This window comes from Pan troglodytes, chromosome 5, assembly GCF_028858775.2.
Source record: "Pan troglodytes isolate AG18354 chromosome 5, NHGRI_mPanTro3-v2.0_pri, whole genome shotgun sequence".
Lineage (NCBI taxonomy): Eukaryota > Metazoa > Chordata > Mammalia > Primates > Hominidae > Pan > Pan troglodytes.
The window spans coordinates 157,245,220-157,671,184 of record NC_072403.2 but is presented as its reverse complement, the minus strand read 5'-3'; the positions used below and the strand labels follow the sequence as shown (position 1 = coordinate 157,671,184).

The following is a 425,965-nucleotide window of genomic DNA, read 5'->3' as shown; positions in this document are numbered from 1 at the left end:
TGTTGGCCTAATAGATTGTACTTTGAGAAGTCATCATTGATTCCTTAGTCTTTGCTAAATAGCAAGGTAAAAGGCAAGCATCGGGATGGAGGGAAGTATTTGAATTCACTTTTGTCCTCTGCCTCCTTCCTCAATACTGCCTGTTAGCTTAATCTTTCTCCCTCTCCCTTTCCCTTCTCCCTCTCTCACTCTTTCTTCTAGATTTTGAGACTCACAGATCTTAACAGCAGTGGTTCCTAAAGTGTGGTCCTTGGACCAGCAGGAACATCAACACCTAGGAATTTGTTAGAAATGCAGATTATTAGGCTTCTCTCCAGACTTAGTGAATCAGGAACTCTGGAGTGGGAGCCAACAATCTGTTTTAACAAGATCTCCAGGTGATTCTAATGCACAGTAAAGTATTAGAACTTAGAGGGAAGCCTGGGTCATGCCAGCTACCCTCTGGTGCATTACTGGAGTGGATATATGTGTGTACCTGTGTGTGTTTGTATAAATATATGTGTAATCCAAAAGTCAGAGTAATGGTAATTTATTAATGGTTAAACTATATATGTTGTCTCAGTTTTACAGCCATATGACAAAATACACTGGGTACTGTAGTTGTTGGACTTGTATTCTTTAAATTAGTATTTACTAGTATTTAAAATTTTACTAAAATTTTACTAGTGTTTCTTCTGTTCAAGGTAAATTGCAGTGCAAATTTTAGTTCATTAGCAGTAACATTTAGCCTAGTCATCTCATTCTCTTGTTTAGTGGTTGTAGAGTCGTGAACATATTCAAATTGTAGGGTAATCGAAGAGTAGAAGTAGACAAATATTGGATTAAATCCTACAAAAAATATTTTTAGGGATCTTTTCAACCCTATCAATAAGATGTTATGAAAGATTGGATCTCTTGTTTACAAGTAGTATAGAATCTTTTTTGATCTTTGACTCTGTGCTGCCTATCTCATCAATGTTGTTGCTATTAATATCTGTCCTTTAACACTGGATGTTGGGATCTTAGTAATGTTGCTGATAATAGGATTTTCAGCAAAACTTCCATATCCCTTGAAGATATGGTAGTTTATATTAGTATATTGATAACAGTTTTACCTGTGGAGATTTGACTAGTTTTAGGTGTTTGGAAGCAAAACAGATTTCTTCATGTTTTGCATCCCAACCTGAAAAGACATGGGGTTTATTAATTTTAAAATTTCCTAAGGAAAAGTTATTCAAATATTTTAAAATGTGTTTGTTTCATGCATGACATGCCACATTGGTGATGTGATTGGAGCTTGCAGAGTTGGTTGTTTAGAAGTGCAGTAGAGAGAAAGCAATTGGCCCTCATTCTCTGGACAGACTTTTGATGGAAAGAATTTCTTTGATAGGTGTTTGACTGGTTATCTAAACGTTGCTGTTAAGTAGTCTTACTTAAGATGCTTATAAGGTCTAGGAAGCAGAGAATATTAGTTATACCTTTATCAACTCATCAGTGACTTGTTTGATGGTGTTTAAGATAATTTAATAATGGGGTTTGACAGGATTTATCTGATTTCCAAAAAAGCAAAGTTCGAATTCAGAAAAGATCAACTCTAATGAAGTCCTTTCTAAATAAGGGAAAAGGAAAGATGGCTTGCTTTTGAAGTCATCTTTTACATAATTATTTCCCTTTATTTAAAAGATTAAAGTGAGATCAAGAGATAAAACCTTTCAAATTTGAATTTTATGGATGAGAAAATAGGTACTCAAAATTTAGGCAGTGATTAGTGTACTGGGATATTTGAGAGAGAATTATGTCTTTACATAGATCACTTTTTCACTTTACGAATGCAGGAAGAAAAGAGATGTTTAGATGTAAGGAAATTTGGAAAATGTTGCCTAGGATATTTGATTCCTACTGCTTTGGAAAGCATTTTGGAGCAATACCAAAAGGAAACTAACTAACCAAGTGTGGTATGTTGCTCTGAAAATCTTTGCGAAATGAGGGCCTCTTGCTGAATTTTACAAGTAGGTTATTGCATCTATGATTAAACTTTTTTAAATAAATTGCTTATACATGTTTATTTGACATATATAATCTTCATAATTGGCCAGTACACCTTGAGATGTATTAATGGCGATACATCTTGAGGTGCTTTGTTACCTTAGCACATTTCAAAACTGGCATTTTGTATTCAGATTGTTTTATATTTCAATGTATTATGTGGAGAGTGACTTTTCATTAATAAACTACAAAGAAATGGGTTATAAGGAATATTCATGAACATGCTCTATAAAATATAATAAAAATGCATTGATGCAAAGTCCTTTTTTAAAAATAATTTTCAATCTTTTTGATAAGCTGGACGGAAGTGTCTGTCTTTTACTATGAAGAAGACATTTTTGAAGTGAACTGACAACATAAGGCAAATACTGGGTAAAAATTTAAGCATCTCCAAAATCATTTTATTAACCCATTTGCATGCAAATACTAGGGAATGGTTCTTCAATATGTAGCTAGTTCTTGTGGTGGTTACTAGTTCTTCGTGTATTTGAAAGTAACAAAACTGCATTTGTGTTGAACTCTTAAGACCAATTAATCAGGTCAAATTGCTCTTAAGACCAATAAATTAGGTCAATTGCTCCTAACAAAGGCAAATTCATCAGATTTAATTTCTACCCTTTTCTAATATAAATTTTTAGAAATTTTCTCAGATGTGAGGCAAATAGGTTGATATATTTGTTTATTCTTTGACAGAGAAACTGACTAGAGTTAGACAGCTTTTTAATACCCCTTCCAGTAAAAAAGTAACATTGTTATATTAGTATTTAGTAGTTTTAAAGTCTGATGACATAAGAACAGTAACAATTTGTTAATATTCAAAAGATTGAAATTGAAAAAAAGGGGTCCTGCACTCTGCTGTCCTAGGATATTTTTTTCTGTTGAAATCTTCTTTTCCATATTGTCATTATTGCTTCTTTATCCCATGACATTAGTTTTCTGGTGAGGTGACCCTGAATTTAGTCATTTTCGTCAGTAGTTTTAGATTTAAGTAACTTATCATGCTTGTTTTAAAGTCTCTCTCAGCTCACCCATGAAGAAACAAATTTTTTTCATTTTTTTCTTCAAAAATCAGCAAGTATTGCTGAATCTAACAAGTATCAACATTCAGGTTTAACCGTGTTATTTGATTGAAAGAAATCAAACCATGGAAATAATGGGCACTGTATCTGCTCAAGAGTAAAATTACCCAATGAATGATTATGTCAACTGGATGTCTTTTATATCAATTGATGACTTTTTGAAAAATCTGTATTTTAAATAAAATATGGAGAGAACAGTATTGGTCCCTACAACATTCCAATAGCTTTGTCATGACAGCCATGACATATGAAATAACTTATTCTGAATGGCTAATAGTTCAGTGGAGATGAATTCTAAAGATTTTTATTTGCACTTAAAATGTTAAAGTAGTATTGTTCATTTGATCAATGTTTGAATACTACTCAGTATTGAAAACTTTAACTGCATTCTGAAAGGTCATTGCACCGATTGACTTACCTAAGATGTCATTTAGCTTCCTTTTCTCATGATTTACATAAATGTTGTTACCTTAAATGCAGAAAGATGTGATATTCTTTGGAGGATAAAAAATCTACGTGAATGAAGCTAGACACAAAAGGCTACATATTATATGATTTCATTTATATGAAATATTCAGAATAGGTAAATTCATAGAGATAAATCAGATTCATGGTTGCTGGGGGAATGGGAGTGACTGCTTCATGGGTATGGGGTTTTCTTTTGGATTGATGAAAATATTGTAGAACAAGATAGTGGGGATAGTTGCACAATATTGTGAATGTGCCAAAATGCCAGTGAATTGTATACTTTAAAATGGTGTATTTGATGTGTATTTTATTACAATTAAAAAGAAAAGAATTTGATATTTGCAATCATTACCAAAGTCAAAAACTAGTGTTCTCAACGTTTGTGAAATGCCCAAACCGTGGTTTAGAATTAATTTATAGCATTAGTAACATGACAAATCTATGCAGCTTAAAGTTCTAGTAAAATTTGTGAATCCCATCGTAGACGTACTCCTGACAGCAGCAGAAATAAAGCTGTAATTCATCAAAATTTCCTTATATTTAAAACTTCTGTGACTGAGTGATTGACTTCTGTGTCAATGTTTATTTTTTATCTTTTGAAATTTATTATGATTCCTTGTGGCACATCCCAATCACGCTTTTTAAAGATGTGTTTTTAAAATCATGCTTTGAAAAAAATTTGTATAATTTTCAAGGTGATTTTTTTTATAGTTTTATACTTTGTTTCTTTTAAAGAACAAATGCAACTTGTATTAGAGTAAGACTAAATAAATTGTACTGATGTGTACATTTTTATGCTTTTGTATTGTCTTGTGGGGAAAAAACTATTTGAATCTTAAGATTGGTAGGAACTCTAATGATCATTTAGCTTCTCATTTTATATTTGGAGAAATGGAAGCTGACGTTATCAGTGTGTCATTCATTCAACAAGCATTTACTGAATACTCATGCCAGGTAATGTGTAGGCTTGATTCTGGAAGGTTATTTCATGCTTGAAAGTTTCACAGGTAATTTCTTTTTTTTCTTTTTTCTTTCATCATCTAGTAACTATGCCAGACACATGGACAAACGGATAAGTTTCAGAGGAGGGGACCCTTTAGGCATAGAATCACTTTAAGTGGTTCTTCTCATAATTCTTCTCCAAACATCTTAAAGAGATGTTCTTCAGCACAGTAAAGCACACATGATCATAAGTAGTCTGCTACTCAAGGAATGTGTCACTACTTCCATGACTTTGGGAAGGGAGTATTTTTGAATCACCTTAAACCAATTATTTTCCATTGTTCTAAGGAGCCAGCTTCATACCATTGGTTCAAATCAATCTTTTAAAAAAAGTTAAATTGCTTTGCAGATAACAGTGCCTCTCATATAGTTGGGGGTATATATGTGAATTAAAGGGTTTGTATGCTTCAAGTTGAACAACAATAAGTATAATTAAATGAACTTAACAGAATGAGGTTGATAAGGTAATAAACATAGACAAGTAGCAGTACAGTAGCTTTACTGACACATTGCAAGAGTCCAAAATCAAAGAAAATGAGAAGGTAATAGTTGTGATAATTCATACACTAACACATTTGTTATGATTTTTTACCGTATTCATTTCTTCTTAATATTTTGATACTTCTACAACGGTTAGGACTTCTCACCAAATAGGTTATTTGACCTGAATTTCCTTAATCATCCACCTTCTCTTATTCCATCACTTTGCACTCTACATTTCTGCTGCATTGTATTACTCACTATTTCCCAAACACTTCATACCCTTCAATGTCTGTGAGCCTTTACATATGCTATTTCTTTTGCCTAGAATGTTCTCCCCTAACTTCCTTGTTCATTGGTGAAGATCCAATTCTGATCTCATCTGCTTTTTACCTAGACCATCTCCAACAGATAATCATCTTTTATCTATGTTTCCAGTTTGGATTTCATTTGTTTTAAAGTCATATCATTTTACAGTATAATCACACTGCACTGCCATTATCTATTTGCTGGTATCTATATACTATAATTATGGAGTCATCTAGGTAGAAACCATATCTTATGTGGCTTTGCATCTCTATTCCTAGCTGAGGGCCTTACAAACAGAAGGTGATATGGTTTGGCTGTGTTCCCACCAAATCTCATCTTGAATTTTAATTCTACAGTTCCTACGTGTGAGACAGACCTGCTGGGAGGTAATTGAATCATGGGGGCAGGTCTTTCCCATGCTATTCTCATGATAGTGAATAAGTCTCATGAGATCTGATGGTTTTAAAAACGGGTTTCCCAGCATGGGCTCCTCTCTTTGCCTGCTGCCATCCATGTGAGATGTGACTCGCTTCTCCTTGCTTTCCACCATGATTGTGAGGCTTCCCCAGCAACATGGAACTGTAACTCCATCAAACCTATTTTTCTTCCCAGTCTCAGATATATCTTTATCAGTAGCAAGAAAATGGACTAATACAGTAAATTGGTACCAGTAGAGTGAGATGCTGCTGAAAAGATACCCAAAAATGTGTAAGCAACTTTGGAACTGGGTAGCAGGCAGAAGTTGGAAAAGTTTGGAGGGCTCAGAAGAAGACAGGAAAATGTGGGAAAGTTTGGAACTTCCTAGAAACTTGAAGAATGGCTTTGACCAAAATGCTGATAATGATATGGACAATGAAATCCAGGCTGAGGTGGTCTCAGATGGAGATGAGGAACTTGTTGGGAATTGGAGCTAAAGTGACTCTTGTTATGTTTTAGCAAAAAGACTGGCGGCATTTTGCCCCTGCCCTAAAGATCTGTGGAACTTTGAACTTGAGAGAGATGATTTAGGGTATCTGGTGGAAGAAGTTTCTAAGCAGCAAAGCATTCAAGAGGTGACTTGGGTGCTGTTAAAGGCATTCAGTTTTATAAGGGAAGCAGAGCATAAAAGTTTGGAAAATTTGCAACCTGATAATGTGACAGAAAAGAAAATCCTATTTTCTGAGGAGAAATTTAAGCTGGCTGCAAAAATTTGGATAAGTAATGAGGAGCTGAATATTAATCCCCAAGACAATGGGGAAAATGTCTGCAGGGCATGTCAGAGGTCTTCACAGCAGCTCCTCCCATCACAGGCCTGGAGGCCTAGAAGGAAAAAATGGTTTCATGGTCTGGGCCCAAGGCCCCCTTGCTCTGTGCAGCCTAAGGACTTGGTGCCTTGCGTCCCAGCCACTCCAGCCATGGCTAAAAGGGGCCAGGGTACAGTTTGAGCCATTGCTTCAGAGAGTGCAAGCCCCAAAGCTTGGCAGCTTCCATGTGGTGCTGAGCCTGCAGGTGCACAGAAGTCGAGAATTGAGGTTTGGAACCTCTGCCTAGATTTCAGAGGATGTACGGAAATGCCTGGATATGCCCAGGCAGAAGAAGTTTGCTGCAGGGCCAGAGGCCTCATGGAGAACCTCTGCCAGGGCAGTGCAGAAGGGAAATGTGGGGTCAGAGCCCCCACACAGAGTCCCTACCGAAGCACTGCCTAGTGGAGCTGTGAGAAGAGGGTCACCGTCCTCCAGACCCCAGAATGGTGGATCCACTGACAGCTTGCACTGTGCACCTGGAAAAGCCGTAGACAATGCCAGCCCATGAAAGCAGCCAGGAGAGGGGCTATTCCCTGCAAAGCCACATGGGTGGAGCTGCCCAAGACCATGGGAACCCACTTGCATTGGCATGACCTGGATGTGAGACATGGAGTCAAAGGAGATCATTTTGGAACTTTAAGACTTGACTGCCCCAGTGATTTTGGACTTGCATGGGCCTTTAGCCTTTTGTTTTGGTCAGTTTCTCCCATTTGCAATGAGTGTATTTATCCAATGTCTGTGCCCCCATTTCATCTAGAAAGTAATTAACTTGCTTTTGATTTTACTGGTTCATAGGTGGAAGGGACTTGCCTTATCTCAGATGAGGCTTTGGACTTTAGCCTTTTGAGTTAATGCTGAAATGAGCTAAGACTTTGTGGGATGGTTGGGAAGGCATGATTGGTTTTGAAATATGAGGACATGAGATTTGGGAGGGACCAGGAGTGGAATGATATGGATTGGCTGTGTCCTCACTCAAATCTCATCTTTAATTGTAACTCCCACAATTCCCACATGTTGTGGGAGGGACCCAGTGGGAGGTAAATGAATCATGAGGGTGGGTCTTTCCCATGCTATTCTCATGATAGTGAATATGTCTCATGAGATCTGGTGCTTTTAAAAATGGGAGTTTCCCCTCACAAGTTCTCTCTCTTTTCCTGTTGCCATCCATGTAAGATATGACTTGTCCTCCTTGCCTTCTGTCATGATTGTGAGGTTTCCCCAGCCACGTGGAACTGTAAGTCCATTAAACCTATTTTTCTTCCCAGTCTCGGGTATGTCTTTATTGGCAGCATGAAAACACACTAATACAGAAGGCATTCAGTAGAGGTTTGTTAATCTAATAATGAAAAATGATTGAATAGTGTCGTGTCAGTTAGCTTTTGCTGCATAACATGAAATCCTAAAAGTTTGTTGTTTAAGCAACAATATAATTAGCTCATGATTGGTTGGCTCAGCATTTCTGGTTGGCCTGACTTGGCTGTTGTCTTCCCAATTGGCTCACGTCCGTGGTCAGCTGATGGGTCGGCTGGAGGTTAGATGATCTAAGATCACCTTACACATCTGGCAGTTGGCAGGCTGTTGGCCAGGGTTATGGGGATGATTACACCATGTGTCTCTCATCATCCATCAGGCTAGCCCAGGCTTATTTACAGGGCAGTAACAAGAATAGCAGGAGTGTAAGCCCCTACGTTCAACCCCTTTCCAAGCCACTGCTCATCACATTTATTAATGTCCCATTTTCCAAAGCAGTCACATGGCCAAACCCAGATTCATGGGGTGGAGAAATAGGCTCTATACCCTTTGATGGAAGGAGCAACAAAGTCACAGTGCAAATGAGTATGTGTATAGGAATAAGAAGAATCACACCTATTTAAGTGTACCATAAACGTTGAGGAAATTTTCACTTAATCTACCTGAATATTAAAAACTGGAGCCAATTCAAAATCAGAACTATCTTTTGCCTCTTTTTTTCAACTGTAAAGCTACTGTTTTAGTCAGGGTTATCCAGAACGACAGAACTGATAGGAGATATCTATCTATCTATCTATCTATCTATCTATCTATCTATCTATCTAACTAGAGAAATTGACTCACTCAATTGTGGAAGTTGAGAAGTCCCATGATGGGCCATCTGCAAGCTGGAGAGCCAGGAGATCCAGCAGCCTGGAGGACCAGGATATCCAGTAGCCTGGATCATATTTGAAGACTTCACAACCAAAGAATGGAAGATGATGGTGTAACTCTCAATATGAGGTCTAAGGCCTGAGAGCCTAGGGGGCTGCCAGTGTGAGTGCAGGAGTCCCAAAGCCAGAGAACCTGGAGATCTGATATCCAAGGGAAGAAGATAAAGGGTGCCCAAGCTCCAGAAGACAGACAGCAAGAATTCACCCTTCCTCCATGTTTTTGTTTTATCCAAGACCCCAGCTGATCAGATGGTGCGTACCCACATTGATGGCAGATCATCCCCACTCAGTTCAATGACTAAAATGCCTATCTCCACTGGAAACACCCTCATGGACATACGTAGGGCAGTCCAGTCATTCTAATTGAATGCTAAAACACCTGGGTTTGTTTTCCTTTCAGCAGAAGGGGGATGGGCTTAGTGCCTACTGAAGCACTGAAGATATGTAATGCTATACCACCTATCTGGATATCTCTTAATCCAGTCAAGTTGACACCCAAAATCAACCATCACAAGTTCATCCCTTTTCAACTTAGCACCCATACACATCTCTTTATCATACTTAATCTCTGAATAACAATACAGCTATCTTGTGCAAAATCAAAAACTCACGAATCCTTTCCCCAGAAGAGGAGGTAAAGTTCTTGAATGATGTTTACTCCTTTTCTAATATCCCATAACTAAAATTCTGTGATGTAAAATTAACAGTACTTATACAAGCTCAATACATATTATGTTACATGACAAAGGATAAGAAAGCAATGAAAACAAAGATATTTGCTTCATATATGTGTATATATACAAAAACCTATTCTTAACAAAATAGAGATTGTACAGCCCTTGTTTCTGTAACCGGCCACATGGTTGTAGCTGGTATTTATAACTACCTTGTTCTATTACCCGTTGTGTATTCCCTTTGCCTGCAGTAAGCACCTTAGCTGGTTATTGTTCTTTGCCTGATGGAGTAACCCAAACGTCTATTCCTGTAGGATCTCAGCAATTTGCAGCCCTGCCTGGATTGGGTAATTATAAATTCCCACTGACCTTAATCACAGGGTATGGTAGTAATAAGAGCCCCCCTAGGGATATCTTGTATTCCAGACATACTCTTCCTTACCTCCATTGTAGAATAGCAGTCCAATTTCTCCTTGATAGTCCATATCAGTCACCCCAGCCAACACTGTTACTCCTCTCTTAGCCTGCTGACTCAGAGGCATGAAGAGCCCACAGTGGCCAGATAGCAGTCAACTTCTAGCTCAATGGAATTGTTATGTCTCCTGGTAGAAACATTTATCCCTCTGGAACTAAAACACCCATGCCAGTGGAGCATAAAGTTGTGGGAATAAGAAGCAAAAATTTTGCTAGTGTGTAACTAGGGGTAATGGTGGGTAGTGCCACACCCATTTTCACCCCTTGATTCCTGGATCCATGAATCCTGGCTATGGAAGAAAGAGTACCATATTCTGGGTGTTGATTTGGAGCAATTGTGGTCTGCTGGAGAACATTGCTCCAGTCTTGCAAAGTGTTATCATCTAGCTGGCACTGTAAAAGGCCATTTCACCATTTTATCAAGACAGTTGCTTCAAGATGATGGAGAACACGATAAGCTGAGTTAATTCAATGAGCATGAGCCCATTGCTGCACTTCTTTCACTATGACATGAGTTTCTTGGTCAGAAGCAATGCTGTATGAGATACTATAACCATGGATAAGAGTGGAAGTGGCACCACTCACCATCACCCTTAGTGATCCACTAGCAAAATTTTTGCTTCCTGTTCCTGTGACATTACATTCTGCTGGCCTAGAGATCTTAGTTTCAAAGGGGAGACGCTGCCACCAGGAGACACAACAATTATTCCATTAAACTGGAAATTAAGATTGCCATCTGGACACTTTGGGTTCCTCCTACCTTTAAGTCAACAGGCTAAGAAGGGAGTTACAGTGTTGGCTGGGGTGATTGGCCCAGACTATCAAGATAAAATCAGTCTACTACTCCACAACAGAGGTAAGGAAGAGTATGCATGGAATACAGGAGATCCATTAGGGCGTCTCTTAGTATTACCATGCCCTGTGATTAAGGTCAATGGGAAACTCAGTAGCCCAATTAAGGCAGGACTACAAGTGGCCCAGAACCCTCAGGAATGAAGGTTTGGGTCACCCCACCAGGAAAAAAAACCATGATCTGCTGAGGTGCTTACTGAAGGCAAAGGGAATACAGAATGGGTAGTAGAGAAAGGTAGTCATCAGTACCAGCTATGACCACATGACCAACTGCAGAAACGAGGACTGTAACTACCATGAGGATTTCCTCCCTTCTTTTGTTAAAAACGTATTTGTGCCTGTATATACTTGTACTAAGAAAATATCTTGTTTTATTTCCTTTTCCTTTATCATATGACATAAGATTTATTGATTTCATATCAGCATTTAAGTACTGTTAACTTTATGTAATAGTATTTGGGTTGGGGATTGGTACATTTCCGGTTGTACAAAGGATAGTTGTATTATGTTAGGTGTAATTATGACCTTATTATTGTCTTTATTTGAAAATTATGTATGATCTCAGGAGATGTGTATGGGTTCAAGTTGACAAGGGGTGGACTTGTGATGGTTAATACTAAGTGTCAACTTGATTGCATTGAAGGATTCAAAGTATTAATCCTGGGTGTGTCTGTGAGGGTGTTGCCAAAAGAGATTTGAGTCAGTGGGCTGGGGAAGGCAAATCTACTCTTAATCTAGTGGGCACAATCTAATCAGCTGCCAGCAAATATAAAGCAGGCAGAATAACATGAAAAGAGTGAGACTGGCCTAGCCTCCCAGCCTATATCTTTCTCCCATACTGGATGCTTCCTGCCCTCAAACATTGGACTCCAAGTTCTTCAGTTGTGAGACTCAGACTGGCTCTCCTTGCTTCTCAGGCTTGCAGACAGCCTATTGTGGGATATTGTGATCGTGTAAGTTAATAATAAACTCCTCTTAGTGTGTGTGTGTGTGTGTGTGTGTGTGTGTGTGTACATACATATGTAAAGTAATACAAATAAATATAATAGGATATATATATATATAAGCATTCTGTAAGTCCACAGATGATACTTTTAACAGAATATTGCATGAAGAGAAGACAAATACATACCTTGAGTAAGTGTCTATTAGGTCTAATGTAATCAACCTGCCATGCCACCATATGCTTGGCTAATCATATCAGTGGCTTAGTGTTGGCCTCTGGGGCTGGCAGATTGGGCACCAGCAGTAGCCATGGCCAGGTTGGCCTTTGTGAGTGGAAGTCTGTGTTGCTGATCCTACGCTAACTTCCATTCCTGCCACCATGACCACTTTGTTCATGAATCTGTTGCACAATTACAGGAATGGCTGGGGAAAGAGACTTACTGTATCTACAGACTGGGTCATCCTACCTACTTGTTTTTTACAATTCTCCTCTACTGAGGCCATCCTTTGGTGAGTATTCACATGGAACACAAATGTCTTTATGTCCTTTGCCCATTTAAAAAGGTGTATCCACATACCTCTTCATCATATTTCTTTTGTCACCAGTTTTTCACCATGTTTCTTCCAAGCCCTTGACCATCCAGCCAAGCTATTGACTACAGCCCATGAATTGGTATATAATCACACATCTGGCCCTTTCTCCTTCCACACAAAGCACACGACCAGGGGCACTGCCCAAAGTTTACCCCACTAAAAAGATATTCCTTCACCTTTGGACTTTCAGAGATGTCTTAGAAAGGGGCTGTAGAGCTGCAGCTAGCTGTCTACTGTCAGTAGTACCCACATATTGTTCAGAACTATCTATTAACCAGGCCTGAGTCTTCTCTTCCCATCAGTTGATCATAGCGAACTTCCCATGAGGTTACAGCTACAGGCTGAGAAGAGGAGCCATTGTAGCAACAGCAGAAACCATGGACATTTGTGCCACTTCTTCATGGACCTTACTTGTGCCTTCAGGACCTGCCTGGGTTTGATCATGTATATACCACTTACATTGATGATGAAGTGCTGCTGTGCATGCCTAACTTTATGGCTTGGTGGATCAGAGAATATCCAGTTCATAATAGGGATCTTGGGTCACATGGTAACTTGGTGGCCTGTGGTCAAGCTTTCAGTTTCTACTAAAGCTCAGTAGCAGGCCAAGAGCTGTCTCTCAAAAAGAGAGTAGTTATTTGTGGATGACAGCAGGGCAGTGCTCCAAAATCCTAAAGGCCTTTGTTGCAATTCACCTATGGAGGCCTGCCAAAGGCTGCAAACATTATCCCTATCTGCCACTGACACCTCAAGTACGCTTGGAGCTGCTAGGTCATATGGCCCAAGTGGCAGAGCAGCTTGCACAGCAGCCTAGACGTGTTGCGGAGCCTTCTCCTGCTTTAGACCCTACTCAAAACTAGCAGTTTTTGAGTTTTTTGGTAAATGAGCTAGAATTTACCAAATGGAATTTCACCCCTGTGGTTTGAATGTCTCCCCTCTAAAATTCAGGTCTTGCCAATTAGATAGTATTAACCCTTTTCCTGTTTAGAATTTTAAAAATGCAGCTCATGGCCAGCACTCATTTAATTTTACTTAAACATGCTCTTTGAGGCTGCAGCAAATCGGACTTGATTTTCCAATGTGAAAATAAAATATAAAAACTGTTCTTGGCTGGCATTATTTCTAAACAGAACTAATATCAGAATTGATTAGATCATCAGAATCGTCTATTTCAGAAAAATCAGATTCATCAAATGAATCCTTGGCCAACAACTGTTCAGAATGATGTTAACATCACATGTAGAAATGCTACATTTTCTAGGATTTGACATTTTCAGTGAATGCAAATAACTGTATTTTGTAAATGAAAATACCACTACTAAATGTAGAATGCTATAAATAGAATGATGTCTTTTGTTTCCAAAGTCGATATGCTAGAGCAATGCGAAAATAATAATAAGAGTGAGATATTTCATAGCAAAGTTATCTCAGGGTAATTGCTACAGCTGCAAGCACCACTGGTGAGTATTCTCAGCAAACAGGAAAAGGGTTAAGAGGCAGGGCCTTTAAGAGGTGATTTAAGCCATGAGGGCTGCTTCCTCATAAATGGGATTAAGACCTTTTTTTTAAAAAAAAAAAAAAGCTTTGTCTAGCATTTGACTCACTTAACTCCATCATGTAAAGACACAGCATTTCTCCTTTCTGAAGGATACACCCCTCACCAGACAACCAAATCTGCCTATTTAACCTTGATCTTGGACTTCCTAGCCTCCAGCACTGTGAGAAAATAAATTTATTTTTTGTAAAAATTACCTAGTCTGTGGTATTTTGTTTTAGCAGCACAAAATGGGCTAAGACAGAAATTGGTACTGATAAATGGGGGTGTTCCTATAACAAATACCTGAAAATGTAGAAGTGACTTTGAAATTAGGTAATAGGCAGAGGCTGATACAGTTGGTAGGGGCAGGCTAGAAAAAGCCTATATTGCCATGAGTGGGGCGAAAGGGTGATTCTGGTAAAGGGTTAAAAGAAAAGGAGAGCTGCAGAGAGGACCTTATACTTCTTATAGATTACTTAAGTGGCTGTGAACAGAATGTTGGTAGAAATACAGTGAAGACTACTCTGCCATTTCAGATGCAGATGAAGAACAAGGTATTGGAAACAGGAGGAAAGGCCATCCTTGTAATAAAGTGGCAGAGAACTTGGTTGAGTTGTGTCTGTATCTTAGGACTCTGTGGAAGTTAGAACTTAAGAGTGATAAACTAGAATATTTGATGGAAAAAATTGCTAAGCAGAAAAGTGTTCAGGGTACTGCATGGCTTCTCTTAACTGCTTTAGTAAAGTGCAAGGAGACAGAGACAATTTGAAGATGGAAATATATAAATATAATCCAAAAACAAAACAAAATGTAAAGATTTAGAAACTTTTAGGCTGCCCATGCAAAGAATACAAAAATCAAGTTTAGGAGAGAAAACAATGGGTGTGTCCAAGAAACCATTGGTAAGATTCGTGTGGATAGAGGGAAGCCAGGAGGTATTCATCAAAACAACGGTAGAATGACTCTGAAGCCATTTCAGAGATCTAGGCTGCCACATCCATTATAGGTCCAGAGCACCAAAGTCTTGAGGTCATAATGGTTTTGAAAGAGAGGCCCAGGGCTCTTGTGGGATGTTGGGGAAAAGTCTTCATCTCTCCTTCATGTTTGAAGTTTGGCTTTGCTAAGTACAGTATTCTTGGCTGAGAGATTTTTTTTTTTAATATGTCAATTTTACTCTCTCCTGGCCTTCAGGGTTTCTGCTGAGAAATCCACTGAAAGCTGCACTAGGGCTCCATTGAATGTGATTTTTTGTTTTCCTTTTGCTGCTTTGAGTATCCTTTCTTGGTCTTTGATTTTTGATAATTTGATTATGATGTACTTTGGGAAATATCTCTTTGGGTTAAATTTTATTGGTGATCTCTGAGTTTCCTGTACCTGGATGCTACCATCTTTTTTCAGATTTGGGAAGTTCTTAGCCATTGTTTCCTTAAGTATACTTTCTAGGCCTTTTTCTCTCTCGTCCCTTTTAGGAACTCACAGTATGCAGAGTTCCTAAAATTCACTTGACATTGTCCCATAATTCTCATAGGCCTCCTTCACTCTTTTAAAATTACTTTTACTTTTTTCTCATCTGATTGGGTAATTTCATATGTTATGTCTTTGAACTCACTGAATTCTTCCTGTTTTATCAACTCTGCAGCTGAAACTTTCCAATGAGTTTTTAAAATTTCAGTTATTGTATTATTTATTTCTACTTGGTTTTCAAAAATTGTTTCTATTTCTTTATCAAATTTCTAATTTTGTCTCTGGATTGTTTTCCAAATTCCATTCAGTTTCTATCTGTATCTTTTTGTGATTCCCTGAACATTTAAAAGATTATTCTGAATTTTTTATCAGACATCTTCTAGATATTTTGTTTTTGGGAGTTCATTACTGGTACATTGCTGGTTTCTTTTGGTGGTTTCAGATTTCCATGAGTTTTTACAATCCTTGTTTCTTTATGTTGATGCTTGCACATTTGATGGGGTAGCCAACTCTTCCACTTTTTGTAGGTGTTCTTTGGTGGTATTATACATTTGCTACTTAATATTAGAATGTAATCACTGGCCTACTATTGCTTTCTGACCTGGAGAAGACATATAGTGAGCACTGGAATTTAAACTCTGCACTGAAATTTAAGCACTGCCCTACCATTGTTTCCCAGTTTGGGGAAGACTTAAGGAAGCATTAGACCTATTCACTGACCTTTTAGTTGTTTTAGCTCATCAGAAGGTTTCATGCAAACACCTGGACATTGTGGGAAATCCAGCCAGGGATTTGGGCCTTGTTGAGGATTGCACCCCCGCCACACTATGGTGCCAATCAGTCTCCTCAGTGTGGCATCGCCACTGACCAGAGCACATAGCAGCCACCAAGATCCACACACTAGTTGCTGTAATCAGTACCCTTGCTTTTTGTCCTCAATCCACTCCAGATGGTTCAGCCCAATTGGCACTACCAGTGGTTCCCATGGGACAGGATCAGAGTGGGCTTCCCATGGAGATTCTCAGACTCATGGGGAAATCAAATGCCAACCTCCAGTTCTCTCCTCCAACTTCCAGTAAAATGGATCTGTAAAAATTCTCTGTGAGTGGCATTATGACAGCTTAAAAGGAGATGGCGGAGCAGTCTGAAATAATTGTTCCTCTTACTGGTTTGTTTTTTCTTGATTCTGTGGGCCCAGGGAGTTTCTCTATTTCTCTCCTAAGTTCTGCAAATTCAGGGTGGTATTCTGGTGTTTGAATAATTTCTAATTGTATTTGTGTGTGGGGTGGGGGAAGTGATGCTGGGGGATCTTCTATTTTGCCCTCCTGCTGACATAACTCCCCTATAATCTAGGTAATTATTTTGAAACCTTAATAGCCATCTGTTACTTAGATGTTTAAATATTCAATTACTAGGGCAATGGCTGAGTAGCTTTGTGGGACCAACTCTCTGACAGATAGCAACTATAAAATTAGTGCCAAACATTTAAAGAAAACTGTTTGAAGATACTACAGAGGGTCTTAAACCAGCCATCAAGTGGAGAGAGGTCTACCCTTTAAAAATGTACTGCAAGTGAAATTTGCATGAATCACAGAAAGCCATAGCCTTACTGGCTTAAGTTGTAAAAAGATAGAGTCGAGTCTAGAAGGGGCCAGAAAGTTAAGGAGGAAATCTTGTAAGAGAAGGGACTAGGAAGAATGTAAGCATCAAAATCTATGTATAAAATTTGCCTAAATATTTGACTACCAAACTATGCATGTGCAGGTGACAGCCCATTGAGCCAAGCAAAAACAAACAGCAGCTAGAAGCAGAAAAAAATGAGTAGAGATTTTAGCTACATTCCACAGAAGAAAAAATGGACATTGGAGTTTGATTCAGTGAAGTAAATTGCCCACTAGAACAAAACTCACTTTTCAAAGAAACAAAATGGAATCCAGAGTCATCTTTACAGTTCATAATTCATAATATCTAGTATCCTATAAAATCCACCAGATTTGTGAATAAACAGGAAAAAGTGACCCATGCTCATGAATAAGAGTAGTTAATAGGTATAACCCCAAGGTAATTCAGATGTTATAAATAGCAGACAAGGACTTTGCAACAGCTTAACATAAACATATATTCACATAGATTTTCCATTTGTATGTATCTGTATGTGAGTATATGAAATTACCATAACTACAATGAAAAATCACTGAATAGTATTAATATTATGGTATGATGTTGTATGAATGCTCTTGAGATGATCTTCAATGATTCCTTTTTCGTAGTATTCATGCTTTTATGTAATCCCCTTCCCTTGAGTGTAGACTGGATCAAGTGACTTGCTTCTCACCAATGGAAGATGACTAGTGATTGTATGTCATTTGATGATTGGGTTCCAAAACATCGTGGCTTCCATCTTGCTATTAGAATCTCTTTCTTGCTTGCCAGTGAGGAACTGGATCTTGCCAAAAACTGTGAAGTGAGCTTAGAAGTCAATGCTTTCCCAGCTGAGTCTTCAGTTGAGATCATAGACTTTGGGTTGACTTCTTGATTTCAGCCGTGTGAGAGAACATCAAGCAGAGGACCCAGATAAACTCTGTCTGAATTCATGACCCACAGAAACTGTGAGATAATAAATGTACATTGCTTTAAGCTGCAAATTTTTAGGGTAATTTGTTTCACAATAATAAATACTAGTGGGAATAATAACCAACTAAAGATGGTAGAAGAAGAAGTCGATAAACTTTAAGAAAGATTATTTATATTATCCCTGTATGAAGAACAGAGAGAAAAAAAGATTGAAGAAAATTAAACAGAGCTTCAGAGATATGTGGAATAATATCAAGGAGTCTTATATACATACAATGTTAATTCCAAAAGGGGAAGAGTGAGAGAATGGAGCAGAAAAAAGGATATGGAAAACTAGGACCTGAGAACTTCCCTCTGAATTTTAAAGACATCAGTTTTAATATTCAAGGGGTTCAAATGAGTCCCAAGCAGGATCAATTTATTAAAAATTGAAACTAAGCACTTCATAGTTAAACTGCTCAATCTAAAGATAAGACAAAATTTTGAAAGCATCTGAAACAACATATTATATACATAAGCAAAAAGATGTTAATGATGGGTTATTTTTCCTGAGAAAATTTAAATAAAAATAAATCATTTGATAGGACACTAAAATGTTATTTTTAAAGATTTGAACAAAAACTATTGTTAATCTATAATTGTGCCTAGCAAACTATTCTTCAAAATGAAGGTAAAATAAAGACATGGAGAAATCACTGACTAAAATTATTGTTAATATACATATACAATAAGAAATGCTGAAGTTGGTTCCTCAGAATGAAAATAAATGATGCAAAATGTTAATTTAGAACTATAGAAATGAATGAAGATCACCTAAAATGATAAGTATGTTGGCAAATGTGACGATATATTCTTCTCTTAATTACTTTAATGACATAATATATAAAGCAAACCTTTTATGCAGTACCATAGGGTTTATAATGTATTTAAATGTAATATTTATGACAACAATTAAACAAATAATAGGGGTAAGTTGATAACTGGAGCAGTGATGTTCCAATGCTGTCAAATAGAACAATAAAAGATTGTGATAGGCCAGGCATGGTAACTCACGACTGTAATCCCAACACTTTGGGAGGCTGAGGTGGGTGGTTAACCTGAGGTCAGGAGTTCGAGTCCAGCCTTGCCAACATGGTGAAACCCCATCTCTACTAAAAATACAAAAATTAGCTGGGCATGGTAGTGGGCACCTGTAATCCCAGCTACTCAGGAGTCTGAGGCAGGAGAATGACTTGCACCCAGGAGGCGGAGGTTGCAGTAAGTCGAAATCATACCATTGCACTTGAGCCTGGGTGACAAGAGCAAGACTCCATTTAAAAAAAAAAAAAAAGATTGTGATAAGTTGAAAATGCGACCATTTAAAAAATGCAACACAGATATATAATTACCTTCACTTGCAGATATAATTATTTACATTGAAAATTCTAAGGGATCCTCAAAACAACTAGGAAAAAGAAGTGAATATAGAACAAATTTGTAGAGACCTACAAAGAGACTTAGACTCCTACACGATAATACAGGAGGCTTTAACACCCCACTGTCAATATTAGATCAACGAGACAGAATATTAACAAGGATATTCAGGACTTGAACTTAGCCCTGGATCAAGTGGACCTAATAGACATCTACGGAACTCTCTACCCCAAATAAATAGAATATACATTCTTCTCAGTGCCACATGGCACTTATTCTAAAATCGACCACATGATTGGAAGTAAACACTCCTCAGGAAATGCAAAAGAACTGAAATCATTACAAACGGTCTCTCAATCCACCGTGCAATCAAATTAGAACTCAGGATTAAGAAACTTACTTAAAATCACACAAGTACATGAAAACTGAACAACCTACTCCTGAATGACTCGTGGGTAAGTAATAAAATTAAGGCAGAAATCAAGAAGTTCTTTGAAACCAATGAGAACAAAGAGACAACATACCAGAATCTCTGGGATGCAGCTAAAGGAGTGTTAAGAGGGAAATTTATATCACTAAATGCCCACATCGGAAAGCTAGAGAGATCTCAAATCAACACCTTAACATCACAATTAAAACAGCTAGAGAAGCAAGAGCAAACAAATCCAAAAGCTAGCAGAAGAAAAGAAATAACTAAGATCAGAGCAGAACAGAAGGAAATAGAGACCGAAAATCCCTTTAAAAAAAAAATTAATCCAGGAGCTGGTTTTTTGAAAAAATTAACAAAATAGATACACCACTAGCTAGACTAATAAAGAAGAAAAGACAGAATAATCAAATAGACACAATAAAAAAGATAAAGGGGATGTCACCACTGACCCCTCAGAAATACAAACTACGATCAGAGAATACTATAAACACCTTAATGCAAATAAACTAGAAAACCTAGAAGAAATGGATAAATTCCTGGACATATACACCCTCCCAAGACTAAACCAGGAACAAGTCAAATCCCTGAATAGATCAATAACAAATTCTGAAATTAAGGCAGTAATTAATAGCCTACCAACTATGAAAAACCCAGGACCAGACAGATTCACAGCCAAATTCTACTAGAGGTACAAAGAAGAGCTGGTACCATCCCTTCTGAAACTATTCCAAACAGTTGAAAAGGAGGGACTCCACCCTAACTCAGTTTATGAGGCCAGCATCATCATATACCAAAACCTGGCAGATACACACACAAAAAAGACAACTTCAGGGCAATATCTCTAATGGACATCAATGTGAAAATCCTCAATAAAATACCGGCAAACTGAATCAGGCAGCACACCAAAAAGCTTATCCACCACGATCAAGTCAGCTTCATCCCTGGGATGCAGGCGGTTCAACATATGCAAATTAATTAAATGTAATCCATCACAAGTACAGAACCAATGACAAAAACCACGATTATCCCAATAGATTCAGGAAAGGCCTTTGATAAATCCAACATCCCTTCATGTTAAAAACTCTCAGTAAGCTAGGTATTCATAGAACATGTCTCAAAATAGTAAGACCTATTTATGACAAACCCGCAGCCAATATCAGATGGAATGGGCAAAAGCTGGAAGCATTCCCTTTGAACACTGGTACAAGACAAGGATGCCCTGTCTCACCACTCCTATTCAACATAGTATCGGAGGTACTGGCCAGGGCAATCGCAATAGAAAGAAATAAAGCATTTTCAAATAGGAAGAGAGAAAGTCAAATTGCCTCTGTTTGCAGATGACATGATGATATATTTAGAAAACCCTAGCATCTCTCCAAAACTCCTTAAGCTGATAAGCAACTACAGCAGTGTCAGGATACAAAATCAAGGTGCAAAAATCACAAGCATTCCTATACACCAACAATACACAAGCAGAGAGCCAAAATCACGAATGAATTCCCATTCATAATTTCTACAAAGAGAATAAAATAGCTAGGAATACAGTTAACATGGGATGTGAAGGACCTCTTCAGGGAGAACTACAAACCACTGCTCAAGAAAATAAGAGAGGACACAAACAAATGGGAAAACATTCCAGCCTCATGAATAGCAAGAATCAGTATCATGAAAATGGACATACTGCCCAAAGTAATTTATAGATTCAATGCTATTCCCATCAAACTAACATTGACATTCTTCACAGAATTAGAAAAAGCTACTTTAAATTTCATGTGGAACCAAAAAAGAGCCCATATAGCCAAGACAATCCTAAACAAAAATAACAAAGCTGGAGGCATCACGCTACTGGACTTCAAACTATACTACAAGGCTATAGTAACAAAAGCAACATGGTACTGGTACCAAAACAGACATACAGACCAATGGAACAGAATAGACACCTCAGAAATAACACCATACCACACATGTACAACCATCTAATCCTCAACAAATCTGACAAAAACAAGCAATGGAGAAAGGCTCCCCTATTTAATAAAGGGTGCTGGGAAAACTGGCTAGCCATATGCAGAAAACTGAAACTGGACCCCTTCCTTATACCTTATACAAAAATTAACCCAAGATGAATTAAATAATTAAATGTAAAACCCCAAACCATAAAAACCCTAGGAGAAAACCTAGGCAATACCATTCAGGACATAGGCATGGGCAAAGACTTCATGATGAAAACACCAAAAGAAATTGCAACAAAAGCCAAAATTGACAAATTGGATCTAATTAAACTAAAGAGCTTCTGCACAGCAAAAGAAACAACATCAGAGTGAACAGGCAACCCACAGAATGGGAGGAAATTTTTGCAATCTACCCATCTGACTAAGGTCTAATATCCAGAATCTACGAGGAACTTAAACAAATTTACAAGAAAAAAATGAACAACCCCATCAAAAAGTGGGCAAAGGATATCAACAGATATGTCTCAAAAATAAAAACATTTATGAGGCCAACAATCATATGAAAAAAAAAGCTCATCACAGATCATTACAGCAATGGCAATCGAAGCCACAATAAGATACCATCTCACACCAGTCAGAATGGCAATTATTAAAAAGTCAAGAAACAATAGATGCTAGTGAGGCTGTGGAGAGATAAGAATGCTTTTACACTGTTGGTGGGAATGTAAACTAGTTCAACCATTGTGGAAGACAATGTGGTGATTCCTCAAGATCTAGAACCAGAAATACCATTTGACCCAGCAATCCCATTACTGGGTATATACGCAAAGGAATATAAATCATTCTACTATAAAGACACAGGCACACGTATGTTTATTGCAGCACTATTTACAATAGCAAAGACATGGAATCAATCCAAATCCCCATCAATGATAGACTGGATAAAGAAAATGTAGTACATATACACCATGGAACACTATGCAGTCATAAAAAGGAATGAGATCATGTCCTTTGCAGGGACATGAATGAAGCTGGATGCCATCATCCTCAGCAAACTAACAGAGGAATAGAAAACCAGACATTGCATGTTCCCACTCATAAGTGGGAGTTGAACAATGAGAACACATGGACACAGGGAGGGGAACAACACACTGGGGCCGGTTGGGGGATAGGGAGCAAGGGGAGGGAGAGCATTAGGACAAACAGCTAATGGATGCGGTGCTTAAAACCTAGATGGAGGGTTGATAGCTGCAGCAAACCACCATGACACATGTATACCTAGGTAACAAACCTACAAGTTCTGCACTTGTATCCTAGAACTTAAAGTAAAATTTAAAAAATTTTTAAAAAGAAAGGTACAGAACTCCAGATTAATATACAACAGTCAATTGTATTTTTATATATAAAAATTGGGAAGTTAAGATTCCATTTACAATAGCACAAATAAAAAATGTGAAGGAATACATTTAATGAAAGATGTGTAAGTCTTCCAAGTTGAAAACTATATAACATAGCAGAAAAATTAAAGAAAACCTAAATAACTTATCACTAATGTAATTTATCACTACATTTTGAAAATGATAAAGAAAATACTTGAAGCAGAAGGAAAATAATATAAAATGAAAATTTGGACCTGCACTAAAGAATGAAGAGCAGCAGAAATGGTAAATGTGTGAGTAAATATTAATTTTTTTTATTTTAAAAAGGTATTTAAAGATAACACGCTGCTTAAAATAAAATAATGTCTTGTAAGGTATGCATACAAAGAAATTTATATATGTAAAAGTAAAATGTATGACAAAAACACAAAGCTTGTATAGAGAATCTAAGCATACTTTTTATAAGATTCTTACAGTATTGTTAGTGATATAATATTACTTGAATGTAGATTGTGTTAAATTCAATGCCAGACAGAATTCTAAGGTGGCCTTGGTAAAATTCTTGGCCTGGGGAATACACAAACCTTTTGTCAGTTACTCAGATAAACACTGATCTAGATACTCTTGTGAAGTATAAATGTAATTAGGATCCCAAACCAAAATCAACTGACCTTAAGATAGGGTGATTATCCAGGTGCACCTGAACTAACCACACAAGACTTTTAAATGCACAGATTTCTCTGGCTGGTTACCAAAGAGGAAATTATGGAGACGTATTCTGGTAGGCCAGAAAGAAAGCAAACATCCATGTTATGAACTGACGGCCTCCAAATGTTGAGAGAGGTCCCTGGCTGACAGCTAACAGGAGAACTGGGACCTCCACCCTATGATAAGAAAGTGAATCCTGCCAGTGACCTTAGAAGAGGGCCCACAGCTCTAGATTAGTACTAGAGCCCCGACTGACATCTTCATTTCAGCCTGGTGAAATCCTGGGCCAAGAATTCAGCCACATTATGCCTGGACTTTTATATTCCTGAAAATATGAGATAATAGACTTGATTGTTCTAAGTCACCAAGGTTGTGGTCATTTGTTATGCAATAATAGAAAACGAATGCAATTTTAAAACTTTAGCAACCCCCTCACCCCACAAAATAGAAAAGAAAAAATAGGTATAGCCAACAACATATAAAATGGAATCATAAATTATACCAAATTCAAAAGGAGGCATAAACATAAGAAAGAATAGATAGGGAAATAATAAATAGCATGATGGTAGATTTGGATATAAGTTCAACCATTCTAATAATTACAGTAAAATTCAGTGGCCAAAACATCCCAGTAAAAAAGCAAGGTATTCAGATTAGATAAAAAAGCAAAAACAAACTACATACTGCCTGAAAGAAGCCCACTTTAAATATGAAGATATAAGTTGGTCAAAAGTAAAAGTGTGTAAAACATATATTATGTTACAACTAATAAAAACAAAGCTGAAGTAGTTATATAAATATAAAATAGATTTCAAAGCAAAAAATATTACCAGTGATAATGAGTGATAACAGGGTCAAGTCACCAAAATTTGTGAAGCTAATGACAGTTTCAAAACACATGAAGCAAAACAGAATTTGAAAGAGAAATGCAAAAATCTGGAATTACAGTAAGAGATTTCAACACCACTCAATAATTGACAGGACAATGAGACAGAAAATCAATAAGTGTGTAGAAGACTTGAGCAACACCATCAACCAACTTGACCCAAATGTCACTTATACACAACAACAGGAGAATAGGCATTTTTTTTACATACACACAGAACATTGACCAAAACAGACACTATTCTGTGCCTTAAAAACAAGTCTTAATGAGCTTAAAAGTATTCAAATCAGAGTATGTTTTCTGGCCAGAATTAGGAATCAATAACAGAAAGAAGTCTGGAAAATACAAAAAATATGGTAAGCTAAATATCATACTTATACATAACCTGTTGTCAAAGAAGAAATCAAAATAAAAATCAGAAAGTATATTAAGGTCAGGCGCGGTGGCTCACACCTGTAATCCCAGCACTTTGGGAGGCCAAGGCTGGCGGATCACGAGGTCAGGAGATCGAGAGCATCCTGGCTAACACGGTGAAACCCCATCTCTACTAAAATACAAAAAATTAGCCGGGCGTGGTGGCGGGTGCTGGTAGTCCCAGCTACTCGGGAGGCTGAGGCAGGAGAATGGCGTGATCCTGGGAGGCAGAGCTTGCAGTGAGCCGAGTTCGCACCACTGCACTCCAGCCTGGGCAACAGAACGAGAATCCGTCTCAAAAAAAAAAAAAAAAAAAAAAGAGAATACATTAAAATCAACAAAATTGAAAACACAACATGTGAAAATGTAAAGATAAGGCTGTGCTTTAAAAAATTATAGCACTAAATTCCTATATGAGAAAATAAAAGAAATGTCGGAAATTAATGACCTAAGTGTTTGTCGTTTTATTTTTTTAGAGACATGGTCTTGCTGTGTTGCCCAGGCTGGTCTCAAACTCCTAGGCTCAAGTGATCTGCCTGCCTCGACCTCCCAAAATGCTGGGATTATTGGCATGAGCCACTGCACCTGGCCATAAATACCTCAGCTTTGAATTTCAGAAATGTGTGAAAGAAAAAATAAATACAAAGTAAGCAGAAGAATGGAATGATAATGATAAGATTAGAAAACAATAAAATAAAAAAAGAAAAATAGTGAAAATTAATGAAATTAAAAGCTGACTTCGGAAAAAAAATAAATAAAATGGACAAACCTCTAGCCAGACTGATCTGGAAAAAAGAGATAACACAAATTACCAATATCAAGAATGAGAGAAGGGAATCTCCCGGCAGATGCTAAACATTAAAGGGAAAATTAGGGGATGATATGAACAACTTCATGCCAACAAAATTGACAATTTAGATAAAATGGAAAAAGTATTTGAAACATAAACTACCAAAGCTTACTTAGAAGAAATAGCTATCCTGAATAGCCCTATGTATTTTACAGAAATTAAATTTATAGTTAACAAACAAACAAACAAGAAAAGCAATTCCCCACATAGAAAATTTCAGGCCCAGGTGGCTTCATTGGGGAATTCTACCAAACCTTTAAGGAAGAGATGATGCCAGTTCTGTCCAAACTCTTCCAGAAAAATGGAAAAGTAGAAAACAATTCCCAACTCATTTTATGAAGCAACATTAAAGTCAAGAAAGAGCACCACAAGAACAGAAAACTACAGATCGGTACCCTTCATGAATACAGATGCAAAAATTCTCAGCAAAATTTTGGCAAATCAAATCTAACAATATATTAAAAGTAGATTACACTATGGCTCTGGGGGCTTTATCCCAGGAATGCAAGCTTAGTTTAATTTTTGAAAATCAATACATGTAATTCACCATATTAACAGGCAAAAGAGGAAAGCCATATGACAATTTCATCAGGATGAGAGAAAATAATTTATAAGAATGGTGAAAATATAAATATTAGTACCAATGAAGTGCAATTTTCCTTGTCCTCTAGAAATTTTTTATTGTCGTTTTTGTTTTTGAGACAAAGTCTCACTCTGTCACCCAGGCTGGAGTGCAGTGGTGCAATTTCAGCTCACCACAATCTCTGCCTTCTGGGTTCAAGTGATTCCCTTGCCTCGGCCTCCTGAATAGCTGGGACTACAGGTGCATGCCACCATGCCCAGCTAATTTTTATATTTTTAGTAGAGACGGGGTTTTTCCACGTTGGCCAGGCTGATCCTGAACTCCTGACTTCAAGTGATCCGCCTGCCTTGATCCCCCAAAGTGCTGGGATTAGCAGGCGTGAGCCACTGCGCCCAGCCACCTCTAGAAATTTTGGTCCTATTTATGCTCCTGTCTTAACTTTCTTGACTTCATGACTTCATATTTTTCTAATTTTCCTATTTTAATTTCTGGTTATTTTGCTGATTTCCTTTTCCTGACCCTTCTTTTCCCACTTATGGCTATCCATGTCTAAACTTATTATTTTGTACTCTTTTCCAGTATTGATGCTGTTTAATAGGAATACATCTCAATCTATAGTTCTATGTGTATATATATATCAAAATACCTATTGGATATTTACACATAAATGTTATTATTTCAGACTGCAATGAATAGCCAACATCTTAATAATCTTTTCCTTAAAAGTAACTGTATACTTACTACATAACCCAACAACTCTTCTCCTTGGTATTTCCTCAACAGAAATAAAAATGTGTCCACAGCAAGACTATACAAATGTATAGCAGCTTTGTTCTTGATAGCTCCAAACCAAAAACAACTCAAATGTATACCAGTAAGTAAATGAATAAACAAATTATGCTATAACCATACAATAAAATACTACTCAGCAATACAATATAATGGACTACTATACACAAACAATATCTCCGAATATTAAGCTGAGAAAAAGAATCCAGATGGAAAGACTACACACTCCTTATTTCATTTATATGAAACTCTAGAACAAGAAGAAACTTGTGGTGATAGAAGATCACTATTTTTTTCTGGGGCCAGGAGTGAGTAGATGTGGGATGACTATGAAGCCTCTCTCTCAGCTTCTGGTGATTTTCTGCCAGTCTTTGGTTTTCCTTGGCTGTGGCTGTATCATCCTTATCTTTGCTTTCATATTCACATGGTATTCTTCCTATGTGCATCTCTGTGTCCAAATTTCCAAAATTTCCCTTTTTATGGGGATACCAGTTATATTGGATTAGGAGTCCACCTACTCCAGCATGACTTGATCTTAAAATTAGATCTCTTTCCAAATAAGGTCACATTCTGGTACTGGGGGTTAGAACTTCAATATTTGACTTCTTGGGGGACACACATTAACCCATAATATGTAATTGGAACTCGTGACCAAGAATTAGCAACTAATCTAGACACATTAGTAAGACACTTGCTTGTACATGAGTAAGAAATAAAAGTCCACAAAAATTAGCAGTTATCCTAGTGAAAATTCTAGGAATCCAGTTGTCTGGGACATGTCAAGATACCCCATTCAAGGCAAAGAAGTTGCTATATCTACCCTCTCTTAATGCTAAGGAAAATTCACAACACCGAACAGGCCTCTTTGGATTTTGGAGGCAATATATATCTCTTTTGAGTATGTTATTCCAACCCAGTTACTGTAAGATCTCAAAAACTATCAATTTTGATTGGAGCCCAGAACAAGAGAAGGCTCTGCAGCAGTACAGGCTGCTGTACAAGCTACTGTGCCAGTTGGGCCATATGATCCAGCAGATCTGAAGTTGCTTAAAGTGTTAGTAGTAGATAGGGATACTATATGGAGCCTTTGGCAGAGGGTAAACACAGTGCTCAGCTTCACAGTTCATCTCCTTCTTTCCAATCCTTATCTCTGTCTTTTTCTTGCCTTTATCTATTTAATAAGTCCTCCAGTTCAATATGGAATAAAAATGGCAAGACAAACATCCTTACCTTTCTCCTCATCTTAAAGTAAAAGTCTTTATCACTTAATCATCAAATTTGATGTTAGCAGTAGGTTTTACACACTCCCTGTATAGCAAATTGAGGAATTTAACTTCTATTCCTAATTGCTGAGAGATTTTGTTTTTATCACAAACGGATGCTGAATCTTATCAAATGGCTTTTCTGCAATCAAAAAATATTATGATTACATAATATTTCTACTTTTCTTTTGTTGCAGTGAATTACATTGATTGATCTCCAAATGTAACCCTGAATTTCTGAGATAAAGTCCACCTCATTATTTTGTATTGCCATTGTTATGTACTGCATGATTTGATTTGCTAATAATTTATGAAGGACTTTTTCAAAGTTTATGAAATATATTGGTCCATAATTTTCTTATTCAATTTTTTTCAGGTTTTAGTACTGAGATTATGCTGCCCTCATAAAAAGAATTGAAAAGCAGTGTTTCTTCCTTCTATATTTTCAAAAAGAGTTTTTGTAGGTTGGTATTATTTATTTCTAATCTGTTTGATAGAATTTACCAGAGAGACTAATTGGGCTTAGAGTTTTATGTGAAGGGTTTGTAAAATTGGGAATCAATTTCTTTTGTAGATATAAAAAGATGTTTAGAATTCTACGTTTTGAATCAGGTCCAGTATTTCATGTATTTCAATAAATCCATCAATTTTATCAAAGATGTTAACTTTATTAAATTTATATTTGTGCTAGGATAGCTGGCTACCCTTATGCAGAAGAATGAAACTGGGCCCCTACCTTTCACAGTATAAAAAAATTAACTTGAGGTGGCTGGCAAGATGGCCAAATAGGAACAGCTCCAGTCTGCAGCTCCCAGTGAGATCAATGCAGAAGGTGGGTGATTTCTGCATTTCCAACTGAGGTACACAGCTCATTTCATTGGGACTGGTTAAATAGTGGGTGTAGCCCATAGAGGGCAGGCCGAAGCAGGGTGGGGTGTCTCCTCACCCAGGAATCACAAGGGGTTGGGGAACTCCCTCCCCTAGCCCTAGACTCACAATCATGTGGAAGGCAAAGGAGGAGAAAGTCACGTCTTATGTGGCAGTAGGCAAGAGAGCATGTGCAGGGAAACTACCCTTTATAAAACCATTAGATCTTGTGAGACATATTCACTATACTGAGAACAGCATGGGAAAGACCCACCCCCATGATTCAATTACCTCCCACTGGGTCCCTCCCACAACATGTGGGAATTATGGGAGGTACAATTCAAGATGAGATTTGGGTGGGGACACAGCAAACCATGTCATTCAGCCCCAGCCCCTCTCATATCTCATGTCCTCACATTTCAAAACCAATCATGCCTTCCCAACAGTCCCCCAAAGTCTTAACTCATTTCAGCATGAAGTCAAAAGTCCACAGTCCAAAGTCTCATCTGAGAAAAGGCAAGTCCCTTCCCCCTATGAGCCTGTAAAATCACAAGCAAGTTAGTTACTTCCCAAAAACAATGGGGGTACAGGCATTGGGTAAATACACCCATTCCAAATGAGAGAAACTGGCCAAAATGAAGGGCTATAGGCCCCATACAAGCCCACAATCAAATAGGGCAGTCATTAAACATTAAAGTTCCAAAATGATCTCCTTTGACTCCATGTCTCATATCTAGGTCATGCTGATACAAGAGGTGGGCTCCCACAGCCTTGGGCAGCTCTGCCCCTGTGGCCTTGCAGGGTACAGCCCTTCTCTTGGTTGCTTTCATGGGCTGGCATTGAGTGTGTGCGGCTTTTCCAGGTGCATGGTGCAAGTTATCAGTGGATCTACCATTCTGGGGTCTGGAGGATGGTGGCCTTCTTCTCACAGCTCCATTAGGTGGTGCCCCAGTGAGCACTCTGTTGGGAATCTGACCCCACATTTCTCTTTTACGCTGCCCTAGCAGAGGTTCTCCATGAGAGACCTGCTCCTGCAGCAAACTCCTGCCTGGGCATCCAGGTGTTTCCATATATCCTCTGAAATCTAGGCGGAGGTTCTCCAACCTCAATTCCTGATTTTGTACACCTGCAGGCCCAACACCACATGTAAGCTGTGAATGCTTGGGGCTTGCACCCTCTGAAGCAATGGCCTGAGTTGTACATTGGCCTCTTTTAATCCCAGTGGGAGCTGAAGCAGCTGGGACACAGGGCACCATGTTCCAAGGCTTCATAGAGTACTGGGGCCTTGGGCCAGGCCCATGAAACCAATTTTTCCTCCTAAGTCTCCAGGCCTGTTATGGGAGGGGCTGCCATGAAAGTCTCTGACATGGCCTGGAGACATTTTTTCCCATTGTCTTGGTGATTTACATTTGACTCCTTGTTACTTATGCAAACTTCAGCAGACTTAAATTTCTCCCCAGGAAATGTTTGTTTCTTTTTTACTGCATCACCAGGCTGCACATTTTTCAAACTTTTCTGCTCTGCTTTCTCTTGATGGCTTTGGTGCTTAGAAATTTCTTCTGCCAGATACCCTAAATAATCTCTCTCAAGTTCAAAGTTCCACAGATCTCTAGGGCATGGGCAAGATGCTGCCAGTCTCTTTGCACAGCAAGAGTGACCTTTGTTCCAGTTACCAAGAAGTTCCTCATCTCCATCTGAGACCACCTGAGCCTGGATTTCATTTTTCATATCCCTATCAGAATTTTGGTCAAATCCATTCAACAAATCTCTAGGAAGTTCCAAACTTTCCCACATCTTCCTGTCTTCTGAACCCTCCAAGTCTCTAGGAAGTTGCAAACTTTCCCACATTTCCTATCTTCTTCTGAGCTCTCCAAACTGTTCCAACCTCGCCTGTTACCCAGTTCCAAAGTCACTTCCACATTTTTAAGTATCTTTACAGCAGCACCCCACTCTACCAGTACCAATTTACTGTATTAGTTCTCATGCTGTTAATAAAGACATATCTGAGACTGGGTAATTTATAAAGAAAAAGAGGTTTAATGGAATCACTGTTCCACATGGCTGGGAAGGCCTCACAATAATGGGGGAAGGCAAAGGAGGAGAAAGGCACACCTTACATGGTGGCAGGCAAGACAGCATATGTGGGGGAACTACCCTTTATAAAACCATCAGATCTTGTGAGACTTATTCACTATCAAGAGAGCAGCACAGGAAAGTTCTGCCCCTGTGATTCAATTACCTCCCACTGGGTCCCTCCCACAATATGTGGGAATTATAGGAGCTACAGTTCAAGATGAGATTTTGGTGGGGACACAGCCAAACTATATCAATTCATATATGAAATGCTACTTGACAATAAAAAATGAATGAAGTACTGATACATGCCTCAACTTGGATAAACCTTAAAAACATCGGGCTATGTGAAAGAAGCCAGACACAAAAAAGGCCATATATTGTGTTATTCCACTTATGTAAAATGTCCAGAATAGGCAAATCTGTAGAGAAAATTGATTAGTAATTGATAAGGGCTGAAGTATAAGGGTATGTGGAGTGATTGCTTATGGGTATGGGGTTTCTTCTTGGGGTGGTAAAATACTGTGTGAGTGTATAAAAACTGGTGAATTGTATACGTTTTAAAAGATGAATGTTATAGTATAACTTATATCTCAATTTAAAATATCCAGTATGTAAAGTTTACAGATTTTAATGTCATTAACCTAAACAGGGTTTTGGAATTTTCACCTGTGCTTTGTTTTGCCTGCTCTTAATTTGATCAATACTGTGTGTTATGAACAGAAGTGCTTAGAGCATTAATCTCATTTGTGTACTTCAAAGAAGATCCACCACTGATAATTTATTCATTTATATTTGCTTTCTTCTGAATTAAACATTTATTCATCTTTAAAATTTAAAAATGAAACAAAATTGATTACAACATTACAACTCATAAGCACTCTCAGTCATTCACAATCCTGCAACAGTAAAAGGAGCAGCAGTGATAGTCCACCATTAATGAGTGTGGCACAGAAAATAGACTTCTGGTTATTTATTAATCTATTCTTGTTGACTTTAACATCCATTCCTTTATCTCCCACTCCACTAAACATTTCTGGAAAGCCAAATGAGTGGAAATGATGTTTGTAAAGGGATGAACTTGAAATAGTGGACTGATGTCAAACTTTGAATCTTTGACACTATTAGCAAATTAATTATAAGAAACACTGGAGCTGAGATCTTGAAGACAGTGCAGCCTCAGGTTACTGAAATATTTACTTCCTAAAATATCCTCCTAAAAATAGTGTTTCATATTGCATTATTGTATTGACATCATCACTCTCTACCATTATGCAGCTCTGCTACTTTTTAAATTTGCGTTTCCTTGGAGTTACAGACACCACTTTTGGGAAGTATACTGTGTGCTGTAGGTACTCTGGGGATTAAAGAGTATGCAGAAACTTTTAGCTCATTGTTTCCACTGAGTACTGTCAAAGTGCTCATAACACAGGCTGCCAAAAGAGTATTTTCTAGACAAAACAGTAAAGGGGATGCAGAGCTACTGAGCCACTCTCTATTCCCTGCCTGAAGCATCTCCACCCTTTCATTCTAAGCAGGTACCCTTGCTTCTAATATCACAAAAAGCAGGATATAGATGAATTGTTACCGCCTAGATGCTGAGACCAGACTACCTCCATTGTTGCAACATGAAGTGATTGCACTATAAGGTAAGCAATGCAAGTACTGTGTTAACTGTCATTATTTGTCTTTTAAAGATGATACAACTAAGTTAGCACCGCAGAAGGATGCGACCCTTTCAGTGGAGGCTTCACCCTTCAGTGGAGCCTTCAAGAGTAGGCAGCACCCTTTCCTTGCCCAGGCACTGCCAAGATATTATTCAGCTTTCCTCTGGCTTTCACTGTTGCTATAAGAAATCAATAGTTTCCTTTGTAGGTTAACTGCTTTTTTTTCCCCCTCTGACTGCTTTTAAGTTAACCTTTTTGTCACTGGTGCTCTTCATTTTCTTTTCTTTTCTTTTTTTTTTGAGACAGAGTCTCATTCTGTCACCCAGGCTGGAATGCAATGGCATGATCTCGGCTCACTGCAACCTTCGCCTCTTGGGTTCAAGTGATTCTCCTATCTCAGCCTCCCAAGTAGCTGGGCTTACAGGTGCTCACCACCACGCCTGGCTAATTTTTGTGTTTTTAGTAGAGACTGGGTTTCACCATTGTGGCCAGGCTCGTCTCGAACTCCTAACCTCAAGTGATCTGCCCACCTTGGCCTCCCAAAGTGCCAGGATTACAGGCCTGTACCATAGCATCTGGCCTTCAGTTTCATTAGATAGATCTTGGTATCGATTTCTTATGCACTGCATTTGAATTCATCATAATTCTAGAATCTGAAGGGTTACATCTCTCAGCAAGATTTTCTCATTTAAAAAAACTTTATTTTATTTTAAGTTCTCAGATACATGCGCAGGATGTGCTGGTCTGTTACACAGGCAAATGCATGCCATGGTGGTTTACTGCAACTATCAACCCATCACCTAGGTATTAAGCCCCGCATGCATTAGCTATTTATCCTGATGCTCTCCCTCCGCCTTCGCCCGTGACAGGTCCTGGTGTGTGTTGTTCCTCTCCCTGTGTCCATGTGTTCTCATTGCTCTCAACGAGGTTTTCTATAAATGGTATCCAAGAAATGTGAACAGTAACTAGAAGGGGATGTGAGGAAGAGGAAGGTTTATTTTGTTTAAGATTTGAGAAATAATAGCTACATGTTATTAATGGATCTGATCTAGTAAAGAAAAATTGGTGATGCAGTGGGGAAAGAGTTACTGTAGTGAAGTCCTTGATTAGCTAAGAGAGAATGAGATTGTGTTGGGATGGAGGAATTAGCCTTAGAAAGGAGGACCAACAGTTACTGTAAGAGAGAGAAGACAGGGTGTATGAGTACAAGTATGTTTTGTTGGGCAGACTGGGTAGAGGTGAGAGTTTGTAGATTGTTTGTTTTTAAATTATTTCTGTGTTTTCAATAAAGATTTTGTCAAGTTGGCTCCTTCATATGTTTCTATGCAGATTGATATGGAAGATCAATTTGTGTCAGAAATTTGCAGTAAGCTTGGAAAAAAAATGCTGCTTATCTAGAGCAGTGATTCTCAATAGGGGTGACATTATCCCCAGGGGACATCTAATATGTCTGGAGATATTTTGGTTGGCCCACCTGCTGGAGGACTACTGGCATCTAGTGGGCAGAGGCCACAAATGCTGCCAAGCACCTGCACAGGCAAGCCCCACAAAACAGAAAACTGTGTGGCCCAAAATGTCAGTTGTGTTGAGGTTGAGAAACTCTGATCTAGAGCAGTGGTGGGCAAACATTTTTTTAGAAAGGAAGGTAGAAAACACTTTAGGATTGGAAGCCATTTGGTTTCTATTGTATCTACTTAACCCTGCCATTGCAGTGTGAAAACTGCCATAGACAAAATACTAGTGGTCCTGGCTGTATCCCAATAAGCTTTATTTATAAAAACAGGCCGGTGGCCCATGGGCAGAGTTTGATAACCTCTGATCTAGAGGACTCTTTTGCTTTTTCTGCAACCATCTAAGAAATAGAGGCAGAGTTTGGACTAATCATAGATGGTAGCCATCATTAAAACTTCTTCATTCTTGGTGAATATCAATGCTTTGATATGTTGGCTGCGCCCCTATTCGGTGCTTAGTGAATACTTTAAAATCTAGACTTAAATAAGTCAGTAAGTCACTAGTTTTTAATTTCAAAATTAAATTTTCTTCTCTCATTTCCCTGCCCCGCCACCCCCTGAGAGGGTCTAATAGCCACTCTTCTTAGTCATATGCTTAGGACTGCTATTATCCAAAAGATGATAAGCATTGGCAAGGGTGTGGAGAAAAAGGAACTCTAGTACTCAGTTGGTGGGGATGCAGATTGGTATAGCCATTATGGAAAAGAGTATGGAGATTCCTAAAGAAATGAAAAACGGGACTCCCATACAATCCAGCAATCCCTCTTCTAGGTATATATCCAAAGGAGCTGAAATTAGCACTTCATAAAGATAACTGCACTCCCAAGTTCAGTGCAGCATTATTCCCAATGCCAAGATATGGAAACAACCTAGTATCCATCAACAGGCAACTGTATAAAGAAAATGTGATACATATGCTGTTAAATATTATTCAGCCTTAAAAATTTGCCATTTGCTACAATGTGGATGGACCTTGCGGACATTATGCTAAGTAAGCCAGATACAGAAAGAAAATAGTGCATGATCTCACTTATAGTGGAATCCAAAATAAAACAGTCAAATACAGCCATGCATCACTTAACAATGGGGATATATTCTAAGAAATGCATTGTTAGGTGATTTCATTGTTGTGTGAACAGCATAGAATATACCTACATAAACCGAGATGGTAAAGCCTACTACAGACTACACACCTACACGGCACAACCTATTGCTCCTAGGCTACCAACCTGTACAGCATGCTACTGTACTAATAATGTAGGCAATTGTAATATAATGATAAGTATTTGTGTATCTAAACATAGAAAAGGTACAGTAAAAATATGGCATAATAGGTTTTTTAAAATGGCATACCTCTATAGGGCACTTCCCATGAATGGGGCTTGCAGGACTCGGGGTTGCTCTGGGTGAGTCTGTGAGTGAGTGGTGAGTGAATGTGAAAGTCTAACACATTATTGTACACTATTGTAGACTTTATCAAACTGTACACCTAGGCTACACCAAATTTATTAATTTTTCTTTCTAAAATAATAAGCTAAATTTACGGTATCTTGTTAACTATATACATTTTTAATTAAAAACTTTTTGACTCTTTTGTAATAACATCTTAAAACACAAACACATTATACAGCTCCACAAACAAATTTTTCCTTGTATTCTTACTCTGTAAGCTTTTCTATTTTTTAAATGTTGCTTTTTTTTCTATTTAAACTTTTTTGTTAAAAATGAAGACACAGACCCACCCATTAGCCTAGGCCTACACAGGGTCAGGATCATGAATATCACGGTCTTCCACCTCCACATCTTGTCCCACTGGAAGGCCTTTAGGGACAATAATACTTGTGGAGCCGTCGTCTCCTGTGATGCCAATGTCTTCTTCTGGAACACCTCCTGAAAGACCTGGCTGAGGCTGTTTTACAGTTAACTTTTTTTGAATACATAGGAGTACATTTTAAACTAGCAATAAAAATATATAATGCAGTAAACACATAACCAGTAACACTCATTTGTTATCATTATTAAGTATTATGTGTGGTACATCATTGAATGTACTATGCTTTCACATGACTGGCAGCACAGTAAGTTTGTTTACACCAGCATCACCACAAACACTTAAGTAATGTATTGTGACTGCTACAACATCACTAGACTATGGAAATTTTCCAGCTCCATTATTATCTTATGGGACCACTGTTGTATAAGCAGTCCATTGTCGACTAAAACATCATTATTGATGCTCGACTGTAAACAGAGATAGAGAACAGTGGGGTGCGGGAGAAGGAAGAAATAGGGAGAAATAGGTCAAAGGATACAAAGTAGCAGATATGTAGAGTGAGCACGTCTAGACATCTAGAGACGCGCAACATGAGAATTATAGCTAATAAAATTGTATTATATTAGAGATTTTGTTAAATAAGTAAATTTAACAAAAAAGGATATAAAAATAACTACATGAGGTGATCGATATGTTAATCTACTTCACTATAGTAACTATTTTATTATTCCTTTAGTTCCCATAACATAATGTTGTAAACCTCAAATATACAAAATAAAATTTATTTGTTAAAAAGCTGGCCCCCACATCTCTATTGACATCATTTTGAATTGTTGTTTTGGTAACCTAGTATCCTCCAGACTTGGCAGTATATTTTCTATCTAGATTAATTTAATGTTATTTGAACTGTAGCATTTTTTATGATGCAGCAAACAAAATTGGAGCCTCAGAATATTTTATAAAAAAATAGAAGACCTTTGTAGTTAAATGATCTTGAGTTCCAGTATCAGCTCAGCCATTTATTAACTTGGAACTGAGAAGTAATTTATTTAACCATTCGAGCTTCATTATCTTAAATAGCAAATTTCTAATTTACAAAATTGTTAAGGGGATTTTATTAGATAATGTAACCAAAGTTTGAAACTCAGTGACAACCACAAGGTAGCTTTTCAGTAATTAGTGGCTTTTAGCAATAGTATTATTATTAACAAACTACTTGAGAAAATCCAAATATTTCTGAGGCAATTAGACTTTTCCCCAAACATTTTGCATTTTAATCCAGACATTTCAGTTTTTTAAACAGTGAGATGCCTGATAGACTGTTCTGTAAAAACAAATACTAATCCTGTGGTATTTCTTTGTGCCTAAAATAGTTTTTGCATATTTCTGCTTGTAGAAATGTCACACTTTCAATTTTCCAAGTACAAATTGTCAGACAAGTCCTATGTAAAAGAGAACTGTTTTCTGAATCAGTAAATACAAGAGAAGCTGGGAAAATCTTCCCTATTTCACTTTCTTTCTCATAGTTACTTAGCAACCAGCTAGTACCTTTGAAAAATCTCCTTTGAATACTAAATACTATTGAGATTTGTGTTTATTACTAAGTTGAGGATTAAATACACAGTCACCATTTCCCTAAAGGACACAATTGAAACCTAGGTAAAATTACCTCATTGCCACGAAGAGACCAATATTTGGCCCTTCCTGTTTATGTGCTGTTACTTATGCATAATATAGTCATAAGAAAGTCCCTGAGACTGGGATTACAAATAGGAGTGTGTAATGCAGCCGACCACTCTTCTTTAATATTTAATATAAGTCAGTCCTCCATAGGCATTCCTTACTTGATTTGAGAACACACACAGTTAGTGTTATATGAATAAGGAGACAGTGCATTTTGGTTTGCCTGGGATGATCTAGTTTACCTCTGTGGTAAATCAGTTAAAACTGTTCATTATTTTAGCACTTCTTTCTATTCCCCAAACTGACCTGTTGTGGATAACAAATTGCATGGTGACCCTAGATTTGAAAATTTGGAGGCACTCTGAAAGAAAGCAATTGAAATATGGTTAGAGGCATTGGGAATAGCCCCTATGAAGAAATGACAAAAGGAATTGGCTTTATTTGTTTAAAAAAAGAGAAAACTTAGGGAGATTATGCTCTTCAAGAAGCAAATATGGAAAGGTACGCTCTAAGAAGAATCAAAAGCTTCTGCCTCTTTCCTTCCCAGGGCTGAACAGCATTACAATTCACACACTGGAGGTATGCTGTGTAGAAATTAGAGGTTAGGAAGCTACTGTACACACTAAATTGCACTCCCAGTATAGGTTATTTTTTCCTGTTTTGAATATTCTTTAAGAAACAGATAGTATATGGACATACTCTATGGCTTACCAATTCTACTCCTAGGTATAAACCCTAGAGAAACTTGTGCAAATATACATAAGGATGTACCAACCAGGATTTTATTAGCTTCACTGTTTGTAATAATCCCATACTGAAAATAACTCATGTATCCGCTAACAATAAAATTTAAAAAGTATGAGGTCTTCAGATAGTGGAATATGCTATACATAAGCAAAAATAATTGAAACATAGCTACATGCTACAATATGTAGATATTTGAAAAACATCATATTGAGCAAAAGACATAAGTTACAAAAGAATACATGAAGTATGATTTCCATTTATACAAAACTCAAAAAATAGGCGAAACTAATTATTTAGCGTTGGTAGCTCCAGACAAAACCATAAATAAAGGATTCAAGTTCAAGCATTAAGTTGAAACATATGAAACTTCAGATCTTCAACCATTTTTAACTTACAAAAATGGGCAAATTTGGTCTAATTAAGTAGCTTATTTGGGAGGGACAAAACATAGCTTAAGAGTGGCCAGGCACGGTGGCTCACGCCTGTAATCCCAGCACTTTGGGAGGCTGAGGCGGGCAGATCATGAGGTCAAGAGATTGAGACCATCCTGGCCAACATGGTGAAACCCCATCTCTACTAAAAATGCAAAAATTAGCTGGGCTTGGTGGTGCATGCCAGTAGTCCCAGTTACTCGGGAGACTGAGGCAGGAGAATCGCTTGAACCTGGGAGGTGGAGGTTGCAGTGAGCCGAGATCACACCACTGTATTCCAGCCTGGTGACAGAGCAAGACTCTGTCTTTTTTTTTAAAAAAAAAAAAAAGAAAAAAAAAAAGCTTAAGGGTGAGGAAATAGACAAGGAAGGGAAGCAGTGCATTTTCAAACCACTTAACCACTGTGAATGTCTGCAACTTAATCCCATTATGGTAACACTAGAGAGCCAGTGAAAAACATGCACCAGGATTAACTTATTTTAGGGGTAATGAAGTTGAGATATTTATACACTATTTCTTGTCAATTTTCGTTAGAGCCCTGCTTCAGGGTTTTCAGACTCTGCACAGCATCCCTGTCTATCTTGAACATCTCTAGTGTAATAGGATTGGCTGGAGTGTATGTTCCCAAAGGCATTGTTATTTATACCACAGACTGAAACTGCTATGGAGCCTTTCTTGTTCTGGGCCCAACCCCAAGTGGCAATCTGCCAAATGATGCAATAAATGCCTGAGGTAATATTCTCAAATGTGGTATATGTTCTCCACAACCCAAAGAGATCTACTAAATAACTATGAAATTCCTCTTTCTTAATTGTAAGAATTGCAACATGCAGTAACTTGTCCTTTACTTCCTTTACTGCATTCCACAGACCACTAAATCTCTGAATCCTCCATTAGTGTTGCAGGCCCTTGAATCTTTGAAGGGATTATATCCAGTCCTCTGAGGTGCATTTGCCTTACAAGGGCATTTGGAGTATTGCAACTTCATGATCCTCAGTTCCAATGATTGCATCAAATACTGTGGCTGGAGGCGATGTTCTGAGAAATGTCTAGAGGATTGAGGTTCCTTTGGACTATATTGTGCTTGAGATCAGGAGAGCTACCAGAGTCCCAGAAAGACTGTGATGTAGTCTACTCTCATCCATCATGATCCATATGGTTTTCGCAAGCGCCAGATTGGTGAATTAGAGGGAGATATGATGTTCCTGTATCCTTTACACTTTTGAGAGAGATATTAATCTCTGCCATTCCATCCAGGATTGGTTGTTTCTAATTTACTGTCTTGCCTGAAGTGAAGGCAGTTTCAAGGATTTCTACTGTTTTCTACTACCTTTTATGTTATGATGATTTTACTCCATGAGTCAAGGAGCCAATCTAAGTTGAGTATTCTTGGGGCCCTCTCCAGAGACAGGGTCAGCTGGTAGCTTCTCTGGTCCTATATTCTGAATACATTACAGCATGTTCATTCCTTTGTCTTTTTATCCCTTTCTAAATACTCCTATTAGGCAATTTCAACATCTTGCCTCATTCACTATATGCTGTGTTTTTTCCCCAAATCCCAAGGATCCATTCCAATAGTGCATTAGGACTGGCTCCACAAGTCCTTGCTGAGATGCTATATCTTGAGTTACAGGAGAGTGCCCTTCACAATGAGTTCACCCTTATCCAGTTTATATTCTACTCCCTCAATTTCAGGTATATCCTCTCAGTTGCTGCTTATGCATATTAGCCAGGCCATGCAGAATGTTTGGTACATAGTTCGTTTCCTCTCATGGAAGAGCAGTTCATCGCCAGTAAGGCTGTGTTGAGGCATAACCCTAGTAACTGCTGTACAAGCCGTTAGTGGAAGTAAGGACAGATTTTAAAAGTCATGGATGTGCTCCTTTCTTCTGTGTAGAATGACTGGGGTAAATGGCCATATATCCCTTAAGTGGGAAGGAATGGGGAAAGCACTATTTAAGTACTTGGCTGTAGCATTACAAAATTCTTCCTTAAGGGGAAGGGGATCTAGCATTCTCTTCAATTGAAGGGCTCTAGTTTTCAGAATAGATTCTGGTTTGGAAATTGAGTAAGAAAACAATTTTCTATTATGGTGACTAATGACTGTCTTCTGCTCTGCTCTTGTTCTTATAGGTTGTACACGTCATGCAACATCTTTGTTGGATGCCTACCCATCTTGCCTCTAAAAACACCATGGCTATTAGATATCACCACAGATATCTGTGAGAAAGAGTTCCTCGGTTATTATTCTGTCTTTGTTATCTATATATTGGATCTTCCTTAAGTGAGACTTCTGCATGATCTCCAAGCAAGGAGAGGCTATCTAGCATGGGGGAGTGGAGGTCTTACATAGCACAGAGGGGTCAGGATAATCTAAAGGTTCAAGATTTTCAAGCACAGAAGACCAGATGTTTCTGTTTCAGGTCTCTGGGTCCCATTTCTTCTTTATGACGACTCTGTATTTGGCATAGGAGAATTGCTGGGGCTGTGAATTTAGCATTATTTGAAATTTAAATACTTCCACAATTAGACCTTGCATCTGATTTTCAGCAGCCTTCCCTCTGGCTATGGCAAAGAGGGTAGGGTCTCTTTCATGCTACAGCTACTACGTAAGTATGGGAACCCAATCTTCCACAAATGAGAGTCTATAGATTTGATACTATACTACTAGGAATGGGATTCTTGTTGCTCTATGCCCAGGGAGTTATTCAATTTCTGAATCCCATCCTGAAGATTTGCTCCATAGAGCAATGTATGATATCAATTATTTTAGTTTGAATTATCCCAGAAGCAGATTTTGAAATCAGGATTTAAGTGCATATGGTTTATTTGTGGGATGAAGGCAACCCTAGTAGGAAGGCGAGGAAGATAACCAACTACCACTGTGGACAACTGGAGCTTAACCCCACTAGATAAACTCAGAGAGCCAGTGTGAAGCACTCCTCAGTTGTCCCAGCAGAGGAGACGATGGAGCCAGAGTACATTTATACCAATTCCCATCCGTCATTGTTGAAGGGTGCTCTATGGGTATTTTTCAGCACTTCTGGTCCAGTTGCACAACAAAGTGTGCTTTAACAGCAAGTGAAAGCTCCTGGGCAAAGACCTTAGGCATTGAGAGCTGTGTGCATTGAAGTGCTAAAAGCAAGGGCTATGGGTGGGATGCTGACAGCCTCAGCCAAACAAAATCGTATTATAAATGTATATGTGAGAAATAAAACTATAAAGAGAATAAAGAAATGATTATCAAAAAATGGATGTTTTAAATGTTTTAAAATAGATATGAATTATTTAACTTGCTCTAATTATGGTTTGGATTTTCACAAGTAGTTTCTATCTGGCATCTCAAACTATTGAAGCACTGGTTGTATTTTAATGATTAATAAGATATATTGCCAAATTCCAATTTACTGAAGAACAACTTAGTTAAGAAATAAATCAATCTGACTTAAGCCCTTGTGTTATAAACGTAGGCTTCACTGCTTATTTTTATGGCCATGCTTCTGTTTAATTTAGCACATTTATTCCTGAATTCTGAAGATATCAGTCTTATAATCCATATTATTGACAGGTCTTTCCCTCCATTGCCACTATAATCTTTACTATGAAGAGAAAAATTAATGAGCTGTATTTGCCAAGGTTTACCTCTGTGGACGAACTCTCCTCTCTCTTAATGCAAATATAATATTCTAGATACATGTTATATTCTCAGAACCAACCAAACTATTAATAATGTTTGATGATAATGATGATGATAATCAATACTTGCCTAGTGTTTTTATTTGCCAGACACTGCTCTATGCACTTTCCCATATATCATTTAATGTCCATATAAATCTGGTAAAGTAGGTTCATTTTTGTTCACATATTTTAAGTGAAGAGACTGAGATCTGGAGAGTTTAAGTAACTCTACCAAGATTACTTAGCCAGGGATAATAAAACAATAGAAAGAGGTTGAATCAGCTTATCCCAAGAAAGGGACGATATAGATTAATGTAACCAAAGCACAGAAAGGTCAGGGGAAGCATTGACCTCAGGAAAAAAAAATGATTCACATCCTTGAATACTGAGATGATTCTGTCTCTTGTATTTGCTTCTTTCAATATGTTAGCTCCATTTTTTCAGCCAAGTTGTCCCCATGAGGCTGGAAAGTTGGCTGCAAGTAGCACTCAGTTTTGGTTGTAGTCTGATATTTTAAACACTTTTCTTCTCCAGTTGAGGGAGGAATCTTACCGTGCCAGCTTAGGTCATGTGCCCATTCCATTAATCAGGGGTCAAAAAACTAAAGCTTGCACCTATTTTTGTAATAAAGCTTTATTGTAACACAACCATGCTCAATCCCTTACATTTTGTATATGGTTGCATTCGTAGTGAAAAGGCTGAGTTGGGTAGTTGCAACAGCAGTCATATAGCCTGCAACACCTAAAATACTTACTATCTGGCTCTTTACAGAAAAAGTTTGCTGACCCCTATCTCAGGTCAACAACTATGGCAACTTGGTCACAGCTCTTCATATTGTTCCCACTTCATTTGAGTCAAGTGCATGGTTGTTGATACATGGGTTGACATTTTGCCCTCCAAAATGTCTTTAAAAAGAGTACAATGTGATTCAGCCTTCAATCTGAAAACTTTTTGGGTTTTTAGAGGCAATGAATCAGCAAAGTGTAAAATTTATATTATTGGAGCAAATATTTATCATTGGAGAAAAGACTATCGTTCCACATTTTCTTACAAGCAGTATCCAAGTGATTTATTGGACCTGAGAAAGACTGCCACAAGTAGATGAAGCAGAATTGTTTTGTGACTAAGATATTTGAAATACATTTCATAAGGTTATAATTACCATTGAGAGTGATTACTCTTATAAACCTGGGCATAGTAAATTGAAACTTCTTCAAAATATTCATTGTTTTAGATGCCATTAGGAATATTTGTGATACATGGGAGGAGGTCAAAATATCAACATTAACAGAATTTTGGAACAACGTGGTTACAACCCTCACAGGTGATTTAAAGAGCTCAAGACTTCAGTGGAGGAAATTACTGAAGATGTGGTGAAAATAACAAGAGAACTGGATTCAGAAGTGGGGCCTGAAAACATGACTGAACTGTTGTAATCTCATGATAAAACTTGAACAAATGTAGAGTTGGTTCTCTGGATGAGCAAAGAAAGTGGTTTTTTGAGATGGAGTCTACTCCTGGTGAGGATGCTATAAACATTGTTGAAATGACAACAAATGATTTAAAATATCATATAAACATCTTTAATAAAATAGTCGCAGAATTTGAGAAGATTGACTACAAGTTTGAAGGGAGTGGTATTGTGGGGAAAATGCTATCAAACAGCATTGCATGTACAGAGAAATCTTTCATGAAAAGTCCAGCAATGTGGCAAATTTCATTGCCGCCTTGTTTTAAGAAATTGCCACAGCCATCCCAGCCTTTGATAACTATCAGCCTTATTTGTTAGCAGATCAACATCAAGGCAAGAAACTCCACTGGGAAAAAGACTATAACTGGCTAAGGGCTCAGATGATTGTTACCAATTTTTAGCAATAAACCATTTTTAAATGAAGGCATGTACTTTTTTTAGACACAAAGCTATTGCCTGCTAAAGAGACTAAAATGTAGTATAAATATGACTTTTATATGCACCAGGGAACCAAAAAATTTGCATGACCTGCTTTGTTGTGATAGTCACTTTATTGTGCTGCTTTGGAACCAAATCCACAATATCTCCAAGGTATACTGGTACACTTAATCTGGATCATAATTTAGCCATGACCATGACCCCCTTTTTTAGTGCTTCCTTGTACATAGCTCATTATCCATTTGTAAATTTTTTTTTCTTTTAAAATAATTTTAAACTTGGAAAAAAGTTGAAAGAATTGCTCAAAAAACTTCTGAATGCTCTTTTCCCAGATCCTCTAACCAGCAATGTTTTGTGCATTTGCTATACAATTATCTTCTCTCTTTTAATATTTTTCTCTTTATGTGATTATATGTATGTATTGGATAAATTTATATTAAATATATATGTGCCCATAATATAATACTACATACATATTATGAATATACCTTATAAATATATGCTATATATAATATATCCTAATATGACAAATACATATCATATATGCATATCATATATACATAAATTTTATGAATTTTAGGAAACTATTTGAGAATATTTCACCAAAAATTTTTAATGCATATGTATTAGGGTTTTCTAGAGGGACAGTAATAACAGGATATATATATATATGAAAGGGAGTTTATTAAGGAGTATTGACTCACACAATCACAAGGTAAAGTCCCACAATAGGCTGTCAGCAAGCTGAGGAGCAAAGAAGCCAGTCTGAGCTCCAGAACCTCAAAAGTAGTGAAGTCGACAGTGTAGCCTTCAGTCTGTGGCCAAAGGCCTGCGAGCCCCTGGCAAATGACTGGTGTAAGTCTAAGAGTCCAGAAGCTAAAGAAGTTAGAGTCCGATGTTTGAGGGCAGAAAGCATCCAGCATGGGAGAAAGATGAAGGCCGGAAGACTCAGCCAGTTCAGTCCTTCCATGTTCCTCTGCCTGCTTTTATCCTAGCCGCCCTGGCAGCTGATTAGATGGTGCCCACCCAGATTGAGGGTAGGTCTGCCTCTCCCAGTCCACTGACTCAAATGTTAATGTCTTTTGGCAACACCCTCACAGACACACCCAGGAACAATACTTTGCATCCTTCAATCCAATGAAGTTGACATTCAATATTAACCATCACAGTGCATTTCCTAATAGAAAAGGGCATACTCTTACATGACTTTTGTACAATCTTCAAAATTAGGAAACTTAACATCAATACAATACTATTATCTAACCTGTAGTTCTTTTACATTTTTACTGGGAGGCCCAATATGGCATTTTTTTTTTTTTCTGGCTCAGGATCCAATTTGGAATCATAAATCTTATTTAGTTGTCATGTCTTTTTTTGTCTTCATCAAGATGAGTCCCTCAGCCTTGGTTTGTCTCTTGTGGTATTGCCATTTCTAAAAAGCATAGATTTATTCATTATATCTCTCAATTTGGGTTTGACTGATGCTTTCTCATGAAAACATCAGAATATCCATGTTGGGAAGAAATACATAGAGTTCTCCTTACTTTATATTATATGATACTGAAATCTTTTCCCAGAATATAGAGGGTATCTGTAGAGTAGCCAGTGTTCTTGTAGGAAGTGTGGAGCTAGCATTCTGCCAATCAAGGATAATCTCACTGGATATGTCGGATGAGCCAATTGCATGCTTATTCTGCAGGAATCTGACTGAGAGACATTCAAGACAAAGTTATGCATAGCAAGAGCAATAGAAGGCAAAAGAGAAAATAGCTGACTGATACTCAAAGGCAGAACACCAGAGGAGAGATCAAAGGTGGCCAGTTTCTCAGAAGACAATAATTAGAGTTGTGGAGACACCAGAACCACTTTCAGATCTAATACAACAATTGTTGTATTTTAAACAATATTTTGGTTCTGTGTCTTTGTGAGGCCTTCTTGTCTCTGTTTCACATAAAGCTGTAGTAGCTGAGATAATCTAATTGTGTCTCTCTTCCCTCTACATTGAGAATCAAAATGATTCAAATAGATGAGGGCTATGACTTGTGGGATCTTATAATATCAAATAGCATTGTCAATGATAGAGGAAAATAATCAAACATTTATAAAGATGCATTACTTTATTTTTTGTTGAAGTATAATTCACATAACAGAAAATTTATATTTTTAAAGTGTACAATTCAGTATTTTTTGGTGCATTCACTGTGTTGTACAATAATCTCCACAATTTAATTTCAGAACATTTCCATTACTCCAAAAAGAAATTCCATATATATATATGCATAATTAGTCACAATTTCTCTCTTCCCTCATCTTCTGGCAACCCTCAAATCAACTTTCTACATGTATTTGCCTATTCTGGAAACTTCACATAAATGGAATAATACATTATGTGGCTTTTTGTGTCTGGTTTCTTTCACTTACCGTAATGTTTTCAAGTTTCATTCATGTTGCACCATGTAACATACCTCATTTGTTTTTATGGCTGAATAGTTTCTTTTATTAAATGTATATATCACATTTTGCTTATCCATTCATCATTGACAGACATGTGAGTTGTTTCAACTTTGGGCTACTATAAATAATGCTGTTACGAACTTTCATGTACAAGATTTTGTGGAAACATTTCTTTTCAATTCTCTTGGGTATTTACCAGTGAGTGGAATTGCTTGGTCATGTGGTAATTTTATGTTTAACTTTGTAAGAAACTTCCAGACTCTTGCCATGCAGTGGCATCATTTATGCTCCTACCAGCAATGTAGGAGGGTTTCAATTTATCCACATTCTCACCAATACTTCTTATTATTCTTTTAAGAAAATTATAGCCATTCTAGTGGGTGTTAAATGGTATCTCATTGTGGTTTTGGTATGCATTTTCCTAATGATTAATGATGTTGAGCATCTTTCCATGTGTTAAATGGCCATTTGTATTTTTTTTTGGAGAAATATCTATTCAGATCATTTGTCTTCATTTTAATCAGGTGCTCTTTATGTTGTTGAGTTGCAAGAGTCCTTTATATATTCTAGATAGTAGACTCTTATCAAATACGTGTGATTGGCAAACATTTTCTCCCATTCTGTGGGTTGTCTTCTTACTTTCTTGATGGTGTCCTTTTTAAATTTTGATGAAGTTCAACTTATTTGTTTTTAATTTTGTTGCTTATGCTTTTGGTATCATATCTAAAATAACCCATTGCCTAATCCAAGATCATGCAGATTTATAGCTATTTTCCTACTAAGAGTTTTATAGTTTTAATTCTTACAGTTAGGTCTCTGAACTATTTTGAGTTAAATTTTGTGTATGATATGAAGTAGGGATCCAAATTTATTAGTTTGCACATGGATATCCAGTTGTCCCCGCACCATGCATTGACTCATCCAGTTGAAGCAGTTAAAGCACTATTTCCCCACAGAATGATCTTTGCAACTTTGTCAAAACTCAATTAACCATAACTGTATGGATTGATTTTTGGACTCTCAATTCTATTCTATTGGTCCATTTGTCTATCTTTATGCCAGTATCACACTATCTTGATTGCTGTAACTTTGTATTAAGTTTTGAAATTGGGAGATATATGCCCTGCAACTTTGTTCTTCTTTTTCAAGATGATTTTGGCTACTCTGGGACCCTTGAATTTCCAGATGCATTTTAAGATCTGGTTGCTCATTTCTGCAAAATAGGCAGTTGGAGTTTTGTGTTAAATCTGTCAAATAATTTCAGGTGTACTGCTCAAATCTTATTAAATTTTCTGTTCCATGAACATGGGATATCTTTTCATTTATTTAGATTTCTTCATTTTTTTCAGTAATATTTCAACTACTGTTTTGTTGTTTTTAGTGTACAAGTCCTACACTTTGGTTAGACTATTTTTAGTATATTTGAAATAGGATTTAGTTTGTATCCTACAAATTTGCTGAATTCATTTATTATTTGTTTTTCTATGTGTGTAGACAGATGTATTGCTTTAAAGAAAAATTAGGACCAGATTGTTTGGCTTTCACATTTGTGCCTCACCACAATTAATCACAATGAAATAGTTCTGTGCGTTTTCTGAAGGAATAGAGGAAACAAACTTTTCCCTTCTATCACTATCTTTATACTAGAGCTAAATGAATTACTATTATCTCACCTCTCATTGTCTCCAGGGACTTACAAGTAATCCAGTGGCCACAGAGAAGAGAAACTGAATTATTAAGATTCCTACTTTCATTTTTGTGTATATTTCACAAACATAAAAATGTTAAAATTCTATGTTCTCTAGAAGATGAGAATTTAGCCAGAGTTTTCAAAGGATAAAATTGGACAAAAGTTTAGATAAATTAACTTACATTTCTGAAATTTAGGAGAGTCTATACCCACGTCAAATCAAGTAACTGAACGGCATCACTCAAGATGAAAAGAAAACAATGATTCAAAGTGGAAATACAAACACTGTAAAAAAAAGTAGCATTATAAAAATCTTATTGTAAATTTGCAGCTAAGTAGATTCCAGAGAAATGCAAAACGTTATTCCAAAATTATAGAAAACTCTATATTTACATGTTCAACTCAAGTAGATAATAAAATAACATTTATATCAAAACTTCTGTTTTAAAAGTATGAACTTAAGAGCATAATGCCTGTGAATTTAGTTAAAAAATTAAATGAACAACTTTAATCTAAAATAACATGTAGAGTTTTATATTTTATGTTTAAATTTGTATGAGTGTTTGAGTGTTTATCTCTATCTACCTACCTACCTATCATCTATCTCTACTCTCTATCATCTATCTATCCATTTATTCCTCCATTATCTACCTAGCTATTTATCCATCTATTTTTCTATTTATTCATCTACTATAAGTCTAAGGCTGGTTAGTAAATTGTATGCTTTTAAAAAGGTACATCTCACCACTCTACATTTAGCATTTTTCTGGTCACCAACATGTATGTTCAGCCCCTTCCCCCACTTTCTCCTTAAGAAAGGTAGATCCCTTTTGTAATACTTCTTGTGAATCTGAAACTGCCTCCTACTGTTTTTGCTCCCTGATGTGGATGATGGTATTACAATTCACAAATATTTGCTGCCCTTTTCAGGAATAGCTTTATATTTTCCTGAATAATTGAATAACAACTTGGCCATGTGACTTGCTCTAACGATGAAATATGAGTGTAATTGCCTTGCATCACTTCAAAGCAAAATCTTTAAGAGCCATCTTTTTTTTTTCTTTTTCCTCTGTCTCAATGACCCACAAAATTCTAGCTAGAGGCTTCTATTTTATCCACCACGGCCCTGGAGTGAATATGATATAAGGCAGAGATACAGCCAGCCCAAGATGGGCATGTGATATGATTGAGACATAAAACTCTTGTGATTGTTAAATCATGGATTTTTTGGGGACATTTGTTGCCAAAATATAACTTAATCCTGACTGATACACCTAGTGTTTCAGCCTTTTTCAAAAAAGCTGCTTGGCATACAGAGAAAGAGAATATGGGGTGGGGAATGATTTGCTCTTTGGAAGTTGGGAGGAGAGATTCCTTTCAAGTGAGTGGGTATGTGCTGGCTCTCCCCTGGTAAACAGGTGAAGGATAAATGATAGGTAAAGGGTGAGTAGGTAAAGGGCAAATAGGTAAAGGGCAGCTTCAAGATCAATCCCTACCTACCACTGGATCCCTAGAGTGGCCGTTGTCCACCTAGAAGGTAAAAAAACATGTACTGAGGATGACCTACCTACTGAGCACATGGACCATGATTTTTACTTTGGTGAAAAATGCCAAAGATGCTCTTCCATTTTCGGACAGGGGTGACTTGGAAAGAAGGTAGCATAATAAATTCTCCTGCTTCTAAAAGTTTTAAGACTGCTCTTCAACAGTATCCCAGGACGATGTTACTCCTTGGAATATCCCAAGGAGGAGAATGGGGTTAAAAATACTGATTGTGCATGCAACCATTGCTTTTAGAGTGGTAGAGAATATTCTGAAAAAGCTCTATGATTATATTGTTCGCAAAACCAAAATATCACTGACATCTTTTCTTGAATCGAATTATTCTTCTCAGTCATGGATTGTGTATTTCTGGTGCATGTATCATGGACACTTGAGGGTAACTCATAGTCTTTCAAAGAAAGGAGTAAGGATGAAGAGACTGGGTAAACATCTCTCTCCGACAATCCTTCATATTTTAGGAATTCAAATTTATAGATGAAAACAAACTGATCAACTTATAAAACAGCCTCAGTTTTCTTGTACATCAAAGAGGCTCGAGCACAGAGGTTCTTTGTGCTCTTTAAAATCTGCAGTTCTTAATACAATAGATTTTTCTTTGAATTTTCTAGCCCAGGTACACCTAATTATATTGACTAAATATTAATAACCATTAATCTGGTGAAATCAATTATGCTTCCATTTATTTTATGGAAGAATTTCAAAATTAAATCATAGAATCGATTGCTACTCCAACTTGGACATGCAAACTTAATTAAACCACAGAACTTTTTTTTCAGGTGAATTTAGTGCCCCTGCAATGTAGTCACTACAGTGCAGTTAGAGCTGGACATTTGCCAGAAATAAAAGATTCTGCGAAATCAATCCTTTCCTCAGAGTAATAATAAATCACAATTTCTAAAAAGAATGTTGCTGTTTCCCAAAGATATTTACTTATAAAAAACAGTCTCATGTATCTAACCTAATACTGAAAAGATTTGATGACTGAATGAGATTATTAAATACGTATTAGTCTTGCAATGATTGAAATTGTTTGCCTGGCAAGCATGTGGGTGCATGTACTCACATACTCACTCCTGAAGGTAACAGCAAACAGATTATAACAATTTACAATGTGCTGATTTCTGTGGTTGTGAAATAGTATAATGGAACTCATGTTTTCATATTAAAGTGAGGTGTATGAAATGGTTCATCTCTTGATTTTAATAAGTTTGATATTATCTCTTTGGACATTAAACATCCAAGACATATTTACTTCTTTTCTTTTCCAGTTCTTCTTCATAGAACTACTATAACATCTTTGTCTTTTTACCTATTGTCTTTGTAACAAATAGTGTTATGTGAAACATGTAAAGTACCTAATTAGTCTAAAATGTATTTGAGTAAGCCAAAATGTATGTTTGCATATAATTAAATTGGAGTAACAATTTTAGAGATCTGTATTCTTTTGTTTTTACTCTAAAATTACATACTTTAAAATTTCCTGCCTCTGCTTTTGTTGATGCAGGTACCTGACTTGGAATACAGCTTCCTTCTACCTTCATTCCTTTCTTGTTTTTTGCCTGTCCCAAATTCTGGTTGCAAGCCCTTTGTTATGTGAGATCAGACCCAACCTTCTCACATAGAGAAATGTTGAGAGGATTAAATGAGATAAAGTAGGTAAGATAGCCCAGTGCCTAGCACTTAGTAGATAAAAGCTCAATAAATGGAAAGTTACTAGTATTATTACATATTGTTTAAAAAGTATCTGAGCTTTAGCCTTAAAGTGCCAGGTTGACTGCATGTCCTGCATGCTGGAGTACTCCATTGGGGTCACTGCAGAGTTATGTTATTCTTTATAAGATTATTTGTGCCTTGGTGTATTTTATTATTTACTATTGATTGAGGCCAACCCCCAAAGTTATGTATGAAATCTTGTAGGTGTTTATCTGTTAAAGGTGCAAGGGATTCCTATCTGGTAAAAAAGATATATCCAAATGTTACAGTTTAATTGCCCAGTAGGAAGTTAATCAATTTTGTATCTAACCTAGTAATTGTCTAGCATTCTTTCAGTGCCTACATACATTGTATTTAAAATTCTCTTTGAATCAGCTTTACCATCCTGCTGGTTCTCTCATTAATTTACATACATGAGAGTCATTTTAGAAAATTATACTTTACTTAGGTTCTAGTGCATGCTTGGACAAGTGTATATATCTGAGTAAATAGCTGTGTCCACTAGTTAAATATGGGTACGCTACCTCCCTCTACACTATTTTTGCATTTCCAGGGAATCCACAAATTTCTAGTAAGAACTAGAGTTTAGGGGAAGCCCAGGGTCATTACTCAACTTCTGGTGTATCCTTTCTCTCACACTGAAGGTCAATAGGGTTTCACCGAAGACTTCCCATTTCCAGTTACTACCAACTCTTATCTTCCTCTCTGGGCTCTCTTCTTCTTCCAGCTGATGGTGAAGTAAAAGAATGTTTCAAACTTACCTTCTGCCTGCAGCCCAGTTTTATGTTGAAAATACTTTTAATATAACACACATATAGTGGTTAGGAAAAATAAGCACAGAGTGAATTACAGAGGGTTCAAGTTCTTAAAAAGTACTAGTCTTTTTCAGCACCATCAGGTAATTTATATTCTTCTCTAAACTGGTTATTCTAGTTAGCAATTCTCATAACCTTTTTTCAAGGTTCTTAGCTTCCTCGCATTGGGTTAGAACATGCTCCTTTAGCTCAGAAAAGTTTGTTATTACCCGCCTTCTGAAGCCTACTTCTGTCAATTCATCAAACTCATTCTCCATCCAGTTTTGTTTCCTTGCTGGTGAGGAGCTGTGATCCTTTGGAGGAAGAGAGGCATTCTGGTTTTTGGAATTTTCAGAATTTTTGCACTGGTTTTTCCTCATCTCCGTGGATTTATCTACCTTTGGTCTTTCATGTTGGTGACCTTCAGATGAGGTTTCTGTGTGAACAACCTTTTTGTTGATGTTGATGCTATTCCCTTCTGTTAGTCTTCCTTCTAACAGTCAGGCCCCTCTGCTGCAGGTCTGCTGGAGTTTGCTGAAGGTCCACTCCAGACCCTGTTTGCCTGGGTATCACTAGTGGAGGCTGCACAAGAGCAAAGATTGCTGCCTGTTCCTTCCTCTGGAAGCTTTGTCCCAGAGGGGCACCCGCCAGATGCCAGCCGGAGCTCTCCTGTATGAGGTGTCTGTCGACCCCTGCTGGGAGGTGTCTCCCAGTCAGGAGGCATGGGGGTCAGGGACCGACTTGAGGAGGCAGTCTGTCCCTCAGCAGAGCTTGAGTGCTGTGCTGGGAGATCCGCTGCTCTCTTCAGAGACCTCAAGCAGGAACGTTTAAGTCTGCTGAAGCTGTGCCCACAGGTGCTCCTTCCCCCAGGTGCTCTGTCTCAGTGAGATGGGAGTTTTATCTATCAGTCTCTGACTGGGGCTGCTGCTTTTCTTTCAGAGGTGCCTTGCCCAGAGAGGAGGGATCTAGAGAGGCAGTCTGGCTACAGTGGCTTTGCTGAGCTGTGGTGGGCTCTGCCCAGTTTGAACCTCCCGGTGGCAGTTTTTTACACTATGAGGGGAAAACTGCCTACTGAAGCCTCAGTAATGGCAGACGCCCCTCTCCCCACCAAGTTCAAGCATCCCAGGTTGACTTCAGGCTGTGCTGACTTCGCTGCTGTGCTGGCAGCGAGAATTTCAAGCCAGTGAATCTTAACTTGCTGGGCTCCGTAGGGGTGGCATCCACTAAGCTAGAACACTTGGCTCCCTGGCTTCAACCCCCTTTCCAGGGGAGTGAACAGTTGTGTCTCACTGGCATTCCAGGCACCACTGGGATAAGAAAAAAAAAATTCCTATAGCCAGCTTGGTGTCTGCCAATATCCCTGAATGAATATCGATGTGAAAATCCTCAATAAAATACTGGCAAACAGAATCCAGCAGCACATTAAAAAGCTTATCTACCATGCTCATGATCAAGTCAGCTTCATCCCTGGGATGCAAGGCTGGTTCAACATATGCAAATCAATAAATGTAATTCATCACATAAACAGAACCAATGACTAAAACCACACAATTATCTCAATAGATGCAGAAAAGGCCTTCAACAAAATTCAACACCGCTTCATGCTAAAAACTCTCAATAAACTATTTATTGATGGAATGTATATATCAAAATAAGAAGGGCTACTTATGACACACACACAGCCAATATAATACTGAATGGGCGAAAGCTGGAAGCATTCCCTTTGAAAACCAGCACAAGACAAGGATGCCCTCTCTCACCACTCCTATTCAACATAGTACTGGAAGTTCTGGCAGGCCAATCAGATAAGAGAAAGAAATAAAGGGTATTCAATTAGGAAGAGAGGAAATCAAATTGTCTCTGCTTGCAGATGATATGATGGTATATTTAGAAAACCCCATTGTCTCAGCCCATAATCTCCTTAAGGTGATAGGCAACTTCAGCAAAGTCTCAGGATACAAAATCAAAGTGCAAAAATCACAAGCATTCCTATACACCAATAATAGACAAACAGAGAGCCAAATCATGAGTGAACTCCTTTTCACAATTGCTACAAAGAGAATAAAATACCCAGGAATACAACTTACAAGGGATGTGAAGGACCTTTCAAGGAGAACTACAAACCACTGCTCAAGGAAATCAGAGAGGACACAAACAAATGGGGAAACATTCCATGCTCATGGATAGGAAGAATCAATATCGTGAAAATGGCCATACTGTCCAAAGTAATTTATAGATTCAATGCTATCCCCATCAAGCTACCATTGACTTCCTTCACAGAATTAGAAAAAACTACTTTAAATTACACATGGAACCAAAAAAGAGCCTGTATATCCAAGAAAATCCTAAGCAAAAAGAACAAAGCTGGAGGCATCACACTACCTAACTTCAAACTATACTACAAGGCTACAGTAACCAAAACAGCATGGTACTAGTACCAAAACAGATATATAGACCAATGGAACAGAACAGAGGCCTCAGAAATAATGCCACACATCTATAACCACCTGATTTTTGACAAACCTGCCAAAAAAACAAGAAATGGGGAAAGGATTCCCTATTTAATAAATGGTGCTGGGAAAACTGGCTAGCCATATGCAGAAAACTGAAACTGGACCCCTTCCTTACACCTTATATGAAAATTAACTCAAGATGGATTAAAGACTTAAATGTAAGACCTAAAACCATAAAAACCCTAGAAGAAAACCTTGGCAATACTATTCAGGACATTGGCATGGGCAAAGACTTCATGACTAAAACACCAAAAGCAATGGCAATGAAAGCCAAAATTGAGAAATGGGATATATTTAAACTAAAGAGCTTCTGCACAGCAAAAGAAACTATTGTCATAGTAAACAGGCAACCTACAGAATGAGAGAAAGTTTTTGCAATCTATCCATCTGACAAAGGGCTAATATCCAGAATCTATGAGGAACTTAAACAAATTTACAAGAAAAAAACAAACAACCCCATCAAAAAGTGGGTGAAGGATATGAACAGACACTTCTCAAAAGAAGACATTTATGCTGCCAACAAACATATGAAGAAAGCTTGTCATCACTGGTCATTAGAGAAATGCAAATCAAAACCACAATGAGATGCCATCTCATGCCAGTTAGAATGGCGATCATGAAAAAGTCAGGAAACAACAGATGCTGGAGATGATGTGAAGAAATAGGAATGTTTTTACACTGTTGGTGGGAATGTAAATTAGTTCAACTATTATGGAAGACAGTGTGGTGATTCCTTAAGGATCTAGAACCAGAAACACCCTCTGACCCAGCAATCCCATTACTGGGTATATACCCACAGGATTTTACATCATTCTACTATAAAGACACATACACACGTATGTTTATTGCAGCACCATTCACAGCAGCAAAGACTTGGAGCCAACCCAAATGCCCATCAGTGATAGACTGGATAAAGAAAATGTGACACGTATACACCATGGAATACTATGCAGCCATAAAAAAGGATGAGTTCATGTCCTTTGCAGAGATATGGATGAAGCTGGAAACCATCATTCTCAGCAAACTAACACAGGAACAGAAAACCAAACACTACATGTTCTCACTCATAAGTGGGAGCTGAACAATGAGAACACATGGACACAAGGAGGAACATCACACACCAGGGCCTATCGGGGGGTGGGGACTAGAGGACGGATAGCATTAGGAGAAATATGTAATGTAGATGACGGGTTGATGGGTGCAGCAAACCACTATGGCAGGTGTATACCTATGTAACAAACCTGCAAGTTCTGCACGTGTATCCCAGAACTTAAAGTAGAATAATTTTTTTTAAAAAGTACTTATCAGGTTTGCCCTGCCAACAGTCTCCATTCTCTATTTAAGTATAAATGAGTAAGCTCTGCTTTCAGCTAGCCTCTTTCCTTTTTCTCAAAGTCTTTGAAAGTTCCTTTGGGAGTTTCAAATCTTCCCTTCCAGCCACCATTCTTTTATTCCTAAGGGTTGAGTTATCATGCTCTCCACTCTGTTTGGGAAGGGTATTAACCAGCCTGCCATTCAAGTTATTCACACCTAGGAGGATCTTTTTACAGCTGAAGGAAGCTCTAAACCAGTGTCTCTAACCTTGAGGTCCAGCCACCTGGCTTGGCACTCTACTTTCCCCAGGCAAAGTCATTTTAGGTCATTGCCTAGGAAAACCCAGGCTTGAATGACCTGTTGAGTAGAGGTTTTCAAAGGAGAAGTGAAGGGGAGGAGATGTAGATTTTACAATGATGGAGGTGTGTGATGGAAAGGGCAGGTCAATGTCTTCTGAAAGGGCATACGCTTCATTGTAATTTCATGCTTGGAGCATTCCTAAAAATTAATATTTTAATAATGTAAATTGTAAAGAAAGAAGAATGACAAAACAGGCCGGTGGTGATGCACTGAAGATGCAAAACTTCTCTACGGTGGTATGGATGGGAACTGGAATTATTGGAATCGACAGGAGACGAGATTTTTGTATGTATCAAAAAAAGACATGAATTTTTACAACAGTTGAGGAATGTAGTGGGATTTTGGGGCAAAGCCTTAGTTTAGTTTATATCCTTCTATTGTTCTAGATTCCCAAAGGGGTTTCTAACCCATGGGAACCCCAACTTATGAGGTAGCCTAAGCCATACTTTTTCAATCCAGAAAAAAGTTAGCTGTAACATGCAAAAGTTTTTAAGCTGTATTCAAACTCTGTCTGAAAGGGATTTTTTTTTATTGCTACAAAATTGCATAGTATATGTGACACATTTAACTTTTAGATATGTTTTGTTGAGTAATAAACTAATACTTATAACAGTCCCTGAACTATGTGGATAAAATATGGTTTACATCAGTGAATGTGTATACACATATAAAATACTACAAGGAAAGATTTATGATAACTCACTGACTAGTGAAAGATTGCTTCAGAAAACATAAATCTCCCAAGATCAAACTAATAGCTTTCCCTGAGGGGGCTTCAAAAGAATTTACATTTGAATTGGATCTTGAAACTCTATGTTTGAATTTATCACCCATTCCTCAGGAAAGTTTATAGTTATATATAAGATAGCATTATAAAAATGAAATTCAATGACAACAAATTGTTTTGGTCTTTTAAAAATTATTATCAGAATTATGTTACTCTACTGGACTGATTCTTGCTCTAAATTTAGCTTGTCCCCATAGCATCAAGAATCTGACCTCAAATGGATTTCATAAATAATCCCTTTTAATAAATACCATGATTCTTCGAAATGTAAAAAGAAATCTCATATGGAGGACCCAACAAGGAAAAAGATCTAAAACTAACACAACTTAAAAACTGGTAAAATTCTTCACCTTGGCTTCTTAAATCTGTTTCTATTGCCAACACATAGGTATAAAAAGGCATACAAATTATAATTTCCAAGAACCTGCAGCCAAATCCTCTCCAAATGCTAAGATATATGAGTCTTTACAGAGTCATTGATCCGTTTAGACTGCCACTCATGATTCATCTGTTCTTTAATTCCTAAGGATGAAGTTAGTCACAAGAAATAATGATAGGAATTTAATTTTTTTAAATTAAGAGCTGACAGAGAATAACATTTAAATATGCTAGAATTTATATGCATTCTGAAACAGATTTTCCTTATCAGAATTTATATCTGTATCTATATCTATAAGCTGAATGCACGCCTTTTAGCCCCTGGCTCTGCCCCTTCCTTGCTGTGGGCTGTTCATTGGACCCTTTTGTGCTGGAGTATCCTCACATCTAAAAATGGGGGTAACAATTGTAGTTACCTTATAGGATTGGTGAGAGACTTAAATAAGATAATATGAGTACAAAAACCATGTGCCTGGCCCATAATATAGGCTCAATGGATATTATCATGGTTAATACTTATACATCCAAATGACTGACCGTCAAAATATGATCAAGGCCTTGATATATGTCCCTTAAGCCCTATTTTGGTCTTGTTCTCCTTTCCAGTTGCATTTTACTTACTACACAGTGCAGCTATCCAATTTATACCTTATTTAAATCCTTGCCATAAAATAAGCTATTACATATTTTGTTTAGGGGCTTAAGAGGGTTACTTCTTCCAATGGTTAAAATTATTTCAACTTCTTTATGATGAGAGAAGAGTAAAGGAAACAATGTCCGTTGAGCAAAGATATTGTTTAATTTTTCCGCTACTGTTTCATCTACAGAATGGGCAGAACTCACTCTGGAAGAGCTGGTGGGAATAATGCCATTTGGGAAGCACACAACATAGGCAGCACAGTGGAGCACAAGAAAGTCCGGAGCTGTTAGCTCCCAGGTCCTGAAGGAATGAGAACTTTCACCGGAGTCTGGATTCCACTGTAGACAAAATCCTCTCTGCATCGCCAAATGACTCTTATTTTCCTAAACTTACTCTAAGAATATCTTTTAACAGCAATTTGAATAAACCGACTCACATGCCACTGTGATTTAATGTGTGATTTGCTGCCGAATCAGCTGTGTTTGGCCAGCCCTTCTGTCTTCACATTTTTCATAGTGTTTATCCTTAAGCTTAGCAACCAGCCAAACTTCGAGTGGAATATCAACATTCAAGAGTAAAATGTATTATTAGTTTTCTAATTGTTCCACAAGAGATTGAGTTTGTGTAGTTTACATTTTTGCACTTTCTGTTTTACTTATATCCTCAACGCATGAAATTTTGGCCTGTTCCCCTTTACTATTCACAAACTTCCAAACACTGGTAAAAATGCCTTTGTGTGTCTTTAATTCACGTAACAGATTTGTGTTATGTTAAATGTTAGTGAATATATAAACCTAAGAATACAAGGATAATTTTGTTAAAGAATCAGAAAGTATCAGGACATTCGTTTGTCTTATGGCAGAGACAAATTGAAGTTCCCCACCAAGATATACGTATTTTGGATTTGGGCCAGACAGCTAAAAAACCTGTTTCAACTTAAAACCCAAAAAAGTTTTAAGTTGAAAAAATAATGCTGACTTTTGCTGAAAGTAAATTTTAAACAAAGGTTTTTTTTTAATTTACTCCATTAAAAAATGCATACATTTGGACAGAGCGAGACTCTGTCTCAAAAAAAAAAAAAAAAGCATACATTTGTAGTCACAGAATTAGTTTTTGTTTTGACCTTGAAAAGGACTTGAAAGTATTTACTCCAAACTTACTTTACACATACTAAAAATATAGTTTTTGAAAAAAGAAAGTTGATGTGGCTTTTCAGACAAGGGAATGGTAGGTAATGTTTTGCATCAGCTCCGGGTCTTGGGTGATCTCCACCAATCAGAGATCCTTCAGAGCTCGTAGGGTCTAGAAAGATCATTATTTTACACCCTCATTTTACAGACAAAGAACCTGAGACCTGCTAGAGTAAGTGACTTGGTTAAGATAGGGAGCGCTCCAGAGACCGGGTCCAAGATCCTCCCCCGTTTCACAATTAGAAGGCGGCTGTCTAGAGGTCATTCCCTTCCTTATGATCCTCATAAAGTTAATTTCCAGTCTCTTGGAGAGAGAACTGGACGATCGCCTGGCTTAGAAGTTTACCTCCCTCCCCGAACCCCGTTTTCTCTTCCATTTCTTCCGGTCGCGTGTCCCCAGCGCCCACAGGTGGAAATCAACCGCCCGCGGGGTTGCGGGGCACAAAGAGGCAGCTGGTGGCTCCGCTGACCCCTTCCCGCCGGCCTGGACGAAGTTTGGGCTCGGGAGCCGCGTGATGCATCCCAAAGAAGGCGCAGAACAGCACGTGTTCTCCCCGGTGCCCGGGGCTCCCACACCACCGCCCAATCGCTGCGGCCGCCTGGTGCTCGGGCCGCGCCTGCCGGCCGCGGGGACTCCGGGCCCGGGTATTCGCGCCGCCGCCGCCCGCCATGCGCTTCCGCTTTGGGGTGGTGGTGCCGCCCGCCGTGGCCGGCGCCCGGCCGGAGCTGCTGGTGGTGGGGTCGCGGCCCGAGCTGGGGCGTTGGGAGCCGCGCGGTGCCGTCCGCCTGAGGCCGGCAGGCACCGCGGCGGGCGCCGGGGCCCTGGCGCTGCAGGAGCCGGGCCTGTGGCTCGGGGAGGTGGAGCTGGCGGCCGAGGAGGCGGCGCAGGACGGGGCGGAGCCGGGCCGCGTGGACACGTTCTGGTACAAGTTCCTGAAGCGGGAGCCGGGAGGAGAGCTCTCCTGGGAAGGTATTGCCAGCAGACGCCTGCCCCCGGCGCAGAGCGGGAGCTCCGGCCCGCACCCCCAACCGGGGCCTCGGCCTCGGGCAGGCCCCGCAGGCCCCGGTGGCGCGCGTCCCGGGCATTTTGCCCGCGTCCCTGCGCACTCCCCGGGCGACCTGGGCTGACCCTGCTCTGCCGGCCACGCTGTCGCCGCCAGCCGCGCCTCCGGCTTCCTACTGATTCCCTAGACCCGTATAGCGCTCCCGGCCGCCTTTCCGCCCACTCTGTTGCCTGCCCCTCTGACCTGGTTTCCGCACACCCAGTCCTCAGCTTCTTTCCAACCGCGCCTGCGTCACGGGCCAGTGCCCTTCGTCTCCCGCCCGGGGCCCCCTTCGCCCTCCGAGTGCCCCTCGACCTCCGAGTCCCCTCTTCGCGGGTCCCTTGGCTGCCCGGCCGCGCGCCGCTGATGGCTTCAACAGCCCAGCTCCGCCTTAGTTGGGTTTTGTGTCCTCATTTTCCTGCTCTAATTCACTAAAAAAAACCCCAAACGACCCAACCAACGAAACTAGCGTTTTCGCTAATCCTAGACAGCAACGTGCTACTTAGATTTTTTTCATAGATATTGAGAATGAACTAATGGAAAGACGTTGAATATTTCCCTTTTTGGATTTTTTTTTTCTTTTTAAATCCCAGATATATGACAATTGAGACATGACCTGATTTCTTAAAATACTAAAACAATACATGCTGGTTGTAAAATAATAATAAAGAAATGTACATAGTGAAAACTTACAGTGTTTCCTCCACACATCTTAAGCACACTGCTTGTACACATTTATGTATGTGATATATGCATATACTTTTTTTTTTTACAAAAATTATATAGTAATTCTGAATTTTTGCTTTTCTTGGCTAACAATATGTTAGGGACATCTTTCACTGTCACTACACGTAGATATGTATTTTACATGTAGATGTATATTTTAAATGGCAACAAATTATTCTGCATCTACCAATGTGCATTTAGGTTCTTTTCAGTTTTCCTCTGTCGTAAACAGTAGTGGCTTAATTGAAATTCCTTTTACAGGTATCTTTGAACATTCGGGAGTGTTTCTGCAGAGTGGATTCAAAGAAGTGAAATTATTAGGTCAAAATGCAGTCATTTTTTTTAACACTTCATTAAAGACTGCTAAATTATGCCCTAAAAGGGTGATAACTAATGTCGGCTCCCGCCAACAGTGTCTGAATTGAGACAGCCCCTTTCTTTAAAGGAAATGTGCAAGGTTGTAGACTGGAGTGGGTGTGGCTCAATAGTTGAAGTCAATGAAATGAATGTCTCTTTAGAAGTTTATATGAAAAAAAAAATGGGCCATTTAGCCTGTAATGATGTAGAAACAAAGAATCAGTAAAGAAGATAGAGTGGAATGTGTTTATATATTATCCTTGTTCTCCTTTTCTACCTCACTGGGCTTATGGTCTGGTAGCATTTATTGGTCTGTTATTTTACCATGACAGAATTGAAGGATACCCTCTTCAGTTTATCCTTTCTTTACAGAGTATTACTATTATTCATAGTATTGTAGAATTATTTTTTAAAATAATATCTGATAATTGTAATAAAAATGGAAATGGTGTGAAACAAACATCTTCCCTTTCCCTAGTTCTTTAGCCTTTCTAATAGTCCTCCCTATGCCGTTAATAGTTTGCTTATGTTGCTATTTCTTAAGGTACCACAAACTTTTGTTTTTAATTTTTCTAATAGTTACCATATAAGTTATATATAATTTTAAAAGTTAAAATTAGGCAATAGATATTGACACCTACTGGATGCCCATAAAATTAACCATCACACCTGTTATGAAATATGAGGAATTTAGCTCAAGTTCACTCTCTGTCTTCTCTGCTGATTTTTTTTTACTATTATTTTCAGTTTTTTTGATAAATATTTTTCTTTACTATCCAAGCAGGAATTATTTTCAGTTTTGTATTAAAAATTGACTGTTGACTTTCTGGGAAGTTACTCCTATAAGAGAAGATAAGAAAAATATTACAATTTCTTCCTGTCTCACTTTGGTTTATTATGACTTTTACATTATCAAGTTTTATATAATTTATATTCTATTTTCTAATTGTTACAGTGCCTTCTTGTTTAAGGTAAATAGACTGATTCTAAACATCGTAAATTAACAGAGAGCTTTATGAGAAGCAGGGTAGCCAAGTGTTTAAGAGCAAGGATTCTGGAGCCAGATTGCCTGGGCTCACCAACCAGTGTGGGATTTGAGGCGTGTCACCTCAGCTCACAATGAAAGGACCAAGCTGCCTAATAAATGAACTGTATTTTGTAGAATAGGATATATATTAAGAACTTACAAGAGGACATGTGGTAAATGTTAAATAAGGGCTAGTTATTATTTTTTACTATGATTATTGGGAAACCACGTAGTGCAATTAGACTCGTAAACGAGGAAATAAAATTTTGTGACATGAAAACTGTACCACTGCAAGGAAAAATTCTCTTTTCTTCACTATAAATCATGTTCAGATTTTACTTAAAATGGTACTAGAATTTGTTTTACTTCATATTTGGACTGTAATGTTCTTCTACAACTTATTTAAAAATTTGTTATTAATTTTTTTAACAGAAGAGTTAAACCAGTTCTCACAATGTCCTAGCTTAATTGCACTACTTGATGAATGCATATTGCTTATTTCTTGGAAATAGAATTTTTTCCTTGAAGAATTAGGATTCCTGTTCTAATTTTCACTTTTCACTAATATATGGCTTTCTGATATATATATATGTGTGTGTGTGTTTCTGATATATGTATCAGTTTTATATAAAATATTGACTGTTGACTTTCTATTACATAGAAAGTTCATTCTTATAATCCTATTATGCAGGAAGTTACCCCTATATGAGAGGATAAGAAAAATAGCTTACTTACACATTCCTCTCCCTTCCTTACTTTGGCATACACACACACACACACACACACACACACACACACACAAGTCTTAGCTGTAAACCTGAGACTTTAAAGAAAACAATCGAACTCCTATGTTAGTTGCACTGTTTTAAATGGTATATCTTCCTCTTTCTTAAAAACCTTAATCATTTCTTTGGAAAATTTTCAAGAAATGGTAAAATCAGAGAGAAAATATCTGAGCCCTCAAATTCCTAAAATGTCTTTATTTGGCTTTCCCACTTGATTGATCATTTGGTACAGTATTCTGGTCTTAAAATAATTTTTCCTTTGAAGACTTTGCCTCAGTAATTTCTAGCTGATAATTATCAGCTGTGGCTGATAATTCTAATGTGAAACTAAGCCCATTCCTGTTAGCAGTCTGTTTTATCACTTGGCACTTGGTTGGCTCTTTAAATTCCAGGAATTGTTTCCTTCAACTCAGGGAAATTTTCTATGATTTCTTTCTCTTTTTTTTGTTGTTCATTAAAAAAATTTCTTCTAAAAAATGACATATATGTGCAGAATGTGCAGTTTTGTTACATAAGTATTATACATGTGCCATGGTGGTTTGCTGCACGTATTGACTCATCCTCTAAGTTCCCTCCCCTCAACCCCCACCCACCAACAGGCCTTGGTGTGTGATGTTCCCCTCTCTGTGTCCATGTGTTCTCTATGTTCAGCTCCCACTTATGAGTGAGAACATGAAGTGTTTGGTTTTGTGTTCCTGTGTTCTCATTAGTCATTGGGCACTTAGGTTGGTTCCATATCTTTGCAATTGTCAATTTTGCTGCTATAAACATACATGTGCTCTGTAGTCAATTGTTTTTTCAGGATGGCTTTTTTATTCTATTGATTTTTCTCCAGTATCTGGTAGTCCTTGGATATCCATTCATTTTTATGAATGAAGGATATGCTGATCAGTAGGGGTAGCTGTGCTGGTTTTCTGTTGAAGTTGTTAGGTTTATTGAAAACCTCCTCTAAATGGGAGAACACTCCATGGAATACTGTGTAATTTGGCAGATTTTGTTAAGGATAAAATTCCGCTCAGGGTGTGTGGCTGGGGAGCCAGCAGGCTTAAGATCGTTATCATTGGCAAAGTAAAAAGAACTTTATCATGAGGTGGGATAATTTAGTATATTTTATTGTTGAATGGAGTTTCCTTTTTTTTTTTACCTCTAGGTCTGTCGTGTGGGTCTGTAGACATCACAGGATTTGTTTCACCCAATCTCCAGCTCCTATACCCACACTAGGGTCCTTTCCAGGAAACCCTTTCCCTACTGTGTTTAGAGCATGCTTATTCCATGTTGGTGATGGGAAGGGGTTGAAGGAGGCAGGTGGGAAACCTTTCTTTCAACTCCTCTCCAGGCTGACATGCGTTTATTTGTTAGGTTTCCTCTTTCATGTTGCTTTTCTAGAAGACCTCCCTAACTACCTACTGATTCTTTCTCGTAACATCTGTTCCTTTTTCTTATATCACTTATTACAGGCTAAAAATCACATTAACTATGCTGGATTGGACTCTTTTGCAAGTAACAGAAACTGAATGTGAACCAGTCTAAAAATAATTTTAAAAAATCAATTCATGTAACCAAACTGACAGAAGCATGGAGTACAGCCTCTCTCTCCTCACTTGCTTTCTGGCTCTCACTCTCTTGTTCTCAGATTTGCTTTTCTCAGGTCTTGGCTTTATTTTCTCAAGATAATTGACTCTGTCAAGCTAGGCTTTCCCACAAGAAGCTCAGGACTATATGCCTAAATTGGATGTCACGTGCAGTGTCACACTGTATTCTCTTGGCTTTTCCCTTAAGGCAACAAGATGGCTGCTGCAGCTCTGTTCATCACATGTGCATTTAGTGGAATAAGGGAGAAGAAGGAAGAGTGGAAGAGTCATCCTTAGGTATTCCCCATGATCTAGGAAGCAAATGTTCACCAGAATACCTCCACACTCCCACTTTGTTTTATGTTTAGAATTGGCCAGAACTATTGTGTTTGACTATCTCTGCTGCAGAAGAGACTGGGTGTGTTAGTCAGTTCTTGCATTGCTATAAAGAAGTGCCTGAGATTGGGTAATTTATAATGAGAAGAGGTTTAATTGGCTCATGGTTTTGCAAGCTGTACAGGAAACATGGCTGGGGAGGCCTCAGGAAGCTAACAAATATGGCAGAAGATGAAGGGGAAGCAGGGACGATCTGCATGGCTGGAGCAGGAGGAAGAGAGAAAGATGGGGAAGTGCTACACACTTTTAAACAACTAGATCCCATGAGAACCTACTCACTATCATCATGAGAATAGCAAGGGGGATGTCCACCCCCATGATTTAATCACCTTCCACCAGGCCCTTCCTCCAACATTAGGAATTATAATTCAGACATGAGATTTGGGCAGGGACACAAATCTAAACCATATCATTCCACCTCCGGCCCCTCCCAAATCTCCTGTCCTTCTCACACTGTAAAATACAATCTTTCCTTCTCAACAGTCCCCCAAAGTCTCAGCTTATTTCAGCATTAACTCAGAAGTTTGCAGTCCAAAGTCTCATCTGAGACAAGGCAAGTCCCTTTTGGCTAGGAGCCTGTAAAATCAAAACCACTTAATTACTTCCAAGATACAATGGGGGTACAGACATTGGCTAAGTACTCCCATTCCAAAAGGGAGACGTTAGTCAAAACAAAGGGGTTATAGGCCCCACACAAGTCCAAAACCTAGCAGAGCAGCCGTAAAATCTTAAAGTTGCAAAATAATCTCTTTTGACTCCATGTCTCACACCCAGGTAACATTGATGTGAGGGGTGGGCTTTCAAGGCCATGGGCATCTCTGCCCCTGTGGCTTTGCAGGGTACAGCCCCCATGGCTGCTTTCATGAGCTGGTATTGAGTGTCTGTGGCTTTTCCAGGCCCACAGTGCAAGCTGTTGATGAATCTACCATTGTCTAGAGGACAGTGGCCTTCTTTTCATAGCTCCAGTAGGCAGTGCCCCAGTGGGAACTCTGTTTGGGGGCTCCAACTCAACATTTCCCCTGTGCACTGCCTTAGTAGAGGTTCTCACTGAGGGCTCTGCTGCTGCAGCAGACTTCTGCCTGGATATCTAGGTGTTTCCAAATATCCTCTGAAATCTAGGTGGAGGCTCCCAAGCCTAAACTCTTGCCCTCTGTGCACCAGCTGGCTTAACATCACATGGAAGCTTCCAAGGATTATGGCTTGCACCCTCTGGAGCAGTGGACTGAGACATATTTGGGACCCTTTTAACCAAGGCTGGAGGTGGAGAAGCTAGGATTCAGGGAGCAGTGTCCTGAGGTTGTACAGGGTAGTGAGGCCCTGGGCCTGTGAAACTATTTTTCCCTCCTAGGCCTCCAGGCTTGTGGTGAGAGGGGCTGCTATGGAGGTCTCTGAAATGCCTTCCAGGCCTTTTCTACATTGTGTTAGCTGTTAATATACAACTCCTCTTTACTTATGCAAGTTTCTACAGCTGGCTTGAATTCCTCCCTAAAAATGGGGTTTTCTTTTCTACCACATGGCAAGGCTGCAAATTTTCCAAGCTTTTATGCTCTGCTTCCCTTTTAAGTATAAGTTCCAGTTTCAGATAATCTCTTTGCTCATAAATATGTGCATATGCTGTTAGAAGCAGCCAGACCACACCTTGAATGCTTTGCTGCTTAGAAATTTCTTCCACCAGATACCCTAAATCATCTTTCTCAAGTTCAGATTTCCACAAATCTCTAGAGCAGGAGCACAATGCTGCCAGTCTCTTTGCTGAAGCACAACATGAGTGACTACTGTAGTTCCCAGTAAGTTCCTTATCTCTAGCTGAGACCACCTCAGCCTGGACTTCACTGTCCATATCAGTATCAGCATCTTGGTCACAACCATTCAACGAGTCTCCAGGAAGTTCCAAACTTTCCTTCATCCTCCTGCTTCCTCTGAGTCCTCCAAACTGTCCCAACCTCTGCCCAACACCCAGTTCTAAAGCTGCTTCCACATTTTCAGGTATCTTTATAGTAATGCACCTCTTCCCAGAACCAGTTTTCTGTATTAGTCAGTTCTTGCATTACTATAAAGAATGACCTAAGACTGAGTGATTTATAAAGAAAAGAAGCTTAATTGACTTATGATTCTCCAGGCTGTACAGGAAGCATGGCTTGGGAGGTCCAGGAAACTTACAAACGTGGCAGAAGGCAGAGGGGAATCAGGCACGTCCTACATGGCTGGAGCGGGAGGAATAGAGAGAAGGGGGAAGTGCTACACACTTTTAAACAACCAGATCTCATGAGAACGCACTTTCACAAGAACAGCAAGGAGGAAGTCTGCCCCCGTGATTCAATCGTCTCTCACCAGGCCCCTCCTTCAACACTGGGGATTACTGTTCAGAGATGAGATTTGAGTGGGGACAAAAATCCAAACCATATCACTGGGAAAGTGCTTTATTTAGGCCAGCACATTCCTTCCCTGAAAAAAATTAGGGTAGTGATTACCAAGAAGAATGAGTAGAGTAGATTTTAGGTAGGCAGCTAACAATGCATGCTACAGTTTAAAACAAAAATATCATGTACAACATTTATTTGTGTATTTATTGGTTTTTGTCTTCTACCAGATTGTAAACTCTATGAGTGTAGGGACTATGTGTATTTTATTCATTCTTTTATATCCTGCAATTGTAGTTGATACATAGTAGCTGCTCAGTAAATATTGGTTGAATGAATAGAGCACAGAACAGAAACAGATGGAGTTTTTTTTTTTTATCATGGGCTAATTACTTCTTAGGTGCTTTCAATTAAATTACCCTTTGTCCTCACAACAACACTGCAAGGCAGATATTCATTTCTCTGTTATATAAATAAGAAGATTGAGGCTTTCTTCTAGGTCTAATCTGCTATGAATCCCATCCAGTGAAATTTTATTTTCAGATACTGTATTTCTCATCTGTAGAAGTTCCATTCAGTATTCTTGTGCATCTTTTTCTTTTGTTCTCATTTAGCTTATGTTTTTCTTTAAATTCGTGACCATGTTGAAGATATAGCCAGCGTCCTTATCTTCTCGTTTCCTTATATATGTCATATTTGGGTGTGGTTTCTATTGACTAATTTTTCTAACAGTTATTGGTAGTATTTGACTACTTCTTTCCATGCCTTTTTGAGTAACCATAGCTGAGCTTTATTTGTGGATTATATTAAGGTATGATAAATTATATTACATGTATTTTTAAGAATAAACTGTTCAGAATAATTTTAGATTTACAGAAAAGTTGCAAAGACAGTACAGAGTGTTCCTATATACTCCTTACCCAGTTTCCTCTGTTGTTAATATTTTATATTAGTATGACACTTGTGATAATTAAGGAACCAATATTGATACATGATTATTAACTAGGATCCAGATTTCATTCATATTTCATTATTTTTACTTAACATACTTTTTCTCTTCCAATACCTTATCTATATGACCACATTACATTTATTATGACTGTGATAGTTTCTCAGACTTTATGTATTTCTGCAATGACCTTAAAAGTTTTGAATAGTATTCATCAGGTATTTTGCAGAAAGTTGCTCAATTGGGATTTTTCTGGTGTTTCTTTCTCATCATTAGACTTGGATTATGGGTTTTTGGGAAGACCATCAAAGTAAAGTGCCTTCCTTATTACATCATATCAAGGATCTATACTATTAACATGACTTACTACCGTTTGTGATGACTTTGATCATGTAGTTGAAGTCATATTTGTTAGTTTTCTCTGCTGTAAAAGTTGTGTTTTCCCCAAATTTCCATACTGTAGTCTTTCAGAAGAAGTCACTGTGCAGTGCTCACGTTTAAAAAGTGAGAAGTTATGTTCTGCCTGCTTGAGGGCAGAATATCTACATTAATTTTCTGGAATGTATTTATATGGAGGATTTGTCTCTTCTCCCTCATTTATTTACCTATTCAATTATTTATATATATAGGAATTCACGGATATTATTTTATACTTCGGTTTAAATATCTTACTACTTTATTTTCTTGTTCAGTTTATTTCAGGTTTGGCCATTGAGAACTCTTTCAGTGACTTCTCTTTTGTGTCTCTTTGACATCCCCCCATCTTTGTGTGTGTGATTTTTAGTTTGTTTTTGAGCACTTCCTTACTTTCTGGCACTACAAGGTGCTCTGAGATCATCTTTTATGTCTCCTTCCTCCACACTAAAATTGGACATTTCTCCAAGGAGCTCTGTTTGATTTTATTGTAGAATGGTATTAGAAATCAAGATCTGGGCAGTGAGTGTGCCTCTTCCTTCTGGGATATTGTTGCTTGTAGGCCTTCTTAGCTGGCAAAACAAAGAAATATACATTTATATTAATTATGTATATATATGGGAAATATATTCTTTGTAATATAAAGTTCTGTGGATTTTGATAATGCACAGTGTCATGTATTCATTATGATAGTCTCATTTAGACTAGTTTCACCTCCCTAGAAACTCCTCTGTCTTGTGTCTATTCAACCCTTCCCACTCCTCAAACCCTTGGCAACCACTGATCTGTTTACCATCTCCATAGTTTTGCCTTTCCACAATGTCAAGTAATTAGAATCGTACAGTGTGTAGCCTTTTCAGACTGGCTTCTGTCACTTAACAATATATTTAATATCTATCTATGTTTTTTTCTGTAGCTGTAATTTCTTTTTATTGCTGAATGATGTTCCATTATATGTATGCTCCACATTTTGTTTATTTGCCTATTGAAAGACATCTTGATTGCTTCCAGGTTTGGGTGATTATGAATAAACAGTGGTGTGCAGATTTTTGTGTAGGTATGAATTTTTATATCAGTGGGTAGATATCTAGGAGTGGATTTGCTGAATCATGTGATAAGACTACTCAGCATTGTAAGAAACTGCCAAACCGTCTTTTAGAGTGGCCTAGTATTTTTCATTTCCACTGGCATAGAATGAGAGTTCCTGTTCCACATTTTCATCAGTGTCGATGTTGTTAGTGTTTTGGATTTTAACTACTCTAATAGGTGCATAGTGGTATCTCATTGTTTAGATGTGCAATTCTGTAATAAATGATATTGAGCATTGTTTCATATACTTATTTGCCATCTGTATATATTCTTTGGGTGTCTGTTCAGATCTTTTCATTTTTAAATTCATGATTTTTAAGAGTTCTGTGTATATTTTGGATACAAGTCTTTGAGAGATGGGTGATTTGCGAATATTTTCTCTTAGTGTGTGACTTATTTTTTATTGTAGCAGTGTCCATTGCAAAACAAAACTATTAATAAAATCCAACAACTTTTTTTTTCTTTCACGGATTATGCTTTTGGTATTGAATAAAAAACCTCTTCTCCAAATCCAAGGGCATCTAGTTTTTCTCCTATGTTATTTTTGGAAGTTTTTACATATGTATATATTTATAAGCCATTTTCTGTTAATTTTTATGTTTTATATAAGGTCTGTGGCTAGGTTCTTTTTGCTCCCCATATGGACATCCACTTGTTCCAGCACCGTTTTTTGAAAATACTGTCCATTATTTTTTAAATTGTCTTTATTAGAAACCACCTGACTTTATTTGCATATGTCCATTTCTGTGCTCTCTATTCAGTTCTATATGTCTGGTTTTTTTGAAACCAGTATCACACTCTGTTCATTACTGTAGGTTTATACTGATCTTGAAATAGTGTAGTGTGAATCTTCCAACTTTGTTCTTGTTCTTCAAAATTGTGTTGGCTCTTGTTGGTCATATGCTTTTCCAAATACTTTTTAGATTCAGTTGTTGACTTGTACAGAATAGCTTGCTGTGATTTTGTGTTGAAGCTATAGATCGAGTTCAGAAGAACTGGCATCTTAACAATATTGAGTTTTCAAACTTATGAACATAGAATATTTCTCCCGTTTTGTTAGATTTATACATAAGGGTTTTTGGTGTGCTATTTTAAATAGTATATTTAGTTTTCCTTAAACAATTAAATTTCAGTTGTTCTTTGCTGATATCTAGGAAATAAATTAACTTTTGTATCTATTGATTTTTGTTTGCATGCTGGCCATTGTAATTTCCATTGTTTCATAGAATTTGGATTAGTTTCTGACAGTTAAGTTACTTGTGGATTAGCTTGTTCTATGTAAGGTTCCTCTTGAAGGTTTACAAAGGCAGGTCTCTAGGAAGGTTAGTGCAGCCCCACTATTAAGCAATGAACTCTGGGTTCTTTACTGAATGCCTCATGTATTCAGTGCCCCAAGATTTCCTCACTTTGTCTGGTGGAGACTAAAATGTTTCCCAGTTCTGTGTAAGCTCTGCAAGTTGTCTGGCTTACAATTTTCAGAAATTTTTCTTTTCTTGCTGTTTGTTCTTTGTATGACTCTGTCAAAGTTTACGTTATGCATCCACAGATTGACATGCAGCCAAAGAATCTAGGAAACTTTTATGCAGATTTATGGACTTCTTTGTCTGCATAGCTTTCTCATCTCTGGTATTTAACTCTCACTTTGTTCTCCCCAAATGTGAGAGTAAAGTCCCACATCCCTATGTCATGGTTTGGAAATGCCCTGAAGTCAGAAATCCATGGCATTTATATCATTCATCTTGTTTGTTTTCTTCTCTTAGGGATTATAGTCCTGTACTGCCCTTTATTCAACATTCAAAAACAATTATTTTATGAATTTTGCAATTTTTCTAGTTGTTCTTTTTGTTGGCAGGAACAGAAATCTCTACTGATTTTAAAAAATTTTGCAGGCAGGTATTTGTCCAGCATATTCTTAAATTTTTTGCAAAATAATAAGTCTTGATTTTGTTATTTAACTTATTTCTAATTTTTTTGGTATACTTGTGTGTTTTTGTGTTCTGTGTGTATGCATATGTATATAGTCTAAACTATATCTTTCTTGTGAAATTAGATTATTTGTTTTGGAACTCTCTTCCTTCATGCTGAAAATCCTTAACTCTAATTATAATGTGCCATTAGATTGACATGTCCCCACTCAGTGATACTCTGGATGAGGTTTTATATTCTTAGATTTTAATGGCCATAAATTCAGCCTTCAAATTATCACTATTTTTTTACTCCACTCTTTCATTTGTCCTGCACAAACTGTAATTTACCTTCATTTCATATTACCTTTTGTGCTACAGCATTTATGTTAGAGCATATTTGATATAAAAATTTTGAATCCTTAAATAATCTATTATAATTTAAGAAGATTAAACAAATCAACATGAAATTTTATGTCTTTAAAATAACACATTTGTTTGCGAAGGCAGCCATAATCAAGTACCGCACACTGGGTGGTTTAAATAACAGAAATTTATGGTTCCACAGATCTGAAGCCTAAAGGCCCAAAATGAAGGTGCCATCAGAGTTGGTTTCTTATGAAAGCTGTGAGGTAATTATCTGTTCCAGGCCTCTTTCTTTGGTTTATAGATGGCTATCTTCTCCCTGCCTCTTAACACCATCTTCTCTTTTTGTCTCTGTGCCCAAATTTCTTCTTATAAAGGCACTAATCATATTGGATTGGGGCCACCCCTAATTACCTCATTTTAACTTTATTACCACTGTAAACATCCTATCTTCAAATAAGATCACATTCTGAGGATCTAGAAGTTAGGACTTTTATATGAATTTTGGGGGACACAGCTCAACGCATAACAGAGTAAATCTTTTCTAATACTTCATTCACCAAATTATTCTAACATTTCGGGTTATGATTTAGTATTCCCTTCTATACCACATTACCTCTACTAGGCATGACATGGAAATTTGGCAAGTAAATTTTAATATCCCATATAGAAACTCTGAGCTCTAGAACTTATTAGGGAGAAGTTCTTTGTGTTTGTGTTGGCTGTGCGGTATCTTTGTATTATCAGTAAGAAGAGAATTGAGAGAAAATGCCAACAAAACTGGGAGGTGAGTAGAGACTCTGTTTATTCCAACTGGTCCTTTTCCTTGACTTTTCTCTTAATTTCCCCATCCTTCTTTTCCAAAATAAATATTCATTTAATGTGTTGTTTCAGCCAAAATGATTCAGAGTTTTTGAGAACATTATCAAGAAGTACATTCAAATCCAAATGAAAAGCCTTTTCCTTTACTCTTGGATTAAACCAAAGTCTTCTACAAATCCAAAATAAAATTATGCCAGACTAAAATAATCCAGGTGTATAAATTGCTACAGTTTCTCATTCTATCTCCCCCCGTATCTGATCTTCCATCATTTACCAGGGTTAATGATAACTGAAATGATATTACTTGTTACTTTTAGATGATTTATTCATGTTCCATAGAAGCAGAATGGAGGTTCTAATATTAGGGCAAATTAAAGAAAGTAGTGTTGCATGCTCACAGGTGAGAAGAGACAAAAGTTATGAATTTTTCCCCCCAAAAGGTAGTAAAGCAGCTACAATGTTATGAAGTGTTCTTTGGTGACCTACCAGAAACAAAATAATAGTTTGAATAAAGTATAAGCTTAAACCAGTATAACATATTTTATGATGTCTAGAGAAATAATAGGCATCTGATAGAGATTTTTTATTTGTGTAAAAATAATGCTTATGTGTTTGAGATGTGAGAGTGAATGTGTTTGAGATATGAGAATGAATTGTGAATGAATGAGAGTGAATGCTCATGTGTTTGAGATGTGAGAATGAATTGTGCTTGCAGAAAGCCAGTAAACAGATAGTTCAATGAGATAAGAGCTGTCTTAGGAGATTGTACCTTTTTCTGAAAGAGCTGTGGTAAGGCTGACAGGTCAAGATTGACTGACTGGCTGGGCCTTCACCAGGTGTGAGAAGTCTTAGTACCATTGTTGGTCCCAGGACTTCTGTTCCAGTAAGCTCATTAAAATGTTTTATTTTTCCAACACCATCACCAATTTGAGTTTCATTATCTGGAATATCTTCTAAGTTTTTTGCTCTGATGCTGGCATCCTGGGCAAAGTCCAGATAGCTCAGGCTTGTAGTGCCGCCAGTACATACAGGAGTGAGAAGCCCAACAGTTTCAATTCCGTGATCTTTGTTTTTAAATGGTAAATTGTAATGCCACATGAATGTAGCGTTTTATCCTGAATTTTAGCTAAGTAAAACTTCAGAGAATTAAGGGAATGATTTTTTTCTCCTTTTTATTTGACAGGGTCTGGCTCTGTCACCCAGGCTGGAGTACAGTGGCATGATCTTGGCTCACTGCAGCCTCCACCTCCCAGGCTCAAGCCATCCTCCCATGTCAACCTTCTGAGTAGCTGAAACCACAGGCATGTTTCACCATGGCCAGCTAATTTTTGTATTTTTTAGTAGAAATGGGGTTTCGCCATGTTGCCCAGGCCTGTCTCGAACTCCTGAAGCACAAGTGATCCACCTGCCTAGGTGACCCAAAGTAATGGGATTACAGGTGTGAGCCACTGCACCCGGTCAGGTTATTATAAAATTATTGTCTTTTAAACCTTAGTCAAAAGGCTCAATACTGTTTCTATGAGCAAAGAGAAATTTCATCATGGTTTGATCTATTACCAACATTTTTCAACATTATATTTGTAGATTTTATGAACTCTGTATGTTAGGAAGAAGTTAGCATAACATTTACATTCATGCCTTTTGCCATAAAATACCAAAATATTACCATCTCTGTTGTTTGGAGTCAGCAAAAGTCTGTCTGTTTGATGAATATGACAATCAGTATTTGGTACAATTCCAGAACTGGAACAATCTGGAACCCCACACATGGAAAACAATATTTGGGGGTCACACTGTTATTTCCATCATCTTCGATTTAGAGCTATCCTTAATTTCACCCATGGACTTCTGAGGTAAAAATAATTCTGAATGTTGTACAAAAAGACATTAGTTTAAAGTGTTGCTTTAACACTTACTAGTTCAGAATAATTATGAGGAAGAATTCACTTAATGTATATGAGTATTGCTTGTAAATGGAAGTAAAACTATTTTATATAAAAATATTGACAATATTTTGTCATTGGTTTGTGTTTCCTAGTTTTGACAATGTCTCATGTTTTCTCTACAATGAAGAAGTATCCCATAAAAGAAATACTTATTTAAAAAGTTCTTTACTCCAGAGCTATGTATGCTGTTTTGCACAGACTTCAGTCTTTACTTAATGTGGTTAGAAGTTTGAATCTGAAATTTTAGCTTGATAATGTTGTCTTTTTATTGTGGTTGAAGAAGTTTTGTTATCTCTTAGAGGGATGTACTTAGAATCCATTAGTGAATCAATCTAACTAGAGATGAGAAATGTTGAGAGATATGATCCAAATGAAACATAAAAAACACTAAAAACTCTTCTAGGTATTCTGGTAATACAAAAATGTGTTAACTTTATTAAACCTCAAATTTTAGTATTGTTTAAATCGTTATTTTGGTATTAACCACTGAGAAGAGATCTCTATTACTTTTGCACCTTCAGTTAGGAAAACTAAAACCCTAACAAATCAGAATCAGTATTTGATTCACTTATTCAACTCATGGAAGAACTTGGAAGCTCAGTTATACACCTGGAATTGTGATAGGTACTGGGATACCAAGATGAAAAATTTACAGCCCTTGAGGTTAAGAGGTATTTTTAGTTGAGGGGAAAAAATGTTTATTGTCAAGTAAGGACTAAAGCAGAAGTCTGAAACCTATATGCAATGTTTTTATTTATTTATTTATTTATTATTATTATACTTTAAGTTTTAGGGTACATGTACACAATGTGCAGGTTAGTTACATATGTATACATGTGCCATGCTGGTGTGCTGCACCCACTAACTTGTCATCTAGCATTAGGTATATCTTCCAATGCTATCCCTCCTCCCTCCCCCAACCCCACAACAGTCCCCAGAGTGTGATGTTCCCCTTCCTGTGTCCATGTGTTCTCATTGTTCAATTCCCACCTATGAGTGAGAATATGCGGTGTTTGGTTTTTTGTTCTTGCGATAGTTTACTGAGAATGATGATTTCCAATTTCATCCATGTCCCTACAAAGGACATGAACTCATCATTTTTTGTGGCTGCATAGTATTCCATGGTGTATATGTGCCACATTTTCTTAATCCAGTCTATCATTGTTGGACATTTGGGTTGGTTCCAAGTCTTTGCTATTGTGAATAATGCCACCATAAACATACGTGTGCATGTGTCTTTATAGCAGCATGATTTATAGTCATTTGGGTATATACCCAGTAATGGGATGGCTGGGTCAAATGGTATTTCTAGTTCTAGATCCCTGAGGAATCGCCACACTGACTTCCACAATGGTTGAACTAGTTTACAGTCCACCAACAGTGTAAAAGTGTTCCTATTTCTCCACATCCTTTCCAGCATCTGTTGTTTCCTGACTTTTTAATGATTGCCATTGTAACTGGTGTGAGATGGTATCTCATTGTGGTTTTGATTTGCATTTCTCTGATGGCCAGTGATGGTGAGCATTTTTTCATGTGTTTTTTGGCTGCATAAATGTCTTCTTTTGAGAAGTGTCTGTTCATGTCCTTCGCCCACTTGTTTTGATGGGGTTGTTCATTTTTTGTGTGTAAATTTGTTTGAGTTCATTGTAGATTCTGGATATTAGCCCTTTGTCAGATGAGTAGGTTGCGAAAATTTTCTCCCATTTTGTAGGTTGCCTGTTCACTCTGATGGTAGTTTCTTTTGCTGTGCAGAAGCTCTTTAGTTTATTTAGATCCCATTTGTCAATTTTGGCTTTTGTTGCCATTGCTTTTGGTGTTTTAGAGATGAAGTCCTTGCCCATGCCTATGTCCTGAATGGTAATGCCTAGGTTTTCTTCTAGGGTTTTTATGGTTTTAGGTCTAACGTTTAAGTCTTTAATCTGTCTTGAATTGATTTTTGTATAAGGTGTAAGGAAGGGATCCAGTTTCAGCTTTCTACATATGGCTAGCCATTTTTCCCAGCACCATTTATTAAATAGGGAATCCTTTCCCCATTGCTTGTTTTTCTCAGGTTTGTCAAAGATCAGATAGTTGTAGATAGATATGCGGCGTTATTTCTGAGGGCTCTGTTCTGTTGCATTGATCTATATCTCTGTTTTGGTACCAGTACCATGCTGTTTTGGTTACTGTAGCCTTGTAGTATAGTTTGAAGTCAGGTAGTGTGATGCCTCCAACTTTGTTCTTTTGGCTTAGGATTGACTTGGCAATGCAGGCTCTTTTTTGGTTCCATATGAACTTTAAAGTAGTTTTTTCCAATTCTGTGAAGAAAGGCATTGGTAGCCTGATGGGGATGGCATTGAATCTGTAAATTACCTTGGGCAGTATGGCCATTTTCACGATATTGATTCTTCCAACCCATGAGCATGGAATGTTCTTCCATTTGTTTGTATCTTCTTTTATTTCCTTGAGCAGTGGTTTGTAGTTCTCCTTGAAGAGGTCCTTCACATCCCTTGTAAGTTGGATTCCTAGGTATTTTATTCTCTTTGAGGCAATTGTGAATGGGAGTTCACTCATGATTTGTCTCTCTGTTTGTCTGTTATTGGTGTATAAGAATGCTTGTGATTTTTGTACATTGATTTTGTATCCTGAGACTTTGCTGAAGTTGCTTATCAGCTTAAGGAGATTTTGGGCTGATACAATGGGGTTTTCTAGATATACAATCATGTCGTCTGCAAACAGGGACAATTTGACTTCCTCTTTTCCTAATTGAATACCCTTTATTTCTTTCTCCTGCCTAATTGCCCTGGCCAGAACTTCCAACACTATGTTGAATAGGAGTGGTGAGAGAGGGCATCCCTGTCTTGTGCCAGTTTTCAAAGGGAATGCTTCCAGTTTTTGCCCATTCAGTATGATATTGGCTGTGGGTTTGTCATAGATAGCTCTTATTATTTTGAGATACGTCCCATCAATACCTAATTTCTTGAGAGTTTTTAGCATGAAGGGTTGTTGAATTTTGTCAAAGGCCTTTTCTGCATCTATTGAGATAATCATGTGGTTTTTGTCTTTGGTTCTGTTTATGTGCTGGATTACATTTACTGATTTGCGTATATTGAACCAGCCTTGCATCCCAGGGATGAAGGCCACTTGATCATGGTGGATAAGCTTTTTGATGTGCTGCTGAATTCGGTTTGCCAGTATTTTATTGAAGATTTTTGCATCAATGTTCATCAAGGATATTGGTCTAAAATTCTCTTTTTTGGTTGTGTCTCTTCCCGGCTTTGGTATCAGGATGATGCTGGCCTCATAAAATGAGTTAGGGAGGATTCCCTCTTTTTGTATTGATTGGAATAGTTTCAGAAGGAATGGTACCTATATGCAATGTTGTGGAAGAAGTTCTTCTGGGTGGGAATTCAGGAGGAAGAAAGCGGTTGGGAAGACTTTATAGTAGGGTTAGTATTTTGAACTTGGTATTTAATGAAAAATAGGATCTTTTCTCATTTATTTTTGTGTTGCAATTATGGGAATAAATACAACAACAAAGCTGTTTTTAAAAATCTGATCTGAATCCAAGAAGAAATGGATGCTCAGGCTCTATACTCCATGTGAGGGAGACAGGAGAAAGGCTGATTTTATTAAAATGGCAAGGAAAGAGCCAAAGTTGGAGGGTTTCAGAGATGTTTAAGCTTTTTGTGGTGGGGCTCCCTGGGTGTGTGGTGGTGATGAGGGGAGAGCTGCATGAATGCATTTTGGGGTGAAGGAATCCTGAGTGAGAAGACTGCCACAGTTGTGAGGAGCGTGGGAATGGCAGCTGCAGGAGGCTGTGGGGTGGCCACTCCAGGATAGGGGTAGGATCTTCTTTCTTGAGACCTGGAGGACGTGGGCAGGGATCACCTCTCTTGCTGCATGGCTTACCTCGAGCAGTCTCTACTGATATTTTTTCTTTTCTGTCAAACATAAAACATCAGACAACTTTCTAGTAAATTTTCTAGGCCACACCAGTGATGCCCTGTCCTGGAATGCATTAGGATCACTTTGGGAGCTTTTTAAATCACAGACCTGCAGAATCTTCATGGGTGGATCCTGGGAATTCATATTTTTTATAACAGCTTGCTGAGATGTAATTCACATACCATAGAATTCATCCATTTAAAGTGCACAGTTCAGTGGTTTTTAGGACACTTAGCCTTCTGTCCCTATGGATTCTGCATCTGTGGATTCAACCAATCTAATATTCAGGAAAAAATTCCGCAAAATTCTAAAAAGCAAAACTTGAATTTGCTGTCTGCCAAGTATTATGTTGATTCCACATGAGTGGAGTGATGTGCTGGCATTGCATTAGGTATTTGATAGTATAAGTAACCTAGAGATGACTTAAAGCAGTGGTCCCTAACCTTTCTGGCACCAGGGACCAGTTTTGTGGAAGATAATTTTTCCATGGACTGGGGAGGTGGGGATGGTTGTGGGATGATTCAAGCACATTACATTTATTGTGTACTTTGTTTCTATTATTATTCCATTGTAATATGTAATGAAATAATTATACAGCTCACCATAATGTAGAATCAGTGGGAGTCCTGAGCTTGTTTTCCTGCAATTAGATGGTCCCATCTGTGGGTTGGAGAAGACAGTGACAGATCATCAGGCATTAGCTTCTCATAAGGAGCCCGCAACCTAGATGTCTCCCTGTCTCCCAAGTGCAGTTCACAATAGGGTTTGCACTCCTTTGAGAATCTACTGTGCTGCTGATCTGACAGGACGCAGAATTCAGCCCGTAATGTGAGTGATGGAGAGCAGCTGTAAATACAGATGAAGCTTTGCTCACTCACTCGCCTGCTTACCTCCTGCTGTGTGACCTGGTTCCTAAGGGAGGAAATTGGCCAGAGGTTGGGACCCCTGATTTAAAGTACAACATATCCTCAAATAACATCTTTCATTTGATGTTGTTTCATTACAATGTTAATGAGAAAAAGATCACTTCCTACCAGGGCCCCTGTCTGCAGAGTCTGCATGTTCTTCCTGTGTTTGTGTGGGTTCTCTCCAGGTCCTTTGTTTTCCTCCCACATCTCAAAGCTGTCCCTGTGCGGTTCTTTGGCATGTCTATATGGTCCCAGTCAGAGTGAGTGTACCTGTGTATGAGTGCCTTGCCATAGAAGGGTGTCCTGTCTAGGGTGGGTGCCTGTCTAGCACTTGCAGGAATGAAATCTGGCCACCCTTGATCCTGAACTGGAATAATTGGGTTGGTAAATGAATGAAGAAATGAATATAAATTATTGTCAAACAGAAATCTGTAAAGTATATGATAATCATACAAATGCTTGACAACAAATAATGTGCTACCAAAGTGCTCAGTGAGCCTCCCTGTTTGTGATCATTTTAGAACTGAGCAGTGGCAGGAGGTGCTCCTTTTTCACTTTGCAAACATTTGTTCCTTGATATAACCCATCACCACGACTATTACCACAGTCACTCACTGACTCACCACTAATTGGTTAAATAATTTTCTTACTTGTTGATGTGGTTTGGCTGTGTCCCCACCCAAATCTCATCTTGAATTCCCACTTGTTATAGGAGGGACCCAGTGAGAGGTAATTGAATCATGAGGGCAGGTCTTTCTCGTGTTGTTCTCGTGATAGTGAATAAGTCTCATGAGATCTGATGGCTTTAGAAGGTGGAGTTTCCCTGCACAAGATCTCTCTCTCTTTGCCTGCTGTCATCCATGTAAGATGTGACTTGCCTCTCTTTGCCTTCTGCCATGATTGTGAGGCTTCCCCAGCCACATGGAACTGTAAGTCCAATTAAACCTCTTTCTTTTGTAAATTGCCTTTCTCAGGTATGTCTCTATCAGCATTGTGAAAATGGACTAATACACTTGTCTTTATTCATCTTTCTTAAATATGTGTATAGCTCACATTTATTTCAGTGTTTAATATGAGAAGTGTTTGTGGTATTTATTGAGAAGTTTGGTGATGTTTTTATGACCAGAAATACGCCATAGAAACTCCACCCTTATTTATATCACTTCGCTATAGTAGTAAAATTGATTTGTTATAAATCATTTCACTTAAAGTCACAGTTTCCAAGAACCTATCTACCATGTTAATTGAGGGCTTACTGCATACAGGAGGATGTGTGTATGTTATATGCAAATACTATGCCATTTTATATCTGGGACTTGAGCATCTGCAGATTTTGGTATCTGCTGGTGGTCCTGGGACCAATTACTCATGGGAACTGAGAGAGAACTCTACATTCACAAAATGTTATGTAACTATCAACACTTATGACATTTTTGCCATTCCAAAATGAAACTCTGTGCTCATTACCAGTCAATCTTTATTCCTCCCTTCCCTATCCTCAGGCAAACACGAATGCACTTTCTGTCTCTAGGGCTTTGCCTGTCCTGGATATTTCATAGAAATGGAGTCATACAATATGTGGCCCTTTGTAACTGGCTGCTTTCACTAATGTTAATGTTTTTGGGGTTTGTACGTGTTGTAGCATGTCTCAGTTCTTCATTAACCCTTATTGCTGAGTAATATTCCATTGTATGGGTGTGTCACATTTTCTTTATTCACTCACCAGTTGATGGAGGTAAAAGCTGTCTTCACTTTTAAAATAATGGTGCTGTGAACATTTGCATACAAGTTTTTGTGTGAACATATGTTTTTACTTGTATTGGGTATGTACCCAGAAGTGGAACTGGTGTGTACCCAGAAGTGGAATATGGTAACTCTATGTTTAACTTTTTGAGGAAATTCCAAACTGTTTTCCAAGGTGACTGCACTGTTTTCCACTCACCAGCAGTGTATGAGTTTCAGTTTTTCCACATTCTTGTTATTTTGTGTATTTTTAATTTTAGCCATTGTAGAGGGTGTGAAATGGGGTCTTATTGTGGTTTTGATTTCCCTAACGACTAATGATGTTGAGTATCTTTTCAGGTACTTATTGGCTGTATGTCAATATGGAAGATACACACATATGTATCTTCTGTACACACATATGTGTATGTATCTTCTTTGGAGAAATGTCTATTCAAATCCTCTGCCCATTTTCAGTGGGCTTATTTGCCTTTTCATTGCTGTGTTGAAAGGGTCCAGGTTTTTAAAATAATCACCTCAGATGACATTGTTCCAGATAATCCTCAGATGGGCAATAGGAAACCACAAAATAAGCAGTCAATGCACCTAACTTGGACAGGACACTGAAGCTTTTAGTGTGAAATGCACGCATTAGTTTCGTACAGTGCTTTACTTCATTGTAACAGGTAAAGAAATCTCAGATTCAGGAAAAGATGTACTAACACATCTGTTACAAGTGGGAGCTTAAAAAATTTGTGGAAAATGGAATTAAAAGATAAAAATAAAAAACACAAACTTTATTTCTCAATGTAACTTCCATCACAGTCAAGACACTTTTTAAACGATGATAGCAGCTATTAGTCTATCCCTAAAGAACTGACAGTTTTAGAAATTAAACCATGTCAATGCAGTCTTGTTTTTACATTATTAACTGAAGAAAAATTGGTGCCCTTTACAGATTTGTTAAGATGAGGAAACAAAAAGAAGTCAGAAAGAGCCAAGCCAAATCAGGACAGTAAGGTGGATGCCTAATGATTCCCCATAGAAACTTTCATAAAATTGCCCTTGTTTGATGAGATGAATGAGTAGGAGCATAGTCATGGTGGAGAAAAACTCTCTGATGAAGCTTTTCCAGGCATTTTTCTGCTAAAGCTTTGGCTAGTGTCTCAAAACACTCATAATAAGCAGATGCTGTCATTTTTTTGCTTTCCAGAAAGTCAATAGGAAAAATGCCTTGAGAATCTCCAAAACTGTTGTCATGATACCTTCTCTTGACCATCAACTTGTGGTTTGATTGGGCCACTTTCACTTCTCAGTAGCCATTGCTTTGCTTGTGCTTTGTCTTCAGGATCATACTGGTAAAGTCATGTTTCAGCTCCTGTTATAATTCTTCAAAGCAGTGCGTCAGGAGCTTGATCTCATTTGTTTAAAATTTTCATTGAAAGCCCTGCTGTTGTCTGCAGCTGATCTGGGTGCAATGGTTTTGGCACCCATTGAATGGAAAGTCTGTTCAACTTTAATTTTTCAGCTAGAAATTGTGTAAGCTGACCCAGCTATTGTTTCTGCTGTTAATTATTGGTCCTCTTCCTATCAAGAAGAATTTTTATTTGTAAATTGATGTGGATGGTCTGTTGCTGCAGGCTTCATCTTCAACATCGTCTCACCCCTTCTTAAAATGAATTATCTATCATAAAATGCTGATTTCATTGGGGCTTTGTCTTCATAAACTTTTGATGCTTTTTGTAAAGCATCAATGATTTCACCATTCTTCCACCTGAACTTCACCATAAATTTGATGTGTGTTCTTGCTTCAGTTTTAAGCAGAATTCATGTTGCTCTAAAGGGGCTCTTTTCAAACTGATGCCTTATTCTTCTTAGTGCCTCAAACTAGACCTTGTTCAGATATGTTATAGCAAGTTAGTATAAGTTAATTTTAGTTCCAAAAAATTTTGAAACCTGTGCATAGTTTTTCCACGTATGCATTTTCTGTGAACTTTTTGAGGACCCGCTCATGTTTCCCACTGGAAATTTTTTTTGAGGAAAAATGCATTTTAAAGTCCCTGAAAATTATTAAGCTCTATTAGTCCAATGAAAAATGATATCAACTTTTCTAAAAGACGTTTGATTTAATGGAATTATCTGTTAGGTATATTTATCCTTCCTTTGCCAACTCTAATATTATCATTTATCTGCACACTACTCTTAGATTTAGGTGCTCTTTGAGCTCTTTCATGACATCATTTCTTATCTCAAGCTAAATTCTTTCTCTGGAGGACCTTATCTAATCCTAGGATGTTGTATCTCTAGCTCTAATCTCTCTTCTGGGCTCCAGACCTGTATATCCTCTTGTCTACAAGACTTTTACATCTGGGAGTCTTATAAGTAGTTTAAATTCAATATATTCAAATCTCAACTCATTATCAATCTCTGTAAGATCCTTTTTCTGTGTTCCTGATTTAAAGACACTGAAGCTCAGTCATTCAAGTGTGTGGAAACGTAGAACTTTTGTAGGCTGGGCTGTCTGTATTACAAGCTCCTGCGGTATAATGAGTATTTCTTCAGCCACATCCTTTAAATTTTAATTTAATAGTTCTGGGATTGGCCAGGGAATACAAACTTTATAATTTCCCCAGGTGCTTTTGATAATCAACTGGTTTGGAAGACCACTGTTAGAGACTCTGCAGTTGAAATATTTCAATCCCCCAATCCTTTTTTTTTATTATTATTATACTTTAAGTTTTAGGGTACACGTGCACAACGTGCAGGTTTGTTACATATGTATACTTGTGCCATGTTGGTGTGCTGCACCCATTAACTTGTCACTTAGCATTAGGTATATCTCCTAATGCTATCCCTCCCCCCTCCCCCCACCCCACAACAGGCCCTGGTGTGTGATGTTCCCCTTCCTGTGTCCATGTGTTCTCATTGTTCAATTCCCATCTATGAGTGAGAACATGCGGTGTTTGGTTTTTTGTCCTTGCAATACTTTGCTCAGAATGATGATTTCCAGCTTCATCTATGTCACTACAAAGGACATGAACTCATTATTTTTTGTGGCTGCATAGTATTCCATGGTGTATATGTGCCACATTTTCTTAATCCAGTCTACCATTGTTGGACATTTGTGTTGGTTCCAAGTCTTTGCTATTGTGAATAATGCCGCAATAAACATACGTGTGCATGTGTCTTTATAGCAGCATGATTTATAATCCTTTGGGTATATACCCAGTAATGGGATGGCTGGGTCAAATGGTATTTCTAGTTCTAGATCCCTGAGGAATCGCCACACTGACTTCCACAAGGGTTGAACTAGTTTACAGTCCCACCAACAGTGTAAAAGTGTTCCTATTTCTCTACATCCTCTCCAGCACATGTTGTTTCCTGACTTTTTAATGATCGCCATTGTAACTGGTGTGAGATGGTATCTAATTGTGGTTTTGATTTGCATTTCTCTGATGGCCAGTGATGGTAAGCATTTTTTCATGTGTTTTTTGGCTGCATAAATGTCTTCTTTTGAGAAGTGTCTGTTGATATCCTTCACCCACTTGTTTTGATGGGGTTGCTTGTTTTTTTTCTTGTAAATTTATTTGAGTTCTTTGTAGATTCTGGATATTAGCCCTTTGTCAGATGAGTAGATTGCAGAAATTTTCTCCCATTCTGTAGGTTGCCTGTTCACTCTGATGGTAGTTTCTTTTGCTGTGCAGAAGCTCTTTAGTTTAATTAGATCCCATTTGTCAATTTTGGCTTTTGTTGCTATTGCTTTTGGTGTTTTAGAGATGAAGTCCTTGCCCATGCCTATGTCCTGAATGGTATTGCCTAGGTTTTCTTCTAGGGTTTTTATGGTTTTAGGTCTAACATTTAAGTCTTTAATCCATCTCGAATTAATTTTTGTATAAGGTGTAAGGAAGGGATCCAGTTTCAGCTTTCTGCAAATGGCTAGCCATTTTTCCCAGCACCATTTATTAAATAGGGAATCCTTTCCCCATTTCTTGTTTTTGTCAATCCCACAATCTTTTTGAGTTTTATCTTGCTGCCTCTGCCCTGGATTGTTTCCTTATGTCTTCTACATGATCTAAAGAACTTCTACAGGAACTACTTTGTGTTTCTTCTCTATTCAATCCTTCCTCTACAAGCTACTAGAATTATATTTCTAAAATACAGATGGGATAATGTCACATGTGTATTCAAAATATTTAGATGATGTATTAGTCTGTTCTTACTCTGCTAATAAAGACATACTCGAGACTGGGTTATTTATAAAGAAAAGAGCTTTTATTGACTCACAGTTCCACATGGCTGGGGAGTCCTCATAATCATGTTGGAAGGCAAAAGAGGAGCAAAGTCATATCTTACATGGCGGCGGGCCAGAGAGTGTGTGCAGGAGAACTCCCCTTTATAAAACCATCAGATATTGTGAGACTTATTCACTATCACGAGAACAGGATGAGAGAAGCCCGCCCCCATGATTCAATTACCTCCCACTGGGTCCTTCCCATGAGATATGGGAATTATGGGAGCTACAATTCAAGATAAGATTTGGGTGGGGACACAGCCAAACCATATCCTTCTGCCCTGGCCCCTCTAAAATCCTATGTCCTCACATTTCAAAACCAATCATGCCTTCCCAACAGTCCCCCAAAGTCTTAACTCATTTTAATATTAACTCAAAAGTCCACAGTCCAAAGTCTCATCTGAGACAAGGCAAGCCCCTTCTGCCTATGAGCCTATCAAATCAAAAGCAAGTTAGTTACTTCTCAGATACAATGGGGATGCAGGCAGTGGGTAAATACACCAGTCCAAAATGGGAGAAATAGGCCAAAATTAAGGGGCTACAGGCCCCATGAAGTCTGAAAACCAATAGGACAGTCATTAAACCTTAAAGTTCCAAAATGATCTCCTTTGATTTTATATCTCACATCCAGGTCACAGTGATGCAAGACTTTGCAGTGTCCAGCCCCACTCCTGGCTGCTTTCATGGGCTGCTGTTGAGTGTCTGTGTCTTTTCTAGGCACACAGTGCAAGCTGTTGGTGAATCCAGCATTCTGAGGTCTAGAGGTTTGTGGCACTCTTCTAACAGCTCCATTAGGCAGTGCCCCAGTGGAGACTCTGTGTGGGTGCTCCAATCCCACATTTTTCTTCTGCGCTGCCCTAGCAGAGGTTCTGCATGAGGACCCCACCCCTGCAGCAAACTTCTTCCTGGGCATCCAGGCTTTTCATACATCCTCTGAAATCTAGGTGGAGGTTCCCAAACCTCAATTCTTGACTTCCATGCATCCACAGGCTCAACACCATACCGGAGCTGCCAATGCTTTGGGCTTATACCCTCTGAAGCCATGGCTTGAGCTGTACCTTGGCCTTTTTTAGCCATGGCTAGAGGGACTGGGACACAGGGCACCAAGTTTCTAGGCTGCATACAGCAGTTGGGCCCTGGGCCCAGCCCAGGAAGCCATTTTTTCCTCCTGCTTCTCCAGGCCTGTGATGGGAGGGGCTGCTGCAAAGGTCTCTGACATTCCCTGGAGACATTTTCCCCATTGTCTTGGTGATTAACCTTTGGCTCATCATTACTTATGAAAATTTCTGTAGCCAGCTGGATTTTTTCCCCAGAAAATGTGTTTTTCTTTTCTATTGCATCATCAGGCTGCAAATTTTCCAACCTTTTATGCTCTTCTTCCTGTTGAATGATTTGCTGGTTAGAAATTTCTTCCACCAGATACCCTAAATCATCTCTCAAGTTCAAAGTTCCACAGATCTCTAGGGCAGGGCCCAAATGGTGCGAGTCTCTTGGCATAGCAAGAGTGACCTTTACTCCAGTTCCCAAGAAGTTCCTCATCTCCATCTGAGACCACCTCAGTCTGGACTTCACTGTCCATATCACTATGAGCATTTTGGTCAAAGCCATTCAACAAGTCTCTAGGAAGTTCCAAACTTTCCCACATCTTCCTGTCTTCTGAGCCCTCCAAACTGTTCCAGCCTCTGCCTATTATCCTGTTCCAAAGTCACTTTCACATTTTAAAGTATCTTTATAGCAGCACCCCACTCTACTGATACCAATTTACTATATTAGTCTGTTCCCATGCTGCTAATAAAGATATACCTGAGACTCAGTAATTTATAACAAAAGGAAGGAAGTTTAACTGACTCACAGTTCCGCATGGCTGAGGATGCCTCACAATCATGGCGGAAGGCAAAAGAAGGGCAAAATCACATCTTACATGGCAGCAGACAAGAGAACATGTACAAGGGTATACCCTTTTATAAAACCATCAGATCTCATGAGACTTATTCACTATCACGAAAATAGCACAGGGAAAAACCCACCCCCATGATTCAATTACCTCCCACCAGGTTCCTCTCATGACACATGGAAATTATGGGAGCTACAATTCAAGATGTGGTTTGGGTGAGGACACAGCCAAACCATATCAGATGATTTCCTAGTTCCTATAAAATAAGTCTAAACTTCTTAGTATGGTCTTTCTGGTTTCTCACAATCTGGCAATTATTTACTTTTGCCTGCTCTTCCCCTGCCACTTCCTGTCTTAGTACTGTACCATTTTCTTGGATTTCTGACAAAATCATGGCAGTTTTAGTTCTACAATAAACCATGATACATTCACTACATTGACTTTGGTGTAATAATATGGAAACCAATCAGAAGTAGTGTCTTAGCCTTTTCAGGCTGGTATAACAAAAATACCTTAGATTGGGTAATTTATAAATAAAAGAAATTTATTTCTCACAGTTCTGGAGGCTGGGAAGTCAAAGATTAAGGCACCAGTATTAATAGATTTGGCTTTCTCTTTGTTTCCAAGATAATACCTTCTTGCTGCAGCCTCACATGGCAGAGGGGAAAAGGGATGAACTCATTCCCTCAAGCCCTTTTATAAAGACACTAATCCCACTAATGAGGGTGGAGCCCTCATGACTTAATCATTTTCCAAAAGTCCCTACCTCAATATCATTGGATTGGGGATTAAGTTTAAACATAAATTTTGGAGCAACACAAACACTTAAACTATAGCAAGTGGCCTCTTCAAATAATTTATATTTATTATATAATTCTTAAACTTAGCAAGCAATTATACAATATAAAATTATTGAATGTATTTGAACAAAACCATCTTATTAATACACAACACTAACACATGCGTATACACATTCCTTTGGATTAGGAGTACAAGGGCATATTATTTTAATCTCTATGTGTTGTCTGCCATGGTCTTTTAGTGCATTGTAGGTATAGTTGCTCTGTTTTTCTCCAGTGGCTACCTAGGCCATCAGTGTTGATTGGATTTAGTATAAAGGCTTTCGTTAGAGCTTCTTGTCTGAGACTTAACCTTCCAGCATTGGCAGAGGGAAAGAACAACATGCACCCTTCCAGCTGGAGCAAATGTTATTGAGCTATAAAAATAGCATGCAGTTTAGTGAAGTTACATATTTCGGTTATATATGTGGTTAGTGCACTTTCTGGCTTTGTTGTCCTCACTCAACTGTTTGCAGGTTTACATATATATAAATTAGGTAACCTAATGTGTTGATTCTAGGTATAAGTTTTGTACATCAGGCTCTGACACACCACCTACCTGGCTATAGTTTTGTGTATATGCCCAATAAGCAACCCTACAGTGTAATTCCTCTTAAGATGTGGGATCCTTCACGGGATACAGGCAGCTCTTATGGATTTACACTGATAAAGTACTATGTCCAGAACTGGGACTTTGAGTCTTAATTTATACTCACAAACATTCTAAATACCTTTTCTCTACTTGTCTAATATGTAGTCATTTGCATCTTGAATATCTGAAACCTAAACATTCCAAGTCTTCCAGCCTTCTATGCAAACCCCTTCTTTTCATATTTAAATAAATTGCTTAAATTCACATCACATATACAGAGAGATCTGATCTCTTTCTTCCATGTTACCCAGCACCATCTTTCCTTGGTATATCTTGGAAATGTTGGAGCATGGCAGGCGATTACTGTTTACCAGTATCCATGTCCTCTCCCCAGGGGAAGATTGTTCTTCTTTGCTCTGTTGAAGAAGTATATCTTTGTTATGTGGCTTGCTTTGGCCAGTAAAATATGAGAGGAAGTGCTGTGTGTCATTTCCTGTTGCGTTGCCTCATTCTCCTTTCTCTTTGCCAAGAAATTGGTGCTATTTCAAATAGGGATTGCCTTGATGGTCAGCATGAAGATGATGACAATGTGAACAAGAGCCCCTAGCCAATCTATAATGAACTCTAACATGGGAGATAATCCAACCCCTGCACTTTTTCTTTGTTTGTTTGTTTTGAGACAGGGTCTCAGTCTGTCGCCCAGGCTGGAGTGCAGTGGCGTAATCTTGCCTCACTGCAGCCTAGACCTCTCTGGCTCAGGTGACCTTCCCACCTCAGCCTCCCAAGTAGCTGAGACTACAGGTGTGTGCGCCACCATTCCCAGCTAACTTGTGTGTGTGTATGTGTGTGCATGTGTATATCTATCTATCTCTCTATATATCTATATATCTGTATCTATATCTATATCTATATATCTATATTTTGTTGTTTGTTTGTTTGTTTTTGGTAGAGACAGGGTTTCACCATGTTGCCCAGGCTGGTCTTGAACTCCTGGGCTCAAGCCATCCACCCACCTTGACCTCCCAAAGTGCTGGGATTACAGGTGTGAGCCACTGTGCCCAGCCCAAACCTTTGCTCTTTTATACCACTGATACTTTGGGGTTGTTATTACAGCAAGCCCTAGGACCAAAAACAATGCCTGTCATGTAGCAGATGTTCATTAAATGCTTGATAAATATATGAACTTGAGCAAGGCACTTTCCAGAAATTTCAAACTGGAATACACTCCATCTTCCTTCTTCAATGTGATTATGTGCCTGGAAATTTGTAACATGAGATAAAGATGCAACGCTGTCTTAAAGCATGAGTTTTTCTAAAAGACCTTTGAGGAAAAAAGCATTATTTAGAAATTAAAACAGACACATCTATCTTATGGAATAGTACACAAATCTCAAAGGAATTTTAAAGGAAAACTAGAAGTCTTCTAAGAATATTAATACCATTTGGGTACTGCCTCAGGTTATTTTTCCAAGAACCCTTGGATGTGATAATCTTTGAGTCTCAGTTTTATCCTCTATGAAGTACAATATTTGGACAAAGGTGGAGGTGTCAAAGGCTTTTTAGGAGGAGTTATATGGTGTGAACAGCAGTGAACTGAGAGCCAGCAGCCTTGGGCTTCAGTCCTTGCTTTGCTATATAAGTATAGGACTGTCAGGTCATTTAATCTTGAAATTTAGACTCAGGAAAAGATGTACTAACACTTCCGCTATCTGTCCCACTGGATTTTTTGAGAAACAATACATTTTAGAATACTTTGAAAATTATTAAACTCTATTATTCCAAATGAAAAGCGATAGGAAGTTCTTAAAATCTTTTCCAATTTGAATACTTTATTTATATTCTGTTTCCACTGGGTGGCAGTATTTCACTTGCACTCTACTGTAATTTTTATAGTTTGTATATAATCTTATAGAAAAAAATTTGATAACTATTTTAAATAAGTACCTCATTGTTTCCCAACCTTATCTTTCTCCTTTCTCATCCCATGCACTCCCTTTCTCTCAAACAGTTCAGATAAACCACTACCATTCATTTAAAAAATCTTTAATGAAGTAAATGTGACGGCAGTCTCTTTAAGCTTAGCAATTTATTAAGAACTTCTGCTTCATTTGGGAATATGTATTAGATAGCTTAATTTTGCTCAGATGTAAGCAGATTACTTTGATGTAGGTAATTAAAAGTAGTTAAAAATAACCTACAAAAATCTTGCTATTGGTTCTTTATGACAATTTTAAAATAATGTTTTTAAAATTAAGCTGATGGATGTCCTTTTTAACTGATAATACCAGTGATGCCTATTTTATCCTATCTTCAGAAGATCATCACACAGTTGTTATGTGAAATCCTTGATGTTTATGACATGTTCGAGAAACACTTTATCATGGTTTCATATCAGTTAACTTTGTGTCAGAATTTCCTAGAAAATTAGTCCCACAAGATGAGTTAAGTAAGAAAAGTATACTTGTAAAGCTTGGTGAATAATTCCTTGCTGACTTTTGTCGATATTAAGGTTTTGAGGTAAGTAATGGCATAAATGTGTTAGAGTAGTTGTATCCTACAGCATGAAGATCAGAGTCATTCAGCAGCATAATGGATTGCTAGTTTTCACTTGTAAAGAGACTATCAGTGCAATTTTTAAACTGACATAATCACTGTATTCTGTATAAAAGAGTAGTTGCCTTGAAAAATTAGGCTGTTTAAAGTTGTTTATAAAACTTGATGTAGATAGAATAAATATTTTTAAATGGCTAAAATGCTATGTAACATTTTAATTGTTTTGTGCCAAATCTTTGTTGTTTTCAGGAAGAAAAAAAGGAAGTTTTTTTTTAAAGAATATCTAAGGTCACATGTGGTGGCTCACACCTGTAATCCCAGCACTTTGGGAGGTCGAGGCGGGCGGATCACAAGGTTAGGAGATCGAGACCACCCTGGCTAACACGGCAAAACCCCGTCTCTCCTAAAAATACAGAAAATTAGCCGGGCGTGGTGGCGGATGCCTGTAGTTCCAGCTACTTGGGAGGCTGAGGCAGGAGAGTGGTGTGAACCCAGGAGGCAGAGCTTGCAGTGAGTGAGATGGTGCCACTGCACTCTAGCATGGGCAACAGAGCGAGACTCCGTCTCAGAAAAAAAAAAAAAAGAAACATGTTTATCAAATTTGCTGATAAGAGAAAGTTGGGAGAGATAGCTGGTATTTTGTTTAAGATGAGCACTATTCAAAATATTTTGTCCCACAGATAGGAATAAACCAATAAGAAGAGATTAATAAAAGTTAACTCTTACATTTGCATTAAGTTATTTTATAAAAATAGAGAACAAGAGAAATTGCATTGATCACAAGTCAAAGAGAAAAGAGTTTGTAGTTTCAGTTTTAGGGTAAAGCTAGCATGGTTGGGCAGGGGTTGGGCAGAAATTGTAAACTATGTGAGTTACTGAAAAATCTTGTACCTTGGAAACACATAAGCCCAAGTGGAGTTACTGTTATTATGGTCTTGTCTTGATACATATAGGTCTGAACAAGGTTATTGTTAAAATAATTTGAGTTTGTTTTAGTAGTATACCTCTTTTGCATTAGTGTACAGTTTTGCAAAGACTAGGAGGACTGGAAGAGGTGTAAGGTAATAGTTAAGAGCTGTTACTGGTTGTTGAACATCAACTGTGATAGTTTCTATGTTAAATCTTTTAAATGGATTATCTCATTGAATTCTCTCACAACAGCCCTATGAGGCAGATAGGCATTTTTCTTTCTTTCTTTCTTTTTTTTTTTTTTGCAAATAAGAAAACAGACACAGTTTGCTTAAATGATTTTCTCATTACTGTTTACAAAGAGTAAATCATACAACTTGGAATGAAGTCTGAGTCTGAATCTTGAGCCCATGCACTTAACTGCTATAAAATACTGTCTTTCAAGAAAGAAGTTTTACGGAACCTATAAAGGAGAGTTTCGACAGAGGGTGGTCACTCTCATTAAGTATTGCACACAGGTAAAGAAATGTGAAAAATTATTATGGAAACTAGCAGATGACTTTGTTTAAAGTTTTTTTTCAGTAGAGCATTGAGTGCAGATGCCATATTGCAGGACGCTGAAGAATGGATAGGGAAGTAAGAGTGCTGGGTGAGCACAGGGCTAGCTAGAGGCAAGAGAAGGCAATAAGAGATGCTGGTGGGGCAGAGATGATTGGAAACCTGGAAGAGGAGGGATTTGGGGAGATTTAAAGCCAGGAATAGAACAAGAAGATTCTGTGTTATAGCGAAGAGGTTGTATAAGCCAGACACAATCAAGAACTAGACAAATAACTGGTACTCTCTTTCTTGCTCACTTTTTTTTGTGTGTGTGTGGCAATTGGCAAGTTTTAAAAGTACATTAAAATGCTTCTACTTTTACTGCTGACTTGTTTAAATAAAAATCAGGTGCAATTAAAAATGTAATACATGGAATAGTTTTGAATTAAATCAGGTGGAGATGTGATGCCTAAGGAAATATGATTTATCCTCCAAAATTATTTGCTGGAGAAAGATAATGTGTTCCAGTGCATCACTATCACCGTTATTTGTTTCTCTCCACTCTCCGCAGCCAACAGAATCCTGATTTCTTTAGGTAGCAATGGAATGAATCATTGCTATAACCAGTTATGGTAATCTTATTCCTCTTGGGTAGCAATTGGCCTAGGGATGTTAATGTCACCTAGTTCTGGCTCATGAGATATGGGAAGGCAAGGCTCTCAGGAATGCTTTTGCTTTTCTCATGAAAAGGAACAAAGGCTTAGCTGGCATGGTCCTTCACCCTTCTTCATGGTTAGGACTCCAGACATGATGCCTAGAGGTGACCCTATGAACATCAGGTTAGAAGCTTGACAAAAGTCAGCATGTGAAGGACGGCAAAGCAGACATTTAGGAAGATCTTGGTGTTGACCAGCTCTGGGCTACCTGGCTTCTCACCTCTAGTTATGTAAGACAGAGTCTTATATTAATATTTGTTTAGGTCACTGTTAACCAGATTTTCTGTTGCTTGCAATCAGACATAGTTCTGAAAGAAAGAACATTCTTCTTCCGTTGTTTCTTATACATGTGTAGTTTATGATTATGGCAAATTTTAGGATAATCTAATTGCCAGGATTACGCCCTCTTTTATTTTCAGTTTATAATGTCTTATTAAAAGGATTTAAAACAACCTAGTTTCTCAATTTCATCTTTAAAGATTGTATTTGGTCACTTTATCCTCCATTTCAACTAGCTGTATATTTCTAGTTTCTTTCCAATGCATATGTGATATTCATGTCAACTGTATGCCCTTAATATTCATAAAATATTTTTGCCATGGAAGAAAGCAATGTGTGAAGCTATCAGGGATGGTTTTTGCAGCAGAACTAGATCAGCTCAAGGGAGTGTTTTACTAAATTATTTAGTCCACATTCTGGAAAATCTTAATTGAAGACATATTTTATGCCAAATATGTTCTTACTATGAAACTGCCAAAATGCATGTTTACCTAGCTAGCTGGGTTAGGATGGAATTAAATGTAAAATATTTCTCAATGTTCTGAAGAGTTCCGGGATGAATAGTTATATTCTGTGTTCTCTGCAACTAAATGTTGGACACTGTTGAGATATAGCTACTAGGGAAGTTATCTCCTTCTGCCTCAGCATTATTTGTATATTTAAGTGCACAAAGATAGGTTTTTTTGTGTGTGTGTGTGGGCTTTAAGGTATACGAAATGAAGTAGCAAAATGTGGTTAGAAAAATTTGCTTATACAATGAGACTAATACTGATATAGATGCTTTATCTATTTTTAACATATGACTTGGATTTGTGTTCAGGCTATGAATAGGGAAATTTCTAGTTAATTCTGAGAGTGCCATGAAGGAAAAAAAATGAACTACCAGTCTTAACAACAACAACAAAAGTCTAGACACTGCCATGAAAATTGTTTTAATGACAGTAGGAAAATCAACATTAAAGATTATTAGAATAATTAAATCAAAATTTATTAAACAGAAAAATAAACATCTCTGCATGTGACATAGAAAGTAAATTTCAGTATCCAGCAAATGTTTCCAATAATACAGAGATGGCACATTTTAATAGGTTGATCTTTAGTCATAGTATAATAAACTGCCAAAAGATTTGATCACATCAAATTAGGTGGTCAAATCTTTTGGCATCTCTTTAGATTATTATCACATTGAATGAATTATTAATAATTCAATCTTGATGGTTTGAGTCAAGCCTATTAAGAATAATCTGAGTTTCAGATTTGATTTTAAAATTATATTTCAAGAAAGCTCTGTTATTGTGTTTAATTTTAAATGAAAGCATAATTGTCTGGTAATGCCACTGTGGAATTTTTTCAGCATAATCTACAACCTTTGAAATGCTTCCTATTTTGAAATATGTTTATCATCATGAATCATTAACTAATGTAAATGCTTTGCATTAAAAAATGCCTTCTTAAATACAGTAATGGTTAGAGATGTGTAATTCTGTTCTTCACTTTCCAAGTCATGAAATCCAGTTGTTTTACAGTGCTGGCTTTGGAATTCAGTCAGTAATATGGACATCCTATGGGCCAGTGTTGTCACTCTACCCACTGAAATAAACAGATTTGTTCTTATCCATTTCCTAACTTGAATCATACTTATTCATACATTCTTGTACTCTTTGTCATGTGTCTAAAGCATATCCTGTTGTTCATCACAGCATAGCACCCATTCCCTCTATTATAAATCCTTTCTCAGTAATTCTAGCCCATACTGATATTACCTCCTCCAACATAGTCCATTTTTAGTTTTCTACATTCATATGCACACCACAAACCTATCATAATTTTTCTCTCCCGGTGAGCCAGTTGATCCTTAGAATACAACTCAGCATAGCCTTTCAGTCATCATACATGGAAAGTGGCATTTGAGATGAGGCCTATTTGCAATCCTTTGGTACTCTGTTCATGTTTCATTTAACATACAGTTTTAAAATTATTTTCATAATTTAGTTTCATTTCACTCACTAATGGCTTCCTATAACTTTTATCTAATCAACAGATGTTCATTTATTGTGGGAATCATGTTTTAAACTTCATTTATTACCCCTTCCTAGCATAGGACTGGATACATAACAAGCTCTCAATCATACTTGATTATTAACTGGATTAAATTGGAATATTTTGCATATATGAATGTATTAGTCTGCTAGGACTGCCATAACAAAATACCACAGACTGGATGGCTTAAACAACAGAAGTTTATTTTCTCACAATTTTGATGACTAGAAGTCATAGATCAGGGTGCTGGCAGATTCCGTTACTGGTAATGCTTCTCTTCCTGGCTTGCAGATAGCCACCATCTGCCTGTATCCTTACGGTGTTTCCTCAGTGTGCTTGAGGAGAGAGAGATCTCTGGTGTTTTTTCCTCTTATGGGGTGTAATGGCATTAGGACTTCACTCTGTGATCTTGTTTTACCTTAATTAAGGTCCTGTGTTTAAATATAATCACATTGGGAGGTCAGGGCTTCATTATATAAATTTTGGGGTGGGGGAGACACAATACAGTCCATAACAATGGGATATTCAATTATTAGTATTTTTAAAAATGCACGATTAAATTTTACTTTTGCTTTTACCTTGTTTTTTTTTTCTATGATGTTTCTTCAAATTAACTTGGTATAAGCCTCCATTTCATCCATGTCTTTTTCTAATCATGGAAGTTTTTTGTTGTACTATTTTCTTCTCTGTATGGTTTGACAGTTGTTAATTAAGTCTTCCCTTAAAATTCTTAGCTGGAACTGATCAAGGTCCTTCTGGGAGTTTTCCCTCAAAGATCCCCACTGGAGGCTTGGCAGATAGTGAATCCAAGGCTAAGCTTTGCCAATCACTCCTTCTGTTTCCTTTTTCTGCACGCCTTGAGCTTACCTTTGAGAGGGCTAACGCGTCATACTGGACTGCTAAACAACTGTCTCAAGGACATTTGTCTATTTTCTCATAGAATTTGAAGCATAACAAATGTCTCAAGGACCTTTGTCTATGTTCTCATAAGCATTTGAATGACCTTAACTCTAATTGTTGAGAAAAAATTGTTGCGGGAGGTCAGGGACCCTGAACGGAGGGACTGGCTGAAGCCATGGCAGAAGAACGTAGATTGTGAAGATTTCATGGACATTTATTAGTTCCCCAAATTAATACTTTTATAATTTCTTATGCCTGTCTTTACTGCAGTCTCTGAACATAAATTGCGAAGATTTCATGGACACTTATCACTTCCCCAATTAATACCCTTGTGATTTCCTATGCCTGTCTTTACTTTCTTAATCCCATCATCTTCGTAAGCTGAGGAGGATGTATGTCGCCTCAGGACCCTGTGATGATTGCGTTAACTGCACAAATTGTTTGTACAGCATGTGTGTTTAAACAATATAAAATCTGGGCACCTTGAAAAAAGAACAGGATAGCAGCAATGTTCAGGGAACAAGAGAGATAACCTTAAACTCTGACCGCCAGTGAGCCAGGCGGAACAGAGCCATATTTCTCTTCTTTCAAAACCAAATGGGAGAAATATTGCTGAATTCTTTTTCTCAGCAAGGAACATCCCTGAGAAAGAGAATGCGTCCCTGAGGGTAGGCCTCTAAAATGGCCGCTTCGGGGGGCGGCCATCTTTTATGGTCGAGCCGTAGGGATGAAATAAACCCCAGTCTCCCATAGTGCTCCCAGGCTTATTAGGATGAGGAAATTCCCGCCTAATAAATTTTTGGTCAGACCAGTTGTCTGCTCTCAAACCCTGTCTCCTAATAAGATATTATCAATGACAATGTGTGCCCGAAACTTCATTAGCAATTTTAATTTTGCCCTGGTCCTGTGGTCCTGTGATCTCGCCCTGCCTCCATTTGCCTTGTGATATCTTATTACCATGTGAAGCATGTGATCTCTGTGACCCACACCCTATTGGTACACTCCCTCCCCTTTTGAAAATCACTAATAAAAACTTGCTGGTTTTACGGCTCCGGGGGCATTACGGAACCTGCCGACATGTGATGTCTCCCCCATACACCCAGCTTTAAAATTTCTCTCTTTTGTACTCTGTCCCTTATTTCTCAGACCGGCTGACACTTAGGGAAAATAGAAAAGAACCTACGTGAAATATCGGGGGTGAATTTTGCCTGATATCTGGCTGAATTTCCCCCGATAACAAATGAGGCCAACCTATTATGCACCAAGTTATGAGCCCACTGAGGTGTAATTCTACCATAATTCTGTGCAGTAATTGTCTTAGGCTGTGTGGCTCATTTTTTGACTAAAAGAGCTAGCCAAGTTTACATATACAGATGTACAGAAAGGCTGGTGCTCATGTATCCAAAATTTCACAATATTATTTGTCATCAAAATAACAATAATCATAGTAATCAGTTTTCTACCTTGAAACACACCACACACATACACACACACACACACACACACACACATACCCCTACCTGTGCCAGATGTTTGATTCATTACTAGGATCATACTATCATATTTGATATTTTCTTTCCTGATCCTCCAAATTCTAACTTCCTTATCAAATATATTTTCATTTATTTTAGAAAACCCTGTTATCTCTAATTCTAGTACCTGTTTTAATCATTGCTGTATGGGTTACTTATTTGTCTTTATAATTCCTATTTCTATTATTGATATTTTTAAGGGAAAAATCATAATTGTATACATGTATGGGGTACATTGTAATGTTTTGATATGAGTATATACGTGGAATAAGTAAATCAAGCTAATTAACACATATCACTTCACTTATTTTTATGTGGAGAGAAACCTTTGAAATTTATACTCTTAGCCACTTCCAATATATTATTGACTTTAGTCACCCTACTGTGCAATGGATCTCAAAAACTTATTCCTTCTGTCTAATTGAAATTTCTCCTTTTTTTGATATAGGCATTTATTGTTATGAACTTCCTTAGAATTGCCTTTGCTGTGTCTCATAGGTTTTGATATGTTGTATACCCATTATCATTTGTCTGAAGATGTTCTTTAATTTCCCTTTTGATTCCTTCTTTGACTTATTAGTGGTTCAGGAGCATGTTTAATTTCCACGTATTTGTAAATTTTCCCAGTTTTCTCCTATGATTGAGTTCTAGTTTCATATCATTATGGTAGGAAACAATACTGGATATGATTTCAGTCTTCTGGAATTATTAAAGACTTGTTTTGTGGCTTAACATATGATCTGTTCTGGAGGATGTTCTGTGTATATTTGGGAAGAATGTGTATTCTTTGCCATATATTTCTGTTAGGTCCATTTGGTCTAAAGTGTAATTAAAGTCCAATGTTTCCTTATTGATTTTCTGTCTAAAAAATGATGTTCTGTCCAATGCTGAACGTGGAGTGTTAAAGTCCCCTACTATTACAGTATTTCAGTCTATCTCTCCGTTCAGATTGCTTAATAACTGCCTTAAATATTTAGGAGCTACTATGTTAGATGTATATATATTTATAAATGTTGAAGAATTGACACCTTTATCATTATATAATTACCTTCTTTGTCTTTCTTTCTTTACTGATGTTTGACTTGAAGTCTTTTTCGTCTGATAGAAATATAGCTACCTCTGCTCTCTTTTGGCTTCCATTTGCATGGAATATATTTTTCCATCCCTTTATTTTCCATCTACGTGTGTTCTTACAAGTAAAGTGAGTATTTTGTAGGCAGCATCTAGTTATGTTTTGCTTTTTCAATCTATTCAGTCACTTTATATCTTTTGATTGGAGAATTCAATCCATTTCCACTCAAGGTAATTATAGTATGTAAGGACTTATCTTACTGCCTTTTCATAATTGGTTTTCTGGTTGTTCTGTGTATCTTTTATTCTTCCTCTTGTTGTCTTTCTTTGTGGTTTGATTGTCTTCTGTAGTGATATGTCTTGAATCCCTTATTTTTATATTTTGTGGAAGTATAATAGGGTTTTGCTTTGCAATTACCATGAGGTTTACATAAAACATTACCTGTAACAGGCTATTCTAAGCTGTTACCAACTTAACTTTAATCAAATACAAAAGCTCTCCATGTTTACTCCTCCCTACCACATTTTATGATTTTGATGTCAAAGTTGGCAACTTTTTGTAATTTGTATCCCTTAACAATTTATCAAAGCCACAGTTGTTTTTAATAGTTTTGTCTTTTAACTCTCATGTTAGAGATAAAATTGCTTTACACATCACCTTTCAAGCAAAAGACTATTTTGAATCTGACTGATACCACTGAATTTTTTCCCTTCATGTATTTTATGTTATTAATTAGTGGTATGTTTTCTCAGCTTAAAGAACTCACTTTAATAATTCCCATAAGACAGGACTAGTGATGATGAATTCCCTTATTCTTTATCTCAGGAACTGTATTCTCTCCTTCCACTCTAGAAATCTGTTTGTGAATGTGGTAGGTTGTACTGACAGTTGGGGAGGAGGAGAAGAGAGAAATATTACAGAAGTGCATAAAACTTCACATTAAATCTTAAAAGATGCTTGCCATTTACTGCTCTTTGGTGGTATCATGATCAGGGTATTTTGACTATCTTTTATTCTTACATAGTTTTTCTAGCTGGATCTTCTTTCTTCTCTTTCTGTATCTCACCTTTCCTTCTTCTTGTCAATCTTAACACCTCTTACTTCATCCTCTCCTTCACTGATTGTATCTCAGGTTTCCATTTCATTAGGAAGGACAGTTTAGCTGTATCTATGACTACCCCCGAACTCAGCTATTTTCTACGTTTGCATTTTGCCATTCATCAAAGTGCTCAACTGGAACAGGATTCATCATCTCAGAGAGGCAGTTGGTTGAACAAAAAGATTTTTTGTGCGTTTTATTTCTTTGTTTTTGCCATTAGAAGAGAACATCAAAGTGCCGAAGAGTTTGTAATGACTATATCATGTTTGTGCAACTTTATGCAATAATAGCTTCCGAGGTAGTAACAGATGGGGCATGAGAGAGATCAGATGTGGGTGAGTTAATAGTTAAAATTAGAGATTAATGTGTTAGAATCAAAGCTTATGTTCATATGCTAGAAATGAAACATTTAAAATAATTAAAATCCAAAGAGGATAGTTGAAATAAAATAATATGAATAAGAATTGTAAAATTTATTTTGCTTAAGGAGACTACACCTATCCAATAGATATTTAACCAATATAATTTCAAAACTTCTGGATTTATTAAGAAATACACATATTTTAACCGAAACTCTCAAACTTATAGAACTATGTAAAATAATGAGTTAGTTGTGAGTTTTTAAATTCTAGGGTTTCTTATTTCTGTGGCTTTAATTGGAGTGCCAGACAGCAGTTCCCTTACTCCTACACATTTACTCACTTCGTTTGAAATCACCTAACTTGCCTTGATGAACAAATAACAAAGTAGCTAAAACTGTTCTGAAGAAATAGATGTTTTTGTTAATTAAACCAATAATTTTCTACTTTTCTACCAAAAATACAGATTAGTTTATCCCAACATAGTGAGCGATTTATATGTTTACTTTTTAAATTTTAACTTTGATAAATTTATTTTTTAATTTTAACTTTTACAGATTTAGGGGTACAAGCACAGTTTTGTTACATGGACATATTGCACAGTGGTGAAGTCTAGGCTTTTAGTGTGTCTGTCACCTGAATAGTGTACATTGTACCCAGTAGGTAATTTTTCATCCCTCACCTCTTCCTACCTCCCCACATTTTGAAGTCTCTAATGTCTATTATTTCACTCTGTATGTTCATGTATATCCAATGCTTAGCTTCCATTTATAAGTGAGAGTATGTGGTATTAGACTTTCTAAGTTATTTCTCTTAGAATGATTGCCTCCACATCCAAATAGGAAGACATGAAGTCAAACTATCCCTGTTTGCAGATGATATGATTCTATACCTAGAAAACCTCACAGTCTCTACCCAAAAGCTCCTTGTTCTGATAAACAACTTGAGCAAAGTTTTAGGATACAAAATCAACATATGAAAATCATAGCATTTCTATATACCAACAGCATCCAAGCCGAGAGCCAAATCAAGAATGAAATCCCATTTACAATAGCCACAAATAGAAAAAAATACCTAGGAATACAGCTAACCAGAGACATGAAAGAATTCTGCAACAAGAATTGTAAAATACTGATCAAGGAGTCAGGGATGACACAAACACATAGAAAAACATTCTATGCTCCTTGATAAGAAGAATTAATATTGCTCAAATGGCCATACTACCCAAAGAAATTTATAGATTCAACCCTATTCCTATCAGCCTACCAATAAAATTCTTCACAGAATTAGAAAAAACTTTAAAAATTCATATGGAATCAAAAAAGAGCTCGAATAGCCAAAGCAATCCTAAGCAAAAAGAACAAAGCTGGAGACATCACATTACTTGACTTCAAACTATACTACAAGGCTATTGTAACCAAAACAGTATGGTACTTGTACCAAAATGGACACATAGACCAATGGAACAGAATAGAGACCCCAGAAATAATGCCAGACACCTAAAACCATCTGATCTTTGACAAAGTTAACAAAAATAAGCAATGGGGAAAGGACCCTATTCAATAAATAGTGCTGGGATAACTGGCTAGCCATATGCAGAAGATTGAAACTGGACCCCTTCCATATACCATATACAAAAATTAACACAAAACAGATTAAAAACCTAAATATAAAACCTAAAACTATTTATTATTGATTTCTAGTTCAATTCTGTTAATGTCAGAAAACACAATTTGTATGATTTAAATTTTCTAAAAATTTGAAGTTGTTTTATGGTACAGGATATGTTCTATCTTGGTTTATGTACTGTGAACATGTGCATTCTGCTATATTGGGTGCTGTATAAATGTCAACTAGATAATGTTGGTTGATGGTGTTCTTGAGGTTTCTAATATCCTTGCTGATTTTCTGTCTAATTGTTCTAACAATTGTTTTGGGTGAGGTGTTGAGGTCTTAAACTATAATTCTGGATTTTTAAAATTCTTTCAGTTCTTTCAGTTTTTTGCTTTACGTATTTAACCACCTTACTGTTTGATATATACACAGTTAAAGTTGCTGTGTCTTCTTGTTAGATTGATACTTTAAACATTGTATAATTTCCCCTCTCTAGTAATTTTCTTTTCTCTGAAGTATACTTTATATAATAGTAATATAACTACTCCTGCTTTTTGATTAATGTTTGCATAGTATATCTTTTTCTATGCTTTTACTTCCCACCTGTGTATATAATTTGAAGTGAATTGCTTCTAGACAGCATATAATTGATTCACTTAAAAATTATTCTGCCAACTTTTGTATTTTCATTGGTGTATTTAGACTATTTAACATAATTATTGGTATGTTAGAGCCTAAGTTTGCCATTTTATTTTTTGTTTCTGGTTGTTTTCTCTTCCTCCTTTTTCTGTGATTGTGTGGCATGTCTGGTTCATAATTGAACTTTTTTTAGAATTCTGTTTTGATTTACACATAGAATTTCTATATACATTATGTATATTATATACCTAACATCATAGTTGACTGGTATCAACCTTTTACGAGTTTGAGTGAATTTTAGAAAACTTACCTCCTTTTTCATTCGTTTGTCCTTCCTCATTTGCAATATAATTGCCTTAAATATTTACTTTACATACATGTAGAATAGCATCAGACAATGTTAGAATGTTTGCTTATTTACTTATAATTTTGTTTACTGTGCTCATTCTTCCTGTTTTCAAAGAGTTTCTTTTTGTTTAGACATCTTCTGTTAGTCATTTTTAAGATAATTCAGCGGCAAAATTTTCTTAGTTTTCCTTCATTGAGCATGTTTTGATTTTCCCTTTTTTTCCTGAAGGAAATAGTCACAAAGTAAGATTCTTGGTTGACAGTTGTTCTTTTTTACAGCACTTGAAAAATGACACTTCCTTTGGTGACTTCTGATGAGAAATCTGCTCATATTAGAATATTTTTTCCTTTACATTGCTGTTTTTCTCTGGCTACTTTTATGATTTTCTCTGTCGTTAGTTTTCAGAAGTTTAAATATGTCATGTCTCAGTATTGATTTCTTTGGGTTTATGTTGTTTGGACTTTGCTCACCTGCTTGAATTTGTAGGATTTGCCTCTTGCCAAATTTGAAAAGTTTTCCGGCATTATTTTCTTAAGTACTTTTAAGCCCTACTATCTTTTCCCTCTTCTTCCAAGACTCCAGTGACATAAATTTAGATCTTCTGTTAATAGTACCACAAGTCCCTAAGTGTCTGTTTTTTTTTTTTTTTAATTCAGCCTACTTTTCTGTTGTTTGCTGTTTAGATTGGGTAATTTCCATGGTTCTATCTTGAAGTCTGTGAATTCTTTCCTCTGTCCCTTCCATATTGCTCTTAAACCCATCTATTGAGTTTTGAAAATTTCAAATATTGTGTTTTTCAGTTCTAAAATTAATATTTAGTTCCTCTTTTCATCTTCTATTCCATTGCTGAGACATTCCGATTCTTCATTTGTTTGAAATGTGTTCTAATGGGTTACTGAGGCCTTAAAATCTTTATCACATAATTATCACATAATTCTAACATCATTGTTCTCTTGGTGTTGGCCTTTATCAGGCATCTTTTTTTTTTTCCATTTAGTTTGAGATCTTAGTGGTTATTGGTATAATGGGTGACATTCTATTGAAACCTAGACATTTTGGGTATTATGTAATGAGGTTAGCTCTTATGCAAACCTTTGATTTTAACTGAATTCTTCTGACACCACTCCAGCAGAAGAATGGAGGTCCCACCTTATTACCCAGGTTCCTCACACTGTTTCCATTCATAACCAAACCAAACAGACTCCTCCCTGAGTGGGGTGGTAGTTCTAACTCTCCATTAGGCCTCCATTGATAGCTCCCTGGCTGAGACAGGGAGGAATGCCTTGTTACTGCTTCCTACATGGCATCCACTGATGGTCGGGTGGGAAGGAGGTGGAAATCTTGACTTTCCACTAGGTCACCTTTGTCACGATCTCAGTGGAAAGAAGGGGCACCTCGTTACTGCCAAATGGAGGTGGAAGTCCACCTTTCCACTTGGACTCCACTATATTGCCAAGGATGATGCTGAAAGTTTCAGACCCCTACTCATCCTTCTCTGACACCATGATAGTGAGTGGATTGAGGCACCGCAATACAGCTTGGCAAACAAAAGTGGAAGTGTACCCATGCTTGGCCTTTGCTGGCCTGAGTGGGTGTGGGGCCACATTTTTTCAGTGGGTTTGACTGGAGTAGTGTAGTTATTATCAAACAGATTTCTGTCTGGCTGGGCTTGTCTTTTCATTTGGCTAGAGAGAATGGACTTTTGTCATGTTTTCTTTTTCTGTCCTTGTGTTACCAGGTTGCTGGCTTCTTCAGATCTAAGTCTGGGATATATAAGGCAAAAAGAAAATGCAGGGAACTCAATACTTAGGTCTTTTCTTAGGTCTCAGTGTCCCTGGATAGTCTGTCTTCTTCTCTTTGTCTTTCAAAGTTATCTTATGTTTGTTTATTTATAATTTTCAGGGTTTTAAATTATACTTAGTGGGAGGACTAGGGAAAAGTACATTTATTCCATAGTTCTCCATGCAGAAATCTCCAAAACCAAAATTATTTTACTATTCATTTTTGCCATTTCATTAGGTGAAATTAAAAAGACAATAACCCATCCTCTAAAAGACATTTTAACTATTAGAACATATTTTGAATAACTCAGGTTACTATCCATGAAAGACTTTTAAAAATGTTGCCTAAAACATAAATGTGTAAAAATGAGTAATTAAAGAAATCACTCTAGGAATGAAGAATTCTTATGAAGATGATGATACATAAATAATTCTTCTTGACCATTGTAATTTATGAATATTTGATCTCTTCAACAATTATATTTTTAATAGGTAATAATTCAATTGTTGTAAGTCAATTATACTGACCAATGGGAGCCACAGATATTGTTTTATTTAACTAAAAAAGTAACACCCGCTCCTTGTAACTAATCCAATCAATTCAAAACACTTGACTATGACAGTTCCCCTCCATCCAATTCCATTTCCTAGAAGTAACCATATCCAGTTTGTAGTCTATGTTTACACTTTCAGTCATGCTCTGCTGCTTCACTTAGTCACTCCTACTTTTCCTTTTCAGCTCCTCTCTCTATTCATCTTTTGTAAGTTTATCCTTCTCTCTCTGGCTGTTAAACATTGAAAAACTTTCAGACTTTGTTCTAGAACTTTTTTCCTTATTAATATTGTTTTTCTTTGTGACTCATCTATGTTCCTATTTCAATTACCATTTACACTCAAATTACTCATATATTTATTTTTTTTAGTTCAGATTTCTGGTCTTAATGTCAAATGAGTAACTCCAGCTCTCTTTTGAGGACTCCTTTTGGATATCTAAAGAGCACTCCAAACCCAACATTGCCAGAACTAGATAGATGATCTTTCCTTACAGCCTCTTTCAGATTTTGCATCTCAGTGAATAGTGCCACTGTATATTGAATTATTTTCACTAGAAGCTTAAGAGGCATTGTTAATCCCCTTTCATCTTCACCTTCGTTTTCCAATTAATCACCAAGTCCTGTGGCCTTTCCCTCTTGAATCTGCATAATCCTTTCAAAGTCTGTGACCAAGCTTCATCATAAACTACCTAGGCCAATATAGTAGTTTCTTAAATGGACTCTCTGCTTCTATCTGATTGTTCTTGAATTATTTTTTTACTCTGTAGCCAGAGAGGTATCCTTAAAATAAAATCTGGTTATGTTACATGCCCACTTAGAATATTTCAAATTTTTAGTTGCTCTTATGATAAATATCTGAGTTCTTAACATGACCTAGCACAGTACCTGTCTCAATAAATATCTGTAGAAGAATGAAAAAAAACTTATATGGTTTACAGTATTTTCTATTAAAATAGTATTACTGTATGCATGTATCTCTGTATGCATCAGAAATTCTTTTTTCTTAGTAATATTTCTGTTGGATATGTTTCTAGAAGTGAGGTTGCTAGTGTAGTTTGGTTTTTATCTATTAAAAATGAAGGTTAATAGAGATATGGTGCAGCACCTTGTAGTCGTCGAGAAAAAAAATCCATTAAGAGAAAAAAGAGGAGAATGATCTAGGAAGATCAGTAATGGTTTATTAAGAGAGTCATCCTGTACCTTCTGTCTGATGGAAGGAGTTATATCTCAAAGAAACATCAAATAATTTAAGGATTTTTTGAGAGCTTATGCCAAGCAAATTTAGGTTAAATATTTTGTAAGACAGAACAAGGAGAAAAGAACAAATGAATCACATTTTTGTATTCATAACAAATGTGATTTATTTCTGTAAACCACTCATGCATTTAGTTTGCTTATATGTCTTTCTTACAGTACATTATACTTAGGTAGTATAAAGAAAGGCATGATTTGAAATGGGATGATAAAAAGGTAGTAAAAATAATGTATGAATTATAATTTTTGTAGAAATCAAGGTTTACTAGTATGTAAGACCATTTGAGCTGCTATAAACAAAACACCATATATTGGTTAGCTTATGAACAATAGAAATTTATTGCTTACAATTCTGGAGGCTGGGGGGTCTAAGATTGAGGCATACCAGATTCAGTGATTGGTGAGGGCTCACTTACTGGTTCATAGATGGCGACGACTTGCTGTGTTCTCACATGGTGGAACAGAGCAAGGGGTTTCTTTCACTCCTCTTTTATAAGGGAGCTAATCACATTTGTGAGGGTTCTTCTTCATGACCTAATCATCTCCTAAAGGCCCCAGCTCCTAATACCAACACCTTGGGTGTTAGGATTTCAACATATAAATTTCGGGGGGACAAAAGCATTCATACCATAGCAACTAGTGTAGTTGATACTGGGCAGAATCGTGAAATAGGCAAATAATATTTTTAGAGATGTGTGTCTGCTTCCTTTGATCCATGGCCCTGGAAGGAAGATGGTGTGTCTTTGTGCATGTGACATCAGCAGGGAGCATCACAAAGGCATCAGACGCCAGAAAGGTGGGGGACTAGGAGAGGCAGGTGCTACTAGCTCCGCACTACTAGTTTTGTGACCTTGGGCAAGCTAGTTAATCTCTGTGAGACTTGTTTTCCTCATTTGAAAACAATAATAATAACTGTTTTACCTGTAAAGTAGATTTGATGTGGTCATTTATTACTTATTAATGCATTTATTTATAATTATGCATTTTTTTGTTGAGCTGATACTACAACACTTTATTCCTGAGTTTATTCGTAAATTTGCATACCAGAAAGATAGAAGTGTATAATACAGGGGCATTAATAGCTTTAAAAACTTTTTTTAGGAGCTTCTCAGGCTGCAAAGTGATTCATAATGGCCTCTTAGAGCACTGAGAGGTACCATGAAGCTCTGAAAGAGTTAACATGCTTTTTATAACCCATGTACTCAAAGGGAGTAAAAAACTCTGATTTTCCTAAGTAGCTCTTTACAAATTCCTACCGTTCTGTTTTTCACTCTAGTCTTTTTTGTTTATACTGAAATGTGTAGATTAAGTAGCTTTATGTTTATTTTTTTCTTGCTATTAATTTTGTATCAGCTGCTTTGAGGATATTTAAACAAAACACTGATTTAATTGCTCTGTTTATCATTTTTTCTTGTTCTAGGCAATGGACCTCATCATGACCGTTGCTGTACTTACAATGAAAACAACTTGGTGGATGGTGTGTATTGTCTCCCAATAGGACACTGGATTGAGGCCACTGGGCACACCAATGAAATGAAGCACACAACAGACTTCTATTTTAATATTGCAGGCCACCAAGCCATGCATTATTCAAGGTAAAAATAGTGCTATATTTATAGGCATAGAAGTAGGACAAGAGGTAGCATTAGCACAATGGAAATATTTACTGTGTTCGAAACTGCAGTGTCTCACTTTGGAGGGGTCTATAGGCCTGTAGTACTTTGAGGAGAAAATTACAGTGAATCAGTGTGTGAGATTTTCTGGGTCTAGATGTGGAGGATTTTAAAAATAGAATTCTTTAATAAATGCATACCCTAGCATCAATATGTTTTGACCAGATAGTAGCTAACCAATCTGTGTACTTATGTAGTGGATTAAAAATAAGAACTACACTAAAATAGACTAAATTAATATTTGTGTCCTTTATGCTACTGACTACCAGTGAAACAAAAATTGGTATTTCCTTATACAATCTTATTCAAATAAATATGTGTGAAAATACAGGCACAGAACTAGATTGAATGTGATTATCTGCTTTATTATTTGTTAATATTTTGATTTATTTGTTCATTTAATTCCTAAACCAGGAGGTTGCTAAATAAAACATAAGGCTTATTATCCTTTTCTCCTTTCCCACTCATCAGAAGTGATTATTTTTAATCACTTTATAAAGGGTTAGTTTTTCTTGAGATTAAATCTAAATCTTAAACAATATGCATATGTGTTGCTTGTTAATGTACCAGTTTAAAAATAGCTATTGATTCCCCTCTATTACACATAAGAAATTGACATCTCTCATACTTGTCCTGTCTCCCCACTCCAGTCCCTACCAGGCATTTTTTGAGAAGTTCCATTGTTACTTACCATCATACAAATTCTATGTCTTGACCCATCAATTTTTCACAGTGTCTCCTAGTTTCCTACATTGTAAGAGTAGAGATTTTTTTTGTTCCTGTATTTTTTTCCACATCTATTTCCACCTACTAACTCCTGCTTTTAAATTACTTTTATAATTTCAAGGCTTATAGAATTTACATTAAACTTAGTAAATATAAATGTCTTTCACACTTCGATTATTTAAAATTTGAAAGCAATTGCCAACATTTAAAATATTATGTAAGTGTTATTTATTGTAGAACTTACAGTGTTTGTACCATACACAAGGAGATGCATTCTCATATTCTTAAAGAATGTGTTATTTTGAATGAGAGATACAATTAATATAAACAGAGTTGTGAGGGGTAAAAGAGAGAGAAAATGCAATTTCACAATAGTTTTAGGGAATTAATAGTCCTCTTGAACACATTTTTCTTTCAAACTTCTGGTAGATGTTGCCTTTGCTGATGGGTTGTATGCATAGAATGAGGAAGACAAGAGTTAAGCATGTCTCGTGTTTTATGGCCTGAGCTACTGAATTAATGGTGTTGCCACTTACTGAGATGGGGAAGACTAGGAGATGAGCAATTTGAAGTAGGGATTGAGGTAAAAGTTCTACTTTAGTCATTTTTTGAAATGTCTGTTAGATTACAGGAAGGAAATTGATTTGATGTCAGAAATTTTATGGAGAGCTTGGAAATAAAGATATAAAATTGGCAGTTATCAAGACATAGATAGCATTCAAAATGTTGAGTCTAGATGAGACAATAGTAAATGAGTGAAGTATAGAAGAGACAAAGAGAAGAAGCAAAAATATTGAGCCCTGGTTCACACAATTTAGAAGTCAAGGAGAAGCAGAAGATCCAGAGAAAGGAATGAGAAGCAACACTTCTTGAGATGGTCTGACATTTAATGAGGATATGTTTATGGGTTCTTTTAAATGATCCTGAACCACATTTCCTGAATGAACCCTTTTTTCTGAAGAGTCATGTCTTGGGCTCTGGAGATTTTTTTCCACTGAATGATTATTTCTTCTCCTTGATTGCCTTTGCTCTTTGTCATTAGAGACACTCCTTAGATGGATGTTGGACCTCTTGGATTTACATTTTATATTTGTCATCTTTTTTATTGCTTTATATTTTGAGAGGCTTCTTTTTTTCCAATTCAACTATCGATTATTTTTTTCTTAATTTTGGTAATTGTATTCTTAATTTTCATGGACTTTTACTTATTCTGTTATTCACTTTTTGCATATTAGTTTGTTCTTGTTTATGAATGAGTATATTCATGAATCTTTCTTAGAATACTAATGAGAGTTATTTTTAAGTTCTCTTCTCTTACTGGAACTATACTTTTTCCTCATGAATCAATTGTTTTTCATTCATTTTGATCTTTCTTTTTTGTGTTATTATTGTTTTAGGTAACATGATTATTAGTTGTTCATATTTACTATGTGAAAGATTAGGTTGATTATTGTATATGGCTGTCATAATTTTCCTCTGCTATTACTGGCCTCTGTACCTGTGAGAGGTGTTGGGGGCAAGCTGTGCTCAGGTGGGCAGATCCTATCTTTCTCAGCAGACTCTAATCAGACAACCCACCTGCATACTTCCTCTGCCCCACCCTGAATGAAAAGACAGGCAGGGTCTGTTGTGGGGTACACCTCTCACTCTGAGAAAATTTGCTCTCTGAGTTGATGTTTTAATTTTTAAATAAAGTATTTCTTCAGCTTCACTTACAGTATCAAAGCTGTATGTGCAGGTGAGAGTGAACCTTAGTTCATATACTCAACTGTGCAAGAAAGCTTACGTTTCTTTATTTTCTTTAAAGCAACATAGTTTTACATCCAAGTCTCTATCCTACTGAATTCTCAGGTAATTCAACCTGTTATCCACTGCAAGGTGTAAATATATCTATGCTTATAAATAGTAATATATTAAAATGTATGTATACTATATAACACATTATATATTAATATAATAAATAATATATGTGTATGTATACCTGGAGTATAATATATAATCTAATATACACACACACACACACACACACACACACACACACACACACACACACACACACACACCAAGTCCTGGGAATCTTTATTTTTCAACATCTCCATGTGATTTTTACATGTGTGAAAGGACAGTAGTTTAGAATAGAAAAGGAATATTTTAATGCACCTTCAGTTGTTTCAGTCTAACTCCCCTTAAAAATTCCAGCATAATTCACCTTCACATGAAACTGGGTAAGATGAAAATCTGAATTCAGTTTAAAAGAAAAGAGTCAGAAAGGCATTTTATATTTCATTATTAAATTGAAAACATCGAATTCTATCTGTTTGCCATGTTCATCTGACAATGTATAATGCTAAGATTATTTGTGAATTTATCTTAGCTGCTGAAATAGATACAGACAAGTAGATTATATGTTTGAGCATTTATACAAAGGAGGTATTCAAACTCAACTAAGAATTTGTAATTACAGACTCTCACTCTTTAGTTTGAATATAGGAATGGAATTATGCCTAGAATTTTTTTATGGTTGGGATAAATCATATCAGAATGGAATTGCCAATATCCTTTATAAGGATAAGGCTTTTTAGAACATATATATCTAAAAATTAAATGTTATATAATAAGATAAATGGTAACTTCATTTATTCAGTAAGAATTGTGTGGATTACTCTGTGCAGCCCATGTTGAGTGCTGGACCATCAACAATGGAGAGACATGATCCTTGCTCTCATGGAACTTATGCTGTAGTGGAAGACAACATGTAAACAGCTGCAATACAGTTAAATATTTGCTGTAATGAAGTTATATATGTAGTGTAAAAAGGGACAGGAAAAATCTTTAATTCAAGGAAATCTTTATGAGGACGTAGAACTTGAACAGAAATGTGAAGCCATCTTTTTCTCAGGACATTTGGGAAAGGGAATTCAAGGTAAGAAGAATAGCGATATGGTTTGGCTGTGTCCCCACCCAAATCTCATCTTGCATTGTAGCTTCCACAGTTCTCATGTGTTGTAGGAGAGACTAGTGGGAGGTAATTGAATCATGGGGGCGAGTCTTTCCCATACTGTTCTCGTGATAGTGAATAAGTCTCATGAGATCTGATGGTTTTATAAGGAGGAGTTTCCCTGCACATGCTCTCTCTTTGTCTGCTGCCATCCATGTAAGACGTGACTTGCTCTTCCTTGCCTTCAACCATGATTGTGAGGCCTCCCGAGCCACGTGGAACTGTGAGTCCATTAAACCTCCTTCCTGTAAACGTTACCCAGTCTTGGGTATGTCTTTATTAGCAGAGTGAAAACGGACTAATGCAAATAGCAAGTGTACATATAGAGAGGTGTGAGAGAGCAATATTAGGGTAGCCACCTAATTTTCTCCAACCAGGATGCTTTGAGAGTAAAAAGAGGTACTTTACATAATTAGCCTGAACATGGGGTATAAAAATAGGACTTTACTGGGAATGCTAGGACATATGGCAACCTAGAGAACATGTCATGTAAAAGAGAACATTCTGGTACTTCTCAATATTCAGATGCATATATAAGCTGACAAGCACCTGTCTCCATAGAGAGACTACAGTTATCCTTTGATAGATCAGTGGAACAGAACAGAGCCCTCAGAAATAACGCCGCATATCTACAACTATCTGATCTTTGACAAACCTGAGAAAAACAAGCAATGGGGAAAGGATTCCCTATTTAATAAATGGTGCTGGGAAAACTGGCTAGCCATATGTAGAAAGCTGAAACTGGATCCCTTCCTTACACCTTATACAAAAATCAATTCAAGATGGATTAAAGACTTAAACGTTAGACCTAAAACCATAAAAACCCTAGAAGAAAACCTAGGCATTACCATTCAGGACATAGGCATGGGCAAGGACTTCATGTCTAAAACACCAAAAGCAATGGCAACAAAAGCCAAAATTGACAAATGGGATCTAATTAAACTGAAGAGCTTCTGCACAGCAGAAGAAACTACCATCAGAGTGAACAGGCAACCTACAGAATGGGAGAAAATTTTTGCAACCTACTCATCTGACAAAGGGCTAATATCCAGGATCTACAATGAACTCAAATAAATTTACAAGAAAAAAACAAACAACCCCATCAAAAAGTGGGTGAAGGACATGAACAGACACTTCTCAAAAGAAGACATTTATGCAGCCAAAAAACACATGAAAAAATGCTTACCATCACTGGCCATCAGAGAAATGCAAATCAAAACCACAATTAGATACCATCTCACACCGGTTAGAATGGCAATCATTCAAGAGTCAGGAAACAACATGTGCTGGAGAGGATGTGGAGAAATAGGAACACTTTTACACTGTTGGTGGGACTGTAAACTAGTTCAACCCTTGTGGAAGTCAGTGTGGCGATTCCTCAGGGATCTAGAACTAGAAATACCATTTGACCCAGCCATCCCATTACTGGGTATATACCCAAAGGACTATAAATCATGCTGCTATAAAGACACATGCACACGTATGTTTATAGCGGCACTATTCACAATAGCAAAGACTTGGAACCAACCCAAATGTCCAACAATGATAGACTGGATTAAGAAAATGTGGCACATATGCACCATGGAATACTATGCAGCCATAAAAAATGATGAGTTCATGTCCTTTGTAGGGACATGTATGAAGCTGGAAACCATCATTCTCAGCAAAGTATCACAAGGACAAAAAACCAAACACCGCATGTTCTCACTCATAGGTGGGAATTGAACAATGAGAACACATGGACACAGGAAGGGGAACATCACACTCTGGGGACTGTTCTGGGGTGGGGGGAGTGGGGAGGGATAGCTTTAGGAGATTCACCTAATGCTAAATGACGAGTTAATGGGTGAAGCACACCAGCATGGCACATGTATACATATGTAACTAACCTGTACATTGTGCACATGTACCCTAAAACTTAAAGTATAATGATAATAAAATAAATAAATAAATAAATAAATAAATAAATGAAGCTTACGCAGGAAAAAAAAAAGAAATTAGCACCCATTCCATGTTATGATTTATCTAGAGAGGTTTATGTGTTACATTTTAGTTTTTGATTTTTAGCCAAGGTATACATGCCAATTCTTTAAACTTGTGTTTAAAGAATTTATCAGATCTACAAGTTTTATTATGAGAAAAATAAATCTTTCTCCCTCTTCTTTCCCCCACCCAACCTCTCCCAATTTTGTCTTTCCACAGGCAGTCACTTTCATCTCTTTAAGTTGATAATTTGCTACTTAACTTCAGGTAAATGATAAATAATATGATTATATTACTACTGTTTGGTTTTAGATCTAGGTATTATCTATTGACTTTACAACTTGAAATATGAATATGTAGCTCTCTTTTCTTCTCCTTCTCCCACATCCATCCTATTGTTCAGTCTTCCCAATATAGTAATGCGTTATTTTTCATGAGATCAGTATTCCACGTGTATATTCATATGCCTATGTAAATGCTATTTAACAACCAAACAGTTCGCAGATGTTTAAAGCTCCTCTGAAGAACTTACAGCTCTCAAGGTTGCTATTGAGAAGTCAAAGCCATTATGCTTTCCAATCTTTTATGTTCAAGTGTTTTTGTTTTTGTTTTTACTTCCGTAAACGAAGAAGCCTGCAGAATCTTTGCATTTCCAATAGTGTGAAATTCCATGATGAATGTCTTGGTTTGGGTCCATTTTATCCATTTTGCTAAGCTCTCAGTGCAGAAGACTTTAATTCTGCAAAGAAGTAAAACTTACTTCTTTGGAAGTAAATTTCTTCAATTATTTCTTTGATAATTTCCTCCCCTTTATTTCTGGAATTCCTATTACTGAATTATTGGGTCTCTGGCCTGAGTTTTCAATTTTCTTGTCTTTTATATTTTGCATTTCTTTTTTTTCTTTTTAAATATATTTTTCTTCTCCTTTTTTGTTTTTTATTATTATACTTTAAGTTCTAGGGTACATGTGCACAACATGCAGGTTTGTTACATAGGTATACATGTGCCATGTTGGTTTGCTGCACCCATCAACTCGTCATTTACATTACGTATTTCTTCTAATGCTATCCCACCCCCAGTACCCCACCCCGTGACAGGCCCCAGTGTGTGATGTTCCCCACCCTGTGTCCAAGTGTTCTCATTGTGCAATTCCCACCTATGAATGTGAACATGCAGTTCACAGAAAACATGGTTTTCTGTCCTTGTGATAGTTTGCTGAGAATGATGGTTTCCAGATTCATCCATGTCCCTGCAAACGACATGAACTCATCCTTTTTTATGGCTGCATGGTATTCCATGATGTATATGTGCCACATTTTCTTAATCCAGTCTATCATTGATGGACATTTGGGTTGGTTCCAAGTCTTTGCTACTGTGAATAATGCCGCAATAAATATACGTGTGCATGTGTCTTTATAGTAGCATGACGTATAATCCTTTGGGTATATACCCAGTAATAGGATCACTGGGTCAAATGGTATTTCTAGTTCTAGATCCTTGAGGAATTGCCACACTGTCTTCCACAATGGTTGAACTAATGTACACTCCCACCAACAGTGTAAAAGCATTCCTATTTCCCCACATCCTCTCCAGCATCTGTTGTTTCCTGACTTTTTAATGATCACTATTCTAACTGGCGTGAGATGGTATCTCATTGTGGTTTTGATTTGTATTTCTCTGATGACCAGGGATGATGAACATTTTTTCATGTGTCTGTTGGCTGCATAAATGTCTTCTTTTGAGAAGTGTCTGTTCATATCCTTTGCCCACTTTTTGATGGGGTTGTTCGTTTTTTTCTTGTATATTTGTTTAAGTTCTTTGTAGATTCTGGATATTAGACCTTTGTCACGTGGGTAGATTGCAAAATTTTTCTCCCATTCTGTAGGTTTCCTGTTCACTCTGATGGAGTTTCTTTTGCTGTGCAGAAGCTCTTTAGTTTAATTAGATCCATTTGTCAATTTTGGCTTTTGTTGCCATTGCTTTTGGTGTTTTCATCATGAAGTCCTTGCCCATGCCTATGTCCTGAATGGTATTGCCTAGGTTTTCTTCCAGGGTTTTTATGGTTTTAGGTCTAACATTTAAGTCAATGTGTAAGGACGAGATCCAGTTTCAGCTTTCTACATACCGCTAGCCAGTTTTCCCAGCACCATTTATTAAATAGGGAATCCTTCCCCCATTTCTTGCTTTTGTCAGGTTTGTCAATGATCAGATGGTTGTAGAAGTGTGGTGTTATTTCTGAGGCCTCTGTTGTGTTCCATTAGTCTATAAATCTGTTTTGGTACCAGTACCATGCTGTTTTGGTTACTGTAGCCTTGTAGTATAGTTTGAAGTCAGGTAGCATGATGCCTCCAGCTTTGGTCTTTTTGCTTATGATTGTCATGGCAATGCAGGCTCTTTTTTGGTTCCATATGAACTTCAAAGTAGTTTTTTTACAATTCTGTGAAGAAAGTCATTGGTAGCTTGATGGGGATGGCATTTAATCTATAAATTACCTGAGGCCATATGGCCATTTTCACGATATTGATTCTTCCTATCCATGAGCATGGAATGGTCTTCCATTTGTTTGTGTCCCCTTTTATTTTGTTGAGCAGTGGTTTGTAGTTCTCCTTAAAGAGGTCCTTCACATCCCTTGTAAGTTGGATTCCTAGGTATTTTATTCTCTTTGAAGCAATTGTGAATGGGAGTTCACTCATGATTTGGCTGTTTGTCTATTATTCGTGTATAGGAATTCTTGTGATTTTTGCACTTTGATTTTGTATTCTGAGACTTTGCTGAAGTTGCTTATCAGCTTAAGGAGATTTGGGCTGAGATGATGGGGTTTTCTAAATATACAATCATGACATCTGCAAACAGGGACAATTTGACTTCCTCTTTTCCTAATTGAATACCCTTTATTTCTTTCTCTTGACTGATTGTCCTGGCCAGAACTTCCAACACTATGTTGAATAGGAGTGGTGAGAGAGGGCATCCTTGTCTTGTGCCGGTTTTCAAAAGGAATGCTTCCAATTTTTGCCCATTCAGTATAAAATTGGCTGTGGGTTTGTCATAAATAGCTCTTATTATTTTGAGATATGTTCCATCAATACCTAGTTTATTGAGAGTTTTTAGCATGAAGTGCTGTTGAATTTGTTGAAGGCATTTTCTGCTTCTATTGAGATAATCATGTGGTTTTTGTCATTGGTTCTGTTTATGTGATAGATTACATTTATTGATTTGCATATGTTGAATGAGGCTTGCATCCCACGGATGAAGCCAGCTTGATTGTGGAGGATAAGCTTTTTGATGTGCTGCTGGATTTGGTTTGCCAGTATTTTACTGAGGATTTTTGCATCGATGTTCATCAGGGATATTGGTCTAAAATGCTCTTTTGTGTGTGTGTGTGTCTCTGCCAGGCTTTGGTATCAGGATGATGCTAGCCTCATAAAATGAGTTATGGAGGAGTCCCTCTTTTTATATTGATTGGAATAGTTTCAGAAGGAATGATACCAGCTCCTCTTTGTACCTCTCATAGAATTTGGCTGTGAATCCATCTGGTCCTGGATATTTTTTGGTTGGTATGCTATCAATTATTGCCTCAATTTCAGAACCTGTTATTGGTCTATTCAGAGATTCAACTTCTTCCTGGTTTAATCTTGGGAGGGTGTATGTGTCCAGAAATTTATCCATTTCTTCTTGATTTTCTAGTTTATTTGGATAGAGGTGTTTATAGTATTCTATGATGGTAGTTTGTATTTTTTTGGGATCGGTGGTGATATCTTCTTTATCATTTTTTTGTTGTGTCTGTTTGTTTCTTCTCTCTTTTTTTCTTTATTTGTCTTGCTAGCAGCCTATCAATTTTGTTGATCTTTTCAAAAAACCAGCTCCTGGATTCATTGATTTTTTTGAAGGGTTTTTTTGTGTCTCTATCTCCTTCAGTTCTGCTCTGATCTTAGTTACTTCTTGCCTTCTGCTACCTTTTGAATTTGTTTGCTCTTGCTTCTACAGTTCTTTTAATTGTGATGTTAGGGTGTCAATTTTATATCTTTCTGCTTTCTCTTGTGGGCATTTAGTGCTATAAATTTCCCTCTACACACTGCTTTAAATGTGTCCCAGAGATTCTGGTATGTTGTGTGTTTGTTTTCATTGGTTTCAAAGAACATCTTTATTTCTGCCTTCATTTCATTATTTACCCAGTAGTCATTCAGGAGCAGGTTGTTCAGTTTCCATGTAGTTGTGTGGTTTTGAGTGAGTTTCTTAATCCTGAGTTCTAATTTGATTTCACTGTGGTCTGAGAGACAGTTTGTTGTGATTTCTGTTCTTTTACATTTGCTGAGGAATGCTTTACTTCCAATTATGTGGCCAATTTAAGTGCGATATGGTGCTGAGAAGAATGTATATTCTGTTGATTTTGGGTGAAAAGTTCTGTAGATGTCTATTAGGTCTGCTTGGTGCAGAGGTGAGTTCAAGTCCTGGATATCCTTGTTCACCTTCTGTTTTGTTGATCTGTCTAATATTGACAGTGGGGTGTTAAAGTCTCCCATTATTATTGTTTGGGAGTCTAAGTCTCTTTGTAGGTCTCTAAGGACTTGCTTTATGAATCTGGGTGCTCCTGTATTGGGTGCATATATATTTAAGATAGTTAATTCTTCTTGTTGAATTGATCCCTTTACTGTTATGTAATGGCCTTATCTCTTTTAATCTTTGTTAGTTTAAAGTCTGTTTTATTGGTGACTAGGATTGCAACCCCTGCTTTTTCTTGCTTTCCATTTACTTGGTAGATCTTCCTCCATCCCTTTATTTTGAGCCTATGTGTATCTCTGCACGTGAGATGGGTCTCCTGAATACAGCACACTGATGAGTCTTGACTCTTTATCTAATTTGCCAGTCTGTGTCTTTTAATTGAGGCATTTAGCCCATTTACATTTAAGGTTAATATTGTTATGTATGAATTTGATCCTGTCATTATGATGTTAGCTGGCTATTTTGCCCATTAATTGATGCAGTTTCTTCATAGCATCGATGGTCTTTACTATTTGGCATGTTTTTGCAGTGGGTGGTAACAGTTGTTCCTTTCCATGCTTAGTGCTTCCTTCAGGAGATCTTGTAAGGCAGGCCTTGTGATGACAAAATCTGTCAGCATTTGCTTGTCTGTAAAGTATTTTATTTCTCCTTCACTTATGAAGCTTAGTTTGGGTGGAAATGAAATTCTGGGTTGAAAATTATTTTCTTTAAGAATGTTGAATATTGGCCCCCACTCTCTTCTGGCTTTTAGGGTTTCTGCAGAGAGATCTGCTGTTAGTCTGAGGGTTTCCTTTTGTGGGTAACCCGACCTTTCTCTCTGGCTGCCCTTAACATTTTTTTCTTCATTTTAACCTTGGTGAATCTGACAATTATGTGTCTTGTGGTTGCTCTTCTTGAGGAGTATCTTCATGGTGTTCTCTGTATTTCCTGAATTTGAATGTTGGCCTGCCTTGCCAGGTTGGAGAAGTTCTCCTGGATAATATCCTGAAGAGTGTTTTCCAACTTGGTTCCATTCTCCCTGTCACTTTCAGGTACACCAATCAAATGTAGATTTGGTCTTTTCACATAGTGCCATATTTCTCGGAGGCTTTGTTTGTTTTTACTCTTTTTTCTCTAATCTTGTCTTCTTACTTTATTTCATTAATTTGATCTTCAATCACTAATATCCTTTCTTCCACTTGATCAAATTGGCTACAGAAGCTTGTGCATGTGTCACAAGGTTCTCGTGCCATGGTTTTCAGCTCCGTCAGGTCATTTTAGGTCTTTTCTACACTGTTTATTAGTTAGCCATTTGTCTAACCTTTTTTCAAGGTTTTTAGCTTCCTTCTGATGGGTTAGGACATGTTCATTTGGCTCGGACAAATTTGTTATTACTGACCTTCTAAAGCCTTCTTCTCTGTTAACTTGTCAAGGTCATTCTCTGTCCAGCTTTGTTCCATTGCCCCCAAGGAACTGCAGTCCTTTGGAGGAGCAGAGGTGCTCTGGTTTTTAGAATTTTTAACTTCTCCTCTGGTTTCTCTCTATCTTTGTGGTTTTATCTACCTTTCGTCCTACAGACCTACAGGTGGGGTTTGGTGTAGATGTCCTTTTTGTTGATGTTGATGCTATTTCTTTCTGTTTGTTCATTTTCCTTCTAACAGTTAGGTCCCTCAGCTTCAGGTCCGTTGGAGTTCGCTTCAGGTCCACTCCAGACCCTGTTTGCCTGGTTATCACCAGTGGAGGCTGCAGAATAGCAAATATTGCTGCCTGATCCTTCCTCTGGAAGCTTCGTCCCAGAGGGGCACCCGCCTGTATGAGGTGTCTGTTGGCCCCTACTGGTAGGTGTCTCCCTGTTAGACTACACGGGGGTCGGGGACCCACTTGAGGAGGCAGTCTCTTCGTTCTCAGTGCTCAAATGCTGGGAGAACCACTGCTGGGAGAACCACTGCTCTCTTCAGAGCTGTCAGACAGGGATGTTTAAGTCTGCAAAGTTTCTGCTGCCTTTTTTTCAGCTATGTCCTGCCCACAGAGGTGGAGTCTATAGAGGCAGTAGGCCAAGCTGAGCTGCAGTGGGCTCTGTCCAGTTTGAGCTTCCTGGCCACTTTGTTTACCTACTGAAGCCTCAGCAATAGCAGACGCCCTCCCCTCCCCCCACCAGGCTGCAGCCTCTCAGGTTGATCTCAGACTGCTACACTAGCAGTCAACAAGGCTCCGTGGGCATGGGACCCGCCGAGCCAGGCACAGGAGAGAATCTCATGGTCTGCTGGTTGCTAAGACCATGGGAAAAGTGCAGTATTTGAGTGAAAGTGTCCTGTTTTTCCAGGTACAGTCTGTCATAGCTTCCCTTGGCTAGGAAAGGGAAATCCCCCTACCCCTTGCACTTCCTGAGTGAGGCAATGCGCCACCCTGCTTTGGCTCACCCTCCGTGGGCTGCACCCACTGTCCAACCAGTCCCAGTGAGATGAACCAGGTACCTCAATTGGAAATGCAGAAATCACCTATCTACTGCGTCGATCACACTGGGAGCTGCAGATCAGAGTGCTTCCTATTCGGCCATCTTGGAATGGATTCCTAAAGATATTTTTCTTAAGTTTATCATCCCACACTCCTATTTAGTTTTGTATTTCTGCTATTATTTATTTTTGAGGAAAATAAGTTTGAGTTTTTAAAAAATATTCTGTTTTTATCATGGTTAGATTATTTCTAGGGAGACAGCAAACAATTGGTTTTTTTTTTAATTTTAAAAACAAATTTCTTTCCCTGACATTGTTTTTGTGTGTTCCAAATTGTTTTAATGTATTTTTTTCTCTTCAGTTTGTCTCAATAGCTCACATTAGAGGATTTCCTCTGGTACCTGGAAATTCTTAGTTTTTTGCTTCTCTTTAAGTGTGGGAGACAAAAGCACAGATTAGAGGCTCTGAGTATATAGATGGGTGTGTGACTACATGATCTGACTGCCCTATTTAGATGGGAAACCTCTGATGTGAGATCTTTAGATCTTTCCTTCTATACTACTTTTTTTTCCTAGACAAGGCTTTGCCAAACTCCTGCCTGGAGGGTGAAGGTCTGTACTGGGACCTGAGTGTAGGAGGCTGGCTGAGGGGATCTCTGCTTCCAATGTACGTAATACACTTAATTCCTCTGTTTTTATTGTGATGTTTCTTCCTTGTGCCGGGGTTCCCCCAGTCCAGAGACTTCTTTAACCTTTTCAAGAGAATAAACCTCGTCTTTTGCTAGGACTGGGGAGGGAAAGTTTCCCAGCTGAGGAGAGTGTAAAAGTGAATCTGGCATCTGGCTGCTTCTTAAACAGGCTTTCAACTAGTTCTTATTTCTTTTTCTCATATCTAAAAGTATCTGGTGGTACCCATTTCTGAGCCTGTTGGAGATTCCGTAGTATCATTGTAGTTAGTTCTCACCATTCCCTACTGCTGGCATTAGGACTTTGTTGTTTGTTGTAGCTCTGTTAAATTTTTCAACAATTAACCAATTGCTTTCCAACTTCTATAATTTTATTGTTACTGTCTTTTCATTTCTGTGACCTTAGGGGCCTGTGTTTTAAAGGGATTTGGGGAAAGAGTCAAGAATTTGGTGAAAGATTCTAGATGTGTGGAATCAATTTGTGTGCAATAAAATAAACGAAATAAAATATAAAACTTGGTAAATAGCTCAATAAATATTAAATCCACATTTAGCTTGTACTATGTTTCTTTGGCCCAGGTAAGATTCTTTCATGCTAGAATGAGATTTTAAAAATCAATGTGCATTTTTATATTCAGGCTACAGTTAGGACCAAACTACACCACCCTCTTCAATAGAATTATTTTTCATGCAAAAGAATGGATATTTGCATTAAAGGACACATATAACTAACTTAATGAGATGTTAGTGGTTAAGGACTGTAATTTCTGTTCCTTGAAAAGGCTTATTGCCAATTAAATACACTTCAAGAGGCATAAATTAGATTTTATGAACATCACACTTCACACTCTTTCAAAAATGTTACAGTTTAGAAAATGTATTGTAAAAGCATGTTTATACTTTTACCTTCTTTGGCTTAGAAAGAAATTCTATACAGTAAATTTTGAAACTCAAAATTATTTTACACACTATAGAACAATAATTTTGCACATTTAAAAATACTATTTTATCTGGCATTCTTTTAAATGAATGAAGTTAATTACTTTGGAGACAGACTAAGGAGCTAGGGTTCTAGCCTCAGCTCTCTCATTTACTCATGGGTAACGTTGGAACAATCCTGTAACAGTTCTAGAAATTTTAATTTCCTAATTTGCAAAGTGAGCTGGTTGAACTAGATGACTATTAAAAGTATAGTTCTGGAAATAATCAAGGTTAACACCTGATTAATGTCAATGTTAATTTCAAAAGCTAAGGCTTATATCACATTTTGCCAACATGTAATATTGACTCACAATGACTATACTCCATATCAGCTTCTCTGCTTTCAGATCCAGGGACCAAAGGCCTGAATTCCAGTTGTGCCTCAAGATGGTGCTTTCCCTCATTTTTGTAGCTCAAGACGTACATTCAACTCAAGAGTCCAGCTCTACAGCAGCTATATTTGGAAATACACATATTTTATAGCCAGTATATAAATGATTTTTAATAAGTATGTATACACTTCTTGTATAATGATAAGTTTTTTTTTTACTTTGCTCGCATTTATAAATCAAACTTCGACAAGAATCTTTTTTGGAGTAAACAGAGAATAGCCACAGAATTTGGTGTGCAATGGGACCTAATTACATAGTCCTGCTTCTATAGTTCACAGTCAAGACATTACTGGGCAAAGATAGACACTAATTTCAATTAGCATTTCCATCTGATTCAATGATTTGAGATTCTTTTAAATCTTAAGACCAAGATTACAATTGTTCATATCAGTAGGAAAGGAAAACAACATGCTTCTCCTTTTTGTTGAATTCTTCTGACTGGGGAATGATTTTTATTGAGTATTAACTGGGCGTGTGAGAGTTCTCTAAGAGTACCTTTTTTCTATCTGAATAATGCTGTTCATACGGTCAAATTAATTGCTAGATATCCTCTTTTATGTTTTCGAAATATATTTTTATATAAGAGAAATATATTTAAATATATTAAGCAAAATACATATTTTATCTCATATATATCATTATATTAGAATGATTTATTTTCAACACCATATCAAAGAATATTAGTGTTAGTAGCATTTTAATGGTAATAGGGCCTAGTGCAAGCATAGTCCCTTAATTCTTGTTTCTTAAGAGTCATTTAGAACCTATCAGCTAAAGTGTATGAAGAAATAAATCAGTTTTGGCAGACCATGCTGTTCCGGAATCAGTACAATTGTAAAGGAAGCAGCTGTATTTTTGTGCTCCCTCGTGTATTATCAGCAGCATTGTTGTTTAAATGGTGATGGAAATGTCTTGACCAGTGGTGAATGAAAGGAAGACTGGAAAGGAGAGAGCTTGACTGCTAGATCTCAGGTTGTATCATAGGAATGGTGGTAAGAAAGATAATGATTTTATCATATAAATTAAGCAAACTGGATTTATTATAAGTCATGAATGATGTGGGTAAGATATGGTGGTTTTACTGTAAAATATAGAATTTTACTACAAAAGAGATCAGAGCAATGAGGGAAGGTTAGAAAGGTGAAGGAAATTTATAAGGTGGGAGCCATAGCAGAATATTTTCATGTTAATAAACATTATCCCAGAGAGTAGAGAAAAATTAATGATTAAGAAGAGAAAGGAGAGAACTGCAGGAGCAAAATCTATGTGTAAGCAAGAGTGAACCGAACCAGGAGAATAAACGATTCATCTCTGGTCCTAGGAGGAAGGCAGAGAACTTGGGCATGGATCCAGTAGGTTGAATCAGCAGTGAGAGCATGTGGAAGTTTGGTTTTTGATGGCTCTTTTCTCAGTGAAATAGGAAGCAAGGTCATCAGACGATAATGAGAAGAGAGAGAAGATTTAGGTTTGAATGAGATATATGGACTGGGTGACTAATGGAATATGAATGTACTGACTCATGAATTTTAAAATAAAACTCTCCCAATTCCAATATGACAGTGGCCATGACAACCAAAGAAGGGTTATTCTTTCTTATAACAAATACAGAAGACAGAATATTTTTGACAAGCTTGGCTAGCCTTTTTCCAGGGTTTTCTACGTGACGCTAGCCGGATCAGAAAGAAGTCTAAGTAACATGCTGAAGTGGAAGCTTGGCAGACTGGAAATTTTATATGATGTTTTTCAGTGCTAGAATTAAATCTATTATGCGAACCATTATGGAAGGTCTGCTTCAGGAAGCCCAGCTGATTATATTAGGGTCAGTGAACACATCAGGGAATATTTATATCTTGTTTTCAGAAGGTGTATTATGGTCACTTTGCCATTCATTGATTATGATTATTTAAATTGGCTTCAAATGACTTGTTTCTTAGATCATAGTCTACTCTTTTGCGGAACAGATGGGAAGGATTATCAAACCCTTGGAAGAGGGTTCAGTTAAAAACCAGTAGTCAAAATGCATATATTACTTACTATGTATTAGAATTAATTTTGCTGTTACCTATTTCTATATCATAAAGGCCCTATTATAACTTCTCTGTTCACAGACTTTTTTTTGAAACATGAACTCTTTATTATCTTGTTTTGATAAGTTGTAAAATGCCTTTCCTGTCTTCCTTTTTCTAAGTCCTTTTAATTTTTCTCTTTGGATGTCATGAAGACTTATTGTTCCTGATAAATGAGTCAATAGTGATGAAAATATCAGCTTGATTCATTAGCAGGTATAAACATTACACTGAAAAAAATACTGAGTGTATCAACACACAGACCTACTCACACACTCACTCATATATACACACATGCATGTACACACACGTATACACTGATAACATCTACTTGTACAGGCTCTCCCTTGTATAATGAAAGAATTATTTTCTATCCAAAGACCATATGGTGTGTTTGATGGTCCTGTAGCAGGACTCTGGGATCCACACTGATGAAAATAGGAAGTAGATTTTAGATGTTTTACAAATAATATACTGGGCAAGTAAAACCATATAATGCTTTATAACCCTTAGCTACTTCTGACTACGAGGGAAAAGTCATCTTACACAGTGTCCCCTCATGCTATAGATGAACAAAGTGGGAACGAAAGCCATGGAGGTACTGCTCTGGGATCATAGCAGCCAATAAGTAGCAGAACTGCCATTCCCAGATTCTCCTCCATCCACCTCTTAATTATTGTATCTTCACAAGACAGGGTCTCTACTTTCTTGCCCCAGAGTAGTCTATCATCAATTTCTGACCAAAACATAAAAAAGGATACAAATGAATGCCAAAAAAAATCGTGCCTATTTTCATTAATCAAATTTTAAAGCTTATATATTCCATATAAGTCTAGATAAGTTGAATTAATTATAAAAAGGACCTGAAACCTTTTTTTCTCTCCAAGGACCTTCATGCCATTTTTTAAAAAGATCTATTTATTCAGTCATTTGCCTTGTAGTTTAACTCACCTCATTGTCCTTCTCCATCTTATTATCTTGACCATTATATTAATTGCTTGTCTCATTATCCTTTTTTTCTTAGATTGCAGATCCTGTCCCAACACCCCTTTCTTCTATAAGACTTCTTTGGCCTGTTTAGCTTTACTGAGGCAATTATTATTAATCTTAATTTATTTGCTATCATTTCCATTGCTATACCCCCCAGTTGGACATGTTTACTGCATACCCCATTAGGAATAGGCACTTGATGTTAGAGAAAGGCATTTTATGAGAGGATTTTACAGTGCAGAGTATGTCACATTTTTTTTACTGCTATTCCAACCTAATTATATTAGGTATGACTCCTCATGCTAAGTTTTATGGAAACTTAAATGTGTAAAATCTCGAAGCTCAGACCCATAGTTGCATTAAATAGGAAGTCACCAATGAAATTTATTTAAATGTTGACCTCTCCAAGGTCTTAAGATTGTATTTTGACAGCAATTTTTTGCTTGGCCAAACTTTAGTCAGGTCCCTGAACCTCCTCCTAGACCACCTGTAAAAGGGCCTATATAAGCATTTTCCTTGTAAAATCCATTTTTAGCAAAGAACCCAGCTAAGTCAATTTAGCAAGAACCCCATCCTTGATATCTGATCGGGTTCCTCATTTTCCATTATCCCCAACTGATATCTGATCCCCCTGACATGACTTTAGTGAGAATCCTGTGGCTAGGTTTAGCCAGAATCCCATTTACCCCTGATATATCCTCTTAGTAATTTTCTATCCACTGATCCCCACCTTGCTCCTTGACTGTAAATTCCTACTTGCTCATGCTGTATTCGGAGGTGACCCAGTCTCTCTCCTCCACCACAAAATCCCATTGTTTTAGTCTCTGTACCTATCATGATCAGTCATAATCAATCCTAAGTTTACCTTACCTTGCTTTAACAAGTATCATTAAATGATTTTTTTGAACAATTTTCAGGCTAATTTTTCTTGGTCTAGTTTTAGGCAGAATGAGAAACCTAAAGCTAAAATTAATGATCAATCAGGAAAGAAAATTCAGCATATCAAAAATGATAAATTAATTAGAAAAATGATCATTTGTTATAAAAATAATAGGTTTATACAAATGATCAGGAATGATTTTTTTTGGTGCCAAGTGTAGTATATTTACATTTATATAGCTACTTGTATGTTTACAGTTTGTTCCTAGTCATTTCTTAGACAAATTAGAAAGAGAGAGAAGTGAACACAGAGAAGGAAGTGGGAAGAAGGGAGGAACACAGACTTCTCATCTGGACTTGACCAGTTTTCATTCAGCTATTCTGTGACAGTAGGTGGGGAAATGGTTTTTTCAAAAACCCATTTCCTTTCCAAGCATGCTCTGTCCCTTGAAATTTTACTCTGAATAATCTGTTGTTTCTGATGTTACCAGACGTTTGGAAATAGGGCTTTTTGTGTGTCTTATTGCTTATAGCCATAATGATGAGTTTTTTTTACTTCAGATCTTTCCAAAGAAAGCAAAGCCCAGAGATGCAGTGAATGTGAAAGAACCATTATGATAGAGATCAGTGATCACATGTATTGATCAAAGATGCTCAGCCGGAGTAATGGTTATTTACAGTTGAGGGGGTTTCAAGAGCCATTCTTTAACTTAGGATAATCAAATCCGATACTGTGAATTAAGAAGGAATAAAAGGGATAAATCAAGTAGAGTAAAAGTTGGAAAATAGATTTGAACATTCATATGCCTAGTTTCAAAATCTTTTTCATGAGATTGTTTAACACTATTTCCTACTGAAAAAAGAATACGTAAAAAGCTGAGTTTAGAAGTATCATTCTGATTACATACCATTTTCCCAGTATTGTATTAAGTACTGTGAAAGCTTTTCAGCTTAAATAAAGTGAAATTAGATGGTGTTTGTTTTTAATCACAAAGGTGTTCTTCACTTTCAGAAAGGATTCCCTTCATTTAAACAAGTTCACATTCTCAGGATAGAGCAGTGGGGTTGGGATTCCTCTTCAGCCTGAATTAATAATAGCTGAGGCATGATTTTGTTCTGGTCACTATGACTAGAAAAATTCAAAAGTAGAAAAAATATACACTCAAGATTCTATACAGTAATGCACCAGTTAATTCACACTTCAAAGATGAGTAATGAGAAGTTTAAAAGCTGAAATTTGTGGCCTGGTGAACTGCAGATTGTGAAAGGGCGTTTATAAAACTTTACATAGGAATGTGCCTCATCTATCAGGTTTTGCCCCTTCTGTTCCCCTTTCTTTTCTTCTCTACCACTGTCTTGATTTCCAGTCTACTTCTTTCTCGGACCCGCACCCGACTTTGTTTTTCAGGGCCTCTGTTGCTGTGCCCTGTCTCCCTCTCTAACCTTCTCTGTCTTTTCTTGTCCTCTCTTCCTATTTTAGTGCCCTTTCCCCTTTTCTTTATTGTCTTCTTGATACTTTATTAACTGGCCACGATATGAGATTGAAGTCCAAGTCTAAACACATATTTAAAACGTTTTGTACTGTGTTCTAAATATGCTGATTAGGTGACTTTGATCTGCTTTCATTCTTTTCATTCAGCAATTTTTTAAAAAATTTATTATTTTATGTTATTTTGTGGCAGAGTCTTGCTGTCTCCCAGGCTGGAGTGGAGTGGCGTGATCTTGGCTCACAGCAACCTCCGCCTCCTGGGTTCAAGCGATTCTCCTGCTTCAGCCTCTCGAGTAGCTGGGACTACAGGCATGCACCACCATGCCCAGCTAATTTTTATATTTTTAGTGGAAACAGGGTTTCATCATGTTGGCCAGGCTGGTCTCGAATTCCTGACCTCAGGTGATCCGCCTGCCTCTGCCTGTCAAAGTGCTGGGACTACAGGCGTGAGCTACCGCACTCAGCCAGCAAATGTTTTTTGAGTGCCTACATTTTGCTAGGAGTTAGATATTGGAGTAAAAAGTTAAACAAGGCTTAGTGTCTCCTTCAGAAGCGAATAGTCTCATGGTAGAGACAAATAAAATATGTATTATTGTTCCCAGTATTGTATTAGGTATTCTTAAAGTTTTTCAACTTCAATAATAATAAAATAAAATGGTATTTGCTTTTATCACAGAGGTATTCTTCACTTTGCTTTCCCTTACATTTAGACAAGTCCACATTCTCAGGATAGAGCTATGGAGATCTCTTTTCGGCCTGAATTAACAATACCTGAGGAATGATTTTGGGTTAGATATTGGGGTACAAAGTTAAACAAGGCCTAGTCTCTTCTTCAGAAGCTAATAGTCTCATGCTAGAGACAAATAAAATATGTATTACTATGAAGATCTTAATATCGTTGTTAAAAGATAATTTTTCAGAAAAATTAAATTTAATAGAGTTTAATTGAGCAAAGCATGATTCACAAATCAGCTCCCCACCTCCCACCTGCCCTAGCCTGCAACCAGAATAGGTAGGTTCAAAGCGATTCTGCTACATGGTTGGATGATATTTATGGATTTAAAAAAAAAGCAAAATGAAGTATAGAAAATGGAAGTAAGGTACGGAAACATCTGGATTGATTACAGCTTAGCATTTAGCCTATCTGAACACAGTTTGAACAGCTGGGTGCCTGCGATTGGCTGGAACTCTGTGGTTGGTACAAGAGTAGGTTACAGTCTGTTTACACATCCAGTTAGGTTACAGTTCACTATGCATGGGTAAACCTTTAGGACAAACTTAAAATATGTAATGAGGCAGCTTTAGGCCAAACTTAATTTAACAAAATTAAGTGACTTTTTACTTCTCTGTGATTTTTCAACTTATTTTCTTTAATTGATCTCTAGTTTAAATCTTGCTATATTTAGTATGTGATTTGCTTTCACAAATTTAGTTAATATTTAATTTTAAGGAACAATTATTTTTTAATAAAGGGAGAGTTGATGGTACTTAAAATTTTATGAAGTAAGGAAATGAACAAAAATTGTATTTACCTCATATTCTGATTTTCTTATCCTAATAAAATCTTTTCAATAATTATACTGTTGAAGTACAGAAAAAGCCTTCTGGGTAAAGTACAATGCTGCCTCAAAATTGTGCTTTAGATTCTTATCATTATTAAAGAATCAAGTTTCATAGAGTATTGGGTATAGGACTGTTGCTTTGCACAATTCCAGAGTGTATGATTCATGCAGTAGTTTACGTGAATCCTCCCACCCTATCCCACCCTATCTTGTGGGAATATTGGTTGGTTAATAATTTTAGATATCACACAGAAAGTTAGTGGGGATTGTAATATTTGGATTAACATTTACTTGAAAATTTTATGGTAAATTTTTTGACCAAAGACATAGTAATAGCTTCTAGGAAGTGACCTATATTAATCATTTTTAGTTTGTAAGTCAAGTGGATGGTATTCCTTCACATCTCCTTTGAAACTATTTGAATGAGTTAACTAACGCCTCTTATATCATTTAATTCTCATGCATATCCAACTTTACAGCCTGAAAAATCTTTCTGGAATTGCTATATGAAAAAGTATCTAAGCCTAAGGAACAAATATTTATAAACACAATAGGAAAATGGAGATTTCACAATAGGAAAAAAAAGTATAGAAAGGCAGCTAATCCACTGACAAGACTAAGAGTTAATATTAATTTATTTAAAAATCAAAACCATTTTTGAGATTTGAATTTTAAATTTAGAAAACTACTGTGTCTTTTCACTACTTTAACTTATAAAAGCAAGATAGATTTTTTTAACTTATTTTGATTTGTGAAATAGCCTTAAAAGGCATTTGTCATTCCAGAGTAGATATTTTTGTCTTGCTTATTAATTTGTATTTTAATGAAAATAACATAACTTTCATCTGGTATTCAGTGAACTATGCTATTACAGAATAAGACTGAAGTAAGATCTTTTGGTTGTATTTTAAATGAAAAGAATAGGAAAAGCATCCACTGGGATTTCTGCTTTTAACAAAAACAACTAAATCTCTGATAGAAAATGTCTCAGAGTTCTAGTAATAGTAATGAGAGACAGAAATAATGAGTTTAGGAGCAAAAGTCACATCTATTGTGCTGTAAATGGTAAATTCAAGCTACAGATCCTCATTAAAAATAAGAAGGCCATGAATTTAACAAATGCTATAGAGTGTAGAACAGGTCAGTCATTGAATGGAAAATATCTATAAATACAATGCAAAATAAATAGATGCTAAAGAATGACTGCATGCGTGGACAGATGCAGGCAGTATTTACTATCTAACTTGGCTTAAAGTATTTTATCTTGTTGGCCTGACTAATTTCTTCAACTTATTTAAAGATATTGTCTTGGGCTGCTTTCTTGCTAATGCAGATAGCTTTTTAGGGGGAACATTAAAATAGTAAATACAGAGTGCACATAAAGGTACACATAGCTAGTGTACTGAGAAAAAAGAAGGTAATGAAGTTTTATTCCAGACACTTGAGCAAGCAAACAGTCTTATGATATACTAAGCTGACGGGAGGTTGGTATTATCACTTTAGGACAAAGTTGAAGGGCAGTCCAAAGAAACGCATCACCTGAGTGCCCATAAGTCTGAGTTCAGCAGACTCTGGGGACAGAGATTGTAAATCTTCTACTGTCTTAAAAGTGAAATGACAGTCTTTTGATTAGAACTTGAAATTGTTCCTTAAAATGAACTTGAAAATATTAACAGTAGGCTGCTGTGTGTTCCTAAAGTTCTAATAAAAATCTGCCCTGTGGCAGCCTCTGACCACCACTGACCAAAGAGGTTGTTAGAAAAATGCCACTTGTATTGAAAGGCACATCTGTTATTACAGAACAAATAATTAAGAGTGACTAGCATAGAAGAAGGAGGAAACTGAATAAAGGAAACAGAGAAGATTATAAATGAAAGAAGACTAAGGTCAGAAAGAAAAATTAAATAGAATCTAATAGTGAGAATAAATCCTGTCAGTTAAATAGGAAGAAGAACCTTTGTAAAAAAATTTTTAAATGCATGCCTGGAAAAATAATCAGAAGGATTAAATTTTTCAAATAAAAAATAGGAAAAGGCCGGGTGCAGTGGCTCATGCCTGTAATCCCAGCACTTTTGGTAGGCTGAAGTGGGTGGATCACAAGGTCAGGAGTTCCAGACTGGCCTGGCCAATATGGTGAAACTCCGTCTCTACTAAAAATACAAAAATTAGCCAGGCGTGGTGGTGCTCGCCTGTAGTCCCAGCTACTCGGGAGGCTGAGGCAGAAGAATCACTTGAACCCAGGAGGCGGAGGTTGCAGTGAGCCGAGGTCCTGCCACTGCACTCCAGCCTGGGTGACAGAGCAGGACTCCATCTCAAAAAAAAAAAAAAAAAAAAAGGAAAAATGACGGGCTTATTTTTTTCCTTATTATAATTTCTTGCTCTTCAAATTTCATTGTTGATTCTAAATCTGTTATTGAAATTCTGTAACACGAATTCTGCCTGATTTTGTTAGTGAACACTGAAAAAATTTCTAGCTTTTCTTTAAAAATAAATAAACATAAAAGCAAAGAGAATATTTTATCTTTAGTAGTACATTTTCATTTATAAGACTGGACAAATTCCATGCTGCCAGACCATTAAAGGAATTTAAAAGAGTCTTGTAAATCAAGAATTTTTCCAGCACTTCCAGTACTGTAGTTGGTATCCTGAGAATAAGAACATAAATAGATATGCTGGGTGAGAAAATGATCCCATTCAGCTTCATACAACTCCTTTGGCAATAGCACTATAATCATGTCAACCGTTTTCTATGATGTTGACATCATGTCATCATGTTGCCAAAACCTGATATTGATCAAGCCCTCTCTCTAATGCCACCTCTTCTGTGAATCCTTCCCTGGTAATGAGGGTAGAGATATTGTTTGTTTCATTCACTGTTATATGCCAAATCTCAATGTCCACACTTTGCTTACTCGATATTAAAGTTACTTAATGATGCATGTTAATTTTCCCATAGAAAGACTATATGTTAGTTTCAGGGCCCACTAGGGTCTAGGTGCTCTCCTGTGGTGAGGTTTGCAGGAGTTGGTGGAGGGGATGTGGACTGCTGGAGGTCTCTCACTTACCCTTTCTCCACACTGTGGAGGCTCTCTGGGCTCCCATCTGGCCTGAGCTGGCTTCCTGGCATCCCTCTCCTTCCATGTCTCCAGTATTTCCTGTGACTTCTCTGTTGAACTCAAGTGTTCTCTCTTAGATGCTTTATTCAAAATGTGATTAGCTACTTGCTAGTTTAGTTTTTCTTTGTGGAGGAAGTGAGTGCTGGATGTCTCTAGTCAGCCCCCTTGAGGCTTCTCTTCCTGTGGCTTCATTTTTATCATCATTATAGATTTTTGAAAACTAAAGATATAACTTCTGTACTCTTGCATATTAGTGGATTTTTTGACTTGCTCTGAACATTTCCGTTTCAAATCTTGCAGAAAATATAGGTCTTAGATGAATCTTTGGATTGCATTTTTGGATCAAACCCCTGAAGATATCCAGTAATAGAAGTAATACAGCCTCAAAATACTTTCCAAACACTAAGAACTAAGCTTATTTCTTGCCTTATGATATAGCTAATTCCAGGGTCACACATTCATGTATTTATAACTTACCTTAAAAACAGTGTTCGAATTAGTGAATGCTAGTGCTCTGTTATGTTCCCTTTTTTTTCCACCTAGTATATCCTTTAGCTTTTTTGGGACCATTTCAATAGAAAAAAACACACAAAATATTTTTATCTATGGCAATCCCTGAAGAAACTCTTATTTAAAGCTTTAGGAATGTCTAAAACCTGACAAGCAACATCCTCTTCAGGTACCATATTTCTCATGAATTTTGGCCCTTTTCATATTAAATTATTATTTTTAAAAGTAATTTTGTTTTGTAAATATAAAAACATATTACGACTTCTGCCTTTCAAATATTATTTTAATATTATTTTAAAGTTCACTTTTTTGTGAACTTTTTGACATTAAGAATTATATCTTATTTACCTTTGTATCCTTGCAACCTATTTCAGTGCCTGGGTACAGAGTAGATCCTCCAAAATTACTAAACAGTTCTTTGGATTTTTTTCTTGGTCATAGAAGGTACACGCAAGTAACTTTTACATACTTAATAGCTACCCTGCACTTCTCTAGGTCATTTGGACAGAATCCAACATGTACCACAATAGACATTTGGGCACTTAAATAGATATTATAGCATATAATGGTCAGAAACCACTGGAAAAGCCAATCCTGGTTTTTTGTTTTTTTTTTTTTTTCCACAGCAAAATCACACTGTTTGAAATACCAGGATCCTGGAACTTAGAAAAGTCTAGATTTGTTACAGTGTCAACAAAGCATGATATGTGTTTGCTTGTGCTTCCACATGGTCACACACACAAATTCAACAAAACCAAATCAAACAAAACGATGCGTGCATTTTTGGGGTGTGAAAAAAACCACTCACAGTCGTAAATAATGTACACTCAAGAAGCTGACAGTCTAGGGCAGGAAATAGACTTATGAACAAATACTATCATCGGTAAAAAAAAGTCCAAATTTGTACAAGTTCAACTTTATACAAGTGAAGTAAGAGAATCTAGAAACACAGAAATATTAACTGAAACTTCAGGAGCCTTGAAAAACAATTTTATTGAAATACAGGACTCAAACTAAATGGAAATAGATTTTGTGTTAATATTAGCAACTCAGTAGACAGTTATCAAGCCATAAGCTAAACTCTCCATTTTATTTTCTTCTTAAACTTCCTTTTACATAATGAGGAAGTGATATCAATGAACAGGTTACTTATACCTACCGTTTCTGCGGAAATAAAGGAGTTAGAATCTAGATCAGGTATAATGAACTTGACAGACTTTGTAAAGTTCTGTAGGCAACTGGGAATTTCGGTTGGACTTTGAGTATGGCAGATCAAAACTTTTTTTTATTTCCTACAATTGAGAAAATTTTCCATAACACAGAAAGTGAAATTAGTATGTTTTTATTTCTGCTGCCTAGTCCTGAAATGATTTTCTGCTTGTCTGTGCTTTAATACAGTATTATGATTACACCAGCCTGACCAACATGGAGAAACCCTGTCTCTACTAAAAATACAAAATTAGCCAGGCATGGTGGCACATGCCTGTAATCCCAGCTACTTGGGAGGCTGAGGCAGGAGAATTGCTTGAACCCGAAGGCAGAGGTTGCGGTGAGCCAAGATTGTGCTCTAGTCTGGGCAACAAGAGTGAAACTCTGTCTCAAAAAAAAAAAATTGCATAGTCTGTGTAGAAAATGTTAAAATTTACACTTAATAATACATATCACTTGATCAATAGATATACAGTGAGTTCTGAGATCAGGACAGTGGAAGATAAAAGAAGTTCAAGAAAAGCTCACTGCCCTACTGGAGCTTACTGTTTACTTAAAATGATAAGGCATTAAGGCCTGGCTATTTCAGCAGCAATATATAAATTAAATAAATCTAGACAAGATCAGAAGAGCACCTAGGAGGCCGCATGTAATATGCATCTGTGAGGGTTAATTTTATGTGTCAACTGGGCTAAGCCATGATACCCAGATAGCCAGTCAAACATTATTCTAGTGAAGGTGTTTTTTAGATGAGAATAATATATAAATAAGTAGACTTTGATTCAATCAGAGTACACTCCATAATGTGAGTGGGCTTCACTCAATCAGTTGAAGTCCTTAAGAAAAGACTGACTTCCCCAGAAGAGGGAATTCTGCCAGCAGACTGCCTTTGGACTTGAACTGCAGCTCTTCCCTGGATCTCCAGCTGCCAGCCTACCCTGCAGGTTTTGGACTTGCCAGACTCTGTAATCATGGGAGTCAATTCCTGAAAATAAATTTCTTTTCCTAATATACATATGCACATGTCCTATTTGTTCTTTCTCTGGGGAACACTGATTGATAAAAAAATAACAGTTGAGTGCTGTATTAGTCCATTCTCACACTGCTATAAAGAACTTCCCTGAGACTGGCTAATTTATAAAGAAAAAAGGTTTAATTGACTCACAGTTCCACCTGGCTGAGGAAACCTACAATCATGGTGGAAGGAAACCTACAATCATGGTGGAAGGCAAAGCAGGCATGTCTTACATGGCAGCAGGTGAGAGAGAGTGAGCAAGAGCAGGGAAAACTGCCTTATGAAACCATCAGATATTGTGAGAAATCACCCCCTATCACAAGAACAGCATGGGGGAAACCCGCCCCCATTATCCAATCACCTTCCTCCATCAATACGTGGGGATTACAGGTCCCTCCTTCAACAGGTGGGGATTATAATTCAAGATGAGATTTGAGTGGGGACACAAAGCCTAACCATATCAAGTGATGTGGCTTGAGCAGAAAAAAATCAGCCAAAGGCTTGATGATTATTGTACATCTCTTGTCTTACTTTCTCTTTCCATATTTAATCTTCTTTCCTAGATGGTGAGCTCCTAGAGTTCAGTGGCACAGTATCAAGTTCTGATATAGATAAAGACTTGGAAAGGGAATATCTTTTAATCCTTATATTTAAAGCAGTCAGAAATTAACATACAAAGAGGTAGGCTGGTCATCTAGATTCCTCCCTTCATTGGTTATTAGGAGGACTTTTAGAGGCTGCAGGCAGTTCTGTAGAAGCACACTACATGAAAAGCCTAGATTTCACTCTTCAAGAGTTGCAAGACACTGTAGAAATTGCTTCATGTCTCCACGCCTGTGTTTCTGCTTGTAGATTAAGTAAGGTAATAGAAGTTCACGTACCCATGAAAATAGGCCAAACTAATCTGTGCTATTTTAAGTCAGAATAGTGGTTATCCTTGTGGTAATTACAAAGAATATGAGGGGAGTGTTCTAGGGGCTGGCAAAAGTTCTGCTTCTGGATCTAGGTGCTGGCTATATGGATATATTAGTTTCTAAAATAATTGAGTGGTACTCATGTATTTTTAATGTATATTACATTTTAGTACAAAGTCTTTAAAAGTTCATATGTTCTGTCTTGTAAACACCTTCAGAAAATTGACAGGATACAAAAATTCTAATGTGTCACAAGGATAACCCAAATTACTTGTTGCAGCATTTCCTTTCAACAGTTTCCATCAGAAAATTAGAATCCCATTAACAACAAACAAAAAGAGGTGGCAAAACAGAGGCAAAGAAAAGCAAAAATTTTTTGAAGTCCATTAATTGATTTTCAGTAGATCCACCTAAATTTAATGTGTTAGGTCTTTGGCACTATCTTTATTTTACTTGTTAATGTTTAACTTAAGAATGCAGTGAAACCAAATGCTTGTATTTGTAAAAGTGCTTTTCGGTATTTGTTAAAACATGATGGAAAAACTAGGTAATAGCTGTACAGGCTTTTTTATAGGTCATAAAAGGAAAAAATAAAATATCTTATAAGTAAGTTTGAAGCTCCACAGCTCCTAGTCAGAAAATTGAATTATTTAGTGTTTCAGTAATGTGATGGAGCCATCCTTCTTTTATGAACAACAAATATCATGCCAGTTGCCTACTTTAAATACCAATGAGAAGAGGGCGGATAGAATTTTCACACACAGACATTCTTGGAAATAAAACATACAACATCTTCTGCAGACCTCCCTTTGACCCGTTTAATAAAATAACAGAATCCCAAACTAGGAAATATTTTTCCTAACCACCTGAGTAGCTGAGGGGCATCCTTATTGAGGGTGTGTTGGTCTCTAGGGCTGGATATCTGTATATCTTAGCACTGTTAATCACTGCTACACTTCCCACTCCTTTTTCTCTTTCAGTTATTTTATATTCATGAGCATTCTTCTTTCTTTCCTCATGTAAATCTAAAAAGTATACCGTTTAATTCCTGATTTCTTTGAATTAAAATGCTGGATACAGAAGGCATTTCGTTAGTACCTCACTCAATAATTCTGGTTGCAGAAACACTGTGCGTTGCTAAGTAGAGGAAAAGACTCTCAGGACCAGCTTCCTTTACGTTGATAGAAACAGGTGTTCTCTTTTAGTTGTCAAGTCAGCTCCCTTCTGAGAATCTTAGATAAGTGGTCCAAATTACATCTAAGAGGAAAATTCGCCAAAGCATAATTACTTTTCATCAGGGTGCCACAAATAATGAAAGGAAAAGAACACTTGAAGTATATTGTAGTCTACTTAATCACCATCATTTTAAAAAGCTGATGTAGAATTCCTTACTTCAAGACAAATTGTATGGCTTTGGTGGTAAATTAGGCATATTTTCTAAACACTAAATTATATTTCCTCTAATTCACATTTGGCTAAGAAAAGCTGACTAGTCTTTGTAGCAATGGAATATAAGAGATAAGGTTTGCAGCTGCCATTTTCAAACAGTTCATTTTTGTCTATTCTTCAATTGCTTCCTGTGTTTCTATTCATATTGAATAAAATCCCTTTCTTTCATGTTAAGATAAATTTCATCAGGGTTGCTATCCATGCAGGATGCGGCAGATTCTTTACTGCACCTTGTCTTTCCATTTTCCATTTCCCACAGCCCTACCCAAGAGCTAAATTTGTGGAGAGCAAGAGATAATTAGCATAAGTAGAAATTGTAAAGCTTTGCTCAACGATAAACAATTGTCTAGCACAGTGCCTAAGAAATTCTGGTTATCAGAATTTTAGGTAACATTTATCTGCCTTTAAGTGATGTTTTAGAACTGAATAATTTTAGTTGAGGCACAGTAGAAAATCTGAGAGTGATAAAAGTAGGTTTGACTACAAGGTTAACCACTGATTAGATATGGAGAAGTTGCTTAAGCTCTACAGAATTTGGCTTATTTATAAAATTAGCATAATAATACCTATCCTTTAAGAATCAAATAGCATAACAAAAACAATTTCCTAGGATTGTACTTGATTAATAGTAGTAATTATAAAGGACATCTAATTTTTTTTTTTGAGACAGAGTCTCACTCTGTCACCCAGGCTGGAGTGCAGTGGCATGATCTCTGCTCACTGCAACCTCTATCTCCTGGGTTCAAGTGATCCTTGTGCCTCAGCCTCTCGAGTAGCTGGGATTACCCGCATGTGCCACCACACCCAGCTAATTTTTGTAATTTTAGTACAGACAGGGCTTTCACCATGTTGGCCAAGCTGGTCTTGAACTCCTGACCTCAGGTGATCTGCCTACCTCGGCCTCCCAAAGTGCTGGGATTATAGGTGTGAGCCACCGCACCCGGTCAAGGACATCAATATTTTTGAGAAGGTATATAGACTATTGGGGAAATGAGAGGAGAAAGTGCTCATCATACAAAAGCATCTTTAACCAGGGCCAAAGCCTTCAAGTTGCCTTCTGTTTTCCTAATTGCTTTCTGTTCCTTCCCATCAGCAGCTCTTCTATCTGTGATCCTCATCTTTTATCCTTTCCAGCAGATGCTTATCCTTATCATTGAGAGCCTCCACCCCCATAGATACTTGCTCGTTGTACCCTGTATTTGATGAACGTTTCTTTTCTCCCTACAGGCAACTGGGTAGATGGAATAGAAATGCCCATTCATAACTTAAAATTTGCCATGATGATTAACTTACTATGGGGTAGAGCTATGGGTTTCCCGACACATTATACATCTAAGGCAGGGATCAGCAAACTTTTTCTATAAAGAGTTGGGCAGTATATATTTTAGGCTTTCTAGGCTAAATGATTTCTGTTGCAACTACTCAACTCTTTGCAGTGGGAAAGTAGCTGTGACAATATGTAAACAAATGAGTGTGGCTGTGTGCCAATAAAACTTTATTTACAAAAATAGGTGGAAGACTGAATTTGGCCCATGAGCTATAGTTTTCTGGTCTCTCTAAGACACAGAAATGAATTAAATGATGCTAGAGTTTAAAGGGGCATACCAGTCATGTGGTCCAGGTTTCCCCAAAGAATGTTCCCATAGAGAGCTGTCTTCGCACAACCAAAAGCTAACTGGTCAAACATATTTTTGACGTGTTACACAGTTTGCCCCCATCATATAGGCTTACCAACACATTAGTATTCTTAAGTCCCTGACTTTTTTAGGGTATAATATTCATAATAGGATAGTAACTAATGCTTTAATACTGCTTGCTAAGCGCTCAGAACCATTCTAAATGCTTTTACCTATATGATTTCATTTATTCTCACAATGCTGTGAGATATGCATTAATCCCATTTTATAGTTGATGAAGCTGAAGCACTGAGAGGTAAAATACCTGTCCAAGGTGACATACTTAGTGGAGCCAGGATTCAAATGTAGGCAGCCTGGCTCCAGGGCTCCAGCTCTGAGCCACCTTCCTACCTCCATGTCACATCTCGAAATCTATGAGAATTACTGTGAAAGCTGGGAAACCACTTATTGAATCCAGTTCTCTCAGTGTACACATTAGAAAAGAGAGGCCACGAGAGGTTCAAATGACTTTGCAAAGGTCACAAGCATAATTAATAACTGAGATAAGTCTACAAATCAATTAAATCACTACTTGGTACTTGAAGAAATGCTTAAATGAATCCTTTATCAAGAAAGAAAATCCTCTGAAAATGAATAATCACCTCTAACTTCCCTTTTTCATTCAGATTTTTATGACCAGTTTCATTTCAATGAGGTAAATAAATACAAAGCTTGATATTTAAAGGTAGAATTTTTTTTCACTTTTAAAATTCTGATAGGCAATCCCCCAACAAGGGGAAGATGACACATCTTTCTCTGCAACTGTGATCTCTCTCCCAGGCTCTGAATCAGTGATTCCTAAACCTTAATGTACATTAGAATCATTTGGGAGTGCCTAGACAAAATGATTCTGGGTGCCACGCCACTGCCTCAGATATTCTGAACTTAATTGAGGATTTAGCAGAGATATTTTGAAGGAGACCTCCAAGAGATTCTAGCATGTAGCCAGGGCTGTGAACCACTGCTCTAGAATCACATTTGTCATTACTACTCAACTTGTCCACCTGCGTTAACAGCTAACATTTAAAATACTACGTGGCATGAAATGGAACTTATGGTTATGGTCCATGGGTTATAATTAATAAAAATGTGAGTATACTCCAAGCATGAATGAAACTTTATTGCAGATGAATTGTATGGGTGGCTGTAATATTCAGTACATTTTAAGTGAGACCTTTGGATTGACAAACACAGCTGCAGAACTAGACTGACCAAGGACTCGGGATTCTGTTAGGTTGCTATGAATCTCTCTGGTTCAAATAGAGGCTGGTCTCTACCTTTTATGTGGCTGTCATAATTCAAGAGACTTAAGGTTGAAGAAAAAGTGTTTTGGAGAATTAGGTTTTGCCACCATCCACCACCTATTTACAAGTATATAATCATTTTTAACAGAAGACTTTAAAGAAGAAATAATGTGTAGTAAAAGAATTTAGCATAGAAATAGACCATCTATGAGAACAAATAGAATAGAAATTACCAGGGATTTGAGGCGGTCTAATTACTACTATTGAACACTAAATTTGTCTTTTTTCTGGCAGTTAAAGCAAGAAAGGAAACATGTTGAGTTACATAGTTTTATATTCTGACTAAAAACAGCTTTCACATTTGTCTGCAGAGAAAATTGTTATTTTGAGCTAAATTCAACAAATAATTTAACACATACATCCTTGGGATAAAACAGTTGACAATGTCTTCAACACAGTTTTGTGAAAGTCAAAGAAGTGCTTTTCAATTGGTGATAGCTGAATGAACCCTCTAGAATATCTTGAGTTAGTAAAGTCCTTCCTTCTTCCCTTCCTCTTCCCCTTTCACTTCCCCTTCCCCTTCCCCTTTCCCTTTCCCTTCCTTCCTGCCTTCCTTCCTTTGTATTTGCTTTTAACTATATGCTGGATGCAATGTTAAGTGCCGTGGGTACTGTGAGGAATAAGATAGCATCCTTGTTCTCTAGGAAGTCACAATACAGACGATGAAATGCTTAAGAAAACTCATAATTCAGAGCAAGAGAGGCCAGAGCCTGAAATAAAGATGTGTTATTGTTTGCACATATCTTTACAAAGGTATGTATAAGATGCCATGGGAACACAAAGAAGCAAAGAGCGAAGTGAGCCTATTGGAGATCAAGGAAGATCAAGTAGGCTTGGTTGAATAGATGAGCAGGGGAATGCAATGGAAGATGTGTTCCAAGAGGAATGATAGCAGAATAAGGGGAAGGGAAAGGAGAGTGCATGGCTCTTTAGGAAAATTACAAATATCTGCCCTAAATTGAGGTTCATATGGGGGACATGGGATTAGTGACACACGTAGGGGTCAGATTCCAAAGAGTCAGGCCAAAAGATTGAACTTTATATAAAAGCGATGGGTATTCAGCTCAGTATTTTAGGATACGGAGTGGGTTTCACATGCTTTATGCTTTAAAACGATCACTCTAGTGACAGTGTGTAAGGGAGACAGACTGGGAGGTCATTTTGGAGGCTGTTGATATAATTCACTTCTTAAGGGTTGTGAATCTGAAGGAAAGAAATAACATTCTACAAGTCTTTAGGGAATTGACTTTTATGGTGGGCTAATGACTCTGGGGGAAGGGATAGGGAGAAGACAAGCGATGTTTCCTGGCTTACATGACTGGGTGGCTGTGGCACAATTCCTGGAGACTGGGAACCACAGAGAAGAATCGTGCACGTTTGTAGGTGGGGAGCAAAGAGGAGGAGAGAATGAAGATGAGTTCATTTGACTCTAATGGGATAGGCAGGAGAGAATTCCAATAGAGGGTTGAAGTCTGAGCTAGAGATAACGGATTTGGAGTTTACCAGCATATAGATGACAGTAAAAGCGATGTATGTCAGTGAGATATCTAGGAGTGTATAAATTGAAGGGAGACCAGAGTTTGGAACTCTAAGAAACACTCACACTTAAAAGGCATGTGAGGGACACAGTTTATGAAGGGGACGGAAGCATGGTAAGAATAAATGTGTGTAGGGTAATAGGGTGATCAGTAGGATACATGCAATCACCTAGTGATGGAATTTTCAATAGAGAATGAAAGGAAGTGTATGTGGCCAAGTGCAGTGGTTCACGCCTGTAATCCCAGCACTTTGGGAGGCCGAGGTGGGCAGAACACAAGGTCAGGAATTCGAGACCAGCCTGGCCAACATGGTGAAAACCCATCTGTACTAAAAATACAAAAAATAAAAAATAAAAAAAAAAAATTAGCCAAGCGTGGTGGCACGTGCCTGTAATCCCAGCTACTCCGGAGGCTGAGGCAGGAGAATTGTTTAAATTCAGGAGGTGGAGGTTGCAGTGAGCCAAGATCGCGCCACTGCACTGCACCCCTGGGTGACAGAGCAACACTCCATCTCAAAAAAAGAAAAAAGAAACTGTGTGTTAAATTGTCAGTGAAACAACAGTTGTGCCAGGTGGGACTCATTAGGTGCTGGGTCTCTGGCTGCTGGAGTGAATGCTCTTAATAAGAGTCTATGGATAATTTACATTGTTTAAGGGAAAAATTAATTAGATATCAGAAAATTTGAGAACCAGACTCTTCTCGTTAGATGAGAACTCCAAGCTTAGATGAGGTTTCCACACAATTAAGCACAGTCGTGAATGCAGAATAAATGTCCTTAAAAGTTTTGCCAGGGCCGGGCACAGTGGCTCACGCCTATTATAATCCTAGCACTTTGAGAGGCCGAGGCGGGTGGATCGCTTGAGCTCATGAGTTCAAGACCAGCCTGGGCAACATGGCGAAACCCTGTCTCTGCAAAATATACAAAAATTAGTGGTGGTGCATGCTTGTAGTCCCAGCTACTTGGGAGGCTGAGGCAGGAGGAGTGCTTGAGCCTGGGAGACAGAGGTTGCACTGAGCTGAGATCACACCACTGCATTCCAGCCTGGGTGATAGAACCAGACCTTGTCTCAAAAAAAAAAAAAGTTTGCCAGGATGGTGGCTTATCCCTGTAATCCCAGTGACCTGCGAGGCTGAAGCAGAAGGGTTACTTGAGGTGGGGAGTTCGAGATTAGCATGGGCAGCATAGCAAGACCTCGTTTCCAAAAAAGTAGAAAAGAAATTACCTGGGCATTGTGACACATGCCTGTAGTCCTACTCAGGAGGATGAGGTGGGAGGATCACTTGAGCCCAGGAATTCGAGGCTACAGTGAGCCGTGATTGTGCCACTGTACTCCAGCCTGAGCAATAAAGGGCCCCTGTCTCATAACAACAACAACAACACTTTTGAAAATATTGAAACATTTGCATAACATAAGATGGAAATGTGAATGTCCTGGGCTATGAAATGTGGAAGAGACAATTTTAGTTGATAAAAATTTAAGATCAATTTTTACCAATTAAGCACTTCACTCAGTAGAAGCTAGGTATGCTCATTAGAAGAGATGATCTTAAATAAAACTGTATTCTGAAGGTCTTGCCAGGATGAATTAACTGCATACAGGAACATGTGTAACCAAATGCACTCATGACGATTAGAGTTGTTTGAGAGATACCAACTTAAATATGACAGTTTCAGTTTGGGTGGGATTGGTACTTAATTCTCCTTGTTAATTGTATTATGCTACATGTCTAATTGCTAATTTACAATCTTTCCTACTTAGTAATAAAGTAAATAGATCAAGTATTACTGACAAGTATCTGTTTTCCCATATCTATGGATCCTCAGGATCCTTGGGTAATTTAAGGAGGACAGAGGCCTTTCTGATTTTCATATCCTTGGTAGGTAGTAGCTATCATGACTTCTCTCTCATGTCATGAAGTATACTCTTTGTACTCTGACTTCAGGATGAATGAAAGAAGCAAAACTTCCCAGGGATTTGGGAAGCATCAATATTATAATATTTTTAATTAAAAATATAATATTTCTCCTCTGTTCCTGCCATCCTAATTACTCACATCTCATAGGGAAGAGGAAGTGTTTCTTTGTCTTTCTAGAACCTTATCTAATTTTTGACATCCCTGACTGCAGCACTGCTAATTGTGTCAGTTTTCAACCATTTAAATTATTTGATGCCCCATAAATTTTAAGTCTTATGTGTATTTTCCTAAATTTTCAGCATCCATATATAAAAAAACTTATGCAGCTTTTCAAAATATAGCACAATTTTAGGCTTCTATCAGGAGGTCAATGAGCACTGTAAATAGTAGAAAAGGGGAATGATTTAGAACCAAGGAAGGTGATTCTGTAAACACAACCATTTGGTTTCCTGCAGCTTGCTCACTGGGAATTCAAGGAAAAAAGGCAAAAGAGATTTTAAAATCATCTATAGTTAGTAGAATTTTTTACAATAATGAGCCTGGTTAGTATTAGCATTAACAACAGAGATACAATGCTTGTCTTTCTGTTTGCTTTAGCAGGAGGATCTTACTTAGTTAACATCCCAGTATAGCTGAACATTATGAACTGTACTGCACCATTGCAATGTATAATAATATGATAATAGTATTTAGATTAAATTATTAGAGTATTTGTTGATACTCGAACTGTGGTCCAAGGGCCAGCAGCATGGGTGTTACATGGGAGCTCGTGAACATGCAGACTCTCAGGCTCCAGCTCACATGTCCTACATCACTATCTACATCTTAGCATGATCTCCAGATGACTCATCTCCACATTAATATGGGAGATGCAGTGGTCTAGATGAATAATAATCATACACCTATCCAAAACTATTTTTTTTTCAGAAAATTATAATGTTGTTGCTCAAAGTACTTAATGGAATCCCTTTTTATCCCAGGAATTCCTTGTATTTCAACAAATTAAATAGTTGGCAGTGAAGAAGACATTAACATTAAAAAAGGAAGAAAATCATGATATTTTCATTTTCCAACTGTCTTGTTTTCTAAATTCATTTTTGTTTTGGAGCTGGAATAAAGACCCATAAGTCCAAAGAATAACTTAAAAAATCTATTTAGTGACTTGATTACATAAATCAATCTGTTTCATTGTGTACTACTTTGTCTACAGTGGATATTTCTATATGAGTTAAATTTAAACCATAAATTATAACATGAATTAAATGTAACTCATAAATTACCAGTTAAATTTAACCCTTAAATTTGATGGGCTACATATCCAGTGTATAAAGTTTTTACTTCAATCAAACCCTACTTTATTAACATTTCCATAATAAAAATAAAGATTTGAGGGAAAACAAAAGGAATTGAATAGCTTGATATTATCAAGTTTTGGGCCATATGCAGGCCATTAACATGATGCCTAATAAATAAAATGTTGATGAACTCTGAGTCTTGTAAAAATATATAGTAAAGAAACTTGTAGATATTGGTTTTATTGAGAGTAGACCTGATTAAGAAAATTTAGATTATCATACTGCTTTAGTAACCTTGGGGTCATGTTTAAATCTTCTCTTTTCCTCAACTATTGCATCCAATTAATGTGCAAGTTCTGTTGGTTCTACTGCTAAAGTACATCTTGAACTTATCCACTTCTCTCTATCTGTACCACTAACTGTATTCTGAGCCATCACCATCCGAAAGGTCTTCCCTCTTCCTCTCTAGTCTCTGCTACACCTGCTACCCAATCAAATTTGCATATCACTGCCAGAGTCACCATTTAAAAGCTCTAAGTCCATGTCACTCTTCTACCTAAAAACCCTTCATTGGTTTTTCATTGCTTTTATATTAGTATATAAATTCCCTAGCATATCAATAAGGCATTGCCTGGTCATTTTATATTTATCTCATTCCATATTCTTCCTTGTTCACCACACTCCATGTCCCTAGGTTTCTCACAGTTCCTAAAGTATACCTGACTCTCGCTTTAAAAAGGACTTTGGGTATCTGCCTCTTCTGATGTCAGATCTGTTTTAATGTCACCTTTTCAGAGAGCACCTTCCTGTCTTATCTAAAATCTCGTTCCCCTGTAGTTCTCTATTTTAATTCCATGTTTATGTCCTTAAAAGCACATTACAAATTAATTCTATCTAATGTATACATTTGGTAAATGTATTTGTTTGTTGCCTGTCTTCCTCAAAGAGTGCAGGCTCAAATGAAGGCATACTTTGTCTTGCTTACTGTTGCTCACTATTGGTGGTTGAATTACTGGCAAAAAGCAGGCATCATTTCATATTTGTTGAATCCACAGATTCTTTAAAACAAATACAAGAAAAGTCACATATTTAATTTTTTATTCCTTGGTCTTTTGTGCTTCCTAATTCAGTATGCAAGGGATTGATTTTAAACAAGTCTTTTCAAGTTCACTAAGTAAAAAAAAAATTAAATATGGCATTTTAACTTTTCAAAGAATGCTCAGCATTGGAAACAACATTAACAAACCAATAGTCTATTTTCAAGGCACATTTTGTTTAAATCTGTATCAAGGTAACCAAGTCGTAGCCTGGTTATTTGCCTCAATCTTTGTGCTGCCTCATGATTGACTTTAAGGAAGCAAAGTTTGCTAGTTGCCTTATTTACAATTATAATCTATTGACACGGCATATAGATCAAATTTCAGGGCTATATGTGCTCAAAAACAAGAAGGCCAAACTCTCTTGTACTCAGTCTTAAGAAGTTGTCAGTCTGCGAGACTGTGCTCTTACATCAAGGGATTCTTCATTGAGGTTCATTCTCTGAGAGTCATGTAAGAGGACCCAGGACTATACCACATTTATTAAACCTAGACACCCCAGAACTTCAGTACCAAATCATTAGATCAAGAAGGGGCCCACGTATTTCAGTCATTTTAGTCGGGGTCTGGTGATCTTTTCCCTCATGTGGGAGGTGCGCAGGTGATAGATGGAAGGACATCAGTGAAGGAAGGAAGAAGGGTAGTATTGTGTAAAGAGAGCATTTGGGAACTACCATCAAATGCTAGTTGTATTTGCAAGAATTCCAAACATCAGGATGAATGGTGAAAAAAGATCTATTACAATGCTTTAAGGACGTCTGGTGTATGGATATTTGAAAAGAGTCTGGATGATTGAATGACTCTATTTTAAGCCTGAATGTTTAGACTTTTATTGGGTTGCTAAGGCTGCTTTAACAAAGTGCCACAGACAGTGTGGCTTAAACAATAGAAGCTTATTATTTCACAGTTCTGGAGGCTGAAAGTCTGAGATCAAGGTGTCCACAGGGTTGACTCCTTCTGAGGGCTGAGTGGCAGCATCTGTTTGAAGCCATCTTCTCCCTGTATCTTCACATTGTCTTCCCTCTGTGTCTGTGTTCAAACCCCCCTCTTATAAGGACACTAGTCATTTTGGGTCAGTACTTACTCTGATGACCTCAGTTTAACTTGATCACCTCTGTAGAGACCCTGTCTCCAAATACAGTCACATTCTGAGTTCCTAAGCGTTAGGACTTTAACATAGGAGTTTGGGGAGGGGGACACAAGTCAACATAATAGGCCTTTATAATTAATGATATGGCATTTCATAATATGGAAAATAAAAGAGCATTTTGTCAAAAATTATTTGCTTTCATATGGCTCTAAACTACGTAGTACATCCCCAAAATGTAAGAAACGAACTGGACTTACAGAAATTAACTTGTGCTCTATATACATAGTGTATGACTCATAAAAAACTATAATAAAACTATGGTTTAATAAAGAAGCTAATTAGTATCACTTTCTAAATTGGAATTTGTCTTTGAGTAGTTATTCAGCCTCAACTGGAGCCTGTTATAAGCACCCTTTTGGGGTAGAAGTTTGGCATTGATAACTTAACACTGGATGCTAGAGGACAAATTTTCAGCAGAAGGAGCTGTATGTGCTACTGAAGCCTGGAGCTTACTAGAGGTTGATTTTAATGTTTCTCTTGCTTTCCCACTAATGAGATCTAAATTATAGGACTGATAGACTTTTTTTTCCCTTTACTCATTATTTAAGAGCCAGTTCATATTTTAATTTCTCATTGAATTGCCCGTAAAATATTAAATAAGATAAATGCAGCACAATTATCCAACTTAGGAAATGTGCTTTTTTTTCTTTCCTTTTAAATTCTTAGCTGGGTTTTGTTAAGAGCTTCAGCAAAATCGATTTTCTCTATTTTTTGAAATGGTGCTCCATTTGTATGGCTAGGAAGAGGGCACTGCAGTTCAACAGTTGGAGTCTTTAGGTGTGATAAATAAACAAAAGCTGGTTCCATTATTCCTGTGGTTTTCCTCATCTTTTTTTCTTTCGATGGACACAAAATAATGCTGATTTTCACCTTTAGGAAAAGGTTATTCTGCCATTTCTCATGGCCATTAGTGATGGAAGCTGTAATGTGAAGTCCGTTGAATGGACTTGTCTCCCAATACCTTTTGTCTTTTAGACACCCACTTCTGTCGATACCCTGTGGTGATTTTTACAAAGTGCTTGGATGGTCATTCTGTCTGATGTGCCAGTGAGGCTTCCTTTGACTGACAGTTGAGCGTCTGATTCATACGCTTCAGTAGCTGTTGGACCACAGGCCCAAGCCTGATGGGTGAAACAAATACCGTAGTATTATGATATGATTACCTGGAACCACAAATCCAGATTCACTCAAATGAATTAAATTGATTTTGATTTGCAGTCTAAGAAAATAAGGTTCCAGAATGTCAGCCATCTATTCTTTCCCCTGGTCTTTAGCTAAGTTGTAATACTACTAGGGTAGATTTTATTTATGTATAATCTGATTATAGCACAGCAGAAATAGTCAAAACCCTAGTTAATAATTTTTTTTCTACAAAAGTACATTCTTATGCATAGGACTATATTAAATATTTGTCGTGGCTCAGAAGTAGATTTAGTTTTGACCAGTTAGAAGGTACTGTGCATTAAACACATGGATATACATTGTCTCTCATAACAAATAATTTCTCACTCTAGGAATTATTTGTAGTCTTGACACTATTTTTTGGACAAAGATAAGAACTCACCTTAATTTGTAGATATGTCAGACTGAGGAAGCCCATTTTTTCTCATCTCCATATTTTTTACTGATATTTAAAAAAGATATTGGGCTCTATATATTAAGCTTCTCTTACATGCATATGGAGACCTTGGACTGGTGGTCCAAGGTGGTGGTTCTGGAATCTGCTGCTTACACAATCTAGTTAATTTCTAAACAGACCAAAAATCAAAGAACCTACAGAATTATAGGCCTAACTCCCAAGCCTCTCTATAAGTATCTCTGAGGTGGATCCTGGTAATAGATGTTTTTATAAAAGTACCTCATGTGACTTGAATGCATAGCCAGGTTTGAAAACTTCTGTCCTGAGCTGACTGAGTGTCAATACCCTGTTGGTTTAGTTGGCGTCTCTTTACCTCCAAATAGTCTATAGTGGAGCTGCCAGAAATCTCTTGAGTTCATGATTGATAGTGGATTATTTATGAAACAAGTCTCTGGAAGTTTTATGATATAACTTATAATTGTAAGCTATAACTTCTATTCCATTATATCTTTGAATTTTGGTATGCCTTGCATTAAAACTACTCTTACAGAGAATTTTTATTCTCTAATCTCATATTTCAACAGGCTTCTTTTCACCCTAAAAATCCTGATGTTAAAAATTGTTTAAAATAACATTGATACCAAAAGAAGACTAAAACTGAGATGAGATGAGTAAAAATGAATTTTTAATGGTATCAAATTATCCTCTTTTGAATGGATAAGTAAAAGTTTAATTACTTTTTAGAAAGCATATCATGCATCTTGTTACCCCCAGTGAATCCTATAACTAGAAATATATCACCTACTTTTGGAAAACAAACTGAAATAGGATGCACATGAAGGGCACTTTAGCTGTCTGATTAAGCAGAATCCATTGATGTGTTTGTTTCCAACAGGCCCAGTCTTTGTCTCTGCATCCCATACAATGATTCAGTACAAATCACTTTATAACCTTACTTTTCTATCTTTCAATATAGTGTTTGTTTTCAGAGTTTATCTTTAGTTATCTGTCTCTAGGTTTAGAACATCTTGTTTTAAAGTAGCAGAAATTAGTTCATACTCATTTCTTAAATATGGACTCTGACTTCCACCATGTCTGGATGTATATTTTAAGGGCTTATTTCCATCAGAAATGTTATGTGTGAGATATATGTGTTAAGCTACTGGCTTTGGGCCTGTTTATCTTTGACTTGTTCTGAGTTTCCCTATCACCTTAAAAACATTTGAAGGCCAGGGCTGAAGGATATGATAGAATAACACCTCTTTTAGCAACAACATGTGACTCTATAGACTGACTCTGGTTTGGGATATGCTGACTCTGATTTCTTATATTGCAGGCTCAAATGTCCTAATTTACCCTTTGTGTATCTCTATGAACTATTCTTGAGCTTTTATGCAATCCTGTGTGAAAAATCAGCCAGCCATTTTATTTTGGCATTTACCGACTAGCGAAATACTGACTAGTACCCACTCAAAGAGTGCAATATTCAAGAAAATGCTGAGTGGTATTTGGATTTTAGCTTGCCTGTCATGAAATTCTCTTTAATATTTTACCAGTCCTCTTTAAAATTTTGCCAGTTGAAAAAAACAAACAAACAAACAAACAAAAATTACTGTCTTATAATAGTTTCTATTTCTTGGTTATATAACGGAAGTGTCCACTTCCCTCTTTTCCAGCTTAGGAGCTTTAGTGTGCTCAGTTGAACCCCAAAGTATACATACGTGAGCCCAGCACTATCACCTCACTAGGCATCCAGCAGGTCCCTGGGTAAGGGATCTTTGAAAGATCTGGAAAGAGGGATGGGACATCTAGTTAGAGGCAGGTCTCACTCAACAGCCAGAGGGAAGGGGCAATCAGCAAGTGGGTGTGACGTTTCCCCCTGAATACTCAGCTATCCAGGTCCTGATGAAGCTCGGCTCTTGGGCACCCTGCAAGTGTCCTTGCTCAAGGTCTTTCTCTCAGTACACTGGGTCCAGTGGAATATCTAAGAATTATCTGGATCCAGGGATAAGATGAAGGCCTTGGATTTCATGCCCCTCTTTTCATCACCATTAAGTCTTTTGCCATTTCTAACTTTTCTTTTATCATTTTTTTCCCATAATAATCCTCAATAAAGATTTCTGCAAGGAAATTCCTAATAACCCTTTAGAGAAGAACACAAGTAGAAAAAAAAAAAAAGTTGTTCTTCTCCTGTAGGGGAAGCAGGGCTCAGGCTTTAGACAGATAGTGCCAGATCTTATGAGATAATTTTCACTGATTATGGGTCATGACCACATTAGAGGATTAGTTAATTGGCTTCTCCTGTTAACATCAACAATGACAACCACCACCAAAAGGAAAAAAGCAAAAAACAAAAAAAGCTAGCTTTCATACAAAAAAATAGGGTATCTTCTACTCTGTAGCATTCAAATGAAGAATATAGGAAACAATGAAGAATTAACTGAATAATCTTTACAATGCAATGCAAAGTAAATTACAAAAATAAGTAAATCACTATAGCTACACATGAAATCCGCTTGCACTTACTGTGCATCCACGGTTTCAGTCCAATTCAGGTACATTAATTGTATTTATTCCTTACAAGATTTTTATGAGTTATTTTTAGACCCATTCTAAAGCTGAGTACACCAACAGGTTAGAGTTGATAAATAACTTGGCCTAACATCATACAATTGTTACTAAATGTTATACGAAATCTTTTTTTTTTAATTTTTTTTTTTTTTTCAGACAGGGTCTTGCTCCATCGCCCAGGCTGGAGTGCAGTGGTGTGATCTTGGCTCATTGCAACCTCTGTCTCCTGGGTTCAAGCAATTCTTAGGCCTCAGCCTTTCAAGATAGCTGTGATTACAGGTGTGTGCCACCACGCCCAGCTAATTTTTGTAATTTTACTAGAGACGAGGTTTCTGCCATGTTGGCTGGGCTGGTCTGGAACTTCTGGCCTCAAGCAATCCCCGCCTCAGCCATCCAAAGTGCCAGACTACAGGCGTGAGCCACTGCGCCCAGCTTCTTTTTTGGTTTTTACATTTTTCCTTTTGGCTGTTGTTGTCAACATTGTTAACATGAGAAGCCAATTGCCCAGTTCTCTAATGAAGATCCACCACTGTCTTTCTAAAACTTGAGTTCTGCTTACCCTACAGGAGAGAATAAACTTTTTTTTTTTTAAGAGATGGAGTCTCACTCTGTCACTCAGGCTGAAGTGCAGTGGTGCAGTCTCGGCTCACTGCAACCTCCGCCTCCCGGGTTCAAGCAATTCTTCTGCCTCAGCCTCCCCGGTAGCTGGGATTACAGGTGTCCACCACCACGCCTGGCTAATTTTTGTATTTTTAGTAGAATTGGCCAGGCTTGTCTCGAACTCCTGACCTCAGGTGACCCGCCTGCCTTGGCCTCCCAAAGTCCTGGGATTACAGGTGTGAACCACTGCATCCGGCCAGATAAGCGTGTTTTATGTTTTTTCTCCTTGGGTTCTTGTCTAAAGGGTTATTAAAATTTTTCTGAGTTTTTAACTTTTTCATTTCATTATTTTTTTCTATAATAAACCTCAATGATAATTTCCAAAAGGAAACTATATTGCTATTTCTCCTTCTTACCTTGCAACATTAGATGAAACCTATAGAACACTGCTAGGTACTAATGGAATTAATGTTGATTCTGATCTTATTAAAAGAAGTCTGTTGTTTTTTAGCTTCTGTTCTTTAGCATATTTTAAAAGTCTCATACTATTTGAAATATTTACATAGACTTTTAAACTGGAATGCCTGCTGAAATTTGTTTTTCAGAATTTATTTATATAATTACAGGAATTTTCACCTCTAATTTGTTAGCATTTGAAGTCTATTGATGGATTTTTATCATGTGGAACCATATATGCATTCATGGAATAAGTACAACTTGGTAGACTTATTTTAATATATTGCTTGATTTGGTTTGCAAATGTCCATTTCCTGGCGTTCTAGTTAATTGAAATACTTGCTTTCCCCAAAGCAGCAACACCAGTACTTTTTCTTTCAATAATAACATTGGTGTTCATATTCTAAAATATCTAGCTTTTCCTGTGCCAGACTTAAAGGTTAGTTATATTTTAATACTACATGTTTTATGCAGCTCCTTAAACCTCAAATCAGAACAACACTAGTGATAGTTGTCTCCATATGTTCTCATTAGAATTCTACCAAATATCTGGCTGGGTAGCTGCCCTCGTCAGGTGGAACATGTAACCATCAAACTGAAGCATGAATTGGGGATTACAGCTGTAATGAATTTCCAGACTGAATGGGATATTGTACAGAATTCCTCAGGCTGTAACCGCTACCCAGAGCCCATGACTCCAGACACTATGATTAAACTATATAGGGAAGAAGGCTTGGCCTACATCTGGATGCCAACACCAGATATGAGCACCGAAGGTAAGGATCAGAACTGTTCTGCCTCCTTGCTGTGTTTCAGAGAAACCCTTGCTGTCTGTCTATCTATAATTTAATATCTTAAAAATGAATGGTAGAAATGGAATAAATATAAGATTTTAGATTTAATATATATAATACATATGTTTTGACACTGTGGCTAAGATTCTGTTTAATGTGGCTTCTTTGTTTATTCATTCAACACATATTTATTGTGTATGTACTGGGTATGCGGCATTATGCTAGTAGCTAGGAACACAGCAGTAAAGAAAGACAGGCACAACTTCTGCCCCCACGGAGTGCATTGTCCTATAGGGATGGCAAATGTTAATCAAATGACTAAAAATAGAAGTTTAAAACTGTGATGAATTTTTTGTTAGAAAAATATATAGATATTGCTATGAGATTATGTACAGGTAATCAGGCCAAGAAGTGGGGTCAAAGAGGGTTTTCTTGGAAAGTAGTGTTTGGGCTAAGATCTGAGGGTGGGCTGGAGGAAGAGTGAGTGGAGGGAGTGGCCCAGGCAGAAGCAGCAGCTTAGAAGAATCCTTGTGGCAGGAGAGAGCACAGAGTGTTGCAAAAACTGAAAGACCAATGTGGCTTGGATCAGAGAACGAGGAAAGATGATCCTGCAGGATTTGAGCGACAAAAAGGACTTTAGACGCTATCCTATAGCAGGAAGAAGCAGTTGTACAGTAAGACGAGTTCGACACTAATTACAGCACAGAGGGGAATGGGTAAGAGAGGAGTGAGGACCGTGCTGGAGGAGGGTTATGCATGGGAAGAGCACATTCTGGGGAGCGACAAAGGGAGGCTGCATGAATGCCATGGCACTTGAGGTGGGCATGGCTTTGATAGGTAGATGTGGAGGGAGAAAGGGCATGCTAGGGGGAAGCAGCAGCACAGGCGATGGCACAGAAGCATGGAATTTTAGAGGAATGATAGGAATTTTAGCCTGGTTGTAGAATAGGATACTTGTCGAAGAGGAGTAGAGATAACTACAGTCGGCAGAGGAGAGAACCAAGTTACACCGATAGTATCAAGCAGCTGTCAGCAGGGGGCAGCAGAGAGCTTCGGAAATGGGAGAGGCTAAGGAGTTTGATGACCTCCTCTGCTGGGGAAAGGACAGTGATATCCAGCTCAGAGACGTTTCTATCTTTAGCCCTCTTCCCCCAAATGTATATTATGTACAAAACACTCTCCTAAGCAATTTACAAGAATTAGCTTATTTAATTCTCATAATAAGACTCCAGGCAGATATTGTAGCTGTCTCTATTTTGCAGACGAAGAGGCTGAGGCATGAAAAAGTTATTGCCCATGTCATAGAACTAAAAAGAGGCCCATTCTGAATTTCAAGGCCGGCAGTCGGACCTAGAACATTGCTCCAGACAGCAACTTTACCAGCTATGAAGCTTCTCCCTGCATTCTTACACAGACGCTTCAGGCAGGTTCTTCAGACCCATGCAATTTCAACCCCTTATGTTCATGATCATCTGGAGTTAGGCAGAGCCTACAAATTGCAAGGGAAGTAGCTTGTCTCCCCAAGAGTGAATGGTCTGCAAGATAAAAAACCATGAGGACCACAGGAAATCTACGTTTCTGGACCTTGCCCACCTCAGCCCTTTATGGATCTCAGGTGGTCCTCCTGGCCAGGCTGGGCCCCTTTGTTGATCTGTGTCTGAGCTGAATTGCCATTGGGGATGGGGTATAATGTTTGTTCCTGAAGGTGGAGAGAGCTGCTGACAGTCTGGTTATTCCTCTTGGTAACCTGACCTAAGGAAGCATGATTTAGCTGTAAGAGCTCTGCCCTTCTTCAAGGAAGAAAAAAAGAAAAACTTCATTTGCGAAGATGCACACTGGTTGAATCTAGGTGATATTCACCTTGTCCAGCTGGTTTTCCTGGTTTCAAAACAGAGAAGATAGTTAGGATTTGAAGGACTGTAGCTTCCAGAGAGCATTTTGATGTTAGCATCTCTGAATCTGATTTGACAGCATTGTTATCCTGTTGGAGAATGATGTGAGACGAGGCTGGGAGAAGTTAGGCTGCCAACTGTGCCACGCATCCCCCGCCATCCCATCCCAACCTACACGCTGATTACCTGAAGGCTCTGCTGACAGATAGGTAATTTGCTTGATAGTTTGGGACTCTGCAGAAGCCTGAGGGAAAACTGTATCCCCAAGGACCCATTGTAGTTGTATTCACGAACCTTTTTTGCGGTCAGTGGGTTACCAGGTCACAGTCGTAACTGTTAGTGCAGTAGCATAGCTTCTTTCAGGCTGAGACAGTGCAGCGGCATTTGAGCTGCAAAATGCAAGCTTCCACATGATAAAGGCCCAGCTATAAGACCGACTAATGGATTTCTTTGGCTTGGCCTAACCTGGGGGTGTAATCTAAGGGTTAATAACCACTTCTGAGTGGCAGGGGAACTTTTTACCAATAGACCAATGTCTGTGGCTCACAGTATTAGCCCAATGAACACATAGATTAATCAGCTGAATATTTTTAGAACTCTAGAGAAAAACCCAGTTGGAAGTGTTTTGAGCTGCAGCATAATGCTCTCAGTTGAAGTCTGAGAAAGAAGACAATTTGTTAGGCTTGACTGTCACCGCTAGTTGTCACAGACCTGTTACAATCAATCGTGTGATCGATCCTTACTCTTGCATGCTTTTGTCATATGTGGAATGGTGGTGTAGATTTCTTTTTTTAAAAATCTTTTATAAACATTTTGGTTTGTGTCTTTCACCTAGGGAATGAAAATCTGCCAAATCTAACACTCACCTGAACAAAACAAAATGAAACAAATCTGCTCGTTAAAATTTTCTTTGCATAGAAGGTATTCAGGTTGTGTTTTGACCTCTGTCACTGCAGCACTATTTATAACAAATGTCTACCCTTGCCTCCCAAATGAGTTCACAGGCTTCATGAAGTCCTCAGCTACCCCTCTGTTGTCAAAGTCTGACTTCCTTTCCCTCGCTCAACACACTGAATTCAGCTCTCCCATTGCATGGAAATGCTGACCTTGGAGCCAAAACAACTGGGCGTAAGCCTTGTCACCACTGGGTAGCTGGGAGGATATCGGCAGGCTAGTTCCTGCATTAAGAAAATGAGGATAGTAATTTCCACCTTACAGGACTATAACAGTAGAATAAGATAATTGATATGAAAGGGCTTTGAAAATCACAAAGTTGGAATTGTAGGATTAGTTCCAAGTCTTTAAGTTTCTACCAAAGGATGTTATAGATAATGTAGATCCTATCTATATTACACTTCAAAGATGGAAAAAAATATGCCCCCCAAATAATATATTCATCATATATCTGCTCCTGGAGTAAGAAAGGAAAGTGTGTGTGTGTGTGTGTGTGTGTGTGTGAGAGAGAGAGAGAGAAAGAGAGAAAGAGAAAGGCTGAAAGCTGCAGATTTCTTTCAGGATCAACCTTGGATAAAGCATATCTTTAGGGCCTTTTGACCCCTCTCTTTTATCTCAGGCCCTAATACCTCAGGCTACTTGACTTACCTGCCCAAATGCTCTACCTCTCCCTCTCCTCACAACCTTGGCTGGCTCAATGGTGCTTTCAGGAAGCTTTTGGTTGGTCCAGAGTCAGATTAGCCTGGAGCTGGTGTGAACCACAGGTTAGGCTAGAAGTGCTTAGTAGTGTCTCAGATCAAATAGGCTTTTATTGCTGTTTTTCTAGTCTTGTGTTTATTCATGGACTTAATGAGTGTGTATGGAGCATCTACTGAGAACTAGGGCCTGTATTAAATTACAGAGTCAGAAACTCAGAGGGTAGAATGTCTTGTTTGACCTGCAAAGGATTTACAGTTTTTCAACTTAGTTGTCAACATTTAAAGTTTGGAATACTTTATGTTAAAAGATCTGGATTTCTGTCTTTTCTTGAGGTTTTATTGTTTTTAAGAGTGGAAATGTCTTATCAAATTAAATTCTATGTGGAGCCTATCTATAGCTGCTCTGGTTGACACTGGCTTTGTTGAGCTGGGTACATCAAGATGAACCTTCCTGGGGACCCTCTTTTTATTCCTTAGTGGGTCACATATTAGGTTAGACTTCCTAGAATGGGTTTCAAGCAGAGGGACATGGTCCTCTTGAGAGGGCTCCTCTAGGGTGGGGCAGAGGTGTTAATCCTCAAGGAGGATATTATTCTCACCCAGGGTAAGAGCAGCAGCATGGGCTGGTAAGTGAGTGCAGAGGGACTGACTGAGAATCCAGATTGACAAGATGGGGGCCAACAAATACCATTAACCAGGTGGATTAGGGAAGGACCACAGTACAGTGGTTAAGACCTGTGGCTTCAGAGTCACACTGGCTGAGTTTGAGTGGCCACTTAAGGAATAACCTTGGGCAAATGTCTGTGCTCAATTTGTTCATATATAAATTGAAGATCACAACAGTGCTGACCTCATAGTTGTTAAGAGGTGGTTGTAAATGAGCTAGTGCGTGTAAAATGCTTACGGGAGTGCTGGGAAGGTAGAAAGGGCTCAATAAATGTTATCTACCATCAACCAAAGAGGGTGATTTGTAGTCACAGGAGATCAAAATAAACCAGGCCTCCAGCTGTGGCCAGGCTGAGATGAGTGGGCACCCTGGACCAGCTACTTCTCTGGTACCCTTCTTTTTTACATGGAGTCTTGCTCTCTCCCAGAGGCTGGTGTGCAGTGGCACAATCTCGGCTCACTGCAACCTCCACCTCCCTGGTTCAAGCAATTCCCTTGCCTCAGCCTCCTGAGTAGCTGGGATTACAGGCGTATACCACCATGCCTGGCCTTTTTTTTTTTTTTAATTTTAGTAGAAATGAGGTTTTACCATGTTGGCCAGACTGGTCTCAAACTCCTGACCTCAGGCAATCCACCCGCCTCGGCCTCCCAAAGTGCTGGGATTACAGGCATGAGCCACCGCGCTTGGCCTCTGATACCCTTCTTAAGTATTTATTCTTTATGTTGATTAAACATTTGCTCATTCTTCAGTGAAATGGTTGAGTCATTCCGGGAGAAGATCACTGATGGCTGTGCCCAATGCTGAAATCTGTGTGAGGCTGGGATCCTTGGGAGCTTCTGCATGTTAGCTGACATGTACCTTTCAGGAGTGTGTGCCTGAGATCACAGAACCTCAAACTAACACATGCCCCTTTTTAACTTCTAAACTGTGTACATACCTCTTGAAGAATATTTTACACATAAAATGAAAAGGGGAATGTATTGCATCATTTGTGCTATTTGGTGCAGACCCATCCTAGGGGAACCTCTGGCTAGAGAACAGGTCTGGGGAAGGGATCTTGACTGGGACCAGGGAAGATCTTGTTTGCAGGCTGGTTACACTGATGTTGTATGTGCCGAGTGCCAGGGGCTGGGATTCTGAGTCCAGCAGCTCCTACTGCAAATGACCACTGTGGGCTATTCACATACTGGGCATCTGAGGCAAGCCTGAACCTACGTTAAATGATTCTTTTTTGTTTCCTGCCAAGGCACATAGTATCTGGAGAGACAGGCACAGCAGGGAGCTTGCCATGTGATGCTAGCTGTGGCAGGAGCAGGAAGAACCTACGCTTCCAGCTCGAGCAGCAGAGTTCTCCTCCCACCCAGCTTTCCCTGGAGTGAACCCCTCATACCCTCAGCAGAACAGAAGCCCCACAGTGGAGCAGGCCTCTCCATTCTCAGCAGGGCTGATCCATCATACATTGGAGGTTTTGGTCCTCTGATCCCCCAGCGCAAATAGTGGATCTGCCATGCAGTGCTCTCCCTGAGACATGCTGAGACATCTTGCTGTCACACATGATGCTCTCACCATCCTGTTGCATCTCCAGTGATATTTTAGTGTCTCTAGGAGGGCACCATGAGTAACTGAGTGGCAGGCCCACCTCGCTGTAATCTCACGGTGCCGTGGAATCAGGTGTGGTGGTTTAGATGGGTTAAAGTTCATGGTTCAGTTTGGACTATGAGGAATCAGATATACATAGAAGCTGGTAACTCTAATACAAATGCCCATGGGGACCAGGCAGGGAACAACAGTGTATGGCAACAGGCCAGAGAGGGATGGAGCTCAAGGAACTGAAACCGTGTCCTCCCTGCCTGAAGGCATTCCAGGTACAAACGTTCTAAACTGTTGTGTGGAGCATGCAGTCTTAGATCTCTTCACTAGGGGGTTAACAGAGCTCCAGCAACAAGATTAGAATATTATCCTGGCTTCCATGTGGACTCTGCTCCTTCTCAGAGCTTGATGAGCCTGAAGCTGAGGATGATGCCTGGCTGGGTGGAATGGCCAGTGAGAGGCCTTTCAAGCCACACTGTGGTCCTTGGTAAACTCTGTCCTTCTCAGGTGCTGATGCCTCATCTCAGTGTGTTGTGTTGGCTCCTTCAGGGGCACTTGTATTTCACCAAAGGACATCTAAAGAGGGAAGTCTAAACATGGGAGTGGCTGTCATGGGAGAATTCTGGGCCTCACGGCAGATCCCCAGGTGAAATCTTTCGAGGGAGGGGTGTTCCCATCTCTTTGGTCATCCAATAAGGATGGCAACGTGAAAGCCACACAGGACTCTTGTGTGTGACCGTTGGAGGATCCTTTCGGGCCACTGTGTTCCTGTAGCTAGAGAATGCCAAGTCATGAGCCCTCAAAAGAGGGCTTTCTCATTTCCCTCTTCCTTTCCCTTTGAAATAATTTACATTGATCACCCGCTGAAAACAAACAAAAAACCCAACTTACAAAATATCTCTGTACTGAGAACCTGTGAGCAGGAGAAACTTCAGGCATCCAGGAGCTCAAGGAAGTGACTGTGGGGCGCTTCTCTGTCCCACGGGATGAGAGAGCGGAGCAGAGTCTACCAGGCCTCAGCAGGGCATAGCATGTCCTCTCCTGGCGTGATGAGAAGATATTTGAATAATCTAATAATCAAAATGGTAAACTTGAAGTAAACCCCAAATTATATAATTTCCTGAAAACATAGAAATTAAATCAGTTTTAGTATTCATTGTATCTTGAGGGAATAAATGAACAATTGGTTATCCATCTGTATCGAATGATGTTAGCCATTCCATTGAACAAATGAAAATGAGTGTATGTTGAATGAACAGATTGATTCCTTTAACTATTATGGGCCGCTTCTGTGTTTTACATTTAGCTGGAAGATACTTTTGGATTTACTGAAATTCAGGTGGCCAGACCTGACAACTATTCTTTTTTTTTTTTGAATCCTCTAAATTTCTGACCAATCTCTGCAAAAACTTCATGTGAAAGTGCATTCTGATGACAGGCGATAGGTCACTTTTCTTTGGAGGGATATTTGCATGGATGGCGAAGTCACCCAAAGGAACAGCAATACCCAGGGAAGGATTAGAGAGAGCCTCTGGCCTCTGGAATGCTCTTTCCACTTTGCTATTAGCAGATTGTAAAATGGTCTCACTTTTTCCTTCACAATGCAGAAAGAAAGCAAACTCTCGTATCCCTGCCTGGCCGTGTGCAGCCCTGTGATTTCAGGCTGTGCTGGAGGAGACCTCAGCGGTGGTATCTGGTGGTTTAGTTATTCACATGTGTGCTGTGCTTTCCCCACCGCAGGCCGAGTACAGATGCTGCCCCAGGCGGTGTGCCTGCTGCATGCGCTGCTGGAGAAGGGACACATCGTGTATGTGCACTGCAACGCTGGGGTGGGCCGCTCCACCGCGGCTGTCTGCGGCTGGCTCCAGTATGTGATGGGCTGGAATCTGAGGAAGGTGCAGTATTTCCTCATGGCCAAGAGGCCGGCTGTCTACATTGACGAAGAGGCCTTGGCCCGGGCACAAGAAGATTTCTTCCAGAAATTTGGGAAGGTTCGTTCTTCTGTGTGTAGCCTGTAGCTGGTCAGCCTGCTTCTGCCCCCTCCTGATTTCCCTAAGGAGCCTGGGATGATGTTGGTCAAATGACCTAGAAACAAGGATTCTACCTGAACTGAAAGGACTGTGTGACCTCCCCCAAGCCAACCACTTTCACCTGGGATGACTTTCGATTATGCTTTGTTTTGGGGCTGTATTTTTGAAATACTCTACAAGAAAGCTGTGACTCAACACATGAGAAGAAGCATGAAGCAGTTAGGCTGTACATCAGACAGAAGGGTAATGCGTGCAGTTCCTGCTGCCTGCAGGCGGACGAGGCCTTTGCTTTACAGCACTGTGTGTGTTGCACGATGGATCTGTGACAGCACTTTCCTGTTGCACTGAAACTCTTGGCCATGCAGAGGAAAAGATATGGAGTTATGTGGATTTCATCACTAGTATGTGTGCGTGAGCTGGTCAGTTGCCAAAGGAGGAAATAAGGTTAGAAGCCTGAACCGTTACAAAAGAAGAGCTCACTGTGGTCAAAAAGTGATGGCTTTCCGGACTTGTTTTTTATCCTGCCTCACAGTTGTTAAAGTCTGTTCCAAGGCATCACCTTCCTTCTCTACCCAACAACCCTGTGTAACAACTAAAGTAGAATTATCTCTCATTTGTTGTTGTTTTTCCTCAAAATTGCCAAACAAAGCAAAAAATACCCTTGTTTTTTATAGTTGAGATGTCAAGAAGTTAAATTGAGGCTTAATGAGCATAGGTAGCTTGTCCAAGGTCTCATGACCAATCAAGGGCAAGCTGGAGTTAATAATCTATATTTATTTGACTCAGCGCTGTTTTCATCACAACTTGTTTTCCCAGCATCATGTAGTGCATTCAGTTTTGTCTTTCTCAGGGTATGGTCAATATGCCTGCAGGAGTTTCTATAGCGAGACATAGAATAGTATTCTGATCAGTTGCCAAAGAATCTAGGAAATTAGTTGTATTTTGTGCAAGCTAATTTAAAAACATGATGGACTGTTTTAAGACCAGAGTGGAAATTCATGAGAGGAACTATACTACCAAAAGAGCCCAAATGACCAAATCCATGGATAATTGCTTCACAGCCTTGGCCATCCTGGCTCAGCCCTCAATTTAGTATAATATGCAGTTCCTGTGCCTCCAGACTATGCAGCTCATCACCCTAGGTTCTGCAGGAAATACAGAGATGAACAACTTTGCCTTCAAAAATGTGCTGCCTAGAAACAGACCTGCATTCAACCAACTGTGATGCAGGATTGGACTATGAATGATATGCTAGAATAGAAGAAAGAGAAGTGTGTTTTTAATTGAGAGCCTCTATGTGCAAGGTGATATATAATCATATCCAGTTTAATCTTCACAATATCCAATGAAGAAGGTCTCATTATCTCCATGATAAAGATGGGGAAACTAGGGTCAGAAGGGTTAACTCAACTGTCTATTGTCACATGATGAATAAATAGATGAAGTGAGATACAAAGCTAGGTTTGATTCAAAGCCCTTACTTTCCTAATTAAACTATGATGCGTATTTATTTTTCTGCACCTTCCTTTCTTCCACAACCCATATTGATAGATGCAAGAGACTCTTATTTAGAAGGCGTGGGGGACAAGAAGGATACAAGGTAAGTTTCAGTGGAGCTCAGAGGACGGGGAGATATAACTGTGGCACTTAGGGGAGATGACATTTGCTTTGGGCAGAGGCAGCTAGCCAGGACACATTTCCACTATAATTTTACAAAGTTAAATTTATAAGCTAGCATTAAGTAAAGTGAAGTCCAGCTCCCTTGCTAAAAATAACTAGAGGTAATAATTGGTATTCAGGTAACTCATTTACAGTCATAATGTGTTGTGAAAATTTAATCTTAAAAATTAAATTTTTAAACTATGTGGGTCTGTGAATTTCTTTAATGTCTAAGAAATCCAGCTTCATAATTTCCATGATACAAAGATCTTTTTTCAGGTGGATTTTTACCTTTGTTCCTTTTGCTCTGATAGACAAAATCAGTTTAGGACTATGAAAGAATGTTTTGGAATAAACTGTCTTTTTCCTCAATGAATGGGATATCTAATGTATTTCAAAATCACCCAAAACTTTTGGCAAATAAAAGCATTTAAAAAGACCTTTCTGTACAGGATTTTTAAAATGTTATCAGCTTAGTCTGAAATCTAGAAGGACAAATTGTGTTTCCTTATTTGTAAAGGGGGCAATCCACTGAGCTAAATTGTTTATTTTTCTTGTCACTCTTCCTCTTTCAATTAACCGATCAAAATTGGCAGTTACATGATAAAGGAAGTCAAAGGTGAAGGACCACAGAGAAGTGAGGATGAAAACTTAGAGTGTGTCTGAGAAAATCAAAGCAGATATTATGCTATTAGCTGCTTGTCACTGGTGTTTAACAAAACTTTTCAATCACGGATTTCTCAAAGGCAATCATAAGAAGATCTCATTCATGGTGAAGGAAAGTCTGAATGAGGTTGTTTTCTTTCAGACTTGAAACATTATCCTTCTATCATTCTGCTTGCCAGCATTAGGAAAAATGTAAAACACAACACAAAACACTCTCTTTTGACCATCATTAAGGTGTGGTAAAAATCACTTGGCTTGGTGTAAGAAATAATGATGAAAAATGTGGTCAAGACTTTGGAAATGATAAGAAAGTAATGAAAGGAGAGATTTGAAAGTGAGTTAGGAAATAGGAAATGAAATGGAACTTGCCACACATGAAAAATCACTGAAGAGCTAAACGCAGAATCAGTTGGATCAGAAGTTAAAGCTGAAAGTATCTTTAGAAATAATCTCATTTAATGCCTTTATTTTACAGAGGAGCAAACAGACCCACAGACATCAAATGACTTTTTCCTATTGCAAAGAGTTGTAACTGGGACCGAAGGTAAAGGATAAGTCAGAAAGAAAGGTTCGGAGATTTATTGTGATATTGAGATGTCATAGGAGAATTAATGGGAATGAGAGCAGACAGTATTGTTAGTGGGTAAGAAGTGGTGCAAGGATTAATAAAAATTGTAGTAAGAGGAAGAAAAATGGCTAAAATGAGAAAAAGCAAAGACCAGTGTCTTTTCCAAAAGAAGAAAAGGCAGGTGTTTTCTGTGGTGGTGAGAGCGAGAAGGTGTGACTATAGAAGCAGAGGGGGAGATTCAAGGTTATGTGCCTGGGAAAGAGATGTGCTGTGTCCACTTATTTGTCTGTGGGACTAGATCGCAGTAGGAAAAGGGAGCAGCTAGATGTAACGTGCTGAGCAAATCATGGCATAGGTGTGCCGTCACTGAGTACCTGCTAGAAAAAGAAGAAAACTGATAGAAGATGAGACTGAGAATAAAGGGGAAAGGATTGATGACACTACCCTCATTATAGCAATAATGACAATAATAAGAAAGAGGAAGAACAACCATAACAACAACTCTGTTCTTTGCTTCTCTAAGTCGTTGTTCTGAAAGTCTTCCCTGATTCCATTAATGGAAATACACTTGCAGCTGCTCAGGCCCAAACCTCAGTGTCATCCTTGACTCCTCTCTTTATTTCAAATGTCACATTCAAATCATCCAGAAATTCTGTTAAAGCATCTATAGCATCTGTGTTTTTCCTCCTTTACTGAACAACCCTGGTCAGAGCCGATGTGATCCCAAGACTACATTTCAGAAATGGTCTTCTACTTGGTCTCCCTGTTTCTGGCCTTCCCTCCCAGCCCCTTCCTCTATCAAACCTACTCTCACATAGTGGTCAGGATGCTTTGATAAAAATGTAACTCAGGTCTTGTCACTCCTGTGTTTAAAAGCTCCAATGACTCTCACATCACTCAAGGTAAAAGTCAAAGCCCTTTGAGGTCCTGTACAATCTGGTCACCTGTTACCTCCTGACCACATCTCCTACTTACTGCCTTCCACCTCTCTCACTCTGCTCTAGCCATACTGGCCCTCTTGCTGTTCTTTGACTATTCCAGGCAGGCTCTGGCCTCAGGGCACTTGCTCCTGCTGTTCTCTTTACCTGGAATGCTGCTACTCCAGGTATGCACATGGCTCACTCTTCTCCCTCCTTCAGTGATGCCTCCCTGGACTACCCTATAAAAGATGGCCTGATCCAATCTCAGCCTTCCCAATCCACAGTCTCTGCTTTATTTTTCTTCATAGAACTTATTAATGGCCTACATATTACATAAGTTACTTATTTTATTTTCTATATGCTGTCACTGCAATGTAAGCTTCACTGCATTATAAAGGCAGAAATTTATATCTGTTTTGTTCGGCGATGTACCTGGAGTGCCTATAACAGAGCCTGACATAGTTAAATGAGTGAAGGACAAGAGTAGCTAATAACCATTGAGAGCATACAATGTTATAGGTATTGTCTAAGTGCTTCACATGTATCAGTCTACCTTATCATTCCAAAATTGCTAGGGGATATTATCCCTGTTTTACAAATAAAGAAACTAAAGGACAGAGAGAAGGTGAACTTATTCTGAGGCAAGTAAAGATAGTTTTACTTCTGATTTGGTGGAATAAGCTCTTAATGAACCACACATTATAATCTCTGTTCACAGTACATCTGTTTGCTAGGGCAGCCGTAATAATGTACCACAGACTAGGAGGCTTAAGCAACAGAAATTTTTTCCTGGCATGGATCTGGAGTGTGGAAGTTGGAGATGAAAGGGTGAGCAGTGCCGGTTCCTCCTGAGGGCTGCGAGGGAGAATGTGTTCCATGCCGCTATTCTAGCTTCTGGTGGTTTGCCAGCAACCTTTGACGTTTCTTGGTTTGTAGAAGCATCACCTTGTTCTCTGCCTTCATCTTCACATGGTGTTCTCCCTGTATGGGAGTCTGTGTCTAAATTTCCCATTTCTACAAGGATGGCAGCCACATTGAATTGGGCCCACTCGACTCTAATATGGCCTCTTCTTAACTAATTATATCTGTGATCACCTGATTTCTGAATAAGGTCACATTCTGAAGTAATGGAGGTTATGACTTCAACATTTGAATTTGAGGGAAGCACAAATCAATGGACAACACTACAGAAAACAACTACCTGAAGACTAGAGAGAGTGAAAGAAACCAGGCAGATTGGAGGGGAGTGGAAATGTGAAAAAAGGGACCAGATTGGGTTGAGTTTCCCATTTACAGGTTTAGCTTGTAAAAGAGAACTATTGAAAGAGTAGTCAGAGACAGACAGAAAACTGGGGCCATTCAAATAAAAGACAGGATGAATTCCTGTACTGTTATTATATCAGGCATTATACCAACATTACTAAAGGACATATTTTAATAATATAAAAATGAAAATGATTGCTGTCCTCAAAAATCACTCCAAAATAGGTTAAGACTTAAGCATGAGACCTGAAACAGTAGAACTCCTAGAAGAAAATATAGTGGAAGAACTTCTTGACATTGGTCTCAGCTATGATTTTTTTAGATGTGACACTGAAAGCACAGGCAACAAAAGCAAAAATAAGCAAGTGGAAGTGCATCAAACTAAAAGGTTTCTGCACAGTAACAGAAACAAGAAAACAAATGAAAAGGCAACCTACACAATGGAATATTTGCAAACCATAGTATGTCTGATAAGAAGTTAATATCCAAATGCATAAGGAACCCAAACACGTCACAAGCAAAAGAACAAATAACTCAATCTAAAAATGGGCACAGGACCTGAAAAGACATTTCTCCAAAGAAGACATACAAATGGCTAAGAGGTATATGAAAAGGTGCTCAGCATCATTAATCATTAGGGAAATACTGTTTAAAACCACAATGAGATATCAACCTCACACCTGTTAGGATGTAAAAAAAAAAAAAAAAAGCAAGAGATAGTAAATGTTGGCAAGGGTTTGTGGAGAAAAAGGAATCCTTGCACAGTCTTGGTGAGAATGTAAATCAGTACAGCCGTTATGGAAAACAATATGGAGTTTTCTAAAAAAATTAAACCTATAACTTCCATTTAATTCAGCAGTCTCACTTCTGGGTATATATCCAAAGTAAATAAAATCAGTATCTTGAAGAAATTTCTGCACTTCCATGTTCATTGCAGCATTATTTGTGATAGTCAAGTATGGTAACTAAGTGTCCAATGACAGACGAATGAATAAAGACAATGTGGTGGATATATAAACAGTGGAATATTATTCAGCCTTAAACAGAAGGAAATCTCATCATTTGCAACAACAGAGTTAAAACTTGAGGACCTTATGCTAAGTAAAATAAGCCAGGCACAGAAAGACAAATACTTCATAATCTCATTTATATGTGGAATCTTTAAAAAGCCAAATTCATGTAACAGTGAATAAAATGGTAGTTACCAGGGGCTGAGAAGTTGGAGGAAAGAGGAGATGTTGGTCAAATGGTACAAACCTTTAGTTTTAAGATGAATAAGTCCTGGAGACCTAATTAATTACAACATGATGATGACAATTAATAATAATGTATTGTATACTTGAAATTTGCTAAGAACACAGTAGATCACAAGTGTCCTCACCATAAAAAAGGGAGGTATATGAGATAATGGATATGTTAATTAGCTTGATTGTGGTAATCATTTCCCAATGTATGTATAATTGTAAACCCTAAATAATACAATCTTTGTTTGACAGTTATACCTCAATAAGGCTGAAAAAATTGCTGTTATTTAAAAACTGAACAATATGCAATTACTATTAAATGAACTAGTATGGCACCAGAATGGTGTGGATTATAAAGGAGAAAATTAGCAGAAACTAGACAGTGAAAGAATGGAGAGCTGGACCTTGAACAGAACAGGTCATTGTCATTACCATACTTATCAAGACTTTATCAATTTCTAGTGAGAGAAAACTCAGAATTCACTGAATAGAATTTACTGTTCGCTGTATATAAAATGGTTAAAAGTGGAATTATATATTTTTATTTGATAGAAATCCTTATTGCTGCCTTCTTAATATTAAATGACTAATCTAAAGATGGAAATAAGGCCTAAACCAGTGGTCTCCAACCCCTGTGGCTCAGTTCCTAACAGGCCACAGTAATGGTCCATGGCCTGTTAGGAACCGGGCCACACAGCAGGAAGTGAGTGGCAGGTCAGTGAGCTTTACTGCCTGAGCTCTGCCTCCTGTCAGATCAGCAGCGGCATCAGATTGTCAGCGGATTGTGAACTGTATTGTGAACTGCACATGCGAGGGATCTAGGTTGCACGCTCCTTATGAGAATCTATCTAATGCACGATGATCTGAGGTGGAACAGTGTCATCCCAAAACCATACTCCCCTTGCCTCCCTGTCCATGGAAAAAATGTCTTTCACAAAACTGGTCCCTGGTTCCAAAAAGGTTGGGGACCACTGGTCTAAACAATTTCAGAGATTTTACACCCATAGTGGATAAACAAAGTGAGTATCCCTCATTCTTTATAGACTGGTGTTTAAATGATGCTAATTACTGCTCAGCACCTCAAATGTTTCAGGGGCTTAAGCCATGTTTATATGTTAGGATTTCTGATAATATTTAGACCTGTTTGCATTTGTTCATTTTTTTATTTCAAAAATGTTTTGACCTTTTCTATGTGTCTCTTCTTGCTTTTTATTTTTTATAATTATGTCTTCCTCCTTACAACGGAGATCTTTAACACTGACTTATGCTCACTGGTATTTATACTTCCTTCATGTTGACATGATTACAACTATAATTATGAGTTGTTTTAGATATACTTCCTCTTTTTCTTTTTGTGTTCTTAATTTTTTTTTTAAATTGTGAGGAAGGCAAAAAAGAAATGTTGGTGGGGACATAATCTTCATTGCCAGACAGACCTATGATTACCACTCCACCCCATTTCTAGCTTTCTTAACTATCCTAGATTCCATTACTACTGAGAATTTAAGCCCAGTTACTCTCAAGGTTCCAGTGAGCTTATGAGTGCCCAGCTCTCCTGCAGTACTGCATCCCCTCATAAGGTATTCTGAGTCACATCTTCCTTTGCTTTCCATCAGCTCACTTCCAAAATCATTCTATCGTCCTGAGCTATCTTATCTGCTAGTAATCCTTCTTAACTGCCTCTTCATTGTTGCAGGTGAATTTCTGTCTTCAGATTTTATATTGTAATTTCCATTCAGATGTCAGGAGGAGTAGTGTGTTTGCCAGTTTAAACCAGAATTTTCTCAATCATCGTCTATAGTAATGATATCCAAATCTCAATCCCCATTCCACTGCTTTCTTCTGAGTACAAGGCTTATATATCAATTTGTTTCAAAACATCTTTCAGAATATCTCCCAAACTCAATATTCCCCAATTTTTTTTTTTTTTGCCAGACCTCCCATACTTTCTCTGTTGAGCAGACACTGGCAACATCTTCCCCTAATTTCCCAAGTTAGAAACTTGAATGCCATCTTTGCCATCTCTCCTCCATTTACCACCCTCCTAACCATTTGACAAATTACTTTCATTATGCTTCCTAAATATCTCTTAAATATAACTACTCCCCTCTGTCCACGCTGACCTGGATTGTTAAAGCTTCCTGGCTTATCTTCCTCTTGTAATCCTTACCCCTTTCAAGATCATTCTTGACACTGCTGCCTGAGAGACCTTTCTACTTCAAATATACTACTGTCTCTTTCTTGCTCAATATTCCTCAATGGCTCCTCGTTGTTCTCAGAAAAAAGTAAAAAATCCTTAATGTGACATTGTATTAGTCTGTTCTCATGCTGCTAATAAAGACATACCTGAGACTGGGTAATTTATAAAGGAAAGAGGTTTAATTGACTCACAGTTTAGCATGGCCTGGGAGGCCTAAGGAAACTTATGATCATCGCAGAAGGAGAAGCAAACACCACCTTCTTCACATAGCAGCAGGAAGGAGAAGTGCTGAGCAAAAGGGGGAAAAGCCTTGTATCAAACCATCAGATCTCATGAGAACTCACTATCATGAGAACAACATGAGGATGACCACTGCCTTGATTAAATTACCTCCCACTGGGTTTCTCCCATGACACATGGGGATTATGGGAACTACAATTCAAGATGAGATTTGGGTGGGGACACAACCAAACCATATCAGACATATGAGGGTCTTTACGATTTGTACTGTGTCCTTCTCTCCAATCTCTGTTGTCATTCTTATAACCATCTCCCAAAAGTGCTTGTTAGCCACAGTGAATTGCTTAAAGGTTCAACAATCTTTTGTATCCTTGGGGTTTTGCACATATTTTTTCCTCTGCCTGGAATCCTCTTCCCTCCTATCTATATCTGGTGAGCATCAACTCATCCTTTGGGTCTTTGAAGACACCCTCTCTGAGGCATCTTCATGAGTCCTCAAGGGTGCTTCTTCCAGGCATTTTCATAGAACCTCTCTTAATGTGCTGTACTATAACATGAGCTATAACATCATTAGGTAGAAACTGTAAACAGTGCTTGGCAAACAGGCTTTGGCCCATTCTATGACAGTTAAGCCAGGTACTCTTTGGATTCTGTGTTCAGATCTAATGTGTATTTTATTATGTTTTTTAATTAAAAAAATTTTTTTTGAGACAGGATCTTGCTTTGTCATCCAGGTTGGAGTACAGTGGTGCGATAACAGCTCATTGCAGCCTCTACCTTCCTGGGCTCAAGTGAGCCTCCCACCTCAGCTTCTTGAGTATCTGGGACTACTGGTGTTTGCCATCATACTAGGCTAATTTTTAAAAGTTTGTTCTAAAGATGGGGGTCTCACTATGTCACCCAGGCTGGTCTCAAACTCCTGGGATTAAGTGACACTTCTGCCTTGGTCTCCCAAAGTGTTGGCATTACAGGCATGAGCCACAGCACCAGGCCAGATCTAATGTATATTTCAATCTAAGAGAAATGTGAAGAAAATATTACATGAGAACTTTATTGTTTCCTGTAAGTCAATGAATGGGGTAATTTATTCAATGAAAGTACTATCAGTATCTTCATTTTGTGCCTTATTTTGTTTTAAGCATTTTAATAACGATTTCTCTTTCTATATAATACTAGTATTTAGTTATATTAAAGCAGAGTAACATCCTATAAAATGTTGTGTTTTTAGCCTGTCCTCTTTGTATTAGTCTGTTTTCATGCTGCTGATAAAGACATAATCGAGACTCGGTTATTTACACAGGAGGAAGGGATTTAATGGACTTACAGTTCCATGTGGCTGGGAAGGCCTCATAATCATGCTGGAAGGTGAACGGCACATCTCATATGGTAGCAGACAAGAGAAGAAGAAAACTTGTGCAGGGAAACTCCCCTTTTTAAAACCATCAGATCTTGTGAGACTTATTCACTATCATGAAGACAGCACAGAAAAGACCTGCCCCCATGATTCAGTTACCTCCTATTGGGTTCCTTCCACAACATGTGGCAATTCAAGATGAAATTTGGGTAGGGACAAAGCCAAACCATATCATTCCACACCTGACCCCTCCCAAATCTCACATTCTTATATTTCAAAACCAATGATGCCCTCCCAGCAGTCCCCCAAAGTCTCAACTCATTTCAGCATTAACTCAAAAGTCCACAGTCCAAAGTCTCATCTGACACCAGGCAAGTTCCTTCCACCTATGAGCCTGTAAAATCAAAAGCAAGTTACTTCCTAGATACAATGGGGGTGCAGGCGTTGGGTAAATACAATCATTCCAAATAGGAGACATTGGCCAAATCAAAGGGGCAACAGGCCCCATGCAAGTTCGATACCCAGTGGGACAGTCAAATCTTAAAATTCCAAAATGATCTCCTTTGACTCCATGTCTCATGTCCAGGTCACGCTGATGCAAGAGGTGGGTTCCCATGGCCTTGGGCAGCTCCACCCCTGTGGCTTTGCAGGATATAGCCCCCCTGCTGGCTGCTTTCATGGGCTGGCATTGAGTGTCTGTAGCTTTTCCAGGCACACAGTGCAAGCTGTCAGTGGATCTACCATTCTGGGGTCTGGAGGATTGTGGCCCTCTTCTCACAGCTCCACTAGGTGGTGCCCCAGTAGGGACTCTGAGTAGGTGCTCTGACCCCACATTTCCCTTCCTCGCTGCCCTAGCAGAGGTTCTCCATGAGAGCCCTGCCCCTGCAGCACACCTCTACCTGGGCATCCAGGCATTTCCATGCATCTTCTTAAATCTAGGCAGAGGTTCCCAAACCCCTATTCTTGACTTCTGTGCACTGGCAGGCTCAACACCACGTGGAAGCTGCCAAGGCTTGAGGCTTGCTCCCTCTGAAGCCATGGCCTGAGCTCTATGTTGGCCCCTTTCAGCCATGGCTGGAACAGCTGGGATGCAGGGCATCACATTTCTAGGCTGCACATAGCATGGGGATCCTGGGCCTGGCCCATGAAACCACTTTTTCATCCTAGGCCTCTGGGCCTGTGATGGGAGGGGCTGCAGTGAAGACCTGACATGCCCTGAAGACATTTTCCCCATTGTCTTGGGTATTCACATTTGGTTCCTCATTACTTATGCGAATTTCTGCAGCTTGCCTAAATTTCTCCTTAGAAAATGGGATTTTCTTTTCTATTGCTTTGTCAGGCTGCAAATTTTCCAAACTTTTATGCTTTGTTTCCCTTTTAAAACTGAATGCCTTTAACAGCACCCGAGTCACATCTTGAATGCTTTGCTTCTTAGAAATTTCTTCTGCCTAAATCATCTCCGTCAAGTTCAAAGTTCCATAAATCTCTCGGGGAGGGGCAAAATGCCACCGATCTCTTTGCTAAAACATAGCAAGAGTCACCTTTACTCCAGATCCCAACAAGTTCCTCATCTCCATGTGAGACCACCTCAGCTTGGATTTCATTGTCCATATCACTATCAGCATTTTGGTCAAAGCCATTCAACAAGTCTCTAGGAAGTTCCAAACTTCCCACATTTTCCTGTTCTTCTGAGCCCTCCAAACTGTTCCAACCCCTGCCTGTTACCCAGATCCAAAGTTGCTTCCTCATTTTCAGGTATTTACAGCAGCACCCCGCTCTACCGTACTAATACTGTAAATTGGTACCCCAATTTACTGTATTAGTCTGTTTTCGTGCTGTTAATAAAGACATACCCGAGACTGAGTAATTTATACAGGAAAAAGGGTTTTAATGGACTTACAGTTCTATGTGGCTGGGAAGGCCTCACAATCATGGCGGAAGGTGAAGGGCATGTCTCACATGACAGCAGACAAGAGAAGAGGGTTTATGGAGAGAAAATCCCCTTTTGTAAAACCATCAGATCTTGTGAGACTTATTCACTATCATGAGAACAGCACAGGAAAGATCTGCCCCCATGATTCAGTTACCTCCCACTGGGTTCCTCCCACAACATGTGGGAATTCAAGATGAGATTTGGGTGGGGACACAGCTAAACCATATCATGCTTGCTGAAAATTGCATGTATTCAACCCTGTTTTGGCTTGCCATCATGGGCTAATACTGATGGCCATAAAAAATAATAACCCTATGAAAGACATTGCTTGCTGTGTGTACTAAGTACACAGGGATGCCTTGTTTGACTGTGCTTCCCTTTATTGTGCTTCACAGATACTGTGTTTTCTATAAATTAAAGGTTTGTGGCAACCATGCATCAATAAAATCCACTGGAGACATTTTTCTAACAGCATGTACTCACTTTGTGTCTACACTTTTGCAATTCTCACAATATTTCAAATTTCATTATTATTCTATCTACTATGGTGATTTGTGATCTGTGATGTTTGATGTTGGTATTGTAATTGCTTTGGGGTGCCATGAACTGTGCCTGTATAAGACAGCAAACTTAATTGATAGATGTTGTGCAGTTGTGACTGCCCCACTGACTTGCCATTTCCTCATCTCCCTCTCCTTAGGCCTCCCTATTCCTTAAGACACAACAATCCTGAAATTAAGCCAGTTAATAACTCTGCAATACCCTCTAAGTGCTCAAGTGAGATGAAGAGTTGCATGTCTCTTACTTTAAATTAAAAACTAGAAATGATTGAGCTTAGTGAGGAAGACATTTTGAAAGCCGAGGTCAGCTGAAAACTAGGCGTTTTGTGCCAAACAGCCAAGTTGTTAAGTGCAAATAAAAGGTTCTTGAAGGAAATTAGAAGTGTTACTCCAGCAAATACACAGATATAGTAAGAAAGCAAAACAGTCTTATTACTGATATGGAGAAAGTTTTAGTGGTCTAGATGGATCAAACCAGCCACAACACTTTCTCTTAAGTCAAAGCCTAATCCAGAGCAAAGCCCTAACTCTCTTCAATTTTATGATGGCTGAGAAAGGCGAGGAGGTTGGAGAAGAAGTTTGAAGCTAGCAGAGGTTGGTTGATGAGGTTTAAAGAAATAAGTTGTCTCCATAAAATAAAAGTACAAGGTGAAACAGCAAGTGCTGATATAGCAGCTGTGGCAAGTTATCCAGAAGACCTAGCTAAGATCATTGGTGAAGGCAGGTACACTAAACAACAGATTTTCAATGTAAACAAAACAGCCTTCTATTAGAAGAAGATGCCATTTAAGACTTTCATAGCTAAAGAGGAGATGTCAATGCCTGGCTTCAAATCTTTAAAGGACAGTTTGCCTCTCTTGTCAGGTGCTACTGTAGCTGGTGACTTTAAGTTGAAGCCAGATGCTCATTAATCATTATGAAGACCCTAAGGTCCTTAAGAATTATGCTAAATCTTATCTGCCTGTGCTCTATAAATAAAACAACAAATCTTGGAGGACAGTACATCTCTTTACAATATGGTTTACTGAGTATATTAACACCAGTGTTGAGACCTACTGCTCAGAAAAAAGATCTCTTTCCAAATACGAATGCTTATTGACAAGATACCTGCTCACCCAAAGGTTTTGATAAATATGTCGAGGGAGATTTATGTTGTTTTTATGCCTGCCAACACGACATTCATTCTGTAATCCATGGATTAATGAGTAATTTTGACCCTTAAGTCTTATTATTTAAGGAATATTTCAAAAAGCTGTAACTTCCATAGTGATTCCTCTTGATGGATCTAGGCAAAGAAAATTGAAAATCTTCTTGAAAAGATTCATCATCCCAGATGCCATTAAGAACATTTATGATTCATAGGTGGAGGTAAAAATGTCAGCAAAAGGAGTTTGGTAGAAGTTGATTTCAACCATCATGAATGACTTTGAGGGATTCAAGACTTCAGTAAAGGAAGTAACTGCAGATATGCTAGATAATGGCAAGAGAACTGGAAACAGTAGTGGAGTCCGAAGATGTGACTGAATAGCTGAAATATCATGATAAAACTTGAACAGATGAAAAGTTGCTTTTTATGAATGAACAAATAAAGTGGCTTCCTGCGATGTTAACAACTAGTGGAGATGCCGTGAACATTGTGGAAACGACAACAAATGATTTAGAATACTGAATAACTTTAATTAATAAATAATGGCAGGGTTTGAGAGGATTAACTCCAATTTTGAGTTAAGTTCTTCTTTGGGTAAAATGTGATCAAACAGCATCACATGCTACAAAGAAATATTTCATGAAAGGAAGAGTCAATGGATATGGCAAACTTCATTATTGTCTTATTTTATGAAATTGCCACAGCCAGCCCAACATTCAGCAGCTACCATCCTGATCAGTCAGCAGCCGCCACCCTGATCAGTCAGTGCCATCAACATTGAGGCAAGATCCTCCTCCAGCAAAAGATTATGACTTGCTGAAGGTCAGATGATTATCAGCATTTTAGCAATAAAGTATTTTTACTTAAGGTGTATATATATATATATATATATATATAAAAATATATATGTACCTATATATAATATAATATATATAATATATATATAAATAATATTGTACTCTTAATAGATAACAATAGAATATAAACATAGCTTTTATAAGCATTGAGAAATGAAAAAAAATTGTGTGACTTGCTTTATTGTGATACTGACTTTATTGCAGTGGTCTGGCACCAAATCTGCAGTATCTCTGAGGTTTGCCTGTGTTGTTGATTGTATTACATTTCACAGTATTCTCCCAGTGAATGACCTCATGAAAGAAATTGTTTTCTGGCCAAAGAATAAAGCATAATTGTTATTCTTGAGCAAATAAAAAAGATAATTTGTGTTACCATGAGGCTTACAAGTAATTATTTTCTTCTTCCCACCAGCAACTAAGATTATGAGTGCATGTTTTTTGAACAAACTTTACTCCTTTCTCTGCTTTGTATTTCTACCCATTTTACCCATTTATCTGTCTTATTTTAAATTTTCATCCTGAAATATTGTTTGATCCATTATAAAATGCCAAATCTAATTTCTTTAAAAACAGAGATATAAATAAATACGCAAATAAAATAGTTGTCATGTTATAGCACTTGCATAATATAGAAGCTGACATTCATGAATACTAGTAATATAAATGTCAAAAAATGGTGAAATGTCATGAAATATACATGTTTCAGGGTAAAATTCTATCATTTGGAAATTAAGATACTCTAAAAATAGAATTGCCTTTTATTCTTCACCAAATATGCACAAATATTGGAGGATTGTCTCACATCTGTAAAATGTCCCCATGCCTATTTGTTGACTTGAATGGCAGATTCTTTTCATCATTAAGCAAGAATAGAGTTCAAGCCATCAACATGGTTTCCCTGCATCTAAAACTTCACAGATGGAGAAGTGTTTTTTTTTCTTCTTCTAGATAATTCAACAACTTGGCTAATTATACTGTCTTTATAATTTAGTATCAATGGAGTAAATAACCAGATGTGACCACCAGTTCTTCTTCCTATATTCTGTTGAACATATAAACAGCTGCAGTTCTCAGAAAGTAATAAATAAAACTTACAACTAAAAGATTAAGCAAACTTAGTGACCTGTTACATTTGTCTAAATAGTGGGTTTCTCTCTTCCAGAGAAAATTGCAGACAATGTATTGTTATTACATTGACAATATTTCCTTTGGAAGTTAACAACTGTTAATTTTTTTCTATTTATAGTATATCACTTTCTCCAAAGGTAATAAAATTTGTTGGCCCATTACTTAAAATATTTCTATTCCTATAAACACAGGAAATTTTTGAATATTATTAATCTATTAAGCTGATGAGTGGAAAATGGAGATGGCTATCTTTGGAAGGTATTTGATCATTATATATGAAACCAACTAGGCAAAGGAGTCTTGTATATAATTACTGGCAAGCAGAAATCGAAGTTGTCTAAATAAAATTTGTTTTCTTATCTAGATATTTAAATAGTTCTGAATATTCATGCAAAATAATAAGTGATATAAAACAAAATAAATCTCTTTGCAAGGTGATTTTAAGGTGTCCATAAGCAAACATCTTAGTTTAATTTGAAACATTTGCCAATTTTTTTTCTAGGAATTACTTTCACAAAGATACTTGTCAGTACAGAATATATTTTATCTGTTCGTGGTCTATTTTTTCATATATGCTTTAATTATTGTTTTTAATGACAGAAATAGAGGATAAATAAATTAAATCTAAATCTTAGTCATGAGTTAATTTTCCTGTAGCTCATTATAGAACTGTTATCAAATGTTGCAAAATTAAAAAAGGAAGCAAACTGGTTTAGTAGTAGTTCAAATGAAAATAATTTAGGGCATTTAAATGAGCTAGCCATTTTCTGTTGCTTCCAGAAAGGCTAACAAAATGATGGGTTGATTCCTTACACACAAAAGGATACAGTGAGTGCTCAGGTCCTGATCATCAAAAGTAAAGTGCAAGACTTTTGCTCTGACCACTATTCAATTGAAAGATTACATTAAGTTCTACTCAACAAGTCTGAAGAAGGATCTCAATATTTACAAATTAGACAGTGTTCCCAAAAGGATTTCTGATTTCTTCAGAAATGTAGATGGAGAAAACAAGACCTAGAAATCTTTTTGTACCAGTAATTTCACATTTTGAACAACTGTAAACATGCTTACTACCTTCCAGCTTTTGTGCAGAACTTTCACTCACTGAGTACTCACAACGACTTTGTTAAGTGGATGTAATTGTGGAAATACATAGAAAGTAGCTTAGGATGACTAGCATGGAGAAGAGAAGACTATGCAAGGAAATAAGAGTCTTTCAATATTTGAAGGATTGCTATATAAATAAGGCAATTACTTTGCACTTTTTGCTTTAGAGGGCAGAAGTAAGATTCATGGTTAGGAGTTTTAGAGCGGTAGCTTTTGACTTCTTTTAAGAAACAACTTTCTAAACAGAGTTGGAAAATTGTTAAATAGATTCCCTTGTGAGATAAGGAGCTTCCTGCCACTAAAAGATTTCAAAGCCGAAATTGAAAACTCTCTCCAAATTTTTTTTTTTTTTTTTTTTTGAGACGGAGTCTTGCTCTGTCGCCCAGGCTGGAGTGCAGTGGCACGATCTTGGCTCACTGCAACCTCCTCCTCCCGGGTTTAAGCAATTCTCTGCCTCAGCCTCCTAAGTACCTGGGATTACAGGCACGTGCCACCAGGCCCCACTAATTTTTGTATTTTTAGTAGAGACAGGGTTTCACCATCTTGGCCAGGCTGGTCTTGAACTCCTGACCTCGTGATCCAACTGCCTCGGCCTCCCAAAGTGCTGGGATTACAGGCATGAGCCACTGTGCCCGGCCCAAAAATGTTTTTAAAAGGATTGATAAATGGATGAAAGATTTCATCATATAAATTCCAAGGTCCCTTCCAAAGTAACTGTTTCCAATTGTTGATTTATGTCAATTCCCAATTTCCTGTTTTTCCTTAAAGGACACCAAAGAACAAGGGGAGAGTCCAAAAGTCCTACCACACTCAAAGAGAAAATTGAATGTTCAATTGGCTCTTGCACTTTCCTGAGAGAAGACAGAGTTAAAAAATGTACAGCCGAACAAGTTGTAACCCTTCTGTAGCTATTCAGGGATTCACATTACGTGTGTAGAAAACACTGGAATAACTTGTCTGAAGTCAAATGGAATGAGCCATGGATAGCTTCTCTAATAAGAACTTCAAAAGAGAAAGGCAGCCATAGCTTGCAGGAGAGAATAAGCCATCTTTCCCACAAGAATCAGCTCCTAAAATAATTTAGAGTTTATGTAACTGTCTTGATTAGGTATAAATTATGATCTTCCCATGTACCTTCCATGTGAAATTTTTACTCACAATTCTTTGTGAACACATTAAAGTTTAAAACAAACCTGACAAAAATCTTATCTGATGGTAGTAAAACAAATTTAAATTTTGTTAAATTTTTAAGTTTTGTTCATTCCTGGACCCAGTTCCAAGTTTATTGGCGGCTGACTTAATTCTATTGGCCATGTTAGATTAGGTATATTCACTGGTCAAGTTCTGCTCTCCTATTTATTTTAACTTTGAGCTCAGCATAGAGTCCGATCAAATTAATTGACTTAGAGCATTATGTAAGGCAAGTGTATTAGACATGCCAGGATTTTACTATTTCCTTACTCTTCTGACTAAAATACCATCACCTCCTCTCCCACTGGAAGAACTTCCTTCTTTTTACTGTTTCAAAGGACAACAGCTGCTTGCTAAGATGATGTCTTAGCCAAATACATTAAAGACAAGCATTCTTGTGACTATGATCACATTTCTCAAATAAACAATTTCCTGAGTAGTTTTCTATTTTCCCTGCTATTTCATTTCTTCTCTTTGATATAATTTGTTGCCTATTTGGTTAAGTCAGTTCAATATTTGGGTTACTTAGATATCTGTTGTCTGTCCCAAAGTAGAGGTACTTAGCTTATAATGGGAGCTGGCTCTTAGATGCTCACTCTGAGAGTAGCTCTTTTTATTTTGCCTTTTTCTCCATGGCATGCTTGCATTGCTGTTCCTTCAGCACAGTGTATGGCTCTTTGAAAATACAGCAAACTTAATCCAGGACCCCCAAACAGCTCTTCTTTTGCATGTCTGTTGTTTAAAAATGGGTTGAACTGACTGTGATTTTTTTTTTCTTTAGTACCACAGTAGAGAGTAGATTGACTAAGGATGAAATAGGAACATTTCTTCTCATTTACCGGGATCTTGAACTGTTTATGACGTGGTATGGGTGAAACAAATGAAAGGGATTACAAAGAAATTTTTCATATGATGAAGTACAGAAAGCAAAAGTCATTCCACAAAATAACATTAAGGGGAAATTAATGAAATAGTTTTTAACATTTAATTCTGATACTGTTTTCTGGCTGTGGAAGGTGTATGTGTCTGTGCATGCATGCTTGTGCCTGAAACTGCAGATCGTAATGATCCCTATAAACACTATACTTTTTTCCTATACATCCTATACATACCTATGATAAAGTTTAATTTATAAGTTAGGCACAGCAAGAGATTAACAACGATAACCACAAGGAGAAATTAACAATAGCTAATAATAAAATAGAACAATGATAACAGTATACTGTAATAAAAGTTATGTGAATGTGGTCTCTCTCTCTCGAAATATCTTTTTGTGTGGAAAATTGTATGTAGTATTTTGGGACCATAGATGATTAAAACAATAGAAGGAGACATCACAGCTAAAGAACTGCTGCTGTACTCAGAAACAACAGCCTGAGGGGCAATTGTCAGTGACAGAGTGTTAAGGACAGGAGAGAAACAGCAAGGCAGTAACATGGTAAGCGTTGGCCTCACATGATAGCAAGAGCTTTGAAGTATAAATGTAATTTTCCTTTTACCTGCTCACTCTCTGGATTTTTAGTACCCTGAATACAGGACAGATGGGGATGGCAATTCCATGGCAATGGGAGATGCAAAGAACAGTAACGTATCTCTTTTCCATGTCCTCTGCTCTGCCCCACTGTTGATCAGAGCAGTGGTATCATCATCAGTCTCCTGTTTCAAGCCACAGGCTAGTGTTATTTTTACCTCTTCTGCATTCTTTATTCTGTACATGTACTTTATTGCAAGACCAAATTTCATTTTTGTTTCATCTTTTCCCCTCATACCTCTCCCACTTTTCCCAGACTCCTTGACTTCACCTGCCTTCCAATTTCCACTGTCATTGTGTGGTTGGCGTTGTTTTCTTCACCTATCGTTTTACCCCTTAAAAGGGGCAAAAATTCTTCCTAAAATGCTTTTTCCCATCTGCCGTCAAAGCTTTGCAGTGACTTGTTGCTGATTATGTTCTTCAGAATGCAAAGAGTCACATACTGTACAGCAGAGCCTCATGGAGCAAGCCTGGAACTAAATTTTCTTGGTTTCTATTCTTTGATTCATGAGTCTTTGATCATGTTAGACAAATCTGTCCCAAGCTCCCATGATACAGTCATTTGAGTCCAAATGGCAAACCTTTAGGAAAACAGCCTCATAAGCCTTAATTAGATATTTTTTCTCTTTCAAACTGTAAAAAGGTAAACTGAGGTATAAAACTTTAACGAGGTTATTTGAGTAAGCAGTGATTCATGAATTAGGCAGCTTTAAACCAGGAGTGGTTTGGAGGCTCAGCTCAGGTAACACAAGGAGAGGCTTTTATAGGGTGAACACGGAAGTAAAGTCAAGAAAATACTTGATTGGTTATAGTTATACAGTTGCCTTATTTGTCTATTCTGCTGAAAAGCTCCTAAATTATATAAATTACTTGTCAGCTTCTGATTGGTTATCCTTAAGTTTAATTTTTCTTTAATATAGGCATTTACAAGAAATAGCTCAAGTTAAGTTTCACTTATGTTTGCTAATCAAGCAAGACTAAGGTTACTTATGAGGTCTAAGTGGCTTTGTCTGCTCAGAGTCTCTAGGCCCAGTGTCCATTTTAATTTAATTTAACAAAACAAATCTGCCAAAGTATGTCTCTCCTGTTGTTAAGCTGACACCAAATTTCTGCTCTTCCATGAAACATTTCTAGACTAACCAGAGGGGACCTGCATTTTCCCTTACAGAGTACAGGATTCCTGGTGACTCCCATAATTATATATATTGATGACAACTCAAACTACATGCATAGCTTTTTAAATAGAAAAAGAACATTTAAAATATTCAATAAAAAACTATGAAGCAAATATTCATGTTTTAGCATAGCTCAAATGGATTCTAGTTAGCAACTTAGAAATATTTCCCATTTAAAAGTTTAATACAGTATTTAATATTTAAATGTAAAAATAAATATTATAAACAAAAAGAAATATTTAATGTTTAAATATAAAAATTTAATATAAAATGTAAATACATGCTTTTAAAAGCATAAATTTTTTATTTATACCAGGGGACTGAGTATTAATTTTCCTATATGTTAAGAAATACTAGTTGGGAAAAAGAATGAAGATGTCTAGAAAAATAAACAGTTAAGAAATGCCATATTAAATTCTACGTGTGTGCTGACTACGAAAGTTTATGCACAGCGCTGAAGTAGCTGAATAGGGAATACAAGAACCATAGCAATTGTGTTTTTTTTCCTTCATGTGGAGTAAAACTTTTCTGGTTTTGTTTATAAATTTCGTTTTCATTGTTTTTCTCTTTGGTGAAATGTGAAATTGCATAATAATTTAAACTTTTGCTAAGGGAATTACCAATTGGTGTAAATAAATTTCCATAGCCAGCCACCTGATTGGAGAAATATCCTATAGGATTAAAGGCTAGGAGTTTAATAGCTAGAATTATATATTATTTCTTTAACAATGAACCCAAGATGCAATGAACATTTCCTGTAGTTTTTTTTCCCCTACAGTTTCTTCCTAACCTTGTTAAATGTGCCATGATTTGATGTATCATTTTTTGAATTATTTCTTCTGAGTCTGAAAGCAGACTTTTAATTTCATCTTAACCATGAATTATTTTTATTTTTGATTTTTAATCTTTTAAAGTTTATTTAAGCATAAATGTTAAAATATGATATAAAATTTGATACCAAGGAACCCCATTCCTTTTTTGTATCTGGAAAGCAGTGCTGTAAAATGTGTCTTTCTCTGCTTAAGAATATTCTCTTTTGATTGTTAGATTTCCTAAATTACAGTGAGGTTGGTCTACCTCTGAGCCATTTGCATTCCTTTTTGAGATTTACAGTCAGCACAATCATACTCCTACATTTTCCTGCGATTGAATGTCAGAATCAAGAATTCCAGTGTAGCTCTGTTTCAGACAAGAGAGAAGGATAATAGAACAGCCTAAGCTTGGAAGTACACTGTTGTGTTATAGCATCAGGTACAAGAGTGGCATTGAAAGGGCAGTGCCCACGAGTATATTTTTTACTGTTTCTATAAAAGACAGGAACAGAAAAAAATCCTTTAAATACTCAGATAAGAACATGCTAAGCCAAAGGATGCTTTAGTTACCAAGTATGGCATGTTATAACTCTTATGGAAATTGTTGTTGGAATTTGAATTGCTGAATAATTGTTGTTGCTGTTGGAAACTCTAAGCTGACTCTCAAAGGAAAATAAAATACAAGTTGGCATTTAAAGGCACTTTCTGACTTTTAGGTATAAGTTTTCTTAAATAAGTAGGCCAAAGGATATACAACCTTTCCCTAGCAAAATTTTAATTTAAAATTGCTTTTCTCTTGCTTTTCCATTAAACAATGATTACCCCTCTCCATTAGATATGGTGGCAGTCTAGGCAGGGTGATCTTTAAAGCTTCATGGTCCCTGTTAGTGTTTTTCAATGTTAGATCTTTTTAGCAAACCATCCACATACCTTATATTTTTCACTCTCACAATTGTTTGAAAAGGGAAATTGGAAATAGCTAGAGGTAATATGCTTTATTCTATTTTTATATTGTTGACTAAGGGACATTTTCTGCATGTCGGTGTGAGAAGAAAATACAGCAGCTACTCTCATTTACCCATTCTCCCCTCAGATTGCCTTCATTTTCTCTTCTATTTCTTTGAAAGATTCCGATTAACTATTTGATTTATGAAACTTATTCTCAGGCTCTGGAGTAAGTGCCACTAACTACTGTACAGTTTTCAGTAAAGTATTGCTCATTAATTATTTAATTTGGAGATTGCAATAAAACTAAATGGGAGAAAGCCTTCATTTATGGGGAAAACATTATTTCATGTTAATAGACTATTTCAAGATACTTTTCTGTGTCTGGGTTGGATTTTCCAGTGGTGGTTTTTTGCAGACTCAATATAAAATTTGCATTTATAAGAGCCAGTGAAAGCTACAACTGAGTCATTCAAATATACATATGTTTTATTCTTTAGTAGAAATCAAATTTGTTAAAAGTGAGACATACTAAATAGTCAAGGTATCCAAACATCTAATATGTTATTTTTCGAGTATGATATTAAATTCCTGAAAGAAACCTTCAGATCTTTGTATATGGTAATATTATCCAGCAGGCATAATAATATTTCTAAAATTCCCAAGAAGGACAAACTACTTTATTTTCTAAAATAATACACTTACATTTTTGGAATTTTTCCACATGGTCCCAAAAGAGCATAAACTTTTTAATGGCTATTCAAGTTGGCTTCACTGAACAAACATTTTATTGTCTATAAATCTGTTGAGCAAAAATCAAATAATAAACACATTTTCATCCTATGTATTTTAATGAAATTTCTTCCCATATCTTCAAATGGACCCCAAAGGCCTTTTGTTTTCATTTAAATTGTTTAAGATATTGTTAGCATTTTGAGATATGAGAATATATTTTGTATTTAGAATCATATAACTTTTACATGTTACTGGTAAGTATTCTAAGAGATCATCTCTAGAATAGCTTCTTTACAAATAAAAAAACGTGGACTCTCAAAGAAGTTAAGTAAGCCATTTGGGATTCATGGCAGAGATACTAATTTCCAGTTAATGGCATAGATCAGTTCAATAAACATGTGTTGAGTACTTAACAGGAGATTTTTAGATAGTTGGGAAATAATATTGGCCTTCTAAGAGCTTATAATCTAATAGAGTGTGCAGATGCATAAACAGATAATTTCAATAGAATGTGTTAAATGTGGTAATAATGGTAAGTGCAGGGTACAAATATAAAAGAGGAAAGTAGATTCATTTAATAAGCACTTTCATTTTCTTTCAGTTAACATTTATTGAACACCTGCTACATGCCAGGAGATAAGTACCAGTAACTAAAATAGACATAGTCCCTGATCTCAGGATTCTTAATGTTTTGGAAAACAGATGTCAATTAATCACATAAAAATGTGCAATAAAACTGAAATGAGTGCTTTGAAAGAAAGAATGCAGTTCCAGAGCACATACAAAAGAACCTGATGGGCTCAGGGTTCAGGCAAGAATAACTTCTCGTCCAATTACTTTGACAATTTGCAGGTTGAAGGGGTCAGGCTCATTTACTTTAACAGTTTTTTTTTTTAATTTAGAGATAACAGATTATCTTCTAAGTAGTTTAGTTTGTGCAGAAAAAAGAATTTCGTAGGTTTGGGGATGTCACAGCCAGAAATGATGCCCAAGTTGCACCACTGGGCGACCTCAGCAGATGCTGTCATTTCCACTGCCAAGCATAGACATTTCAGAGTGCCCTGCCAACTGGGGCAGAGATGCCAGCATGAAGACTCCTGTTATTCTGTCTCTGGACTTGGGATCTCTCTGGCCACTTCATTGAAATGAATTCTAGGAGGAGCCTTACTTCTTCACAGAGCTGTCTTCCAAAATTGATCTCATGAACAGAGGCAGGATTTCCATGAAGCTACTGAGGCTTATGCTGACTTGCGTGGATTCCTTCCAAAACCTCGGGGGTGGTTCAAGTAATGTATTCCTTTGGGTCACACATTTTTGTAAAATGTGGAAAAGTAAGGTATTCCAATCTCAATAAGTTAAGACTGCTGTTTTCTTCTATTTCAGTTTCCCCTCCCTAACACTTTTTCCTATGTCAGATGGTTTTGAAGTGGCCCCAAGAATTTTTGGAATCTAACAGAAAATGAAATTAGGATACTTACTTTGCATTTAATGGGATATGTTTGTGTAGTTTTGAGGCACTCTGGGAGGAATTAAACTAAACTATTGACAACCATCCTGGTATAGGAATGGCTTCCAGAAAAATTCCTGTTGCCCATGGTACTGAGTACTGACTCATCTGGCATTATGACACAAAGCTGCAGGGCCAGAGGCCATACAATATGAATGTGTCTTGTAGGGGCACCACCATAGGTGTGTGGGTAATGGAGGAGAACAAGGATTGAATCGGAAGCTAGTCTGGGGCAAATTCTTCCAGTCATTAGATCTATAATATTGTAAGCAGATGATCTGGTTATCGTCAATGTCAAGTCAAAAGGAAAGTTTTCTCTTATTAGATATACACTTCATAATGTGACATGTATAATTATCAATGCAACAAATATATTTTTCTTGTATTGATGGGAATCCATGAACTAGAATGTATTAAGATTAATAAATATTAATAAAGTTGACCTATGGCAGTACTACAAACAGTAAGCACATTTGTGTGTGAATGTTGTATACATCCCAAATAAATAAAAAACAAATATTGATCTAACTTATCAATGGGAAGACTAAAATACATTTTAATTTTTAAATAGAAAATAAGAAAATAATATATTCCCATGAAGAGGCAAAGAGAATTCATGTAACACGGGAAAGAGAGCATTTATACAGGTATGACAAGAGGTCATTTAATTAAAAATGTATGTTAGTAATTTGTCAACTTTTTCAAATTTATAATTAATTGTAATTCCTTTTCTCATTTTAAATAAATATATTTTGTGCATTACTTTGTATTTGTAATGTATTCTTTTTCTTAAAAGAGGCGCCTATAATTGTATAAGCTTTAGTTCACACAATACCTGGATTCATCCCTCATGAGAGTATACCTGATTGGCAAAAAGAGGTCACATGACTAGTTTCTACTTGCACGGAAGCTGGAAAAGAAAGTTTCAGTTTCTACTTTGAAGAGGTGCATATTAGCCACACAGAAGGATAAATGTTTCCTTTAATATTCCATGATGTACAACACTCTAAATAGGCCTTGCCATCACGCTGATATTATGCTTTGAACATCGTAAGTTAATAAGGTCTGGGGAGCAAGAAGCATTACAAAACACTTAGTTGGGAAATGCACATACACACACAGAACAAAGGAATGAATATTCCTATTTAGATATCTGGTAATCCTTTAAGACCTGTAAGTTCTTCCCTAAGAGTAGATTCCCAATAGAAATCTGATTAAATTCACTCCAATCCCTAAATTCTAAAACCCTGCTGTACTACTACCACCACTGTCACGTTCTTATTTTTATATTTGTAGAAAAGTCCCAATGAATACCTGGCCAAAACAACAACAAAAACAAAAACAACACACACAAACAAATAAATAAAAAGGGGAAAAACAACAGGTGAAGTGGATTCTGAGAGGTATGGTCACCATAGGTCTGTAGATAAAGTGATAATAAAAAGGTTATACCTTATATTATTCAGGGTTTAATCAAAAGACAGAAATCCCACATAGCCATATAAACAGGAAAAATTTAATATAAATAAGTGTTAATAATAACAGAGAATTGCTACTAAAAAGTCAACAAAACTCTAATAAATAAAGGGATAACAGATATGGTAGCAGCCCTGCCTCTAGGGCTAAGGCAGAGCCTCCAAGTAAGGAGCAAGTCTGGAAGATCCCATCATCTGCCTCCCCCCAACCTGGGGACAGATTCAGATCTCATTGGAAAGGGTACAGCCATGACCCTCTGGACAGTGGAGACTTTGTTAAAGTGCTGTCAGAACTCTGTGCCCTCTGAGGGACAGGTGAAGCCATCCATGAAAGACACTCTGCTGAAGAAATCATTGAGAAGCCACCTGCTTGGATATTGTCCTGGGTAATGGCCCTCTAGGTTGTCAGGATAAACTGCCTAAAGGAAGTCCTGTGCTTCAGGTTGCTGGGGAGCCAACTGAGAAGGTATCACCAAACTCCAGGAGGAAAGCACCTCCTTCAGTGTCTCTCCAGCACCTTTTACTGTTAAAGCTTAATATCAAGGCAACTGGTGAGGGAAAAATGTCCTAGTGTCACAAACAGACAAAGAAGGGTTGATTGGAACTGAGAAGCAATAAGTTGATAACTGGTACACACTCCTAAGCAACTACCATTGCCAGTAACCTACAAATCAGGCAGATATTGTAAAACTCAGGAGAAAATAACTGAAAAGATAGGAAAACAATGGCTTAGTGTTCTTTGAAAGGACAGCACTTTAGGCGGATTAACAGTGGTGTGAGGAGGTGGAAGGACAGACTGGGAGATGACCAGTGAAAAACTCTGCTATCATTGTATGTAGGGAATACTGTTTTCTGATGTTGGAAATAAGAGAGAACTAGGTAGGGATGGTACAAAGAACTCTGTTAGAAACCTTGCAGGGGACTGAGATCTAGCCAAACCCACCTGAAACAATAAATACAGAGAAGATGATATCACAGTGAATGTAAAAAGATAAAAATGGAAATAACAAGTGGAAAAATTAGAAATAAGAAAATAATATTGTTACTATTTTCAGATGATATGGCTGTCCACATGAAAAATAAGACAGAATATAAAGAAACCTAGAAAAATTGAGAGTTCAATGATGTTGCCAATTATTAGATCAACAGGTAAAATTCAATCTCATTTTTATATCCAGAAATGACATGTTAGAAAATACAATTTAAAAGGAGAAAAAACTTTATAACATAAACTATTATTTGCCCAGAAATTAATCTGCCAAAGAAATATGCTTGTAATTTATGAAGAAAAATGCAACAGTGTTCAATTTTTGGTTAAAGAATATAGAGGGAAATTTGTGTAAATGGAGAAACATACAATGTTTACAGATGATAGTTTATTTTTAATACTTAAGTGATCCATTAAAAAGAAATTTACCCACTCAATTGTCCTAGATAAAATCCATGCTCAAAGGACTCTAATTATATATGTAAAGCAGAATCTAATGAGATTTTTAGTTTTTTATTCTTAAATATATGCAAATAACTAAGGATGTTCATATATAGAAGATTCCAATATATAAGAAAAAGACCAAAACATACAGAAGCAGAATTATAACTAATATTTTTAAAAGATCAAATTATTGTATCCACCCAAAAAGAAGAGAATGCTATAAAGAAGAATTAATCAGAAAAAATAGAATGATCTCTTAAAGATATGACAGATGGAATTAAAAATTCAATGATGGGCTTGCAAGATAAAAGTTAAAGAAGTCTTCCACTAAGCAGAACAAAGAGAATAAAGAAGGACAATAATAAAGAAAAGAAAAAAAACTTCAGAGTATTAATAAAAGAAGTACAGTAACTAATTAGTAGAAATTACCTAAAGAGAGCACAGAATAAACATTGAGGAAGAAATTATGAAAGACATAGTAAAAGAAAATTATTCAAAACTGAGAGACATACATTTTCAGATTATAAAAGCCCACTGAATCAATATCATTAACATGATTATACTGCCTAAAGCAATTTATAGATTCAATGCTATTCCTACCAAACTACCAATGACGTACTTCACAGAACTAGAACAAAACTATCTTAAAATTCATGTAAAACTGGAAAAATAGCCCAAATAGCCAAGGCAATCCTAAGCAAAAAGAACAAAGCTAGAGACATCATGTTACCTGACTTCAGACTGTACTACAGGGCTACAGTAACGAAAACAGCATTGTACTACTATTAAAACAGGAATGTAGACCAGTGAAACAGAATAGAGATCCCAGAAGTAAGGCTGCACACCTACAACTTTCTGATCTTCAGCAAAGCTGATAAAAACAAGCAATGGGGAAAGGATTTACTATTCAATAAATTATTCTGGGGTAACTTGTTAGCCATATGCAGAAGTTTGAAACTAGACCCCTTCCCTACACCATATTCAAAAATCAACTCAAGATGGAGTAAAGACTTAATTGTAAAAGCCAAAATTATAAAATCCTGTACAACAACCTAGGCAATACCATCCTGGACATAGGAACAGGCAAAGATTTTATGACAAAGCCACCAAAAGCTATTGCAAGAAAGGCAAAAAATTGACAACTGGGATCTAATTAAACTTAAGAGTTTCTGTACAGCAAAAGAAACTATCAACAGAGTAAACAGACAACCTAGAGAATGAGAGAAAATATTTGCAAACTATGCATCTAACAAAGGTCTAATATCCATCATATTATCTTTTACTATCTTATAGATATTATCTATGAAGAACTTAAACAAATTTACAAGAGAAAAACAACCTACCCCATTAAAAAGTAGGCAAATGACATGAACAGACGCTTTTCAAAAGAAGACATACATGGGCCAACAAACATATGAAATAAAGTTCAACGTCACTGATCATTAGGGAAATGTATATCAAAACCACAGTGAGATACCATCTCACACCAGTCAGAATGGCTATTAAAAAAAGTAAAAAAATAACAGATGCTGGTGAGGTTGTAGAGAAAAGGGAACACTTATACATTGTTAGTGGGAGTATAGATTAGTTCAGCCATTATGGAAAGCAGTATGATTATTTCTCAAAGAGCTAAAAACAAAACTACCATGAGACCCAGCAATCCCATTACTTGTATATACACAGAGGAATACAAATCATTCTACCATAAAGACACATGCATGTGAATGTTCATTGCAGCACTATTTGCAATAGCAAAGACATGGAATCAACCTAACTGCCCATCAGTGACAGACTGGATGAAGAAAATGTGGTACATACATACCATGGAATACTATGCAGTCATAAAAAAGAATGAGATTATGTCGTTTGCAGAAACATGCCTGGAGTTGGAGGCAATTATCCTTAACAAACTAATGCAGGAAAAGAAAACTAAATACTGCATGTTCTCATTTATAAGTGGGAGCTAAATGATGAGAACTCAGGAACACAAAGAAGGGAACAACAGACACTGGGGACTTCTTGAGGGTGAAAGGAAAGAGAGGAGTGGAAAAAGTAACTGTTGGGTACTAGGCTTAGTACCTGAATGATGAAATAATCTGTACAACACATCCCCATGACATGTGTTTATCTATGTAACAAACCTTCACATGTACCCCCAAACCTAAAAGAAAAGTTAAAAAAACAAGAAGCCCACTGATTATGCAACACAAAAAAATTAGAAAAGAGCCATATCACAACCTTTAATCATGATTTCAGATACTGTAAAACTTACCAAAAAGAAAAAAATAAACAGGTCACATACAAAGGATCTGAAATAATAATAGCATCTCAAAATCATGATTTGAAACTAGAAATCAATGAAGCAATCTTCTATTGGGAAAATAATTATAGGCTTAGCCAAATTGACCAGCAATGTAAGTGTAGAAGAAGATATTTTCAGAATCATAAAGTCTCTAAGAATTTATCTCCTTTGCAGCATCTCTTGGTAACATGATAAAGAATGTACTTCCATCAAAACAAGTGAATAAACCAGAATGAAGAAGATATAAGATCTCGGAGAGAGCATATACAACGTAGAAGAAAGTAAAGAGTAGGCAGGCCTAGGATGAGTGTGTTGAAGGCTTAGAGAGAATCTAGTCCAAATGATAGCAGAATGTGAGAGTCCCACGAAGGGTGTGGATATATCAAGAACTAATGAACTATCAGTGTGACAGAGTAGAAAATTATATGGAGAGATGTTTTTGCAAAATGTGGGAGGTGTAGGAAGCCATTAATAGAAAATAAAGGTGTAGGAGGCCATTAAGGAAAATAAAGTAAATGAACTAAAAAAGAAATATATGACTCCAGGAAGAACCAAAAGAAGGGGAATTAAATTATAATATACTCAAGAGTACAGAGTTATAATGACAAAAATATTCTGTTTACATATATGTTATAAAACTTACAGTATACTAATACTGGGAAAATGGGTAAAGGAACCATAAGAGATTTTCATCTAACAGAATAATCAGCAGAAACTGTAATATTATTGACAATATGTATTAGATGCATATTGTTTAGAGATGTGGAGGGAACTCTCCAAAACAATAGTGGAAGAAGTAGAAGGTGATTGCTTCTGGGAAGTTAGCAAATTTTATTCAGCAACATATAAAAGCAGTACAAAATTACAAATTGCACAATTACCTATCATACAAACATACTTCATCAGGAAATCTAATAGTGTAGTTTAGCAAAGTGTAAAAATTAGTTGTCGATCACAATAAACACTAATAAACATTTGATTAATCACAAGTATTACTGATAAGATAATACGTAGTCTTGGAACATAAAGATACAAACATACTTCCTTGACTTTTAAGGAATATTGTTAGTTGTTTAGGACTTTTAATTTTCCAATGATTTTACTGTTTTGGGTTAACATTTTGTTACTAACATCTATTTTTATTGCTCTGTGTTCTGGAGGCCAGAAATCAGCAGCCAACATTATTCATCACTGGGGTGTTTCCATTGACATCAAAATGCTGACAAGGATGCACACTATTGTTGTCATTATTGCACATTGTTCTGAAAATGCTAGCCAAGACATTAAAGATAAGAAAATGAGAAAAAAATAAAGTATAAAATCCCTTGTAAAAGAAGGCATGTTATTATTATTTGCTATAATATCACTATCTATTTCAAAAAAAATTCTCTGGAAAATAATGAGCTGAAAGGTGACATTTCAAAATCAATATGCAAAAACAGTAGCTTTGCTCTCTTTTGAGAATCATAATTGGCTAAACCCTCCCATATATATAATTTAAAAGAGCAATGAAACCATGAAATAAAAAATATAAAATGGATATATCCTTGTCTATTTGAAATGAATAGACAAAGTCTATGAAAAGAGTGTGTAAAGATGTTAATTCTGTCTAAACTGCAATTAAATTTAAAATAAATCAATATAAATTTTTTTTGAGAATTTGATTAAATTAAAAGGATAAAGCAATCTGAGTTGCTATAAGTTTTTTTTTTTTTAAGTAAAAAGATAGCACATAGTAGAAATATCTATTCCTATAGTATGTCTTCTTGGAGAATAGGCCTCTGTCATTATGTAATGCCCCTCTTTAGCCATGATCATTTTCATTGTTCTGAAGTTTGCATGGCTTTTTATATTTAAAGCAAGATGGTTCTGATTTCAGAGCAGAAGTTCATATCAAAAGAATAAAATAGAGAATACAAAATAGACCCCAGAATTTTTAATTAACAATACACTTGAAAACTAAAGCCAGTGGGGAGATAGACAAATTATAGTTCCAAGATAACAAATGATTAAAAAAAGAGACAGATCTCTGCTAATCTTAGAATGAATTCCAGATTACAAAGGACTAGAAGAAAAACATTTTTAAAAGTATGGCCTAAGGTCTGATACCATGAATTAAATATTTAGATTTTTAACTACTAAAAGTTAAGAAAAAAAAATTGGGACAAAAACATCAAAAAAGGGTGAAAAGACAAATGTTACAGAAGAAAGTTCAGTTATAAAATAATAAAATCTTTATAAATCCTCACTATGTAAACCATTAAAAAAACCTAATGGGAAATTAAACATGGTAATTCACTAGGGAACATGTATAATGGCTTAAATAGCTGTCCTAAATTCTTGTGATGGAAATAAAAATTAAATTGGCTGTTCTGTAAATAATTTTTAAAATATTCATTGAAATTCTTCAAAGTGTACATACCTTTTTATCTGGCAATTCTAATTCTAGGAATATTTCTTTAAAAATAATTGAGTAAAAGTATTTTTAAAATGTATATACAAAGATATTGATTCAACTTTGTTATGGTGTAGAATTTTTTGTATATTATTGCATTAAATTTGCTAATATTTTACTGTAGATTTTTTTTAATGTCTGTGCATGAGAGATATTGGCCTGTGATTTTTCTTTCTTGTAATATCTATCGAGTTCCAGCATTAAGCTAATGTGGCATCTTAGAATGAGTTAGGAAGTATTCTCCCTGCTTCTATCTTCTGGAAGACGTTATGGGAAATTAGTATCATTTCTTACTGTAATACTCAGGATAATTTACCAATGAACAAGTTTAAATTCTACCAATTCTTTCAATAAGAAATGAACCTTATATTTTTTTTCTTGAGGGTTTATTATTGATTTAATTTTTTAAATAGATTTTTAATAGCTACATATTAAGGATATTCAGAATATCCATTTCTCCTTGTGTGAGCTTTGGTATTTTATGTCTTTTAAGGTACTGGCCCATTTCATCTAAGTTATCAAATCTGTGGGCCTAGAGTTGTTTTTTCAGAATTCCTTTCTTATGCTTTTAGTAGCCATGGATCAGTAATAACAACATATTTAAAAAACTTATATTGGTAATTTGTGTTCTCTTTTTCACTCTCCCTCTAAGCTATCCTGGCTAGAGGTTTATTATTTTATTTATATTTTCAAAGAACCAGCTTTTGTGGCTTTTTTCTATTGTTTTATATTTTAATTTCTTTGATTTTTGCTTTAATTTGTATTATTTCCATTCTTCTGATGACTTTAGGCTTAAATCATTCTTCTTTCTCTGCTTTCCTAAGCTGAAAGTTTAGATTACTTATTTTAGGTCTTTCTTTTTTCTAATAATATGCATTTAATGATGCTAAAAATTTTCATCTAAGCACTGCTTTTGATACTTCCTGTAGATTTTGATAAGTTTTAGAGTAAAGTAACTTAATTTCTCTGGAGAATTTTTTCTTTGGCCCATATGTTATTTAGCAGTGAGTTGTTTAGTCTTTCAATATTTGGGAATTCCAAGCTCTGTTTCTGTTGCTAAATTCTAGTTACACCCATTTTGTTCTGAAAACATACTTTATATAATTTTTATATTTAAAAAATTTGTTAAGGTGTGTTTTATGGCCTGGAACATGATCTGTCATGGTGAATGTTTTATGTAATATGAGAAGAATTTGTATAATGTGGCTGTTGAATGAAGAATTCTGTAAATATCAACTAGAGCGAGTTGATTCACAGTGTTGTTCAGATCAAAAAAATCCTTACTGATGTTCTGCCTGCTTGATTTATCAATTACTGAAAAGGTGTGTTGAAGTAGATGTGCCTATTTCTTCTTGCAGTTTACCAGTTTTAGTCTCATTATTTTGATGCTGTGTTGTTATGTACATACAAATTAAATTGTCATGTCTTCTTGGAGAATAGGCCTTTATCATTATGTAATGTCCTCCTTTATCCTTGAAAATTTTTCTTGTTCTGAAGTTTGCTTTGTTTGAAATTAATATGTACTCTTTAGCTTTCTTTTATTTATTGTTGGTATGGTAAATCTTTTTCATCCCCTTGCTTTGACCTAACTGACTTTTTATATTTAAAGTGAGTTTCTTGAATACAGTGTATAGTTGGGTCTTGTTTTTATCTATATTGACAATCTCTGTCTTTTAATTGGTGTGTTTAGATTATTTATATTTAAAGTGATTATTGATATGGTTGAATTAATATCTGCTATATTTGTTATTGTTTTCTATTTATTACAGCTTGTTATTTATATCTTTTACCTTCTTTTTGTGCTTTCCTTCTTTTTATTTGAGGCTTTATTATTATTATTCCATTGTTATCTCCTCTCTTAATGTATCATTATGCTTCTTTAAAAACGCTTTTTTGGTGGTTGTCCTAGGGTTTAAAATATGCATTTCTTGCCCATCGTCACTGGCCATCAGAGAAATGCAAATCAAAACCACAATGAGATACCATCTCACACCAGTTAGAATGGTGATCGTTAAAAAGTCAGGAAACAACAGGTACTGGAGAGGACATGGAGAAATAGGAACACTTTTACACTGTTGGTGGGACTGTAAAGTAGTTCAACCATTGTAGAACTAGAAATACCATTTGACGCAGCCATCCCATTACTGGGTATATACCCAAAGGATTATAAATCATGCTGCTATAAAGACACATGCACGAGTATGTTTATTGTGGCACTACTCACAATAGCAAAGACTTGGAACCAACCCAAATGTCCAACAGTGATAGACTGGATTAAGAAAATGTGGCACATATACACCATGGAATACTACGCAGCCATAAAAAAGGATGAGTTCATGTCCTTTGTAGGGACATGGATGAAGCCGGAAACCATCATTCTGAGCAGACTATGGCAAGGACAGAAAACCAAACACCGCATGTTCTCACTCATAGGTGGGAATTGAACAATGAGAACACTTGGACACAGGGTGGGGAACATCACACACCTGGGCTTGTCGTGGGGTGGGGGGAGGGGGGAGGGATAGCATTAGGAGATATACCTAATGTAAATGACGAGTTAACGGGTGCAGCACACCAACATGGCACATGTATACATATGTAACAAACCTGCACTTTGTGCACATGTACCCTACAACTTAAAGTATAATTTAAAAAAAATACAATAAAATGTGCATTTCTAATGAATATAAACTTACCTTCAAATAACATTATACAGTCTCAGGTGTAGTATAGGTATTTTGTAACAGAATATTACCAGTTTCTTTTTTCCATCCTTATAATATTAATTTTACCTTTTTCATTTGCTTTACTCATCTAGTATATTGTTACTATTATTAATAAAATAAAAATAGTTATCTTTTAAAACAACTAAAAATTTGTAACAAAATATTTTATTTTACCTTAACAAATGTATCTCTTCCTTTCTTTATATAGATCTGAATTTCTGACTTAGGTCATTTTCTTTCTTTCTGAAGAGCTTCTTTTAACGTTTCTTACAGTGCAGGTCTGCTGCTGCTGAATTACCTACTTTTTGCCTGATAAAGTGTTTCTCTTTCACTTTTTAAAGATAATTTTGTTGAATGTAGAGTTCTAAGTTGGTGATTTGTTCTTTCAACACTTTAAATACTTTACTGCACACTTTTTGTTGGTTTGTGATGAGAGTTTCCTGTAATTCTTGTTTTTGTTTTTCTATAGGTAAAGTTATTTCCTCCCCTTGGCCTAATTTAGTAATTTCTCTTTGTCTTTGGGTTTCTAGAGTTGAAGATGATCTGTCTACATGTAGGCATTTTGCTATTTAGCCCTGTTTTATGATTTCTGACCATCCTTGATGTATGATTTGATGTCTGTCATTAATTCCAGAAATTTTCTCAACCATTGTAACTTCCAATAGTTTTTTTTATTTATTTTGCCTTTCTTCTCCTTCCTGTATTCCAAATATGTCTATGTTATACCTTTTGAAATTTGCTACAGTTCTTGACATCTTATTCTTTTTTTATTCTTTTAATCTTTGCATTTCAGTTCAGCTCACTGATTCTTTCCTTGGCTGTGCCCAATCTACTGATGGACCCACCAAAAACATTCTTCATTTCTGTTAGTGTTTTTTACTTCCAGCATTTCTTTTTGATCCTTTCATAGAGTTCTTATCTCTCTGCTTATGTTATTCACCTATTCTAGCAAGTTATTAACTTTTTCCATTAGATTTCTTAACATTTTAATCATAAATATTTAAAATTTTCTGTTTGATATTTCAAAATCTGTGCCATATCTTAGTCTGGCTTTGATGCTAGGTTGAACTTTTTATACTGTTTTTTTCTTATTTGTCTTTTAGTATGCCTGTTATTATTATGATTTTTTGAAGCTGAGCATGATGTATTGGGTAAAAGGAACTGTGGTAAATGGGCCTTTAGTGTGAGGTTTTATATTAATCTGACCAGGAGATAGGATGTATTTCATGTTTGCTGTACGTGCCAGAGACTTCAGATTCCTCTAATGTCCTTGTTCTGGTCTCTCCTGTTATCTTCAGAATTCCCTAAGAAGTTTACCTTAAGTCAGTGGCTTGCAGCTCTTTAATGTGCAATCTATTATTATTATATAGGGACCCTGTAGATGTGGCAGTTAGGTATGGGGAAGGGGAAGTAATCTATAATCTTACGGTTAAATTTCAGTCTTTTATTGGGCCTGTGGGCCTGTATTATTGGCTTGTGAATGGCACAATTTTCTTTTTTTTTTTTTATTTTTCAGTTTTTGCCCTCCATTTAAGTGAGATACGAAGGCTAGAGGGTGCTGGAGGAGAATAAGTGCCCTTTCCCCAGGTGTATTAGGCTCTGGTAAAATCTTTTTCTTGTTATGTAGAATAGTTGGTATATTTAAAAATGGCTACTCCCCTCTTCCCCTGACAGAATTGTGAGGGGAGTTTCTCTTGGCTCTTGACCATGAGAACCTGTTGAGATTCCTAGACGTAAAACCCACAAAAGTGTGAAGATTTTCCCAAGACTGTGGCCTGTAGGAGTTTCTCATTCTCATGTTAGTCTATACTTAGTCTACAGCAAGTTGTCAAAATTAGTGTTTAAGTATTTCTATAATTTGTAGCTCCAGAAACTCCTGCTCTGGGTAAATAGAGCTTGGCAATATTTCTCTGTATTCTGTTGTCTTTCTAGAATTTGTGTGGTGGTTTACCCTATGACCTCGATTCTCTGAAGAGATTGTTGATTTTCAGATTGTTTAGTTTTAAAAATTCTTATCTTAAGGATGGGAGTATTCTTTCTTTTTTTTCTTTTTTTTTTTTTTTTAACCTCTGAACTTTTCATTGGCCTCCTGCTCCCCAAAGGGTACCCTGCTTCTGCTGGCTTAATGCTTCAGAACTTTGGTGTCATTGGTCTCAGATACCACTTTGCTATCCACTCTCCGGCTGCTGGTGGTCTTTTGGATGGTTTGCATGCAGTGGCTGCTATACAGGGCATCACCAAGATTGAGGTCCTCGCCATCTTCCAGATATTATTAATCTTTTCATTCATACACTTGATCCTCTTTTGGCTTAACATTAAACAATTGGTAAAACTCAGACCCTTCACTAGTTTTTAAATGAAATCTAATTCAACTCACCATTTTATTATTATTTTCTTTTTCTTAGTTTTGTAGTCTCTACTTAAGATTTACAGAGGCATTGGAAAGATGACAGTGACACACTGCACACCATGTCTTCAGACAAATTCTCATTAAACACGTCTTTCACAAAATCCCTCTGTCTGATTGCTACCTCAGATAATCTACTTCTTTATCATCCCCAATATTCCTTGTGCACATTCCCCAGCAATGATACTCAGCCCATTTCAATAAAAATGGAAACATTTTTATTTTTATTAAAAATAAAATACTTTATAAGTAAAGTAACCAGGCCATACTTTCCTAATGAACAGCCTCTTCCAAGTAGCTCTAATCCATTCACACCCTTTGGCAATGGTGAACTGCTTCTGTAAATCAGCTCCAGATGGCTCAGACACTCCAGCAACTTGGGCTGCTTCTAGAGAACAGCACTGTCCCTTTCTTTCTGGCAAGATTATTTGTCACCAGCAAGCCTTGTTCCTGTCATAGACGAATATTTTGGAAGAGATCTAGATCACAGCCAGGGTTGGGGCAGGGCCTTTTCCTAGTTATCAGTTCCTTTATTTTCCACTTTTCCTCAGCCTGGGGGTAGTAGTTTCTCTTGCTTGTGCCATGCCTGGACCTCTTAGAATCCTCTTCCATAACTTGTAGTAGTTCTACCTTCTACTAGTTAAAAACTCCTTATAGTAAAGTTCCCCTGCTCAAATAACCATGTGTTCTCTCCATTCCTATGGGCTTGATTTGTTTGGCACAACATATTGTTCTTGAATCTTCACCTGTTTCCCTTTTATAGTGAAATTTTAAGTTTATAGACTATAAAACATAAGTCACAAACTATACTTTAATCATTTTAAACTCTTCAACGTCTTGCACTGTTCTTGGCATGTAGTAAGTGCTCAAAAATAGTTTGAATGAATAATGCTGATGATTTTATATTGACAAAATGGGAGTGTTTTTATACAATGCATGTATGGCTCAAAGGAAAAAACAACATAGAACAATGAGCGCTGATTAATGTGATTTTTTTCTAAACTTTCATACTTTAACATTTTTCTTAACACTTTTCCCAAATTTCAATTACCTTTGAATTAATTTTTGAATTAGTAATGAAAATTGGAGTCAGGTTTTCTGAAGGACATTTCTCAAAAATGACTTAATTCTCCCAAGTTAAACATGTTCCAAATGAAGAATTTCAATTCTCTTCTCTAATGAATTAATCCATGAATTGTATGATTTGTCCATTCTTGTTAAATGAAGAATAAACAGGCCTCTAAAGTAAATCTAACTTATTTCCCTACAGTATTCATGGTTTTCATTAGGCTCTTTCCAATATTAAAGAATGTTAAACCACAATATTATATTTTTCCCAGATGATAAACATATCAATACCATATTCAATGAGGTTTACAAAATCCTGTATTTGGAAATAAAGGCACATTATTGGGACATTCCAGGCATCTGTGTAATTCATTCTGGTTCATCAGAGACATATACTCTGAGGTTTTTGGTGTTCATTGTCAGCAATTGATAAGTGTGTCCTTTATAAATTTTGCAAAAGAATGAAAGATAATTGAATCTGTTAGTACTTTCCCACTCTACTGTCTGATTCGTACATGCATAATATTAATCAGAAGTTTTGTTTATAAGGTTTCACCAACATAAAATCTTCATTTCCAAATATCATCAGTTGAGTTATTGAGAATAAGATAAATTTATTTAGAAAAATGGCATGCCTTTCAAGGTTTTAGATATTTTGTTATGTTTCATAAAGCACTAAAAGTTTCTTTAACCCAAATTCTTGTTCTTTTCCCTTTTGGAAAAGATAGACAAATTAGATTAAGTGAAAATTCTGCTCAGTAATGAAAATTGGAATATATGAATTGGTTATGTAATTTGTGTGATACATTGCAAGGAATTATAAATCATGTTCTGGCCCTTCCTTCACCTGTTTGAAAAAATGAGTCCCTTCTGTCCTCAATTTGCTGTACTGAGAGAAATCTTATCTCCAGAAGTCAAGGAACAGCTGTTTACTAATGGATCACAGCAGGAGAATAAACACAGCAGTCTGGGCAGAGAATATTTTTCACTCTTCTGCAACTTGTTTCTCAATATTTTGTCCTCTGTTGTGGATTATAAAGTGTGTTTGTGAGAGTAAACATCAGGCAATCACTCTTCCTCTTCCTGCATGAGGAATAACACTTCAAGGCATATTAGTAATTCATATACTCTGAACCATTTGCAACAGAGTTCTTTATTGAATAAAATGAGTACAAAATAGAAAGAAGTTTTTGGTTTACTTTTCTAATTAATAAAAAAACACAACATGTTAGGATGACAATGCTTCTTTCAAATGAGGCATCTCCAATTTGCCTGTTTTTATGTTCTGTTATATTATGTTATTACCAGTTACTGAATGCCTTCTATAATTACATGGCTATTGTAACAGTCTAGGTGACATATAATGAGTGAACTCTGAGGAGCAGTGAATGGAATGAATGGAATAAAAATATTTCAAGAGGATAAGAGTTTTCAAGGGTTTCAAACATTTCAATGAGGTCATATATAAAAGGAAATGAAAAAAATCTAACAACAGTCATTGAATTTGGCAATTAGTAGATTTGGGTAACATTGCCATCAGGTTGGGAGCTATAATATGAGGAATAAGAATTGATCATCAGTTACTTTTTTAAGGAGATTGCCGGTAAGGACCATCAGAAATCATGTGAGGTTTCATTTTAAGTAGAGTAAGCAGAATGCATTTTTTTGGGTTGAAGATATATCTACAATTATCCCTTTTTTAATTTCTAAAATTATCTGTTTGCAAGTTAGGTTAGGGTTGTGGAGGATGCTTGGAAACTACTATTAACTAAATAGGAAGGATCATTTTGGGGAACACCATAAAGATCTAAATGAAGGCATGCGTCTTTGAGTTTTTGTATAACTTACCCATATCACTTTACCTTCAAATATAGTGGTATTCACTGCTCTTTTCTTTCATTTTAATGATGCTCAAAAAAATAGATACCTTGGCTATAGACTCAATGATACAGAAAATTAATATAATTTAAAAGGATAAACAGTTCTAAAAAGATATTTTGATATTGACAGTATCCTGCTATTAAACCTGTATGTTGCTTACTTATTCCATATGGCAAGCCCCTATTCTAAGCACCAAAGTTTATCTCAAATATTTGAAAGAATATGATTTCTAAGGTCATAATGATAAAAAAAAAACGTTAAATTCTTTTTTACAGAAGAGCTGTGAAGATGGTATAACAGGAAAAATACCATCTCACATTAAGCAAGCAAAACACTAGACAAAATATATGGAAAAGTGATTTTCAAGATACAACATCAAGCAATAATCCCCTAAGGGATGAGAAGCAAATGACTTGAGCCCATTGACTACTGCAGTTTACCAATTTAAGAGAGTTTCTAGGCTGTAACCCGGGAAGGTAGAACCCGGGTGAAGCCTAGGAGACTCCTTGAGTTGAAGAGATGAAGCTGAGGGTCCAGGTTGACCAAAAGAGCTAGAGTTTGTGGGACAGTGGACTAGAAAGGTAAGACTACAGTGAGAGATAAAACTAGATGTGAAAATTCCCAGTCACAAGACTGGAGTAGTTCCTGTTTCTAGGAGCCAAACTGGAAAACCTAATAATTCATGAAAAATTGGATAAATACGTAGAAGGGTTTTGCATCGGGAACAAGGCAAAATTAGCCATAAACTAAAGACTGCTGCAATTTTGGTTAATATATTTTAAACACAATAGCCCAAAAGATCAAACTGTTTCCAAGTAACTTAATTGTATACCAAAACAAAACTCAAAAATATTTATAAATGCACAAAAATATCTGGCACCCAAAGAGATAAAATTTACAGTATCTGATATATAATTAAAATCTATCAGATATACAAAGAAACAGGAAAATATAACCCATAAATAAGACTTCATAATGTTAGATTCAGTAGACAAGGATATTAGAAAAGTTGAGAGAAGGAAGACATAAGAACCTAGATAGACATCTAGAAATGAAAATTATAAAGTGAAATGAAAAATACAATGAATGGTATTCGACATTGCCAAAGAAAAGACTAGTGAACTTGATCATACAACAATAGAAACTTTCTAAAATGAAACTCAGACAGAAAAAAGAAACTGGAAAGAAATGAAAAGAACATTACTGAGCTGTGAGAAAACTTCAAGAAGCATAATATGCTGGTAATTTCTGTCCCTTAGGAGAGTAAAAAAAATTATTTGAGGAAATAATGACCAAACTTTTTCCAAAGGTGATGAAAACTATAAGTCTACAGATCCAAGAAACTCAATCAACTCTAAACAAAATGAACATAAACAAAACAATACCAAGATACATCATACTCATGATGAAGAGAAAGTCTTAAAGAAATCAGTGATAATAAGAAATCAGTGATAAAGAAAAAAATCTTAAAAGCACTCAGAGAAGAACAGTACATTATAGTTAGAGAATGAAAAGAATGTTGGAATATATATCATCAGCTATATAATTAAGAAGACAGTAGAGCAATATATTTAGTGTACTGAAAGGAAATAATCAACCAAGAAAATATTTATCCTATAAAGTATCCTTAAAGGCAAAATAATGATATTTTTGATATAGAAAATCTGAAAGAGAGAGAGCCAAGATGGCCAATTAAATGCAGCCTGGAGGGACATCTCCCATGGAGGGACGAGGACATTGGGAAGACTGGCACACTCCTAGCAGATCTTCAGAGGGAAGGCATTGAGAATGGATGCAGGGAGGATGCAGACATTGGACTGAAGGGGAAGGAAGCTGGGAACCCTGTGTGGGGCTACTGAACACCAGGACCTGCTCCTGACCCTCAGTGACTCATGGGGGAGAGTTAAGTTGATCAGGTAAAGAGTGGTTCACTCTTGCCACAGACCTATGGAATCCTAGCTGCAGGAGAACCCATGACCCCCAGGGACACTTGAGCTGGCAGAGACAACCTCTTAGAAAGGTGGTAGGAGCAGGATTCCAGCCTGTGTGGAGCCCAGAGGTTTTGGCATAAGAATGGCTACAGTGGAGCATGGCCAGCGATGCCCATCCCCAGGGCTGGCCAAACTCCCCTATGTGGCATTAGCCTTTGGAAGACTGTACAGAGCAGGGCAATCTTGACTGTGGGATGGGGCCAGTTCCATCTGAGCTCACCTCTGTCTGCCAACCTCTTCCAGGGCCCCAGCCTGGCCACATCCAGTTGCATTACAGCCTTGGATGCCCAATCAGGGTGCTTCGCAGGGGCCTTCATCATACCTCCTTTGCTGGCAGACCACACCTAACCATCAGAGAGCACCAGCACACTGGACCCTACTGACACAACAAGCTCACCTGCAGCCTTCCCCACCCCACTTCAACCTCCCCGTGACACTTTGCTTAATGCACTGTCCTACAGCCATCCCCCATTGCTTTGCTGATGCATGCACATGGGTGAACCTCCCCACTTCTTCACTGATAGGACATGTGTGCAGATAGCCCATGGTACCACTGCTGAAAGGAACACACACACACTATGCTGCCCCACCCACTCCTGCTAGCAAACCACACAGTTGCTGCCTCTGCTGGCACAAGTGCATGCACAGACGCTGAACCTCACCCCCCCACCACCCTGCCTGCACTGCACCAGCACTGCCACCACCAGGGCAAGTACGTGCATGGATGCCAGTGCTCCTGCCTGCACTAATGTCCCACCCCTGCTGTGCTGCCACTGCCACTGGTGCAAATGTGTGCACGGATACAGGCATCCCTCTTGCAGCTCTGCTGACATGTGGGCACTCTGCCATTCCATCACCACTGTGAATGCATGCATGGATGCGTCTGTCCCATTCCTGACAGTGCACTGGGCCAGCTGCCTTGTATGCAACCCACTTTGCCACCATGGCTGCTGTCACATGTGAGCAAGCATGGATCCCATGCCACTCCTCCTACAAAGTGCTTTGGCTGGCACACCCCACCCCGCCCGCCATTGGAATGTTGGGGCTAGTGGACCAGGAACAATTTAGCTCCTTCAGTGCAACAGGTTTCTAACCTCGAGGGGGCAGAGAACAAAGCCAGGCACCCACTACCAGCCCTCCAGAGTTAGAAAACACAGCACAGGAGTGCTGAGCCGAGCCATGAACTCCTGAAATCTTCCAGAATTGAAGCCAGTTGACTGAACCCATCTTATACCACAATCAAAACCCCAAGGGCATCAAAGAAGATAAAAGAAAAAAACCCATCCAAAGGACATCAACTTTGAAGATTGAGGGAACATCAGCCCACACAAATAAGAAAGAACTAATGCAAGAAATCTGGCAACTCAAAAAGCCAGAGTGTCTTCTTACCTCCAAATGACCACACTAGTTCCACAGCAATGGTTCTTAACCAGGCTTAAATGGCTGAAATGACGGACATAGAATTCAGAAGATGAATAGGAACAAAGATCATCGAGATTTAGGTGAAAGTTGAAATCCAATCCAAAGATCTAAAAAATACAATAAAACAACACGGGAAATGAAAGACAAAGTGGCTATGTGGAGAAACCATCAAACTGATCCAATAAAGTTGAAAAAACACACTGTAAGAATGTTGTAATGAAACTGCAAGAATTAACAACAGAATAGACCAAGCTGAGGAAGGAATCTCAGAGCTCGAATACTGGTTCTCCAAGTTAACTCAGTCAGACACAAATAAAGAAAAATAATAAAAAAGAAGTAGCAAAACTTCTGAGACCTGTGAGATTATGTAAACAGACCAAATCTATGAATCATTGGTGTCTCTGAAGAAGAGGGAGAGAAAACAAGCAACTTGGAAAATATATTAAAAGATATCATCCACAAAATTTCCCCAGTATCACTACAGAAGCCTACATTCGAATTCGGGAAACCCAGAGACCCTCTGAGAGATACCATACAAGACAATCACCCTCAAGGCACATAGTCTTCAGATTATCTAAGGTCAATATGAAAGAAAATATATTAAAGGCAGCTAAGAGAGAAGGGGCAGGTGACTTACAAAGGGAACCCCATTAGGCTAAAGTGGACCATTTAGCAGAAATCCTACAAGTCAGAAGATAATTGGGACCTGAACTAGACACTGGACCAAATGGACCTGACAGACATCTACAGAACTCTTCATCCCAAAACAACAGAATGTGCCTTCTTCTTCTCTGTGCATGGCACATACTCTAAAATTGGCCACATAATTAGCCATTAGACAATTCTCAGCAAATTTAAAAAAACAAAATCAGACCAACCACACTCTTGTACCATGGCAAAATATAAATAGAAATGAATACTAACAAGATTGCTAAAAAATCATACAATAACATGGAAATTAAACAACTGCTCCTGAATGATTTCTGGGTAAACAATGAAATTAAGGCAGAAATAAAAAAAAATTTGAATCTAGTGAAAACAAGGATACAACAAACCAGAACCTCTGGGACACAGCTAAAGCAATGTGAAAAGGAAAGTTTATAGCACCAAACACCCACATAAGAAAGTTAGAAAGATCTCAAATTCACAACCTAACATCACACATAGAGGAACCTTACCACTGACCCCAGAGAAATACAAAAAAAATCTTAAGAGACTATTATGAACATATCTATGCCCAAATAGCCAAGGCAATCCTAAGCCAAAAGAATAAAGCTGGAGGTATCACATTACTTGACTCCAAACTATGCTACAACCTACGGTTATCTATTCCACTGTAGAACAATGAAATAGAACACAGAACCCAGGAAAAAGCCTGCACATCTATGACCATCTGATTTTTGACAAAGTTTACAAAAACAAGTAATGAGGAAAGGGCTCCCTATTCAATAAATGGTGTTGGGATAACTGGCCAGTTGTAGGCAGAATGAAACTGGACCCCTTTCTTACATCATAAAAACTCAACTCAAGATGGATTAAAGATTTAAATGTAAAACCTAAAACTGAATAAACACTAGAAGAAAATCTGGAAATACCATTTTGGACATAGGACCTGTCAAAGACTTCATGACAAAGATGCCAAAAACAATTGCAAAATAAACAAAAATTGACAAATTAGACCTAATTAAACTAAAGAGCTTCTGCACAGCAAAATAAACTATCAACCGAGTAAATACACAACCCACAGAATGGAAGAAAATATTTGCAAACTATGTATCTGTCAAAGGTCTTATATTCAGAATCTATAAGGAACTTAAAAAAAGTAATAAGCAAAAGACAACCCCATTAAAAACAGACAAAAGACATAAAAGGCACTTTTTCAAAGAACACATACACGCAGCCAACAAACATGAAAAACCCTCCACATCACTAATCATTTGAGAAATGCAAATTAAAACCACACTGACATACCATCTTGCACCAGTCGGAATGGCTATTACTAAAAAGTCAAAAAATAACAGAAGTTAGTGAGGTTGCAATGAAAGGCAACACCTATACACTGCAAGTGGGAATGTAAATTAGTTCAGCAGCTTGGTGGTTACTTAAATAATTTAAATAGAATTAACATTTTACCCAGCATTACAATTATTGGATATATACCCAAAGGAATATAAATCATTCTGCCATAAAGACATATGCATGCCTATGTTCATCAAAGCACTATTCAAAAAAGCAAAGACATGGAATCAAACTAAGTACCATCAATGGTAGTCTGGATGAAGAAAATATGGTACAGATACATGATGGACTATTATGCAGCCATAGAAAAGAATGAGATCATGTCCTTTGCAGCAACATAACTAGAGATGGAGGCCATTATCCTAAGTGAATTGACACAGGAGCAGAAACCAAATACGACATGTTCTCATTTATAAGTGGCAGCTAAACACTGAGTATACATAGACACAAAGAAGGGAAAAATAGAAACTGGGGCCCACTTTAGAGTAGAGGGTGGGAGGAGGGTGAGGACTGAAAAACCACCTATCAGGTATTATGCCTATTACCTGGATGATGAAATAATCTGTACACCAAACCCTCTTGATTTGAAATTTACCTATATAGCAAACCTGTGCATGTACCCTTGAAATATAAAAGTTAAAAAAGTAAATAAATAAGATGTAATCAAAAAACAATATAACTTGCTTTTATATGAATTCAGATATAGTAAAAATAAAATGCCATTCTTAAATATAGCAGTCAATTAAATGTGAATACAAGAGTATCAGACTGAGATATTCCAATAATAGTGTTATTCAAGGTTACTGTTAGATTTCTTTATGGTTTTAAATATTTTAAGCTGTATTTCAAATGCTAATCATTTAATAAATCATAAATTATAAATTATGCTTGTTTTGTATAAAAGAAAAAAGAAAATCTGAAAGAATTCATCTCTCGCAGCCTTATAGTACATGAAATTTTGGAGGAAGTCCTTCAGGCAGAAGGTCAATGATACCAGATGGAAGTATGGATCTAATCAGAGAAACAAGAAATGCTTAAAATGATAACTCCATGGGTAAATCTATAATAACCTTTTCTTATTATGTAAATATTTTGAAACTTAATTGAATCTTTAAAAAAATTTTAAGAATGTAGTCTGCAGCTTATAATCTATGTTAATGTACAAAGCTTTAAGGTAAACACAAGAGAAATGAAAGTATGCTATTATAATGTTAGTATATTATGTGTGAATTATTATAATACCACTTGAATATAGACTGTTATATGTTAGAGATAACTAATATAAACCTATAGCAACCAATAAAATAACAGTACAGAATTAGCTGAAAAGCCAACAAAAAGGAGAAGACAGAATGCAAATAAAATTAAATTAATCCAAAAGACAGAAAAGAAGAGGTATAAGAGGAAAAAAGACACTAAGACATACAACCGAACAAAACCCAAAAGTGAATAGCAACATGCTATACTTAACCATATCAATGATCACAATAAATGTAAGTGAGCTTAATATTTCATTTAAAGGCATATATTGTCAAACCCAATTTTGTTGCCTATAAAAAAGGCACTTTTAACAGAAAGACACTAATAGTTTAAAAGTTAAAATACGGATAAATTTACACCATGCTATCATTGTTCAAAGAAACCTGTAAAAGTAAGTGGTAGTAGCTATGTTAATTTCAGATACCATAGGCTTCAAAGCATAGAAAGTTTTCAGGCATAAAGGTATGCATTACATAATGATATAAGGGGCAATTCTCCAGGACATGCCAATCTTTAATGTGTATGTACTTTGTGATGGTTAATTTTATGTGTCAGCTTCACTGGATTAAGTGATACCCAAATAGCTGACTATGTCTGTGAGGGCGTTTCCAGAAGAGATTGGAATTTAAATCAGTGGACTGAGTAAGAAAGATTTGTCCTCAACCCATGTGGGTGGGCACTATCTAATCAGCCAAGAGTACAGAGAGAATAAGGTAGAGAAAATGCAAATTATTTTTTCTTTTATTATTATTATTATTATACTTTTAAGTTTTAGGGTACATGTGCACAACATGCAGGTTTGTTACATGTGTATACATGTGCCATGTTGGTGTGCTGCACCTATTAACTCGTCATTTAACATTAGGTATATCTCCTAATGCTATCCCTCCCCATTCCCCCCACCCCACCACAGGCCCCGGTGTGTGATGTTCCCCTTCCTGTGTCCATATGTTCTCATTGTTCAATTCCCACCTATGAGTGAGAACATGTGGGCGAAGGATATGAGCAAATTATTTTTTCTTCTGGAGCTGAGACGCCCTTCTTCTCCTGCTTTTGCCTGAAGATGAGTGTAAAGATTTGGAGGGAGAGAATATAAAGGGGAATAAGGTATCTTGTAGGGATGACTTCATGGAGTTTACATAAACTAAAAGTTACCAAATTACATACTTTCAATATATACAGTTTATTATGTCAATTATACCTTGATAAAGTATTTGTTTTTCCAAAAGGATAACTATTTACTTCTCCTCCTGCTAAATTTTTTGGAATAGTTTGGGTAGGATTGGTATTAGTCCTTTAAATGGTTGAATTCAACAGGTGAACCCATAAGGTCTTGGACTTTTCGTTGATGGGAAACTGTTTGTTATTAATTCGATCTCATTACTTGTTATTGGTCTGTTCAGGTTTTCTATTTCTTCGTGGTTCAATCTTGGAAGGTTCTATTGTCTGAGAGTTTATCCATTTCTTCTAGGTTTCTCAATGTATTGGCATATAGTTGTTCATAATAGTCTCTAATCTTCCTTCTAACTTCTGTGGTATCCGTTGTAATGTCTCCTTTTTCATCTCTAGTTTTATTTATTTGGCTCTTCTCTTTGTATTTCAAGTTAGTCTGGCATAAGGTTTGCTAATTTTGTTCATCTTTTCAAAAAAACTTGTAATTTCATTAAACTTTTATATTTATTTAGTCTCAATTTCTTCTATTTCTGCACTGACCTTTATTATTTCTCTTCTTCTACTAATTGGATTTGGCTTGTTCTTGATTTTCTAGTTCTTTAAGATGCACCATTAGGTTGTTTTTTTGTCTTTCTACTTTTTTGATGTTGACATTTATTGCTAAAAACTTCCCTTTTAGTACTTCTTTTGCTATAACCCATAGATTTTGGTATCTTGTGTTTCCATTGTCATTTGATTCAAGAAATTTTTAAAATTTCTTCTTCATTTCTTCATTGTCCCAATGGTCACTCAGTAGCATGTTGTTTAATTTTCACACATTTTTATAGTTTCCAAAGTTCCTCTTGTTATTGATTTCTAGCTTTATTTCATTGTGTTCATAAAAGATAGTTGATATAATTTCAATTTTTTTTGAAATTTTTGAGACTTGTTTTATGCTTTAACAGATGGTCTATCCTGGAGTATGTTTCATGTGCTAATAAGAAGAATGTGTATTCTGTAGCTGTTAGATAAAATGCTCTGTAAATGTCTTTTAGGTCCACTTGGCCTAAGTACAGATGAAGCCTGATGTTTCTTTGTTGAATTTCTGTCTATATAATCTGTCCAAAGCTGAAAGTGAAATTTTAGAGTTCTTAACTATTATTGTATTGGGGGGGGGTCTACATTTCTCTTTAGCATTAATAATGTTTGCCTTATATATGTGGGTGATCCAGCATTGAATGCATATATATTTACTATTGTTATATCCTTTTGTTGAATTGGCCCATTTATCATTGTATAATTACTTTTTTGTCTCTTTTCATAGTTTTTGTCTTGAAATCTATTTTATCTGATGTCATGCTAGCCCCTCCTGCTCTTTTTTTTTGTTTCCATTTTCATGGAAAAGTTTTTTTTCCATTCCTTCATTTTCAGTCTATGTGTCTTTATAGTCTTTATAGGTGAAGTGAGTTTCTTCTAGGCAGCATATAATTGAATCTTACTTCTTTATCCACTCAGACATTCTATGTCTTTTAATTGGAGAATTTAGTCCATTTACATGAAATGTTATTATTGATAGGTAAGAACTTAGTACTGCCATTTTGTTATTTGTTTTCTGAGTGCTTTGTTAGTCCTCTCTTCCTTTCTTGCTATCTTTATTTGTGCGTAAGTGATTTTGTTCTGGCAGAATGTTGTAATTTCTTGCTTTTTATTTTTTCTTTTGTGTGTGTGTATCTAGTATAGGTTTTGACAATGTGGTTACCATGAAGCTTGTAAAAAACATCTTAAAACCAATTTAAACTGATAACAACTTAACTCTAATCACAAGAAAAACAAAGCAAAGAGAAACCTAAAAAAACTCTACACTTTAACTCAATTTTTACATTTTTTGACTTTTTTTGTCTCTATACCTTTTTATATTGTCTATCTCTGAACAAATTGTTGTAGGTTTGTCTTTTATTCTTTACACTAAATATATGAATGTTTTACACAACAAGTTTTAAGTATTAACATATTCTATCTTTGTGTACTTACTTTTACCAGTGAGTTTTATACTTTCAGATGATTTATTGTTGCACACTAGTATCCTTTCATATTGAAGGCCTCTTTTTAGAATTTCTTGTAAGACATGTCTGATGTTAAATTCTCTCAGGTTTTGTTTTTCTGGGAAAGTCTTTATTTCTCCTTCATGTTTGAAATAAAACTTTGCTTGATACAGGATTCTAAGTTGAGAGTTTCTAGAATTCTGTTTCCAGCAAGGTTGCTACTTACTCCTGTTTATTAGTTTTAAACTGCCCAATCTGTACTTTGTGATATTGCATAAATTACTGTTAACTGATTACAGTTACTGTGATGTCTTGATAAGAAAATTTCTTGCCCCTAAGGCCTCATTTCCAGACTATTTTCTACTAATCTTTCATTAATTGGACAACAAAAGGAAATAAAGTGTGCAACAGTGGAGAGCAGCATTTTTCAGAAATTTTTGATTACCAGGAGTTAATTCTTTCCATTCCCCATGTAGCATTGGTTCTAAGAATTCTAGAATTGTAATTTTAGCCAGCCAGAGGAGACCATCTTCCTGGGCAGGAATTGTGGGGTGGTAAAGATAAGAAGGTGGTGGAGGCTGGTCGCAGTGGCTCACACCTGTAATCTCAACACTTTGGGAAGCCAAGGTGGGTGGATCACCTGAGGTCAGGAGTTTGAGACCAGCCTGGCCAACATGGTGAAACTCCATCTTTACTGAAAGTACAAAAATTAGCCAGGCGTGGTGGCACATGCCTGTGGTCCCAGCTACTGGGGAGGCTGAGGCAGGATAATCGCTTGAATCAATGGGTCTGTCCCTCTAGAGAACACTGACTACTATAGATGTTGGTACCAAGAATGGTTCTAGAGGAACAGAATATTAAGAATGGAGTTCTTTCATTGGTTTTGGGGTTTCTAGAGTTGGCTGCTTAATATGATTAGACCCAAAAATGCTAAGGATCTACTTCTGATAGTATGGAGAACACTGATAGTCTTTATTGTGACTGTTTAGAGAGTTATGTGAAATAAATGCATTTGACACTCCTGATTCATTGCTCATGAGAAGCAAGGAGTTTAGTGACTCTATACATAATACCTTTGACAACTTGTGGAGAAACAAGGAACATCATGAAGCTGGTTGGTTTCTCCTAAGTTCAGTGAAAAAAGTGATGAAAGAAAATGTTGAACTTGGGGATTCTATCTCCCGGCTTCAGAAGCAGATACTGAGCCTCAAATCTGCTAAGATTGCCCTGAGTGAGAGTCTTATCTCCTGTAGAAAAAGAGCTGAAATTGCGGAAAAACAGATACAACCTCTTATCATGCAAGTGGCTGACCTGCAACAAAAGGTGTGTGCACTGCCTCGCCAGGTGTCTACTGTTAAAATGAGGGCATTGATTGGAAATGAATGGGACTCTGCAGCCAGGAATGGGGATGTGTGGGAAGACCCTGATGAAACTGGGAACACTGAGTTTGTAAACTCTGATTTACCTTTTTTGCCAGAGGAAACAGCTTCCCCATCCCCAGTAGTGGCAACATCCCCTCCCCAACCCATGCTGCCATCAGCCTTTCCACCTTTGTCTGAGAAAATAAACCCTGTGCTGCCTGAGGACACAGTGGTGGCCTCCCCTGAGGCAGTTGACAGGCAAGATAATGTTGATTCTCTTCAGGAGCCACCCCCAACAGCTCTGTTTGCTTCTAGACCTATAACTAGACTAAAGTCCCAGCAGGCCCCTAGAGGTGATGTTGAGAGCACGACCCATGAGGAGGTGCACTACACTTGAAAAGAACTGTTTGAGTTTTCTAATTTATATAAGCAGAAATATGGAGAACGGCATGGGAATAGATATTAAGGGTGTGGAATAATGGTGGAAGGAACATAGAGTTGGATCAGGCTAAATTTATTGATTTGGGCCCACTAAATAGGAACTCTGCATTTAATGTTGCAGCTCAAGGAGTTAAAAAAGGTTCTAATAGTTTATTTGCTTGGTTAGCGGAAATGTGGACTAAAAGATGCCCACTGTGAGTGAGTTGGAAATGCCTGATCTTCCTTGGTTTAATATAGAGGAAGGGATCCAAAGGCTTAGGGAGTTTGGGATGGGGAAGTGTATTAGCCACTTTAGACCTACTCATCCCACCTGGGAGGGTCCAGAAGATATACCCTTGACCAATGCCTTGTGAAATAGATTTGTGAGGGCAGCACCTGCATCTTTGAAGAACCCTGTAATTGCTCTTCTCTGTATGTCAGATCTAACAGTGGGAACCACAGTCACTCAACTACAAAATTGAAATACAATGGGAATAATTGGATCGCAAGGTGGCAGGGGCCAAGTGGCAGCACTCAACTGTCAAAGGCAAGGTGGGTGTAGCTACCATAATGGACAGCAGAGGCAAAGCAGCAATCAGAATAGTCTGACTCATGTAGAGCTCTGGCATTGGCTGATTAATCATGGTGTTCTTAGAAGTAGAATTGATAGGAAACCTACTGCATTCCTACTTAATTTATACAAGCAGAAAACTTATAGGTCAAGTGGACAAGAGAGTAATTTGAATTATAAAATCAGAGAATCATGGCCCCTCAATCAATTTCAAGAGTTGAGCCAGTTTACAGACTCAGAACCCCTTGAATGAAGGGGAGGCTGGATCCCCTTGAGGAAGGATCCCACTACATTACCAACAATTTATGCAGTGAGTCTTTCTCCCGTACTACTTCCCCAAGGAGACTTCCAGCCTTTTACCAGGGTAACTGTGCATTGGGGAAAAGGAAATGATCAGACATTTAGGGGACTACTGGACACTGGCTCTGAGCTGACATTGATTCCAGGGGATCCAAAACATCATTATGGTCCTCCAGTTAAAGTAGGGGGCTTATGGAGCTCAGGTAATTAGTAGAGTTTTAGCTCAAGTCTGAGTTACAGTGAGTCCAGCGGGTCTCCGGACTCATCCTGTGGTCATTTCCCCAGTGCCAGCAGAATGAATAATTTGTGTAGACATACTTAGCAGCTGGCAGAACCCCCACATTGGCTCCCTGACTAGTAGGGTGAAGGCTATTACGGTGGGAAAGGCCAAATGGAAACCATTACACCTGCCTCTGCCTAGAAAAAATAGTAAATCAAAAACAATATTGCATCCCTGGAGGGATTGCGGAGATTAGTGCCATCATCAAGGACTTGAAAGACACAGGGGTGGTGATTCCCACCACATCCCTGTTCAACTCTCCCATTTGGCCTGTGCAGAAAACAGATGGATCTTGAAGAATGACAGTGGATTATTGTATGCTTAACCAAGTGGTGACTCCAGTTGCAGCTGCTGTAGCAGATGTGGTTTCATTGCTTGAGCAAATTAACACATCTCCTGGTACCTGGTATGCAGCCATTGACTTGGCAAATGCCTTTTTCTCTATTCCTGTCCATAAAGCCCACCAGAAGCAATTTGCCTTCAGCTGGTAAGGCCAGTAATATACCTTTACTGTCCTACCTCAGGGGTATATCAACTCTCTGACTTTGTGTTATAATCTTATTCAGAGAGAGTTTGATTGCTTCTCACTTCTGCAAGATATCACACTGGTCCATAACATTGATGACATTCTGCTGAGTGGATCCAGTGAGCAAGAAGTAGCAAACACACTGGGCTTACTGGTGAGACATTTGCATGCCAGAGGATGTGAAATCTAACTGAAATTCAGGAACTTTCTACCTCAGTAAAATTTCTAGAAGTCCAGTGGTGTGGGGCCTGTTGAGATATTCATTCTAAGGTGAAGGATAAGTTGCTGTATTTGGCCCCTCCTACAACTCAGAAAGAGGCATAACGCCTAGTGCGCCTACTTGGATTTTGGAGGCAACACCTTCCTCATTTGAGTGTGCTACTCCAGCCCTGAGTGACCTGAAAGGTTTCCAGTTTTGAGTGGGTTCCAGAACAGGAGAAAGTTCTGCAGCAGGTCCAGGCTGCTGTGCAAGCTGCTCTGCCACTTGGGTCATATGACCTAGCAGATCCAATGGTGCTTGAGGTGTCAGTGGCAGATAGGGATGCTGTTCAGAGCCTTTGGCAGGCCCCATAGGTGAATCGCAGCAGGGGCCTCTAGGATTTTGGTTCAAGGCCCTGCCATCTTCTGCGGATAACTACTCTCCTTTTGAGAGACAGCTCTTGGTCTGTTACTGGGCTTTGGTGGAAACTGAACATTTGCATATGGGTCATCACGTCACCATGCGACCTGACCTGCCTATCATGAACTGAGTGCTTTCTGACCCATCTAGCCATAAAGTGGGTCATGCACAGCAGCATCCATCATCAAATGGAAGTGGTATATATGTGATCAGGCTTGAGCAGGTCCTGAAGGCACAAGTAAGTTACATGAGGCAGTGGCTCAAATGCCCGTGGTCTCCACTCCTGCCATCCTGCCTTCTCTCCCAGCCTGCACCAATGGCCTTATGGGGAGTTCCTTATGATCATTTGACAGAAGAAGAGAAGACTAGGGTCTAGTTCACAGATGGTTCTGCACAATATCCAGGCACCAACTGAAAGTAGACAGCTGCAGCACTATAGCCCCTTTCTAGAACATCCCTGAAGGACAGTGATAAAGGGAAATCTTCCCAGTGGGCAGAACTTTGAGCAGTGCGCCTGGTTGTGCATTTGCATGGAAGGAGAAATCCCCAGATGTGTGATTATATACTAATTCATGCACTGTAGCCAATGGTTTGGCTGGATGGTCAGCAACTTGGAAGAAGCATGATTGAAAAATTGGTGACAAAGAAATTTGGGGAATAGGTAGGTGGATGGACATCTCTGAGTGGTACAAAACTGTGAAGATATTTTTATCCCATGTAAATGCTCACCAATAGGTGACCTCAGCAGAGGAGGATGTTAATAATCAAGTGGATAGGATGACCCATTCTGTGGACACCGCTCAGCCTCTTTCTCCAGCCACCCCTGTCATTGCCCAATGAGCCCATGAACAAAGTGGCCATGGTGGCATGGATGGAGGTAATGCATAGTCTCAGCAACGTGGACTTCCACTCACCAAGGCTGACCTGGCTACGGCCACTGCTGAGTGCCCGATTTGCCAGCAGCAGAGACCAACACTGAGCCCTCAATATGGCACCATTGCTTAGGTAATCAGCCAGCTACTTCGTGGCAGGTTGATTATACTGGACCTCTTCCATAATGGAAAGGGTAGAGGTTTGTCCTCACTGAAATAGACACTTACTCTAGATATGGGTTTGTCTATCTGGCACACATTGCTTCTGCCAAGACTACCATCCATGGACTCACAGAATGCCTTATCCACCGTCATGGTATTCCACACAGCATTGCCTCTGACCAAGGCACTAACTTTACGGCTAAAGAAGTGCAGCAGTGGGCTTATGCTCATGGAATTCACTGGTCTTACCATGTTGCCCATCATACTGAAGCAGCTGGATTGATAGAAAAGTGGAATGGCCTTTTGAAGTCATAATTAAAACATCAACTACCTGACTATATTTTGCAGGACTGGGGCTAAGTTCTCCAGGAGGCCGTGTATGCTCTGAATCAGCATCCAATATATGGAACAGTTTCTCCCATAGCCAGGATTCTCGGGGCCTGGAATCAAGGGGTGGAAGTGGAAGTGGCACCACTCACCATCACCACTAGTGATATACTAACAAAATATTTGCTTCTTGTTCCCTTGACATTATGCTCTGCTGGCCTAGAGGTCTTAGTTCCAGAGGGAGGAATGCTGCCACCAGGAGACACAACAACAATTCTATTAAACTGGAAGTTATGATTGCCACCTGGACACTTTGGTCTCCTCCTACCTTTAAGTCAACAGGGTAAGAAGGGAGTTACAGTGTTGGCTGGGGTGACTGACCCGGAATATCAAGATGAAATCAGTCTACTACTCCACAACGGAGGTAAGGAAGAGTATGCATGGAATACAGGAGATCCATTAGGGCATCTCTTAGTATTACCATGCCCTGTGATTAAGGTCAATGGGAAACTACAAGAGCCCAATCCAGGCAGGACTACAAATGACCCAGATGCTTCAAGAATGAAGGTTTGGGTCACTCCACCAGGAAAGAAACTATGACCTGCTGAGGTGCTTGCTGAAGGCAAAGGGAACACAGAATGGGTAGTAGAAGAAGGCAGTCATTAATACCAGCTACAACCACATGACCAGCTGCAGAAATGAGGACTGTAACTGTCATGAGTATTTCCTGCTTCTTTTGTTAAAAACATGTTTGTGCATGTGTACACGTATACTAAGAAAATATCTTCATTTCCTTTCTCCTTTATCATGTGACATAAGATTTATTGACTTCACATCAGCATTTAAATATTGTTAACTTTATGTAATAGCTTTGGGTTGGGGATTGGTGAGTTTCAGTTGTGTGAAGGATAGTTGTATTATGTTAGGCGTAATTATAACCTTATTATTGTCTTTATTTGAAGATTATGTATGATCTCAGGAGATGTGTATGGGTTCAAGTTGACAAGGGTTGGACTTGTGATGGTTAATACTGAGTATCAACTTGATTGGATTGAAGGGTACAAAGTATTGATCCTGGGTGTGTCTGTGAGGGTGTCGCTAAAGGAGATTAACATTTGAGTCAGGGGCTGGGAAAGGCAGACCCACCCTTAATCTGGTGGCCATAATCTATTCAGCTGCCAGCGCAGCTAGAATATAAGCAGGCAGAAAAATATGAAAACAGAGACTGGCCTAGCCTCCCAGCCTACATCTTTCTCCGGTGTTGGATGCTTCCTGCCCTCGAACATCGGGCTCCAAGTTCTTCAGTTTTGGAACTCAGACTGGCTCTCCTTGCTCCTCAGCCTGCAGACAGCCTATTGTGGGACCTTGTGATCATGTGAGTTGATATTTAATAAATTCCCCTTTATATATATATATATATATATATATATATATATTCCATTAGTTCTTTCCCTCTAGATAACCCTGACTAATACACTAGGCAAAGTACCTAACTTTACTGACTCTCACATTTCATTTCCTTATTTTAAAATATGAGGATAATAATATCTGTTTAACCTACTTTACAAACACCATAAAGTCTCAAATAATACATTGTTAAAATCGGGCCATATAAATGCAAAAACTCAAATATAAACAATTATTGCTATGCATAAAAAGGCAGGGACTATATAAATCAAAGGGGGCTTTTAAACAATGCATTTAGATGGGGACAAATGAGATCGCTTTGCCTTCCAGAATGATCAAGAACTAGAGGAGATTACAAGATTAACATGCAAATGCCATAGGTGAAAATCAATTCATTTCTTGCCTATGATGCATTTGCCATTGCCACTGAGGTCTCATGAATTTTCTGGTTTTGTCCAAAGCTTTTTGTAATCCGATGCCTGATTCTGCCATGGGATAGCATGCTGGGGGCATATGAGGTCATCTGAATGTACTGTTATGAATGTACTCTCTCCTGAGTAATTGTACCCCACAACATAATGGACTGCCCAGTTACTATCATGTAATGATGGTAGTACCAGTGAAAGAGTAAAACATGTTTACAAAATTCACGGCTGCTTAACAAGGGCTTTTGATATACCAATCCAGGCTATTATTACAAAAGTGGATGTTGACTACTCACAATTTGCAGGAATCAGGACAGAGTCCATGCCATAGTGCTATTTTGCTTTTCCTTTCTCTGACTCGGAAGTGTTTAAAGTGGTGTGAATTTTCCTGAACAGCATTTCAACAATTCACATATTATTTGGTTTTGAAAACTCCATGCCTATGGCTGCCTCCTCCCCTTTCAATTCCATTGTGTTGGCTGCATTCACACCTCCAGTGCAAATTCATTTACAGTCTGGGCACCAGCAAACTAGAGTGGCTTGAACACCCTACAGGGAAGCAATTATTCCATCCAAGGCCTCTTATTGTCCTCATCATGCTCCTAATTTCTGCATAATGTAAATGTGCATTTGCCACTGCCTATTACTGGCTTGCTGCTGACACCACAGGTACTATTATGAGTGGGCCTGGCTGTCTCTCTTTTTCTTCTCTGAAGAGTCAGATTGGCATTCTGATGTTTGAAAAGGGATAGCACAGAGGAGATTGGAATCCAGTTCTTGGCATGCTCTTAACAAAGCACTTTGCACTGGATTAGAAGTCACATATTCCAGGCCGGGCGCAGTGGCTCATGCCTGTAATCCTAGCACTTTGGGAGGCCAAGGCAGGTGGATCATCTGAGGTTGGGAGTTCGAGACCAGCCTGGTCAACCTGGTGAAACCGCGTTTCTACTTAAAATACAAAAATTAGCTGGGCGTGGTGGTGGCACGTGCCTGCAATGCCAGCTACCAGGGAGGCTGAGGGAGGAGAATCGCTGGAACCCAGGAGGCAGAGGCTGCAGTGAGCAGAGATCATGCCACTGCACTCCAGCCTGGGTGACAGTGCAAGACTCCGTCAAAAAAAAAAAAAAAAAGTCAGATGTCCTGGGTTCCTGTTCTGCTTTTACCATTTACAGGACATGAATAAATCATTCAATCTCTCTGAGGCTCAGTTTCTCACTTGAAATAGAGAGTTTCGTTGGCCTAGTGAAGAAGTCTTACATCTATTCCCTAGATATAATCTCATGCCCAGTCATTTGGGAATACCAGAAATGCAAAACAGTACGCTTATTATAGAGCTATCATAATACATTTAGATAACATGATTTTAGTTAACATAAATGACATTAATTATGTGGCATCCTTCCTTCATACTGTCAAATTCTTGATGTCTGGAGATATGAGGATGAAATGCTCCCAGGAAACAGGAATTGTAAATGGCTGGACAGTATGCAAGAAGGCCCTCTAAACACTCAGCCTGTACTGGAGGAAAGTCACAGAAAAGAGGGAAAGTAGGAGATACATAAATCCTCTGCTGACCATCTTATTCTAGGCACTGCACAAAGACAGCAGAGCCGGATGTCAGACTCTGAGAGAGTGATGGCTGGGCTCTCTCTGCATGATCAGAATGTGGAGCACTAGCTTTTCTTTGGCATGATCTTGCTCCAGGATTCAATATAAATTTGATGCATCAAATCTTAGTACCTGCCTCATCCTTCCAATCAGTGTGCTTGGTTGGGGAAACAGTTTCACAGATACAATTAGCATCCACTAAATTCCATGTGTTTTCTTACATGTCCCAGGATCCCTACAGTTAGGCTGGGGCCTTGTGGCTAGTTCTGGCCAACCGGCTAGGAGCAGGTGTGTTGGTACACTTGTGGACTGTGTCAGTAAGAACCAATCCGCCTTTGCCAAATTGCTTTTAGCCTGCTGTGGCAGCATGTTCCAGGTGATGAAGCTACACAATAGATCTGGCTTTCCAACCTACATTGCACTTGACTTGAGCAAGAAAGAAAGTTTTGTTGTTTTAGGCCACTCAGAATTTGAGGCTTGTGTGTGGCAGTAGCTAGTGTTCATTATCCCAGCTAAGACAGTATAAAAAATATGGAAGATTGAGGAGCAGCATTTGAAAGTGACCTAGAGAAAAATACAGTTCTTAAGGAAGAACTTTCCAAAAGAACTTTTCAAAAATACAATAGGTTAGTCAAAAAAAAGTATTGATCCATCCAATGGGTAGTGAGCTCTGGGTCACTGCAGTGTTTAAGAAAAGTTTGCATGAATGGGATACTGTGTAACAACTGCTGAGGGTCTTCCTGCTGCACCTATTTCCCTAGATTTTGGGGAGACTCAGTAGGATGGGGCCTAGGACATGAATGTAAAAGAGTGTTAACTCATAAATGACGGGTTTATGGCAAGTGCACCAAGCATGTTTCTCCTTTACCAAAGTCAACTTACTCTTTCTGTGATTTCTAAGAAAGAAAATACTTGCTGTCCTTTTATAGAACTACTAAACGAGAATGAATTTGACATAGGCATCAGGCAATTTTCTTTCCTAATTTACTAGATTTCTTTAGGTCCTATTCTACTCTTGTCTTTAGGCAGCAGCCTAAAACTCTTAATCTAAAACACCACAGAGTATCCCATCTTTTAAAAAAGTGAAACTTTAGTAGCTTCTTTTGACCCCTATTAAGAACCAAAGATTTACTGGCATTTTGCAAGGTGGCCCTAGATCCTTTCAGAATGTTCTTTGCTGTTTAGAGTGTTGGTAATGTCTTTTTGCTCTCTTAAGCTTATGCCACATAAAAGCAACTCACCTTCAATAACCTTCACTGGTTAATGCTTAGAAAAGGAATTGACATGGTAGTCAAGGTGATCACCAGTCAGCAGACAATTGAGACTACTGTTCTCACCTTGAACAAGGTGTTAGGGGCATTATACAGGTGAGAGAACAGACTCAGACCAGAACACTGTGGTGGAGAAAATTCAAGATACAGGTGGTGTGCAAACATAGCATATCTGAATAAGAAAACTGTCCACAAACCGGGAACTGTCCAGAGGGGCAGTTAACATTTCCAGTATAAACCAAAACAATTTTTGAGAAAGGAATGGAATATAATATTAATGATAGAAGAGGCTTAGAGCTCTTTTGGTCCAAATCCCTCAAGTTTCAGAAGTTTGAAAATTAGCAAATATGTGAAGGGGTTCTCTTAATGTCACAGAATTAATAACAGATCCGAGACTAACACTTGAGCCTCCCAATTTTCTGTCACTGCCTTTTGTATTACTCTACTCAGGTGTTCCTTGGAGATGTACCATGCAGATAATTTTGGTAAATCATTCACCTAAGAAGAGGCTGACTTGGGTTACGGAGTTACTGCTACATTCATTCATCCATTCATTTTTGTTCCTAACCTCAAGGAACATCCATTCTTATATGGAAATAGTGCTCACTGACCCAAACATTGCCTTAGAGGAGAGATTTCCATATTTTTTCCTGAATAAGCACACCAGTGCTTTACGGGGTTCATATCTTATGCAGCAGTGGTCCACAGTGTGCCCACATTCTTGATTTCTGTTTCTTTGCCTCATCACATAGAGGATTCAGCTCACCTGCTCTGACCTTCCAGAGCCCCTCAGGGATAAGGAAGTTGGATAGTCATCCCAGGACCATTTGGGCAGGTTGATACCCACCTTTCTTCCAGGATTATGTGGATCTTAGAGGGCCAAGCTCTTTCCAAAAAAAGCAGTGCTCTCATCCTCACTCAGGACTTTCCTTTCTGGGTCCCTGGATTCTGTCTGGCTCAGAGAGCAAATAAATTACTGTGAAGTTTCTTGGTCGTGGCCCTGGCAACTGCTCTGCTCAGGAAGGAGGTTGGCAGATGGTCTGGTGCTGTGAGGCAGAGAAGCAAGTACATGTTTTAAGATCACAGGGTTTCCAGGGTTTCAGTTTGAATCTAAAGTTTAGTTCATATATTTTTTTACTACCTAAAGATTCCCTCCCCACTGCTTCACAAAGAGCTGCCTTATTTGAGTACATAGGTAAAGATACGGCTGCACGGGTACCCTGCTGAAACCTCTCATTTGCGCCTGGTACATCACATGGGGTCATGTTGCCATGAACACCAGTTGTTAGTGCCATGTGAGGGGACTGTGCCATTTTCTGGGCAGAGTCAAACAGCAGGTAAGGTCAAAAACCAAGGGTGCTACCTTGTGGGATCATGGAATGGGCATGCTAATAGAAAGGATGGTCAGTCTGAATATGCCAAGCTGAGAGAGGGAAGAGACACTCCACGAAGCAGATGGAAGGCTGCAGACAAACAGAGAAGTCAAAATTTAGATGAGACAGAGAAGGAAGAAGAGGGACAGAGTCACCCATGAGCTGTACAGGTTTGGTGCTCTAATGCTGTCTTTATCAGGGAGGCCTCTTGAGAGATGCCCACTGACAGAGGATGAGGCTGAAAACTGCCCAAGCCCTATAGTACAGGAGCAGTGGTACAAACAGAAATAAGCATCAGGGAAATTTAAGTTGCTGCAGGGTAGCTAGATCCCCTTCCAGCTGAATGTAAGATCTGGCTCTGATGTTAGTTTATGTCAGTGTCTACTACAACACTTCCCAGCTCCCTCCATACCCCCTGCCCCGCCCCCCCCACATACCCACAAGATCTGTGTATGTGTGTACTCATACATATTTGCATGTGAGTTAAATTAAATAAGCAGAAGGCCAATAGCCTGAGGCCATCTCCATACTTTGAGTTCCTACATAAAAATCTGCCACCTAATTTATACATAAACCAAAATTTAGGAGCAGATTTCGTGTAACAAATAGACAGTTTTCCGCCTTTCACAAACAGCTGAGCTTCAGCCAATTTTAGGCAGCTAACTGATCATACAGTGGCCAAATAAAGCAAATGCCTAGCTATAGCCAGTCAGGTGATTTCTCAACTTTGCTTCTGTGTTTGGCCTCTAAAGCCTCACTGCTCATGCTGTTGGGTGGAGTTCTCTGGACCTCTCCTGATTTTGAATGCTGCCTAATTCATAAATCCTTTTGCTCAAATAAACTCTGTTAATTTTATTTTGTCTGCAATTTTTCTTTTAATGCACATACGTATGTAGATATACACAGGCATATAGATGCATGTGTATATATATGAACACATGTATGTATTTATATATGATATTTGAATATATACAGTTAGCCTTCTGTATTTGTGGGTTACACATTCATGGATTCAATCAACTGCAGAATAAAAAATTTTTTTTTAATTGCGTCTGCACTAAACAGGTACAGACATTTTTCTTGTCATTCTTTTCTTAACAATGGAGCATAACAACTATTTACCTAGCATTTACATTGTATTAGGTGTTATAAGTAATCTAGAGATGATTTACAGTAGATGATAAGATATGCATAGATTATATGCAAATACTACACCATTGTATATCAGAGACTTGAGAATCCACAGATCTTGGTATCCTTGGGCATCCTGGAACCGATTCCTCAGGGATACCAAGGGAGGACTGCATATATAAAGTGTACTTAGTTTACTACTCAAATGTATATATGTTTTCCCTATATTTATGTTTAATTATTTATTCAGTAGCCATAGAGTGTTGTGGTCACTATGGTGAGGGTGGGGGTGAGGTGGGAAAAGTTTTGCAGAATTCCAAAACCTGTCCTAAACTTTAGGCTAAACTCTTTGGTGCAAGAGAGTTAGGTTTATCTGGGTACACAATCTCAAAATAAATAAAATAATGTTAGAGACATTCATTCCATTGATTTGTCTCTTCTTCCTATTTGACTATATGTAGATATCAGGTTTTATCAAGCTTGCAATAAAATCCTGATTTCATGTCAAGCTACCAGATTTTAATGGCTTTCTATTGCACTTACCATGAAATCCAAACTCACAGCCGTGACTCAGTGAGCCCTGCATGCTCTGCTCTCTCTAACCGCATCTTCCTCTGCTTGCCAGATTCCCACCGCTCTGGCCTCTTTCTGTTCCTCAAACGTTCAAGGACTTTCACCACCGTGGGCTTTTGCGTGCATTCCTTTTGTCTGGGATGCTCTTCCTCCAGTTCTTTCATCCTTCGGTCTCAACTAACATGCCTCATTGGAACAAGGAGTCGAACTCCATTTTTTTATGATTAACCAAGGACAGCTTCAAGTCCCACTCCTCTGGGCAAGCCAATAAGAAAACCGGCACATTCACTCCACACAGGTACAGGGGAAATGTCGAACCATACAGCCCCAACCACACCTGGGGACCCTTGCCTGGGCCCCACCCTCTAACTGCAACACAAAATCAAGCCACATCCTTCTTCCTTTTCTCAAGCCGTTTCAGACCAGCTCGAGTGTCTGCCTTGCTCTCCACTGAAAGCCTCTTTATGTGAGTAAATAAACCTTTTCAACCCTCTCAATGCCTGTGTGGCTTCATCCACATTGAAACCAGTTTTGAGTAGGACGTTTGATCTCACCTTCTATGGTGCAAGCAGAAGACACACCCCCTCAGACAGGCCTTCTCTACCAATCAGCCTAGAACTTTGCTCACATTTTCCTGTCTCATCACCATTTTCCAGTCTCATCACCGTTTTCCACATCATAGTCTTCAAAAAAGTCTTTAACACTTCAATGCGCCAGCACTCAGCCTTTCCATGGAGTGTAAAACTCTAAGAAAGCCTTCAAAGCAGCAGAGTCCTTGGGTCTAAAGAGATCATGCAGACAGGAAAATGGTGTCACAGAATAACTAATGTGGGCAGGGGACTGGTGGCCTCCCCAGACCTGAATTCTACATCAACTCAGGCCCTCTTCATGACTCAAGTTGAATTTCCTTTCAGTCTGGTCCAGAATTAACTTGCTCTAGAAAAGAAATATATGTGCTATTTCTTGCACACTTGAGTTTGTGGACTATTATTTAATACTTGCTACTGTAGTGATTTATTTAATTTATTAAATTGGCATGATACTCAATGCTGTTATTCATCCTTTGGTATTTGTTTTATCTCACCCCAGCTATACCAAAGGCTCCTGAAGAACTGTAATCTTTTTTTTTCTTTTTTGGTGTAACGTGTCTGCATCTTTTATAGGTAAATAAAATGTTTCCAGAAGGACATTTTAAAACAAAAAAAGGAAACAACAATGCATTGCATACTTCAAAATTGTTAAAAAGTAGATTTTAAGTGTTCTCATTACAAAAAACTGAAATGGCTATGAGGTAATGCATATGTTAATTACTTGAACTGAGCCATTCAACAATGTATACATATTTTGTCTTTTTTTTTTTTTTACTTTTTTTAATCAAAAGAAAGCTAGTTTTTTTTGCATTTTTTTCTTCAAAAATGTATACTTTTTGGAAAAATTTAAGTTCCGGGATATATGTGCAGAATGTGCAGGTTTGTTACATAGGTATACATGTGTTGTGGTGGTTTGCACCTATCAACCCGTCATCTAGGTTTTAAGCCCCACATGCATTAGGTATTTGTCCTAATGCTCTCCCTCCTCTTGCCCTCCACCCACCGACTGGCCCTGGTGTGTTTGTTGCCCTTCCTGTGTCCATGTGTTCTCATTAGAACTGTGTAATTTCAGATCTTAGAATTTGCAACATGTAAACAACAACCAGGTTTCTGCATGCAGAAAAACGAGAAACACTGTCTGATATAAAGACTTTAATTCATCTCATGATTATCACTGCCCTCACAATTGATTTATGTACTGGGAAGTAGTTCATGCATTCAATCATGCAACAGTTACACAGACAAGAGAAGATACATGTCACAGAATGGGAGAAAAACAGTGGGCCTATTGTTAGGGGTTGCCTGACTCATGGCTATCATTTATAAGAATGGTTACCATTTGTGTGTCCTTAATAGGGTAGGGCTCTGCTGCAGTCTTCCCTTGTTTTGTTCCAGTGCTGTATGTTGGCAAAATGAGAAATGCCATTTCAAATTAAAATATACAAAAGTCTTCATTAATAAGGCAGGAGACAAAACTGAATATAGAATATTATTGTACAGTCCCGAGCTACCTAGAAATGGGGATGCCTTCTGAGAATGTGTTGTTAGGCTATTTTGTCATTGTGTAAACATCATAGAGTATACTTACACAATAGCAGATGGTATAGCCCACTACATACCTAGGCTCTATGGTGTAGTGTATTGCTCCTAGGTTACAAACCTGTGCAACATGTAACCATAGGCAATTTAAACACAATTGGTATTTGTGCCTCTAAACATAGAGAAGTTAGAGTAAAAAAAAAAAAAAAAAAGGTATAAAAGATAAAAAATGGTTATAGCTGTATAGGACACTTACCATAAATGGAGCTTGCAGGACTGCCCCACACAATTTAGGGTGTGGAAACATATACTACAGTATATGTACTATATAAATTTTGTAAAATGTAAAAAATTCCAAATTACAGAACAAATCTGTCCTTAAGATTGATGCACCCTGTACATTTTCTTAAATGAACTAGTTTTATGGTAACAATAGAAACATTTTTAAAATCAACACACAATGATAAAAATAATAATAATTGGTTATTAAAATAATTAAATAATAAAGTGTCAGCAGAATACAGTGGCAGATGTGCTTCACAGAGCTTACAAACTTTACAGGATAGGGAGCTATATGGCATGTTTGAAGCATTGCTTTTTGATACCTGACATCCCTTTATTCATTAAGCAGATAAGCACCTCATATAATCATAGTACTCAAATTACTAAATTACTAAAGTTACTTGGAGATGGTGAAAAATCACACAATTGTTTCATAAAGTTTCCAACCAGATATTAATTAACTGGAAATTAATTTGTATAGCATGATTTAGATGTCGATATGGATTTTGCCAGGGTTAGCAAACTCTGGCCTGTGGTCCAAATCCTGCCCTTCACCTATTTTGGTAAATAAGTAGCCATGCCTATTTATTTACATACTGCTTTTGTGCTGTGAAAACAGAATTGAGTTTACCTGGCTTGCAGAGCCTAAAATATTTTCTATCCGGCCCTTTACAGAAGAAATTTGTTCACCCCTGATTTACAAATTGATTTGAATATTTCCTAATTAACTGGAAAAATAAGTTCCAGTTTATTATATGATAAATGCTCTATGACTCATATGCTATGAGACATTTCTGATGATTGGATTTCCTGGAAAAGTGTGGATTGCATCAAAAAGATTCAAAATTGGTGGAATATAGCCTAAGCAGAAATGATTTACTGCGAGGAGAATTATCATTGAGGCAAATTGTTCATTCTATGTGGATTTTGCTGCTGACCTCACTATTGCCCTTCTTGGTGATTTCTGAGGCCCAGGTCTACCCACAGCACCTTGCCACTGCTTGTCCAAGTACTTGATGTGAAGAAGAACCTGGCTGAATGTACTTTAACATTTGAGAACTTGCCTTCCTATTATTATTGCATGTTCAACTTCAACGGCTTATGGTACCTGTGAACCTCTCACTGAAACAATTGAACCAAGCCAAACTTTTTTTGTTTAATCATTTCATAACTACTTAGATTACAAAACAAATCCTGGCTTTATGAATTGTGCATCTGAAGAGTTTGGGTTATGTGACCACAGAAAGCAGAGTGTGCTTACTATAATTGTTGGGGAAATCAGTCTTAGATAATTTAGGAGGGTGGGGAGGGTAGGAATTAGCATCTTACAAAGTTGGTATCAATTAGTTTACCGTGGTGATTTGGTGTTTACGTGTTAATAGCACCATTTTTTTTAAAAAAAAAAAAAGGAGAAAGTATTATTGGAAAGGAGCCATCCATAGGCAAAATTGTGAAGAAGAAATTTTCTCTTTGTCTCCACTTTACTGTCATTTAAAAAAAATTCATCTTTTCTGGGGGTAATTGTTTACTGACATTAATGATATTAAAGATAACTGTAATAATTATAAATAATTTAGTCTCTATCCGTTATTTTTAGCTTCATACAGGCTTATGCTATCTTTAATTTTCACAAAGTCTGCTATTTTGATAATAGAAACCAAGTCTAAGAAAGGAAATTGGCCAAAATCACATAGTCAAGAAGTGAAAACTAGGATGAACCAGGATTTGTTTATTTTTGCAAATCCTCTGCTCTATTGATTATTGGCTTTCCAGGACCTATAGTCCACTCAGTTCTGGTCTGTTTGGATAATGCCCTAGGCTCTAGGCATTGCCTGTTCACCTTCTGTCTATTTCCCATCATAACCACCCTCCAGATAGATTCCTGATTGTCAAGGATGAGATAAACTAAATCACCCCAGGAATGACTGGGATTGATTCACTTCTATATTTTATACAAAGTTACTGATGATCTCTTTTTACTAAACTATTTTGCCTACCTCTGGAATTGTGAAAATGAAGACAACATCTCTGCCTTCAGCCAGCTCCTGGCTCACAGACATAAACTGGAGAAATAATGACCATCTCTCCTCTCTGGTAAATCCATTTTACCAGTCACAGAGTTGTAATGATGGAACTTGATGCACCAGCCCACCAGCCTTATAAAAGCATAATAGAGGGGTGGAGGTGGGGGAAAGGGATGGTCCAGGGAGGGCTAGGAACTGTAGCAACAGGCTTTGCTTCTGCATAAGGCTGATTATATTAGAAAATAATCCATTTTAAGCAGTTACCGTATCTACAACATTAGTAACTTGGGCTTTAGTCATCTTATCTCTTATTGAAGTCTAAATTCTGATCAAAAATTGGCAAAGGATCTGAATAAACATTTCTCAAAAAGCACGTACAAATGGCCAACATATACATGAAAATATGCTCAAAATCACTAATCATCAGAGAAATGCAAATCAAAACCACAATAAGATATTACTATATACCTCATGAGGGTGCAGGGAAAAGAAAACCCTTGTACACTGTTGGTTGGAGTGTAAATTAGTACAGACATTATGTAAAACAGTATGGAGCTTCCTCAAAAAATTAAAAATAGAACTACCATATAATATAACAATTTCACTTCTGGGTATATATCCAAAAGAAATCAGTATGTCAAACAGATATCTGCATTCCCATGTTCATTGCAGCATTATTCTCAATACCTGTATTAGTCAGTTTTCACACTGCTGATAAACACATACCTGAGATTGGGTAATTTATAAAGAAAAAGAAGTTTAATGGACTCACAGTTCCATGAAGCTAGAGAGGCCTCACGATCATGCCCCCAAACTGTTCTCATGGTACTGAATAAGTCTCACGAGATCTATACCCAACATATGAACTCAATCTAAGCTTCTATCCATAAATGCATAAAGAAAATGTAGTATATATAAATAATAGAATACTATTCAGCCTTAATAAAGAAGGAAATCCTGTCATTTGTGACAACACGGATGAACCTGGAGGACATTATGTTAATTGAGATAAGCCAGTCACAGAAAACAAATACTGCATGATCTCACTTATATGTGGAATCTGAAAACATTGAACTCATAAAAATAGAGAGCAGGTCAGGGAACCACTTATGGAAAAACAAAGGAATAAAACCCCTGCTGGTTACCGGGGGCTGGAGAGGCAAGGACGGTTTGGGGAGATGTTGGTCAAAGGATACAAAATTTTAGGTAGGAGGAACAAGTTCAAGAGATTTATTGTACAACATGATGATTATAGTTAATAACAAAATATTGTGTTCTTGAAAATTGTTGAGACAGTAGACTAGTTTTAAGTGTTCTCACAATAAAATAAGTATATGAGGTTATACATATGCTAATTTTCTTGAATTAGCTATGATGCAATGTATACATATTTCAAAACAACATGTGGGCACACAGTAAATATACACAATTTCTATGTGGCGATTTAAAAATAAAATAATAAATAAAAATTCACATTTGTTAATTTTATAGGCTAGTAAGTTATTTCTCTTCAACAACATGTAGAATCACAATTTTGGTAAAACAGAAGGTAACATGACCCTTTAGTCTTGAGATTTTATCTGTTTCCTATTATCTTTTCTTTATTCCTTCCTCTTAAAAAATTTTCCATTTTTTATTTTTCTCCATTTTTATTTTTATAGATTTAGGGGGTACAAGAAGAGTTTTATTACATGGATATATTGCATAGTGGTGGTCTGGTCTTTTAGTGTAACTATCATGCAAATAGTGTACATCGTACCCAATGGGTAATTTCTCATCCCTCACTCTCTGCTTCTTGCTATTTCCTTGCAGTTGAGCTTATATTTCAGCCAATGGTTCTGTGGAACTTCTGTCAGTAAGTGAATTGAGAAGTTACTCTCAAAATATGTAATTTATGAATTGAAATACTGAATAAAACACTCTTGCGAAGATATGATGCTTGAATATTTAGAGATCTTTTGTGTGTATATAGTGAAATATGCACAGATAATCTGCTAAAATTGCTCTACTTTTATTTTCTGTTTTGCCATGAATGCATCATTTCACTGCAGATAGAATGGAACCCATGTCTAACATGAATTGTTAAGAGCTGAAAGTCTTCTGACTTGCTTTTTTTACATGATCGTGTATGATATTTCCATATATACACCACCAAATTTTCTTAAATAATTGCTACAAATAAATAAAACTACAAACACACTATTATTGTAAATACTTAAAATATGTTCAAAGACAGAATGGAAATCAGAGACATAAGCTGTTATGTGATATGGTTGCATATATTTTTAATGAGAGGAAGGTCAGCTTTTCTCAGCAAACAGGTGATGGTCACTCCAAAGAGAATACTGCCTTGGGAATATAATAAGATGAGCTGAGCACTTTAAGGTGGTCTGCTTCTCAAAGTTTTCCAGGAATCCTTCATAGAGCTTAATGCCAAAGGCTGCTCTCAAGTCATTAATGAAATTGCTCTCTTTCCCTGTACAGTATTACTTTATGTTTATAAGTGTTTCTCTCCCTTCTCTTGTTACTTCACTTCCCAGAGCTCTAAATACTTTCTGCCTTCTAAATACTCCCTTATTAACCTTAAAGTGATGGTGAGGCCAGCAGGGGAATTTAGACAAGCTATTTATCTTCTGAGCTCAGAAAATTCTATCACATCAAGGTCAAGTAACCTTTGCAAGTTCTCTGCTCATCAGAAATAAATTTGTACCTGCTGGCTTTGCACAAGGAAATGAGAAAAACTAAAATACTTCAGTAGTGGTTAACCCTCCTTCCCACTAGATGAATTGAAGAGTGTTCTCTAACTTGTCAGCTGAAGGGATCTGCACAGGCACAGTTTGAGGCCTGGGGAATCTTGGCATGCTTTTATCATGTGTTCTATTCACAAAAGTATTATTTCTTAAAAATACAGTCATGGGACAAAAACCTAATGTGTAAAAATGTGTTGTTTTTTATTTTCATTTAATAGAGTGGCTGTAATTGTAGAACACAAATATAAGCAGAGAAAAAATAATGGAATCTGGAGATAGATTATGTATGCATAAAATGCTATAACAGCAAAAAGAAAAGGTTAATGTGTGTCTTAATTAATTTCCTCCATTACAGAGCTGTCCTCTTTGCTAGGCTGTGTCTTTGTTAGGTAGGCACAAGTTTGAGTTGTTTACATCAGAAAGGTCAGGGAACTACTTATGGAAAAACAAAGGAATAAAATCAGAAGGTGGGGGGAGTGTGTGGAATAGATGAGAGAGCAAAGCCAAGTTAGGTTAGAGGAACAGATTGGGCTACTGGCCTTGTTTCATGTGATACATAAATACATATACATATCTATTAATATATATTGTCTAAATAGAAAAATGCAAGCACACACAACTATTTGTAAGTATGTGCATATGCGTGTGTGTGTGTGTTGAGAGACAGAGAAAGAAAAGGAATTTTAGAGATTTTGTTTGCAGATTAACATTTAATTTCCCTATTTACTTTCAATTATTTTTGGATTTTGGCCTAGAGTTTCATTTTAATCCACACTGATAGCTTTGCAAGTAGCTCAATTTTATTAAACTGAACCATATAAACTTGCTGATTTTAAGTCAAAGATGGTCAAAGATTGCCAGTTTTTCCTGGCTCAACCTAATTTATGGGCCATGTTAGAGTTAGATTACCTAGTTCATGTATAAAGACTGGCTTAAATGTTCTGGGCACAGGAAGCCATATGCACAAAGGCTGGGAGGAGGGGAAGTCTGTGCATGGCTGAGATCTCTGCCCTGGAGCTGGTCCAGGGTTACCAGGGAGAGGAGCAGAGGATGAACTAACACCAATGATGCTAACATGATGATTGCTAGCATGGTCTTTCTTGTAGACACTGTGCCAAACACTAATAGAACGATCCCATTTAAACCATTCAAGGATCCTGTGAAGCAGATATTATTATTCCCATTTACTGATGAAGAACTGAGCCTGTGATCATTAATTTTATGTGTCAACTTAGCTAGGCTATGGTGATAAATTGATGTAATTTACATGTAAATGATTAGATTTTGAGTAAAGCAGATTACCTTCCATAGGTAAGTGGTCTTCATCAAATCAGTTGAAGGCCTTAAGAGTAAAGCCTGAAGTCCCCAGATGAAGAAGAAATTCTGCCTTGAGACTGCCTTTGGAACCCAAACTGCACAATCAGTTTCCAACAGAATTTAAATTTCAGACTGACTTGCCAGCTCCTATAATCATATGAGCTATGGTTTCAATGTGTTCCCCAATACATATGCTGATTATAGGTGATGCCTTAGGGAGGTAATTAGGATTAGATAAGATCAAATAGGCCCGCATGATGAGACTGGTGGCTATATGAGGAGCACATTCTTCCTCTCTCACGTTGTGATGCCTTCTGCTATATCAGGAGAAAGCAAGGAAGCCCTTGCCAGAACTGGCTGCTTTGTATTGGACCTCCTAGCCTCCAGAACCATGAGCTAAATAAATTTCTGTTTATTAATTATCCAGTCTGTGGTATTCTGTTGTAGCAACAGAACATGAACTAGGACACCAATTCCTTAAAGTAAATCAATCTGTCTCTCTGTCTATGTATCTATCTATCTATCTATCTATCTATCTATCTATCTATCATCTATCTCTCTATCTATCTATTATCTATCTATTTATCCATCCATCTGATTGGTTCTGTTTTTCAGGAAGATCCTCACTAATACAGAGCTTTAGGTCAGGTATCTGGTACATTGAGGAACAAGTGCAGAAAAACTCGGGTTTTTCTGGGTCTGAGGTCCATACTTTAAATTACTACATCATACTACCCCCCTTAGTATTCACCATAGAAAGTGTCATTCTGTACTTCCATCGTTAGGGGATGTTTTTATTTCCCCTACTCAGCTGTAAACTCAAGAGGGCAAGAACTTTTGTATCCCCAGCAGCCAGCACAGTTCTTGTCACATAGCATTGCTGAACATATATTTGCTTTAGAATTTGGAACAAAAATTTATGGTAAGGTGCTTTGACAACTGTAAAGCATTATACAAATATGAGGTCTATATAGTAAAACATAATTTTTGTACAACTGTTTATAAGCAAATATAGAGTGCATATACTTAAAAATCAGATTACTTTGCCCATGCCAATGTGAATTTCTAAGCCAATGTTATTATTACTTGATATATATATCAAGTAATATATATGTATTTATATACATATATATTACTATATATATAATATATATACACTAAATATAATAATATATATATGTAACTATTTGTCAGCAACAAAGGGTAAAAGACTGTCTCCAGGACAAATAATAAAATGGCATTTCTCTTCTTAACAGCTGAAAAAAGAAGTAGTAATCACAAACCATTTTCCATATGGGATAAAGTCAGCAGCCTTTAAGCTGGGAAAGGTAACTAGGTTTGATGTGAAATGCTAGCTCTGATTGATGAGCAGTGGCTTGTGTGGAGCATTTAAGAAAGATTCTGAGATGCCAGTTGGGCCCTGCAGCAAACAGTGCCATGATTAATGAGCAGTGTCTACCCTGGGCAAAGGATTGGAGGGTAGACAGCACAAATGTCCTTCCATCCCCTGCCCTAATTAAGCAATACAAGACTAGTTGCCTTAGTGTTTTTGGTGAGTTCGTTAGCCACGCTACTGAGGAGGAGCATGGGAATAAAGGTTCAATTTGAAAGGATATCCAGAATGAATTTCTTGAAACAGATGTTGTATTAGTCCATTCTCACATTGCTATGAAGAAATACCCAAGAAGGGTAAGTTGTAAAGAAAAGAGGTTTAATTGACTGACGATTATGCACGGCTGGTGAAGGCTCAGGAAACTTACAATCATGGTGGAAGGCGTCTCTTCACAGGGCAGCAGGAGAGAGAATGAGTGCAAGCAGGGGAAATTCCAGACACTTGTAAAACCATCAAATCTCATGAGTCTCACTCATTAGCATGATAACAGCATGGCGAAACTGACCTCATGATTCAATTACCTCCATCTGGTCTCATCCTTGACACGTGGGGATTATGGGGATTACAATTCAAGGTGAGATTTGGGTGGGGACACAGAGCCAAACCATATCAGATGTAAAGTATTTTAAGTGGTTAGATAAAGGTTAATTTCTTAATTAATTAACATATAATTGGCACATGCTATATTCCACCAATGATTGTCTTTCTTTAATAACCAATCAGATAAAATCAAATTAACAAATCTTTCTGAGGAAATGTTTGCTGGACTAGAAAAATCAGTTGTCAGAGCCCATGTCCAAAGCCCATACCTGGGTAGAAACATATACTATTAGTAGGAAGTATTTTAGCTTTAGCCTGTATTTCCCCATAAACTAGCCATTAATTTAATAGTTTTACAGTCAGTGGTTCTTACTTTTGCTCACATATTTATCAATATATTTGCACATGATTCCTTTTTACATGTCAAATCTTCTATCTGGAATCATTTTCTGCTCAAAATACATATATTTATTACATTTAGTGGGTAATCTTTTAGTGGCAAATTAACATTCATTTTTTTGTCTAAATCTGTCTTTGCTATTTGTTTTTGAAAGACAGATTTGCTTAAGGAAATCTAGGCTGACGGTGATTTTCTGTAAGTCTACTTTTTTGCAATCTTCTGGTTTTCATTCTTTCTGATGTTAAGTCAGAAATCACTCTGATTGTCATTCCCTTGTAGGTTATCTGTATTTTCTTGGAAGCTTTTAAAAGTGTTTCTTCTTTGTCATTTTGCAATCTCACTATTATGTGTCTAAAATATAATTTATTTTCATTTATTCTACTTGAGATGTATTGGCTTCTGGGATCTGAAGATCCTGCCATAGTTCTTAAAAGTTCTCAGCCTTTAAAAATCTTTAAATATTGTATATTTCCGATTTTTAAGCATCTTTTTCTGAATATCTAATTAGGCATTATTATAGCCCTTGTCATTATCTTCTCTCTTTCAATCTATTTTTCATATTTTGCATCAAATTTTTTCATAGCTGTGCTCTAGTTATCTGATTCTGTATTCATAGGAATCTATTCAGTTATTTAGTCTCAAGTTTTTAGTTTAATTTTTAAATTTTCATTATTTGGTTTTACCTAAATATAATTTTATTTGGTTCTATATTGAATCTAGAAATTCTTTACTATGACTTGCTCTTTGTTCATGCTTCCAAGTTTCTTTTACAAAAAACAAAAAAGTTTAAGTACATAAAACGTAATGTTTCATGTCCTTTATTTTGATTCTATGGTATATCCCTCATGGTGACTTATTCGTGTGAATCCTTTGGATTTTGTGCTGTTAATGATTTATTTTCCTTGATTACATTTGTGTGAGATATTTGGTCAGTATTGAAATTGACATTACCAGAGAAGATTTACATTTATTTCTGTCAGTCTCTTCTGAGTGACACAACCAACTCAAAAACATTTTAAATGTAATTCTTAACCAAGATTTCTGGACCAGAAAGTGCAAATTTGGGGCAAAACCCATTTGAAGGCCAAGTTGAGGTCTCAGATCCTCAGAGTATATATATTTTTTCTTTCATCCAGTGTCAAAATCAAGCCAGGAAAATTTACTTTTCCCTTTAATGTCATTTAGGTATCTGCTTTTTAAAGGAACCTTTTACTAGGCTTTCATTGGAATTTTTCTACTGTTTCCTGTGTACTAAGCCACTATTACATCAGAAACTTGAGTTCTCCTCTCCATATTTCAGCAGAAATCCTCAGGGCAAAGTCAGCCTTGGCAACCACTCAGACTTACTGTTTCACCTAATTTTTAGGATGTTTGGATTGCTTATTTTTTGTTGTTGTTCTTAACTTTTTTTGTGTGTTAACAGTGCATTTAAAATGATTCCTAGGAAAACATTTTCTGTGTCTTAAACAGAAAAGCCATTCAAGGTATATAACCTGTCATATCATTGAAAACAGAAATCAAAATCAAATTTTATTATACCATATTTTACTCAGACTTCTGTGGGAGACATTTGACTTGAAGGTATGAAGTCTCTCACACATGGAATTCTGGAATTCTGGGCAGGAGACCTTATTCGCTGTACAGTTGACCTTGATTAATGTGGGGGTTAGGAGCACTGCACAGTCAAAAATTCACATGTAAGTTTTGATTTTCCCCAAATGAAACTACTAATACCCTACTGTTGACTATTATATTGCTGTTTATAGTATCAGTAAGGCTTCCTTACTGGAAGGAAGGACACATATTTTGTATATGTATTATATAGTTTATTCTTATAATAAAATAGATAAAAAATGTTATTAAGAAAACCATATGAAAGAGGAAATATATTTCCTATTCATAAAGTGGAAGTAGATCATCATTAAAAGTCTTCATCCTTGTTGTCTTCATACTGAGTAGGCTGAAGAGGAGGAGTTGGTCTTGGTGATTCAGGAGCAGCATAGCAGAAGAAAATCTTTGTATAAGTAATCATGCACAGTATGAACCAGTGTCATTTAATAGTCAACTGGATTTAGGGAGTTTCTTGATTTGGAGGTTGAAAGTGTTTGGGAAGAAAGACTTTCCCTCTACTTTCTGAGGATTTGATAATTGAGTCTATGAAATAAATTGATAGCAGGCAGACTAATAAGAGGTGTACAAATTCATTATGTGCACAGGGATATCACATGAAATAAAAGTGAATACCCCCAAACCCGGTGAGGTATAAAAGCTTATATCCCCTTTTCATAGGAGAGAGAGGAGGAAGGATATAGGCTACTTAAAGGAGAGTAAATGGTTTTGGGATGTTGTGTTGCCCTCTCGTCTCCTCTCTTGTGGTCCAAGTTAATCCCCTGACCCTGGTTAATAAAATTCCTGGGAAGGAGATTCATGACCATTTCATTCCTTTTGTAGGATCGGTCTTTAGGCAAATGATGTAAGTTCAGAGAAAGTCTCTCCCTGCATTTGCTGTTCCCAAAGTTCCCTCAGTTTGAAGTAATCAGCAGACCAATGTGGCATATTTCTGGGTGACGTTTCTTGAGTTCCTTCAAAAGCTATACAAGTATACACCACTTTATGAACTTTCGGTTCTACTGGACTCTTCAACATACAGGGGATTCACATTAATTCAAGTTAGAAGACTCCTTGAGTCATTCCTACCCCATCTGCTCTTGCTCAGGTATTATAGATTATGTCAGGGCAGGCGATGGAGAATATTGAGGTGTGTGGTACATGAGGAAGCAGCAGAGAAGCAGAGCCACATGGCTTTCGTGGCCACATGGCTTTTGCAAAGCTTCTGCACACTACCGCCACATACACACTCTCTTGTTTTGGGACAGAGGACACTGTGACCATAAGTCTGTGCTAGGGAAGGTAGTCGGCTCATCACAAGGCACCCTCTGGTACAGCTGACCTAGAAGCAATTTCCCTTAGCAATTTTCCTATGCTCAGCTCTGCTACCATAATGGATAGGTTTCTATCATATGTTCCTTAGGAATGTTTTATAATATCAGCGTTTATAGTGTTAGAATTTATTTATTTTTGGCAAGGGACTAAGAAGTGTGACAATTTATTGTCAGTGAAGTTGAAGAGTAAAATATTCCTCACTCCTCAGTTCTGCCTCATGAATACTCTGTTCCAATTACTTGCGTCTAGAGGCAAGTGTATGTAAATAAAATTCTGACAAAGGATTACATCATTGCAAGTAAAATGCCTCATATAAATCATAAAAACAATTTTTGGTTTCTAATTCTTCAAAACAGAATTATATTGCTTTATACTTTTTTACAATGATAAGTAGGCTTATAAATTTCAAACCAAAAATAAGGATGGCATTTGGAGTAAAATAGCCTTTTGTCTTTAACAGATAGATTAACATTTAAAGAATTGAGCAGGGGGCAAGAATGTTAGTGTCTGTGGCTCACAACACATATGTTTTATCACTTTTGGGGCTGTGGCCTCTTGCTGAGTAATTTTGCCCTGAGGGTTTTTATGTTATCTTTGAAGAATTTTCCTGTGCACTAGCAAGAGAGACCAAAAAGTCACATTTAGGCAGATGCCAAAACAGATAAAGGTATCTCTATTCCTTGTAACAATTCTCAATGTAAATTTACAGGGTACATAATTCAACTAGCTACACAGGGCTTCAGATGAGATCTGAAGTATCAGGGAAGTAGCACCTCCTTAGCAGTAGAATTTTCCTTTAAGAAGAGCCTTGTTTTGTTTGATGTATACTCTGATAATTCTCTTTGGAGTGGGAACTGAGACCACCAAAGTGCAGACGTATGTATTAGGCTGTTGATTTATTGAGTAGAGCAAGCAAAGTGAGTGAGAGCTGAGTTTAGCTCTTAGGAAAACAAAGAGGACTTTTAAAGGCAGCAGAAGGCAACAGAGAAGGGAAGATAGATGAGGTGTCTTCAGGGTAGAGGCTTTTAGGAGAAAAAGGAGAGGGATCAATGGCAATCAATTTGGGTTTGAAGTGGGTGTTGCTACCATGTGTACCTTCTTTCCCATCTTTCCATGACGTCTTTGGTAGAATATCCATTTATTATTCATGTATTCTGGAATTAGACCTACCAATGTCCCGCTTCAAGGTTGTTATGAGTTAACTACAAAGGCTGCTCCCAAGGACCTTGTCATGCCCGAGTTTTCCGTAGATAGGACCGTGATGGACTAAAATGAGAAGATTCTTTGTGCAAAGTCATCTAGGCAGGAATAAGTAAATGTCCTCCGGGAATAGTGAAGAGTAATACTTTTCTTATTTGGGCTCTTAATAGAAGTTAGAGAGCAAATGTTTGAGGCTACATTTTCTCATGAGTCTCTAAAGTGCAGTTAAACTGAATTCTTGATTGGAAGCTCATTAAAATATTATAGAGGTTGCCAGAAAGAGAAGAAGGTCAGTGCACCTTTGTTGAAATTGAGGAGTCTTGCCAAAGTCATGGGGATGAATGACCATTCCAGCTCCACATGGAGACAGAAATAAAGAGCATGATTTCACTGCAGCATGTGGGAGTGCCAAGGAACATGGTAAGAGCAAAGGCTGGAAAAATCATCTGGAGCCGAAGCAGGAAAGGCCTGAGGGGACACAATTGAGTATTTGGGTCTCATTTATTAGAAAAAGGAAAGTCATAGAATATTAGTTTTGGGGTCGTTACTAGGATTTATAAAATAAGTGTTTTCATTACTTCTAAAAATCATGCATTATTATTATATACAATCAAATAATGTAGGAAAAACATTTAAAAGGAAAATAAATATCTTGATGACCCAAGGTAGTGTCTGTGGATCACCACACATACATTTTCATCATTCCTTAGGTCTGAGTCCTCTTGTTGTGTAATTTGCCCTGAAGATTCTTATGTTATCTTTCAAGGTTATTTTCTGTTCAATAGCAAGAGAGAACTAAAAGTAACAGGCAGATGTCAAACAGATATAGTTGTCTCTATTCATCAAGGTAGCCTATACAGTAAAAATGTGTAACATAATTTTACAAGGTATATATTATTCAATCCACTACACAGAGCTTCAGATCCTGTTCATTTAGATAGAATCTATATTTTATTGTTTTTCTTGTAGAATGTGCTTCCATGTACACCCAAAGGCTTAAACCCATAAAAGTTTCATTATGATGCACATATTGTGTGGTCAGCTGATGAACTTTGCTTATCATTGGAGATTTTTGATTGAATATCTGCTCAACATAAATGTGGCCACTGAACTGTAGTGACCAGAGCCTGGAGTTACTGGAAAACCCAGGAGAAGTCTCAGAAGAAGGAGAGCCAGAGTTAGTTTAGTGTAGAGGGAGTAGAAAAGACCAAGGAGATGGAGTGGGTACAGTACATCTGAAGGGAGAGGGCAGAGGAAGGCTTAGTGGACAATGCTTTCCAGATTTTGAATTTGAAACTGTTGAAAAGTTAACCAGAATAGAGGTTAGGATGGGTTGTGAATTTTGATAGAAAGTTGATAGGTTTGATTTATTTATAGCTGTCAGCAAGTCCAGGTGAAAATGTCAGCAGAAACTGCAATATTCCAGCATGGTAACTAGACTACAGGGCAAGAATGGAGAAGGGAACAACTGGTTGAGTATTTGTTTATGCATACCTGATTTAGCCTTGCAAAGTAGAAATTATTATTTTATAGAGTAAGAAAGGCTCAACAAGATTAAACTATTGACCTACACAGCTACTAAATGGCAGAGCTAAGATGTAAACACAGGGCTCCAAATTCTAAACTCTTCTGTTTTAGTATACAAAGAAGTATTGAAGGGGTAAAACGAGGAGGGAAGATCATTGAAGGAAAAATGTATACAATCTTATATATGGGAATATAGGAATCTGTCTATATGTCTATATCTATATTATTTTACTGCCTTAATTCATTCCATAAGTATATGTTTCAGTGTTTATTATGACAAAACACTGGAGATAAGAAAATAACACACTCCCTCAACTAAACACTGTTTCTACAATCATGGAGCTTACATTTTAGCAATCATGACAATGATTAGACTACTAAATATAAATTAATTACAATTGTGATGTGATGGTTAATTTTAGGTGTCAACTTGACTGGTGAAGGGATACACAAAGAGCTGGTAAAGGATTATTTCTGGGTATATCTGTGAGGCTATTTCTGGAAGAGATTGAACTTTGAATCAGTGGATTGAGTAAGGAAGATCTGCCCTCACTGATGTGAGCAGGCACCATCCAATAAACTGAGCACCCAGATAGAACACAAAGGCAGAGAAAAGGAAGAACTCTTTTTTTCTTTCTCTCTCTCTCCCCCAAAGCTGGGTTACCTATCTTCTTCCACCTTCAAATATCAGAGATCCAGATTCTCCAGCGTTTGTACTCTGGAACTTGCACCAGCAGCTTCCCAGGTGCTTAGGCCTCAGTCTCAGATTGAGTTACAGTGTAGGCATCCCTGTTTCTCAGGCCTTCAGACTTGAACTGGGCTATGCCACTGGCATCCCTAGTTCTGCAGCTTGCAGATGACAGATAGTGAGACTTCCAGCCTCCATATTGCATGAGCCAATTCCCCTAATAAATATCCTCTCATATACATCTGCATATCCTATTGATTCTGTTGCTCTAAAGAACCCTGACTAACACATGTGATAAGAGCAATAAGGGAGAATTAGAAGGCATTCAGAGAGTATTTAACAAGCAGACTCAACATCCTTGGTCAAGGAAAATTGAGAAAGTGACACCCTTCAGATCTAAGTGTACACGAAGAAAAAGGGAAGGAAAGTTGTTACAGACAGAATGAATGTCATAAGCAAATATCTTAGTTGGGAAAGAGTTTGTTATAACTGAAGTTAGTATGGCTGGAGCTGGGAAGTAGAGGAGAAAGATCCTAAGAGGTGAGGCAGATGCAATGAGCAGCTAGGGTCCTGCAGGGCTCTATAGGGCACATTTATTGTAATGGTAGTGAAGCCATTAAGGTGGATGGGGAGAGGAGTGACATGTTTATTTAGATTTATTTACTTAAAAGAACTCTCTGGTATGACTTGGGGAAGAAAGAATAAGTAGTGTGGTGAACTGTATTATCACTTCTAATTCTGAACTTCTTTCACAGTTATAGAACGATAGATCCTTACTTTTGTGACTTTGCATCCTCTCCCACTATTTTACGAGGAATATGTTTCCTCATGTCCTTGATGGTAGGTTTGGCCATGTGACTTGCTTGGCCAACGGAATGTTAGTGGATGTGACATGAGCGGAGGCTTTAGCTGTGCTTGTATGATTTGACTTGGCTTCTTGACTCTGCACAAGTCATTAGAAGAGTATGCCCACACAGCCGCTGGTCTAAGGATGAAACATACAGCAGACCTGAACTAAGCCAGCCCACTGACCTCAAGTGACAAAAACAAATGGTGGTTGTTGTAAGCCACTGAGATTTCATTGCAGCTCTTTCTAAGTAATAAGAGTGAATGTAAGGAGGAAAATTAGTGGTCTAGGAAGAAGATAATGGTGGACTGGATTATGATAATGGTAGAGGTGATAGAAAGAACTGCATAGACTTCAGAGATACTTAGGCTTCACAAGTGATAATGTAGAAGATTTATTGAATGTGGAGGTAAGGGAAAAGGCAATGCCAAGATGGTATTTTAACCAAAGATCCTAGCAATGTTGTTCAACCTTATGATTCTAAACACAACTGAATATGCTTAAAGCTTTCAAGTGATACATGTCATTTTGTCTGTGATTATGAAGATTGTTATTTTGGTGAAAAAAGTTAGTCAGGGGTCCTACCCTGGGAACCCACACAGGAAAAGAGCCAAGCTGCTGAGCATTTACTATTTCTCTCCAAAAAAAGCAATACTAGTCCAGGCTTCAGAGGACCTGTTGCCGGTGGGCTGATCTGAGCAAAAGCCACTCCTTTTGAAGTGATTTATCATCCTACATCCTGCTATGGCTTCAAGGTTGCCACAGATATACCAGTTTCTGCTGTTAAAAAGCACTAAACCTATCACTTTTATTAGGAAGTAAAAAAAAAAATTATAATATTTTAGTACAGGATGTTTATCAGGCTTTCTGCCTAACGCACACTTTGTGACTGAACTTGGATCCTGAACTTGATAACCTGTACTCTCCCCACACAATTTACCAATTAGTTCTGGGTAATTCTGATTGCTGGCTATTTTGCTTTTTCCAAGGAAGCAGTGAACTATGTTCTGTCCAATGTTACTGAGCTGAGAGCAGCATGGTTTTTATTAATAGAGTGAACAAATAAATATCAGCAGCCCAGTTATTGAGAAAATGGGGTTGCAAACTGCAAAAAATTCACAAACCCAGGTGGAGTCCGACTCACTCTTTCACCGACTTTGTCCTCTGCCAGCAGCCAATGCAGCTTAGCAATCTGTGAGCAGCAAGCTTGCTGTGGCCCTTCTGATGGAGGTTAGGGAATCAGACCCACTTCTGACTCATTCATCAGACAATTCAGCCTGTCCAGTTTGATTTTCTGGGTTCTGCCTGCTGAATTTTCCTCTGCCAGACTTAACTCTAGCTTAATAATTTGTCCATTTTCTTTCAGCAGAGCTCAGTCACCATGAGACTCACCGGAAGCTTTGCTTTTTCTCATCAATTTTTGTCACCAAAATTAGGAAGATTAATTATAGCTAATTGTTAAATAAATGTCTTCAGAAGTTGGTGAAGTTGAGAAATACAACATCCCATTTTGGCTCCCCATGTTCAATGTTCCTTTAAGATTTCCAAGTGAGCCACTAACAAGTCCCAAACTGTACTGGAGTGTACATCCATCTTTTTCCTTTCACGGTTCTTGGAAATCTAGGGGGAAAATGGCCCAGTGGAGAGAAAGGACATGACAAAGACCAATGTAATGAGTGGTCTAGAAAATCTACAATCCATGTAATCAATACAGTCAATGTCTTAGTATTCAGGAGATGCCTGGAATATATTCTTAATATCCACATTTCTCCCATATCCTGAAGAAACCCCTTCTTTAATGAAAAACTAAATATAAAACAAATACTTTTTTTCTTTAAATTATTAAAGACCCTGTTTTGATAGAAAGAGCAGGTGATTTGGAACCAGTAAACTTTATTTTTTTTTCTAGTTCTACCAAAATTAATTGTATGGCCTTGGGCGAGTCGTTTAATTTTCTGAGCTGCAGAATTCTCATCTGGAAAATGAGAAGGTGTTTTGGGTGACTTCCATCAAGACCTTTTTTGACAAGAGGCTATGTTCTTCATTCTATGGTTTGGCGTTGACACTGGCCTAGATTTATTATTTTTATAATGCTATTTTTGCTTGTGTAGACACCTTTCAGGATTCACTAATCATTCTTTGAACTGATGGTAATTTATTTTGACTGTATTGATTACTATAAGTGCTGTTCATTCTTCATGATTAAGAAAAAAAAGAGCATCCTTTGCCTCTATTCTGTTTATATCTTTTTTAAGGCCATATTGCTCATCTTTTTAATCTCATAAATCTAATATAGCAATGAGAATTGGTGAGAAATGCAAACATAATGAACAAAACAAAATACAAAAATAAAAGGAAGCTGGCTGTGTGCAGTGGCTCACACCTGTAATCCCAGCACTTTGGGAGGCTGAGGTGGGCGGATCACCTGAGGTCGAGATTTCGAGACCCACCTGACCAACATGGAGAAACCCCATCTCTACTAAAAATACAACAATTAGCTGGGAGTAGTGGCAAGTGCCTGTAATCCCAGCTACTCGGGAGGCTGAGACAAGAGAATCACTTGAACCCGGGAGGCAGAGGTTGCAGTGAGCCGAGATTGCACCACTGTACTCCAGCCTGGGCAACAAGAGTGAGACTCCTCCTCAAAAACAAAGCAAAACAAAACAAAAACAAAAACAGAAAACAAAAACAGAAAAAAGCAGAAGGAAGCAAACAAACTAACAAAAAATAAAGCCAAGTATCATAGACTAAAGAATCCAAAACAACATTTGACTGTCCAGAGGGGACTAACAAGGGTCCCTGGCTTCAATTACCTACCAAATGACATCAGGTGAATATGCTCTAATTGGCTTTATGAAAAGTATTTCATTCCCTGACTATTTTGGGCTTTCAGTAAAATGTCTTTGCCTCAGCAGTTGACTTTGTTATATTCCAACATCTTCTCATACTATTTTCACCTGCATACGTTTTTTAAGCTGCCCCTTTCCTAGACATCTTGAAGGACACTTCAGTCAGAATTGAAGATGACTTTGTATAGCCCCCAATCCAGGATGCATGACTGTTCACTCATTGCTGAAATCCACTTGTCCACCAGGAAAAGGCAAGCTGTGTCAGCATGCCATAACTTTCTTTTTGAAGAGGAAGAAGAGATGAATCTGTACAGTTTTTATGGCAAAGGGAATTCAGGAAGGTGGATGCAAGTATCCTACATGAAATTTGGGAAGCAGAGAAAAAAGATGGCCTTCTGATCTTTAACAGTGCTTTTCATGGTGAAGAAATAGTCAGAAGTTTTAGTGCCTATATGCTCGTGAAGACATAGACTTTTGACTTTCTAACTCAATGTTTTCCTTTCAGTTATGTTTTATATTGTAGTCTGATAATGTTTTCCACTAATTGCACACTGGTCTCCAATTCCTTTCAAACAATTCTATGCTTTATTTGAGAAGCCTTGCCTCTTTTTTTTTTAAAGCATCATCTCCTCATATGTAAAAGTGAGGTTTTAAAAAAAATGTAAGAAAAATTATCCAAAAATCGACATATTACTTGGAAATGTATAATGTTCTGCTATATAATTTTCTGTGCCTTTCAAGGTACAGAAATCAATCAGAGTTCTATGTCATTTGGGCGGATTCCTGTGCACAAGAATTTTTTGTAATATATCAAAATTAAAGATACTCATGTTAATTTGTCTCATATCTGCCTCTGGAGGATCCTCATCATTTTATGGCCATCATTGCAAGTATGGTCTTCATTCTGCTTCATTCAGTCATTAAAAACATCTCTTTAGTATCCACAATATGACAGATAACTGTGCCAATGCTGAGAATACAAAGATGAAAATTCAGGAATTCTTGACTCGTTTTGACACCTTCAATTGGCAACTTTGGAAGCATTTGTTGAAAATGAGGTAATTTACTTACAAAATCATTAATTTTTTTAAAGTTGAACAACATAGATTGTTTGCATACAAATTTGCCTTGAGAAAATTTCAGCTTGCTAGGTAAAAATAACCCAAAGTATTTTCATTTATTTAAATGGCTTACCATTAATGATTTATTCCAATATAGAACACCAATCATATATATATATACACACACACACATATATATATACACATATATATGTATATACACACACAAATTGGTGTTTTTATATATATACACACATATATTATTATATATGTATGTATGTTATATAATTATATATTTACACATATACTTGGTACACACACACACACACACAGATATATATATTCCCAAATAGTTAAAAAGTTATTTTTAGTTCTTGATTAAACTGTTTTCATACATGCTTTTTTCTGGGTCACAAGGCATCTGCTCACATCTTTAAAATTAGGGGGAAAATGGAATGCGTGCATATATGTGTGTGCATGTGTGTATGTTAAAGAGTATTGCATCCTCACATACAATTGAAAAGGCTGACAGTTCTGCAAGTTATAGGCCAAAATTTATATTTGGCTTTGAATTACTCATTCATTTTGTGATGAATCAGAGATGAGAACAGATTTAGCATAATTATAGTTACTCAATATTTTAATACATTCTTTTAAAAGGAAATGGAAGGTAATTTCTATCATATACACCTGTCCTCTAAGTAATTTAAATTGTGAAGTGATTTTAGGACTCTGAATTTACCACACCCCTAGTTTTTAATCTTTTTCATTTTTGTAAAATGTTTGAAATTTGTTTTCTGAAATGCGTCTTTACTAGTAAAAGACAAATTTCCCTAAAAAGCAAAATGTTTTATTCTTTACTTATCACTGAGTTCAGATCAAACTTGACCAGGAGTCTAGGATTGGAGATTCATGCCTTGGTTCAGAGCTGAAAATGTGCAACCGTAAGATCCTTTCCTGCTCTAGGATTCTAACATACATATGAGAATCCCTGGTGTCATGAAAAAAATTTGTTGAGGTTGTTATTGGGTTAGTGATTCACACCAAGTAACAAGGGAAGGGAGGTGAGTAGTGCTGAGGGGAAGCAAAGATAACTTCTTCAGAACCAAGTATGGGGTCTTCTTCCCTCTCAGGGGTTAAAGTAATTTTGGCTCAACCCAAGCTGAGCTCTGAGAATTCAGAACTCTTTCACAGCATCAGTAACTTCCAACATATTTTTTCCTTGTAGTTTCCTTTCAGTTTTTTTCCACCAGTGTTTTAAAGTTCAGTGTATTAATAGAAAGTTTGAGATACAGCAAGGGCAACAGATCAGGAGACAATTGTCATTGAAAAGACAGTTTGTTACTCACTGTTCTCAAGAGGAGGGGGCACGGTGCCATGGGGGCCACAGGAGAAGCACCAGGGTCAGGCTGGAGGCAGACACGGCGGGGGTCACTTTAGGCAAGAGCCTTTATTGTGGTTTCTGCTGGAAGAAACAGCTAAGGCAGGATAAAATGGTGAAGGATTGTCTAGTTTGAATAATTCCAGGCTCTGAGTCATAGTAGCTGTTTCGAGTTGCCTGATCCCTGGCCCTGGGATGTTTAAGGTGGGTGGATAGTGGCCCAGAGCCTGATAAGAAAGGTAGTTTGGAGGTGTGGACCATGGATTGTTTGGTCCTTTGAAAGGTGTACTTATGGGTGAATTGTTTGCTATCCCTAGGAATTGGCTAACCTTGGGAGAGGTAGCCCTTCAGGATCAGCAAGACCCCATATGTCAAAGCATCAAAATACGGAAAACAAAAAGTCATGGTTAATACAATTAAGTTTGACTTTTTATCTTGTTTCTTCTTTGGACTGGGACCAAAACTATAGTCCCTTCATCAATTTTCATAAAAGTTCCAATCACAGTGAGAGTTTTGGTAGTTTAGGCTTGAAGTGTTTTGGAAAGACATAAGGAATTATAAACAACGATGGACATTCTCTCCTTTTCTGTCTTTCTCTAGCTCTGTTCTCCCTCTCCAGTGCAACCAACAAATTCTCCTCGTTATCTCTGGCAGGGCAAATCCTTACATTTAGGCCCTCCAAGGTCATAGCTTCTACTGCAACTAGGGGTTTCAAGTAATTTTTTGAACATTGGTGGATCTCTTCTCTGTACGATGAATGCTACTGTCAACTTCTAAAAACTAAAAATCCCCTACCTTATTACATATAAACAGGTACTGATAAGATGCCTGGAGGAGAACTAAAGATAACAAAAGAAAAAAGTGATTTTAAATTAACCACAAAGTTGAAGTGACAGTGGGGAATATGGCACTGTTGTATCCTTAGTGACAGTTTTGGCAGCAGCATTGATAAACATGCCATGATTTTGCTTCCTGAGGCATGATGTGATCTGTGTTTATGTAGAAGGAATTTATTATATATGCTTGTATTATCATAATGCAGAGTATGTTATCATTTGGTGATGGTATGAAGGAAAGTTTGCTAGCTAATATGGAAAGGGCTCTCGTATGTACAAAACTGTGCCTGGCCTCTGAGGGTTGAGCTGTCTCTGTAACTCCATACTACATGTGCTCTTAAGCAAGGATTTCTGGTACATGGAACAAAAGCTGTGCAATGTATTTACTGTGTTCCCTTGAGCTTTTATGAGTCTCAGACACTTCATTTGTGAAATGGAAATAATGTATGTGCCATATGATTGTGTGAATTACTCCAAAGAATGTATTTAAAAGTGTTTAGCTAGAGTTTAGTACTGTATATGGCTACCATTCACTGGCTAAACCTAGGGTCAATTGTAAACTAAATCTTAGCATAAAAACACTTTTATTTATCCCAAATGAATTATCTGGTTCAATACTTGTTTCAATACTTAGACATTCTGAAAACAAAAGAAATTATACAATTTACTTGTTTAGTATATGTTGGCCTGTGCCTTTGTCAGCTATTAACTCTGAGCTCAGCTGGAAAGGCGATCAAGCCTACTCCACTTCATGAAACCAGAATTGCTGATTGCTGTTCAAGCTTTGTCATTGATAAGTGATGCTCTAAGAAGCAAGAGGGAGAGAGAGGATGGAGAGTGTGACAGTAAGGAGCTCTTGATGAAGAGCTGCCTGAGTATTCTCTGATTTACATTCAAAGAAATCCAAAATCTATTTGCTCAGGCATGTTGATTTCCATAGCTCTTATTTCCAAGTTCTTCTTATTTCCAAGTTATTACTAAACATGTATTAAGTTCCCACAGTGCATGAACTCAAAGCATGTAAGAAAAAAAGGCCTCTTCTGTGGAGAAATAGTAACGCTTTTACACTGTTGGTGGGAGCATAAATTAGTTCAACCATTGTGGAAGACAGTGTGGCGATTCCTCAAGGATCTAGAACCAGAAATACCATTTGACCCAGCAATCCCATTACTGGGTAAATATACCCAAAGGATTATAAATCATTCTTCTATAAAGGCACATGCACACATATATTTATTGCAGCACTATTTACAATAGCAAAGACTTGGAACCAACCCAAATGCCCATCAATGATAGACTGGATAAAGAAAATGTGGCACATATATACCATGGAATACTATGCAGCCATAAAAAACAATGAGATCATATCCTTTGCAGGGACATGGATGAAGCTGGAAGCCATCAGTCTCAGCAAACTAACACAGGAACAGAAAACCAAACACTGCATGTTCTCACTCATAAGTGGGAGTTGAACAATGAGAACATATGGACAGAAAGAGGGCAACAACACACACTGGGGCCTGTCGGGGGGTGGGGAGTGAGGGGAGGGAGAGCATTAGAACAAATACCTAAAGCATGCTGGGCTTAAAACCTAGATTACAGGTTGATAGGTGCAGCAAAACACCATGACACATGTATACCTATGTAACGTACATGCACATTCTACACATGTATCCTGGAACTTAAAGTTAAAAAAAAAAAAAAAAACCTCTTGGACAACATCTGCCTTCAGGTCCATCTTTATATTTTAACCCAAAGCTTAGGATAACCAAGAAGTATATAACAATAAAAGAAGTAGCTAAAGGAATACTTCTAGGCCATTTCCTAGTGTTTCTGCATTATAAAAATAAGTTATGTCTAATGAGTATAATTATCAGAGTATTTGTGTCTAATCACCGTAGTCAGGATGTGAGACAGGCTGGAAAGCACAGGGTTAAATAGCCACCCTAACCCATGTTCTATTGGTTTCGAGAGATTGAATATACAAATTGACAATGGAGAGACCATATATAAAAAGGAAACTTTGACCTACAACCTGTAGCAACCTATCCAGGAAACCAACTCCTTATCTACCATATACAACCCAGGAAACCAGCCTCCTATAAATCAGACTTGTAGAGAATTAAACTGCTATCTCTAGTAACAATCCAGGATGCCAAACAATAATTCCTGTAACAATTGGCCCCAAATGGCCAGAATTTGATTAATAGCTGACGGCTTCCCTAATTTTTGTTCTCATATCTAACTTAGGACCAACCAGACAAAGCCAAAAATGTACCCCTAGCCAATCACATAGGATGCCCCACTTCTCGTGAGCCCACCTACAGCTTTCCCATGCCAACAACCTCCAATCAGGGCACACCTGAAGCCTCCTCTTTTTTCCACGATAAAGCTTTCCCACTCCTCTGTATGCCTTTTAGTCACTGCCAAAATTCAAGTGATGGTGTCTGAGCCCCTTGCTATAGCAAGCTCTGAATAAATAGCCTTTACTTTTCTCATTTGATTAGTTTTCATTTATTTCCACAGTTCCAAGAAGGACAAAGGGGCTGAGTGTGGATGACTCTGCACAAATCCTTGCCCACTCTCAGGGGAGAGCTCAGTGACCACCAAGGTTGGCCAATGTGTCTGCTTCGTAAGTGGACAGCCCAGGTTTGTGTGAGTGAGTGAGTGAACATAAAAACCTGGGGAAGGGGCCAGGTGCAGTGGCTCACACCTGTAATCCCAGCACTTTGGGAGGCCGAGGCGGGTGGATCACTTGAGGTCAAGAGTTCGAGACCAACCTGACCAGCATGGTGAGACCCCGTCTCTACTAAAAGATACAAAAATTAGCCGGGCGTGGTGGTGCAGGCCTGTAATGCCAACTACTCAGGAGGCTGAGGCAGGAGACTTGCTTCAACCTGGGAGCTGGAGGTTGCAGTTAGCCAAGATTGCACACCTATACTCCAGCCTGGGTGACAGAGTGAGACTCCATCTCAAAAAACAAACAAACAAAACCAAAAACCAAAAAAAAAAAAAAAAAAAAAAAACCAACCTGGGAAAGGGAGACAATCAAACTATCAAACTTATTATCCTAGAAATGAACTGAGAGAGTCTGGATAAAGAAATGGCAAAAACAAAACAGAGTAGCCTCTCCAAAAGGACTCTTAGGAATAAAGTTGGAAAGCCAGTAGGCTACAAAGAACCACAAAATACATACTGAGCGATACTTTCAACTGTTCATTGTGCTGCTGTGAAACTTCAAAACATTACTGACTTTAGCAATTTTATGATAATATTTTTCTAACTTTTAAACTGCTTTTGACATAGTGTTGAAATTCATTTAAAAGGATTTTTTCCCCTACCTTAAACACATCAAAGCAGGGCTTCAGGCAGAGGAGTGACTCAGGGAGTTCCACTCCTGTGAAAGTCAATTTGGAAAAGGTAAATTCACAAAGTGAAAGTGAACTTACCAAGAGCATCATCAGAAGAAGCAAACACCAATTGAAACTATAAACAGAGCATTTGTACTCAATTTAATTTACCCAAAATTACTATAGACATGACACAATTGTGATTAAGACCTTCTAACTGTAGAATGGATCTACTTTACCTCACTGATTTTTAGTGCTAATTGAGCTATTTTTCTTACTTTATTGTTCCTTATTTGCTTATTATTGGCTCTGACAGTCAGTGCTGCAAAGCTGGGGTCTGCACTTTCCAGTCAAGCTCCTCGCTGGGTCTTCTGGAAGCTGGAGGTGCCTGCTCACCCACCTACTGTGGTGGTTCTCAACCGTGGCAGCTCATCAGAACCTCTGGGAGAGCTTTAAAAAAATACCCACAATCAGATCCCACCTCAAACCAATTAAATTATAACCTTTCAATGTATTTTAAAAAATAACTCCCCAGGTGATTGCAATGTGCAGAGTGTTGAAAAACACCGTCCTGGAAGAAGGAAGATTTCCTTGACAGTAAGTGTCACCTTGAATTGTATTCACTTTGTTTGAGGGTTGTCAGAATTTAATAAAGCAACTTTTACTTTGTCCATTTTAAAGCGATGGTTACACAGATGTTACAAATGGACTCTCTGGAGCCTTGCCTGGCTTGTTTAATGCCGCGTGTCTCATGATCCAAGGGTGCGGCTGTTGACTGGCTTGGAGTAATGGGGCAATGGAAGAAAGATTCATCTATTCTTTTTCTGTTGTTTGAATTTTCAATATGAAAGTAATAAATTACCTGGGAAGGAGATAAAAAGATGAAGAGCGATCATATGTCAAATTGGTTGTGTGAAGTGGCTGATAATGACACAATATCATGTGCCTGCTCTGTTAGTGAAGCATTCTTTCAACATTGCCAGTGATCATCTAAAGTACACTGGACCTAGAGGTGAGGTGGTACCTAAACAAGCTTTAGGTAACCTGACTTGATGACATGGAAACTGAACTTATTGTGCCTTCTAGTCTCAGAGTCAGATGCAGATATATCACCAAATGATGCTTTATGAGGGATGTAGTTTTCTAGAGTTCACAAGATCACAAATGAGGTACAATTTATTTCAAAATAGAGCAAATCAGAACTGCATTACTAGACTTTTAAAAAGCTTCACTCACTGGGCAGTTAGGGGAGGAGAGCTAGTGCATCTGCTCCTTCACCAAAAGTGAGCCAATTTCCTGCAGCTGCAGAGGACCTGGCCCCCACGCTTGCATTGACTGAACCTTTCATTGCATAGATACATGTGGACTCCTAAGAGGTGCATAACTTAGAAAAGGCTTTGTGTTCCTGATTTACTTTGAATATGTTTTTGTAGAAATGACTGCTTTCAATTATCTCTTAATTCCTCCCCCTCCTTTAAGTTGCTAGGCTAACTTCTGTAAAATGGGTATGGTTTTCTTTAGCATTTGCAGAGATATAAAACATTCTGAATTGTCTTGAACTTCTTTTTGATCTAGGAGAAAGTTTCAAAATAATGTACACTCTCACTTTCACTCAAGGTAAATAAATGCCTCAAATATATTGTTTCATGCATGGCCCCATTCAGAGCCAGGTGAAGTACCCTGAAGTACCCTGACAGCCTAAATTGTGCCCTTATTGCTTACCATTAACAGATGACTACTCTTGCAAGAGCACAAAGATTATCTGTGAGTAAAATCACTTCAACATTACCACTCCTTTCACCAAACAGCAGATTCTCAATTATATTTATTATTGGAATAAGGGGAATAAGTAAGTGAAACCATAACAAATTTTATAGTTTAATTTTAATTAATCCAACAACTCCTCTTGACAAAGGCTTTCAGAACTATCTTTATTCATTCAGCAACCATTATGTGTTTCTCAAATCTCATACTGTGATCTAGTTGCTAGAGATACACCAATATACCAGGTAGCTCAAGATGCAATCTATCCTGAATCTTATGTTTTAGAGATAGAGAGAGAAACAATAAACAAGCATGCAAATATCATAAATTCAGAAAGAAAGAAGTGATGTGCAGAAGACAAATGGTGGGCTTGACAGAAAGTGATTGGTCGGGGAGAGGTGGAGGGATCTACTGGGAAGGATGATTGGAGTTACTTTTCTGAGGAGGAGACATTTGACCTAACACCTGATATATGAAGTAGACCCAATCATGCAAGAGGTTGAGGGTGGAGTACTGCAAGGGACAAATTCAAATTTTCCCCAAACAAGAATGAGCTCATGCATTTGAGATATTAAAGACACACTTTGTGTCTGGAGCATGGGGTAGGGGATGGAGGCAGAGAAGTAGGTGGGGCCAGATAGCATAGGGATTTTTAGTTCTTGGCAAAGAGCTGAAGTATTTTTCCAAATGAAATGAAAAGACATTGGAGGGCTTTAAAAAGGGGAGTAGCATATGATCTGCATTTTATGAGACTTACTTTGACTACTGGCTGGAGATTAGAGAAGAGTGGGGCAAAACTGGACACTGTAAGATGAGTTATGAGGCTATCGCAGGAGTCTAGGTGAAAGATGGCAATAGCTTGGGCCGTGGTAGTTACAGAGGAGAGGAAGGAAATGAACAAGGAAATAGAGTCAACAGGATTTGATGATGGATCAGAAATAGAGGGAGAAGAAACAAGAGAATCAACAATGACTCCTGATAGTCTTTTCCAAGACAAGAAAGAGTAAGAAAGAAACAGGTATGTTTTTGTTGTGTTTTGTTTTGTTGGGGGAGGTTTGCAAAAATCGTTAATTGTGTTAGACCTGTTAAGTTTGGGAAGCCTGTTAGACATCGATATGATCATGTCAGATAAGCAATTGAATATATAAGTTTGATGCTTAAGAGGGAGATTAAGGCTGAAAATATACATCTAGGGGTCATAAAGGGACAAATTGTACTTGAAGTAAGCGACTAGATAGGTAGTCTAAAGGAGGGAATGTAGAGAGAAAGGAAGAGAGCTGGACTAGGTGTTCGCGAGGAAGTGCAGCCAGGAAACCTGAAAAGAGTGGCCAAGGTAGGGCAAAATATTTCAGTGGAAGGGACATCAGACAGATGGGAATGGGTTGAAGAATACAGGGAGGTGGAGTACGGGGGTCTGTCCCACAGACCCTGACCCAACAACAGATGAATAACATACACTGACACAGATATTATGCTTGTCAGTCCAGCTGAGGGTCCGGGCCACTTACAGACTCCAAGGAGAGTGCTGTAAAGAGTTGCAGCCACGGCCCTGACTCACTGGCCCTGCTAGCATTTATTCAGCACACATTAAATAACAAAGACTTTGAGTCAACACCATTAGAAGGTAATCAACCTGGTTGCCTACCCCCCCCCACCGCCGTCGCACCCCCCCCCCCCCCGCCCCCACCAGAGAGCCATCATGCCCGTGAATGATCAAAGGTTAGTTTTAGGACCACAGGAGTAAATAAGTTATTTAGATAAACTCCTTTACATTCCTGTGTATCTGCTCTAACTTATTTACTCAAGGTAAGGATTAGGCTGCTTTCAACCATAACCCTATCCTGAGACTTTTGCAAAATCCTTCCAGCCTTTCAAGAAGATTTGTGTTTATATCCTATAACTTCATCTTAAAATTTTTCCCACCAGCCTGACTGAACTCCCACATCTCCCCCTTTTCTGTCTTTTCTGCAGTGGGTTCTGTTGACTAACATGTACAGATGTGGCAGCAACAGGTCTGTTAGGCGAGGCAGTCATTGCTCTTATTCCGGGTTTGCATCCTAGAATTAGCAAATAACATAAGACAATCATGAGTATAATTAGCAACATTCTTTTCCAGTCAAAGAGTGACCTGTAGTGTTACTTGGCACTTCAGTTTGATGTGTGCTGTTACTAAGGAACCCCACTGGGGGTATGTTAACCCCTTCCAGCCAAGCAGTCGCATTGTTAGAAGCTGGGAAGGGAGTGTCTGCCCAGATAACAGGGCTGAAAAAAGGCAGATTTAGAAGATGAGCTTAATAGAGTGTAACAGGTATAGGTAGCAGGCACAGTGAGAGAATAAAAAAGGGATAAATTATCTGGAGTGAATGGTGTCTGTGTCTGGAGTAGAATTTGCTGAGTCTTCTGACTTGTCTTCTTCAGCATAATGTCCGGGGCCTGTGTCACCTGAGGAAGCTGCATCATCCAGGGCTGTAGGTCCTGCAGGGTCAGTTCCTTCATTTATGGTACCGGGTTGGGTCTTAGCTATGCCATAGTATGGTTTGATGCATTGTGCTGGACTCTAAAGAGGATCTGAGGGCATGTGGACACAAGCATATCCTCTTGCCCAAGTTAACAATTCATTTGAACCACACCATACATTATTGTTTACATCTTTCCATAAAACTGCAGGTTTTATGTCTTAAGAGGTTTTAGCAAAGTGCTTTTCTACAGCTGATTGAAATTTGTCATCTAAATTTTAAAAATTAAGGGTAAATGAAGCTTGTGCCAATAGTGTTGCAGGGTCTTTACCCATAATCCCCCTTTCTGTGTTTTGAGCATATTTTTAAGAATGGAATGGGCACATTCTATTATGGCTTGTCCTTGGGGTTTATATTGGATGCCAACATTTATTCAGCACACATTAAATGACAAAGGCTTTGAGTCAACACCATTAGAGGGTAATCAACCTGGTTACCTTCCCCACAAGGAGCCATCCTGCCCACAAATGATCAAAGAATTAGGCTGCTTTCAGCCAGAATCCTATCCTGAGACTTTTGCAAAAACCTTCCAGCCTTCCAAGAAGATTTGTGTTTATATCCTATAACTTCATCTTAAAATTTTTCCCACCAGCCTGACGGAACTCCCATAGTGGAGACACCATATCTTTCTATGTTTTGCTGCAAAGGAGAGAAAGAAATGAGCAATTAGCTATAGAGAGGTGTGGGATCAAGGAAAGATTTAGTTATATACTTTTTACAGAGGAGCTACAAGAGCAAGCTTGTAAGTTGATGGTTATGGAGGTGAGTGGTTTGATGGTTATGGAGGTGAGTGGTGGGTCAATACTAGCATCAGACAGCAAAATCCAGAGGCTTGTTTGTAAAGCCTTCCTTGCCAACCCCTTCTAGAAGAATTAATTACTCCCTTGTCTCTATCTCCATAAGGTTTGCTTAATAATATTTATCACATTTTATTATGGTTAATTATGTAAATTTCTGCCTCCCAGGTGGATTGTAAACTCCTTGGGAGAGCAGGTATTCTTTACTGATTGTCAGCTATGGGCACATTACAGGTGTGATCTCAGTTACTCTTCACAATGGCTCTTTATGGGAGACATAATCCTCTTTGTTTTATAGATGAGGAAATTCAGGCTCAAAGAAACTGAGTAACTGGCACAATAATGTGGGTAGTAAGTTTTGAAAGCAGAGTAGAAATTCAAGCTCAGGTCTGCCTGCCTCTTAACAACAAGCTTTCCCTTGCTACACTTCTGTATCAATGGCTTCTGCTATGCACTCCCAGTGCCTAGTTAGCACAGTTCAGTATTAGGTGTGTACTAATTTGAAATTCAATAATGGTGAATGAAGTAAAACGAATGTAAATTCGTTAATAAACTTTAAAACCCTTAAATTCAATTACCCTCTCATCCCTCTGTTTTTGACTATAAATTCCATTTGTTGATCTAGAGGGAATAGCCCAGATTGTTCCAGCCACACTGGTCCCTCCACAGGCATCCCACTGTACTTCCTAAGTAGGGGAAAGGCATAAACAGGGTGGCCTCTGTTGGAGGTGGTTGTGCTGATGTCCTCAGCTACTGTAGCTCTGCTTCAGAACTGACTGGGCAGGGGAAGGAGCAGATGGAAGTTGAGAACCTTTGGCTAAGTAAGTGAAGTCAGAGAATTCGCTTTGTTTATTTTTTGAACCTCAAGGTGATGATCATTTTCTTTGGTGGTTTCCCTCTCAAGAGTCTCTTACCAAATTTATCACATAATGATAATAACCCCATGCAATTTGATTGCAAAAAAGATAGAAGATGGCATTTAGGAGCTTCAGTACTTACTTATTTCAGGCATCATATACACTTGCTGCTTTGTTTCATGTAAATTTAATGTAGAAAAGCAATTTTCTCTGGTTACCGGGAAAGGAAGTTACTGAGCCTGGAGCCTAAGCTTGAATGGCCTGAGCAGTATCAATGCTGTGCAGTGTTTACCAAATGCCTGCTCTGTGTTGCCAACCTTTTGCATATACAGGCATACTTCAGAGATAATGTGGGTTTGGATCCAGGCCATCTCAAAAAAGCAAATATCACAAGAGAGTCACACACAGTTTTTGGTTTACCAGTGTGTAAAATGTTAGGGTTACACTATACTATATTCTATTAATGTGTAATAGCATTATGTCTAAAATGTACATATCTTTATTAAAATTCTTTATTTCTGAAAAATATAAATTATCATCTGAACCTTCAGAGAGTCATAACCTTTTTTGCTATGGAGGATCTTGCCTCAGTGTTGATGGTTGCTGAATAATCAGGGTAGTGATTGCTGAAGGTGGGAGGGGCTATGGAAATTTCTTAAAATAAGACAATAGTGAAGTGTGACATATCAATTAACTCTTCCTTTCATAAAAGATTTATCTGTATAATGTGATGTTGGTTGATAGCATTTTACCCAAAGCAGAACTTCTTTCAAAATTGGAGCTAATCCTTTCCACTCCTGCCATTGATTTATCAACTAAATTTAGAAAATATTCTATATCTTTTCTTGTCATTTCAACAATGTTCATAGCATTTCCACCAGGAGTAGTCTCTATCTCAAGAAACTACTTTTTTTGCTCATCCATAAAAAGCAACTCCTCATTTGCTGAAGTTTGATCATGAGATTGCAGCAATTCAGTCACATCTTTAGGCTCCACGACTGACTCTAGTTATTTTCTTGTTTTCACCACATCTTCAGTGACTTCCTCCACTGACGATTTGAATCCATCAGAGTTATCCATGATGGTTGGAATTAACTTCTTCCAAATTCCTGTTATGTTGATATTTTCACCTCCTCTCCATGTATCATGAATGTTCTTCATGGCATCTAGAATGGTGAATCCTTTCTAGAAGGTCTTCAATTTACTTTGCCCAGACCCATCAGAGGAATCACCATTTAAGGCAACTATAGCTCTATGAGATGTATTTCTTAAAGAATATAACTTTAAAGTTAAAGTTACTCCTTGATCCATGGGCTCCAGAATAGATGTGTGTGCAGACATGAAAACCACATTAATAATCTTCTTGTATAGCTCCAGAGCTCTTGGGTGACCAGGTACATTGTCAATAATATTTGAAAAGAAATATATTTTTTTTCTTGAGCAGTAGGTCTCCACAGCAAGCATAAAATATTCAGTAAATCATGCTGTAAATAGATGTGCTGTCAGCCAAGCTTTGTTGTTGCATATATAGAACACAGGCAGATATTTAACATAATTCTGAAGGGCTCTAACATTTTTGAAATGATAAATGAGCATTGTTTTCAATTCAAAATCACCAACTTTATTATCCTGTAGCAAGAGAGATAGCCTATTCTTTGAAATTTTGAAGCCAAGCATTGACCTGTCCTCTCCAGCTATGAAAGTTCTACATGGCTTCTTTTCCCAATATGAGGCTCTTCCTCTCCATTGAAAATCTGTTGTTTAATGTAGCCACCTTCATCAGGTATCTTAATTAGTTCTTCTGGATAACTTGCTTTAGCTTCTTCATTAGCAGTTGCTGCTTCACCTTGCACTTTTGTGTTATGGGGATGGTTTCTTTCCTCAAACCACATGAAGCAACCTCTGCTAGCTTCAAACATTTTTTCCTGCAGCTTTCTCACCTCTTGCAGCCTTCATAGAATTAAAGAGACAGTCTTGCTCTGGATTAGGCTTTAGTTTAAGGGAATGTTGTGGCTAGTTTGAAATTCTATTCAGACTTGTAAAACTTTCTCCATATAAGCCATAAAGACTGTTTCACTTTTTTTTTGTTGTTATTTGCGTGTTCCCTGGAGTGGCATTTTTAGTTTTCTTTAATAACTTTTTTTTTGCATTCACAACTTGGCTAACTAGCACAAGAGGCCTAACTTTCAGCATTTCTCAGCTTATGACATGCCTTTCTTACTAGGCGTAATCATTTGTGGCTTTTAATTTAAACTGAGAGACATGCCTAAACATCCCACTTAAACACATTGAGTGGCAAGTTGGAGAAAACAAACAAAACAAAACCCATCCTTCTGCTGTCTTTAAGAGACCCATGTTATAAGTAATGACACCCATAGGCTCAAAGTAGAGGGATGGAGAAAAATTTATCACACACACACACATGAGCAGAGGATGCTATTCTTAAATAGCAACCAAAAGACTTTAAACCAACAACAGTGAAAAAGGAAGGGCATTATATAATGATAAAGGATTCAATTCAACAACACTTAATTATTCTACATATATATGCACCCAGTGTTGGAGTGGGCAGATTCATAAAACAAGTACTTCTATACTTATGAAAAGATGTAGAAAGCCACACAATCATAGAGGGGGGCTTCAACACCCCACTGACAGCATTTGACAGATCATTGAGGCAGAAAACCAACAAAGAAATTGTATACTTAAATTCACCATTTGACCAATTAAACTTAATAGACATTTACAGAACACTCCACCCATCAACCACAGAATATACATTATTCTCACCTGCACATGGAACGTACTCTAAGATTGACCACATCCTTGGTTATAAAGTAAGTCTTAATAATTTTTTTAAAAAAATCAAAATGATACCAAATATATTCTCAGAACACAGTGGAATAAAATAGAAATCAATATTCAGAAGATCTCTCAAAACCACATAAATACATGGAAATTAAACAACTTGCTCTTGAATGACTTTTGGGTAAACTATGAATTTAAGGCAGACATCAAAAAATCATTTGAAGTAAATGAAAACAGAGATACAACATATCAAAATCCCTGGGATGCAGCAAAAGCAGTATTAAGAAAAAAAGTTGACAGCACGAAACACCTGCATCAAAAAGCAATAGAAATATCTCAAATTAATAATCTAATATCACAACTAGAGGAGCTAGAAAAATAAGAACAAACGAACTACAAAGCTAGCAGATGAAAAGAAAGAACTAAAATCAGGCAAAACTGAATGAAATTGAGAACCAAAAATGCATACAATTAAACCAAAAGTTGGTTCTTGGAAAGGATATACAAGGTTGACAGAGTGCCAGCTAGATTAACAAAGAAAAAAGAGAGAACTTTCAAATAAGCATAATCAGAAATGACAGAGATGACATTACAACCGATCCCATAGAAATACAGAAGTTCCTCAGAACCTATTACAAACTCCTCTGTGCAGACAAATTAGAAAATCTAGAAGAAATGGCAAATTCCCAGAAACAGACACCCACCCAAGACTGAATGGGGGAGAAATTGAAATCTTGAACAGATCAATATTAAGCTCTGAAAATGAATCAGTATTAATAATAAAAAAATCTACCAACCAAAAAAGCCCTGGACTAGATGGATTCACAACTGAATTCTACTACACGTATAAAGAAGAGCTGGTATCAATTCTGCTGAAACTTCCAAAAAACTGAGGAGAAAAGACTTTTCTGCAACTTACTGTATGGAGCCATCATCAATCTGATACTCAAACCTGGGAAGGACCCAGGGAAAAGAAAACAGCCAATATCCCTGGTGAACATAGATACCAAAATCCTCAACAAAATACTAGCAGACTGAATCCAGCAGCACATCAAAAAGCTAATTCAATATGATCAAGTAGCCTTTCTTCCTGGGATGCAAGGATGGTTCAGTATACACAAATCAATAAGTGTGATTCACCACATAAACAGAATTGAAAACAAAACCCATATGATCATCTCAATAGACAATGAAAAAGCTTTCAATAAAATGCAACATCCCTTCATGATAAAAAAACCTTAAACAAACTAGACATCAAAGGAACATAACTCAAAGTAATAAGAGTCATCTCTGACAAACTCACAGCCAATATCATACTTAATGGGCAAAATGTGGATACATTACCATTGAGAACAGGATCAAGACAATGATGATCTCTCTTACTACTCCTACTCATCATAGTATTAGAAGTCATAGCCAGAGCAATCAGGCAAGAGAAAGAAATGAAAGGTATCCAAATAGGAAATAAGTCAAATTATTTCTCCTCACTGAAAATATTATTCCACACCTAGAAAATCCTAAAAATTCCGCCAAAAGTCTCCTAGAACTCATAAACAGCTATAGTAAAGTTTTAAGAAACAAAATCCAGATACACAAATCAGTAGCATTTCTATACACCAATAGTGTTTAAGCTGAGAGCGAAATCAACAATGCAATTCCATTTACCACAGCCACAAAAATAGCTAGGAGTACATCTAATGAAGGAGTTAAAATATCTTTACAAGAATAACTACAAAACACTGCTGAAAGAAATCAAAGATGGCACAAGCAAATGGAAAAACATTCCATGCTCATGGATTGGAAGAACCAATATCATTAAAATGGACATACTGCCAAAGCAATCTACAGAGTCAATGCTATTCCTATCAAACTACCAGTGTCATTCTTCAAAACATTAGAAAATACTGTTCTAAAACTCATTTGGAACCAAAAAAGACCCTGAATCGCCAAAGCAATACTAAGCAATAAATAAATAAATAAATAAATAAATAAAATTGAAGGCATCACATTAACCCAGCTTCAAACTGTACTGTAAGGCTGCAGTAAACAATACAGCATGGTATTGGTACAAAAACAGGCACATAGATCAATGCAACAGAATACAGAACCCAGAAATAAAGCTGCATACCTACAGTCATCTGATCTTCAACAAAGTCAACAAAAATAAGCAATGGGGAAAAGATTCCCTATTCAATAAACTGTGCTGAGATAACTGGCTAGTCATATGCAGAAGAATGGAACTAGATCCCTATCTTTCACCATATACAAAAATTAACTCAACATGAATTAAATATTTAAATGTAAGACCTCAAATTGTAAGAATCTTAGAAGAAAAGCTAGAAAATACCATTCTGGACACCTGCCTTCAGAAAGAATTTATGACTAAATTATAAAAAACAACTGCAACAAAAACTAAAGTCAGCAAGTAGTGCCTAATTAAACTAAAGTACTTCTGCTCAGCAAAAGTAACTATCAATAGAGTTAACAGACAACCTACAGAATGAGAGAAAATATTCACAAACTGTGCATCTGAAAAAGATCTCATTTCCAGAATCTATAAGGAACTTAACAAGCAAAAAACAAGTAATCTCATTTAAAAATGGGCAAAGGATGTGAACAGACACTTCTCAAAAGAAGACATACAAGTGGCCAACAAACATATGAAAAAATGCTCCACATCACTAATAATAAGAGAAATGCAAATCAAAACTATAATGAGATGCCATCTCAAACCAATCAGAATGGCTGTCATAAAAAGGTGAAAAATGTTGGTGGGGCTGCAGAGAAAAGGAAATGCTTATGCACTTTTGGTGGGAATGTAAATTCGTTCAGCCATTGTGGAGAGCAGTTTGGAGATTTCTCAAAGGACTTAAACCAGAACTACCATTGGACCCAGCAATCCCATTACTGGGTATATACCCAAAGGAAAAGTTATCATTCTACCAAAAGACACATACACTCATATATTCATTGCAGCACTATCCACTATAGCAAAGATATTAACCTAGATGCCCATCAATGGTGGATTGAATAAAGAAAATATAGTACATACATGCAGTGGAATACTATGCAGCCACAAAAATGAAAAAATAATATCATTTGCAGCAACGTGGGTGTAGCTGGAGGCTATTATCCTAAGTGAATTAATTCAGGATCAGAAGACCAAATAGCACATGTTCTCATTTGTAAATGGGAGCTAAGCATTGGGTTCACATGGAATAAAGTTGGGAACAGTAGATACTGAGGACTTCCTTCCACTAGAGGTGGGAGACAGAGATGGGGACAAGGGCTGAAAAACTACCTATTGGGTGTTATGCTCACTACCTGGGTCATAAGATCATTCGTATCCCAAACCTGACCACTACACAATATACCCATGTGACAAACCTGCACATGTGCCACCTGAACTGAATCTAAAGTGAATGTTGAAATTATGAAAAAAAAGGTGAGGGACATGGGACTCTTTCTTTCGCTTGAACACTTAGAGGTCATTGTAGGATATTACTTGGCCTAATTTCAATATTATTGTGTTTCAGGGAATAGGAAGGCATGAGAAGAGGGAGGGAGTTGAGAGAACAGTCAGTCTGTGAAGTAGTCAGAACACATGTATGTATGTCTTATGTTCACCATCTTATTTATATGGGTATGGTTCATGGTACCTCAAAACAATTAAAATATTAACATCAAAGATCACTGATCTCAGGTCATCATAACAGATATAATAATAGTGAACAAGTTTGGGATATTGTGAGAATGATCAAGATATGACAGAGACATGGAGTGAGCACATGCTGTTGGAAAATGGTGCTGATAAACTTTCTAAATGCAGGGTTGAAACAAACCTTCAATTTGCAAAAATTCAGTATCTGCAAAACACAATAAAGCAAAATATGAAAGAATTGTCCTCCCCTTGAATTTTCATGTAATTGAGATCCCAGTATGTGAACCCATATCACTAAAACACTATAAATTGTAGAATTGTGTCAATCATTTATTTTGAAAATGCACATTGATTACCTATTTTGTGCCCAGAGTATTAAGAACTATAGAAAGTTCAACTGAAAAAACAAAGTTCTGCCCACAAGAACTCACAGTCCAGAGAGAAAACACGCAAATTCAAAGTAAAATTTACAATATGAAAATGTCTGAATATAGATAAGAATAGGATGCTTTGGTGACATATTGGTGCATATCTTAAACCTACAAACAACCCCTGAGAAGGCTTTTTGGAACAGAGCATGCTTGAATTGTCTTTGAAGGATGAGCAATTGTTAGCCAGATGAAGGAGGTGGGATAGGATGAGCATTCTTGGAAGAAAGAAAAGTAGAGACTCTACCTTTGCAAAGATAAAGAGTTATAAAAAAAGAGAGTGTCTTTGAGGAGTTTATTGTAGTTCAACATGGGTGATTGTGGTGTGCTGGTAATTAGCAAAAGGTGAGGGAGGAATAGTGCAAGCACAAGATAATAAGCAGCTATTCCGTTTCACTAAGGAGTGTGCATTTTATCCTGAAGCAATGTTCTAAGGGAATATGGAAAACAGGTTTAAGAATGAACAAAACCATAGCAAAGAGACTGAGAAATTGCCATAATAATCAAATTTCAAGATTGTGAGGATATAAATTTTAGCCTGCAGGAGTGAAACTGGAGAAAGAGGACTGTTTAAAATATAGATTTAAGAGATTAAATCAATGGAGACTGTTAATTGTTTTAATGTTGTTGGTAAGGGAAGGAAAGAAGAGTCTAGTAAGTCCAGGTTTCTGCCTTAAGTGGATTGGATGAATGATGCCATTATCTGGGTCAGTTGTTGGGGGGGGAATGGTTAGGGGAAAATGGTGAATTAACCCCAGGACATGTTATATTTGAAGTACTTATTCCACATTCAAGTAGAGATGGCCAAAAGTTAGAGAGTACCTAAGCTGGATGTGTAGACAGAAAGTTATAAAAACATGCAATACTTGGCCGGGCACGGTGGCTCATGCCTGTAATCCCAGCACTTTGGGAGGCCGAGGCAGGCGGATAACGAGGTCAGGAGATCGAGACCATCCTGGCTAACATGGTGAAACCCCGTCTCTTCTAAAAATACAAAAAAATAGCTGGGCGTGGTGATGGGTGCCTGTAGTCCCAGCTACTTGGGAGGCTGAGGCAGGAGAATGGCGTGAACCCGGGAGGTGGAGCTTGCAGTGAGCCGAGATCGCGCCACTGCACTCCAGCCTGGGCGACAGAGGGAGAATCCGTCTCAAACAAAACAAAACAAAACAAACATGCAATACTTATACTTAGGGCCAAAATAGCTAATGTGGAAAGCATATAAAGACATGGATCTTTACCATTTTGTAGCTATTAAGTTCTTTGACAAACCTCATTGGTCACACAGTCATGCTGTAGACATTGCCATTATCAATACATCCAATCCCTGCAAAATCTTATTTTTATTCATCCTAATCTCCAACCACTACTTCCTATATTTCCAGCTCATTCCCTCTAGTATATTAACTCTGACAATTCCTCTACCCCTACTGGGACCAACAATCTAGAGTTTTTACCTTTTTCATCTACTGTCTTTTTACCATCCTTTGCCCCTTCAGGGCTCACAGTCTCTGCTTCTGCACCTTAAATCCATGGTCAAATACTCTAATCATTTGTTGCCTCTTGCTTCATTATACTTACTTGATAAAGCAATAGCCCTAGTTAAGTTCAATCCTTCACCTATTATCTGTGCCTGCACCTGTTCAAATGATTGTGGCTAGAAAAGAATACACTACCATGGCAACTGGTCACATTTTTATATTTTTGACATTGGATTTCAATTTGGACTTTCAAGTATCGCCTGGTAATCAGGCAAGATTTCTTTATCTTTTATTATACTAGATGGCTATTTTATTAATATGTCTTCTTTTCTGCTTTCAAAATCTCAATGCCTACCTTCCATTTCTTCCCCATTCTCAGGAGATGAACTTGCCTTTTATTTCACTGAGAAAATTGGAGAATTTACGTGAAAACTTCTATAGAATCCCTTCATTATACCTAACTCCCATCAGAATCCAGCACACATACCTTTCTTTCTTGTGTATTATTATGAGTAAAGTCTCCACACTTCTGTTGAAAGCATTCCATATGCCAGATCTCCCAACCTCTTGCCTACTCAAGGACATTGCTGCTGCAATCTCTCCTTTTGCCTGTCTCATAAATTTTTTATTCTCTGATCAATCATTTCCATCAACACACAAGCTGGAATAATTCTCTATATTTAAAATTACTTTCTCTTTTACCATCATTTTTGCCCCTCTTAGGGAACTTGCTGTTCCCTCTAATTGACTTATTAAAAACATGGCAACTCTTCATGTCTTTTAAGTCTTTGAATAACCATTACATTCTTGATGAAGTCTTCCCTAACTACCTGTCCCTTAGCCATCCCAATCCTCCCCGTGGCCCTTGTGGTCCCCTTTAATTTGTTCTATTTTTCCTGGAGTCCTTTAAAGATATTTTATCATTTGCTTATTTATCGTGTTCATAGCTTATTGCCTAATATTATTTCACAAAGATCTTTGTGACTTATTTTTAATGACTTATTTCCTTCATAAATATTTGTGAAAATGAACACTATTGAGTGAGAGAATACTTTGGCTAGGAAAAAATGCACATGTACAAAACAACGTGTCTCTATTTCAGGAGGCTCCCTTACAAGCATATAAGCCTTATCTACAGAATCTGTGATAAGTATTCCAGGGAGAGATTAAGAGTAGCAGGCACCAGTGACTACGACGGAATTTTAGCAGTAGCTGGAAGAAGAGTACAGGAAGGAGAGAGATGAATCTAAGAGGTCCCACAGTGATGGAGGTAAGGCTTTGTGAAGAGTGTCAGATGCTCAAAGAAAGCAAATGAGGTGAAGGCTGAAATTGTCTGTTGAGTACTGGAATTAGGAGACTACCCCTTGCCTTGGTGGGGACAACAGGCAAATGCAACAGGCAGAAAAGTGAATGGAAAAGAGAAAAAGTACAGTGATATTTTAAGATTTTAATTATGAGAAATAGAAGTAGGAAAACATAATTGGAGAAGTTCTTTTGTTTTCACAAAAGATGGATGAGCCATGATTATATTTATACTCAGGAAAGAACTTTAAAGAGTCAATGGGGGATGTGGAATTTCAGAGTATAAGAAGTCAGTGTAGTTTGGGGAAGGAAAACTAACCTTAAAGGATGGACAGGATTTGACTAAGGGAGGATTCAGTGTCAAAATATGAGGCAAAAAAATTTTGTATTATACTGGTTGAGGTCATGTCCTTTGGGATAGTTTTGTGATCCTCCTCTGCAATTTACTAAATTAGTGATGTTGGGAATGACCCTGGGCCTACATTTCTTCATCTTCAGAATGTGGCTAATGATAGGATCTTTCTATGAGGATTGAATGAGATGGCTTTCTTTTCTAGATGTCAACTTGGAACCTACCTGCTCTTTAAGATCTGAGACTGGCAAATTGGCTTATTCCTTTGCGAGTTTTACAATCTTCAAAAGTCTGAAGGGTTTCTCGAAATCTCTGTCCACCTCCTGGAAACTTACATTCTGGGGTCACTGTGGCTCCCCTCTGTGGTGCGCTCCTTGGCTGCCTCTTCCCTGCATTCTGACATCCTCAGTGAAAACTTCTCTTTTTTCCTATGCAGTCTTCAAAACATTTCTAATTTAAAAATGCAATTTAAAGGCTCGTGATTCAGTGATTTTTACTGAAAATTGGTGGGGAGAAGAGTGAAGTTGGAGGGGGGATTCCATTAGCAACACCAACCCTGAAGGGAAAACATTAGCGGCTCTATTCTTGAACCATATCTCAGGGGCATTTAATCATCTCCAGGTCTGGGTTGCCCTCCATGTTGCTACTCCTCACTCTCTCATGTCTTTTCTCTACCATTCACTTTCTGGAGTTAAATATCCATGGTGCATCAAATAGAGAAGGTTTCTCCCTTCTCTGAAATCTGGAAGACACTAAAAATACAGAGCCCTAGTAGAGCTTTTTTTCCTAATCAATTATCAAGATATTTCTCCAAAGGAAGATGATTCTTCTAAGAGGAATTTAGGAGACAACTGCTTAAATAATAAAATTTTCTTCACCTTATGACATTTATAAAGTACTTGAGTAAGGAAATATAGCTATTATCCTTAAAAGGAAAATTAGCATTCAGTTCTCATGCAACGCTGGGCTCTGGCAGCAGAGTGTGGGAGATTTGGAACATTCCTCAAATCCATTTTTGCTATGGTTTTGGACTCAAACTTTACTCTTTCTCTCTCACTGCTGCTCCACCTTTCTGGCTCCCAACTCAGCCTCAACTTCTGTATGTCTGGTTGGCATCTCACAGTTGCACCATTTATGTTTCCATAGAATGGCCATCCTCTAGGCTATGTCAGAGTTCTGGATTATTACTCTAGGGTTCTAGCTTTGGCTAATATGGTGTTTGATAGTAAGGGGCAGGAATAGAAGCGGGATTATTAATTTCTCTTTCCTCAGATTAAATATGTGACATTCTTAATCTTTTCTACTCAAAGCTAACTGTTGGGTAATTCCAGTCACAAAAAGCGATTAGTAGACTTACTATGTCAAAACCTCTTTTTTTGTTGTTTTTTTTTGGTGCATTTCACACAATCTGGAACTGATCCCTGGGTAAATGCCATTCTGATTCCATTAATGTTAAATTTCAAAGAGACAGGAAAGGGCAAAGCAAGAGCTGAAAGTAATTACAGAGAAGAGTGCACATCTGCTGTACTGGAGTGTCCATCTTGCTGCTGATGTTGAAATGGATTAATCCTTTCTCAGAATTGGCTGAGTGGCTTGAACAGTAGGCATGCTATTAAAGGATGAGATGAGTGCATTCTGGAATGAAGACTCAAAATTAAGGTGCCCAAAATAAATCACCCCAAAAGCAAAGTGCATTTCTCTACTTCTCTGAAATCAAACTTTTCTCGCTGAGAACATAAAACAGCAATCTTTATCCTAACCAAAAACTTCTAGTGTAAGTAACTGGGATATTGAGAAAATGATGTATGGTTCATTATATGTAGGCAAGTAAACACATTCGCCTTCATGCTTAGGCCACTTTCCAGAAATAAGCTGTGCTTTTAAGGCAATTTAACAAGTTCTTCAGCCCTTTGGAGAAACATTGCATTAGTATTAGAGTTTATAGGCTTTATGGCTACATGGTGATAACAGGAGGCAAAACTTTTAAGTTATCAATTGGCGTGGCCTTAGGAATCTCTTCACTGAAGGATAAAATTTTTTTTTCTGGAAATAAAGTGTTCAGATTTTTATTTTTGTGTTTTTTAGATCCAGTAATAGAAGTCTAATCACGGTAATGTAGCACGTGATATTATTGGAGATACCACTTAATTGAGTTCATGATAATTCACCATAATTCCAGAAGACCCATATTTCTGTTCAAATAGGGCCTAAAAAATGTTAATGTGCATCTTTAAGTGCCTGCCTGGCTCCTGGGGATAATACGCTATGCACTTAGTGCTTCATTGTTCCCTTCGCAGACACTGCTGAACTGAGCATATTAAAGATATTGCCTACCAATCATATAAATTAGGTAGTCTTTTATAATGACAGAAGTAATGTATGTCTATTGCTATTTAAATAGTTCTTACATTATGCCTTTCGAAGCTCTTCTGCCTGTGATAATGGGTCATATGAAAGTAATAACATCTTGGGATAAGTCACATCTGAGCAACTCTGTTTATAATAACGTGTGATGCTCTTTGGGAAGCCCCCAAGCATGGGGCTACCTTAGGTATTCATTGCCACTTGCCAGAGGTGACCCTTTTTGTTTGTTTGTGATTTTTGTTCCTGTGTTATTTATTTGTTTATTTTTATTTTGGTAAGAACACATAACGAGATCTACCCTCTTAACATTTTTTTATGTGAGCAGTACTGTGAATTATAAGCACAATGTTGTATAACAGATCTCTAGAACTTAATCATCTTGCAAAAATAAAACTTCATACATGTTGAAAAACAACTCCCCATTTCTCCCTCCCCTAGGCAACCACCATTCTACTTTTAGTTTCTATGAGTTTGACTATTTTAGCTACCTTGTATGAGTGGTATTGTATAGTAGTTGTACTTCTGTGACTGGCTTATTTCACTTAACATAATATCTTCAAGGTGCATTCATGTCACATATGGCAGGATTTCCTTCTTTCTTATGGCTGAATAACAAACATTTCATTGTATGTATATATCACATCTGCCTTATCCATTCATCTACTGATGGACGTTTGAGTTGTTTTCACATCTTGGCTATTGTGAATAATGTTGTAATGAACATGAAAGTGCAGATATTTCTTCAAGATCCTGATTTCAATTCTTTTGGATAAATATACAGAAGCAGGATTGCTGGATTATATGGTAGTTCTATTTTTAACCTTTTAAGAAAATGCCATATGGTTTTCCATTGAGACAATCCTTTTATACCCACTCCTGGCAGATCAAAGCTATTTGAGGTTCATCCTCTTGAGATCCAACGTCTATCACTTGCTTTCATTTCTCTGGCCATATACTTCTCTATTCGAGTCCCACAGAAGCTCTCCATTCATATTTTTCTATGTTCAGGTGAGATAATTTCTGGACACACATGAGATGCACTTAAAACTATCTCATAGTCTCACGGCTCTGCTGTGGTGGCCCAAATTTAAATGCTATCAGTCTCTTTGATGCTCTCTGTTCTCCCATCCCTATCTTGATCTTAGCCACCAGTATTGTTTTCTGGCCAGCCTTTCACCTCTAATTTAATCACTAGGCATTGACTGAACTCCTAGTTCATCTTGACATCTAGGTCCTCAGAGAGGCAAGGTTGATTTCTAGTTGAGCTCCTGAAATGTTCCACTTGGTTACAAATTCAATTTCTTTCCTAGAAATTATTTCACCTTCCCAGGACTGTGCCTTGAGAAGAGTAGCTACAATTGCAGTCATCACCTGATTTATGATGCTTTACTGTCCATCTTCACTATCTCTCTCAAAGTTCTATCCATATGTTGAGTTAATGAGAATACGGTAATAACCACTACCCCTGCATCTTGCAAGTCTTTCATGGTGGCAATAATTATTGTAGCTCTCCCAAGGGTATGGTAACTTTTGGTTAATTATCCTGTTTGAGAAGGACAGTTACCAACTGGCCTCTGTAAGTCTCCATTCTGACTGGCTTCTAGTAGCATTGGATCCTTTGATGTCTGAGTATCAGCTCACAGCCAATGTCTAGCAATCCTTAAAATGTATTGATATTTCCCCTTTGCCCAGTGCATAGTCACCATGGTAAATGGAGGCAGATTTCTTTGGAGAAAGCTAAGAAGAGAATACACTGTACAAATGCATGGTTTGTCTTTGGATCCTTTCGCAAGGTGACCTGTATTTCCTTCACACAAAGGGCTTGAACCTGTGGACTGGCTCTAGTCTAATTTAGTTAAGACCTATAAATTGTGGTGCCTTACTGTGGTTTGTATGTTTATGTCCCCCCAGATTTATATGTTGAAATTCTCACCCCCAAGGTGATACTATTAGGATGTGAGGACTTCAAGAGGTGATTAGATCATGGGGACAGGGCCCTCAAGAATAAGATTAGTGCCCTTATAAAACCTGAGTCCCCAGTGAGACACTTCACCCCTTCTACCATGTGAGGTTAGAGAAGATCTCTGTGTATGAGGAAGTGTGCCTGTCATCAGACACAGGATCTTTCAGCATCTTGATCTTGGACTTCTCAGTTTCTGGAACTACGTGAAATAAATTTCTGTTGTTTATAAGCCACTCAGTCTGTAGTATTCTACTACAGTAGACCAAACAGGCTAAGAGAGGCCCCAATCTGATCTGTGTTCACAATACCTAGAAATTTTGGTTTACACAGACCAAGTAAGATTTCAGTAGGCCACCCATTTATTTCAGTTCTAGAAAATTGATCTTAGGCATCACCATTGCTTTCTCTCTAGAAAACCGTATTTCAGTTCTAGATTTCAGTTCTAGAGACGTCATGATAAGTTGTAGTCATTACCAAGGATGTTTGTTTTTCTCTGATTATTGCTCCAGCCCTTCTACCAACAATACCCGTACCCTTCTTATCTTTGGCTACTGAGTGGCCTCTATACTGCAAGATCCATCATTCACAATTATTTCAGGGAATCAATTCATTTCAGTGGAAGTTTTTCCCACTGTAATTACCTGTCTGCAGAAGGCAGCTAGTGCAGAGCTTTCCAAATATGCAAGTGCTCCCCAGCAATGTACTTCTAAATATCTTGATTGGAGAAGGAATGTCCTTTAGGCCAACCTAGGTGACATAGGTAGGAGTAGATGAGTGGCTTGCTGTGATAAATCCACTCAAATGTTTTTGTCAGTGGAGCCTTCAAATTTCTTTATATTAGGATTTCTGGACCTTGGCACTATTGATAATTTTGGAGCAAATTATTCTTTGTGGAGAGAGACTGTCAAGTGCAGTATGGAATGTTTAACAGCATCTCTGGTCTTTACCCAGCAGTTCTTCTTAGTTATGAGAATGAAAAATGTCTCAAGAAATTGGCAAATGTCACTTGGGGAGGGAGGGTAAAATTTCCCCCAGTTGAGAAACACTGCTCTATATTATTGAAGGAAATGTGGTTGAGTCTAGTTTCCAGGCAAATATAACTGTTATAGTATTTATCTATCTAAAAACACATCTATCTGCTTCAGCTAACACACTGAATCCACAGTTTTTAGTAAATGTACATATATCAATAAATTTGACTTGATGCATTTTGTTTGTTTTTTCCTGATCTAGTACCCTCAGAATTCATTCCCAGCATACTCCCCATATTTTTCCCAGTGCAGTTGAGAGAATCCTTCAGTTATTTAACTTATAATCTGTCTCTCCTTGGCTTTGACTCTGAGCTCACGTCCCTGAGGTTTGCTGGTATCTGACTTAGTTATAGAACCCAGAGGCAATATGGGGTCGTGGGGCAGTTCTCAAGAAATACCAACACTCCCTTGCAAGATAACTGCCTCTAGTGAAGTGGAAGAGATATTCCATTCTCATCAAATATCCGCATACTCCACTACATTTTTTAGACTCCTTGCAATTACGGTGGGCCATGTGACTAATCCTGGAAAATGTGCTTTGAAGAGAAATCATATGTGACACTTTTTGGCTGAGGCATGTAAGAGCTGGTTTGGGAACCTCTCCCTCTCTCTCCCACTGTGAAAACTACCAGGTGCACCACCAGTTCAGCTGTGAGGTGACTGAGCTTCAGTCAATAGATAGAAACAGAGCTCCTTGCCTATTTGCGTTGGACAAGTAGCAGGAGACAGAAATAAACTTTTGTTAGGTTTGTTATTGCAGCACAGACCATCCTATTCTAATTAATCCAGTAAGGTCATTAGAGAGTTTTCTATTATAGGGATGGTGGCTTAATTAGATAGGAGAGATGGCTGGCTTCTTCTGTCAAAAGAGAGTTAGTAGGCACTTGATTCTAAAACTACAGTTTATAATTTAAGTAAGTACTTCATCACTTGCATGTCATGAATAATCAATATTCATATTTTTGCTATCAAGGAAGTCATTACTGCAATCAACTTTAACCAGGTTAGATAAATAATCCCAGGCATCGAAACTTGAGAGTTTGCTCCTGAAATCACTTTTCTATAATAATTTCTTTTCCACTGGTAAGATACTTAGTAGTAAGGTTGCTGGATCTAATAGTTCTATTTTCAGTTCTTTGAGATATCGCCATAATATTTTCCATAGAGGTTGAACTAATTTACATTCCCACCAACAGTGTATGAGCATTCCCTTTTCTCTGCATTCATGCCAATATTTTTTTTTGGCTTTTTAATAATAGCCATTCTGATTGGTGTAACATGGTATCTTGGTGTAGTTTTAATTTGCATTTCTCTGATGAATAGTTATGTTGAACATTTTTTTCATGGGTGGTTGGCCACTTATATTTCTTTTGAGAAATGTCTGTTCATGTCCTTTGCCAAGTTTTTAATGAAGTTGTTTGTTTTTTTCTTGTTGAGTTGTTTGAGTTTCTTGTAGACTCAGGATATTAATCCTTTGTTGGAGGCATAATTTGTCAATATTTTCTCCAATTCTGAAGGTTGTCTGTTTATGCTGTTATTTCTTTGCTGTGCAGACACTTTTTAGTTTGATTAAATCTCATTTGTCTATTTTTGTTTTGTTGTGTCTGCTTTTGGGGTCTTCGTCATAAATTCTTTGCTTGGGCCAATGTCCAGAAGAGTTTTTCCCAGATTCCAGAATTTTTATAGTTTCAGGTCTTATGTTTAGTTCTTTAATACATCTTGAGTTAATTTTTGTATATGGTGAGAGATAGTGGTCCAGTTTTATTCTTCTGCATGTGGCTAGCCAGTATTCCCAGCACCATTTATTGAATAGAGAGTTCTTTCCCCATTGTTTATTTTTGTTGGTTTTATTGAAGATCAGTTGGTTTTAAGTATGTGGCTTTCTTTCTGGGGTCTATCTTTTTTTTTTTTTTTTTTTTTTTTTTTTTTTTTTTTTTTTTTTGAGATGGAGTCTCACTCTGTTGCCCGGGCTGGAGTACAGTGGTGCAATCTCGGCTCACTGCAACCTCTGCCTCCTGGGTTCAAGCAATTCTCTGCCTCAGTCTCCTAAGTAGCTAGGATTACAGGCGCCCACCACCACAGCTGGCTAATTTTTGTATTTTTAGTAGAGACAGGGTTTCACCATTTTGGCCAGACTGGTCTTGAACTCCTGACCTCATGGTCCACCTGCCTCGGCTCCCAAAGTGCTGGGATTACAGACGTGAGCCACCATGCCCGGCCTGGGGTCTGTATTCTGTTCCATTGATCTGTGTGTCTATTTTAGTACTAGTACCATGGTATTTTAGTTGCTGTAGACTTGTAGTATAATTTGAAGTCAGTCAAGGTGATGTCTTCAGATTTGTTCTTTATGCTTAGGCATACTTTGGCAATTCAGGCTATTTTTTGGTTTTATATGTACTTTAGGATTTTTTTTCTAATTCTGTGGAAAATGAGATTGGTAATTTGACAGGGACTGATTACTTTGGGCAATATGGTCATTGAGTGATATTGAGTCTTACAATCCATGAGCATTGGGATGTTTTCCCATTTATTTGTGTCATCCACAATTTCTTTCATCAGTGTTTTGTAGTTCTCTTGGTGGAGATCTTTCACTTCCTTGATTAGATGTATTCCTTTGTACTTAACGCTTTATTCTGGCTGTTGTAAATGGCATTATGTTCTTGATTTGGCTCTTGCCTTGAATGTTAGTGGCAGATAGAAATGCTACTGATTTTACACATTTATTTTGTATCTTGAGACTTTACTGAAGTTTCTAATCAGATCTGGGAATCTTCCAGAGAAGTCTTTAGGATTTTGTAGGTATGTGATCATGTTGTCAGTGAACAATAATAATTTGACTTCCTCTTTCCCAATCTGAATGCCTTTTATTTCTTTCTCTTGCCTGATAGCTCTGGCTAGGGCTTCCACTACTATATTGAATAGGAGCGGTGAGAATGGACATCTTTGTCTCATCTCACTTCTTAGGGGACAAGAACTGGAGCTTGCTTTCAACTTTTCCCCATTCAGTATTATGTTAACTGTGGGTTTGTTACACATGGCTTTTATTTTGAGATACATTCCGTCTATGCCTAGTTTGTTAAGGGTTTTTATCATGAAAGGATGTTGGATTTTATCAAATGCTGTTCTGTGTCTATTTAGATGATCATATCGTTTCATAATTCATCCTGTTTATGTGATGGATTATATGTATTAATTTGTGTATGTTGAATCATCCTTGCACCCCAGGAATAAAGCCCACTTGATGATGGCGAATTATTTTTTGATGTGCTGCTCAATTCAGTTTGCTAGTATATTGCTGAGGATTTTTGTGCCTATGTTCATTAGGGATATTTGCCTGTTGTTTTCTGTTTTTGCTATCTTTTTGCAAGATTTTGACGTCAGGATACTAGTTTTGTAGAATGAGTCAGGGAGGAATCCCCCTTCCTCAATTTTTTGGAATATAAATTGGTACCAGATCTTTGTACATCTGGTGGAATTTAGCTGTGAAACCATTTGGTCCAGGGCCTTTTCTGATTTTGGTCCAGGGCCTTTTCTGATTGGTAGGTGTTTTATTACTGATTCAATTTCATTACTCGTTATTGGTGTGTTCTGGGTTTCTATTTCTTCCTGGTTCAATCATGGGAAGTTGTGTGTTTCCAGGAATTTATCCATTTTCTCTAGATTTTCTAGTCTGTGCACATAGATATGTTCATAGTAGTCTCTGAATATATTTTGTATTTCTATTGGAGAGGTTGTAATGTCACCTTTGTTGTTTCTGGTTGTGCTTATTTGAATGTTCTTTTTTTCTGTTAATCTAGCTAGTGGTCTATCAATCTTGTTTATCCTTTCAAAGGACAACTTTTCATTTTGTTGATCATTTTGGTCTGAATTTCATTTAGTTCTGCTCTAATTTTAGTTGTTTCTGTTCTGCTAGCTTTGTGTTTAGTCTTTTTGGTTTTATTTTTTTGTTTGTTTTTGTTTTTGTAATTCTGTTAGATGCAAGGTTAGGTTGTTCATTTGAAATCCTTCTATCTTCTTAATGTAGGCATTTAGCACTATAAATATTCCCCTTAAACACTGTTTTTGTCGTGTCCCAGAGGTTTTGGTATGTTGTGTCTCCATTTTTATTTGTTTCAAATAATATTTCATTTCTGCCTTAATTTTATTGCTTACTGAAAAGTCATTCAGGAGCAAGTGGTTTATTTTCCATGTATTTATGTAGTTTTGAGAGTTCTTACTGGTATTGATTTCTATTTGTATTCCATTCTGGTTGGAGAGTATGGCTGGTATCATTGTGATTTTTTTTAATTCATGAGGACTTGCTTTATGGTTGAGCATGTGGTCAATCTTACAGTATGTTCCATATGCAGATGAGAAGAATGTATATTCTGTGGTTGTTGGGTGCAGTATTCTGTTAGAAGTCTATTAGGTCTAGTTGGTCAAGTGTTGAATTTACCTCCAGAATTTCTTTGTTAGTTTTCTGTCTCAATGAGCTGTCAAATGCTGTAAGTGGGGTGTTGAATTCCACCACTATTATTGTGTGGCTGCGTTAAGTCTTTTTTTTTTAGGTCCAGAAGTAATTGTTTTGTGAATCTGGGTGCTCCAATGTTGGGTAAACATATATTTAGGACAGTGAAATCTTCTTGTTGAATGGAACCCTTTATTGTTATGTAATGCCCTTTTTTGTCCTTTTTCACTGTTTTTGGTTTAAAGTATATTTTATATGATGCAAGAATAGTGACATTTACTCCTTTTTGTTTTCCATTTGAATGATAGACTTTTCTCCATCCCTTTACTTTGAGCCTATGGGTTTCATTACATGTGAGATAGATCTCTTAAAAACAGCAGAAGAATGAATACTGTTTTCTTAAATCCAATTTGCCAGTGTGTGTCTTTTATGTGGAATATTTAGGCCATTTATATTCAAGGTTAATATTGATATAGTGGTTTTGTTCCTTTCGTAGTGCTTTTAGCTAATTGATTTGTAGTCTTGATTATGTAGTTGCTTTATGGGTCCGTAGGCTATGTGCTTCTGTGTGCTTTCGTGGTAGCAAACATCTTTCATTTCCATGTTTAGCACTCCCTTAAGCATCTCTTATAGGGCCAGTCTAGTGCTAACAAATTCCCTTAGTGATTGCTTGTCTGGGAAAGACTTTATTTGTACTTTGTTTATGAAGCTTAGTTTGGTGGAATATGAAATTCTTGGCTGGGATTTCTTTTCTTTAAAAATGCTAAAAATGGGCCCCCAATCTTTTCTGGCTTGTAAGATTTCTGCAGAAAGTCTGTGTTAGTCTGTTGAGTTCCCCTTTAAGGATAATATGGCCATTTTCTTTATCTGTCTTTAAGATTTTCTTTTTTTGCATTGACCTTAGATAGTCTGATGACTATGTACCTTGGTGATGTTCATCTTATATATCAACTCTCAGGACTTCTCCGGATTTCTTGTATCTGCATATTGACCTCTCTAGCCAGATTAGAGACATTTTCCTGAATTATATTCTCAAATATGTTTTCCAAGTTGCTTACTTTTCTTCTCTCTCTCAGGAATGCCAACAAGTCATAGGTTTCATTGCTTTACATAATCCTATATTTCTCAAAAGCTTTGTTAATTTTTTAAAATTAATTTTTTCTTCATTTTTGTCTGACTTGGTTGATTTGAAGGACTAGTCTGTGATTTTTTTTTCTTCTGCTTTGTCAAGTCTGTTGTTAATGCTTCCAACTGTAGTTTGAAATTCTTTTAGTAAATTTTCCAATTCCAGAAGTTCTGTTTGGTTATTTCTTAATATAACTATGCGGTCTTTCAAGTCTTTGATCATTTTGCTGGCTTGTTTGTGTTGGATTTTAACTTATCTCTTGTATCTTGTTGAGTTTCTTTGCCATCCACATTTTGAATTCTATATCTGTCATTTCAGACATTTCATTCTGGTAAGGATCATTGCTAGGAAGCTAGTACAATCCTTTGGAGGTGAAAAAAAACTCTGGATTTTTGTATTGCCAGAGTTCTTATACTGGTTCCTTCTCATCTGAGGGAGCTGACATTTCTCCTTATTTCTTTTTAATTTGCTATTGTTTTGATGGGGAGTGTTGATTTTTTATTGTTATTTTTTTCCCTTGAGGGTATGACTGTGTTGTTTATTGTGTATCATTGATTTGCCTTGTTTCTGGGTGCTTTCAGAGGACCAAGGCTCTGTAAGGGCTCCTTGGTTGCAGATATGCAGTGTCTTCCTCAAGTTTATTATTGTAGTGATTTACTTTTATTTGGAGGTGTAATTCAGGCTTCCGGCCAGTAGATGATGCTGAGAAGTAAGAGCCAGCAAGAGGCTCTTTGCATGTGTTTACCCTTAGCATGGGCAGAAACAATGGAGAAGCATGAAAAGCACCCTCCCTCAGCTCATGCTCACCTTTGGTGGGGGTGGAGCCAATGGAGAAGCCCAGGAAGTGGCCTCTGTCAGTCCACACTCCCCAGGCCCCACCTGGAAGACCTTTTGTCATGTCGACAGCAGTGCACTGAAGAAGAAAGCTGGGGGTGAGAGATGAACTCTTAAGTTCATTTCCAGGCTTTGTTGGTGCTGCCTTATGTGGCTGGCACCATGCTTAAGTTTTCTTTGACTCAAGGGGGCTTTGGCAGGCTATGCACCTCTCTCCCTTAGGGCCACTTAGTACTGGGGGTTAGATCTCCAAGGAAGTGGGGTCCACCTCCCTCCTGTTCCTTGGAGCTAGTGGGGCACTGTCTCCCCACTGACCAAGGGAGCAGGCTGGGGCACCCACCAAGGACACACACAGACTGGTCCCAGAATACAAAGCTGTCCCTGGCTGCAAGTCTTGCCCTCCAGGAGAATCCTCAGCTTCAACAACTCTCCTCCCATACTGGTCTTGTGGTGAGAGAGAGCCTAATTCTAGCATCTACTGCTGGGACACTCTCCATACTCACCACTCAATTCTGGCAGTGGGAACCCTTCTCCTACTCCAGTGCTAGAACCCCAGTCTCTGGCCCAAAATTAAATGCCTGCTGTGGCTATTGCTTCCAGGTTGCAAAACAATGACTGCCTTTGTATAAGCCTGGATGGAAAATGGCATCCTCCTCTTGGTCCTGGGTCTGGGACAATGCAGTTTTTTCCCAGTGTCTCCATCTCTCTATCTCTCAGCCTCTCCCTAACTGTTATCTCTAGGGCTTGAGAGAAACAGGGTGCCCTCCCTTGGCACATATCCCTAGTGGAAAGGTGAATCACCAAGGGAGACTGACTGCCCCTCCCACACACCTTTTCAGCTGAATGCTGTCGCAAGGGCTGCTTGCCCACTTTCTCCTTCCCAGAGTATGTATGAGGTGTCCTTTGCTATTCCTGCAAATTGTCACCTTTCCTTTTGAATTAAAACTCAGGGTTGATTTTTACACACTATTTTGCTGTTTCCAAGTGGCCGAGGCATCCTAAAAGTCTTTTTGTCACCATCTTGGGAAAAGAAAAGGTTTTCTTTCTTTTAAAAAAATTGAATTGAGATAACCAAGGTGAAATAAAAATGCATACCTTGTAGCAAAGAAGATATGAAGTATTTGATTTTTTTACTTGTGATTTAAAATCTCATCTCTTTCTTTAAAACCACAGTCTTGGCTGGGTGTGGTGGCCCATGCTTATAATCTCAGCACTTTGGAGGTGGAAAATGTCTGTATATTTAAAAAGCTCAACAATTTCATATACCAGGCACCTGTTGACTGCTTAAGGATGGCCTAGATGCTCTTCATGGTGTTCACAGCAAGCATCCTGGACCCTATTTGCTTGTTTCTCGTCTATTCTCTCTTACCTTGTTTAACAAAATCAGGAACTGAAGAGTGGGCCAGTCTGAAACAAGATCAGAAATAGGCTGGTCAGTGTGGCCTCCTTGGCTTCAGCTATCCTAATCAGATCCAAGGACTGCAGCTGGAGACTGGGCCATGCCCTCTAGGCCTGCTCACTGCCAGCACAGTATTTGTATGACCCAGATACAACCTCTGCTTACAGGGTGACTTATTTTCTTTGTATTTTCTTTTCCATATGCTTGAGCTCATATTATATATTCAATTTGGAAACTCTTTTTTACTAAGTTTCTCAACATAAGTACTTTTAATTAATAGATATTTAATTTTTAATTAATAGATTTTATATATAACTGTATACCATTCTATCTTGTGTATATACAATAATTTACCTTGCCTTTCCTGTGCTTTTAGACTTTTAGGTGTTTTATTTTTGTTTTTACTTTTATGAATCATGAAATAATGAACACTGTCATGTCTAAGGCGTCTGTTGTCCTTAGGATTATTTCTTTGAGCAAAAATGCCAGGAGTGGAATTCCTGGATGAAAAGATAAGGTTGTTGAATAATTATTGCAAATTCTTTGCAAAGGTTATCTAATAATTTATATGTCAACATCACTGATTAGATTTCCTTCTTCATACTACGTCGAGTTCATTTAAAAACAAAAATAAACATTATATACCATATTCTGCTATAACACAAATCAACTATGCTCCCTAAACCAAAGGAAACTGTAGCGTGAAGTCCTTTGACACAGCTGCTGTCTCTTTTTTTCCATCATTTCTTGACAGTAGATTACCAATTGTAAGTAATAAAACCACCTAGAGGGGCTGCATTTCAGAGTAGAGCTCAAAGCTAGACAGCTCCTAGTGTGATGCCCTTTTTGGCTGGCTTTCTGTCCAAGTAATTCCATCTCATTCATGTTCAATCAACTAGGAACTTCTACTAGAATTTTGAAAATGATTTGTCATTAGTGGTAAATAGTTTAAAATGTTTAAAAGCAAAGTGGCACTATTAAATTTTAACTTTTTCATTCATTTATTTCTTACTACACATATTAATAGCAGAAACATTTAATCTTGGTGATGCATTATAATTTTTATTAAGAAAATAATCACATTCCTTAATCTTTCAGGGACATATATGGTCCTACAGTGGTATTGACTGAATCTCATTTCATATTAATCCATACACTAGTTTTAGCTTGATACAGATATACAACTAAGACTTTGCTCTTAAAAAAATAAGTGTAGGGTTTTTTGTTTTGTTTTGTTTTACAGGAAGTCACTGGGACAACCAGTGAAATATGACTAGGTCTGCAGATTTGATAATATTACTGAATAATATTGTTAATATCTTAATTTTAAAATATACTGACTATGTAGGTGGTAATGGAACATCCTAGATTCATGGCTGCAGCTTACTTTTACATAGTTCAGGAAAAAAATTGTACGTATATATACATACATATTTGTGTGTGTGTTTGTGTGTGTGTGTGTAAGAGAGAAAAATAAAGCACATATATGAAAATGTTAACTGTTAGGAGATCTAGATAGATATACAGAAATTCTATGTACTATTCATGCACCTTTTCTATAAGTCTGAAATTATTTCAAAATAAAAAATTTTTAAAGTCAATAATAAATAGACCTGAAAAGAGCCCTCTTACATTAAAGCTTTCCTCTATACACATCTTGTATCATATCAATGCTAGCATTTATTTAATAATTTTAATAGAAAGGACAGATGATAGTCTGTAGATTAGCATTTTCATTTATAAATTATGTGCTATGCTGGTTATGGAAGCATCACTAAAAACATTTAAATGGGTTATGGCAAAGCTAAAGCTAAAAATTAATTGTCCTTTCATTTGGAATCTGTGCTCTGCAATGTATTCAAAATAATCTTAATATGTATTCATCATGAATATTATCATGAATCTGCATTAAAATCATTGTTCAATTCAATGTAATAATTATTCAGTGAAAGCCTTAAGATTCCAAAATATTAATTTTCTTATTGATTTGTACATCCAGTTTGTATCAAACAAATAAATATATTAATAGTCATGATTTATTTAGGATTCATTGACTTTTATTAAGCACTTCTAATTTGCTAAATACTACGTATATACATGATAGGAAACAGTCACTGTTTATTTTCAAGGTGTTTCCTAAGACTGAATAACAACATCTTGAGCAAGGCTGGCACTGTGCCAGGTTTTAATAAGCTGCCACTCCTCTCCTCCTTTTTCCAGATGAGAAGAGGACAGCTGACATGTGCTGCTCGGGGATGTGGGAAGAGACTGCAGGTGAGTGAGTATGCACCTCCTCCCAGTGAGCAGCTTCCTCAGCTGGCTGTCATCTCTTCTTCAGGAAAGTCATATATTTGGGGGCTGTGCAGTCATTCAGAGGACATTGCTCTATGGCTCACTTCGAGATGACTTTGCAGAAGCAAGGAATTCTGGAAATAAGGCAGGCTGAGTTTGGCCTTGGCCAGAGCTGTGTGGCAGATGGAAGCCATGGGAGGGAGTCAAGAAGCTTGGCTGGGCTCAGTTTAGCTGGCAACCCAGGACAGGACAGCAAGAAGATGCCCAGATGTCAGAGAATTCCCATTTCTTTTTTCTAAATAATCTCCTTCACAGTTGCCTTTCCTTTAATTGACTTCCAAAGGTTTAGCTATGTGCTTTATACCAATTTCAAACTCTTACCTTTACTTGTGCTCATGCCTTTGGGCTTTGCTTAAGAGTGTTTCTCCCAATGCCCAATTAGATAATAAAAGCTCCTTTTCACTCTTTTGTTTAAGGGCAAGAGTTTAGAGGTTAGCTGTTTAGGGTTCAATTCGAGACTCTTCCTTTTACTCCAGCACTAAGACTTTGGACAAGTATTTAAAGTCTTCCAGTCTAAGCCTTCACATCTGTAAAATGAGAACAATAATAATGACAATTGTCACCTCTACCTGTATCTATCCCTGTCCTCTTTTAGATTTTGGCCTTGGGATTCTGGATTACTTAAAACAAAAGTAAGACACAAATATCTCCCTAACCTTATTATATCTCGTAGAAGATGGCAGATGGGTGACGACTGGTGCAAGCTCACCCAGGAAAGAAAAATTTCATAAGCATTGAATAGTTGTGTTACTAATTAGTGGGACAATCTTCGTAACTCCTTCTTCCCCCACTTCTGCCCAATATGTAATAATAGGCATGCTCTGAATAATTGTACTCAAATAAGAAATTACTCCTCCAAAGTTTCTGAGTGAAGCTCAGCTTTGTGCTTTGGGACACACAAGTCTACCAGTTATGTCAATTATATACCAGGGCAGTAGAAGCAATGGCACTGAGACCGACCAGGTGGCCACAAAATACTACAGATAGGAAACATTCGGAAAATAGAATAATTAATTGGGACAACCAAAAGGACAAGAGTAAGAAAACATATGACCATTCAAGGCTATTCCACCTTGAAGAAATTCAAGGCCACTCAGTTTGTATTTTATACAACATTCTGTGATGCCACCAGGAATATTGCTGGACCCACAATTTGGGCACAAAGAAAAATTCCAAAGTTTTTACTGTCCAGGTTTCTTCCAAATTCATTTTACTATTGGGATTTTTGTGATTATTATTATGACTCAGTAGTAGCAGAGGTTTTCATCTTCATAGCACTAAACTCTTCAACGTTTGCTTGTAAAAGTTGAGAGTGAAAATGTAAAAGTCTTCTCCTCTCCTCTCCTCTCCACAGTGTCTGGTACATTGTGAGTGTTCAGAAAATGTTAGTTGGCATTATTACAAATATTATATGTGTTATTGAATACTGACACACATGGAATAAAGCTCCTTTAAATGCTTGATGAATCTGACTGTAAAATTATTCTAGCATCTTCACTTTATACTCTTACCAATAAATAGAATCTACACATCAAACCTACCTGACATTTCCCACAAACCAAACCTGAGGACATTTGCTAGAAGGGAGAGAGCTGGTCAAGACAAACTGTGGGAGCAAGTAATTTTTGAAGACAATTTCCAGATCTACGCTTGACTCAGCTATAGTTGAAGGTCATTTTCTCCCAGGCCAGAGAGAAATTTGTTAGCTCTGCTCATTCATAGAAGGTAAGAATCTGAGCCTTTGGGAACACAGTGGGGGAGCTTCATAAATATATTTAATATAAGGTCTGTGGGTCTCAGGAGCCATGTGTTTGTTCATATGAGCAAATTTTGTGTAGCAGAAACAGGAACTCTCAAGAAAATGACCTGATTCTCCTCCTTTCCCTTTGTCTACTGATGGGGATAGATCAGGAGGGGGATTGTCAGGAGCCCTCTGTGTCCTTGCTGGTGGACAGCTCTGTTCCACATATCTGAGTGGCTGAGTGCAGTTAAAATCAGATACTGAGGTAAATAATTAGCCACTAACTGCTTAGATTGTGAGGCTGAAGGTACTACTTCCAAGTAGTTTCCTTTTTGCAGTTTTCTCACCCCTACTGGGACTACAACATCAAAATGCAAGCTGTAGAAAATCAAACAAAGAAGAATTGACATGTTCTGGAATCAAGACTCTGTCACTCCTATTTTATTTACCTCACTCAAATAGATTTGATGAAGGATGTTTTGATGACTCTCTCTCTAAATAGTTGGAACATCCATATAAATGATTGTTCTATAGCTTTCAAGAAAATTCTGTCATACTGGCTCACAAATTCTTTTTACCCAGCTCTAATTACATAAATTGTTATATAAGCAGATGTCTGTTATACCAAAGTCTATTTCACTTGGGAACTATAATTTTTCTGAGTTCAAATGCCATTGGGCTAAAAAAAAAAACACATCTTTTGATGTTACGAAGAAACATTTTTATGTTGTCAGGATATGAGTGGAAAAGCAATCATCAACCAGGCTCCTTCACCTTCGTGCTCCAGGAACAGAGAAAAGACGCAGAAGAGAGATCACACTACAGGCATCCCTAATGTAACTCTTTATCTTGGTTAAATTAATTCATTTTTCCAAAATACACACTTGTATCAATGACTCCCTTACAACCATTATAAAGACAATATATAAAAATGTTTTCTCTGCGGAGTATTATTTGATCTTTATAAAACAGTAATAAAATTGGTAGAGTATGAGTGATGGTCTTCCATTAGGCAAGACTCCTATCTAAAAGCCACTGTGCTAACATTCATTAATTCACTCACTCATGCATGAATGAAACAATATTTCTGAGTATTTACTATGTGTCAGACACTGTGTTTCTGCTCATACAGAGCAACGAATAGAAATGGACTTGAATGCTGCCCTTAAGAAACATATAGTCTAGTTGAGGAGGTAGACATTAATTAATTAATTGCAAAAGTTGATAATTATAAGCCATGATAAACTTATGATTTGAAAGTATAAGACGTATGGGAGTATGTAGAAGTACAAGGAGGATTCCTTCAGGAAATGAATTTTGAACTTAATCTAAATAACAGGTAGGGCAGAATAGGTAAAAGGAACAGAATGAATTAGGAAAAAACATGTTATGCTGTCTGATTCTAAAAAATATCAACTTAATTGGAACTCAGGGAAAGAGGAGGCAAGGAGTCAGATGAGAAATAAGGTAGATGTAAGATGTCAGGTTGTGAAAAGCCATGTATGCCATGTTAATTTTTTTCTTCATCTTGAGTGAGAGCATTATACATTTTATTCAGAAATTACCCATAATTTATTCAGAAATTACCCATAATCAGATTTATATTTTTAAAAGTTTAGTCTGGCTATAGTGTGAAGAATCATCAGGAAGGGTCAAAAACGGATGAGAGAGACCCATTGGGAGGCATTCTGCAGCCAGTTGTCTGTCGAAGAAAAGATTGGAGTTTGAAATTAGGTCTTGGTGGAGGGAATAGAGAGAAATTGACAGATTTTTAAAAGATATTTAAAAGATAAAGTTCACACTCTTCAAAATAGCCGAGATATGAAAAAAGCCTTTGTATCCATTAGTGAATGAGTGGATAAAGAAACTCTGATGGAGTGGGGCCAAGTTGACTGACTGGAAGCAGCTATGGTGCATGGCACTCACGGAGAGGAACAAAAGGGGCAGAAAATAGAGCACCTTCAACTGAAACATACAGGTACCTGCACTGGGGCTGATCAAGGAAACAGCTCAACCCAGGGAGAATGGAGAAAAGCAGGGCAGAGTGACAGCCCATGCAGGCATGACACAGAGCCAAGGGAACCTCCCCTACCTAGGGAAGTGGTTAATGAATGTGCAACCCTGGGAAACCATGATTCTCCCACAGACCTTTGAAACTCTCGTGTCAGGAGATTCCCTCATGAACCCACTCCACTGGGGCCTTCAGTCTGACACACAGAGCTGTGTGAAGTCTCAGCAGAGCAGCTACTCAGGTGTGCACAGAGTCTCAGGAGCTTTACATATTCTGGCTCCAGGATCCCTGGTAAAAGTGACTGCAATTCAGGAAGGCAGGTGGTCCACACGTACCCCTAGGAAGGGGGTGGAATCCAGGGGTCCAAGCAGCATTGGTCTGAGGGTCCCACTTCCATGGTGCCTCACAGAATAAGACTCACTGGCTTGGAATTCCAGCCAGTCCCTGGCAATAGTGTTGTGCCTTCCCAGGACAGGTTGGTGTTCCTGATGGGAGGGGTGGGCCACTATCTTTGCTGTTTGAATGACCCAGCTTTTCCAGCCTGCAGGCTTCAGAGAGTCCAGACTGACTGGGGAAAGAAGGGATCCCCCAGCACAGCACAGCTGCTCCACAAAAATTTGGCCAGACCATTTCTTTAAACAGGATCCCAATCCATTCATCATCTCTGGGCAGAACCTCCAAACTGGGGCCTACAGCCACCTCTGCCTGTGTTCTCCTGTAGACAGAGTTTCGATTTCTCTTTGGGATGAAGTACCTGGGAGGAGAGGAGGGCCACTGTCTTTGCTGTTCCAGCCTGCCGGCTTTGGCAAGCCCAAGCCTACTGGGGCAGAAGCAATACCACAGTAAGGCAAAGCTGGTCTACAAAAGTGTGGACAGAGTGGTTCCTTAAGCAGGTCTCTGATCTATTCCCCCTCACTGGGCAGGACTTCCTAACTAGGGCCTCCAGCCAATTGGGTCGATGTTCTCTGGCCAACTGAGGTTTGAAAATTTCCTGGGACAGACTCCTAGAAGAAAGAGTGACTGCCATCTTTGCTGTTTCAGCAACTTAGCTGTTCCGGTCTCCAGGCTTTGGAGAGCCCAGGCTTACCACAGATGGAAGCAATACAACAGCACAGCACAGCTACTCTAGGAAAGCATGGCTAGATCACTTCCTTAAGTGGATCCCTGATCCCATTCCTGCTGACTGTGCGAGACCTCCTAACCAGGGTCTCCAGCGACCTCCTGCAGGTGCATTTGGGCTGGCAACATGTCTGTACCCCACTGGAATGGAGCTCCCAGAGAAAGGGGCAGGCTGCCACTTTGCTGTTTTGCAGGCTTCGCTGGTGATATCTCCAGGTACCGGAAAATCTGAGGCAACTAGGGACTGGAGCAGATGCCCAGCAAACCTCAGCAGCCCTATAGAAAAGTGGCCAGACAGTTAAAAGAAAACAAAGAACAAACCCAAAACCTCATCCAAAAGTTAGCAATCCCAAAGATTGATGGTAGATAAGCCCACAAATATGCAAAAGAATGTGCTCCTTTAGATCAAGAATGCAAAAACTCAAAAAGCCAGAGTGCTCTTTCCTTCAAATGACCACATTACCTCTTCAGCAAGGGTTCAGAAGCAGGCTGAGGCTAAGATGGCTGAAATGACAGGAGGAGAAATCAGGATATGGATAGGAATGAACTTCACTGAGCTAAAGGAGCACATTCTAACTCAATGCAGGGAAGCTAAAAATCATGATAAAACATTGCAGGAACTGACAGTAAAAATAGCTAGTATAGTGAAGAACGTAACCCATCTGATAGAGCTGAAAAACACAGTACAGGAATTTTATAATGCAATCACAAGTATTAATAGCAGAATAGACCAAGCAGAGAAAAGAATCTCAAAGCCTGAAGACTGTCTTTCTGAAATCAGGCTGGCAGACAAGAACAGAGAAGAAAGAATGAAAAGGAATGAACAAAACCTCTGAGAAATGTGGGATTATATAGAGACTTAATCTGCAACTGATTGGTGTACCTGAAAGAGATGGAGCGAATGGAACCAATTTGGAAAACTTACTTCAAGATGTCATCCATAAGAACTCCCCCAACCTAGCTAGACAGGCCAAGATTCAAATTCCGAAAATGCAGAGTAAGGAAATGCAGGAAATTCAGGAAATTCCCAGTAAGATACTCCAGGAGAAGATCATCCCCATGACACATAGTTATCAGATTCATCAAGGTCAAAATGAAAGAAACAATAGTAAGGGCATACTAAGAGAAAGGCCAGATTACCTACAAAGGGAAGCCCATCAGACTAACAGCAGACCTCTCAGTGGAAACTCTACAAGCCAGAAGAGATTGGAGGCTAATATTCAACATTCTTAAAGAAAAGAAGTACCAACTGAGAATTTCATATTTGCCCAAATTAAGCTTCAAAAGTAAAGAAGAAATAAGATCCTTTAGAGACAAGCAAATGCTGAGAGAGTTGATAAGCACCAGACATGCCTTAGAAGAGCTTCTAAAGGAAGCACTAAATATGGAAAGGAAAAACTTTTACCAGCCATTACAAGAACACACTGGAGTACACAGACCAGTGACACTATAAAGCAGCCACATAGGCCAGGCGCAGTGGCTCACGCCTGTAATCCCAACACTTTGGGAGGCCGAGGTGGGCAGATCACGAGGTCAGGAGTTCCTGTCCAACCCGGCCAATATGATGAAACCCCATCTCTACTAAAAATACAAAAATTAGCCAGGTGTGGTGGCACATGCCTGTATCCCAGCTACTTGGGAGGCTGAGGCATGAGAATCGCTTGAACCCAGGAGGTGGAGGTTGCAGTGAGCTGAGATTGTGTCATTGCACTCCAGCCTGGATGACAGATCAAGATTCCATCTAAAAATAAATAAATAAATAAATAAAGCATCCGCATAAACAAGTCTGCAAAACAATCAGGTAGCATCATGATGACAGGATCAAATCCACACATAACAATACTAACCTTAAATATAAATTGGACAAATACCCCAATTAAGAAACACAGTGGCAAGCTGGATAAAGAACCAGGACCCATCAGTATGTTGTCTTCAAGAGACCCATCTCACATGCAATAACATCCACAGGCTTAAAATAAAGAGATGAAGGAAAATTTACCAAGCAAATGGAAAACAGAAAAAAGAAAAAATCCCAGGGGTTGCAATTCCAGTTTTTGACAAAACAGACTCTAAATCAACAAAGATTATAAAAAAGAAGGGCATTACATAATGGTAAAGGGTTCAATTCAGCAAGAAGAGCTAACTATCCTAAACATATATGTACCCAACACAGGAGCATCCAGATTTATAAAGCAAGTTTTTAGAGGCCTCCAAAGAGTCTTAGACTCCTACACAATGATAGGAGGAAACTTTACCATCCCACTAACAATGTTAGATTATCAAGACAGAATATTAGCAAGGATATTCAGGACCTGAACTCAGGTCTGGATCAAAGGGACCCGATAGGTATCTACAGAACTCTCCATCCAAAAGCAACAGAATATACATTCTTCTCATTGCCAAATATCTTACTCTAAAATCAATCACATAATCACAAGTAAAACACTTCTCAGCAAATGCAGAAAAAAACACTGAAATCATAACAAACAGTCTCTCTGAGCAGAGCACAATGAATGCAATTAGAAACCATGATTAAGCAATTCACTAAAATCCATACATTACATGGAAATTGAATAACCTGCCCCTGGATGACTGTGGATAAATAATGAAATTAAGGCAGAAATCAATAAATTCTTTGAAACTAATGGGAACAAAGATACAACATACCAGAATCTCTGGGACACACTAAGGCAGTGTTAGGAGGGAAATTTATAGGACTAAATGCCCATATCAAAAAGATAGAAAGATCTCAAGTTAACAACCTAACGTCCCAACTAAAAGAAATAGAGAACCAAGAATAAACAAATTCCAAAGCTAACAGAATACAAGAAATAACCAATATCAGAGCTTGACTGAAGGAGATAGAGACACAAGAAAACATTCAAAAGATCAACAAGGCCAGGAGCTTATTCTTTGAAAAAAAATAATTAAATAGGTAGACTACTACCTAGACAAATGAAGAAAAGAGAGAAGATCCAAATGAACACAATCAGAAATGATAAAGGGGATATTACCACTGAACCCACAGAAATACCAACAAACACCAGAGACTACTATAAACACCTCTATACACATAAACTGGAAACTGTAGAAGAAATGGATAAATTCCTGGACACATACACTCTCCCAAGATTGAATCAGGAAGAAATTGAATCCCTGTACAGACCAATAATGAGTTCAGAAATTGAGGCAGTAATAAATAGCCTTCTAACCTAAAAAAGCCCAGGACCAGACAGATTGTCAGCTGAATTCTACCAGATGTACACAGAATAGCTGGAACCATCCCTACTGATGCTATTTTAAACAATGGAAAAAGAGGGACTGCTCCCTAACTTTTCTATGAGGCCAGCATCATCTTGATACCAAAACATGGCAGAAATACAACAAAAAAGAAAACCTCAGGACAATATTCTTGATGAACATTGATGCAAAAATTTTCAACAAAATACTGGCAAGCCAAATCCAGCAGCCCATCAAAAGCTTATCCACCATGATGAACTAGGCTTCATCCTTGGGATTGTTTCAATATACACAAATCAATTAATGTGATTCATCACATAAAACTAAAGACAAAAACCACGTGATTATCTCAATAGATGAAGAGATGGCTTTTGATAAAATTGTACCATTCCTTCATGTTAAAAGCTCTCAATAAACTAGGTATTGAAAGAACATACCTCAAAATAACGAGAGCCATATATGACAAACCCACAGCCAACGTCACACTGAATGGGCAAAAGCTATAAGCACTCACCTGGAAAACAGGCACAAGGCAAGGATGCCCTCTGTCACCACTCCTATTCAACATTGTATTGGAAGTTCTAGCCAGAGCAATCAATCAAGAGAAAGAAATAAAGGGCATTCAAATAGGAGGAGAGGAAGTCAAACTATCTCTGTTTGTGGATGACATGATCCTATATCTAGAAAATTCCATCATATCAGCCCAAAAGCTTCTTAAGTTGATAAGCAACTACAGCAAAGTCTCAGGATACAGAATCAATGTGTAAAAATTGCTACCTTTCAATACACCAACAACAGTTAAGCTGAGAGCCAAATCACAAACAAATCCCATCACAATTACAGCTAACAAGGGAAGTGAAAGATCTCTACAAGAAGAGCTACAAACCACTGCTCAAAGAAATTAGTGGTACTGTGGCCACCCAGGTGTCCAACTGAGCACACCTGCACCAGCAAGTCCTGAGAAGAGGGAGAACCCTGGCTCTTGTGGGGAAATGGAGGGGTAGGGAAGGGTGTGGGGTACATTATGCCATGAGAAGGGAAAGCATGGAATGAGAGGCTTTGAGGAGAGGAGGTGATAGGGACAGGAGGCAGAGAAATTCTGGGTGGAAAGGATGGGTCCCTGGCGAGGGTCCCACCCTCAAGCCTGGAACAGCAGCCCAAAGTGAGAACATGCATTCCTGTTTTCCTGAACAAATGTTGCCTTTTCCAAAACCACCCATGGCCTGCCCTGCCCCCAATCCTGTGCCCATAAAATCCCCCAGCTCCATCAGCAGAGAGAGTGGAGAAGAGGAGAAGCAGCTGGATATCAGAGACTGTGGTTTGACATCAGAGAGAAGCGGCTTGACTTCAGAGGGATGGCTTGACAGCTATCAGACTGCTTCAGAGAAGAATCCGGTCCTCCCTGGAAAATCACCTTCTCACTCCATTCCCTTTTCACTTCACCTTCCCTCTGAGAGCCACTTTCATCATCAATAAAATCCTCTGCATTCGCCTTCCTTCAATTTGCTCGTCTGACCTGATTTTTCCTGGATGCCAGACAAGACCTCGGGTGCCACAGGTGTGGATGAAGGTGGTCACAATGACCCTCTGCCCTTGCTGGTGGAGAACAACCACCTCATGTGAAAAGGCAGAGGCCCCACTGAGCTGTTAAGCTATCTGTGGATGGCAAAGCTAAAAGAGCACTATAACACATGCCCTCAGGGGCCTTGGGGGTGGCAGGTACGCCACCCTAGATGGTACTGTGGGGGCCGCCCAGAATTTTGCTCCTGCCGGCACCCAAAAGCACTCACCCCAGCTCCTGCACCTGCTCACCTGCATGCTTCCTCCTCTGAATGGTTGAGCGCAGTGGGTTCGAGTGAGTGAAGTTTGTCCTAGCTGGTGCCAAAGCAGCCAGCTAGCCCCAAGACCCACACTCCAGTTCCTGCCTGCAAAAAGGCCAGGGAAAATTTCCTGCTTCAGAAGGAGGACAGACCATGAACTAGGGCAACCTGATGGCCATGGAGGTTGAAGAGAGGATGAAATGTTTTCAAAAGTTTCCTGAACATCATCAGATGACCCTCGACTGACTAAATAAACAGCAAGATCAGGACTGGTTTACTGACATCATCCTGATTGTCAACAGACACCATTTTAAGGCTCACAAGGCTCTTTTGGCTGCTTGCAGTAAGTTCTTCTATAAATTCTTTCAATTTACCCAGGAACCTTTGGTGGAGATAGAAGTTGTTGGTAAAATGACCTTTTGTAATTTAATTCAGTTCACATATACAGCAAAATAATTGATACAGGAGAAGAAGAGGCCAATGATGTATGGAAAGCAGCAGAGTTGTACAAATGCTAGAAGTTATTGACAGGGACAGGAGGCAGGGAAATTCTGGGCAAAGGAGGACAGATCCCCGGCAAGGGTCCCACACTCAAGTCTGGGACAGCAACCCAAAGTGAGAGCATGCCTTCCTGTTTTCCCACTCGAATGTCATTTCCAAAGCCAAGCATGCCCTGCCCTGCCCCCTATCCTGTGCCTATAAAAACCCCAGGCTCCATTGGCAGAGAACGGAGAAGAAAAGAAGCAGCTGGACATCAGAGACTGGTTTGACATCAGAGAGAAGCAGCTTGACTTCAAAGGGACGGCTTGATGGTGCTGCTTTAGAAAGGAGTCCAGCTGGGGATGGAGGGTCCTGCCAGATATGGAGTCCACAGGGCCCGCATAGAGTTTTGCTCCTGCCAGCACCCAAAAGCACTTGCCCTGACTCCTGCGCCCGCTCACCTGCATGCTCCCTCCTGTGGCAGGTTGAGTGCAACCGGTTCCAATGAGTAGAGTTTGCCTCAGCTGGTGCCGAAGTGGCCGGCTAGCCCCAGCACCTGCACACCAGTTCCTACCCATGAAGGGGTCGGGGAAAATTTCCTGCTTCATTATGAAAGCCCTTGAAGTCAGGAACAAAGAAAACTCAGCTCCATTAGAGGAAAATACCACAAGAAAAAAGGTGGCCAAATAAAAGGAAGATTGCAGCAACTTCAAATGTTATCACAGAATCATTGCCATCTGCAGAATCAGAACCTGTTGAAATTGAGGTAGAGATTGCTGAAGGCACAATTGAAGTGAAGGTGAAGGCATCAAAACATTAGAGGAAGTGGATTCTGCCAAGCATCCATAAAGTACACACAGAACACAAGTTCCTCTAATGATTCTGCTCTAGCACTGTTGGCAGATATTACCAGCAAGTATCATCAAAGTGACAGAAAAGGGCAGATTAAAGAAGAAGATGGCCATGCATCTGACCCTACAAGCATACAGGTAGAAAGTATCGAAACTGTGGAATGTCAGTTGTCACATGTGAAGGACTTGTTCCATTGTGAGAAATGTAATGGTTCATTTAAATTGTTTTATCATTTGAAGGAACGCATGAAGTCACACTCTACTGAGAGTTTCAAGTGTGAAATATGCAATGAAAGGTATCTTTGGGAGAGCACATGGAAACAGCACCTAAATTGTTACCATCTTGAAGAAGGTGGAGTCACTAAGAAGCAAAGAACTGGGAAGAAAGTTTATGTATGTCAGTACTGTGAGAAGCAGTTTGACTGTTCTGGACATTTTAAAGAACATCTTAGAAAACATACAGGTGAAAAACCTTTTGAATGTCCAAATTGTCATGAAAGATTTGCTAGAAATAGCACCCTCAAATGTCACCTCACTGCATGCCAAACTGGAGTAGAGGCAAAAAAGGAAGAAAGAAGCTCTATAAATGCCATGTCTGCAACAGTGTGTTTAACAGCTGGGACCAGTTCAAAGATCACTTGGTAATACACACTGGGTGTAAACCCAACTATTGTTCTTTATGTGACTTGTGGTTTATGCAAGGAAATAAATTAATGAGGCTTCTCAGTGACACTATTTCAGAGCGTCTAGTAATGGAAGAAGTTCTTTCAGTAGAAACGTGTGCAAACTGAACCTGTGACATATCAATGACTATTATAGAACAAATTGGGAAGGTGCGTGTGCTACCATTGCTTCAGGTCCAGGTGGATTCAGCACAAGTGACTGTGGATTCAGCACAAGTGACTGTGGAACACGTCCATCCAGATCTGCTCCAGGACAGCCAGGTACTTTGTTCACACATGAGTGTGCTTCCAGAGCAGGTCCAAATAAGTTATCTAGAAGTGGGTCGAATTCAGACTGAAGAAGGTACTGAAGTACACGTAGAGAAGCTTCACTTTGAATGGATAAATCAGGTGCCAGTGGAAGTACAAACTGAACTTCTAGAAGCAGACTTGGACCACGTGACCCCAGAAATCTATGAACCGAGAAGAGAGAACCTAGCCAAGCAGATGCTGCTGAGGCTGCCAGGGAAGATCACGAAGATGCTGAGGATTAGAGAGCAAGCCAACAGTGGATTCTGAAGCTGAAAAGGCAGAGAATGAGGACAGAACAGCTATGTTCTGGTTTTAGAATGAAATTACACATGAATATATTTTTAAATTTACTTGTTGGGTTTTTGAATGGATTATGGGCAGTATGACTGTCCTTAAGCTAACAGACAAGTGGACCAAAGTTAAGCTATTTGTTGTTGTGCTGAATTGTTTTTGTTGAAACAAATTGATTCCTCTTCCCCAGCTCAATGCCACAGAGGAGGGATCTGTTCCATAAATTAAGGGGAGTTTTGAGAAGTACATTTCTGGAAACTTAAGTGGATTATATTCTTAATACAAGGTTGCATATGACTGTATCTATTTTCATTGTGGTAAAAATTCTCCCTCTTCTCTTTCCCAGGTCATGTTCTTCCTCAAATTTCTTTCATATTATAAAATCAAACTTAAATCATTAGAATACAAGTTTATGTATTCTAATACATGCTAGAAAATTGACTATATAGGAAACACAAGGCTGCATGACGAACATTGCATTGTTACTGTGCAGTTAAATTTTGGCTTTCTTTCGTTGGAACAAACGTTGTTGTCTACCCCAGTAGTCACAGATGCTATCTCTGCAACAGAGAGAGGGGTGGTGGCAAAATTTTTAGAATGTTAAGAAAAGAAAATCCACACCCATGTGCCGTTTCAAAACCAGCTAAACTTCTGTAAAGCATCTGGTTCTTTCAAAGTCTGTGTCATAAGGAGCAATGCAGCTAATGCTATAGTACTTTATATTTTTGCCTATAATAACAACCACGAGTTATTTTTCGCTTAAGTTAGGTTAAGAAATTTTATTTAATGGCAGCCGAAGTGCCAATTTCAACTGGGAAAATTTATTTACCTCTGTGGTAAACTTTATTTTGATTGAAAGTTGCACTAGTATTTTACTACCAGATGAAAAAAAGATGAGCATCATTTAAAAATTAATGTATTTAAAATAAAGTACAGGGAAAAACATGTATATAATTATCAGGCTTTTTTTTAATGGAATCTTTTCCCCCAATCCTTAATGTAAAGATCTTGTGCTATAACTTTTAAAGCCATATAAATAAGAGTGCTAAACTGTGGGGTTAAAAATAAATGTCTAAATATTTTTAATCAATATTACTTGGAAAATAAAGTCTCTCTCTCTCTCTCTCTCTCTCTCTCTCTCTCTCTCTCACACACACACACACACACACACAAACACACAAATTAGAGATGACACAAACAAATGGGAAAACATTCCATACTCATGGGTAGGAAGAATCTTAATTGTTAAAACAGCCATACAGCCCAAAGCAATTCATAGCTTCAATGTTATTCCTATCAAACTACCATTGACATTCTTCACAGAAGTAGAAAAAATATTTTAAAATTCATGTGGAACCTAAAAAGAGCTTGAATATCCAAAGCAATCCTAACTAAAAAGAACAAAGCTGGAGGCATCACACTACCAGGCTTCAAACTATACCATGCTGCTACAGTGACCAAACAGCATGGTACTGGTACAAGAACGGTCACCTAGACCAATGGAACAGAATAGAGAACCCAGAAATAAGACCACAGACCTACAACTATCTGATATTTAACAAACCTTTCAAGAACAAGCAATGGGGAAAGAATTCCCTATTCAATAAATGGTGCTGCAATAACTGGCTAGCCATAAGCAGAAAAGTAAAACTGGACCCCTTCCTTAAACCGTATACAAAAATTAACTCAAGATGTATTAAAGACTTACATATAAAACCCAAAACTATAAAAACCCTGGAAGACAACCTAGACAATGCCATTTAGGACATACACATGTCCAAAGATTTTATGATGAAGACACCAAAAGCAATTGCAATGAAAGCAAAAATTGACAAATGGAATCTACCTAAACTAGAGAGCTTCTGCACAGCCAAAGAAACTATCAACACAGTCAACAGACAACCTACAGAATGGGAGAAAATTTTTGCAAACTATGCATCTGAAAAAAGTCTAATATATAGCATCTATAAGGAACTTAAATAAATTTACAAGAAACAAAAAGAACATGAACAGACACTTTTCAAAAGAAGACATACATGCGACCAAGAAGCATATTAAAAGAAGCTCAACATCATTGATCATCAGAGAAATGCAAATCAAAACTACCATGTGATACCATCTCACACCAGTCAGAATGACAATTATTAAAAAGTGAAAAAATAACAGATGCTGGCGATGTTGCAGAGAAAAGGGAATGCTTATACACTGTTGGTGAGAGTGTAAGTTAGTTCAACCATTGTGGATGACAGTGTGGCGATTCCTCAAAGACCTAAAGACAGAAATACCATTCTACTCAGCAATCCCATTACTGGGTATGTATACAAAGGAACATATGATCCATATGTTGTAAAGACACATGCACACATATGTTCATTGTAGCAATATTCACAACAACAAAGATAGGGAATCAACCTAAATGCCCATCAAGGTTAGACTAGATAAAGAAAATGTGGTACATATAACCCATGAAATACCATGCAGCCGTAAAAAAGCATGAGATCATATCCTTTGCAAGGGCATGGATGCAGCTAGAGGCCATTATCCTTAGCAAACTAATGCAGAAACAGAAAATCAAGTACAATGTTCTCACTTATGAGTGGGAGCTAAATGATGAGAACACATGGACACATAGAGGGGAACAACACACACTGGGGCTATTGGAGGGTGGAGGGTGAGAGGAGGGAGAGGATAAAAAGCAACTAATGGATACTAGGCTTAATAAGAGGGTGATGAAATAATCTGTAAAACAAATCCCATGACACATGTTTACCTATATAACAAACCTGCGCATCCTGTACACGTACCCCTGAATTTAAAATAAAAGTTAAAAAATAAACTCTTATACATATGTAATGTATAATAGTATAATAGAATATTATTCAGCTTTAAAAAGGAGAGGATTCTTTCATTTGCCAGAACATGGATGAATCTAGAAGAATAAATCAGACACACAGAGAAAAACACTGCATGATTTTACTTATATGTACAATCTTAAAAAATAGGGTCAAATATATAAAGATAGCACACTGAACCACAATAAAACCGTGGTTAGTGGGTTTGGGGGAGAAAAAAGGGAGAAGTAGGTCAAAAGATACAAAGTAGAAACTATGTAGGATGAACAAGTCCCGAGATTAATGTAAAATATGATGACTCTAGTTAAAAACAGTGTATTGTATTAGGGATATTTGCTAAATGAGTAGATTATAGCTGCTCTTGTCATAGCAGAGGAAAAATAGCTAACTATATGAAAAGAAGAACATGTTAATGTGATCTACTCTAGTAATGATTTTACTATATAAATGTATGCTATAACATCATGTTGTAGCCCTTAAATATGCATAATAACATTGACTTAAAAATAAAAAGATAATGTTTAGAGGTGAGTATCCTTAGCACCTCCCACCTCAAGTACCTGAGAAGAGTCCTTCTGGGGTGACCTTCATCTGCAGCCTGCTACAGCTGGCAGCTTTAGCTTTACCTTTTGGGGCAACCCCTCTGGAAGGTTCTATTTGGAACTCTTAAGTATTGGCAGCAGTTGCTGCCCTGGTCTACATACTAGTAGGTGCCTAGAAACTCTCAGCCAACCCACGGCTCACAGCATGAAATTTCTTGGCTTTGGTTTGGCTGTATCCTCACCCAAATCTCATCTTGAATTGTAGCTTCCATAATTCCCACATGTGGTGGGAGGGACCTGGTGGGAGATAACTGAATCATGAGGGCAGTTTCCCCCATACTGTTCTCATGGTAATGAATAAGTCTCACAAGATCTGATGGTTTTATAAGCGGAATCCCCTTTTACTTGGTTCTCATTCTGTCTTGTCTGCCGCCACGTGAGACGTGCCTTTTGCCTTGCATCATGATTGCGAGGCTTCCCCAGCCACATGGAACTGTGAATCCATTAAACCTCTTTTTCTCTATAAATTACCCAGTCTTGGGTATGTCTTTATCAGCATCATGAAAACAGACTAATACATATTTTATTTCTCTCATTGCAAGGGCAGAACATCCCTTTTCTGCTTTAAGGTTAACCCAGACTTCCATGCTCTGAATTTCATCACTTATCCTCTGTCCCAGGACCAACACCTCACTCCATGTGACATTTAATCTTCTGTAGGTATTTTCAACCCTGTTTGCTTCCTTCCCTGCGGTTTGTAGTTCATTCACTTCTCTCTCTGAAGTGCTGCCTGAATGCTATCCTCTCCCACCCCCTGCCAGTAAAGGCCAAGAGTTTCTGCTTTTTGTCTTCATGCTCTGGCTTCAAAACTCACTCCCACTCAATTACCCACCACTTCACTAGTGATCTCATGGATCCCGAATCTGGTTTATAGTTATCAGAACATGTTGTAGAATAATATCTCAGTGGCATTTGATGTTACTATGTCCTCTTTTGAAACTTCTCCTTGATTTTCCATGACACTACTCTCACCTTGTTGCCCCTCTTCACTCTTACCATTCCTTCTCAGGCCTTATACATTTTTCTATTGCAATTTTATATACTGGCCCAAAATTGGATCTCAGGCAACTTTCCATTCTCAGGCTATAATGTGTGCTGGGGAACCCACTGTTTCATTGGTTTTGTGATAGTACCTTAGCATGTGGGAGAGAGCTGAAAGGGAATTTCTAGCCAATACCTCACTCCTCAATGTTAGTATATACACTATATATATATAATATATATATATTTTTAATGTCATTAATCAGACATCTATACCTGAATACCAAAATAAAACAAAAACAATAAAAATTAAAACCAGAAACTCTTATGCCATATATTTAAGTAATTAATTATATGAAGTGGACTGCCTTAGTCTTTATCACTGGATATAGCCAAGCAGAAGATAGGCAACCATGACTTGGGGATATTATAGAGAGGGTCCAAATATTGAATGTTGAATAGATCTTCTTTAAGGTCTCATAAAACCTGAGATACGATGATTCAAATAACATTTATGTGGACATGGTAAATGCAAGACATTTTGTTTTCGCATATTTGTTTTTATTAATCCTCTGAACAATCCAGTGATTTATGTCTGTCTTTTGCATGATTTAAAGGGATCCGGCAGTTAATATATTTGTCCTATAATTACATACAGAATGTAGATGGCAGAGCTGGGATTTGGAGATTATGTCTTTGACTCCAAACACTATACCTTTCTCATACTAACAGATGATTCTTTGGTGTGTATATATGTTATTTCTTCAACAGGATTGTTATCTTTTTGGGGGTGGTGAACATGGATCTTCAAAAAATTCTCCAGAATACCTAGTCCATCAAATAAGTGCACAGGCAGATCTAGGTTTCATGGGGACTAAAGCTCATAAAATATTTGGGGTGCTCTTTTAGAAAAAAAAACAGAAAATCATGAGTATACCTTCTAAGGCTTTGTTTGACAGGGGTCAGTATATTTAGGGGGCCTGAAACCAAAGCATAACTAAATGTATCACAGGACTGAAAACTTGCTACCTAAACACAGTTGTCTGCATCCTAAATCATTACAGAAGAACAGCAGAAAATCTACTTACTATTCAGAATTACTAAAATAGAATTTTCAGCTGTTTCTGATCAGGGACATGATACTGTGATGGTTTCTGAAAGAACCAGCCTATTAATCTAAAAGCTGAATTCTGTCATGTAGCAAGATAGACTTATATCTTTTTAAATTTTTGCATGGTGTTGTAAGGTATAGCCTGCTCATTAGAAAGATATATTTGTTAGATGTATTAACTTCTTAATGCTTCTTCTCCATCTCAGACAGACTTTTAGAAACCCAAGTAGGGCTAGGGTTCGTGAGGCAAGCCTCCAGTGAGCTGAAGTCATTACTGAATGTGTGAGATACCTTGGCAACAAACTAGAGATGAAAGGCTTGATCATGGTGTTAGCTGAAACAGCATGACAGATAAATTGGGTACAAAACAAAGAAGTGATTGAGAAGCTAGTGTTTTCAAGACTGTTGTGTGGAATTATGTGCTTGGGCATCCTTGTTTAACATCACAGCTTGTTCTTGACTAATATGAAATTGCTTTCTCTTCTCTTGAGTTCTGATTCAAAGTCACCCTAAAGCATAGCAACACATTTTATCTCTGGATGATTCACTTCCTCAACAGTATGAGGTTGTTCTAGTCATTACATTTAGGTAAGAGAATAAATGAAATAATATCATCAGTTACATTTTAGTCTTCAGGGACATGGCAGATTGATGATTTACCTCCTTAAATTCTAACCTCAAATATAAGAGGCTAAAAAACTTTGAGTAAGTTTCCAGCTTTGTTTTAAGCAGGGAGAAAACCAAGCTAGCTATCTTTGTTTCAGAGAGGTATAGAAACTCTTCCATTTATGATGACTAAACATTAGCTACCTGTGTTTGTTGAAAGCTGAGTAATGCTGGAGGAATTCAAACATGGACTAGCTAGACACTTGGCTTATGTGCTACAGAAGATTTAATTGAATGCTTGTCAAAGCTACTTTTAACTTTAGGAGGCAGGTTTAAATAATAAGGGCTATTTCATGCTAAAAGACACTGTTGATTTTTAAAAAATAAAAAAAAAGAAAGAAACTTTGAGGAGCTTACATTCTCCCATTTGCTTTTCTCATTAACATCGTGTCAATACTGTGCCAGTATACAGAAAATAAATTGATGAGGCCTACGTTAACTGAGAGAATAATTGATCCTAAGGTGTGTGTCAAGACAACAAACAGTTTTATTTCTTTTGGAGCTGCATGCACAGCCAAGTACTCACTCAATTCAGAAATTTCCTTTCATGCTTGCCCTTGAAGCTGTTCTTTAAGCCACAGAAAAAAAAAAAAGAATAGCTATAATTTAAGACATAAATAATCAATGCAATGAAACAAAGAGTATGGCTGAGTGACAAATAGAGAGCCAAAAGTTGACTGTAGTTGTTAATGCTGATCTAAAACAGAGATTCGTAAAGCAAAATGGGTTCTCATTGTATTTTCTATCATCTGGCTTCAGTAAATTTCTGCTTCAAGTAGCTGAATGTTGCCATTTTTTTCTGAACAAAGGCTTCTCTCCAAGTGCATGTGAGGTTTTCATGCATTATGCTTACTAATGGCCCAGTCCTCATTTTGTCCAAATAAAGATTACATAGAGTATCTTTTTCATTTTACACTAGCAGCAATTACTTTTATTTAAATAAATAGAGGCTCTTTATTGGTACCCATGGACTGTGATCAAACATACCACCTTTTAACAGCCTTTATTGTCACCTACATGCTGTAATAAAAAGTAGATCAAGCAAAAAATTGCATTTTTCCAGCATAATTTCTTTTAAGCCTTAGTGTTAAAGCTGGAAAAAATTGCTGAGTGGCATTCTGTTAACTAACGATATAATTTATTATCATTGCCACAACTAATAGTGCTACTGAAATCACCGTGAATCTGAAATTATCATTTGCAAATTCTGCACTGCTTTTATTTTTCAGGAGAAAATGTAAATGTGCACACAAAACACAGAAGAACTCTGTTAGTTGGATGTTTGTAGTTCCCCTGAGAGAAAGAGAATAAGAAACATGTTTGTCAGTTTCTTATGATGCCTTTTTTTACAGGTAGTGTAGATTTTTCTGTTGAGTCAGGCATAAGATTTGCTTCTAAGCATTTGTATGATTGACTTAGTGAATGACCATGGTTTGGTCCTTATTTATGTATTCATCCAAATATGTTGTTTATGGTCTCACTAAATTATCCTTAAAGAAACTACAGCATCAGACTGATTTCAATCTAGAGACTATATGTACACATTTTCTGTTAGAAAAATAATGGATCTTAATATTTTAATAATGACAGTATGTATTAGTTATCATTTCTGTATAATAAATTATCACAAAACTTAGTGGCTTAAAATAACAACAAGTACTTATATCCCACAGTTTCAGCATGTCATGAATTTGAGAGCGGCTTGGCTGAGTGGTTCTGGGTCAGGGTCTCTCCTGAGATTGTAGTCAGGTCTTGGCCTGGGCTGCAGTTATCTGAAGACCTGACTGGGGCCAGATGATCCATTATCAAGGTGGCCCCTTATAGTTAACTATAACAATTAGGCTACTAAATTAGCATCCCTGATGAGCAAAACCTAGCATTTAATAAGCTCATCAAGGGCAGCTACTGGTAATGCTTTCCCTGAAGCAACAATCTATTTTATCCTCGAAATAGTGTGATATTTAGAAACCGATCATTTTGGACCTTCCCTTCTGGCAATATGGCAGAATAAATTTTCTGAAAATTCTCCAGTTTAAAAAACAAACAAATGAAAAATAAACTTTTATTTTGGAACAAATATGCCTTTTAATTTATTTTTGGTTTAAAAGTAAAAAATAAAGGAAATCTTTGAGGGCATCCTTCTCCACTATCCAAAGGATATAAAAGATTAGTGAACAAAAAGCAATCACAGAAAGCCCCAAGGTTGCCCTGAGGGCAATTGTTTTTTTTCTGGTGCTACCATCCATTGGGAGATTAAATCCTGTGACAGTTGAAGGTGGAAATGCTGATAGTGGAAATTCTTCATTAGTCCACACAACTTTAAGGGGCTAGATTGTTCCCAGCGCACAAATGCTCTTAACTTTCAAAAGATGCAAATGCAAATTTTCTTTGGCCCATGCAACTCCAGTTTAGACTCATAGGTTTTCCACATAAAAATATCCAATTATGAGCTCATTATTAAAGATCACCAAATAAACAAGGAAATAAGCTGCCATGAAGAAGAGTTACCAGAAATAATTGCTAATACATTTAAACCCCAAAAGACTAAAGATTAGAATTACCCATAGTTGTAAAAGAGATATTTAAAGAAATAGGAGGAAATCATAAAAATAAGCAAATGACAATAAGCTGTCAAATATTATCAGATACAATTGAAAAGATTCATTTAATCAAAAGGTCTATCATTTTGATATGTGTGTGTCTCTAAGTAGCCTCAAGATATAGTAAGGAAAAAGGTAAATTGGACTTGATTGTACAAGTCAAACACTTTTGTACATCACAGGACATTGTGAAGAAATCGAAAAGATAACCTACAGAATGGGAGAAAATATTTGCAAATCATATTTCTAATAGGGAATTAATATTCAAGATATAAAAAGATCTCTTACAGCTTGTTAAGATTTGGGTTTGTGTTCCTACCCAAATCTCATGTCTAATTGTAATCCTCAATGTTGGAAGGGGGCCCTGGTGGGAGATGATTGGATCGTTCTTGTGATAGTTAATTCTCACAAGATCTGCTTGTTTAAAAGTGTGTAGCACTTCCCCCTTCCCTCTCTTCCTCCTGCTCTGGCCATGTAAGATGTGCCTGCTTCCTCTTCCACCATGACTGAAAGTTTTCTAAGGCCTCCTCAGCCATGTTTCCTGTACAGCTTGTAGAACTGTGAGTCAATTAAACCTCTTTTTTTTTTAAATAAATTACCCAGTCTTAGGTAGTTATTTATAGCAGTGTGAACAAATACACTACTGAAAAACAAAGAGACAGACAACCCAATTAAAAACTGGCAAACAATTTAATGGTATATTTCTTGAAAGAAGATATATGAATGGCTTATAGTCACATGAAAAGATGCTGAGCAATACTAATCATTACAAAATTGAAAATCAAAACTACAATGAGATACCACTTTGCAACTACTGGCATGGCTATAATTTTCTTTAAAAAAGAAAATTAAAAGTGTTGGCAAGGATGTGGAGGAATTGAAATCCTTTTATGTTGCTGGTGAGAATGTAAAATGGTGCTGCCTCCATGGAAAATAGTTGGTGGTCCTTCAAAACGCTAAACATGGGATTGTCATATGACTCATCAACTCCACTGCTAGGTAGGTACCCAGAAGAATTGAAAACAGGGACTCAAACAGATATTTGTATGCCAGTATTCATTGCAACATTATTTACAATAGCCAAAAGATGAAAACAAACCAGGTGTATATCAACTTATGAAAAGATAAACAAGATGTGGCATATAGAGCCATAAAAAGTAATAAAGTTCTGAAACATGCTACAACATGGATGAAACTTGAAAACATTGTACTAAGTGAAATAAGTCTATCACAAAAGGACCTATGTTGTATGATTCCACTTATATGAAATACTAGAATAGGCAAATTTGTACAGACATAAAGTAGATAAGAGGTTATGGGAATACATAGTTGTTGCTAATGGTCATAGAGTTTCTGTTTGGGGTGATAAAAAAGTTTTGTAAAAAGATAGTGGTGATAGTTGCACAACATTGTGAATGCAATTAATACCCTTGAATCATATATATATATATACACATATATATGTGTATATATATAGTTAAATCATATATATATATAGTTAAAATGGCTAATTGGCTAATTTTATTTTATATATATATTTTACTAAAATAAAAAAATTTGGCAAAAATGGATAATAATACTGAAAGAAGAGGACAGATCTTTACTACTGGGAGACGTCAATCTACTTCTCTCCACTATTGATAAACATAGTTTCTCATTATGGATAGAACCAGTGGTCAAAAATCAGTAAAGACAAAAATTTAAGTGACACAGATAACAAGCTTTTAAAAAATATTTTAAAACACAGCACCTCACAAATTAGAGAACAGAGTAGAACATATATAGAAACTAACCACAAATCAAGCAAAAAGTACATAGTGAAACAAGCACATAGTATAACATACAAAGAAACTGACCACAAATCAAGCCAAAAGCAGATCTTAATAACTTGCGTAAAATTATTATCATACAGACTACATTATCTGGTATTTATGCAATGAAGTTAAAAGTAAAAAATAAAATTAAGAAAACATACACAGTTTCAAATAATTTATGGTGAAAATAGAAATCATAATGAAAATCATAAGTACTTATAACAACTATAACAACTAAAAATATTACATATAAAACATATGGGATGAAATGAAAAGGCTTCTTAAAGGGAAATGTATAGCTACAGATGCTTATGTTAGAAGAGAAACAGAATCCATCTTAAGAAGTTAGAATTCTGTTACATTGGCCTATGTGTCTGTTTTTATGCCAGTACCATGTTGTTTTGTTTACTATATTTCTGTGACATAATTTGAAGTCACATAATGTGATTCCTCCAATGTTGTTCTTTTTGCTTAGGATAGCTTTGATTATTCTGGGTCTTTCGTGGTTCCATATACATTTTATAATTTTCTTTTCTATTTATTTGAAGAATGTCATTGGTATTTTGATAGAGATTGCATTGAATCTGTAGATTGTGTTGGATAGCATGGACATTTTAACAATATTGATTCTTCCCATCTATGAACATAGAATATTTTTCCATTTTTTTTGGTGTCCTCTTCAACTTCCTTCATCAGGGTTTTATAGTTTTTATTATAGAGATCATTAACTTCTTTGGTTAATTCCAAGGTATTTAATTTTATGTGTGGCTATTGTAAATGGGATTACTGTTTTGGATTTCTTTCTCACATTTTTCATTGTTGGCATATAGAAATGCTACTGATTTTTGTATGTTGATTTTGTATCCTGCAACTTTACTTATTTGTTTATCTGTTCTAGTAGTTTTCTTGTGGAATCTTTAGGTTTTTCCAAATGTAAGTTTACATCATCAGCAAACAAGGATAATTTGACTTCTTCCTTTCAATTTGGATGCCCTTTATATCTTTCTCTTTTTTGATTGCTCTAGATAGGACTTAGAGTACTATGTTAAATAACAGTGGTGACAGTGGGCATCCTTGTTGTGTTCCAGATCTTAAAGGAAAGGCTTTTAGTTTCTCCCCATTCAGTATAATACTAGCTGTGGGCCTGTCATATATGAATTTTATTATATTGAGGTATGTTCCTTCTATACCCAGTTTGTTGATGGTTTTCATCATGAAGCAATAGTAAATTTTATCAAATGCTTTTCCAGCATCAATTGAAATGATCATATGGTTTTTATCCCTCATTTGATTAATATTATATATCACATTGATTGATTTGCATATGTTAAACTATGCTTGCATCCCAGAGGTAAGTCCCTCTTGGTCATGATGAATGATTTCTCTAATGTATTACTGAATTTGGATTGCTAGTATTTCGTTGAGGACTTTTGCATCAATATCAGAGATAATGGCCTGTAGTTTTCTTTCTTTCTTTTTTTATGTATCTTTTTCTGGTTTTGCTATCTGGGTAATACTGGACTCATAGAATGACTTTGAAAATATTCCTTACTCCTCCATTTTTTGGAATATTTTGAGTAGGATTGGTATTAGTTCTTTAAATGTTTGGTAGAATTCAACAGTGAAGCCATCAGGTCCTGGGCTTTTCTTTACTGGAAGACTTTTTATTATATCTTTGATCTTGTTGCTTGTTATTGATGGGTTCAGGTTTTAGATTTCTTCTGGGTTCAATCTTGGTAGGTTGCATATATCTGAGACTTTGTCCATTTTCCAATTATCAGCATATAGTTGCTCATAGTAGCCTCTAATGATCCTTTGAGTTTCTGCAGTATCAGTTGTAATGTCTCCTTTTTCATTTCTGATTGTATTTACTTGGACCTTGTCTCTTTTTTTCTTAGTCTGGCTGAAAGTTTGTCCATTTTCTTTAAGTTTTCAAGAAACCAACTTTTTGTTGCATTGATGTTTTGTATTTTTTTCCATTTCAATTTTATTTATTTTTACTCTGATCTATGCTATTTCTTTTCTTCTAATGTTGGGTTTGGTTTGCTCTTGCTTTTCTAATTCTTTAATATACATCATTAGATTGTTTATTTGAAGTTTTTCTTCTTTTTGATGTAGGCACTTATAGCTGTAAACTTCCCTGTTAGTACTGCTTTGGCTGTATCCCACAGGTTTTGATATGTTGTGTCTTCCTTACCATTTGTTTCATGACATTTTTCAGTTTCCTTCTTAATTTCTTCAGTGACCCACTGGTCATTCAGGAGCATAATATTTAATTTTTATGTATTTGTATAGTTCCCTAAATTCCTCCTATTAATTTCTAGTTTTATTCCATTGTGGTGAGAGAAGATGCTTTATGCTATTTTAATTTTTTGAAATGTTTTAAGACTTGTTTTGTGATCTAACATATGGTCTGTTCTTGAGAATGATCCATGTGTGCTAAGAAAAAGAATGTGTATTCTTAAGCTCTCAGATGAAATGTTCTGTAAATATATTTAGATCCATTTAGTCTATAGTACAGATTAAGACTGTTTTTCTTTTTTTGTTGTTGTTGTTCTTGATTTTCTGCCTAGAAGGTCTGTCTAGTGCTGAAAGTGGGGTGTTGAAGTCTCCAGTTAATATTGTATTGTATTGGGGCCTATCTCTCTCTTTAGCTCTAATGATATTTCCTTTATATACCTGGGTGCTCCCATGTTGGGTGCATATATATTTAAAATTGTTTTATCTTCTTGCTGACTCGACCCCTTTATCCCATGTAGTCAACTGCTTTGTCTACAAGTCAACTTCTTTGTAGTTTTTGTCTTGAAATCTATTTTGTCTTATATGAGTATAGCAAATCCTGCTCTGTTTTGGTTTCAATTGGCATGGGATATCTTTTTCCATCCCTTTATTTTCAGTCTATGTGTGTCTTTATATGTGAAGTATGTTTCTTGTAGGCAACAGATCAATGGCTCCTGTTTTTTCATCCATTTCACCAGTCTCTGTCTTTTGATTGAAGGGTTTAGTCCATTTACATTTAATATTATTATTGATAAATAAGAACTTATTGCTGCCACTTTGTTATTTGTTTTCTGGTCTTCTTTCATTTCTGTCTTCTTCTAGTAAAGATGATTTTCTCTGGTGATATTATTTAGTTTCTTCCTTTTTGTGTGTGTGTGTATCCATTGTATGTTTTTTGGTTTGAGGTTACCATGAGGCTTTCAAATACTCTCTTATAACTTATTATTTTAACCTGATAACTACTTAACACTATTTGCATAAACAAATGAACAAGCAGAAAGAAAACTAATAAATAGTCACCATAACTTCATCCCCACTACTTTCTTTTTAAACTTTTTTTTTTAATGATACTTTAAGTTCTGGGATACTTGTGCAGAACGTGCAGGTTTGTTACATAGGTATACATGTGCCATGGTGGTGTGCTGCACCGATCAACCCGTCATCTACATTAGATGTTTCTCCTAATGCTATCCCTCCCCTAGCCTCCCAACCATCAACAGGCCCCAGTGTGTGATGTTGTCCTCCATGTGTCCATGTGTTCTCATTGTTCAACTCCAACTTATGAGTGAGAACATGCAGTGTTCGGTTTTCTGTTCCTGTGTTAGTTTGCTGAGTATGATGGTTTCCAGCTTCACCCATGTCCCTGCAAAGGACATGAACTCATCCTTTTTTATGACTGCATAGTATTCCATGGTGTATATGTGCCACATTTTCTTTATCTAGTCTATCATTGATGGGCATTTGGATTGGTTCCAAGTCTCTATTTTGAACAGTGCTGCAAAAAACATATGTGTGCATGTGTCTTTATAGTGGAATGATTTATAATCCTTTGGGTATATACCCAGTAATGGGATTGCTGGGTCAAATTGTATTTCTAGTTCTAGATCCTTGAGGAATTGCCACACTGTCTTCCACAATGATCGAACTAATTTACACTCCCATGAACTGTGTAAAAGCATTCCCATTTCTGCACATCCTCTCCAGCATCTGTTGTTTCCTGACTTTTTAATGATTGCCATTCTAACTGATGTGAAATGGTATCTCATTGTGGTTTTGATTTGCATTTCTCTAATGACCAGGGATTATGAGCTTTTTTTCATATTTTGTTGGCTGCATAAATGTCTTCTTTTGAGAAGTGTCTGTTCATATCCTTTGCCCACTTTTTGATGAGGGTGTTTGTTTTTCTCTTGTAAATTTATTTAAATTCTTTGTAGATTCTGGATATTAGCTCTTTGTCAGATGGATAGATTGCACAATTTTTCTCCCATTCTGTAGGTTGCCTGTTCAATCTGATAATAGTTTCTTTTGCTGTGCAGAAGCTCTTTAGTTTAATTAGATCCCATTTGTCAATGGCTTTTGTTGCCATTGCTTTTGGTGTTTTAGTCATGAAGTCTTTGCCCATGCCTATGTCCTGAATGGTATTGCCTAGATTTTCTTCTAGGGTTTTTATGGTTTTAGGTCTCATTTTTAAGTCTTTTATTTTAGTTTTAGTTTTTTTGAGATGGAGTCTCTCTCTGTCACCCAGGTTGGAGTGCAATGGCTCAATCTTGGCTCACTGCCACTTCTGCCTCCCAGGTTCAAGTGATTCTCCTGCCTCAGCCTCCTGAGTAGCTGGGATTACAGGCACCCACCACCATGCCTGGCTAATTTTTGTATTTTTAGTAGAGATGGGGTTTCACCAGTTTGGTTAGACTCGTCTCAAACTCCTGACCTCAGGTGATCCACACACCTTGGCCTCCCAAAGTGCTGGGATTACAGGCATGAGCCACCACGCTGGTCCCATACCCACTACTTTTTAACTTTTTATTGTTTCTATTTATATCTTATTGTACTAACTATATCTTGAAAAATTGTTGTACTTATGATTTTTTATTGATTCACACTTTAGTCTTTCTACTTCGGATAAGAGTAATTTACACATTGCAGGTACGGTGTTATAATATTCTCCGTTTTTCTGTGTACTTGCTACTACCATTAAGTTTTCTACCTTCAGATGATTATTTATTGCCCATTAATGTCCTTTTCTTTCTAATTGAAGTACTCCCTTTAACATTTCTTGGAGGACAGCTCTGGTATTGATAAAATCCTTCAGCTTTTGTTTGTCTGGGAAAGTCTTTATTTCTCCTTCATGTTTGAAGAATATTTTCACCAGTTATATCATTCTAGGGTAAAAGTTCTTTTCCTTCAGCATTTTCAATATGCCATGCTACTCTCTTCTGGCCTGTAAGGTTTCCACTGAAAAGTCTACTGCCTGATGTACTGGAGCTCCATTATATATTATTTGTTTCTTTTCTCTTTTTGCTTTTAGAATTCTTTATCCTTAACTTTCAGGAGTTTTGACTATTAAATGCCTTGAGGTAGTCATCTTTGGATTAAATCTGCATCATGTTCTATAACCTTCTTGTACTTGGGTATTGATATTTTTCTCTCAGTTTGGGAAGTTCTCTGTTATTATCCCTTTGAGTAAACTTTCTACCTCTATCTTTTTCTCTGTCCCCTCTATATGGTCAATAACGCTTAGATTTGGCCTTCTGAGGCTATTTTCTAGATCATGTAGGCATGCTTCATTGTTTTTATTCTTTTTTTCTTTTGTCTTCTCTGTATATTTTCAAATAGTCTGTCTTCAAGCTCACTATTTTTTTTTCTTCTGCTTGATTGATTCTGCTACTAAAGTACTCTGATGTATTCTTCAGTATGCCAATGGCATTTTTCAGGTCCAGAATTTCTATGTGATTTTTTTTCATTACTTCAATCTCTTTGTTAAATTTATCTGATAGAATTCTGAATTCCTTCGCTGCATTATCTTGAACATCTTTGAGTTTCCTCGACACAGTTACTTTGAATTCTCTGTTTAAAAGGGGACATATCTCTGTTTCTCCAGGATTGTTCCCTTGTGCCTTATTTGGTTCATTCATTTGGTAGGGTCATGTTTTCCTGGATAGTGTTGATGCTACTAGATGTTCTTCAGTGTCTGGGAATTGAAGAGTTAGGTATTTATTGTAGTTTTCACCATCTGGGCTTATTTGTAGCTGTCCTTTTGGGAAGGCTTTTCACAAATTATTTGAAAGAACTTGAGTGTTGTGATCTAAGCAGTTTCTGCTTTAAGGAGTATCCCAAACCCAGTAACACTGTGGTTCTTGCAGACTTGTAGAGGTATCGCCTTTGTTGTCTTGGACGAGATTAGATAGAAGTCTATCTCGTATTCTATTGTATTGTGGCTGAGCTAGCATTCAAAACACAAGATACAGTTCTTGTCATTCTTCCTTCCCCTTTCCAAAGGCAGGGGAGCCTCACCCCATAGCCGTCACCACCCTAGGCCATGAGGAGTACTGCCAGACTTCCTCTGATGTTCCCTTGAGGCCCATGGTCTCTTAAGTTAGCTTGTCATGAATACTGCTTCGCCCAGAACTCACTCTTCAGGGCAGTGGTCTCCCCTCTGGCTTAGGGCAGCTCCAGAAATGCTGTCCACAGGTCAAGTCCTGGAATTAGGGACCCCATGACCCTGCTTGGTACTCTACCCCCCGTGGCTATGATGGTACCTAAGGTGCAAAACAAAGTCCGCTTTGCTTTTCCCTCTGCTTGTCTCAGAGAGAAGGAGTTTTGCCCCATAGCCACCACAGCTGATTATTTGCTGAGTCTCACCTGAAGCCAGCAAGTCTCAGGGGCTCACCAGGGCCCTCCATGTAGGACCCAGGTATCACTGCTGGTTACTCAGGGCCCAGGGGTCCTTCAGTTAGTAAGTGATGAATGCTGGCAGGACTGGGTCTTTTCCTTCAAGGAAGCAGGTTCCCTTCTGGCCCAAGGTATGTCTAGAAATGTCATCTGTGAGGTAGCACCTGAAATGGGGGCCTCATGACTCTGACTGATGCCCTTTCCTGCTGTAGTTGAGCTGGTATCTAAGATGCAAGACAAAGTCCTCCCCACTCCTTCCCTCTCCTCTCCTCAAGCAGAAGGAAGGCATCTCTTAAAGTACCCAACTGAGCTGTGCCTGCGGTTAGGGGAGGCATGATGCCAGCATTGCCAGCACTCCTGGAGCCACCCCAGCTGGTGTCTCAGTAGGTAACATGCCTCCCTAGTCCACTGTCTTTGGGCCTAGTTCAGCCTTAGGACTTACCAATGAGTTGCAGTCCTTTTGGCTTAGACTGACTTTCAAGTTTTCTTAGAAACAGAACATTTTGGCCCTAGGTGGTGAGGTTTGTGGGCACTCAAGTTTGGAATGCTGAAATAAATGATTCTCTGCTGACTAGGGCTGATTTAAATTCTCCCTGTATGGGTGGTCATCAGCTCACTTTGTCTGGTTTTCTTGTCCAGTTCAGTGCCTCAGAATTGCTATGTTCTCCGCCAATGCCCATAGAGGCTCTTCACACCATGCTGCAGCTGCCTGGAGTGGGGAGTGGGGAAGGAGTGGTGTTGGCAATTCAGAACTGTCTTACTGTCTTTTTTATCTCTTCAGTGCCTCTCTCAGAGATATGAAGTTAAAGCCAGGTTCTATGCATGCTCACCTGATTTTTCATTCTCATGATTGTGTTTTTCCTGTGTAGATAGTTGTTAACTTGGTGTCCTTGTGAGGGATGCAGGGATGGGGATGATAGGTGGAGCTTTCTATTCCACCATCTTACTCCACCTCTCAACTGAGGCCAATGATTTTGAAAATGTATAAAATGAATAAATTCCATAAATAATATAATTTACCAGAACTGACTCAAGAAAAAGTGCCTAAATCCTCCTACGATCATTGAATATATTGATCAATCAATAGATTCAAACATTTTCAACAAAGAAAACAATAGGCCTTGACAGTTTTGCAGCTGAGTTATCTTACCACTTAATGTTATGATTATGTGTTCTGTCTATGAGGTCAATGACTTTGATACCAAACAAGACTCTTGTGTTTCTGCCATTGCCACGAAATGAACTTTTATCAGCTAGCCTGCTACTTCAGGGAGGAAGAGAGCGGTGTGGAGCAGACCACATCCTACCCATAACTTGGAGTCAATACATATGGTCCCAGCCTAGAAGAGCTAACTGCAACCTACCCACAGATATATGAATGAGTAGAAATAATTATTGCTTTAAGACATTGAGTTTGGGGTGGTTTATTATATAGTATTATTTTATGAATAGCTAATATTCACTGTAGATAAAGCATTTAACGAAATTCAACAACTACCTATGCTAGACTATTAGTAAATTAGGACTAAAAGAGAACTTCCTTTTGTGCATAAAGTGTATCTTCCAATAAATCTATAGTAAGCATTATAAAACTTGTGTATTCAAAATCTTTTTGCACTAGAAATTTCACTTCTAAGGAATGTCCTAGAGAAAATCGTACACACATGCAAGAAAACATGTATAATTACTTCAATAGCATTATTCTTAATATTGCAGAAAACTAGACACAGTCAAAAGTGTTTTTAAAATGGCAAATATAAAAATAAATTATTGACTAGTCAATTTTAAATGGAATATTAAAAAGCAGGGCATATAAATGAACTATAATGATTTGCAACAACAAAGATGACTCTTACCTACATAATACTAGAATGGCAAAATATTTTGGACTACATACAGCATGAGTTCATTTGTATAAATCTCATAACATAGATATTCTTTTAAAGAAATTTTAATTTTTAATTTTTATTGAGTACATAGTTGATGTATATATTTATGAGGTACATTAAAATATTTTGATACAGAAATACAATGTATAATAATCAGATCAGGGAAAATGGGATATCCATCACTTCAAACATATACTATTTTATGATGTTACAAACATTCCAATATGCTCTTTTATTTTAAAATATACAATAAATTATTGTTGACCATGGTCACTTTGTTGTTCTATCAAATATTAGATCTTGTTCATTCTATTTAGCTATATTTTTGTACCCATTAACCATCCCCATTCCCCCTACCCCTACCACTACCCTTCCCAGCCTCTGGGAATCATAGTTCTAATCTCTGTCTTCACGAGTTCAATTGTTTTAATGTTTAGTTCCCACAAATACATGAGAACATGCAAAGTTTCTCTTTCTGTGCCTGGCTTTATCACTTAACATAATGATCTCCAGTTCCATCCATGATGTTGTAAATAACAGAATCTCATTCTTCTTTATGGCTGAATAGTACTGCATTGTGTATAAACACAATATTTTCTTTATCCATTGATCTGTTGATGGACACTTAGGTTGCTTCAAAATCTTGGTTATTGTGAATAGTGCTGCAGTAAACATAGGAATGAACACATCTCTTCAATATACTGATTTGCTTTCTTTTGGGTATCTACATAGGAGTGGGATTCCTGGATTGTATGACCCTACTTTTAATTTTTTGAAGAACCTCCAAACTGTTCTTTATAGTAGTTGTACTAATTACATTCCCACTAAAAGAATGTGAGAGTTCCCTTTTTTTCACATCTTTGCCAGCATTTGTTATTCCCTGTCTTTTGGATATAAGCCATTTTAACTGGAGTGAGATGATATCTCATTGTAGGTTTTATTTGCATTTTTCTGATTATCAATGATGTTGAGCATATTTTTATATGATTGTTTTCCATTTGTATGTCTTCTTTTGAGAAATGTTGATATGGTTTAGCTGTGTCTGCACCCAAAATCTCATCTTAAATTGTAATCCCCATAATGCTCACATGTCAAGGGAGAGACCAGGTGGTGGTAATTGAATCATGGGGGTGGTTTCCCTCATGCTATTTTTGTGATAGTGAGTGAGTTCTCATGAGATCTGATGGTTTTATAAGTGTTTGATAGTTCCTCCTGTGTTCACTTCTCCTTCCTGCTGCCTTGTAAAGAGGGTGCCTTGCTTCCCCTTTGCCTTCTGCCATAATTGTAAGTTTCCTGAGGCTTCTCCAGCCATGTGAAACTGTCAGTCAATTAAACCTCTTTCTTTTTAAATTACTCAGTCTCAGGCAGTTCTTTATAGCTGTATGAAAATGGACTAACACAAATGTCTATTAAGATCTTTTGCCCATTTTAAAATCAGATTATTAGTTTATTTTTCTATATAGTTGTTTGAGCTCCTTATGTATTCTGGTTATTAATCTCTTGTCAGATGGATAGTTAGCAAATATTTTCTACCATTCTGTGGGTTGTTCCTTCACTTTGTTGATTGTTTCTTTTTCAGTGCAGAAGCTTTTTTAACTTGATGTGATCCAATATGTCCAGTTTTTGCATTAGTTTCCTGTGCTTGTGATGGGGTATTACTCAAGAAATCTTTGCCCAGTCCAAAGTCCTGGGGGAGGTTCCCCAATGTTTTATTTTAGTGGCTTCATAGTTTGAGGCCTTAGATTTAAGTCTTCAATCTTTTTTAATTTGATTTTTGTATATGATGAGAGATAGAGGTCTAGTTTTATTCTTCTGCATATGGATCAAAACACAGACATTCTGAATTTGAATGTGGTTACATGGTGGTTATTTTGCTATTGGGATTATATTTTAGATATTTGTTATATATCCATTTGTATCTATTTATATGAGATAAACTATAATATGGAATAAAATATAGTCAAAGTTTATGCCAGAATTACATTATTATAATAATTTCAGTTGGCAGTCTAATAAAAGTTTGTTGAACACACTGTATTTTAGCTTTGGTGGCTTTTATGAGGAACTTACAATGTACGGCGATTAAAGTGATTTGAAGTATTGCTATTCATGCACAGTATCATATTTTTGTAAGTATTTTTCAGCTATAGAAATATGACTGTCCTCTGAATAAAACAGGTAACAGGAAATTCGAAACCCTGGGACATTATGTCTTATTTATCTGTGAAAGGCTATCATATAGTCAGGAAGAATATGATAGTATCTACTCTCAATATTCCTATTCAAAATTTCATAAAGACAAATATAAACAGGACAGACACATGTATTCATTGGTTACACAAGGATTAAACTAGCATATATCCAAAATATATGGATTAAACTGAAAAAAACTATTAAAACTAAGGAAAATTTAATACACAATAATATTTCCATATAGGGTAATAATCAATTAGAACATGTCATGGAATAATATCCCAATCAGAATAGCAGCAGAAATAAAAAACAGGGAGAATTAAACCTAACAAAAGATCTGAAAGACTGTTACAAAAAAACAGTGTAACACTCTTTGAAGGATATATAAATCAGCCTAAATAAATGCAGAGGCATAGCATGTTCCTGAAAGATAATATTTAACATTGTAAAGATGATATTTCTCCCCAAATTAATCTATAAATTTAATGCAATCCCATATAAAATCTTAAAAGAACTCTTTGTGAACCTTGCAATGTTTAATTTAAAGTTCAATTGAAGAGAAAAATGTAATAATAGCCAAGACTATTTTGAAAATATCAAAAAGTGGCATTTGCTCAATTTCATTAAAAAATACATAGTGTAAAGCTGTATAGCAGCTAAACCTACCCTACTTAAACAGGTGTTCAGGAAGAGGCAGCTTGACTGCACAGAAAAAGAGTATAAGATCAGATCCAGCTACATAGGAAAATTTAATATGTGACAAAGGCAATGTGATATGTTACCCTGTGGTGAAATTAATGGGAACAAATAGGCTATTTAATAAATAGTAGTGGGACAACTTTTTGACAGTTTGGAAATAAAATTAAGTTTTGCCCTACCTCGCACCCTCACAAAATTATTTTGAAATAAACCAAACAATTATACATAAAGTACAGAAATATAAAATTATGTTTAGAAAATAAAGAGAATATTTATTTATAATTTTTATTTATTTATTTATTATTATTATACTTTAAGTTTTAGGGTACATGTGCACAATGTGCAGGTTAGTTACATATGCATACATGTGCCATGCTGGTGCGCTGCACCCACTAACTCGTCATCTAGCATTAGGTATATCTCCCAGTGCTATCCCTCTCCCCTCCCACCGCCCCACAAGAGTCCCCAGAGTGTGATGTTCCCCTTCCTGTGTCCATGTGTTCTCATTGTTCAATTCCCACCTATGAGTGAGAATGTGTGGTGTTTGGTTTTTTGTTCTTGCAATAGTTTACTGAGAATGATGATTTCCAATTTCATCCATGTCCCTGCAAAGGACATGAACTCATCATTTTTTATGGCTGCATAGTATTCCATGGTGTATATGTGCCATATTTTCTTAATCCAGTTTATCATTGTTGGACATTTGGGTTGGTTCCAAGTCTTTGCTATTGTGAATAATGCCACCATAAACATACGTGTGCATGTGTCTTTATAGCAGCATGATTTATAGTCCTTTGGGTATATACCCAGTAATGGGATGGCTGGATCAAATGGTATTTCTAGTTCTAGATCCGTGAGGAATCGCCACACTGACTTCCACAAGGGTTGAACTAGTTTACAGTCCCACCAACAGTGTAAAAGTGTTCCTATTTCTCCACATCCTCTCTAGCACCTGTTGTTTCCTGACTTTTTAATGATTGCCATTCTAACTGGTGTGAAATGGTATCTCATTTTGGTTTTGATTTGCATTTCTCTGATGGCCAGTGATGATGAGCATTTTTTCATGTGTTTTTTGCCTGCATAAATGTCTTCCTTTGAGAAGTGTCTGTTCATATCCTTTGCCCACTTTTTGATGGGGTTGTTTGTTTTTTTCTTGTAAATTTGTTTGAGTTCATTGTAGATTCTGGATATTAGCCCTTTGTCAGATGAGTAGGTTGCGAAAATTTTCTCCCATTTTGTAGGTTGCCTGTTCACTCTGATGGTAGTTTTTTTTTTTTTTTGCTATGCAGAAGCTCTTGAGTTTAATTAGATCCCATTTGTCAATTTTGGCTTTTGTTGCCATTGCTTTTGGTGTTTTAGACATGAAGTCCTTGCCCATGCCTATGTCCTGAATGGTAATGCCTAGGTTTTCTTCTAGGGTTTTTATGGTTTTAGGTCTAACGTTTAAGTCTTTAATCCATCTTGAATTGATTTTTGTATAAGGAGTAAGGAAGGGATCCAGTTTCAGCTTTCTACATATGGCTAGCCAGTTTTCCTAGCACCATTTATTAAATAGGGAATCCTTTCCCCATTGCTTGTTTTTCTCAGGTTTGTCAAAGATCAGATAGTTGTAGATATGAGGCGTTATTTCTGAGGGCTCTGTTCTGTTCCATTGATCTATATCTCTGTTTTGGTACCAGTACCATGCTGTTTTGGTTACTGTAGCCTTGACTGACACCTCACACGGCCAGGTACTCCAACAGATCTGCAGCTGAGGGTCCTGTCTGTTAGAAGGAAAACTAACAAACAGAAAGGACATCCACACCAAAAACCCATCTGTACATCACCATCATCAAAGACCAAAAGTAGATAAAACCACAAAGATGGGGAAAAAACAGAGCAGAAAAACTGGAAACTCTAAAAAGCAGAGCGCCTCTCCTCCTCCAAAGGAACGCAGTTCCTCACCAGCAACGGAACAAAGCTGAATGGAGAATGACTTTGACGAGCTGAGAGAAGAAGGCTTCAGACGATCAAATTACGCCGAGCTACAGGAGGACATTCAAACCAAAGGCAAAGAAGTTGAAAACTTTGAAAAAAAATTTAGAAAAATGTATAAGTAGAATAACCAATACAGAGAAGTGCTTAAAGGAGCTGATGGAGCTGAAAACCAAGGCTCGAGAACTACGTGAAGAATGCAGAAGCCTCAGGAGCCAATGCGATCAACTGGAAGAAAGGGTATCAGCGATGGAAGATGAATGAAATGAAGCGAGAAGGGAAGTTTAGAGAAAAAAGAATAAAAAGTAACGAGCAAAGCCTCCAAGAAATATGGGACTATGTGAAAAGACCAAATCTACGTCTGATTGGTGTACCTGAAAGTGACGGGGAGAATGGAACCAAGTTGGAAAACACTCTGCAGGATATTATCCAGGAGAAATTCCCCAATCTAGCAAGGCAGGCCAACATTCAGATTCAGGAAATACAGAGAACGCCACGAAGATACTCCTCGAGAAGAGCAACACCAAGACACATAATTGTCAGATTCACCAAAGTTGAAATGAAGGAAAAAATGTTAAGGGCAGCCAGAGAGAAAGGTTGGCTTACCCTCAAAGGGAAGCCCATCAGACTTACAGCAGATTTATTTATAATTTAGGGCTTTGAAGGGTTTTCTAAGAAAACCCTAAATTCAGAATTCGTAAAGGAGACAGTTGTCATATCTACCTATATAACAATTTAAAACTTTCAAATGATAAAATTATGATAAATAAAGGAAAAATGACAGACTGGGAGAAAATATGTTACACATGTAACTGTCAAAAGATTATTTACCACAGTTCATAGGGACCATAAATTATGAAATTAAAAATTATACAATGAACTAAATAACTAAAAATAGCTGAAAAACATTTTAAAAGATGCTTAACTTCATTAGCAAGCAGGAAAATGTAAATGAAAAGAAAATGATACATTTTTTTCCCATCATGGTAGGAAAAAATTACAAAGCTTAATAATCTCCACAGTGGGTAATGATGATGTAAAACAAGTGCTGAATAACTCTGTAGGTGTGTACAAGTTGTGTATTAGTCCATTTACACACTGCTATAAAGAATTTCCCTGAGACTGGGTAATTTATAAAGGAAAGAGGTTTAATTGACTTACAGTTCTGCATGGCTGGGGAGGCCTCAGAAAACTTACAATCATGGCAGAAGGGGAAGCAGGCATGTCTTACATGGTGGCAAGTGAGAGACAGTGAGCAAGAGCAGGGAAAACTGCCTTATAAAACCATCAGATCTCATGAGAACTCAATATCACGAGAACAGCATGGGGGAATCTGCTCCCATAATTCAATTACCTCCCTCCCTTGATATGTTGGGATTACAGGTGAAGCAGGCATGTCTTACATGGCAGCAGGTGAGAGAGAGAAAGAAAGAGAAAGAGGGTAAACTGCCACTTATAAAACCATCAGACCTCATGAGAACTCACTATCATGAGAACAGCATGGGGGAAACAGCCCCCATGATCCAATCACCTCCCACCAGGTCCTTCCCCTGGCAGGTGGGGATTATAATTTGTATTACACTTCGAGATGAGATTTGGGTGGGGACACAGCCAAACCATATTAAGTTGATTCAGCCTTTTGCAGAGAAAAATTTCAGAATCTTACAAAAATTTAATGTGCAGTCTTTCTAGTGCCAGTGATTCTACCTCTAGATGTCTTTTCTAGAGAAATAAGCCCCACTTGCCTAAAGATGCAAATACAAAGATTTGATAGTTAACAAAACTACACTCAACCTACACATCCATTGGTAGTTGAACTGCAGTATATTTGTACTGTAGAATAATTACATAGATTTATATATATACCAGTCATGTATATGCCAGCATGGAAAGATCTCCAGCACATATTGAAAAGTGGAAAAAGTAAATTGTGATATTAAGTATAGAATTATGACATTTGGTAAAAAATGTGATTAAAAACAAAATTATATGTATGTATGTGCATACATTTACACACACATATATAAATATATGCATGTGTATATATCTTACATATTGCATGGGAGGTGATCTGGGGATACTTACTAGGCAGGTGAGATATTGTGATTACGAAGGTGGTTTACCCAGAGTGGGCTTATCCATTGCACTCTGGATGTTCTGACCCCTGTGACTTCCCCTAATGTGGAAAACCCAAGGCATAATTTGTGGTAGTGAGGAATTTTGTTTGCACTCTCCCTCAAAAAGAAATTAAAAAGTAAAAACAAAAAAAAAGAAAAGAAGATAAAACAAAAGCAAATAAAAGAAAAAAGAAAAGTTACCTGAAATGAATTGCAGCCTACTTACTGTTAACCCTCATTACCTGTGAAGAGGGGAATGAGATTCACCTAAAGTGAAATTGGACTATTTATTCTTACAGTGTAATGTTTCTGTGCTTGAATTTTTTAAATAAAATGTTTTTTATATAACTAAAATTAAACCAATACAGATGTAAAGAAAGAATAACTAGAAGCGTGAGCAAATGAATATGACATTTTAATATTCGGAAAGAAATCTTGGTATTAAATCAACTATAGTGTAACTCAATTTGCCATACTACATACATTTATCTACTTGATTTGCATTTGGAACAAAAGCAGGAAGGAGTCATCTTTATTGAGGCTTTAAATAAGAGTCTTCAACAAGTTGTTGGTAGTGATAGATTGATGGGTCCAGAAAACTCTTGCACTGGGATTCAGAGATGTGTTGACATAGTGTACATGCTTGTGGCAAGTAAGAGGAAGACTGCCTTTTGGACACACAGACTTACTGGGTTCTGGCTGGACTGACTGTCATTCCCACCTCAATAAGAATTCCAACTGACATCTGTGGGAGTCATAGCTGGTTGAATACCAAGCTATATTTTAACTTATGAGCAAGATTCATTGCTTTTAATTAGTTGCTCAAGGTAGGTATGTGACAAAATATTCTTTATAAAAATGCTTACGGATAAGTAAGCTAGAAATACCTAATCTTTTGAGAATTGATGAAAGGATATTCCCTGTGGAAAAATATACTTATGTAATAAATTTGTATACAATGTCTTTTATGTAAATTTCCCATTTGACTTCATGCAAAAAGGGAATGATATATTTGTTGCACGGGGTTGATCCTACCCACCCCACCCCCCTGCAACATGCAAACACACACATCTCCTTGGATCTTTTTAAGTACCATACCCTGCTTGATATAGTCTCCTTTCTTCTATCTGACATTCCTGGAAATATCTGAAGTACAAGACAGGAACTTTTGCAGCATAGTTATGTTTTGTTAGTAAACATAAATTTATATAAAACAATACACATTTGTCGGTATTTTAATGGTAGTGAATATGTACTCACAGTGCCAAGCACTATTCTGAGAGGAAACTGAAGAAAAGAGATGTTTAGGAATTTGCCCATGGTCCCACAGCTGGTAAGGAGCAGAACTGGGATTCGAATCCAGCAGCCTGGCCCCTGAGCTTACGCTTTTGCATACTGTGATATGTGGAAGTGCCATGTCCCAATTCCTTTACACGCCCATATCCTGGCTTTCAGGTGGCAAAGGTTCTTTTTGTCATGGTTAAACTTCCTGGTTGTCCTTGAAGATTTTTCCCCTTTTTAAAGTCCCTCTGAAATTATTGTCCCAGCACCTCAAGAACCTGCTGTGCCTTCTCATAGCTGGGGCTCACTATTGCCTCAACCCAAATACTTTGCTGGAAGTTAGGGAAACCAGTTCATTTTTGCTTGCACTCACCATCTCTTCTGTTGGTCTTTTCAGAGACTCTATTTATTTTTCCTTTCTCTCCTCCAGAAAGTCACTTTCAGATGCCTCAAGAGGCCTTTTCTCTTTAGACAGTTAACAGTCTCTTTTTCCTGTGACACTGTACACAACATATGGTATTGGGTTTTCTGGTTGTTGCTTAGTCATTAAACCTTACAGAGATATTATGTATGAATGCAGCCCATTCCAGAGTGGAAAAAGAACAGGTTGTGTCTCTCCTTCAATCTCATCATCTGTGTTTCACTCACAACTTTTCTGTGGCTTTCACAAACTGTGGCATTGCCTTTATTTTTTTATTTTTTATTTATTATACTTAAGTTTTAGGGTACATGTGCACATTGTGCAGGTTAGTTACATATGTATACATGTGCCATGCTGGTGCGCTGCACCCACTAACTCGTCATCATGTCCTTTGTAGGGACATGGATGAAATTGGAAATCATCATTCTCAGTAAACTATCGCAAGAACAAAAAACCAAACACCGCATATTCTCACTCATAGGTGGGAATTGAACAATGAGATCACATGGACACAGGAAGGGGAATATCACACTCTGGGGACTGTTGTGGGGTGGGGGGAGGGGGGAGGGATAGCATCGGGGCATTGCCTTTTAAAACTGCTCCCCAAATGTGAAAATCTCCCAACTGCCTGTTATTCACATACATTCTCCAATCCTGACTGTATTGACTATGGTGCACTCCAAGCAAAGAAAAGTCCATCACACACTTCAATCAAGTTCAAGTGACTAAGGCTTCTACACAAGAACTGACTTATTGCCTGTGATTTTTGCTCAACTGCTCAAATTAGACAGGGACATTGCTTTGGGCTAGAAATATTGTTTAGTCTTCTAAGGATACTTAGATCCCACTGTAAAAGAAAGATCATAGTTGATAAAGGTTGAGAATACAAAAAGGATTTAAATACTTAGGCTGATGAATGAGGGAACTGGTGAGAAAACAGGCCATAATTCAGTCAAAGTATTTGATTGCTAATTAGTAAGGCCACTGAATGAGGAATAAAAACCACTAATTACCATTCTCCATTAATACTTCATGTCGATATGCTCCTGTTAGATATTTGATATATCAGATCTACATGAAGTTTAGGATTTTTTTTAAGAGAATATGTCTAGATTTGAATCTTGAAAATTAAAGCTATAAAACTGATTACATTGGGGATTTGTTAAAGAGAATATTCCTTCTCTTAGTTAAAATTTTTAACTGATTTTATACTGTTTTCCCTTAGGACCCAAGTAGTGTATCCTAACATTCTAATCAAGTAAGTGGTCTAGAGTCTAAGGCAGTCTGCTCACTAACACTGATGCTCACCTGCCCACCCAGGCTCCCCATCATTCCCCATTCTGCATCTTCCCTCTCGTACAGGAAGGAAGGAAGGAAGGGAGGAAGGGAGGGCAGGAAACAAAGGGTAATAATTCCCTTAACTCCCAAACTTTGTATTGAGGACATACTGTGCACTAACCCAGTGTGAGGTGTTTTCTTTATATATACTTATCTTACCCACCTCCATCCAGTTTAGTGCAAGATTAAAAGCCAGCATTTTCAAACTGTAGGAAACCTAAATAATTATATCTTCTTCTTAGTTTATAGTTGGGAAGACTGTGATCAGGAAGGTTAAGAAACTTGGAGTATCATACAGTTTGTTAGTGACAATCTCACGGAAAAGCTACAAATCTCTCTACTTCTGGTTTAAGGCTTTTCTTATAATTTCCAATGATATTTGAATAGAACTCTTGGTAAATAACATATTCAGTGTAAATCTCAGGATGTACAAAGTGCAAGAAACTCCTTAATTCGGACACCATATCAACTCCTTTATAGCTAAAGATGGTGATAATGAGTCCTTACCTATCTCCTCTGAGAGGAGCAGGAGGAACTAGTATTTTCTATTATGCTTAGTCCAAGCCTTTAAAAAAATTCTTAAGTCTATTTTTGTTACTAGAATAAATGTTAAACTTAAGATACGGAATTCTATGTTTATTTTTAGTTCAGTATTAACTACCAAACTTAATTAAAATACTAACTGGTCTGGACCTCTGTTTCCTAAATTGCTAAATGAGAGGGTTGGAAAAGATGATCATTAAAGCCTTTTTCAGCTGTTGCATGATTTTATGAATTATGGAAACCACTTCCTAAAGTAGATTATAAAGGATTAAAAAGGTTTTTTTCCAGATTATTTTTCTAAATTAATAAATCTGTGATAAGTTGGCAAAGTTATATGTGCAGATAGGGAATAGAGGTATCGTATTGTATCTTATCACATAGTATAGTATAGTATAGTATAGTATAGTATAGTATAGTATAGTATACTAAAAGAAGTGTATAGTAAAAGAGGAGATAGCAGTAAGATGGTAGCCATCATTGAAAAAATAAATAGGTAAGAGCATAAATATTTGGGGAGGATCCAGGGACATTATTATCAAATTATTTGAATATTATTTAAATAATTTCCTATTTCAGAATCTTTTATGACCTTTTTAAAAAGTCATAAATTAAGACATTTTGATATTGAGTTGATTGGAAAATTACCACTTGAACAATTTGGATGAATAAATATGGAAGTGTAATAAACAAACAACCTCTCTCTACATTTCTGAACTTTTCGAGCATGATTCTCAAAGCCTGAATGTAACTCTGGTTAGTGGCATCCATTCTGACCATTGTTCTCAGGGATTGATAAAGATTCCCTCCTTATCCAGATTTTTGTCTGACTCTTCTGAGCCCTCTTCTCTCAACTAGGCCTCAGCCTTGGCTTGCCTTTAACAAGAATCTCCCTATACTTGATATCGCCTCTTAGTAATTTCCCATCCACTGACCCCCTCTCTTTGCCCATTGGCTACATATCCCCGCTTGTCCATATTGTATTCAGAGTTATGTTCCATCTGTCTCCTCTATTGCAATAGTCTTGAATAAAGCCTTCTTTACCATTTTAATAAGTGGTGAGCAATTTTTCTGTGACATGAATTTAGGTGGAAGACTCAAAACAAAGTCCTTTCCACTTCCAAAGGGCCTACCTGTTTACCTACAATGTACATAGGTGACTGCTTCCAAGACTATGAAGAATGTCTGTCTGGAGAAATTGAACTTTGATGGTTTTTGCAAGAAAACTTAGTAGTTCCTTGTGTTCTCTCCAAGAAAATGTATATTTGGCACATTTTTGCTAATGTGTTTAAAGCAGGGAAATTTATGCTAGTGTTTAAAGAACTATCAGTGAAGAAATTGCCTGGCAACAGCAACAGAACTGGGTGGGGGGTAGATATCTATTTCATCAGGATTTTTTGGTTCCATATACATGTAAACAGGTGCTCTGACCAGGTTGGACTGGTCAATGGATAAATTTGTCCTGTGAAATTAGATGACCCCCATTTCCTATCTCCCCCAAACTCCACTTTCTCACAATGTATCTATCCCCCGCTCTGATAAACTAGGGGTTCAGCTACAGGGAGACTTTTGTAACTGCCATCGTGATTTATAGGAGGCAAGACTAAATCTAATACATGATATCCTAATGCCTCGAGAGATAAATTCATCACAAGAGGAAAAGCCATCTTGCATGTTAAATCCAGCATAGGAATAGAACCAAAATGGTTGTTCTCTGCCTGTGAGCACCTGGGGAGAAGAATGGCTGTGTATAAGAATAGATAGAGCTTTTCTTCAAGCACAGAAATACTGAGAGACAAAATAGCATTCGGCCTTCCCAACCGAGCTCAACACAGAGGGAATGGCCATTATCCTCACTTTTCTGGAACATTTATCATTGCATGGGGAGAATTGGCAAGGATTGGCACTGAGGAATGGTGGCAGATCACAAGTAACACGTTACTAATGATAGACGAACACATGGACATATACTTAAGTAAAACATTGGGAATTCCTTGAAATACTCTAAGAATGAGAACTCCTAAAAGGTCTGGACTTTCCACATAGGTGAGTGTAGCACTGAAACTCTCTGGATTTGGGTATTAATATTAATAATACTAATTGGATTCAGAAGCCTGGAATATTTTGAATATTTCATTTTATATGAAAGGCATTGCTGATACAAGTTACATAGATTTCATAAGTATTGTCTAATAAGTTTCTTGTTTTATTTATGTTACTCAGTATTACATTTGTATTTGAATAGATCTTAATAATTCTCTACATTCAGACAACTGTATCTTGACACATATCACAAATACAAAGGTTTTATCATGTGAATCACATATTTTCATAACATTTATCAGACTGGCTGCTAAGAAGAAAAATGAGCCCATATCTGGCAGTCAGGAGAAGGAATTCCAGTCCCTGCCATTTACCCATCTGACTGCCTCTGTATGTCATCTCATTTCTCTGGCCTCTGGGTTCTGATTGGCCTCTTAGAATGTCTTAGAATGATCATCACTGTTCTATACATGCAATAAAAATTAAGTGAGTGAATTAGGTGTTGGGAATGCAAAAGAGATGCACTGGTAGCAGTTTTTCAGAAGATACATTAAAGGCAGAATTATCTTTTTTTTTTCTCTTTTTCTTTTCTTTTTTTTTTTTTTTTTTTTTTTTTGAGACAGAGTCACTCTAGTGCCCAGGCTGGGGTGCAGTGGCATGATCTCAGCTCACTGCAACCTCTGCCTCCCAGGTTCAAGCAGTTCTCCTGCCTCAGCCTCCCGAGTAGCTGGGACTACGGGCACCCACCACCATGCCCTGCTAATGTTTGTTTTTTCAGTACAGAAGGGGTTTCACCATGTTGGCCTGGCTCCCAACCTCAAGTGATCCATCCACCTCAGCCTCCCAAAGTGTCGAAATTATAGGTGTGAGCCGCCACACCCAGCCAAAGGCAGAATTATCTTGTTTCAACTCTGATGACTTATTAGCAGAAAAACTTTGGGCAAATTAATTTTGTGCTTCTCTTATCTATAAAGTAAGAAAAATTATTATATCTAACCTATCAGGTTGTTGTGAGCATGAAGCAAGCTAATATATGTTAAACTCATAAACCTCACTTAGCACATAATAAACAATCAAATATGAGCATTTAAACTTTGAAACTTCTGTTTTCTCATAGTCTATTTGAATTTTTAATATTTCCATTTTATACTGTTGTCTTACTTTCCTTTATAACATCTGTAAGGTGGCTCAAGATAGAAATATCTAAAATATATACATTGAAAATTTCAAGGTGATCTATATTGGGAGAGATGTATGAACAAACATATAATGCTACCCGACAGTAGAATGAAAATTAGTGGAAAAATAAGAATATTTATTTGTTCTTGTTTTCTTTTCATTCTGTTGTTCATGTAAATATGTATCACATTTTTGTAAATAAAACCAAATTCCTGCAATTTTTACACCCATATTCTCTACCTCCAATTCCTCTTAATTTTTTCCTCTGTTTAGTACATAGTAAGCCCCAATAAGTTTGTAGAAATTGTCAATATTCATTAAGAGAAAAAAATGGAATGGAAATGGTCAAATGAAATAATCCAGGATTTGTGGCAGGAGGAGCACACTCTGGATTTTTCATTAGATGGAAAACTCTATTCCTTTGGAAAGTTCTTCTTTATCCTTCTTTCTCTCTGTCTCTCTTTCTCTCAATCTCTCTGTTCGTCTCTTTCCTTCTTAAAGATTCTAAGGAGTGCAAATGCTTCAACTATAGATTAGTGTTTTTGCAAGCATGCAAACGTCTTTTCATTCATCCAAAAAATTTTATTTGGCACTTACTAAGTACTGGGGTACCAAGTATAATATTTTAAGGTTAGGGTAACTACCATGGGCTGGCAATTGGTAATTTCTGTTATACTTTGTTTTATTTTCTACATTTATTTGCAATAAGTAGGTCATTACTATCATAGCAGTAAATTCACCTCAAGATCTTCTACCTCATAAATCACTTTCTGACAGCCATGCAGGTAACTGGTAACTCACTATGCATCCCCCTTCTTCTCCACTTCAGTGTGCACATTTACATACAATATGAACAACACAACAGAGGGTTTTAATTTAAAAAATGGCAGTAATTTGCTAAAAAATATCAAAATCATTATGACTTATTCTCCAAGGGGTATCTTGGGAAATTTTAAATTCATTCTACACTGATTAGTAGAGACATGAATTTTGCTTTCTAAAACTGAATATTCAAATAGTCCCAAGGAATCATTCATAGAATTTATAAATTTATAGTCTCATGTCTGAATGTTTTAATGTAAAAATTTTTCAGAAAACTTGTAAAAGCCTATATTTCTTATGAATAATTTACCAGTAAACCTTCAGAATATGAAACAAACGACTATCTTGTTATCAATGAATTATTCACTAACATTAAAATATTTGGAGAAACAAGTACTGTAAAATAAAGTGATTTTATATACTGAAAATTTTTTAGTTATTGCCGGATGCGGTGGCTCACACCTGTAATCCCAGCACTTTGGATGCCGAGGCGGGTGGATCACCTGAGGTCAGGAGTTCGAGACCAGCCTGGCCAACATGGTGAAACCCTGTCTCTACTAAACATACAAAAATTAGCTGGGTGTGGTGGTGGACACCTGTAATTCCAGCTGCTCAGGAGGCTGAGGCAAGAGAATCACTTGAACCCAGGAGGCGGAGGTTGCAGTGAGGCAAGATCCCGCCACTGTACTCTAGCCTGGGCAACAGAGTGAGACTCGGTCTCAAAAAAAGAAAAAAATTTTTTTAGTTTTATATTGTAAAATGAAAATTCTAAATCATGTAAGTAAATAGTTGTTTTTTTCTTTCACTTTTACATTTGAAAGCACTATTTATTCACTTATGAATATATAAATTAACATACATATATTTACTATCAAAATTTAATATATATTGATTTTGAGGGGAATACACTTAAATTATACTTCTATATTTTCCAAATTCCATTTGTTACCACAACACAATTTTAAGTAATCCCATATGCCCACATATTTAGAGTCAATATCTCTATTACCACATTCTCTTCAACCACTGATATAAATAAGTGTATATGTGTGTATATATTCACACACATATATCTATGTTTATATATGTGTACACACACATATATATGTATGCACATACACATATATACAATTTTTGCACACAATTGTACAATTTCCAAACATATTTAGTTTTTCTAGTAATTCTTTGTTATTAATATTCAATTTAATTTCACCGAGGTCAAAGGAGATGAGTTATATACCAACCCGTTGCAATGTGTTGAAGTTAAATTTATGGATATGGCATGGGATCAATTTTCATGAATGTTCCATGTGTTCTGAAAAAACAGAGGATTCTGCCATTGATGGGTGTAAAGTTTCGTATATGTCTGTGTGAATCACCCAGGTAGTGTGAATTCAGATCTCAAGCCCACTGCAAGGGCTAGTTTGGGATTATAGAAAATCAAAGAAGAATTTTTCTCTCCACTTGGCACTTGATGTGAAATACGAAAATTTTTTCAGTATCCCCTTTGCATAGCAAGGTTTAGTTCTAATTCTTACTTTTACTGGGAGTGTTTAGTTCTAATCCTCACTTTTACTGTGAGTCCAGTGTCTATGGGGTCATCTTTTATTATGTTCACTATCTTGAGAACATGCTGTCTTTTATCTCCCCTCTCCCATACCCCTCATACCACCATGGAAGCTCGAGATAACTAGAGATGGGTAGTCATCCACAAGATAAAAACCAGCTTTGGGGCTTGCTGATCTGGTTTCCTGGTATCATTAGAATATTGGGGGGCTTTTAAAATTTCTTGATTTCCTGAAAGTTCAGGAATGCATTTGGAATGATGTTATACACATTTTAAAATATTTTTCCAGCAATTTAGTTACTTCCACCACTTCTGGCACTTGGGAAGATTATTCTGTGTGACTAATCTACCATATTATTGAAAACAGGAGCACCTGAATATCTTCTTAAGAAGGAAGTGACATGCTGAATTTTGAAATCTTTCATAGAAGACCAATTTGATTTAATACTACAGACATATTATTAGATACTAATGGAATCAACGAAAGTGTCAAGAACAGATGGGAGTAATTCTCTTCAGCTGGAATAATAGATGAAAAACTCATAGGATGTGGTTAGGTTCTCCTTTCTTCTTATTTTAAATATATGCGTTAGACACACTCAAATGAGAATACATTTGTTAAAGAAAACAACACCATGAAATAACTTTAAAATACTTTTAAGTTAAGAGAACACAATACTCCCTCAAGGCAATAATTCTCAGAGCTTTTTATAGGAAAAGAGCATAAGCAACAGTGACACATGAGGGTGAACTTGGTTTATCAGTATTTTACTCTGGGTCTTTAGGTAATAATTATGAAGCCATATGCTAATAAAAAGCACTCATGAATTAAGTACTTTTTGGTCTGCTATCCTGAAGTTGCCAGACTCTGAAATGAGGAGGCAGACACAGTGAGGGAATTAAAAAGGAAATAGTTTCCTCAGGAAATTCTACTCTCCTTAATCTAATCTTTGCACAGCTGCAATACAATTAAGGAACACCAGGGGCAAGTTACAGCAAGAGGGTTTTATTTGTTATCTTTTTGTTTGTTTGTTTTTTTTTTTTTTTTTTTTGGTTTAAAAAACCCACATGACAGTGTATCTATTAGAAAAAAACACAGCAACAACAGACAATTGGCTCTCTCAAAAACCTCTGAGAATTTTTTAAAAATTTAATTTCAAAACAACAGGGAACGGGGAATCATCTGAGTGGAAAGCTTTAAATGATGAGAATCTTTTTTCCGCCCACCTCCATTCTCTTAACCAACTTCAGGGATTAATCTCATGTACTATTTTTTTAATAAAGTAATCTGATTAAAAATAATTTCATAGAGATAATCATACTTAAAGATGACATTACGCTGTTCTGGGCATAATGTGTGAGCACTGGGATAAATTACAGGAAGAGATTGTGGGCCTGTTGGACAAGTAAACAGCATCAGAAGTTTTAGAAACAATACTTCAAAGGTATGAGACTTTGGAAAACAACTTTAACAATAAATATAGGATTACAGTCCTTCAGTTACATGTTACAATATACAAAAAGCTTGGAAGTCCTGATCACCCATTACCTAAAACCAACAAGTTCAACAAAAGCCTTATGTCATTGCAATTAAGAGGGAAAGAATGGAGTTTCACATAAGTAGTTTGATTTGCAAAGCACCAGGAGATTCCCCATATCCCAAAGCAGCTTCCTATACCCAGTGTGCACACATTCAGCCCTATTGGTAAGTGTATTTTACTCCTAGAGATTCACCAAAAATAAGCAATACTTCTGCAGAAATATTTAAGTTCAAACATTACTTGAAAATATACATTTATTTTTAATTTGTCAAAATCTGGATTTTTTTTTTTTTTTTTTTTTGAGACAGAGTCTTGCTCTGTTGCCCAGGCTGGAGTGCAGTGGCGTGATCTCGGCTCACTGCAAGCTCCGCCTCCCTGCAAGCTCCGTCTCCTGGGTTCACGCCATTCTCCTGCCTCAGCCTCCAGAGTAGCTGGGACTACAGGCGCCCGCCACAACGCCCGGCTTTTTTTTTTTTTTTTTTTTTTTTTTTTTTGTATTTTTAGTAGAGACTGGGTTTCACCATGTTAGCCAGGATGGTCTCCATCTCCTGACCTCGTGCTCTGCCCGCCTCGGCCTCCCAGTTTCTCTACTGATAGAGAACAACATCTGAAATTTAGACAGAAGCAGACATATTAGCTGCAGATGGTAAAAATACAGAACTGAAAAGGCCCTTGGAGATGCTCAGGTTAACAAAGGTCACACAGCAGGTAAAGAAAAAGAGCGTGATTTTGTGGAGATGGAAACGTATTTGATAAGGGCAAGGACAGAGATCTGGGTAGTCCCACAATTGCAGGAATATAGTTTTAGCATCAGAGGCTGATGTCTGGATTTGGAGAATGGGATATGGAGGTAAATTCTCAATCCTGAGGAACCGCCTGGCAGGCAACTGTTAAGAGAGCCAGGGTGTAAAAGAGAGGGGTAGACCAAAGAAGAACGAAGGGCTGTACTGACACAGGAAGGAGAATGCTAGCAAGAAAATTTCAAAAGAAAAAACAATAATGAAGAGGAGTTGAAAAGAAGCATTCTATCCGTGGTTTTCTAGAGCAGAAGCTCGCAACGCTTTTGGTCTCAGAAACCTTTTACACTCCTTAAAATCAATGGCGATCAAAAGGCTTTTACTGTGCTGATATGTGTTTTATATGTTTCATATGTGCTGATATACATTCATATTTACTGTAATACAAATTAAAATTAAAAAATAATTTAGAATTCTTAATTCATTAAAAAATAAACCCAATACTAGTTAACACAAATAACTTATTTTTCTTAACAAATGCTATGCTTTCTAAACCCAAAAATATTTAGCAACAATATTGATATTGATTTACATTTTACAATTCTATTTAATGTCCGGCTTTATAGACTATACCTAGATTCTCATATCAGTTTCTAAATTCGGTCTCTTGCAGCATATTGTTTTAATTGAAGAATATAAAGAAAATCTGACTACACATATACCTGTATTTGGAAAAGAGAAGAATATTATAATGGCTATTTCAAATAGCTATGTATTCCCATCTTTGATGCTACATCAAAACTCAAGAAGTGTTAGTTCTTTAAAACTTAATTTCAGTGAGATGTTACAGTAAAATCCATTGTTTTATCTTGTACCTACAATGGATTTTTTTACCAATGCATTTTTTGGTAACAAATGCATGATTTTGTAACATCATGCTTTGGTCATTTGAAAAATAGTGATGCAGCAAGTAATACAGACCTTTCCTTCCCATGTTGACACATTTCATTATGCAATGTTCAAAAATCATGTGCAGTAAGATCAGCACTGATTTCATCAGGTAAGTATTTATGTATTGGACAACTGTGAAGTTAATGGTGGCACATAAACGTTTTCTAAAATTCTAAATTTCACTTGAAAGATTAAACCGTATCATTGATAACAAGTACTACCAGTTGCTTTTCTTGAAGTGAGAGGCTGACTTTATTGATTTTAGAGAAAATGTCTGCCAAGCAAACACCTAATCCAGAGGAACCATAGATTGGCCTTCAGTTTTTCTTTCAGGTAAAATTGATGTTCCTAAGCTTGCAAGGAATGGATTTACCCAACTGCCTAAAAAAGGAAAAAAAAAAGACAAAGTATATAAAACAGCAGTTTACAAGGTGTTGGAAAATGGTCCTTGAGAGATGGAAGACAAATAATGTTTATCTATAGTTATTCCAGCTTACTACCCTAGAGAATTTCTGAGTCATGGTATAGAGAGGAGGAAACAAGACAGAGCCTGCTGGACTACCCAGGGTAGGGAGATGATGCTGAGAGTTCACGCAGAATAAAGCATCTGCAGTTACCAGTACAGAGCACAGGAGAGAAGAGGACTGTAAAAGGAAAATGAGATTTGCAGAGAATTTCCCCAAGAACATTTAGCTGCTTACTGATCAGAGTATGCATGTGAGAAAACTTCCAAAGTCAGGGAAAGAATCACCCAAAAGGATGAAAGGTAATAGTGCTGTGATCATTCTTGTATGTGCCTTTTGGTGAGACTACATATACAGTTCTGCTGGGTAAATGCTTAGGAGGGGAGTTCTGGATTAATAGAGTCTGCATTATGTTAGTGGTTGTGCCAATTTATACCCCCACCAATGGTTTCAGTTTCTTTTTTTTTTTTTTTTTTTTTTTTGAGACGGAGTCTCACTGTCTCCCAGGCTGGAGTGCAATGGCGCGATCTCGGCTCACTGCAAGCTCAGCCTCCCGGGTTCATGTCATTCTCCTGCCTCAGCCTCCCGAGTAGCTGAAACTACAGGCACCCGCCACCACGCCCAGCTAATTTTTTGTATTTTTAGTAGAGACGGGGTTTTACTGTGTTAGCCAGGGTGGTCTTGATCTCCTGACCTCATGATCTGCCCACCTCGGCCTCCCAAAGTGCTGGGATTACAGGTGTGAGCCACCACACCAGGCCTGGTTTCAGTTTTTCTACATCCTCTTTAAGACTTGTGTTGTCTATTATTTTTATTTTAATTATTATAATAGCTATATAATATTCTTTCATTTGGTTTTAATTTGCATTTTCTTTATTACTATGGAATTGAGTTCCTTTTTATATATCCATTGTCTTTGTTCATATAGCCATTATGGAATAACTAATCATTAAAATAACTTTGTAATAAAAACCCATTTCCTATTATAGTGAATTAACAGGGCTTTTTCTCTCTTAGAAATAATATATGCAAACATCAAAGCTTAAAGGAAATTCTTTGTCAGAGTTGTTTGACTATGTTAGGAAGAGTCCATTGAAAATCTGAAATTTAGAAAAATACTATTAAATAAGTAGCTATAGAAAAGGTTCATTGATTGCACTAGCTGGAAATTCTGTACCAAACTGAAAAAAGTGCTCAAGTGCTAATTAGCCAGTGGGTGATGTGAACATCTGGAACTGGGTAGCAAAGCTCTTTCCCCATGGGCTTGTGCGGGGGCTTGCTATTTCCAACTTTTATGTTAGACCAACTCACCTCACAAAGTGAGACACTTAGATAAATGGGGTAAAAGATGCTACCACATGATTCTGGCAAATTTTTTCTCAACAAAATTAGAACAAGTTGACGGATCTCTGTCAACTTTATAAATAACTTTTCTATGTAAATAAAAATAAGACTACATTGAAGGGGGCATCTGGTTGTATAAAAATAGACTGCACGTGGCCCAGTAAAAATTAGCTCTCATGAGGAAGGGTTTGCTAATTATTTTTTTTTTGGTGCTGTCATTCCTGAAATACCTTCACCACCTGAAACCTTGCACTTGGCATTTCTCCAATCACTTGATTTAAATGTTTTAAAAAAATTTTAATGGGTGTCTAAATATGTCAACAGCATAATACCAGTTAACGTAAATAGTCTATAAATCACAGTAGCCCTGACAAAATTGTTAACAGGTATCATTAGACATTCTGCATCACTCCTTAGGTGAAACATGAAGCCCGCAAAGCTTCTCACATAAAACAAAATATCACAAAGAAAATAGATACGAAGCACATCCCTGGCCCTCAAAGCTTTGCTACTTACATTTTGTACTATTTATTTAGCTGAGGCCCATGGTTTTACACTGCAATCTCATATTGCTTATTTGTAGACAGCATCGGTGTAACTCATGAGTTAAACAACTAAGAGAATGTTTTGAAAAAGAGGAAGAGACTTTGTTTAGATTATTCTTTATTTAAAAATAAGTGTACAAATTATCTTTTAAGTTTCAAATGTTTAGTCTATGTATCATCTCTGTGCTTTCATTTTCCTATTTAAGTAAATAAGATAAGCAATGGTTCAAAGACCAGGTATGTAAGGTACTTGCTGTTAGTGATAGAGAAGTTGGCTTATGGTCTAGCTGTAGATGTAGCTGATTGAGCACCAAATTATTGTTATTTTCAATCAAACAAAACCAGCAATATTTATAAATGTTTACTAAACATCAAGCGTTATTTTAAAAGTTCTCCCCTTGCATTAACTCTTTGTTCCTCAAGTTAGATGTTATTGTTTGTATTTTGTAGGTAAGGAAGCTTAAAAATCCCTTCCTTTCTCTTCTTTAATAATCTGACCCCTTTGATGTCTCTTTTGCTGGTCTCTTTCTTTTGCCCTGCCCTTTAAAGCAATGGTTCCCTAAATTCTCTTGTCTTTTTCCCAGTGTAGTCTCCATGGAAAATTTGATTTACATTGTGGTTTCCTATAAGTTTGGGTAATGAGATAGAAAATGCTAAAGACACGAGTATTGAGCATGAAAACCAATGACAAATGAAGGAATACTTCATTTGGATGGCTTAACCATTTTACACATTTTTAATAAGCACTTTTTAAATTAAAAAATGGAATGGAAAATAATCACAATACTGTATTTACTTCAATTAATCACTTATGTGAAATCACTACTCTTGTGCCCTTTGAGAGAAAAAGAGAAATTGTATCTTATACATACTTATGTCCTGAAGAATTAGGCAGTAATTGACACGGAAAACATAGTAAGTATTCAAGAATATAATATAATTTTATCTTTTTGATTCCAATAGTTTATCAAATATAAGAAGTCCTACCAGTTTGACGTCTTTTGAGAATTTTTAAAAACAAGATATGAATTCAAGCCTTACTTATTAACCAACAAAATAATACATTTATTTGTTATGTTTATATCCCACTTTCTTCTTCAGCTGAATTCTTATATTCATTGAATAATTATTCCTCTGAGTATTTTTTGTCAATCAAGAGTTATGCATAAAATCACAGTGGCATACTTATGTTCTTGGAGTTTTAGGTGCTTTAAAATGAAGTTTATGATGATTTTAAGGTTTATTAAAGAGTTCTTGTCTTTCACAGTAAGGTATGTTTGAAGTTTCTTGTATTCCATGCAAACAAAATCCAGTGTTTCTATTGTTCAGTGTATATTCTTGTAGACAATGTTGAGCCATTAACATTTTTAAGCATTTTTAAACCCCTGAAAAAAATAAAATCTGTGTTTGGGAAAAATACTGAAAACTGTAAATAAGACAGAGATAGAAAGAAAGTAAAGAAAACTAGAGGTAAGGCACCAATTAGCAGATATATATAGTAAAAAAGTGAGAGATAATGAAACTCCAAATCTAGGGTAGCAAGGATAAATAGGGAAGGGAATATTGGAAAGATATTTAAAATATGGAATAACTAGAACTTATTGGCTCATAAGAATTGCAAAGTAGGGAAGTAGAATAAACTTAAAATATATTGATTGAAGAGGATAAATAAAAGTCTTTAAACAAAGTTTCCCAAGTGTGTACCTGGGTGAAAGAATTATTAGAAAAGCAATAAGCCTGTTGGTTTCCTTCCTTCTTTTATTTCTTCCTTCAGAAATATTTATTATCTTTTTTACACTAGCCAATTTCTAGGCTTTGGGACTAGAGAGTAAACAAAACTAAGTTCTTGCTCTCAGTACCATACTGAAGAGACATATAATAAATTAAAAGTAAATACAGAGTACTTAACATACTCTAGAAAAAACTACTGTAGCATAACGTAAAATATGACACAGTAACTTGTATCTAATTAATTCTCCTACCAACAACACCTGTTAAAGCTGGATTAAAATACAACAAAACAAAAAAGGACAACTATATGAAAGCATCAAAAAGATCCAAGATAATCAGAATTTCAGGACAAAGATTTCAGAGGAAAAGCATATACAGATGTGAACCTGACATACTGTGTACAATTTCTACCTTGAGGCATCCTTTTGAGTATTTTGTTGACTCCAAAGTTATGCATGTGTGGGACGATTTTCCAAGCAACCAAGCAGAAGAAGTGATAAGAGGCTCAAAAGGCAAGAGGAGCTTTTGGCAGGATCAAGGTTTCCAGAGAGAGAGAGAGAAAAAAGTAATCCTGCCAAGGAGGTGAGACCCTGGTGAAAAACCCAGGGCTAGGTCATATGAATAAGAGCAAAGAAGAAATTGATGGCCATCAGCTGGATCAAGGAAATCCACCAACATTAAATACTTTTTGGAAGAAGATAGCATCACACAGTGCTCCCACAACTTTTCATGTATGATATCTGCCCTTCAACAAAAATTACCTGGCATATTGCAAACATGACCAAACTGAAAACCAAGAGAAAAAACAAATGATAGAAACAGGCCCACTGATGATCTAGTTATCATAGTGTTTCAGTTACTTTTGCTACATAGCATATTATACCAGAACTTGATATCATAGTGTTTCAGTTACTTTTGCTACATAGCATATTATACCAGAACTTGGTGGCATAGAACATATTCATGATTTTAAGGGTCAGGAATTTGGGAAGAGGTCAACTTTGCTATTTCACTTAGGGTCTTTTATATGGTTGCAGTTACATGTTGGCTAGGGCTGCATCACCCACAGACTTTACTGGGCTGTACATCCAAGGTGGCTTATTTACATGGCTGGGTAACCGATGCTGACTGTTGGCTTGGGGCTCAGCTTGGGCTGTTAACAAGAGCAACTTTGTATGGCCTCTCTACCATTGTTCTCTCAGTATAGTTAAACTTATGTGGTAACTGGTTTGCCCCATTATAGTCATCCCCAAAGAGTCAGGCAGAAGGTGTAAGACCACCAATAACATAACCTAAAAAAGTATACAGCATCATTTACATGTGCTTTTTTTGCTATACTAAGCATAAACCAGATTGAAGGGAAGAAGACATAGACCCCACCTCTCAATGAGAGGAGCACCAAAGAATTTATAGCCATTTTTAACTGCTACATGGAGATATCAAAAGTAGACTTTTTATAACTATGATTATAATGATGTCAGTGAAAATGGTGAAGTAAGGAATTTTGAAAGCTTACTTCTCCAAAAAAACAAACAAACAAAAGGTCAGAACTGTCATAATCAACTTTTTTAGAACTCTGGAAATTAACCAAAGGCTAGCAGCCCTGAGGAGTGCTTATTCAAGAAAAATGGCTTAGTCTTAGTAAGCACAGTAAGCTCTGTAGAATTTTAGAATACCCCAGTCCTACACTTCCCCTTCCCATCTCAGTCGTAATCTATTCTTCTGAAAATTATAGCCTAGATTCTCTATACTGGATAAAACAGAATAGACCTTACTCATAAACAATTATATTTACTTGTTTTGATGTATATGATGACTACCTGGAAGACAAGCTCAAATGTCTGTCTTTATTTCACCTGGATGGAACTGGACCAGTGCTAATGCTAAAGCTGTTATCTAAGGGTCATTTGTCAAAGAAAAATTTATAGGCAAATGTTTTGTTGCTGCTGTCTGAGGTGATAAAGATTAATCATTTCTGGGAATCTAGAAGGCCACACATGCCTAGGGCTGTGTACATACTTAGAAAAAAAAACTAGAGAAAGTTCTAAGCTCTCACCTCTGGCTACTCTTGACACACTACAGAAACAGAAAATGAAGGCTAAGGCAGACTTATAAATTGCCTGAGTGAGTGTTGAGGTGTGACCTAATATACACACACAGCACCTTAGTAAACACTGGGAAACTCTTTTGTTCCAGGTGTTTAAGGAAATTTCAGTCCAATCATTACCTGACCACTAAACTAATGGAACACACACTTTAGTAGCCATGAATGAAAAAAAAAATCTAAATTTTCTAAAAATATTTTGGAGAATTAGTTCAGAAAAGTCACTTAACAAACAAACAACAACTGCTTTAATAAGCAGCAGTGGCAACAAACCTAGGTTAGAAGAGAGTATCTTATTTCCAGAGTTACCATATTTATAATTCAAAATGTCCAATTCTAAACAAAAAGTTATGAGACATGCAAAGAAATAAGATAGCGTGCTAATGCATAAGAAACAAAAGCAATAAACAGAAACTGTTATTGAGGAAGCTCAGACATTGGACTTTTTGGAAAAAAATCTATAAATAAGCTATTTAATTGAGGAAGAGGGACTCATCCCCAACTCATTCTATGGGTCCAGGATCATCCTGATACCAAAAACTGACAGAGACACAACAAAAACAAGAAAACTTCAGGACAATATCCTTGATGAACACTGATGCAAACATCAACAAAATATTAGCAAACTGAGTACAGCAGCACATCAACCATAGTCAAGTAGGCTTTATCCCCAGTATGCAAGGTTGGTTCGACCTATGCAAATAGATAAATGTGATTCATCACATAGACACAACTAAAGACAAAAACCACCTGATTATCTCAATGCAGAAAAGGATTTCAATAAAATTCAACATCCCTTTACACTGAAAATCCTCAATAAACTAGGTATTAAAGGAACATACCTCAAAATAATGACAGCCATTTATGCCAAACCCACAGCCAACATCGTACTGAATGGGCAAAAGCTGGAAGCATTCCTCTTGAAAATCAGAACAAGTCAAAGATGTCCACTCATGCATAATATTGGAAGTCCTGGCCAGAGCAGTCAAGCAAGCTAAAGAAATATAATAAAAGACATCTAAATAGGAAGAGAGGGAGTCAAACGATTCCTGTGCATTAGTCCATTTTTACGCTGCTGATAAAGGCATATCCAAAACTGGGCAATTTACAAAAGAAAATAAAGAGGTTTAATTGGCCTTACAGTTCCACATGGCTGGGGAGGCCTCACAATCATGGCATAAGGCAAGGAGGAAAAGTCACTTCTTACATGAATGGAGGCAGGCAAAAAGGTAAGGCTTGTGCAGAGAAACCCGTTTTTAAAACCATCAGATCTCATGAAACCCATTTGCTATCACGAGACACCATGGGAAATACCCACCCCCATGATTCAATCATCTCCCACTAGGTCCCTCCCACAACACATGGGAGTTATGGGAGCTACAAGGTGAGATTTGGGTAGGGACACAGAGCCAAACCATATCACCCTGTTTGCAGATGACATGATTCTATATCTAAAAAAAACCCCATAGTCTCGGCCCCAAAGGTCCTTGAAATGATAAGCAACTTCAGCAAAGTTTTGGGATATAAAATCAAAGTATGAAAGTCAGTAGCATTCCTATACAGTAACAGCACCCAAGCTGAGAGCCAAATCAAGAACACAATCCTATTCACAATTGCCACAAAAAGAATAAAATGTCTAGGAATACAGTTAATGAGAGAGATGAAAGATCTCTATAAAGAGAACTAAAAAACACTGCTCAAAGAAATCAGAGATGACAGAAGCAAATGGAAGAAACTTCCCTGCTCTTGGATAAGAAGAATCAATATTGTTAAAATGGCTATACTGCCCAAAGCAATTTCTGGATTCAATGCTATTCCTATCAAACTACCAATGTCATTCTTCACCGAACTAGAAAAATGTATTCTAAGGTTCATATGGAACCAGAAAAGAGGCTGAATAGCCAAAGAAATCCTAAACAGAAATAACAAAGCTGGGGCCGGGTGTGGTGGCTCACGCCTGTAATTACAGCACTTTGGGAGGCTGAGGCAGGTGGATCACAAGGTCAGGAGATCAAGACCATCATGTCTAACATGGTGAAACCCCATCTCTACTAAAAATACAAAAAAAAAAAAAATTAGCTGGACGTGGTGGCAGGTGCCTGTAGTCCCAGCTACTCAGGAGGCTGAGGCAGGAGAATGGCATAAACCCAGGAGGCGCAGCTTGCAGTGAGCAGAGATGGTGCCACTGCACTCCAGCCTGCGCAACAGAGCGAGACACCATCTCAAAAAAAAAAAAAAAAAAAAAAGTAAGAAAGAACAAAGAATAACCTTGTGAAGCTTCAAACTGTACTACAAGGCTACAGTAACCAAAACAGCATGATACAAAAACAGATACATAGACCAATGGAACAGAATAGACAGCCCAGAAATAAAGCCACACACCTACTACCATCTGATCTTTGACAAAGCTGACAGAAACAAGCAATGGGGAAAGGACTGCTGATATGGTTTGTCTGTGTCCCCAACCAAATCCCATCTTGAATTGTAGCTCCCATAATTCCCTTGAGTTTTGGAAGGACCCAATGGGAGATAATTGAATCATGGGGACAGTTTCCCCCATACTGTTCTCATGGTGGTGATTAAGTCTCACAAGATCTGGTGGTTCTTTAAAGCAGAAACCCCTTTTGCTTGGCTCTCTCTCTTGTCTTGTCTGGCACCATGTGAGACCTGCTTTGCACCTTCCACCATGATTGTGAGGCTTCCTCAGCCACATGGAACTCTGAGTCCATTAAACCTATTTTTCTTCCCAATCTTGGGTATGTCTTTATCAGTGGTGTGAAAATGGACTAATACAATAAATTGGTACCAGGAGTGGGGTTCTGCTGAAAAGATACATGAAGATATAGAAGCAACTTTGCAACTGGGTAACAGACAGAGGTTGGAACAGTTTAGAGAGCTCAGAAGAAGACAGGAAAATGTGGGAAAGTTTGGAACTTCCTAGAGACTTGTTGAATGGCTTTGACCAAAATGCTGATAATGATACAGACAATGAAATCCAGGCTGAGGTGGTCTCAGATGGAGATGAGGAACTTGTTGGGAATGGGAGCAAAGATGACTCTTGTTATGTTTTAGCAGAGACTGGTGGCATTTTGCCCCTGCCCTAGAGATTTGTGGAACTTTAAACTTGAGGAAGATGATTTAGGGTATCTGACAGAAGAAATTTATAGGCAGCAAAGCATTCGAGGGGTGACTTAGGTGCTGTTAAAGACATTCAGTTTTTGTTTTTGTTTTTGTTTTGTTGTTGTTTTTGAGATGGAGTCTCATTCTGTCTCCCAGGCTGGAATGCAGTGATGCAATCTCGGCTCACTGCAACCTTTGCCTCCCATGTTCAAGTGATTCTCCTGCCTCAGCCTCCCGAGTAGCTGGGACTACAGGCATGCACCACCACACCCAGCTAATTTTTGCATTTTTAGTAGAGACAGGGTTTTACTGTTGACCAGGCTGGTCTTGAACTCCTGACCTCAGGTGATCCAACTGCCTCAGCCTCCCAGAGTGCTAGGATTACAGGCATGAGCCACCACACCCAGGCAGCATTCAGTTTTAAAAGGGAAACAGAGCATAAAAGTTCAGAAAATTTGCAGCCTGACAATGCAATAGAAAAGAAAAACTCATTTTCTGAGGAGAAATTCAAGCAGGCTGCAGGAATTTGCATAAGTAGTGAGGAGTCAAATGTTAATCACCAAGACAATGGGGAAAATGTCTCCAGAGCATGTTAGAGGTCTTCTCAGCAGTCCCTGCCATCACAGACCTGAGGCCTAGGAGGAAAAAATGGTTTAGTGGGCTAGGGCCCAGGGTCCTTCTTCTGTGTGCAGTTTAGGGACTTGGTGCCCTGTGTCCCAGCTGCTGCAGCCATGACTAAAAGGGGCCAAAGTACAAGTTGGGCCATGGCTTCAGAGGGTGCAAGTGCCAAGCCTTGGCAGCTTCCATGTGGTGTTGAGCCTGTGGGTGCATGAAAGTCAAGAATTGTGGTTTGGGAACTTCCACCTAGATTTCAGGGGATGTATGGAAATGCCTGGACGCCCAGGCAGAAATTTGCTGCGGGGGCTGGGCCCTCATGGAGAACCTCTGCTAGGGCAGTGCAGAGGGAAAATGTGGGTTTGGAGTCACCATACAGAGTCCCTACTGGGGCACCACCTAGTGGAGCTGTGAGAAGAGGGGCACAATCCTCCAGGCCCCAGAATGGTAGATCCACGGACAGCTTGCACCATGCACCTGGAAAAGCTGCATACATTCAATGCCAGCCCGTGAAAGCAACCAGAAGGGCTGTCCCCTGCAAGGCCATAGGGCAGAGCTGCCCAACACTGTGGGAGCCCACCTGTTACGTCAAATGACCTGGATATGAGACATGGAGTCAAAGGAGATCATTTTGGAGCTTTAAGATTTGACTGCCCCACTGGATTTTGGACTTGCATGGGGTCTTTAGCTCCTTTGTTTTGACCAGTTTCTCCCATTTGGAATGGTTGTATTTAACCAATGCCTGTACCCCATTGTATCTAGGAAGTAACTAACTGGCTTTTGATTTTATAGGCTCATAGGCAGAAGGGACTTGCCTTGTCTCAGATGAGACTTTGGACTGTGGACTTTTGAGTTAATGCTGAAATGAGTTAAGACTTTGGGGACTATTGGGAAGGCATGACTGGTTTTGAAATGTGAGAACATGAGATTTGGGAGGGGCCAGGGTGCAATGATATGGTTTGGCAGTGTCCCCACCTAAATCTCAACTTGAATTGCAGCTTCCATAATTCCGTTTTGTTGTGAGAGGGACTCAGTGGAAGATAATTGAATCATGGTGGCAGTTTCCCCCATACTGTTCTCATGGTAGTGAACAAGTCTCACAAGATCTGATGGTTTTATAAGGGGAAACCTCTTTCACTTGGCTCTCTCTCTTCTCCTGTCTGCCACCATATGAGATGTGCCTTACACCTTCTGCCATGATTGTGAGGCTTCCCAGCCATGTGGAGCTGAGTACATTAAACCTATTTTTCTTTTCAGTCTCAGGTATGTCTTCATTAGCAGCATGAAAACAGGCTAATATAACTCCCTATTCAACAAATGGTTCTGGGCTAACTTGCTAACTATATGCAGAAGACTGACACTGGACCCATTCTTTAAACCATATACAAAAATCAACTCAATGTGGATTAAAGACCTAAATTTAAAACAAATTATAAAAACTCTGAAAGATAACATAGGACATACAATTTTGGACATTGGAACTGGCAAAGATTTCATGATGAAAATGCCAGAAGCAATTGCAACAAAAGCAAAAATTGACAAATGGGACCTAAATAAGTTAAAGAGATTCTGCACAGCATATGAAACTATCAACAGAGTAAACAGGCAACCTACAGAATGAGGAAAAATATTTGCAAACTATGCATCTGACAATATATCTAATATCCAAAATCTTCAAGGAACTTAAACAAACATACAAGCAAAAAACAAACAACCTCATTAAAAAGAGGGCAAAGGACATGAACAGACACTTTTCAAAGTAAGACCCACATGTGGCCAACAAGCATATGAAAAAAAGCCCAATATCACTGATCATTAAAGAAATGCAAATCAAAACCATGATGAGATACCATCTCTTGTCAGTCATAATGGCTTTTACTAAAAAGTAAAAAAAAATAATAACATGCTGGTGAGATTGCAGAGAAAAGGAAACATTTACACATTGCTGGTGGGAGTGTAAATTTGTTCAACCATTATGGAAAGCAGAGTGGTGATTCCTCAAAGAACTAAAAGCAGAATTACCATTCAACCCAGCAATCTCACTACTGGGTATATATCCAAAGGGATATAAATTCTTCTTCCATAAAGACACATGCACACGTATGTTATTGCAGCATTATTCAAAATATCAAAGACATGGAATAAACCTAAAAGCCCATCAACAGTAGACTGGATAAGGAAAATTCAGTATATATACACCATGGAATACTATGCAGCCATAAAAAGAAAGACATCGTATTCTTTGCAGAAACATGGATGGAACTGGAAGCCATTATCCTTAGCAAACTAATGCAGGAACAGCAAACCAAATACTACATGTTCTCACTTGTAAGTGGGAGCTAAATGATGAGAACACATGAAGAGAAAGAGGGGAACAACAGATACAGGGGCCTACATGAGAGCAGAGGATGGGAAAAGGGAGAGGTTTAGAAGAAAAAGAAGAAAAGAAGAAAAAAACTATTGGGTACTATGCTGAGTACCTGCTTGATAAAATAATCTGTACACCCGATCCCTGAGTCACAAGTTTACCTCTATAACAAATCTGCAAATGTGCCCCTGAACCTAAAATAAAAGTTAAAATAGTTTTAAAAAGATTATCCTTGGCCGAGTGCAATGGCTCATGCCTGTAATCCCAGCACTTTGTGAGGCTGAGGCGGGTGGATCACGAGGTCAGGAGTTTGAGACCAGCCTGACCAACATGGTGAAACCCCGTCTCTACTAAAAATACGAAAATTAGCTGGGTGTGGTGGCGTGTGCCTGTAATCCCAGCTACTCAGGAGGCTGAGGCAGGAGAATCGCTTGAGCTCCAGAGGCAGAGGTTGCAGGGAGCCAAGATGATGACACTGCATCCAGCCTGGGTGACAGAGCGAGACTCCATCTAAAAAAAAAAAAAAATTATTCCCTTCTCAGGAGAATCTACACTGGGAATACCTAAACTCTTTGTGTGAAACTCAAGACCTACCTTTGTGTGCAGCCTTACCTATGGACCCAGACTCAGCATATAATAGCCTAAACTCAGGGGGAGAGATAAGCACACAATTACAGTTAGCAGGACAGGGAGAATACCTCCCTGTACTGTCAGCCCTGCACCCTGCTTCTCCAAATCAGCTTCTTTTGTTATTCTATTTCCGTTCTCTTGTCCATAAACCTCACTTCCCACTGGGGACCTTGTCCCATGACATCATTTGTCTTGGACTTGATTGTTCTTTAGATTTGACTTCAGAAAACCCAAGCCAGAGCACCTTGCCTGTCCACCCACACACACATGTGTGCACACACACATACACCACCTGAAAAGAGGTAAGAGTGAACAATGTTTCTCTCAGGATACCATGGATTGCGTCATGAAGCAAACCTGCCACAAACATGAAATGTCTTACCAGTTTTGTGTTTTATCCTAAAATGAATGTATAATTTGCATTCTGATTTCTAGCATATTAATTTTTTTCATTTTCAATGTAGTTTTAAAATTACTCAAAATTCCATTAAGTAACCTAAACAGGTAAGAGCTGAGCCTGATGTACAAAGCATGTCACCTTCAAGGTCTGGACTGAATTGAACTGAGCTGATATTTGACAAATCAGATTCAGCAACCATGCAATTGCTGTGGTCTGTCTTGGTATTATACTATTTCAAGAGTCTAGGCTCCCTCATATGTAGACATAAATAGAATCAGCTTTTGATGGTGGTGGTTTAATGTTTTATGGAGAAAGAGACTGTTTATTTGTTTTTATGTTTTATTTTTAGGTCAGTGAAATCACCTAGGTGAGCAGCCAAAATAATGCCAATGAGGTGGCAACATTTTCAACTGATTCTTGGTGAAAATTTTGATCAGCGTATTTTCTTATTGAGAAATCAAATAGCTTTTTTTCATTTTTAGGTTAAATTATTTTGATCCACTGGTCAGTTTATTTTACTATTTGGGGAAAATACATGCTGTATTAGACTGTTCTCACACTGCTATAAACAACTACCTGAGACCATGAGACTGGGTAATTTATGAAGAAAAGAGGTTTAACCAACTCATGGTTCTGCAGGCTTAACAAGTAGCATGAATGGGAGGCCTTAGGAAACTTACAATCATGGGAGAAGGCGAAGGGGAAGTAAGCACCTTCTTCACATGGAGGCAGGAGGGGGGCGGTGGGGGAAGTACCACACACTTTTAAACCATCAGATCTCATGAGAACTCACTCACTATCATGAGAATAGCATGGGGGAAATCTGCCCCCATGATCCAGTTACCTCCCACCAGGCCCTACCTTCAACACGTGGAGATGATAATTCCACATGAAATTTGGGTGGGGACATAGAGCCAAACCATATCACATATCAAATAAATGTCTTTTCAGCAAAAATGGTATTTTAAATATGTCTGAAAAGCTAAAAACACCCAAGGAACTGAATAATTAAAGTAATCCTAAGGAATTAAAGTAATGTGGGAGACATGTTTTACCAAATAGAGAATATCAATAAAAAGATAGAAATTCTAAAGAAAAAACAAATAGAAACTTTATAGTAGGAAAAAAAACAAATAAAATAAAAAATTCACTAGAGAGGCTCAACAAGAGATTTGGTCAGAAGAAAGCATCAGTGAACTTGAAAATAGGTCAATTTAGATGAGTTACCCAGTCTGAGGAGTAGAAAAAAAGAAATAAAATTGAACAAGTGAAGATAACCAAATTTAAAAATGGATAATTCATTTGAAAAGACAGTTCTCCATAGAAGATATACCAACAGCCAATAAACACAAAAAAATGCTCAACATCATTAATAATTAGGTAAAAACAAATAAAAACTACAAAGAGATGGCACTCGACACCCCCTAGGATGGTAACAGTAAAAAAGATAGTCAATAGCAAATGTGGGTGAGGAGGTGGAGAAATTGAAACCCTAATGCATTGCTGGTGGAAATGTAAATGGTAGAGACACTGTTGAAAATAACTTGGCTATTCCTCAAAAAGTTTAGCATAAAACTATGATAAAACCCAGCAATTCCATTCCTAGATATATATCTAAGGGAATTGAAAAGATACGTTCACACCAAATCTTGTCTATGAACTTTTATGGCAACAGTATAATAGTGAAGAAGCAGTAGCAACCCAAATATCCATTAACTGATTACTGAATAAACAATATGTGATATATCTGTACAATGCAACATATTTGGCCTTAAAAATAAATGAAGGGCTGATACATGCTGCAACATGGATGAGCCTTGAAAACATCATGCTATATGAAAGAAGCCAGATACAAAAAAAAATTGTGTGATTCGCATATATTAAGTATCTAAAATAGAAGTATATTAGTAGTTGTATCAGTCTGTTTTTGCATTGCTATACAGAAATACCTGAGACTGGGTAATTTATTTAAAAAGCACATGTACCCTACAACTTAAAGTATAATTTAAAAAAATAAATTAAAAAAAATCAGAATAATTCCCACATTCTCTGCAGTTGCCTATAATTTATAACCTATTTTTATTTTTCATTATTTCTTGATTATTAAAATTTTAAAAATTATGGTGAAAGCATTACATGAAAATAATTGTTAAATACTTCTATAAAACATATATATATATATATATATAAATTCTTCCCTCTTTTCTCTCATTGATTTGTCCCATTTCATTGATTTGTGCCATTTGCTAGAAGAATCACTTTGTTTTTAACTGTTTGTTCTGGTATTTATCTTCTCATGTGAAAATAATATTCCTCTTGATAAATCAATTTACTTTCTATAGGGTATGTTAGGATTTTACTCATTTATACCTTATACTTCATATTGCTTCCCTCACTTCTTCCATATATGATTGACTATGTCTAAATTTTTAGTTACATCTTTTTAAAAAATGAATAAGTAAATAAAAAGAAGTTTAATTGGCTCATGCTTCTGCAGGCTGTACAAGCATGGGGCCAGTATCTGCCTGGCTTCTGAGGAGGCCTCAGGGAGCTTTTACTCATGATGGAAGGTGGGACCAGAGTAGGCACATCACATGGCAAGAGCAGAAGGAATGAGGAAGAGGTGCCACACACTTTTAAACAACCAGATCTCATAAGAACTCATTATCTTGAGGACAGCACCAAGCCATGAGGGATCTGCCCCATAAGCTAATCACCTCCCACCAGGCACCACCTCCAACATTAGGGATTACATTTCAACATGAGATTTAGAGGGGAAAAAAACCCAAACTGTATCAGTGGTTGCCAGAGGACAGGAAAAGGGGAGAATTGGCTGCTAGTAACTGTGGAGTTTCTTTGGGAGTAATAGAAACGCCCTGGCATTAGGTAGTGGTGGTGCTTGGGCAACATAGTGAATATAGTAACAACCACTGATTTGTCATCTTTAAAATGGTGAATTTTATGTTACGTAAATTATATCTCAACTAAAAAATAGCTATGCTTAATATTTTCAAGCCAATAGGTGAAAAGATGGAGATTTGACTAGAGAATTGGATTCTATTTTAACAAATCAAATAGAAATCCCAGAAATAAAAATGATTACTTAAAAGCAAAGAGGAGGAAGTGCCACACACTTTTAAACAACCAGATCTCACAAGAACTCATTGTCTAAGAATTTGATATAGGGTTTAATCAACAGATTAGACAGAGTAGAGGCTAAGGTAGGGGGATCACCTGAGCCCAGGAGGTTGAATCTGCAGCAGTGAGCTGTGATTGTGCCAGTGTACTCTACCCAGAGTGACAGAAGGAGACCCTGTCTAAAAAAAAAAAAAGAAAGAAAGAAAGAGAGAGAGAGAAAAAAAAGAGAAGAAAACAAAGAGAAATTGAAAATCATTCAGAGAAAAAGGATACATTATTCAAAAGATCAACAGTAATACCAAGTTTTCAACAAAAAATAATGGAAGTCAGAAGCCGGTGAAATGACATCTTTGAAGTGTCCAAAGAAAAAAACTGTCAATCTAGAATTCAATACCCAAGGAAAATATCTGTCACAAAAAAAGAGGGTAAAATAAAGATTTTTTTTAAAAAAAGAAAAATAATATTTTGCTAGAAGAGATGCAATAACAAATACTAATAATCATCATCCTAATAGTAATAATAATAACAAATTTCTGCCCTTCCAGTAGAAGGGACATGATCCCAGCTGGAACTACATACAAACAGAAAGAATAAAGAACACTGGTACGTATTTTGTTAAATGTACATATACATTCACTGTTTAAAGCAACAAAACCACAGTAAGTCCTCATTTAATGTTATTAATAGGTTTTTGAAAATTTTGAATTTAGCAGGTTTTCAAATAATATTGTTTTATTCAATGTATTCTTACAGTGTTAATGAGGGAAAAAATTGGATCTGTTATACAGTGTTTCACTGGAAGTCTCAGTTTCCAAGAACGTGTTGACAATGATAAGTGAAGGCTTACTGTAATGTATTATGAGGTTTAAACTATAAAAAGAATGTATAAAGGTCCATTTAAATATAGCTAGACATGAGGATAATCATTAAAATAACAAACATTTATAACTAAAAAGCTAATAAGAAGGTGGGAAGAAGATGGAATGATTAGAAAAATGAATCCAAAAGAAGGCATGAAAGGAGTATACAGAATAAAAAGAAAAGATAAGCTAAGAAAATAAAATGTGGGACAAATTTTTTAAATGACAGATTTAAATCCCCAAATATCACAATTACATTATATATAAATAGACTAAGCCCGGTGAAAGCTTTTCTCACTTTAAATAAAAAGCTAGAAATTATTAAGTTTAGTGAGGAAGGCATGTCTAAATCTGAGATAGGCCAAAAGCTAGGTCTCTTGTACCAAGCTGTTAGCCAAGTTATGTGAGACAAGAATGCAAAAAATGCAAAGGAAAAGTTCTTGAAGGAAATTAAAATGCTACATCTGTGAATACATAAATGATAAGAAAATGAGACAACCTTATTTCTGATATAGACAAAGTTTGAATGGTCTGGATAGAAAATCAAACTAGCCACAAGATTCCCTTAAGCTGACACCTAATCCAGATCAAGGCCCTAAGTTTCTTCTATTATATGAAGTCTGAGAGAGGTGAGGAAGCTGCAGAGGAAAAGTTGGAAGCTAGAAAAATTTGGTTCACGAGGTTTAAAGAAAGAAGCCATCACTGTAACATAAAAGTACAAGGTAAAAAAACAATTGCTGATTATAAGCTGCAGCAAGTTTCCAGAAGATCAAGGTAAGATGTTTGATGAACATGACTATACTAAACAACAGATTTTCAATGTAGATGAAATCACCTTATGTTGGAGGAAAAATGCCTGGCTTTAAAGCTTCAAAGGACAGGTTGACTCTTGTGAGGAGCTAACATGGCTGGTGGCTTTAAGCTGAAGACAATACTCATTTACCATTCTAAAACTTTTAGGGCTCTTAAGAGTTACACTAAACCTACTTGAACTGTGCTCTATAAATGGAACAAGAAAGCTTGTAAGACAGAACATCTCTTTACAGCATGGTTTATTTAATATTTGAAGCCCACTGCTGAGACCTACTGTTCAGAAAAAAAAAAAAAGACTCAAAAAACTACTGATCATTTACAATGTAGCTGGTCACTCAAGAGCTCTGATGAAAATGTAAAAGGAAATTAATGTGGTTTTCATGCCTGCTAACACAACCTCCATTCTGCAGCCCATAGATCAAGGAGTAACTTTGACTTTCAAGTTATATTCTTTAAGAAATACATTTATAAGGTGATAGCTGCCATAGATAGTGAGTAGATCTGGACAAAGTAAGTTGTAAACCTTCTGGGAAGAGTTCATTCTAGATGCCATTAAGAACATTTCTGATTCATTGGAGGTCAAAATATCAACACTAACAGGAGTTTGGAAGAAGTTGATTCCAGCCCTGATGGATGACTTTGGGAGGTTCAAGACTTGACTTCAGAAGAGAAAGCAACTGTAGGTGTGGTAGAAATAGCAAGTGAACTAGAGTCAGTAGTGGCTCCTGAAGATGTGACTGAATTGCTGCAATCTCATGATAAAACTTGAATAGAAAAGGGATTGCTTCTCATGGATGAATAAAAAATGTGATTTTCTGAGATGGTATCTCTTCCTGGTGAAGATGCTGTGAGCATCATTTATATGACAACAAAGAATTTAGAATATTACATAATCTTAGTTGATTAGGCAAAGACAGCGTTGGAAAGGATTGACTTCAGTTTCAAAAGAAGTTCTATTGTGGGTAAAATGCTATTATGTCAAAAAACAGGGCATGCTCCAGAGAAATTATTTATGAAAGGAAGAGTCCATCGGTGTGGCTAACTTCATTGTTGTCTTATTTTAAGAAATTACTGCAGTCACACCCATCTTCAGTAATCAGCACTCGATCAGTCAGCAGCCATCAACCTGGAGGCAAAACCTTCCTCCTGCAAAAAGATTACTACTCGCTGAAGCCTGAGATGATCATAAGTATTCTTTAACAATAAAGTACTTTTAAAATAAGGTATGTGCATTATTTAGACAGAATGCTATCGCATACTTAATAGACCACAGTATAGTGTAAACATAACTTTTATATATACTGGGAAAAACAAAAAAATTATGTGGCTCACTTTATTGCAATATTTGCCTTTCCATGGCAGTTTGGAACCTAACTCACAGTATCTCTGAGATATTCTTTTCCTGTGTAAGCTGCTTTCTTTTTATTTCCTATATTCAGTTTTCTGATGTACCAGGCTTTGGATCTTTTGTTGGTATTCCTCCATTCAGGATGCAATCCTCCTCTCTTGATGGTAACTCTTAATATTTTAATAACTGTATTTCTCTGCTATTAGGACTCTAGTGTATTCTGTTCTCTTTTGCAAAATCTTTGACCCTTGACCCTGGTCTGTGAAACAGCAATGTTTACTTACATGTGAATTAAACATTTCAATTATTTTCTATCTCTCTGCTATTGTCATAGGCTATTGGTGATTTTATTTGTTCTTCTTGTTGACATACATGTTTTCTGGGGGAGTATTTGAAATTAAGTGGCCACAATCAGCCCAAGGGAAACCAGAAGCTCTATTTTTTAAGCTCTGATGTTTGAAGTTAAGAAGATTGGAGATGAGATATATCTGGAAAATCTTCAGATTTTATAATTAATAGTTTAACATTCGTGTTTTATATTATAATTTTATATTTTGCTGAAAAACATCTTTCTGAGGCTGAAACTATGAATATTTTTTCAGCATTCTTTTGCACCTAGATTTAGTTCTTCAGTATCAATTAATCTGAAAGTAATTTTGGTCTTTCCATTTTTCATATTCATCTTCAGTTGAAGAGGAGCAAATTCACTGCTTTTTAGAAACCTAATCTCAGATATCAGACAGATGGAATTAAATAAACAAGAAATTTTATTCCACTACTCTTCTGTTGTATTTTATTGCTAGGTTTTTGCCTCGTATGCTATTAATGGTTTGTTTTTTTTTTTTCTTGAGATGGAGTCTTGCTCTGTCACCCAGGCTGGAGTGCAGTGGCGCCATCTCGGCTCACTGCAACCTCCGCCCTCCAGGTTCAAGCGATTCTCCTGCTTCAGCCTCCCGAGTAGCTGGAACTACAGGCGCCCGCCACCACGCCCAGCTAAGTTTTTGTATTTTTAGTAGAGACGGGGTTTCACCATGTTGGCCAGGCTGGTCTCGAATTCCTGACCTTAGGTGATCCTGCCGCCTCGGCCTCCCAAAGTGCTGGGGTTACAACCGTGAGCCACCGCTCTGGGCCAATGATCCATTTTTAACTCCTGTTTCCACATGAAATATGTTGATAACAAATGCCATTTCTCATTTTGGGGATTATTTATTTCTTTTGTTTTCCTTTGAACATCGTTTATTTTTATTTATTTATTTGATATGGAGTTTCACTCTTGTTGCCCAGGCTGGAGTGCAATGGCGCCATCTCGGCTCATCACAACCTCTGCCTCCTGAATTCAAGCGATTCTCCTGCCTCAGCCTTCCGAGTAGCTGGGATTACAGGCGCCCACCACCATGCTGGGCTAATTTTTGTATCTGTAGTAGAGGTTTCACCAGGTTGCCCAGGCTGGTCTCGAACTCCTGACTTCAGGTGATCTGCCCGCCTCAGCCTCTCAAAGTGCTGGGATTACAGGTGTGAGCCACTGTGCCTGGCCTCCTTCAAACATCTTTTTAACCTGCATAGAAGAATTCTACTAGTCACAAAGATAACTTTTTAAGGGAATTTGATTTTCATCTGAGCCATTAAAATATCACAATCCTATATGCTTTCTACTTACAAAAACAAATCTCACAATTAACTATTTTGTAAGAAAATGTTTAAAAATTCTCCTAATTTTAAAAAAAGTCATCAACAATTTCTATAAGAGATCCTTATGTTTTCACAATAATGTACATGTATTTCTTGTTACATTTAAAAAAATTAAATTTGCATTATTTTGGCAATCCTAAAGATGATTACAAAGAATGAATAACTCTAGGTTCTAGAAGTTTTTAAAATAAAATGTTATAATATTCAGAATTTTGACATGATTGACAATTTTATTTTTTTCTAAGGTTTATCATGATGAAATTAAAGTTTTTTAATTATTTCAGAACATTGTAATATTCTTTATCACTTGAGAAATATAGATTAATCACCTGCTATATATACCAGGTCTTGTTCTAGATGCAGGAGATATGGAAGCAAATAATATAGAAAAGAACCTTGCTTTTAAGAAGGAAACAGGAATTAGATAAGCAAATAAATGAATTAATTGATAGATATATTAAAATATAGTAGATTTTTGTTTAAGAACTAAAATAAGTATAATATGAAAACATTACTTGGTTAGATTGGATGGTTAAGGTGAACAATATTCTAGGAAATGGAAACAGAGAGAGGGTCAGTATTGCCAGAAGAAAGCTGGGGATGAAGAGAGTATTTTTTTTCTTTGTAAATTTGATCATCAAAATAGAGTAAATTAATATTCATGTCTACAATATTTGAGAATAATTTAAGAATCTAGTGATTATCTAAAAATACTTCATTGACTGACTCATTTGTCTTTGGAAAGTTCAGTTGGCTCTTTTGGTTATGAGCTCTCTTGTACTGAATACAAATGGCAACGTGGTTTTAAAGAAACGGTGCTCTGTTTGACAGAAATTCTTCCCTAAGGATAGCTTTTCAGCACTAGCAGCTGGGTAGCTCTCTGCGTTAATGATAAGTGCCGAAGCAAAGAAAATATAGTGTCTGCCTCTGCAGGCTTCCAAATGGTCCTTGAGGCTCTTACTGTGCAATGAAGAAGATAAGGTGTATGTTGCCTGTCGATATTAAGGTCTTCTGCAGTATCTTTTCTACCTCACCATGTTTACAAAACGACATGTAACCATCTGCCACAGCAAAGAAAGTAAAACACTTTTCCTCAAATAAAGCCCACATAAACATAAGCTGTGTGTGTGAGTATGTATGCATTATAAACTCCGTTTCTAGATGAAGGAAAATGATATAATTTAATGTGATATGGATAATTGTATCCTTTTCTAAAAATTATGATGATGATTCTCCTACAATGAGGAGTAGCTAGTGCTTATTGAATGAGAGAGAGCTCCATCTGGATGTTCAATGCTGTTCAAAACAATAGATTAACCGCTCGTTGGGAAGGAGTGGTTCAGCTATGCAAAGAAGGTGGGTGTAGATAAAAAGTGCTCAGTGCGGTGACAGAGGCAAATAAAAGTTAAATATCAGAGCATATGAAGGTAGAGAAAGACAGATTCAAAAATCACAAAAACATAACTGGAAAACTAAAGGAACAGTGATATAGAACTTATAAAAGATACAGATAATAATTAAATACAAATAATTTATTTAAGATAGTAAGGAAAATACAAAATTATGTGTCTTATGATTTTGAGGGCTGTCCACTCAAATAATAAGATTAGGATGCATAATTTTTGAAACTCTAAAGTAAATAAAATTGAACAGCAGCAACAACAGCCAAAAAAAAAAAAAAAACTATCAACACAAAAAGATAGGAAAAAAGAAAACACAGTAAACAGAAAATATAAAATAAAATGTCACAAATAATTATAAATATCCACTATTAAATAATGATAATGGGATAAGTTTTCCTGTTTGAAGACACTCAGATTGGGTAAACTAAATACTGATGTACTTCCTGGCTTAAGGAGACACAAAGTAAAATGTGATTTAAAGTTGAGAATAAAATATTGAAAAAGAAATTTCAGGCAAATACTAACAATAAGAAAGTAGGCATGAATATTTAATAAAATCAGTATTCAAATGAAAAGCTTTGAATAGAAGAGAACAAAGAGACATGTTATATATTGAAAAAGTATAGTCTGATGAGAAGACAGTAGTAAGGGCCATCATCATTTTTTTCTTGTGCTAATTGAATAGTCTCCTAACTAGACTGTCTTCTTTCACTCTTGACCCTGTATATCCTATTTTGAAAAGCAAAATCAGATTTTAAAACACTACTCCTTTATTTACTCTTCTATTGGCTCTCAGATTCATTCATTGCGAACTTTCAAGTTTCTAGGAGACGCACTGTGACACCTCCACCCCCATTACCTCTCTGATAATCTTATCTCTTACCACATCCCTCAGGCTCACTCTGCTCTAGCCCAGTGACCTCCTTGCAGTTTCTCAGACATGCCACTCTCACCCTTTGACCTGTGTCTCTTGCATCAGCTGTTTTACTCTGTTACACTCTGCCCCGAAATCCACAGGACTTACTCCTTTACATCTTTCAGAATTTACCACCCTATTTAAAATGGCTATCTTCCCTCCCCACAGACTCCACATGCCCAATTCCACCTACCATATCTCTCAGTCATTGGTTTTGTAAAAACAATATTATGTTAGCTATAGGAGAGCAAACGAGGGGTGTGGACTTGATATTGGCTGTCTAAGGTTGCCAGAATGAGCACAGGATGGAATTTGTTGAATGATGCTGTGTCAGGAATACTTCTGTGCTCTGTCCATTTAAATTTCTTTGAACTCCATGAATGACTATACAAAGTCAAAATTGCCACCAAATATAAAGAAAAATGTTCTTTCCCCTTTCAAAGCTTTTTATTATTCAGAAAGAACTATGTATCTATGCACCTAAACTAAAAAGAAGAGAAATAATTCTCTTTGATCAGTAAGGTCATCATTTGAGTTGCATTTTGAAGATGATTCAGGAACTTTTTGAAGATATAAACAGATATTGAATAAAATACAGTCTCTTTGAAGTCAATTAAGAATGTAGATGAAAGCAAAGAAATACAAGTGTACCTTAAAAATGGAAAAGCCACATGTAAAATATTTTAATAATTTTTAAAAATTAAATTTCATTTCAGTTCTTTGCCTCTCTGAGTTTTACAGTTTTATGCTTAAGAAACTCCAGTGTAAAAGAACTTGATGTTCAAACTTTTACACAGTGTAATTGCAAATAAAACAAGAAAAATCTCTGTATACAGGTATGTATATTTCTCTTCCTCATGATTATAAGGATGCATAGTTTTATATGTTTTGACATTATTTTTCTTCTATATTTTCAACCCTTTAGTATCCCATCTCTGGAAGTAAAATTAATCCATTCAGATGTTTGGAATAATATATGCTACACTGTTAATTTAAAAAATCATTGTGGAATAATATGTGCTACAATATCGATTGTGAAAATTATTTTGATGTGAATCTGGTTTTGAGAGATTGTACTGCCAAAGGAGAAAGCTTTTTAGGAGCCTACTGGAATAAATAAATTCAAGGCCTGACTCATAGGATGAGTTATACATGCAAAGGGAGCAGTGTGAAGACTGCCATGATTCTAATGGAAAGGACAGCGTGTAATAAGGAGGAAAAAGTGATGGGTCCCTATCCTGGCCTGCTGTGAACATCAGCCAATAGTGAATTGGTTCTTTCCTGAGAGTGAAGATTGCTGCTTGATGCCTAGAATATCAACCAGAGAAGAGTTCAATGGAAACTGCTTGGAAATAGCTTATAGCACTTAAATATTGCTATATTTTTACAAAGTTTATTCATAATTTTAAAAATTGTATAAAGATTTTAATACCTCCAGAGGCTTTTTAAATAGATAATTTAAAATATATAACAATGGATTTTGATTGAGTAGCAAGCAATGATCTTCGTGAAACTCATGCGATTGATCACATTGAGACTTGGTGGAGAAAGTATCTAATAGTAATACCTAAGTTCACTGCAGTCTTTGTGAGTGGAAAGGAATATCTTTCAGCTGGACAGAAATAAGACAACATGAAGCAATCACACAGTGCTACCTTACAGCCAGTGGCTACGTGTCTTCAATAAAGAGCAAGTACCTCAGAAGAATCAAACCACAGCCTGAAATCTGGCCTTCACAATAACGAAAGTGTAAATGACAAATGCAATATTTGATTTATATAGTTTTTCTTTTTTTTTTTTTGCCATTCTCAAATATCTGACAATTTTAAAGGAATGGATTGATTTAGGTACAGAAGCTATCTTTGGCAAACTATTCCAATAGTCTTTAAAATACTCATTTCCACTGGCCTAGTAATTTTATTTCCAGAAAATAACATGAAATTCAGAAAATGACTTATAGCCAGGCATGGTGACTCAGGCCTGTAATCCCAGCACTTTGGAAGGCGGAGGCAGGTGGGTCCCTTGAGGTCAGGGGTTCAAGAGCAGCCTGGCCAACATGGCGAAACCCCATATCTACTAAAAAATACAAAAATTAGCTGGTTGTGGTGGTGGATGCCTGTAATCCCAGCTACTCAGGAGGCCGAGGTGGGAGAATCGCTTGAACCTGGGAGGCAGAGGTTGCAGTGAGCCGAGATCACGCCACTGCACTCCAGCCTGGGCGGCAGAGCAAGACTACGTCAAAGAAAGAAAGAGAGCGAGAGAGACGGAAGGAAAGGAAGGAAGGAAGGAAGGAAGGAAGGAAGGAAGGAAGGAAGGAAGGAAGGAAGGAAGGGAGACTTACATCCAAAGCTACTAATTGAAATTTTATGTATGAGAAAACACACACAATCTCAATCGCATATGGTACTGTACTGTATATAGATATGTGGCCTTTTATATACAGTACGTAGATTAGATAAATAAATACATAGATAGATATGGATCTATGTCTATATATCTAATATAGTCTTAGTCCATTGGGGCTTCTATAACAAAATACCACACACTGAGTAGCTTTTAAACAACAGAAATTTATTTCTCATAGTTCTAGGGGGTTACTAGGAAATCTATGATCAAGGTTTCAGCAGATTCAGTGTCTGGTGAAGGCCCATTTCCTGTTGCACAGATGATGCCTTTCCTCTGCATCCTCACGTGGTGGAAGGAGCAAGGCAGCTTTCTGGGGGTCTCTTTTATAAAAAAGGGAACTAATTCCACACGTGATGGCCCCTCTGCCACGATCTAATCACCTCCCAAAGGCCCCACCTCCTAATACCATCCCAATGGGGATTAGATTTCCAAATATGAATGTTGAGAGGACATAAACATTGAGACCATAGCAATCTATATTTAGATCTATATCTAATAGATCAGACATAATTATTGACACTTTTACACATATATACACTGTGAATTATTTCTTCACACAGTAGAATACACTCATCATTTACACTTCTACACCTCTATAAGCTTCGTTACTTATTTCTCTATAACTTATCTTTATGAATACCACATTTTGCTAGATATTAGGGCAAAATAAATTTTAATATTTCCAATTAATGCTATTACTTTCTCTTCCAGCTTAATCTCCTTCAGTTTAAAACAAGCTTTCTCAAACATTTAGTCAACTTAACGTCACATCCCTCATCCAGCTGTTTCTCTATTTTTCCTCCTCCTGCCTGAGACAGTATTTCTAATGAAGAGAAAGTTTACTGTCCTGCAGGGTTGATGAAGGGTGCCAGGATTTTTGTAGAACAGCTGATAGCTGGTTGGTATTCACCAAGTGTGGTCGGACTGGTCGGGCTGGTCCTATCTGTGGGCTTCTTGCTGGTGTCTGCCACTGTAGAGCATGGGTGGTGTAACCCATGCTATGTTCACTTAGTTTAGGCAGTGCTCTGGGGAACATAGCTATTTCACCTTGTTGATGGGCCCCATTGGCTTCATCTCATATCAGAGACATTCTGGTTTCTGGCAGAGATTCCTACTTTGTCCCCAGCCCAATACCATATTCTACAGTTCTTAGCTGTGGAATTATCCTAAGTAATACTAACGCCTGAATCTTCCTGGAAATTTCCCTATCTGTTTATTCAGTTGCCCTCTTAATCTCCACTTGGGAGACTGGGGGAACATGTAGGAACTACGGAGCTCTTCCTTGCCAAACAGTGGTAGAAGCTGTGTTGAGATTACCCCCCAACTCAGTAATCTGACCACTAGCTATGCTGTCTATTGCCATCCCACATTGGCAAGGTCACCGGGAGTGGGCATCTCCACCTGAAGTTCAAAACAGGAAGTGGGTAAAAACCCTTCAGCTTATCCTTCTTTACTCCCTGGAAGTTTTGTGCATATGGGAAAGTTTGCAACCAAATGTGTGAATACTTGCTTCCTCTATTTCTGACTCTCTTTTCTCTTCCACAAGCACTGTGGCCAGGGGGAACAGGCTTCCCCCTTCCATATGACAGGACATATCTTAGGTACCATCTCATAGTTTTTCCATGGTTGATTTTAGTAAACTTGACAGTCAAGGCCACCACATCTGGGTGGAAAGCCCTTTCCCTCTTGTCAAAATCTGCGTAAAACAACTACAGCCATGTTAGGGGAAAAGAAAATATAAACAAAACATAAAATTTGATAATCAAAGCTGAGAAATTACTGCCTCCTCTGTAAAACATGCTCCCTTTCAGAGGGATGAAGCAATACAATCTTTGGAAGAAATTGGGGAAGTTTATATCAAGGTTGAAAAATGATGGTCTATTGAATATTATTAATATGGAGAAGTAGAGAAGAAATTTTAAAGAGAACAAAGAAGAAAAAGGAAAGGTGTTGAGGGTCTGCAGGCAGAGAGTATGAGAAAAGACCATATATTTTGTATATATTTTACTTGTCTAAATCCATCTTTAAGCTTAGTAAAATGAGCCCTAATTAAATTAATGATCATTTATTATATTGACAATATATGACAAATATATATTCATATAAAACATAAGCAAGGCTAAATATTTTAGGGTAAAAGTGAGTGAGTCATGGCTTAGAAAAAAAATTTTTAGTGATTAAATATTAAAAACAACAGGACCCTTATTGATTGATACTACCTTGTTGATTAATTGTGGCTTCATAATTTCAGTTTAGGAGGAATTTAGGGAAAACAACCTTGTTGAAAGGAATAGGGGAATAGTAGGATAAAAATAACAAAATTCTGTTTTATTGTACTGCCAATAAAACTGAGCAAAAATCAATTTCACATATAAAAATGGTGGTAATAGAGTTGGGGTAGTAGCTGAAAACCCTTAGAGCCCTGCCTAAGTGTCGTTAATTTTTCTGATGGTCAGTGAGGTCAGTTTTTTTGAGAAAGGTGAACTGACTTGCGATTAATTTATGTGGATTAGAGTGCAGTTTGAATAACATTTCTGGTTTCCAGTGACACAAAGATAACTGATATTTCAGATTTTTTTTTTACAAAAGATTACAGGAAGTATATGACATATCTGTAAGGAGAAATTCTTTGATAAAGAAAAGAATAAGAAAATAAAGAAAAAATAGTGTATCCCAATTATGAAAAGTACAAAACTGGGACTTTCATATTATATATCTAATTATCTAATTATATATGTATATACACACATAAATATATATATTTATATACACAATATAATTATACAAATCTATAATTATATATAGTTATATTTATATATCATGTATACAAATATATAGATTTGTATGAGATCTATATACTTCTATAATTATATATTTATGTAAAAATTTTATAATATAAATATATTTTATATTAATATATAGAGATGTGTATAACTATATTGTATATTTATATATGTATATATATTATCTCTCTCTCTCTACATATATATATATACCTCATATATATTCTATTTAACCTAATATTTTTAACAGGTGATTTAAAATCTATACTTCTGTGGATTTAAAAAATCTTTACAAATCCATCAGTTTTCACTTTATATACTTTGAAGGTATGGTTATGTGGCTTTTTAAAAATCATAGTTTAGTATCTTCACTTGTCTCTTTTTATAATTTTTTCCTTAAATTCTATTTTAGCTGATTTTAATGTTATTTGGTTTACTATTTTTCAGCTGTAGTTTGTCCAATCATCTTGTTGAAAGCCTGTTTTTTTAACTTAAAATATATCTCTTATAGATAGCACATATGTTTTATTTTAAATCCAAATCACATATTATCTTTCTTTAAAAGCTAGTCTGTTTATATTTATTGTTATAACTGGCATATTTGAACTTATTTCTACCATCTTATTTAAGTTTTTGGTTTACTCTTTTTTTCTCCTGCTTTTTTTTAACCTCTTATTGAACTGTGAAATTTTTTTTAAACAACTTCTCTTTAGTGGTAGTCCTTAAAATTTTTATAAACATCTTTGTGCAGAAATTAAACGTCCACAGAAATTAAAATTATTCTGTAATACTATTTTCACCTTTACAAAGGTATACAAATACATAAACATAATGTTCCTTTACAAAGATATACAAATGCATAAACATAATGGTAGGAAACTCCCTTCATTACTTCCAAAATACTATGCAACACCATGAAAAAAAGTCTGTTATTCAAAGGTAGCCAGAAAGCAAGGTTGAAAATTCGAGTACCCCTCACATGAAACTATGGAATATAATCTTCTCACAAAGTATCATTCTTCTTGTTTAGTCCTTCACTGTCTATTTACAGCATATCATATACTGTATTTTATCACCTGTTGGTGAAATAGTAAAATAAAATTAAAAAAAGAGAGAGCTTGCAAAAACAGTTAGTGTTACCACTGTGCAGTCATCCAGTGTTACCCCAGCTTCGGTTCTCAGAGAATTTGCTTAGGTCAATTCTATGGCTTGAATGTATCCCCAAAAGTTCATGTGTTGGAAACTTAATTTCCAGTGCAACAGTGCTGAGAGGTGGGATCTTTAAGAGGTAATTAGGTCCCAAAGGCTCTGCTCTTATAAATGGATTAATGCCATTTAGTGCCATTATTGTAGAAATGAGTTAGTTATCTTGGGAGTGCGTTTCTAATAAAAGGATCTCTCTCTCTCTCTCTCTTTCTATCTCTCTTCTCTTGTATTCATGCTGTCTTACCCTTTCACCTTCTGCCATGGGATGACACAGTAAGAGGGCTCTCTCTAGAACTGTAAGAAATAAATCTCTGTGCTTTATAAAGTAACTAGTCTCAGGTATTCTGTTATGGCAGCACAAAATGAACTAAGGCAGTAAGATGTAGACACTTAAATAGTATAATTAGTACCATAAATTATATACTCCATTGTCCTCCTGCCAGTGTAATTATTGTTGAAATAATTAGAAGTTTTCTAAGTGGATGTTCACGGTCAGGGCAAGGAACTAGTTAGATTCATGATTAGCTTTTAAATTTCAATGACCTCATTTATTTGAACAAATGTTTTTTATCTGTTATAAAAAGAACTTATAAAAGGTATACAAAAAGCAATGAAGAGGATGAAGTTACATCCATAATTATATGCATGCATAAACCACTGAAATTATTGATGCAGCCAGCATAAGACATAATTTTAAAAGTTCTAGTAGTACCATATGGTGAAAAATTTGCAGAAATTGTAGAATATCATAAGCATATGGGTATATTCCATATGATCTGAAGAAACTTTAGGGGCAAAGAGTATCATATCAAAGAATATGCTCTTTTAAGTGGCAAAATAGGTAAATATTAAATATTATTGGCTTGAATACTGTGGTGGTGGTGGTGATTTACATGTGTATGAATGTGTATAAGAGAAAGAGAACACAAAAAATGAGATGATTTAATTAAAATCAAGCATATTCATTATAAATATTTAATTTGGCTCTCAGAAGATGATCGTGTCAAAGCTGACTGGCAGAGACCATGGTTTTGATTTCAATATTCTTAACATTTTCCAGTAAAAGAAGCCAGCAATGCAAAAAACTAAATGACAGCCCTTAATAAAATATATTTTAAATTTTGATTTCAATATTTCTTTAAAATATTAACTATTCAATGTTTGTTTCATTTTAGCTCACTAACGTATATTTGATTTATTTAAACTATTGTTTGTATCATTCATATTTGTAATAGTTATTTCATTAATTATTAGTAAATTATTCAGAATGGTTTTTTTACCAAGTTCTTTTAGATTAGTAGTTTTCTGTCAAACTCCTCAAAATTTTTTCTGTTAGACACTGAATGTTAGTTATTACATGATCACATTGATAATTTTAGACTTTAGTGCAATGAAAATTTCTAAACACATAATGTGTCAAAGATAGACAAGTTTTTTCTTTTCCAAATGTAGTAGTCTTTCACAAAATTGAAGGCCCTTGTGCTAGAGAATAAAAATATGAGGAGTCTCACGATTTCTAACCAATACATTTGCTACAAGTTTGATCATTATATTTAAGGCAATTCACATCAAAATCTTTTGCAACCATTCTTCCAATTTTTGAGATTTGATTTCTGTTTCTATTCTTAGGTTTCCATCTGCCTGCGCTTTAAATATTTTTTCATAACCTGTCTGATATAGTTGTATTTTTGAAAAAGTTCTCATCAACTCAAAGGATATTAGACCTGGAAGGACTTTTGGAAATATTGTAGCCCAGTAGAATATTTTTCCATCCAACACATCTGAGGGCTATAACACGCTTCTGTTAGAAACTGTGGCTCACTGTACTGTACTGTTCAATGGTGAGGCCATGCGCTGCTGGGGAAAGGAGCGGAGGAGGGTGGCATTTAACAGAATTTGCTTGGGCAAGGGGTGTGTATAGTTTTAAAAAGCCACCCAAGAGATTTGGATGTGCCTCTTCCTGTTGAGAATCCTCATTCTGCAGGTAAAGTCACGTGGGAACAAAATAATTGTAGCTGTCTTTAGTGGAACTGGAAATAGAACCAAAGGCCTCTGACTCGCAGTCAAATGCCTTTTCTCAACACCATATTCAAGTTCCATAACAGTTAGACTTCTTTGATTTTCCAAGGAATATAAACAGACTTTGGTAAACTTAATTTAAAAAGACATTTTTAACTACATAGCATACTTCATGGAATTGAGGAGAAAAGTGGAAGAGCCAGGTTTCAGAGCAGCTCTGGGCACTCACCTTCAGGAATGAAGAGACATTCATTCACTGGCAGTCTGAATCAGAGCAACAGTCTATATGTCATTCTGCTTAAAAATCAGATTCAGTCAAGCGGGGTCATGAGCCCATCCTTTGGCCGGAGTGGAATGGAGTACCCTGATCAGAAGTCCCATCAAGACTGAGGAAGAATTAGTTTCCCAAAGAATGATTAGGGTGTTGTTACCCAAGGAAGGAAGAACTGGTAGCGGGCGGCCACAGCAACACATGTCTGCTAAAGCCCCCTTCCTGAGAGAAGTCTCATTCCAATAGAGTCTTCAAAGCTTCCTCTGTGACAAACAGTCCTGGCATCATTTCTGGATGGCTGGGCAGTGGTCACAGCAGAGATTCTCTTTTCCAGCACCTGTTACTCTCCCACTTGAGGCATCCTTTCCCCTCACCTGCACCCAGCAGTTGGGATGAAGCACACAATGGAGGAGATATTCCTGGAAAGAAGCTTTGCAGAAAAGAAAAAGTAAGAGTGAACAAGAACTGAGCAGGACACACTTAGCACTGAGCGGAAGAATTTGTGGGAATTTGCATCCATTTGTCTCCGATCTCTCAGAGCATTTCCTGAGGAGCAGGTATAGAAAAGTGGTTGCTTGTGTGCAGTAGATTAGTGGTGATGCAAAGGCCTCTGAGAAGCATATCACATACAGATGGAGAACAGAAATGTGCAGTGGCCGGCCCAGGTGACTACAGACTTTTCCCCTGGCTCTGCTCCTCTTCTCATGAATCTGAATGAAGTCACCAGAGACTGGAATTGGTGGTGAAGGATCAAGTGGGAGCAGTGAATTATCAGGGGTGTGAGGGAGGGAGTGGGCAGTGTGGTGAGATTGTAGTTTCCATCTTGATGATGGGGTCCAGGTGGAAGGGAGTACCTGAAGGAGCTGAAGGAGTGGGGCTCAGCTGCTGGAAGCTGTTATATCAAAGAGCCGCTCTCGAGGTGTGTGAAAATATAGCCATACACAGCCTAGAAGGTTGTGACCATGGGGAGGACTTTCTGCATTCAGGATTCAGCTGTGGAGTCTGGAGGCAGCCGCCTCAACTGTGTGGCTGAGGTTAGGTGGATTGAAAGTTGGTAGCATACTAGAAAAGTCTATATTCAGAAAAAAGTCACCCCCTCAATTTTAAGAAAATACCAGAAAAAGATGAATGTAAAATGGAGTGATGAAATTGGTAAGTTATTGCCTTGAGTTATACCTAGAGTCAAATTATATTGGAGCTTCAGCTAGAAATTTCATCTTAAAGTTCTTTTCTGGGAGGGTTATTTTTCCTGCCTGCATATATTAATGCACTATGCCATGAAAACACACTTACTGAATAGAATTTTAGCCCCTGAGCCTGACGAACTCAATACATTAATTTTTAAAAGCTATAAAATGGAAGAAAAGTGACAAACCAACTGCCTGAGATGCTAATGGGTCAAGGCATCTATGAGACGGGCAGTTTTGAGAGCTGTATTCTGCAGCACAAAATGCAAAAGTGTTTTTCCTACGTGAAGAACAGCAATACAGTTTTACAGACTTCTGTAGGATTTGGTACTACTGAAAACCCAAAGAGTCACACAGGCTAGGAAAGCTAAGTAGGACCCAGCTGAGGAGAAAGCCAAATTGAAATAAGCGAAGAGCAACTAAAACCTCTGAGGAATCTTATCTAATCGCTGAGCTGCACACCCAGCATAACGAGCTTCCTAAGCTTTCCTGGAACGCCAACAAGGTCTCCATATCACCTTGGCCAAGGCTGGGTCTGCTTAGCTATGAGGGAGATTTCAGCCATTAGGGGAAGAGATTCAATTCCTCAACAGAGGAAAATTTTCTCTCCCCTAAACATCCTGTAGAAACCCTTCTTACAGTTTTAAAAATTATTTTAACTTTCTTTTCACAAGATATATTTACTCTGGGAATATAATGACAGTAAAAAAAAAAATTAAGAAATCAGTGTACATTTCCTATGACCCCCTAAACATAAATCACCCTCAAAATGTTGTCAGTTTGTCTATTGTGTAACAAATCATCTATATTTTAATAACATAAAAATAAAAGTATATTGTGTAATGCTCTAAACTTATAAGTAAAAGCAGTCAAAACAGTTTTCTCTCAGGAAATATGGGACAACTTATTCTGGAATATAAATACCCTTATCTAGGCTAAAAGCTGCCATGTGCAAACTGTTCCTATAGAGGCAACACTCAACTCTCTGTGCTCCATCTCCCTACGTTATCCTTATTCCTCAGGCTTTCTGCCATTCCTCTATTTATCTGCTTGGTTTTTAATTCTTGCAAGTCATTGACACCCTTGTTGCTCAATATATCCTACTTCTGGGTAATAGGAAGAATTCGTGAAAACTGGAGCTATGTATATCCATATAAAATCCTATACAAACCAAAAGCCATAATTATAGTGGTCAAATTTTCATAAGAAAAGCATTGAGAAAATTCCAAGTTGTGAGATTGGGCATCAACTAACATAGTTCTGTGTTTAAGATAATCACAAACGTTAGAAAATTGTTGTGTTAATGACAATCTGCATTAAAAAAAAAAAGCCTGCCTGTTTTGAAAAAGATGCATAGCCTTCACTGGGAATATTGTATCCTAAACTCCTGCTTCTATTTAGAAAGAAAGTAACAACTCATTTAGGAGCTCTAAGCTGGGAGTTTTATATTTCTCTTTTTGCTGACAAGTGTACCCATGACCTCCATCCCTAAGTGGGCAGGATCAAGACAGTGGTTTCATGATCTGCAGCTGGGAGTGGGTGGTGATGCCATTCAGCTGCAGGGCCCAGAGCACAGTGCAACCAAAGCCAGTCTTCTGGTGTAAGTCAGGCTCAAGAAGCATGTGACTGTGTCCAGTCTAGAGAACAGAATGGAGAGCAAGAATGGAAACCAAATCAATGGCTTTGCAATTGGGGTCAGAGAAGCATAAGCAAATGGGCTTAGGAGCCTGGGGAGTTACCTGAGCAACAGAACTCGGGGGATGCAGTTCTCTCTGGAGTGTCAGCAACAAAGCTGGTGGGAGGCAGAGGAGCTATTACAGTTTCTGAAGAGTGAGGAACAAAGTAATCATCACAGGCACATTTTTAGAATAAGATAAGATAATGTACATTACAGTACTTCGTAAAGTGTAACACAAATGGGAGGTATCATTATTGTTATTAACATTATTATCATCATCACATAGCTCTGAACACCTCATAAGTCTATATGATGGAAAAGAATGAAAAGAAATAAGAACCTGATTCTTCACTCAACAATTTAGAAGCAAAATATCAGGCACAGATATAACTGGAAGTAAAACGACTTAACTAATATGTGCAAAATCTAAATTCAAAGCCTATCCTATGTGCACGTTCAGGGAAAAATTATGTTAGTAGTGGAAGGCTAGAGTATCTGTGGACCTATCAGGTTGAAAATTATCAGAGTAAAACAGGTAATCCTTCTCTGAGAAATGCGGAACGACTTCACAGATCAGGAGAGATTTCAGAATGTCTTTAAATTTTATGAAAGCCAACAGTATGGCTCAGGTGAAAACCATACATTGTCAGGCCACACATTTTAACATATTGAATGTTCTCCATTTCTTTTGATGTGTTCTGTTCTAGCCAATGAAAGCACAATTCTCTATAGGCAAACCCTAACTTTCCCTGAACTTGCATGCTTCCCAGAATAGTGCTCAATACTCTGTAGCTATTCAGTGAGTACTTGGTGATTATGATTAAAGTGACAGCGTGGTCAGAGCATGATCCAGTTTTGACAAAGGAAGCAATCTAGGTGGAGTGCACAGGTAGAGTGAACAAGAAACGAGACAAAGTAGGATACGGGGGGGAAAGTGAGCCAAAGAGGTCCTTGAAGAAAAATGGTTTAAAAAATAACCTTTTTTAGAAAGTAGAAGCCACAATAGAACTTTCTAGAATAAGACACTAAATAATAAACTGAAATGAGCTATGACAGCAGCTAGTGGGTAGACAGAGGGAAGGATAACATATTTTCAAAGGCAGGAAGTCCAGTGAGGAGAAATTACAGAATGGATTCAGGGTTGAGGAGGAAAGTGCTGTCCAGGAGAATTTGCTATCCACATTGGACTTGCAGGTCAGAGGGTAGAGAAGAGACAGAGAGTAAATGGTGATGTTAGAGTAATAGGATGTTAACACAGGACTCTCTGCCTTAGTTTTGCCTGAAGACTCAAAGGAGGAGGACAAAAGAGAGGTGATAAGCATTCCTCTTAATATTTCAAAGTATAATAGATCCTCTATGAGAAATTAAAAGGAAAATAAAGACGGGGAAAAATCTAGAGATATTTAGGATTTGAATTTGCAAAGAGCCTAGATTAGTTTTGAAGATAATTTCTTTAGCAGAAGCGAATCAACTGCTATGATAATCTTTACCACCCCATCCCCAACACAGGGCAGGGGAGATGTGTGCCTGTGCATATTCCTCTTTACCACCCCATCCCCAACACAGGGCAGGGGAGATGTGTGCCTGTGCATATTCCCCACTTCAAGCAGAGACCAACCGGCATCAAGAAAGCCACTTGGGAAGGTTAATTTAGAAATTCAGAGTTCATGAAGTAGAGAGACTGGTATCAAATCCACACCTAACGAAGCCAAAAGGCAAAAGATGGTGGCTGGCCAGCTATCCAGGACAGCAAAAAAGAAAGGGCTGCACTGGGAATGGCTGTACTTGTGCTGAAGGCAGAACTGAGTGTGGAAGGAGTTGGTCTGGAGTACTTCCATCCTGCCCAAGAGGAAGATCACCTCAGGTGCAGGGGACTGGAATCCAGCAGCGTCAAGCTTAGCTAGCACCCACACCATATTATGGCAGTACCAGTCAAGTAAACTTCCCTGCCTTTACCATCCCTCTCTCCCACTGAATCCATCTCTAAAAAGAAGGGAAAGACAATCTAGAGAAGGAGAGTGGGAAGAGGCCAAGTACAAGGAGGGGAAAATTGGAAGAGACTGCCTAAGCAACCTACCACTCCTCTCCATTTGTCCACTGTAGGCTTCCAAGCCACGGAGGAAAAAAGTGTGTAAATGATTCCGTCTACTTGCGAGGAGTTTTTATGTGAAAATAAGCCATTTGTCAGGACCCCAAAGCCTTGTAACTATGGCCAAGAGATAGAAGTTACAGGGTTAATATTTTCACTCAATATAAGAGAAGACATTCTCAAAGGAATATCAAAATATACATCAAAACTCACTGAATTTTATCTCATGAAGAGTTTCTTAGCATCACAGTAAGAACATAACATTTCCAGAATGATTGCACGGTCACCCTGAGTGCTGAAGGGGCTCTTGGTGGAGATATGGTAGAGATGATTCAACCACGGGCTGGAAAATGGACCACATCTTTGAAGTCTTTCTAATTTGTCTACTATTAAGATTCTATTAGCACAATTCATAAAACTCTATTCCTGCCTTCTTTCAAGTGCTGGATTTCACTTTACAGGGTATGGTGATAATTTCAAACTACAAAACAAAACTTCAAGTCTTCATTATATAAAGTTGTCATAAACCTTTAATGGCCCTTGTGAATGCTTTTGAAAATAATTTGGCTTGCTCTTTGCTCTTAATTGGGAATCATGCTCTGAAATATAACCAGGCAACTACATTTTTACGAAGTTTCTCCGCGACTTTCAAGACCTCCCTGTAGACATTCTCTGTATTTAACAACATCATTTTACTTAAACTGATTCAATGTAGTCACCTTCAAAATGAAAATTGTTTTTCCCGATTCTGTGCATTATGCTGATACTATTCTTTTTTCACAGTTACTGTTGATTTCATCCCCCTTAGTAAAAGAGAAAATTGATGTCATAAAGAGCAAATCCTGCCTTTTGTCACCATATCTAAATTACTATAGACTCCTTCACATCTTCTGAGCTGGTAGTAAGGGGTGGACTGGAGGTAGGGCTCAAAAAATTACAGCAGGGAAACCAACCAGCAGGGGACCCCAGATGCCTTCCGCTCGTTCTGTTGCCTTAGCCACTGTCATGGACAAAGCCTACCATCTCAGGGCCTCTTGCAAAATCACATTTTCTGGTTCCATACAACTATGACAAGCACAACAGGATGTTCATTTATTTAGCACAATTCTGACAGAAGTTATACTTTTCTCTCTACTGCTAGGCAATAGAATAGATGAGAAATGAACAGCATCCAAAGCCTCAATCCACTTGTTCAATCCCTCAGTAAATATATTCTAAATTTTGAAAAATGTGAATCTGAAAAGATCCCCATACTTTAGCAGATTATAATCTAAGCATGAGTATATAATTGATTTTTGGCCAGAACAATGTTGAGAGCTAAAGGAATTCAGTAAAAGGGAAAAATTAATTCTACAAAATCAGTTGATATGACCAGATATGTAATTTATTTTCTCTCTTATTTGTCCCCCATGGAGTACTTACACTTAATTCAGTAAGCTTTTGTAAGGTGCCTATTGACATTTCAGACCCATCTATTAAAGATTAAAGATATTTGTGATATTTAAAGATATTTGTGAGGAATGTGTGTATATTATGTGTACTTTGATATTCAACTATGTAGTTATTTAAAATTATGTTTATTCTATGTGTAATCTAAATGTGTATGTATGCCAGCATTGTCAAGATGAAGATGAATTTTTTTTTTTTTTTTTGAGACAGAGTCTCTCAGTGTCGCCCAGGCTAGAGTGCAATGGCGCAATCTTGGCTCACTGCAACCCCTGCCTCCCAGGTTCAAGAGATTCTCCTGCCTCAGCCTCCTGAGTAGCTGGGATTACAGACATTCTCAAAGGAATATCAAAATATACATCAAAACTCACTGAATTTTATCTCATGAAGAGTTTCTTAGCATCACAGTAAGAACATAACATTTCCAGAATGATTGCACGGTCACCCTGAGTGCTGAAGGGGCTCTTGGTGGAGATATGGTAGAGATGATTCAACCACGGGCTGGAAAATGGACCACATCTTTGAAGTCTTTCTAATTTGTCTACTATTAAGATTCTATTAGCACAATTCATAAAACTCTATTCCTGCCTTCTTTCAAGTGCTGGATTTCACTTTACAGGGTATGGTGATAATTTCAAACTACAAAATCCGCCACCACTCCCGGCCAATTTTTTGTACTTTTAGTAGAGACGGTTTCACTATGTTTGCCAGGCTGGCCTCGAACTCCTGACCTGGTGATCCGTCTCCCTCGGCCTCCCAAATTGCTGGGATTACAGGCGTGAGCCACCACACCCAGTCAGATGAAATTCTTTATCAAGTCAAGTCTGTACCTGCAAAGGTGGTTTTAGAAGACACACCTTCCCCTTGTTCTATACCTACTATTGTAAAAAGGGCCGAGAGGCTGATTTCACATAGACATGAATTCAAACCTCAACTTTACTCCATACTAACTGAATAGTTTTAGGCGATGTTCTTACGCTCTTTGAGTATTAGTATAAAGTAACATATATAAAATGCTTGGCATGTGTGGGTTGATGATTTTTGTAGCTGGTTAATGGTCCATGGGTATCGTACTTTTGTTTATGTTTGAAAATTTTCTAATTTTCTAATAAAATAATTTTAAAATGCCTGGAATGTGCAGAATTTTACATTCTAATTTTTTTTTTACCATTCTCAAACCTCATTTTTTCCCTTCTGAAGTTAATTGATTTCATGAGTTGTCACACTGACCACCTGTGCCAATATTGTAAAATTGATCACATTTTGTCTGAGTGCATTTGAACTGTTTCAAGTGATTATGTCTCAGCTCAATGTATAATTAGATATGTAGCAAATATATCTTGATGATGATTGTTTCCATTCTTAAATCAATCAAGTCATTATGCCAGGAGCAGTATCAAGGAAAATGTCATATTTGCACCTTTTATGTATCAGTTCAAAAATAAACTTATTAGGGAATGTATATTGTCATCATAGAAAGAGCTGGTATCTTTTATAATCATGAGACTTGATTACTGATCATAAGTGACTCTGGTCAAGTAGTCCTTTTGACCTCTGTTTCAAAATTGACAATGCATAGATAATATCTGCTTCTATTATTCTGTGGCAGGCATTCTCACAGAGGAAACATAAATAATCATCAGAGTCCCCCTAGTTCATATAGTAGATGAAAGATTCACATATCCTCCCTCATTAGCTTCCTTTATCTCATATCTCTTGTTTTCTGGGTTCCCATGTTGCCTGATGAAACTGTGATGTTATTAGAGAAAATTGGTCAGGTCATCTGCTAAAGCTCTGTGAAATATACTATTCATAACAATAACAAGAATTATTTTTAATGGGCCCACAGCTTTCTAAGAATCGTAAGTTTGGCTGGGGAGAGTCCTAAGTAATAGCAGGGGCTGCAAATGAAGATACAGTTTTAATATGTCTTTATAAACTTGGCTGTCCCACCTCAGACTCAACTTGTCTCAGCAAGCATATTGTCTTACCACCTGCTTTCATCCCCCAAAGCTAGCTTCTCTGTTTCTCACCATTAGCACCCTCATTCTCCAGGTTACTTGAGTTTGAAGACACAAAGTCAATATTGGCTCTACTCGGGCATTGTCCATAACTAGCCCTTGTTAATTCTTCATTCAAAATGTCTCCAACATACATACCTATTTCTTTATCATTGACAACTTCCAGCAGTAACTTTACTTAGGTCTTTATCCCTTCAAATTTAAATAACTCCAAAGATGTCCTTATTTTAATTGTCTTACAGTATTAATTTCATCATGTCAGTCACAGGCTTTTCTATTGCCTCGAAGGATTAAACTCTTAATTCCCAATAGGGCTCCAATTTGCCCTCAAACCTCTCATTAGTCTTCTTTAGGATTACTCTTCTCAGTAATTCTCAGACACACTCTACTTGGTCATTCTTTCTTTGTTACATTTTCCAGGAAAACTCATGTTCCCCCATGTCTTCTTCTATCCCCACATTTGCAAATCTTACCATTCTTCAAATCTAGTGCCACTTCAGCCTTTAGGTCTTTTCTACAATTTCGAGCAACATTGATTTAGCTCTTGCAACACCGTCTCTCATTAATCCTCATTTGGATACCCGATTGTGTTATTGTTTTATTTCCTAGGTGTATGTGGTAGCCAGCATCCAAGGAGGCTCCTGACATCTATACCCTTCTCCCATATTGAATCAAGGCTGACCTTTGGGGCCAATAGAGTGTGGCAGAAATGATGATGTGTTTCAAGCCAGGTCATTCATAAAACGCATAGTAACTGTCACCTTGCTCTCTCACTTGGAAGACATGCTCACCTTGGTCACTCACTTGGAAGACATGTCATCAGGACATTCAGGCAGCCCTATGGAGAGGTCAGTATGGATAGGAACGGATTAGCCAGCATTAATTTGCCAGCCATGTGAGTAAACCTCAGTGAAGTGGATTCTCTAGCGCTGTTCAAGCCAAGAGGAGTAACCACATGAGATCCCCTGTAAATAATCATCAGAGTCCCCCTAGCTCATATAGTAGATGAAAGCCCAGCCAATCCACTTCCACACTCCTGATTCACAGAAACTGGGAAAGATAATAATAAGTGAGTATTACTGTTTTAAGCCACTAAGCTTTATGGTGATACTTTAAATAATTAATAGAAAAAATAGTAGTGTATAATTTGCTCCCCATCTACATTGCAAGCTCCTCAAGCATAGAACACTTCTTTGAAATTTTAAAATCCAGGCAATAATTTATATATTATTAAACATCATAGCATAATTAGATACTGAGTGTGGAATTAGAAAAAGGAAGCAATATTTATTGACTTCTACTAAGGTGCTTTATATATACATGAACCTCATATACATAAAAATGGCTACCTATATGGAGAAATAGATAGTCTCTAAAGAATAAAATATTGTACCCAAACTGCAAAGTAATGAAGTCAATTTTTTTCTTTTTTTGTGATCACTTCCCAGACTTGTTTTTTTAAGTGAGATGATGTGTGTGAAAGGACTTAATAAACCATAAGTTGCTCTACAGACATGTGACATTACAGCTTGCATGAATTTATTTTCCTATCAAGTTCTTTAAAGGATAATTAATACTTCTGCTCTGATCTTTCTTTTGCTTAGAAATTCTGAGACTAGAATTAGATATGGCACTGTGATATAAACACTTCTAATTTCCTGAAAATCCATTAAAGGGCAAAATAAATAATTTTTTTGGTATTAGTACTTGCTGTGGTCTGAAAGCTTGTGTTCCCCAAGGTTATTTTGTTGAAACCTAGACCCCAAAGAAATGGTATTAAAAGGGAAGGCCTTTGGGAGATGACTGGGTCATGAGGGTGGAGCTCTCAAGAATGTCATTAGTGCTCCTATAAAAGAGGACTCAACTAGAAAGTGCCATCTAGGAAGCAGAGAGCCCTCACCAGATGCTGAATATGCTGGTGCCTTGATCTTGGACTTTCCAGCCTCCAGAATTGTGAGAAATAAATTGCTGCTGTTTATAAATTACCCAAGGCATTTTCTTATAGTAGCCTGAACTGACTAAGACAGTACCACTTTGTCCCATTTGCTGTTGTGTGCCCAGCAGGTATCTGTTTAAAACTGTATCAATCAAGTTCTCAGACTTGACGGATGAGGTAGGATGAGATGGCCCACTTAAGTGGGTCATTGAGGAGAATTTAACATGGCTAAGCAAAGTAAGTGCAGAAAGAGGAGAGAACCATTTCTAAAACCCAGAGAGAGTAACATAATTGTAGTGGAAGCCCTGACAATGTGGTTTTTGGTAGAAAACACAACCAACTGGTCTCAACCTAGCATAGAGGGGCCAAAGAAAATCAATTCATGAACTTCATCCTTCTTGTACATCTTTCTCTCCCACACATGGCCTATAATGGCTGAATGCAAATCAAAGCCAAAGAGAAAGGGTGCTGGGTGGTACAGCTGTTACTGGTCATCCTCCTGGGACACAGAGCAGGATGAAGAAGAGCAGATAATTAACTGAGGGTGGACAATGGAAAATGCCTCACTCAAAATGTAGTGTTATTTGTATAATAGCAAATAACCCCAATGGTGTGCAGTAGGCACAGAAATAAGAGATATATTCCAAAGGACAGCAAGACACTGAGGCTCATAACAGGCAGAGTTTCAAATTTAAGGCAAAAAGGAGAAATAAGGAATTATGTCCTCAAATGGCATGAAGATGAGGAAGTAAGTTTCATGTTTTTAATTATGAAAAATTGCTTTAAGTTCCAAAGGGAATATTAAATGCATAACTATCTTATGTCAATGACCTTTAAACTGGTTATATAAAACTTAGCTATTTAGCTATATAAACATGTGACCTTACCCAGAGGATATTGAAAAATGATCTTAGAAACAAGCTTCAGTCAAACTGACAGTATCATTTGTGTATCTATTTATAACTTCCTGACTTGACGACAATTTTTTAAGAATAATTTTAGTAGCCTTTCCCTATGTCTGATATGAATAAAAGGTTCATATTCTAGTAACCAACAAAACTGTAAAACATCTTTTCTATTTGAACCATAAAATTTATTTAAAGCTATAAAGGGAAATAACTTTTAGACTCATAACTTTGAAAAAGCTGCTAAATGGCATTTTAGTTTAGTTCATGAAGTACATCTAGAATTTTAAATTGTGAAAACTCCTCACAATTATAGGAAAGCTGGTAATTTTCTTACATTTTGCATAGGTGTGCAGAACTTGCACTAAATATACATTTATGCTGTAGCCTTTTTTTGATTTGCTCTCATTATGTCAATGAGACAAGATAACCCTTTGAAATATTATTAAATTGTATGGCTAATTTTAGAGGCTCTTCTAGAATTAAGTAGGCCCTGACAGGAGTCTCTTAGTTGTAGGTCCAGAGCTCATATTATGACAAATACAGGTACTATGCCAAATTTAGTGTAAATGCCTAAGATTGCTCAAATTACAGCCAGTGTTTTAAATACTTAGTGTATGTCTTTTGTCTCAATATATCATGGCCATATATATGGATATGGTTTCATCAGAAAGAGATCTCAAATGTTCCTTATCATCTGTACCAATCACAGTGGCTTTTCTTTTTCAAATTTGGAAAACTTTACTGCCAAAGACAGGGATTAGTGAAATAAGACCCTGGGTTAGCTGGGGATCGCACGGTCAGCATCTGTGCACTTTGCATTACCACGAGGCACGATCCTGCATTTCCCACCACTTCCCTAACTCCTTCCCCACAGAACTTACAGCCTAATCTCCACTATTTCCTTTGGCAAATGATTGCTTCTTCTAGATGAGTGGTTCTCAAATTTCAGCAGCAGCAGAATAGCCTGAAGGGCTTATTAAAACATATCTACTCCCAGAGTTTCTAATTCACTAAGTCTGAAATGTGACCTAAGGATTTGCATTTCTAATGACTTCCCAGGTGATGTTGATGTTGTTGGTGGGGTCAATACTTTGAGAACCATTGCTTTCGCCTATCTCTGGGAAGTTTTCTAGCCTGAAGGTAACACCAGTCAAAAATAATTGCTATATTCATACTTTTAAGACATTTGGTTTTCCTGAAAATCCAGTCTCTGACCAAGTGTCTTTGTTTACACTGTGTTCACACCACCTGCCTGGGCTATTGCAGTTTATCTGACAACTTGGTAGCTACCATTAGAGGAAGAAATTGTAGTCAGATGAAAAGCAACTATAATGTATGTATATACATCCACCAAAGTGCCTTATCAGACATCATTCTTACTACCACTTTCACATGTAATTGTTACCGCCTTAAGAGTGGAAATTAAATTACAATGGATGATGCAGTTTCAATAACAGTGCCATTATTCTGAAGCACTGCCATCTGAACTATAGATCTAGCATTATGTTAATTTTTGTATGTAAAAAGAAAAATGTTATTTGAAGCTTCTTGTATATTGTTAGATACTTTAGGAACTTACATGATCACTTTGCCATGGCCACCTTCCTGTTGTGGAAGATGAAAATGAGTGATTTTAGTTCATTTCAAAACTAATCAGATTAAAAAGAAATACTTTGGTTATACAAAAAGCAGCAGACTTTGGTGGCAGCAGCCTATGGTGGCAGCAGCCTTTAACTATTGAGTATTGAATATTATTTCAGAGCCTGCGGTAATAACCTAAACAAATTATTTGTATATTTGCATGGTGTAAAAAAGATAAAGACAGAGTTTAAATAATATACTGTGTGTGTGTGTGTCTGTCTGTTGTGTGTGTGTGTGTGTGTGTGTGTAGGTATCTCCATGATTAAATAGTTCTTCTAAGAGATTTTCATAAGCAATTAATGTTCAGGAATGGTCAAGTTCAAACAATTTTGATGGAATAATAAGATTGAGAGAAAGTTGTAAAGTAGGTATAAACACTTGCACAGCTTATAATAAAATAAGATATTTACCAACAATGGTGATGTCCTGGAAAACAGCTATTCAACAGTTTCCAGAATGACTATTTCTTACCTGAAGTTTCTTTACTCTAGTAGTTCTCCAATATGGTTATAGCCCAAGTTTATAAGTTGACATCAAATTCAACAACTTATTTCAGAGGCAACCTAAATAAAGTAATAATCCTGATTCTTGCTTTTTGGAATTAAAAAATGATTTTGCATATTTCTGCTGCTATATTTTTTAAAATTTAGAAAAGGAGAGTTGAAAACTTATTTAGAAAGAACAGTCTACATGGTACAGTGCTTTATCAGGGAACATTACCTCTGCCATTTCTGCTTCTGGCATGAATTTCATCCTTTTTAAATTTTATATTTAACTCTAGGGTGTCATTCATGTACTTATAGTCCCCAGGAGAAAGTCTTGCCTTAGGATGAAAGGACTGTCTGGTAATTATATGACGTAACCGGCAGCCACAGCAGACACGCAGACATTCAGTTCAGGAAAAAGACTAGTTGTCATCAGAACATAGGCCGTAGAATTCACAATGAGCCACTGTGTGTTTGTCTAACAACATGTATATAAAAATTGCATTTCTGGAAGAGGTATAAGATGAGCTAACTTGATTGATTAAACGTGCAAATTCAAGTCCAACATCTTCTTAGGTGGTACTTTTGTGTAAGCTTAGTTTTTCTAACATTGTCAGCAACTTTTCTATTCACAACAGCAGCAATCCAATTAAAATGGCCATCAGAGCAGAGCTGAGCTGCATTAAATGGTGCCCATTAATGTCATATTTAATTTGGAAGTACAGTGTTCAAGATGTTCATTACTTTCCTGTAAAAATCATCATGCAGTTTGTGGACACAAAGTTTTATAAATTGTATTTACATCTTTTAGGAAAGAAAAAGATCAATTTGCTTATATTTCAAAATCACACTTCCAGGTTATTTATATTCCTTTAAATCTGCAATATTCAAGCCACTATATTTAAACCAGCTTCCTGCAGCAATCTTTCAAGAAGGTGTGAGGAGAAAGGACCTATACTTTAAAACAAAATCCCAAAGCAAATTGTGACTGCATGTCTTCCAGAAGGCAAAGGATATAATTAGACTTCAATTACTCTTTTGGATTTTCAGGATTGACAATGTTGTTGAGACTATTTTACCATATAATGAAGAATCAGAAAATAGGAAGCTTTGGTGTTAATTTAAAAGAAATTTACTGAAGAGGGCTACCATTGAAACGAAGTGCAAAGTAATCAGGGCAATACTTCAGGATTCCTGCAAGCATCAGTTCAGCACATGATTGAATGAAGGGCGAGCTTCAATTTGAATTTTTCAGGGTATATGCCCTTATTCTGACCCTCAAAAGGTAAAAAAAGCTTTAGACAAACACATGTACACATTTAAAAAAACAATTTACATACAAAATAAATACGAGTATATAAAGACCTGTATATCAATAAGAAAAATATAAAAATAAAAACATTTAAAATGGACAAAGGGTATGAACAGACAATCCATGGGATAAAAAACTTGGGTGTTTAAAAACATATGAAAATATGTTCAAATGTAAAAGTCATCAGAGAAGTGTAAATGAAAATAACAAAGAGACAATCCACAGAATGGGAGAAAATATTTGCAAACTACCCATCTGACAAGGGATTCATAACCAGGATATATAAGGAGCTCAAGCAGTTCTATAGGAAAAGGTTTAATAATCTGATTTTAAAAAATGGGCAAAAGATTTGAATAGGCACTTCTCACAGGAAGACATACAAATGGCAAACAGGCATATGAAAAGGTGCTCAGCATCACTGGTCATCAGAGAAATGCAAATCAAAACTAGAATGCACTGTCGTCTCACCCCAGTTAAGATGTTTTATATCCAAAAGACAGGCAATAATGAATGCTGACGAGGATGTGGAGAAAAGGGAACCCTCGTACACTGTCGGTGAGAATGTAAATTAGTACAACCACTAGGGAATATAGTTTGGAGGTTCCTCAAAAAACTAAAAATTGAGCTACCACATGATCCAGCAATCCCACTGCTGGGTATATATCCAAAAGAAAGGAAATCATTATATTAAAGAGCTAGCTGCACTCCTGTTTGTTGCAACACTGTTTATAATAGCTAAGATTTGGAAGCACACTAAATGCCCATCAACAGATGAACAGATAAAGAAAATGTGGTACTCATACACAGTGAAGTACCATTCAGCCATAAAAAGAATGAGATCTAATCATTTGCAACAACATGGACGGAACTAAAGATCATTATGTTAAGTGAAATAAGCCAGGACAGAAAGACATCACATGATTCATTTATTTGTGGGATCTAAAAATCAAAACAATTGAACTCATGGACATAGAGAGTAAGAGGGTGGTTACCAGAGGCTTGGAAGGGTAGTGTAGAGCAGGGGCATCAGGGGGTGGTGGTTGGGGGGACGGGGTGTGGGAGGATGGATAGTGGGTACAAAAAATAGAAAGAATGAATAAGACCTACTATTTGATAGCACAATAGGTTGACTATGGTCAATACTAAGTTAATTGTACATTTAAAAATAACTTAAAGAGCAATTGGATGGATTGTAACTCAAAGGATAAATGTTTGAGGTGATGGATACCCCATTCTCCATGATGTGATTATTTGATCATTTCACATTGCACGTCTATATCAAAACATCTCCTGTACCCCGTGAATATATATACCTACTATGTACCCACAAAGTTTTAAAATATTTTAAAAATAACAAAATACAATTTCTTAATTACCAGGGTGGCAAACATTGAAGTGTAATAGTATCAGGTTTGAGGAAAGTTACAGAAGTTTGAGAATTCTCTACACTACTGGAAATGTAACTTGAAGTGACAGCTCAAGAGAGTAATTTAGCATTAAAATTGCAAATGCACATATCCTTAGAATAGACGTCTCACTTCTAGGCTATTACATAGAAAGTAACTCAGACATATGTAGAGATATAAAGTAGATTTAACTCTTTAAGAAATGTAACTTTTTCATTTCATTTTAATATTTTGACCTAAGTTCAAACTTACAGAGGAGTTTCAAGAATAATACAAAGAATTCACCCAGGTAGACCAAATGTTAATCCGTTTGCCTGTGCTCTTTTGCTCTTTCTCTGTCTATACCAAATTATTTTTCTGAACCAATTAAAAATAAGCTGAAAACATGATTTTCCTTCACCCTTTAGATACATTAGGGAGTTTCCTAAAAACAAGAATATCTTCTCACTTAATCAGACTATAATTACCAAAATCAGGAAATTAATATTGGTACTACATCACTATCTAAGCTACTAACCTATGCAAATTTTGTCAATTGTCCAATCTTAATCTGTGTAGTATAAGTAGGTGCCATCTCAGACACTGCACAGTAATGTCATGCATCTTTATCTCCTTTAATCTGGAAGATTTCTCTCTTTTTCAGGACATTTCACACCTTTGAAGGGTACTAGTCAGTTATTTTGTGGAAATTCCCTTCATTTGAGTTCTGCTGAAGTGTCTTCATAATTAGATTCAACTTACATGTTTCTGGCAGAAATTCCACAGAAGTCATGCTATGTCCTCAGCTCATCTATCAGGCATATGATGTCCATTTGTCTCACTAGAGCATCATTCATTTTGATGACTTGGATAAGATTATGTTGGCCAGCTTTCTCCCATTTACAAGTTACTACCTAGCTCTTTGCAATTAAGAAGTATTTTGGGAGAGGTAATTTCAGATTTTGCAAATATGCCGTTATTCCCCACACTCACCCACTAGTTTTAATATCTATTTAATAATTCTTTCTTAAACCCATTATTTTTCTGATGATTGTCAAATCATGCTTTTCTAATTATGTACGAGATGACTTTCTAATCTAGGAAGAGTGTTTCCTTCTCTCTCTTTTATTATTCATTTATTTATATTAGCATTGACTCACTAATTATTATTTTACTCAATGGCTTATTATTTAATTTGGAGCTCAAAATATCCCAGATTTAGCCACTTGAGGCAGCTCCCATATCCTTTTGACTTGCCATGATCATTCTTTAAGCCCTGCCTTACCTTCTGTCACAAAAAGATGTTCAGATGTAAATTGATAGCCCTTAGGCATGATAAAGCAATGTCCATTAATGAAATACTTGGGATGCAATCAAGTCTATTGATGGAGATTCAGCCCATGAAATCCAGAGGTTTGGGGTTAATTTTACCTCATTCCTCACTGTGTAATGTCAGTCCCATCTTAAATTTCATTAAGCCTCATATTAGTTCACAGTTTTGGGGGACTTTGGGGTAGAATGCAATGGGATCATGCTTAATTAACATTGTGTCTGACACATGGTTGAACCAAAATTCAAATACATTCTGAGCATCAACAAGAAGAGTAATTGGAAATAAAATAAGAATTACTATCCATCCTTAACAATGTACATTCATACTCAAGGAACACTCTTTGCCATTCTAGGCACCAGACCTTAACAGAGAGATCACAGATCTTGCTAAGGTGAAAATAGAGTACTTGTGTATATGATATATAAAAAGATGGGTACAAATACGCATATGACAAATGCTGCATAAATCACAAATATTTTCATTTTCTCCTTAATTGATTACATTAATTTTTTTGTCATATTGGGCTTTAGGTGTTTTTTTCCCCCTACCCGTTTTCATAGGCTTGATTGTAGTGCAAAGGACAAATAAAACATAATGATAATGGAAATATATTTGTTCTATTAATTTGCTGATGTATTATTACAATATTGTATTAAGAACTTTATTCAATTATTAAACCCTTTAGTAAAGTCAAAGGTACTTTATTAAACATTTCTTAATCTAACATTTTTTTCATTCTGCAGGAACATTGTTTTATGGATAAGCTTGTCAACCAAAAAGTCACAAAATCTGTAAGTTTAGAAAGGAGGGCTTTATTTCTAAAGATGGGGGTGTAACAACCTGTAGGCGGGAAGCAGAGCCCCGGATGAAACCAAAAATTAAGCGCTTTGAAGGAGGGAAAGAAGAGACAAGAATTTATGGTGAACAGTTTGGCTAAGTATATATTTAACAGGTTATAGGAGGAGCTATGAATATTTACATAGAAAGTCATGTACATGCATAGTAAGCAAAAATGGATGTTGCCTATGTTCCATGTTCACTTTGGGGTGGAGACTTAACATTGAAATTAATACAGTTAGTCCCTGTATGTCAAAGGTTGAAGCAGAGGACACAAAGGCACTCAGTAAGCAACCTCTGTTAACTGATCAGAACCACTCCATAGTCAGTGGTCTCTTATCAAGAAGGAAGGCCAGCTGTTGTGCTGAAACCACAAAAAAGGGTGGGGGTCAATATTAGGCAATTGATGGAAATCATCAGTAGAACAAATCTTTTGAATGGGCTGGTTTCTGTTTAACTCTTAAGAAAGAGGTAATGGGCTTTAGTGAGGGAGGGAGTATAATGAGACGTGACTTTCTGTCTGACCTTCTGTGTCATCAGTTTTTAAGGTTTATCTAAGTTCCCCTTGGACAAGAGGGGATTAATTCAATTGGTTGGGTGTCTTAGGATTTTATTTTTATTTCTCATTTATGCCTTTGGCCAAGATTTGTCAGTCAGCATCAATGCCCAAACTTTCATTTCATCTCATATCATTGTCCGGGTGATCTGGCTACTTTCCCTGGGATTACCCAATCCATCTGTGGGATCCCTGTGGCCAAGGGACTTAGAGCCAAAAGAATTACAACCAATTAAATGTTTTAGGCCAGATGGGAATGGGAGTGGGCAGGCACTCATCAACCCTTAAAACCTTTTAAGCAGCATAAAAATCAAAACCACAAAAATCTTGGTTTCAGTTACAAATTTGTAATAGTTATACAGAACATAAGCATTTTGATTATCAGAAAAAAAGGAACAAAATAGCAAGGATAATAATAGCAGGATTTGTAAAATGGATTGAAGCCAGATTCCTAATCTAGTCAGGAGATAGCCAAAAAGATTATTGAGGGCGTCTGTAGTTCGTAATTTTTGTAACCATTTGGTTTATTTGGAAATATTTTCTATATGAGTTTCTACCTCACCTGAAGGGTTGACATAAATACAAAGGGAGGTATGAGCCATTGTACAGAATCCTTCTTGTTTGGCTAAGAGAAAATCTAATGTAGCCCAATTGTCTAAAACCACTTGGGCCAGAAGTCTCTAAATTGTCAAATAATTTAGAGACTTTTGTTGTTCCATAATACTTTTTGCACTCTTTTCAGCAATTTGCCCTGAAGTGGCTGATAGATTTTTTTTCTGTTCGCATAAATCCCATAACCAGGAACTGCTACACACAGAGTTTCTGCCACTAAGTCTCTTGAGAAACTCCCAGTAATTCTCTTTTTAGTCTGTTGAAAGCAGGAAAACTTTTATAGTTGGAGATGATGGAAAAATAAACTTTCTTTATTTGATTACAACATGTCCCATCAAACAAGAATCTTCTTGTGTAGGCTGTTGAGGCAGTGGTGTGCCCACCCCAGTATGAGTGGATCAGCTCTTATGTCACATATAAACACACAACCTAGGGGAGAGCAAGTGATAGTCCCAAAGTTATGTTTATTGATGAACTAAATAATGGGAAGTGCCAATGAGACTAAATTAAACCATGAGTCACCTCTCTCGCAAACTTTTTAAAATCCATTTACATGACATTGTAAACGTAAGTATTGTTGGCATAATAGGGACAAATTTTAAATTTTCTTTATTTGATCTAGAATGTGTTATCTGTCTACCCAGTAGTTCATTGATCAAGGAAGTCTTGTGGTATACAGTGATTTTCTAACATTAATAACATGGGATAGATTAAAAAGGGGGTGGTAATATTTGGGTGTGCAAGCAATTGGACTCAGAAAGTTGACAAGAAAAGAAATTAGTCCAGATAAGTGGTGATGTCAGGAACATTGGAGAAAGTCTGTGATGGTTTTTTTTTTTTTTTGAGACAGACTCTCACTCTGTCACCCAGCCTGGAATGCAGTGGCACAATCTCAGCTCACTGCAACCTCTGCCTTCTGGGTTAAAGTGATTCTCCCGCCTCAGCCTCCCAAGTAGCTGGGACTACAAGCACATACCACCTCAGCCAGCTAATGTTTGTGTTTTTGGTAGAGATGGGGTTTCGCCATGTTGGTGAGGCGGGTCTTGAACTCCTGACTTCAAGTGATCTGCCCGCCTCAGTGGCTCACGCCTGTAGTCCCAGCACTTTGGGAGATGACAGGTATTATTAATGGCAAATGTTTATTGTTAATGGATTTAGGAAGCTCTTGACAAATCTAATAATTTGTTAAATTGTCTCCAGCGGCAACACTTTGAGACAATTTAACTAAATAATTATCATGTCATTTTATACCTTGACATAAAGGGACAATTACAAAGAGATGAGAAAAGGCTGTTAAGTCCATAAAAGAAAAAAAAAAGAGACAAACATTCTATTTAAAAATTCAAACCAAAGAAGAAATCACAAGTTTCATACAAACTCAGGAGAGCTATCAGGCAAGCTTTTGGGATTGTCTTTGAGATAACAGAGCACCTTACTAATAAAGAAAACAAATAACCATGCCCTTAAAAGAAAGTCCATAAATCCTGTCAGATTCTGACTGTTGCAGAAGAGGGAGCTCATAAGTATTTTAATTATCTATAGGTGTCTAGTTGTTGGCATGCACAGGCCTATCTCAACATGGTGCAAAATGTCTAAAATCCATAAAATTTCTACAGATATAACAATTAAAACAATTAGAAAATAGATGTGCATTTAGCAAGGTGAGGGTGGGTATCTCAATACTTTATGTAAGAAAATGATAACTGTAAACATTCCTAAAACACTAAATGTGATAACCAATACAAGGAGAGTATAAAAATTCATCTCAGTACAGGCCTGGTTCAGAGTGTTATGAAGTTCACTGTGGTTGTCTTTCCTTGGGCCTAAGTACTAGGGTTTGATCAACTTGGGTTTGGTGTCAGATACAGACATTAATGTCCATGACTCAGCAGTGATTGCTGCCTTTTTCAGATGAGATATGTGTACCTAATAGTAAATTCTTTGTAACTTAACAGCACACAGGTTGGTCAATAATACTTGATAAGAGCCTTTTCAATGGGGCTAAATGGAGTCTTTTAACTGATGTATTTTCCAGTATATGTAACCACCAGGTTGGAGTTGGTGAGACTGGAGATTATGGCCTCACTGGAAGCTGTAAAAAGATTTTCCCACCTTGTGGTGGTTGATGCCTACAGCTTTGAAGAGCTTCTGGCAATAAGCTGGGAGTTCCCCCTGTAATTGGGTAGGAGATAACATTTCTTCTTCTAAAGGCGTAGACCAACCAATAACAATTTCTTTTCTTTTCTGTTGCCCCTTTTTTATTTTTTAAGGCTCTTGCTTTGTTGCCCAAGCTGGAGTGCAATGGCGTCATCATACCTCACTGCAGCCTCGAACTCCTGGGCTCAAGCAGTTCTCCTGCCTCTACCTCCCAAGTAACCGAGACTACAGGCATGTGCCACCATGCCTGGCTAACTTTTTAAATTTTTTTCACTTTTAGTAGAGACATGTTCTCGCTATTTATCCCAGGCTGGTAGTGAACGCCTATCCTCAAGCTATCCTCCTGTCTTGACCTCCCAAAGTGCTGAGATTACAGGCCTGAGCTACCAAACCGAGCCAGTAACAATTTCAAAAGGAGAAAGTCAATGTTTTCTCATGGGAGTGAACTGCAAAATCAGTAATACCAGCAGAAGAGCTTTAGGCAGGACACATGAAATGTTTTTGTGATTTTTGCCAGATGGTTTTTAATGATTTCATCAGTCTGCTCAACTAGCCCAGAGGACTGGAATGATAGGCACAGTGAAAGTGCTGTGGGATGGGCCAGGTTTTAAACACTTGTTTCAGTACTTGGCTGGTAAAATGAGCTCCCCTATCTGTGATGTTCAAAGGGAATCCCAGGTAGAAATGGTTTTCTCAAGTAGTATTTGGCCACCACCATAGCTGTGACTTGTTTGTAAAGGAAAGCCTCAACTCAATGAGAATAAACGTCACCACTACAAGAACATATTTACATCCATGGGGTGGCAATAACAGAATGAAATCAACTTGCCATTACAGTAAAGGGAAGTGAAAGTTAACTTGGAGGAGAGTTTAGGGGTTTACTGAGGGCAGACATTGCAAAGTTTATGGACCTGAGAATCACTCCAGGTACCTGAGGGCAGACATTGCAAAGTTTATGTACCTGAAGGCAGACATTGCAAAGTTTATGTACCTGAGAAAGTCTCCAACAGTATTGTCTGCTCCATTGAATCATTTGTCTGGATTGCAATAGGTCAGATTCTGTATGAAGGTTAAAGTCGGTCTCTAAAGAGTGCTGGGTACAATTGGATGTCTACTTGGACTTTCCTATAATTTTGTCTGGGGGTTTAAAGAACAATTTTGTTTTATCTAATTCCTCCTTTCAGCCTCTGAAACTGTTTTTAGAAATAGTGAGAGTCTGGAGAAGAGATCTTCAGATGGGAAAGGGAATGAGGGAGAGGAAGGAGCCCAGGAAGAAGGAGGGGTAGTGGGTTGAGCAGCCATAATTGGGGAAGGAGTCACCCTGCAGGAGCTGGAGCTGCCACACTTCTTAGGTAATTGTCTTTGCTGTCCTATGTCTTGTCAGAGAAATGTCTCTGGACTTTGATAATGACTATTGCTTGAGGAGCCTGATACCAATCCAAGAGGACCAGAACAAAGTCTTCGTTCTTAACAGGCTCTTCAGAAAAGGTGTGAAATCCTTTTTGGCTCTAGATCTTGCTGAAATCGCAGGCAACTCTGAAGGCATGTCTGCTGTGTGTATAAATATTACCCCCTTTATATGTGGCTAGTGGACAGGCTTGAGTGAGGGCATGCAGTTCTCCCTGTTGGGCAGATTAGGCACCTGGCAGAGGGCTTGATTTAATGGTTTGTATCAGAGAAACCACCATGTAGCCTGCCCAGTAGGAAACAGCAGAATCTCTGATAAAAGACTCATCAGCGTACCAGATAAAATTCAGATTGAATAAGGGAGTTTCCTTTAGTCTGTGTGTGGTGAGAGAAGGATGTCTATAAAAGCAGTATAGTCATGGAGGATACCTCTTCTGGTAAAGGAAAGAAGGTGCCGGGGTTAAGGAGGTTACAGTGAGCTATGGCTAGGCTAGGAGAGGAGGAGAAAAGTGTCTTATAGCAGGTCAGTGGACTAGTTGAAAGATGCTGAGTGTGGTGCAGGGTGAGAAGGGCCTCAACTGAATAAGGAACATGTATAGTGAGAGGGGCTCTCGTTGTTTTTTCAGTAGATTTAAAGCTTTAATGAGGGTGAAAATGGCCATGACTGTCCTAAGATAGGGTAGAGCTACAGAATTGAATTATTGGCTCTAATCTTAATGGGCTGATTGTTACCCCCATAGGGCTGAATTAGGATTCCCAAGGCATTTTCTTCTTGTTTTGGGACAAAAAGGGAAAAGGGGAGATCATAATTTGGGTGTCCCAGAGTAGGGGGTGAGGCCAACTGACCTTTTAGGTCCTTGAAACCTCTCTACCTTGTGAGGTTCAAATAGGGGGTCAGAGGAGAAAACTTTAAGTAAAGCATATAGAGGTTGTGCCATTAAAGACAGGTTGGAAACGCAAGCTCTGTAGTAAGTCCCAGAAGCCCTCCAAGCTGCTGCTTGATAGTGGAGAGAGGGGAGGAAAAATGCCTTAAAGGTGAGAAGGGTTGTTGTTTAGCCCTGAAGGGGTTAATAGGTGTCTGTGAAACTTAATAGAATTCTGACAAAACTGTAGCTTGTCTTTAGAGACCTTGTGTCCCTCAAGGGCCAGCTGGTGGAGCAAGTGAAGAGTGTCAGTAAGTCAAGCATCTTGTGAGGGAGAGCATAAATGTATTATAATAGGGTAGGATTGTTAGGGAAGCTTATATCCTGTAAGTCGACTCATAAGATTTGAGAAAAGTAAGTGGAGTTTTCTGTATATTCCCAGAGAATGACTATATTAGTGAACGATTGGCCCTTTCACATGAAGGCAAAGAAAAATTGACTTTCTGGATTGACAGGGCTGCTGAAAAAGGCACGACAGAGATCCGTAGCTGAGAGACACTGAGTGTTAGAAGGTATGCCAGACAGTCATGTGTGTGGGTCTGGCACAACAGGGTGTCAAAGCATAACAATATTAGTAATATCTTTAAAGTCCTGAACAAACTTCCATCACTTTCAGTTTGGTTTCCAGACACGTAATACGGGTGTGTTACAAGGGATAATGCAGGGGATTATGAGGCCCTTGGAGAGGAAATCATTAAGGATGGACTCTATTCTGGCCAAAGCTTCAGGATTGAGGGGATATTGTCTTATATTAGGTAGAGGTTTGTTGGGCTCTATCTGTATGGTAATTGGCAGTGCTGAGTGAATCAGACAGATATCAGTGTTAGATTGGCCCAGAGTATATCAGGCAGTTTTTTAAAAGCCTGGTGCTCAGTGGCAACTGAGAAGCTAATGACTGACATGGGAAAGACATGAGTAAGGTCAGTGGTCAAGATGTCCAAAGGACAGACCTCTGGAATGGTCCCTCCCTCATGAGAAAAAGAAATATGAACTTGATGCCTTTCAAGGAACTCTCTCTCTCTATCATACGGAGAGGAGCAGAGGAAACAAGAATGAGGATGCCCTGGCTTTGCCTTAAAAATAGTCATAAGTTGGGCCGGGCGTGATGGCTCATGCCTGTAATCCCAGCAGTTTGGGAGGGTGAGGCAGGCAGTTCACAAGGTCAGGAGATCGAGAGCATCCTGGCTAACAGGATGAAACCCTGTCTCTACTAAAGATACAAAAAATTAGCCAGGTATGGTGGCACACACCTGTAGTCCCAGCTGCTTGGGAGGCTGAGGCAGGAGAATCACTTGAACTGGGGAGGCAGAGGTTGCAGTGAGCCGAGACCACGCCACTGCACTCCAGCCTGGACAACAGAATGAGACTCTGTCTCAAAAAAAAAAAAGAAAAAAAAATAGTCATAGGTTGATTAGTGACCCTGACCATTTTTATGGTTTGGTTACAACCATAGCATAAAATGCTGTTATGGGGAACCTAGATTCTAAGGAACAGTCACTGGTCAGCCCCCACCAAAAACCCTGGCAGCTTTGGGGTGGTGGACATATAAAGGGTTGGGGTTAAGCACTAAGAGAGTGGCCCCAGTATCTATTTGAGTTCAGACCGTTTGATTATTGATTTGAAGATCAAATTCTCCCAGCTGAATTTACCACAAGGAAAAGAAAAATTCTCTTCCCTTCGTCGTAGTACCCCTATTCTTATAATGGGGAAAAAAACTGTTCTGGCGTCAGTCTACTTTGGGAAAAGAATTAGTTTTCTTTATGATGATCAGGATTTTTTTTTTTTGGAGCCACATTTTCTATTTCTCACAATTCTGTTTAAAGTGACAGACTTCCCTGTAAAAATAACAATCTGTAATTTTTTTATGTCAGGCTCTGCTGTGTCTTTTGCTCCTTAGATGGGGCTTGTTGTTTAGTGGAAAGCCCCTGATTCTGCTTAATGTGTAGGGCCATGAGTTTTGCAGTTTATTCCTGGCAATGAGTGTCTTAGCTACTCGAGTATCTTTCCTTTTCTGTTGTTTTTGAGAGGTTGTTGAACACGAAAGCCAATTCATGAGGCCTTTTAGAGTCCAGCCAGAATCATGGCTTAACTGGAGTACTGGTTAATCTGCTTGACCAGAGTACTAAAGGTCTCATTGAGACCTGAAAGAAAAAATGAGTTGGAAAGCTTGGCATTATCATCATTTAAATCTTTGATGCCTGAATTCTGTCTGAAAGTTTTTTTAATTGATTGAAAAAAAAATCAAAGACTGGCTCATCCCTTTTCTGCATATATCATTGAATAGCCTTCCAATCTATTTGACATGGAAAAATTACTAGGATGGCCTTAATTAATTCTGTGATTACCTCCTGAGCCCTCCTAAAGGCTGCTTCCCACATAAGTACAAGATCAGTTTTAGGGTGTGCCAAACCCTCATGGTTGATCTATTCCCTGGCTAAAATAGTCCCACTAACATCTGGAGCAATTGACAACCACTGAGAAGGCCTGGTTGATGTATATTTATAATGAAGCCAAAATGGTGTTCAAATTCAACTGAGTCTGTTTTAGGGTTAGGGAAGTCCTTGATAATAGTCACAAGATCAGTTTTAGACCAGAGGGAGGAGAATGACTCTACTGCCTGGTGGCCCCCTGGAATTTGAGCAACTTGTAAGGGGGCAAGGAGAAGGGTTGGAGGGGTGTGGAAAGGAGGGGGTGACTCTAGGGAAGAAGGGGAAGGGAAGAAAGGAAGCTCAGAAAGGGTGAAAGATGGCAGAGAAGGATACACTGTTGCTGGCATTAAAGGAGCAGTAGAAGAAGGAGAATGGGGAGACACAGCATCTTCCTCTGCCTCAAGGTTGGAATCTAATTCAAGGTAGCTCTCAAGTTTTTAAATATACTGGTCAAGTTTCAAATTAGACTCCTTCAGCCTTGAATTTGTCTCCTTTGAAGAGGCCATCGGAGACTCCAGAACATGTTTAGAGTTCTCATAATACCAATTAATTACAAAAGGTCTCACACTGCTATTGAGAGGTCCAAACCCTCTCCGTTCTAATTGTGCCAATAAACAAACTAATTTAAGCATGTCAAAAGTTCCCCCATTGTGACCAACAAAGCTTTAAATCCTCCTGGTTAGCTTTAGTCAGGATCTCAAATATTCAAAAGAATGTTTCCCTGGTTCTTAAACATGTAAGCCACCAGGGTTTCTGATGGTGGCTGACCAGAGGCTGTTCCCTTAGAACCCAGGTTCCCCATAACAGCATTTACCAAAGGTGTCCCTTTGAGGACCCCACTGAGTTAAGTTGAAATGCCCCCCACCACCTGCCCCCAACCTAAGACCCAGGGCCAAGAGCAATATCTCTTCCAAGGTCCAGAAGGAAGGGAGAGGTAGGAAGAAATAAAGTCTACAAGATCTTCAGCCTAAAAGTGGGAGATCTTGGGACTTACTCTTCCCCAGTGCAGCTGGCAAGACAACTGAGCTGTCAATGGGCTCATGCATGCATTATCTTCAATCACGGGGAATCTAGGGATCTGTCACAAAATCTGTAAATTTAGAAAGGAGAACTGTATTTCTCAAGCGGGGGTATGGGAACTTCCAGCTGACACTGAAAAGCAGGCACTTCGAGGGAGGAAAAGATGAGACAATAATTTATGCTGAATGGGTTGGCTGAGTACACATATTTAACAGATTACAGGAGGAGCATGAATATTTATTTACAAAGGGGGGGCAGGCACATGTGTCTAAGCTAGCATGTACATTACATGTCTCATGTTCACTTTGGGGTGCAGATTTAACATTGAAGTGTATTGCAATTAGGCCCTATACATTAAAAGGTGAAGTAGAGGACACAAAGGCACTCAGTGCACAGCCTCTGTAAACTGGCACCAATTATTCCATGGTCGGTGGTCTCTTATCAGGAAGGAATGTCTGTCAGCTGCTGTATTGAAACTGCAAAAAGGGAGGGGCAGTGTCAGGCTGATGGTTGAAATCAGCAATGGAACATGTCTTTCAAAAAAAGCTAATTTCTGTTTAACCCTTAGGAAAGAAAGCTTAATGGTGGTTAGCAAGAAAGTGGTATAACAGGTATGTCCAACTTCCTGTGTCATCGTGGCTGGGCACTCAGTTTTTAAGGTTTCTCTGGGGTCCCCTTTGCTGAAAGAGGATATGTTCAGTCCACTGGGGGACTTAGGATTTTACTTTGATTTCTCAAACTGCCTCATTTCCATCTCAGGCTGTTTCCAAACCCCCAACCAGCAAGTATAAGCCACACATCACCAACTCCTCTGGGCAAAGACAAACAATTTGACCAAGTTCAATTGGGCAACTTGACCAGGTTGAACGAATCTCTTTCCTAGGAATTGCATATTGAGATGGAAAGAAGGTGAAAAGTTTGCTGCAGGTGTTGGACTAGTGAAAACATTTAAGTTTGAGGCTGGTCAGTCATAATAAACCTTGTATATTGACAAGCAAGCAGAGAAACTGGCCTCAGGGAGAAAAAATATGATGTAAAAATGCATATGTACATCTTTTACATCAACTATGATGTAAAAATATGAGCAAAGCCAAGAGAGCAATAGAGTAAAAGCCAGAGAATAAGAGAGCAAAACACAAATAGAGAATGAGTCTGTGCAGAAGTATGAGCGGGAGCGAGAGAGAGAAAGAGAGAGAGAGAGAATGTGCATGCACAACATGGATAAATAATGATGGGAAGAGAATGAACCTTTTGTTTACCCAAGAAAAGAAATTTTCCTGCAGAACTATCACCAGACAAGTTTGGCAGAAAATAAACAGCCTAGGAATTGGAAAGTTTATGCCATGAAGGGTACCTTACATCACTTGGCTGGGCCAGGTGCCCAGATACTTGTTCGAACATTATTCCGGATGTTTCTGTGAAGGTGTTTTTTTTTTTTTAATTTAAATTTAAGATGAGATTAAAATTTAAATTGGTGAATTTTGAGTAAAGCAGATTAGTCTCCATTGTGTGGCGGGGCCTCATCCAGTCAGTTGAAGGTCTTAATAGAACAAAGACTGCCCTCCCCAAAGAAAGAAGGAATTCAGCCAGCGAACTGCAACTGCAGTTCTTCCTTAGGTGTCCAATCAGTTGTTCTGTCTACAGATTTTGCACTTACCAAGCTTCCACAATAGCGTGAGCCAGTTTCTTAAAATAAATCTATCTCTCCTTCTTGCTCTCTGTGTCTCTCTCTGTCTGTTTCTGTTTCACTCCTGTTGGTTCTGTCTATCAGGAAATCCCTGACTATACACAACATAAGAAAACACAAGAATTAACCATTTTTAATTATATTTTGTTCCATCATGAGAATATTTGCATGTTTGATATTTTCTAATATTCCTATAAGTTCTTTCAGTGCCCAGTTGATAAAGAAAAATTGTAAATTGGCCGTCATCATTGACAATAATGGCTTCTTGGGGAGGAGGGTCCAGGTTGTGACTACACCTCAAGGATGGAGAAATTACTCTTCGTGTACTCTGAAAAATGGAGGTAGGAGACCTTCACTGCTTATCAAGCAAGGAAACTTCACAGAATAAGGTTGAGAAATAATTTGTTCCTTTATTCACCAAATATTTATGGAACACCAATTATGTGCTAGGCATTGTTTCTAGGCACTTGCAGTATGAAAATAAATAAAACATTTCTCCCAGACTGTCCCCTTGGAGCTTACATTCACGAGTCAAAAGAGAGTTAACATTAATATGGAAAGTGTTTGTATGTTAAAAGGTGATGAATGGGCCAGGCGAGGTGACTCACATTTGTAATTCCAGCACTTTGGGAGGCCGAAGCAGGCAGATCACCCGATGTCAGGAATTCAAGACCAGCCTGGCCAACATGGTGAAACCCCGTCTCTACTAAAAATATAAAAAAATTAGCCAAGCATGGTGGTGGGTGCCTGTAATCCCAACTACTTAGGTGGCTGAGGCAGGAGAATTGCTTGAACCCAGAAGACGGAGATTGCAGTGAGCCGATGTGCCACTGCACTCGTGACAGAGTAAGAATCCATCTTAAAAAAAAGAAAAGAAAAAAAGATGATGAATGCTTTGAAAAAAAGTCAAAGGGAGGAGAAGAGGGGGTTGCATTTTTAAATGTAGATGTGAAGGTAGGCCCAATTGAGAAACTAATATTTTGTAAGAAATTAGTGTGGCGATTCCTCAAGGATCTAGAACTAGAAATACCATTTGACCCAGCAATCTCATTACTGAGTATATAAAGGATTTTAAATCATTCTACTATAAAGACACATGCACACGTATGTTTATTACAGCACTGTTTACAATAGCAAAGACTTGGAACCAACCCAAAAGCCCATCAATGACAGACTGGATAAAGAAAATGTGGCACATCTACACCATGGAATACCATGAGACCATAAAAAAGGATGAATTCATGTCCTTTGCAGGGACATGGATGAAGCTGGAAACCATCATTCTCAGCAAACTAACGCAGGAACAGAAAACCAAACACTGCATGTTCTCACTCAAAAGTGGGAGTTGAACAATGAGAACATATGGGCACAGGGAGGGAACATCATACACTGGGGCCGGTCAGGGGCTGAGGGGCAAGGGGAGGGACAGCATTAGGAGAAATACCTAATGTAGATGATGGGTTGATGGGTGCAGCAAACCACCATGGCACATGTATACCTGTGTAACAAACCTGCACGTTCTGCACATGTATCCCAGAACTTAAAGTATAATAATAATTTTTTAAAATGCATCAATCTCACAATTAAAAAAAAAAAGAAATTGGTCTGGGTTTTATCTGGGGTTAGGGGGCAACAGGGAGATGGAACAACCAATGCAAAGATGTAACTAGTGCACATGCCTGGTAACTTCAAGAAACAGCTAGCAGTGGCTGTAGTATATGGTTATAGTAGAGTGAACAGGGCAGAGATTAATAAGGGATGAGGTCAAGAAAGATCACAGGAGAGGGCCGTTCTAAAAGAACTCTGTGGATCTTCACAGGTTGTTTTGAGAACTTAGCTTTTACTAGTAGTGAAGTGGAGAATCTCTGAAGGGTTTAGACAGAGAAGAGAAATAAAGAGAACAGTATATCAAATCTGTAAGCATTCACCACCAAGCTTCAATAACCATGAACCTCCTGCCATCTTTGTTTCAGGCTATTCCCCTCTATATTATTTACTTCATTTTTAAAAAATGTATGTTTAATTGTGAAATGCACAGATCTTATGATCACGGTTGGATAAGGTGGGACAAATATATATGCCTGTGTAGTTAACACCCAAATGAATACAAACAACATTTCTGTCACCTCTGATAGCTTCCCTTCTGTTTATTTCCAGTCCAACCTCTTCAACCTGACAGAAAACCACCCTTCCCGCATCTATCACAGTCTCCCCTGCTCCTCTGCCTGCTTGTACCATAACTTGGCACTTGGTTCCAGGAACACAAATTTTGTGACTCTTATCTCATCTACGGTGATTTCATCCTTCTCTGGAATTTATTTTCTTAAACTTATTTTGGGTCCATATTTTTTTCAAAGCTTAATAAAAATTGTAATTTTGATTTTTTCTTTTTTTCCCTGCTGTTACTATGAAAGCAAATGTCTTTCTTAGGTCTTCCTCTATTTGAACCAGGTGTGGTAATCCCTGGCTGGATGACAGCCCCCAGACAGTGGGAATAGATAGAAAGGAGACAATGACAAAGAACCAAGACATCGGGTTCTCCCTCTGGTGCCTGACAAAACTAGAATAAACAGTTCATGGGATTGTCAAGGAAGACAGACACACAGTGAGTGTCAGGAGACAAGAAGAGATGGCATCTGGAACTCCCCCTTGATCTATGTTGGTGGAGGCAGGACAGTCTGAAGAAAAGTGGCTTTAGGTCCCTATGCGTGGGCTGCCTCTTTAATCCCTGTTGAGGATGTCTGAAGAAGCTTGATGTGATTCCTAGCATGCAGAACCCTCATCATCAATGTTTGAGATGTAGAAGGTGTTGGAGGGAAGGTCTTTGTCTCAGTGTGTAGGCGTTTTCTTGAGAATATCATTTACTATATAATATAATCCTGCAAACAGAACAAAGCTATCTCTGTTGAAAAACTTTAGGGACAATTGTCTGTTTCTCATAGTTCCCAATCACAAATTTTCTACTTTATAAAAGGAAACAGTTACTTCATTGGAGATCTAGTTTAAGAAGAAATATTTCCCTTGGGTTTGGCCAAGAAATTTTGCCCCAAAACAAGTGGGTATCTGATGACTTTTCCATTGCCACTTCTAGTCCTCTGTGAGGCTCAAAGACATTATCTGCCCCTAGATCCCCTAAAGTATGTCAATACTCTGAAAAAGTCTTTTTAAATAAAACAGACTACTTTAAGTAGATTTCTGTTACTGGCACCCAAAAGAGTCTAAGAAAAGGAACGAAAAATCCCACTGATTATGAGAGATGACAAAATTTGGTTTAAGATTATCTGCACCATGTCTGGCTCATATCCCTGGTTTCTAATTTTCATTTTTTCATCTCTCTCTAAGTCTACTTAAACTGCAGCTACCTGCCTGAAAACTGATATCACACATCAGAATATGGCCTTTTATTTTCCTCCTTGTTCAGGACAAATATTTAGCACAAACAAGTGGCTGTGTTTAAGACTTATTTAGTGTTGTAAACACAGTTATTAAGTGTGAAGAACTTTTAAAAAAAGTTTTGAATTTTTCTTTTTATATAAAGATAGCTTTAACAGGTCAAACTCCCAATGGAATATCTAGTGACAGCTCTATTATATGATTGAAACTCTTAATTTCAAAGCTCTTGGAACTATTTAAAATGATTCCTAAGTTTCCTACATGTAGGAAAGCTTTGATAATTCACATGATTTCGATAACTCTCGGGTGATATACAAAAGCTTTTTTTCCCTCGTTTTAAATATAGTTTTTCTCACAAAGTAGCACAGACTAAAAATCAATAGTGTCCATACGTAGTATAGCAGGCACCACTGTAATGAAGTCACTTATTTGTTTAACATATCTTTCCAGTGCCCAGTCTGAGCAAAACGCTGAGCTAGGCACTATGCTTCTATTAAAATAATTACAACTACCTTGGATTTTATGCTAAGTAGTATCTGAATATAGTTTACTATTGATTACACCTTTCCCTAAAATCTTTTTTTTATTATTTTAAAGAATATTCTATTGAATTTAGTACTAAAGTACAGCTCTTTAGCAATTTTGTTCATTACTTCAGTATCTGGTAAGATAGTAGAAACTGGAATGCATTTGAGATCTGAATGAAATCTCCCTGGAGTATAGTTTTGTTTACATGAGTCTGAACTACACAATGAATTTTAAATTCTTGATTTCAGGCTAAAAGGGGACTGGAAGGAGAATACAAAAAGTACTGAATAAGAAAAATTGATAGATAACAAACATTGCATGACATGGAACAAAAAAAAAGTAGAAAAAAGAAGGAGACAGATTTATAGATAGAAAGCAATGGGTAATTAAATAAATGGTCATTTGTAAAGAGTGTGAAATGGGAAAATTCAAGCTACTCATTGTCTTAAATACGATGAAGGTTTTTAAGACTGGAAAGTCTGTGTACAGAAACACCGTCAGCTTGGTATTTTTAAATTATGTCCAATTTTTGCCTGGAAAAAAGTTTAAAAATATAAAAATGCCCAGATAAATAAAAAGCATTCCTCTGTGACTTTGGCAGTATTTGCTATGTAACATAAAAACAAATCAGTCACACCCAGATTTGGTAACTTTGTTTGAATCTATGAAACAAAAACTCAGTAAAAAACTGGGAGTTTAATTTATATCATCAGAATACTCTAAAGCTTTGGTCATTTACAAATGACCTTTTTTTATTTTTTATTTTTTTCAACAACCCAGCCATTGTTGAGATGAGCTTTATATTTAAGGAAGAACTAAATTACAAAATTCCAAACCAAATATGTGGCTTTAGTTTATTCAGTCAAAAAGCAGATCATCTTATTAGACAGAAAACTATTGAAGGCAAGGATCTCTTCATCCTTTGTAATTCCCTTAAAAAGGGCATTATTTGTTCTCAAAGACATACACCAGCTCCCATAGGTCTCCACGTTATTTTTTAAATGGGTATAAGTGATTTTTAGTCCATTCTAAAGTTCTTTAAGAGAAAAATTCTTATCATTTTGTATAATTCTGAATGTACTTTTATTTATTCTAAACATCTGAAAAACCTTTATTCATGCGATGCTATTTACATTTCCTTGATATTTAGAAGATTATTGACAGTAGTTTAGTATTTTTTTCTTTGTATTCTCAATTTCTCCAGATAAGATTTATGTTCTTATGGAGACCTCATAGATGCCTAGTCGTTGTCTTATCTCTTCACTTATCTCTTAAACATTTTCCTCAAAAAGTTTACTCTAGACTTTCCAATATGATGCTCTTTCTTCTATGAAATACAGAGAAAGTGGTAAATAGAACTGCTTTTTTGACCTCTGTTAGTGATGATCTGTACTTGGATGCATATCCACATGCATATTCAGGATCCAGATGCATATTTCAGGATGCATGTTTCAGGACTGAAGGACTTACTCCCAGCTGCTGGGAGTGCCACTAGTGTTAGCTGGCAGCACTCCCCAGGAACTACTCTCCCCTAAAGAGAGTTGCTTTCCCCACCTGCCGTGAGGTAGCCTGCAGCCAATGCCAGATCAATGAGGGGTTATAAAGTCCAACCTCCTTGCCCCAACTGACCACAACTCTGCAGGCTGATCCAGTTTAGAGCCTACTGTGAAGTTAGCTTATGCCTTTATTGACACTGAATCTTAGACCACATTTTCCCTTTGCCAATCCTTCTTCCTTCCATGCCCCCACAGGTGTTGATCCCATGATTATCACTAAAAAATAACCCTGTGTCTCAGAGGCTGCTTTCCCAGAAATCCAACTTACAACAGCCATCTTGTTAAAGCAAAGTCAGTCCCTTTGTTGATATTGTTAATAGTCCCTTGTTGTTATCGTTTACGTTTTTGTAAGCTACATTTAACTGAAAGAAGAAAAACTAGGGACTTGCAATTTTCCCTTATTAACTTGATAGCTAGGAGTCATTTTTGACTACTTACCTAAGATCTCATACAAATACAAAGTAAAATAATCTCAAGACTCTCCCCTCTCACTTTTTTTTTTCAGGCCAGATACTAAGAGGAGGAAGAAAATGGACAAAGACAAACATACAGAAAGGACCAATGCTATGGATATTATGAACAGCAACCTCAATTTCTGTCATGGCTACAAGGAATGGACAGCATTAATAAAATGTAACCTTGTCATTATTTAATGACAACATTAAGAATCTATCAACATGATATAACAGATCTATATGTTAAAGGAGAAAAAGATATGTGGATGCTATCAATAGTAGCTGAAAAGCATTTTCAGAAATCTGTAAGTAGAGGAAATGTATTCATATGTTTCTATGTTCTAGAATAGATATTTTGACTAGACAAAAGTTGAAATCTTGTGTCTTATGTTTTTATTTAAATGATAGACTCAATACGTAAGTAGTCACAAGACATATGATATTGTCTGGATCTGTGTCTCTGCTCAAATCTCATGTTGAATTGGAATCCCCAACGTTGGAGGTAGGGCCTGCTGGGAAGTGATTGAATCACTGGGGTGGATCCTTCATAAATATTTTAGCACCATCCCTTTGGTGCTGTTCTCGTGATAGAGTTCTCACAAGATCTGGTTGTTTAAAAGTGTGTGGCACCTCCCCCTCCTCTGTCTCTGGTCATGTAAGATGTATCTGCTTCCCCTTTGCTTCCACCATGATCAAAAGTTTCCTGAGGCCCCCCTGGAAGCTGAGTAGCTGCGGCCATGCTTCCTGTAGTCTGTGGAACTGTGAAACAATTAAAACTTTTTTCTTTATAAATTACCCAGTCTCAGATATTTCTTTATAGGAGGGCAAGAATGAACAAATACAACACATGAAAGAGAAGGGTGGAAATGCATGGAAGGATATATCCCAGGTGTATCAGACAATTTTGCTCCTCACCTAGATGCCCCGGATCCTTTGGCAGCTCTGTGCACCCATCCCAGCTCCAGCATGCTTTGTGCTGAGATCCACCTGTGACACTGGAAGATTACTTTGGATACTGGAGCTAACTCATTCTTAAGATAGTTGGAAATACCTGGGAGTTGTGGCTTTTGTAGTGGACTGAGTGCAAAACCCTAGCGTCTAAGCAGAGACATTCCCAAAGCATTACATATACTACAGATCTTTCTGAGGGACTTGAAATTACATGCTTGCCTGACTCCTTCCCCATTTCTGTCCTTTCTCCTCCATTCCCTCTGCTTGCTCCTGGGAGTAAATCTTTAATAAATCATTTGCTTCTGAAACATTGTTTCAGGGTTTGCTTCTGGAAGAATTCAACCTAAGCCACCAGGCTAACCTTGGTTACCTTCAGGGATAAGGAATGTACGAATTATTACTTATATATGTTTGCATTGTTGCATTAATTACACTAAATCTTACTTTTCATTTAAAAAGCAATTCAAACATTTTAAGAGAAATAACTTATTTTCAATATCATTTACATGCCATGCTTTGTTTGAGATAGCCAAGAGAGATTTTCTCAGTTATAGCTTCTCATTTATCATTTATAAAGGTAAATGCATGTAACTCTATTTCTGAAGCAGAACTCGATGTTATATTGCTGTATTTTCATTTATGATTTTATGCCAGAGTACATCAGAATAAAGCAAGACATTCTGTACCTGGCTTCATTTGTTCCTGCTTTAAACCACACGAAAGAATCAGAAATGAAGTTTCAAGGTTCATTTTACTTCAACTTCCTTTATCACTTGCAAGATAACAATTCCAACAGTACTTGCATTTTTTTCATCCTATTCTTTCTTCAACCTCCTATTCAACTTTTCCCCTATTATTATCAACGAATGGCTTATACAAATATTTTGTAAGTGGGAATGTCTAGAGAAAGCTTTGTTTTTAACTATGATTATAAAACTCACATATGCACATCTATTTCCCAATGGTTTTTGCTCTGAAAGGAGTCCGAACATGCTCTCCTCTCCAAAGAAAATGAATCCTCTTGGCAGACGGTCTCTAAATTTAAGCTCTAGTCATATATTTATGCTAAATTGGATCAAAAAAATCTAATAAGAAAATTGTATTTCTTGGAATTTCCACCCTCTCTTGGGTTCAAACTTGAGCAACTCATTCCAAAATATGTAACCACCAGGGCAGACACAAAGCAAGATATCACTGATTTACTTTGTTAACTATCTTTTGTAATGTATAACAGCTATTTCATTATGTTTAATATCATCACACTATATTTTATATATTATAAAACAATTTTAAGACAAAGATTATACTGGTGAACTATTTTACAGAAATTGGAGTTTTTTTTCTGACCAAATATCTGTACAGTATTTTCATCCAATTTGATAAAAGAGTTCTTATCCAGAAGAAAATATTTTATGACTGAAGAAAACAGATGTAATGTACATAGATGAAATTTCACCAGATGTTATGAAAACCAGTAAATAATTGGCTAGCATATATAGAAACTATTTTTCAAATGAAGAAAAATGTCTTTTAATATTTTGGCATCCAACTACATGTACTCATCATTGCCATGCTCTTCATCCATGGATGGGTGTTATTTCTTTAGGCACAATTCCAATGAACATGATATAGTAGTACAGAAAGTAGTGAGGGAAGCCTGATAAATATAGATATTTGTAGATGGATTTAGTATTTATGGAAAAATTTCTTTTTGAATAATGGATTTGAGATCTCTTTTAATTTTCTTATTGGGTTATAATTTACATGTAATAAAATACACAACGCAAGTGTTCACTTCAGTGAGTTTTGGTAATTGTACATACCCGTGTAACCAGCAAATGAAAACAGGATGCAGAACAATATGATCGTTTCAGGAATTTACCTCATCCACTTTGCAGTCAATTCCGCCTCAACAGAGCCATCCACTTTCTGGCCTCCATATCCATAGATAAGTTTTGCCTTTTCTTGGACATTATGTAAATGGAAGGATGCAATATGTATTCTTTTGTGCCTGCCTTTCTTGTTGAAAATTGTTTTTGAAAATCATCCATGTTGCTGTGTGTATCATCAGTTCATTCCTTTTTAATGTTAAGTTGTATTGTTACATAAAAATGCCACAATTTGCTTATCCTATCTTCTCTTGAAGGACATCTACATTGTTTTTGGCTATTGCAAATACATCTGCTGTGAACATTTACATGCGAGTCTTTATGTGGACCCATGTTTTGCTTCTCTTGGGTAAGCACCTGGGAATGGAAATGTTGGATCATGGAGTGGTTGTATGTTGGAATTTTAAAGACACTGCCACACAATTCTCCAAATAAGTTGCATTATTTTACATGACTACCAGCAATGTGTGAGAGTCTCAGTTGTTTAATATCCTTGTCAACATTTGGTGTAGTCAATTTTTTATTTTATTTTTCGTAAAGGATTAGTTTAGGGGGTGGGTCCTACCTTACAATTATAGGATCTCTGGTAAATATTGAAAAAAAGTGTAAATGTGGACATTTCTGTCTTGTTTATAATCTTAGGGGAAAAGACTTAAAGTGTGGTGTTAGCTGTAGCTTTTTGATAGATGCCCTTTATCAGATTAGGGAAGCTTCTTTCACTTCCTTTTATCTGAGAATTTTTTACGTGAAATGGGAATTAAAATGGATGTTGGCTTTTGCCCAAAGCACGTTTTTTGCATCTATGATCATGTGGGGTTTTCTTTCCTTCTTTATTCTAATAAGCATTTATTGATTTCCTAATATGAAACAATCCTTGCAATCCTGGAAAAACCCCACTTGGTCATGGTGTTCTAGCCTACTTAAGTATTGCTATATTTAAACAGCTGGTGTTTGTTAAGTCCATGTTTATGAATTGTCTTCTCTTGTTATTTCTTAGGTTTTGGTATCATAGTCTTGGTATATTGGCCTCATAAATTAAGTTGAAAAACATTGCCTCCTCCTGTTTTCTGAAATTTATGTAGTATTGGTATTATTCCTATCTTAAATCTTTGATTGAATTCAAAGCAATCTGGGCCTATTTGAATTTTCCCTTTCTTGTTGTATCTGTCTTGATAATTTGTGTTTTTCAAGGAATTTGCCTGATTCATCTAATTTGTTGAATGTATTTTCAAAAGTTATGTAATATCCCCTTGTGTCCTTTTAATATACATAAGATCTATAGCAATAATACTCTTTCATTAGTAATTCACGTTTTTTCTCTTTCTGTGAATAATTTTATTGGTATTATTCAAAATATCCTTAAATGTTTCAAAGAACCAATTTTAACTTTGTTACTATTTTGTATTTTGTCTTTTTTTCTACTTTACTTGTTCTTCTAATTATTTTATTTTTCTTGGTTCCTAATTTAACATTGTGGTAGGAGTACATACTCTATGTGATTTTAATTTTAATCTTTTACATTTATTGAGACTTTTCATAGTTCATCATATGGTCTACTTTGATGAATGTTTCATGTGCCCTTGAAAAAAAAATTCTCTAGTTGTTAGGAGCAGTGTTCTGTTAATGCAAATTATGTTATGTTGGTTGATTGCAGTGTTCACAGCTTCTAACATGTCCCTGATTCTTTGTGTTTTACTAATTAATTATTGAACCAAGGACTTCAAAGTAATCTTACATAGGAGATAAGAATTTCAATATGCTATAAATATGCTAAGTAACATACAGAAAGTGATGGTCAAAATGAATGAAAATATGAAAAATTTCAACAAAGAATTGGAAACTATTAAAAGAATTAAATTAACATTCTAGAATGAAAAAAATACTGTCTAAAACAAGTTCACTGAATGGGCGTAAGAGCAGACTGATCACAGCAGAAGTCACTTTTAGTAAACTCAAAATGTCAATAGGAAATATTTAAATCGAATCCTTTTTTGCCCCCCATCCTTTCTCTCTCTCTCTCTCCATCTCTTCTATTTTTCTTTTTTCCTATTAGAGCAAATCTTTAATACATCTGGAACCTGCCCATAGCCAGGTACTGATGCAGAGGGATGTGATATCAGGGGCTGCAGGAGGGGGTAAAAGTTCTAGGAGGCGCCCGGCAGCCCATGGGGGTGGACAGCACAGTGGGACCCAGAGCAGCCACTGGAAGTGGAACAGATGGTTGTGCTGTGGGAGTGGACTGGTTTCCACCTGATACCAGTGGTCTCCGAGGTTCCTGAGAACTTTCTGTGTTACCCCATCAATTTTTAGAAAATCTTCACTTTATCCTCATTCCATTCGTTGCCTTCAGGGTCGGCAGCATGGAAATGCACCTTGTCTCCTTGATAGCCTCCTGCTGCATCTCACTGGCTCTGATCCCAGTGTTTCTGACCACATTCATCTTGGAGAAGGGGTCATCAGCTTCCAACTTGCTCCTCTGCTGGCTCCAAGTTCACACACAGCTGGTCTATGTCTTTCCCCAGGATGATCGAGCTTCACCTGTTCAGAACATCAAGGCAGGACCTCAGCCTCCCCCACACTGGCCACTCTCTCCCCAGTGCTCACAGCCATCAGAAGGGTGGGAACAGGCCACAGACAAAAGCCTGACCAGACGCCAGCCCTCCCGGGGCTGACTGCCACCTCCAGTTCTTGCTCACAATCTGAAGAGTGGGGGAGTCAGGAGACCCCTTGAGGCCTCCAACAGGACTCAGCTCAGGCCATGGTCATCTTCATGCTGGAAGAAGCTGGTGAGCCGCCCGGGTGTGACACTACTGCATGGCCCAACTGTGAGGGCAGAGGTGCCGCCATCTGCCCTCTGTGAGGAAGTGGTTGCCTGAATGCAGTTTTAAAACAAACTTAAAAACAACCAACTATCCAGAAAAATGGATTTGCCACCATTATGCACCTGGTTAGCATTATTCAGATGTAAAGCACTCACACAGACAAAAAGGAAAATACTAGGATGTTAGTCTCCATTGCTAATAGGCAAGCCATGAAAGACTAAATAGGAATAGCTTAAAAACATGACAATAGACTTATTTCACTAGTAATCAAAGAACTGGAAATTAAAATTATTTATTTTATTAGTTATTAATCTCATTGGCATACTTTAAAAAAAGACCCTATTCAATGTTGTCCAGGAAGAGTGAAATAGGTACTCATCTCTATTAGTACAATCTCTTTAGAAAACAACATATAAATACGTCTGAGAGTAGGAAGGAAAAAAAACAATCATGCAGGTGGTTAGGGTTGGTCCTGGGTGAAACTCCTTCAGATCAAGAACAGCCTGAAAATCAAGCTGCAGGCCCCAGGTAAGAAAAAGCCTGTCTCCTTGAATGGAGACGCCTACTCTATGAACCCAGATGAACAAATTCCACCCCTTTGTTGCACACATTTCTCTCTCCTTGGCATGGCTTTGTCCGTTTCATGTGCTTCCTCCCAATTTTTCCTTACTTTTCACGTATTTTACATATACCTATCCTTCTGTGATTGGTGCTGGCCAAATCTTTAGTTGCATAATGTGTAATGTCACTTCAGCCCCTGATTAGTTGCAGGCCAAGACTTCACCTCTACCTCCAATTGGTTCTTTTCAGTACTGTGTCCCTTTCTGAGTGGTGCTTTCTCCAAGATGTCCCTTGGAGTCAATGCACTCCTCCCACTTCAAAGTCCATAAAAACCCTGAACTTAGCCCTGCAGCCAACAACCCTCTTTTGGGTCTCCTCTCCTTGCTGAGAACTTTTCTGTTGCTTAATAATCTGACTCTGCCTTACTCACTCTCTGGTGTCCACATCCCTTATTCTTCCTGGTCATGAGACAAGAACCCAGAGCTCACTGGTCGTGGGGGTAAAAGAGTTGCAACACTCCCCACCAACTCACTGAACAATAGGCGTGAAAAAGCTGCAACACAAGCACCAGGAGACTTAAAAATATGATACCTTTTGTTTCACACATTTAGGACTCTTTTATCAGGAAATAGTTGGAAAGATATCCAAAGATATGTACACAGAGGAGTTAATTTTAAAAAACATAATTGTTGCATAATTTAACCTAAAAATATCCTAAATACTTAATGTGAGGGAAACTAAGTTGGCATAGTCATATAATGGAATATTTGACCTCCATTCAAATTATATTTATAAAAGTATAATACAACAAAATGCCTATAAGTAAAATGTAAATGATGTAACATTTTAATTTATGATATGCCCTCCAGTATGTTAAAAATTTATTTAAGTACTGGAGAATGTGTGCCAGAAGTTAAATATTTTTCTGGTAATATCATCATGAATAATATTTTTTGTTTACAGTGTTTTAGTGCTTCAAACTGTCTCTTACAATGATAAAAGGAAATTACACATATATAATATATATATAATGTTTGTGTGTACATAGTATATATGTATTTAAACATCTGAATGATGTTTAAGGTCCAAATTTGAACTTAATCGCATTAATTTTGCTTTAGTAAAATATTCAACACTGCACTAGAGAATTGATAATAAAGCAAAATATGAGAAAAAAAGCCTAAAATTCCACATGGAAAAATGTTATAGTAAAAAAGTTAAAAGTAAACGTAAAAACATTTCATAGAACAACAAAAGAAACCCAATAAATTTACTGAGGACAGAGGATAGAACTAAAAGTCTTAACGCAACAAATATAATGCAATTTTGACATGCTTAGAATATATAAATAATATGTACGTAATACATATGCATGTATATAAATACAGGTCAATACCTGAAGTTAGAAGTTTATTTAAATAAACCTTTTTCAGGCTAAGACAGCTGAACTTGGGGCATTTTTATAAATGTTATTAATTTTTAAAATTAATCTGCCTCTGAAAAAAAATTTAAGAGGAAGAAAGATATGCTAAATTTAAAACCCTAAAGAAAGAGTATTTTTATTGCTGTAATTAGATGTAATCAAAAAGTTGGAAATTATGTACCCAGAGGTTGAAGGCTGATTTAATACTCATGAAACAAGGCTCAGGCTATGATTTATAAATTTATAAATTAAGTAATTTTCTCTGGTGATAATGGTTTCTAGAAGAATTGGAGCAATGAGAAAATTTAAGTATGAGAAAAAGAATTTTAAAAGGAAACGTAGATGAGGCTTTATCTCATTTTTCTTCTCCAGATAGCATATGACTGAATTTACGGCTCTCATCCCCAGACACATTACATATGTGAATTTTGACACAACCACTTGTTTAACCAAAAAATGAATGACTGAGGCAAGTGTCTCAATCAGCAGAAGTTTGTTGGGTCAAAGTGTGAGACTGTGCCCAGGAAAAACACAAGCCACAGAAGCACCTGTGACCTGTGTTTTCCAAAGAGGGTTTTGTGAACTCAGTATTTAAGGGGAGAGAGCGTGCCAGTGCTGGGAGGAAGGGACGATGGGGGTAGGCAGTGAGGCAAATGGTTACAATCTTGTGAGGCTCTAATTCTTGATCAACAAATCACGTTTTACATAAGACCAGGTAAACACTGAAAAGAGAGAGCAGAGGAAAGAGTCAATTATACAGCTGTCTCAGGGTAGGTGGAAGAGTGATTGATCTCATCTTGTCCTTGTTTGCTACCTGGCAACATAAGCTCTTAATGGACACTGTCAGTGTGAGTCTAACAGAACTCAGTTTGAGAAGTTTAACTCAGGCTGTAGACCTAAGGTTACAACTGGCATGTGTTTGCTTTATAAGAAGCTATGTATCCTGAAAGGATCCAGGGGCCAGCAAGGAATTTCCTTGCGAGCAATTTGTGAGGGTGTCCACATGGATAGGTATAAGGTCCTTTGATGTTGTGGGAAACTGGCTTATGTATACTGCTACGAAACAGAGTTGTGAAGTTACAGCTATATGTTTAGAGAAAGAAGAATGGAAGGGTTGAATGACTCAGTTCCCAGGCTTAACTTTTCCCCTTGGCATAGCAAGTTTGGGGGTCCTGAGATTTTATTTTCTTTTACACACTGATGAGCTGATTGTCTTTGGACCAGGCTCAAAGCATTCCTGAACTTGAGTTTTCTCATTTTTAGTGTACCTGTTGTAAAAGCTGCAACTCTTATTGTAGTTCCTTAGTCATCTGTAATTTATTTTTCAACAATTTAATGAAATTCAATCTCAGTTTTGAAAACATGGTAGGATTGTACTTGCTTGCCTTCTTGTGCCTGGTTAAGGCCATGTGACAAGTCCTGGTCAATCAGTTGTGAGGAGCAGAACCTCCATTGCCCATGCAGCACCCTACAAAACTCTCTTTGCCTCTCTCTTGACAAGCAGAAACCCGTTGGTGGCTGTTGTGTCAGCCTGTATCATGGAGTGCAGTCGACATGGAGCACTCTCAGCCTCTGGCCAACCCACAATGGACATGTAGCAGGACAAGAAATAAAGTTTGTTGTGTAAAACTACTGCAATTAAGTGGTTATTTGTTAACACAGTATAAGCTAGCCTATATGAACTGATAACTAAACAAAATATTAAGCAATAGAGAATTGGCTAAGTGATTTATGATGCAACATAACTTGAAATAGTGTATAGTCATTAATTTTAATGTCAGATTACATTTTTGACATGAAGAGATGGTTATATTACTGAAAAAAATGCTTATTTAGATATAGATATGTAGATACATAGATAATATGGTACTATTTTAAGATATTTAATTCAAATTTATGTGCACATATTTGCATAGACAAAAATTAGAAAGTTTTGTGCTAAAATATTACACAGAAAAATACTATATACTAAAATATTAGGCCAGGATAGCAAGGTAGTGTTTTCACAGTGATATTTTCTTTTTGCTTAATTCTATACTCTTTTGTGTTTTATAATGAATGTATAAAACACTAATGAAATAATGAAAGTTTTTAAAGAGAGAAAAGAAAAATGTCGGTAGTGGGCTGCCATGTATGTAGCTGTATTAAAATACTAATTTCCCAATCCCCCGTATCCAAATCAAACCGTGTAGTAAATGCACTTGATAAAAATTGGGAGTCATTCTAGGGTAAAAGGCTGTTTCACTGGCATAATTATCATAGCTTGAAATGTCTCGTCTTCAGTTGAAAGACAACGGTTTCAACTATAGAGGAAAGTTCTAAAAATGCAACTCCTTCCCATGGTGATAATAAGGCTTGACAAGTAGTATTTGCCCTTAGGCCTTTCCTGATCTTGTTATTTTCCTCTTTAGAAATGGCTCAAATGTCCTGCTCTGCTGAGAAACCCCTACAGTAGACACCTGACCTCTTGTGTTTGTGCTAAATCTCCATTATGATAGAAGCTTCTGGCACTTGTCAAAAAAGAAAAAACTGCCTCAGGGTGTTCATGTTGGTCACACTTTAAGGCAGTTTTTATTAAGTAATGTGTGGAAGCTTCTGGCAACTCCAGGAGAGATTAGTCCAACTTCCTGGATTGTTTCAATGCTAACAGTATCTTGAGTCTTTCTTATCCCCCAATAAACTGGGCACAAGAGCCTCAGAAGGAATATTGACAGAACTGAATTTTTAGGTGCTTCTCGTAGGCCTAAGGGCACAAAATTAGTAAAGTTTAAGGTAACCTTTTAATCAGTTAAGAGCATCAGTGGAGGAGAATCGCTTAAAGGCTTTCCTTTGACAGAGTATTTTTTAATTGATATGATAACGATGTCAGTGCATTTTCTCCCTCTTTGAAAATGCCTAAAGCCTTTTCAATGGTGCCAAAAGAGCGAAATCTAAAACCTCTTTAAAGGTAGGTCAGCTCCCAACTTTCAAAGAGTTAACATAGCATTCTGCCTTTTAGAATATTGCTCTGTAAATGTGAAGATGGGATGCCAGTTTCTCTGCCTAAGTAAATTAGAATTATATGGTTTTACATAGTATTGCAAAGTTATGGGATTTTTTTCCCCACTCAGTTCATAAGGTTGTTGTTCTATTGTTTATCAAAATAGTCCAAACTTTGGGAAATACCATGAAATTGTCTTGCAATAGCCATAGAGCCAGACACTACTGTGTTTTTCACATCTCAAAGATGTCTGGTGGACCTGAAAGCAGCTTAGGTGCTATTCCCAGTGTCCAGTGGATGAAAAGACACTGTTTCCATTATTCTGATCCCTCATTGAAGCCTCACTAAAAGCCACTGCCTTATTCCAGCTGTGCAGCAAGGAACAAAGGAAAGGTCTGGCTCTAAACGTGGGAGTGAAGCAGAATGGGAAAGTGTGGTGTTTGCTCCCTGTGGCAGTCACTGTCTATGGCCAGCTGTGATCTCACCAGGGTTATCAAGTGTGGTGCTAGCGAAGTGATGACAAGTGTGCTAAGCTAAACTAAATTTGGCCTGAGGATGCCTCTGTACTTTGAGTCCCTATGTGAAGAACTGCAACCTAACTTATAATAGTGCTTAAACTGAAAGCCGGGAGTCTACTTTTGTATAAATAGCTGAGTCTCAGCCAATCACAGCAGCCAGACTTCAGTCAATCACAGGCTGCCAGCTGATCAGCCCATATTCAAGTAAAGCAAAGGCAAAGTTGTAACCAGTCAAGCTGTTTCTGTACCTCACTTTCATTTTCTGTTTATAAATGCAGCTTGGCCATGTTGTGGGAGGGAGTTATCTCAACCTCTTCTGATTCAGAGCACTGCCTGATTCATGTATTGTTGTTTGCTCAACTAATATCTGTTATGTTTAATTTGTCTAAAGGTTTTTTTTTTTTTTAACAACTATAAGGTGGGAATGGAAAAGAAAGCAAAAGTATAAATGACATTTTAGATTTCAACTCTATGAGCAACTGGTATCTAATAGTGTAACGGAGAAGTCAAATCTGATTCCTAAGTTGTTTTTAAATCACAGATGATTAAGGCAAAACTATAAACTGAAAGGATAGTCTAGAACTTTTAATTTGAAGGTAAAATTAATTACTTTGAGAAAATTGAATTTAAAGTCCCTTCAGGACTTCCAGGCTGTCAATGGAAAGAGGTGGTTTTCGTTCCATAGTGTTATTGAAGCAACATTGTCTTGGCAAGTAAGCCATTAGGGGGAGAAAGTAAAGATGACATTACAATTTGGGTCATGTAGGTGGTGCTATTGACAGTGATAAGGTAGTGGTAAGAAAATTAAAAGGTGGTAAAGAAGAAAATACTGAAGAGAGAAGAGAGAACTGCTAATTGATAGAGTAGGACCTTAAAGGAGAAAAGAGGGAGAAGTCAAGTGTAAAGGACGAGGGGAGGAAGGTAAATATTGGGAAGGAAGTTGTATTTCAAGAGTTTGTTATGCCTAGGGTAATTTTTCTAATACCTTTATCGTGTGTGTGCGTGTGTGTGTGCGTGTGTGTGTATATGTGCATGCGTGCATGTTTAACAGTGTAAAGCCCCTTTGCTCACCCAGTTGGGAAGTAAATATCAAATTTCCCAACTCAGCAAGCAGCGGGGCTTCATCTTCTGATGCTGGAGCTGACATCAGAGGTAGGGAGCCGAGGAGGCAGCCCCAAAGCTACATTCAGTTCAAAGGGCACTGTCAGAGAGCACAAACTAGGTCCCTGGGTAAAGGCGTATGGTAGGCTCAGAAGACAGAGTGAACATGTGCCGGAATGGGAATAGGGTGCTAAGCCTGGAGTAAGACCTCTTTTGCAGGGTATAAGCAGTCACGCCCATAGTCATGCGCACCAGTGAGATGAAGTATTATGGTCGAATCTTAAGCTTCGATCATATAAACGTATAGAAAATACAATTGGGTTGAATTTTTTATTGAATTTTCAAGGCAAGTAGTGTATTTATTTTTAGTTAAATGGAAAATGACAATTAGGATCCATGCATTTACCCATTTATTTAGTATAAATATACATCACAAATGCGGAGTGGTTTATAATTTCTTTAAAATTTATTTTCCAACTCCAATGCTTAATTTTATAGGCAGCCAATTCTGCATTTCATTGAGATAGAGTACCTCTCTTTGAGTTCCCAAATAAAAATTTACTTCTGATCTGCTGAGATTTGATTTTTATGGTTCTGATTAACAAATAGCAGAAGTCAAAAATGCCATTTATTTAGAAGTGCAAAAGTGATTTAAGAGATGAAGCCAATGCTAATTCATTGCATACCCTAAAAAGTAATTGGTCTTTTGGTGAAAGATTTGATGGACAAATTGCTTCCATTAGTAAAGTGGTCTTAGGAAGGCTGATTTAACAAAAACAGGTCAAGTAGTTTCCAGCTTGATCTCTTTTCAATTAAGCCATTTTTGCAGAGCAAGAAAGTCTGACAAATATTTAACTGTAATTTTTTATGTCTTTCTAAATTATCTTCCTATTTTGCCAATGTATGTAAACTCCATTCTACATATTAATAATCACTGTATGTTAAATTGAGCCATTTTTCATGTAATACTGCTTCATATTTGTATTTTGTAGATGTCAAAATATTTGCCATTTTAAATGTCTTTTTAGTGTGTCAAAACTAGTGTTTTTGCTTTTTGTTTTTATTTGCTTTTTAAAATCATGCCTTATTAGTCATTTGGACTATTGTCATGTATTGTGTCTTGGGAAATGGCACCCTCTAGGCACACTTCTTGGCATGATTGCAATTGCAGTCTGGGAGGCAGCAGAGGGTGTTGGGGGTCTCAGCTGCCCAGACTTGGGCAGGGAGCAAATTGAAATTGAAGCCTGTGCTTGACCTCAGTGCCCTGGAAAGCCAGAAGAAAATCCAAATGCCAAATCTGAGGAAAGGAATACAGAAGGGGAATGGAACCTAAACTGAAGATCTGCTACAAGGAAGAGGCCAGACCAGAATCAGGCTTAGTGGTCTGGGTACAGAGTTGAGGTAGACTGCTAATACCGCCATTGGCCTGCACAGCTGCCCTGAGTGTGGTATGCTCTTCCATGGGGAGAAAAACCAGGCTCTGATCTCTAAGGAAAAATAGAATTAAGTGGCATTATACAACCTAGTAGCGATGCCCTCAATAGCAGCTTCACAAAAAGTGCACAGGTCTTACACATATAATCATTTTTAAATACTAGTTCTTTTTGAAAATGAAGGACACAATGTCAAAATAATCTTCATAGAGTCATTTTATTTATTAGTTCTTAATACAAATGAGGACTTAATATTAAAGTTATATAAGGGGTTTTTACCAGACAGTAAAATTATGTAGTACAAGTCTGTAGTTTTCTGGATCTCCAAATGTATATAGAAATGAGGCTTAGAATCAATTCTGGATTTCATCCCTACCACTGTACCTCTCCTGCTCTTACTGAGATGAGTGTGATTTTCATGTGGTTCATTTATTTGGAAACCTTAGATCTAATCTCATTTAACCTTTTGGGAACACTTAATACTCCCTCCTGCTTAAACACTTTCTTAATATTAATAAATAACATTTAACCTGCATGGTGCTAAGAATATTACATTTTATGCCACAGCCATATCATCAATCTCATTTACAGATGAGGAAATTGAGGCTTGGGAAGGTTAAGTAGCTTGATCAATGCATCAAAACCAGCAGAGTTCAGACCCTTTGTGTCTAATCCCCAAGCTGGTGTTCTTAACCAGCATGCATCCTGCACACCCACCTGTCGGCTTCCTGTACACCCTTCTCCTCTCCGTTCTTCCTATTTGGCTCCTCCTTCTCTAATGGATCATTAGCTTCGACTGCATCTTATTTGGTGCAACAGTAGAGTCTGAACTCATTAGTAGTCCTTAGGCATGACTGCACACTGGTATCACCTGGAAATTTTTATAAGGCAGATATCTGGGCACTATCTCAGATGAATGAACTGGAACCGTTGAGAATGGGGCTTGCCTGGACATCTGCAGGCTTTGAAGTTCTCCCACCAATTCTAATGGCAGAAAGGGCTAAGAACAGAGACTCTAAAATAGTAGTTTCCAACAGGACTTATTAGCATTATCTGAGTAACAGTTTAAAACCCTATCTGGGATGGGGCAGGGAATGTGTAATTTTTCAAGGACTCACAGGTGATTCTGATGAGGAACCAGGTTCAGAAGCAACTTAGAGTTTCCTTCTCAATTACTACAGAAGCACAACTTTATACAGGAGCTTTGTGGTATAAATATTCTGTGCTTTAACTATCAGACCACTATAAACAGCAAAATGATATTTTGCAACAAAAAATAGAGAACATTGTGTTCAACCCTCATGCCATGACTGACAAGGGTCTCCATAGCTGTTTTCTTCCACCTCATTGCTCACTGCTGCTGCTCCAGACCCTGTTGAATAGAAGCATTCCCAGAGCTCAAATGCTGCTTTCTGACTTTTCCCTTCTGCTGTTTCCTTTATCAGGAACTCCTATCCCTTCATTTCCAGGGCTGTGATGGGGTTCAGGACATGCTACCACATAATATTTGAATCTGAAAGAATTGAGAAAACCGCAGAAGCAGGAAGGTCCCTCTGCCTTCCCTTGCCCTTCCTCCCTGATGCAGTTCATAGAATCCAGAGGGATTTTCAGACCTTTCTCTGAAGCAGGTCATAAGACTTTTATGTGAGAGACACCCTCCCTATTCCCAGAAGAAGGGAACATCCTTACCTCCAAAGAAAGAACACAGAGGACTCTGAATGGGCCTTGCTGAGTTTCCCCCAAGTTTCTCGCCATTGGATCTCACTTTCTCGCCTGTCATCTTTCTCTGGGACTGTCTACTCTTCGTTAAAGCTAGCACAAAAATAGCCAAGTTTACCCATTTCCTTGAATTTTTTTTTAATGAAGACTCTAGTGTCATGTGAAACATATATTAAATAAATTTGTAGGCTTTTGTCTTATTAATTTGATTTTTGCAGTAGAGGCCTCAGCCATGAACCTAGCATGGGTAGAGAAAAATACATTTTTTTCTCCCCTACAGCTGATTAACTTCTCATTGCCCTTTCAACCACTGAGGTCTCTCTGCATCCAACAGACCTCCACCAGTGGGGTCAGAAGTAGGTGGCATAGCCAGGTGATTCCTCATCCCATGTGCCTGTCTTTATCACACTGTGTTGAACTGCTCTGCACATGTGTCTGCTCTTCCACCAGCCTGTCAGTTCCGTGAGAACAGGGATCATGTGTTTTCTATCCTGCTATTCTCGGGCTCTCACAAAGTTCCTGGCAACTGAAATGGTTTAGTAAGCGTTCGCTGACTGAATGTTAAAATGAACTAACATAATGCAGACATAGGAATCCTTTCCTAATTAAAGAGTAACGTTGGGGCAAAATTCAAATACATACAATAATTAATTTTCAAAAAACAACTGTTTATATGATGGTAAAAAAATAAATTGTTTATTGAAAAAACTTAGGGGGAAAATTTTATATTATATATATATATACACACACATACACATGCATATATATACACATATATATGTATACATGAAGTGATAGCTAGAAAGATAAAAGCACCCATAGTCCCAGAGTAAACAATTATGGAGGTTTAGTCTCCTTTTATGCAGACTCTGTACATAGTTAAAGTTATTTCCTCTACAGTTATATTCTGTGTATGTATCCCAGTTTCCTGGATTACCAATCTAAAGCTCTGGGAGAAGTCCTAGCCCTGCCAAGTTCCCAGTCCCTCCTCACCCCCTGAGAGTCTGACACCTTTGGTGCCCCTTCCCCACCCCACCCCTATTTCAGCCCTGTCACGCTCTCTACCTGACCTGGGTTCCACCCCATTTTTGTGTTCATTTCAATCCCAAAGATAGGCACTCATTCTGTACCTCAAAGAAGTCACTGCATTAGGCACAACGGAGGCACAGCAGAGACAGATTCTGTCTTCAGGGATGTATTAGCAGAGACAACACAAAAGACACAATACAAGACAACAGATGCTGAATATGGGGGGCCTTGTGTAAAAGAAGCTTATTTAGTAGAGGGGTCATTAAATAGTTGAAGGAAAGAGATGACTCTGAGCTGAGCCTTCAGGGCTGTTCTGAGTCTGACAGGCGGGGCAGGACATGCCAGATGAGGAAACAGCAGCATAAGGAGGAACAAGAGAACTTCTTGAGGCTCAGCACAGTTGCTTCTTAAAAAGGCAGATTTCTAAACCTCTGAATTGAGGAAAGGTGACAGTGGCAGCAAGATCTACCATTTTAACAAGCGCCCAGGTGATGCCAACGCCGCTGATCGACAGACAGGCATTTGAGAAGATGAGAACATGTTCAGTCTGTAGCTGTGGGTTTATGTCACAAGGCTGTGGGATATGGAACAGGGAAACAGAGATTGCAGATGATCTGTGTAAGGCGAATGACAACCTCAGCAGTTAGTACTTATTTCCTGAGGCAAAAGGGAGCCATTGAAGGATTTTGAGCAGAGAAATGACATTATCAGTGCTGTGATTCAGAATAAAAGAAAACCTATGGCTTAATTCCTAATTGTTGATTCCTACCAGAGTCTAAATTGAGCTTTCAAAAGATGAAGGCCTAAAACTTCCACCTGGAACATGGAGTCAGTTGGTCAGGGTAAACCCAAGGCTTATACATTTTTCAGTAATTCCATGATCTAGACGGAGACTGAAAGTTCAGAGGAAAAGCGTTAGTGGCAGAGACATTTTCATGGGGTTGACCTAAGAATGCAATGAGATCTTGCCTGCCAATTTGTGGTTTCTATTGATATTTCCCAGAATGAGAGAAAAATTATCCTTCAGCTTCAACTCTGAGGGAGTCTTACAGGGAAAGCACGTCTCTGGAAGAGCTCCCCTAACTAAAACCCTTGAGTTTGGGAAAATAAACTGTGGAACTAGCTGCTGGCAAACTGAACCCCCTTAAAAACATTACCTGCTATGTGTGCTCAATGCTCTTGGTTGACCTCATGCATAAAGGTGTTGATTCAAGCAAAATACTAGAAATGGAAATAGCCAAGAAAAAAGCTTCCTAATGTCAAGTGATAACCAGAGATAATTATGACTAATGCTTTATAAATCTCTGTCCTAGAATATTTGTTTACGGTCTTATTTTCAACCACAAATAGATATTTCAAATTGTATAGCATATCTGTGAAGAAGCATTTGTATAAAAATATAACTTGTACGCAAATCCATTTAAAAAATAGATGAGCATGGTGTCATCTTATTTTTCAATTATGGAAACAAGTTTCTCAAAGGCAGTGTTGTTTCATGGAAAGGTTATTATCTGGTTAAAGAAATGAGCATTCTTTACACACCTGTAATATTTCATAAAATTTTACAAATTGTAAAACTTTGGAGATAAGTATGATTAACTTCCTCCCCACCCCCTTTTTCAGATATGAAAACTGGGGCTCTCGGCTAGGTAAGTTATGGAAACGATACCTGAACCCATGTCTGTCTGAGCCCATGACTACTGATATCAAGAGGTCTTGATTAGAATGCTGGCTTTGACATCAGATAGCTGTGGAAGATTGTATAAGACACCTCCTCTCAGCTTTAATTTTCCTTATCTGTAAAACAGAGTTAGATTTCATCTTTAAAATCTCCTTGCAAAGTATTCCATGAAGTACTTGACTTTCACTTTTTGCCTACTTTCTAAAATAAATTTAAATGTTACTAAAATCAAGTTATTTAGATGTTTCTCATTTCCTAAACTGCACTGATCATTGTTCAATCATTTCCGTTATAATATTTAAAATTATAACACAACTTTTATTTTATAGGTACTAAGTAGAAATTCTGCTGTTCTTTTTTACTTGAAATAATTTGCGATTGCATTCAAAATTAAGAGAAAAAAATACCAAAGCAAACATACAAAAAGCCACAATTAAAAAAATTAAAAGATCAAATATCATGTTTTCACTTATAAGTGGAAGCTAAACAATACGTACATTTGGACATAAAGATGGAGATCACAGATACCAGGAACTCCAAAAGTGGGGAAGGTGGGAGGGTAGTTAGAGTTGAAAAGCTACTTATGGGCTACCATGTTCAATATTTGGATGATGTGTACACTAGAAACCCAATCCTTACCATAGCATGCATGTAATATCCATGTAACAAACAAGCACATGTACCCTCTGAATCTAAAATTTAAAAAAAAAATGTAAAAATCAAAAGACAAGTCCATTCAATTCTATGTATTTTCCATTTTGAGTTTTTCTATGTCCTACAGGTTATTTCAAATTATGTTTCATTTGTGTACACATGGAGATGTTTATTTCTTTTTGCTTTTGACTTCTAATTTAGTTGCATTATAGACAGTAAATACATTCTATACAAAAATTCAAATTATTGAGACTTATTTAGTGGAATAGTAGATATACTACTAGTGGATCCATGAATAGTGATGTAAATCCAAGGCTACAAACGGATCTACTCATTTTAAAAGCATTCCATTTTTTTTTGTTAGGAAAGTAATTTATTCTCATTGGATACTGACCTATACATCTACATTAAATCAGGCTTATTAATGGTTTTGTCCAAATTTAAATCCTTAAATCTTCAACCATGTTGCTGAATTTTTTCAAATCTCTTTTTATATATGCTGAGGATAATTCATTTGTGTACAAGTTTAGAATATTTATATTTTGATGAGGTGAAATTTTTATCTTTATACAGTAATGATTCTCTCTGTCCCTAATGGTATTTTTCTGTCTTAAAGTCTATTTTGTCTGCTATTCAAGCTCTCTCTGGTATTTACCTTATGTCTACACACACACACACACACATACACACATGCATAAAAAAATGCTTGATATGTATTATTTCTTTTTTTAAAAAAAAATGCAAAATCTTGCTCTGTTGCCAGGCTGGAGTGCAGTGGCACAATCTGGACTCACTGCAACCTCCACCTCCCGGGTTCAAGCAATTTTGTAGTCCAAACTTTCTTTGTTCTTAATTATTAAATGTGTCTTAGAAATGTACTACTAGGTACATAATTGTTATTGTTTTTCATATATCCTACTAGAACTATTTTAGGTAAAATTTTAAATATAGGTTATTAAGTTTTTCCATTTTTACACACAAAACAGCCTTCAAACCATACACACAGTTCTTTTCTTGCTTTTTTTCATTTAACACTGTACACTGGAGAGTTTTCTATAGCAGTGTCTTCTTACTGTTATTTACTATCTGCACCATATCCCTACTGAATCAATGTCCTACTGATGTACATTCTTATTACCAATATTTTTCTATCCAAGACCTGCCTTGGATATTATTTCATGTGAAAAAATATCCATCCCTAGGATAAGTTTCCAGAAGTGCAATTTCTGAGACAAAATGTCTATGTAATTGGAATTTCTAAATGTCTTGCCAAGTTGCCCTATAAAAGATTGGACCAAGTTAAACTCCAAAGAGTAATACATGAGAATGTTCAAAGTCATTGAGAAGGCATTATCAAACTTTTAGATATTTATCAACCTGAAAGGTGAAAATGTAGTTTTAAATCTCACTTATCTTAATATGATTAAGACATTAAGAACACTTCAGTGAGTTTTAGGGGCATCTGTAGGTCCTTTTCTGTTAACTGTTTGATCATATCTTTTACCTGCTTTTTTAATAGCAATGTTGGTCTTTTTCATACCCACTAAAAGCACTTTTTGTGTTAGATTAGCCCTTTGTCTATGAGTTGCAAACAATTTTCCCAGTTTTTTATTTATTTTGCCTTCACCTACATGTTTTATTTTGCCATACAATTTTCTTTTATTTTATGTGGTCAAATATATCACTTTTCTTTTATAATTTATAAATTATGAATTATAGTTCACTCTAAGTTTATAAAGAAACATATAGTTTCTATAGTACTTCTAGTACATTTATTATCTCACTTTTGGTATGTAAATCTTTGGTCTATTTAAATTTTTTTCTGATGAACAGTGTGAAATATGGGTCAAATGTCATTATATTAATTTTAGAAGCCTATATAGCTGTTTCAACATATTTGTTAACAGGTCCATAATTTGAACATTATTTTAAAATGCCACTTTTACCATATACTAAATTCTCCTATGTATTTAGGTCTGTTTCTGGCCATTATATTCTATGCCATGGCTCTGTCTCTGTTTCATTACCACATTGTTTAATTATTGAGGCATTATAATATGTATTAATATATAGTAGGTCTAGCTGCCCCTTCAATAATTTTAGAATCTACTGGCTATGTATATATGATTTTTTTTCTACATAAAATTTAGGGTCAGCCTATGTATTCTCGGAGTCTGTCCTCACACTTCTCTTTGTATATGAGAAGATTATATTACATTCATAACTTGGGAAGAATTGACACATTTATGATGTTCAGCCTTGCTAGCTGAGAACACAGTGTTTTCTTTTGTTCAAGACATTATTGGTGTCTCTCAGTAATGTTCAGTTTACTCTTGAGAATTACATAATTCTTGTGAAGTTTATTCCTGGGAACTTAAATTTGTTACTGCTATCATAAATGGGTTATTTTTCTCATTGTATTTTTCAATGTTCTTGGGGGGGTTGGGGATAGGAAAACTTAATTTATATACATTATGTTGTACCATGCCACTCACTAAATTTT

The 425,965-nt window shown here is 37.4% G+C and overlaps 1 protein-coding gene, 1 long non-coding RNA gene, 1 other non-coding gene and 1 pseudogene across 7 annotated transcripts; all 4 read left to right on the top strand.

The window, feature by feature from the left end:
• Positions 1 to 29,222: 29,222 nt before the first annotated feature.
• On the top strand, positions 29,223 to 45,354 carry LOC104007013 (uncharacterized). Its single transcript, XR_681078.5, has 3 exons — positions 29,223 to 29,438; positions 33,085 to 33,195; positions 41,493 to 45,354. It is a non-coding gene; the product is annotated as an uncharacterized LOC104007013 (long non-coding RNA).
• A 15,466-nt stretch (positions 45,355 to 60,820) lies between these two features.
• EPM2A (EPM2A glucan phosphatase, laforin) lies at positions 60,821 to 406,070 on the top strand. 5 transcript variants are annotated; one of them, XM_024357451.3, is made up of 5 exons: positions 60,827 to 61,312; positions 109,878 to 110,052; positions 155,744 to 155,985; positions 286,299 to 286,352; positions 404,752 to 406,070. In XM_024357451.3, exons 1-5 carry the CDS (start codon positions 61,012 to 61,014, stop codon positions 404,823 to 404,825), a joined length of 846 nt encoding a protein of 281 aa, XP_024213219.1. In that variant the 5' UTR covers positions 60,827 to 61,011; the 3' UTR covers positions 404,826 to 406,070. The 5 variants fall into 5 exon arrangements, with proteins under 5 accessions (XP_024213220.1, XP_024213219.1, XP_001161292.2 ...); XM_001161292.7 differs by lacking the exons at positions 286,299 to 286,352; positions 404,752 to 406,070 and adding an exon at positions 163,545 to 165,932 and having other exon boundaries at positions 60,833 to 61,312; XM_054686379.2 differs by lacking the exons at positions 60,827 to 61,312; positions 286,299 to 286,352; positions 404,752 to 406,070 and adding exons at positions 75,334 to 75,589; positions 163,545 to 165,932.
• LOC472145 (zinc finger protein 131-like) lies at positions 295,584 to 299,180 on the top strand (annotated as a pseudogene).
• LOC112209712 (U1 spliceosomal RNA) lies at positions 325,088 to 325,249 on the top strand. The gene has a single exon (XR_002944524.1). It is a non-coding gene; the product is annotated as a U1 spliceosomal RNA (small nuclear RNA).
• Positions 406,071 to 425,965: the final 19,895 nt, after the last annotated feature.

Bases quoted from the DNA above. Each gene is read 5' to 3' on its own strand.
- EPM2A (XM_001161292.7), top strand. From the start codon at position 61,012: ATGCGCTTCCGCTTTGGGGTGGTGGTGCCGCCCGCCGTGGCCGGCGCC. The intron at 61,313-109,877 runs GTATTGCCAGCA...TTCTTGTTCTAG, and splicing joins AGGAGAGCTCTCCTGGGAAG to GCAATGGACCTCATCATGAC. The intron at 155,986-163,544 runs GTAAGGATCAGA...TCCCCACCGCAG, and splicing joins ACCAGATATGAGCACCGAAG to GCCGAGTACAGATGCTGCCC.